Source organism: Schistocerca americana, chromosome 10 (assembly GCF_021461395.2).
Source record: "Schistocerca americana isolate TAMUIC-IGC-003095 chromosome 10, iqSchAmer2.1, whole genome shotgun sequence".
Lineage (NCBI taxonomy): Eukaryota > Metazoa > Arthropoda > Insecta > Orthoptera > Acrididae > Schistocerca > Schistocerca americana.
Window position 1 is genome coordinate 111,147,081 of NC_060128.1, and position 576,716 is coordinate 111,723,796.

A 576,716-nucleotide genomic window follows, 5' to 3' on the forward strand; every position below is an offset into this window, starting at 1 on the left:
ACATCATCATTTTCAAGGCACAAATGCAGCGAAATTGCTCTGTGCAATGACATTTAGAGCCACAGTAAGACGAATAAGAGCCGTAATAGGGTGTACGAAGAAACAGATATACCCATCTAACGCCACCACACAACGAAACATGACCAACGGCGCAATTTATCGATAGTTAAAATTAATTACCTACGAGTAAAAACTTCGTCCCTCTGTTGTTTGACCAGGGAGGGAGGAGAATTCCAAGCGGAATTTAAGCGAACACCTCCGCTTCTCTTTGTTAAGTTCGATTCCTGGTTATTTTCATGAGTCACGCGATTCACTGTTGGTTGACAGCGCAACGAACGTTTGATCTGTCTTTCGCTACAACTATTCTGACGAAAGATGACTTCGAGGTGGTTTAACTCAGGTGATAAAGTATTAGATTCTGATAAGGAGACCACCAGACTTGTTAGCCACGAATTTCAGTGAGTTTTCGGTGTGTTGTAAGTGTACGTGTCCCGGGTACCTGATTAGCGACTTTTCGTGCGATGGCTCCTAGTTTGTGAGAAAATCGGTGTTGGAAGTTTTATGCGTACCGTCCATACGTATAACGTTACATATTTTTCGAACGAGCAACCGTTGCGCAGTGGTTAAAGTTCATGGTTATTACGCTGATTGTAAGAGTTCAAACGCTGCCCAGATATCTTTCTTTTCAATTTCATTGTATAAAATATCATTAAATGGTAATAAAATTATTCAAATGTAGTCATTTTCGCATTAATAATGTACTTAACAAATCAAATAAGACGTCTTTGTGGTACATGAAAGGTGACGTCGGTTATCTGGGGTGCATCGAAGATCTAGTGGGTGTAGTGAGTCATACATGCGACACACTAAGCACTGGGTCTCCGTACACCGCAGTGGAGATATATGCAGCGTTAAGACTGAGCTAGGAAGGAAAATTGCTGAGCACAGGTAAATGGCCTCAGGTCAGAGAACACTGTAGGCCTAATCCTTATTATATACAACGTAGATAAGAATGGTTCAAATGGCTCTGAGCACTATGCGACTTAACTTCTGAGGTCATCAGTCGCCTAGAACCTAGAACTAATTAAACCTAACTAACCTAAGGACATCACACACATCCATGCCCGAGGCAGGATTCGAACCTGCGACCGTAGCCGTCACGCGGTTCCAGACTGAAGCGCCTTTAACCGCACGGCCACACCGGCGGGCAACGTAGATAAGACTGAGGTACGTAACATGTCCGTAGTATATAGAACAATATATAGTGACTATGATAAGTTTTATGTTGGGCAAATAAGGAGGAACTTCAAAATCAGGTTTACGGATCGTTTTATGTTAGTGAATTAGCTGTTGCAGCATTTAGTATGATTTAAGAGTCATTCTGCTAATGACATCGAACATCACCATTGTTCAGAAGGCAGGAAAACATAGATTACGGAATATCTCAGAAGTAGAGACACACATTCAGTTCACGGATCACCCAGACAATGTCCTTAAAGAACAGAGGTACTTACGAAATAAGATTATATACACGCTAAAACTAAACCAGACCGCACCGTGACGAATAGTCCGAATGGGACAGAAATCGGAAGATGTGACGTACATGTACAGACAAACCAAATGATTATAATTTCATAAACGGTAGGAAGTATTCCCGTGTGTGGGTGGGCACGATGTCGCTGAAACGTAAGCCCAGGACGGCTTGCCATGAAGGGCAACAAAACAGGGCACAGAATATCGTCGACGTACCGGTGTGCTCTAATGGTGCCTCGGATGACAGCCAAGAGGGTGCCACTATGAAAAGAAGTGGTACCCCAGACTATCACTCCTGGTTGTCGGGTCAAATGGCGAGAGAAAGTCAGGTTGGTGTCTCACCGCTGCCCGGGCTTCTCCAGACACGTCTTCGATGGTCATAGGGGCTCAGTTCGAATGTACTCATTACTCCAGTCAATCAGATTCCAGGCCAAAGACGAGCTTGGAGATGCCCTGGACCACAGTGCCATACCAACCGGACTTCCGCCCGCCATTTGACCCGATAACCAGGAGCGACGGTCTGTGTGGTGTCACCGCCAGACACCACACTTGCTAGGTGGTAGCCTTTAAATCGGCCGCGGTCCGCTAGTATACGTCGGACCCGCGTGTCGCCACTGTCAGTGATTGCAGACCGAGCGCCGCCACACGGCAGGTCTAGAGAGACGTCCTAGCACTCGCCCCAGTTGTACAGCCGACTTTGCTAGCGATGCTACACTGACAAATACGCTCTCATTTGCCGAGACGATAGTTAGCATAGCCTTCAACTACGTCATTTGCTACGACCTAGCAGGGCGCCATTACCAGTTTATATTGATATTGTTATTAATGTATCAACAAGAGCGATGTTCTCCAATTATGGATTAAAGCTAAGTATTCCAAGAATTTCGTACTTTATTTAGTAAACTCAACTCCTTTAACTGTTCCAGACCTCACGCCAGTCTGCGTGATATTAAACGCGTGCATTTCGGCCTCCTCTAGCAACACGGTGTGTCCGCAGCTTGTGGTCGTGCGGTAGCGTTCTCGCTTCCCACGCCCGGGTTCCCGGGTTCGATTCCCGGCGGGGTCAGGGATTTTCTCTGCCTCGTGATGACTGGGTGTTGTGTGCTGTCCTTAGGTTAGTTAGGTTTAAGTTGTTCTAAGTTCTAGGGGACTGATGACAATAGATGTTAAGTCCCATAGTGCTCAGAGCCATTTGAACCATTTTTGAGCAACACGGTGTTCTTCTGCCAACACAACAGTCTGGGGTACCATTTCTCTTCATAGCAGCACCGCTTTGGTTGTCATCTGCTGCACCATTACAGCACAGTTGTACTTCGGTACGATGACAATATTCTGCACTCCGTTTTGTTGCCCTTCGTCGCAAGCCGTCCTGGGCTTACTTTCAGCTATATCGTGCTCACCCGCACGCGGGAATACTTGCTACTGTTTGTCTTCCTGCTAGCCAAACCCAACTTCGGCCAGCGAGGTCACCGGATGCCTCCACAGTGACAACGTCTGAAACATTGTGAGGGAGGGTGGGCCTTTCCAATCAGCTCAGTATTCTGACGATCTAACGCGCCAATTGGACACAATTTGGCACGATATCCGTCAGGTCTGTCAATCAATGCCAAGTCTGATAACTACTTGCAAAATGTCCAGTGGTGGACCAAGTCGTTACTGTCTTGCTCAATTTGTAAAGAAGAAATCATCCAATTTTTCTGAAATTATAACCACTTGTTTTGTCATTGCATTTACATCACATCTACAGATTTCCGTCCCATTCGGATTATCGTTCGTGGTCTCAAAAAAAGTTTTTACAGTTTCTAACAGACAATTCAACAAAACATAACGTTTTAATTTTCTCAGAATGGGCATATAATTAGTGAAACTGAACAGTTCAAATTTGTAGGTGTTCAGGTAGATAGTAAACTGAAGTGGGAAGCCCGCGTTCAGGATCTTGTTCAGAGACTTAGTGCTGCCATTTTTTCTACTCGAGCGGTATCTGAAGTGAGTGATCGTTCGACACGAAAATTAGTCTACTTTGCTTATTTTCATTCGCTTATGTCGTATAGTATTATATTTTGGGGTAACTCTTCCCGTTCCAAAAGGATATTTTTGGCTCAGAAACGGGTGGTTCGGGCAATAAGTGATGTAAGGTCACGAACCTCTTGTCGACCCCTGTTCACGAGTCTGGGTATTTTGACATTGGCCTCTCAATAAATATATTCCTTACTGTCATTTCTTGTTAACAATATCAGCTTATTCCCAAGAATAAGCAGCTTTCATTCATTTTATACTCGGCAGAAATGAAAGCTTCATTTGGATCGGACTTCCTTCTGTGCACAAAGGTGTGCAGTATACTGATGCATCCATTTTCAATAAACTAAAGCTCCAATTCTAAAAGCCGGCTGGTCCCTCGGTGCGCTCAAAAAAATGAACGTCTGACGTCGTGCAACTTTGTGCCTTTGTCAGCATATGCTTCTGCAGGGTGCCGACTCCAAATGTCCACTGCAAGCAGATACTTTGGCCGTGTTCGCTGGCTTAGATGGACGTGGATGCACTGACACCAGCCAACTCCTGTCGGGTTTGCTCCCCGTTCTCGTTCACAAGGCGTGTCGCCCTTCTCTACTCCCTGCGGCACTGGACACTTCTTACGACCACTGTTCTTGTTGCGTCTGTGACTGTGACTGCCACACTGACGAGACTCCTGTTTGCAGCCGGCCGTTGTGGCCGAGCGGTTCTAGGCGCTTCAGTCCAGACCACGCTGCTGCTGCTACGGTCACAGGTTCGAATCCTGCCTCGGGCATGGATGTGTGTGATGTCCTTACGTTAGTTAGGCTTACGTAGTTCTAAGGCTAGGGGACTGATGGCCTCAGATGGTAAGTCCCATAGTGCTTAGAGCCATTTTTAAATCAAAGATCTTAGCAGTAACCCACGAGCTTTCAAATCGAAACTGAAGAGTTGCGTCATGGGGCACTCCTTCTATTCTGTCGAAGTTCCTTGAAAAATTAAGCTCATTCTTGTTGTATTGTTGACTGCGTTTAGTTGAACTTACGGACTGAATTTTTTTCGGGCTCATAAACATTTTATTTCTGCCTATTTTTTGATGTTGTAATTTCACGTACTGACATGTTCCATGAACTTGGAGATTTGCTCCTCAATTTGGTCCTACGGAACTCGACGTGTAAATAAAGTATGTAGTGAGCATCTCTGAAGAGGATCTGGAAGTTGGAGTCGATGGGAGCGTCCTCTTGCGTGTTACGCAATGCAGCGTCTGCGCGCCGCAGTGAAAAAGGAAAGTAGCAGAGGCGGGTTAGCGGCGATCAGGCCGCTCCTCGAGTCTCGGGCTGGCGGGCGGCCAGCCGGCGACATCAAAGCCGCGGCCAGATAGCCGCCGTAATAGCCTCAAGTGGCGCCCGCCGCTCTCACCGCGTCTAAAGACCAACTCCTCTCCTAGCAGCGGCGCACGCCGTGATGCTGCAGCTGGCGAGGCGTACACACGGCGGGTCACCAGTTCTGCTCACCGTTCCCTCGCATACACGTACGTGGAACACAATGCTCGCACGTAAGGTGCGCTTCTCAACCGTTTCCGAAAAACTGAGCTTCATAGTGCCTGGTGATGCCACAACGGAAGCGCCAACAGTGCAGTAGCGACGTTACTGCGACCGGCTGGAGCGGAAGACAGAGAGATCTGGCCGGGCTGTCCCCCAGTCCCCCTTTTTACCCCTCGTCTTCCACCAAAAAAACTATATCACTATAACGGATCATATTTCTTCGGAATGCAATTATCATGCCCGGCCGCTGTGGCCGAGAGGTTCTAGGTGCTTCAATCTAGAACCTCGCGGCTGCTACGGTCGCAGGTTCGAATCCTGCCTCGGACATCTATGTGTGTGATGTCCTTTAGTTAGTTAGGTTTCAGCAGTTCTAAGTTCTAGGGGACTGATGACCTCAGATGTTAAGTCCCATAGTTCTTACAGCCATTTTTGAAATCATCATGACAGCGGCGACGACGATGACCAGTACGTTTCTGGCGACAAAAAATAGAGGTACAGTAAGAAACCGTCATGAAATGAACACTTATATATCGATTGTTTTCATGCGTGTATCGAGTGTACAGTGTACGTAAAGAAAGTATAGTCCGTCTTAAAATTATAAACAGCCGACCAGTTGCAGTGGATAAAGAAATTCTTTATCTAGGTTTCGACAAATATAAATTTGTCTTCTTCAGAAGGTAACAATTTTACATAAGGACTAATGTACCATCGCCTTTTTTACACAGATTGTCGGCATAGATCCATGTGTCAAAAATAAAATATAGCCCTAGAATTAGGGTTTGTCACGTTAACATGAAATAGCTCATGGATCTTGCAGAGCTCACAACCGTATGCTACAAGATTTGTGGTTCTCACGCTTTCCTAATTGAAAATCGCGTTGAGCTGGTAAAAAATAATAATCCCCTCTGATTCTACTACAAGTCGATGTGCAACGGCTTACTCATACTTTGCTTTACATGTGGCAAGGGACTTACCAATCATAGGCCTGCTCTATGAGCCTCTTCCACTTCCGTCTGTCCAATGCGCTGTTTGTCCAGTTGCTGTTGCTATTCATCCTAGTTGTGTCCTCCCGAATGTTATGCCGCCATCTTATTCTCGGTCTTCCTCTCGTTCCATCTATTGGTCTGCTGAATTCCATTCTAGGTAGTATATTCTGTCATTCTAGCCATATGGCCTGCCAAATTACACCTTCTCCTCTTGAGCACTTCGACGATGTTACGGTGTTTGTACAGCCCTCTAAATGCTTCATTTCTTCTTATTCTCCATTTCGTGTTATTTTCGTCGTATACAGGTACAAAAATTTTCGTTAATACTTTTCTTTCGAATATTAACAGTTCTTCCTCATATTTATTTCTAAATATTAATGTTTCACGTCCATATAATGGTCGATTGATATAAGCGGATTTTGAAGTTACAGCTAAGTGATCTTTTTCTTGGAATTTTGATGAAACTGGGAAGTGTCTTGTTTGCTGTTGCTAAATGGCCATCTATTTCTATATCTGTTCTGTTGTTATTACTAAAAACACTTCCTACGTACTTGAAGTGGTCAACAGTCTTGGAATTGAATCCGGCTTGTACGTCATTTTCATTATTTTAATAAAGCCTTTATTTACTTTAAATTATTTTTAGTTAATATTCATGTTTATAGCTAGGCTCGTTATCTGTTTGGTATCGATTCGTTTTGAAATTTTACACAAACGCAATTACAGAATGATAGTCTGTGGGAATGAATTTAATCTGAAACACAATCGGCTTTCTTTTACAGAATATGACAGGTTGTAGTTCGGAAACAGTAAGAAAATGAAAATGGCGCTCAACAATGACTTCCTTAAAATTACGAATAGACACCGTTTATAAAAGTCCGCCACATTTGCTTTTATTGTACTGATGGGGAGGGTAACTATATATATGTAACACGACACATATTTAAAAAAAAAAAAAACGATTATTTCAAGAATACTAATCTCTTACACAAAGGATGACACCCAAGACGCTACAGTCTGGAACCGAGCGACCTCTACGGTTGCAGGTTCGAACCCTGCCTCGGGCATGGATGTGTGTGATGTCCTTAGGTTAGTTAGGTTTAATTAGTTCAAAGTTCTAGGCGATTGATGACCTCAGAAGTTAAATCGCATAGTGCTCAGAGCCATTTGAACACCCAAGACAATACAATAATCAGCTTCAGAGACAGAGTGAGCTCAACATTGATAACGTTATCGGTTTTGAAGGTGAAAAACAAAGATCATCTGTCGTTCAGTTACGTGTACATTGTTTTTTATTATTGTTTACGTTTATTACATTGATCACTCTCGTATGATAATTTCACTACAAAATATATGTGCTATACACGAAAAAGGGTCACTAGAACCGGTCTGGCGTCACTGAGATAGTCCCATATTGTCTAAGACTCTTTGATAAAGCATGGAAACTCCTGGTAGGACAGTTAGTAGCAATCTTTGACAAAGAAGATACTGGGTCGGTGAGAACTCCCTGTATATCTCAAACCCCTGTTTAGGATCAGCTGCTAATTTCCAGGCAGGTAGCTATGTTACTGGAATTCATGTTTTCACGTTTTCGCAGTCTCAGTCGAGTTTTAACGTGTTCCCAAGGCAGATATGAGTGGTCATACGAGGGCTGTCTGGAAAGTATGGTCTGATCGGGCGCTTAAGGGAAACTTCAGTGAAAATCCGATGAAGATTTTCACAGATGTGTTCGGTAGTTTCTCTAGTATGTCCCTCTTTTCAGTTCTGAGCGCACGGCGAGCACGTAAATATGCCTAGAATAGTAGTGTCTCCAGCCAAGTATTAGCGCCTGTTCAGAGATTTCGCCTGATGTCAGGTAGCCCACATAACATAACTCTCACGCGTTTCCTTCTTCATTACGATATGCTCGTCCGCACTCTGCAGGGGAAATGAAGATGCTTCTGTAGTATTTTGACTGGGAAGTGCAGCCCGTAATGGCTTCCCCCTGAGTTCTTAGTCTCCGCTCACATGAACCGCTGGCTATGAAAAAAAAAAAAAAAAAATCTTTTGGCACAGGCAGTAAACTGCAGATCAGTGTAGAGAATTGGCGGAAAGCACAGGTGGCTCCCTTCTACGACGATAGTACTGGGAACTTGATGCAATGGGACGATGGATTTTTTAGTTGGAGCGGCGACTATGTAAGAAGTAACTGGAAGGTGTAGCTACTGTTGCAAGTATAATATTTTTGATTTTCGCAGTGGTTTCCATTGCGAGACGGATCGGACCTTACCTTCTGAATAGCCCCTGAAGCTACATTACTGAGGAGCGCTTACTGACAACTGTGTGGCTACACGAACACCACCACACAGGCAGACAAAGATTATGGGAGCTTTGCAGAAAAGATTCTTCTTGGATTAGGAAAGACGTGCTTTCGCTTTTCGCAGTGTTAAAGACAGGCCGTGGAGTGGAAGAAAGAAGATTCGAGAAGAAACACATTAGGGATTCTCTGGTTCGATTGAACAATCTCCTATGAAGTCGATGCATGAACGTGTTTCGAAACTCGATGTACCGAGGACAACAATGCGAGATCACATGGAAAAAGACCGTAAGATCAGACCTTCCCGATCGACGCTCGTAAACGAACTGTTCGAATGCTCCCACAATGGCAACACCTCTGCTAGCACTGGCAACTGGTCGCGGGTCTCCTGCAGTCAGATGCGCTCTCCACTCTGGTCTGCAGGCGTGAAGGTGTAGACCCGAGAGAGGAAAGGAAAGGGAACGAACGATATCACCTGCATCGGGACTTCATGCTGAATCAGCGGCGACGATTGAAAATGTGTGTCGGACCAGAACACGATCCCGGGATCTCCTGTCTACTAGGCAGTTGCGTTAACCGTTTTTCCAACTAGATGCAGCGTTTATCGCAAATATGCAGACTATCTCGGCACGCTCCCTTGCCGTGCCCTTCATGCTCGCTGGTTTGAGGTTCCAGCGGGAAGTCAAATGTGCATCTGCACTGAACAGACATCACGCATTCATATAAGGGACATTAAATCCCAATCTCGCTTGCTCCGCGTAGCTTCACAATATGTTGCTGGTGTGCCTTCACGATTCTGTTAAACTTCTTTTAACATTTTAATGTTCGGATAATAAGTTGTCATCTCTTTAATCTAAGAATAGATGATCAATGCAGCTAGCTGCTATCTCTGTGTAATGTCTTGTCTGTATAGACGTGTATCTGTTGTCTTTAAGATCCCTTCACCTTCACACATAAGTCTATACAGTAAAGTAAGGCCCTCCCAGTTCTTGGCTGATCCGTGATAAGACAGGCGAAAAATTAGACTAATGGAGGATTATTAGTATTATCTCTATTTCATTCGCTCTCTCTCTTTCTCTCCTTTATCTATGTATAGTTTTTAATATAAGATTTCATTACGTGATATAGTGATAAAAAGAATCGGCCAAATATAATCTTTGATGGAGACCTTCGTCTTGGTAATCAGCGGCTGGCTTGCTGTAAGAGATCTTTACGTTTATTATTACTGTTAAACACTGCAGTCAGTTGGGAGAATCAATCGTTTGGACAATTTGTTCCTTTTACGAAAGATTACGAATTCCAAATGTGTACGAAGCCTTTTTGGACGATTTAACACAGACTCAGTGATTGCAGGCTCTCTTCGACACAGCTGAAACTTCCCCACTAATTACAGGGCCAACGTGATCAACAAATGATTCAGAAAAAAACTTATTCGTTCATTCACTCCAGAATAAAAAAGTCACAAACCTTATTTATGGAGGAAATCGTGTATTAAATCCATCTCCATTACATGTCCAGATCTCCGGTGATTCCACGTCTTAATTATTTTCATTTTACAATCTCTTTCTCTTCAAGACAAACCGCTAGCGGCACAAATGTTAATCAGCTCGCTTTAGCGAGAAGAAAAGCAGAATATGTATCTCTCAGAAACACATCAATCCCTGAACAGATACTCCAGAAGCTGTCCTAGTTACCACTCCAACAACCATGGAGAATGCATATATGCATCTCTGTTATTTCAAAGAATAAATGCACTAGAAAATACTTTGGCGTCGACCAGCTGTCGCCGCGTATATGACGAGAAAATCAGATCAGATAACTTTTCCAAAGTGAATGAATGTGGATGGTTTGATTGAAAATGGTTAATTGGTGCGTGGTAGAGGGTATTTCCTGTGGGGACATTACATTCTGTTGAATGCTGCCCGTGCAGTCACAGTAGTTGAGCACTTAGCACGCCGCAGCGTCTACTGTGACGAGTGATGGGCCCGTATTTTGGTTGGCCTGCCCGGCTCGCAGGCGCAATTCTGTTGGCTGCGCCCGGCCCGGGTATTTATACGGGCGTGCGCGCTTCGCGGAATGTGCAGTCGACGACGCGCCGTTGCGGTTCGCGCTGCCGCCGCCCGCCTGGCGGGTGGGTGGCCTAGGCGACAGGCGCTGCCGAGGGGCCCCCAGCCGCTCTTCCCACCCCCATCTACAACGGCTTGCAATTAGACATTAGCTGGAACCACTCTCCTTCCACCCACCCACGTGCCCTCCCACCCCACCATTGGTGTATGACTATACGGTGAATAAGAATTTTCTTTGACCATTACATTTTTAATGTGACGAAAGATGTTGCAGGTGTTTTACTAGACTACTAACTAATGACTCAGTGAGACAATTAGTACTGCTTATCTCTACCAACCTCGTTTTATGGAATGATGAAGCCATTCTCAAGGCATCGTGAGTGCTACAACCACACTGAGGCTAGACACTAGCTAGAAAACATGCCTCCTAGCTGCATTCACTCACTGCACCCCCATTTAAAGTCAAAGGGCTTAAAACATTTGCACTGTAATTAGTGTACTTGACCCACTTGATTGCTGAACTCCTTACATCTGAACTGGCATAAATTGGTAGACTGCACCCTGAAAACGCTTCGCGTCTTATCACCAAATAATAATAATAATAATAGTGTGCAGACCCTGCAGCAATATGGTGGCCATTTTACAGTTACTGTTCACTTGCGTCAATCAATTCGTTTCTATCCCAAGCTGTGCTTAAATGCAGACCGTCGTCTTTTCAGACAGTGTTGCCTGAAATTTTTGTGTTGATCGCTTCTTTTTTAACGTTATCCCAGCAATCATACGTTCCTTTAATAATGTACAGTATGGTTCGGTGAATGCAATTCGTTGTCTGTTTTTAGTGCATTCTGTGCTTCAAAACGGTAAAGATGGCGAAAGCTAGGATGATGGCTGCAGTAGCAACGCGTTGCCTTTGGTTTCTCTCTCTCTCTCTCTCTCTCTCTCTCTCTCTCTGTGTGTGTGTGTGTGTGTGTGTGTGTGTGTGTGTGTGTGTGTGTGTGTGTGTGTGTGTGTGTGTGGTGGGGGGTGTTGTTGTTGTTGTTGTTGTTGTGGCTGTGGTGATGATAATTACCGAGCCATAGGTCTTGTAAGTCTACAGGCTTTCGTGGCCGTTGTCACTGAAGTTAAAATATTCTTTTATGGGCAAGAGGTTTACACCTTCATCAGAAGACTAGACAACCTTCGCAGAAGAAGAGGTAAATTACCAAGCGATTTGGCCTTTGTATCCCGGTGCCGTGATAATGATGTTATTACTAGATTCGCCAGAACTAGTCACCCTGCGCAGACAGTGAAAGCCAGGAGAATCTACCAAAGGCCCAGCCAAGCACTTCTCCGTGAAAGAATCTAGAAAATACGCAGGGACTTGCATTATGTTAGATCCGTTTTAACTGATGTTCATTTTTCACTGGTGGTAACTCTCCCACCCCAGGACTGGGATAAAGTGGACAGAATAACGTTTGACCATTCAACAAGGTTTTAGGATTTCAGTCCTATGAAACAACAAGATAAATTCGAGAAGCTAGCGGTTAAAGTTCAGAAGGAAATCGCTAATGTGGATCCGAAGCGAGTTCTGCGCAAAGGTGTGAATTTCGCAACTACACCGAAGAGAATACGTTGAAGGAATTGTAAGTGCCGTCGAAGCATCCTTGTTTCGTCTTCCGAAGGTGCAGGCCGAAGAAGTAAGACAAGATATGTCGAGAGTTCTACGGAAATCGAAACCTCCGAAAAGCAACTTATCGGCGCAGGAAAGGCTCTCTCTTATTGAACTCGCGAGAAACGAAAGCATCGTTGTAACAAAATCGGATAAGGGGAGTGATACTGTTGTTTTGGACGCTGTGGATCATCACAGGAAGATGGAACAACTACTAGCTGATCCTGTGCATCGCAAGTTAAAAAGCGATCCGACGAACAGAATCGTCCGGAAAGTGAAAAACCTGATACCAGACTGGACAGCTCTATTCCAAAGAATCTAACACTTCGTATACTTGTCTCACCAGAATGTACGGACTACCGAAATTAGATAAAGAATCGGTTCCTTTGAGGGCTATAGTCAGTGGGATTAACTAGGCGACTTATTTTTTAGCGCGTCATTTATCTGGCAAACTGAGACATCTAGTTGGTAAAACAAACACTTTTATAAAAGATTCGAAACATTTTTGAGAAATTATACTCGCACTGAGGATATCTGCAGGTGACATTCTTGTTAGCTTCGATGTGACATCGTTATTTACTAACGTCCCAGTATCAGATACAATGGAGATCATAAGAGAGAATGTTGCTCCAGATGTTTGTGACTTAATTGAACTATGTCCTCGTTCGAGCTATTTTAAGTACAATGGTGAATTCTATGAACAGGCTGACGGCCTTGCTATGGGCTCACCCGTTTCGCCAGTTGCAGCTGACGTTTTTATGGAACATTTCGAGGAACCAGCGTTCAGTAGTGCTCCTTTGAAGCCTTCTTGCTGGCTCAGCTATGTGGACGATACATTCGTTATATGGTCACACGGCAAAGAACAACTTCATGCGTTCCACAATTTCTTAAATGGAATTCACCCGAAAATCAAATTCACGTTGCAGGTTGAGAGTGACGTCGGTCTCCCGTTCCAAGATGTGTTTGTATACAGAAGATCCGATAACAGTCTACGTCACAGAGTGTACAGAAAGTCTACTAACACAAACAGGTATTTAGATGCCACTTCGCACCACCACCCAGCCCAGAAGCACAACCACCCAGCCCATAAGCACTTGCCTTCCGTATAAGCGATGACGACAACTTGGAATAGGAGTTGAATTTTTTGAAGAGGACATTGAAGGCAAATGGGTATGATAGTTATTCAATCGACAGGGCTTTTAGGTGGAATATTTATACCGCTTATAAGAATGACGAGGAACCGCCTTCTCACTCCTTCAGGTTACCGTTCGTTTATGGGGTCACTGACCGCATAAGCAGAATTTTGAAGAATAATGGTATTCAGACATCTTTCTTTAGTCGAAACAAAATAAAAGATTTTTTTCCGACGCGAAAACCGATGCACCTGATTGCCTCCACAATGCAGGCGTCTATCAAGTGACACGTTGCTGCGGCAAAGTGTATATAGGCGAAACGGGAAGAACTGTTGAAGAACGCATTAAGGAACACGAACCACACATGCGGTTAAAACAAAGTGCAAAATTGGCAGTAGCGCAACATCACGAGAAGTGTGGCTCTGACATCGACTTTAAAAACGTACGTGTACTGGGTAAGGAAACAAACATTTATAGAAGAAAGGTCCGAGAAGCGGTTTAAATTTCTAAGAATGCATCTAATTTCAATAGAGAGGACGGCTATAGGCTTCCGGCATCGTGGCTCACCGCCATCAAGGAAGTAAATACGCGGCCGCGGAGGAAACAACGCGCTGCAAGTCACCTCGGCGGACAACAATATTTTGGGTAAACGTTCCCCCTCTCTTGCCCTGTTCGTTTCGGATTTAGCCAATGTTGACGACCAACCAATAGCGGTAGCAGGAATTTCAACCAATAACCCTTCCCCAGCGTACGTGTTGAATAGTGCCTTCCTATCGAATGACGATGGGCCGCCAATGTTATCCACAGGAGACTAGCTAACAACGCCTCTTCTTCCGCATTAGAGCGGGAATAATATTGGCGTATGACTATGACCCACCAATGGTAGCCATATGAATTTCAACCAACACTATCACTTCTCCAGCACGAACGCGACACTCGTCTCTAACAGTGTTCTAGCAGTAGTGGACACAAGAAGATCCTGAGGAAGATCCCAGTCGAAACGTCGATCATTTTAGAAGAAACGTGACGCGGCCTAATAACCCAGAAGATTTTAACTTCTTAGGTCTTGTGTTGTTTAATAGTGTTTTCATTGCGCTTAAATCTTCATTTGGTTTTTTATCGAATATAGTGGCTAAAATCCATGGAGAAGAAATAAAAACTTTGAGGTTCGCCGATGACATTGTAATTCTGTCAGAGACAGCAAAGGACTTGGAAGAGCAGTTGAACGGAATGGATGGTGTCTTGAAGGGAGGATATAAGATGAATATCAACAAAAGCAAAACGAGGATAATGGAATGTAGTCGAATTAAGTCGGGCGATGTTGAGGGTATTAGATTAGGAAATGAGACACTTAAAGTAGTAAAGGAGTTTTGCTATTTGGGGAGCAAAATAACTGATGATGGTCGAAGTAGAGAGGATATAAAATGTAGACTTGCAATGGCAAGGAAATCGTTTCTGAAGAAGAGAAATTTGTTAACATCGAGTATAGATTTAAGTGTCAGGAAGTCATTTCTGAAAGTATTTGTATGGAGTGTAGCCATGTATGGAAGTGAAACATGGACGGTAAATAGTTTGGACAAGAAGAGAATAGAAGCTTTTGAAATGTGGTCCTACAGAAGAATGCTGAAGATAAGGTGGGTAGATCACATAACTAATGTGGAGGTATTGAATAGGATTGGGGAGAAGAGAAGTTTGTGGCACAACTTAACCAGAAGAAGGGATCCGTTTGCAGGACATGTTCTGAGGCATCAAGGGATCACCAATGTAGTATTGGAGGGCAGCGTGGAGGGTAAAAATCGTAGGGGGAGACCAAGAGATGAATACACTAAGCAGATTCAGAAGGATGTAGGTTGCAGTAGGTACTGGGAGATGAAGAAGCTTGCACGGGATAGAGTAGCATGGAGAGCTGCATCAAACCAGTCTCAGGACTGAAGACCACAACAACAACAATGGCTAAAAGAAAGTGTTCGTCACTAAGCACGTCAGTGACATCGCCAATTTGTGCTTGCAATTACAGCGCAACCGCGCTAGCCAGACATCACACAGGATCTATTTCAGGCGAGAGTGTGTAGGCTTTTGGCAAAATGTAGTTTCGAAGCACTTAATTTATTAAACTCCTGTTCTGTTGATTATGTCCGCGTATCATCTTACGACGGCGAGGCGGGAAGACGAGACGCGCCGTGTTGTCCGTACGGGCACATTTATTACGGCGAGACGAGTCGAGCGCAGCTGACTAATCGGCAGGCTACGCACGGGCGATTGGAGCGGCCGCGTCATGCGGTCAGAAGCCAGCAGCGCTGCACGTGTGTGCGAGCGCGCGGCTGTCAGACACGGGCGGCGGTCGGCGCCTCACCGGCTATTCCTGGCCTCACCAGCACGGCGACTCCGCTGCAGTGGGCCGCTTTTAATCTGTCTTCCTGCAGCGCATCGCCGGTCGATCGCGGAGTTAGCAGCTGGCTCCCTATATCGCCTGACTTTGTAAACTACGCGGGTTTCACGGATATCGGAAGACACTTTCCAAGCACCAAGCGGGAAGCAATTACAATTCCTACACTTGGAAATACACTCTGTGGTGACAAAAGTCGTGGGAGACATGCTATTATCGTGTCGGTTCAAACGGCTCTGACAAGGGAACCTCCCCATCGCACCCCCCTCGAATTTAGTTATAGATTGACACAGTGGATAGGCCTTGAAAAACTGAACACAGATCAATCGAGAAAACAGGAAGAAGTTGTGTGGAACTATGAAAAAATAAGCAAAATATACAAATTGAGTAGTCCATGTGCAACATATGCAACATCAAGGACAACTTTAGCATATGAGCGCAGTGGTCCCGTGGTTAAAGTGAGCAGCTGCGCAACGAGATGTCCATGGTTCGAGTCCTCCCTCAAGTGAAAATTTTAATTTCTTTATTTTCGCAGAGTTACGATCTGTCCGTTCATTCATTGACGTCTCTGTTCACTGTGATAAGTTTAGTGTCTGTGTTTTGCGACCGCACCGCAAAACCGTGCGATTAGTCGACGAAAGGACGTGCCTCTCCAATAGGAACCGAAAACATTTGATCGCAAGGTCATAGGTCAACCGATTCCTCCACAGGAAAACACCTCTGATATATTCTTTACGACACTGGCGACGGCATGTGCGTCACATGACACGAATATGTTGTCGACCCACCTAACTTGCACACTTGGCGAATGGGTAAAAAGATTCTTCTACCTTGCCCGATTTAGGTTTTCTTGTGGATGTGATAATCACTCCCAGAAAAGTGATGAAAACATAAGAGTTTGTCACATAAACTGCAACAAATGAATGAAACAGTTTCACAATCGCACAGTTTTCCCTGTGCTCTGTCAAAACATGTTTTTTACGTTTTCAAATGTTTCCATGCGTAGACCGTCAAATCCTGCATATGTCCAAGCAAGTCTGAAAATGTCCTGGAATCTTGGAGAGCGAAGGTGATTATGTGTGAGTTCCTGAACTTTGATAATTGTCTGAAAATAAAAGAATTGAACTTTTCACTCTAGTGAAGATTTGAACCAAGGACCTCTCGTTCCGCAGCTGCTCGCGCTAACCACGGGACCACGGCGCTCGTAAGCTGACACTCTCCTTGATGTTGCCTACCTTGCCCATGGAATACTCAGTTTCCATATTTTGCTTATTTTTTTCATAGTTCCACACAACTTCTTCCTGTTTTCTCGATTGATCTGTGTTCAGTTTTTCAAGGTCTATCCCTGTGCCAATTTATAACTACATCTCAGGGGGGTGCGATGGGGAGGTTCCCTTGTGAGCACTATGGGACTTACCATCTGCGGTCATCAGTCCCCTAGACTTAGAACTACTTAAACCTAACTAACCTAAGGACATCACACACATCCACGCCCGAGGCAGGATGCGAACCTGCGACCGTAGCAGTCGCGCGGTTCCGGACTGAAGCGCCTAGAACCGCTCGGCCACAGAGGCCGGCTATCGTGTCGGAACTCATTTCGCCCCCTAGCCTGTATAGCTGTCCATAAATGCGAAAGTCTTGCGTTGGAGTATTTTGTGCACGAACCAACGTCTCGATTATGTCCCATGAATGTTTGATGGTATTAAAGTCGGGCGATTTGGGCAGCCAAATCATTAGCCTGGATTGTCCAGAATGTTCTTCAAACCAGTCCCGAACAACTGTGGCCTGGTCACATGCTGCACTGCCATTCATAAAAATTCCATCGGTCTTTTCTACAAATGCTCTCCAAGTAGCCGAACAAGCCCATTTTTAGTCAATGAGCAAAATACGAGGGGCGTTTGAAAAGTTCGTGCAAAGTCCGAGAGTTGGCACCACAGGCGCGTATCAAGGTCATGTTTAGTTAGTAGCTTCTTTGGAAGCCATATTGGTCTATTTCTTTGTGTTTGATCACCACACGAAATTCTTTCAGACAAATGCCAAACATTACTTTATGAAAGGCAGAACGTCTCAGGAGACTAAAGAGAAGCTTGATAAACATTACAGTGACTCTGCACCTTCGATTAGAACATTTTATAGGTGGTTTCAAAATTTTCGGAGTGGACATATGGGTGCAAGTGATGCTGAACGTTCTGGACGCCCTGTGGAGGTTACGACTCCAGAAATCATTGATAAAATCCATGATATCGTGGTGGATGACATAAGAGTTAAGGTGCGTGAGATTGCTAGTGCTGTGGGCATCTCGAATGAACCGGTACATGATATTTTGCATAAACATTTGGACGTGAGAAAGCTATCCGCAAGAAGGGTTCCCCGATTGCTCACACTTCGGCCGGCCGGAGTAGCCGCGCGGTTAAAGGCGCTTCACTCTGGAACCGCACGACCGCTACGGTCGCAGGTTCGAATCCTGCCTCGGGCATGAATGTGTGTGATGTCCTTAGGTTAGTTAGGTTTAAGTAGTTCTAAGTTCTAGGGGACTTGTGACCACAGCAGTTGAGTCCCATAGTGCTCAGAGCCATTTGAACCATTGCTCACACTTCACCAAAAACGGAATCGTGCGAAGTGTTGTAAGGATGGTTTCCAGGTCTTCAGGAAGAATCCACAGGACTTTAAGCGTCGTTTGGTCACTGTGGATGAAAGATGGATACATTACTATACTCCTGAGACCAAAGAACAATGTAAGCAATGGGTTACCAAGAGAGAATCTGTACCAAAAAGGGCGAAGGCCATTCCTTCGACCGGAAAGGTTATGGCGACTGTCTTTTGGGATTCGCAAGGGATAATCTTCGTCGACTATCTGGAAAAGGGTAAAACCATTACAGGCACATACTGTTCATCGTTATTGGACCGTTTAAAAACCGTGCTGCAAGAAAAGCGCCGGCGATTGGACCGCAAAACAGTCCTTTTCCACCACGACAATGCACCAGCACACACCTCAGTAGCTGTGGTCGCAAAAATTAATGGCAATAGTATTTCAACTCGTTTCACATCCGCCCAATTGTCGAGACTTGGCTCCCTCGGACTACTATTTGTTCCCCAATTTGAAGAAATGGCTGCTGGGACAAAGATTTTATTCAAACGAGGTGGTGATTGCACTAACAGCTGTTTTGTAGACTTGGATAATTCCTATTATTCGGAAGGGATCAACAAATCAGAACAGCGTTGGACGAAGTGTATAAGTCTAAAAGGAGACTATGTCGAAAAATAAAAAAGGTTTACCCCAAAGACGTAAGTAGTTTTTATTTTTGCACAGACTTTTCAGACTCCCGTCGTAGTTGGACCACCATTCCATGTAAACTTAACCCACAACATTATGGAGCCGCCAGAAGTTTACACGGTGCCTGGTTGATAACTTGGGTCCAAGGCTTAGTGGGGCCTGTGCCACACTATAAGCCTACCATCAGCTCTAAACAACTGAAATCTGAACTCGTCTGACCAGACCGTAGTTTTCCAGTCGTCCAGGGTCCAAGCGATGGAGTCAGGATCTGAGGAGAGGCGCTGCTGGTAACGTCGTGCTGTTAGCAGAGGCACTCGCGCCGGTCGTCTGCTGCCGTAGCCCATTAACGCCAAATTTTGCCTCATTGTCCCAACGGATGCGTTTGTGGTTCGTTTCACATTGACTTCTGCAGAAATTTCACTCAATGTTGCTGGTCTTTTATCAAGACGCCACCGCTCTCACGCTTAACGGCGCCGGCCAGTGCGGTGTCCGTGGTGAGAGTTAATGGCTGAAATCTGGTACTCTCTTCCCACTCTCGACACTGTGGATGTTGGATTATTGAATTCCGCAACGATTTCCAAAATGTATATTCTGTCTAGATCGAACTACAATTCCGAGTCAAAGTCTGTTAATTCCCATCGTATGGGGCCGGTCGTTGTGGCCGAGCGGTTCTAAGCGCTTCAGCCCAGAACCGCGCTGCTACGGTGGTACGTTCGGATCCTGCCTCGGGCCTGGATGTGTGTGATGTCCTTAGTTAGATTTAAGTTGTTCTAAGTCTAGGGGACTGATGACCTCAGATGTGAAGTCGCATAGTGCTTAGAGCCATTGGAACCATCGTACGGCCGTATAGCACGCTGGGTGACGGACTTTGGTACTGAGTATATCATTCCTCCCGCCTTCCATTCGCACATGGAACAGGGCACGGTGAAATCGTAGTGGTGCACCTAGTGCCCTTTAATGCAGACCATAGTTATGTGCTTCGTCGAGGTTGGAGTAATTCACCGCGCTTGTTAGTAAGGATACCTAGGATTATTTTAGACTTACCAGTATCCAAAACTAATCATACTGCATGCACTGCGACTGCGTTTTAGTTACGCTAATGGATTTCATTAGCGGAATTCCACCAGCTGCTTTGCATTATGTACAGAATATGGTCTCAAGATCCTGTATTACGTTATGAGATCAAGACTGCTATGTTTAATTATGTTTCTTATTACAATAGACCAATCTCTGTGTTACTGGCATCTTCAGGTTATCTATGAAAGTTACATAATTTGGTACAATATTTCAAATTTTTAAGCAAATAATTTAACACATTGTAGAATTATGGTTCGCTACGTATATCTGGTGGTCTTGATATCCATACGACATCCTTGTCTCAGTTGCTGTCACACTATTTTTAAGTTTGCCCCTTCGATGTTGTTGGAGCACTTATTTGTGAAGTTTTCGAATTATGAAACTTTATTTCATAACGACGTTTCGTTACAGCTATATTGACTGTCGAGTCAGCGATGATATATGGTTCTAGGCTGTTTGCCTCTAAAGTATTCTGCAAATCATATTATTGTTCTAGATTATATTGTTTGTGTGATTCGTGTCTATGTGGTTCTACATTATTATGTAATTTAATATTGTTTTTATAGAACTGTTCATGCTGCCTCAACTGTCACGGAACGTTATTATGAAATAAACTTTCGTAATTCGACAACTACAAGGACCAAACTCATACAATAGTGTGGCAGCAACTGAAACATCAATATCGTATGGATACCATGACCACGTGATGTTGGTAGCAAACCACAATTCAATAATTCGTCAGATTATCTACTTCAAAATTTTAAATATTGTACTAAACTATATACTACTCCCAGATAACCTGAAGATGGCAATGACGCCGGAATAGGCCAATTGCAATAAAAAACATAATCAAACACAGCAGTATTTTGGTCTCATAACATTAGATACAATGTCCTTATATAACATATATGATGCAGCGGTCCGATAAGAGTACAAACTCTAAAGTTTGGCTCACTTCATACCTTAGCAGCGTATGACGCTGAATTATATACGATCTGGAAGCTGCTGTAGCTGCTACAAAATTCTTCACCTGCAACGACTCCCTAAGTGCCCTTCAGGCTTTGCCTCACGTGTATCCAGCAGGAAAGAACTTACAGTCAGATGATACGCGACACGTTTTCCAGTTACAGAGGTAGGGGAAGGAGGTATTACTGTGCGGAGTACCAGGCCACGTGGGCATTCAGGGGTAATGAAGCAGCACCTCAGAAAAATTGGTTTGAAAATGCAATTTCCGAATGTGCTGCCCGTGTACCTGCAGTTACCTCGCCGTTGCGGCACAGGATTATGTGTCTGTGGCAGGAGGGATGGTCAGAGTTGCGGAACACCCAGCTGTGACATAAACGACACGGCCGTGGCGCTGCTCCTCGTGCCAGCTGCAGCAGGGGAAGTACTCTTAACGCGCCTCCGGATACGGCACCGTCGTCTAATGTGTGCCCCGTTTCGTTGCCACCCATGGCAAACCATGGGCTTATATTTCAGTACGATAACGCCCGCTCGCACACGGTGAGGGTTTCTACTGCTTGTCTCCGTGCTCGGAAAACCCTACCGTGGCCAGCAAGGTCAGCCGGCCGGAGTGGCCGAGCGGTTGTAGGCGCTTCAGTCTGGAACCGCGCGACCGCTACGGTCGCAGGTTCGAACCCTGCCTCGGGCATGGGTGTGTGTGATGTCCTTAGGTTTGTTAGGTTTAAGTAGTTCTAAGTTCTAGGGGACTGATGACCTCAGATGTTAAGTCCCATAGAGCTCAGAGACATTTGAAACATTTGAACCAGCAAGGTCACCGGATCTCTACCGAACTGAGAACGTTTGGAGCATTGTGGGCAGGGCCGTCCAACCAGCTCCGGATGTCGAAGATCTAACGCTCCAGTTGGACATAATGCGGCACGGTATCACTCAGGAGGACATGCATCATGTTTGTTAATCAGTGCCAAGCCGAATAACTGCTTACGTAAGAGCCACAGGTGAACGAAAACTCGCGCTATTCGTCCACGAGACTCAGAGGGCCATAGACACGGGTTCCCAGGTAGGTGCCGTGTTTCTCGACTTCCGCAAGGCGTTGGATACAGTTCCCCACAGTCGTTTGATGAACAAACTAAGAGCATACGGGCTATCAGGCCAATTGTGTGATTCGATTGAAGAGTTTCTATATAACAGAACGCAGCATGTCATTTTCAATGGAGAGAAGTCTTCCGAAGTAAGAGTGATTTCAGGTGAGCCGCAGGGGAGTGTCGTAGGACCGTTGCTATTCACAATATACATAAATGACCTTGTGGATGACATCGGAAGTTCCCTGAGGCTTTTTGCGGATGATGCTGTGGTATATCGAGAGGTTTTAACAACGGAAAATTGTACTGAAATGCAGTAGGATCTGCAACGAATTGACGCATGGTGCAGGGAATGGCAGTTGAATCTCAATGTAGACAAGCGTAATGTGCTGCGAACATATAGAAAGAAAGATCATTTATCATTTAGCTACAATATAGCAGGTCAGCAATTGGAGGCAGTTAATTCCATAAATTATCTGGGAGTAGGCATTAGGAGTGATTTAAAATGGCATGACCATATACAATTAATCGTCGGTAAAGCAGATGACAGACTGAGATTCGTTGGAAGAATCCTAAGGAAATGCAATCCGAAAACAAAGGAAGTAGGTCACTGTACACTTGTTCGCCCACTGCTTGAATACTGCTCACCGATGTGGGATCCGTACCAGATAGGGTTGATAGAATAGATAGAGAAAATCCTACGGATAGCAGCGCGCTACGTTACAGAATCATTTAGTAATCGCGAAAGCGTTGCGGAGATGGTAGATAAACTCCAGTGGAAGACTCTGCAGTAGAGACCCTCAGTAGCTCTGTAAGGGCTTTTGTTGAAGTTTCGAGAACATACCTTCACCGCGAAGAGGCCATGAGGATAAAATAAGAGAGGGTAGAGCCCACACAGAGGCATACCGACAATCTTTCTTTCCACGAACAATACGAGACTGGAATAGAAGGGAGAACGGATAGAGGTACTCAAGGTACCCTCCGCCACACACCGTCACGTAGCTTGCGGAGTATGGATGTAGATGTAGTGATTTGTTAAGTTTCTGAATCCCGTTTTCTTGAATAAATCACACAAGTTTTCGGAAATGGTGATCATTTGTTTGTCTGTACATGTACGTCACACCTACCATTCGCCTAATTCGTTCATGGCGCACCGCCTTCTTTTTTGTCCTAGAATGTAGTTGGATTGTTTGAAAACTGCTGTCTTTCACATGTCTACAGCTTTCCCCGTTCATTCATTGATTTCTTAATTATTTGTGGCAATTGAAACAATTGCGGTAGGAGAATAGATCTGATGTCCCTGCGGTCAGTGTACAGGTAGCACCAATGCTTCTTTCAAGGACAGGTAGCACCAATGATTCTTCCAATTATTCTTCAAAAAGTGTGTACATTATTCTGCAATCTATAACATCACTATCACCATTGAGTACTGACTTTACACTACTTCTAGTGTGAACAGAGTTCCGTTGGAAGGTGATGTCGTCTTTCGTCCAGCTGACGCCTGGCGCGAAGCGACGATTGTTGTACACTACTGGCCCTTAAAATTGCTACACCACGGAGATGACGTGGTACAGACGCGAAATTTAACCGACAGGATGAAGATCCTGTGATATGCAAATGATTAGCTTTTCAGAGCATTCACACAAGGTTGGCACCTACAACGTTGAGGAAAGTTTCCAACCGATTTCTCATACACAAACAGCAGTTGACCGGCGTTGCCTGGTGAAACGCTGTTGTGATGCCTCGTGTAAGGAGCAGAAATGCGTACCATCTCGTTTTCGACTTTGATAAAGGTCGGATTGTAGCCTATCGCGATTGCGGTTTATCGTATCGCGACATTGCAGCTCGCGTTGGTCGAGATCCATTGACTGTTAGCAGAATATGGAATCGGTGGGTTCAGGAGGGTAATACGGAACGCCGTGCTGGATCCGAACGGCCTCGTATCACTATCAGTCGAGATGACAGGCATCTTATCCACATGGCTGTAACGGATGTCTCGATCCCTGAGTCAACAGATGGGGACGTTTGCAAGACAACAACCATCTGCACGAACAGCTAGACGACGTTTGCAGCAGCACGGACTATCAGCTCGGAGACCGTGGCTGCGGTTACCCTTGACGCTGCATCACAGACAGGAGCGCCTGCAATGGTGTACTCAGCGACGAACCTGGGTGCACGAATGGCAGAACGTCCTTTTTTCGGATGAATCCAGGTTCTGCTTACAGCATCGTGATGGTCTCATCCGTGTTTGGCGACATCGCGGTGAACGTACATCGGAAGCCTGTATTCGTCATCGCCATACTGGCGTATCACCCGGCGTGATGGTATGGGGTGCCATTGGTTACACGTCTCGGTCACCTCTTGTTCGCATTGACGACACTTTGAACAGTGGACGTTACATTTCAGATGTGTTACGACCCGTGGATCTACCCTTCATTCGATCCCTGCGAAATCCTACATTTCAGCATGATAATACACGACCGCATGTCGCAGGTCCTGTACGGGCCTTTCTGGATACAGAAAATGTTCGACTGCTGCCCTGGCCAGCACATTCTTCAGATCTCTCACCAACTGAAACCGTCTGGTCAATGGTGTCCGAGCAACTGGATCGTCACAATACGGCAGTCACTACTCTTGATAAACTGTGGTATCGTATTGAAGCTGCATGGGCAGCTGTACCTGTACACGCCACCCAAGCTCTGTTTGACTCAATGGCCAGGCGTATCAAGGCCGTTATTACGGCCGGAGGTGGTTGTTCTGGGTACTGATTTCTCAGGATCTGTACACCCAAATTGCGTGACATGACATGTCTAGTTCTAGTGTAATATATTTGTCCAATGAATATCCGTTTATCATCTGCATTTATTCTTGATGTAGCAATTTTAATGGCCAGTAGTGTAGTTCTGGTCAGCTCGCCGCGTCACGGCATGTCAGGTGCCGGCTGGCGCTGTGTGCAGGGGACAGCGGTGTGGGCCAGATGTGGCGGTACTCGGCCACGGACGGAGACAAAGTGGCGGACAGTCGCTTTGCACACCAGAATAAATGGGCCGGCTGCCGAGGTGCTCCTCTGTGCCGCTGCCAGGCGCTCATAGCGCCGAAGAATCCGCGAGCGGGGCGCATATCGCGGGGGCGAGCCCCCCTAGCCCCCCCTCTGGAGGGGGGGAGGGGCGCTGGACGCCCCGCGTCGCGACGCCGGCGCGACGCCTCAGTTCCTCGCCGTCGCTGGGCACCGGAACACTCGCCAGTGGGATAGGAGCCACCTCTCCGTCACCGCAGCCAGCCATGGGGATGGAGTATTTCCAGGAGTGGTCCCGGGAGGTCAAGGTCAGCGGGCCGCCCCTGCCACTAACACTGACTGAGGATGCGCGCTCACCTGCAGAAACGTCTCCTCTGAAAGCGGCGACAATAAAACTCCCGTGCGAACAAAGTGACGCCGTCGAACGGTACAAGTGCGACCGATTTTTCAGCTGTCAACTACGGTCGAACATATCTAAAACGACAGTTCTCATAAAGTGATACTGATAGGCGAAACGACGAATAATTTGTGTCATTGTGTGTACGTATAATTAAAATTACAACGACGGTTCCACCGTAATTACGGTATGTCATAAGCAACAGCGAAAACTGACACGGATGACAGGATGATAGAAGCAGTAAACAAGAGTCCGTCGTTTGCGGGATATCCGGCAATCTGTTTTTATGACCCGTGACTGACTTCGTTATGAAATACTGGGTGCGCCTAAGAGCTTTACGTGATTTAGAGTTATTATTTCTAAAGAACTATGCTGGATACAGCTGTGTGGCTTGTTGTAAATGGTTGGTTGACTCATAAAGTTTTTTTTATGTATACACTTCCACACGTGCTCGGTTTGTTGCCTGTGAAACGTTTGGACGATACTCAAATTCTCTCCACGTCTTCGTCAACATGTCTCCGGCGACCTGGTCCCTTTAATCCCACAAACCAACCATCCAGTCTCCGGCGACCGTGTCTACGGCAGCTCGTGCAAACTCCTACGGCACGAATACATCAGAAACCGGTGAACTGAACGTTTTATCCTTAACGTAGTCCCACAATACAAATGAAGAGAAGTTACGTTTGGTGAACGTGTTGGGTCGTCTCTACCGATCTGTGTGTTCTCAGTGGTTCCATCCAAGAAATGACTAACAAATAACCTCCGGTGCGGCAGCGGACTGTCTTGCTGAAACACTAGCTATGGTTGTAATCCTTGTATCTGAGCTGTCAGAGCATATCTAGAAGATAAAATTCTGCGAGTTACGCTATCATTTGCAACAAACCGTACAGTTATATCTAGCGTAGTTACTTAAAAATAACTATTTGTACTCACTCCGCATTGTCCTAATTACTGTGAATGTATCCGAGATGCGAACTTTCCGACTACGACCCCATCTAATGGCCTGTCTTAACGAGGAATAAAATACTGCTTCAGCTGGTTGCGTATTACAGTTTACTGTACACTCGAACATGTTGAAGGAGGCATTCCAATTGCCGTGGTCACATTTGGATGCAGTACTACACCCGGCTGTGCGGTGAGCCACGTATTCTTTCAGAGCCGCCGGACCATCTCGTTAAGCTTTACACGACTCTACAATTCGCTGCTCTACTTCAACTCCATCAACGTGAGTGTTGTGCACTATACAGCTGAGATGTCCTGAGACAATAAAAAAAAAAAAAAAAAAATCAGAGGACTGAAGTCAGGTGATCCTGGCGCCCGAGATACAGGTTGTGATCGACCTGTCCATCTTGGACCATACTGGTGCATCAGAATCACGTCTTAAATCATCAAGACCATCATAGCGTATACCACATACCCCAACACTGCGCAGTCGAATATGCTTTAACAGGCCTAGAAGCCCATTTATAAACGGTGGCTAATCGGAAGTTTTAAATTTCAAATAGATTTATACTACCTAGCACAAAAGTAGGACAATACTTAATACCGAAGTGGCTGGCAGTTCGTAGCCACTCACTGGCAGCTATCTTGCAAATGGCGGTTTTGTGGTCTCCGATTAGTTGGAGACTCGTTGCTTCTCTCGCTGTATTGTTTCACCGCAGTCCGTTATCGCTGTTAGTTGCCTCCCTAACTTAATGCAGTTCGAATTTCGGTACTCTGCCCAGCATGTGTTTATATGTTCGAATCCCGGCTTACCGCCATGTGCCCATCATTTACATCTACATCCATTGGCGGAATATTATACCATTAACTGAATTTTCCGTCGGTGCTTGGCAGAACATGATAATATTAAATAGGAAAAACATCTTAATGTTCTGTTAAATTACCAGCTTTCGGCCTCTTAGTAAAAGGTTGCTGTACTGGTTCTAAGGGTTGCGGCTGCAGCCTGAGAATAGTCTTGGCTACGGTTTTATGGTTAAGGGCAAACATTTAAGAATGTAAGATTCAATCTGTCTAACCTTGAGCCAATTCAATAATTCATGACTGATGAAAAACAATGACCTATATTCATTACGTGCGCAATGAAGTGCTGTAGGATGCGGCCTGTATCAGAGGTGGACGAGGTGTGGGATGAATTTCAGTTGTGGGAAGCCTCACCATATTTCTGGCTGAGAATGAACAATTACTGACTTCGATATTTAACTAAAACACTTGTGAACGTAACAAAATGTCAACATTGCTGGTGCCAGATACACAGGGTGGTCCATTGATCGTGACCGTGTCAAATATCTCAAGAAATAAGCGTCAAACGAAAAAACTACAAAGAACGAAACTTGTCTAGCTTGAAAGGGGAAACCAGATGGTGCTACCATGGGTCAACTGCGTTTTTTAAAATAGGAACCCCTGTTATATATTGTATATTCGTGTACTACGTGAAGAAATATGAAAGTTTTAGTTGTACCACTTTTTCCGCTTAGTGATAGATGGCGCTGTAATAGTCGCAAACATATGGCTCACAATTTTAGACGAACAGTTGGTAACAGGTAGGTTTCTTAAATTAAAATACGGAACCGTAGGTACGTTTGAACATTTTATGTCGGTTGCTCCAATGTGATACATGTACCTTTGTGAACTTATCATTTCTGAGAACACATGCTGTTACAGCCTGATTACCTGTAAATACCACATTAATGCAATAAATGCTCAAAATGTGTCCCGTCAACCTCAATGCACTTGGCAATACGTGTAACGACATTCCTCTCAACAGTGAGTAGTTCGCCTTCCGTAATGTTCGCACATGCATTGACAATGCGCTAACGCATGTTGTCAGGCGTTGTCAGTGGATCACGATAGCAAATATCCTTGAACTTTCCCCACAGAAATAAATCCGGGGACGTCAGATCCGGTGAACGTGGGGACCACGGTATGGTGCTTCGACAACCAATCCACCTGTCATGAAATACGCTATTCAATACCGCTTCAACCGCACGCGAGCTATGTGCCGCACATCCATCATGTTGGAAGTACATCGCCATTCTGTCATGCAGTGAAACATCTTGTGGTAACATAGGTAGAACATTATGTAGGAAATCAGCATACATTGCACCATTTAGATTGCCATCGGTAAAACGGGGGCCAATTATCCTTCCTCACATAATGCCGCACCATACATTAACCCGCCAAGGTCGCTGATGTTCCACTTGTCGCAGCCATCGTGGATTTTCCGTTGCGCAATAGTGCATATTATGCCGGTTTACGTTACCGCTGTTGGTGAATCACGCTTCGTCGCTAAATAGAACGCGAGCAAAAAATCTGTCATCGTCCCGTAATTTCTCTTGTGCCCAGTGGCAGAACTGTACACGACGTTTAAAGACGTCGTCATGCAATTCCTGGTGCATACAAATACGGTACGGGTGCAATCGATGTTGATGCAGCATTCTCAACACCGACGTTTTTGAGATTCCCGATTCTCGAGCAATTTGTCTGCTACTGATGTGCGGATTAGCCGCGACAGCAGCGAAAACACCTACTTGGGCATCATCACTTGTTGCAGGTCGTGGTTGACGTTTCAAGTGTGGCTGAACACTTCCTGTTTTCTTAAATAACGTAACTATCCGGCGAACGGTCCGGGCACTTGGATGATGATGTCTAGGATACCGAGCAGCATACATAGCACACGCCTGTTGGGCATTTTGGTCACAATAGTCATACGTCAACACGATATCGACCTTTTCCGCAACTGGTAAACGGTCCATTTTAACACGGGTAATGTATCACGAAGCAAATACCGTCCGCACTGGCGGAATGTTACGTGATACCACGTACTTATACGTTTGTGACTATTACAGTGCCATCTATCACAAAGCGAAAAATGTGGTCCAACTAAAACATTCATATTTCTTTACGTACTGCACGACTACTTAATAAAAAGTGGGGGATCCTATTTATAAAAACGCAGTTGATATCCGTTTGACCTATGGCAGTGCCATCTACCGGGCCAACCATTGCGCCATCTGGTTTCCCACTTCAAGCTAGACGAGTTTCGTTCTTTGTAGTTTTTTCGTTTGATGCTTATTTCGTGATATATTTGGCCCGGTCACTATCAATGGACCACCCTTTGTATTAAGTCTCATACTTGAGTAATCGTAAACTTTGGTTCTGAGCCCGTTACTAAACTCTCCGTTTATGGAACGGGAATAATCAAAGGATGGGTTAACCACACACGCACACCGAGGTTTACACAGTGGAGAAACGAAAAGAACAAAGACCCTGCACCGTGACTACACGTGGCTAGCAAAGAGATGCTGCTCGCTCGATTTTAACGCACGGAATGAATTTGTAAAGTTTTCGCTGAGCTACACGAACGGAGATCAAAACATGATCTAAGAAACACATTTAACATAAATATACAGTGTAAGAGGAAGATTTGGGAGCTACAGCACGGAAAGGTCTTAAACCAGAGCACGAGCCCGTGGGGGGTAACGAAACGGAAGTAAGTATTGTACAAACAGGAATTTCAGAATAAACGGATCAGCACTGCACCGAATTTATCAGAATGGTAACAAGACGAGTAAGCTGAAGGCTCTCAAACATGAACACCAGTAAGTGGTGGTAATGAACAAAGTAAGAATCGGACAATTGAAGGTACGGAATAAGACGGCTTGAAAATTCAATGACAAACCTGCAGTGGCATTACTAAATTGCACACGCATCCACTGTTATAAAAGTGAGTAGCTGACTGCACTGAATCGTTACCCATTCATCACACCTCCACGTGTCCAAGTGAGTAGTAGGATCAAACAGCAGCCTACGAAATAACTTAAATTTCAGAGTATTCGACACTCGCGATATTAAAAATAAAACGAGTCACACAAAGTAATTGACAATAAATCTAACAGAGAAAAGCGTTAGGAGCTTTAGTTAGAGCGAAAACTTACACAGAATAACTTAACTACCTAGGAGAAGCTCTTATAAGCAACCGATCTTGCCAAGCTCCCAGCGGTCAGTGATGAGCTCCCCTGACGAAACCAGGGTATATCCCGCCAATGGAAGTGACTAGAGAGCCAGCCTACACAATAGGTTCGACGAAAATAAACAGTAACCTCTTTGTTACCAACAAAGCTTCTACTAGTTGGCAATACTGTTGTAGCAGCATACTACTACTACTACTACTACACACACACACACACACACACACACACACACACACACACACACAGAGTCTCTCATTTTATTATTTCCACGAGGTAAAAGAAAGGATGGGTACAGTAGAATACGAAACTGAGGCTTAGTAAACATACTGTGGGACTCAGAGAAGTAGCAAAACTTAATCGTCTGTGCACAAGCGCATCTGAAGTATCCAGTTAGCATACAAGCTTAGTATAAAATACGAAAAAATGCGGCTTTTATGAACGAACTCAGCTGCTCACTCTTTTTATGGAAGAGGAAATTTGTGAGGGCTATACGAAAACATCGGCTGCGAAATGGAAAGCACAGTGAAAATTAAATCTGTTTTATTTGCAACAGTTAGCTACACCTTCCAGCTACGTCTTACATAGTGGACGCTCCAACTTAGAAATCCGTCGTTACGTGGTACCAACTTTCCAATATCCTTATCACAGAGGGTAGCTTCCTGTTCTTTCCTACAACTTTCTACCCTGGATTGCAGCTTACAGTCTCTGCCAGAAAGTTGTCGTCATAGTCAGCGGTTCCTGTGAGCAGAGATGGAAAATCGGAGCCAAGTATGGGCTGTATGATGGGTGATCAAAGACTTCCCATCAAAAACGCTGCAGGAGCTTCCCCATTGTCCCTGCAGTGTGTGCGGCCGAGAACTGTCATGAAGACGGAACCGTACGACAGGTATGTTATGTGGACTGCATGGCCTCAGGCGAAATCTGCCGGCAGCCACCCATACTTGGCTGGAGACTCTGTTGTTGTAGGCATCTTTACATGTTCGCTGTGTGCTCAGAGCTGAAAAGACTGACGTGACGCGATCGACATGCCTAATACCTCTGTGCAAAGCTTCGTCGTGTTTTCACTATGATTTTCATTTCGCAACCGATCGTTCCGTACTTTCTGAATAGCCCTTATACTAATTGCACAGTAAACTGGACTGACAGACATGGAGATGTGGTGAACTTCAATAAAATCTTAAGAGGAGGCTCATACAGAGACCCTTCAGTAGGAAAACTTAATGGTGTCATCGAAAGCTGGCCTAAGAAGCCGAAAGCTGATTCGTGACCCAATTTTGCAATATATTAGGAAGTATTTTGTATGGAATATTAGACATTTTTACGAAGCTTGGTACAGGATAGGAACGGAGTGCTGCAATATGGATATTGGAAGATATAGATAAAAAAATTTCATTTCGTCTTTAAAACAATTAACAAAAACCTTAACATCCAGTTTTGCAACTTGTTGCAGACAGCTTCAGATCAGTGAACGTGACAGAAGGGTCAAAAAACATGACGACAGACTTTCATTATCAGGCCATATAGTTAGAAGTTAACAGGAAAGGGGGGAGAGAAAACAATCCTATACCGTTGTTATTGTCATACTAACGAGTCGTAAGGAATATACGTCACCTGGAAGGTCGTTAATGCTCTTAAAAGGTGAGCGAGATTTAGGCGAACCAAATAAAGCACATTTAACGCCAGCCGAGTCTACAAGAGGCAGAGTTATGTTAGAGTCTTCGTGTTCATTAGCAGTAATAAATAATCAAAAATGGTTCAAATGGCTCTGAGCACTATGGGACTGAACATCTATGGTCATCAGTCCCCTAGAACTTAGAACTACTTAAACCTAACTAAGCTAAGGACATCACACAACACCCAGTCATCACGAGGCAGAGAATAAATAATCAATGAGAATATGAACTTCGGTAATAGAGGTACCTAATAAGAGCGGAAACAAACCCTGTATAACTGGCGTGATTATGGGACGAAAATACTACAGTAAAGCAGTCATGATTCCGAAGATAGTTTTGAACACCACAGTGCTGTAAAAGACGCGGCTCTGTTGGAGTTGGTACACGCCGTTGTCCTCCTTCGACCTTCGAACTGACTTACCGAGCTAGCTACAGTCTTAACGTCAGTTGCGAACCAAAGTGTAATTCGACATTTTTCACACCAACAAAGAAGTGATAAGTTACAGATCAAAACCGTAGGAATGATCAGGGGTCAAACTCCAGGTTTTTGAATTTATTGTCTGGCGTTTCACCATTAAGCCACCGACCCACACGAATTGCATTGTAATAGACAAATTTGTTTGGTCTCAGTTTAGAAAACTACAATATTTTAATATGTGAACCCGTGACATTCGAGGTGTGACAAAAAGAAATATGACGAATTATACTTTCTAGCAGCAACTGGTGACTCTGCAACCATTCCTCATAATTTGCCTAACAAGCTGATCCGATGACACAGGCAGTGTCAAGACGGAACACGCTCTGATTTGTCAGTCAGCGTCCAGAGACGCTAGAGTGAGGTTGTGTTTACGGTGTCTGTGGCGCATCGTGGATTTCGACCAACGCGTGAACGTTTATTTCTGTTTTTAGTTAGAAACAGGTGCCAAAGAAACTCTCGAAATTTTGAAATTGGTCTCTGGTGACAATGGTGTAACTCTGAAGACTGCTTACAAGTGATACGGACGATTTAAAAGCTGCAATGAGTCGGTAGAAGACGTGCAACGTATGGGACATCCATTGACCTCTAAAACAGAATAAAACGCGCAAAAAATGGCCAAAATTGTTCTTTCAAACAGGCGAATAACTGTTGGAGAGCTTACAGAAAAATTTAGCATCTCATACAGGTTTATGCGTAGAATTTTAACCGGTAATTTACACATGAGAATGCAAAATTTGTTCCCAATCTTTTGAGTGCTGAACAGAAGGAAAATCGTGTGTCAGTTTGCATAGAGCTGAAGGATAGTTTTCATTCATGTCGGAACTTTATGTCCAAAAATTGTAATTGGAGATGAAACTTAGGTCTATGGATATGACTCTGTTATGAAAAGTCAAGAGTTCCCAAGGACCGTCTGCGTGTACACCTGCAAGAACATGTGGTGATATGAACTGCCGCGAGTCTGTTGAATTGTAACGAAAATGCACTGAAGATAGCTATTTACAGCCGAAATCTAGATTTGCGAGAGTAAGAAAAGCTGATGGAAATCTGCTATGTTGCTCTCTTTTCGTATAATCTATGATCACAACGGTTCGTGATAGAATCAAAGTTGATTTGAATAACACTACCGCTGTAATGTAATACGTAATACGGACTGGCCTATAAACTTCTAATAACACAGCATTGTGCGATGTATATAATGTGTGTTATACGTCGGTTTCAGAGTAAGCCATTTAAAATGGCACATCTAAATCACTTTGCCTTCAGTTGTTAATATCTAAATCAGTTGATAGTGTGAAAAGACATGGATGTGATGATAATACAGACACAGTAGAAAATAGAAAATTGTAACTGGTGCGTGGGGTATGAAAAAACGCATCCCAGTTCAGTGTGATGTCCTTTCAGTCTATTTCTCTTTATCTGAGACAGTTAAAAGGCTTCTTATTTTTTTCATTTTTCTCCAAAAGCTATTTCTCAGTCCATCAAAGACCGTATATCTCAGAGTACATTTTTTATTTTAAAAATGTTGTCGTGCAAGGTCTACGGTCTAAGTGGCGTGAAGATGTACGCCAAGGGTGGGAACCGATATTATTAGCCGGAGGTCGAGCTTCTGAATAGCGAGCAACGACCACACGTCTGCTCACCAAATAAAACTGCTAATGCAAATAATTTTCTATTGACATTAAATTATCCATTTTACAGGCTTCTGAGCTTCGTGGCTGTGGATTATCTTACCTTAAACAGTACTGGGTGCGTGGTGATGTATTTTTTAAAGTAGTTTGTTACCCACCTACGAGAACAGTCAGTGTAACAAAACTTTTTGTTATAAACGACGTGCAGGTTTTTGATTACACAGGGCAACGATTAAACAGTTTTTAATGAACGTTGCTGTTCAGTCCTAATACTCCAAGAAAAAAGATATCACTTTTTTTTTTTTTTTTTTTTTTTTTTCAATTAACTCTCGATATTTAAGAATTGCATTTTAGGTAATTTTATGATATGTGTTTCATACACCATTTCTGTCGCATTGCAAAGTACCCTTTTTCTTGTGTCAATGTGATAGGACAAAGGATCAAAATTGGTCTAGAATAAACTAGCCACCGAGAATATCTCTCAAGAGTAGCGAGGAGAACATTTTGGCTAAGAACCTCGTTGACCCTAAAAAAAAGTTAAAATTATTTGTTAACAATCGTTGCTGATGGTAAATTATGAGTGGACTATTTCCATAAGGACCCGTGATAGCTGATAAAACGAAACCAGTGGTTTATTCAGGATTTCATGTCCGCACTCAAGCAAAGCTGCGTGTAATCATTCGATCAACTTCCCAACTGTTGATAATGACAGTAAATCGTATCTCTTTGCTGACTACACTTTTGTTCGCTAGGTGCGGGATATGTAAATAAAAGTGAGAGCATTAGAAAAAATGGCCAATTGCGAGCAGAAGTCACACACTGAGAGTTCCGCGCGAACTTAATTATGTCTACAGACAGTTCACACATCTCGGAAATCGAGAATATCGACGATTTCTGCCTGTTACTGATATAGACACTTATTGATATAGACACTGGTCCTGGAAATTCCGGGACCATATCAAAATCTGACCAGTCCGAACATGCAAGTAACCTCATGTTACATTTATGGGGAGAGAAAATTCGACAAAACATTTTTGAGTTACTAAAACATGACTTCAACTAACATTTTATGTTTGCATGCAGTAATGTTCGCCTATTATGCTTTTGAGGGATGGTTAATGCAATCTACCTTCAAATGGCAAAAGATATTTTTACGTGATATAATGACAATTTAATAAGTTTCAGATTACTTACCTCTCGTGTACTGTGAAACCTTGCTTCTCGCTGAATTTCGTGATTCTGTGTCAACGGGAAGCACCCTATAAGTTTTAGAGTATCAAAATATGTGACATAAATGACCGTATCATTCGATTGAATTGACTTAAAAACTTGAAATTTTTACAGCTCCAAGAGACCATAGACCGTAATATGTCTCACAATACTGAACTTCATGCGTCTATTCGTTCCAGGGACAAACTGTTCTTAACAGTCGGACAGACAGACAAATAACGAAGCAATCCTATAACAGTTTCAGTTTTGCAGATTGAGACACGGAACCCTAAAATCACTATCATCATCTCTGCATATTGAGTTGTCCCTAACGAAGCAGTTCATGTAAGCTTTTACAAATTATGATGAATTTTTGAAGTGTAGATGCGAAAAATCCCCTTACGTGTCAGGTGCGACATGAGGAGAAGAAGGCGTGTTTGTTCGACCTGTCATGGAAGAATGTTCGTGTCCAGCTGTGAATCAAAAATTACTGTAACTACGAAGAAGGCTTGGGTATTACTCTATGATGTTTTTAAGCAACACAAAGCACCCGCGATATATTAATGTTGTAGCCAACATGCTGGGAAAGCTTGAGAAGTTCAGCAGTTGGCTGAGCATCAAGACTGTATCAGGATATACTATTACGTTGCTTACATCACGGAGACGCCATTGGGCATACCAGTAAACCTAAAGTATAATCTTTAAGAAAAGGAGAGACAGGAAGAGTTAGCAAATGGAGACACAGTTACCATATACGAGGCGTGTTTTTTAAGTAAGTACCGTTTTGAAATTTAAAAAAAAGACGTGCTAAGATATGTCAATAGTTTTATTTTTACATGAAAGCATGTACCTTAATCTACGCACGGACGCCATTGCAGTCTGATTCTTCCTTGTTTACGTTGGTACTGAGTTTTTAACATGCCTCCGATAATCGTGAGTCCCGCCGACTGTGAAGTACGGGCTGTTATAAGATTTCTTAGTGCTAAAGGCCTAAAAGCGATCGATATTCATCGTGAGATCTGTGCAGTTTACGGATAAAACGTTATGAGTGATGGAATAGTAAGTGGGTGAGAGCATTTAAATATGGCCACATAAATGTGCATGATGAACAATGGAGTGGGCGTCCTTTGGTCGTTAGTGAAAGTTTGTGCAGGAAATGGACAATAATGTGAAAAAAAACAGACTCTTTACGATTTCCTCCTTGCGGGATGACTTTCCTAATGTTTCTCGTAATGTTTTGTATGGCATTGTCACCGAGCACTTGAATTACCGAAAATTGAGAGCACGTTGGGAACACACAATCAGTTTATCACCAACGTAAATCAGGATGTTTGTTGCAATGTTCTGCCTGATCAAGTTTTGTTCTGCGTTTTACGTGATCATTTTGGGTATACTGTGGACAGTCCTGTCTTCGAAGACGTCAGCGCCCGTCCTCATAGGGCTGCACACGTGTTCCAAATTTCTCGAACACTGTGGCATCATGTCATACTTCCGGGTATGCGTACTAAGTCACCCGATCCTAATCGCTTAGGAAACTTACAGCAGTAGTTTGAACACGAGACAAAACGCAGAAGTCTTGCATCCGGGCAGTTTGGTAGCTCTGTGGAATCCACTCGTGAGTGAGTGGTTTCAGGCTATTACTAAGGATAGAGGCGCTGGGCGTTACACGATAACAGCGTAATAGTTTTTTAGGGTGACCAATACTGCATACCGTGTGCTTATTATAACATGCTGTAGAGTAGATTTCTGATTAAACACTGAGATGACAAAAGTCATGGGGTACCTGCTAATATCACGTAGGACGTCCTTTTCCCAGGCGTTGTGGAGCAACTCCACGTGGCATGGACACAAGGAGTCGTTGGAAGTCCCCCTGCAGAAATATTGAACCCTACTGCTGTAAGTAGGCTGTTTAGGTTTTCTTATTGGTAACGCCACCTCTGTATAAAAATCACTGGCTGTGTTGTGTGCAGTCTGTGTCTAGTTTGCATTGTTGTCTGCCATTGTAGTGTTGGGCAGCGGCAGCTGGATGTGAACAGCGCGTAGCGTTGCGCAGTTGGAGGTGAGCCGCCAGCAGTGGTGGATGTGGGGAGAGAGATTGCGGAGTTTTGTAATTTGTCATGAACTGCTATATATATTATGACTTTTGATGATATTAAGGTAAATACATTGTTTGTTCTCTATTAATATCTTTCATTTGCTAACTATCCCTATCAGTAGTTGTGCCTTCCGTAGTTTGAATCTTTTATTTAGCTGGCAGTAGTGGCGCTTGCTGTATTGCAGTAGTTCGAGTAACCAAGATTTTTGTGAGTTAAGCGATTTGTGAAACGCATAGGTTAATGTTAGTCAGGGCCATTTTTTTTGTAGGGATTTTTGAAAGTCAGATTGCGTTGCGCTAAAAATATTGTATGTCAGGTTAAGCACAGTCTTGTATAAATTCTTCAAAAAGGGGACGTTTCACTGCCTCTATAGCCGTCCATAATTGTGAAAATGTTGCCGGTGCAGGATTTCTTGTGCACGAACTAATGTCTCGCTTACGTCCCATAAATGTACGATGGGGATGTTGGGTGATTTGAGTGGCCAAATCATTCGCTCCAATTGCCCAGAAATTAGCTCGAATAGTCCAGAATGTTCTTAAAACCAGTCGCGAACAATGGTGACCCAGCGACATCACACCGCTGATGGAAACATGAAGTTCGTGGAAGGTTGCAGGTAGCCGAACATAACCATTCACATTAGTGATCAGTTCCTTTGCACCAGAAGACCCAGTCCATTCCACATAAACACATCCCGCATTATTATGGAGCCACCTCCAGCTTACATAGTGCATTGGGGTCTGCGTCACACTCTAACCCTACCATCAGCTCTTGCCAGCTAAAATCGGGTCTCATCTGACCAGGTCACGGTTTGCCAGTGGACGAGGGTCCAACCGACACGGCCACGAGCCCAGCAGAGGCTCTGCAGGCGACGTCGTGCTGCTAGCAAAGGCAGGCCCGTTTGTCGTCTGCTGCCACAGCCCATTAGCGCCAAATTTCGCGGCACTGTCCTAACGAATACGTTCGTCCAACGTCACATACTGATTTCAAAATGGTTCAAATGGCTATGGGACTTAACATCTCAGGTCATCAGTCCCCTAGAACTTAGAACTACTTAAACCTAACTAACCTAAGGACATCACACACATCCATGCCCGAGGCAGGATTCGAGCCTGCGACCGTAGCAGCCGCGTGCTTCTGGACTGAAGCGCCGAGAACCGCTCGAGCACAGCGGCCGGCCATATTGATTTCTGTGGTTATATCGCGCAGTATCGCTTCTCCGTTAGCACTGACAACTGTACGCAAACACCGCTGTTCTCGGTCAGTAATTGAAAGCCGTCGGCCACTGCGTTATCCGTGGTGAGAGGTAATGCCTGAAATTTATTATTCTCGGCACAGGCTTGACTCTGTGGATCTCTCAATACTGAAGTCCCTGACGATTACCGAAACGGAATGTCCAATGCATCCAGCTCCAACCACCATTGCTCTTTCAAAGTCTGTTAATTCCCGTCGGTCTCGCGGTTGAGGCACTTCAGTCCGGACCGCGCGACTGCTACGGTCGCAGGTTCGAATCCTGGCTCGGGCATGGATGTGTGTGAAGTCCTTAGTTAGGTTTAAGTAGTTCTAAGTTCTAGGGGACTCATGACCTCAGATGTTAAGTCCCATAGTGCTCAGAGCCATTTGAACCATTTAATTCCCGCCGCGCGTCCGTAAATGAGTCGGAAACCTTTTCACGTGAACCACGTCTCTGCATCAGGATAAGAACCGGTCACGTCTTGTGCAATGCTCTGATGCACAAGTGGAGACTTTCAGAATCGTCAGCCTGTGATTGTGGGGCCCAAGGACAAACCGTTCAGCATATTGTCTGATAAAGTACCCAAGAGTATTCAGTGATTTTTATTAATGTTGATTCCTCTTCCATCAATTGGCTTCATTCATTAGATGTTGAACTCTCATGAAATGTACCTTTTTAATTAACAGTCCTAATTTTGTGCTTTAAATGTACTGTTTTTAGTATTATTTAATTATTAACGTTAAGAATTTGAATATATTAGCTCTGCCTAAATCTTTAAATGTATAATTGTAAACTGTATGTGTTCCTCAGCATTTGCTTTTGCCACAATACGATAAATAAATGAAGCGCAAATGACAGCTCCGCCAGCGCACCGCCACTTTATACCTTGTCTACCCGATACTACTGCCATCTGTATGTGTGCATGTCGCTATCCCATGACGTTTGACACCTCAGTGTTCATCTAGACGCTATGCAGTGACAAAACCACAATGATAGGCTAAAGCTTGACTACTAATACTTTCAACATTTCGGGGCCCTGTCAGCAACTGTATAAATATTAATTTTAAATTAACAACAGCCTCAGTTGCAATGTTTACGTACATTTACCTAGGTTTCAGTTGGGATAACCCAACTTTGTTCAGAATAAAAGGAACTACGATTTGTCCATAATCGACAACGTCAAAAAGTAAAAACTATAATATAGTAATACATCGTCATATTGTAATAACTTATCTGGGAAACAGCCACGGTCCCAGTTCGCGACCGCAGTACGGGACGATGTATTACTATATTATAGTTTTTACTTTTTGACGTTGTCGATTATGGACAAATCGTAGTTCCTTTTATTCTGAACATGGTTGGGTTATCCCAACTGAAATCTAGGTAAATTGCTGGCCGAAGTGGCCGAGCGGTTCTAGGCGCTACAGTCCGGAACCGCGTGACCGCTACGGGCGCAGGTTCGAATCGTGCCTCGGGCATGGATTTGTGTGATGTCCTTAGGTTAGTTAGGTTTAAGTAGTTCTAGGGGACTGATGACCACAGCAGTTAAGTCCAATAGTGCTCCGAGCCATTTGAACCTAGGTAAATTCGGGTAAACATTGCAACTGAGGCTGTTGTTAATTAAAATTAAAACATGACTACGTCCATAATGGTGTGGCAGTCCTCCTTTGGAACGGAATAAACTAACGATTGTGCGTGGTATGGATTCTGCAGGCCCTTGGTAGCTTTCCACAGATATGTCGCACCGCGTGTGTGCTGATTGGTCAAGTACTACCCCGTAAATTACGGCTCAGTGACATGATGCCCGCTAGCGTCGGAAATCTTTTATTTCGGGTTCAGATCAGCCGAATTTGGTGGCCAACAGATCAACGTGAGATGATCATGGCAACCCAACCAGTGTAGTACAATTCTGGTCTTGTGACAGAGCTATCCTACTACAGGATGGCATCGCCGTTGGGCAAGACATCGAGCATGCTTAGGATGTAGGTGGCCCAAAATAATAGTCACGTAGTCCTGAGCTATCCCGGTGCTTTCGATTACTACCGTAAGTCCCACTGAGGTCCCAAGTGAGTGTCCAGTGTAGCACAATGCCGCCCCCACCGACCTCCGTCCGTTGCGCGGTGCGTGTTTCGAGCATCCGTTCGCCTGGATGGTGGCGCATTTGGACACGACCTTCGACCTGCTGCAACAAGTAACTAGATTCATCCGACCGGACGAGACGTTGCCGCTTATTCAAGGTCCGATGTCTGTGTGCCCGTGGTAATTGAGGACGTCGTTGATTCGAGATAGGAACACGTATGGGTCGCCTGCTGCGTAGCACTATGATCAACAACGTGCGCCGAGCGGCGTGATCTGAAACACCTGTGCCTGCAGTACCACTGCAGTGTTTATATGCCCATCCTTTGGGGGACCACGGCCGTCCACTATTGTAAGAAAATGTAACGCCCACAGCCATCCTTATGATCTCGAAGCCTTAGTTAATGCTGAAGGGGTTTTCAAGATCCATGTATACGCATCAGTGGCCAACATAAGTGGTTTTCGCAGATCATCTGTAACTGTGATGTCAGCACTCCAACCATCAACTGCCAAAAGTTGGTGGTTGGCGTGCTGACGTCATAGCTTAAGATGATCTGCGTAAACCAATTATTTTGGCCACTGAACCGAGCGAGGTGGCGCAGTGGTTAAGACACTGGACTCGCATTCGGGAGGACGACGGTTCAATCCCGCGTCCGGCCATCCTGATTTAGGTTTTCCGTGATTTCCCTAAATCGCTCCAGGCAAATGCCGGGATGGTTCCTTCCAAAGGGCACGGCCGACTTCCTTCCTCGTCCTTCCCTAATCCGATGAGACCGATGACCTCGCTATCTGGTCTCCTTCCCCAAACCAACCAACCAACCAACCATGGCCACTGATGCAGCATATATGGATCGTGAAAAAATAATGGAGAGCATGAAGTGTTCTCTCTGCTATCAGCTAGCCTCACCACTGCAGACAGAGAGACATCTCGAGCAAAATCATTTTGTTTCTTCTTTTTACCAAGAATTGTTTCGCTGAATTTACAGTAACATCAGTGGGTTTTTACTGTCTTTTTACTAAATTACAGGAAAATTGCTCTTTACTATATGTACATACTGAAATTTCAGTTTTAGGAATAGTACTCACAGATCTGGAAACATACCAAAAAACTGCATGTACCTCGTGAACTGTTATGGTTTTTATTGTTTCTTGTGTTTTACGGTATAGCTGTTTTTCTTTCACACTTTCATTGCAGCCATAGAGAAGTTATGGAGAAAGGTTACTTACATCGAAAACTTGCTTATTTTATTGTGTGTGGTAAAACAATCTTGCAAATAATAGATTTCAGCTATCAGTCGTCCTTTTTAAATTTTATTGGCAGATCTAGATTTCAGCTAGAAACTAGCCATTCTTAATGTGCTATCATTTTTTATCAATGCATGCAATGTCTTTAAAAAGGACAACTGATAGCTCAAATCTATTATTTACAGGTCAATATAACAAAATGGTTCAAATGGCTCTGAGCACTATGGGACTTAACAGCTGTGGTCATCAGTCCCCCTAGAACTTAGAACTACTTAAACCTAACTAACCTAAGGACATCACAGACATCCATGCCCGAGGCAGGATTCGAACCTGCGACCGTAGCAGTCCCGCGGTTCCGGACTGCGCGCCCAGAACCACTAGACCACCTCAGCCGGCTCAATATAACATCCGCTGAGTACAACAGCCATCTGAATGGAAGGTAACCTGATAAAACAATCTTATTATTATTCTATATGGAAAGACAATCTTCCGCATAGAATAAAATAATGTTAACCTCAATATTTTCACTCGTAAATTTTCGATGTAAATAAGTTTTCCCCAGTAAGTCTCATATGGTTGCGTATGACATACTGTGAAAGAAAGACAGCTGTAATGAAAAAGACAGGAAACCACAAAATGCCACGTCCCGAACCTCAGCGTCCGTAATAGCCCGACTTCTGAGTCTTCTTTTCCTTTCTATCCCTTGAATGGATTTAAGTCGCGGCCTTCCACTGCGCCTTCTGTTTATCGGTCTGTATCCAAATATATTTTTACGTATTCTTTTTAGCCCCATTCTCATTTTAAGGGTCGAAACCGGAAAAGTTTCCTGCGTTCAGTGTCATCCAATATTATAAATTTCTTGTGTGTGTTCACCCGTGCATCCTCATTTGTCCCGTTTTCCAAACGGAAGATCGTTGGTGCTCGTCTTGGAAAGTCAGTTTCTTGTGAATGTGTTTCTTAAATCCTGTTATTTCTATATGTACAAGTAGTAAAGACTGGAAAGTAGCACAGGTCACACTAATATTCAAGAAAGGAAATAGGAGTAACCCATTGAATTACAGGCCCATATCACTGACCTCAAATTGCAGTAGGATTTTGGAGCGTATACTGTACTCGAACATTATGAATCACGTTAAGAAAATGACTTATTGATACATGACCAACACGGATTCAGAAAATATCGTTCTTGTGCAACACAGCTAGCTCCATATTCCCATGAAGTAATGAGTGCTGTCGACAATGGATCTCAGATCGATTCCATATTCCTAGATTTCCACAAGGCTTTTGACACCGTTCCTCACAAGCGACTATTAATCAAATTGCGTGCATATGGAGTATCGTCTCAGTTGTGTGACCGGATTCGTGATTTCCTCTCAGAGAGGTCACAGTTCGTAGCAATAAACGGCAAATCATCGAGTAGAACAGAAGTGATATCTGGCGTTCCGCAAGGTACCAGTGTCTTAGGCCCTCTGCTGTTCCTGATTTATATGAATGATGTAGATGATAATCGGAGCACCCCCTTAGATTGTTTGCAGATGACGCTGTAATTTACCGTCTAGTAAAATCATCAGACGATCTATTCCAATTGCCAATCTAGAGAGACGATGCGAAAGTGGCAACTGGCACAAAACAAAGAGAAGTGCGGGGACATCCTCATGGGTACTAAAAGAAATCCGATAAATTTTGGGTATACGATAAATCGCACAAATCTAAGGGCTGTCAATTCGACTATATACCTAGGAAGTACAATTACGAGCAACTTAAATTGGAAAGATCTCGTAGATAATATTATGGGGAAGGCGAAACAAAGACTGCGCTTTGTTGGCAGAACACTTAGAAGATGCGACAAACCCACTAAAGAGACAGCCTACATTACACTTGTCCGTCCTCTGCTGAAATATTGCTGCGCTGTATGGGATCCTTACCAGAGGACATCGAAAAAGTGCAAAGAAGAGCAGCCCGTTTCGTGTTATCGCGAAATAGGGGTGAGAGGGTCACTGATAAGAAACGCGAGTTGGGGTGGCAGTCACTGAAACAAAGGCGGTTTTCTTTGCGGCGAGATCTATTTACGAAATTTCAATCACCAACTTTCTCTTCCGAATGCGTAAGTATTTTGTTGACACTCACCTACGTAAGGAGAAATGATCATCATAATTAAATAAGAGAAATCGGAGCTCGAGCGGAAAGATTTAGGTGTTCCTTTTTCCCACGCGCCATTCAAGAATGGAGTGGTAGAGAAGTAGTATGAAAATGGTTCGATGAATCCTCTGCGAGACACTTAAGCGTGAATTACAGAGTAGCTATGTAGATGTAGATGTAGAGAGCAATTTCCCTGTCATTTAATGTAAAGAAAATAAAACAACCACCTGATGATCCTGTAACTTCACTGGAACGTGCCTGTGTAAAAGGAAGGAATAATTCCTTTTTCTCAAGGAAAATCTATCGAAAACAGATTTTTCATTTTTGTTTAAAGTGCACTGGTATGTTAACTCGTTGTTAGAGAACAGGTAAATTCCACGCCTTGCGTAATTTCACTTGTTTGTGGTTGTTGCTCTGGAGTGCTCACACCAGTCACTTGGTTGGCCGGGAGAGTTGAAGGCGTTAGGGTGGTCAAGGTTGTACCAGACCAAAATGAAACTCCAATGGATAAGCTGCTGGCTGGGTAAGGCTGTGACATTGTAGTAGATTGGAAGGACTGCGGTGTGTGCGCCGTTGAGAAGTGCAGGGCCACCGGCTGGGCGCTGCGTGCGTAAGTCTGCGGCAGGGGGGCGGGGGGCCGCTCTCCCGAATTACCAGCGCCGGCGCGTGGGAGGCGGGGGGCGGGCCGCCAGGAATAGCCGGCGGGATGCGCTGCGCGACCATCAGAGCAAGTACTCCACTGGTCAGTGGCGGTCTGCCACCTGACAACACCTTCCTCCTGGGCGAGCATTATGCACTTCTCACTCGAATTTTCAGTGGGTGAATAAGGTAGAGTAGGTCCAGGACTTCAATATGTATCACGCAGAACCTGACAAGAACGGGAAGTTTTGAGGGCAGGAAATTTAGTCGAGCCCCCATTAATTGACACCAAAATCCACATCTCAGGTGGATGTACTTATATTAGCGAACGTACTTTCGCCCAGGATTAAGGGCCCACAACTTAAAATGTAGTCAGAGGTCAGGTTTGAATAACAGACAGAAACTTCAAGCGATAGCAGTAAACACCACGAAAAGATAGAAGTATCGAGTATGATGTGGCTGCGACAGTGTTGCCACCATATTAATGTTCAAGAACATAAATGCAGTGAGATCTCAAGAGGCACAGCCTGCCAGTACTGTCATTCTCTGCCTCCACACGGTCTACACATTTTGTCTCGCAGTATGTATGCTTGTGGCACCAACGTTACAAGTACAAACTGACATTTCTTTTACATTATCTTTCATATAGTTTCAAATTACGCTGAAAGCATTTCAACTTAAGATTCAGACCATTAAGATAAAAACAGAAGTTAATTGAATGTCGCCGGTTCTGTTCGCATAGATGTCATATATGTACTGTGTTAACTGACTCGATATGGGAGCGGCAGGGCTATGCAGTAAACATAAAAAGAAGCATTTAAAACACCAACAGAAAAACTGATAAGATCGTTATTATTACGTATAACAGAGCGTTATCATTAGGTATATCAAGTGGTCCTTTGCGGTTAGGATGGTAGTAGGTAGACGTCTGCGCTGTGGCCCTGGGCGGGCGAATCGGGCCCGACCGACCGCCGTGTGACCCTCTGTCAGTGGCGTCATCGGATGCGGCACGGAGAGGCGCGCTGTCAGCACAGTGAGTGTAACCGCTACCACTCGATCCAGATGCTCCTCAGCTGGCACTCACGGGCCTGAGTGCTCCCTGGCAGTACCGGGAGTCAAACACGGGTCCTGTGTACGGCAGGCAGCCACTGACTACTCAGGTACAGAGGCGGACGGATAGAGTAGTACAAATTTGGACTTTGAACTTGAAGACAAACTATTTTGAAAGTCATCGATGCTGTTTGTCGGTACTTCAATTACATTATCTTCGTTCAAATTTCATCTTTTATATGAAACTGGTCGCCTCAAGCAAGGTATTTTCACTTTGAACTAGGCTCGAGTACCTCTCTTACTTCAAAACGCTTTTTAAAGTAAACTATAGAAAATAATCAGAGGACCGCTGTTGTTCGTGGCTTGGCGGGATTAGTCCATTGTTGGCATCCTCCACAATTCCTATGATGTCACTGACTTCAATTAATTTTACTGATGTTGAGAGTAATTTCTAAATACGAAGCTGAAAGTGAAAACATTAATCACACAGTGGCTGCTGATTAAGTAAATATAGGGTGTATCGCAAGTAATAGTTAAGCTACGAGGTGCATTCTCAAGTTCTAAGGCCTCCGATTTTTTTTCTAATTAACTACTCACCAGAAATCGATGAAACTGGCGTTACTTCTCGACGTAATCGCCCTGCAGATGTACACATTTTTCACAACGCTGACGCCATGATTCCATGGCAGCGGCGAAGGCTTCTTTAGGAGTCTGTTTTGACCACTGGAAAATCGCTGAGGCAATAGCAGCACGGCTGGTGAATGTGCGGCCACGGAGAGTGTCTTTCACTGTTGGAAAAAGCCAAAAGTCACTAGGAGCCAGGTCAGGTGAGTAGGGAGCATGAGGAATCACTTCAAAGTTCTTATCACGAAGAAACTGTTGCGTAACGTTAGCTCGATGTGCGGGTGCGTTGTCTTGGTGAAACAGCACACGCGCAGCCCTTCCCGGACGTTTTTGTTGCAGTGCAGGAAGGAATTTGTTCTTCAAAACATTTTCGTAGGATGCACCTGTTACCGTAGTGCCCTTTGGAACGCAATGGGTAAGGATTACGCCCTCGCTGTCCCAGAACATGGACACCATCATTTTTTCAGCACTGGCAGTTACCCGAAATTTTTTTGGTGGCGGTGAATCTGTGTGCTTCCATTGAGCTGACTGGCGCTTTGTTTCTGGATTGAAAAATGGCATCCACGTCTCATCCATTGTCACAACCGACGAAAAGAAAGTCCCATTCATGCTGTCATTGCACGTCAACATTGCTTGGCAACATGCCACACGGGCAGCCGTGTGGTCGTCCGTCAGCATTCGTGGCACCCACCTGGATGACACTTTCCGCATTTTCAGGTCGCCATGCAGGATTGTGTGCACAGAACCCACAGAAATGCCAACTGTGGAGGCGGTCTGTTCAACAGTCATTCGACGATCCCCCAAAACAATTCTCTCCACTTTCTCGATCGTGTCGTCAGACCGGCTTGTGCGAGCCCGAGGTTGTTTCGGTTTGTTGTCACATGATGTTCTGCCTTCGTTAAACTGTCGCACCCACGAATGCACTTTCGACACATCCATAACTGCATCACCACATGTCTCCTTCAACTGTCGATGAATTTCAATTGGTTTCACACCACGCAAATTCAGAAAACGAATGATTGCACGCTGTTCAAGTAAGGAAAATGTCGCCATTTTAAGTATTTAAAACATTTCTCATTCTCGCCGCTGGAGGTAAATTTCCATCTGGCGTACACTGCTGCCATCTCTGGGACGTATTGACAATGAACGCGGCCTCATTTTAAAACAATGCGCATGTTTCTATCTCTTTCCAGTCCGGAGAAAAAAAATCGGAGGCCTTAGAACTTGAATGCACCTCGTAAGACAGGTGAAAAGAGTCAAATAAACGTAAATCCACAAACGACCCGCTTGTGAGGCACTTACGAATGCGTGGTTACAAGCGGCCACGGACTATCGTACGAATTATTGCCGTATTTAGTACAAGTGTCCAACACGCAAAGTATACAGCCAGCGGGTTGCGTAAGTTCAATACAAAAACCGTGAGCGGGTGTCAACACCACTAAGAATATTTTCTTCAGAAGAACTCACCTATAACGTTTCAAACATATTACAAAATAAACGTCTAAAATTCTTAACACTTGATAACACTGAAAAGGAGAACATGTAGTAAATGTGGTACAGCAGAGTCCCACTAATCCGAACCCCGGTAATCCGAACGTTCGGTAAATCCGAACGTTCGGTAAATCCGAACGTTCGGTAAATCCGAGCATGAAAAATATTAGTCTAAGTATGGAAAACTGTGCAGAAAATAGCTGTATATACAGACTATTTTAATTTAACAGTACAGCAAACATTTATGAGAAAAACTGGAAACAAAGCATTAGGTTTACACAATGTATAACAATGAAAGAAAAGCTGTCAAACTTACTAAAATACAGCAGACATTTTATCCCTAATTTTTAGATGACAAAAACTCAGTTATTGCTTTTTGGCATAATGAAGACAATCTGTTATAAGACGCATAGTTCCGCCATCGTCTCACAAACATAAAATCAGCAGGCGTAGCAATGGGCTGTTGCTCCAAATAACGTAGCGCGAGGCCAAACGCTTCTGCTGCGTCACTGTGTGCCACCAGCTGTCCTCTGTCAAAAAAATGGTTCAAATGGCTCTGAGCACTATGGGACTCAACTGCTGTGGTTATCAGTCCCCTAGAACTTAGAACTACTTAAACCTAACTAACCTAAGGACATCACACACATCCATGCCCGAGGCAGGATTCGAACCTGCGACCGTAGCAGTCGCACGGTTCCGGACTGCGCGCCTAGAACCGCGAGACCACCGCGGCCGGCTGTCCTCTGTCGCTCTTAGGCTTATTGTCACTTCCATCACAGCAGTCCACTTCTTCCTGGTCTTCAGTCACAGCAGCAACTGAATCAGCGTCAGTAAGGTTCTCCAGACATGCCCCGTCCGCTGCCATCCACTCGTCTACGTCTTCTTAAATAGCTTCTTCCCAACCCGGGATTGTCTGTATCATTTGTAGTAGATTTTCCTGAAATTCAAGAGATGTCCATAGTTTTATGCACGAATTTGTCACAGTATTTTCTGAAATATTCTGCCATGCCTCAGCGGACCAGTAAACAACATCCTTCACATTGTTTTTTTTATTTTTTTTCAGTAAAGGAATGCTATCATCTTGGATCAGCATTCTTAAAATTGTTTTCTGTAAATCAGTTTTACTGTTTGCAGTACGCCATGGTTCATCAGCTGTAGGAGTGGTGTAACATTCGGCGGAAAAAACTTCGCCACAGAATCTGCATCACATTATTCCTCAGTGCTGGGGTGAGATGGCGCGTAATGAATCAAAAGGATTGCATGGGGAGACAAATGATTTTCGTTATAAAACCGTCGAACAGAGGGAAGAAACTGGCCGTGAAACCATTCTTTGAACAGCTTACCATCCATCCACGCTTTTTTCTAGTTGCGATAATATACGGGCAGGCACTTCATGTTGCAGTTTTTAAAAGCTCTGGGCCAAGCAGATTTTCCGATCAGCATTAAAGGCAGCTTGTGATTACCAACAGCGTACCATGGTGTACCTACTTATCTGATTGGTATACTTCATTCTAGAAATTCTTCACCGTAATTCCGGCTAATACGAACAAACTGGTAATCCGAACAAGGTCCAGTCCCAGTTAGTTCGGAGTAACGGGACTCTAGATGTGGTGTCACCGCTAGACACCACACTTGCTAGGTGGTAGCCTTTAAATCGGCCGCGGTCCATTAGTATACGTCGGACCCGCGTGTCGCCACTGTCAGTGATAGTAGATCGAGCGCCACCACACGGCAGGTCTAGAGAGAGACTCCCTAGCACTCGCCCCAGTTGTAACAGCCGACTTTGCTAGCGAAGCTACACTGACCGATACGCTCTCATTTGCCGAGACGATAGTTAGCATAGCCTTCAGCTACGTGATCTGCTACGACCTAGCAAGGCGCCATAGCAATTGATAATTAATATTATGAAGCATGTACCATAACGAGAGATGTTCTATAATTGTGGATTAAAGTTAAGTATTATATCAACTACGTACTGTTCCAGACCTCAGGCTAGTCAGCGTGTAATTAAACGCGTACATTTCGGCCTCCTCTAGAAACACAGTGTTGGCTCTTCTGCCAACACTACACTAGAATTTTAACGTCCTCCAATTTTCGTAAGTACAGTAAACATACATGATGAGCTACGGAGCTCAAGTCAGACAGTAGAAAATATGGAAAAAGTCCTCTAAGGAAGTAGTAAAAATTGTTAGCTTGTTAGGAGCAGACATTGGACTCGATGCGTGACAACTAGTTAGGTGCCACGTAAACATAGTGCAGAGCACGCCACTTACACGGCACTAGTAACGTGACAAACGCTCAACCGCATGAAACACGCAACTGTTACAATAATAAGTATGTCAGATATTTAGATGTATTAAACAAAGTAATTTATGTGGTATAAAAAACAGGATGCATAAAATTTTGTTAAACATTTTTGGAAAGCAGTGATCAATTAGTTGTTATATTTTGACTAAAGTTCAGTCTTGATCACATCATGTATGTTTTAATGATGTATCAGTTGACTGCGTAGCAGCGAGGAGAGCTCCGCCTACCATCCTAAGGGAGCCATGGGTCTGATGATGGTTTTGTAGAAAGAACCGAAACCGGTTACCTATATGATTAAAACATACATGATGTGATCAAGACTGAACTTTAGTCAAAATATAGGATGCATAAAACATACAAATATACTTCAAGTGTGAACTTCTCGATTAAGTACACAGCTAATTAGGCTAAAATTTCAGTCGTGGCCTACCTCAACAAGAAGTACAATACCGATAAAGTCCGCTATATGTTACAAATTACTTGTCTTGCTCTCATCTGCATGCAGCGCTGCAGCGAGTTACGGATTCTTTCAAACAGCCCCCGATTATCTCGTAAATGTTGGGAAGTCGGCACAATTCGCTGCTGCAGTTCTTAAACGGCATCAAAGGCAGTGCTACACACTTCACTTCTGAGGTGAGCCCAAGCAGAGAAATCCAGAGGGTTGGAGCGAGGCGATCTCGAAGAACAGTGTACAGGCCGTGCTCGACGTGTCCAGCTGGGACCGCAAAGCGCCTTGCGCGGCGTCTCTCATCAGCGAGGTGTGGCCGTGTTGAGGAAGGAATCGGAGTCTGTTGTCAGTGGAACTACATACTTGGCCAGTGATCGGTATGGCTGTTGTCGGTGCACACTGCCTTGTTGGACAGCCGTAATGTCATCACTGCGTTTCTTATCTGAAAGGTAAAAATTTGGGTCGTACCTCTTGACGCAAATTATTCCTACAGCGAGACATGTTTTTCAGCGAGTCACGTTTTCGTTTAGCATCACAAGTAACAGACGAGTAACATAATCTAATACTGCACGATGTTCCTTCTCAGACATTTACTAGCCGCACTACACTAGCGTTGCCACTGCTAGAAAAGTGCACCTGATTTGGCATTTTTAAAAATTCTAACTTTTCAATGATTTTTTTGCAATAATAGAGAGGAGGGTCGTCGCATGGTTTATCATTTATTCTTGATTACCTTTTGCCGCTCAGCCGGTACCTAATAACTTCTTTTGGTTCCCACTCATTTCCTATTCGAAGTACATGGTGCGGATTGAACGGCAAACGACTGATTCTTAAGTAGTATTGGTATTGGTACACACAGATAACTGTAAACTGGACTGAACGAGCAGCAAACACTGTGAGTTGTCCCCCCCCCCCCCCCCCCCGCCACTACACTTATTTAATATATTTATTGACGAATAAGTGAAGGCCTTACATTTGAAATCCAAAGGCAAAAGATAAAAGCGAAGAAATAGAAAACCAAAGGAATAAACGTAAATGGCTGACCAATACACTGCATAACATTCATTGATAACGTTACTCTAGATACTGGGTCAGAGAAAGCACATAAATAGGATGCTTCTCGTCTTAGTCAATAAGAGTTACAGATAAGTACAAAACTGTCAGTCGTAAGCAAACCAGACAAAATGTACAACACACTACTTAACTCCAAAGTGTAAAGTGAAACTTTTCAATACTTACAAAGTTAGCAGGTACAATTCAGAAATTAAAAAAAGACGAAAACTGTAAAAGACCTAAATTTCGATGACCAGTTTGGTAAATGATTCTTGTATCGCTGTTAATGTTGAGTGCCTTAACCGCTATGCCACCTCCATCAGATTTCGCCGCCAGAGTGCGATACCTAGAACAGCGACCGTTTAACCTATTTAAAACCCACTGAGCTCTAGGTTTCGTATCACTGATCTGCATATCAATCGAATATAATGACCTTTACGGCGTCCTTTGACAGTAAATTTATACTAAATATCACAATATCAATCTTCTGTGATTACATTGACAAAACTTTTTGCAAATTTAACCCATGGCCGAAGATGAGTGAATGTCGTAGATCCATCATGTTAAGTTAGAATAAATTTTGGGGAAGGAGACCAGACAGCGAGGTCATCGGATTAGGGAAGGATGGGGAAGGAAGTCGGCCGTGCCCTTTGAAAGGAACCATCCCGGCAATTGCGTGGAGCGATTTATGGGGATCACGGAAAACCTAAATCAGGATGGCAGGACGCGGGATTGAACCGTCGTCCTTCCGAATGCGAGTCCAGTGTCTAACCACTGCGCCACCTCGCTCGGTTGATCATGTTAGGTCAAGAAGACAAAAGATACTAAAACTCGCAGCGCATCGATCTTAAAGCATATCGATTTTTATAGCCAGAGAAATTTATACATGATTAAATATTTCTCTTACAAATGTTTTCCAATTATTACCCAGAATAAATAGTAGAAATAGCAACAATCTCAATAATTTCAAATGCATTTACAATGTTGAATTAAATCGATAATAAAAAAATATTCATTACTTGAACTCATTTGAACATAAATTTTTGTATTTGAATATACGTATTTGAATAGAAATGCAAGCCTAAAGCATAAATGGATGTCCAATACCGATGCGAGGGTTTTTCTTCTGTGCCTCTCCCCAACTTGACGTTTACGCTGTAGTAGAGTAAAAATACGTAAAAATGATTTTTTAAACTTTGTTCTAAACACCAGTTAAACAGTTTAATAAAACCATGTTTTATTGCTAAAGTATACTAAACAGTGTGTTCAACACATAATTAAAAACACTTTATTTTAAACACACCAACCCTATGTAGTGCCACGCCGTGTAGCCACGTGTTTCCACGGTTTGCGCGGTCTCCGAGGTTGTTCGTATCTTCCGTAGAACCATATGATATGATAGCCTTTCAGTCTCTTGATTAACATGGTTACCAAGAGAATTCTTGTCTCTGAATTTCAGCTTAGCTTCATGTCACTTATCACAAGCATTGTAAAAGTTTTGAGGCAGATGCAGATTGAACACAGTAACATCAGCTTTATACGTGTCTCACTGTCACACAATGATTTCGACTGGTGCAAGAAAAATCTCTACCAATGAAATATGTTGTGGACTGGCAAGACAGCCAATCCACAGTGACGGGTAGCCGAAAGGCACGCGTTTTAGCTCACGCAGATTGGCGTGAGGTCTGGAACAGGTCAAGGAAATGAGACTAACAAAAAACGTACGTAGCTGCTGGAATACTCAACTTTAATCCATAATTGGTGAACATCGCTCTTGACGGTACATGTTTTACAGCATCAATAGTAACTGGTAATGGCGCCTTGCTAGGTCGTAGCAAATGACGTAGCTGAAGGCTATGCTAACTATCGTCTCGGCAAATGAGAGCGTATTTTGTCAGTGAACCAGCGCTAGCAAAGTCGGCTGTACAACTGGGGCGAGTGCTAGGAAGTCTCTCTAGACCTGCCCTGTGGCGGCGCTTGGTCTGCAATCACTGATAGTGGCGACACGCAGGTCCGACGTATACTAGCGGACCGCGGCCGATTTAAAGGCTACCACCTAGCAAGTGTGGTATCTGGCGGTGACACCACAAAATATAACATTTCTATGCCACTTATTTCAAAACAGGGAATCCCAGACAGGCACACGTTTATAAAGATTGAGGGGCACTTTAATACTGTCTGTGCTCGGGATTAATTATATTCAACACATTATCCATTATAATATATTTGAATTCAAAAGTTTGAGAGATTTGCTGAGATTTTCCCGAACCCCTCCACCTCCTATTTTGAACTCACGTAATTGATAGACATCCACTAAAGTATCCGTAGATCATGGTTAGACTGATCGAATGATCATGCTTGTCAGCTGTTCACGCTGGCAATACTGTGGCTAGGTGATAGGATGAGGTAGCGATAGGGTGGGTTCGCATTACTATTTCAGTGTTATGGCAGTATTGTTTTTTCCAGCATCTTCAAGGAGATGGAAAAAGTTTCGTTCCCAAGAATGTCTAAAAATTCCGTTTGCCCATGATTGAGGGTTCGCAGGTACCGAACCCCAACAAAGCTCTAAGTGGAGCGCCTGCTCCACTTCAGACGGTCTTCGGCCAGCCTGTGTTTGAGCCTGGCGCCGCCTGCATTGGCGCCGGTGGGCCTTCTTCCCGCCCAGCCGTGTTTTGCCGCCAATGCTGGGGACACACAGACGGCGCCCGGGCTATTCCTGGGCGCCCTCTACTCGCCACTCGTTTGCCACCGTACGCTGCACCAGCGAGAGGTGCACACTGCCCTGCTGTCTGTCCTAGTCGCCCACGCTGCTAAGGAATCTATGGGCTGCAAGTTGTTCAATAAAGAAAGCGAAAAAGTTAGTACGAAAGTGCCCAATAGCGTGCGACCTAGATATCATGCAGTCAAATGGTTCAAATGGCTCTGAGTACTACGGGACTTAACGTCTGAGGTCATCAGTCACTTAGAACTACTTAACTAACCTAAAGACATCACATACATCCATGACCGAGGCAGGATTCGAACCCGCGACTGTAGCAGTAGCGCGGTTCCGGACTGAAGCACCTAGAAACGCTCGGCCACCGCGGCCGGCTATCCTGCAGTGTGTCATGTTGCATAAGTGGTATATCTGACGATTAAAACAAATTATATCAGGGTGGCGTTCGATAAGTAATGCAGCATATTTTCTTCGTCGGCCAATATCAACTGAAAAACTGCGGAACTTGTTGTGGGATGTATTCCACGTTGGAGCCCCTATAGTTTTGTAAAGTTCCGATAGGTGTCGGCACTATACATAGCCTTGAAAATGGCAGTGAAAAACACAGTCATTAGGCGAAGCGTCTGCCATCATCACAGCAACGTCGCGCAAAACTGTCCGATCTCCCGTGCGCTGGCTGGCAGCACTCAGCTGTGACTATCGCAGTGTTGGAACTTGCGGACACTCTCATTTGACCGAGCGAGGTGGCGCAGTGGTTAGCACACTGGACTCTCATCCGGGAGGACGACGGTTCAATCCCGCGTCCGGGCATCCTGATTTAGGTTTTCCGTGATTTCCCTAAATCACTCCAGGCAAATGCCGGGATGGTTCCTTTGAAAGGGCACGGCCGACTTCCTTCCCCGCCCTTCCCTAATCCGATCAGACCGGTGACCCTGTCTGGTTTCCTCCCCCAAACAACCCAACCCAACTCTCATTTGAGGTGATCAACCGATCACAAACAAACACCTCACTGCTCAACTGGACATTTCATTTGGTACTGCTCGTCACACTGACCCACCCAGGTGGGGTACTGAATGGTGTGTGCCTGCCAGGTTTCACATTGCCTGACAGAAGACCATAAAGAGCAACAAAGGACTTTCTATTTGGCCCAATCAAGGATGCACTCTATGGGAAGCAGTACGAGGACGATGGGGAGGTTACTGATACAGAAAGACGTTGGCTCCGACGTCGACTAGTACAGTGGTACCATGTGGGCATGTTGGACCTCCCGTTAAGGTGGCTCAAGTCCGTCTCATCGAACGGATATCGCTGAAAAATAGTTTTGTAGGCAAAAGAGTGGGAATAATATGGCCTACTGTAATTCCAAATAAAACTAAGCTGCTTTCAGAAAAAAAGTGTTGCAGTACTTATTGAACGCCCCTTGTGCAAAGAACTAAAGTTTATGGAGAAGGAGTAAGACTTTATGGTTTCCTTTGACATTGTAATTGTGTCAAACACAATGAAGGACGTGAAAGAGCGGCTGAACGGAATCGGTAGTGTCGTGAAAAGAAGTTGTTAAGTGAATATCAACAACAGTAAAACAAGGGTAATGGAATGTCGAATACAATCAGACGATACTGAGCGAACTAGATTGCGAAACGAGACCTAAAAGTAGTACGTGCGTTTTGTTAATTGGGCAATAAAGTAACTAATGACACCCGAAGTATGCAGGATATAAAAAGCAGATTGCCAATAGCGACAAAACAGTTTCTGAAAAACAGAAAATTGTTTGCATCTGACCAAATTTGTGTGTTACGAAGTCTATGTAAAAGTATTTTTCTGTAATATATAGCCTTACATGGAAGTGAAACGTCGTCGATAAATGTATAGACTTGAACAGAATACCTTCTGAAATGTGGTCCCAGAGGCGAATACTTAAGATTGTGTAGGTAGATTGAGATTGGGGTAACTAAGCAGGAAGCAGTGAATGGAAATGGGGGAGTTGGGAGGGGGGGGGGGAATTTATCTAAAAGATTGTCTAGAAGAAGGGCTCGGTTGACAAAACAAAGTTTGTGGCATAAAGGAATAGACAGGTTAGTAATGGGGTAAGTTGTAGAGCGAGACCAAGTACTTGATACAGTAAGCAGCTTCAGATGACTGTAGATACCAGTAGCCCCTAACCCTGCAGAGATCAAAAGGCTTTACAGCGTAGATTAGCGTGGAGAGCTGCATCAAACAACACATGAAAAATAGGTAATAGCTGGTAATAGGTCATAACAACACATCACGGCAACAGGCATACATACCTCGGTCTCAGTGCAGCTTTTTGTAGTGACTTCTTGATATCATTTTCATGCTTTGTGACAATGTCGCTTTTCAGATGAACGAATTTATCTGGACTTCAATATACATGTTAGTAATGTCTTAATTACATCCACACAAGTTGGCCTGCACCATATATCATCTATGCATGCAGTGTATGATATGCTCAATCATTCCATACCAAATTAATTTGGCAGTCATATGGACGCCTGGAGATCCAGTTCTATCACTGAGAAATAAAAGCAACAGGTTAGAGTAGAACTTGTCAGACATACACTGAAGCGCCAAAGAAACGGGTATAGGCATGCACATTCAAATACAGAGCTATGTAAACAGGCAGAATACGGCGCTGCGGTCGGCAACACCTATAGAAGACCAACAAGTGTCTGGCGCAGTTAGATCTTGTTAACTTGACATTGTAGCAGCAATAACAGATCTAAGTGAGGTTGAACGTGGTGTTACAGTCGGTGCACGGGGACACAGCATCTCCAAGGTAGCGATGAAGTCGGGATTTTCCCGTACGACCATTTCACTAGTGTACCGTGAATATCAGGGAATCCGATAAAAACATCAAATCTCAGACAGCGCTGCGGACGGAAAAAGATCGTGCAAGAATGGGACCAACGACGACTGAGGGGAATCGTTCAATGTGACAGACGTGCAACCCTTCTCCAAATTGCTGCAGGTTTCAGTGCTGGGCCATCAACAAGTGTCAGCGTGCGAACCATTCAATAAAACATCATCGATGGAGGCATTCGAAGGTCCACTCGTGTACCATTGATGACTGCAGGACACAAAGCTTTACGTCTCACCTGACCCACCATCACCAACATTGGACTGTTAATGACTGGAAACATGTTGCCTGATCGGACGAGTCTCAAAAATGGTTCAAATGGCTCTGAGCACTATGAGCACTTCTGTGGTCATCAGTCCCCTAGAACTTAGAACTACTTAAACCTAACTAACCTAAGGACATCACAAACATCCATGCCCGAGGCAGGATTCGAACCTGCGACCGCAGCGGTAGCGCGGCTCCAGACTGTAGCACCTAGAACCGCTCGGCCAGTCCGGCCGGCGGACGAGTCTCATTTCAAATCGCATCGAGAGTATGGACGTACACGGGTATGGAGACAACCTCATCCAGCTCAAACCTGTAAGCTAACCGTTTTGTTTCCAGCCACAACCAATTTAGGACGGTTAGAAATAGATCAGCCCATCACTTTCTTCTCCCAAACCCTGTTACGACGCCCGGAAATGACGTGTTACGATCTCTGTCCACATGCTGGTCTCTATTTTTCTGTTCTTTACGTAGACCAATTTAATGCCCACATGCCAGTTACAGCTACGTTACTAGGCAACGTGCCTCGATTATGCATTTTGGCCTCTTCAGAGAATATAGTGAGTGGTGAATCTTAAGTCAAAGAAAGACATCTGATCTCGAGCGAATAAGTCAGGCACGCCCTCCACCTGCGTTAATCAAAAATGGTTCAAATGGCTCTGAGCACCTATGGGACTTAACATCTGTGGTCATCAGTTACCTAGAACTTAGAACTACTTAAACCTAACTAACCTAAGAACATCACACACATCCATGCCCGAGGCAGGATTCGAACCTGCGACCATAGCGGTCACGCGGTTCCAGACTGAAGCGCCTAGAACCGCACGGCCACACCGGCCGGACCTGCGTTAATCCTTATTACGTATATGAAATGCCATGTCCTGACTGGGTGACTCATCATATACACACACGAAATTTCCAGAGAATGTTGATCCTATACTTAGGCGTCGTCTAACGAGAGATTTTCAAAATTGCATCCCTGAGAGTGTGAAATAGGGGATGAAAGGTTTTTGAAAATATGCCGCTATTAAGGTAATTTTGAAGCTAGACCTACGAAAATTCGTACTTGGTTTCTAGGTCAGAAATTAAAAAAAAATTACTTGTTTCAGTATTTTTGGAAATTCAATCATTAGTTACCTTTGAGATTGGAGGTGATGAGTTGGTTGGTCAGTAATGCCTTTTAAGGCGATAAATACGCCACTATCGTACCTCACTGAGAGTGAATGAGATCTAGTAGTACGGCTATGAGAAGCTGTATGTAGCTTCTGCGATATTGCAGAACGACTTGGCAGGAGTGTAGCCGCTGTACATGACTGCTGGCAGCGGCGGCCACAAGAATGTACGATCGCAAGAAGACCGGGCTCCAGGCGGCCACATGGCACTACCGAGAGGGAGGACTATCGTATTCGGCGTATGGCTTTGGCGCACCGTACTGCATCTGCAGCAGTAACATGTCCAGCACTGGCACAACTAACTTTTTCAAATAGGTTACTTCAACGGCAACTTCCATACAGACGCCCTGTAGCGTGCATTCCACTGACCCCCATAACACTGCCACCTCCGACTTCACTGGTGTCAAGCGAGAGCTTATTGGAGGGCTGCGTAGAAGTTTGTTGTGTAACACCCCACCAGTCACTTACCTGGTTTTGGCGTGTGTTCACCCCAACTAATTGACTAACAGGTCAACAGAGTGTGCAAAACTGCCGCAATGTCGGATAACGCAAAGAAAGTAATAAGGCTCTGTGACTCCTGATTGAACTGCGGTGGCAGTGTTGACATTAATTGATTCAGAATTCATCACTTTTAATTAAAGAGGGGTGCACATTGATTTTATATTCAGCTATTGCACACCAAATGCAAATGTTGAACATAAAATTAATTAAGAAAGTGACTTGGGATTTCAACTACTTGATTGAAAACAGATGCAATTGATTAGAACCAATTTATTTTAACTCAAGGCCTTCAATCATCACATTACAAGACTCTCCTTTCAGGCAGTGGTAATAAATTGCGTTTGCATGGAGTAAAGTGCGATAACTCAAAAGTAATTCCTATCAACTGACCCAGGCGTAATGCGAAGTGTGAGAAGAATTCTACAAAACACCAATACACGGCCCATGAAACCCTCGTGGAAACTTTGCCGACGTGATCCAACAAATTAATCAGTGGCCGGAGCGGGCGCAATATCATCGAATACAGCGTGGTGGAGGGGTGTCGTTGTGCGGACGTCGGCCGACCTCGTGGTGCTGCAAGGCTGCGCTCGTCTCTTCACTAATAGCTATCTTGGTCAGTACATAGCTGAACCAAAACTTCCTATCTCCAAGCTCAATCGTTCCATTTGCTAAGTCCTAAACTGCAGAGATGCTCACTCTTTCCCAGGCAAGCTGAGTAAAGAATGCCATGTCCGCACTCTAGGCAAGCTGGGAACGGAAGACCTCTACTGAGACTTCTGCCAGTCCGCTCTTTGCCTCGGTTTCCCGTCCAGCAAAATCACTTATGCCAATTGTAGTGCAAGCTTCGTTAATTATGCGTCGCTTCCCAGTGCCGACCAATGCCTGCTCTGGGAAGTGAACAAATTCCCACAAAATTTCCCTTCCTCTCAACTTCTTCTATTTAGCTCCCCCCAGGCCACCCATCAAGGTTAGTGTCTGCACAAATACCAAGTTTTCCGGAATTCTGACTCCCAGGAGTGTACTTTAAATTCCTTGGTCGTATGTTCCCATTGGAGGCCGGCGTATTTCATGCTGTCGCTCTTCACCTGATTTACTTCAGGCTCTGCTGACCGTGAATTCAGCGTGAAGTTGCTGTAGTCACGAACACGCATATTTTGACCTCTGTTGGCCACTCCACTGTAGCTTAGTGTGGCTTTGTCGCATGTTTCACATAAAACGGAACGACAGACATTTTCAGCGTTAAGTTGCTATAGTCACGAACACGCATATTTTGACCTCTGTTGACCACTCCACTGTAGCTTTGTGCGGCTTTCTCGCACGTTTCACAGAAAGCGGGATGACGGACATTTATCAACAGGTATAAAGTTCTCCATCTGTTTCCCAGTACAGCAGCAGGAGTCGGGGTCAACCGCCCGCTCACTGTCACTCATCTTAAGGCGGCTGGAGGCCGCGCACCATTACCGCTTTCTCAGAGCTTGAGCCACCCTAAGCTGCCTATTGTCGCTTCTCTTAGCCACTCCCCCGGCCGGCCACGCTCAACTCTAAATGATTCCCTGGGGTAAACTAGCATCCAGTAAAGCGACTCGTTTCCACAAAGTTTTCATGTCGTGTGAATTACTTTAAAACCATCACACGACATTAATTATTCCACTATGTCCATACTATACCCTCTACAAGATGCATTGTGCCTTGTCAGTCACTTTGTTCAGCCCTACTGTTCGCTCAACGTGAGTTAGGTGATCTTTAATGACTTCATGTAAGGGGCGCAGTTCTTGCCGTCTTACAGTTGTATATTGTGATGAAAGCCGATTTTGCCTTGATGCCAGTGATGGCAGTGTGTTGGTTACGAGGCGGCCAGTAGAGGCCCTGCAACCAACCTGTCCGCATACTGGACCTCAACCTGAAGCTATGATAGTCTGGGGTGCGATTTCGTATGACAGCGGGAGCACTCTCGTTGTTATCTCACACAGACTGCAAATTTACACGTCACTCTAGTGATACGACCTGTTGTTGTGTTGCCAGTAATGAACAGTATTCCAGGGGGTGTTTTCCAACAGGATAATGCTCGCTCGCATAGCGCTGTTGTAACCCAAATGCTCGACAGAGTATAGACATTTTGCCTTGGCCTGCTCGATCACCATATCAGTCTACAATCGAGAACACACGGGACATAGTGGGTGAAGGTCTCTCGGGCATTCAGTCGGGTTGACTGGTCGTTGTAGTTCTACAACGACCAGTCAACCCGGATGCATGCCCAAGAGACCTTCAAGCATCTCATTCGCCGGGAAAATATACGAACACACTCGGGACATCATCGAACGACAACTACAGCGTCATCCATAAATTACGTTAACCGCCCCTGTATTAAGTACAGAAGGCATGAAAGTCAATCCAACACTTGTGCAACACAAGGCGTGCACGTTCGCACTCTTGCGTCCAACATTCTGGCGGTTACACCGGTCATTATGTACAAGCACTTCACATTTGCAATGGCTTACCTCGTGCTTACACCAACCTGTGATCTTGCAATGTTAATCAATTAAATATATTACTAGATCAATGTATTACTGAAATTTCGTAACTCTACATTAATTACACTACTGGCCATTATAATTGTTACACCACGAAGATGACGTGCTACAGACGCTAAATTTAACTGACAGGAAGAAGATGCTGTGATATGCAAATGATTAGCTTTTCAGACCATTCACACAAGGTTGGCGCCGGTGACGACACCTACAACGTGCTGACATGAGGGAAGTTTCCAACCGATTTCTCATACACAAACAACGGTTGACCGGCGTTGTCTGGTGGAACGTTGTTGTGATGCCTCGTGTAAGGAGGGGAAATGAGTACCATCACGTTTCCGACTTTGATAAAGGTCGGATTGTAGCCTATCGCGATTGCGGTTTATCGTATCGCGACGTTGCTGCTCGCGTTTGTCGAGATCCAATGACTGTTACCAGAATATGGAATCGGTGGGTTCGGGAGGGTAATACGGAACGCCGTGCTGGATCCCAACGGCCTCGTATCACCAGCAGTCGAGATGACACGCATCTTATCCGCATGTCTGTAACGGATCGTGCAGCCACGTCTCGATCCCTGAGTCAACAGATGGGGACGTTTGCAGGTCAACAACCATCTGCACTAACGGTTCGAAGACGTTTGCAGCAGCACGGACTATCAGCTCGGAGGCCGTGACTGCGTTTACCATTGACGCTGCATCACAGACAGGAGTGCCTGCGATGGTGTACTCAGCGACGAACCTGGGTGCACGAATGGCAAAACGTCATTTTTTCTGATGAATCCAGGTTCTCTATACAGCATCCGTGTTTGGCGACATCGAGGTGAACGCACATTGGAAGCGTGTATTCGCCATCACCATGCTGGCGTATCACCCGGCGTGATGTTGTGGGGTGCAATTGGCTACACATCTCGGTCACGTCTTGTTCGCATTGACGGCACTTTGAACAGTGGACGTTACATTTCAGATGTGTTACAATTTCTGGATACAGAAAATGTTCGACTGCTGCTCTGGCCAGCACGTTCTCCGGATCTCTCACCAATTGAGAACGTCTGGTCAATGATGGCCGAGCAACTGGCTCGTCACAATACGCCAGTCACTACTTGTGATGAACTGTGGTATTGTGTTGAAGCTGCATGGGCAGCTGTACCTGTACACGCCATCCAAGCTTTGTTTGACTCAATGCCCAGGCGTGTCGAGGCCGTTATTACGGCCAGAGGTGGTGGTTCTGGGTACTGAGTTCTCAGGATCTATGCACCCAGATTGCGTGAAAATGTAATCACATGTCAGTTCTAGTCCAATGAATACTTGTTTATCATTTGCATTTCTTCTTGGTGTAGCAATTTTAATGGCCAGTAGTGTATTTCTCGGTCTTGTAATTTTTTTCTGTCAATGTATTTTCACGTAACGAAGTAATGAAATAGCGTCGATAAGATCATAGCATTTGACAAAGCGCGAGGGCTTGTTTCGTTTCCCACGACCTTGGGCAGCGTTCCCGTTCTATTCCAGACATGCGTCTTAGAGCAAAAGAGAAAGAGTCCTAAAAGAAGGAAATATAAATGCGCGGGCACGGAACTAAAAAGAAGGCGGCGGCGGTGGTGGTGGTGGCGGCGGTGGCTGTGTTTTGCTGGCAGCCGGCCGCGCGCTATAAATAACGACTCCATAGAGGGCGGTGGAGCCGGCGCGGACACCTGTTGTTGCCGCGGCTGTCCCGTCCACTGCACTCGCCGCCCAGTAGTACCCGCACCACACCACACCACACACACGCAAGTGTGTCCAATGAAACACTGCACCGTAATTCGGAATAACACAGGCACCGCAATATCGTATTCATCCGCCGACAGCGGGCCAGCGACGTCCAAGTAAAATGACTCCCCTGTGCGGGAGTATACATAATGGATGTACGAGTTCATGTTGTAGACACATGGTTGAAGGCGTAAAGTATCTTGGGTGTGGCCATATGTCGGGTTCGGATAGCCAGATGGTAAGGCGACCGCTCGCGATAATTGGGAAAACCTCGTTCGAGTCCCGGTTCCGCACAAATTTTGATTGTCGTCATTGCATTATACAGCTGATGGTTATCCATATTCGCAACTACTAATACATTTGATGTATTATAAGGGAATGGTCCAGTCCGACATACGGAAATATGCCGCACGGACTGAGGTCTGGGGACCTAGGAGGCCAAGCATGACGAAAGTGGTGGTTGAGCACACGATCATCACCAAACGACGCGCGCAAGAGATCTTTCACGCGCCATCTCTCGGACATTTTGTGAACTTTTTTTTTTGTTCTAATAAAACCCCATGTCATTCCAAGCGTGTGTGTGTCAATTTTTACCTATCTACATTATTCCGTGGTTTATTAAGTTTTCAAATTTATACTGACTTTTTGATCACCCTGTACACTGAATTTTTTTAGGCCGGAATATACCCCGAAAGAAAGGCCCTGTCAAAATTGTAGCTGATAAGACGCATTGCAAGTATTTTTTTGAAGATCTTTGAAGTCACTGGTTTTTTGTCGCACAGAGAAACGCTTGTGACAGCGGTTCGTACAGCGCTTCCTTCCTAGTGCGCGATCGGCTGACCGCAGAGCGACGTAGTCCAAATATGCAGAGTGACACAAGCGAATTTGAAGCACGTAAACCATACAAAAAATTTCGCGTATCACTAAAGTTTTCAATAACAGGCAGTTCGTATAGATAGCTAAACTGTTGCATATGTAAGTCCTACAAAGGTGACCAGCAGAGGAATATAGTTTATGGCAGTGCCTGATACAGACTATTTCTAGATTGTGATTTTAATTAATTAAAATGAATTATTTCCTACACGCACATAATTTTATAACAACTCCACTAACACAGTTTTATGTTAGTTGTTGAATAATGTATTAGCACTGAAATAGTTCCTTGTCTGCTGCCCGTTGTCGTCACAATGAAGCGAAGTGCCCTCTCAATGATGAAAACAAACAGTTCTCTTACGCCAGCACCCATGACGAAATGAAAATTAATGCTTTCAGGCATATCACACTAATTTCTAATTCCATTTTGACATAGTTGCCTTGGGTCAAGAAATAGTCCTGGCCGTTGCTGTGCTTTTTGTGCTGCGTACCGAGCATAAGCCAAGCAATTTGTAAAATTTGCCGATGCAAACTGATAATGCACAAATCAATGAAATTTTAGCATACCTTTCTCTGATAAACCTCAAACGCCGTGTAGCTATCGCAAATTATATTGTCCGTCAATTTCTGTAAAAATAATTTCCACAGTCGAAAAAAAAAATTCAACAAGAGTCACATTGGTTGTTCCAGGTGAAGCCTGAATTACATCAACAGTTTTCTCGTCGTTGTCCTGAAAACCAGATATATTGTTATGTCGAGATATATCGTTATGCTTGCAGTGTAGCCCCTCAGGAGTTTTCGGAAATAAAAAATGTATAACATCAATCGATACATTAATTTTATGGGAGGTTATACATTGAAATTCGCTTAAATTTAATGATATAGTGCTAAATTGAACTTTGTTTTTGGAGATTTGTTTCACTCTTTATGGCTTTACACAAAATAGTCAGTATTAACAAATTTCATGTATTATGTTGACTTTTCGCGGTCAAAGATAGAAGTTAAAGCTTGAACCGTTTTTATTTCATGCTGCACGCAGTTTTGGGAAATCGTTTCTCCATAAAAACTTTAAAAAAATGTTCAAATGTGTGTGAAACCTTAAGGGACTTAATTGCTGAGGTTATCAGTCCCTAAGCTTACACACTACTTAACCTAAATTATCCTAAGAACAAACACATACACCCATGCCCGAGGGAGGACTCGAACCTCCTCCGGGACCAGAACTGTTTAAAGTTTGAGGGAAAGTTTCATATGTATTATTAGTTCAGTTTGTGTAAACTACTTGTTGTTACACATTTTTGATGTCGCTGAACACGAATCTGAAGTTAGATTTTCAAAATTTGAAATGGGTAATCCAATATGGCGGATCAAAAGTTACGTTTTCACCCCAACTTGACCAAAAAAGGCGTTTTCGTTTCTTACGTTTAGTATGCAATTCCAGGACCGTATATGGACCCTTCCTCTAACTCGAATTATTTGTGGACAACAGTCCCCTCGTTCTCATGGTGAGAATAGCCGATCTGGCTGAGCTCGATATGCTGCGTACGTTTATTGTGCGTACGTTCCTCTCTTCTTCTTCTTCTTCTTCTTCTTCTTCTTCTTCTTAGTACACTTAAATCCTTCTCCGCTCAGTCCTGCAGTATACTTGCACACCATCTACTCGCTCAACATTTTACATTTTGTTCGCATGTTCGTCACTTCTTTTTATCAGCACGATCACTCCTTTTGTCTTCTCCTCGTCAATAAATTTAATGACTTCAGCAGCAGGCCGTTTGTGTTTCTGTGGAAACAGTTCCAGCTATCACTTTCCAGGGACGTCAGCGAACATTTTGCCTCCAACAAAAGTTGTTTCCCATTATGTGATCTGTCACCCGTTTGATGCAAAGACTTGGAGGCACCCTGTATTTACAAGAGAGACAGAGAGTGACAAGAATTTGAGGAGAGGTGTTATTCTCGGTTCGGTTTCTCATTGGGAAAGTCAAGATAAAAGATTCACCAATCCGTTAGATTTCTAGCATGCAACCGCTTTAGATGAAGAAGAAGGATTTGTGGTCGCTCGCGCGATATCTAGTGGATTATTCATAGCTCCAAAAATCCCCACCGTGAACACAAGAGAACAGAGATGCGAGCATCATCTAGAGAAAGACAGAGTGCCGTGATTGCAGAAGTAACAGGACAAACAATGTTTCGGAATAGTGTCCAGCACGCTGTATAGTGTGTTTGTGAGCAGGTAGAGGTTCTGTCTGCGTCCGTACGGGGAGGGCTGGCATTACTCAAACAAACTACTGCTCAACGATACTAAGGACTGACGCATAAAAACGACCAAATAAACACCGCAATGGTCTTCATGGAGTCTCCCTGCTACTTCTTCCTAGTACTACATCAACAGAAAGGCCCCCTTGTTCACTGTAACGCCACGCTGTCTTTTCAGACAATTGAGAGAGTCACACATCGCTTGAATCGGCGTGTAGAACAAACGACCCTTCGCCTGGTACTTTAGTAGTGCTGCGTGTGCTCTTTAGGCAGTTTTCGACACTCCTCTCGGCAAACGTTGGCGATTGCCGTTTCGCCATCTCTGCCTCAGAAATACAACACACTCGCCTAAAAAGCACATGTAACATACACTAAACAGAATATACGCTATTCAGGCAGATGTCATCGTGTAAGTTAACTGATGTTCGTACTGACAGGAGCAGCATCGAGCAACGTAACTTAAGATATTGTACAAAACCGACAGTTCTCGGATGGGTGGTCAGTGGGTACTCAGATAGCTCTTTGACTGAGTACCTCACTCTATTCTGTTCCTCATTAACGCTGAGTGTCCTTTCTCATTTCAGTATCGTGTTTATGAATGTTATTGTTGATTTCCAACTGTGAATGACTGTTAACAAAAAACTTCGTGAGAAAGTAATAGTATTTTGAGGCCGTTGTCAGTGTGCTCAGCTTCTTAACGAGATGTCTTTAAGAGGTTCTAGAGTGATCAGCACGTAATATTCTTCTTACACCCTTCTATGTAACAAATAATATTTTCTTCGGTGTCGTGTTACCTCGGAATGTGATGCCAAGAGACAGTAATGAATGAAAGACGGGAAAGCAAGTCAAAATTTTTGACGTATGCATGTCTAACGTCTAGTGTTATGTGTAATGCAAAATTTGTAGAGCTTGCATGTTTATGAATTATGAAGACCTCTAACATGTGACTGGCAGTTCAGGTTATTGCTAGTATCCCAAGGGATTAAGAATGTTTCGTTTGATTTAGAGATTTTTTTTTTCCTCTCGGACAAAATTTCTAGTGGTGTGGTCACAGACCTCTGCAATGCGGAATTGCAATGAATTCTGTTCTACTGAAGTTGATCGACAGTCCATTTGCTCAGCATCAGTCCGTAATCATGAAGAAAAATTTATTTATATTTTCAAGCGTCGAAGTTATTCATTAATTTTAGCTTCTAGGATATATAATGACATACCATGCATAAATATATAAATAAAACAAAATATTTGGACGCAGTATCGACCCTGCGGTAAACATGTACCGATTATTTGCAACGCTGACGATGCTCTTTCTTTGTGTTCGCTTCCTGGGTGTCACAATGTGACACGTTCAGCTGGCTAGCATGATGACACGGTACCAGCGGGAATTGTGATGCTACGTCACTTGACTTCACAACTGTCGGCCTGAAGGAAAAGATGGGTTCACCGACACTGGAACTCGCCACCTCGTGCAGTGGGGAACGCTAGCCGCGACGTTGCCTCAGCCTCCGCGCCGACACAACAGCGTTTCTGTGTCGAAACAGTTTGGCAGCTCTGTGGAGTAAACAACGTAAATACTGGATGCCTCTGGGGTGTCACATCAATCACCCCCTCACATCGTTGCGCTAAAGAGAATGGCTCGTTCCCCGTTCGCTGAAGAAACGTTCCGCTACAACTCACGACAGCAATTTAAAAGATTAATTGGAGCAAATTGCGCATGCGAAATGTCGACTTTAGTTGTGAGATAGTATGCATCATGCTGCAATACTGAACTCAGAAGTACGATAAAAAATCGGCCGGTTTACTGTTTTCCGATTGTATTTCTCTTATTGCATTTCTGTGTCTCGGTCGGACTAGAGGCTGAGAAACAAAATAAAAGTATTTCGTTACAATATAGACACAGTGTTTCCTTTTATGCCTACTCTGTGTAACGTTAGTTATTCACGGATTAAGTAAAGAAGTGGCTTAAAACCTTTCATCGTGTTTCATCATACAATACATGGTGAGTCACCTAACGTTACAGCCCGCATCTCGTGGTCGTGCGGTAGCGTTCTCGCTTCCCACGCCCGGGTTCCCGGGTTCGATTCCCGGCGGGGTCAGGGATTTTCTCTGCCTCGTGATGGCTGGGTGTTGTGTGCTGTCCTTAGGTTAGTTAGGTTTAAGTAGTTCTAAGTTCTAGGGGACTTATGACCACAGCAGTTGAGTCCCATAGTGCTCAGAGCCATTTTGAACCTAACGTTACCGCTGGATATATTTCGTAAACCACATCAAATACTGACGAACCGATTCCACAGACCGAACGTGAGGAGAGGGGCTAGTGTAATTGTTTAATACAATCCATACAAAAATGCACGGAAGTATGTTTTTTAACACAAACCTACGTTTTTTTAAATGGAACCACGTTGGTTTTGTTAGCATATCTGAACATATAAACAAATACGTAATCAGTGCCGTTTGTTGCATTGTAAAATGTTAATTACATCCGGAGATATTGTAACCTAAAGTAGACGCTTGAAACCTCCGACGTTCAGTTGCGTGTTGTAACAAACACGGGCCACGGTCGGCGAGCAGCATCTGCAGGGACCTTTTTACGATGACGACCTGTTTCTCCTGATCTTACACCTCTGGTGGGGTAAGTTAAAGGAGAATGGGTACCGTGATGTGCCTACAACCCCAGAGGATATGAAACAACGTATTGTGGCAGCCTGCGGCGACATTACACCAGATGTACTGCGGCGTGTACGACATTCATTACGCCAGAGATTGCAATTGTGTGCAGCAAATGATGGCCACCACATTGAACATCTATTGGCCTGACATGTCGGGACACACTCTATTCCACTCCGTAATTGAAAACGGAAACCACGTGTGTACGTGTACCTCACCCCTCATGGTAATGTACATGTGCGTCAGTGAAAAAGACCAATAAAAAGCTGTTAGCATGTGGACGTAATGTGCTGTTCCAGTCTCTTCTGTACCTAAGGTCCTTCACCGTTCCCTTTGGATCCCTACGTAATTCGGTGCTCTCCGATACACACGATCGAACAGCGGAGGAGTGGTACTCAAGCGTCAACTTTAGGTTACAATATCTCCGGCTGTAATTAACATTTTACAATGCAACAAACGGCACTGATTACGTATTTGTTTATATGTTCAGGTGTGCTAACAAAACTGCCGTGGTTCCATTTAAAGAAACGTAGGTTTGTGTTAAAAAACATACTTCCGTGCATTTTTGTATGGTTTGTATTAACCAATTACACTAGCCCCTCTCCTCACGTTCGGTCTGTGGAATCGATTCGTCAGTATTTGATGTGGTTTACGGAATATATCCAGCGGTAATGTTAGGTGACTCACCCTGTATAGTTTGTGAAAATTGCTATGTTAAAGAGGAGACATACACTGAGGCGACAAAAGTTTTATATATATATATATATGACGGTCGTATCGCCTATACAAGGAGTAAAAGGGCAATACATTGGAAGAGCTGTCATTTGTATTCAAGTGACTCATGTGAAAAGGATTCAGATGTGATAATGGCCGAACGACAGCCATTTCGGAAATCATTGGAGAATTGAATATTCCGACATGCATAGCGTAAAGAGTGTGCCGAGATCACCAAATTTCAGGCGTTCTCTCTCACCATGGACAACGCAATGGGCCTTCACTTAACGACCGAGAGCAGCGGTGTACGCCAAGATTTGTCAGTGCAAGTAGACAAGCAACACTGCGTGAAATAACCACGTACGTAGAACGTATCCGTAAGGGCAGTGCGACGAAATTTGGCGTTAATGGGCTGTGGAAGCAGACAACAGACGTGAGTGCCTTTGCTAACAGCACGATATCGCCTTCAGTCTCTCTCCTGTGCTCGTGACCATATCGACTGGACCCTAGACGACTGCAAAACTGTGGCCCAGTCAGATGAGTCATGATTTCAGTGGTAAGAGCTGATGATGGGGTTCGAGTGTGGCGCAGACCCCCCGAAGCCATGAACCAAAGTCGTCAATAAGGCACTGTGGCACTTGGTGCTGGCTCCATAATGCAGTGGGCTGTGTTTACTTGAAATGAACTGGGTTCTCTGGTCCAGCTGATCCGATTAATGACTGGAAATGGTTATGTTCAGCTACTTGCGGACCATTTACAGCCACTCATGGACTTCATGTTCCGAAACAACGATGGAATTCTTACGGATGACAATGAGCCATGATTTAAAGAACATTTGGGACAATTTGGGCGAGTGATTTGGCTACCCAGATCGCCCGAGATGAATTCCATCGAAAATTGGTGGGACCTAATCGATAGGTTAGCTCGTACGCTAAATTCTGCACTGGCATCACTTTAGCATCTATTGACTGCTGTAGAGGCAGGATAGCTCAGTATTTGTACAGCGGACTTCCAATGACTTGAGTCCATGCCACGTCGAATTCCTACACTGCGCTGGGCAATCAGGGGGCACAGATCTGTCGCCGAACTAGCTGCCGTTCAAGCAGACGTTCCTGACTTGGCTGAGTGACTCATGATTGGATAGAATTTAGTCAGGGCGTCGTCAGAAAGGTCTCTTTACAGAGCCAAACGTACAGGAGAAACTGCGTTTTAGGTTGGTACTATTACTTGGAAGACTTCCAACCTAAAAGGTCAGCGCGGGAAAAGGAAAGCCAACATAGCCAGCTGATGGAGACTGCTGAATATGGAAATAAAATTCCAGTTTCATTATGCTGCCGATACTGAAAAAAAATCAATATTGCCGTATTAGTAATGATAATAATGTGACTACAATATCGTAAATGGTAAATAAGTGAAAGAAGTGCAAGGTAGATGCAGGTCTTTCAAAGTGTTCCTCGATCATTGGTTTACCTTTCGGCGATACGCGGAAACGACGTCGGTTTTCTTCCATCGATTCCTATACTGCCGGGAAAAAAAATAGCACATCCTGTTAGACGTTTCTGATCACTTACTGTTGCAACAGCGCACATGGAGTACATAAAATGATTACATTTACATACCAATAGCACACGCGGTCCTAAGATACCAGGTATCGACCCATGTTGAAGCACTCATATCAGTACGTGGTGTAGCTTCCCCGCGCGGCAATCCAGTCGATCGTACAGACGGGGGAATACTGTCCTGGGATACACCTTTATGCCACGCCTGCTCCACCTGTTCACGTCGTTCTGTAAGAGTTGCTGGTTGACGACTCCCACGAGTCATTTGTCGTCCCATATCTCCCATACATGTTATACTGGATACAAATCTGGAAGTCGTGCTGGCCGGGGACACGGCTGCACGTCTTGAAGAGCACGTTGAGTTTCACTGGTAGTGCATGGGAGACACTTGTGATGTTGGAGCAACACATCATCGTCCCGTTGCAATAACGGCAATAGAACAGGTCTAACAACATTCTGCACGTACTGAGCGGTGATTAGCGTCTCCTCCAGAAAAACGAAAGGTGAATAAGAGTTGTAGTTTATCACAAGCCACAGCATAAGGCCTGAGATGGGGCAGTGCGTCTTGGGCGAACGCACTCTATGAGGCGTCGCTCACCAGGTTCTACGTCGTACTTGCAAATGACCATCATTTGCGTGCAGGCAGAATATGCTTTCATCGCTGACGGCCACGGAGCGCCGTTTCTTCTTCCAAGAGATCCTCTGACGGCGCCAGTCGAGCCGTGCACGTCGATGCCGTGGAGTGAGTGGAAGACGGGCTAGAGGTGTGCGTGCCTGCAGTCCCACTCCTAATAACCGGTTCATAGCAGTTCGTGCTGACACGTCTAGCAAGCCCTGTTATCTGCCACTGCCACCCTAACAATACGACGATCCTGGCGGGCGTCTGCGCTGCGTGGATGTCCAGAACCTCTTTTATGTGTGTGAGAATCTTCACGTGGCCACGGATACCAGCACGTCCAACTTGTGCGGCAATTCTCCGAAAGAACCATCCCGCCACTCGGAAGGCCACAATTTGACCCCTTTCAAACCCGCTCAGTTGGTTGTAGGAAGCACGAGTGCGTGTGCGTGGCTTAGTTGCCTGCTTGCGTCACAGTTTTGCACCACACTGAGCCTTCCTTATCAGAGGGTAAACACAGACGGTCCTCTGATAGGTATGCCACTACAAAATGTGTTGGCGGAAGACGTTGAAATCATTATCAGTACATCTACTATCCCTCAGGCGTCATATGCCGTCATCGCATCAAAATCAACGTAGTCTTCCCAGATGTACTAATTTTCTCCGGCAGTGTACTATTCTTACGATAGTTTTAGGGACCTAGCAGAGCGTTTCGCAATTCGTCAGACGTATGCTATTACGTTTGCTAGGCGAAGACACCAAATGGTACAACAGGGCTCGCCAATTGGTCGCACCAGCGCTTGTATGCGATTCTATTTACAGACGCAGTGCAGTCTCCTAGCAGCCTTCCAACAAATTCCGGGCTTCCATTCGCCTTACTTCATACTGATTTTACATGACCATCCCGCCGGCCGCTGTGGCCGAGTGGTTCTACGCGCTTCAGTCCGGAACCGCGCCGCTGCTACTGTCGCAGGTTCGAATCCTGCCTCGGGCATGGATGTGTGTGATGTCCTTAGGTTAGTTAGGTTTAAGTAATTCTAAGTCTAGGGGATTGATGATCTCAGATGTTAAGTGCCATAGTGTTTACAGCCATTTGAACCATGATCATCCCAAACACTTCACAGTATTGGTCCTAAATACACGATGTGATGTGGTGAATATCTTCATCGCTAATTTCGTAACCGGATTGTCTGATCCTCTCAGTTAAAGGCATTGTATTTCACCCGTAATAATAGAGAGGTGCCATTAATTACAATATGTGGAAATTTTGTAGAAACCCTTGTGCATTTCCTTTCGATCATGCAACGAGAATACTTTCCTGTAGAGGACAGTATCGTTAGTGAATACTCAGTGTGTTATCGACCCCATTTGATAAACCGTTATTGTGTATTAAAAACATTGTAAGTCCTGTGACGCTTTTTTACTTCCATTTTTATAAAAGGTTCGCAGTTCGTTATACCGATGCGGGCTATATTAGACATCAGTGCAATCAGTCTCCCATTAGTTAGTAGTTGACGATGATCTTGTCAAACATCTTTCGGAAATCTAGGAAGAAGAAATCTACACCGCACAATACAATTAAATAACCACTTTTTCGAAATCTCGTAACTGTCTCCCATTGCGACTTAGGTGTATGAAATTTGACTCAAAGGTACCTACAGTCTGCCTGGGTAATGGTGCAAAAGCATATAAACTTGCGTCATCACCCTCAGGATAACCGACACCACAAATAGCAAGATGTCGACACATGTCAGCTCAAAAGTTCATGTGAGGTATAAGAAGCATTAGTGACGTCACATTGGCACCAAACTTCACCAAAATTCTGCCCAGTGCCATCGTGGATGTCACACGATGGAAACGTCGTCACAGCCGCTCTTAGCCACATTTGACCCTTCCTTTGGCGCCTCTACGATTGCAGTCGAAACCGCGACACCCAGCGTTGAAATAACTCGGTTTTCTAGGTGGTGGCCGACGGAAACATTTCATATACACCACCTCTCAGTATCGATACAAAAAGACCTCAGGAGGTGGCATAAAGCCTGCCAATAAAAGCATCCCTTTCCTCGGGGCGTCCATTCTCACACATTTCGCGGTCGAAAACGACAGCCGAAGTGCCGTGAGTGACAGGACGACGATGTAGACAGCGCTGACACCGCCGGATGTTTCAACGCTTCAGTAAGAACACCGTAGTGTCCTATGCTCAGCATAGGATGGAGGCTTTCGCTGTCGCTGTTACTGAACTGGGGTCTTACAAGGACCATTTGTCATTTTTTCACTCATTTGTCAATTTCTCACCCCTCCGTGATCACGCCGCAGGAGGTCGCGAAACAGGACCACTGAGCCGGCCGGAGTGGCCGTGCGGTTCTAGGCGCTACAGTCTGGAACCGCGCGGCCGCTACAGTCGCGGGTTCGAATCCTGCCTCGGGCATGGATGTGTGTGATATCCTTAGGTTAGTTAGGTTCAAGTAGTTCTAAGTTCTAGGTGACTGATGACATCAGAAGTTAAGTTGCATAGTGCTCAGAGCCATTTGAACCAGGTCCACTGAAAAACAATAAGCACCCTTTTCTGCTTTGCATCACGTTCACATTTCGTCCAATGGTGTCGAACAGTTGCGTAGTGGTTCCGCCCTGTACACAAAAGCAAAAACTGCCGTAACACTGCACTCCAAATGGGTGTGATCATGTTCAGTGGGGTCGGTGGGCCACAGTATCCTCCGATAAGTGTTGAATTGACTGGGTGCGGCACGGGCAGCTTCAGTAGTGTGAACGCCCTCCTATTCCTCATCGCACTGCGAAATATGATGAAATCAATGCCCCAAGGTAAGAAGTGGATTTATTGACGCTCTGTATGCCACCCACTGAGGAATTTGTCATTTATATGCGACGGTGTGTTTCCCTCGGCCATCCACAAGAAAACAGCCTGATTTCAACGCTGGGTGTCGCGATTCTGGCCTCCATGGCGGAGGCGTGAAAAGAAGCGGTGAGATGTGAGTAAAAGGGGATGTGACGATCTTCCGTTCATATAGCACGTCAACGATGGCATTGGGAAAAATTATGGTGAATTTTGGTGCCAATGTGTCATCGTTATCCCACTTCACACGTTGCATGAACTTCTGAGCTCTGACCTTTCTTCTGCATGTGTCGACACCTTGCTGTTGGAAGCATCGTCAAGGCCGAGGGTAATGTCGCAAGGCGCCACATTCCAGGGACAGATTGTAGGGACCTTTCAGATAAATTTCGAACTTCAGTGTCGCAATGGATGACAAGTACGAGGCTTCGAAAAACTGATCCTTTAATTCTGTTGCGCAGTATAACTGTTCGCATCTTTTTTTTTTTTTTTTAGGATAGGTGGTGTAGAGGTACGCTTAGAGGGAGCCGTGTTTCACACGATCAGCTTTTCCCTGAATTCGTGTTGATTCCTGAGGAAAGTCTGTTTTCGCCAGGACAATAAATTCTTTTAGACAGCGGCATTGTTGCTGCTCTAGCATACACACCGGTATGTCGAGCAGGTACTGACATTGAGTCATAGTCATAAGTTAGAAAGTAGGCTGAAGAAAGGTGAACGTAAGTTCATAGCACTTGTGGATTTAGATAATGCTTCCGGCGGTACTAATTGGAATATACGCACTGAAATTCTGGAGAAAACGTAGGAAAAATGCAAGGAGCGAGAAGTTAAAATCGTCTGTTGTTATCAGAGTAGACTGGCATGAAAAGAAGGCATGAATTGAGGAGTGAGACTGGCTTGCAGCGTATCCCCCGTGTTATTCAATCTGCATATTGAGCAACCAGTAAAAAAAAAAAAAAAAAAAAAAAAAAACCCCAAAGAGGGGAATTAAAGTTCAGGGAAAATAAATACAAGCTTTGATGTTTCTTGATGACATTGTAATTTGTCACAGACGGAAAAGCACTAGAAAGAGCAGTTAGAGAATGAGTAGCGTCTTGAGCAATAGTTACAAGGTTATGATAAACAAACGTGAAACAAGTGTTACATTAGGCGTTATTTTGTTCCGTTTTTGTTTTGCTTGTTGTTACTCCGGTTTCTATTGGCTTATTCATCGACTGCCATTTTTTATTAGTAGCTCATTGTTGCTATCTGAGTTCACATATTGTCATTTTGTCATTTGGAAAATGGAGTGCCAAATGGACGAATCGGAACATTCTCGACGTATTCTTATGTTTATGGACGGTGACAGCAGTGGACGAAGTCAGAAACATTTTCACCGCGTATGGGGATAATGTTACTGCACAGAGCACGGTGAGAAAATTGTGTTCTCGTTTTAAGGACGATAGTTTCGTTACCAGTGACTCTCCACGTCCAGGAAGACCTTCGTGGTATGACGAGATCGTTTAAACGCATTAATCCGCAATGATCCACCTCGCTGTAATCGAGAACTGGCATTTGTGATGAGCTGAGATCATTCCACCATCGTGCGACATTTCCAGACAGCGGGAAAGGTTCAGAGATCGGATGTATGGGAACAGCAAAGCCAAAATCACAAAAAATATGAGCATCTCTGCTTGCTCGTAATCAATTGGCTCGTGAACAACACCGACCATTTCTATCCCGCATCCCTACTGGTGCCAAGAAATGGTGTCTTTAGGCTAGGATAAGGAAAAAAAATGAATGGTTGAACCGAAACAAAGCAGAAACTCCCCATATAAAGAACTTCGCGCATCCACGAAAGATACTGTTATGCATCTGGTGGAACTGCAAATTGGTCTCCCGAGGTGTAATGGCTGACATTTAGGATCAACAACTGAGACGTCTTGCAGACGCAATCCAAGAACAGCGACCAGGAAGACTGTCATGTTACTCTGCGATAACGCCCGCCCGCGTTCTGCTAGACTAGTGGTTCCCAACCTTTTCTTAGACCATTACCCCTGAGAGCAGTTAGACATTAGCTATTAGCCCCGCCCTCAACAACTCCCCCCCCCCCCCCCCCTTCTCACCACCGCCGTCTGTTTGCCCCTCCCCTTCTTCCCTGGAATACTTCTATTTTTAAAATCATGGAAGATGAATGATTTTCAGTTTGTGTGTGTGTGTGTGTGTTTGTGTTTGTGTTTGTGTTTGTGTTTTGAATGAGGAAGAAATTCATGGTGCATCGCAACTCCTTCTCAGATAAGAAAGCTAACTATCCACAGTGAGGGTAGATATTTGTTACAGAATATACCTTCCCTGCATTACTCCTCTCCATTGAGGTACTTGCTTGTCCGCCACACTGCAACGCCAGTTAAAATCAACAGAGTTAAAATATGTGCACTATACATAGTGTTCGTAAATCACTTGATTGCTGCACTGTTTACTTCTGAACTGGCAGTAATTGGAAGAATTCAGGCTGGCCGGCCGGTGTGGCAGTGCGGGTCTAGGCGCTTCAGTCTGGAACCGCGTGACCGCTACGGTCGCAGGTTCGAATCCTGCCTCGGGCATGGATGTGTGTGATGTCCTTAGGTTAGTTAGGTTTAAGTAGTTCTAAGTTCTAGGCGACTGATGACCTCAGAAGTTAAGTCGCATAGCGTTCAGAGCCATTTGAACTTCAGGCTGTTAATGCTTTTTGTCTGACGACAGCCAATATTACTACTACTACTACTACTACTAATAATAATAATAATAATAATAATAATAATAATAATAATAATCTTGTTTACAGTACTGTAGCAGCCATTATGTAATTACTGATGTGTTGTGCTATCAGTTAATTCGTTTGTCTGTTTCGAAGCAAGTAATGATGCAATTTCTGAACTACTGCAGATACTATCTACAACTTGGAGAAGACATTTTCTCGAGATATTTACCATTTGTTACTTGTATGTCTGTTTTATCATCAGCGATGTACAGGACACGTCACAACATGCGTGTGTTATGGGTGGACTATGTGAGGAACCTGTAACCTCCACCACATTAATGCTACTAATTGAAAAAAGTAATTATTTATAACATATATGGTCAGTATTATAGGCTTACAAAACTGTGGTAACAGTAATCATCTTTTGAAAATAATTTAGCTTCCTGACTGAAACAGAATCGAATCGTTTAGTTTTTACCCCTCGGAAAACTTCATTTTACCCTTCAGGGGGAATTACCCCAGGTTGGGAACCACTGTGCTCCCCTGACAAAAAACACTATACAGGAGTTGGATTGGAAGTTCACCTGATCTTGGCGCTTCACATTTTCACGTTTTCCGCTCTCTATGGGACAATCTTTAAAGAACTTCGTTTCCGGGTGAAAATAAGCTGCGAACATGTCTCGATGAGTTCTTCGCCTCAAAAACCGCGTGATTTGTACAGTCGCTGAATATAAAAGTTACCTCATCATCAGCAGACTCTTCTGAATAGTAAAGGACAATCTGTTATTGATCCGTAAAGTCCCTGTTGTGTGTGTTTGTAGCGTTTATTAAACTTACGCATCAACCTAATAAAATGTAATGTAGTGTAATTAAACAAAGCGATGCTGAGGGAATCAGAGTAGACAATGAAACACTAAAAACAGTTGGCTATTTTTGCTATTCGTGCAACATTAATAGTGCCTAAAGTAGAAAGAATATACAGTTCAGAATGGTAATAGCAAGAAAAAGATATCTGAAAAGGAGAAATTTCTTGACATCCAGTAGAAGTTGTAGCGTTAGGAATGTTTCTCGAAAAAATTGTTTCGTGTGAAATGTACAGGATAAACAGTTCAGAGAGAAGACACTGGAAACTTTTGAAGTAGGGTTCTAAGGGAGAACGATAATTATATGGGTAGGTTCAAATAACGAATGAGGAAGTAGTCAATGAGATAGGAGAGAGAAGAAATTTGTGTTACAACTTGACTATAAACAGCTATTGATTGAGGTATCAAGTAATGGAGAGGAGTGTGGGTGGTAAGAATTGTACAGAGATAGCGAGGACTGACTAAGCAGGATTGTGTGGATGTGGATTCCGGTAAGTATGCAGAGATGAAGTAATTTGTGAGGGACAGACCAGTCGCATTATACCAGAGTGAACACCACGGCAGCAACAGAGAGCATTCTGCGGACTTGATGCAGAGTGAACTTTTATTTTTCGCGCGGGCAAAGTGCCAGCATCCAGCCAAGTCGCAGGCTGCAGGTGATAAACAGACGGAAACATTTGGCAGCGGCTGCAGCGCTAGAGCGGAGAAATTTGCTCCGCGCGCGCGATGCACGCACGCACATAAATGTCCTTCCCAGCAGGGCGAGCTGCGACTCGTCAGAGGAGTCCGCGAGTGGGTCCAGACAAATATACCGACGGCGGCGGGGGGGCGCTGCTCCAAAGATACTGGCGGGGCCCCGACCCGACAGATATTGCAGCCGTTGCGCGCCGCTTCCGCGATCGCATTAAAACGAGAGCACGCGTTTCGGCTGTGGCGCGCTATAAATAGTGGCACGTGCGAACACGGCAGAAGCGTGTCGCGGGTAGGTCGTTACACTCTGTGACGGCGGCGGGGGTGTAGCGGCGGCGCTGCAGTGGCAGCGGCCCGTCCGGCACTCCGGGCAGCCTGGCCGGTGCCAACGCACACACACAGGCCTCTGTCTGGCCGGCCGTTAACGACCGCCATAAACACGGTGGGACCACCGGTTAACCGCCGCATAGCCGCTCTCCGGCTGCTTACTCTGCATGCCAGCCCTTCCGCCGCGTAGTTGACCTCCACAAAAGAAACGCAGTTCGCGCGAAGGGCAACTCACGCAGTGGCCTTCAGTTTTCTTCGTACACATACACCGTCCAATGACTTTAGTGTGGCCACCGCCTATGTTGGCCCGCCCGGTTGGCCGTGCGGTCTAACGCACGGCTTTCCCGGCGGGAAGGAGCCGGCACGAATCCACCCGGCGGATTTGTGTCGCGTTCCGGTGAACCGGCCAGTCTGTGGATGGTTTTTAGGCGGTTTTCCATCTGCCTCGGCGAATGCAGGCTGGTTCCCCTTATTCCGCCTCAGTTACACTATGTCGGCGATTGCTGTGCAAACAAGTTCTCCACGTACGCGTACACCACACGAGCATAGGGGTTACACTCGTCTGGTGTGAGGCGTTCCCTGGGGGGCGGGGGCGGGGGCGGGGGCGGGGGCGGGGGCGGGGGCGGGGGCGGGGGCGGGGGCGGGCGGGGTATTCCACCGGTGACCAAACCGCACGATAACCCTGGGTTCGGTGTGGGGCGGCGAAGGGGTGAAGTGGACTGCGGTAGTCGCCGTGGGGTTGTGGACCATTGCGGCTGCGGTGGGGACGGAGCCTCTTCGTCGTTTCTAGGTCCACAGTTAACATACAATACAATACCGCCTATGTTCGGCGTCAGTGTGCAATAACCAATCACAGATGCCAGGTCCGAGCAACAGAGGTGGAGGGTATATTTCTCATACACTGAGATGCCGAAAGTCATGAGATACCTCCTAATATCGTATCGCATCTCCTTTGAGCTGGCGTAGTCCAGCAACTAGATGTGGCATTGACTCAACAATAAGACATTGGAAGTCCCCTGCAGAAACACTGTGCACCTTGCGACTAGTCATCGTGCGACAACCCTTGCCCCAAACACCAGCAGAGGCGTCCAGTGTGGACGCAGGTGTCAAAGGAATAACTCGTGCGCATATGTTGTGGAAAGGACATGCAACCCACAGGTGTGCATTTCTTTGCGCTTGCGACAAGCACAGCTGCACGGCAACTAGGCGCAAGTCGCACGCGTGTAAACATGCCTTGAGCCTTCCCGCCTCTACAGCCGTCCACAATTGCGAAATCCTTTCTGTTGCAGGACTTTGTAGACAAAGTGACATTCGATTTTTGTCCCATGAATGTTCTATGGCTTTCATGTTGGACAATCTGCACGGGCAAATCGCTCGCTCTAACTGTCCAGAATGTTCTTCAAACCAGTTGGTAATGGTAAGATCCTGTAGGACCAATGTGCTGAGGTCATCGGTCCCAAGGCTTAAACACTACTTAATCGAACATACACTGACTTACGCTAAGGACGAAAACACACACACACACACACACACACACACACACACACACACGAGCTGCGCGAACCTTGGCAAGGCGGCTTAGACCACGCAACCACGCCGCGCAGCTCCAAACCAATTGAAAACGATTGTGGCCCAGTGTCATGTTTGGGAACATGCAGTCCATCGATGGCTGTAAATTGTCTCAGACTGGGTCCTGGTTATGTTCACCTACTCTATTTCACGTGGCCCGCCGGTGTGGCCGAGCGGTCCTAGGCGGTTCAGTCTGGAACCGCGCAACCGCTACGGACGCAGGTTCCAGGTTCGAATCCTGCCTCGGGCATGGATGTGTGTGATGTGTGTGATGTCCTTAGGTTGGTTAGGGGGCTGATGACCTCAGCAGTTAAGTCCCTAGTACTCAGAGCCGTTAGAACCATTTTCTATTTCAAACACAGCCGACACCATTATGAAGCCGCCGCCGCCACCACCACCACCACCACCACCACCACCACCACCACCACCACCACCACCACCTTGCACAGTGCCTTGTTCACAACTTGGGTCAATGGTTTCGTGGGGTCCGCGCCACACTCGAACCCTACCATCAGCAGCCTGAAGGCATTTCACCAGGCAACGGTCCTTCCGTTATCTAGGACCCAACCGATACAGTCACGAGCCCAGGAGAGGCGCTGCAGACGATGTCGTGCTGTTAGCAAAGGCACTCGCGTCGGTCGTCTGCTGCCATAGCCCGTTAACACCAAATTTCGCAGCACGGTCCTAACGGATACGTTCGTCGTACGTTCCACATTGATTCCTGCGGTTATTTCACGCAGTGTTGCTTGTCTGTTAGCACCGACGACTACGCAAACGTCGCTGCTCTCGGTGTTCAAGTGAAGGTCGTCAGCCACTGCGTTGTCCGTGGTGAGAGGTGACGACAAATTTGGTGTTCCCAGCACACTCTTGACACTGTGGATCTCTGAATATAATTTCCATAACGATTTCCGAAATGCAGAGTCCCACACGTCTAGCTCTGCCACTCCGCGTTCAAAGTCCATAATAACGTCGGGAAGCTTTTCCACGTGAATCACCTTAGCACAGTGACAGCTCCGCTAATGCACAGCCCGTGTATACCTCGTGTACGCGATACTACCGCCATCTGTACGTACATATCGCTCTCCCATGACTTCCGTCACCCCAGTGTAATATTAATCTTTCTTTTTCTCTTATGAAAATCAAAATCAAAATCCTGCCTTTAATATCTGTCTACTACTGAAATTAATTACTTCCTTTCTTTACTTACGTCGAATAATATTAAAGTTATCATCACCATCTAGAGCAGGCTGTTCCAGCTCGTCGGCTCCGTTGTGAGCCGCGGAGCGCTCCCTGCTCCAGGGGGCCGCGTCGCTCGCTACGACCAGTCAAGTGGGCCGGCACGTCGCACGGCTGGCTGAGGCAGGCGGCAAGGCAAGCGTTTTGATGAGCCAGCTGCGTCTTACAAGATCGACAACCTCATACTCTTGGCTGCTAAGACGTGGCGACATGCTACACCAGGAAATACGATGTTCAGAAAATAAATAAGAAACAACTGTCTCACAAGAAATTGCATACTAAATTTATTGGACCTCTGTAGTTTGACATTTTCCTTTCATTTCAAGATCGGAAATATCAGGCGTCAATGTGTTCGCAGCGTTAATGCGGAGGATGGCGTTCATTGTTGCATCCTGAAGAAACGATCGCTCCTTACTTTTTATTCTTTTCATTGCTGAGAAAAGCTGCTCACAATACGTAGATCCAAACATGCACATGATCTGAGCGGCATTGTTGTGTAGCTTGGGAAATGTTTTTTGCTGTAATGAACGATACCATCGTACCAAATCCAACGTGTTGTAGTACCTCTCTTTCAAGAAAGTTGAATTTTGCAAATCAATAATCTCCAATTCAAGTGACGATGACAAGTCATCGGGGGAAACTGAAAGAGGAGTGCTGAACACCTGAAGTTCGACTTCCAAGCTAGTGAGTTCTCGGAATCGTGTTTCAAACGACGTGATGAGCTGCTTTAACTTCGCTTGGTAATCGCCGAAATAGTACCTTAAGGTAGTTTTAAAGAAGCAAGACGATTGAAGAACGTTAAGTGTCCATTACTCATCTGTCTCTCAAATAAACGTAACTTTTCCATGAACGCTTTGATCTGGCCGTGCATGTCAACGATTAGCTGCCCTTTGCCCTGCAATGACAGATTTAAATTATTCAGATGCATAGTTATGTCAGCTAGGAACGCCAGGTCTGATATCCATTTTATATCTTTCAGACAACGCATTTCTTCCCCTTTCGTTTCGAGAAAAAGGGATATTTTCTCACGAATGACAAAGAAGACATCAAGAACTTTTCCCCGACTCAGCCAACGAACTGTACTGTGCTAAGGTATATCCCCATACTCCGTTTCCATATCTTTCAGGAAGCCTTTGAATTGGCGATGATTCGTACCTTGACGCCGCACAAAATTCACACTTCACTACATCTATCATTACGCCACCCAGCTCTACTGTTTCAGTACACAGTGCCTGTTGGTGAATAAAACAATGACGAGTCAAAATATCTTTCCCGAATTCGTCCCTGAGTTTATTTTTCAAACGAGAAGCAAAACCTTTGTGTCGCCCGATCATTTGTGGTGGACCGTCTGTCGCTACGGAATGGAGCTTATCCCACGGAAAATTCATATTGTCCACTGATTCACAAACAGCTTCAAAAATGTCACGTCCTGTTGCGGTGTAATCGAGTGGTACCACATCCAAGAGTTTCTCAGTTACTTGCAGCTCCATGTCGACACCACGCACAAAGACTGCAAGCTGAGCACAGTCCGATATGTCGGTGCTTTCGTCAAGCGCTAGCGAAAATGCAACAAAGCTCTCCGCCTTTTTCCTCATCTGTGTCTCTAAATCCGCCGCCATGTCCAGGATTCGACGAGACATTGTTTGTTTCGACAGGCAAACCCCTTCAATTGCCTGCACCTCCCTTGGAAACAAACATTCTGCAACTGCTACCATACACGATTTTACGAGTGGTCCCACCGAAAACGGCTTGCCACTCGTCGCAATGATGTGAACGACCCGGTAGCTTGCTCGAATTGCAGATTCAGTGGTGGTTTCCTCCGCTCTCATTCACCTGAAAATTATAAACGCATTACAGAACACGAACTATATTGCATGTTGTGATACCCTCAGTATTACGAAACCGTTTTTAAACTTACGTCTCCTGGTATGTCGTTCTTAAGCCTGGCTACCAGTTATCTGCGTGCAACGCCTTCTACCTGATCTTAGTGCGCTGCGTGAAGACGTGTATAATGTCATTGTATATTGTACCTCTTCTCAGAATTAAATACTTTATGACACACAAGACACTGCGGACGACCATCCCTCTCAATGAATAGAAAGGTATCCTCCATTAGAGGTACAGGGCTCCCGCAGCTAGTCATAGCTGTCATTGAACACGGATTATTGCGTCAGTTGCGGCTGCATGCGGCCAGGGGGCAGTGAGTTCGCTTTCCCCCTCCACGCGGGCCACGAGCTGCCGCAGTGAGCGCTCCGGCTGCCTGGAGCTCGGTTGGAACAGCCTGATCTAGAGAGACATGAAACATCTAACATGTATCTTTGGACAGTTGCTCTCTACCGCAGCTAACACATTACTATTATGATCTTTGTCCACTTTTCAAAATGTTTCTTTCCTTTTTTGAGACTCAAAATTAATTAGGGGAAAATCTATTTAATTCAAATGAGAAATTGGGAGTTGATTTTTAATTTTTCACTAATCAAATATTTATTGGATCTTATTTAACAAGCGTGTGTGTGATATTTTCAGGGGTTACAATATTTTTCAATTCTCATATTCTTATATTTCATTTTTATATCAATTCTTTTATTTCATTCTTATGTTTATTCTTAAGGAATATTTGGCGCATTCCCTTGGATGATACCGATAGTACAATCATTCTAAACACAGAATTTCAGTACAACAGGAACATCTTCCGTAAGAGGTTTGCTCAAATGAATCTCTCTCGAGAAAGAAACGTCGTTAACATAGCTGGAGATTTCACGCCTTGGCAGTAATTTCGCGACAAACTACGTCAAGGAATAACTTTTCCGGAAATTGGTTCTTGCAATATATTATGAAGCAAGATATACTACGGAAATATGACCGAAAACAATTTCAAACAATTCTTCCATTAATTTATTGCTTTAACTTTTTAAATTCATTGATCAGACATACAATTAACAGACGAATAAGGGCAACGTCATTTCAGTATACAGTGAAAAACATTCGTGTGGTAATCTTCTACATACATCAGTAGATAAATGAAAAACACAAATAAAAATAATGACGTTTCGGACACAAGGAGCAAAAATGTGAATCAGCGAGCTAGCCACTGCATCACCGCTTCGGGCAAACTGCAGATTCGCTGAAAGACTCGTAAAGTACCTCGAAAACTTTGATCGACGTTTTCTCCGATCAAGTATCTACGAATAAGCTGATTCGCTTGTTCGCTTATTTTGACCCCTCTTCCACTGAGCGAAGTTTCTGTGTAATGCGATTATGGCACTTACCGTGTTCTGCTCGCCAGGTGTATTAGCTCCAACATCCAGAAATGCAAGAACTGACACCTTTCGACGTGGTACAGCAATATTTGCCGTAACAGGATTTGCTGTAGAGCTGAATGTACAGCGTGGGAAAGTGGCGTTAATTACCCGCGCCAAGTACGCCGTCTCGCTGCTGGATACGCAGCGATCGGCTGCGTGTTTTCGCCATAACGGGAGTGGCTCGCGCCACCCCGAGTAACGCCCACGCCTCGCCGGCCGGCTACCACCAGCCGGCTTTCTTTTGTCGCTGGCAGCGCCGCAGGTGGATCGTGCCAACTGTAACACGGCTGTTGTCGTGTGCGGACTCCCAGCCGGTTCCCAGTACCCCGTGATTCCTCTTTATTCCTGCACATTCCATCTGTGAGGGATAGCAAACCCCTGGCTCCGTAGCGTGGTGCTGTTCCGAAACTAGTTGCGCATAATAATATCAGCAGACCAAAGTCAGCAATATTTTAACGAAAGTCCTCAGCCACTTCTTCTAAAGCTTTCGCTTGACTTGTTATTTAGCGCCAAGAGTGAATGGAATGACCAGTTCACCAAAAAAGTACACTGAGGTAACAAAAGTCGAGGGATAGCCATATACACATACAGTGGTGGCGGTAGTATCACGTGAACGAGGTAAAAAAGAGCAGTGCTAATTAATTTTAATTTTAATAACCAACAGCCCCAATTGCACCGTTTACCTAGAATTTACCTAGGTTTCAGTCGGGATAATCCAACCTTCTTGACAATAAAAGTAACTACCGCTTGTCCATAGTGGTTATCGTCATATGGACAAATAGTAGTTATTTTTATTCTGAAGGAGGTTGGGTTATCCCAACTGAAATCTAGCTAAATTCTAGGTAAACGGTGCAATTGGGGCTGTTGGTAATTAAAATTAATATTTATACAGTTGCTGACAGGGCCGCGAATTGTTGAAAATATTTAAAGATCAGTGCTTTTCTACTCAGGTGATTCATGTGAAAATGTTTCCAACGTAATTACGGCCGCACAACGGAAATTAATACTGTGAAGGCGGAATGTTAGCGTGGGTTACTCCACTTTGGAAATCGTTATAAAATTCAATATTCAGAGATACAGTGTTAAGAGTGTGCCGAGAATACCAGATTTCAGCCGTTACCTCTCATCACGGACGACGCAGTCGCGTTCGACCTTCACTTAACGACCGAGAGCAGCGGCGTCTGCGTACAGTTGTCACTGCTAACGGATAAGCGACACTGCGTGAAATAACAGCAGAAATCGATGTGGGATGTTCGACGAACGTATCCGTTGGGCCAGTGCGGCGAAATTTGGCGTTACTGGGATATGACAGCAAACGACGAACGCGAGTACCTTTGCTAACACCACGACATCGCCTGCGGCGCGTCTCCTGGGCTCGTGGCCAAATCGGTTGAACCCTAGACGACTGGACACACGTGGCGTGGTCAGATGATCCCGGATTCCAGTCGGTCAGAGCTGGTAGTAGGGTTCGAGTGTAGCGCAGATCCCACTAAGCCAAGACCAAAGCTGTCAGCAACGCACTGTGCAAAATGGTGGCGGCTCCGCAATGGTGTGGGCTGTGTACCACTGTACTGGGTCATCATGGTGTGGGTGGTGTTTACATGGAATGGACTCGGTCGTCTAGTCCAACTGAACCGATTATTGACTGGGAGTGATTATTTTCGGCTACTTGGAGATCATTTGCAGCAATTCATGAACTTAATGTTGCGAACAGCAACGTAATTCTCATGGATAACATGCGCCATGTCACGGGGACACAGTTGATGACGATTCTTTTGAAGAACATTCTGGACAGTTCAATTGAGTGATTTGGCCACCCAGATCGCGCGATGTGAATCCCTCGTCGGACGTTTATAGGATATAATCGGGCGGTCAGTACGTGAACAAAATAATACACCGGCAACAATTCCACAATTACGAACCGCTGTAGAGACAGTATGGCTCAATATTTCTTCAAGGGAGTTCTAACGACTTGTTGAGTCCATCCCATGTAGAGTTGCTTCCCTGTGGCGGACAAAAGGAGGTATCTTGCAACTTTTTTCATCTCTGTGTACACCTAAGATTAACGTAAAACTGTCATCCACCCGAAGGCTGGTTTAACACCACAGTGCTTTACTTGCCACGCTCCTAGTGAAAAAGCATATCGTTGCCCCCCTCCGATCTTTAAAATTGGCCTACATTAGCCAATTACAGGTATCCCTTGGTTTAACGTGCAGTCCTAGCCGCAATGTAACTCAGCATCTTCCGTATTAACACTTCACTGTCAGAGCTCAAAGAAGTAGTAAGTAACAGGTGTCCTGGTACCGAATCCGAGATTTTATAATCTATACTCTGGCACTCCGGCCACACAAAATTAAGACGCCTGTTTCAAAAATGGTTCAAATGGCTCTAAGCACTACGAGATTTAACATCTGAGTTCATCAGTCCCCTAGACTTAGAACTATTTAAACCTAACTAAGGACATCATACACATCCATGCCCGAGGCAGGATTCGAACCTGCGACTGTAGCAGCAACGCGGTTCCGGACTGAAGCGCTTAGAACCCCACGGTCACAACGCCCGGCACTCCTGTTTCCTGGGCTCACGACGCTACAGGTTCTTACGTACCAAAGAAATCGTCAGATCTGCCATGTCGATATCTGCTGTGATTTTTTTACAGTTCTTATAATCAAGAAGCTTCCGTCTGATGGCATTGGTTCAGGGTATAAGCAACGTAACACGACTCTGAGGGTGATTCAGCTGCTCCTGCCTATGGGTTTTATGCAACCTGGCGCGCCTTCAAGTACCACGCGCTAGATTTTCATATTCACTTGTTCTCTACGCACAAACTATTAGTCGTACAGAAAAAATGAACAGGACCTTTATGTCGTAAGTGTAAGGCACATATATTATGTACTAGGGTACGTTTTCGCTAGAGGGTGTTCTTTCCGAATCATTCATAAAAGCGTCCAGAAGTGACCTTCAAACGCGTTTTTCTTGACAAAGTGGAAAACAGCGGCCTCTGGTGAAAACGTAACCGAGAACAAAATTTATCTACGTTAAAGCAGTGATTCACCAGCTGCCTCACAAGGCACTGTATGCTGACAAAAGCTGGCCGGTGTGGCCGAGCGGTTCTAGGCGCTTCAGTCTGGAACCGCGCGCCCGCTATAGATGGGTGTGATGTCCTTAGTTTGGTTAGGTTTAAGTAGTTCTACGTTCTAGGGGACTGATGACCTCAGATATGCTCAGAGCCATTTGAACCATTTTTATACTGACAAAAGAGCACTGCATAGCGCAGCTGTAGAATTCAGGATTTTACATCAGGCAGCTTCAAGAGCGAAAAAGTCATCCTTAGTAATTGTTTTTCAGTAACTTTCATTTCATGTCGGCAGGTGAAATTTTGTTTGTGGATTTTCACTGACGTTAACTAAGAGTGACAAAATTCACGACTGGTTTCGACGTGCCAAGTTTGAGTATTCTCTTGTCAAGCCATTGACATCGACGTCGACACAGGGCAATCGCTGACACACGCCGCGGTTTCTGCAATGGGACTCGCCATAAACAGTAGTTTAGACAACATAGAAGTGGTGTTAAAGCGTCTGAACTTCAAACTCTCGTGTAGACAATGGTAGTGACAATAGCTTACGTTCACTATCAAAATTTCCGCATGAGGCGATGACTATCAGTGACATCTGTGCAGGTAAATCGGGTAGTGAAATCGTCTCAACCTATCGAGGAGACCTTCTATTGCCTGTGGACGTCCACACGTACCTGCTAAGCACACTGGAGGATTTCGTGGCTGCATACTACGATTTCGCTTTGGGTCCCTCTAAATTCTGGTTAAACCATCGTATGCAATTCTGAACTCTAGTAGACTCTGACGCGGCTCAGAAAGGTTCCCAACTTTTTCACTTGTTGCATTGTGTGTTGAATAAGAGTAAATCAGTGTATTTGTCAATGTCACAGATTCGAGTTTCTGAATAGCGTTACTCCATAACACACTTTTTCCCACCCACGCACATGTAAATGAAGTTGTTTGCAACATTCTGTAACTCACGTTTTTTGAGCCGATAAACAGAACTGTGCGTGCTGCAAGGATTTCAGTTAGACGCCATTGCGACAGCTGCTGAGTCAGTTTAGCTGCTTATTTATGTAAGCAGCTCCTCATTTCACCTCACTAGCCTGGGTGGGCGCCGTTTAAAACATTTCCTCTCAGAAAAATCGGTTATGCTCATCGGGAATCGAACCCAGGACCTCCACATTGGTAGCTATCAATGCTAAGCGCTATATCGTGGAGGCGTCCGCGAAACAAATAAGGAAAGTAATTTCAGCTGTGCTCGTATAGTAGAAAAAATTAGTATCTACTTTTTATTGTTTTATTATTACTTGAGGAAAATCCTCAAATACCTTTTCGAAAGGTCTCAACTGACTCGTGATTTAATCCAAAGTTTTCCGTAAAACTAGACCTATGTTTCGAAGTGACATCATGCCATGAACCATTTTTCGCGTGAATAATGAAGGCGTTGTTGGAAACAACTTCGACTGTAATTCTTTTATTGCATTTTCACTCTCGGGTTACATAAATAGTTCCACTATCGGTCTAGACTTGTTATCGTGTCATGAGGTGATCTCTTTAAAATGAAAGAAACAGGGTGAACGTACACTACTAGAAGCGGTCTGACTGTTGGAACTGAAAGTGACCGTAAACTACGTAGCAGTATTAACTTGCTACCTTGAGATTTAAAATATTGAGAATCCACGAGTGGGAAACTAGAAGCAGCAGTCGCAAGTGTACAGCAAACAGCTGCTTCTGGTTGGTTGATTGGTTGATTTGGGGGAGGGGACCGAACAGCGAGGCCATCAGTCCCATCGGATTAGGGAAGGATGGAGGAAGGAAGTGATCTTTCCACGGGAACCTCCGGAATTTCCCTGAATCGATTTAGGGAAATCTCAGAAATCTAAATCAGGATGGCCGGAATCGGGTTTGAACCGTCGTCCTCCCGAACGCTACTGCAGTGTGCTGACCACTGCACCTCCTCGCTCTTTACTGGCATTCAGAGTGTCCACTGTTAGCTACGAAACACTTCTGACATCAGTTGTAAATTATTGGAATCTGTCAGCAAACGCTTCTTGCGGAATCGCTCGAAGCATCGTGGTCACCTGTTGTTAGATATCCTCAAGGCCTGCAAAGAGTAAACCATTTAGGGCTGGTTTAAGGTGGCGAGACAAAAAGAAGTCTGCCGGTGCCAAATTTAGAGAATAAGGATGATGATGAATGACTATCACCTTGTATACAGCGAGAAAGATGAGCAAGCACGCAGTTTTTACTAGATTTCTCTTTGAATAAGATTATAGTGCAGTGAATATCTTGCGAATATTCCTAATAAATTTGCGATTTAAAAGTTGACAACTTTGTACAACTGCATAGTCAGTTGTGGCTTTCAGTATCAGCAGGCAGCCTATTACAGCAGAGTCGTCGCGAGATTGAACGCCGTCCCGCCTCCACTGCAACCGCGGACAGCTCCTCAACCGGCTACGTCTGATTCATTCACTCCTATGGCGACCACATAAACTTCGGCTGCCCACTGTCATGCCACAGATAGCACGCGGCAACCGAACTGCTGCAGTGCTTGGTGCTTGAGAACACTAGCAATGTGAAGCCACTACTCGCAGCACATGAGCTATCATTTTGTAGACATATACACTGGCAGAAAAAAATTGCAACACCAAGGAGTAGTTGTGCGACATAAACGAAGTTGGCAGGCGTGTTTTTACATCTGAAAGATCATTCTATTCAAATTCCGTACCAGTCGCATATGAGTGGCGTTAGTAGCGCCCACTATGAGGATACAAACCAGGTTTCCTTTAAGTACATGGGAAAACGGTCGTCAGCGTTAGTTACCTTTAAAATATTGAAATGGCTCTGAGCACTATGGGACTTAACATCGGAGGTCATCAGTCCCCTAGAACGTAGAACTACTAAAACCTAAGTAACCTAAGGACCTCACACACATCCATGCCCGAGGCAGGATTCGAACCCGCGACCGTAGCGGTCGCGCGGTTCCAGACTGAAGCGCCTAGAACCGCTCGGCCACGCCGGCCGGCAGTTGCCTTTAAGATTGGACGAGTTGACGTTACGACCAATAATGCAAAGCTACAAAGACGCCATGAAATCTCAACTGTGTTTCACGAGGTCGTGTAACAGGGCTACGAGATACTGGATGTACCTTCTGCGATACTGCAGAAAGACTTGACAGGAATGTTGGCACTGTACATGACTGCTGGCAGCGGTGGCCACGAGAATGTACTAGACGTGGCACTAAGGAGAGGGAAGGCCATCGTGTTCGGCGCATGGCTCTGGTGCACCGTACTGCATCTGCAGCAGCAGTTACAGCAGCAGTCGGCACCACAATGGCACAACGAGATGTTACAAATCAGATACTTAAAGGAGCGCTCCGAGCCAGGTGCCCCGTAGCGTGCATTCCACTGACCCCAAACCACTCCCATTTGCGACTTCAGAGATGTCAAACGACAGCTCATTGGAGGTCAGCATGATGGTCTGTTGCTTCTTCTCATGAAGGCCTCTTCTTATAAAACACTAATACGACCTATTCTTGAGTACTGCTCGAGCGTTTGGGATCCCTATCAGGTCGGATTGAGGGAGGACATAGAAGCAATTCAGAGGCGGGCTGCAAGATTTGTTACTGGTAGGTTTGATCATCACGCGAGTGTTACGGAAATGCTTCAGGAACTCGGGTGGGAGTCTCTAGAGGAAAGGAAGCGTTCTTTTCGTGAATCGCTACTGAGGAAATTTAGAGAACCTGCATTTGAGGCTGACCGCAGTACAATTTTGCTGCCGACAACTTACATTTCGCGGAAAGACTACAAAGATAAGAGAGATTCGGGCTCGTACAGAGGCATATAGGCATCATTTTTCCCCCGTTCTGTTTGGGAGTGAAACAGGGAGAGAAGATGCTAGTTGTGGTGCGAGGTACCCTCTGCCACGCACCGTATGGTGGATTGCGGAGTACGTATGTAGATGTAGGTGTAGATGCACCTCGGTGCCAGTGATGGCCGTGTGTTGGTCAGGAGCAGGTCAGCTGAGCGCCTGCGACGAGCCTGTCGGCAGGCTTGACACACTGGACGTACACCCTAACCTATGATCTGGGCTGCGGTTTCCTATGGCAGCAGGAGCGCTCTCTTGGCTATCCCACGCACCCTGACTGAATATTTGTACCTGTTGTGAAGCCATTCATGAACAGCAATTCAGAGGGTTTTATCTAACGGGATAATGCTCGTCCACATACCGCTGTTGTAGTCTTTCTCCAATCGAGCACATGTGGGACATCATCGGAAGACAACTCCAGGATCATTAACAACCAGCTTTAACCGTCCCAGTATTGACCGACAAAGTGCAACAGGCGTGGAACTCCATACCACAAACTGACACACGGCAAGTGTGAAACACACGGCATGCACGTTGTCATGCTTGCATTGAACATTTTGGCGGTTACACCGATCATTATTGCATCAGCATTTTCCTTTTGCAATGGCTTACCCTGCGCTTACATTAACCTGTGATTTGCAGTGTTAATCACTTAAATATGTCACCTGCACAAATATATTCCCCTAATGTCATTGCTCCACGTTAATTACTTTTGGTGTTACGACTTTTTCCTTCAGTGTGTTTTCTTCTTGGGCATCCGAACTCTTCTGTATAAACCAATGCAAATATTCTGAGAGTATTAGCTACAAATGCGTTATGAACGTTATTGGATGTACCTTTAAAAATGTAATGCATCATATTTTGGCATATAAAGGCACAACACGGAAGTACCAATATTCAGCATATTGCAGGCTGGCTGAGTGGATAGAGTCCGAAGGCAACAATAGTAATAATAACAAAAATGCGGCCGAATGGTGTTGCGGCCACCGCGACGCGTAAAGGAAAGTATGTGGGTGGAGAAGAAGCGAATAGGGTACCATCCCAGCGGCCATATGACACAAAGGGGGAAAATCCAATTACACAAGATAGTGTGACAAAGGGCAGATGAAGTGAATTACGTCCATAATGGATGCAGTTGCACTCCGTGACTGCTCCTTTATAGGGCGTAGAATAATAACCGCTACCAATCTCAGTCCACTTTTCCAATACATCTTAAAGAACATGGCCAGACAAAGTATTACAGATGAACTGCAGATACTACACACTGTCAGCAAGGGAACGAAAATGAATCTTCTTGAAGAGCTTGAAATTTACATCCATACCTCCAGCTTACCACACCTTATTTGCAGGACAATGTTTAGGCACGTACAGTGCAACCTGTTACTGATTTGTTTGACTGATGGGACTGCTAAGTGCTATACCACCTACGGCACTCTCCTGACTTAATCCATCGTGAGTTCAACTCGATTTCTAAACTGAAGGAAACACATCACGGCATTCTCTTCAGAACTGCCACAAGTACGTCGCTCGAACTGTCAACACAACTGGCTCTGCTAAGAGTATCCTACGACTTCCACATCGCTGGCAACGGGTTATACACAATGCTGGTGACTACTCTGAAGGCCAGTAAAACTGCGAAACGCCTATCTATTTTGTACGAACTGTAAATAAGTAGTTGCCACTATTAAAGTTCCGACCCTTGTATTTTTGTGAAAAATGGATGGATGTAATGTGCAAACGACATGGATACTCAAGCTGTATGTAAGTACTATAATCCTTTACTACACATGTCGCTTAGCAACTTCCGTTTCTTTGAGTTGGATTTGTTTAGTGATACTAACGGCCTTGCCGCAGTGGTAACACTGGTCCTTATCCTGTCGGATGGATGACCGTTCGGGTCTGCCTGGAGCTGCTGTCAAGTGGGATGCACTCAGCCCTTGGGAGGCCAACTGAGGAGCTGCTTGACTAAGGAGTTGCGGCTCCAGTCCCGAAAACTGACAATGGCCGGGAGAGCAGTGTACTGATCGCATGCCCTGCGGTATCCATGTCCAGGGACGCATATCGCCTGAGGATGAAACGGCGGTCGGTCGGTACCGTTCGGCCTTCCGAGACCTGCTCAGACGGAGTTACTTAGTCATCACATTGTTTGTTTTTATTTAAACGGTGATCTCCAACATTGAGCATTGTGATATATAATTAAATGTAAAAGGATCTGAAGATGAGCGCAAGACTGAAGCCCGTCGTGCATTAAATAAAACAACCTTCTGTTGTCACTGGTAGCGGTTATTATTCTAAACACTATAAAGGGCAGATTGTTACGGCGTGGCGCTTGCTGACGAAAATCTTTGAAATAGTGAAGTTGGTCAGTTGTTCGCGTGCTACTGTCCTGAGTGTGCACGTACATTGGTTGAAGGACTGTGAAACCACGAGTAGGTGACGAAGTGTAGAATGTCCACGTATCATCACAGAACGTGGAGGTCAGAGACACGCCGGCTGTTTAAAGCAGTGTAGGTACCGATCTGTGGCAGGTCTGACGACATTGCGAAGGCGCAAGTGCTTTGGACCACGCCGTTCAGCTCATATTGCCCAATGTGGGGCTCCACAGCATACGGGTGCAACGTGTTGCCATGCTGTCACGACGACATCGTCAATTACGACTGCGTTTGTGCGTGGGATCACAGATACTGGACCGTGGACCAAGAAAAAGTGTCGCCTGGTAGGGTCAAGTCACTTGCTACAGCAGGTCGATGGTCGCGTCTGGATAAACCTCCATCCAGGTGAATGGCTGCTCGAAACTCATTGCACCACAGGTGATGGCCAGTGGGGTTCGTGTTGTGCTATAGGGTGGGGGAGGGGGGGTGCTATAGGGTGGGGGAGGGAGGGGGGAGGGAGACGTTCACCTTGGCGTCCATTGGACATTTGGTAGCAATCAAGGGTACCACCCTAGCTCTGAAATACGTGGATATTATTGCCCATCCTTTATGCTAGGTGCCTTTTCTGGTTATTATGGTAGCTTGCAGTGGTATAACTGCCAATGTTACAGATCAGAATCGTGCCACACTGGTTTCAGGACATAGTCAAGTCACGTTGGTGTCTTGGCCACGAAATCAGCCTGATCTGAACGCTATGGAATACACCTCGGGCGCTATCGGACGCGAGCCATTCGTGGCCACAAACAACCGGCCAACAACTTAATCGCGTGACCTGTGCATAGATATCTGGTGCCACAAAAATGGATCAAATGGCTCTGAGCACTATGGGACTTAACATCTGAGGCCTTCAGTTCCTCCTAAGGATATCACACACACTGCCCGAGGCAGGATTCGAACCTGCGACCTTAGCGGTCGCGCGGTTCTGGACTGAAGCGCCTAGAACCGCTCGGCCACTCCGGCCGGCTTCTGGTGCCACATACCTCTGGACCACTACCAAGGCCGAATCCATGACATGCAGAATCACTGCTCTACTGCGTTAGAAAACAAGACCGACACGCTGTTAAAGAGGTGGCCGTGATATTTTGATGCATCAGTGCATATCGATGATAGATTTGGTCTTTAATGCGTCGGGAAGATGACTATGTTACTGTCACAAGTAAGCGCCACTCGTCAAGAGAGAGCGCGCTATCAGATGGTGCGCCTGGCGCGGCCTGCGGGGCTGGACAGGTGCGGCTATTCCCGTCCCGCTGCCAGCCCAGCACGTGGTCGGCGCCCAGAAACCCGACCTCCCAGCACGTGCGCCGCCGCTGTTTACTGCGCTGTCTCGCTACGCTCGCCATGGCGCTGGCACTGCAGCGGTCCTGGAGCGGTCGCCAACTTACTCTTCTGCGTCGCTGCTAAGCCAACCAGTACTGGTGTTCACAGAGCATGGGACACAGGCGCTCTTTTGGGAAATAAGTAACCGAATTTGCACGATTAAAACTTATTTAGAGGAAGTCCAGTAATTACCTGAGAGGTTTTCCTCCAAATTTGAAACCCCTCTCGCCCCTTGGAGAGAGATTTGCTGAGATATGATATGTATGGGACCGCTCCATTCCCCTCGCGTGAACTTTAATCCATTTTTTTTCTCCTTTCAATCACTCTTCTGACTGGTATGATGCAGCCCGCCACGAATTCCTCTCCTGTGCTAACCTCTTCATCTCACAGTAGCACTCGCAACCTACGTCCTCTATTATTTGCTGGATGTATTCCAATATCTGTTTTCTTACATTCTACAGCTCCCTCTAGCACCATGGACGTCATTCCCTCATGTCTTAACAGACGTCCTATCATCCTGTTCCTTCTCCTTATCAGTTTTTTCTGCATATTCATTTCCTCTCCAATTCCGCACAGAACCTCTTCATGCATTACCTTATCAGTCCATCTAATTTTCAACATCGTAGCACCACATCTGTCTGTAGCACCACATCTCAAATGCTTCGATTCTCTTCTGTTCCAGTTTTATCATAGTCCATGTTTCACTACCATACAGTGCTGTAATCCAGACGTACATTCTCAGAAATTTCTTCCTCAAATTAAGGCCGATATTTAACATTAGTTGACTTTTCTTGGCCATGAATGCCCGTTTTGCCAGTGCTAGTCTGCTTTTGATGTTCTCCTTGCTCCGTCCGTCATTTGTTATTTTACTCCCTAGATAGCAGAATTCCTTAACTTCATCTACTTCGTGACCACCGATCCTAATATTAAGTTTCTCGCTGTTCTCATTTCTAATACTTCTCATTACCTTCGTCTTTCTTCGATGTACTCTGTACTCATGAGATCTTCATTCCATTCAGCAGATCATGTAATTATTTTCACTTTCACTCAGGATAGCGAAGTCATCAGCGAATGGTATCATTGATATCCTTTCACCTTGAATTTTAATTTCACTCCTGAATCTTTTTATATATATATTTCCATCACTGCTTCCTCTATGTATAGATTGAACAGTAGGGGCGAAAGACTACATCCTTGTCTTACACCCTTTTTAATACGAGCAATTCATTCTTGGTCGTCCACTCTTATTATTGCCTCTTGGCTGTTGTACATATTGTATATGACCCATCTCTCCCTATAGCTAACACCTACTTTTTTCAGAATTTCGAACATGTTACACCATTTTATACTCTCGAAAACTTTTTCCAGCTCGACAAATCATATGGACATGTCTTGATATTTCTTTAGTCTTGCTTCCATTGTTAACCGCAATGTCAGAATTGCCCCTCGCTTGCCTTTACCTTTCCTGAAGCCAAACTGATCGTCATCTAGCGCACACTCTATTTTCTTTTCCATTCTTGTCAGCAATTTGGATGCATGAGCTGTTATGCTGATTGTGCGATAATTATCGCACTTCTCAGCTCTTGCCGTCTTCAGAACTGTGGGGGTGATGCTTTTCCGAAAGTCAGATGGTATGTCACTAGACTCATACATTCTACACACCAACGTGAATAGTCGTTTTGTCGCCACTTCCTCCAATGATTTTAGAAACTCTGCTGGAATATTATCTATCCCTTCTGCCTTATTTGATCTTAAGTGCTCCAAAGCTCGTTTAAATTCTGATTCTAATACTGAATCACCTATTTATTCTAAATCGATTCCTGTTTCTTCTTCTATCACATCAGACAAATCTTCCCCCTCTAGAGGCTTTCAATGTAGGCTTTCCACATATCCGCTCTCTCCTTTGAATTTAACAGTGGAATTCCTGTTCCACTCTTAATGTTATCGCCCTTGCTTTCAATAACATCGAAGGTTGTTTTAACTTTCCTGTATGCTGAGACTGTCCTACTGACAATCATTTCTTTTTCGATTTCTTCACTTTTTCATGCAAACATTTCGTCTTAGCTTCGCTGCACTTGTTGTTTATTTCATTACTCAGCGACTTGTATTTCTATATTCCTGAGTTTTCGGAACATTTTTGTACTTCCTCCTTTCGTCTATCAATTGAAGTATTTCTTCTGTTACCCATGGTCTCCTTGGATTTATCTTCTTTGTAACTACGTTTTCCTTCCCAACTTCTGTGATGGCCCGTCTTAAGGATGTCCGTTCCTCTTCAACTGTACTGCCTGCTGAGCTATTCCTTGTTGCTGTATCTACAGCCTTAGAGAACTTGAACCGTATCTTGTCATTCCTTAGTACTTCCGTGTCCCACTTCTTTGTGTATTGATTCTTCCTGACTAATGTCTTAAAGTTCGGACTATTCTTCGTCACTACTATATTGTGATCTGAATCTATATCTGCTCCTGGGTACGCCATACAAACCATTATCTGATTTCGGAAATAGTGGGATAAAAATACTTAAAAATAGATTTTTTTTAAGTCACAAAGGAATTAGACATTGGCAGCCAGTGGGCATTGATTAATATCATTGTGGCGAGTTGAAAATTTGTGCCTGTGTGGTACTTGAATACGGGTCTCCTGTTGGCAGGCAGATGCACTCACCACTACACCATCTGGACACAGTGGACACCACAACCTCACCGACAACCCTAGCACGTTTCCCATCAGAGCGAAATTCTCACTTTATACCACACACTGCTGATGTGCAAAACACTGATTCAAACAGTTTAATAAAACCATGTTTTATTTATAAAACGTGTTAAACAGTGTCTTCAACATGCGATTCAAAACACTTTATTTCAAAGGCGCCAACCTTGGATAGCATTCGGCTGGATGGACTGACAGACTGCAAGAAAATAGTATTAACCTTTTTGAGAGATGCCTAAAATAATTATAATCAATTATTCAAAACGACAGTCAAAATCGCACAATTTATTTTGCCGCCAACCGGTTTCAAAAGATGGTTCAAATGCCTCTGAGCACTATGGGACTTCACTTCTGAGGTCATCAGTCCCCTAGAACTTAGAACTACTTAAACCTAACTAACCTAAGGACATCACACACATCCATGCCCGAGGCAGGATTCGAACCTGCGACCGTAGCAGTCGCGCGGGTCCAGACTGTAGCGCCTAGAACCGCTCGGCCACCCCGGCCGGCGCCAACCGGTTTCAACGCGCGATGGGGTCATCTTCAAGGCAATTTACATCATTTGGTCGCTCGCTGGAGTCGTCACCTTGCCCGTGGACAGGCAATGGATTACTTTTCTTTTGTACTTACAAAGGGCGTTCAAAAAGTTTTCTCATTCGGGAGGACGACGGTTCAATCCCGTCTCCGGCCATCCTGATTTAGGTTTTCCGTGATTTCCCTAAATCGTTTCAGGCAAATGCCGGGATGGTTCCTTTGAAAGGGCACGGCCGATTTCCTTCCCCATCCTCCCCTAACTCGAGCTTGCGCTCCGTCTCTAATGACCTCGTTGTCGACGGGCCGTTAAACACTAACCACCACCACCACCACCACCACCACCACCAAAAAGTTTTGCACAGTCCTCTCTAATTTTTTTCAATTATTCAAAATGACAGTCACAATCGCATTATTTATGAGATAGTTACCAACCGTGCACAGGCACGGTGACGACTCCAGCGAGCGACCAAATACAGGGTGATTCAAAAAGAATACCACAATGTGTATTTAATGAAAGAAACATAATATAACCTTCTATTATACATCATTACAAAGAGTATTTAAAAAGGTTTTTTTTCACTCAAAAACAAGTTCAGAGATGTTCAACATGGCCCCCTCCAGACACTCGAGCAATATCAACCCGATAGTCCAACTCGTTCCACACTCTCTGTAGCATATCAGGCGTAACAGTTTGGATAGCTGCTGTTATTTCTCGTTTCAAATCATCAATGGTGGCTGGGAGAGGTGGCCGAAACACCATATCCTTAAGATACCTCCATAAGAAAAAATCGCAGGGGGTAAGATCAGGGCTTCTTGGAGGCCAGTGATGAAGTGCTCTGTCACGGGCTGCCTGGCGGCCGATCCATCGCCTCGGGTAGTTGACGTTCAGGTAGTTACGGACAGATAAGTGCCAATGTGGTGGCGCTCCATCCTGCTGAAATATGAATTGTTGTGCTTCTTGTTCGAGCTGAGGGAACAGCCAATTCACTAACATCTCCAGATACTGCAGTCCAGTTACAGTAGCACCTTCGAAGAAAAAGGGACCAAAAACTTTATTGGCTGAAATGGCACAGAAAACGTTCACCTCAGGCGAGTCACGTTCATACTGAGTTGTTTCCCGCGGATTCTCAGTGCCCCATATACAGACATTGTGACGGTTGACTTTCCCGTTAGTGTGGAAAGTTGCTTCATCACTAAACACAATCTTTGAAACGAAAGATTCATCTGTTTCCATTTGAGCAAGGATAAAATGACAGAAATCGATTCTTTTAATCTTATCAGGTGCAGACAGTGCTTGAACCAATTTCAGACGATAGGGTTTCATAACTAACCTTTTTCGTAGGACTCTCCATACAGTTGATTGTGGAATTTGCAGCTCTCTGCTAGCTCTGCGAGTCGATTTTCCTGGGCTGCGAACAAATGCTTGCTGGATGCGTGCTACATTTTCATCACTCGTTCTCGGCCGTCCAGAACTTTTCCCTTTGCACAAACACCCATTCTCTGTAAACTGTTTATACCAACGTTTAGTACACCACCTATCAGGAGGTTTAACACCATACTTCGTTCGAAATGCACGCTGAACAACTGTCGTCGATTCACTTCTGCCGTACTCAATAACACAAAAAGCTTTCTGTTGAGCGGTCGCCATCTTAGCATCAACTGACGCTGACGCCTAGTCAACAGCGCCTCAAGCGAACAAATGTACAACTAAATGAAACTTTATAGCTCCCTTAATTCGCCGACAGATAGTGCTTAGCTCTGCCTTTTGTCGTTGCAGAGTTTTAAATTCCTAAAGTTGTGGTATTCTTTTTGAATTGGCCTGAAGATCAGCGCATCGCGGGTTGAGATCGGTTGGCGGAAAAATAAATAATGCGATTGTGACTGTCATTTTGAATAATTGATTACAAGTAAATTAATCACTGTTATTTCCACACAACTATGTTGTCTTAAAAAAAAACTAAAATAATTGACGTTTTATTGATATGTTGTAAACATTAAATGTTATTGAATCTTTCTTACTTACAGTTGAATGACAACATTGTTTGTAGTTCCCTTTGAACTGTATGCTTATGTGGATTTCCTGTCTCTTGGTTTATATGATCACTAAGAGAATCCCTTCTCGGCGGGAGGAGGTCGTTTTGGCCCGGTTACGCATTGGACACTGCCGATTCAGCCATCGGCATCTGCTGACGGCTGCGCCGGCGCCGTTCTGCCCATGTGGGCAATTGCTGACGGTCCGCCGCATTTTAACGTCCTGTCCGGATTTTAACACACTACGTCTTTATCTTGGCCTGCCATGTACTCTAGATGCCATTTTAGCGGATGACGCACGAGCAGCTGCTCGCATTCTTCGTTTTATCAACTTGACAGCCCTCTCTAAGGACATTTGATTATGCTGTTTTTTTTTTAATCCTATGCCTGTCAGTCTGTCTTTTATCATGTTTTCCCTTTTAGTTGTTGTTTTAAACTTGTGCCTCGCGATGCATTCTTATCGTAGTCTGGGCGCTAATGACCATTGAAGTTGTGCGCCCTAAAACCACAAAAAAAAAAAAAAAACTAAGAGAATCCTCGAGGGTAAACTTCAGCTTAGCTTCCTTCCGCAAACCTCTAACGTCTTGCCCAACATGTGTCTCGACTTGTCCACCGCTTAACATATGCATTGTAAAGGTTTGGTACAAATTCATGTTTAACACAGTAACATCGACTTCATATGCGTTGCAAAAAATATCACGAATGGCTCACTGATTGACATGCGGTGACTGCGACCGTCATGGTAGAGAGCTCTCCGAACACGTGTGCGGCACTTGTTTCATATTGGGGAATTCCGGGCACGCAAACGTGTTCAGTTCAGTTCAGAGACGTCATAAAGATCGATGGACACTCCAATAGTGGCTGTGCTCGGGATTAATTATGTAAAACAAAAGGCCTACTTTATAGTAATAACGTAAATTAAAAAGCGGACCTGAGATTTTCATTGACCCCTGACCCCGTTCCCTTTAAATGAGATATGGTGAGATTTTGTTGCGCCCCACCCCTCCTACACTCCCCCCCCCCCCCCCCCCCCCCGCCATTCTGAGTTCACATCAATGCACAATCGTTGGTTTTTTAAGAATGGGAAAGCCACCACAGAAGTAGTTCTGACGTTGTACTTCGTAATGGAAGCAAGATCTAAGAAAAGTGGAGGTACCTCCACAGGGTTTGTCGATCTATAAATTAAATGGTGCAAGATGCTCGAAATTCTCGGGAAAGAAGCGACAGTCAAAGACGGGTAATATAGAATACTAGCGATCCGCCACAGATTCACACGGGTAGCTCTAAAAATGTAATGGGATACTCAAATGAAAGCTAGACACAAGGAAAAGAGATAAGTAAATTGCTTATTATTTCAAAAGTAATCGCCGTAACTGCTGATATTTACTAAGATAAAGGGAAAAAAAGACGACGCACCGCGAAGAAATAATCCGAATTGGACGGTGATCGGTTGATGTGACGTAAATGTGATTACAATTTCAGGAAAATGGGATGGTTTATTGAAGAGAAAGAGCTTCTTCACAAACTGAGCAAGTCAGTAACGTGTTATTGGTTAACCTCTGGCACTTACGCAAGCAGTTATTCGGCTTGTCCATAATTGGTAGAGTTGCTAAATTTCTCTCTGGGGGATATCTTGCCAAATTCTGTCCAACTGGCGCTTTAGATCCTCAAAATGCCGAGCTGGTTAGCTGGTCCTGCCCATAATTCTCTAAACGTTCTCAATTAGGGAGTAATCCGGGGACCTTGCTGGCCAACGTAGTGTCCGGGAAAAAAACGAACACGAGCAGGCGGGCATTAGCTTGCTGAAATGTAAGAGCTGGTGGGTTTGCCGTGAAGAGCAACAAAACGGGGAGTGGAATGTCGCAGAGTACCGCTGTGCTATAAGGGTGCCTCAGATGACAACCAAAGAGGTCCTGCTATGAAATAAAACGGCATCCCAGGCCTCCACTCCTAGTTGTCGGGCCGTATGGCGAGCGGCGAGCGACAGTCAGGTTAGTATCCCAGTGTAGGACATCTCCAGACACGTAGCCCACTTCAGTCTTTTCAACAGCAGCAGCAGCGTGTTTCCGCTGGTCACCTTCTATTCCTTGTCGCGGCAGAGCATGTAACTCATATCAAAACAATTTTATTTTTCATTAAAATTTAGATAGTTCACTTACGTGAAATTGTTATAACGCAAAAATAATTTTATAGCTCAGATTGAATTTTAAGTGCAAAAAAGTACTCCAGTGCCACGATATGACGTTCCCAAATAACAAAGGAGAGAATGAGATTTTCACTCTGCAGCGGAGTGTGCGCTGATGTGAAACTTCCTGGCAGATTAAAACTGTGTGCCGGACCGAGACTCGAACTCGGCACCTTTGCCTTTCGCGGGCAAACTGAGCTACCAAGCGCGAAGTTTCATATCAGCGCACACTCCTCTGCAGAGCGAAAATCTCATTCTGGAAACATCCTCCAGGCTGTGGCAAAGCCATGTCTCCGCAATATACCTTCTTTCAGGAGTGCTAGTTCTGCAAGGTTCGCAGGAGAGCTTCTGTGAAGTTTAGAAAGTAGGGGACGAGGTACTGGTAGAATTGAAGCTGTGAGGGCGGGTCGTGAGTCGTGCTTGGGTAGTTCAATTGGTAGAGCGGTTGCCCGCATAAGGCAAAGGTCCCGAGTTCGAGTCTCGGTCCGGCACACAGTTTTAATCTGCCAGGATGTTTCAGCAACGGAGAGACTTTGCAGTATGTTTCTCCGTGCTAAGTCATTTTCAACTGAGGTGAAAAGAGTTAAGGTTGGTTCGAATGGCTCTGAGCACTATGGGACTTAATATCTGAGGTCATCAGTCCCCTAGAACTTAGAACTACTTAAACCTAACTAACCTAAGGACATCACATACATCCATGCCCGAGGCAGGATTCGAACCTGCTACCGCAGCGGTCGCGCGATTCGAGACTGTAGCGCCTAGAACAGCTCGGCCACTCCGGCGGGCAAAAGTTAAGGGATAGGGATAGGTACATATAAAGATGACGGTGGTATAGAGTATACAAATAGGGCACTGAATTGGCGGAGTTGTCATTTCTCCTTAGACGATACAAGTGAAAAGATTTCCCATGTGATTATGGCTGCAAGACGAGAATTAACAGACTCTGAACGCGGAGTGGTAGTCGGAGCTAGACGCATGGGACATTCCATTTCGGGAAGCGTAAGGGAGTTCAAATGGCTCTGAGCACTATGGGACTTAACTTCTGTGGTCATCAGTCCCCTAGAACTTAGAACTACTTAAACCTAACTAACCTAAGGACATAACACTCATCCATGCCCGAGGCAGGATTCGAACCTACGACCGTAGCAGTCGCGCGGTTCCGGACTGAGCGCCTTAACCGCGAGACCACCGCGGCCGGCTAAGGGAGTTCAATATTACAAGATGCGCAGTGTGAAGAGTGTACGAAGATACCAAATTTCAGCCATTACCTCTCACCACGTACAACGCAGTGGCAAACGGGCTTCACTTAACATCCGACAGCAGCGGCATTTGTGTAGGGTTGTCAGTGCTAACCAGGGTGCGATTTGTGCTTTTACCAGTGGGGGGGGGGGGGGGGGGGGGGGGATGATGATATGTCTTAGGGGGTTAGTAGAATTATATATGTTACTAGCTTGGACCGTGGCGTTACGCATGGTTAAACAGCTATTTATAAATAGATGTTAATGCTGAAACTCACTATTGACGCGTATGCACGATCAGAAAAGCCATCCCTTGTTATATCTTTAAAAGTACATTATAGGTAAAGCTCATTTACAAAAACATCTACTTACGGGTACGGATATACGAGGGGAATTCAAAAAGTAGAGGCACATTTGTGGAAAGTTGTACTTATTCTGATGATAGAAAAGTGAAACATATTAATAGTATTAATAGTAAGACTTATTAAAACTTTCAGTGTTCGGCTCCACAAATTTAAATTATATGTAAAGGTTTACTCCAGTGCGTGGGAAATAAACATCCCAGGTTGGGATGCATAAACTAAAACCAGAGGAGGGGATGGTCTGATGCAGAGGGGGGGAAATCCCCCCCCCCCCCCTGCAAATCGCACACTGGTGCTAACAGACAAGCAGCATTGCCTGAAATCAATGTGGGACGTACGACAGGAGAGTCCTGCGAAATTTAACGTTAATGGGCTGTGGCAGCAGACGACCGACGCAAGATCCTTTGCTAACAGCACGACATCGCCTGCAGCGCCTCTCCTGGGCTCGTCAACATATCGAATGCCTTGTTCCTCGATATTTTCGATATTTGCTACAGAAGAAGATAGCGGTTTTTTCTTTTTTCTTTAAAAAAAAACATATCGGTCACTGATACTTATTATTCTTTGTCCAGCTCTTGGATAACCAACTTCTTGTTTAGATTTTTATCTTCGGAATTACTAACTTCCCCCAAATGTAATGCTGCGTGAAAATCTTCAGTCTGCTGCACCACTTTCACACTTTCTGCATTGGCCATATCTTGATAAGTGACTTATAGCAATAAGAAAAACAATAATTATAAAATAACCGACGGAGCTTTCTCCACGTCGCTAGGAGAATAAGTGGAAGCCATGTATAGCAATACGTCCACTCTACGAAACGTCGCGCAACATTGTCTAAGAACTGTCTCATGTCTCCCATTTCGAACGGGAGTCAAAAGTTCTGCGATTTTGTTGCAAAAGTGTGTGTATAGAAAAGAAATGTTTCTCACTCGTCTATATACAAAATCGCTCGATTGCCTATAGACACTGTCTAGGTACAAAAGTCGCTCGACTTTGTACACTAGTGTGCACAAGGCCTAACATCACCAGCTGATATCCTGTCTCGCAGTGTGCTGTGCTCCCAGTATTTTGTCTCATCAGTGTTTTCAGTGCTGGTGATCTCGTCTCTGAACTTACTGCCATGTTCATATGTTGTTCTTTTCTTTTGTTGCAGGTAAGTACCTTGTCGCAGTTACTGACATACAAGCAGCGCAACCCTGGATCTGGTCTTCTTCAGTCGACCAGGCCCACCGTAGCCTGTCTGCAGCGCGGCGTTGAAAATTTGGGACGACAAGTAAGACAAAGTGTATACAGATTTAGTGACGTTAAGTGGCGAAGCATTCCATCCCACTCGTGGAAAGCACGTAACAGTGTTTTACTTTACACATTGCGGTTCTGAGTGCTGACCAATGCAGCCAGTTAAATTTTACCATCATGTTATTGAAGCCGTCTCGGAATGCATCTATATTCGTCGTAAAAAGGAAAAGTACAGGCTGAAATTCTTAGGAAAAAATGAGTAGTTGAGTGCTATTTTGAAAGCCTCTCCTTTCCTCACCAACAGGGATGTTCCGTTATCCATTGTCGCTCCGATTATTTATTCTACCGTTCACCAAAAAATATAAATTATGAACGAATCGCGCACGACACATTTGTAACATTCTACATTTATTATCTAGCGAACTGGTTTTAGCTGTCAGAGCATCCTCCGGTATAAAGATAAGTATGTGTGAATTTTGTGAAACCAAAGATTTTAGAATAGGTGCATCCAAAGAGTCTCTCAATTTGTTGTCATACTTAAGTGGTTAACGTCTGATATAAAACTAAAGGAGAGGAACTATTGCCATAAAATCTGAAGTAAATGCTATTTATATTAGATAAAGTATATGACACATTCAGTTACTGAAGTACATGGCAAATAACAATAATTTTTTCCTTTATTGTGGTTTCATTTGCCCTATAATTTTACATTGTATAATTAGAATTGCTTATCTTACCAATTTAGCCGCCTCATGTGTCTCAGTTGTAGTACACTCTAAGATAAAAAATAAACGACGCACCACGAAAGAATTACCCGAATGCGGCGGAAATCGGTAGATGTTATGTGCATGTACAGGACAACAAATGATTTCAGTGGGTGGTTTGTTCAAGAGAAGTAGCTTCACAGTTTGATCAAGTCAATAATGTGTTGATCCCTCTCTGACCTTCATGCAAGCAGTTATTCGACTCGGCATTGACTGGGACAGTCTTTGGATGTCGTCCTGAGGGATATCGTGCCAGATTCTGTCGCAGTAGATTGTCAAAACAGATATTTCGAGGGCCCTGCCCACAAATGCGCCATATGTTCTTATTTGGGGAGAGATCTGGCAACCTTGATGGGCAAGGTAGTCTCGTTGGCTGGAGATACTTAAGCCCCGATGACCAGCCAAGACGTGCCTGGAGAAGCCCCTGACAGTGATACCAACATGACTGTCACCTGTCGTACGGCCAGACATCCAGGAGTAAAGGTTTGGGGGTGCCGTTTCTTTTCGTAGCAGAGCACCTTTGGTTGTCATACGCCGCACCCTAACAGCACAGCGGTACACCGATGAGATTTTGTGACCCGTTTTGTTGCCCTCAATGGCAAGCCGTCCTGGGCTTACATTTCAGCAAGATAAGGGCCGCCCTCACACGGCGAGGGTTTCTGCTGCTTGTCTTTGTGCTTGCCAAACCCAGCATTGTAGACAGGTTTCTCCCCAATTGAGAATGTTTGTAGCATTATGGGCAGGGTCCTCCAACCAGCTCGGGATTTTGAGGATCTAACGTGCCAGTTGAACAGAATTTGGCACGATATCCCTCAGGAAGTCGTCCAACAATTCTGCCAATCGATGCCAAGCCGAATAAGTGCTTGTACAAGGCCACAGGTGGACCAGCGCGTTACTAACTTGCTCAACTTGTGAAGCTCTTTCTCTTGAAGAAATCATCAATTTTTTCTGAAACTGTAATCATTTGTTTTACTCTACATCTACAGCACGTCTACCGATTTCCGTCCCATTCGATTAATTCCTTCGTGGCGCGTCATTAATTTTTTGTGTATTAGAAATTGGACACAAGATGAAGCTAAACTGGTGACACAATAGTAATTATACAAAGCAAAATTATAGGGCGAGTGGAACCACAATAACTGAAATAAAGTTATTGTTTCCTCAATTTATTTTTCTTCTCTGAAAAATTGTAGTTTGTTACCTAGTTCATTCAATCAGTGTGCCATACTTTTTATGTGACAATAAGCTACATATTATTTGCTGTTCTCCTGGGTCCCCTCGTAACTTTCTGGAACCTTGTAGATCACGCGAAAGGACGAAATAGTAGCAAGCGAGCAGAAGGGATAAACAGACAATACCATACCACGCACAATGCGTCTTACATGACAAAATATCAACCATTTATTGCCAAATTAATTATTTCAAAAATTCATTTCTCAGTATGCAGCGATTCATTGACGCTTTGTTATTTAACAGCTGTGTATTTACTTGTCTAGGGCATTTTTGTGTACTTTTGGTACGTAACCACTCAACTGGCGTCGAAAACGAGTGAAAACAGCGCCTGAATGGATATTAATGACATACTATAACTGGCCTTCCTCAAACGTAGTACAGTTTTTTTACCTAGATTCTCTAATACGGGTCTACCTAATATTTCGATTAGTTTTACTGAATTTGGAGTCAACACGGAAAGCCGTGTACAATACTAATGAAATAAGATTGTAAGCTCTATTCTGGCACCGAAAGCCAAGCATAAATTAAGTGCAGTACTACTATATGTTAAGTCTGAAGTGTGAAGCTGTGTTTTTCACTGTTTACGGCCATGTACTCAAAGTCAAGCTGTGACCAACCCAAGCAGGCTACAGGAGTTTCGCTGGCGTGCCCGTCTTCCCGCTGTTCTACGTTACGTAGCAGTTTATTCTGCACGCGTCTGATGTAGCATTATGAGTGGAGTTCTAAAGCTGATGAAAATACCCGAATATCACAGGGCGAGACTCAATGGAATGTATATTCGTTTTGGTTCGTTGTAGGACATAAAATGATGGTTTTTGTTTGTCTTTCTCTCCCTTTTCCTCATATTTATTTACTTCGATATGAACGGTTTTCTCTCAAACTTGACACTCTCTCCACCGGTACTGGCTATCCTCATGATACATGTTTTCTGTAATAATGAAAAAGATCTCCCTGAAGTCGAGATCCCTTGCACACAAGATCCTGGGGTATGTGTTGTATTGGAGCTCCAACTAAAGTAAAACTTCGGAGGTGTGGTTTCTCTAACCTTAGTGTGATCCAGCCGAATATGAATCCAGTTATAAAAATTTTAATTACTTTTTTCCAGGATGTGTATTGCGGGTTCGCAGACTTCATTCTAAATTCCCCAAATGTATTTTAGCAAACGCCAAGTTAGTTCTACATATTGTTTTTGTGGTCTTCAGTTCATAGACTGGTTTGGTGCAGCTCTCCATGCTACTCTATCCTGTGCAAGCCTGTTTATCTCCGAGTAACTACTGCATCCTACATCCTTTTGAACCTGCTTCCACACTCCGATCCGTAGAACGCCAGTTTTGTTTCTCCTGATAACTGTTATGTTAATGTAAAAAGTACATGTCTGAAAGAAGCAGCTTTTCTTTCATACTACTTGATCTTCGCACCACATTGCACACCAGCAGAATGTCGTTTTTAATATCCATTGCGCAATATATTTTTCCTATTTCGATCAATGTTTGTTCCAAATTTACAGAGGTCGAATACTGCTAAATGGCCTCAAGTCGATAGTTTACATTTTCACACACGTCAGCCACTAAGTCTTTGTTCTCTTTAAAAAGAAAAAAAATGTAGTTAGGAAACTGCTGTCAAGTTTAGCATGCCTTAACCTACTCCATATTCCCGAAATGAGTGTTGAGTAACGTGTTACACAGTTTGCATTGCGAGGCACCTATCGACTTATCGGAAGCTGCCTCAGACACACTACAACTTTTCTCCTACTGGACTTGGGCTCTGTTTCGTGTCAGTTGTTAATTTCCCCTCAGACTCCTTTAAGTTTGATTTGTTCACTTTGCTGCTCCCACCGATATGACAAATGATTGCAGTGAAATTGCCTTCGCAGACATATACCGAGCTATTCTGTAGTCACACTGGACTTGCAGCGCAACCTGTTGTCAGGCGCAGCAGGCTGAACGGGTCCCGTGAAGCTTGCTAGGTTTATGGAAACCCAGGCTGGCCTGCTTTAACCGCTGAGCTTCAGTACACACGCACACTCGTCTTCATTGCGGCAGATTGAGCTGCTTTAATGGATGCAGGCAGGCTGGAGGGTGAATTTGTACACCTCTGCCGCAGATACAGTCTTTTTTGTTTCAGTTCCATTGTGAAATATTAGTTCCAGATTAATGTTTGTTCTTCAGTACTGGCTTCTTCAGTTTGCTGTCGTATTGCTCTGACATCGGGCTCTCGATCCTGACAGCTTCGCCGTGCAGCTTGACTGCCAAGATACGTGTATTGCAAAGTTCCTGACGCGTGCATGGGTAGCGGCTCCCCTATCAAACCCCCACTCTCGGTATTCCACACAACTCAGCCAGTAACACACAAAAGAAAACGGTGAAAAACGCCTCTCGCAATCAGAACAGTTTTTACTAGACACTGTATTTGTTGTCATTTGGGTTCACAGAAAAGGTCGGTACGACACCTACATTAACAGGCTCGCGATTCTACAACCGTACTGGAGTAAGCCTTTGCTTTCCTAGTTCTGTCCAGTGGCCGTAAAATCTTGCAATTTCTTTCATTCAAACAAAACTAACGTCGATCAACAGTTGTTGATGAAACTTCCTGGCAGATTAAAACTGTGTGCCCGACCGAGACTCGAACTCGGGAACTTTGCCTTTCGCGGGCAAGTGCTCTACCATCTGAGCTACAGAAGCACAACTCTCGCCCGGTGCTCACAACTTAACTTCTGGCAGTATCTCGTCTCCTACCTTCCAGACTTTACAGAAGCTCTCTACACAAGTTCGAGTCTCGGTCGGGCACACAGTTTTAATCTGCCAGGAAGTTTAATATCAGCGCACACTCCGCTGGAGCGTGAAAATCTCATTCTGGAAACAGTTGTTGATCCTCGCACCCACTTTGCCCGCTCCGACGTGTGACTGAGCTCTCCGTCTCGTCTGCGACGCCTTCTGCACACCTCGTCAGACGAAACGCCGCGCGCCATGTCGACAGCCGCCATACTGCTGCCAGTCGCATTCTGCCATATGGTTGAGCATTCGTGCACCACCTCTGAGCTGCGGCGCAACAGAGGTGGGTGAGGACAACGTTCGATAGGTGACGTCCGTATCCCAACAAGAGGTTTTGCGACATCCAGTGTCTAGTCTTGAACAGTGAATCACATTGTTCCACCGTTGAAAGTGTGCCTCCATCTGTCCTCTGCACCAAAATGATGGTTTCCGGAGCGTACCAGTACCGTGCTTTGTTTTATCTGGATCACCGCAGCGAATCCTGGCTGGTATTATTCGTGGCAAGGTGATAATATTAAACAAGAAGCTGACAACTGTATTCCCTTTTCAGTTACAGTAATAATGATTATTATTAGTTGTTGCAAGTCTTTCGACTTCGGCGACTTGGGTGTCCGTAACCCACTTCATGTGTCTAACTCGGGGAAACTACAGTCTTACGTGGAATCTTTAATGAAATTACATTAAAGAATAATCAGTTACCCTTTTTAAATTTGTTTTTAGTCAATTTACCTTTCTTTCTTTCTGTACGTACGAACTTTGTTGTAGAACCTCTTATTTACGTGTGGTAATAAAAATTCATTTACACAGAATTAAGTACATTTAAAATTACGTGAATTCATATTAACTGATTAAGAATATTTAGTTGAGAATTAAATCCTTTATATAATTCGGCCTTGGCACACATTTTCTAAATGCAGTGGTTTTTTTTTTTTATATATTTACTGAATTCTTTTCCGGCGTTAGCTATGGAACACAAGACTGTCTCTATTAGCAGAAAATGGTTAAATATTGCCAAGCCGACGTTTAATTATCATAGATAAAACACACTTCACTATCCATTTAAGTTATTTGAAAGAACCAAGATTGTTAAATTTCAACGTTAACTATCCGCCTATGAATGCACAAATGTGAAACTAGTAATAAATTCCGTCAGTCTCAGGATCGCTGTAAAAGAAAAACATTTTCTTAATTCACTGCTAATTTTTATCTGCTCCCGATTTACGGGTTTGGTTAATTTTTCTTAGTTGAACAATTTTTTAAATGTGCCGCCGCTGCAAATCGTTCGGTCGCGGCACAGCCCAGCAACACCGCTAAAAATGCTGAAAATTCTTTAAAGAAATATTATAGATGACATGGGCGAGCTAATTTACATTAGTAATACACACTTTTGTTAAATTATAATGTATTTAGACCACAACAATAATTCAACTTACATTAGTTTGTAATTTCTCCTCTAATGGCGGCTAAATCTAGATACAGACAAAAGAAGTCTACCCATTCATAAAATGCTACGTCACAGGTTCCTCTCACTTTCAGCTCTACAGGGAGACGACAAAGAATACACACTACGTGGTGCTTTTGTACTACTGCTGACCATTAACATCTCTTTGTAATCTTACAACATTATTTTCCCCTGTGGCTGAATTTTACATTTTTGTTATCGCAGCTATTGACATATTTCGCAATTACATTATGAGTATAGAAATATTACCATCCTAAATACATCGAGAATATTACTACAGAAAATATTACAATAATAACGAATGTCCTTTACACAAAATTAAATAATAATTTTTTGTTAAATAATTACAGTATATACAAATTGCTTCATAGCGGCGTATACGGTACAATTAAATTTTAGTTTATTAATAGTGTGAGTTTGCCAGGGAACGTTACAAATCCCAACCACGTATCGTTTCTGGTGAAGCTTCAGATCACGGAGATGTAAAGCTTAGGTCAAATGCAGATTTAAATAATCCGTGGTCCGACCAGGGTTCGATCCCACAACCTCTCGCACGCGCTTTACCACTAGATCACCAAGCCTGACATTTTGAATTACATATTATTATTGATCAGTCAGATTCTCTGTAGTATTATTAATGTACAGAGGTCTTACTGGTTGCACCAGCTTTGTCAATCACATTAGAGATTTTTGTTGGTAGCACACGTGCTGCTCATAAGGTGGATGAGGATGAAGTTGTTTATGTATGGTGTGTGATAAATTTCGTTGGTGATTTGACTTTTTATTATCATAAATAAAGATCAATTTCCCACCAACAAGAGAACATATTGATTTTGCCGAAAGCCGAGAAGCGATTGTCCTTGCTGCTGTAGATGGCAGGGGCATTCTGTTGATGTGTTCTGTGAGTCACACATGGAACTGCATAGCCTTCTGCGTCATAATAGTGTACTTCATGTATATACCAGCTCCAGCCTGTCTAGTTTTACTTGGAGGCTGAGGTAGAGTTCCAAACTTCCGGAAGTAGTTCGCAATTTTTATAACGCCAAGCATATGTCACCTATTACTCACTCGTGGTTATCACCCCTTTCTTGCAACCTCAGATGATATTTTCTACAATCACTAATATTTTTGTCATTCCTATGCACACTCCTGACGGGAACTGCACGCCACACTCGCACTGTCCCGCTGCTGTCCCTCTAGTATGGTGTCTTGGTGTCTCCATGGTTGTATGAATACTGTGCCTGGTAGAATTTTCGCCGATACAGAAATCTGTATAATTTAAATTCCTCCCCCTACCACAAGGTGCACCTACACCATGTGAGGCCTCACCCACCAGTGATGCTCCATATGCCGTCAGTCACGCCCTGTCTGAGCCGAATCGATACTGCCTTGTGCATGACCAACAATGTAAGGAAACATCCAGCTGCAGGAAGAATAGCACTGGCCGACTATGACATGTCCTGTTCCATACACACATTACACTGCTTCTGGTTGTCTTAAGGTGTATAACCTGCTATTCCTTCTTTTACAGTGCATACACCGTCCTAGTACGAAAAAACTTTACGCATTGTCACCTTAAAAACTTTGTGTTATGTATCTTGCAACAATCAGAAATAATCTTGTTATACAGGGTGTTACAAAAAGGTACGGCCAAACTTTCAGGAAACATTCCTCAGACACAAAGAAAGAAAATATGTTATGTGGACATGTGTCCGGAAACGCATACTTTCCATGTTAGAGCTCATTTTATTAATTCTCTTCAAATCGCATTAATCATGGAATGGAAACACACAGCAACAGAACGTACCAGCGTGACTTCAAACACTTTGTTACAGGAAATGTTCAAAATGTCCTCCGTTAACGAGGATACATGCATCCACCCTCCGTCGCATGGAATCCCTGATACGCTGATGCAGCCCTGGAGAATGGCGTATTGTATCACAGCCGTCCACAATACGAGCACGAAGAGTCTCTACATTTGGTACCGGGGTTGCGTAGACAAGAGGTTTCAAATGCCCCCATATGAAAGTCAAGAGGGTTGAGGTCAGGAGAGCGTGGAGGCCAAGGAATTGGTCCGCCTTTACCAATCCATCGGTCACCGAATTTGTTGTTGAGAAGCGTACGAACACTTCGACTGAAATGTGCAGGAGCTCCATAATTATGATAACGTACTTCATTGAGCGTAGGTGGAAGAACATGGGGCCCAATCAAGACATCACCAACAATGCCTGTCCAAACGTTCACAGAAAATCTGTGTTGATGACGTGATTGCACAATGCCGTGCGGATTCTCGTCAGCCCACACATGTTGATTGTGAAAATTTACAATTTGATCACGTTGGAATGAAGCCTCATTCGTAAAGAGAACATTTGCACTGAAATGAGGATTGACACATTGTTGGATGAACCATTCGCAGAAGTGTACCCGTGGAGGCCAATCAGCTGCTGATAGTGCCTGCACACGCTGTACATGGTACGGAAACAACTGGTTCTCCCGTAGCACTATCCATACAGTGATGTGGTCAACGTTACCTTGTACAGCAGCAACTTCTCTGACGCTGACATTACGGGTTATCGTCAACTGCACGAAGAATTGCAGGTGTCCTCGTCGTTCTAGGTCTTCCCCAGTCGCGAATCATAGGCTGGAATGTTCCGTGCTCCCTAAGACGCCGATCAATTGCTTCGAACGTCTTCCTGTCGGGACACCTTCGTTCTGGAAATCTGTCTCGATACAAACTTGCCGCGCCACGGCTATTGCCCCGTGCTAATCCATACATCAAATGGGCATCTGCCAACTCCGCATTTGTAAACATTGCACTGGCTGCAAAACCACGTTCGTGATGAACACTAACCTGTTGATGCTACGCACTGATGTGCTTGATGCTAGTACTGTAGATCAATGAGTCGCATGTCAACACAAGTACCGAAGTCAACATTACCTTCCTTCAATTGGGCCAACTGGCGGAGCATCGAAGTAGTACAGTACATACTGACGAAACTAAAATGAGCTCTAAAATGGAAATGAAGCGTTTCCGGACACATGTCCACATAACATACACTCCTGGAAATGGAAAAAAGAACACATTGACACCGGTGTGTCAGACCCACCATACTTGCTCCGGACACTGCGAGAGGGCTGTACAAGCAATGATCACACGCACGGCACAGCGGACACACCAGGAACCGCGGTGTTGGCCGTCGAATGGCGCTAGCTGCGCAGCATTTGTGCACCGCCGCCGTCAGTGTCAGCCAGTTTGCCGTGGCATACGGAGTTCCATCGCAGTCTTTAACACTGGTAGCATGCCGCGACAGCGTGGACGTGAACCGTATGTGCAGTTGACGGACTTTGAGCGAGGGCGTATAGTGGGCATGCGGGAGGCCGGGTGGACGTACCGCCGAATTGCTCAACACGTGGGGCGTGAGGTCTCCACAGTACATCGATGTTGTCGCCAGTGGTCGGCGGAAGGTGCACGTGCCCGTCGACCTGGGACCGGGCCGCAGCGACGCACGGATGCACGCCAAGACCGTAGGATCCTACACAGTGCCGTAGGGGACCGCACCGCCACTTCCCAGCAAATTAGGGACACTGTTGCTCCTGGGGTATCGGCGAGGACCATTCGCAACCGTCTCCATGAAGCTGGGCTACGGTCCCACACACCGTTAGGCCGTCTTCCGCTCACGCCCCAACATCGTGCAGCCCGCCTCCAGTGGTGTCGCGACAGGCGTGAATGGAGGGACGAATGGAGACGTGTCGTCTTCAGCGATGAGAGTCGCTTCTGCCTTGGTGCCAATGATGGTCGTATGCGTGTTTGGCGCCGTGCAGGTGAGCGCCACAATCAGGACTGCATACGACCGAGGCACACAGGGCCAACACCCGGCATCATGGTGTGGGGAGCGATCTCCTACACTGGCCGTACACCACTGGTGATCGTCGAGGGGACACTGAATAGTGCACGGTACATCCAAACCGTCATCGAACCCATCGTTCTACCATTCCTAGACCAGCAAGGGAACTTGCTGTTCCAACAGGACAATGCACGTCCGCATGTATCCCGTGCCACCCAACGTGCTCTAGAAGGTGTAAGTCAACTACCCTGGCCAGCAAGATCTCCGGATCTGTCCCCCATTGTGCATGTTTGGGACTGGATGAAGCGTCGTCTCACGCGGTCTGCACGTCCAGCACGAACGCTGGTCCAACTGAGGCGCCAGGTGGAAATGGCATGGCAAGCCGTTCCACAAGGCTACATCCAGCATCTCTACGATCGTCTCCATGGGAGAATAGCAGCCTGCATTGCTGCGAAAGGTGGATATACACTGTACTAGTGCCGACATTGTGCATGCTCTGTTGCCTGTGTCTATGTGCCTGTGGTTCTGTCAGTGTGATCATGTGATGTATCTGACCCCAGGAATGTGTCAATATAGTTTCCCCTTCCTGGGACAATGAATTCACGGTGTTCTTATTTCAATTTCCAGGAGTGTATTTTCTTTATTTGTGTGTGAGGAATGTTCCCTGAAAGTTTGGCCGTACCTTTTTGTAACACCCTGTATATGTGTGAAGGAGTGTGGGTGTGTGTATGTATCTGGGTTTGTCTCCGAATCTCATGGATCGATTTGAACCAAATTTTGCACAGAAACAGCAGGCCTCATGAGTATCAGCATCGTGAGGTTTTAGAACCCCCCTAGCGCCAATAGGATCGGATATACGGGCTAAAATGTTGTGTGGTAACAGCAGGAGCCTGCCAAAACAACCTGCTGTTCAGGACAGCCTGATCGTTAGGGACAAGAAAGGATATTCCGTACCATGATATGTAGCTTGCCCTTCATGACAGGCATGTTATGGGAGTACTATTGATCTGCTTCATTAAACTTTACTGCATGGGCTACATAAGCCGACCAAGGGAGGAGGGAGAGGAAATGGACAGAGAGAGGGGAGGAGGGGGAGGTGTGTGAGGCTGTTGGAAGGTGCAGACGGGTAGTAGATAAGGAGCAGGTGGTGGTGGAGATGCAAAGAGAGAGGGGGAGGAGGCTATGGTCAGAAGGAAGGGGAAGAAGATATGGTTAGAGAGGGGATGGAGAAGATGATGAGAGCAAGTGACAGTGGGAAGAAGGAGATAGGCAGGTAAAGGTGAAAGATGAAGTGGATAGACAGAGGACAGACGGTGGAAGAGTTGGTCACAGAGAGAAGGGATGACGTTCCTATTCATTTCCAGTGTTCTTCATAAGCACAGTTCATAAGATCGCTCGGCTGTGCTACATGCCAGGAGTTGTGGAGTTCAGACTTGGGAATTAGTTGACGTCTCCTCGGCAGAAATTTCACTGTGTCCATCTCCTTGTAACGCTCTGCTTACGTCAGTAGCAAATATAGTGTACACCGGAAAGTAGAGTGCTCCAGCCAGTGGTAACGGTGTCTGGCTGCTAGATTTTTTGACTACCGCTTGCTTTCCCCCTCTCAGAAAGGTCCGCCTGCCTGTCTGTGACTCACCGGGTAGGCCCGTTTGTTGTGTCTGGAGCCAGCTCAGCTCAGCTCAGGTCAGCTCAGAGGGACCCAGCAGAGGCAGTGTTTACGCCGGCCTCTGTGGCGTCGAGGAGCGAACGTCGACACCCGCTCTGCCGTATTTCTGCTGCGGCCCTCCCAATATAGCCCGCCACGTTCTCGCTTCCGTCTGCCGACCGGCTCCTGTATAAATCGCTTTCCACTTGCACGTCGCTCTGATTCGCCCTGATTATTTCGGTCTGAGATACGACAACTTCTGAAGGAACCACACACACACCTGGCATTCCGGAAGCAAGTTAGCTACTATTTCGGACACCACTGAGTCATCACAATGAATTTTCACCCAGCAGCTGGTTGTGCACTCATTTGAAACTTACAGGATAAAGAAAACCGTGTGCTGGAACGAAGGTCGAACCTGGTCCCTGTGCCTTCTGCGGGCAAGTGCTCTATCGACTGAGCTATCCAAGAACGATTCCTGACCCGCCCTTACAGCTTCGGTCAGTACTTCGCCTCCTGCCTTTCGTGTCTACGCAATATCCTTTCTTTGAGAAGTGCAGGTCCGACAAGGTATGCAGGAGGACTTCTGTGAAGTTTCGAAGATAGGAAATGAGGTACTGGCGCAAGTAAAGCTATGGAGGCGGGTCGTGAGTCGTGCTTGGATAACGATACCACAGCGCTAAACTGTCCTAGCATGATTGAGTCTAATTCCTTTCAAAAGGACTAGCCGGCTCAATAGCTCAGCATCTTTGGACAAGTGACTGGCCAACACCTATAACAAAAAAAAAAAAAGACTGAAGTTCTCATCGATGAAATTTTCATTGATGACATGTCACTCGCGTAGAACCATTGACGAATAAACGGCGAAGAAACAGACTAAAGGAAGAAGACAAAACAAGTCGTTGGAGCTCTTGCCTGCAAAGATTCCAGTTTTATCTCGGCACACAGTTTGAATAAGCCAGGAATTTTCAAACCACTGGCTCTTTTTTTATTTGGTATTGATTTAATGAGCTATACTGCCAACTGGTTGGTACAAATGAGAATTCGTTCCCAGGGTGATTCAACTACCCTACCGACACATTTCATGGAATATGCACTACCGCATACGGTATCAAGAGAGGCGAAAGCCACATAATAGATATAAGTGCCCTCAGAACTTTGGGCTATTCTTAGGAAACGGAATTATATTGTAAAAAATACAGGTGACGATTGGCTATGAGTTGAGGGGTATTTTTGGACCAAAATATACCTTACCTCTGCCATATTTATCCAAGAGTCTCCAATCTCTCTCTCTGCAGTTAGCGGTGTACTCACGCAGATTTTGGGTGTCTCCGTAAATTTATACCGTTTATAGTATCTACTCTTTCGTAAATGGTTCAGAAACGATGAGTCACAAAGTGTGTTTCAGCATCATAAACGAAGGAATCGACTGGAGATATCAAAATGGGAACCGAGGTAGGTGACGCAGTGGTTAGCACACAGGACTCGCGTTCAGGAAGACGACGGTTCAATCCCGCGTCCGGCCATCCTGATTTAGGTTTTCCGTGATTTCCCCCTAAATCGTTCCAGGCAAATGACGCGAGGGTGTTCGACGCACTGTACGTCTTGAACGAGCACAGTCGGGTGACTTGCGGTTTTCCCCGTACGCAAACAGCCGGTTACTTGCGGTTTTCCCCTTATACAAACAACCGGTGACTTGAAACTTGTAAGTATATCATCATACAATCTAGAATGAGATTTTTACTCTGCAGTGGAGTGTGCTCTGATATGGCAGATTAAAACTGTGTGCTGGACCGAGACTCGAACTCGGGACCTTTGCCTTATGCCCGGCAAGTGGTCTACCATCTGAGCTACCCAAGCACGACTCACGACCCCTCCTCACAGCTTCAGTTCTGCCAGTGCCTCGTCTCCTACCTTCCAAACTTCACAGAAGCTCTTCTGCGAACCTTGCAGAACTAGCACTCCTGGAAGAAAGGATATTGCGGAGACATGGCTTAACCACAGCCTGGGGGATATTTCCAGGATGAGATTTTTCACTCTGCAGCAGAGTGTGCGCTGATATGGAACTTCCTGCCAGGTTAAAACTGCAAAGATCGCAGAAGAGCTTCTGTGAAGCTTGGAAGGTAGGAGGCGAGGTACTGGAAGAATTGAACCTGTGAGGACGGGTCGTGAGTCATGCTTGGGTAGCTCAGTCGGTAGAGCACTTGCCCGCAAAAGGCAAAGGTCCCGAGTACGAGTCCCGGTCCGGCACACAGTTCTGATCTGCCAGGAAGTTTCATCATACAATCTAATATATTATTTCTTCCGGAGATACTAGAGGACGAGAAAAAACTGCTCCGTTTACACCTCATGAATATGAACATTAGTCTCCGCGTCCATTGTCTGTACGGAAAAAGCCCCTCTTAGTTCTCAACAGCCTCAGTCTATCATACACGACTGCGACCTTTGCAAGCAACAGTAATATAACATCAGGTTACCTTCCAGTCAGAAAGCTGTTGCATTCAGCGACTGTTATATTGACTTGTAATTAAAAGATTGCAGCAATTAGTTGTCCTATTTTAAAGTTTATTGTGCAGATCTAGATTTCGGCTCGAAGCTACCCATTCTCAATGCACTATTATTTTCGCTCAATGTCCTGTTGATCGGGCTTCACCCACATCTGCCCAAAGACACTTCCTTGTTCCAGGAATGTATATAAGGTCTTGTGTACATCCACCTACGGGCGATGCATCTAGCATTATTGTTGATCGTTTGTATACATTGTGGCAATATGGCCACTGTAACAGTGTTTAATTAGTTATTAATGTTGTCAATTTACATAATAAACTACGATTTTTTATTTTGTGGGAACTTACCTCTAAGAATACGACGATGTGTAATGATTGTCACACAATGAAGAACATTTCAGAACGGTATCTATTGCATAATGAAATTTCAAATATTGAGGAGGGTATTTTTACTGTTGACTTTTTGTATGCCATTTTCTGTATTTTAGATCTGAAGATGGCTCGCCAGTGAGCCAAACCCGGTAATCAATAAAGAAAACTTGCGATCTTGAAGTAGGATTTTCATCCACGCATGTTAGAAAAATGTCGGTCAGTTACCTTTCATGATATGACGCTGTTCGGAATCGAGAATAATTTTACTCGCGCTTTTCAGATACTTCCGAAGTGTATCGTTGTCCAAGTAAACACTGTACTTGATCATCTTGTATCACGTATGTCTGGGGTAGTAGTCCGCCGCGTTGTGACCTGACGCAGCTACAGCCGTACGCTCATAACATAACTGGTGTGGGTTTTCTGATTGCTCTGGGAAATCGTTAATCGGAACTACAACATATGAAATATTAGTTCACTGTATTACAGCAACGATAAAAAGGTTAACTTAACTTTACACAATCCACAGCCACAGAAATGTTCCGAAAACTTGCAATTGTCTGTAAATGTTAAAGCATCACGTGATGGTCACATTTAATAAACCCCTTGATGTGCAAAATCCACGATTAAAGTTCAGCGTAAAACATAGCATAGGCATCTGTCCTGACTAGGCGATGTTGTCTGCTGGGTCGGAGGTCGTGGACTGAGCAATTCCACGTTCAGCAGTACACTGAGGTGGCAGAAGTCATGGGATACCTCCCAATGTCGTCTCGGACCACCTTCTGCCCGGCATAGTGCAGCAACTGTACGTGGCATCCACCCCATACGTCGTTGGAAGTCCTCTGCAGAAACTCTGAGCAATGCTCCCTCTACAGCCGTGCATTGCTGCGAAAGTGTTGCCTATGCAGGATTTTGTGCACGAACTGACCACTCGATTATGTCCCATAAATTTTCGAAGGGATACATCTCGAGCGATCTGAGTGGCCAAATCATTTGCTCTAATTGTCTAGAACGTTCTTTAAACAAATCGTGGTCCGGTGACATTACATTGTTATTTCGGAACATGAAGTCGATGAAAGGCTGCAAATGGTCCGCCAAGTAGACGAACATGACCATTTTCAGTCAATGGTCAGATCAGCTGGGCCAGGTGACTAACTTTATGGAGCCGCCACCAGCTTGCACAGTGCCTTGTTGACGACTTTGATCCATTGCTTCGTGTGGTCTGTTCCACACTCGAACCTACCATCAGCTCTTACCAACTGAAATCTGGACTGATCTGACCAGGTCACGGTTTTCCAGTCGTCTAGGGCCCAACCGATGTGATCATGATCCCAGGAGAGAGACTGTAGCCGGCCGGGGTGGCCGAGCGGTTCTAGGCGCTAGACTGGAACTGCGTGACCGCTACGGTCGCAGGCTCGAATCCTGCCTCGGGCATGGATGTGTGTGATGTCCTTAGGTTAGTTAGGTTTACGTAGTTCTAAGTTCTAGGCGACTGGTGACCTTAGAAGTCAAGTCCCATAGTGCTTAGAGCCATTTGAACCATTTTTGAGATACTGTAGGTGATGACGTGCTGTTAGTAAGGCCACTCGTGTTGGTTGTCTGCTGCCATAGCTAATTAACACCAAATTACGCCATACTGTCCTTGCGGATACGTTGTCGTACGCCATCACATTGATTTCTGCAGTTCTTTCTGTCAGTGTTGCTTGTCTGTTAGCACTGACAAACCTATGCAAACGCCGCTGCTCTTGGTCGTTAAGTGAAGGCCGTCGCCCACTGCACTGTCCGTGCTGAGATGTATTGCCTGAAATTATGTGCCTTTGGCACACTCTTGATACTGTGGATTGCGGAATATTGAATTCCGTGTCCAACTACCATTCCGCATTCAAAGTCTGTTTATTCCCTTCATGCGGCCATAATCACGTTCGAAACCTTTTCACATCAATCACCTGAGTACAAATCGCAGCACTGACCTTTTGTTTCTTGCGTACGCTACACTACCGCAATCTGTATATGTGCATATCACTATCCCATCTCAGCGTATAAGGGTCTCACTGTGACGGCACTGCACAGCAGGGAGAGGGAGTGTGGCTTCCCCATCACCTGCCATTCGTAGTTGCAGTACGCATCGAGACGTCGCTATTTTACCTGGTATCGCAGCGAGGTTCCGACTCCGTTACGGTACCGCGACCTTTGGACGATACCACAGGCCGCCTGTGTTTACAGTGGTACAGCCTTCCCCTGGAGATCGGCGAACACTTTGCGTCACCACTCGCTCGTCGCTGCCTTAAAATAGGCCTCGGACAAAACACAAACGCCGAGCTATGTATAATACCGCCCATCTCCGCCGCCGGCCGTGTTGACTCTCCTGCGCGGCCTTGCCCACTTGTTAACGAGAGCGCACACAGGTTGCTACATTGTGCGTGTGTGACTGATGTGCCTTCCACTCGTCTGACGTCCCGCAAACTCCGGGGCTTAGACAGGAGCGCAAGTTCCCGCTCTCGAATCGTAGCCACGCTACATGCCGCAACATAACGACCTCCTGACATTCTGCCCTGTTCTTGAGTATCTACTCATTCTGGACTGCAAAGTGTCAGATATTTGATTCGTCGTCTGGAAATACATAGTTTCTGAGCTTTCGTCTCAGCATCTTCAGCTGCCTTGTGTACCGTGATTTTTCTGAAATTTATTTTTCTCTGTAATGGTTACGAGGTAGTGATAATTACAGTCTATATAAAATTTCAGTTCAGCCATGTCCACCTGCTTAGCTGGCTGGTAATGTGCTTGCCTCCCGTGCAGTGGGCCCGAGTTCGATTCCCGCCCGGGTTGGGGATTTTCTCCGCTCGTGGACTGGGTGTTGTGTTGTCCTCGTCATCATTTCATCCTCACCACCGGCATGCAAGTCGCTCAATGTGGCTCCGCTGGACTAAGACTTGCACTTGGCGGCCGAAAATCCCCGGGTGGGGCCTCCCGGCCAACTGTGTCAAACGCTCATTTTCGGATCAGCCATCTTTCACAGCGTAAAAACATGAAAATTCCCCTCTTTCTAAGCAGCACTTCACCATTGCCGGAATTATTATACAAGAATCTCTAAAAGCTATCAAGATAAAAATACATAGGTGTGCAAAACGTGAGGACTAAAGCAACTTCCCCATACTGTGTCACTGTAAAGTAATATAGCTCGGTGAAACGTGGACGATATGTAGAAAGAATTGCTACACTATGATACACCAGGTATCCGAAACAAATACGCTATTAGATGAAGGGAAATGATGATTTCTTCAAAGACAACAATTAGACAGAGATTCTGCCAATGCATTATATTGTAAAGCATGCATTCATAATAGTGGGTGATCAGTTTTTGCTGCTATATAGTGTGAATTGGCAAAAGACTAAATATTCATACCAGGTCACTTAGTACCTGATTTCAATAATTTCAATATTCCCTACAGTCTGTATAATTTTGATCTATGGATCTGAGATACGCTGTAGAGGTGAATGATAAGAATTATGTTTGGTATTCATACATTTTCTTTTGTTCAGAAAACCAGAGCAGATTATTCTTACAGTACTGCAATAGTGTTTAAAAACGCTTCAAGAGTTTAATCATTGTTCCCAAATGTGAATTTTTGGTATATGTATGGATACTGATTTATCGTTTCCATAACGAGGATTATCACATCCATGAGAAAGTGGTCCTCACTTGGGATTTGAGGCACCTGCATATTGTAAATCTTGTCATTATATGTCGTAAGCTCTTCACTTTGAGCAGCACAATACACACATGAGGAGTACATATTTTATCTACGTCATACATATCTCAAGCTTTTCTCCGTGTCTATAAACTTAGAGAAGACAGTTGTCATGTCACAAGGATACACAGATGCGCCTGTCATCAAACTGGACGGCTTCTAGTTGAAGGTAGTCGATAAATTCTGCTATCTTGGTTCAATAACGATAGTTATGGTTCAAATGGTTCTGAGCACTCTGGAACTTAACTTCTGAGGTCATCAGTCCCCTAGAACTAAGAACTACGTAAGCCTAACTAACCTAAGGACATCATACACATCCATGCCCGAGGCAGGATTCGAACCTGCGACCGCAGCGGTCGCGCGGTTCCAGACTGTAGCGCCTAGAACCGCTCGGCCACTTCGGACGGCAATGATAGACGATCTCTCCCTGGATGAGGAGATAAATTCAAGAATAGGAAAGGCTGGCAGCACTTGCGGAAAGTTCCGCACACGAGCATGGGGCAGCAAACATCTTACATTGCCGACAAAAATACTCGTGTATCAATCACGTGTGCTGAGTACTATCATGTACGGAGTTAAGACATAGACGTCGTTTGCCAAACAGGAACGAAAACTCAACGCCTTTCACCTGCGGTGCTTACGGAGCATCTTGGAAATATCATGGAAGTATCATGTTATATGGTTCTGAAAATTGCAAAACAACTAAGAGTCACTGACACGGTGAAGCAACGTCGCCTGCGCTTGTTAGGACGTCTGCATCGCATGGACCACTCCCGTCTGTCCCGGCGCACATTACTCAACGAAACAGCAGGAGCAAAGAGACCTCGTGGAAGACCGTCATTACGCTTTAGGGATTGCGTCAAGCGTCATATGTGCGCATTTAATCTTGACAGTGACAAGTGGGAGCAACTCTTCGACGACCGCAGCAAATAGAGGAAACTGACTGCAGATGGAAGCAAGATGCATGACCCAGTATGGCTAAACAACTTAGCTGCAAAACGATCGTGCAGACATAAGGTTATGACTAACCCTCGTGCTGGAGCGACTCACATTTGCCTCGCTTGTAGGCTGTCTTACGCCGCAAGGTTTTTCAGCTTTGGAACACGGAATGGCATAATCTCAGTACCCACAACAATCTGCATGCACTAAAGGAGACTAGGAATGTGTGAAAGACCTCCATGCGCGCCTCTCGCAGGGAGTCTATGGTTCTCTGCCGGCTCCGCATTGGCCATACGTGGCTAACTCACGGCTACCTCCTCCGTCGCGAGGACCCACCTCGGTATTACTGTGGCTCGCATAAGACTGTCGTCCACATCTTGCTGGACTGCCCACTTTTAGCCGCTCTGCGGCGGGCTTTTAACCTTCCGGGCACCCTACCTTCAGTGTTGGGCGGCAATGCCTCAACAGCAAATTTAGTTTTATGTTTTATTCGTGAGGGGGGAGGTTTATCGTACCGTCTAAGGGTGAGTATTTAGCCTTCTCTCTGAGGGCGCCACCCTCCCTCCATTTTGCATTTGTTTGTCTTGGTGGTCGTCTTTTCACTACATGTGTTCATCTCGCCTTGTCTTTTTGAGGTGGACATTTCAATGTGTTGAAGGGTGGCTGGCTCATCCTCTTTTATTATTGTGATCAACCAGCCCAGAACAAATGCTCTACGGTGTTAATATCCCCTTCTTTTTTCCCTTGTGGTGTATGTTTTCCCCATTTTTCTTTTTAGGTATGGTGTTAGGTGTTTTTGTACCTTGAGCCTTGCTTGCATCAGTAAAGGGACTGATGACCCTGTAGTTTGGTCCCTTTACACCCCAAACCATTCCGTTCAACTGCTCTCCCAGGTCCTTTGCTGTCTCTGCCAGAATTACAATGTCATCGCCAAACCTCAAAGAATTTAGCTTGGATTTTAATTCCTACTCCAAATTTTTCTTTTGTTTCCTTTACTGCTTGCTCAATATACAGACTGAACAACATTGTGGACAGGCTGCAACCCTGTCTCACTCCCTTCCCAACCACTGCTTCCCTTTCATACCCCTCGGCTCTTATAACTGCCACCTGCTTTCTGCAAAAATTGTAAATAGCCTTTCGCTCCCTGTATTTTACCCCTGTCACCTTAAGAATTTGAAAGAGGGTATTCAAGTCAACGTTGTCAAAATCTTTCTCTAAGTCTACAAATGCTAGAAACGTAGGTTTGCCTTCCCCTAATCTATTTTCTAAGATAAGTCGTAGGGTCAGTATTGCCTCATGTGTTCCAACATTTCTACGGAATCCAAACTTATCTTACCCGAGGTCGGCTTCTACTAGTTTTCCCATTCGTCTGTAAAGAATTCGTGTTAGTATTTTGCAGCCGTGACTTATTAAACTGATAGTTCGGTAATTTTGACATCTGTCAACACCTGCTTTCTTTGCGATTGGAATTATTATATTCTTCTTGAAATCTGAGTGTATTTCGCCAGTCTCATACATCTTGCTCACCAGATGGTAGAGTTTTTTCAGTGCTGGCTCTGCCAAGGCTATCAGTAGTTCTAATGGAATGTTGTCTACTCCCAGGGCCTTGTTTCAACTCAGTTTTTCAATGCTCTGTCAAACTCGTCACGCAGTATCATATCACCCATTTCATCATCTTCATCCTATTCCATTTCCATAATATTGCCCTGCAGTACATCGCCCTTGTATAGATCCCTCTATATACTCCTTCCATCTTCCTGCTTTCCCTTCTTTGCTTATCTGAGCTCTTGATATTCATACAAATGGTTCTCTTTTCTCCAAAGGTCTCTCTAATTTTCCTGTAGGCAGTATCTATCTTACTCCTGGAGATATATGCTCTACATCTGTACATTTGTCCTCTAGCCATCCCTGCTCCGCCATTTTGAACGTCCTGTCAAACTCTTTTTTTGAGACGTTTGTATTCCTTTTTGCCTCCTTCATTTAATAGATTTTTATATTTTCTACTTTCGCCAGGTAAATTTAATATCTTTTGTGTTACCCAAGGATTTCTACTAGCCCTCGTCTTTTTACCTACTTGCTCCTCTGCTGCCTTCACGAAGGCAGCAGAGGATCAGGCATCGACGCAGACTAGTTATGCCGCGTTATTTTAGGAGGAGAAGGGGTTCGCGCTTTACAGTGTAGAAAGCTATTGATAATACAGCTATTACTACGAAGAGCGTAGTAGGTGCGCAAGTTATTCTGCGTGGTCCTTCAGTGTTTTGTGGATGCGTACTGAATTTTACACTTACTAGTGCGGATGCTAGTGCACACGATAATGGTTGCGCTACTGTGGCTCTAGTACACGGTGGTAAAGTGGAGACTGTATAAGGGCTGTAGACTTGTTAACAGCTGAGAAATTATTGCTTATCGTGCATTTCATATATGTGAGATGTATAACAGAGATCGTGGTACATCTTACTGTGTGTCTACAATGCCGTTGGTTCTTAGGACGAGGAATCGTCGTAAAGTAAATGACTGAATTGCACAAAGATTAAAGTTGTTGGTGATGTCACACATTATTCTAGAAACTGAAATAAAGCACCTGTCCTTTCCTTATTTGACCTTGAGAAAATGAGAAGAAAAAAAAACATTATACGACAGCAAGTCGTCCAGATACCCCAGAACTCGTGAAGACGTCCCTTGATGACGGTCAGTCGATTGATGCTGGTATTGAAAAGAGTGTTCCTTCATCAGCAGCTCTGAGTTGTTTTGAAATGACCGTTTTGAATCAGTTGCGAGCAGTGGGGGAACCAGCTTCACAAAAGAATGGTTCAGTATCACGGTACTCGCAGCAGCTTCGGGTGGCTCCTTAGTAGGTCTAAGTACCAGCTTCCTGTTGGTGTCTACTTGCTGCCGTCGTGACGACGCGGCTCGAAAGAGCGGAAGCAGCCGCAGAGGTAGAGAGAGGCGGTCAGCTGGTGGCGTCGCAGCCGCACTGGACAGAGACGGAGTGGCCAGGCCGTCTAATTTTGGAGCCGTGCTGTGGAAACTCCAGGGAGGCGGAAGACCAGTGGGAGGTGCGGAGCAGAGCAAGCAAACAAACAAACAGACGGGCGGACACACAGTCGAATGGGACACGAAGTCAAATGGGGCAGCGGTGCCAACGCGGAAGCAACAGTGCTCGACAGCCGAAGGGGCCCCGTGGGCGGAGAGCGGACCGAGGCGGCTGCCTTTCTCAAGTTTCTACGGAAACACTGAAAGGCTAACACTCTCCTGGCGTAAATACTTTAGTTAAAGCGAATCTACAGTGTCAATGGCTCCTCAATTGTGTGCTGCTGTTGGCAGTACGTTATTGTTGGTCTTATCTGATGGGTGAGAGCATGTGTTAGCCAATGAGAACCGCTCAGTATAATGATCTATATCAAGTTCCTTATGGTTACCATTTTCGCAGTGGCTGTATATAAATTGCACTACTTTACAGGAAAAACGCCTTTTGTGGGAACAAAACGCCTTTTGCATGCTGCACATTAGTCCTCTTTAAATTTTGCTTATACGCCCAGAGGTTTTTTGCTTTTTTGACAAGGCATTTTCGGCGGGTGTCGTCAAATATTAAATGGTTTTTTTCTCATGGTTTTTTCGTTTCCACTCACTGGTTATAGATTTAAAACTGCCCATGATACTTTTTTGATAACAAAATTGAAGATCAGTACAGATCAGCATCTAATTCATTATTTTTAATCGATCAGCTTTCTCTAATGTAGAACACTGGTTGAAAGCTTGTAATGCTTTTAGTGGTCACTCTGTTTCCGAAACATAACCACTTTTTCATTTTTCCATTTTCTGTGTCTAGAGATTCATTATGTTAAGTGTTGCGAATTTTCCAAGTTTTTGCTTCCAATTTTTTTGTGTATGTTTATTGATATTGTGTGTGTGTGTGTGTGTGTGTGTGTGTGTGTGTGTGTGTGTGTTTAGAGACACTTGAGAAAATGGGATTGTCTGTTGTAATCAATTAATGTCAACAGTGAGTGTTATATTTATTTGGTTATTTAGTAGTAGGTCCTTTTCTGTCTGTTTTGTGTATGCGATAATTTTCTTGAAAAGTTTTATAAGAAAACTATCATATACACAAAACAAACGCAAAAAAGAAGCTACTATTAAATAACCAAGTGCATACTGCATACCGTAACTGATCACAGACAAAAATTTAATTGATGATCTCAAATCGCATTCCTTTGCTAAGTATGTGACTAAAAACAGTAAAAGTAGAAAGAAAAATGCAATTGAAAGCAAAAAATTAGAAAGTTTTCAACGCTTAATAAACGAGTCTCTATGCGAAAATGGCACTTAAAATACTATGTTTTGGAAACAGTGACCCCAAAAAACTGCAAACTTTCAATCAGTTTTCTACACGTGGGGAAGCTGCCTGGGTTTCAAATAATGAAGTAGACGGTGATCTGTAAGGACCTCTCCCTTTCATTATTATAAAAACTTCCGCTAAGTGTTTCAAATCTATGACCTATGTGCGACAATTCAAAAAACCATGTATTATTTCAGGTTACCCACTTAAAACGCCTTGTTGAAAAGGTGAAACGCGCCTGCGTGAATAATTGAAATAAAAAAATTTGTTTATAGCATGCAAAAGGCGTTTTTATTGTAAACTACTGCAATTTGTAATTATTTCTAATGTTGTCACAAACATTTGGTTGTTTCTTCAGAATATCTCACGATTTCCAACGTTGAGACTGCGGTGGGACCTGGTAGCGTACCTTAAATTGTGGTGAGTGAAACAAAATGAGAGACAGCTTCACTGACGAAGCACGAGAAACTGCTCACCTGCCATGTGATTGGCTACCCGCAGGCGAGTCGTGATTCGTCCTGTCCATTTGCCCTCACTAACCACGCAAACCGTTACCAGTGGCAGCACACAAATGTCACCGCCTCTCTTTATGTTAATTGATGTTACGTAAAATAACTGAAAAATGAAAATATTAACTTTCTGTAAATTCTTACTTGAAATAATTATCAATAACGGCAACGTTAAAGAAAACTGGGGCCTCTTTTCATGAAATATAAATTTATTTGATTCTATTGTTAGTGCTTCTACGTAAATTACCAAGGAATTTCAGTAACAACTTTAAAATACCTACGGCCCACAGTTATCTGGGAAGGCCATTCTTTAGGTACTCTCCAGAAGAGAATTAAAGCTCAGCTCCCAGCTAAATTAACATCAGATCAAAGCGAGCTAACTAAGCGTGAGAGCATAATCGGCAAAAAAAGAGATCAAAAACTGAGATAGAGGACCCTTGTACAATGGTTTATATAAATCACTTATGTCGACGATCTTTGAAATAAAATAAACTTCGTCTTAAATTGCATTGAAAAGTATCTATTATTTTTTGATGTCGACTAGTTTCGGTCACTTGTGTCCAGTTTCATACCATCCGTGTTGTGAGTGTGACATACATTTATTGCAGTTTTAAGACAAGTTCCGGACCTAGTCTTCATTTGCAGCATGTTTCAACTTCGTCGATGATTTTCGCCCATTTAGAGATTACATTTGTGTTACAGTTCCTATATACCTGAAGCTTTATACTTTTTCCTTTGCGCACTTTACAGTGTCTGCTTTCACATATTTAAATTAATAAAATTCGGGGGAATATTTGTAAATTTCGTCTGTGACTTAGTAACAGTGAGTCGCGATTCGTCCTGTCCACTTTCCGCCATACAGCAGCACACAACGGAAAATCCGCTGAAATCGTAAATAGACTTTTTCCAGTGCTTTTATTCCTTACCAGAATATGTGCCTTTAAAATTTATGTACTCTTCTGCATCTGTACATAGCAATTCTGGAAACATTTCTTCTGCAGGGATGTTGCTGCTGTAAACAAACTCAATTACAGGCCACTGATGATGCTTTACCTCAATAAAGCGAAACACATCTGGTGAAAAGAATCACACATTGTTGTAGTTACAACAACGGATTAAAAATACCCTCACGGATTGTGAAAGAATTAAACAGCGTCTTGAGGTGACGAAAATTTTTCTGCAGTAATTTTTACTTTCGTGTGACATAAGAGACGAGAATGAAACTTCCATCTGCTTTAGTTTGTAGTAGCAATTTAATTTTATCAAATGATTACAAGTTTCGCTGCGAAGTACTACCATGAGACCGACGCTCATGTACTCCAGTGGGTGTGCCACACGTGGGTAAATAGCACACACACACACACACACACACACACACACACAACACACACACACACACACACCTGGCGTGCTGGAACTCGATAACTCGCGACAGCTGGTGGTGATACTTTTTACCGAATCTAGATCTCGTTCGGGAAAATAACACTTCGAGTAAAGAACTGCGGTCGTTATTTCAACCGACGATATGTCGGAAATATAGCAGAAGAAGAAGAAGAAGAAGAAGCCTTTATGTGATAAACCAGGTGAATATCGCCACTGAGACAGTACCTGCGTGCTTTTCTGCTGCAAACTGTCGATTGCTTGGATGTGCTCCGTACCCGCTGACAACTGCGCAAATGATTAGACTTTTCAGTTGTTGTTTTCCTGGTTCCACTGATGACTGTTGGCAGAGTGCTGTATTTCATTCAGTATTACATGTTCTTTGATCTAGTAAAGCAATGTTTGCGACATATCCAGTGTAACCGAATAAAGAATCGATCATTTCCTCGTGCACAGGGGTCACTACCATAAACCCCTTTGTGTTGTTGGCTTTTGTAGCTACGCATCGTTGCATCGTACACTCTGGCGGCCATGCTGTAGACGACTAGGCCTGGCAGCAATTTTTGGATGACGAGGACGACGTACTCGGGGTGGAAACGGAAAAAAAAAAACATGCCTAACACGGTGTAGGAAACACGTTACCACTCAAAACAGGTTGCTGTCGTATCGAAATGAATACAGGTCCTGTGTGGTTCTCAAGGGAATCTTACGTTATTCTTCCTGCAAAATAGTGCCATGTTCACCTAATCATCGAGATGTATACTGTAGTGAACCCGAGAAATTATTTTGTGACATCACATACCATGGAAATTACCAATCAGGTGGCCGCACGTTGGGCGCCAAAAATATAGTGAACTCGAGAAGTTAAATGAAATAAAACACAAATGGTTCGTAATGAAGGTGTTCATGTATGAATGTAAAAGAGTGCATATATGATCAAAACATATAAATGTATTTATTTTTTGTGCTGTTTATACAAACCAAAACAAAATTATAAATCTCAGGGCCGATTTGACTGGGCGTGGACAGGACTCAGTTCTTAAGGGGAAGGAGGAAGGAACGAATCGTCTGACCATTATTCGTTATCGTTCGTCGTGTAATGCTGTCGGCGGCAGGCGCTGCGTCGGTGTGGCGCGCGTCACCTCGGAGCTGTGCGGCGCGAGTCGACCGCCCCCGTAAGCAGTCGCGGCTTTGCGGCGGATCCCAGGTACGATCTCCGCGTGCTCCGCCCGCTGTCGATTGCATGGCAGAAGCTGTGCTGTCACGGTGTCGGAAGGCGGATGTTGGCGATGGGTGCAGGAGCGCTCGTGTCCTCTAGCTTCTCATCAATCTCTCAGCTCAACTCCTCTTCAAAACAATATTCCTTTTGGTGTTGTCATTGGCGGACAAATTTTCAATGTAGCCCAATGACAGATCGCCGTTTCATCGCCACGCCTCTCTGTGCAGGGTGGATATTTTCTACCTGGCGTCGGCTGGCGTGTGGCTCGTGAATCGACATCTTTCTCACGACTTCACATTCTTAAGATGTTTTCCTGCACCCCGACGCTGTTGGCAGAGCAGCTACACAACACTTCTTTATAACGGCTCTCTCTGCGTGAGCCCTGGACGGACTCATGTTTGGGCTCCGTCTCAAAATCTGCTGGCGTCCGTCACTTACAAGGAATGTCCTCACTGTCCAGAAAAACATCATCTTAAGAATGCTGGCTTCTCTCACACGCCTTCCTGCGCCAATTCCTCGAGCTTTTTGCACGCTGCTCCCTGTGGCCGTGGGGTGCTGGAATTGTCGGCACATCCCTGTTTTCTAAGGCAGGTAAAATGACTGCCGCAAGGCCAGAACAACTCAGATGATTTTGTAGGTACATTCTTGGCGTTCCCTCCCAATGCCTGCACCTGTTCACTAGCTCTCAGCACGCTTTTCGTTGTCAGACGGGCTCTTCGCATCGTGTCCCTTCTTGAGTGAGGCGAGAACGTCGGCCCGACTTCCCTCTGTGTGCTTGCAGAATTACTGCACCCGGGGGCTCGCCCCTTCCTTCTCCACTGCCGCTCGCAGCGACTTGGTGAAAGTGGTTGCGGTATTACAACACCTGCCACGCACATTTCTCTCCAAAGTAGATTACAAAAGCTCAATAATATTGAGATTTAGTGACTGTGGTGTCCAGAGGAGATGCGACACTTCATCCTGCTCACAAAACAGGTGCTGGACGGTGCGTGCTGTGTGAACAGGAGCCCTGCCGTCTTGGAACATAGCGTCGCCATTGGGGAACGAATATTGTATCACAGGATGGACCTGATCAGCCGAAATAGTCACATAATCCGTGGCAGTAATGCGACATTGCAGTGTAACCAGGGGCCCCATGGAATAGCAAGAAGCAGCGGACGAAATCGTCACCGAATGCCCACCATGTTTCACTCCTGTGACGTAATCTCGGCCAGAAGTTGGAAACAGTGTGAAACAAGACTCATCGTACAAAGGACTTTTTTTCCCATTGCTCATAGCCCAGGCTCTATGGCTTCTGCACCACCTTTCGCTGTTACAGACATTTCAGAGGTGATTGGTTTTGGAATCCGTACTGGCCTTGCTATTACGGAGCTTCATTTGTGTTGTCTTGGTGCTGACGGCGTTCACAAGTGCAACATTCAGTTTTGGACCGACTTTTGCAGCTGTCATCTTCTTATTTTTCGTCACAATTCTCCTCAGTGACCGTCCGTCGCGATCACTCAACACACGCACTTTCATCTGTGTTGTGACTTAGCGGATTATGTTATTCTGCTTTTCCTGTATGCGGTGTAAATCTTCGATACGGAGCCTCTTGAAATACCAGACAGTTCGGTGCCATTGGTTAGGGAAGCACCCACCAAACGAGCACCAACAATTTTGCTCCCGGTCGAATTCACTTAGCTCCGACATAATGCACAGTGTTCTGACGACGACCGACACTTTCATCGTACTGAGTACGTTGGACAGCTGCCGCTCGTCGTCGAATAAAACAGCGCAACCTGCAGGTTTAGCTAGCATCTGCATTTACATTCAAGCATGTGTTTTCTTGTTTTTGCACAACCTCTGTACTGGGGTTGGAACTTTAATAGTGACAACTATTTATTTACAGCTCGTACAAAATAGATACGTGTTTCAAAGTTTTACTGACCTTGGAAGTAGTCACCAGCATTGAGTATAACCCGTTGCCATCGTTATGGAAGTCGTAAGACACTCTTAGCAGTGCCAGTTGTGTTGACACCGCGGCGCGGTCTATTGCCCGACGAGTTTGTAGCAGTTCTGAAGCGAATGCCGTGAAGTGTTTCCTTCAGTTAAGAAATCGAGTTCAACTCACGAGGGCTTCATCACTTCTGTCTCGTAGGTTGTGTTCCAAAAATGAACAGCATAGAGACAGAAGTGATGACACATTCTGCAGGACCTGACCATCATTTTGCAGGATAATGCTTAAGCACGTACAGTGCAAGCTGTTGCTAATTTGTTTGACTGGTGGGTCTCTTACGTGCTGTACCACCTACTGCACTCCCCTGACTTAAGCCCTCGTGAGTTCAACTCGATTTCCAAACTGAAGGAAACACTTCACAACATTTGCTTCAGAGCTGCTACAAATTCGTCGGGCAATAGAACGCGCCGCTCGAACTGTCAACACAAATAGCGCTGCTAAGAGTTTCCTACGACTTCCACATCGCTTGCAACGGGTTATACACGATGCTGGTGACTACTCTGAAGGTCAGTAAAACTTTTAAACAAGTATCTATTTTGTACGAGCTGCAAATAATAGTGGCAACTATTTAAAGTTCCAACTCTCGTATATGCAAATGATTAGCATTTCTGCTCAACCAGCACTCTGCAGATAAGAAAAGGTTACGCAGCGGGTCCTTCATTCAGAAATCCATGAAAACATTGTTCGTGACAAGAGTTTCGTGCATCGTGTATGAAGAACAAGTGGAATCGGTGGGTTCAGGAGATTCGACCTCAACGCCATGCAGGATCTCAGCAGCCCCCGTTGTAACAGATGCACGTCTTCGTGACATGTGTTGCAACTGACAAAACATTACGTATTGGACGCGAAGGAACGTTCCTTTAATGTGATGCATTGTCACACCGAAAGCGGAGATGAGGAATTAACCAAACCAGCTCGTCTGTGAATTAAACGTATATTACAGCAGCCTTTATTGGTTCAATGATGCAGTTGTTTGAATACTTGGTGTTAAAAAAGTATTCCATATTGTACGATGTGGTAGAGTCGACCGAAACAAGAAAGAAATGTCCAGTGAAAATGGGCTGAAAAGTGCATACTTAAAGAGCTATGAGCACTTGTTCCCCTTCGCTACTGTGAAACACGTGTCTTCTATTGCATCGAACCTACTGGTAACAAATCAAGTGGCTCGCCTCCAAATTGCTTCGATGTTCTCTCTTCATCCTGCCTAATGGGATCCCAGACACTCGAGCAATACTCAAGAATGTGTCGCACAAGTGTTTTATGTGCGGTGAGGTTTGTATATGAGCTACACTTTCCTACGATTTCCCAATAAATCGAAGTCGAACATTCGCCTGCCTTACGTGCTTGCCCATTTCGTGTTCCTCTGCAACGTTATTTCTACATTTAAAGCAAGCTGCTGTTAGCAAACACTTTCCCGTACACCACAGCCACATCAACGAACGGTCGCACATTGTTGCTCTCCCCATCCGTCTGAGTGCGAAGTGCTGGAAAAACTTCTGTGCCCCCTTGTGATTGGCTCATTTTGTTTTGGCTATCCCTAGAGGAGCGATATACAGAATATGTGGATGTGTAAGGCCTCCTCAGCAGTTTTTCGTTTCATCTGTGTCACCTTTCACAACGAGTTCAGTAGCATCCAAACGGCCGGAATAAGACGGATGATTTGGTAGGTGGAGATGGAGTAAGTAATTACGACACATTTACACGATTAAAATGACCGAAGACAGAAGAAAATAACGAGGAATGGCCACATCATAAATCATACAGAGATTGAGGGGGGACGGGGGGGGGGGGGTTAGAGAGAGAAAAACTGTTTCATCTATAGGAATAAAAATGTAGATGTTTGTTTGTTCAGAATCGTGTATCTCCGACAGATTTTCACCGACTGCTTTGAGATTTTGACACAGCGTTGCATTCGAATAAGCGCGTGTCTGTACATGCTTACACGAACGTCATATGGTGTGTATACACGGTGAACATTAATGAAACCGACAAACTGCAGGGACGGATTCCTGACTGGAAGTGGAGCAGAAAAGGTTCTTTGTATATGTGTCCGTAAATGCATCGCTGCCAGGGTATATATGTGCCATCTGTTCCTTGTGTGTTACAGGCTGTGTGATTGACGCAGCGTACTGGAAGCAGGGAAATGGTCCGGTATTAATGGCAGGAACGAGATGGTTTATACGACAAAGCATATTGAACGGCTATACCAAAATATGTACACTCACAGACACCAATCACAAAATTTCAAGTCCTTTTTGGGCGTTTGTATGATCATGGATACTTTCAGGCGGACGGACGTGCACTGCCGCAGCGGATTGTGCGTACACAAGATCTGGAGGACCGGGTTCTACAGGATACTGAGATAAAGCACACGCTCAAGGGCTGCCAACACCGCATAAGCCAAAATACGATTACGTGAATCCTGCACAACAGCTGCTACTACCCCTGTCACCTGCAACGAGCGCATGGATTATCAGCTGCGGATTTCTGTCTGCGGGAAGGATTTTGCCGGTGGTTTTTGCCATCACAACTAGGGAATTTCTGTTATCAGTTCTCTTTACTGACGAAGCGACCTTTACCAGAACTGGCATTATCAGTCTTACACAATCGTTATTTGTGGGTTACTGATAATTCTGAGGGGACGGTTGAAGTGTCTCATCAGCATCCGCTCAGCCTCATTGTTTGGAAAGGGATTCTTGGCGACCACAAACTTGGCTCGGTTATTATTCCAAAACGCCTCGACCGAGGAATGTACCTGGAATTTCTGTAGAATACTCTGCCTGAGTTGCTTGACAATGTGGCTTTGGCAGTACGACGGAGCACCACCGCACTTCCTCTATACAGTTCGCGACACCTCGACATCATCTTCCCCGGACATTGGATAGGAGATTAGATCACTCGACTTAAACCCCTTGGATTTTTACCTGTGGCGGAATCTGGAAAGCGTTGTGTGCCCTGAAGCAGTTCCTGATATGTAGACGCTTCAACAGTGTGTTCACGACGCATGTTACGCTATTAGGAGAGAGGTCGGAACGTCATAAGAGCGCGGCAATCCCTGATATGACATGTGAACGATTACATTGCATTCCATGGAGGCCACTTTGAACATTTGTTGTGACGTGGATGCGATGTAGCTCTGTAATGTGTTCCAGAGTCTCGTTTCACGCGCACACGTCCATTTTTGCACACATGTTCATAGAACCTTATTTCCACCATTATCATATTATGCTCCCGTAGATATATAAAAACGTGCGTATTCGATTGCACCGATGTGCCAAATTTATAGGTACCTGTGGAGGTAAGCTTTTGAACAAAGAAGATGGAATTTTGGCTAACAACGTACATAGCGCTTCGGTACGTATACAGCGTGGTCCATTGATAGTGACCGGGCCAAAAATATCTCACGACATAAGCATCGAACGAAAAAACTACAAAGATCGAAACCCGTCTAGCTTAAAGGAGGAAACCAGATGGCGCTATGGTTGACCCGCTAGATGGCGCTGCCATATGTCAAACGGATAAGCTGCGTTTTCTAAATAGGAACCCCATTTTTATTACATACTCGTGTAGTACGTAAAGAAATATGAATGTTTTGGTTGGACCACTTTTTTCGCTTTGTGATAGATGGCGTTGTAATAGTCACAAACGTATAAGTACCACGTAACATTCCGCCAGTGCGGACGGTATTTGCTTCGTGATAAATTACCTGTGTTAAAATGTACCGTTTACCAATTGCGGAAAAGGTCGATATCGTGTTGATATATGGCTATTGTGATCAAAATGCCCAACGGGCTTGTGCTATGTATGCTGCTCGGTATCCTGGACGATATCATGCATGTGTCCTCACCGTTCGACGGATAGTTACGTTATTTACGGAAACAGGAAGTGTTCAGCCTCATGTGAAACGTCAACCACGACCTGCAACAAATGATTATGTCCACGTAGATGTTTTAGCTGCTGTCGCGGCTAATCCGCACATCAGTAGCAGACAAGTTGCTTGAGAATCGGGAATCTCAAAAACGTCGGTGTTGAGAATGCTACATTAACATCGATTGCACCCGTCCTATATTTCTATGCGCCAGGAATTGCATGGCGACGACTTTGAACGTCGTGTACAGTTCTGCCACTAGGCACAAGAGAAATTACGGGACGATGATAGATTTTTTGCTCGCGTTCTATTAAGCGACGAAGTGTCATTCACCAACAGCGGTAACGTAAACCGGCATAATATGCACTATTGGCCAACGTAAAATCCACGATGGCTGCGACAAATGGAACGTCCTAGGCGGCATTATGGGAGGAAGGACAATTTTATCGATGGCAATCTAAATGGTGCAGTGTGTGCTGATTTCCTACGTAATATTCTACCGATGTTACTACAAGATGTTTCAGTGCATGACAGAATGGCGATGTACTTCGAACATGATGGATGTCCGGCACATAGCTCGCGTGCGGTTGAAGAAATATCGAATAGCATATTTCATGACAGGTCGATTGGTCGTCGAAGCACTATATTATGGCCCGCACTTTCATCGGATATCTTTCTGTGGGGAAAGTTGAAGGATATTTGCTATCGTCATCCACCGACAACGCCTGACAACATGCGTCAGCGCATTGTCAATGCATGTGCGAACATTACAGAAGGCGAACTACTCGCTATTGAGAGGAATGTCATTACACGTACTGCCAAATGCACTGAGGTCGACGGACATAATTTTGAGCATTTGTTGCATTAATGTGGTATTTACAGTTAATCATGCTGTTACAGCATGCGTTCTCAGAAATGATAAGTTCACAAAGGTACATGTATCAGATTGGAACAACCGAAATAAAATGTTCAAACGTACCTACGTTCTGTATTTTAATTTAACAAACCTACCTGTTAACAACTGTTCGTCTAAAATTGTCAGCCATATTTTTGTGACTATTACAGCGCGATCTATCACAAAGCGAAAAAAGTGGTCCAACTAAAAAATTCATATTTCTTTACGTACTACACTAATATGTAATAAAAAAATGGGGGTTCCTATTTAGAAAACGCAGTTGATATTCGTTTGCCCTATGGCAGCGCCATCTAGCGGGCCAACCATAGCGCCATCTGGTTTCCCCCTTCAAGCTAGACGAGTTTCGTTCTTTGTAGTTTTTTCGTTTGATGCTTATTTGGTGAGATATTTGGCCCGGTCACTATCAATGGACCACCCTGTATAAGGACACGCGAGTATTCGAATGTAACATTGTGTCAAATTATTAAAGCATTCGTTGACGAACTTTCGGAGATATACGATTTTGTATAAACGAACATATACACGTATATAAATAAAAATGTAAATGTTTGTATGTTCAGAATCTTAAGTCGTCACCGATTATTATGAAATTGTTGTTCTCATAGGGCAAACGCTATTACTGAAACTCTCGAAAGTTTCTTGACCGATTTATTTCAAATTTTTACACTATACTCTAATGAATATTCGGACGGATTTTTACAAAATGTATAGTAGTGAGACATCTTCAGTAAACAAGAGAGTTGTATTTATAGCTTGTCGGCTTAGGATTGGAATACTACTACCGAATCTGAATATACATTAACAACAAACAAGACTCAAGGTGAGAGAAAGGGGGAAGGAGGAGATTGACAGAGGGGTGGGAGTAAATGGACAAAGAAAACACGGCAGAGGAGATGGACAAAGAGGGGGTGAAAAGAAGATCGACAGACAAAGGGGGATGGAGTGATAGAGACGGGGATAGGTTTGGGCAGGAGAAGATGGAGAGATAGAGGATCAGAAAATGGGCAGGGGGAAGAAGTGATGGACAGAGAGGGAAGAGTAGGAGACAAACACGTAAGTCCAGTCCCCAAACGTATTAGAAACGTGTCCTTTCTTTTTTCGTTATTTTTCATTCAATCAGACTGAACCATAGCAACGTGTTACCTGGAACAGCTAGTATCCCCACACCTAGCCTAAACAAAAATTTTTCTTGTGCTGTAAAGTGAAGAAAGAAGGAGCAATTATTTGATTAGTCACTAAAATAAAATAGGCACAATTTTTTTCCTAGAATTACATTCCAGAAGGAGAAAAGATAAAAAATAATCCTATTCTTCTTTCTGGAAGTTACAGTGTGCCTACAGAAGCGGTACAACAATCTCAAGGCTAGTACTGTAACACTGCTCGTTATTGCCTCTCGCACATCTCGTACGTTATGCAATACGTGTGTGGGTGAGGGACGGCGAGTGCTGTTTTGATGTTGGGTGCTCCGCATTTCTTATCCTATTTGGCCGTCTCGCAGAACGCTTCTTGGCATTGGAGGGAAGACACAGAAATGTGGCGCGTGCATTTGTAAAGCACGAGAGCAGACAGTGGAGCGATTGTTCTGCGGCCAAGGGCCTCGCGTCTCGACTCGCCGGCGCTTAATTCGCTGTCTGCGCCTGACAGATGTGCGTGTAGGCTGCCCGCTGGGCGCACCTGTCGGGCGGGAACCCAGACGCTGACATTGCAGGGGTTACCGACCTAGCGCGTCTCCAAGTGTCCTGAATTTGATGCTGAGCAGGAAATGGATACGCTAGCGCTCGGCATCAGTGGCTTCCGCGGGTTATTATTTGCTCACCCGCAACCAGGCAGTTTCGGAAAATGTGCACAGCAGTCGTCGATAAACGAAATAAAAATGCACGTTTGAAACTTTTGTGACTGTTCATGACTAGCCGAATGCTGTAAATCCACTGACGGAAAAGTAATTGCCACCTCAAAAAATAATTAATGTAGTGTTATGTCTAGGTAAAAAATTTAAGTGATTACAATTGCATGATCACAGTTTAATGTACGCTACTGGCCATTAAAATTACTACACCACGAAGATGACGTGCTACAGACGTGAAATTTAACCGACAGGAAGAAGATGCTGTGATATGCAAATGATTAGCTTTTCAGAGCATTCACACAAGGTTGGCGCCGGTGGCGACACCTACAACGTGCTGACACGAGGAAAGTTTCCAACCGATTTCTCATACACAAACAACAGTTGACCGGCGTTGCCTGGTGACACGTTGTTGTGGTGCCTCGTGTAACGAGGAGAAATGCGTACAATCACGTTTCCGACTTTGATAAAGGTCGGATTGTAGCCTATCGCGATTGAGGTTTATCGTATCGCGACATTGCTGCTCGCATTGGTCGAGATCCAATGACTGTTAGCAGAGTACGGATTCGGTGGGTTCAGGAGGGTAATACGGAAAGCCGTGCTGGATCCCAATGGACTCTTATCACTAGCAATCGAGCTGACAGACATCTTATCCGCACGACTCCAACGGATCGTGCAGCCACGACTCGATCCCTAACATACGAGGACGTTAGCAAGACAGAACCACCATCTGCACAAACAGCTCGACGACGTTTGCAGCAGCATGGCTATCAGGTCGGAGACCATGGCTGTGGTTACCCTTGACGCTGCATCACAGACAGGAGGGCCTGCGATGGTGCAGTCAACGACGAACCTGGGTGCACGAATGGTAAAACGTCATTTTTTCGGATGAATCCAGGTTCTGTTTACAGCATCATGATGGTCGCATCCGTGTTTGGCGACATCGCGGTGAACGCACATTAGAAGCACGTATTTGTCATCACCATACTGGCGTATCACCCGGCGTGATGATATGGGGTGCCATTGGTTACACGTCTCGGTCACCTCTTGTTCGCATTAACGGCACTTTGAACAGTGGACGTTACATTTCAGATGTGTTACGATTCGTGGCTCTAACCTTCATTCGATCCCTGCGAAACCCTACATTTCAGCATGATAATACACGACCGCATGTCGCAGGTCCTGTACGGGCCTTTCTGGATACAGAAAATGTTCGACTGCTGCCCTGACCAGCACATTCCCCAGATCTCTCACCAACTGAAAACGTCTGGTCAATGGTGGCCGAGCAACTGGCTCGTCACACTGAACTGTGGCATCGTGTTGAAGCTGCGTGGGCAGCTGTACCTGCACACGCAATCCAAGCTCTGTTTGACTCAATGCCCAGGTGTATCAAGGCCGTTATTACGGCCAGAGGTGGTTGTTCTGGGTAGTGGTGTCTCAGGATCTATGCACCCAAATTGCGTGAAAATGTAATCACATGTCAGTTCCAGTATAATATGTTTGTCCAGTGAATACCAGTTTATCATCTGCATTTCTTCTTGGTGTAGCAATTTTAATGGCCAGTAGTGTGAGTGCGAGATAAGCTATTGCAAATGTGGAATGCTGGTACATTGATAGTCTGTGTAACGTACAGAGTGTTGAATACAAGCATGTAAAGGTGCCTTCATTGTGTTGTATAGATGCCGGATGTCAGTCCATAAACGTTTAATTCTGTTTGTGGATGTCGGTGGAGTTGTTGTCCGATGATCTCCCATATGTGCTCGGCTGGAGACAGATCTGATGATCGAGCAGACCAAAGGAACACATCGTCCCTCAGTAGAGCATGTTGAGTTAAAACATCGGTATGTGGGCGTGCGTTATCCTGTTGGAAAACACCACCTGAAATGCTATTCATGAATGGCAGTAGAACAATCACCAGATTGACGTTCAGCCTTGCAGTCAAGGTAAATGGGATAACAACGAGAGTGCTGGTGCTGTCATAGGAAATCGCTCCTATACCTTAATTCCAGGTACAGGTCCATTGTATCAAGCACCCTGACAGGATGGTTGCAGACCCTTAACTGGCCTCCTCCTTAGCAACACACGGCCATCACTGGCACCGAGGCAGAACAAAATACGACAGGTCCTACCATGCCCTCCAGGGAGCTCTCGCTTGACACCACTGAAGTCGCAAATAGCGTTGGCTTAGGGTCAGTGGATTCCGGACTGTGCTGCTTCGAACTGAACCTTTTTGATCGCCCCCCTCTTACGAAGAGATATATCAAGGTAGCAGCAGACTGGTCGCACACTCGTAATCGAATACAGGTTCTCTAAATTCATGAGACCGCGTTTCGCGACAGCTTCATCTCCTTTCTTCCAAGACTTCCCATTTCTTCTCTTCTAACTTTTCTGTTAGACTTTCGATGGGCTATACAGGTCTGTTGCGATCCTAGCCGCGCACGTCTCACATACTGGAGCAGTGCTCTAGAACTGGTCTTACCAGCGTCTTGTTCGACATCCTTTACAGACAGACCGCAATTTCCCAGAACGTTCCAGTCGGCTTCCCTCATACTCATTTTGGATCATCGTCTCATTTCACATCGCTAGCAGTATTACCCCTAAATACAGGGAGTCCACAATGAGACTCCAACATTTGAACTCATAAAATCTGAAAGGAAACACAATTTATTGATGAACAAATACAGGGAAATCAAACAGCAGCTCATCAAGCTTTCACACACAGGTGGACGGTTCAGTACACTTGAACATGGGCGCCACGGGTAGCGCGAAGAATATCAAGTCCATAATCGATTTCGTGCCATGTGTTGCGGAGCATCTGTTTTGTGACAGAGTTGATGACAATTCTTATGTGCTGTTCCAAGTCTTGCAGGTCCATTACTGGTGTAGCGTATACGCGGTCTTTCTTTCACATAACCCCACAAGAAAAAATCGAGCGGGGTTATGTCGGGCGAACGTGGCGGCGAGGAATTGGACCTCCACGGCCAATCCAGCGTTGCGGGAATGTGTCATTTAAACATTTTCGGACAGCAAGGCTCCAATGGGAGGGTGCACCGTCCAGTTGAAACATCACATTTGGCTGCGGGTCTTTTATCTGTGGCACGGCAAATTGTTCCACCATGTTCAGGTGTCCCCATCCACAGTCGGCTCCTGAAAGAAAAACGGTCCAACAATGCGATTTATCATCAAACCACACCAAACATTAACTTTCGGGCTGTCGCGCATGTGTTCCCTAGGTGCATGTGGATTTTCGGACCCCCAGATGCGCACATTTTGACGATTGACAGCCCCTGACACGTGAAAGGTTGCCTCGTCAGTAAACATCACGCGTGATAAAAATGTCTTGTCCGCGGCAATGCGATCTGACATGACACATGCAAATTCTTCTCGCTTTGGTCGGTCATCAGGTTCGATTTCTTGCACAACCTGCACTTTATATGCGTACAAACGTAATCGCTGATGAAGCACTTTGTGCACTGTTGAACGTTTCATACGAAGTTCTCATGCTGTCTGTCGCACTGACTTCTGTGCACTTTGTTCGAATGACCGCCGCACTTGTTCCACGTGATGTTCGCTGATCCCCGGGCTTACCACCACCGTGCCCTTTCGCAACACTCCCAGTAGCCAAAAACTGATCACAGCAGTTCTTTATAGTCTTGAATGACGGGGGCCCGCCGATTTTGCCTCTGCATACCACCAGACCACTTGTGCACGCTCCTCCATATCCTCCATTTTGCTAAAACAACTGGTTGCAGCTCCACTACGGCCACTTGGTTTATTAAATTTGCACACCACAAACTTGTTGAGTTGCTCTATCTGCCCCTTCAGGATTCACAGCTCCATCATCTGAAATGAGAAAGGTATAGGATATTAAAATGTTGGAGTCTCATTGTGGACACCCTGTACTATGACGATGTGACATTCTCAGATGTTCACCACCAAACTGGTATAGATACCAAAGGATTCTTTCTCTTTGTTATAGCCATTATCTTACATTTCGTCTAGATTTAAAGAGAGCTGCAGTTAATTACACCAAGTGGGAATTCTCTCCTCTCTCTCTGCGATGAATCCAGTACGTACAGCATCGTCAACCAGCAGTATTACAATTCTGCTGGCCCTGTTTGATAAACCGTTCATGAACGTGGTATTAAAAGGAGAGAATGAAACCCAGTGCCGGAACATAGTGAGATGCTTCTTTACAAAATATGTACGTTTTTATTGATATTCAGGGTATTGCGTAGCTCTAGTACGTATGTGCATCTTTAAGTATTTATACACAAATTTCGTTTAAATCGATATTGTGAAATGCAGAGATCTTTCTGGAAAGTCGTAGACCGCCAATATTCGATTCCTAAAACAATAAAATGTAACTGAAATTATTTTTTGGAGCACTATCTCGCTTCTAGCTTACCTTTCGTCTTCACTGCAGCAGATTTGAGTTACTCTGTAAGAGTCTGCCAACGTACGTCTGTTTTCGCTGGCATTAAATAAGATCAAAATACTGTCTGTGACCTGTTCTACTGATATCATTTATAGAATACTTTCATTTCCTCAAAATTTGACATTCATATGCGTTCATTCACTACTTTTCAGAATATTCAGGCGGCTGGAACAGCCGAGTCGCACACGAATTGCTGTGATACGTAATAACTGAAGATGTACCGTGTTTAGTCATTAATCTGTCTTTGAACAAAGTACACAGCGGTCCTGAAATACGTTATCGGCCATCTAAAGCATCTTGCAGTAATTTTTGTGCAAGCTATGCCGAGGATGATTCGGTCATTGGTCTTCAAACAATGACATTGTCGATCTTCAATACCAGTCTGACACAGGCCCCGCCTCTGCTATAGTCGATCGATGATGGTAGAGAAAAGATAGTCTTCTCATACTGAACATATGGACCTTTTTCTGAATCACGAGTCCCGTACGATAAGAGAAGCACTTGCCGTCATCAAATGAAGTGTCGTCCTCTCATGCCGGTTGTCCACTGCATCTGTTACATATATGTAGTTTAATTTAATTCAACTGAATGGCCTCTGAAAGTTTTCCCTGCTTCAGAGGAAGCGGAAGAAGGAATAGCAACGAGGGGGGCCCCCAAGCTGAATGTCCTCATCTGACGGACGAATCACGATGAATAGTTTTATATGATTATACTGCATGACAAACTCCGATGTTCGGAATTTGATCCACGGTACTGGTGTGAAGCTATGTGACGAGAAACAATAATAAGGCAACTGTCGTCGGTAGAAGGGGAGGTCGGTTATGGGGTCGCTGCCATATGAACCGGTTCACCATCATCGGCGGATTGGCGATCACACGACCTGGCCGCTACTGACGGATTGGAGCCGTGTAAAAGGATATGGCAGGGCAGTGTAGGGGGCAAGGAGGTAGAGATGGTCCCCTACCTACTGTCTCGGGGTCACTTGCGCAATTGTCCATATTTACATATCCCGAATTGTGACATTAATGTAACCAACTAAAATATTTATATGGGAAAATTATTAATCTGTCATGTTTGTTTTTGTTTTATTAAGCGCAAATAGTGCTAAGATCTTCATTCTCTATTGTTTTGTAATTGTTGTTTCTTTCCACTTAGTTGTGTGTAAAAAAGGGATGGCGGAGGGAAGGGCATAATTGTTAAATAACGATAGTAGCGTAAACAGATAGTAGTGGCCCACCTCCAAGTCGGTTAGGGACTGGTAACAGGCCGGCCGGGGTGGCCGAGCGGTTCTAGGCGCTTCAGTCTGGAACCGCGCGACCGCTACGGTCGCAGGTTCGAATCCTGCTTTGGGCATGGATGTGTGTGATGTCCTTAGGTTAATTAGGTTTGAGTAGTTCTAAGTTCTAGGGGCTGGTGACCTCAGCAGTTAAGTCCCATAGTGCTCAGAGCCATTTTTGACTGGTAACATCCTGGGGCTAGCCCAGAGCGGCTAAGGCGCCATGCACTGTATCCAATCATATTATAAACATTTACTGTCTCTAGTTTGTTAATAGAGTAATTCAGTCCCATTGTGTAGTAATACTGCCCACTTCATTATATCTAAATAGTGGGCTTTACGACTGTACAGTATAACTGTAAAGGCAGTGTTCCTGCGGATACTTATACACTGTAAACTAAGCCATTTCCAGAGTTACGGAACGTGATGTGGCTGTCCGATCGTTCACGGACTAACGAACAATATGTCCGTCCTCTCGGGCGCTAATCGTGTGGGGGCGCTGAGATCGTGCGTGGAATTCAGCACGCCCCTCCTGAACCCATCTATTCGTGTGACGGTGATGGGATCCCAAGCAACGCGAGCAGCAACATCGCGGAACGATAAACTACAGTCTTGAAAGGCCGCGATGATGCGCTTGACAGTTCTGAGATGTGCTGGCAGACATTTGTCCTTCTTGCGCGGGGCACAGCTCGGTGCTCTCGCAGACAAACATTCATATGCGATTTCTATGTCGACACTGGTGCTCACTTTGTGTGGTTGCGCTGAAATGCTAATCATTTGCATCTCGAAATACACATATTGTGGCGCAAAATCGAAAGTGTTTAGTGTGCTTTATTTGTGTGCTGTAAATGATACTCCTTGTGATATTTCTGCATTGTAGCTGTGAAAATTCTGTAGCTCACTCATAGGTGTCTCAGTTCACATTTCAGAATGGAAGCAGTAATACTGGAACAGCGTTGTTGACCGTTAATGCATTTTACGCAAGTGCTGGACGTGTCGTTATGGAGAGAGGCGCAGTCAACATCGCATTTGGTCCAGCACCATCCAAGTTGACCATTTCTCGGAGAGATCGCGGTACAGAACTGAAGTAAAATTGTGATGACAAAATTTAAGAATACTCTGACACAGATTTTGTTTAATGTTTTCCGTTTTTTTTTTTTTTTTAACATGTTGATGGAATGTTTCGGAAAGACCAGGAAGGGCCAGTCAGGACGACCAGCCTCAGCTGAAACCCTGAAGAATGTGGAACGAGCGCGAATCTTATTCAATGGCGAGTCCAAACAAGACGTGCAACACAGCAACCCAGAATGTCACGACGGTCTCTCCAGTGGGTAATGAAAGGGAAACGTAACCTTTTCCCTCAAGAAATTCAACGGTGTCAACTTTCGAAGGACAGGGATGTGGAGCGGCGGTATTTGTTTTGGAAATGTGATTACTGAGGCCTTTGAAAATAGAAGCGTCGATAAGGATCAGGTTTGGTTTAGTGACGAGGCACAGTTCCATTTCCATGGATACGTCAACAAATAGAGCTGTCGCCACTGGACTCCTGGGGATCCACAGGTTCAAATGGTTCAAATGGCTCTGAGCACTATGGGACTCAACTGCTGTGGTCATCAGTCTCCTAGAACTTAGAACTACTTAAACCTAACTAACCTAAGGACATCACATACACCCATGGCCGAGGCAGGATTCGAACCTCCGACCGTAGCAACAGCGCGGCTCCGGACTCGAGCGCCTAGAACCGCACGGCCACCGCGGCCGGCCCCACAGCTTCAAGCTGCTGGTCCACGCAGTCAACAAAAGGTCACCGTTTGGTGCGCAGTCGGTGCATAATTTATTACTGGGCCCCATTTTATTGACGAACCTGTCACAGTAGACTAATACATACAGGTACTGGAACATGAATTTGTACAGCATGCATCGATGTGGCCGAATGCTCCCGAACTAATGGTTCATACTGGACGGAGTGGGTCCTCATCGTGCTGTGGGCGTCTTCGGTTTCTTTCAGGTGACGTTCAAAGATCATATCTTTGCCCTGGACACCTCAGCATTCACTGGATCTCGTGTGGAATGTCTCCCTTATAATCCCGATCTCAGCCCGTGTTAATATTTGTTATGCTGTTATCATAAAGAGGGACTCTTCAAGGATCCACCTTCAACATTACAGGATGTTGGTTCTGCAGTTTGCAGAGAGATTCGAGCAGTCTAAACTGATGTTCTCCAGAAAATAATCACGTAATTCTGTTGAATTCTCTACACTATCATTGCTGCAGAAGGACAAGACTTTGAAAACATCCCTCCATCCTTCCTCCCTCCCCTCCTTTCCTCCCCGAACTCGTACTGCTCTATCGCTGTGTCATCCTCACCCTATCACCGTCAGTGTTGCGGATATGGAGGGACATTTGGTCAGCACACTGCGCCTTCGGCCGTTGTCAGTTTTCGCGACTGGAGCATCTACTTCTCAGTCAAGTAGCTCCTCTATTTGCCTCTGAGTGCACCTCGTTTGCCAGCGGCGCTCAGCAGACTGGACGGTCACCCATTCAAGTGCTAGTCAGTCCCAACAGCGCTTAACTTCGGTGATCTGACGGGAACCGGAGTTACCATTGCGGTAAGGTCGTCGCCACTTCGAGAACCTACTGTATTAAATTCCAGGTTGTCTGCTGTAGCAGATCACAAGAATGCCGCTCTATATTACGTTGTAGCAAACAAGAACTCTCTAACACCTATTTTGCACCATCGTGCAGTACACTTCACGCCTTGGAGGATGCTGACTTGATGGTGTTCCAGTCTTACGCGCGATCAGTGTACATTCTCATGAAAGAGGCATCAGACCGCTGGTCGGTGCACGGTGACCCTAGAGGTCTCGGATCGAAGCGATAGCGACCATCGGGTCTTCCCGCCTACGCATTGCGGCTGGCTGACGTCACGAACAGCGGGCGCCCGCGTGTCTAGACGCAGTGGTGCGTACAGGCGCAGCCGCCTACGCGCCCGCCGGCACTCGATCGATGCGACGAGACAGCGCGATGGATCGATACTGCAGAGCGCACACAGATAGCCGCAGTGGGTCACGGCCAGCTTCGCGTACTCCGTGTAAAATCGAATTGGTATCCCATCAGGCCCAGCGGTCTTTTCTCTTTTGAGCGATTTTAATCGTTTCTCTATCCCTCTGTCGTCTATTTCGATATCTACCATTTTGTCATCTGTGCGACAATCTAGAGAAGGAACTACAGTGCATTCTTCCTCTGTGAAACAGCTTTGGAAAAAGACATTTAGTATTTCGGCCTTCAGTCTGTCATCATCTGTTTCAGTACCAAATGGGTGCAAATAGTCTCAGTGTAGCGGAACATGACCATTTCCAGTCAATGCCCGGTTCAGTTGGACCAGAGGACCCAGTCCATTCCATCTAAACACAACCCCACCATTATGGAACCACCACCAGCTTTCACTTTGCCCTGTTGGCAACTGGGTTCACGACCTCGTGCGGTCTGCGCCACCCTCGAACCCCACCATCAGCCATTACCAACTGAAATCGGGACTCATCTAGACCACGGTTTTCCAGTCGCCTAGTGTTCAACCGGCATCATTATGAGACCAGGAGATGCGCTGCAGGCGATGTCGTGCTTTTAGCGAAGGCAATCGCGTCGGTCGTCTGCTGCCATAGCCCATTAACGCCAAATTTCGCCGCACTGTCCTAACGGATACGTTCGTCGTACGTCCCACATTGATTCCTGCGGTTATTTCACGCAGTGTTGCTTGTCTGTTAGCACTGACAACTCTTCGCAAACGCTGCTGCTCTCGGTCGTTAAGTGAAGGCCGTCGCCCACTGCATTGTCTGTGGTGACAGGTAATGCTTGAACTTAACGCTGTGGATCTCCGAATGTTTACCTCCCTAACTATTTCCAAAGTGGAATGACCCATGCATCTAGCTGAAATTACCATCCCGCGTTCAAAGTCTGTAAATTGCCGTCGTGCGGTCATAATCACGTCGGAAACTTTTTCACATGAATCACCTGAGGAAAAATGACAGCTCCGCCAATGCACTGCCCTATTACACCTTGTCTTCACGATACTTCCGCTGTCTGTATATGAACCAGATACACTGTCTGGCCAGTAAGACGAATGCCACGTGGTTTTAAAGTTCAGAAGAAAAACGTGGAAAAAAGAACGCGGGATTTTTAATACCGAGCGCATACACGCAAATCTTGAGAACAGCTGAGGCTTAAGTGTCACAGAGTAAAAACAAATAGCGAAATATTGTGATAATAAAGGCTATAAAGCCTAACAGTTTGTTAGTGGCTCGTGCTTGGAGCGTTGAATTTGTAGAGTGCAGTATGTGGGACAATGAAGTTGTGAGGCGTTTCAGGGTAAGCTAACATAAAGAGTTACCTGCGAAGGAAACGTTTTGGCACGTAGTGTTATTAGCTCCTGTGATTATTACAATTGCACATAATGTAGTAGTAATTTAGAAACAGTAACTTTGTGAGAAAGATGTCCTATATTGTTCATGGCACGCATTACGTATTTTGAAAGCATCCTTCAGTCTTTGAATTCCATTACGATGAATCAAATTTAAAGCTGTGAATGTTAGTGCAAGCATCGGATACCCTCTTGTAACGCACATGGAATTGCTGTTTCTCGCCTTTCAAGTCAAGCCTAGATGAGTTTTCCATGTTTGCAGTCAACACGCCGTATACGAAAGTGGACCTGTAAACATCGTCCGAGCACGTACAACGGTGCAATGTGTTTGAAGTTCTCAGTAAGTTCTCGTGAAGTGCTGTGTGGAGGAAAACATGCTGTGAGCATAAGAATCTTTATTGTAATATAGCTACATAATGCTCAACGAGGCGAAATCACGTAATTGCTAAATAATGAAATAAGACTATTTGGATATAAAAGAACAACCTACCAAGGAAAATAACTTTCTGAAAGCCGATGTGCACCCGTACGCAAAAAAGACTGACTAGACCTTGTGCAGAAACCACACAATAGTGATAAGTCAAAGGACATGAAAGACGCGTGGTAGTCGAGAAGGTTCGCGATGCCACTCAGTAGAGGAAACCAGGGCTAGATCTAGAAAGGGAATTAAAGTTTTTGCCAGTGATTATGTACTTCCGTTGCAGACTGAAAAGGAATTGGAAGATTAGTTGAACAGAGTGGATCGTGGCTTGAAAAGAACTAATATGAACACAATAAAAGCAGAACAAATGTAACGGAATGTTGTCAGATTAAATCCGTAGACGGTAAAAAAATTAAACTAGGAAATGAGACACCGAAAGGTGTAGATGAAATTCGCTCTTTGGACAGCAAAATAACTTCTGACGGACGAAGCAGAGACAATATAAAATGCAGGCTGTAAATAGGAAAAAAACCGTTTCGACGTAAAAGAGGAATTTCTCAATATCGATTATATTGGTCAGTTGTTCCCTCTACAGTCCACAGTTCAGCGGTTTGCAGAGTATATATACAGGGCTATTACAAATGATTGAAGCGATTTCATAAATTCACTGTAGCTCCATTCATTGACATATGGTCACGACACACTACAGATACGTACAAAAACTCATAAAGTTTTGTTCGACTGAAGCTGCACTTCAGGTTTCTGGCGCCAGAGCGCTCGAGAGCGCAGTGAGACAAAATGGCGACAGGAACCGAGAAAGCGTATTTCGTGCTTGAAATGCACTCACATCAGTCAGTCATAACAGTGCAACGACACTTCAGGACGAAGTTCAGCAAAGATCCACCAACTGCGAACTCCATTCGGCGATGGTATGCGCAGTTTAAAGCTTCTGGATGCCTCTGTAAGGGGAAAACTGATGGATCGATCATGGTGGAGATCATGATCAGCAATTCATGTCATGGCCTCCACGCTCTCCCGACTTAACCCCATGCGATATCTTTCTGTGGGGTTATGTGAAAGATCCAGTGTTTAAACCTCCTCTACCAAGAAACGTGCCAGAACTGCGAGCTCACGTCAACGATGCTTTCGAATTCATTGATGAGGACATGCTGCGCCGAGTGTGGGAGGAACTTGATTACCGGCTTGATGTCTGCCGAATCACTAAAGGGGCACATATCGAACATTTGTGAATGCCTAAAAAAACTTTTTGAGTTTTTGTATGTGTGTGCAAAGCATTGTGAAAATATCTCAAATAATAAAGTTATTGTAAAGCTGTGAAATCGCTTCAATCATTTGTAATAACCCTGTACATATTCCAGGGTGATTCAGCTACCCCAACCGCTAGCTATTATGCAACCAGCAATGCCTTCAAATACCATGCACAGGATTTACATATTCTCTCACACACTACATGCAAACTATTAATCCTCCAGAAAAAAGACAATACTCTTTTTGTAGCAAATTTAATGTAGATAAATTTTGTACTTGGATGCATTTTCGGTAGAGATCGTAGTTGTCGAATTATTCAAGAAAAACGTACGAAAGTGACTATCAAATGCGCTTTTCTTGATTAACTCGAAAGCCATGGCCCGAATCTAATACGTATTCTAGTACAAAATTTAAGTAGATTGTTTTCTACAAAACCGTACTATTCATTTTTTTTTTATGTAGGGCTAGTAGCTTGCACATAATGAGCGAGAGAATATGAAACTCTTGCATGTGGTCCAGAATGAAATTTTCACTCTGCAGCAGAGTGTGGGCTGATATGAAACTTCCTGGCAGATTAAAACTGTGTGCCGGACCGAGACTCCAACTCGGTACTTTACCTTTCGCGAGCAAGTGCTCTACCAACTGAGCTACCCATGCACGACACACGCCCTGTCCTCACAACCTTACTTCCGCCAGTACCTCGTCTCCTACCTTCCAAACTTTACATAAGCTCTCCAGCGAACCTTGCAGAACTAGCACTCCTGAAAGAAAGGATATCCTGCGAGGACGGGGCGTGAGTCGTGCTTGGGTAGCTCAGTTGGTAGAGCACTTGCCCGCGAAAGGCAATGGTCCCGAGTTCGAGTCTCGGTCCGGCACACAGTTTTAATTTGCCAGTAAGTTTCATATCAGCGCACACTCCGTTGCAGAGTGAAAATTTCACTCTGGAAACATCCCCCAGGCTGTGGCTAAGCCACGTCTCCGCAATATACTTTCTTTCAGGAGTGCTAGTTCTGCAAGGTTCGCAGGAGAGCTTCTGTGAAGTTTGGAAAGCAGGAGACGAGGTACTGGCAGAAGTAAGGTTGTGAGGACGGGGCGTGAGTCGTGCTTGGGTAGTTCAGTTGGTAGAGCACTTGCCCGCGAAAGGCAAAGGTCCCGAGTTCGAGTTTCGGTCCGGCACACAGTTTTTATTTGCCAGGAAGTTTCTTGCTTGTGGTATTTGAAGGCATTACGGGTTACATAAAACCCAGCCGTAGGGGTGGCTGAATCTCCCTGTATATCGGAGAGGTCCAATGTAGGCTGTAATTATCGTGTGACAGTGAAACTTGGCAGATTTTCTAATGCGTTAATGTGGAATTGGCTTATGCCGCTGGAAAAAAAAATTGTTCCAGTTTTGGCCACCAGGTGCAAATCTGTCTCTTTGAATGTACGAAAGACATATAAAAATGTTTCCATATGTAATGGATTGGGAATGGGAGGCGAGAAAAAAAGGTCAAACAAGTGAGGAAGTCATAATGTTGATTTTATTATTAACCACCGATTATACAATTTGTTGAATATGAGCACTGCAGATGTCGACGAGATGCCATACAGCCGGCCGAGGTGGCCGAGCGGTTCTAGGCGCTACAGTCTGGAACCGCGCGACCGCTACTGTGGCAGGTTCGAATCCTGCCTCGGGCATGGATGTGTGTGATATCCTTAGGTTAGTTAGGTTTAAGTAGTTCTAGGTTCTAGGGGACTGATGACCTCAGAAGTTAAGTCCCATAGTGCTCACAAGGGAACCTCCCCATCGCACCCCCCTCAGATTTAGTTATAAGTTGGCACAGTGAATAGGCCTTGAAAAACTGGACACAGATCAATCGAGAAAACAGGAAGAAGTTGTGTGGAACTATGAAAAAATAAGCAAAATATACAAACTGAGTAGTCCATGTGCAACACAGGCAACATCAAGGACAATATGAGCTAAGGAACGCCGTGGTCCCGTGGTTAGCGTGAGCAGCTGCGGAACGAGAGGTCCTTGGTTCAAGCCTTCCCTCGAGTGAAAAGTTTACTTTCTTTATTTTCGCAAAGTTATGATCTGTCCGTTCGTTCATTGACGTCTCTGTTCACTGTAATAAGTTTAGTGTCTGTGCTTTGCGACCGCACCGCAAAAGCGTCTACTAATCGCACGGTCGCACGCTTTTGCGGTGCGGTCGCAAAGCACAGACACTAAACTTATTACAGTGAACAGAGACGTCAATGAACGAACGGACAGATCATAACTTTGCGAAAATAAAGAAAGTAAACTTTTCACTCGAGGGAAGACTTGAACCAAGGACCTCTCGTTCCGCAGCTTCTCACGCTAACCACGGGACCACGGCGTTCCTTAGCTCATATTGTCCTTGATGTTGCCTGTGTTGCACATGGACTACTCAGTTTGTATATTTTGCTTATTTTTTCATAGTTCCACATAACTTCTTCCTATTTTCTCGATTGATCTGTGTCCAGTTTTTCAAGGCCTATCCACTGTGCCAACTTATAACTAAATCTGAGGGGGGTGCGATGGGGAGGTTCCCTTGTCAGAGCCATTTGAACCATTGATGCCATACAGCTCCAGATCTGCACCTGGTGGTCAAAATTGGGACTAATTTTTTTCCAGCGTAAATAGAATATGTACCAAGTTTCGCTCAAATACCATAATTGCAGTCCACACTGGACCTTCAGTAGCTGCTCTTCAGTTACAACCACCTGTTATAATCTCAGTTCCCTATTCTGATCCTTTTGGTGGACGTTAGGTGGCCTGTGCCACACGTCCATTCAGCAAGCCACGGCCTTCTACAGGCAGGCTATGCAGTGACGGTACGCGCTCGACTGAACTGGTCGCAGGCCAGTGCAGTGTTTGGCCATCGGCAGGCGCGCCAATTGTCCCGAAATAGGCTATCGGCCGCGGCGCGATCGGGCGTTGAACCCGGCGAGTGCGGCCGGCTGGCTATTAGTCTGGACCGGTGCGCCCTGGCTCTGTGTCAGAGCTCGGGGTCGCCTCAGGCATCCGTGTCTCTGCCACTGGCAGTAGCAGCACCGGGTCACGCGTCTCGTCTCGGACGGCGCCTGGCTACGTGCCCGCGGCCGGGTCACCCTCTCTCCCTCTCTCATCTCTCCCCCTCCCCGCTCCTGTCGCCATTCAGCGGTGCCGCCCGTACAAATCAGTCCAACAGCCGTCTGTCTCTCAACACCTCACTTCTTACCGGTTGGCGCCATTAGACATACGTGTGCCTATTCAGATCCTTCAGTAGACGCTGTGCCTAATGCGTCCTCTTGACTGCCCTCTTTATATGTTCTCTAGGTATGAACATCTACTAGTCCTTAACGCAATGTCCGCAAATGACGCTAATTTACTTGTCCTTCGCCAGGCACCAAACCAAATTGCCCGTTAACTTTTCTTCACGAGGAGAACACGGCAAGTGCCATCACCTGATTTCCTAGGAACTTCGCTCTGTGGAAGTGGAGCCAAAATAAGCAAATACTTGTCTCGGCTAATCCGCTGATACTCGACCGATTCTGAAAAAAACGGTCAAAGTTTTCGAGCTATTTTCGAGGTACTTTTTGCCTTTTACCGCGCTATAGTCTCCGACATTGTGCTACAGTGGTTAGTGTCGCGGATTATTACCTTCGCGCTCCGTGTTCAGAACCAGATTATTACTTCATTTCTGTTTTTCGTGTATACGCCAGTCTCTGTAGAAGACTATTACACGAGTGTTTTCCAGTATGTATTGATATGACATTATCCTTATTGCTCTACTACTCGTATGTCAGATGAATGAATGAACTGAAAGAAAAGAGAAATTATTTTGATATTGTTTTCGGTGAAATTCCTATGGTATATCTTGATTCATAATGAACTGCAAGTCCCAGTTTTCGGTAAAGTTATGCGTTATGTTTTCAATGTGCGAAATCTTCACTACTGTTAACGATGTTTCCTTCCCGAGTGAGATTCGTACATAGAAATGTGAGTGTGGCAAACTTGTCTCCTCGCGGGGCTCTTCGTGTTTCGACTGCCTCTACGATCAGTATCATCCAAGGAAATCCACCAAATCTATGTGAAGAATAAAGATGTGAGTAAAATTAATGTAAGAACTAATATGACCGTGATATATCATAATATGAAAAAGTTTTTATCCCTTCAACATGCCATACACACATATATTGTATAACAAATGTGGGACACTGTTAAATCCAGTTGCAATTTTACACTTTAACTCCTTTACGTCCCCTAATTCAATAACAAATATATGTGTTGTACGTTTATACGGACGTGGGTAGATAAATGAAAACAAAAGAAATAAAGTAACTGAAAACAACAAACCAGTTTCGAGCATGGGACGCAAAATTAAGAAGTCATGACACTGGCCACTGACCCACTATTTCATCTGAGGATATCGCGCTCTAAAAGGCACATAAAGCACCTCGAAAACATTGACCGTGGTTTCCTTCAGGAACGGTAAGCCGAGACTCGTGTTTGCTTTTTATAACTGCTCTTCCACTGAGAGACATTCGTGGGAAATCGGGTTATGGCACTTGCTGTGTTCTCCTCGTCAGTGAGGAAACCACTCACAGATTGCCCCGGCTTTCTGTCGTAAGAGACCTGGAAAGTAACTACTATTCACTTCACACACCTGTTGCAGACGGTAACTCACGAAATGAAAAATAACAAGGCAGCACGCCAAGGATCAAACAAATTAAACACTTTGTGCCAAAACCTCTTAAGTGGCTAGCAGGCCTATTGAACAACTGCAGCAACACCATGCAGATCACGACGGTCTGGAGCAAAGCAAGACTGATAGCCCTACTAAAACCAGGCAAGGAACCAACAGATGTTACGAACATTCGTCCAGTATCTCTGATGTGGCAGCTGTCTAAGGCCCTCGACAGAATGGTGCTGAACAAGCCGGCTTTAGACGAGGACGTTCATGCACTGCGGAAATTTTGAATTTAACCCAGGACACTCAAGATGGATATGAAAGAAAGAAGGTGACTGGTATGGCTTCCACTGATCTGTAAATTGATATTTTTTTTCATCAGTCTACTGACTGGTTTGATGCGGCCCGCCACGAATTCCTTTCCTGTGCTAACCTCTTCATCTCAGAATAGCACTTGCAACCTACGTCCTCAATTATTTGCTTGACGTATTCCAATCTCTGTCTTCCTCTACAGTTTTTGCCCTCTACAGCTCCCTCTAGTACCATGGAAGTCATTCCCTCATGTCTTAGCAGATGTCCTATCATCCTGTCCCTTCTCCTTATCAGTGTTTTCCACATATTCCTTTCCTCTCCGATTCTGCGTAGAACCTCCTCATTCCTTACCTTATCAGTCCACCTAATTTTCAACATTCGTCTATAGCACCACATCTCAAATGCTTCGATTCTCTTCTGTTCCGGTTTTCCCACAGTCCATGTTTCACTGCCATACAATGCTGTACTCCAGACGTACATCCTCAGAAATTTCTTCCTCAAATTAAGGCCGGTATTTGATATTAGTAGACTTCTCTTGGCCAGAAATGCCTTTTTGGCCATAGCGAGTCTGCTTTTGATGTCCTCCTTGCTCCGTCCGTCATTGGTTATTTTACTGCCTAGGTAGCAGAATTCCTTAACTTCATTGGCTTCGTGACCATCAATCCTGATGTTAAGTTTCTCGCTGTTCTCATTTCTACTACTTCTCATTACCTTCGTCTTTCTCCGATTTACTCTCAAACCATACTGTGTACTCATTAGACTGTTCATTCCGTTCAGCAGATCATTTAATTCTTCTTCACTTTCACTCAGGATAGCAATGTCATCAGCGAATTGGTATCATTGGTATCCTTTCACCTTGTATTTTAATTCCACTCCTGAACCTTTCTTTTATCTCCATCATTGCTTCCTCGATGTACAGATTGAAGAGTAGGGGAGAAAGGCTACAGCCTTGTCTTACACCCTTCTTAATACGAGCACTTCGTTCCTGACTGTCCACTCTTATTATTCCCTCTTGGTTGTTGTACATATTGTATATGACCCGTCTCTCCCTATAGCTTACCCCTACTTTTTTCAGAATCTCGAACAGCTTGCACCATTTTATATTGTCGAACGCTTTTTCTAGGTCGACAAATCCTGTGAAAGTGTCTTGATTTTTCTTTAGCCTTGCTTCCATTATTAGCCGTAACGTCAGAATTGCCTCTCTCGTCCCTTTACTTTTCCTAAAGCCAAACTGATCGTCGGCTAGATTGATATATAGGGTTTAATGGGAGACAGGATTTTGGGTTTTTAAGATTTCTGCAGTGTGTACTACAGAACAGGCGCTTCTGTGTTACCATGCAGAGAGAAAGTAGTAGGTGGAGAAACCTAAGAAAAAAATTCTCCTTCAGGGCAGTGTATTACCTCCGTTGTTGTTCAGTATTTACATCAACGACCAGCCAGCGCATCCAGATGGCAAGCAGTTTACATGCACTCAGGTGATACAAGTGATGGGGTGCCTCCTAATATCGTGCTGGACATTATTTTTCCCGGCGTGTTGCACCAACTCAGCGACTCATTGACTCAACAAGCCGTTGGAAGTCCCTGCAGAAATACCGAGCCGCCCTGCCTCTGTAGCCATCCGTCGTGAAAGTGTTGCCAGTCCAAAATTTTGTGCACGAACTGAACCGTCGATTACGTCCCATTAATGTTCGCTGGGATTCATGTCGGGTGATTTGCGTGGCTAAACCATTCGCCCGAACTGTCCAGAATGTTCTTCAAAGCAATCGCCAACAATTGTGGCCCGAAAACACGGCGCATTGCCATCCCTAAAAATTTCATAGTTGTTTGTCAACAGGTAGTCCATAAATGGCTGCAAATTGTCACCAACATAACCATTTCGTCAATGATCGGCGCTATTGGACCAGCCCACACCATCAGATTGCACCGTGCCTTGATGACAAATTGGTTCTGTGGCTTCGCGGGGTCTGCAACACACTCTGAACCGACTACCAGCTCTTACCAACAGAAATCGGGACTCATCTGACCAGGCCACGGTTTTCCAGTCGTCAAGGTTCCAGACGATGTTATGAGAAAGGAGAGCCGCTGCAGTAGGCGTCGTGCTGTTAGCATTCGCGTCGGTCTTCAGCTGCCATAGCTCATTTACCAAATTTCGCCGCACTGTCCGTCTTACGTGCGACATTGATTTCCGCAGTTATTTCACGCAGTGTTCATTGTCTACTAGCATTGATAACTTTATGCAAACATTGCCGCTCTCGGTCGTTGTCTGTGGTGAGAGAACACCTGAAATTTGGTATTCTCGGCATTCTTGACACTGTGGATCAGCCGGCCGGTGTGGCCGTGCGGTTCTGGGCGCTTCAGTCTGGAATCGTGTGACCGCTACGGTCGCAGGTTCGAATCCTGCCTCGGGCATGGGTGTGTGTGATGTCCTTAGGTTAGTTAGGTTTAATTAGTTCTAAGTTCTAGGGGACTGATGACCACAGATGTTAAGTCCCATAGTGCTCAGAGCCATTTGAACTATTTTGAACACCATGGATCTGAAATATTCAATTCGCTAACGATTTCCGAAATGAAATATCCCTAGCTCCAACTACATTCTCAGTTCAATGTCTGTTAATTCGCGCCGGGCGGTGTGGCCAAGCGGTTCTAGGCGCTTCAGTCTGGAACCGCGCGACCGCTATGGTCGCAGGTTCGAATCCTGTCTCTGGCATAGATGTGTGTGATGTCCTTAGGTTAGGTAGGTTTAAGTAGTTCTAAGTATAGTTGACTGATGGCCTCAGATGTTAAGTCCCATACTGCTCAGAGCTATTTGAACCATTTGAGCCATGTTAATTCCCTTCGTGCGACCATAATGACATCGGAAGCTTTTTCTCATGAATCTCCGGACAGCTTCCCCCAAGACAATGCCTTTTTATAACTTGCATACGCGATACCACCGCCATCTTTATATGTGCATATTGCTATCCCACAACATTTTTCACCTTAGTGTAGAGCAGATTACGAGGGTTATTCGGAAAGTAAGAAACGATCGGTATTGAAATGGAAAATACAGTGAAAATCTGATGAAGCTGTGCAGAAATGCGTTGGGCACTGTGTCTAGTACGCCCGTCGATCGCATCGTGTCGCTCTTCTCAGTTCTGACCTCACAGTGAGAACGTAAACATGGCTAGAAATTAGCGTCTCCCACCAAGTATGAGGGCCTGGCGAAAGATTTCGCCTGAAGCTATGCAATCCACATAACATAACTGTCATGCGGTTAGTTTTACACGACAATTCTCAGCCGCACTCTGCAGGGGCAATGAAGATGCTCCTCCAGCCTTTTCGATGGGAAGTGTTTGATCACCCGCAACACAGCCCGTAATTGGCTACCCCCTGAGGTTCATCTTTGCTCAAATGAACCGCTGGCTATGAAAATATTTTGACACACACAACGAGCTGCAGTCCAGAGTAAAAAAATTGTCGAAAAGCACTGGCGGCTGTCTTCTATAACGAGGAAATTGAAATGTTGGTACAAGGCTACGACAGATGTTTGTGTGAGTGGCGACTGTGTAGAGAAGTAGCTGGAAGGTGTAGCAAATACCGTTGCAAATAAAAGTTTTGATTTTCACTGTGGTTTCCATTTCGCGACCTATCGTTCCTTACTTTCCGAATAGCCCTCGTATATTATCACATATCGGACGTAACTTCCGACGCGTTCTGCCGACGCTGCCGCTTTGCACACTTTTTTTTTCTACGCTTCCCAAGATGCAAATGACTGGTTGATGAACGGATGTGCTAATGTACGGAATGTATGACATCCTTCGTAGACAACCCTTTTGTTCTGCAGTGCGGTCTGCGCTGACGACAGTTCAAAGATAAGGCACAACATATACAGAGAACGACATACGGAATCGTTACAACGTGTAATGAAAAGTGGACGCGAAGAATTGCGGTTTGAGGCGGCCTAGGCGCTCGGGTCCTATTTGGGATAAGAACATGGAGAGAGAGTGCTTTTTTACGAGTTAACCGTGCTACCGCAACGTAGTGAGCTATCTTAGTTGCGAGGTGTTGGCACACCTGCGTCATGCAATTTGTACATCGTAAATTTTAATGACACGTTGCGTCATATTGCACGACAGGCCACGTGCCATGTACGGTGACATGATGGCATTTGTCATGTTATACATGTCGTCATGTATCAAGTCACTTTGACATCATGCATTATATTACGCATTATGTTACATGACGTGGGTACTAATACTAACGAGTAAAACAGCGCGAATCTGTCAGGATGTTTTGATCTAGATGTCTTCGAAGCTGCCAGATAAGTCTAAAAGCTAGTTCCCTTCTTTTACGTCTCTAACTCTGCTCACAAGATGACCGCTTTTTTGTGTTATAATAGCATTTTGCATTCCGGCTCTTCACGTGAGTTAATTTGTACAGATGCTCTAGACACAACCCTCTTCCGTTACATTGTATCCCTCGACTCTGTCGCGTCCATCATCTGCAGGGGCCCCAACTCGACTGACTGACATCAGTACAGTACCCTTACGATTTTGCATTAGTCTTCGTACGTCTTGTCAAACCTCCATGGGTGACTGAGTTGGAATGCGATTCCTACTTATTACTCTCAAACTGTACAATTTATTGACTTCCAAAGTCTCGCATACTCTTCTTATTAATATTTTTGACTTTCCCTGACTCTTTGTTACTAACTGTGCACTGCTTTCAATATAATAATACTATATGAGTATCCAGCATTGCCCGGGTATTAGTCCATCTCCCCCCTACCCTCTATCTCATCCTTCACTCACTCTATATCCATCTCCTACCCCTTTTTCTCTTTCCAACATCTCAACACCCCCTTCTCCTGCACCTCTCCCTGTACAACTCCCCTCCCCTTGTATCTGTCCGTCTCCTCAACACCACTGTCGCTGTCCATGTCTGCCACTGCCCACTGTCGACCCAGTTCTTTAATTTCTCCATCCCCTCCTCTCCTGTCACCATCTCCTCCTTCTCTCTGATCATTTCCTCCTCCTCCTCCCCCCCCCTCTCTTTCCACCTCCTCCATCCCCTCCCTTTCCACCTCCTCCATCCCCTGCCTCTGCCAATCTCCTCCACCCCACTTGTCTCTCCACACTATCACACTCACACACGAGACTGGCAGTTCTCCGCCCAACAATATTTCTCTCCAGACTGCACCTGCGTACGAAATATGGCTGAAGTCGTTCCAGAGGTTTAGGATGACCTTTTTTAGACGTTACCTTGCCTGCGTATGCACATTTAAAATATATTTCGCAGATTTTTAACATCTTCCACGAATGTTTGCAGATATTTTTCACCTGTATCGATAGCGAATTCCCCCCTACAGTTTCATTTTCACGCAGCCCAATGTTTATGACGTAATACCTCCAGAACTGTTGTCGTACAGTAATATAATTTAGTAGTTACGTCCAATGTTACATGTGGCTACTGTCTGTGCATTGTGTTCAGAATACATTTAGTAGTAAAGAAGGAATAAATTAGAAGGTTATGCTTCATGGGACAGTGTTACTGCATGAACAGCGAAAATGTAGTAAGCGATAAACTTTTTGCCTTTCATCGTTTTGTGAGGATTGTCAGCGAGAGAGAGTTTCCTACAAGCTGTAAAATGTGTATTGTTTGTTGTAAGTCACTAAGTGCTCTCATTCTCAAATAGCTGGTGATTAAATTATAGGCGTTCGAATATCGTGGCCTACACTTTTCACCCAATCTACACACTTTTGATGTGTCGAGGCTCTTGCCCCCAGAGCGTTTCTTTCCAGACAGTGACTGGAACTCGATACTGTGCTTCTCAAATCACTCCGTCACACTCCTGGTCTTCGGACATGGCGCATTGTCTTACTGAGAAAAAGCCACTGTCGTCGGGAAACAACATTATCATGAACGGGTGTATTGTTCGCGCAAACAAAGTTGACACTCGGCGCGGTGGCTCATGGGAGCAACTATAAATGGGAAATGCCCTTACGGTCGCTCCCATCAGCCACCGCGCCGAATGTCAACTTCGTTTGCGTGTGTAGTACGTGGGCTGCAACCATTATACAATACTCCTTCGCCGTCACGGTGTCTTGCACGCACTGCACCTATGGATACCCACGTGCATGTTTCCCAGAGCATAATGGAGCCGCCGCCAGCTTGTCTCCGTCCCGTAGTAGAGGTGTCAGGAAGCTGTTCGCCTGGAAGATGAAGGGTTCGCGCCCTCCCATCGCCATGATGAAAATGTAGCGGGCTTCATCAGACCATGCAACGCACTGCCTCTATGCCTACGTTCAAAAAATGGTTCAAATGGCTCTGAGCACTATGCGACTCAACTGCTGAGGTCATCAGTCGCCTAGAACTTAGAACTAATTAAACCTAACTAACCTAAGGACATCACACACATCCATGCCCGAGGCAAGATTCGAACCTGCGACCGTAGCGGTCACGCGGTTCCAGACTGAAGCGCCTTTAACCGCACGGCCACACCGGCCGGCTATGCCTACGTATATTGCTGCTGGTCACGTGCCCATTTCATTCGTAGTTGCCGATATCGTAGGCTAACATTGGCACATCAATAAGTCGTCGGCTGGGGAGGCCCATCGTTAGGAGTGTTCGGTGCACTGTGTGTTCAGCCACACTTTGCCCAGCATTAGTTCCGGTACAGTTCGCGGCCTGCCCTGTTTTACCAGTCTGCCCAGCCCACGACATCTGTAATGAGGGGTGGCCGCACAAGACGTATGGACGTGGTGTCGCCGTGTGCCGATGACACTCACCACAGCAGTTTCCGAAATGCTCGTGACAACTCTCCGGGCCACCACAATCTGCCCTCGGTCAAACTCAGATTCCGCGCCTTTCCCATTCTACGCACGGACAGCACGCTCACTGACACTACATGCACAGTGCGTGTGTCTGACTAGCGGCCACTCCTCGGCAGGTGGGTCGGTGGTCATAATGTTCTGGCTGGTCAGTGTATATATATATATATATATATATATATATATATATATATATATATACAGGGTGTTTCAAAAATGACCGGTATATTTGAAACGGCAATAAAAACTAAACGAGCAGCGATAGAAATACACCGTTTGTTGCAATATGCTTGGGACAACAGTACATTTCCAGGCAGACAAACTTTCGAAATTACAGTAGTTACAATTTTCAACAACAGATGGCGCTGCAAGTGATGTGAAAGATATAGAAGACAACGCAGTCTGTGGGTGCGCCATTCTGTACGTCGTCTTTCTGCTGTAAGCGTGTGCTGTTCACAACGTGCAAGTGTGCTGTAGACAACATGGTTTATTCCTTAGAACAGAGGATTTTTCTGGTGTTGGAATTCCACCGCCTAGAACACAGTGTTGTTGCAACAAGACGAAGTTTTCAACGGAGGTTTAATGTAACCAAAGGACCGAAAAGCGATACAATAAAGGATCTGTTTGAAAAATTTCAACGGACTGGGAACGTGACGGATGAACGTGCTGGAAAGGTAGGGAGACCGCGTACGGCAACCACAGAGGGCAACGCGCAGCTAGTGCAGCAGGTGATCCAACAGCGGCCTCGGGTTTCCGTTCGCCGTGTTGCAGCTGCGGTCCAAATGACGCCAACGTCCACGTATCGTCTCATGCGCCAGAGTTTACACCTCTATCCATACAAAATTCAAACGCGGCAACCCCTCAGCGCCGCTACCATTGCTGCACGAGAGACATTCGCTAACGATATAGTGCACAGGATTGATGACGGCGATATGCATGTGGGCAGCATTTGGTTTACTGACGAAGCTTATTTTTACCTGGACGGCTTCGTCAATAAACAGAACTGGCGCATATGGGGAACCGAAAAGCCCCATGTTGCAGTCCCATCGTCCCTGCATCCTCAAAAAGTACTGGTCTGGGCCGCCATTTCTTCCAAAGGAATCATTGGCCCATTTTTCAGATCCGAAACGATTACTGCATCACGCTATCTGGACATTCTTCGTGAATTTGTGGCGGTACAAACTGCCTTAGACGACACTGCGAACACCTCGTGGTTTATGCAAGATGGTGCCCGGCCACATCGCACGGCCGACGTCTTTAATTTCCTGAATGAATATTTCGATGATCGTGTGATTGCTTTGGGCTATCCGAAACATACAGGAGGTGGCGTGGATTGGCCTCCCTATTCGCCAGACATGAACCCCTGTGACTTCTTTCTGTGGGGACACTTGAAAGACCAGGTGTACCGCCAGAATCCAGAAACAATTGAACAGCTGAAGCAGTACATCTCATCTGCATGTGAAGCCATTCCGCCAGACACGTTGTCAAAGGTTTCGGGTAATTTCATTCAGAGACTACGCCATGGTGGATATGTGGAAAATATCGTACTATAGAGTTTCCCAGACCGCAGCGCCATCTGTTGTTGAAAATTGTAACTACTGTAATTTCGAAAGTTTGTCTGCCTGAAAATGTACTGTTGTCCCAAGCATATTGCAACAAACGGTGTATTTCTATCGCTGCTCGTTTAGTTTTTATTGCCGTTTCAAATATACCGGTCATTTTTTGAATCACCCTGTATATATATATATATATATATATATATATATATATATATATATATATATATATATACATAATTCTAGCATTTGTAGACTTAGAGAAAGCTTTTAACAATGTTGACTGAAATACTCTTTCAAATTCTGAAGGTGGCAGGGGTAAAATACAGGGAGCGAAAGGTTATTTACAATTTGTACAGAAACCAGATGGCAGTTATAAGAGTCTAGGGACATGAAAGGGAAGCAGTGGCTGGGAAGGGAATGAGACAGGGTTGTAGTCTCTCCCCGATGTTATTCAATCTGTATATTGAGCAAGCAGTTAAGGGAACAAAGGAAAAATTCGGAGTAGGTATTAAAATCCATGGAGAAGAAGTAAAAATTTTGAGGTTCGCCGATGACATTGTAATTGTGTCAGAGACAGCAAAGGACTTGGAAGAGCAGTTGAACGGAATGGATAGTGTCTTGAAAGGAGGATATAAGATGAACATCAACAAAAGCAAAACGAGGATAATGGAATGTAGTCGAATTAAATCGGATGATGCTGAGGGAATTCAATTAGGAAATGAGACACTTAAAAGTAGTAAAGGAGTTTTGCTATTTGGGGAGCAAAAGAACTGATAATGGTCGATGTAGAGAGGATATAAAATGTAGACTGGCGATGGCAAGGAAAGCGTTTCTGAAGAAGGGAATTTTGTTAACATCGAGTATAGATTTAAGTGTCAGGAAGTCGTTTCTGAAAGTATTTGTATGGAGTGTAGCCATGTATGGAAATGAAACATGGACGATAAATAGCTTGGACAAGAAGAGAATAGAAGCTTCCGAAATGTGGTGCTACAGAAGAATGTTGAAGATTAGGTGCGTAGATCACGTAACTAATGAGGAAGTATTGAATAGGATTGGGGAGCAGAGAAGTTTGTGGCACAACTTGACCAGAAGAAGGGATCGGCTGGTAGGACATGTTCTGAGGCATCAGGGGATCACCAATTTAGTATTGGAGGGCAGCGTGGAGGGTAAAAATCGTAGAGGGAGACCAAGAGATGAATACACTAAGCAGATTCAGAAGGATGTAGGTTGCAGTAGGTACTGGGAGATGAAGAAACTTGCACTGGATAGAGTAGCATTGAGAGCTGCATCAAACCAATCTCAGAACTGAAGACCTCAACAACAACATATGTATTCAGCGATTAAAGTTTGGTGTTGCCTGGGCAAACCATTTTAACTAATTACTCCCCATGAACGTATTCGCTATATATCACTAACATTTCCAATTGGCAATACCATGCCTTACAGAAGATGGGGATGCATGGAAAACTCCTGAGAATGGTTAAAATGATGATGTCTGACGTAAGAAGCTGCTTTCGAGTTTGAGGAAATTACTCAGACCCCCTGGAAACAACAAATGGGCTACGTCAAGGAGATGCATTAGCATGCTCATTATTTAATGTAGCAGTCGAGGAGGTGATTAAGGAAGCAGGCCTACAGACCAGTGGCACTATCTTCTACAAGTCAGTGCAGATTGTAGCATATCCAGATGACGCAGGCATCATAGCACGGACAGTACCAGCACTGAAAGAAGCTTTTATTGCCTTAAGTCAAGCAGGTAAGAAGATGGGTCTTACGACAAATGTAGATAAAACTGTGGGAAAGCACATCAACCGAATATGCCGTCAACTTTCAGTGTGAATGGATACACATTTGAAAGAGTTGATAGCTTCAAGTGTCTTAGTTCCACAGTCAATTGCTTTCAAAAAATGGCTCTGAGCACTATGGTACTTAACATCTGAGGTCATCACTCCCGTAGAACTTAGAACTACTTAAACCTAACTAACCTAAGGACATCACACACGTCCATGCCCGAGGCAGGATTCGAACCTGCGACCGTAGCGGTCGCCCGGTTCCAGACTGAAGCGCCTAGAACCGCTCGGCCACACTGGCCGGCCACTTGCTTTAATGACATCTCAACTGAAAGTAAGATTAGGCTGATATCAGCAAATATCCGTTGAGTAATTTATTGCGGTCAAGACACCTCAGTCGCCCAACAAAATTGTTAGACCAGTTCTCACTTATGCTTCGGAAACAGGGCCCTTGAGGACAATAATTGGCCCAGAGTATGAGAGAGAACAATGGAGGGAAAGGTACAGAGCAGAATTCTACACTATGTATGCCGATGTTCCTGTAACAATCATACGATGAGGGAGGATAAGATGTATAGGTCATGTGGCAAGAATGGAGGAGTCTGAAGTGATAAATAAGATTCCGGGATGACAAAGAGGGCGAGGTCGACCTCAAGCAAGATGGCTGGATGGAGTGGATGCGGAAACTGGAGGAGAGTTGGAGGTGACCTGGATGGATGGCGGAAGCTCGTTGGCAAGGCCAAGGTTCATCCTGGACTGTAGCGCCACAGAAGAATAATACCCTAACAACTTTTATATTATATTTAAGCTACGCGTGTCTTTTTGAAGAAAGGATGGCAGCTGCAGTCTTCCGCACCCCCCTTAAAAGGGAAGTGCTACAACTTCTACGGCTATGTTATTCACTAAGTTAATCATTGATCGAAAAAAAATGTGTCTCATTAAAGGCCTGAATACGTAGTGGATGACCAACACCAAGTTGGTGCAGGTTAATTTTTCTCGGGGAATTTAATGCTACCCCCTTTATTGTCCTTCCCATCAGCGATTTGCCCCAACTTCCTCTCCAGTGGCACTTTATTCATCTCAAAGTAGCACTGACACACAACACCATCAATAGTTTGTGTAATGTATTCCAGTACCCATCTTTGCCTACAGTATTGTATCCTCCATGGCTCCCCCTCGTAGCATGGGAGTTACCCTTTTATTTCTTAACACACATCCTGCGGTACGACTTCTACTCCCTGATCGGTTAAATGACAATGGCCGTGTGATTGAGAGACTAATATTTCGGAAATCATGAAATCCGTCCCAAAACACTGCCGAAACGAGATGGAAAAATTCCACATTTAGTGTCGGAAATGACTGTCTCATCTGCATAGTTGTGAACTGGGCGGTTTAATACTTTTAAATTCTTTAAAAGTGTCCCAGTAAAATTTTGTATTAGTAACCTCATTATCTTTATTGCACATATTTAAATTATAACCTGTTTAAATATTTACGTCTAACCGTGAAGCAGATTAGAGGTGCAGAACGATTGACTTCTGACTTAAACTCGGGCATTCTGAGTGGTCATTACCTTCCTGCAGTAAAAGCACTCCTGTGTGAAGTTCTTTCTCCGCCAAGAATTCTCGCATTTCAGTTTCCCACCCACCAGGGCACATTATCGACAGCTCTGCCCTGTGCGATTTTCCTCGTACGTAGGCAAATGGTTCAAATGGCTCTGAGCACTATGGGACTTAACTGCTGAGGTCATCAGTCGCCTAGAACTTAGAACTACTTAAACCTAACTAACCTAAGGACATCACACACATCCATGCCCGAGGCAGGATTCGAACCTGCGAACACAGCGGTCGCGCGGTTCCAGACTGTACCGCGTGCGTAGGCAATTCGAAAGTCATTGTCCGGTTTTCGGACATCAATTTCCTAAAGCAGGAACAAAACAACTGAAATACATCGACTTTGAAGATTAGAAGATATCCATACATAAAGGCATATATCTATAACTCGTGGTTCATGGTGCACAGTAGTAGGTGAATGCGCAACGTTGTCATGTAATCCCGAGGTCACTAGTTCAAATGTTGGTAGCAGCACTGTTTCCACTTCTATCTACGAGTAAATCGTATGTTTATTGCCAACTGGAAATGTTAATTAACAATATTTTATTAGGTCTTTATTTTTAATCACTAATCATATGAAAACGTGCATATTCAGAATAAATTAGAATTGTTAAAAAATGCTGAACACCAGATAGAAAATAAAAATCCTTTTTTTCTACAGATGGCTGATGTATTATTGATTTATATAATTCTTTCACTAAACAACAAGGTATTTGCCGATCAAATTTCTGTTTATTTTCAACTGGTTAAAATTAAAAGATGTTATTTCTATTAAAAAATTCCTTAATTAACAGTATCATTTGATGATAAGAATAGAATTTAAATAGAAGCGAATAAGGCTACTGCTAACAAGAATCGTACCAGGGACTTTGCGATTTAAGACTTATGTGCTACACACTCTGCTACTAGCGAAGTTTGCCGGTCGGAGTGGCCGAGCGGTTATAGGCGCTACAGTCTGGAACCGCGCGACCGCTACGGTCACAGATTCGAATCCTGCCTCGGGCATGGATGTGTGTGATGTCCTTAGGTAGGTTTAAGTAGTTCTAAGTTCTAGGGGACTGATGACCTCAGAAGTTAAGTCCCATAGCGCTCAGAGCCATTTGAACCATACTAGCGAAGTTTCATACTAAACTGTCTCGAAAATCTTCTGATCTTTAAAAAGCTATTTTTCCTAGTTTTTATGAGGATTGTGTCCTACTGCTTTAGTTCAGACGCTGACCTTCGAATTCTATAACTATGATGCAAACTGAATAGCGCCAGATTGTAAAGTCCTTTGTTAATGGTACTGGGTGTGAAAATCTGACGTCTTCAGAAGTCTCAGAGGCTTGAGCGATCCTAGCAGACCGTAACCCCAACATTCAGAACTTCAGTGTGTGTCTCCAAAAATAAATAAATAAATAAATTTGCGAATTGCGGAAAACGCAACCTGGCCGCAGCCACCAATGAGCGTTCCCCCCCTATGGGGCCTATAGACTGGACCTCACTCTGGAATTCGCCTCGTTGACAGTCACCATCATTTCTCAAGACCCAGGTGGGCGAAAAGTTCCTGCCTCACTTCAAGTCCGAACTAGCTGTTGTTCCTCAAACATTTCGTGTTTACAGGCTCTGATATGACATGCTAGAACTACTATTGCAGCCGTCGAGCTCTCTTGCATTAACGCAACTACTACAAAACTACTCTATACCCACATGAAATGTATTCGCATTTGCAAACACGAACAACCATCCGTTGTGTAAGTTGACGCCGGAGTGGCCGAGCGGTTCTAGGCGCTACAGTCTGGAACGGCGCAACCGCTACGGTCGCAGGTTCGAATCCTGCCTCGGGCATGGATGTGTGTGATGTCCTTAGGTTAGTTAGGTTTAAGTTCTAGGCGACTGATGACCTCAGAAGTTAAGTCGCATAGTGCTCAGAGCCATTTTGAGCTGCCTGGTATCGGCGGGTAAGTACGATATTGCAGTGCCGGTGCTGTTAAGAAGTGCGATGTAATGTTCCTTCGGACATCCACACATGCAGTGTCGTATTTATCCGGCACATGCTTGCGTGTCCGAACGAACATGGCATCGCACTTCTTAACAGCAACGGCACTGCAATATCGTACTTACCCGCCGACACCGGGCAAGGTACTGTCATTTAAAGAGGTCTCACCGGTACGGGAATACACATACTGTAATGGACGTACGAATGCAGTTGGAGACAAATTATTGGCGACATATGGAAGTTTGGGCCTGGCGGTAGATCTTGCTCGAATAGTATAATGGTCGCCGGCACGGTAGCTCACCATGTTCGACGTAATAAATAAAAGTAAAAGAAAAACTGAACACACTATTCAACGAGAAACCTGAAGGGGTATCATGCGACGTCCGCCCAGACCAAATGATGAAAATCATGATGAACAAAATAACGAAAATTAAAAAAAAAAAAGAACAAGGTAAGATGACCGGTGGTGATAAGCAGCACAAATTTTCATTGTCGTCATTCCATTACACAGCTGATGGTTGTCCGTATTAGCAACTTCGAATACATTTCGTGTAAACTACTGTATGTTTGTTATGTCGCTAACAGTATGTCTTGCTGAACTGATACCGTGTGAATCAAATTTTCATTCGTAAAAGTTATTGCACACACACACACACACACACACACACACACACACAAACTATCGCAAATGACGCGTGAAGTATTTCCTGTCAATTAATTTCGACTTCTCTGTGAACAAGCGTCACCCGTGTAGACTGTGGTTCCTTCGCACTCCATTCAAGAGGAAACACACTACCGATAAAGTAACTCCTATGACGAGAATGCTTTTCAGCTTTAAGCTTGACATACGCCAAGGGAATTAGTTTTCCCGCTGCTCCCCTCCCCCCACCCTTCTCATATAGTTTATGCATTTATGCCGCTCAAAGAGTAATTTTAAAGAGAGAAAGAGTCATTAAAGAAATGCCAAAGAGAGAAACAAAATTAATCAAGAAATATTTAGGTCGAAATTATGGGGAAGAAGCAATAAACAGATGAGAAAAAAGCAGGCGAAAATTCTGTGTGTACATTGAAGGATGGAACCAGCCAAATTAAGTACACACGTTGCATAATTCTACGAAAATAGCAGTAAAGCTAAGATTCATATGTATGTATTATAAAAATATACGTATGTATGTATTTGCGTTTGTATGAATGTTCCACAACTCCTCCTAAATCGCTTGACTAATTTCAACAAAACTTAGTACACACAGCCCGTTCTGTCAGGTAGCAACTGCTTTGGGTGTAAGAACCACCTACCTATTGCAGTTCAGGAGATTTGACGTCACAAACGTTGAGATGCGTGGAAAAATGCCGCATCATGCATGAAGCTTTAATATATTTTTCACTACTAACACACTCCTACAGCCGACTCAACTTCAGGAAATACTGGCACTGCTTTTAACAGTTTTCACCTGTGAAGCGCAAAAGGCAGTGGGCGGGAAAAACAGCCCACTGTAGACAGACCAAGCACCTGCGCCCAGCGTACTTTAGTATTGTGTTTCTTATTCTGGATATTGTACACATGTTCTGTTGTACTACTGTTTAATAATTTCAAAGGTGTTTTCACGAATACATGTGAATCAAATTTTTCGGTGTTGTACTGAGAACATACCTCAATTTTGTTTTCGTTTCTAACATAAAATTGTCAAAATGAAGACCTGGGTTTGTAAGCTAGTAGAAACATTAAAGGGAATAATTAGAGTGCAAGTAGATCTGTAGGAACAAAGAATAACAAAACTTGATACAGCAGATAGAAAAAAATCGGGTAGAAAGTTTACGTCTGGACATTTGAGCTGGCAACGAAGCCCACAAGACCGGAGAACTTGGTGTAGTGTAATGTCAAACTGCATTCTGTAGAATGAAAAGTTACGCTGTCATCAAGTTCAAAGAATCGTCAGAACTGGTGGAAAAACGTCCGAAGTTTCAACTTTTTTGGCACACATGTGCGTGCTGGTCCCAGACGATCTAACGCGGGGGCGTGGTTCGCAGACAGGGCCGGAAATGGCGACAAAACGTCGCGGCTGTCGCGACACAAGGCACCGCCTCCCGCCGTGTACACAGCTCGGTATAAATACCGCGGCCGCTCGGCTCCGCGTTCCCACGGCACGCCAAGGACCGCCTGGCGCAACACCTGTTGCGGAATACGGCCGGAGCGCCTCTCTGCCCACAGCCGCAAAATCTCACAGGTCCGCCCCGCCCCCTCCTCCAACAGATTCTTTCTGCTTTGGGCGAGCAACCACGACACTATTACGTACTTCTAGGCTGTGACACAATTACCCTACTTACATTTTCAAACTACCAGAACCAGCACAGTCAAGGACGTTTCACACGAAACTGATGACACCGAAATTTTCAGCTGAGAAAAATTTCTTTCATTTTGTGTAGGAGCTGTAAGAAGAGAAATCAGTGAACACAACTAACAAGAAAAGTAAAAACACTTTATTAATTAAGGAACGTCTTAACTCTGATTGATAACCCTACCTGTGCCTGTTTATAATAGTGCGTGGTTCGCTGGCACTTAGTGACCTAATTGTTCCAGGTACGTAGCAGCCGAACAGAAACTGTGCTGCGACGTAACGATTGTTCGATAGGTCCACCCCACTGCTGCGGATCACCAGGTACACTGTTCAGATGCAGTACCAGCGAGTACCTTGAAGAAAACACTGTAACGTACAGTAATACAGTGAAAACTTCTAAGGACTGTGTGTTCGATGCACAGCAACAAGCTCTATCGTTGTTGTTGTTGTTGTTGTTGTTATTGTGGTCTCCAGTCCTGAGACTAGTTTGATGCAGCTCTCCATGCTACTCTATCCTGTGCAAGCTGCTTCATCTCCCAGTACTTACTGCAACTTACATCCTTCTGAATCTGCTTACTGTACTCATCTCTCGGTCTCCCTCTACGATTTTTACCCTCCACACTGCCCTCCAATGCTAAATTTGTGTCCCTCGATGCCTCAGAACATGTCGTACCAACCGGTCCCTTCTTCTTGTCAAGTTTTGCCACAAACTCCTCCCCAATTCTATTCAATACCTCCTTACTAGTTACGTGATCTACCCACCTAATCTTAAACATTCTTCTGTAGCACCACATTTCGAAAGCTTCTATTCTCTTCTTGTCCAACCATTTATCGTCCATGTTTCACATCCATACATGGCTACACTCCATACAAATACTTTCAGAAACGACTTCCTAACACTTAAATCTATACTCGATGTTAACAAATTTCTCTTCTTCAGAAACGCTTTCCTTCCCATTGCCAGTCTACATTTTATATCCTCTCTACTTCGACCATCATCAGTTATTTTGCTCCCCAAATAGCAAAACTCCTTTACTCCTTTAAGTGTCTCATTTCCTAATCTAATTCCCTCACCATCACCCTATTTAATTCGACTATATTCCATTGTCCTCGTTTTGCTTTTGTTGATGTTCATCTTATATCCTCGATTCAAGACACTGTCCATTCCGTTCAACTGCTCTTCCAGGTCCTTTGCTGTCTCTGACAGAATTACAATGTCATCGGCGAACCTCAAAGTTTTTATTTCTTCTCCATGGATTTTAATACCTACTCCGAATTTTTCTTTTGTTTCCTTTACTGCTTGCTCAATATACAGATTGAATAACATCGTGCAGAGGCTACATCCCTGTCTCACTCCCTTCCCAACCACTGCTTCCCTTTCATGCCCCTCGTCTTTTTACCTACTTGATCCTCTGCTGCCTTCACTATTTCATCCCTCAGAGTTACCCATTCTTCTTCTACTGTATTTCTTTCGGGCATTCCTGTCAATTGTTTCCTTATGCTCTCCCTGAAACTCTGTACAACCTCTGGTTTAGTCAGTTTATCCAGGTCCCATCTCCTTAAATTCCCACCTTTTTGCAGTTTCTTCAGTTTTAATCTACAGTTCATAACCACTAGATTGTGGTCAGAGTCCACATCTGCCCCTGGAAATGTCTTACAATTGAAAACCTGGTTCCAAGAATCTCTGTCTTACCATTAAATAATCTATCTGATACCTTCTAGTATCTCCAAAATTCGTAGGTTTATTTATTTATTTATTTATTTAAATTGGCAGTCCTCTGACTGATTTGATGCGTCCCGTCACGAATTCTTCTCTTGTACCAATCTTTTCATGCCAGCGTATCACTTGCAACCTACGTCCTCAATTATTTGCTGGACGTATTACAGTTTTACCCTCTACAGCTCCCTCTAGTACCATGGAAGTAATTCCCTGATGGCTTAACAGATATCCTATCATCCAGTCCCTTTTGAGTATTTTCCATATATTCTTTTCCACGACGATTCGGCGGCGCAGAATCTCCTCATTCCTTATCTTAACAGGCCACCTAACTTTTAACATTCGTTTGTAGCACTACATTTCTATTCACGTCTGTTCCAGTTTTCCCACAGTCCATTTTCACTTCTCCAAAAATTCCTCGAATTAAAGGCTATGCACGGTCCTGGTAGGATTCTGTTGGCCAGAAGTATCCTTTTTGCGAGTGCTAGCCTATTTTTTATGTCCTCCTTGCTTCGTCCATCATGGGTTATTTTGCTCCCAAGGTAGCAGAATTCCTTGACTTTCCCTACTTCTTGATCCCCAATTCTGATGTTGTGTGTCTTCCCATTTCTGATACTTTCTCATTACTTTCGTCTTTCTTCGATTCTGTAGTCATTAGACTGTTCATTCCATTCAACAGACCCTGCAATTCTTCGTTTTCACCGAGGATAGCAATTCATCAGCGAATCTTCTCATTGATATCCTTCGACCTTGAACTTTAATGCCACTCTTGTAACTTTCTTTTATTTCCTTCATTGCTTCTTCGATGCAAAGCTGAACAGTGGGGTTGGAAAACTACATCGCTGCCTTACACCCTTTTCAATCTGAGCACTTCTTTCTTGGTCTTCCAGTCTTATTGTTCCCTCTTCGTTCTTGTACGAATTGTATATCAGCCGTCTTTTCCTATGGTTTACCTCTATTTTCGCCAGAATTTCGAACATCTTGCACTATTCTACACTGTCGAACGCTTTTTCCAGGTTGACAAATCCTATGAAAGTCTGTCGAGTTTCCTTCAATCTTGTTTCCATTATAAAACGCACCGTCACAACTGCCTTTCTCTGATGCCTTTACGTTTCCTAAAGCCAAATTGATCGTCATCCAACACATCCTCAATTTTGTTTTTCATTCTTCTATGTACTATTCTTGTCAGCAACTTGGATGCATGAGCTATTAAGCTGATTGAGCGATAATTGTCGCACTTGTCAGCTCTTTCAGTCTTCGGAATTGTGTGGATGATACTTTTCCGAAAGTCAGAGGGTACATCGCCAGACTCGTACATTCTACACATCAACGTGAATAGTCGTTTTGTTGCCATTTTCTCCAATGATTTCAGAAATTCTGATGGAATATTATCTATCCTTTCTGCATTAACTGATATTAGGAGTGTCAGACCTTTTATAGATTGTGATTCTAATACTGGATCCTCTATATCTTCCCTGGCGACTCCTGTATCTCCTCCCATCGCATCACACATAACCTCCCTCTCATAGAGCCCTTCAGTGTCCTCTTCCCACCCATGCTCTCTGTACCCTGCAATTAACAGTGGAATTCCCGTTGCACTCACAATGTTACAACGCTTGCTTTTAATTTCACCGAAGGTAGTTTTGACTTTTCTGCATGCTAAGTAAATCCTTAAGACAGTCATCTCTTTTTCGATTTCTTCAAATTTTTCACGTAGCCACTTCGCCTTATCTTTCCCGCACTTCGTATTTATTTCATTCCTAAGTATCTTGTACGTATTTCTGTATTCCTGAATTTTTTTGTACTTCCTTCTTTCGTCTAGCATCTGAAGTATGTCTTCTGTTACCCATGTCATTGTACCTATGATTTTTTCTCGAACTTCTTTGACCCCTCCTTTTAGAGATGTCCATTCCTCTTCAACTGAACTGCCTGCTGAGGTATTCATTATCGGAGTATCTGTAGCTTGAGAGAACTTAGTCTTTCTTTATTCCTTAGTACTTCCGTATCCCACTTCTTTGCGCACTGATTCGTCCTGACTAGTCTCTTAAACTTCAGCCCACTCTCCATCACTATCAAATTGTGATCTATGTCTGCTCCTGGGTTTGACTTACAGTCCAGTATTTGATTTTAGAGTATCTTCCTTACCATGGTGTGATGTAACTGAAATCTTCCCGTATCTCCCGGCCTTTTCCAAGTATTCCTCCTCCTCTTGCGATTCTTGAACAGAGTAATCGCTATTACTACCTGGAATTTAATACAGAACTCAGTCTTTCTCCTCTCTCATTCCTAGTACCTAGCCCATATCCCCCTGTAACCCTTTATTTTACCCCTTCGCTTACAGCCGCGTTCCACAGTACCATGGCAAGGCGACTCCCAGCACACTAGAGAACTGCTTGTGTGGTGCGGCCGTTCTTACGACAATGCCGCGCAGTGGTGGCGCAGGGAGCTCTGAGGGACGTGGCCCGAGGGTCGCTCGGATTGGCCCCGACGCTGACGCTGCGCTGGCGTACGGCATCTTTGCTGTTGTTGACCTATTGCTCTGAGTTACGATATTCGACGACGGCGTAATTTCAGCCGAGACATGCAGAAAAAAAAGAAATTGTCAATTTCGTCAAACTTTATTACAGTACCATGTGAAGCGCCTCCTTTTCTCCCAGTAACTCACCGAAAAATCTTAACACAAGCTTTAAATAAAAATTTAATTCTAGCATTACTGAGTATGAGGAACCGGGGAATATGAATCACGCACAAGCTTCAGTTTAAGTTTCCATTTATTTCAACACAACCAGTTAAAAAACACCAACAATTACATGTTGTAATTGATTAGGTAGGTCACAGTTATACTGGCAACAATTTACAGAAAACAGATTAAGGCTTACAAATTTAGAAAATTTAAATGCCACGAAAATTAGGGAATAAACAGTTAAACTGGAGAACAACTTGGTTCAGATTTGACCGGTATACATTATAGCACCGAAACACCTTTCGACGAGATAAATCACAGATCACGGAGAACTAAGCAAATTCACGTGTTACAGTTTAATTTAAGAGTGATACTTCAGTGGACTTAAACACTAAATGAGTCAGGATAAATACAGCACCCGTTAAAAGGGGCATATACATCAAATCATGGAAATAGCACAATGAATATATATATAATGTGTGTGTGTTTGTTTTGTGGACGAGCGGAGATTCAGTCTGGAACCGCGTGACCGCTACGATCGCAGGTTCGAATCCTGCCTCGGGCAGGTATGTGTGCGATGTCCTTAGATTAGTTAGGTTTAAGTAGTTCTAAGTTCTAGGGGACTGATGACCTCAGATGTTAAGTCCCATAGTGCAGAACCGGTTCACAAAGCCAAGCGGTAACACAGCAACAGTAGCAGCTATTGTTCACTTTCTTTGATCAAACGAAACCAGGAAGTCAGTATGTGTGTGACATCGTGGTGGCAAAAAAACAGGTATCCGTCCCAGAACCGAGATATTTTCGTGTAAAACAGTTTTTGTTTCGGTTGAAACAAAATAAAAATAAGAAATTATTTCATGTTAAGCATTTTCATGTCTTAATGTTTTCAATGTAGAAGTTCATAAGTATTGTAACGTTTATTTCTTTGGAAATTTACCTGCAAGACTTCCTGTACGTCTATACAAAAGTGTCAGACGAAAATACACAAAATAAAGCTACTAACCGAAAAATAGTATTGACTTTGACGTCTCTGGATCAATCGTATGCTTGTTGTAAGATTTATGGAACAATTCTGTAAACTGTGATTCTTTTATATCGATTCCTATAAAGTTCATAAAGTGTTACAGACATGTGCGTCAACGTACTTGGCGTGATTAAATTTGTAATAATAAGTATGAGCATTGTAGGGTATTGGTTCAGGTCTGTACTCAATAATTAACTTAAATTAAAAATTTAAAACAACTGGCACAAAAGAAGTAAAGAGAAAACAGAATAACATGTATTGCACCATTTAGTTCAATATAAGCAGTAATATTTTGATCAGAGCATCGTAGTGTCGGGGCCCACTAAATAAATTTTAAACAATCATGTTTTTACGTAATTAAATACGAACTTAGTTTCTATGTTACAAGCCCTATATCCTGCAGTGGTCTGGTGATAGCGTACTAACTCGCGTTTCGTTAAACCACGAACGGGCGGTAGCGTGAGAGCTCGCGTCCTTGACGGTTGCGTTTACATTGTGAATTTTTCTGAGTAAATTATTTAGGACTTAGGCTCAACCACTTTTATATTCTGGTTCTGATATTCACCTACGCCATTTAGGTAGCATACTTGTATTTAAATTTCGTACTTTATCATTTTTAGATGTACTCTATTTTTATTTTATTTACTTAGCCATCCCCCGACCCTGTATAATAAATGTATGTCACTTTTTGTGAAACCCAGACGTAATTTTACAATTATTACAACGCCGTTGTATCCTCAAACTCGATAAGAAACGTTCGTGTAGTAACCTTCTATGGACATTAGACAGATGAAAAAATAAAATAACATTAAAACACACACACTAACCGGGTTTCGAACACAAGGCGCGAAAGTATGAGATTGCGACGCTTGCCACTCTGCCACGATTTCAGATAAGATTATCGCGCACTAAAAGGCATCTAAATGACGTCAATTTCCCAGAAACGGCCGACTATCTTCGAATCTGCCGAGACGTGTATTGGGTTATTTTGATTCTTCTTCCACCGAGAAAAGTTTCTGGAAAAAGAATTATGGCACTTGCCGTGCTCTCCTGCAAGCGAGACACCGAAAGCAGAGATGAATTCCTGCCTGACCCGTGTGTTACACACTGGGCGGCGGCGCGGTTTGTGTTGCGGGTGTAGCGGCGGCAGGCGCCGTCCGCTTAGCACACACAGGGGGAGGGCGGTTATCGCTGAAACAACCGACTTTCGGTTATATCTTCAACGCCACTTTAACCGGACTAGCAAAAAATCTCAAAATAACCAGTTTCTCAAATAACCGATTTTCGGTTTTCCTTCCCGTGTAATAAAAGTAGAAAATTGCTCTGAGCACTATCGGACTTAACATCTATGGTCATCAATCCCCTAGAAAACTACTTAAACCTAACTAACGTAAGGGCGTCACACAACACCCAGTCATCACGAGGCAGAAATAAAAGTAGAAATCGAACAAAAATATTGAAAAATTTTGGCTCCCACACGTTCAAGATATATAGAATCAAAATATTACTTGAATATACAAATAAATATATCGTTGTTCGGGAACGTGGAGTCCATGAATGAATGGCTGCAGATGATCTCAAAGTAGTCGAACAATTACATACAACCGCTCGCTCGCCGGCCGCTGTGGCCGAGCGGTTCTAGGCGCTTCAGTCTGGAACCGCTCTGCTGCTACGGTCAAAATGGGGGTTCCCATTTGAAATTTTAAAGTTGCCTCCCAACCCACCCCCAGACGACTGCGGTGGCGGGCTAACTTTAGCACCATCAGATGTCCCCCTCACGCTACAGTCGCAACTTCGAATCCTGCCTCGGGCATGGATGTGTGTGATGTCCTCAGGTTAGTTAGATTTAAGTAGTTCTAAGTTCTAGGGGACTGATGACCTCAGATGTTAAGTCCCATTGTGCTCAGAGCCATTTGAGCCAACCGCTCGCTCACAGAAAGATCCGTACCTAAAGATTGGAAAATTGCTCAAGTCACACCAATACGCAAAAAGGGAAGTAGGAGTAATTCGCTGGATTACAGGACCATGTCTCTAACGTCAATTTGCAGTAGGGTTTTGGAACACATAATGTATTCGAACATTTGAAGTACCTCGAAGGAAACGATTTATTGACTCATAGCACGGATTGAGAAAATATCGTTCTTGCGAAACACAACTAGCTCTTTATACTCATGAAGTAATGAGTGCTATCGACAGTGGATGTCAAATTGATTCAATATTTTTACATAATCAGAAGGCTTTTGACACCGTTCCTCAGAAGCGTCTTCTAACCAAACTGCGTGCGTACGGATTATCGCCTCAGTTGTGCGACTGGATTCGTGATTTCCTGTCAGAAAGATCACAGTTCGTAGTAGTACACCGAAACTCTACAGTAACGACATAGGAGAAGTTCTCAGTAGCCGTCTTAGATTGTTTGCAGATGATGCTGTCGTGTACCGTCTTGTATAGTCATCAGATGACCAAAACGTATTGCAAAATGATTTATATAAGATATCTGTTTGGTGCGAAAAGTGGCAATGGACCCTGAATAAAGAAAAGTGTGAACTTAATCAGGTGAATACAAAAATAAATCCCCTAAATTTGGATTACGCGATCACACAAATCTGAAGGTTGTAAATTCAACTAGATACTTAGGGATTACAATTACAAATAACCTAAATTGGAACGATCACGTAGATAATGTTGTGGATAGAGCAAACCAAAGACTGCGATTCATTGGCAGAACATTTAGAAGGTGCAACAGGTCTATTGAAGAGAGTGCTTACACCACGCTTGTCCGCCCTATTCTGGAGTTTTGCTGTGCGGTGTGGACCCGCATCAGGTGGGACTCACAGACGACATCGAAAAAGTACAAAGAAGGGCAGCTCGTTTTGTATTATCGCGAAATAGGAGAGATAGTGTCACAGACATGATACGTGAATTGGAGTGGCAGTCATTAAAACAAAGGCGTTTTTCGTTGCGACGGGATCTTCTCACGAAATTTCAATCAGTAGTTTTCTCCTTCGATTGGAAAAACATTCTGATGGCACCCACCTACATAGGTAGAAATGATCATCACGATAAAATAAGAGAAATCAGGGCTCGCGCAGAAAAATTTAAGTGCTCGTTTTTCCCGCGCGCCATTCGAGAGTGGAACGGTAGAGAGACAGCTTGAAGGTGCTTCATTGAACCGTCTGCCAGGACTTTATTGTGAATAGCAGAATAATCACGTAGATATAGATGAAACATAACCATAACCAGTCAATTACCGGTTCAGGTGGACCAGAGAACCCAGGGCATTCTATGTAAACACAGCCAACACCATTCTGGAGCCACCACCACCTTGAACAGAGCATTGTTGACAATTTGGGTCCATGTCACCGTGGATTCTGCGACATCAGCTCTTACCAGTTGAAATGGGGCTCATCTGACGAGGCCACGGTTCAGCCGATATGGTCACGAACTCAGCCGACGCCGTGCTATTAGCAAAGGCACTCGCGTCGGTCGTCTGCTGCCATAGCCAATTACCGCCAAATTTCGCTTCATTGTCGCACCAGATAGGCTCGGCGTACGTCCCACATTGATTTCTGCGGTTACTTCAGGCAGTGTAGCTTGTCTGTTAGCTGTGACAAACGCCGCTGGTCTCAGCCGTTAAGTAAAGGATGTCTGCCACTGCGTCGTCCTTAGTGAGAGAAAACGCTTGAAATTTGATATTCTCGGCACACCGTTGACGCTGTGGACCTCGGAACATGAAATTCCCTAACGATTTCCGAAATGGAATCTCCCAGGCGTCTCTAACCACCATCCCGCGTTCAGTGTCTGTTAATTCTTGTCGTCTTGCCATAATCAGTCGGACACCTTTACACATGAATTACGTGAGTACAAAAGATAGATCTGCTAATGCACTGCCCTTTCATACTTTCTGTACGCGATATAATCGTCATCTTCATATGTGGATATAGCTATTCCAATTCTTTCGTCATCTCAGTGTGTAGTATCGTGGAGACTCAGTGGCGCAGTTACAGTTTGTACCCGGAAAACCAGTCCGTGACATTGCACACAGACTTCCGTTACGTATACATCATTTTATTCCGCACTAACGAATCGGCGACATGGTCTCGAGTATGGGAATCAGTGTACATACCTCGTCATTACTGACAGACTTCAGTAGACGCAAGCTTCAGCTTTCAAGCGGATATGACGACGGGAAAGGATGCCCCAAAATCATTTAAGTGAAATACAATAATAATGCCAACGCAGTACAGTGTTAGGAGTCTGTTGAGTCAGGCAATAGAAATACGTCAAATCGGTCACCCTTCGACATCCATACAAAAATGTTGTACCTAGAAGACATTTGGAGCTCACTGAAAGGGTTCCAACAGCAGTCCGCAGCTATTTTACAGGGCGCTCTTCGGAGATGTAAACAGGAAAAAGTTCGGCTAAATTCATTTAAGTATAAATGATAGCTAGATATTTAAGATAATTCTCATTTATTGTTCCGTCTCAGCTGTTCGCTTTTTATAATTCGATTACATGTTTCGATCACTCTGGATCATTTTCAGATCTAAGTAATTACAGTACTCATATGTTGTTCTGAGTAAACAAGATGGGTTGCTGATGCAATTACTTAGATCTGAAGATGATCCAGAGTGATCGAAACATTTAATCTAATTAAAAAATGCGCAGCTGAGACGGAACAATAAATAAGAATTGTCTTAAATATCTACTCGTATACATTTACTGATTTCTCTCAAGACGATTATGTCGACTATATAAAGATAGCTACGACGAAAAGTAAGCACTTTGCTGATCTAAAACACGCAATCCTTAACTGATCATAGGGAAGCGTTTTCGCGGAATGAAATAAAGTCCCCTTTGATGACGACGTCATTACAGACGGAACATGAACTCAAATTGGGGAAGGATATCGCCGGCACCTTTTCAAACGAAGCCCTAAGCGATTTAGTGGAATCACGGAAGACCAAAATTTGGACTGCCGGACGGGGATTTGAACCGCTGACCTCCCAGTTTATCATCTCGCTCTGTGAAGCGCTTGAGGCTTTCCCGACGGCAGAGTTGTAAATATATGAATATGAAGCTGGGATCTGTACAGATACCATTGGTGATGGTTCTCGGGCGATACGTCGGATGTCGTTTTGAAAATTCCGCAATATTTCGTCGGCGCAACTGACAGACATCTTCAGGTGCAGCGAACACACTGCTAAGGCTGTGACCGGAGCCTACGCAGGCGTGAACGCGCCAAATTTCGCCGACCAACAGCGCAGGTATGCAGATCGTTAGCAAGAGAGAGACAGCTACGCCACCTGTCGGACGATGAACGCAGGTGCAGAGGCTGTCAGTCATACTGTGCTCTCTATATGAATGCGTAGAGTCTGTTTTGCACTTTCTTCATTCAATGGAGACGAAAAAAAGTCGAAGTGCCGTGCCTGGACGTGTTGGTGCGAACAAAAGATGATTGCAACCTGGGTAAACCTCCACGCACTGATTTACACTTACGGCTCACCAGCTGTCACCTTCCTGCGCAACGAAGTGGCGTACTTGGAACGTTGGACGACAGTGTGCGAGCCATATCGATTCTGACAGCTTATCTGATGAGCTACACCACCTCCGTGCCATAGTTTTTAGAGAATTAATTGTCTTAAAGGGGAATTCGCCTTACGTTCGGCGCATGCTAGAGAAAGTGAGGAGCTGGAAGAAAGTGATGAACAAAGAGGAATGGTCTTTTGCCATACGCCGTCGGTGTTTCTTCGAAAATGGGAAGAGTACTGGAGGAACATAAAGTTAAAATCGTCATCCGTGCGCCAATGTAACTCGGGGCTCTTGCGATCCGTGAAAGATGATACTCCTTTAAGAAGATCTGGTGTCTATAAGATTCCCTGTCGCTGCGTTATGCCATACATTGATCAAACTTGTCACATCATGGAGGACAGATGCGAAGAACATCGATAGACGTCTAGCCCATCCAGAGAAATTTCTCTGCAGTGGCTGAGCTTTGCCTCAGTACAGTACATGGAAGACAAAAACACCGAAATTATGTCGTCGACGCCTTTGTACTGGGACGGCACTATTAAAAAAGCAGTGGAAATTCACATCTCGACTACACTGCTTATCAGAGGCACAGGTTACCGACTGGACACGGCAAGGCATCCAGCGCTGGCCATGTTAAAATCACAGTGAACACAAGAAAGAACTGGGGAAATCGATATTCGGTTCACAATCGAAACACGTCAGCGCGGATATGTGTTTCGGCAGACAGGCTCCCCACAGAGGGCGTCGGGACGGCCGACGGCAGCGCACAGTATGTGATATGTAAGTTGAATGTCGAGAGCGGAAGAAAGAAAAGGGAGAGGATCATTGCCGTCAGCTGCAGCGGGACATTATGCGGAATCAGCGGCGAGGAGTTAAAATGTGTATCGGACCGGGATTCGAACCCGGGATCTCCTGCTTACCAGGCAGGCGCGACAACCGCTACGGCACCCGGGACACAGTGTTATCGCAGCAGCGCGGAATATGTCGGCACGTTTCATGGCCGATTCATATTCCCATCGAGCTCCACCTATCTGCAGTCTCTGTCCATTTCCTCCGTGTACGTTATGCTGAAGGAGGTTGATCCATTGCCTGGCTAGGTCAATCAAATTACATAGATGCGTGGCGTCTGTTCTTTCGGACATGCACTCAAATACAACGCACAGTATGACTGACAGCCTCTGCAGGGCCGACAAGTTGCGTAGCTGTCTCTCTCGCTACCGATATGCATCTGCGCTGTTGGTCAACGAAATCTGGCGCGTTTACGTTTGCGCAGTTTCTTCTCTGTCATAAATAGGAGGCTTCTGTCACAGCCTGAGGAGTGTGTTCGCTGCACCTGAATACGTCCGTCAGTTGCGCCAGCTAAACGCTGCGGTATTATCACAACGATATCCGACATTCTGAATACTGTGTGTGTGTGGTGTGTGTGTGTGTGTGTGTGTGTGTGTGTGTGTGTGTGTGTGTGTGTCCCCTCCTGGCGCCTGGCCAGTGTGCTGCAGCACCTCTCTCCTCTCACCCTCCCCCCCCCCCCCCCCCCCACTCGCCAACAGTACTCCCTCCTGTCTCTGCCCCATTACCTGGCGGCGCCTTTTCTAAAATTAAGACACACAGCCAACAGCCGCTGGGGTCACTGACACTGCCCTGTACTGTTAACACTCATCCAGTGGAATATACGAGGGGCGTTCAATAAGCAATGCAACATATTTTTTCTGAAAGCAGTTTGGCTTTATTCAGGATTCCAGTATACCACATTACTCCCCTCTTTTGACTACAAAATTCCAAAAATGGTTCAAATGGCTCTGAGTACTATGGGACTTAACTGCAGTGGTTATCTCTCCCCTAGAACTTAGAACTACTCAAACCTAGCTAACCTAAGGACATCACACACATCCGTTCCCGAAGCAGGATTCGAACCTGCGACCGTAGCGGAAGGCAATGGCAAACCACCTCCACTAGGACCTTGCCTAGTATAGCGGTGCGGGTCTCTCGCATCGTCCCCTACGCTCCTCGCAGTATGGGACATCATCATCATCATCATCATCATTATCATCATCATCATCATCATCATCTGCAGTGAGTTTTCGAATTCGGTGATGGGTGTGTCGAGGTCCGTGATTTGTCTGTTCAAGTCAATGAATTTTGTGTCAAAATCGCTTCCTCTTTTCTGTTTTTAAGTACAGTTACAGTATATTTTTTACGCGCATTGTGAGAGAAATCGGTATATGGCTACATTACTAGAGTATCCTACAATGTCACTGGATGAATTCGCTGCTGTCGCTGATACATGTGGAGCACCAGTAATGACAGCCAAAAACGACGATTTTGACAATGAAATAAAAATTCAAATTGTCCTCGCTACATCAGAAATGCGAGTATCATTGAAAATATTCACAGCAAATTAGATGTGCACTGGAACGACGAAACGAGTCAGCCGATGGTCGGTATCGAATAATTTACTGAACCGTTTGGCCACTCCGGCCAGCACAAAACTCCATTTTTGTACATCGTCTCCATTCAATGTGAAGGTCTTACACCACCATACTGGGAGGGCCTATATCCCTGCATGGTACCACTATACAGGTCGACATCAGAGACAACGTCTTGCTGTGTCAATGACCTCCGGTGCAGTGCACTCCTCATTGTGCCAAAGAGAAGGCCTCAGATCCAGGCTGAACGGTAGCTGAGGAAAAACAGTCCCATGAAGTTTTGTGGTGCACAGACTTGGGTGCAGGGTTTTGTTGTCGTGGAGGAGGAGGAGGAGAAGAAGAAGAAGAAGGTTAGTTTACATTTTTGTAGCGACGTGCACGCTGATGTTTTTCCTTCAGTTGCCTGAGTGTAGCACAGTACACTTCACAGTCGATCGTTGCACCATGAGGGAGGATATCAATCCCTTTAGAGTCCTAGAAGACCACTGCCATGACTTCACCGGCTGAAGGTGCTTTGGAGGAGAAGTGGTGTGTGGTGTGGGATCAATCCATGGACTGCCGTTTTGTTTCCGATTCTAAGTGATCAACCCATGTTTCATCGACTGTGTCGATGTTGACAACACTATCAGCCTCGTAACCCGCAATGAATTCCGCACAGTTTCTGATAGGCAGTGAGGGAATACACTTTTGGGTATCCCAACTGGTGGACGAGTGTGTCGGCACTGCTAACAAAGACGTCCAGTTTAGCACTGAGGTGTCAGACTGTGATCCGTAGATCCCGCTAAATGTGTGTGTCCGCACGCTCCAACACTGCAGTAGTCACAGCTGTGTGCCGCCGGCCGGAACGTGAAAGATCGGACGGGTTTTTGTGCGACCTTATTGCGTTGATGTCAGACGCATCACCCAACGACTCGCCGTGTTTTTGTTCACTGTCAGGTCGCCGTAGACGTTCTGCCACTGCCTACGAACATATGCGATGCTCAGGTTTTCCGCCAAAAGAAACTCAGTGACAGCTCTGTGCTTGGAACGTTACTTACGCCATTTTGATGGTTACGTATGATGCTGCCACTTATCAGATCTTCATGAAACCATAAATCTGAAGCGGGAATATTCCACTATGTCCCACAGCAAATTTCACATTTTTTCAACCGAAAATTGTAAAAAAAAATAAGTGTTGCATTACTTATTGTACGAGGGTCGCTTGTCAAGTTTTAACAAAAACAATGAAAGAACAGCAGTTGTTGGTACAAATCGTTTCACCTTTCCTGAAAATATTCGCCTCTAACACGCATGGAATGAAATTCTGGAAACATTACTTCCAGTCTGATATTGGTACCTCAAAAATTTGAATTCATAATAATTGAACAGCTTCTATATGTTAGGAAAATTGCTATTAACGCATTTTTGTTCAACACAAGGCAATAAAAACGAATAGTTAGAATTTACAGGGATAGTTTATCTTTAAAACCACTGTAGGAATAACACCACTGGTCAGAATGACGTCAAATTGCAACGGAATATTATCGGCGAAGGGGAAAACGTACGTTAGACGACAAACAAATAGTTACAAAATGTAGCAATAGACGGCGCTGTAAGCGTCGTAATTTAATAGTGGTCGACTACAAATTACAAATGCAAAGGCGGTCGTTTGACGTTAAACAAACTGTACTACTCGGTGTGCATGGATGTACAGGCGTGATACTGTTAGTTACATAAGCCCATCTACCACGGCAACGTCATATCACATCGGACGGGAAAAATAGGTTTTTAATTGTCCTAGTGCCAAAAACGGCATAAAAAGCATCAGTCAAAATCAAATCGGATAATTAATTTGCAGTGTGACTTGCGCAAAACATGTTCAATATGCTGTCCACCATTATGTGCAATAAGTCGAAATCGACAAACAGCATGTTCCACAACTGATCGAAGTGTTTCCGGTGTCACGTTCAGAACGTGTTGCGCAATGCGTGCCCTCAATGCAGCTAAGTTTGACAAAATGGTGCTATCCAACACTGAACACAACATCTTTCAGATAGCCCCACAGCCAGAAATCACGCGGACTAAGGTAAGGTGATCGGGGCGGCCAGGCTGATAATTCTAGCATTTCCGAAATGGCGCTTCAACAGCTGCTTAACTAGATTAGCAATGTGCGGAGGTGCGCCATCTTGCATAAAAATGATCCCATGATCCCATCCACACATCCACGCTGTTGGAGAGTTGCACGAAAGACACTTAGCACTCAGCACTTACTAGTGACGGTACAGGTAACAGCACCGGGAACACCCGTCTCTTCGAAAAAATATGGCTCCATGATTAATTAAGTCGTAAACCCGCACCACACAGTGAAATTTTCAGGATGAAGTGATACTGGCTGATCTGCGTGTGGATTTTGTGGATTTTCCATTGCTCATATTCGACAAGTCTGTGTGTTGATACACCCTGTCAGATGGAACGTCTGTCCACAAAATCTTCCACGGCCAATCATTGTCCACTTCCATGCGAGCAAGAAATTCTAAAGCAAAGGTCTCTCTTGCTGGCAGGTCAACAGGAAACACCTCGTGCACGGGAGTAATTTTGAATGGACAGCAAAAAAGTGTGTTTCGCAGGATTTTACGCGCCGTGCTCACGAGTATGTCGAATGTTCGGGCAATTCTCCGTGCACTACACGTTTGCACACCACCACTCGGGCCGGCCGGTGTGGCCGTGCGCTTAAAGGCGCTTCAGTCTGGAACCGCGTGACCGCTACGGTCGCAGGTTCGAATCCTGCCTCAGGCATGGATGTGTGTGATGTCCTTAGGTTAGTTAGGTTTAATTAGTTCTAAGTTCTAGGCGACTGATGACCTCAGAAGTTGAGTCGCATAGTGCTCAGAGCCATTTGAACCATTTTGAACCACCACTCGTCTCCTCCTGTATTGCTGTGGCCACTGCTTCCACTGACGATGAACCAATTCGTTTCCTCCCTATACCAAGTTGCACACCAACAGAACCGGTCTTTTCGAATTTCCGAATAATTTTCTTCATCCCCATGGCAGTCATCGGACCAAGGCCTTTTTTCAAACCTTCGGTGTCCGGAACTTCTGCAGACTGACGTGTGCACAGTCCTCATTCTTGTAATACAGCTTTACAAGCAGAGCGCGATCCTGCATTGAGACAGTCACGGCGAACGTTGCACACGCGAAAGGAGGAAAACCTGTGTACCCGGCGCGTTTATACCAATTTCAGTGGGTCATGAACATGACAGGTGTTTTCATTTACGTATTATGACACATCCAGACCCATCTATTGATTAATTTTCTCACTATTTTCTTTCTTCTGCCATATGTTTTCCGCCTTCTCCGACAATAATCCGTTGCGATTTGACGTCGTTCTGATCAGTGCTGTTGTTGCTACTGCGTTTTGAAAGTTTAGCTTTAATTATAATCACCCTGTATATCTGGGAAATACCGGCAACGACACATTAATTTTGTATTTCTCTACGTCAGTGAATCAATTATTTCAAAAAATGGTGCAAATGGCTCTGAGCACTAAGGGACTTAACATCTGAGGTCATCAGTCCCCTAGACTTAGAACTACTTAAACCTAACTAACCTAACGACATCATACACATCGATGCCCGAGGCAGGATTCGAACCTGCGACCGTAGCAGCAGCGCGGTTCTGGACTGAAGCGCCTAGAACCGCTCGGCCACATCGCCAGGCTATTGGACAAAACTAGAACAAAATTTCCTATGATGGTATGTCTGTAAACCAATACTTTTTGAGGTAGTGGCCATTTAACTTGTGAAGCGTAATCTGTAGTATTCGGCGGCGAAGGCAGATGAGGCTGGGTTCACAAGAGACGGCATAGTAAATTACCAAATTTTGCACGTGTGGGAGGTATTAATCCTCGAACATTCGTGGAGGAGACCCACCAGGATCTGTGACAGTGTCCTTGCAGCGCGGAAGTCCTGTAACAAATATGTATGAAAACGCCGCGCGCAGAATTGTGGTTTGGGGAAAGGAGGGGGCAGGCGGGAGGGGGGAGGGGGGAGGGGGAGGGGGGAGGGGAGTCATGCTGCTCGGTTTCTATTTGAGCCAGGAACATGAAGTAAAAGTTTTTGCTTTAGCCCGGACCAGTAGCCATTTTTATAACTGTTCGAACATCTGTCTTAATGTTACAGTATATTAAGCAAGGTTTGAACGACAAACTGGAACTGGCGTCCAAGCAGATTGTGCTAATCGATTAATTCCTTTTGCAAAGATGTTAACTGGGCTGAAATTAATGCTAAGCTATTGACACCATTAAAATTTGCACCGTTCGGATTTTAAGTGCAAAGAAACAAGTTTTTCTTGGAGTTTTTTGATGCATGCCACTTCTATGTTTCAAACTTGTGAAAATCGGTTCAAATTCCGTAAGAATGTAGATATATACGTGTAATTAACGTTGTTTTGTGAAAGCTCCTGTGAAAGCCGTTGCCGTGATATAGCGGTCTAGAATTGAACATAAAATGCATGGCAAATGCAATTTTACGCGAATCGCTTGTGCTGAGAAGGTTTGAAGCGATACAGATGATGATAAAAAATATATTCGTACTGCAATTATAAGAAGCGCTTGCAAAAATCTTTCAGCGTTCGTCTTTTACATGCGAAAAGTTAGTCATTTGCACATGAAACTGTGTTTCGCGGAAATGCTTTGCATTTTAAACGCTGCATCTAGATAAAATTAAAAAAGGGGATTATTGTAGGTGATATCGTTTGTTGTTTATAGGTGAAACATTTTATTCACCAGGGGCTAAAATCAGCGAAAAATCTTTGTGCGTGCAAAACAATGCATATACCACACCAGAATTATGCCCAGCCCTGTACAAACTGATTATGTTTGATAGAACAGTCTGTCCCAAATGCCGGTTCTGTAAACGTCTCTTCTTCCATCAAGAGATCCGCACTTGAGTTCATGGAGATTGCATGTTGATAGAACCTATCGATAATAAATCCAGCAGCACCCCTCTAAACTGCTTCGATGTCTTCCTTTAATCAGACCTGTTGGGGATCTCAAACACACTGACAGTACAATGGATTGTTCAAGTGTTCTACATAGGTCTTGTTTACAGATGAACCACACTTTCTTCAAACTCTCCCAACAAAACGAAGTCGACCATTCGTATTCTCTACTACATTCCTTACTTGGCCGTCCCATATCATATCGCTTTGAGATGTTTCGTTTAGATAATTAATCGACGTGACTGTGTGAAGAAGCACACTATTAAGGCTGTATCCGAACATTACGAGTATGTCTTCCTATTCATCTCCATTACCTTACACTTTTCTGCAATTAAAGTAAGCTGTCGTTCATGTCATTAACTATAAATCCTGTCCAAGTCATCTTGTATCCTGCTACATTCGCTCAATGACGACACTTTCCTGTATGCTCTTACGGGACCGAACTGCTGAGGTCATCGGCCCCTAAGCTTACACTCTACTTAATCTAACAACCTACGCTAAGGACAAAACACACACACACACACACATATATATATATATATATATATATATGTATATATATATATATATATATATGCGCCCGAGGGAGGACTCGAACCTCCACAGGGGGGAGCCACACATGGACTGTGACAAGGCGCCCAAGACGGCTCGGCTACCCCGCGCGGCATACCCTTCTCTGTGATTGAACACTCGCCGTCGAGAACAACACACGGGGTTCTATTACTTAAGAAGTCTTCGAGCCACCCACATACCTGGGAGCATATTGCGATTGCTTGAACCCTCGTTAACAGTCTTCAGTGTAGTCCTGTGTACAACTCTTTGCGAAAATCTAAGAATATGGAACCTGCCTGTTAATCTTCATACATGGTTCGCAGTAAATCATGTTAGAAAAGGGCAAGCTGAGTTTCGAACGAGCGATACTTTCCCAATCCGTGTTGATTTCTTGATATAAGCTTTTCTCTCTCAAGGAAATTTGTTACATTCGAAATTAGGTTTCCAAAAATTCCGCAGCAACCCGATGTTAAGGATATTGGTGTGTAATTCTCTTGTATACAGGCGTCTCCTGCCCTCTTTACGGTCGCGTGGGACTTCCCCTGCCCGAGGTGGTTGGGATAAATGCAGGTTAAGAAAGTGACCCATGCTAAAGAATACTCTCAGTAAAACTATACTGCGATTGCATCTGCACTTGGTAAGTCATTTCTTTCCAAAGCATTCAGCTGCTTTTCAGCGTCAGGGATGCCCGTCTCTATATTCTTCATAAGGAAGTTTGTGTGGTTGTCAGTCGATTGTGTGTCTGTACAGTTCTCCTGCCTCAATGATTCTTTAAACGCGAAGTATAAAACTTCACCTTTCGTTTTGCTGTATTCTACGCCGACGTCAGGTTGGCCTATGCATGATCGAGTAGGCTCATTGGAACTAAGTATTACGATTTGCTTCTTTCTAGGATGTGGTTTCGCAATATTGTTCAGTTCCTAGTCTGAACTTACACAATCTGTGATCGTGTGATTGGCAAATGAAACAGCTTTATATTTACCTGTCACAACTGAAAGCAAGTCGTGGCACATGACAACAAGAGAAGTAGTCCACATGAAATTGCTAACACGGAATAAAATGGCCTTAAGATAGGGAGATATGCCTGCTCCCCGAACCATCAGGGCCATTCATGTGTAAAACTCTGCATTCTGAACAATTTACGTTTCAAGGTTAACGAATCCAGTGAGTGCAGAAGACGGTGTGACGACTGTGGCTTTTGATGTCGGAGGACTACTGGAGCGCAGATGTACGCAAACGATGTGGCGTGTCCACTTGCTGATGTTATTGCTGTATTCCGCTGGGCTTCAGTCGCTTTATTGAAACTCCTCATTTGAACTTGGATAACGAGTAAGAAAAGTCTGCACAACGCAGCAACGACTGCTGTCCCACTGCAAGCTGTTAATAAAGGTCTGAGCGTATGGAATAGGTTCCCAGATATGTGTGTTGAAGACTGCTCAAGTAATAGGACGCAGTACGTTATCCTCTACGGCGAGTGTTCATCAGAGACTAGGACATCGCCAGGAGGTGTGATAGGACCGTTCTTATTCCTTATATACATAAATGATTTGACGGACGGGATGGGAAGCATTCTGCTGTTGTCTTCAGGGATGATTTTGATACATTACACTTCCGACTTCAGTGTTCTCTTGTTCTCACGTGACAAAAGCATGTATTGCTAATCTGACGTCTTCTTTTATACCTTTAAGGAGGAAGCACTATTCATAATCCGAACTACCAATTCGTCTGTAGTACTTAGTTCCTTATTGTAGACGTCTCGTTTCAACCCATCCTCACAGACAGAAATTTCGAGCGATAAGGTGCGTATTTATCTTCTGGGGAACTGTAGGTTTGGATGACGTGTCACCTGACGATTCCAGGGCGTACCGTCGTGCTGGAAATGTGGCATGTTAAAGTAACACAATAGAACTGGGCAACAGGTGACAGTCACGGTAGAAAAATTCAATTATGCAAAATAATTCACAACTTTACACCTTCAATTTCAAAATAAAAATGACAATCGAGAAACGGCTAGCTGCTGAGGTAGCACGATGCGAAATGGAAACTTACCTCCATAGCCAGCTATAAGGCTGTAACTAATAAAAACTGGACACAATTTATATGGACCTTTCGATTCAAATCAGCCATTGCTGCTACCTCCTACAATGTTTACTACATATTTACTCCCAACTGAGTACCCGGCGTTGCCCTGGTATGTCTTTATTCCAATCTCCCATTAGCCCATCCCCTCCTTCCCCATCTCTCTGTTCATCTCCACCACCCCCTGCCTCTGTCGATCTGCTCCAACCCCTCTGTCTGTCCATCTCCTCGCCTTCACTTTCACTTTACGTATCCGTTTCCTCCTCGCTCTCTGACTGTTCTCCTCTCCCACGTCTCTGCCTGTTTCTTCCTCCGTCTCTGTGCATCTACTGTTCTTTTCTTTCTCTGTCCATCTCTTCCTCTCATCTCCTCTCCTTTCTCTCCTCTCTGTCCATTTCCCCCTCATCTGTGTGTATCTGTCTCATCCTCCACATATCTCTGCCTGTCTCCTCCACCCTCATCGTTTCTCCATTCCGCCTGCACGTTATCACACTCATCTCAGTAGACGACTACAGTACTACTGTCCAGATTGTAACGAATACGAGTATCAAAATTTATTGAAATCGTTCCAGGCCTATGGATGAGCTTTTTACCCGTCGCTTTGCTCGCATACGCACGCTTCAAATAATTTTACACATTTTTGACAAATTTCACGTGTATATGTACACACATTTCACCTCAGCGTCTAGCGAATTTCGTCCTGCAGTTTCATTTTGACGCAGCTTAATATTTATGACGTCATATTCTCTTAACTATATGTTGTACAATGATACATTTTTGTATTCAGCGGCAGATGTCGATGCTGTCTGCGAAGAGAATTAGAAGCAGAAAAGTAATAAATTTAAACGTCTAACATGATACTGTAGTTTTTCGGGGATTCAATGTTGTTGTTACCGTACGTCCTGAAGTAAATATCGTATGAGGATGCAATTTTTTTCTGGTACATTCAGTGGTATATGCGAATACTGTCTGCAGAATTCAGTTAGTAGTAAAGAAGTACATAAATTACAACGTCAGGCGTCAGAGGCTATTTTACTGCTTGACAAGCGACTTTTTCCTTTCATCATTTTGTGGGGATAGTGAGCGAGAAAAAGCCTCTTAAAGACTTAACATTATGGGTAAAATTTGTTGGAGGTCTTTTAGTGCTCTCATTCGGAAATACTGGATGACTAAAATAGGGTAGTCTCGTGTCATGGGTCACACTGCTGTTTCAGCTCCATCCTCACCACTTTGGAAGGTGGGTGGTTCTTAGTCCCACAATCTTTTTTTCGAAACAGTATGATATGTGTGCCAAGTTTGATTAAAATCGATTCAGGGTTTAGGAGTTTTATATCGCGCCTGGAAAGGCGGCGCGTGGGTCTGCTCCTGAAAACTGAAGGGTAGACCGAATTTACGAAGCGAGTAGGAGCAGGTGAAGGTGAAATGCTTCGGTACTGCGTTTAACTTAACAAAACATTTAATAGAGAATAGAGAATATTAGTGAATGACATACGTAACTTTGCACTGAAGGTGAGCACGTAGGTGCTAAGCTGCACATCAAACAAACATCGGCTAGAAGGTACAAAAGCCAAATCCGTAGTAGCTCGCCCACTATGAAATAGAGAGAATGTTGCTTGGTCGTCTACTCGGAATCAAATGGGCTGAATCCGGAGCGGCGCTCGTAGAGCTGCACAGCGCCGACTAGAGGGAGCTGTCGTCGGTGTCGTAGTGCCAACCTACGAACTGGCACCTACACCGTGGCATCGTAGCTGTCGATACCACAAGGAGGAGATGTGGAACATACATACATACACATACATATGCTTTTATAGTTTGTATGGATTCCTCCCTATCTCTCTGTATATGCCCGCATGCTTCCGTATGGTGGCCAATGTCATCGATGTTAAGGATGATCGATAATGTCCGTTAGCTGGGTAAGAAATGAATGATACCTTTTTTTTCTCAGAAGACTCCTTGTCGTTTGGCCAGGTTGTGCCGTCCCCGTGTGGTATTCAACAGGTTCGTAAAATTTTGACTTTGGAAACGCTGGAGAAGCGCGTCGAATTAGACCAGCGGACGTTACCGCCACCTACGTGTTGAGCGAGATTAACAGAGTTACGAGTAGTCAACTGTTCGCGCCCCTCGTGCGGCCACAAGTGCGCGGCGCCCCTTGAGAGTCAGTAGTTGGTTCCCGCGCCGCGCTACTCCGGCGTCTGCGGCACCGGGAGCGCTGCCAACGGCCTATACTTGGACATCGGCGGCACGCTATAAATAACGGCCGACAGAGACGGAAGCACCGCCAGAGGGAGAGCGAGAGGAGCAGACGGCGGTGGCGGTCGTGCGAGAGAGAGGGAGAGAGCGGCGCTGCTGGCGCCGGGCGCCGGGCGGCGGGCCGATGCCAGCGCCGCGACGCCCGGCGGCAAACGCTGCAAATTTAAAACCACCAACCCCGGCAACCACCGGCAGCACTGTCAGTGTTCACAAACTCTGAAATGTGGAACCACTCAGAAACTTGCATTCTACTGGGACGCTTTCTGCTAATTGATTAGTCTCGCAGTAACACAAACCAAATATCTGGGGCTTACGGTCACGTCAAATATGCACGACCTTTCGGACGAGTGCTCCTCGGCCACTGTCAAGCCGCCACTTGACAGTGACCAAGAGGATTTTTCAGGAACCTTCAGGATATTTTGCTGAGTGACATGACTGGAAGCAAGATTCCACTGCACCTCCAGAACGTCTTCGGCCCGGTATCTCACTGACTCGAGTAGAATTGTCATCAGTGACGAGTCCCGCTTCGAACTGAGCTCCGATGACCAGCGTGGACGTGTCTGGAGACGCCCTGGTCAGCGGTGGGATCTGGCCGTCACACGCCATGCAACAAGGAGTGATTCAACCTTTGCCTAGGAAAAGTCATAAGTCAGAGTTAAATAAAGGAGGAACCTCCTTAAATCGTTCACTACAGCACCTAGCCTACGCTGACGATGTGGTATTACTCGTACGAAACACTGCTGTGCTAGGCGAAGCCTATCAACTGGAGAAAGGTGCAAGCGAACTTGGCCTGACAGTCAACATCGAAAAGACCAAGTATATAGCAATACAAAACCTTCCAAATCTCAAGATAGCCGACGGGGAGTTTGAAAGGGTGAGAGACTTCAAGTACCTTGGGTCGACTATCACAGAGACAAACGACATTGGCAGTGAGATGAAAGCCAGAATAGCAGCAGATAACAGATGCTACTTTGCCGCATTACCCATGCTTAGGAGTTCGCTTCTATCACGAAAATCCAAAATCCTCATTTACAAAACAATCATAAGACCAGTTGTTATGTATGGTGCCGAAACGTGGACCATGACTGTAAATGAGGAAAGGATCCTTAGCATATGGGAGAGAAAGGTGCTACGTAAAATATATGGCCCAGTACATGAGCAAGAAGGTTGGCGCATTCGTACGAATGCAGAACTACAACACCTTTTTGAAGAACCTGACATTGTTTCTACCATTAAAATAAGAAGACTGCGGTGGGCAGGGCACGTGGTCAGAATGGAAGAAGACAGAGCATGTAAGAGAGTTTTTGATGGCAAAGATGGGACGCCCCAGAAAGAGATGGATGGATGGAGTTAAAGAAGACATGAACAACCTGGGTGTCAGAGGATGGAGAAGGAAAGCCATGGATTGGATAGAATGGCAGGATATTGCGATGCAAGCCAAGGCCCTTCAAGGGCTGTAGAGCCGAGGAGTAAGTAAGTAAGATGGTTTGGTGTGCCATTTCATTTCATAACACAACCCCTTTGCCATCCGTGGCACCTTACAGCACAGCTGTATGTTAACGTCCGGTTTGTTGCCCTTTATGGCAAGGCATACTGGGCTTACATTTCATCAAGTTAATGCTCACCCGCACACAGTGAGAGTTTCTACTGCCTTTGTGCTTGGAAAACCCTATCTTGGCCAGCAAGGTCGCCGGATCTTTCCCCAGCTGAGAACGTTCAGAGCATTGTGGGCACGACCCTCCAAGCAGCTAGTCATTTTGACGATCCAATGCGCCAATTCGACTGAATTTGGCACATCTCTGAGGAGGAAATCCAATACCTTCGTCAATCAATGCCTAGTCGAATATTAGCTTCCATAAGGGCCGAGTCGACCAACGCGTTACTGACTTGATCAAGTTTTGAAGCTCTTTCTTTTAAACTATCCATTTTTTCTGAAATTATAATGATTTGTTTGTCTGTACCAATTCTTCGCCATAAATAATGAATCACAATTCTAGAATAGTGATGTACATACCAACACCACTAGACGGTACAATGACATGTATTACCCATTGTTAAAACTATCATTGGCTGAGACAGGAGTTCAGGATGCAGCAATAAAAATTTTTATCATTTGCCCAGTAACATAAAATGTTTAGCAGGTAGCGAATCAAGTTTAAGTGCAATTTAAAGTAATTTCTCCTGCACAACTTCTTCTATTCCATTGACGAATTTTTGCTTAAAAAACTGACAGTCAGTGACAAAAACTCACTTTCAAGTGTATTTGCATGAGTAGGAATAAAATGATGTGTTCCTTGTACATATCCTGTAAACTATAAACCGACTCGTTCCACATCTTTTGGATCAAAGAATCGTTCAAGTTATCGACGGAACATGAAAGTAACTAACTAACAAACAAACACCACATTTACCGCTTTCCGTTCCATTCGGATAATTTCATCTTGGTGCGTTCTTTTTTGTCTTGAAGTGAATAAAAAAAAAGTGGAAAACTTTGTGTACAATACCAATAGAAAGAGAAATCCTCCAGACATTCACAACTGGACGGGAAATGTAAGTACTGTGACATGCATAGACACAGCTCACAAAAAATACTTTAAAAATAAGCAAGATTCTTCCTGATTACTTAGCAGGCGAAATGCTGTCAAAAGATTAAAAAGAGCAAAAAAGTCCTATAAAAATCCATGTTCACTAGCAATGTAATTAAAGTTGAGCGGTCGAAAGAAATTAAACACTGGGAACACGTTATAGTTTGTAGCCTGCAATAGGAAAAACAACCGTGAATTTTGTATGATATTTTAAATAAAGTCCAGACCTCCACAGGACCACACATGTGCCGAAACATATCTGGATAAATAAGAAAACAAATGCAATGTATTTACCATTAAGCGGATTAAAATAAATCGAATTCGCAAATACGGGAAAAACGTCAACCGGATCTTCCAACTCGAGCAAAGCGATTCACACGAAAGAAATGGCGTACAAAACCCTGGTGCGGCCAGTTATTGAGCAATGATCATCATTGTGGGGCCCTCCACTGCATAGCGAAAATGTGTTCTCGGTGTTGTGTAGCGTATGAGGCCTATCCTGTTGACGAGATTGGGAAACTTCCCGCGATAGAAGTAATTCCCTATGATGCACAATTCAATTCTGTTCAACTCTACAGATCTTCGTTAGGCCTAGCCATCAATTAAGGCAGAAGCGAGAGATAAAAAAAAATCTTCCGAATTTTTCATTGGGGGAAGTGGTAAACAAACAGCTATTCAAGTAGGTTTGTAGAATGTTTGAGTGTAGTGACGTACCATCAGATTTTCGGAAAATCATCATCAACACAATCCCGATAATAGTAAGTGCATACAGGTACGTGAACTATCTCACGATGGGATTAACAGCTCATACATTCAAGTTGCTTACAAGAATAATTTACAGAAAAATAGAAAAGAAAATTGAGAATCTGTTAGATGATCATCAATTTGGCTTTAGGAAAGGTAATGCCATCAGAGAGGCAGCTCTGACTTTGAGTTTAGTAATGGAAGCAAGACTTTAAAAAAAGTTAAATGATTTTCATAGGTTTTATCGACATAGAAAATGCGTTCGACAATTTAACATGCTATAAGAGGTTAGGTTCCATATTCTTAGAAAAATAGATGCATACTATAGGGAAAGAAGAAGAGAAATATACCAAGACACATACGTGAAAGTGGAAGATAAAAAGCGAAGTGCTTACAGTAGACAGAGATTAACCTTTCATCCATGCTGTTCAATTTATTCATCAAAAGACAAATGACGGAAATGAAAGCGAGGTTGAAGGGTAGGATCAAAATTCAAGGTGGAAAGGATATCAATGGCAGGATTCGCTGACGCCATTGCTGTCCTGAAAGTAAAGAAAAATTACGGGATGAGTCGAATGAAATGAACATTCTAAAGAGTACAGAACATGGATTAAAAGTAAATCGGAGAAAGATGGAAGTAATGAGAAATAGCAGAAATGAGGACAGCGAGAAACTTAACATCAGGACTGGTGATCACGAAGCACATGAAGTTAAGGAACTCTGTTACCTAGGCATGAGGGACAGAGCAAGGAAGACATAAAAAGCAGACTTGCACAGGCTAGGAGGAAATTCCTGACCGAAACAAGTCTGCTAGTAACAAACATCGGCCTTAATTTGAGGAACAAATTTGTAAGTATGTATGTCTCTAAAACAGCATTGTATGATAGTGAATCATGGGCTGTGGGAACAGAAGAGAATCGAATCGTTTGAGATGTGGAAGTGTAGAAGAATGTTGAAAATTAGGTAAACTGATGAGGTAGGGGATGAGGAGAGGAACATGTGAAAACATTGACAAGAAGAAGGGACAGCGTGATAGCACGCATGTTGAGACACGTTGAGAGTGTGGCAGAGGCGGTCGCGTCAAACCAGTTAGAGGACTGGAGGACAAAAAAAAAAAGAAGATACCGGACAACTGAGAGGACGACTCGCTCTCTCAGGGTTCCGTACAAACATAGCTATGTGTATACAGATAACTCATCTGTGGGTTCTGACGACTAAGTTTGCAAATGTATCAAAATATGTGACATAAATAGCCGCATCTTTTGGTTGCACTTACTTAGAGGATTAAATATTTTTCTCCGCCAAGGGGCCGTAGACCTTTGTATTTGACATAAAATTTAACCTGATACGTGTACCCGTTCCTGAGAAAAAAAGGGTCTTAAGAGACAGTCGGACACACAGACAGACGGACAACAAACGACGAAAGACACATTTTTTTCGTTTGATATTATTACAAATTAACACTTGAGATTTTCTAGTGTGCATTTGCTGTTAAACGTTGCAGAAAATGCTTATATTATGTAGTATAACTACGTAACTGTGGTATAACAATTTTCGAATTATGTAGCATGACTACAGTATTACATTATAATATATCATAAAACGAGTATATAATATAATATTATATCTTATTATGATATTATATAATGTTTTAATATTGTATATTATTTTATAATATACTGCATATTATGCAGTATAACTACAGATCAACAATTTTCTAACTTTTTCCTGTACTTGTACTGTGAAACCTTGCTTTCTGCCAAATTTCATGATTCGGGCTTTGATGAGTGAGGTTGTGAGCATCAGTGGTCGTATCTTCTGTTTACACCGACTTACCAGCTAACAGTTTTTACACCACTAGGGTACCGTAGCGTTCGACATAAATGTCAGTTCGATACCTTTTCAGTTTCTTGAGATAAAGTGTCTTAACGGACGGACGGACAACAAAGTGATCCTATGAGTGTTCCGCCCTTGCCGACTGAGGTACGGAACCCTAAAAAAACTGAACTTCAGCTATTATCTAATACCTTAAAAAAACGATATTTTGGAGCGAGCAGGTTGGACATTATAGGGCTAGCTGCCCCTCTGCCGTTAAGTTTCCGCCGGCCGATGTGGCAGAGCGGTTCTAGGCGCGTCAGTATGGAACCGCGCGACCGCTACGGTCGCAGGTTCGCATCCTGCCTCGGGCATGGATGTGTGTGATGTCCTTAGGTTAGTTAGGTTTAAGTAGTTCTAAGTTCTAGGGGACTGATGACCTCAGATGTTAAATCCCATAGTGCTCAGAGCCATTTGAACCATTTTTGAACGTTAAGTTTCCATCGATGTATTATGTGCCCTATATTTAAGATCAGGGATGTAGTAGGATGAGTTGAATTAACTATAGACAAGCAAGTGCCCGTTGAGCGCTGCTATCCTTACTTTTTTAGCTGGAGGGACACGTGGAGAAGACATATATCCAGAAAACGATCGGTCAATTATACCTACCGATACCTGGCAGTGATATGACATGTGAGTTAAAGATGTGGTGTGTAAAGTCTTACTTGTTTAAACAGAAACATAACAGTGTGTTGGCAATGTTAGTGGTGTACAACTCGGCTGTATGCCAGGAAGCGTACCAGTAATCAGTCACCTAGAAAAAGTCTGTGGAACTACTGACAATGTTGTTTTGCGCCTGTGTTATTTTTAAAATGTTGAATGAGCTGAGAAAATGGTCGGTAGCGTAGCCCGAGGTCTACATTAGGTTTAAAGGTGATAGTCGGATTGTGAGACGGAACGAAAGACTTCACTTAAGCCCGAAGGTGATAAAAGTTCCAAACCGCTCTAGCTCAAACACGGCATGCATTACGTGTGGAAGATAAACGTTGTTACTCCTACACATTGCTGGTGCGATGAGAGCTGGTAGTGCAGTTCTCATATGTGATCAGTATCTTGTTCATTCCTTGAGCCTTGACCAACTAGGACTGTTTCATGGTGGCTATTGCCTCCATAGTGAACATTCCGTATTTTGAGAGAGAGAGAGAGAGAGAGAGAGAGAATGGTCATTCATCCACCTCGCCAGCCGAGCGGTCAGAGCGTCCGACGGCTATACAGAGGACCGGGTTCAACCTTCACCCTTCCTAAAGCCAAATGGGTCATCACGTAACAGGTCCTCAATTTTCTTTTCCATTCTCGTGCATATTATTCTTGTCAGCAGCTTGGATGGATGAGCTGTTAAGCTGATTTTGCGATCGCTCGTACACCTAGCTTCCTTTATATCTTTGGGATTGTGCGCCTGAGATTTTTCCGAACGCTTGATGGTATGTCCCGAGACTCATGGATTCTGTATTAGCTTAAAAGTTCTTTGGCCTGTAGGCCTGTTAGGTACGTCTTCCGCCTTACATGTTGCAAGTCTTCAAAACCTTGCTAAGGCCTGCAGCATATGCGAGTGGTGCCACGTGACGGATGAAGACGCGACAGCCGTTAGATTGATGCTTTACTCAATAGCGTAATAGAATATGGCCGCTGCATTTGTGCGGTTGTTGTTGACACGTAGAACAGGGACTAAGGTAAAGGAAGTAGGCAGTGCGTGCCAACACAGCTCTTAGGCTGTTAAGCTGCTGCGCAGACTGCATTCTCCGCGTAGGCTTGTGGTCGTCGTCTTCCTGGTTGTCCTCATACGGAGAGACGCGCTGCTACCCACACGGCAGAGGACTTCTGCAAGTGAGTGTGCGCGTGTGGAGGGGGAAATAGAGAGAGAGAGAAAGAGACTGCATCCGGACACGTCTACCTGTGGATAGGTCAGGAGAGTAACTTCGAACTTACTTAAAGTAGTCACCCGAGGAACAGACCCCTCTCGGACAGTTCATCCGTTCTACAGTGATAGAGGGTAAAAGGATTTTACAATCCCTGCCGTAACAAATGGAAGACAGTTTGCTGTAATTATTGGTTTACTAACGAATTTATTGCGGCAGAAATGACTTTTTAAATAATTTTACACTGTGTATAGTGTTTAAAGACCTTCTCTGCGGTGAAATTGAAGAAAAAGATACATGGGTAGGGTTTGCACCGGCACCGCCAGCGCTGTAGCCGTGAACCTTAGCCCCTGCAATACGCTCGCTCGATCGGAGCAGATTAACGTTACGCATATCTGAGGTGCGCACAAAACTTAAACATCGATTTTTTTTCTCGTAAACTAGGAGCTGTCACATGATAGCCATGTATCCTGCGCATATTCCTCTACAGGATACCCGATAGTCATTAAAATCTGTGATTAACAGCTCTCATGCTGCCCTTCTTAGCATCTTTGAAGGTTCCTATCTTCTTGTTCTTCTCTCTCTCTCTCTCTGTGTGTGTGTGTGTGTGTGTGTGTGTGTGTGTGTGTGTGTGTGTGTGTGTGTGACGGAAACCGGTAGATGTGACGTCACGTACAGACAAACAAATGATTAAAATTTTAAAAAATTGTACGATTTACTCAAGAGAGAGAGCTTCACAAATTGAGCAAGTCAATAACGCGTTTGCCAACCTCTGTCCCCTGTGCAAGCTGTTATTCGGCTTCGTTTTGATTGATAGTTATGCTCCTGAGAGACAGAGTCCCAAATTATGTCCAGCTGGTGCCTTAGATCCTGAAAATCCCGAGCTGATTGGTGGGCCCTGCCCATAATGTTCCAAACTTTCTCAATTGGGGAGACATTCAGCGACCTTGAGGGCCTCAATTCGAAGCAGGACTCATCATAGAAGACAATCGAAGTCCAGTCAATGAGATTCCAGGCAGAATACGTGTCTGGAGGCGCCCCAGACAGCGGTGGGGTACCAGCCTAACTGTCGCCCGACAACCACGAGCGTTGGTGCAAAAAATGGCTCTAAGCACTATGGGACTTAACATCTGAGGTCATCAGTCCCCTAGAACTTAGAACTACTTAAACCTAACTAATCTAAGGACATCACACACATCCATGCCCGAGGCAGGATTCGAACCTGCGACCGTAGCGGTCGTGCGGTTCCAGACTAGCGCCTAGAACCGCTCGGCCACAGCGGCCGGCGGGCGTTGGTCTGAGGTGCCATTTATTTTGGTTGTCATACGCGGCAACCTTACAGCCCTGCAGTACATCGACGATATTGTATGCCCCTTTTTGTTACCCATCATGGCAAGCTATCCAGGGCTTACATCTCAGCAAGATAATGCCCGTCCACACACGGCGAGAGCTTCTACTGCAAATCCTGTCACACTACAGTGTGCCGGATTTTTCCCTTTAATTAATTAAACTCAAACCTACAGTAAGCTGAGCAGTGGCCATTGCTTAACAAGTTCCGTCATCTCGGACACAGTAGTGTTCCCCATAAGCTGAGCAGCAGAGGTATAAATTCGTGGGGACATAAGAGGACGTGGTTGCAGAGAGACTACTTTCGAGGAGGTAACCAAGAAAAAGCTGGAATAACATTGCCTCTGGCGGAGCTTGTGTAGTACGCATTACTACCGCTAGGCCGGCTGGTGTGGCTGAGCGATTCTGAGCGCTTCAGTCTGGAATCGCGCGACCGCTAAGGTCGCAGGTTCGAATCTTGCCTCGAGCATGGATGTGTGAAGTCCTTAGGTTAATTATGTTTAAGTAGTTCTAAGTCTACGGGACTGATGACCTCAGATGTTAAGTCTCATAGTGCTCAGAATCATTTGAACCATTTTGAACTGCCGCTAGGCGTGTATAGCGCAACTAATTGCCTGTTCAGTGCCGCCCGTGTTGTCGGCCTGGCTCTGCCTGGCTTGTCCTGTCCATATGTAGTGGTCGTTTTTGCTAGCGCTGTTTTGTTGTTGTTGTTTCGGGTGTTTATGTTGGCAAGTTCAAGTGAACTACGTGCACCTGTGAGAAATGTTGAAAACAGCTTACCGAGACGACGCAGTGGGAAAACCTCGAGTGTACGGATAGTTTTCTCGATGTAAAAATGGCGACATGTCGTTTGATGACAAACCTCGTTCTAGACGTCCACGAATTGCCGAATTGACGATAATATTGAAAAAATTCGAGAGCTTTTGCTCACAAACCCGACAGACAATTGATGAACTCAGAATGAGATTTTCACTCTGCAGCGGATATGAAACTTCCTGGCAGATTAAAACTGTGTGCCGGATCGCGACTCTAACTCGGGACCTTTGCCCTTCGCGGGCAAGTGCTCTACCAGCTGAGCTACCCAAGCACGACTCAGCCCCGTCCTCACAGCTTCAATTCTTCAAGTACCTCGTCTCCTACTTTCTTCCAGGAGTGGTAATTCTGCTAGTTTCGCAGAAGAGCTTCTCTGAAGTTTGGAAAGTAGGAGACGAGGTACTGGCAGAATTGAAGCTGTGAGGACGGGTCGTGAGTCGTGCTTGGGTAGCTTAGATGGTAGAGCACCTGCCCGCGAAGGGCAAAGGTCCCGAGTTCGAGTCTCGGTCCGGCACACAGTTTTAATCTGCCAGGAAGTTTTAATTGATGAGCTGTCAGAGGTTAGTGGGTTATCTTGGAGCTCGGTTCAGCGAGTTTTAACGGAATGAAAAGGGTTGCTGCCAAGTTTGGTTCTAACTGACAATCAAAAGGAACGCAGAATTGAAACGTTTCGTTCTTTGAAACGACAGTTTAAAGCTGACCCAGATTTTCTGTCAAAGGTGGTGAGTCATGGTGCTATGGCTACGACCCAGATGCAAAGCATCAGTCAAGCCAATGGAAGACGTTGTCATCACACCACCCAAAAAAAGTGTCATCAAGTCAGATCAAACATCAAATCAATGCTGATTCGCTTTTTTTCATGCCAAGGGCGTAGTTCATTGAGAGTTTGTTCCCCCAGATCAGACTGTGATCAAGGCTTTTATTTCGAAGTTTTAAAAAGATTGTGCGACGATGTTCGTGAAAAAAGACCCGATTTGTGGCAGACAGGAGACTGGTTCCTCCATCACGACAACTCACCTGCACACAAAGCCATCTCTGTCAGACAGTTTTTGGCTAAAAATGGCACGGTTCCGCTGCCCAACGTGCATGACCCGGCTCCGTGCGACATTTTCTTACCTCCACGCATGAAAAGTGCCATGAAACGACACAGATTTTACAACACTGAAGAAGAAAAGAAAAAACCGATGGAGGAGCTGTCAGCAAGGTCTAAAGATGACTTCAGAAAATGTTTTGAACAGAGGAAGTACCGGTGGGACAAACGTATTAGTTGTAATGGAGAGTAGTTTAGAGGTGACAAGATTGTTTTGTAAACTATTTGAAAATATATAGCTTTTAAAAAATTATGCCTCTTTTTGTACCCCCTCGTACATCTACATCTACATCTGCGTCTGCAAACCTCGCGAACCACCTGGCAGTGTGTGGCAGAGGGTAATTCTGATTCTTCTAATCTTTTCTCCTTTTCCTGTGGCATTCGTGAATGGTACGCGGAAAGAACGATTTTCGATAAAATTCCGTATTAACTCTGATTCCTGTGGTCTTCTCGTCGTGACTATTTCGCGAGACGTATGTGGGAGGAAACAATACGCTGTGAGGCTCCTTCCAGAACGTACTCTATCGGAATTTTCATTGCAAACATGTCTGTGATGAACAACACCTCTCTTGTTGTGTATCTCTGTAACGCTGTCGCGCAGAGTAAACGAAAGGCGCCGCTCTTTGTTGGATCTTCTCTACCTGTTCTTTTATTCCCGCTAGGTAAGGAACCCAAATTCATGAACAATACTCGTGAATCGGCCGAACAAGCATTACATAAGCCACTTCTTTCGTGCGTAAATTACACTTCCTTAAGATCTCCGAATGAATCCCAGCCTAGCATCTGCTTTTCGTACAGTTTGTTTTACGTGGTCAATGCACTTTAGAACGAATGGTTCAAATGGCTCTGAGGACTATGGGACTTAACATCTGAGGTCATCAGTCCCCTAGAACTTAGAACTACTTAAACCTAACTAACCTAAGGACATGACACAACACCCAGCCATCACGAGGCAGAGAAAATCCCTGACCCCGCCGGGAATCGAACCCGGGAACCCGCGCGTGGGAAGCGAGAACGCTACCGCACGACCACGAGATGCGGGCGCACTTTAGAACGTTAAGAGTGGTTATTCGTAGGTATTTCACGGTAGTTACCGGTTCCGTTGATTTGTCGTCTATTCTGTAATCGTACTCTGATGGATTCCTTCGCCTATTTACGCACATTATACGATTTTTTTATCTTCAGGATCAACATCCAGGCCCTGAGACAATCACTAGTAAGAGTGCTGGGTGTTCTAGACCAAATGAGGTATTAAGTATGGTATGTCGCTGACTTGCTGTGCAAAACACCAGTGCGCGTTGTCTGCTTGCAGGAACGATGTTTGCCAATGGTGGTGGTGGTGGTGGTGGTGGTGGTGATAACTGATAAATAAAAATATGGCATTTCAGTCTTTGATCGATATTTTTATTTTCAATTACCGGTTTCAGGTAGCTGCCCATCTTCAGCAGCTAGCCTGAAACCGGTCATTGAAAATAAAAATAGCGATCAAAAACTGAAATGCCATATTTTTATTTAAAAAACGATCGCGGAAATCCCATTAAGACAATCATCTCTAGTTTTGATCACTGATAAGATTGCCCTGGCCCCGCGTGAGGGCAACCTGCAATAGCATTTGCATCTAAGGTAAAGGGTATCGCATACTTCATACCTCATTTAAATGCAAATCTATTATCACTGATCCTATGCGTATCTTCCCGCATTTCGCTACTTTCTTGTGGTTTTCCAACCTTACCGTACACAACGGCATCGTCGACGAATGGACTCACGGAGCCTGCGACGTTGTACTCCAGATCACTAAAAATAAACTGTAAACAGTACGGGACTTGCGGCTGTGGTGTGGGTGCTGCGCGCGGCCCGCAGCTGTGCCGCTCCCGCTGCCGTTTCCCGGGAGACGGCAGGCGGGCGCGCCGCGGCGCCTCTGCTATTTTGCGAACAGCACTTGGCTCGCCGACCGCTCGGATGAGTCTAATTCGGCGAGACGGGGAAGTCTGCCCGCCGGTTCGCGGCTTCTATTGTCTCCATCCCCCCCCCCCCCCCCCCCCCCCCACACCCATCACATCTCTCTACCGCTCTGCAACAACGAACACGCTTCTTTCTCAGTTATATCTGCCAAAATGAGGCGTCATAAATTTAAGCCGCATTGTTGTGGTCCGCTTAACTGGAAGAAAAAATCAGATAACTAATTACAACTCAGAGTTCTGCACAGAATTAGTCAATTTACACAAGACTTTTCATGGGTACAGCCGGTTTTTGGGAGTCGCAACAGACCTGCTGCTAGCGGCAACCGCAATAGCGAGGAGAAATGTCACTCTGCAGAGTGAATTTATTAGCTTGGTGCATAAGATCGAGCCGTTTTTGGTTTGCTTTCCGATTGGTATCCCGCTTGCTCTGGATTTATTTCTCAATTGTCATTTGTTATTTGTAGATCCCTGTTGCTAAATGAGTTTACATATTGTCATTTTGTCATTTCGTGATAGCGAGTGGATCTGTGGACGCTAGAATATGGAGTGCCAAATGGAGAGATCGGAACATTTCCGACGTATGCTACTATTTCGGTTCAATAGAGGGTGTAATGTTATGTGTGTCTCACTGTTATTTTTTCTTTAGCTAATTTGTTCCTGGTATTATTCTGAGAAGCTCAGTAATGTATGTAACTACCGAAAATGTAAATGTGATTCAAAAAGTACTTGAAGTGAAGCGCAGCTGGACAGCAAGAAACTCTTTAGCGCGCAATCCCCACAACGATAGTAGTTGTGAATCTGTGGGTATGGGCTCTAAAAGAAAAAAATACGATTTATTAAAAGAAAGACTGTTAATCTGTATCTTGTGGAAAGAGGACGTGCTGCTAGGACGTCGCTCAGAACGTATTGTTACATTGAATGAAAATTGATATTTTAGTGACAAAACCGAGTAAAGTATGTGTAAGAGTTGCCAAACATTTATGTATACAAATTTTCTGGAAGTGAAGAATCGAAATATCTTGTTTTTGGAAAAGGAGGTAAACTTCATTGTCCTTGCCGTCTATCAATCGGCAGAATTGTAAGTACAAAGTTCACTAAAATACAGGAAAAGAAATGCATTATCTATAGTTTTCATTCAATAAGTAACAACTCGTGAACTGGCAAATGTCATGAGCTGCTATCATTCCACCATCGTGCGATATTTGCATACAGCAGGAAAGGTTCAGAAACCTGGTGGGTACCGCAAGCTCTATGCCGAATCGCAAAAGTCAGTGGGTGACCACATGGGCATATCTGCTTACTCCTCATCAATTGACTCATGAACAAGAGCAACCATTCCCATCCTGTGCAGTTACTGGTGACAAGAAATGGTGTTTTTATGCTGACATAATGGAAAGGAAGGAATGGTGGAGCCCAAACAAAGCAGCAACTCCCAGTTCAAAGACCTGCGCGCATCCACAAAAGATAATGTTGTTCATCTGGTGGAAGAGAGACGGTTTAGTCTACCACGGATTGCTTCCCCGAGGTATAACCATCACTGCGGACATTTGTTGTCAACAACAACTGAGGCGTCTTGTAAGTGCAGTCCAAGAACAGGAAAACTGAAGTGATGCTACTCCACGACGACGCTGGCCCGCATTTTGCTAGACTGATGTTGTGAGTGTGAATTTCTAAGGGACCAAACTACTGAGGTCATCGGTCCCTACAGTAACACACTACTTTAAGCTAACTTATGCTACGGACAATACAGACACACCCATGCCCGAGGGAGGACTCGAACCTCCGGCGGAAGGGCCGTGCTAGACTGACAGAAAACCCTTTATAGGAAACTTCCTGGCAGATTAAAACTGTGTGCCCGACCAAGACTCGAACTCGGGACCTTTGCCTTTCGCGGGCAAGTGCTCTACCAACTGAGCTACCGAAGCACGACTCACGCCCGGTACTCACAGCTTTACTTCTGCCAGTACCTCGTCTCCTACCTTCCAAACTTTACAGAAGCTCTCCCCCAGGCTGTGGCTAAGCCATGTCTCCGCAATATCCTTTCTTTCAGGAGTGCTAGTTCTGCAAGGTTCGCAGGAGAGCTTCTGTAAAGTTTGGAAGGTAGGAGACGAGGTACTGGCAGAAGTAAAGCTGTGAGTACCGGGCGTGAGTCGTGCTTCGGTAGCTCAGTTGGTAGAGCACTTGCCCGCGAAAGGCAAAAGTCCCGAGTTCGAGTCTCGGTCGGGCACACAGTTTTAATCTGCCAGGAAGTTTCATATCAGCGCACACTCCGCTGCAGAGTGAAAATCTCATTCTGAACCCTTTATAGGGGTTGGCTTGGGAAGTCATTCCGCACCCACCTTATACACTTGATCTTGCGCCCTCAGATTTTGGCTTTTTTTTGCTTTCTATCTAACATCCTCAAAGGAATTTCCTTTCCGGCGGAAATCCGCTCCGACCATGGCTCGACGAGTTCTTCGGTTCCAAACCACATGACTTCTACTACTGCGGAATCGAAAAGTCACCTCAGCGTTGACAGACTGTTGTAAATAGTGATGGAGACTATATTATTAATGAATGCAGTCTTTGTTTTGTGTATATGTTTTGTTTATTAAACTTACGGAAGTTCAAAAAAAAATGTTCAAATTTGTGTGAAATCTTATGGGACTTAACTGGTAAGGTCGTCAGTCCCTAAGCTTACACACTACTTAACCTAAATTATCCTAAGGACAAACACACACACACCCATGCCCGAGGGAGGACTCGAACCTCCGCCCTGACCAGCCGCACAGTCCATGACTGCAGCGCCTCGGACCGCTCGGCTAATCCCGCGCGGCCTTACGGAACTACGCTACGAAAATTACACATAACTCAATATATTAGAATACGTGTTCATTGAGGTACATCCAGGATAAGAACTTGCTGATCTGCAATTTAAAGGAGGAACATTTATTTAATAGTAGATGCATATTAGTATCAAATGAAACTCAAAAGTACAAGAAGTTTCAGTACACTGAACAAAAATAAAGACTCAGCACACTGAAGAAAGATTTCGTATGGATGAATTGGTACGTTTTACGAAGATAACTGGACCCGGTTGAAAAATTTATTACTGCGGAGCGCAGCTTGGCAGCGGGGTGGATATATAGTTAAAACTGCAGTGACCCATGCAGCGTCTCTCTTCGTTATAATTATAAGTTGTCACGTTTCTCTTAGACATTATGTCCAGTTATGTAATTTATAGTTGCAGTCAGTCTTCTGACTGGTTTAATGCGGCCCGCCATCACTACCTATCCTGTGCCAAGTCCTTCATTTCAGAGCAGCAGTTTCGCCCAACGTCCTCCGTGACTTGTTGGATTTGTTCCAGTCTCTGTCTTTCTGTACAGTTTTCTTACCCTCTAGCATCATTTCATAACGTCTCAACACATGTAGTTTCGTCCTGTCCTTCCTTCTTGTTAATATTCTCCATATGTTCCTGTCCTCCTCGATACTGTAGAGAACCTTCTCATTTATCGTATAGTCCACCTAATTTTCAACATCCTTTTATAGAATCACGTTGTTTAAACTATGCGTCACTCTGTGTAGTCGCCTATTCAGATGCCACCGACGTCAACTCGTAATTCGTCCAACCGATTTCTCATACACAAACAGCATTTGACCGGCGTTGCCTAGTGAAACGTTGTTGTGATGCCTCGTGTAAGGAGGAGAAATGCGTACCATCACGTTTCCGACTTTGATAAAGGTCGGATTGTAGCCTATCGCCATTGCGGATTATCGTATCGCGACATTGCTCCTCGCGTTGGTCGAGATCCAATGACTGATAGCACAATATGGAATCGGTGGGTTCGGGAGGGTAATACGGAACGCCGTGCTGGATCCCAACGGCCTCGTATCACTAGCAGTCGAGATGACAGGCATCTTATCCGCATGGCTGTAACAGATCGTGCAGCCACGTCTCGATCCCTGAGTCAACAGACGGGGACGTTTGCAGGACAACAACCATCTGCACGAACAGTTCGACGACGTTTCCAGCAGCACGGACTATCAGCTCGGAGACCGTGGCTGCGGTTACCCTTGACGCTGCACCACTGACAGGAGCGCCTGCGATGGTGAACTCGACGACGAACCTGGGTGCACGAATGGCAAAACGTCATTTTTTTCGGATGAATCCAGGATCTGTTTACACCATCGTGATGGTCGCATGCTTGTTTGGCGACATCGCGGTGAACGCACATTGGAAGCGTGTATTCGTCATCGCCATACTGGCGTATCACCACCCGGCGTGATGGTATGGGGTGCCATTGGTTACACGTCTCGGTCATCTCTTGTTCGCATTGACGGCACTTTGAACAGTGGACGTTACATTTCAGATGTGGCTCTACCCTTCATTCGATCCCTGCGAAACGCTACATTTCAGCAGGATAATGCACGACCGCATGTCACAGGTCCTGTACGGGCCTTTCTGGATACAGAAAATGTTCGACTGCTGCCCTGGCCAGCACATTCTCCAGATCTCTGAAAACGTCCGGTCAATGGTGGCCGAGCAATTGGCTCGTCACAATACGCCAGTCACTACTCTTGATGAACTGTGGTATCGTGTTGAAGCTGCATAGGCAACTGTACCTGTACACGCCATCCAAGCTCTGTTTGACTCAATGCCCAGGCGTATCAAGGGCGTTACTACGGCCAGAGGTGGTTGTTCTGGGTGCTGATTTCTCAGGATCTATGCACCCAAATTGCGTGAAAATGTAATCACATGTAAGTTCTAGTATAATATATTTGTGTAATGAATACCCGTTGATCATGTGCATTTCTTCTTGGTGTAGCAATTGTAATGGCCAGTAGTGTATGAACGGTCATTGCACGCTGACGTCGAACATGGGCAGTGGTCGCTTTAATTTGACTGTACCGTGTAAAACCATATCACGTTAGTGGCCTTTCCTGTATCGAGCCATCTGTTTCTGAAGTCAGCGCACTGATATTCACATATATCAGTCTCGCAGGCGTCCGGCGGTCGAATTTGGGAAGTGCGTTGCGATCTTCGGTGAAGCAGCTTCGCAGGGCAGTGGTGGATTGTGTGAGAGGTGGCAGTGGACAGCAGTTGGTGGGGAGGATTTCCGCGCTGCACTGGCCACATCGATCGCCGTCTGAAATAAAACGCGAAGCCGTACTTCCGTTCTGTCTGGCCAGCGGGTATTCCCGTCCCTCTGCCCGTGCGCTGAAGCCACCAGGAGAACACTTCCGGCCGCCACGCTCTTCCCCCCTGTGGCCGTACAACTCTGCCTAACATCTGTCTAGATATCAGTTCTGCATCTCTATTTGTACGCCATAAGACACCTTGCGGTATGTGGCGGATGATTACCTTGTCCCATTTACCCATCGGCGCGTAGGAGGGACGATTGTCGGTAAACAATGACATTAGCTATAATTTCTCGGATTATCTCGTCGCGATTATTTCGCGAGACGTGTTTGGAAGGAACTAATAAGTGGTTCTCTCGTCTTGTAACGCACTGCCTCGGAATTTCAATAGTAAATCAACAACACCTGTCGGCAGCTGAGGTATTCAGTTAGTCATCATTTATTCCAGGGAAAAGCTGCACGGTCATCAACAGTAACTGTTCTTTCGAGAACAAGTTACTGTCTTCGTATATATAGTTAAAGGCTACCCAGCCATTGACCTTCGTCTGTGCGAATGCGCACAGGTTGCCCAAACTCCTACGGGAATCGCCAAAGTGTGCGCGAGTAATGAGTGGGTGGACAAATGTCTATAAGGTACAGTACATATGTAGAATTGTGGACAGTTGGGAATGTGAGTCTCACGGGAAGCGTGCAAGGGATAAGTCCCTGCAGTCGCGCTATTCATCTGTGTCCTCGGTGGCTCAGATGGATAGAGCGTCTGCCATGTAAGCAGGAGGTGCCGGGTTCGAGTCCCGGTCGGGACACACATTTTCAGCTGTCCACATCGAGGTACATCAACAACGACTGTCGACAGGTGAGGTTTTCAGTTAGTCATCATTTATTTCAGGGAAAAGCTGCACGGTCATCAACACTAACTGTTCTTTCGAGAACAAGTTACTGTCTTCGTATAAATAGTAAATATGTCCGTGGTGCACAACGCCTCTGTTGCAGCGTCTATGAGATGCCCTGCTATGCCCGCAGGACAGGACAGATAGTTTAATTTGTGGAAAGGGGCCAAAATGAGTGGCTGTCAGTTCCACTCGAACATACTACTTTATTCATTTGACAAACATTGCAAGAGTAAAGAAAACATTAAAAACAGAGTAAGGCAAACATTAATTTTAGAACTTAATTCCCGGCTAAATGCGCCATTCAGTCTCACGCCTCAAGGGCAAAACAACTTTAATTTACAAGCATTTGAATTTTAAAAGGCAGAAGGTCACGTCTTAAAACATTTCTCTAAATTAGGCTGGAGGCCCAAACAATCTCTCAACGTAGGGGCAAAAAAACTTTAATTTAAAATCGGCTAGAAGTCATACATAAACAAACAACAAGGAGAAATAAGGCAGCACATCAAACGACGCTCAGCAGTATCCAAGGGTCGGCCTGGAATTCAAACGAGCGCTCTATTAGCTGACACAGGCAGTCGCCCCAATAATTTTCAATCCGACGGCAACCCCACCGACAGTCAGTCAACGGACCAAGCGACAGGATAACTTCCGCTCCACCCGACCAGCACACAACAGGGAGTTCAATGGAACAACACAGAAGATATCGGCGCCCACAACGAATTACACGTTCAGCTGTCAAACTACATGCCGTGTTAGACAGCCACAACACGACGAGGAAAATACACTGCCTGAATTGACGTCAACGGCCCGGGAAGGTAACCGGAATATTAAGGGCCGCAAGGCAGAAGATTCCGCCGGTGCACTTCACTTAAAAAGTAATAAAGTTAAGTGAAACTCCACCGGAGGGCGGCTAGAATTTCGCCAACTTGAAAACACACGTTGTTGCTTGCAGGAATGTCCCAACAGCCGACAACGAAATTCAAACGACACAGTGTGAACAGTTGGGGCTGGCTGGTAGATTAAGTAAAGGCTCAACTTTCGTGTCCGGTATCGGTGAGCCACGGAGCTCGTAGCAATGGGAACAGCCTCTCGCACTCCGACCCCGCCAGCTGCCGCGGCCAGATACGCGCCACGGAGACTTCCTCGCTGCTCCACGCCAACCGACCAACTGCCCGCACACGGCTCAGCCGGAAACTATAAGCGCGAGGCCAAATATAGTGCAAGGGTGCGAATGTCGATACACGCTGCTGCTTCGACTCGCGGAGAGAGAGGATAACAGCATAATCGCGATACCGCAAAGCAAAGTTTAATGCAAAGCATAACACGAGCCAGCCACGGCTGAGTCTACTAGTGAAGTTCGATGAGGCTGCGGTAACACTGGCGCCGAAATTGCCGGATACCGCCGACGACCGGCGGCGCCTAAGACGCTCCATCCTTTCAAACCATTACGTCTGTACGTGCACGGACACTGTGCAGCCGATGACAACTCCCAAACTTATAGTCCTCGGACGACAATCGCTGGAATTAGTTTACTTCGATCGACCGAGGAAGGTGGCGCAGTGGTTATCACACTGGACTCGCATTCGGGAGGACAACGGTTCAAACCCGCGTCCGGCCATCCTGATTTAGGTCTTCCGTGATATCCCTAAATCACTTCAGGCAGATGTCGCGATGGTTCCTTTGAAACGGCACTGCTTTCCCCGTCCTTCCCTTATGCGATGGAACCGATGACCTAGCGGTCTGGTCCCCTCCCCAACCCCACTTACCGACGAACCAACTAACCAACTTGGATCGAATCGGCCGACGTTCTCACACACGAAATAAGGACTGTCATAAACTGATAGCTTTAGTGCAAGAAAGGAGTTCGTGGAATCCTGAAAGCTCGCATCTCGTGGTCATGCGGTAGCGTTCTCGCTTCCCACGCCCGGGTTCCCGGGTTCGATTCCCGGCGGGGTCAGGGATTTTCTCTGCCTCGTGATGGCTGGGTGTTGTGTGATGTCTTTAGGTTAGTTAGGTTTAAGTAGTTCTAAGTTCTAGGGGACTGATGACCTATGTTGAGTCCCATAGTGCTCAGAGCCATTTGAACCAATCCTGAAAAATGTCATAATTTGTGGACTGAAATCGCAGGTTTATTGCAAACCACAGAATGGCAAAATTTTTAACGGAAACTTTAGGCATCAGTTATAACGTAAAAAAAAAAAAAATTCTTCGTGTGAGACGCGTGGCGTATCTTACGCCTGAAGTGACTGTAGCGGCTCTTCTTGGCTTGTGGTAGATGAATATGAGCTGCCTACGAGTTATTACTGGTTACTCGTGTTTCCATGCCAGCAGGGTGGCGATGGTTCCCTTAAAGGAGGTGTTTTGCCAACGTGGTGTGTGTGTGTGTGTGTGTGTGTGTGTGTGTGTGTGTGTGTGTGTGTGTGTGTACGCAGTGTTTTAGGTATTCAGAGTATCTTATTCTAAAATATATGTTTGTCTTTCACGCATATCCTGAATGATAGACATTGGGGGTTAACTAATATATCTGTGATTTGCTGAATTTCTTTGAGTTTGTGCAGAGTGTTTGTAATCTTGCTTTTCAGTGTTCTCATGAATAGACTCTAATATGTAATACACACATCAGAAAAACTTCTGCATCACCCCGGTACCCAGAACTCCTGAAGACAGACGTTGACTGTGGATGTTGTATCACAGACACAGTCCCTTTGACTGTTCAGAGATGTGTCTAAACCTGCCCAAAGATGTAAACAACCACACATGAGCAGCGCCTATTAGACGGAGGGGGTCCGACAGCCGATCAGTTCCAGTCATTCCACCTGGAAGAAGATACACGGCTCGTGTTGTCTCTAGTTCAACCATGCCTAGAAGGTCAATACCGCGGTTCGAGCCGGCGGCTGTGATTGAGCGGTTCTAGGCGCTTCCATCCGGATCCGCGGGACTGCTACGGTCGCAGGTTCGAATCCTGCCTCGGGCATGGATGTGTGTGATGTCCTTAGGTTAGTTAGGTTTAAGTAGTTCTAAGTTCTAGGGGACTAATGACGTCAGATGTTAAGTCCCACAGTGCTTAGAGCCATTTGAAATATCTCGAAGCACGGTTCGATTGCGTCCGTGATTTCAACTCGATTTCTAAAGGAAACACTTCACGTCACTCGTTTGTTTGTTTGGTTGGTTGGTTGGTTGTTCGGGGAAGGAGACCAGACAGCGTTGTCATCGGTCTCATCGGATTAGGGAAGGATGGGGAAGGAAGGCGGCCGTGCCCTTTCAGAGGAACCATCCCGGCATTTGCCTGGAGTGATTTAGGGAAATCACGGAAAACCTAAATCAGGATGGCCGGACGCGGGATTGAACCGTCGTCCTCCCGAATGCGAGTCCAGTGTCTAACCACTGCGCTCACTCGCTTCAGAACTGCTACAAATTCGTCGGGCAATACACCGCCCCGTTCGAACTGTCAACACAACTGGCCCTGCTAAGAGTATCGTACGACTTCCACATCGCTGGCAACGGGTTATACACAATGCTGGTGACTAGTTTGAAGGACAGTAAAACTTTGAAACACTTACCTATATTGCCGCGTGGGATTAGGCGAGCGGTCTACGGCGCTGCAGTCATGGACTGTGCGGCTGGTCGCGGCGGAGGTTCGATTTATGCCTCGGGCATGTGTGTGTGTGTGTGTGTGTGTGTGTGTGTGTGTGTGTGTGTGTGTGTTTATCCTTAGGATAATTTAGGTTAAGTAGTGTGTAAGCTTAGAGACTGATGACCTTAGCAGTTAAGTCCCATAAGATATCACAAATATTTGAACTTACCTATTTTGTGCGAGCTGTAAGTAAATAGTTGCCACTATTAAAGTTCCAACCCTCGCATATAGTGAAAAGTAATGGTCTTATATCACTCCTACTGGGTACGCCCGACGCTATTTTTTGCGTTCGCAGACGTCTCTCCGTTCACAATGACGTGCTGCGTTCTGTTTGCCAGAAATTCTTCAGTCCAGTCAGACAATTGACCTGCTATTCCGTACGATCTTACTGTTTTCCTGAGGCGGCAGCGCAGAACTGTATCGAACGCTTGCCGGAAGTCAAGGGCGCCGGTACCTACTGCTTTCTGGGCCTCGTGGACAAACAGAGCGAGCTGCGTCTCTCACGATCGTTGTTTCCGGAAACCATGTTTATGTATCCTGAAATTGACGTCGTTTATACAACAGAAATGTTTCGCTATTAGTATCGCGATCTACATAGTCGACTAATTTCCGTAGACAGGCGCAGTCGCGGTTATAAAGCGCGTGACCGTTGACCGGAGCGAGCGTTCGTCACGTGTGACCAGAGAGCGGAAAATTGCCTTTGGCCGGCCAGCTGCTGGCTGGTTCCAGCTGTGGTCTCCACACACACACACACACACACACACACACACACACACACACACACACAGGGAGACGGCAGTGCGTGGGCGCTCAGAGCCGCCATTGTGCGGTCGGCGTCTGCGGTGGGGCGTTGAACCTGTGCCGGCGCTCCGCTAGAACGCCCGGCCGCGCCGCCGCGCTCCGGTAGCCACCAGTGGTCCGCACAAGGAAATCCACTTTTGTAATTTCCTGACGGCCGCGGTCGCGCCGTTCCGCGCGGTTTCGGCGCGCTCTGTGCGTCATCCGTGTTCCGCCTACCTTGCCTGCGGAGCGAACTTGGACGACTTCTCAGCCGTAACAATTTTAGTATTTGGGTGTGGTGTCTGTGTACTAGTGCTGGTAATAATACCGGGTGATCAGAAAGCCAGTATAAATTTGAAACCTGAATAAATCACGGAATAATGTAGATAGACGCGTACAAATTGACACACATGCTTGGAATGACATGGGGTTTTATTAGAACCAAAGAAGAAAAAAAATACGAAAGTTCAAAAAATGTCCGACAGACGGCGCTTCATCTGATCAGAATAGCAATAATTAGCATAACAAAGTAAGACAAAGCAAAGATGATGTTCTTTACAGGAAATACTCAATATTTCCACCATCATTCCTCAACAATAGCTGTAGGCGAGGAATAATGTCGTGAACAGCACTGTAAAACATGTCCGGAGTTACGGGTGAGGCATTGGCATCGAATGTTTTCTTTCAGCATCCTAGAGATGTCGGTTGATCACGATACACTTGCGACTTCAGGTAACCCCAAAGCCAATAATCGCACGGACCTGGGAGGCCAAGCATGACAAAAGGGGCGGCTGAGCACACGATAATCACGAAACGACGCGGGCGAGAGATCTTTCAAGCGTCTAGCAATATGGGGTGGAGCGCCATCCTGCATAAACGTCGTACGTTCCAGCAGGTGTTTATCAGCCAGGCTCGGGATGATGCGATTCTGTAACATATCTGCGTACCTCTCACCCGCCACGGTAGCAGTTACAAAACCAGAATCACGCATTTCCTCTAAGAAAAAAGGCCCGATAACGATAGCTGTGGTAAACCTAACCCATACTGTGACTTTCTCGTCGTACAATGGAGTTTCCACGACAGTTCTAGGATTTTCGGTAGCCCAAATTCTGCAGTTGTGGGCATTGACAGACCCTCGGAGCGTGAAATGAGCTTCGTCGGTCCACAACACGCTACTCAACCAATCGTCATCTTCCGCCATCTTTTGAAACGCCCACACCGCAAATACCCTCCGCTTCACTAAATCGCCAGGTAACAGTTCATGATGCCGATGGATTTTGTACGGATAGCATCGCAGGGTACGCCTCAGTGCCAACCAAACAGTTGTGTACGGAATGCCGGTGCGACGTGCGACTGCACGAGCGCTGACTTCCCCGTCTCCACTTCTTCCTGAACTGTGGCTCTGAGCACTATGGGACTTAACTGCTGTGGCCATCAACCTAACTAACCCAAGAACATCACACGCATCCATGACCGAGGCAGGATTCGAACCTGCGACCGTAGCAGTCGCGCGGTTCCAGACTGTAGAGCCTAGAACCGCTCGGCCACCCCGGCCGGCTCCTGAACTGTCTCAGCAGCATTACGCCTTGTGCTCGGTCGGCTACTACGGGGTCTATCGTCTAAACAACCCGTGGATTCGAACTTCGAAATCATTCTCGCCTGAGCTGCATTTCTCAACGCACCTTTACCCATTGATCCCAGCCGCGGTATGGTACATTTCATCACAGGACATGGCCCTTATCCCACGCACCTGTACCGCGTGAGTCTGCAGCAGGCTAATAGATGCACATGCGGGGAAGAAGGTTCCCCTGAACATACTGTCTTCTTCTGCGGACAACGCACGAACATAAGACACACAGTACACATAAATCGCCCGAACACACAGAACGAACTACATGCCATAATACGCGACCCGGAAAGGTGGACTGAACTCAACAAACTAACGGACGAAATCTCGAAGATCCAACAAATAGAATACTTGCGCAACAGACCCTACCGAAGGCAAGTCGGTCCAAACAGACGTCACGATGCCCAGGGGGACACAGATATGATTAGCACCACGAGTGATGAAGAAGAAACAGATACAGACCAGGGCACCAACACAGATATTGAAGCGTCCAGCGCGGATGATCCATAGTGTCAACCAAGTCAAATTCAAAGAACAGAGTGGAACAACCGACAAGAGGTCCACGAGTCACACACAATCCTAAAAACAGATTGCACCTTATATACAAATAGTTAACAGCATCTCCATGTCCAATAAGAGCTTAAAGCTATGTACCTCTTCAAGGGACCTACGCCTTCCGTTAAGAGGCAGCGCACAGTCTGTATGGAAGGATCTTAATTGTGGTCCCTCTCTTTTGAGCCCAACCCGACGGATACCTATGGTACATCGGGGAAAACCACCGCTCAGGCTGTGTTGCTGGCGGGGCCGGAAGGTGCTAACTGCCACACCACGTATCATTGTAAGTCTCATTGGCTCAGTGTGAACTGTTTGTACAACCAACCTACACAGCCTATACCTCAACCTCCACTACACTAAGAACTTCTCATCTGAAGCTTAAAGTTGGGCACCTCTTCAAGGGACCTACGCCCCCCTGGTAAGAGGCGGCGCACGTCCTGGATGGAAGGATCTTAATTGTGGTTCCTCTCTTTTGAGCCCAACCCGACGGATACCTATGGTAGATCGGGGAAAACCACCGTTCAGGTCGTGTTGTCGGCGGGGCCGGGAGGTGCTTGCGCCTGATGTACTCTACTAGGAGCCTTGTAGGCTCAACACAAACCGTTAGCGTCATTACCTTATTACTTTTACCACGAGTACCCTTTCATTAGCAACTTTGAGCCAAGCACAAAATCAGTTACCTCTCTATTGTATATTGTAAATAGTTTAGCAGGCTGGACATGGAGGTCTTAGTCTTAATTTCTAGCTTTAACGTACCCTAATCTCTTCTAGTTAAGGTAGTTTTTAGGATGGTAGATGTTAAAGGCATGGTGAGCAACGGCCAGCGTCTTGAGGGTCATTCCAAGACCCGGGCCGCCGCCCACAACCAGGTGACGGGCAATATTATACCTATAACTTCTCCATTCAGTTCTCTTCCTTCCTTCTTTCTAAATATTTAATTTGGTTTTGTTTATTAATATCTTACTTGATTTTGTATTAGTTATAAGTTTTTCTAATGCTGCACAAAAAAAAGATATCAAATGGATCTAAACAGAGCCCGCCTGCACGTGGCGGGACACGGGCAACGGTGTGAGTGGGGACGGGAGCCGGTGTGGTGTTACTTTGTCACTGCGTACCCCGGACCCAGTCACAGCGGCCCACCATAAGAAATTAGACGGTGGGTCATAAAATATAAGCAGCTAGTGAAAAAAAAAGTACCCATTCGAATCCCCGTCCTATGGCGATAGGATCGTAACGCTGAACTAGCACATTCCCCATTCTTATAATACAGCTTCACTAAAAGAGACTTTTCAGGTAACGTCAACATGCTGCGACTTTGTTTTTTTTTGTTCTAATAAAACCCCATGTCATTCCAAGCATGTGTGTCAATTTTTACCTCTCTATCTACATTATTCCGTGGTTTATTAAGTTTTCAAATTTATACTGACTTTTTTGATCACCCGGTACATCCTAGCATCACCTAATGATATAGGCAACGTGTTCACTATGACTTCTTATCAGGCGCGAGTATTATTATTTTTTATATTGTTAAGCCTTGCTGTATTCAAGTGCCCGATTATTAAATCACATCGGAATGTGAGTATAGAGTTAAAATAAATTAGGAACAGCTAGATGTGAAGCACCTTAATCCTTCACATTTAGAAATGCCTCAGCTTTGTAATCGAATGTCCTATCACATCAATAATGATTTATGCTGAAGTTGAGCCACTGTTTAAGAAGGGAGATAATGAAATAGCATCAAATTTCTGTAAAATTTCACTTTTGCAGCATTCTCAAACATTTTAGAAAAGGTAATGTACAACCTGCTTTATAACCATCTTATCATAAATAACAATGTCAAAGTCGCAGTTCGGTTTTCTAAAGGGTTCTGATACTGGGAAGGCCATCTACACATAGTCAAAATGTACTCTAGTCATTAGACTAAAAATTGTAGGCAACTGATATATTTTGTGATCTGTCAAAGGCATTTCACTGTGTAAATCGCAATATCCTTTTAAGTAAATTAGAATATTATGGTGTAACAGGAAATGCTGCAAAATGGTTCAAATATTATCACTCTGGCAGGAAACAAAGGGTGTTATTAGGAAAGAGACATGTATTAAGCTATCAGGCATCACAAACTGAGAACTAATTACATCTGGCGTCCCACAAGGTTCCATGTTAGGGCCCTTACTTTTCCTTTCATCGGTAACATTACCAGATGCCAAGTTTGTTTTGTTTGCCGATGATACAAACATTGCAATAAATAGCAAATCAAGTGTAGTCTCGGAAAGATCGGCTAATAAAATATTTGTGGACGTTATCACTGGTTCCTAGCCAATTCTTTGTCACTGAACTTTGAAAGAACACACTACATGCAGTTCAGAACTCGTAATGGGTGTCCCACGAATATATACCAGACATATGATGACAAGCAGAAAGAAGTGGGTAGTGTTAAGTTCTTGGGGTTACAGCTTGCTAATAAATTCAAGTGGAAGGGGCACAGCACAGAACTGCTGAAGCGTCTAAACAAATCTCTATTTGCTATGCGAATTCTTTCGGACACGGGGGATATAAAAATGAAAAAGCTGGCATACTATTCTTACTTTCACTCCATAATGTCATATGGGATTATTTTTTGGGGTAATTTATCAAGCCAAGCTAAAGTTCTCCGGGCACAAAAACGTGCATTAAGAGTTATATGTGGTGTGAAGTCAAAAACATCCTACAGAACCTGGACTATGGCTACTAACTACTGCTTACCAATATATTTATTCGTTAATTAAATTTGTCACTAAAATTATATCGCTTTTTCAGACCAACAGCTCAGTTCATGGAATCAATACCAAATATAAGAATAATCTTCACGAGGATTTTAAGTCACTTACTCTTGTACATAATGGCGCTTATTATTCAGGAACACACATGTTCCATAACTTGCCAGCAGACATAAAAAGCTTAACAACCAATGAATATCAGTCTAAGAGAAAAAAGATTTGTTGTTGGCCAACTCCTTCAACTCCATTGATGAATTTCTCAATAGAACCAACATATATATTTTGTGTGTGTGTGTGTGTGTGTGTGTGTGTGTGTGTGTGTGTGTGTGTGTGTGTGTGATATATTGTAGTCGTTCTATTATATGTTTATTACTTTATAAATAAATAAACATTTTTTAAATTTTAAATTCAGTGCATTAATGCGATCTTAGTAAATGAGTGTTGTAAAATGATCCTTTCATATAGAGTTCATTAAAAAAAAATGATCATTCCACTTGGGAGCTGTGGAAGGTACATCAGCTAATTTGTTGTAGTTGCAAATATTTGTCATGTATTATTGTTTTTCTGACATATTCTACATCCTGGATGACCACCTCACTACGGATCAACTGGAATGAAAGCAAATCTAATCTAATTATGCTTCCGTGGATTCGCGTGGACAAACACCATTTGCGTGGTACACTTATTATTAATTCAAAGCGAACAAGAGAGGTGTCGCAGTGGTTAGCAGACTGGACTCGCATTCGGGAAGACGGCGGTTACAAACCGCGTCCGGCCATTCTCAGTTAAGCCTTCTGTGATTTCCCTGTATCGTTTCAGGCAAATTGAAAGGGGACGGCCAACTTCCCTCCCAATCCGATGGGACCGAAGACCTCGCTATTTGGTCCCCTCCTGAAACAATCAACCAGCGAACCAACTGAAAGCTGAGAACTTTAACTGTGAAAATCTCGTCACTAGAATAAAAGATAGCCTTGCAGCGGCAACCACAAGAATGCCCAGCTTTTTGCAAAATGAATGAAATTAACTCGACTCTCGTATGTTTACTCAAAAATTAACTGTAAACCCTCCCCATTTTGCTTTATATCACTTAATATTGGAGTAATATGAACAAGAATCTGCCGTCTTGCAAATGGCGGCTGACAATACAAATTACAACTCGCGCTGTACCGCACATTATTAATCTCTCAAAAAACGTACAATTAAATTTTCACACATGCAGGAACGCTACCGCTACTGAAATACATGGTTCGATTATAAATAACAGCATATATTTGCCAGAAATGCGTTACAAGGTACATATCTCTCCATCCTTGTCTCTATCATATGAAGATTCGAAGCACAGTAAAATAATTATGAAAATATATTTCTCTTGTTTTCATTTTTCTGCAAACATAGATTATCCTGCAACATCGATACTGCTTTTCATATACATCACAGTGAGATAATTAATATTTTTGCGTTCTCTGTTGCACACAGTATAACAGTTTGTTTATTTAAACGTTTCGTGTCAACCATAAATAATGTTTCTCGTTGCTAGATGACCAGTGCACAATTTTTCTGGTGCCTCGCGAGCTCACCAGTTGAGAGTCGAGAGTTTCGATCTTCAAGAGGCTGTACGATAAATTAGTGCGGCGTACCGGCCTTATCGAGTACCGGGCCAGATTTTTGGACAGGATACGACACTACCTTGCAGATAGAAGTGAACACATTGTTCTTGACAGAACTAACTACAAACAGTTTGCTAGACGAGTACCGCGCTTGCGTAAACATCGCAGCACATCTGCCTTAACAAACGTAACAGGTGACCTGTAGCAATGGGTAACCAGAGTTTTCTCAAAGGGTCCGATTTATTAAAGAAAACCTTAAAGAGAAACAAGTTTTTCATTCATTCTGAAAATATCCTTAAAGAACGATAAAAGATTTAAGTCTGAAATGATCTGGGTGTTTCCACCAAGCCGAGATCAATCTCGTTACTTAGGAGTGTTGTATCTTGGCAAACCACTAACAAGCAGTCATGATCCAATCTCCCTTCACCCTCCAAGTTCATTTTACACTCTTCTTCTTTCAGTCTGTATTTGGGCTGCGGAAGTGATCACGAATGCAGTAGGGCTAATTTTTTGGGACAACGTGATTATTAGCGACAGGGCTTTTCGAATAACGAGATCTCTGCTGGATAATTTTTGGCGACGAAAAGGCACAGTTGCCAAATTACCTTATTTAATAACGCATCTGTCACTTCTTTATATGTGAGAAACATCATTTTCTGGATAAAAGAATGTCCTGGCAGACATGTGCATGAGGACAATTCCGATTATGATTTAATTATTATATGCCATTTACTGCTGGGAGACTCCGAAGACTCACCTTCGATGTAGCTTTTTTCTTATCAGCAGAGGCGCTGCATATTTAACGGAACTCGAGTGTGTCAGGAAGGAATGGTATTCGGAAGGAGTTTGCTGTGGCTTGCAGTAAGAGACCAACCCTGGAATTTGCCTTAATTGAATATGGGAAACAACAGAAAACTATTTTCCGGCGGATGGATTCGAACAACCTCGCCTCCCGAACCCAGGGACTGCTAGCTCAGCTGCTCAACACAGAGAGTCGGTGGAGAATTTGGAAAAAACTGATTATTGTACATTGTTTTAAAACAAAAGAAAATACATCACAACAAAAGATAGAACTGTGTCGTATGTTTTTCCTTTGACTGTGCATGTTCACTCATTTGCTAGTGCTTGAATGCATGCATATTTTAAGACTTACTTTTGCAGGGATGCTAACTTCACTTCAGTCATTGTAGTATTGCAAGAACGTAAGTAGATTTTGGACGAAAGGGGGAGGGGGAGGAAGGGATGCAGGACGCAGTCGGCTCGGACCAATTCGAGCAGCCCGCTGAAACAGTCTTTTAGAAACTAAAGAACTATAGAATGTGCAGTCATCACATACGCCTTCCTATCTTCACAAGCCTCTCCCCATCGTTCCGTATTGGAACTGATTTTCGTAAGTGAGTACAGCTGGGGTGATATTTTGCCAGTTGTACTAATGATGGAATAGTGGGCAAATTTTTTTAAAGAAATTAAACCATCGCCACTTGGGCTGTATTTTCACTGATCAACGCGACTTTTGGGCGGCACAGATAAATGCAAGTGTATTTTTATACACTGATTTTAATTTAATGTTATTTTTAATGATATTTACCGCTCCGCCGCATTGTGAAATACTGAAATATTGCAACCCCACAGTTCTACTAGCCTCAAAGTAATTACTGCAGGTAATTAGGCTGTTATACTAGTGCGTACATATTTTTAACTTGCCGTAACGCTAACGGACGAATCAAAAGCAGTTATGCTCTACTTTCTTATTACAAACTTATCCATAATTCATAACAGCAGACGGCTCAAAAACAATGAACGGTAGCATTTACATTCAATTCAACTGCAAATAAGAACCGAGCTAATTTACAAAACAACTGAACTCAAGCAAGGCCAACAACTGGTCTTGGCTGAAATAGGGATGGGCAATACCCGTTAGTGCTATGGATGTGGAGACAGTTTAAATGTATCGTTGGCCTCGATTACTATCCATAGTGCGTATCCCTGTTTCGTCGTATGATTGAAGATCAAAACATCTTTCAATTTCACTTCACGGCAAGTAGGTCGTGTGTAATTTCATTTGTGAGGGGGGGAGGGGTTTCTGGAACCTCTGGACCATCCCTTTGGCTACGTCCTAGCCTGAAGCATGTCATAAATGCACAAGGAGCGACTATCGTGCGCTCCGTAAACTTTTCAGCAAAGTGTTTGACATTGTCCACTTCCACGCTTTGCTTGTCAAACTTGGCAGCCTAAATTTCTCGCCAAGTGCAGTGTAATGGTTTCACTCATACTTCGTCTTGCCAGCAGTGCGTAATGTCCGGCACCATAAAGCCACAATGAAGGCAGGTAGTACCACTTGTCCCCCAGGGTTCGGTATTAGGTCTCATGCTCTTTTCATTCTACGTAATTGTCGTACTGCAAATACCACATGTACTCTGACGACCTCCAGCTGTATCTCAGTGCAAAACATATAAACGTGAAGACAACTATCGTGAATTACAATATGCACTTTCAAAATGGATGCACGCTATACGGTTGAAGCTCAATCTGCTCAAAACATAAGCGGTATTGGTTGGTTATTCTTGGTTCATTAGCCCGAAATGTCAGAAATCCCTACCCTTTTCAACCCTAAATGGCACAAATATCAACTTCTCTCCTGCAAAGTGTCTAGGAGTAATAGTAGCTGAAAATCCAAATTGGAATGACCACGTAACTTAGAAGCCGTCAACAAATTTCGATGCCCTACAAAAATATAAGAAGCTGTTCCCTCTTGACCCAAGAAAGAAGCTTGTACGGTACGCTTAAACTTCCAATTATTGAATGTTATCCTGCAAGCTTTTCGCAGGAAAGCTCACGGCATCTCGAACTGGTTATGAATGTCTGCGATCGTTAGCTCTGAGATGTTCGAGTCTTTGATCATATTTCACCATCGTATACTCAGCTATCCTGGCCGCGTGCAGAAAAGCGCAGGGATTTTCATACCCTGTGTCTTCTCTATTGTCTTCTCAACGTTCGTTGTCCCCTCACATCTCTCCTCGACCTTAACGCTCTTGTCTGAACAACAAAGCAGAAACATCCGTTCCCATCAGAGCAAAATCATTTCCGTCCCACTCCAGCCATCTTCTCGAAGTTCTTGTCAGCAGCAGGAACCCGACCTCGGAACAACTTCCCGCTCTGAACTAGACAACTAAATAACATCTCCACTACTCTTCCATTACACTGTTGGTGACAAATCATTAGAAACAGTAACTGCCGTCAAATATCTAAGAGTAACCATCAGGAGGGACCTAAAACGGAATAACCACATAAAACAAACAGCAGGAAAGGCAGGGAGATCGAGATTCACTGGAAGAATCTTAAGCAAATGCAGTTTATCGATGGAAGAGATGGCTTAAAAAACACACATTCGACCGATTGATGAGTACTGCTCATTACTTTAGGAGCGTTGCCAAATACTGTACATAGATTAGCTAAAAAAGATCCAACGAAGAGCGGCGCGTTTCGTCGCGGAATCGTTTAGTCGGTGCGACCGGACGTTACGGAAATGTTCGACAGATTCCAGTGACAGGAATGCTAGGATTAATAGTGCGGTAGGATTTAATAGTGCGGTAGGATTTAATAGTAACTTACTGTAAAAACATCAGCGGTGATAGTTGACACCATAGTAGTCTCTACATTTGGCGACTGTCGTAGTTGTCATCAAACAAGTATCACTTGCCCCGTTAATACGGGTGCACGTCACACATTTTAAATAATATGTATTTCTACGTACCATCGCACTCGAACTGCGCATTGTGATCGCATATAGTTAATGTGGGTATGGCACTAAGGAAAATGCTGTTAGAAAGAGCTTCTGCTAATGTAAACAACAGACATACAGAAGTGCTGAGAATTCTATCAACTTACTTCACTAAGAGTTCGGAGTAATGGTATAGTTTCAATAAGGTGTACAAGTTACGAGTCGAGTAAAATGAAATGCAGTAAATTGTTACTCTTGCAACTATACAACAAAATAAAATCATAACGACTTATCATTGTGTGCCCCCACCCTTAGGTCTGTCACCAGACCGAAACACTTCGTCGTCACTTTTTGGAAAAGGGAAAAGTTCTCCAGAAAAAATGGTTCAAATGGCTCTGAGCACTATGGGACTTGACATCTGAGGTCATCAGTCCCCTAGAACTTAGAACTACTTAAACCTAACTAACCTAAGCACATCACACACATCCATGCCCGAGGCAGGATTCGAACCTGCGACCGTAGCAGTCACGCGGTTCCGGACTGAAGCGCCTAGAACCGCATGACCACCGCGGCCGGCATTCTCCAGAAATTTTCCGTTCGTAAAGTCCTTTTGTTCATTGGAACTCGATCGGATTGTTATAGATTTCTGTCCCCTCCTTCACTCCCATTACTTTGCAGTCGTGTGGCTCATGCAGAAACCTCTAACAGCTCCGTAATCCTAAGTACTTTGCGCTTGGAATCCTCTAAATATGTAGCGAAGGTTAATGTTATATGTGTTCTTTTCAAACCGGGTGCTGCTTTTCCTTCCCGTTTGACCTTTATCAAAGTTTTTCCACAATTTTATATCTGTCTGATTGTGGAACAATCTCCGATTTACGTGACATACGTCACAATAGCCATTGTTCCTGTGATTCGTTCTCATTTTTGTATTCGTACAGCAGCTAGCTATTTCGTCGCAAACAGGACATAAATATGATCATTCAAGATTTTTGTTTTTTTTCTGTTGTCATGTGTCCTTAGTAAAAGACAGTTCTTCTTCGCAGTGGGGGCGTCTTTTATAGGTTTTCGTCTTAAGTAATGTACCGTCCATGTCCATTGAAAGACCATGTCGCCCGGTGTGGCCGTGCGGTTAAAGGCGCTTCAGTCTGGAACCGCGTGACCGCTACGGTCGCAGGTTCGAATCCTACCTCGGGCATGGATGTGTGTGATGTCCTTAGGTTTGTTAGGTTTAATTAGTTCTACGTTCTAGGCGACTGATGACCTCAGCAGTTGAGTCGCATAGTGCTCAGAGCCATTTGAAAGACCATTATTTTCAGCCCCGTTTTGGATAATGTTTAGTTCCTGTTGATTTTTTTTCTCCTTTTTCAGAGATGGGCTGACAAATATACGAATCGCAGCGCGAAAACATGTAAGTTCATGTGTCCTCGGTTGGGATCTCTGGTTGTAAATTGTTACGTTGAGTTGTCGAAGGCTTACGAAATATATTGTGTGTGTCTTCTAACCATTCTTTCGAAAACTTTAAATCCAAAATTAAGGCTTTTGTCTCTTTTCTGCCTCCATTACGCATTTGATCAGTCAAAAGATACGACTATTTATGTTCCATATCTTGATACTCGCAAACTCACTCATCATATCCTATAGAGTACTTCTCGTCAACTTACACATATAAAATTGGCCAAGGTGTAAGGTTTCACAGAGGAAGTAAATTGAAAAACCTGAAACTTGTTAAACTGTAATTATATCACGTATAAAATACCTCTTTGCTACGCTTTCATCATCCGTCAAAAGCGTAAAAGGCGAACATTACTGCACGAAAGCGTGAAATTAATTTATTTTCATGTTTTAGTAAGCAAATAAAAATTGTTTTACGAAATCTTCTCTCTCTCTCTCTCTCTCTCTCTAGATATAAAACCTAAAGTCCAGCGCTCGCTTATGTTTGTGTGTGCGGGCTAGTCTTAGCAACAACTATAGAGATTTTGATGCTGTCTTAGAATTTCCAGGACCAATATTTTCCCAGTATCGATACCGATAACAGGGAAAAACCGTTGAGATTCTCCATTCCCAGGATGGGTGACCCCCCCCCCCTCTCTTTCTCTCTCTCTCTCTCTCTCTATATATATATATATATATATATATATATATATATATATATATATATATATATATATATATATATATAACAGAATCCTCTGAGGGTAAGTCTTACTCGCACTTGCCCATTTTTTTTTTTTTTTTTTTTTTTTTTTTTTTTTTTTTTGATTAAAGTACGCGACCGCATAGGATAACGCGGTTGGAGGAGACCTCGGAACGAGAGGGTATTTGGTGAATGGATTGTCCTGGCCGTTCTCCCAGCGAGCATTAGGGAAACATACTGCAGCACACAGACCATCCAGCGGTTGTGAGGCTCCAAGGGACCCTCATAAATCGCTCTGACTTTAGTGTAATTACTCTTTTTAAACAGAAATGTCATTTCTGTTCGCCTCATTGCCTACTCTTTCAGTTGTCTTCTGTACTGTACTGTAGCAGTTCCTTTTGTGTATGGTCTAAGTTTCATCGAGCTATGTTACTTGGCAGCGACACATGATTAGTTACTTTGGTCTTCAGTTTTCCAGACCAGTCTAGCTTCAGTTCGCGGTAGCTCCGTATCGAAACGCAAGCAGCTCATCACTAGCTGAGTTATCAAGCGCTGATCGTGTCGAATCTCTACTCCCCTCGGGCACGTCCTCTTACCTGACAAAAGGCAGTCGTCGTTCGCGTTCAGGTTCGTGCTGTATTTGTTCTGTTCCCGCAGACCTGTCGGCAGCTTGCGTCCGAGTGACGCTGAGGTAGAAGAGATCCGTCCGTCTGATGCAGACGCCGAGCCTTTATTCGCGGACGTACGATAGTCGAGTTGTGATACATCTACGTCTCCATCAACGTACATACTGCACACATTATAGCACAACGTGGAAGGTACTTCGTACTAGTGTTATCGACTTTATGTCCTATTCCATTTGCTTATTCTTCAATCTGTTCACTGAAGGAGCAGTAAAAGCAAATAAAGGAGAAACTTTTGAAAGGGAATTAAAGTTCAAGGAGAAAAAGTAATAACATTAAAGTTTGTTGATGACATCGTAATTTTAACAGAATCAGCGAACGCCTTTGAACAGTGGGTGAACGGAAAGGATGGTGTCTCCAAAACAGGTTATAAGTTGAGCATTAACAAAAATCAAAACATGGATAAATGAACGTAGTCGAATTAAACCAGGTGAGGCTGAGGCAATCAGATTAGAAAGTGAGACATTAAAAGTACTTGGTCATTTTTCCTATTTTGGCAATAAAATATTTAACGTTGGCCGAAGTAGAGAGGATACACACTGAAGAGGTAAAGAAACTGGTACACCTGCCTAATATACTGTAGGGCCCCCGCGAGCACGCAGAAGTGCCGGAACACGACGTGGCATGGACTTTAGTAGTGCCTAAAGTAGTTCTGGAAGGCACTGACTCTATGAATCCTGCAAGTTGTCTATAAATCTGTAAGAGTATGAGGGGGTGGAGATTTCTTCTGAACAGCACGTTGCAAGGCATCCCAGATATGCTCAGTAATGTTCATGTCTGGGGAGTTTGGTGGGCAGCGGAAGTGGAGCCACTGTGTAGCAATTCTGACCGTGTGGTGTGTTTCATTGTCCTGCTGGAATTGCCCAATTCCGTCGGAATGCATAGTGGACATAGACGGATACAGGTGATCAGACAGGATGCTTACGTATGTGTCACCTGTCAGAGTCGTATCTAGGCGTATCAGGGGTCTCATATCGCTCAAACTGCACACGCCCCACACCATTACAGAGCCTCCACCAGCTCAACAGTCCCCTACTAACATGCAGGATCCGTGGGTTCATGAGGCTGTGTGCACGTCTATCCGCTCGATGCGATTTGAAACGAGACTCGTCCGACCAGGCAACATGTTTCCAGTCCTCAACAGTCCAACGTCGGTTTTGACAGGCCCAGGCGAGGCGTAGAGATTTGTGTCGTGCAGTCATCAAGGGTAACGAGTGGGCCTACAGCTCCGAAAGCCCAAATCGATGATTGTTCGTTGAATAGTTCGCACGCTGTCACTTGTTGATGGTCCCCGCATTGAAACCTGCAGCAATTTGCGGAAGGGTTGCACTTATGTCAGATTGAACAATTCTCTTCAGTCGTAGTTCGTCCTGTTGTTGCAGGATCTTCTTCCGGCCGTAACGATGTCGGAAATTTTTTGTTTTACCGGATTCCTGTACACTCGTGAAATGGTCGTAAGTGGAAATCGCCACTTCATCGGTACCTTGGAGATGCTGTGGCCCATCGCTCGTGCGCCGGCTGTAAGACCCCGTTCAGACTCACGTAAATCTTGATAACCTGCCGTTGTAGCAGCAGTAATCGATCTAACAACTGCGCCAGACGCTTGTTGGTCTTCTATGGGTTTTGTCGACCGCAGCGCCGTATTCTGCCTGTTTGCATATCTTTGTATTTGAATACGCATGCCTATACCAGTTTCTTTGGTGCTTAAATGTAAGATGTAGACTAACAATGGCAAGGAAAAAGATAATTGGCCAACTGCGAGTTGGACTCGCGCACTGAGCATTCCGTATAAACTTAATTATGTATGTATTTATATAGTCCATCCATCCTGGGAATCGAGAATCTCAGCGATTCTTGCCTGTTGTCGATATCGGGCCCGGGAATTCCATGACCGTATCAAAATCTCTACAGTAGTTCGTACTTCCTGAGATTAGCTAGCCCGGACACACAAAAGGTAGCGAGCTGGGGACTTCACTGTGTGTGTGTGTGTGTGTGTGTGTGTGTGTGTGTGTGTGTGTGTGTAAAGGAGAGAAGATTTAATAAACCATTTTTTATTTATTAAACTGAACATGAGTGCTTGTTACATTTAGTATTTGCATGCAGTAATGTTCGTCTATTATGTTTTTGACGTGTGATGAGTGCAATGTATGTTCAAATGACAAAAGATTTTTTTATGTGATGTAATTACAATGTTTTTATTCGTATTGTGAAACCTTGTTTCTTGCCTAATTTTATGATTCTAGGTCAACGGGAACTACCCTATAGGTTTTCATGAGTGAATTTTCGAGTATCGAAATATGTGGCAAATAACCGAACCATTTCATCGCATAGACTTAGAAGCTTAAATTTTCTTCACCGCCAAGGGACGATAGAGCTTAACACGTGACATAAATTGAAACCTGACACGTCTATCCGTACCTGAGAAAAATGATTCTTAAGACTCGACAGACAGACAGACAACCAAGCGATCCGATGAGGTTTCCGTTTTTACGGATTGAGACGCGGAAGCCTAGAAAAAAAAACATGGAATATAAATTTGTTGTTATTGTTGTCGTCTTCAGTCCTGAGGCTGGTTTGAAGCAGCTCTCCATGCTACTCTATCCTGTGCAAGCTTCTTCATCTCCCAGTGCCTACTGCAACCTACATCCTTCTGTATATGTTTGGTGTATTCATCTCTTGGTCTCCCTCTACGATTTTTACCCTCCACGCTGCCCTCCAATACTAAATTGGTGATCCCTTGATGCCTCAGAACATGTCCTACCAACCGATCCCTTCTTCTAGTCAAACTGTGCCATAAACTTCTCTTCTCCCCAATCCTATTCAATACCTCCTCATTAGCTATATGATCTACCCATCCAATCCTCAGCATTCTTATGTAGTACCACATTTCGAAAGCTTCTATTCTCTTCTTGTCCAAACTAGTTATCGTCCATGTTTCACTTCCATACATGGCTATACTCCATACAAATACTTTCAGAAACGACTTCCTGACACTTAAATCTGTACTCGATGTTAACAAATTACTCTTCTTCGGAAACGCTTTCCTTGGCATTGCCAGTATACCTTTTATATCCCCTCTGTTTCGACCATCATCAGTTATTTTGCTCCCCAGATAGCAAGACTCGTTTACTACTTTAGGTGTCTCATTCCCTAATCTAATTCCCTCAGCATCACCCGAGTTAACTCGACTACATTCCATTTAAAACACACAAATTTATGCGTTAGGAAGTCGTTTATGAAGGTATTTGTCTGCAGCTGTCTTCATTCAGTTCTGTATACCTCTACTGCCGTGTTAGTGCACTGGCTAGAGTTTTGCACAGGATTCTAGAGTTCGACAGTTTGATCCCAGGTCTTCTTGTAAGCTCGTTATCGTCTGATTTTAGACTGCATAATGTGGTATCTGGCTATTTAATCGTTACACAGCAATGCATACTGGTTGGAAGACAGCGTAGCGATCAGTGACAAAAGTGTGATATCGCGGTCGAGAAGCATGTTTCACTATAAACACGCTCTTCGCACGGCGCCCTACGGGCCGTCCTGTGGCAACAGCGGGACGTGTGTGTGTGCCCCAGTCACTGCTAGCCGGATGCAGGCACTTGGCGCCCGCTGTTTGCGCAGGAAGCGGTGTCCCACACCGCGCGTGCGAGCTGCCTTCCTCCTCCCATTCCGTGCCTAAAGCCGAGCGAGCACACACGTACAACTTTTTGGTTCACATCCACGTTTCACAAAGCACTGTGAATTGCATGGCAGAATGTACTTCCCATTTTAGAACATCTCAAGGTTCCTTCCGGATCTGGTCATGTACGGCGCGGGGGAAGAATGTTGGCTAAAATGCCAGGTGCGTGCTGCAATTAGTGCGTTCTATTCGCGATCGCTACTGAAGCCATACTTGTGATATAACTACACTGATCAAGCAGAACATTATGACCTAGTATCAACATGAGCGCATCCAGGCGATAGCAGCATCGCTTGGCGAGGAAGACTGCTAGTCAGCCCCACTCAGACAGTACGTAGTGAGCGTGCTGTTCGTGTGGAAGGCGCGCCATCTCTCTACCTTCAGCAGCTCGTGTTCGACGTATCTGTTATGGGTCCAACGAATCTGAGCAACACTATAGAGTGGGTCGAACGACACTGGGCTAGCAATCTCCTCTAGGCGGCGCGCGAGGTAGCACAGTGGTCTCGGGCGCCTTGCCACCGTTCGCGCTGCTCCTCTTGTCGGAGGTTCGAGTCCTCCCTCGTACGTGTGTGTGTACGTGTGTGTGTGTGTGTGTGTGTGTGTGTGTGTGTGTGTGTGTGTGTGTGTGTGTGTGTGTGTTGTCCTTACCGTAATTAGTTTGTTAGGTTAAGTACTGTGTAAGCCTAGGGACCGATGACCTCAGCAGTTTCCCCCCATAGGAACTTAACACAAATTTACAAATTTTCTCCTCTCTAGACTGGTTGCATTTTCCCAGTCTTATAATGATAAACCGAAATCCGCCACCAGCTTTACCTACCAATGAGCTTTTCTGATCGTTGGTCTTCGTGTCCAAATAACTTGTTACACTCAGCTTTTTTTATGACTTGACCAGTTCCAGTGGAGACTCACTGGTATTGAGATCACTGTAAAATAAGATTTTTTTTGTGAGCTGTACTGTTTGCTGTTTCTGAACGTTTAAAACAAGTTACCAATCCTTATATCACTTCCAAATCTCATCACGATCTAACTGCCTGCTTTAGGTAACTGCATCACCTGCGAATAGTCTCAGGTCACTATTTAAATTTTACGCAAAATCATTAATATTCAGTATTAATAACAAGGGTCCCAATCAGCTCTAAAACTACTTCCACATCCGTTGATAATTCTCCGTACAAGGCAATATTCTGCGTCCTCCCTATTAAGAAATCGTGAAACTTAATTGCTTGGAAGTCAAGAACACAGTTACTCGACGCAGAAGTCGCGTAGCCAGATGGAGAAATAGCTATTCGGTATAGCAAAAGAGCTAACTGTATTTCATTCACTAGTTGTTTTTACAACGTCCACCCCTGCTTCTGTCGTATGGGTCAACCTCCGACGGCTCTCTGGGACCAAGGTCCATTCCCCAATTTACATCCTGACAGTAGCAGACAATGTCATTGAGGACTCCGTTGCTATCTCCAACACCTTGGGCCGCCATTTTGCGGACTTTCGAGCTCTTCCCACTATCGCTTTGCTTCCTGCATCGGAAACCAGCTTTACTATGAGGGAGCTAGATCACGCTCTCAGACGCCCCAGGGCCAGACGCTGTCAACAAACAGATGTTCAAAATAGTTCAAATGGCTCTGAGCACTATGGGACTTACCATCTGAGGTCATCAGTCCCCTAGAACTTAGAACTACTTAAACCTAACTAACCTAAGGACATCACACAACACCCAGTCATCAGGAGGCAGAGAAAATCCCTGACCCCGCCGGGAACATTCAGATGTTGCAGCACCTTTCTCTTGCAGGCAAGCGCTTTCTGCTTAATATGTACAACCGCATCTGTGCAGAGGACACATTTCCGGACGTTGGCGTGAAGTCACCGTTATACCCATCCCTAAGCCCAGTAAGGACAAAAACCTTCCTTCTAGCTTCCGCCCTATCTCTCTCACCAGCTGCGTTTGCAATGTGATGGAACGTATGATTCCTGGCCAGCTGGCATGGTAGCCACACTCTCGCAATTTACTGACAAATGCACAGTGTGGATTTCGAGCGCGGGGTTCTGCAGTTGACCATCTCATTACTTTGTCCACCCGTGTCATGAATCGTTTTCTGCGGAAATCCCAGACTGTGGTCGTGTTTTTAGATTTCGAGAAGGCCTACGACACGTGCTGGAGAACTGGCATCCTCCGTACGCTCTACACGTTGGACTTCAATGGCCGCCAGCCCTGTTTCCTTCAGACCGAGTTTTCAAGGTGCATGTGTGTTCTGCCTTGTCGGCCACCTTTATCGAGGAAAACGGTGTGCCTCAGAGTTCCGTCCAGAGCGTCGTCCTCTTTTTGCTATCGCCATTAACCTTACAATGGCCTGTCTCACTCCGGCCACCTCCGGCTCCCTTTTTGTTGACGATTTTTCCATCTATCTAAGTTCTCCACGGACCTGTCTCACCGAGCGGCGTATTCAACGATGTCTTGATCGTCTTTGCTCCTGGAGAATCGACAATGGCTTTCGTTTTTCCACTGACAAAACCGTCTGTATGAATTTCTGGTGGCGCAAATGGTTTCTCCCACCATCTTTCCATCTTGTACCTGTTGCCCTGCTGTTCGTTGCAACTACGACATTCCCTCACTCTTGGTCCTCCCCTGTACCTTACCTGGCGGCCCACTATACGCATTTCCTCAATGTCCTATGTGCCCTCAATGGCACTTCCTGGAGTGCTGATCGAACCACCCTCCTCCGTTTCTACCGGTCCCTTTTCCGTTCGAAACTCGACTATGGGTGCTTTGTTTATGCATCTGCACGTCCATACCTCTTACGCCATCTCAACACTATTCACCATCGTGGTATCCATTTGGCCACTGGCACCTTTTACATTAGCCCGATTGAGAGTCTGTATACTGAAGCTCCTGAACTACCACTGTCCTACCACCATGGCTTCCTCCTCAGCAGATATGTATGCCATTTGTCTGCCATGCGTGGCCACCCCTCCTATGCCTCTTTCTTTGATGATTCCTTAGATCGTCAGTATGGGGCTCGTCCGTTACCTCCTGGAGTCCGCTTTCGTCACTTCCTAACGGGGCTTAACTTCACGCTACCTGCAACTTTCCCAGTGGGTGTGAACCCTTCACCACCTTGGCTTCGTGAAGCGGCCCATATTAATCTTGGCCTTCGTTCTCACTCTAAGGACATTACTCCAGCCTCGGTCTATTGCCTTCAGCTTCACGACCTTCGCATGGAACTTCGCGATAGTACCTTTGTATACACTGATAGCTCTCGGGACTGACCTTGGGGTCGGGTGTGCCTTCGTCATTGGCGCAGACGATTTTCAGTGTTGGCTTCCGGCACACTGCTCAGTATTTACAGCCGAGCTCTTCCCTGCATCAGACCACTGAGTACATCCGGCGGCACAGCATTTTCAATTGTGTCCTCTGCTCAGACTCACTTAGCACCCTTCAAAGTCCCTGTGCGCTGTACACTGTCCATCCCTTAGTGCAGCGGGTCCAGGAAAACTGTCACTTGCTCACTCTTCGTGGAGGCAGTATCATATTTCTGTGGGTTCCTGGTCATGTCTGCCAAGGCTGCAGTCCTCGTACCTCAGACCACGAGTTCCTATCTACCGTCCGATGATCTCTGTGTTGTCGTCTGTCAGGTGGTGGTTTCCCTTTGGCATCGCCAATGCTCTTCCCTTCAAGGGAATAAGCTCGGGCTTGTTAAGCCTCTCCCAACGGCTTGGACGACCTCCTCTCTGCCCTTCAGCCGGGAGCAAGGGAATTCGGTTGCATATTGTTCGCTGCCTTTTTTAGCTATCGTCATTTGCTAAGTGCCGCTACCCCACCACTTTGTACACATTGCGCCTAAGTTTTAACTCTCCACCACTTCATGACGGAATGCCCATTTTTTTTTAACTGTTCACGTTCCGGCTTGGGTTTGCCGTCTGAGTTATCGGCCGTTTTAGCAAATGACGCGAGGGCTGTCGACTGCGTTTTACTTTGTATCCGCCAACGCAATATGGCGAAGGCCATTTAATTTTTAATTTTGGACCATTTCTGCACGGTGTCTTTTTTGTCCTTTCTCCTCGTGCCTGGTTTTAGCTGTCTTCTCCAATGTCAGTTGGGACTGACATATAGTCGTTTTTTAACTCCTCTTTGTCTTAGTGTTCTATAGTTTTGACTTCGGCGCGTATGACTCCAGTTGGTTTTTTTCCGCCCTAAAGCAAAACAAAACCAAACCGAATTTAATCCAAAAAATGTAGTTAACATTTCGAAAGAAAAATGTACTCGAAATGCAGAACAGCAGCTCGTAATAGTCTTAAGTGGAACGAATTTCCCTTCCGCGACTCACCTCAGTAAATCGCATAAAAGGTTTTGGATGAGAAAATAATAATAACGCGGTTGTGTGACAAGCAGCAGCTACGGTTACGAGGAGGCGACGGCAGGAAGTGTGTGGAGGCCGTGCGGCAGGTAGGTAGTTACCGGTAGGTCCGGATTCCGGCCACAATAGCCATTGTGGTCCGGCGGCTCTCGCAACACATGTTATCTGGCGCCGCTTCCTGGGATGTCGCGTTATTTGCGGCACAAATGACAGGAAGTCCCGCACGTTGGCCTCTGTGCGGGACGCGCTTCCAAGGCAGCCGCCGACGCCGCACAGCTGAGGGACCCTGGTCAGCATAAATACCAGTCCTGCTGGCTTCATTTCCCACTCTCCTTATCTACATTGCGTGTAAGATAAAGTAAATTGGCAATGTCTAATCGTGAGTAGCAATAACACGGTTACTGGCATCTTATGAGATACATGGCTGGCGGAAAAGTGGCGCGTTGGCTCCAGGTGGCGGAGAAAAACTGGGGGTGGAGGTTGGAAACTGTAGGTGGCAGTGGGAAAGTGGAAAGTGAGTGGCGGTGGGAAACTGAGTTGGCGGCAAGAAATTGGGGCTGGCGGCAAGAAAGTATGGGTGGTGATTGGAAACTGGGGATGGAAATTCGGAGTGGTGGAAAGAAACTGAGGGTGGCAGCAGGAGACTGGGTTGGTGGTTGGGAACTGAGGACGACAGTTGCGAAATTGGGGATGGCAAATGGGAAACTGAGGTGGTGGTGGTGGTGGTGGTGGTGGTGGTAAACTGGATGTGGCAGAAGGTACTGCAGGTAGCAGCGGCGGGAAACCAGGTGTGGGGTTTCGGTGGATAACATAGTGTGTGTGTGTACACACACACACACACACACACACACACACACACACACACACACACACACACACACACACATCCATTTAATAAATTTTTAATGTGTCGAACACATGTTTGTCTCGACATATACATTAAAGGAAGGTTGGGTATCAACTTTATTCAATTCTTCAGCAGTAATCTCTCACGATATAAACCAAAACTTTCTGCCTTAATCAAAACTGATACTTTCATTGCCGTTAATAGCTTGGCGAATGACTAGAGGGTAACTCACTCCCAATCCTAGAATATTTCATCCCTACGAAAGAATACATTTTCTATTGACTGGCCATTGGCTGCTAGGTTTTCCTCGACGGGCGCTATTCAGACATGTCACAAAGGAGGCATACGACAGGAGTCTCGCTAGCTGACATTTAGTGGACGAAACTAAGACGACTACATAGTTTCGATTACTGCTTTGACTCTAATACATCGAAGGAATTACTTAGAAATAACACGAACTGACTTAACGTCACCCATCCGTTGAGAAACGAAGTGCACCGAAAAGTACGGCACACTACATATTGCAGTTATCTTTTAGAAATTTCAGAACCCTTTTGTGAAGGTATACCAGAGCAACGGTGCCCGTGATCGATTCCACCTGGCTGACCTCCCTGACCAGCGACGCAGCACGCAACGTGTTTCGCAACGCAAGCAGATCAATAGCACAGCTCAGCAGCATTTACGTTATTCATGCCGCCACTTTCCCAGGGACGAGTGGATTGATCTGCTGACCGGTGCTTGCAATGGGTGAGCCAATGCACTCGCGTCCGGGAAGGTGGCGGTTGGAGGCCCCGTCCGGCCATTGCAGATTAAGCTATTGTGCGCTTTCCCTAAACTGTTTGAGACAAATGCCAGGATGCTGCCTTTGAGGACAAGGCCAGTTCCTGATCTCTTTCTCCCCCCCCTCCCCCCGCCCCTGCCAACCTCTCCCTCTGTACTCCGCCCTTAGTGATCTCGACGTTGACAGGACGTCAATACCTTATTTTCCTTCCTTAACAACAACTTCTATTTATCACACAACAGAACACTGGAAACGTCACAACCACGTGATCTGGTCATTTACAGATGTTTTATGTCAACGTTCTAAAATTTTCGATAGGAAACTAATGCAAGTTGCTGTGGCAATGGGAATAATCTCCCCTCTCAGTGTCTCTGATAATAGGTTCCAAAATGGCGAATGTCCCATTCCGCACAGATAATTATTGGCCATTTTAACATAACATTTGCAGGCCGTTGGAAACACAAAATGACCTCCACGTTCACAGCCTTGGACTTTAAACTAGGAGCAAAAATTAAAACAAGAGGACTACAAGGAAAAACCGATTACCCCTGAGGACACGAAATTCCAAATAACACGGGCTTCTGCTGCCACGACTCCAGATCAGATACAAAGGGCTGTGTTGTCTGCTTGGAATCGCTTTACAGACTCCATCAGTGCTTAGGGCCAGTATTTTGAGCACTTGGTGTGACAGTTGTTATAACAAACACACAGACCATATCTGAGTCACGGGTTTACTTGTTACTGTTTCATCGAGCTCCCCAATTCTAAAAGAAAATCAGTATCACAATTCTGCAGCTGTAATCATTAAATGTTATTCACGCACGTCATAAAACTCGCCACGTTGTCTGCTTCAACAAAGTGAGACCCGCACCTATATACGAGGGCTATTCGGAAAGTAAGTAGCGATAGGTCGCGAAATGGAAACCACAGTGAAAATCAAAACTGTTTTATTTGCAACAGTTAGCTACAACTTCCAGCTACTTATCTCTACAGCCGCCGATCCAACGTAGACGATTGTCGTAGCGTTGTACCAACTTTCCAATACTTTCGTTATAGAAGGCAGCCGCCACTGCTTCCCGACAATTCTCTGCCCTGGCCTACAGCTCGTTGTCTGTGCCAAAATGTTGTCTTGATAGCCAGCGGTTCATGTGAGCAGAGATGAAACTCTTAGGGAGACAATTACAGGCTGTACTGTGGGTAATCAAACACTTACAACTGAAAAAGATGCAGCAGCACCTTCATTGCCCCTGCAGAATGCGGCTGAGAATTGTCTTGAAGAAGAAACCGTACGACAGTTGTGTAACGTTGGCTGCATAGCTTCAGGCGAAATATCTCACCAGGCCCTCGTACTTGGCGGGAGACACTATGGTTGTAGGTGTCTTTATGTGCTCCCTGTGTGCTCAGAACTAAAAAGAACGAAGTAATGCGATCGACTGCCCAACACACGTGTGCTAAACTTAATCAGATTTTTCACTGTGGTTTCCATTTCGCGACCTATCGTTCCTTAATTTCCGAATAACCCTCGTATTTTTATTCGTTCTCGATATACCTGGGGTCCCGGGTTCGATTCCCGGCGGGGTCAGGGATTTCGACCTGCCTCGAGATGACTGGGTGTTCGCGTTATCATCATCATTTCATCATTATTCTCAAAGTGGCGAGATTGGGCTGAGGAAAGATTGGGAATTTGTATGGGCACTGATAACCGCAGCTGAGCGCCCCACAAACCAAACATCGTCGATATACCTGGTGTGGCCTGTTTTAGCACCCTCACCGTGCCAATAACGAGTGTGTACAGTGGTGGACACAAATATGGAAACACCAAAGACACGACACATTACCATGACTAATAAGGAGCAGCAAAACCACTGGCATTCAAAACAGCTTCCACTCGCCTCGGAACGGCTGAATACAGGTCCTCTGGTGTTTTCAAGACAGTCGTACACCATTCATCCTGCAAAATTATGGCACGTTCATGTAACAACGATGAAGGTGGGTAACGACCACACATCCTTCTCTCCAAAGTAGACCACAAAGGATCAGTAAACTGAGATGCGGTCACTCTGGTGGCCAGGAGAGATGCAAAATCCATCCTTGTACCCACAAAACCAGTCCTGGATGATGGTAGCTGTCTGACCAGGGATCCTGCTATCCTGGAACACAGTATCTCCACTGGGGAACAAGCACTGCACCATGGGATGGACCTGATGAGCCAAGATGGTCACACAATCCTTGGCAGCAATGCCACCGTGCACAGTAACCTTGGGGCTCTTAAAATACTGTGATATGGCATCACTGAACTACCGCCAAGTTTCACGCTTCGTACGTAAAGCCGGCTACAAGCTGGAAACAGTGTCCAACTAGACTCAGCCAACTAAATGACTTTTTTTTCATTTTATGGCTTGGGCATCAAGTTTTCGTGTTACAGGCATTTGCGTCACTGGGGAGTGGTTTCGGAATTCCAGCTTGCCTGCAGTTCCTTGCTTACGGACTCCCTTCGTGTTTGGTGCTAAAAGTGTTTGCAGGGTGAGATTCAGCTCTCCAGTGCCTTTTGCAGCTGTCGTCTCGTTATTTTTCATCAGAATCCTGCTCAATGACCATACGTCACAATCACTTAACACACATTTCCATCCACGTTGTGACTCAGCGGATGATAAAATTTTTTCGATTTTCCTGTACGCGGTATAAACATCAGATATGGTGCCTCTTGAAACAGCAAACACTTCGCTTCCTTGGTTACAGAAGCGTTCACCATACGAATGCCAACCATTTGTCCAAGTTCTAATGTACTTAGCTCCTACGAATGCAGTCACAACTACACAGAACGCTGTTTAGACCCGCCTAGCACTCGCAAAAACATCGCACAGGTCCCGTTCGTGGTCAAACACAACACCGCCGCGTGCAAGCTTGATTGGCATCTTCACGGAATGTTCAAAATGGTTGAAATGTCTCTGAGCACTATGGGACTTAACATCTAGTGTCATCAGTCCCCTAGAACTTAGAACTACTTAAGGGGAGTTGGAATGCCCTATCTCGCCAATGTTAAATTTGCTAACTTTGTGTACCTTTTTCTTTGGAACTATTATCTTCAGAACTTTGAAATTCTGGCAGAGGTTTTCAGCATATATTGTGAGCCCACTGAACTAGAACCAATGTTTTCTTTTTGTTGGTATAGTATTTATGAATTTTTTACCATTAAGCCATTTTTTATTGGAAAAAGTATAACATAAACTTCCCTAGTTCAGAGAATAAGCCAGTTCTTGTCATGATTCTAGTTCAGTGGCCTCTTTGAACTGTTTTGCAGCATTTCTGAAAATTTGAATGTTGTTGGTTGAGTGGTTTATGAGATAAAGGTACATGTAACACTAAAAATGTCAAATGCCAGAAAATGCGATTAAAGTAATTTATTATGAAAATTCACAAATACCTTTTATTCTATTATCAAAAGTGTCCAGCAGAGTAATCAGGGTCATCTTCTAGTTCTTCTTCTTCACCTAGAAGCTTTCTTCTCCTTGCTGCCCTTGCTTTTTTTGTATTAAATTCAGCTGCATACTGAGCCTTCCTTACTCGCACGCTGTCCAGAAGCTGAAGACCTCTGATGGTGTTGATACCAGGAGCAATGCCGAGCCTTGCCATGACCTTTAGCCTACCCATATGACCATCATTGAATGAAATAACAGCATCACTGACTCCCCATTTCAATGTTTTTATCCCAACAAATACATTCTTAGGTACACGAGTCCAAATGAGATTGTTGAACGACTCGTTTTGATTCTGGGTACAACCATGAAGACATTTTCGCAGAAGATCAGGATGCCCCAAGTCTCTATATATTGGTTTAATTACTTCCATAACAGCCAATGGAATATAATTTTTATGGTGATAAGGATCCCCAGTAGCTTGAGATTTTCTATAATTGCACCATGACTGAGGACCATCTGGACAAGCAAAATGTTGAGGATTATCATCAGTTGATGATCGATGTAAATATGTGGCCCATACAGCTTGTCTCATTTCCTGCAAATTATTTGCATTATTTCTTATTGCCATACCATAGTATTGTTGTAATTCATTTATAATTTTATCTGACAGGCGACCTCTAATGGTTTTACCATCTGACAAAATTTTGTCCTTCAGATTCTGTTTCAGTTTCCTTAGACGAGTGCCCATTCGTTTCTGAACATGACCGACACATTCTAGTTTAGTTATTGTCTTATTGACATATGGCATGGATTCTGTAACACTTTTGTATGCCTTGGAGTCCCCATCTCCAAGGAATTTTGTGTAAAATACTCCCCGTTCTTTTTCTGATCTGCTAAACATTTTCACAGCAGCGGCAGCCTCCATGCCTCCACTCGTACCTTCATAATTCTTGCTACATATGTGAGCTGCTTCTATCTTACCAGATGCACAATGGTAACAATGTTTAGTGAGCACTTCATAGTCCAAAACTTTACCGCTGTCCACACTAGTAACAGTAGCAACAGCATTTTTGGATGTGTGACCCCTTTTCTGCCAGGTTCCATCAAAAGCAACAGGGATATCTGGGTTTCCTTCATTTATATATTTTGCTTCACTGGCAGCAGCTTTCATTGATAAATCTGCTACAGACTGAACAGCATCTCCTATCACTTCAGTGTAATTGTCAATTTTAGCAGGTGGAGGTGGAAGATTCATTATGGCACAAAATGTTTGAGCAGCAGTATGTCCTTTACCAATTGCTCTCATTGCATACATTAGCCTGATATTACTCTCAAACAAATTGCTACTGCATGTTTTAGAGCTCCAAAAACAGGTCTCATTTTCACAACTGGCACAAACTATAGCAATTTTGCAGGAAAGTCCTATAGATTTTGTTATGTTCATATCAAAAGAACCTCCACAAAGATTACAACACAAACATTTCTTCATAAACTCAGTAAAAACAGGAAAGTCGACTAAAACATATTGTTCATTAGAAGCTTCATCTGTAATTTCACTTGCACAGATTGATAACTTCTTTTTTGATGCACTGGTGGGCGTGTCTCCTTCACACATCTCAGCTGTACAAACGTCAGAACTTTCACCAGCATCAACAGGTGCTGAAGCAGAATCACTTGAACAAACGTTATTTGTAAATCTATTACCGCGAAACTTTCGCTTTTTAAATAATGATGCACTCCTAGGCATCGTAGAAACTACGCACTCACCACTGAAAGTCAAAACAAGACAGATAACAAACTCCAAATGAGCGACAAACTAAACTCGAGGCTCAAAACAAACACTCACAGATCAAAAACTGAACAATAAACACAGCTAGTCGTAAAAACAATGGTACCTATGGAAGGATCAAAGATTCTACAACTGAAGAGTGAAATCCACAGCCTTCTATATGTAATGTTTTCGGAAATGCGAAGATTTAAATGTGTACAAATCACAAGATGGGTAACTTTGCTGGGCGCACATGTAATTTTGAAAAATTAAATAAAAATACTTCCAATTGGAATTTCTTAACAAATTTTGCACCATTTTAAGCAGAAAATTTCAAATTAAGTTATAAGGTTAAAAACTGAAAATGTGAATTTTTTCCATTTTCCGGCATTCCAACTCCCCTTAAACCTAACTAACCTAAGGACATCACACAACACCCAGTCATCACGAGGCAGAGAAAATCCTTGACCCCGCCGGGAATCGAATCCGGGAACCAGGTTCACGGAATGTACAAACATGCATTTCTAGTAGCGTTTCCACATTTTTAGCCAATTCTGTATCTTCTTCTGATAAACTGCAAAGAGAGTGCAGCTTCGGAGTTTTATTCTGCAGCAGTTACGGGTCGCGGACTTGGCCCTGCTATTGCAATCGGTTGTAAGGTTTCTCTCGGCAAGTAATGGATGGCTGGCAACTTAACGCGGCTGCGCAATCGTTGTCGGCTTCCGGGATCGTGCCATCCGCAGAATCCCCGCCTGTTGAAACCTCACGGACTGCGTGTCTGGAAAAGAACGTCCTCTCCCTGGAACAAAAGTCCGTTTTGTGGCTGGTCATAAACGAACGCCCAGAAGCAGAGGTCATAGATTTACTCACACGCCAGCTGATTACCTGGCGTTTGCTTGGTTTTACTGTTATTGTTATTATTATTATTATTGTTGCTATTTTCATCAACATCCTGCCCAGTACAGTACAGTTATTTACAAATTTACTACCACATATTAACGGAATATGCACAATATTTCTACACGTCATATTCATTTAGAGATCCAGCTGTACAATACTGCTGCAGAACACTGAAAAGAATGTTACACGCAGAATGTGAGGTACAAACATAAATATCATTTTTGACAGTGCAGTGGTGACGTAAGTCAGAATGTTAAAACTAACAATAATTAAATATATAAATTAACAACAGTAAATATCAAAAAATTAAACACTCTCTCTCTCTCTCTCTCTCTCTCTCTCTCTCTCTCTCTCTCTCTCTCTCTCTCTCACACTCACACACACACACACACACACACACACACACACACACACACACACCATTAAATTTCTAATACACATGAAAATACTTGAAAGATGCTTTATGTATTGGTTTTTATATATTATGAAAAGTTAATGTTATTGTGCCTGCTTCACAACTGGAAAATTATTTACGTCAGTGACTCAGTATGGTGCTTCTCGCAGCGCCCGACACGGTGTTTTTATATTAAAAGACGCCATTACAAGCTTAGTACAGTGTGGTACTTAAAATAATGCGTACATTGCAAAATAATAACTCAAAAGAAAAAGTGAAAAGTAGTCGGGTTACGGCTTTCTATTGTTTTAGTTATTCGAGCCGCTAACTCTGTATCAGAATGAAAATGTTCATAATTCATACGGCTTAAGCATAAGACTCTTTTTGTATCTCAGTGCTTTATGCCAATGTGCAAACAAAATTCCGGATGTATGACTATTTCTTATTAAAATTGATTTTTGTTAATTATGTTCTCGCGATTTCGTTAAGCGAGTATCGAAAAAATTTACTGAAATCAGTTTACTCAGATATGATTCAATATTGAAAATATTGATTATTTTTAGTGGTGCAAAGGAAGAACCGCTAATCGAGAGAAATCTCCTACATTCACATTTATTTTTAGTTGTCAAAATTAGACAATATTAAGATGTTTATTACAACTCTGCGCCGTTATCATTTAGAACAATGGCGCTGACCTCTGCACCAATGTTCCCCTATGAAATTTGCACAAAGAAAATAATTTTACCACTTCTTGAAAATAGGAGCTGGAGCATATAAAAACTAACTACACATTTAAATAATATTTGATTATATTTAGGCTAAATATTGCATGAAATTTACACGTTTTCGTGCCTCGTCACAAAACGGCTTCTTACACTACGAATAAAAGGAAGAGAAGGAATCTTTATTTAAAAAAAAAAAGAAGATTGCAATTGCATTCGCAGATCATATTAGTTGATTACAGATTCTTTATTATTTTTTCTGAGAAGGAATATTTATATCTTTTGAAAGTTCACACAATAACATATTTCGTTAAGACGTCAGTGTTGGTATATTTGCGAAGTTATTTAATATAAATTTTATCACGTTGTGCGGAGTTCCGCCACAGTGGGGTGCAGGCAATAGATAATTGACAGGTGAATAGTCCACTTCCTTACTGCGAGGGGTGTCCAGAAAGTCCCGATCGATCGCGAAATGGAAACCATAGTGAAAATACGAGAAAGCTTTGTACAGAGGTGTTGCGCAGTGTCTCTGGTATACCCGTCGATCGCTTCACGTTCTACTTTTCAGTTCTGAACGCACAGGGAGCACGTAACGATTCCTACAAAATAGTGTCTCCCGCCAAGTATGGGTGCCTGACGAGAGATTTCGCCTAATGTCATGCAGCCAACATAACATGTGTCATGTAGTTCCCACTTCATGCCAGTTCTCGGTCACAAATTACAGCGTCAATGAGGACGATCCTGCAACGTTTTCCATGGTAAGTGTTTGATCACTCACCATATAGCCTGGTCTTTGCTACCTCTAATTTCCATCTCTGCTCTCATGAATCGTTGGCTACGAACAGATAAGTGGCGGAAAGCACCGGAGGCTGCCTTCTATAATGAGGATTTTTGAAAGTTCGTACAACGTTATGACAGAGGTCTACGTTGGAGCGGCGCCTATCTAGAAAAGTAGCTGGAAGGTGAAACAACCTGCTTCAAATAAAACATACTTGATTTTCAAAGTGGTTGCTATTTCGCGACTGATCAGAACTTACTTTCTAGACGATCCGTGTTTGGTTTAAATCTTAAAAGTATTTTCGTAAGTATTAAGAATGCACACTCACAAATTTTCAGGACTGCCTGCATAGGATTAGGAATCTGTATAAGGATAGAAGAAATTGTTTTACACTTTTTAGTGCTCTTTAAATCGTGGAATATTAAAAATTCATTTTTATTTAAACAATTATTTCCTTCCAGTGTTGAACCTGTGAATGACACTCAAACTAAGATGGATTGTAAATAGCTTGTTAGATATGTGAATAAATATACTTGAGGCTGTGGTTAATATTCCCAGCGGCCGAAAGAGAAGCGCGGCCGAAAGAGAAGCCTGCAAGATGTACACACAACTTCTTTCAGACAATGACTTCTCTTTACCCAAGTGAGGAGTTACGCCCGAAAAGTATTTCGTAAGCTATCAGCAAATCAAAATATGCAAAATATGTTAACTTACTGACTTCTTCAACCCCAAATTTGGAAATAATTCTTGCAGCAAAAGCAGCCGAAGCTAATATTTTCATTGGGTTACTACATTCTTTCCCCATTTCACGTTTTCTTCAATGTGCACACGTAGGAACTTAGAACTTTATACACTGTTTAATGTTTCTTGATGGTGAGCTACGTTAATACGATGGGCACTACTTTTGACTGCCAAAACCTGGATAAGCTGAGCGTTTCCAAAGTATAAGTCTAGGTCATTTGAGCAAAACCACACAGCAATGTTCACAAAAATATCGTTTTCTATTTTCTCTTATGATCCTTCTCCGTTCGTCTTCGTAACAATACGTCTGTCTGTCATCTGCAGACACAGCTAATTCTGCTTTTTTTACGTATCACCCTTTCTTTCGTTCCAACTCACACCACATCCAAAGGGTCGCAATGTCACTGGAACTGCGACTCCCGGGAGACTGTCACGAAATGTTGAAAAGCCTGAATGGCTTCCATTTAGGAATCTACTGCAGACCCCTATGTATAGCTCCCGTACGGACTGTGAATATGAGATCCGTTAAGGATATAGGGCACCTTTCCGGCTCAATATTATGTAAAAATCAACATCTGTTTCTTTCACGCACTGTTTATAATGTATATGTTTTACAGATTTTTGTTCATATCAGGTAATGCAGCACACTTTCTAAACAAATTAGAAGTATCTTGAATATTTTTGAACCTTATAACGGTTATTAACGAAATTACAAAGAAACTGATGCAGTTTTTTTCCAAAATGCTTCCTCAAATTGAGGTACCATTTAATCCAGTGTTGTACATTTGAAGGAGACCAAAATTTTACCAGATATGCATGACATGATGGTTGAGGTACTAGACCTATTTAATTCCACCTATTATGTATATTACAAGGATAAAAAATATCACATCTCACAATTTAATTTTTATAGTTTTTTTCCTAATGAAATTTTATTTTTTCTATAATTTAGTTGTTTCTGCAATAAAGCTTAGCAAGTTACAGAAAAAAAATTAGAGCAATGCTTTATAAACGTCAGGAAATATTTGTACCTGAATTCTGAAAAATACAACTTGTGGCAAATTGCAAAGGAAGATATGAGTCCAATTAGACTGTGCCTCAGAACATTCCAGAAGCATACTCTTCATCCTGAAGCAGTTCTTCAAGCTTCCTCTTGACATTCCTATTAGCACTTGAAAGAATCTTTCAGCTTCATGCACCCGTTTCCTGTCACACGCAATCAAGTGATCTTAGCTATTAGAGCTACAGTTTATATATAAGTTTCTCAGGATTTCCAACTTCCGCAATATGGGGATGTCGGCATACATGACCGTAACTTTAGAATTTGCTATGTATAGGTCACTTTTCATTTGAAACCCTTTAATGTATATATCAATGTGATCAGGAAAGACTACAGAATTTAATAAAGTCATGAAAAATTTCGATTTCTCCACTATTTATAAGCACCCATTATCCGTAAATTACTACACGTAGAGAGCTACTTGAGCAGTCTTGTGCTCCATACGCGACTGGTTCGGAAGAAAACCGTAACATCTGGTTACATGCTGAGCAGTCTGTGCGACGCATTTCACCTTTGGTTTGCGGAATATGTACAGGGGCTAGACAAAAATATGGAAACACGGTGAGCAATGAATTCTTGGACATAAACGCAGATGCTGGCCAAGCCTGCAGGTTGTGCAAATAGTTGCTGTGCAATGTGCTCAGTACGATGTGCGTTTCAGTCGTTGTCAGGACAGCGTTCCGTGTAGTTGTGTTCGTGTTATGTCGGAACTAGGCGAATACGAACGTGGGCAAATTGCTGGTGCTCGTAAGGTCGGTGCTTCCGTAACCAAGTTGGACGAATGTCTGGTGTTGCAAGAGGCACTGTATCGAAGATATATACCGTATAGAGGGAAAGCGGAAAAACATCATCCACCAAGTCACAACGCTGGCGAAATTGTGTGACGAGTGGTCGCGTCGGGCGGTCATTGAAGAGGATTAGGACAAAAAATAAGGTGACGACAGCGGCAAAACTCACTGCACAACTGAATGTCGTACTCGCGAACCCTGTCAGCACCAGAACAACATCAATGGAGCTCCACAAGCAGAGAACTGTATGGTGAGCTGGAATTCCAAAACCACTCAAAAGTGACGCAAATGCCCATAGCAGGAAAACACGGTGATGAAGTCACAAAACCTGGATGCGGAGCCGGCCGAAGTGGCCGTGCGGTTAAAGGCGCTGCAGTCTGGAACCGCAAGACTGCTACGGTCGCAGGTTCGAATCCTGCCTCGGGCATGGATGTTTGTAATGTCCTTAGGTTAGTTAGGTTTAAGTAGTTCTAGGGGACTAATGAGCTCAGAAGTTGAGCCCCATAGTGCTCAGAGCCATTTGAACCAACCTGGATGCGGAGCAGTAGAAAAAAGTCATTTGGTCGGATAAGTCTTATTGCAAAGATTGCAACTTCTGACAGAGAGTGAAACATGGTGCGGGCTCGATGACGATTATCTTGGTACTCCCAGAGCCCCACAAGTGCTCTGAAAGGTCGCATTTCCGTCGAGGATCATGTCATCATTTTGGCTGATCACATCCGTCGTATGGTGATGCTGTGTTCCAAGACGACAGGCACCCCGTTCACACGGTTCGCAGCTTCCAGGACTGGTTTTGTGAGTGCAAGGATAAATTGTCGCATCTCCCCTGGCTGCCACAGTGACTAGATCTCAACATTATCGAGCCTTTGAGGTCTACTCTGGAGAGAAGGATGGATGGTCACTATCTACATCATAGTTACCTGCAGCTGCCAATATTTTGCAGGAATAATGGTGTAAGAGTCCCTTGGAAATCATCCAGGACCTTTACTTCTCCATATCGAAACAACTAAAAGCTATTTCGAATGGCCAACAAGTATTCTACACAGATTAGGCGTGCTAATGGGTTCTGTTTTTGGTTTTTCCATATTCTTGTCCTCCCCCCTCCCCCCGTTTGTAGACGTAGGAGTTGTCTTTGCGTTGGGCCAGCTGCCTTATAGTACCAGGTGCTGGTCCTGGTCTCGAACGTTGTCCCTGACATCGAAGTGGGTCAGCTAGTGTAGAGTACCACGTGCTGTTGCTGTTGCTGTGCCCGTGTAGACGCCAGCTCGGCCGGTCCCCGAATTCCGGAGTGCCGCCGGCTGAGTCACGTCGGCCAGGCAGGGGCAGGGGCACGCTCCGAGGCGGACAAAAAGGATGAGCCTTCTGCGGGACCGGTTCCTCCAGACGCCAGACGTCGCTAACGGGAAAACTCCGCGCCCAGACCAGCTGGCGTGAGCGCGCTCCTGCCGCACTGGCCGTCCCACTGCCCTCTCTGAGTCCCGGAGTCTCCAGCTCCACCGCTTACCCGCTTCTCACTCTCCTCGCATCACTCCCTTTGTTGTTGTTGTTGTTGTTGTTGTTGTTGTTGTCGTTGTCTTCAGTCCGAAGACACTTCCGATCCAGCTCTGCAGGCCACTCTATCCCGTTACTGATACTAAAATGTAGACTTTCACGGCCGGAAATGCCATGTCCATTATAATTATCCGGGCTGTTATGCTGTGGTCGGTTTATGAATTCTCTGTCAATTCCCAACGTTTCGTCCCCGTCTGCCGAGGACATCTTCAAGGGGGTCTGTAGCTCGATGGAAGGTCCAATACACCCACTGGCTCGCTAGCTCTCGTTGCATCCACATTTGGAGCGCGTGTAATGTCTTCCCGATCCGTACGGTAACGATGCGTAAGGTGGTTGTAGTGAATTCCCAGGTTCTTGACTTAAAGCTGATTTTCGAAACATTTTAAGTACACTTTCACAGGACAACGTCTGCTTCAAGCGTCTGCAAATTCAGTTTCTTACAGTTCCGTGCCTCAATCGGTAAAAACGGAACCTTTATAGCGTCGCTTTGTTGTTCCTCCATATGTCTGTCCGACTATTGAAATTCCTTTTTCTCAGGAACGGGTAGACGTGTCAAGTTGAAATTTACGTCGCATACTGAGGTCTACGGTCCCTTGGCAGCGTAAAATTTGTAAGCTTCTAAATCAATGAAATCAGAAGGAACGGCGTTTTATGTGACAAATTGTAATGCTCGCAAACTCAATTGTCCAAATCTATAGGCTGTTCCACCTGGTCTAAAATCAAGCAATTTAGCAAGAAGCAAGGTTTCACAGTACTAACAGGGGGCTATTCTGCAAATTTTTGCTTCACGTCCAACTTGATACGCCATATATATGTGTGTGCAGTAATCGCTCTTGGATATCCTTATGATGCATAAATTTCGAAATGTGTCGTATGAGCAATAAAGTGCTGTTTGACTTTTACCATTGCGACGCTGTCAACCTGAATGTACTGATTATTTTAATAATGATCGCCTGCCTCCTGAATGAGTTTGTCACATTTGTATCACTCAAATTAAAGCGTTCTTGAAAATGTTGGAATTGCCAGGACCGTTATCTTGCCAGCATCATTGTCAATAACAGGCATCGAACAATACACACAGTTAAGTTTATAAAGAATCCTCAGTATGCGAGTTCTTCTCGCATATGGTCAGTTTTATTATTCTTACTGTGTCTCCCATGATGGTATGTTATTCTGTGCTGCTAGCTTTATATGTACTTTGCAATATAAAACCTGTCATTATTCCATGATTTCTGTTATTGTAGTTCTGCGTGTGTGCGTGTGTGTGTGTGTGTGTGTGTGTGTGTGTGTGTGTGTGTGTGTGTGTGTGTGTGTGTGAAATCTTATGGGACTTAACTGGTAAGGTCATCAGTCCCTAAGCTTACATACTACTTAACGTAAATTATCCTAAGGACAAGCGCACACACCCATGCCAGAGGGAGGACTCGAACCTCCGCCGGAACCAGCCGCACAGTCCATGACTGCAGCGCCTTAGACCTGTCGGCTAATACCGCGCGGCATATTGTAGTTCTGTTTCCCGATGGTTTTAGATGTGTCAAAACACTTCACTGTCGCTTTTTTAACCGATATACACGCATTCTATTCTTTTAATCAGAAAACAACGTTTTTGTCGTCAATTCACCTGTTGTTCTGGCTGCAATATCAGTTTTGTTTCGGTTAAAAACAGCAACAGTAAAGGAAATACGTACTTTTACATCGTCAAGTGGTTCAAATGGCTCTGAGCACTATGGGACTTAACATCTGAGGTCATCAGTCCCCTAGAACTAGTTAAACCTAAGTAACCTAAGGACATCACACACATCCACGCCCGAGGCAGGATTCGAACCTGCGACCGTAGCGGTCGTGCGGTTCCAGACTGAAGCGCCTAGAACCGCTCGGTCACTGCGGCCGGTTTACATCGTCGAAAGAGCAATGGAGAGACTAGAATATCACGAGACAAGAAACCATGAATGCATGGCAGGCTGTATAATGTATGGTACACACAAAACTAGCAGCAAAAATAATTGCCAACATGATGTGAGCCACAATAATAAAAGAAACTATTGAATGCAGCACGGAAAGTGCAGGAACATGTTTGAGATTACAGTAAACGAACTGCTTCTGTGAGGGCTGTTCGGAAAGTTAAGGCCTGACTGGTTGCTAAATGGAAACCAAACCGAAAATTCGATGACGTCTTGCATCGATGTGTTCGGCAGTGTCTCCAGTATGCCCTACCGTTCGGTCTAGGGCGCCTTGTCACGGTTTGCGCAGCTCTCCCCGTCGGAGGTTCAAGTCCTCCCTCGATCATGCATGTGTATGTTGTCCTTAGCATGTGTTACTTTAAGTTACATTAATTAGTGTGTAAGTCTAGGGACTGATGACATCAGCAGTTTGGTACCATAGATCTTACCAGAAATTTCCAGAATTTTCTAGTGTGCCCACCGAACTCATCACGTTGCACTGAGCGCATACAGATGTCTGCAATATGTCTCCCGCTCAGTATGGGTGCCCGCCGAGACGTTTCGCCTGATGGCATGCAGCCAACACAACATAGCTGTCATGAGTCTCCTACGTCACATTAGTTCTCGGCACCACACTGGAGGGGCAATGGGAGCGCCCCTGCAGTGAGAAGTGCTTCATCACCCATCATACAACCCGAACTTGGCTCCCTCTGATTTCCACCTCTGCCCACATGAATCGTTGGCCATGAAGACAACATTCTGGCACACAGCAAACTGCACACCAGCCTAGGAAAGTGGCGGAAAGCACCGGACGCTACCTTCTATCATGAGCGTATTCGGAAGTTGGTAAAACGCCACGACAGATTCCTACGTCAGGCCGGCGCCTATGTAGAAAAGGAGGTGGAAAGTGTAGCCAACTGTTGTAAATCAAACCTCTTTGATTTTCACAGTGGATTCCATTTCGCGACACATTGGACCTTACTTTCCGAATAGCCCTCGTACATCCACATCTATACTCAGCGAGCGAATTTATAGTGTGTAACAATGCCACTTCGCCTTTCCTGTTCCAGTCCAGAATTATTGTTTGTAAGCCTTCGTGTCAGCTGGTATCGCTCTAATTTTACCCTCATGTTTTTTTCGCGGAATATACAGAGGAATAAGTCTCCTGGGAACATACGCTCTCGGACTTTTAATAGTAAACCGTGTAGTGATGGAGGAAGCCGCTCTTGTTGCGTGTACCACTGTTGTTGACCGAGCAACCCCACTTTCGTTGTTACTAAATGAATGTGTAACGAAAAGTGCTGCTCTTCTTTGGATATTCGTTATGTCCTCCATCAATCCTATCTGGTACGGATCACCGATTGACGAGTAATATTCAAGCATTGGTCGAACGACAGTTCTGTACGCTACCTCCTATGTGGGTGTATTACACTTCCTGAGGATTCTTGCAATGACTCTGTGTGCGGGACCTGCGTTATTACCATCAATTTCATTTTATCCTTCCGCATTAAATCCCATAGTAGCAAATATTTAATGGTTATGTCTGGGTACACAAATGGCGAACCACTGCTTGTAATCACACATTAATCGGGATTCCCGTATAGTTGGTTAGTGCGTAAGTTCACGGCGTTCTTTTTATTTTATTTATTTATCGATTGTCATTTTTATTCATAGTTCACTGTTACTATTTGACTTTACATGCCGTCTTTTTGTCATTTGGAGTAATGAGTGGAGCTATGGACGCAAGGAAATGGAATGCTAAGTGGAGTAATTGGAACATTTTCGACGTATTCTCCTGTGCGAGTTCAGTACAGGGAGACAGAAGTGAAGGCAGCGGGAACCATTTGCGCTGGATATGGGAATAATGCCACTGGACAGACCAGGGCGAGAAAATACTTCCCTTGTTTTGAGGAGGATCTTTTTGACATTAGTAACTCTGCAGGTTCAGGATGATCTTTAGGGTTTGATGAAAGTCGTTTAAATGCATAATAATCCACGTCAGTGTACTCGTGAACTGGCACACGGGATTAATAGTGATCATTCCAACATCGTGCAACATTTTCATGCAATGGGAGAAGTTCAGTATGGGTGCTGCAAGCTCTAACCCAAAATCACAAAAATCAGCGGTTGGAAATACGTGCATCTCTCCTTGCTCTTGTCAACTGGCTCGTGAGCAACACCGACCATTCTTAATCTGTATCATTACTGGTGAGGAGAAATGGTGTCTTTATGCTAACGCAAGGAAAAGAAAGGAACGGTTGCAGTCAAACAAAGCAACAACTCCCCATACAAAGACCTGCACACATCCAGAAATAGTATTATGCATTTGGTGCTTCCCCGAAGTGTAACCATCACAGCTGACATTTATTGTCAACAACTTAGACGTCTTACAGACGGAATATAAGAACAACAACAAGGAAGCCTGCGGGGAAGTGATGCTGCTCCACTTCCCGGATGAAAATGAACTCTGATTATGGCCCGGAATCAAAAAGTTACTCCAGCGTTCGTAAACTGTTGTAAATAGTCGCCAGAAGGAAATTTTTACTCTGCACAGGAGTGTGTGCTGATATGAAACTTCCTGGCAGATTAAAACTGTGTGCCGGACCGAGACTCGAACTCGGGACCTTTGCCTTTCGCGGGCAAGTGCTCTACCAACTGAACTACCCAAGCACGACTCACGCCCCGTCCTCACAGCTTTAAATTCCGCCAGTACCTTGTCTCCTGCTATCCAAATTTCGCAGAAGCTCCCCTGCGTACCTTGCAGAACTAGCACTCCTGGAAGAAAGGATATTGCGGAGGCATGTTGTAAATAGTGATGAGGTATATTTTATTGATGACTAAAGTCTCTGTTACTTGTAACTGTTGTGCTTATAGGCCTAAAGCTCATGTAAAACCCTATGAACTTTTACACCAACCCAATATTTATGCGCAAAGCAAAACTCGGCAAACTGTGTCTCGTATTACACGAAATTTCTCTTCGAAAATTACACTGCGTTGTTGATGCGGAGAGCTTTTACCTCGGGACACACAGTATAACGGGTCGCCTTGGACTGGAGAGGGATGTCGTCACGCCAGACAATCGGGTGTCTCCCCATTGTTCGGCTGCGCGAGGTTTCCGTGCGTGGCTGAACACAATGGCGCCACACCACGCTACGGCACGGCACGGCGGGCGCGACAGAATGCCGCAGGGAAGGAAGTGAGTCTCAGCGCACCACGCCGCTACTCGCGGAGACAGCGGCGCGGGGAATCCCCGGGCTGCACGGCGAGGTACGATATACTGGCGGAGACAGCGCCGCGGGGAGTCCACGGGCTGCACGGCGAGACACTCTGGTCTTAGGGTAACAGAGGGTACTTAACACTGCTCAACATGGCAGGGTGTCTTCCCGTTCCATCGCGCATCTACTGGCATCGGAAGAATGACTGCTTAAATCACTTCGTGCCTGCTGCTGTTAGGTCTCTCGTATTTACTGGATTATCACACACTTTGACCTTTTTCTTCAATCCCACGTACTTAAGAACATTACTCACGTATTTCATTCTAATACTCTTATAATATTGTGTGGTTCAAGTGCAATGTTTTTCTTGTTTTTAACGATTCAGCTTCGTTTATCGAAGTATTCCGAGCAATATATCGAGCTGTACAGTGGCCAGCTAGGTTTCTTCTGAAGCAGTAATAAACCTACTATGCAGTGCATCGGTGTCACTGCCAACAATACATTAGTTTTAGAACCATATACTCGAATGCGCATGTATCTAAGTTCGTGTTGGTATTAGGTTCTAGAACTGCTACGGGGAACTAGCTTATTGAGCCGCATAAGCTTGACATTTGAAGATGAAAAATACGGAAATGGTAATGTTTTTTCTCACTTTGGCAATATTCTTATCAAGAGTTCAGCGTAAATGAAAAATGCAAATCCGTCACGGGAACTTACACTGCCGTAAAGGGACTTCTTTAGAGAATATAACAGAGAGAGCGTGATAACTTTTTTAATTACGACACACAAAGCGTTGAATTTGTTAGACACAAATGTCTAAAAAACCAACAAGCGTAATTTCAGTGGTTTCTATTACACGTGACATTCCTACTTCCCCAAGCATTTCTAATATTTCATAGAATATGCAGGTTAATGATCTTCTTCCGCTTTTCCTAACAAATAAATTAGTTTCAGTGAGCTACAGGATTTTTAAAATATTCTGAATTTGATGCGAGTGATGTGAATTGTATGATGAGTTGTGTAGTGCTGGGGAAATTTTCAATGATAAAGTCCATGTTGCTGGTAATGCTTGAGAGATACTGGTATCTCTATTTTGTGATTCTAAATACAAAGGAATTAGAGTACAGAATTTGAAAAATAAAATCCTGTGTTTTGTTATGAGTATCCCAGGATCTAATGGCCACACAGAAAGTGTGTTTTCAATTACGAACAGTAACTGGACAGGTGTGAAAAATAGAAGTTCTGCTGAACTTAATAAAGTTTAACTGCAAATTGTAACAAAATTCATTTTAACCTGTAACGAACTTTTGAAATATGCGAAAGAAGATGTTAAGTTTGCAAATCAAATAGATGCGCATCAGATTGTAAATATTTGTATTCATGTTTGTGCATTCAAGTGTTTTAAGTATGCTTGTGAGAGTAAAAACTCCATTCGACTCATCGAAGCTAAAACTTGAAGTACTATAGGAAACATCGACAGTGCTATGTTGTGTAAGGTATTAGTAATTTTCAGAATCTGCGTCATTTTCAATTAGAAAACCTGGCAACCTTAGTATGGGGGGGGGGGGGGGGGGGGGGGGGGAGGGCTGAAGAATATCTCTGTATTCTTCGCTCAACCTGTTTACAGGTAGCTTTTTATAGGCACGCTTTAGCTGGATAGTTGCCGTCTGTCTCCAAGAGCGTGCCAATTCAGGCTTTCCATGTGTTCGGTTGTGCTGTCCCGTGAACCACACAGACATGTGACCATTCGTACTGCCCTTCTACGTATACATTCAATATCCCATGTTCATCCCATTTGGTACTGGTCCCAAACTTATCTATGTTCTAGGATGGGTCACGCAAGCAGCTAAAAAGCAGTCTCCTTTGTACGCCAACTGCGTTCTTCCTGTATCCTCCCAGTGAACAGATGTCTGCCACCTACTGTACCTACGACTGAGTCTGTACATATTTCCAGTACATGTTTCTACAAACTGTTACACCCTGTTTATATCCGATGACTGATTTGTGATTTACTGACATTGTAGTGAAAGGATATTACTCTTCTGAATTTTCCAAAGTGTGTTATTTTACATATCTGAACATTTAACCCCGTATTTACTGTAAGAGCAAAAAGTGTAAAATCAGAATTCAAAATTTTTACTTTAACACTTGATGAATTCTTACTGAATTAATATGAAATTATTTTATTCCAAAAAATCATAAGGTCATTGAAATGCGTGAAATGTTCAGAGGACTTGCAAGTGCCGACAGAATTATGTAGGCGAAGTGCAATAAGGGACTGAGAAGTCCCAAAAGAATCATACAGCTAGTATTACTGCTTTTGGTGATACTAATAAAGACAGTTCTTTATTTCATTAATACACACAAAACGATTATGCTCCGACTACTTTGAATGTCGTGTAGATTCCAACTTGGTAGATGAGAAAAGTTCACATCTGCCTGTTTAACTGACAAATGTTGGCCAGTAAACCAAGTGTAGCTTTATGTTTGGAATCAATAGCTGGAAGTAAGAGTCCCTTTTACTTTACTGTATGAAATACAGGAAGGTTCATTTCCACCATTGCATAAAAAAATCTGTATGAATAATTTTTTGACTTCCTCTCTATTTAATAACGAGAAGTTGCCACATCACCTTTATCTGCTCCATCCACGTATTCATTATAATCTTGTACGACTGTCAGTGCTCCACTTCAATCTTTTTTCCATATTTTTGGTTTCTCGATACACTGCGTGCTTTATTTCCATGATGATTTGAAGGAAAATGAACTGCACAATTGAGACGTAGTGCCACATACCTGAAGAGATAAAGTTTGAACATTTCCTTCATTGTCTGCCTCTTCCTTATTGGCACTTACTTCACGTTTTGTAATATTTTGTGAATTACTAGCTCGAATACTACGCATAATTTCATCTACCCTGTCACACTACATCAGGTGGTGTATCAATAGTAACTTGAAAAATTTTCTAGTTCAACACGAATTTTTTCGTCTGTAAGGCCTCTTCTGTAATAGGTAGCCACAACCTGAAACGAGACACTTAAGTTTCACAAGTCACGCGGTATTTGTAGTATTGTTTATAAAATGAAATGCTATGTGGCCCTTAGGAAGGGTATACTTTTTACAAAATGTCCTGAGAGCAGAAAAAAGTGTAAACATAAAAGAAAAGCAGCCAAAAATCAATGTAACCTCGACTTCTGAAATCACAGCCCTGGATCGATGACTTTGCTAAGTCCCAATCACATTTTACGCTGTAATTGAATACTGCAAGGGTACTGTAGTGGTATTTTATCCAAATTGACATTAGAATATATAAAGATAAAAACATTGAAATTCTTACTCACCTCATTTCACATATGAACTTTATTACTTTTTTGTGTATCCTCGCAGTGTTGTATCACACACACCAAGCGCCATTTGCATCACAGCTGTTCACATTTCAGGCTGATATATAGGCTTCGGAATGGCGTCCAGGCTGTATCCAGCGTAGGAAGCACAGCCTGAGTGGAATGGGACCATTGGATCCCTACAGGTGTAACAGGCGGCTGAATTATGTAATTCTACACAGAATCTGCCGAGACTCTAAAGTCCCGCCAGTAAATAAAGCGCTAAAGCGAGGTTGCAGTCTTCCAGCACTTTGAAATCATAGCAGTGCCTCACTCGATGTTTGTGCACTATTCTCTACGTTACTGTTAATATTGTCTACCAGACCACTGATACACAACAAGGACAGGAAGGGTCACAACAAATGGGTCCCCATGCAAGATAATATTCTGAGTCCTTCCTAGCAACATATCCTCAGTCCAGTCTAAATTTTCTTCGATTCCCCATATGATAGAACTTCCGTAAATAAGGGTTGTTGTGCCACATAGTCCAATGCTTTGCACAAGCCAGTAAACACTGAATGTACCTGATTCCCTCGTTCCATGGCTTTCAGGACGTCAACTGAGAAAAGTGTAAATGGGGCTTCACATTACCGATGTTTTCGGAATCCGTACGGGCTTGTCATGAAAGAGACCATTCCGCTTGAGGTATCTCCTTATGTCTGAGCTCAGTGTGTGTATTTATTTGCTGCGGGGATTTCATTCTAATGTAATATTTGCCACAGGGAAGTGTGTTAGACTCCCGTTGCTATGTCGTTGACCTGAGAGAGGACATAACTATTAATGTCAGACTTCCTGCTTATGATACAGTAACGCTGTAATCTACAATAATGTAGGATCTGGAATAAAGATCTGTAAACCCTAATTCAGTTCTTGATAGCATTTCGAAGTGAGGCACAATCTGCCAACATTTTTAAAGCGGCTACACGGGAGCAGAGACAGTCTCCGTAGTACTGGGAGGTTTTTTTTAGGTTACAGGGTCTCGGGAATTTACAGAAAGAGCAAACACAGCAATCGGTACTGTAGATATAAACTGCCGCAGCTATGTTGGTAATGAACCACACATCCACGCACTATTTCAAAGCACTAACTCTCAAACTGTTATATGTATGAAAAGCTGGCTAAAGCCACAAATAAGTTCAACCGAAATTTTTGCAAAGGATTTTACCTTTGTCAGAAAGAACAGATTAAATAAAGACTGTGCTGGAGTGTTTATTGCAGTCAGTAGTAGTTTGCTTGAAGTTGTGTGTGTTCGTATGGGTATAGGTTATACTTGACAACCGGAATAAATTAACAACTGGCTTCTTTTACCGACTCCCCCCCCCCCCCCCTCCCCCCGACTTAGATGATATAGGTACCGAACAGTTCAAAGAAGATGTGAGTCTCATTTCAAACAGCTATCCCCACTCATACAGTTATAGTTGGTGGTGACTTCAATCTAGACGCGATATGTTGGCTATAATACATGTTTAAACTCGGTGGTAGGCGTCAACCGATGTCTTATTGAATGCTTCCTCCGAAAATTATTTTGAACAGTTAGTTCAAGAGTGTACTCGAAGGGTTAATGGTTGTGACAACATACTTGACCTCTTTACAACAAATAATCCTGAAGAAACAGGGAGGATCATGGGAGATAGAGGTATTGACCCCAAGGTGGTTGTAGCTATAGACTGTCTATTGTAAGATCGAAACCCATTAAAAATAAATGCAAAACACATTTATTTAAAAAATCAGATAAAAATTCGCTTGACGCATTCCTAAGAGACAGTCCCCAGTCCTTCCAATCTGACCATGTAAGCACAGACCAGATGTAGTTTAAATTCAAGACGATAGTATCGTCGGCAATTGGGAGATATATACCAAATAAATTAACATGAGATGGCACTCATCCTCTCCCCCCCCCCCCCTCCCATGCTACGCAAAACTGTTGTTGTTCAAGCGAAACAAAAAAAAATGCGACCGCTACGGACGCAGGTTCGAATCCTGCCTCGGGCATGGATGTGTGTGATGTTTTTAGGTTAGTTAGGTTTAAGTAGTTCTAAGTTCTAAGGGACTGATCACCTCACACGTTAAGTCCCATAGTACTCAGAGCCATTTGAAGCATTTTTTCATTCATATAAGAACGCCGGCCGCGGTGGTCTAGCGGTTCTAGGCGCTCAGTCCGGAACCGCGCGCCTGCTACGGTCGCAGGTTCGAATCCTGCCTCGGGCATGGATGTGTGTGATGTTCTTAGGTTAGTTAGGTTTAAGTAGTTCTAAGTTCTAGGGGACTGATGACCTCACACGTTAAGTCCCATAGTGCTCAGAGCCATTTGAACCATATAAGAACCAGAATGAATGCATTTGTAGGGGTATAAAGTAGAACGATTACGTAGGCTCAGTCGTAAACATAAGACAGGTGGCAGACACCACATACGGAGAAAGAACACTTGTGTGACACATGTTAGTTCGGTTTAAGGCACAAGTGGCCGCTTGGGGCCCCGAGTAGAGAGGGGCGCTACAGCGAAGGCAAACAGTTTCTACAGTCGTTACATTTGGTTTTATTTTTAAAAGTAACGGAAACTAATGTGTGAGGGCGCAATGGAAGGGGGACGGGAAGTGATACGTCGCTTGTGGGAAATAATGAAAAGGGGAAAAAGGGGGGGGGGGGGGGAATAAGGTTGCTTGTGTGGAGAAACGTTCTCTAAGCGGCCGTCGCCGGCCGGAGTGGCCGTGCGGTTCTGGGCGCTGCAGTTTGGAGCCGAGCGACCGCTACGGTCGCAGGTTCGAATCCTGCCTCGGGCATGGATGTGTGTGATGTCCTTAGGTTAGTTAGGTTTAATTAGTTCTAAGTTCTAGGCGACTGATGACCTCAGAAGTTAAGTCGCATAGTGCTCAGAACCATTTGAAGCGGCCGTCGACCCATAGTTCAACAGTGCTCGAATTTGTGGGACTCGTACCAAATAGGACTAACAGTGGATACTGATTCAAATGGCTCTGAGCACTATGGGACGTAACTTCTGAGGTCATCAGTCCCCTAGAACTTAAAGCTACTTAAACCTAGCTAACCTAAGGACATCACACACATCCATGCCCGAGGCAGGATTCGAACCTGCGTCCGTAGCGGTCGCGCGGTAGCAGACTGTAGCGCCTAGAACCGCTCGGCTACTTCGGCCGGCAGTGGATACTGAGCGGGTACGAATTGTCACAAATGCTATATATATAATCGAAGTGGCAGACCGTCACTTAAATGCTGGAAAAACGTGACACTGCCACACACTAGAAGACAGACACAAACTATTCTGCGAAGTATTGCTCCCAGAGTTTCTACAACCACTATCTAGGGTCATGCTATAGGCCCGTACGTATGTTTCGCGTAGCGACTGAGAAGACTAGGCTAACTATATCGCGCACAGAGGGTACAAGCACTTCTTCTTCCCGCGCTCCACGCGTGAATGAAACAGGAGGAGACCCTAATACGTGGTTCAATGGGAATTGCGCCGTGCCATGAAGTCCTGCTGTTCGCAGAATACAGATGCAGGAGTCGCGAGGCGCTGCGAGCAGCAGAGGAATGTGTGACGAAGCGCCGTTTCGGGACCGCGGGAGTCTGTGGTGCCCAAGGCCGGGCCGCGCTTACGTAACCGCGGCTTGCCCAACACTTCATTGAGGCCGCCGCTGCCGTTCCTTCCGCGCAGGACCCAGCAAAGCGCCGGCTCTACCTCCGTACCGCGCCACCCGCTGTCTAGCTGTCACTGGCACGCGAGTTAAAAAGAGTGTGAGCAGCAAAACGGGAGACGGCGCCGCTGTTGTCGAGCTATTCCTACTACGCACGTGCGATGCAGGTCTGCAGTGTCGCCTAGTAAATGCAGTACCAACTTACGGACTACCCGACCAAATTATGACTACACTCAGGACTTTCTATCGGACACATCTATATTCTGCATGTCTCCTTAATGGTGTGTGTGGCGGAGGGTACTTTCTGTACTATTGCCATTCTCGGAGTTTTTCTAGTCACGAATGGTCCGCCAGAATAAATATCTGTAAGTCTCCGTGTGACCTCACATCTTTCTGCTTTTATCTTCAGGGTCTTTCCGCGAGATATGCGTATCAGGAAACAGCATATGAGGGGCTATTCGGAAAGTAAGGTCCGATCTGTGGCGAAATGGAAGCCACATTTAAAGTCCGACTAAGCTCTGCACAAATGTGTTGGGCAGTGCCTCTAGTATGCCTGTTGATCGGGTCATGTCACTCTTTTCAGTTCTGAGCACATAGTGAGCGCGTAAAGATGCCTGGAATAATAGTGTCTCCCGCCATGTATGAGTGCCTGTGAAGGATTTCGCCTTATTTCGTGCAGCCCGCACTACGTAAACTCTTATGCTCTTCCTTCTTCGTGAGAATATTCTCGGCCGCACACTGCAAGGGCAATGAGGTTCCGCTGCAGCGTTTTCGATTGAAGAGTTTGATACCCACCTTACAATTCGGACTTTTCTCCCTCTGATGTTCATCTCTGCCCACGTGAACTGCTGTCCATGAAAACATCATTTTGGCACAAACAACGAGCTGCAAACCAACTTGGAGAAGTGGCGGGTCTTCTATGGCGAGTGTGTTGGGAGGTTCAAAATGTTTCAAATGGCTCTGAGCACTATGCGACTTAACTTTTGAGGTCATCAATCGCCTAGAACTTACAACTAATTAAACCTAACTAACATAAGGACATCACACACATCCATGCCCGAGGCAGGATTCGAACCTGCGACCGTAGCGGTCGCTCGGTTCCAGACTGTAGCGCCGATAACCGCACGACCACTCCGGCCGCATTGTTGGAAGGTTCGTACAACGACAAATACTGAAGTTGGAGCGGCGACTACATAGAGAACTAGCTGGAAGGCGTAGCAAGTGTTGCAAATAAAACATTTTCGATTGTCACCGTGGGTTCCATTTCTTGACCGCAAAACCCTTCGTTATTCGACTATTCTAGGAATCTACGCTCTCGGAATTAACAGTACACCACATAATGCTGCGTAACGCCTCTGTTGTTGCGACTGGCACTACGATTCAGATGAGCGTCTCCATCACGCTTCCGTGATTACTAAATGAACCTGTAACGAAACATGCTGCTCTTCTTTGGATCTTCCGTATTTTCTGTATCGCTCCTTACTGATGCGGATCCCACACTGATGAGCAATATCAAGTATCGGCCGAACGAGGCTTACATAAGCTACCTCCCTTGCCTATGGATTATTATACTTCCTGGGAATTGTGTTAATGAATCTCTTCAGTATCTGTCTACCTTAGGATTACTATCGTGGTCATTCCACTTTAAATTACTGCGTATTCATACTCTCATGTACGTAATGGATATCACTGCGAGCAGGGATTGTAGTCATACGATAATGGTTCTGTCCTCAAATTAACAACAGCAACACGTAACATGTAAATCTGTCGAGGGTCAAGTGCCTACAGAGGAGACTTTCTGTCTCCAGAAACATCATAATATGTGAGCAAAAAACATGTTCTAAAATTCTACAACACACCAACATCCGTATAGTTTTGTGCGTCTGTTCGACGACGGTTCATAAAAACGGGAATTTTTCCAATCGTTAGGAACGCTTCGGTCCTCCAACGACCTACGATACACTGCTGTTAGAGGAGGAGCCAGTTCTTTCGCATACGCTGTCTCGAATAATATCCAGTCCTCTTTGCTCCGTTGACCTGTTGCAGTTCAACTTCTGTCCCGTGGTCATTTATTTCGGCACGGGTCATTTTGACGTGCGCACTGCGATGTAAAGGAGGAACTCCACTACGATCTTCCTCAGTGAAAACAGCTTTGGAAGGAATAGTTTAGTATCATGGCCTTCTCTTCGTCACCAGATAAAAGTCAGCAGGTCATTCTTCACTGAGCGAAGCTGTCCTTTGTAAAAGCAACTTTGAGAGTGTACTCAATAACTGTTATACCGCCGGTATTGCCTACGATATTTATAAATGACCTAACACTCTAGCTGAAGTCCGTCCCCTCTGTTGAGTGATGGCACGTCTGACTCACATACAGCAGGCCGGGGTTCCATTCCCTGCCGCGTCGGAGATTTTCTGCGCTCCCGGACTGCGTGTTGCATTGTCCTCGTCATCAGTTCATCATCATCAACATGCAAGTCATCCAGTGTGGCGTCAACTGAAGAGACTTGAGACTCGGTAGCCGACCTCCCTCGTGGGCACTCCCGGCCATCAGTTCCATACGATCATTTCATTTTCACTCTAGTTGCTTACGTCGGATGTTCCACTCGGCTGTTTGTGAATGATTTTTTTTTTTTTTTTTTTTTTTTTTGCAGCAAATTGGCAAAGGCAAAAATGAGCGAAATACTGGAAGTTCTGCCGAATATCGGCGTTTCGTGCTCGGACAGCCACCCCATCTTGATCATACATAAATGTTGCCCTTAAAAAAACGGAAAGACCTGTTACCGACCAACTGCACGACTGCTGGTCACTAACTACAAACAGTAATAACCGCCTAAAAACAGTAACAGTCTGGCTGAAAATTTGAGAAGTATTTGTCACGCAACCGATATAAGAACTATAATAGCAACAAACTCCAATATTAGACGAAGTCGTAATTTACACAGTATAAAACCTTCATGGCAACCCATCGTGTGCTTACATTTCAGCAAGATAATGCCCGCTCGTACACGGCGAGAGTTCTACTGGTTGTCTTAGTGCTTGCCAAGCATTACCTTGGCAAGCGAGGTCGTCGAATCTCTCCCCAAATTGAGAACGTTTGCAGTATTACGGGCGGCGCCCTCCAAACGGCTCGGGACAACCTAATGCACCAATTGGATAGAATTTGACACCATATCCCTCAGGAAGACATCCAACAGCACTGTCAACCAATGCCAAGCCGAATAACTGCTTGCAAAAGGGCCAGATATGAAGCAACGTGTTATTGACTTGGTCAGTTTGTAAAGTTTTCTCTTGAATATGAAATGCCGGCCGCGGTGGCCATGCGGTTCTAGGCGCTTCAGTCCGGAACCGCGCCGCTGCTACGGTCGCATGTTCGAATCCTGCCTCGGGCATGGATGTGGTTAGTTAGGTTAGTTAGGTCTAAGTAGTTCTAAGTTCTAGGGGACTGATGACGTCAGATGTAAAGTCCCATAGTGCTCAGAGCCATTTGAATTATTTTTGAGTAAGTAATGCGACCTTTCTGAAATTGTAAAGATTTATTGGCTGTATATGTTCATCGATTTTCGGCCCATTCGGAAAATTCCTTTGTGGTGCGTCGTGTTTCGTTTTTTTTTTTTTCTTCAAGTGTGTGTGTGTGTGTTTCTGAACGAAGTGACTTTGCCGCCCTCATCTTGTCATTTTGCACTCTTATCTGTGGCTTCGCGGGTCTATTCGGACTTGACAGCCTATGAACAGGCGGCTGCAATATTTCCTCCGAGCCCACCCACGCGGGGCTGTCCTCGAACATCCAGATGAAAAGGATCCCGTGTGTGTAACATAGCTTGCAATTTGTACAATTCCTTGCATTTTTGAAAGTCATACTTTTCATTCAACTTGATTCTACAAAAGTTAGCTGAGAAATTTCCAAATTTTTGTATGTAGAAATATGAACGCATTTACTAAAACGTTTTCTTTGAGAGAAGAGGTGTTGTAGCTCCCATTACCCTAAAAAGGAACATATTTAATTTACATATCTAAATTTTCCGTAGAGCACCTAACCGAATTTGCTTCTGCTACAGCTAACGTTAAATCTGGCCACTGTATACACGGAACGACACCTAGTTCGTACACAACAAAGCACTACTTTCTTGTACACCATGCTATCTTTATCCGATCTACCCGGGAAGCTATGGAAAAATTTGAGGGTCTTGTAAAGGAAGTCGGATCTGCTTGTAACAAAATCGCTATTTATTCTAAAACTGGACAAGAAGAGCCACAAAGTTATTTATGTTTAACAGCACTTTTTAGTTTTACTTTGGTTACCGTAACTTTACTCCAAGCATAATTTGTTTTGCTCTGAAATTGAGCAAATATTGAACCAACGTTGACAATGAAAGTTACAGTTAATCTTATTTTCGCATAATCTGATTTTGCTCTAAAATTGCTCAAATATTAAACAAATTTTCGACAGTGATAGAAATAAATCAGTTAACCAACTGGATGAGATTAACACTATGGAAGGGTGCTATGGAAGGAAGACTATATTGAAGCAATAACCCCAATATACCCTTATTTCTGCAGATCGCTGATGCAAGATAAGAGAAACTAAATTCCAATTGAGTCAACGGCTTGCATTCCACATTCAAACGCGTGAATAACGTGATAACACATCTCTGCTACAAGACAGCAGAATGCCGCAACCCGCCACAAATGGTCAGCACCTTTCTCTCTCTCTCTCTCTCTCTCTCTCTCTCTCTCTCTCTCTCGCTCTCTCTCTCACTCTCCCCGCGTCTGCGCCACTCGAACCTCTGTCATCGACACGACGATAAAATGCCTTCGTACCTCTCAAGAATCAGAGGTGGAGGGGCTAATCCCATATACTACTGTCAACATGACGGCCGAGAAATAGTACAAAATTTCCTATACCACAGAATGTTTTCTCCTTTCTGTGTTCACCATGCAAAGTTTCCTGTACGAAGTTCATACTGGACTGAAACAAAGTTACCTTCGATTACCCGGCTCATCCGCGCTGTACTCTATCCAAACCGGCACAATCTCATTGGATGAATCATAATCTTGGAGCGAAACAGAGGCGCTGCTCCAACATTCTCTGTGGCCACGGCGTCGATCCTGAAGACGGCAGCACGGAGCAGCCTTATTACCATTTACCATATTTACATAACAGCAGGAGATGGGGGGGGGGGGGGCGGGCATACGCCAACCGCCCCCTCATGGCGCCAGTCACCAAAATACACAAGGGGGGGGGGGGACAATGGGGCGTTCAAATGGACGCCAGAGGCTCTGGCACCCACCATGGAGGCGCTGTTAGCACAGCAAGAACTACCAGTGGGCTCCTCAAGCGCTGCGAAACCACCCTCTGCTCGATGCGAAGCTTTCTCCTTCCACATATACAGCCCAACAGACCATCAGAGCAAAAATGGAAAATATGCTGACCCTGACATGAATCAATGTCGCATAGCAATATGGCGCAGTGGCTAGCTCACTGGACTCGCATTCGGGAGGACGACGGTTCAGTCCCGCGTCTGGCCATCCTGATTTAGGTTTTCCGTGATTTCCCTCAATCGCTCCAAGCAAATGCCGGGATGGTTCCTTGGTAAGGCCGACTTCCTTCCCTAATCCGATGAGGCCGATGACCTCGCTGTTTGGTCCCTTCCCTCAAACAACCCAACCCAATATGTGACGTTCGTGCCACAATCCACTACCACCACACCCACCCCGTTGGATCCGCTCCCACATCGATATACAGCCTCCGACCACAAAGCATTCTGCATAAGGGTCAATTTTGACAGTAGCGACGCTCCGCGGTGGGTCGACTATGTGTGGAAGAGATGTTTAGTGTATTGCGAGATGATAATCTATACTACCGCATAAACACGAGTTGTAGTTTAACGTTGTTATAAAAAAATCTCGGAAAGTTCGTGACCGATTTGCTTCAGATTTTTACACGGTACTCTAATAAACGTTCGGATGGATATAGGCTGCATAATTCGTAATGTATATGGTACATAAACACACATGTAACGCATGAAGGGGAAACGTTGTTACTAAAGATCTCGAAAAGTCCTTGAGCGATGTGTTTCCTATTTTTACACCTTACTCCCATAAACATTCGGACGGACATAGGCTACATACTTCCCGAAGATATATAAATATATATCTAATACATAAAGGGGAAATGTTGTTAGCAGCCCGCATCTCGTGGTCGTGCGGTAGCGTTCTCGCTTCCCACGCCCGGGTTCCCGGGTTCGTTTCCCGGCGGGGTCAGGGATTTTCTCTGCCTCGTAATGGCTGGGTGTTGTGTGCTGTCCTTAGGTTAGTTAGGTTTAAGTAGTTCTAAGTTCTAGGGGACTGATGACCATAGCTGTTAAGTCCCATACTGCTCAGAGCCATTTGAACCTTTTGTTTGTTGTTAGCAAATATCCCGAAAATTCTTGACTAATTTATTTCAAATTTTTACACAATGCTTTAATAAACATTTGGACCGACATTGCCTGTTTCAAAATATGTAATACAGGGTGATTCAAAAAGAATACCACGACTTTAAAAATGTGTATTTAATGAAAGAAACATAATATAACCTTCTGTTATACATCATTACAAAGAGTATTTAAAAAGGTTTTTTTTCACTCAAAAACAAGTTCAGAGATGTTCAATATGGCCCCCTCCAGACACACGAGCAATATCAACCCGATACTCCAACTCGTTCCACACTCTCTGTAGCATATCAGGCGTAACAGTTTGGATAGCTGCTGTTATTTCTCGTTTCAAATCATCAATGGTGGCTGGGAGAGGTGGCCGAAACACCATATCCTTAACATACCCCCATAAGAAAAAATCGCAGGGGGTAAGATCAGGGCTTCTTGGAGGCCAGTGATGACGTGCTCTGTCACGGGCTGCCTGGCGGCCGATCCATCGCCTCGGGTAGTTGACGTTCAGGTAGTTACAGACAGATAAGTGCCATTGTGGTGACGCTCCATCCTGCTGAAATATGAATTGTTGTGCTTCTTGTTCGAGCTGAGGGAACAGCCAATTCTCTAACATCTCCAGATACTGTAGTCCAGTTACAGTAGCACCTTCGAAGAAAAAGGGACCAAAAACTTTATTGGCTGAAATGGCGAACAAATGTACAACTAAATGAAACTTTATAGCTCCCTTAATTCGCCGACAGATAGTGCTTAGCTCTGCCTTTTGTCGTTGCAGAGTTTTAAATTCCTAAAGTTGTGGTATTCTATTTGAATCACCCTGTATATAACTACATATTCAATTTATAAACGGGAAACCTTATTAGGAAAATTCTCGAAAAGTCCTTGACGGTTTTATGTCAAATTGTTACACGATACTCTTCTAACATTCGGGCGGACATAGGCTATATATTTTTCAAAACAACAATGTATAGATTTGCTGTTAAACCAGACTGCCATTAAGAAAATGTAGTGCTTGTACAATGTGCGGTTTCAGTTTCTCCCTCGCAGTCAGTTTTAACTTGGGTATCAGGGCATTTACCGTTAGAGATGTTATTACTATCACATATAGTCTTTTTTCTTGTATATAATTTTAAACAAAAAGTCGGCCGCGGTGGAAGAGCGGTTCTAGGCGCTTCAGTCCGGAACGGCGCTGGTGCTACGGTCGCAGGTTCGAATCCTACCTCGGGCATGGATATGTGTGATATCGTTAGGTTTAAGTAGTTCTAAGTCTATGGGACTGATGACCTCAGATGTTAAGTCCCATAGTTCTTAGAGCCATTTGAACCATTTGAATTTAAACAAAAAATTGTTTACACAACAGCGTGTTTATTGTGTTCTTCCTCACAATCAGCTAAGAGGAAAGTTGTTTTTTTATGGCTTATCAACTTATAAGTAGGATACTACTATGGAATCATAATCATCCGGAACGTTGCAATTCTGCCCGTTAGCAGGTTAAATCACCGAGAAATTCTGTCATTAAAGTTGCTATCCTCACAGATCTAGCAGCTGCAGACGTCTCTCCTGTACCTGTTACGTTAATGATCCCAAACGATTTGCCCATTCACTTTAAATGGCTGTGTTTTCACTTCCCAGTCGAGGTTTCGTTCGCAACGACAATAAAGAAGGCAAAGTCAGAAAGAGAGGCAGGAAGGGATCGACAGGGAGGGGGGGGGGGGTGGAGATTAGGGCGTATAAACGATTCCCCTACATACTTAGCAATTGCGTTCGTTAATAATATTAATAAAGTGAAGGTAGTTTCAGGAATACCGTACGTCACTGAAGTGTGATAGGGCCAACACTGTTTATAATGAGTATAAATGCTCTAATACATAACGTCGGAAGCTCCATAACGTTGTTCGCAGATGATGCGGTTGTCTGTAAGACGGTAGCAACGGCAGAAGACCGCACCGATTTTCAGGAAGACGTTCAAAAGGATCTACGGTTTCTGTAGGGACTGGTGGCTTCACCTGGGACTAAATAAACGTAGCATAATGCGCATACACAGGAGAAGGTATGCAGTACTGCACATTACTGAAAACAGTAACTACCGTAAAAGACCTGCGAGTAACCATCTGGAGCGACGTAAGGCGGAATAACCACACAAAAGAAATTGTACGAGAAGTTCATGCGAGCCTGATATTCATAGGAAATATCTGAACGAGCTAATCTGTATCCTGGTAAAGGAAGCTTCTGAATTGACAAATTATTTAAGTGGTGAAACTTCCTGGCAAATTAAAACTGTGTGTTAGACCGACACTCGAACTCGGGACCGTTGCCTTTCTCGGGCAAGTGCTCTACCATCAGAGCTACCCAAGCACGACTCACGCCCCGTCCTCACAGCTTTACTTCTGCCAGTACCTCGTCTCCTACCTTCCAAACTTTACAGAAGCTCTCCTGCTAACCTGTGAGGAGGGGGCGCGAGTCGTGCTTGGGTAGCTCAGATGGTAGAGCACTTGCCCGCGAAAGGTAAAGGTCCCGAGTTCGAGTCTCGGTCGGGCACACAGTTTTAATCTGCCAGGAAGTTTCATATGAGCGCACACTCCGCTGCAGAGTGAAAATCTCATTCGTATTTAAGTGGTGCTCTGATATACCAATAATTTCAGAGTGAACATCTATAAGCAGTTCACTAACTTTATCTGTAATACCGCTTCTTTTTGATGAAATATGCTGATTCCTTCTCTGCTTGGAAACAATTACATCCTCAGAAGGTGAGCCCTTAGTTAGAGGGACTTGCTTTAAGCACGTATAAGTATCAGCTATTACAGGAATTTTTCGATAAGTGATCCCACCACCACGACGACCCTCTACACTGCCGCCTACAAGCTTTGCCAGCCTCCCTTTCCCACACTTACTGAGGTGCAGGCCATGCCTAGTGAATCCCGATCTACTCATAGATTCTTTCGGTATCCTTACGGGTTAGGACTAATAAAAGAGATACAGAAGATCCAACCGAAGAGCGGCGTATTTCGTCACGCGGTTGTTAACTAGGAGGCAGTTACGAAGATGCCAAACAAACACCAGTCGCAGGCGGTACGAGACAGCGGTTGTGCATCATGTTTAGGTTTACAATTGAAATTCTCAGCGAGTGAGTTCCGAGAAGACTCGGACAACATATTACTTCCTCCCACATTCTTCTTGGGAAAGGAACACAACAAGAAAATTCTAGAAATCAGGGCTAATGTAGGGGTTTACCGTCGATCATTCCTCCCACGCGCCGTTCGCGAATGGAACACGGAAAAGTGATGGGGATGGGTCGGTCAGTGGTACTAGAAGTACCCTCTGCCACACACCGTCAGTTGGCTTGCGGAGTACAGAGGTACATGCAGATGTACGGCTCACCGCCCTGGTGCAAGTCTCTCAGTTGGAAGCCCGGAACTGAGCTACGATATAGCAAGTGCTCTCTGATCCCTGATGGCCCTCGCTGTGCGCTGACGTCACGCTACGTCACGTCCTCTTTCGGCGGCCATGAATCACCGGTACTCGGCGAGTGATCGGCAGCTGTTAAACGCGGCCGCTGACTCAGGCGGCAGTGTTTTGTCTCCGCAGTGCAGCCACCACTGCTGCTGAAGCTGGCGGCGCTCCATCGACCCACCAGCGCTTATGTCACGTTTCGTTTGCAGCTCAGGATCGTTTGCTCCGTGGGCGGATCGCTTTACTGCCGGCGACACGCATTCCGTATCGCGACCAGTCATCTCCCAAAGCGACTCCGCGGCATCAGAGCTCTGTTTGTGAGAACGTATCAGTTACCAACTAATACCTCTGCAGAAGACTGAAGTGAGAGGCGTAGGGTTCAAATGGCTCTGAGCACTATGAGACTCAACTTCTGAGGTCATCAGTCCCCTAGAACTTAGAACTACTTAAACCTAACTAACCTAAGGACATCACAAACATCCACGCCCGAGGCAGGGTTCGAACCTGCGACCGTAGCGGTCTTGCGGTTCCAGACTGCAGCGCCTTTAACCGCACGGCCACTTTGGCCGGCAGAGGCGTAGGGTACTTGATAGGCTAGCACGTGTTAGCGTTTCATCTCGTTCGAATCAAGTGTGGGCGCGAGGATGACTGTTAAATACCATGCTGTAACTAATCTCGTGTTTGCAGTACTAAAACACGTTTCGACAGCCCTCACTTAAGCTCCTCAGTCCTGACCCTAGATTTTATGAATGGAAAGCTTATATTGGTGGCCAATGCGTTGTTCTGGGGCTAAATAAGACTGAAATACTAAATTAAAAAATAGCGTGACACGTTAAAATTGTAGGACGTGTAGCATATGCCCTACTCCGTCAGACCAAAAAGTTGCGAAACGGTTAATAAAAATTAGAGAATAATTAAGGAGGTTGTTTTAATGCTTCAGGTTTCGTAAATAGCTCCCCCGCAACGCGCATACACACTTGAATAAAACGCATAGAACGTTCGTAAAACAATGTGAAACTGTCAGAAAAATTCGTCTTTGGGCTGTTCTTTCCACTCACGTGGCATGTTGGCTTGAAAACAGGTTATGTTGACAAGACAATGGTCCTTCATGTGACTTCCTGCACTTTAGCCGTTTTGTGGTAGGTTCCTATTGATTACACAATCTCGTCACAGATGACTATATTTTTCGAGGAATGAAACGTCCGCGTTTTTCAGTCAAGTTGCGGGAATCGTCCACGAGTCATTGGCTTTGCTGGGGAATCACAGTGTACGGAACAAACTTTATACACACTTTCCTGTTCTTCAAAACAATCTGAACACTAGGTTTGGAGAAGTTCCTGCATTGCGATTTGTGACGCAACAATATGAAATCGCTACGCCCACACGTCCACCGCTTTACGCTGCCCGCTCACAAGTGACTGGTCGACCGCACACCTGTTGTTTACAGCTGTTAGTTCAAGGTACCTCCGCAGTTATTACAGTGGCGCCTTCTATATGGAAGGAACAAAACGAGTCTCAGAACTTTCTGGACGGCCGTTTTATGCTACATGACGACTAAAGTTCGTTTTTAATCTTAGCAATAAAATATTTTCAAGATATGCTTGTAACTGAAATGCTTAAACATACACTCTTAAAAAAAAAAGGGCGCACCACGAATGAATTATCCAAATGGGACGAAAATCAGTAGATGTGATGTACAATACAGACAAACAAACAATTGCAATTTCAGAAAAATGGGATCATTCTTTCAAGAGAAGGAGCATCACAAATTGAGCAAGTCAATAACGTGTTGCTCCGCCTGTGGCCGTCTGCAAGCAATTATTCGGCTTGGCATTGACTGACAGAGTTGCTGAATGTTCACCTCATGGATATGGTGCCAAATTCTGTCCCAGTGACACGTTAGATCGTCAAAACCCCGAGCTGGGGAGATTATTCGGAACCTTGGGCAAGGTAGGGTTTGTCAAGCACGAAGACAACCAGTAGAAACTCTCGGAGTGTCCGGTCAGGCATTATAGTGATGAAAGGTAAGCCCGAGATGGATTCCCATAAGGGGCTGCAAAACTAGGCGTATAATATTGTCCGAGCGGTCTAAGGCGCTGTAGTCATGGACTGTGCGGCTGGTCCCGGGGGAGGTTCGAGTCCTCCCTCGCGCGTGGGTGTGTGTTTGTCATTAGGATAATTTAGGTTAAGTGGGGTGTAAGCTTAGGGACTGATGACCTTAGCAGTTAAGTCCCATAAGATTTCACACACATTTTATAATATTGTCGACGTATCGCTGTTTTGTGTGTCGCGGGTAACAAGCAAAGAGGTTCTGTTATGAAATTAAGTAGCGCCCTAGACCTTCACTCCTCGTTGTCAGGCAAAATGGCGGCGGTAGTCCGGTTGATATCCCACCTCTGTCCGGGGCGTTTCTCTATTAGTCATTGGAGGTCATATCGGAGCGGGACGCATCACTGAAGACAATTAAACTCCATTCAGTGAGATTCCAGGTCGAATATGCCCGATAACACTGGTGTACAGAGGTCAATGGTATTCGGGGCAAGAGGTGCCGTGAGCTTATCCACTTTCTGTAAGCCGCCTGTTAATGGTCCTTGTGATCAATGAACCACCAGTTGCACGTCGGATCGATGATAATGATGAATCCGAGGTTCCGAGTGCCTCTCCGACGATTGCTGGGTCGTAACGTTTTCTCGTCGCTCTCTGTCAACTGCTTCCATCTTTGATGCTGTGTGCGGCCACTATTCACTTACTTCCGCCAACATCGTCGAATAGCGGCATCGCTCCTGTTCAAATGTCGAGCGATTCCACGACTATTCCAACCGGCTACTTTGACCCCCAACTACGCGTCCCCTCTCAAATGCTGGCGTCTGCGTATGATGTCCACACGCCAGTCGGCGGTTACTGTCTAACTGACAAATTCCGAAATCCTTTATGCCCTGCTATCACCTGTTTACTATTCTTGCTAGCTGCACAGCGAAACTGCGCTACAGCGTCACACATTCATCCATCGGCCGAAAAAGTTTTGAAGGTTTGCATTTTCCGTCGATACCTGTGGGAATATCAGTGTGTGAACAATTTGTGTGAATATACAGTCAGGAAGTTTTTCATGATTCTAGTACTGTTCGTGGTATTGCAAAAAAAAAAAAAATTGCATTTAGTGCACCGCGCAAATGTGAGGCACTTGTATCCAGACAATCTACAATTTAAAGGACTTTTACAATTTTTACTTATCATCTCCCGTATGTGCAGGGTATGGAGCGTACTTGCTGGTGGTGGCACAAGATTTGGTGTTCCTGTGCGCTTCATCTTTGGAACTGCATCATGTCATCACAGACCGAGCAAGGTGGCGCAGTGGTTAGCACACTGGACTAGCATTCGGGCGGACGACGGTTCAATCCCGCGTCCGGCCATCCTGATTTAGGTTTTCCGTGATTTCCCTAAATCGCTCCAGGCAAATGCCGGGATGGTTCCTGTGAAAGGGCACGGCCGACTTCCTTCCTCGTCCTTCCCTACTCCGCTGAGACCGATGACCTCGCTGTCTGGTCTCCTCTCCCAAACGACCCAACCCAACCCATGTCATCACATTCCTCCTTCACGTCCTCCTCCTCCTCCTCCTCCTGCATTCTCTCTTTCGAATGCAAAAATCTAGGTCTTCGCTGAATGTAGACCCAGTACTGTACTCCTGTGATGAAATAAACGATCAGTTACTCGACAGTGTAGGGTATATTGAAATTTTATAGCATATTATTAACACATTCTAACTCCAAATTAATAAAAACTAACAGAAATTGCCTTTATTTCTGGAAGTCATTCTCACACTGCGATAAACAGTTTTCTTCAAGTCGTTGCTGCCACACAGTGGTAACATGAGGAACGACAACAGATGATGGAGAGAAAGCACGCGGTGAGAATTATATGCTGCATTCAGGCACAGTGTGTTTAGCCCTGAGACAGAATAAAAAAAATGAATGTAGCGTATATGCTGCATAAGGACCGAGGAGGTTAACACTGGATCTTGAAACTTCGAAAGTAGTCTTTCAAGGGCCCATGAGCGCTTCTGTCCAAACCTCTAACTATTTCATACCACTCAGCATTTCCGTGACGCCTTTACCTGACTCAAAATAAATCTTTGTGCTACTTTTCCTTGTATACGTGCAGAATCTTACTTGGTATGGGTTCCACACCGTTGGGCGATATTGTAAGATGAGACACGCGTATTATTTGTAAGGAGACTGATTTGTGGGCTGACTGCGTTTCCCTGATATTACACCAAGGATCCCAAGTCTGTCCAGAGCTGTACTTCAGACTGAGCTCATGCGATCTTTCCACATCATATAGCCACATACTGTGACACGTAGATACTTGAGAGAGTCGACTGACCCTAACTTCGACTCACTCATATTGTGACCCTAGGATGCTACTTTATTGCATTTTGTGTCATGCACAGTTTTACATTCCCGTACACGGAAAGAAAGTTGCCGATCTTTGCACCATTTTAGATGCCTTATCAAGACTTGACCGGATATTTGTGCAGATTTTCCTCAGATATTACTCCATTATAGATTACTGGATGTAACATAACCTTCCTGCCACTGGAATATCACTACACATGTCACATAACCTTGATGTATATGACACTTAGCTTAAAAAAAATTGTTTTCCGTTATAAATCGGGTTCATTTTGTTTACGCACATAACACATACTAGCGCTGTTTCCTGTGCAAACAAAAACGAACAATCCGACATCCTCTTGTGGTTGGACGGTTAACCGCACCTAGCTTAACCTCATATAAAGAATTAAATCTATTATTAAAATGTTAAAAGATAAACCATAGTTTGTGAATAAAGCCGTCTTGATTGGTTAATATATGTGTTTGTTTATTACGTGGTTTCGGCTACTGCGTATCAAGAGCGAAGCTTAAAACCTGTAAAATGAACGTTCATTATCAGTTTCAGTGGTAGCTGTGTTTACGTGTGAGACTTCAGGTTCTCTGTTTTGATCTGATCACGAGAGCAATCGAAAGGAAGTTATAAACAGAGAAACATATTTAACAATTTGGATTGTTTTATTCGCAAAATATGCACAATGATTGCAGCCTCATTCAGTAAATCTATTTTTGTTACGATAAATAATGGTTCGTTAACGTTCGAACAAAGAAAATTCCCGGGTTTTTATACAGAACTCTTTATTAAGTCAAGAAATAATGAGTCAGTGATACAGAAAGGGAGCACGGAAGATGTGAGCAACTGCTGACCAATAACTCTTTCGTCAATGGCACACAGGATTTTAAGAAACATTTTTATTAATCACCTAGAAGAAACATACTTCAAGCAGTAAAGAGAACAAGATGACGTTATCCACTTGAGCCTGCTTACTCTGTTGTCAAGCCTTGATCTCACTTCACAATTCTCCCCCCCCCCCCCCTTTCCACCCTCCAGCCCGTATCCAGTGTTTCATATTTCCTTCACTACCAAATTGACGATTGTTTGATGCCTCAGGGTATGTCCTGTAATACAGTCCCTTCTCTCTGTCGAATTTTGCCCTAAATTTCTTTCCTCCCCAATTCCATTAAGTGCCTCTTCATATGATATCCTGTCTACTCGTCTAATCTACGGAGTTATTCTTTAACACGACACTTGAAAAGCTGTTCTCCTCTTGTCTCAACTCGCCCATGTAATGCTACATTCCCGGCAAACGACTTCAGAAAAGACTTGCTAGCATTTAAATTTATATTAGGTGTTAAAATGCTTCTCATACCTTAACCTCTAGTGGGAAGTTACGTGCCAGTACCGATTTCTTTCTCCCCCTGCGCGACCTGGATGCTAAAGAGGGGTAAAATCGAACGGTTAAAACCTATATGGATATTCCAGTCCTGAACAACTGGCATTATTCGGTATTTTTGTCTCGGTTATAACAGGTATTTTTCTTTTTTTACTGTCAACCGAGTAAATAAAGTTAAATATAAATTAGCCACAGCAGCAGTGCTAAAATTTTTCGTTTTCCGTTGACATTTTTGAAAAGGGAATAATTTTTATTCGTAAAATTGTTTGAAATATTGTGTTGTTATGGCGAATGGTAAAAGTGATCAGAATTAGCACAGCATCGCCGAGACAATATTATCCCTGTTGCCGTGTGTCGTATTTTACGGTATACGTGTACGTGCAGTGTGCAAGACCCCCCCCCCCCCCCCCCCTCACCTGATGTGTACGGTAGTTTCTCGCTAACGTCGGCGAACATCCATTGTGTTGCCGAATGGCATCAATAGAAGTCTGGAAATATTTTTACGAAGTGACGTAGCAATGAAGTACACTGCTGCACTCGCTTTAAAAGATAAGAGATTTGTCTGCCATTTCTCTGAAGGAAATTATGGTAACAGTAATAAACTGAAAATCAGACAACAATTCATTCACAGTATCCAATAAAAATAGAAAGTAGGTGATATGCTGCCTGTGTCTATATTGTTGTTGTTGTGGTCTTCAGTCCTGAGACTGGTTTGATGCAGCTCTCCATGCTACTCTATCCTGTGCAAGCTTCTTCATCTCCCAGTACCTACTGCAATCTACATCCTTCTGAATCTGCTTAGTGTATTCATCTCTTGGTCTCCCTCTACGATTTTTACCCTCGACGCTGCCCCCCAATACTAAATTGGTGATCCCTTGATGCTTCAGAACATGTCCTACCAACCGATCCCATCTTCTGGTCAAGTTGTGCCACAAACTTCTCTTCTCCCCAATCCTATTCAATACTTCCTCATTAGTTATGAGATCTACCCATCTAATCTTCAGCATTCTTCTGTAGCACCACATTTCGAATGCTTCTATTCTCTTCTCGTCCAAACTATTTATCGTCCATGTTTCACTTCCATACATGGTTACACTCCATACAAATACTTTCAGAAATGACTTCCTGACACTTAAATCTATACACGATGTTAACAAATTTCTCTTCTTCAGAAAAGCTTCCCTTGCCATTGCCAGTCTACATTTTATATCCTCTCTACTCCGACCATCATCAGTTATTTTGCTCCCCAAATAGCAAAACTCCTTTACTACTTTAAGTGTCTCGTTTCCTAATCTAATTCCCTCAGCATCACCCGACTTAATTCGACTACATTCCATTATCCTCGTTTTGCTTTTGTTGATGTTCATCTTATATCCTCCTTTCAAGACACTGTCCATTCCATTCAACTGCTCTTCCAAGTCCTTTGCTGTCTCTGACAGAATTACAATGTCATCGGCGAACCTCAAAGTTTTTATTTCTTCTCCATGGATTTTAATACCTACTCCGAATTTTTCTTTTGTTTCCTTTACTGCTTGCTCAATATACAGATTGAACAACATCGGGGAGAGGCTACAACCCTGTCCCACTCCCTTCCCAACCACTGCTTCCCTTTCATGTCCCTCGACTCTTATAACTGCCATCTGGTTTCTGTACAAATTGTAAATAGCCTTTCGCTCCCTGTATTTTACCCCTGCCACCTTTAGAATTTGAAAGAGAGAGAGAATATTCCAGTCAACATTGTCAAAAGCTTTCTCTAAGTCTACAAATGCTAGAAACGTAGGTTTGCCTTTCCTTAATCTTTCTTCTAAGATAAGTCGTAAGGTCAGTATTGCCTCACGTGTTCCAGTGTTTCGACGGAATCCAAACTGATCTTCCCCGAGGTTGGCTTCTACTAGTTTTTCCATTCGTCTGTAAAGAATTCGTGTTAGTATTTTGCAGCTGTGACTTACTAAACTGATAGTTCGGTAATTTTCACATCTGTCAACACCTGCTTTCTTTGGGATTGGAATTATTATATTCTTCTTGAAGTCTGAGGGTATTTCGCCTGTTTCATACATCTTGCTTACCAGATGTTAGAGTTTTGTCAGGACTGGCTCTCCCAAGTCCATCAGTAGTTCTAATGGAATGTTGTCTACTCCAGGGGCCTTGTTTCGACTCAGGTCTTTCAGTGCTCTGTCAAACTCTTCACGCAGTATCGTATCTCCCATTTCACCTTCATCTACATCCTCTTCCATTTCCATAATATTGTCCTCAAGCACATCGCCCTTGTATAGACCCTCTATATACTCCTTCCACCTTTCTGCTTTCCCTTCTTTGCTTAGAACTGGGTTTCCATCTGAGCTCTTGATCTTCATACAAGTCGTTCTCTTATCTCCAAAGGTCTCTTTAATTTTCCTGTAGGCAGTATCTATCTTACCCCTAGTGAGATAAGCCTCTACATCCTTACATTTGTCCTCTAGCCATCCCTGCTTAGCCATTTTGCACTTCCTGTCGATCTTATTTTTGAGACGTTTGTATTCCTTTTTGCCTGCTTCATTTACTGCATTTTTATATTTTCTCCTTTCATCAATAAAATTCAATATTTCTTCTGTTACCCAAGGATTTCTACCAGCTCTCGTCTTTTCACCTACTTGATCCTCTGCTGCCTTCACTACTTCATCCCTCAAAGCTACCCATTCTTCTTCTACTGTATTTCTTTCCCCCATTCCTGTCAATTGCTCCCTTATGCTCTCCCTGAAACTCTGTACAACCTCTGGTTCTTTCAGTTTATCCAGGTCCCATCTCCTTAAATTTCCACCTTTTTGCAGTTTCTTCAGTTTTAATCTACAGGTCATAACCAATAGATTGTGGTCAGAGTCCACATCTGCCCCTGGAAATGTCTTACAATTTAAAACGTGGTTCCTAAATCTCTGTCTTACCATTATATAATCTATCTGATACCTTTTAGTATCTCCAGGGTTCTTCCATGTATACAACCTTCTTTCATGATTCTTAAACCAAGTGTTAGCTATGATTACGTTGTGCTCTGTGCAAAATTCTACCAGGCGGCTTCCTCTTTCATTTCTTAGCCCCAATCCATATTCACCGACTATGTTTTCTTCTCTCCCTTTTCCTACACTCGAATTCCAGTCACCCATGACTATTAAATTTTTGTCTCCCTTCACAATCTGAATAATTTCTTTTATTTCATCATACATTTCTTCAATTTCTTCGTCATCTGCAGAGCTAGTTGGCATATAGACTTGTACTACTGTAGTAGGTGTGGGCTTCGTATCTATCTCGGCCACAATAATGCGTTCACTATGCTGTTTGTAGTAGCTTACCCGCATTCCAATTTTCCTATTCATTATTAAACCTACTCCTGCATTACCCCTATTTGATTTTGTGTTTATAACCCTGTAGTCACCTGACCAGAAGTCTTGTTCCTCCTGCCACCGAACTTCTTTAATTCCCACTATATCTAACTTCAACCTATCCATTTCCCTTTTTAAATTTTCTAACCTACCTGCCCGATTAAGGGATCCGACATTCCACGCTCCGATCCGTAGAACGCCAGTTTTCTTTCTCCTGATAACGACATCCTCCTGTAGTCCCCGCCCGGAGATCCGAATGGGGACTATTTTACCTCCGGAATATTTTACCCAAGAGGACGCCATCATCATGTAATCGTACAGTAAAGCTGCATGCCCTCGGGAAAAATTACGGCTGTAGTTTCCCCTTGCTTTCAGCCGTTCGCAGTACCAGCACAGCAAGGCCGTTTTGGTTATTGTTACAAGGCCAGATCAGTCAATCATCCAGACTGTTGCCCTTGCAACTACTGAAAAGGCTGCTGCCCCTCTTCAGGAACCACACGTTTGCCTGGCCTCTCAACAGATACCCCTCCGTTGTGGTTGCACCTACGGTACGGCTATCTGTATCGCTGAGGCACGCAAGCCTCCCCACCAACGGCAAGGTCCATGGTTCATGGGGGGAAGTGTCTCTATATAGTATACTTTTATCTGCTTGTAGCCCATGAAGACTGACAACACTAAAATCACAGTTCTTCGACCTCAGTTTTCATCCTTTAGCAATCACTATTCGTAAAGCCCGAGTAGTGATATGCTCCCCGATTACAACATTATTTTTGAGCAGAGTTTCAAAAAATTAGAATCAGTGGGAGAACACTGGTGTTTTTTTTTTTTTTTTTTTTTTTTTTTTTTTGTAGTATTCAATCAATTATCACTTTTCGAGAAAAGCAGCGAACGGTAGACTGACTGAGATTCCTTTTTATTTGCTTATTTAATATAACATTTTGATTCTAAGTCTCTCTAAACTTGAGAGAGTCAAACTTTTTGAAGCTACGTCTCTTACATGAAATAATAGGAATAAAGAACCGAAAATCGGTTATTTCAGAAACCGGTTATTTGGAGCGGTTTTAACAGCCGCGTTGAACTGGCATGGGAAAAAAGATGTGACCGAAAAGTGTCTGCTTCAGCGATAGTCGCCATCCCTCGCGTATACATGAGCAGGCAAGGCAGCTGCTGCTTGCGATAGCGTCTTCTGCGCGGAAGAGAGTACCTCCACATGGTCCCAGGTCGTCTTATCTCCTACACGTAATCCAAAGCCTTCTCATCGCTGATAACAGCCGAAAGAGCGCAGACGTGCTTATCGCCACGATAACTCTGGTTCTAATAGTCACTGCTCCACAGACCTTCGAAAGTTACTGAGGAAGGAAGTCAGGATGATTAGCGTTTCCCGTCGACGAAGCGGTCATTAGGGACGGAGCACAAGCTCGCACTGAAGGAGGACGGGTAAGGAAATGGAAACCATGCGAAAATTCGCCTTCAACGACTTACGATAAAGTAAATCTGGTAGCCGGACCCGTTGTAAAAACCACCTAAATCCGTACTTTGCGAATTGCTGTAAAATGTTGGCCAGACGGCACATGTCGAAGTTTATTCCCTTTATAACACTTTCATCGGAACACGTCTTACATAACCGATGCACGGCGCGTGGGGTGGCTCACTTCTACACATAGAACATCCATCTGTCGTAATAAACGCTTAACGCGGTTAACGGTGCACTGGCTCCGTTGCCTAATGCATGTCTAACGCCTACCAGAGGCGACAAGATTTCATTTTCAATATTTCATATAAATATTGATCGAATTAAAAAATTTAAAATGCTGCGATGACCTACTGATTAAGAGGTATGATCTTACGCTAAGTCTTCTAACACAAAGACAAGTATTACAGTTTCAAAAAGTGTACTCAGCGCGTAAGTTACCCACACTACATTCATCCAGTATTTGACAATGAGAGCACTTAGCGGCTACCAACAAACTTTACACGTAATTTCAAGCCTTTATGAAACTTATTCTCCATGACACCTGCCAGAAAATGATCAAACAAAATTATGCACTGTGGGACAACAGCTGGCATGTATTTCTTGATGTAATAATTTACCAACAGCCGTATGTACTGTAGAAATTTATTTCATGAACTTCTTATATGCTACCAGTTTCGGCGTTACATTGATGCCATCTTCAGGCCCCACACGTCGTAGTCGTGGCTCTTCGTGGCCTGGCCACTAATAGCTGTGGCATGCCGATTTGATTCACGGATCCAGTTATATGGCTCCTTCCGTGTATAGCGATTTTACGACTATGACGTGTGGGGCCTGAAGGTGGCATCAATGTAACGCCGAAACTGGTAGCACATAGAAGTTCATAAAATAAATTTCTACAATAAATACGGCTGTTGGTAAATTATTGCGTCGATGAACTCAACGAGATCGTTGGAAGGCCCTGCATAAGCACTGACCCATGCAGCCTCTACAGCCGACGGTAGTTGCAAAAGCTTTGCCAGTGTAGGATCTTGTGCAGGAAGTTGCCTCTCGATTGTGTCCTATGAATGTTCGACGGATTTCGTGTCGGGCGATCTGGGCGGCCAAATCGCTCTCTCGAATTGTGCAGAATGTTATTCAAAACAATCGCGAACACTTGTGGCCGGTGACATGACAGCGTTGTTTCGGAACATCATGTATGGCTGCAAATGGTCTCCAAATAGCCGAACATAACCATTTCCAGACAACGATCGGTTCAGTTGAACCAGAGGATTCAATGTAAACACAGCCCACACCATTATGGGGCCACCCACCAGCTTGCACGGTGCCTTGTTGACAACTTCGGCCCATGGCTTCATGGCTCCACACACAAACACTACCATCATAACTCTGAACGATAGCGAAATAAATTCTACTAAAAATGAAAATGACAATAAAAATAAAAACCATGCGATTCCTGGCGTGTATGAGATGTCACACCATTTCAGTTACGGGTAGTGTGCCGTGAAGAATGAGTAAGAGGTATTAATTCACTACTTTTTGCACATAATCTCTACTGGACAGACACGTAGGTAGCTGATGGATTGCGCCTTATATGCTAACGATAAGGCAGCAGCTTTCCTTGATAACTAGTTGTCCCCTGTTTGAAACAACAGTGATGTAGAAAAGGTTGTAAGATTTTATATTTTTGTCCAGAGTCCTGCGCCAATTACTGGGTTCGTTAATCTAATGTGTCCGATTTACTGACTCATACATTTTTAGTCAGTGGGAAAACCAATCACAGTATCTGACTTGTACATCTACAATTCTGTCTGTATCATTTTCTCTTGTAATATTCTGAGACTCACGTTTTCTTTTTTTAGAAAAGAAATTTTAAGATCCTTATAGAGAACTATTGACAAGCTTTTACTTGTTCCGAATGTGAATGGCTAGCTCCGTATTTTTATAAGTGGTCGGCAGGAAAAATGTGCCGCGCGGGATAGCCGCGCTGTTTGAGGCGTCTTGTCAGGGTTTGCTCGGTTCCCCCCCGTCGGACGTTCGCGTCCTCCCTCGGGCGTGGGTGTGTGTATTGTCCGTAGCGTAAGTTAGATTAATTAGTGTGTAAGCCTAGGAACCGATGACCTGAGCAGTTTGGTCCCTTCGTCCTTACCACAAATTCCCAAAATTCCCGGACAAACGTAGCTTTAGCATTTTCTTCAGCTAATTTTCTTTTCATCTGGTATTTTATATAATGCGTATATTAAAGTATTATTGAAGCGTGATGGAAGTGAAAGCGCATGCATGTAGACATGCACGCTGCCAATCATTATATTTTACGATCCATTTTAATATATTGTTTAGCAAATGTTGTCTGTACAATCTTTCAAATGTCTAATATGCATGCTTGAGCCATTGTTCTCATAAAAAAGCTTGCGAGGAAAAAATTGATTCTTGCTTAAGCATGTGGTTCATATTCTGCAACGACGCCGATAATCATGCCGTTGACCGTTCTGGAACTAGTATCAACATAATTGTAGTTTCTTTTTAATTTTACCAATATTTCGCAGCTTCAAACGTGACTGTATTCAATACACTGGAAATGTGATTGAAGGCGTTTTTTGATTCATACCTCCAGTGTCTTGTAGTTTGTGCCCAAAGAGACCGCCAATAGGACATGGTCCTCAGATCCATGAAAGTTCTGTGCTCTGGCTGTCTGAGTCGGTCTCTTCACACACACGACCCCACGTCTTTTAATACCACTGCCCGCACTATGGCAATAAACTGTCATTGTTCTGCTAATAATGTGGCGTCCTGGAGAATTCTTCATTGTAAAAACTAGATTCCTGATCACCATTATAAAAATTCGAGTCGTGAGTCGTCCCATATTTCCACTGAACTAAGAACGATATTCATAAAGCAACACCAGAGATATTACAAATTTCGTGAGAGTCGAGATTAGCCCTCTGGAAGGGAACCAACTGTCTTCAATTGTCTGTTGTAGCAAACTGTGGGAGGAAACATGTTTCATAGATACGTATCATCTGTGGACGTACTGCGTTCCGATCCGCTTAAACTCCCTTACCAGGCTGAAGTTTTGTTCATTTCGTGAATACATTTGTCTAGGTAAAATATTTTAGTTATTAACGTCGCTAGATCATAGGTTAATGTAAGCGAGCGATAAGCCATTGCAAATGTGGAATGCTGGTACATTAAAAACCGGTGTAACCGCCAGATTATTGAATGCAAGGATAGAAACTTGGATGAATTGTGTTGTATAGGTGCCGGATGTAAGTTTGTGGGATGGAGTTCCATGTCTGTTGGTCGGTCAATACAAACACGGTTAATGCTATTCGGGGATTACGCTGGAGTTTTCATCCGAGGATGTCCCATATGTACTCGATCTGAGATAGATCTGGTGATCGAGCAGGCCGAGGCAACATTTTGACACTCTGAAGAGCATGTCGATTACAACAGCGGTATGTTGCCAAGAGTTACCCTTTTGGAAAACACCCGCTGGAATGCTGTTCACGAATGGCAGCACAAAATGTCGAATCACCAGAGTGAAGTACAAATCTACAGTCAGGGTGTGTGAGATAACAAAGAGTGTGCTCCCGCTGTCATACGAAACCGCATCCCGCAGGTGCAGGTCCAGTGTGTCCGGTCTGCAGACAGGTTGGTTGCAGGGTCTTGACTAGCCTCCTCCTTAACTAATACTGGGTCGTTAATGGCACCGAGATAGGACCGGCTTTCTCCGAACAGATCTCCGCTCCGCCCTCCAATGAGCTCTCAGCTCGACACCACAGAAGTCGCAAATGACGGTGGTTTGGGGTCAGTGCAATGCCTTGATCCATCGAACTCTTCTATCCCTGACGTTTCGTCCAAGGCTACGTTGGACATCTTCCGAGGTGCTCCTGGTTGTGCTGGGTCGGCAAGACTCCATGGAACTCTTCTATCCCTGACGTTTTGTCCACGGCTACGTTGGACATCTTCGGAGGTGCTGCCATACAACCCGGAAGAACTCTCGGCAGCTGGCACACCCGGTCGTGAAAGCCTTCATTGTGTGGCCAGTGGAATGCTTGCTACGGGGCATCTGGCCCGCAGCTGTCCTTCAAGTAACAGTTCGTTGTATCACTGTGGTGGCAACTGCTGCAGATGCAGTTCGGGAGACCATAGCCATGTGCCGAACACGATGGTCTTTGCTCTCGATAGTCCCACGTGCCCAATCTCTTCTTGCGATCGTACATTATCGTGACCAAAGCTGCCAGCAGTCACGTACAATGGCTACACTCACTGCAAAGCCTTTCTGTAATATTGCAGAAGGAACATCCAGCTTACTGTAGCCATATTACACGATCTCTTTCAAACTCAGTGAGTTGTTGATAATGACGTCTTTATCGCACTGCAGGCATTCTTGACCAGCATCAACTAACCACATCCAGTCTCGGTGATAAGTAACGCTCACGGCCGCTACAGCGTGTATTTAAAGCAAACTTCATTTCCATCCTCATAGAGGCGCTGCTAGCACCACTCTTATACGACTGGCGCGAAATCTGAATAGACATCATCTTTCAGATGTAGAAGCACGCCTACCAACTTTCGTTTATGTCGCGCAACTCCATCTTGCTATTGTGATATTTTTTTTTTCCCGTCAATGTACATGCATGGATACATACATACAGATGGATCGATGGATAGGTAGGTAAGGGGGGGAGGGAGAGGGGAGAGAGAGAGAGAGAGAGAGAGAGAGACTGTGTTTATCGGGAACGGGGTCGTGACAGTGGAGCCGGTACGAATGCCCCCGGGCTCCACCGCTTTCTACCTACTGCGGCCTCGGACACGCCCCCGCATCACGATCGCACGACCATATCGCAGCGGTCCGCCTCAGTTCAGCTTACTGGGCCGACTTCCAGATATTCTGCTACTCTCTTCGCTGTGGAAATCTGTCGCGTAGCTGGGCCGTAGCATTCTTCCGAAACATAAAGACAATCGGTTTGCATGATAGGATGGTCTATTTTCTGAACAATTCCGTGACATTTGGTGTGTAGCCAGTTGTTTATGAACTCAGCCAGCCACTAATTCGATTCCCGGCGGGGTCAGGGATTTTCTCTGCCTCGTGATGACTGGGTGTTGTGTGATGTCACTAATTTCGTCGCTTACGTGGAGACAGCACTAGGCGTTTCGTTTCTCCAATATTCGACGCCCTATTTGGTTGAGTCTAACATAAAACATATGCTAACTTAACCTATTATAGCAGTCTCATTGTTGCTGTTTACTGTTTTGTTGCAACACCAGCCAGGCAGACTCAAGGGGTACTGTAAATTCAGTATACTCACAATGACGTAACGTTTTTATAGCCATATCTGTAAATGTTATCAAAAACAATACAACAGTGGATCATGTATTTATCAGGTTCCGTGGGACCGTGCGAACCAGAGCTAATTTGTTGTGGAATGAATCGGTACATAGTTTACAGAATACTGACGAGAAAATTTATAATTACAAGAATTAATAAAAAACGAAAGGAAAATTTTGGAAGGGAATAGCAGTAAATGACACAGAGGATAGTTGTGAACTACTGCGAGGAAATTATGTACAGAATAGGACACTGCCAAACGGAAGATTTATTACTTGTAGTTTATCGCACAGTTTTCTACCAGTTCTGCTGCAAGCCCATTAAAAATGAAATCTGCTGGATAGTGCACACCTTTCTGTACAATTGTTAATGAAGTGTTATCCAAGTTGAAATAGTTTTTTTTCCGTTTGGCTTTCACTAAAAGAATGTTGCAGTTTATTGTGGATGAGCCAATATTGTCAAAGACAAACTCAATGACGGATTGTATGATTGCAGCCATCATGAATTTTCAACCAATGTCAGTATTATCGTATGTTTTTGTCACAGATTAGGCTGGCTCTGAGCACTATGGGACTTAACAGCTATGGTCATCAGTCCCCTGGAACTTAGAACTACTTAAACCTAACTAATCTAAGGACATCACACAACACCCAGTCATTACGAGGCAGAGAAAATCCCTGACCCCGCCGGGAATCGAACCCGGGAACCCGGGCGCGGGAAGCGAGAACGCTACCACACGACCACGAGCTGCGGACGGCACAGATTAGGGATATCGGTAGACTAAGGAAGGCGTACTGCGGACGTTGCCAATATGAAACAATAAATATCACATGGTTTTTAGCGGAAGACTGCGTATGCTTGTGCTTGTATGTTCCACATATCTTCTAAACCAGTGGAGAGAGTGATTTCCCTAAATCACTCCAGGCAAATGCCGGGATGGTTCCTCTGAAAGGGCACGGCCGACTTCCTTCCCCATCCTTCCCTAATCCGATGAGACCGATGACCAAGCTGTCTGGTCTTCCCCAAACCAACCAACCAACCAACCAACCAACCAGTGGAGAGAATTCAACCAGACTTGGTACACATATACCTTACTGTCATGTCACACTCGCTATGGAGTTAATAACCACTTGCCCGTCAAAGGGGTGGGCGTGAAAGAGAAGAGTAGCCTGCGACGCGTGACCTCACCGACATCTTTCATCCTGTATTTGAGAATGAGAGCACTTAATACTTGCAACAAACATTACACAAAGATTCAAACCTTTACGAAATGTTTTCTCGCTGACAGTCCACACAAAATGAAATAAAAGATGTTTATTGCTTGCTACCTTCCCCCTGTTCGTCCAGTAACAGCACCCTATGAGGCATGCGGGAAAATGCTCCTACCGGAGCGCAAAAAATGCTGATATATTTCTGTTTACTTAAAAGACGCCGACTGAGAACACGGGCACCAGCTGCCTCATTCTACCTTCCCCAGCACCTTTAAAATTTTCGCACAAAACTTTTAGCATCCGAACATGCACTTCTTCTCAAACTCCGACAACTCCCTTACTGTAACTCAAACTCACTAGTCCACTGCTGTAAGTCACAGCTGCCCTTTCTCACTCACTCATTCAGCCCCAATTGATTGTCATTATCTCTTTATGGCTTTCCACATGTCACAGCCTTTTGTCTTATAGCCAAGTCCCCTTCGTTCTGTACTACTACTACTACTACTACTACTGTCTCATCCAACTGTCACAGGCCGGCCGCGGTGGCCGTGCGGTTCTAGGCGCTGCAGTCCGGAACTGCGGGACTGCTACGGTCGCAGGTTCGAATCCTGCCTCGGGCATGGATGTGTGTGATGTCCTTAGGTTAGGTAGGTTTAAGTAGTTCTAAGTTCTAGGGGACTGATGACCTCAGATGTTAAGTCCCATAGTGCTCAGAGCCATTTGAACTGTCACTGTCCCCATCCATCCCCCCTCTCCCTGCCACTCTCTCTCTGCAAATATCTCATTCATCATTCATTCATTCATTCCTACTCCTGCTGTCTCTTCTCACTGTCACTATCTATCTCTCTTCCTCATTGTCATTTATTCTCTCATTATAACACTCATCCAGTTCCACTTTTTCTTTCTGCTGCTCTTTATTCCTTCCCCCTCCCCCGGCACTGTCTCCTTCACTCTTTTTCTGGCACTGTTCTGTCACTCTCAACTATGTTCCACTGCCACAATCTCCTTCTCTCTCTCTCTCTCTCTCTCTCTCTCTCTCTCTCTCTCTCTCTCTCTCTCACACACACACACACACACACACACACACACACACACTGCCATTGTCTCCTTCGCCCTTTCTGTAACACACGCACTATCTTCCAGTATTTGTTGGTTTCCCTTCTGCTATTGCCTTCTTCTCTCTCAGTACAAAAAGCGAAAATTTTTAAAGTTGCTGAGAAAGATAAAATGAGGCAGCTGGTAAGCTTTTCAATCACAGTCTTTTAAATAAACAGGAACATTGTCTTTTTTTTCTCCGACAGAATCATTTTTCTGCTCGTTCCCTTCTTTTCTCTGCTGCAGCAAGGCATATAACCTCAGAACGGATTTTATATGCAAAACATTTTTGCATGTGTTTGAGTACTACAACATGGGGTTCAGAGATCATAATAGAGATGCTTGATAGCATATTTATCTGTGCGTATTTTGCGTGTACAAGTAGTAACTTCGAAGCTGTGTGTCTTGGAAACAGATAAAGATACCAAGAAAATTCGGGATGTTAGGAATATTTCATAAAAGTTTTAGGTATACGTTGTGCATAGCCATCTTGGAATCCTCGGTGTGATTTCGGTCCGCTTGCGGCTTGTAAAGGCGAAAATATGGTAAAAAACCTTTTTTGGGGGCGGGGGAGGAGGGGGTTTCTGAGGAAGCGCCTATGAGCCATCAAGCGCACCGTAGACCACATTAAATTCAAGGAGAACCACCTGATTTGTTCCATTTACATGAGCAGGAGGAAGTATGTAAAATTCATACTTTGGCCCTGTACTGTAATATAGTGACACTATTGTTGGGTATATAGACGGTCTCTAGCTCCAGGGCTATCCAAAACACTTGACACTACCTTTTTATCGCCAATAGAACCCGAGGTATGAGCACCTGGAAAGCCCATTTTTATGCGCAGCGTTTTGCATGCATACCGATTGCTTTTAGTTCACTGTGATCCGTTAAGGCGGTGAGTGTACCTATTCTCTGTAAACTTTGTTCAGTTAGAGATGCTATTTATGTACCAGTCTGTGTCCGAGATGGCTATGTGAACCTAGAGTACTACAAAGGAATACTGGACTGCTGTTGTTCTTCCATATCTTAGCCTCCTGATACACAATGTAGTTTACAATTTACGTTCGCTGCGACTGACAGCTAACGCCAAATGCTAATCCATTGTTTCTTTCTGTTCTAGGTAAGTACCCTCCTGCACCTGCTGATCTACTTTCTGCTCAGCGCAGAGGTCACGAGTCTCCAGATGAGTCTCGCCAACTCCCGTCGGCAGATCGACGAGATGACAAGTAAGACAAAGTATCTACAGACAGAATCCGGACCTTTGAACACGCGCACGAATACAAGAATCTGTCTAACAAGTGTCCTTCTTCTGTTCGGTACAGGATCTGACGGACAGTGCCTGAACATCATTTTGGTAAAACAGCACGATGCTGTTCTCAATAAAACTCGTGGAAATCAACTTTGACTATTTAAACATTTCCAAGGGCAGCTTTGTACAATCCATTTCAGCTGAAGCTTTTGTATGTCCATCCTTTTAGCAGGTTGTCTCTGGGACGACGGCCGTTTACTATCGTGACAAAAAATAAAAACACCTACAGCCGTCCTTATGATTTTACTTTATTTTGTCGCTACCAGTTGATGGTTGGAGTGCTGACGCATTACCTGCGAATCCAGTAATGCTGGCAACTGATGGGTTATGCATGAGGATCGTATCAACCTGTACCGCATCAAAACCGCCTGAAGATGACGCAATGAAGCGTCGAAACTGGTAGCGACAAAATAAAATAAAATCATAAGGACGGCTGTACGTGTTTTTATTTTTTGTCACGATTTCAAGTGAAGTCTGCGCCTCGATTCTCGCTTGCAGAAACTTTTAAAAATTTTTTTTTTGGATGCTGTGTTTATTACCAAATCAGGATGTTGGTTACCAAATACTAAACATCACTTTTTAAATAAAAGTAACATATTTTTACTTCCATTAGTAATCACATGAGGCTGCAGGGGCCCAGTAGGTGGAACCCTAAACTCTAGGCCTGCAGATCCGCAAGTGAACCTGGGATAGGGACGGGAAGTTTTCCTCGCTCCTGAATCCGGCATAGGGACGGAAATTTTTCCTCACTCCAGTCCCTACAGGAAGGTCTCAGGTCCAGTCGGCCTGCTGTCATAATGAGCACCGGTGTGGGCACGCCACCCACCCACTCATAGTGCAGCGGCGAACGGAAGGTGGCAGTCAGCGTAATAGTCAGGCCATATGCGAAACATTACTTACAAAGTAACATACTTGGTTACTTCTACAAACTGAACAGTGTTATTGATATGGTTTAAATCCGATGGGCATTCAGTGAGTAATAAAACATTTTTTTCCTGAAAGTAGGTTGGTTTTATTCAGGATTCCAGTACACCATATTGTTCCTTACTCTTTTGGCTACAAAACCATATTTTTCATTATAATCTCCGTTCAATGCTATGGCCTTACACCACCCTACTGGGAGGGCCTATATCCGTGTGTGGTACCACTCCCCTGGTTGACGTCGGAGCCAAGGTCCTGCTGCTTCAATAAACTCCCCATCGTCCACGTGCTGCTTTCCGCGCAGGGCATCCTTCTTTGGGCCAAACAGATGGAAGTTGGAATGTGGTTGATCTGCGCTGTAGCGGGGATGAGGAACAACGGTCCAGTGAAGTTTGGTGACAAAGGGATCATCTTATGGGGCAACAGCAACTGTATACGTCCATTTTCTAAAATGAAGAAAGCGCACAACGGTTACTTAATCCACAATCTTTTATTGTGCACACAACCGGTTTCGACACACCTAAAGTTCCATCATTTGGTGTAAACTGTAATAATGAAAATATTCTGGTACACGAGAATGGGTGGTGATCCTCAAGTCGCCGGCCGGGGTGGCCGAGCGGTTCCAGGCGCTACAGTCTGGAACCGCGCGACCGCTACGGACGCAGGTTCGAATCCTGCCTCGGGCATGGCTGTATGTGATGTCCTTACATTAGTTAGGTTCAAGTAATTCTAAGTTCTAGGGGATTGATGACCACAGAAGTTAAGTCCCATAGTGCTCAGAGCCATTTGAACCATTTTGATTTGATCCTCAAGTCTGAAATATTAGATAAGGAACTATGCGGCTAAAATTTCCGCATGTAAAAGAGAACAGGGCGTTACTTACAATTAAAATCACTTATCTGAGGTCATCCTCACCCCCAATGTTTTCATGGAACCAAAGGTTCCGAGTCCAAGGGATAAAAACGGACCTAAAACAACCCGAAAAAACAGACGTCACGACCGGATACCAAAACTTCAAAATGCAATAAAAATGTGAGAAGGGGGAGGGGGGGGGGGGGGGTAGAAACCGTTCTCCCCTCCCCTGCTGTGCGTTTCGGAACGCAAACAGGGAAACTATGTACTAGTAAATAAGTCGTGAGTACTCACGTCGCACACCACCCATAGCGCAGGCGCGGTATGAAACAGAGTCATTATGTCGGGTTTTTTTTTGTTTTAGGTCCCTTTTCATCCTTTGGACACGGAACCTTTTGTTCCATGACAACGTTGGGATGAGGATGACCTCAGATGATTAACTGATTTTAATTATAAGTAGCGTCCCGTTCTTCCTTTCAATTTATTTTAATTTAGAAATATTGGATACATAGTTCATAATCTGATATTTTGGGACTTGAGGATCCTTTCCCATTCACACAATATTTTCATTTTTACAGTTTACAGCACATGGCATAGCTTTAAGTGTTCCGAAACCGGTCGTGTACTAAGCAGTCGTGCGATTTATTCATTTTGCAAAATGGCGCGCAGACTTGGGCGAGGCCTTGCGTTGTCACGGAGGAGGAGAAGTTAGTTTGCATTTTTGTGGCGACGAACACGCTGAAATCGTTTCTTCAGTTTCCAGAAGATAGCATAGCACACTCTGAGTTAGCCAACTGTTGGACGAGTGTGTCAGCACCACCAGCAAAGACGTCTAGTTGTGAAGCGAGATGTTTGACGTGATCTGTCGATCACCTCGAATGAGTGTGTCCGCACGTTCTAACGTTGCAGGAGTAACAACTTTGTGCGACCTGCCGACTCGCGAGAGATCGAACAGGTTCGCACGACATTGTAGCAATGATGACAGATGCCTCGCCCAACGACTCTCCGTGCTTTTGTTCACTGCCAGGTGTGTCTGTAGACGTTCTCAATTGCCTGTGAATATCTGCGATGCTCTGGTTTTCCGCCAAAAGGAACTCAGTTACAGCTCTCTGCTTGGAACGCACTTCCGTTACAGACGCCATTTTGATGGCTACGTACACACCCACCACCTATCAGAACTTCATGAAAATATACGGGCTGAAGCAGGAATATCCTACGATGTCCCACAGTAAATTATACATTTTTTTCAACCCAGAATGACAGAGAAAAAAAATGTTGCAATACTCACTGAACGCCCCTCATAGCTTTTTATTTAATAATGAGTCATTTCGCGTTTCTGTATCGTTCGACTGGTAATTAAAAATGGAAGACATAATTTTATTTAAAAACATGATTCAGTATTTGCTAATTAACAAATAAACATTTCTTGTTGATAATATATACATAACTAAATTTTAAAAGTTGAGAAAGACTGTTGGCAAATTCGCGACTCTATTGAAAGTAATATAATTTACCTGTGTTACACATGTCACACTGAACAATATTTCAGAACCGATATTTTGAGTAAATAGAAAGCTAATGAAATAATGGAATAGCGTCTGGGATACTAAAGAGCCGATTAGCTGACTTCACGAAGATCTCATAGCACACTAGTGTTGAGAACTTAATTATAACAAGCAGAAAAATGCAAAAAGTTAATGCCAACAGTCATTGTAAATGGAGGCAACTAGAGAGCTATATGTTCTCATATCATTTTATTATTGTTTCAGTTAAATAGTAAAATCACAAATGGAACATGACAGGGACAGAGGGATGAAGGCTAGAACAGGTGATCCAGGAAACAGCCTACTGAGGCGCACTTCCACTTTGCCTTCGTTTCATCATATAGTTTCCTTAAAAAACATTGAATTCTGCGAAATGTCTCATGGACCTTCTAATGTTACCCGCTAGGTCATTTACAAATATTGTGAAAAGTAATCTCTGCATCTCTAAATAGTATAAAAATGTATGGGTGTACATTCAACATCTGTTCCTAAACTACCGGATAGAGTTCAACCGAATTTGGTGCACATAGCAATTGCTACCTCTAAAGAAGCACTGCGAGGTGAAAACACCATCCTCTCAAAAGGATGGAGGGTGGGGGGTAGAGGTGAAAAATAAGCATGTAACGCACCGCGCCCAAATACCCCCTTCCTACAGTATTTCAGAATGAGAGCACGATGCGGCTTTCAGCAAACAGACAGTTTCAAATCTCTCATAAAATGACGGAAATTTTTTTATCACTTACTAAATTTCTGCTGGTCATCCAATAAAACTGCCACTGTCTTTTTAATTTATTACTTCTTTGCTACTGACCCCATTCCCAACACATTTAGCATACAGTATCCACATATACTTCTGAATGCTCCTGCCAAATTATATCACTGTATGACACACGTATAAGACGTCACAAACACTGAGGTATGTGAAAAACTCCGTTCTCTTAAAAGTAAGAACGAATTACTTAGACTACAGTCATCGGTGGGGGGGGGGGGGGGGGGGGGGTTAATGGTTACTTAGTATCTGGAAAAATGCACTGTAGCGTTAAGAATCACCTACATTCCACAGATGATGATGATGATGATGATGATGATGATGATGTTTGGTTTGTGGGACGCTCAACTGCGCAGTTAGCAGCGCCCGCACAAATTCCCAACCTTTGCTCAGTCCAATCTCGTCTCTTTCATGAATAATAATGAAATGACGAGGACAACACAAACACCCAGTCATCTCGAGGCAGGTGAAAATCCTTGACCTCGCCGGGTACATCCCACAGAGATGGGAAGTAAAGGGAGTGACGTTGAAGCATAAACCAGGGATACTTGGAGCAGTGTTATATTCACGGCCTATTATTTTTATAAACATATTGTGGGAGTAAGATTCTCCACAACCTTTAGGGGTGGGGACGTCGATGAGAAAACAGCGTAAAAATGTTCCAAAACGACCTGTTGGTATTTATTTTCTGTATTTAGTTGACTTTGAATATTTTTGAAAGTATGAAGTGCAATTTGTGTCTTATTTGTGCTGTCTCGTGTGTCATCCATGTTGCATGAATGAGCACTCCAGTGACTCATTCATTTTGTCAAGGTGCTTGAGGATCTAAGATACAGCTACACGAGTGAATACCATAGATAAATTTAGCATCTTTCCTGGAGTCATATTATTGTAAACAGCAGATACACGTGTGCAATATACGTCACATATGTATATGTTCAACTTCTCCTAAGTTCCTGGATCGATTTCAACCATTGGTACATATATTACTTACTATCTGGAAAGAGGTACTATGAGGGTAAAGAAATCACCAAAGTTCCATTGGTGTGGGAGTGATAACGGGGTGATGGACAAAGAACAGGAGAGGACCTGGTGGACAGCGAGAGTGGTGATGATGAGATGGGTAAAGAGAGGGGGGGGGAGAGAGAGAGAGAGAGAGAGAGAGAGAGAGAGAGAGAGAGAGAGAGAGAGAGAGAGAGAGAAAGGTGCTTACGTCTCGTTATTTGTTTACGTTACGCTGCCATGCTTCGGGGCTCATTGGAGCCCGAACTTATAGCGGCCAGCGCGTGCGTGCTGTTTTTCCCGCCTGTGAGTGTTTCCGCAGTTTATTATGAGCCAAGGACGGCCATTACTGTCGCCTTTTTAAAAGTCTTGTGCGGAGTTATTGCTCGCGCTCATCTGCTGCTTTAAGAACGGAACACAACCCGCTCTTAGTTCGCTGCCAGGGTCGCCCCCGCGTGTTCTGAACAGAGCGCGACCCCGCGTGGCGCGCTCCCCACACAAGCGCTCCTAACGGGGAAGCTAACAGTGTTCCCCTCTAGTAAAGTGCTTTGAGAAACTTCCTCCGATACAAACCAAACTCTGATGGAAACCAGCTTTTTGGCAGTAGCGTGAAGGGGCTCTGCTCGTGACGTGCTGCACTTCTCTGGCTACTGATGTCGCCTGGTTCCTGGTGCGTGCTGCCAAAGATTTGAAACTTCCTGGCAGATTAAAATTGTGTAACGGACTGGCACTCGAACCTGGGACCTCTGCCTTTCGCGGGGAAGTGATGTACCAATTTAATTCATCAAGCGCTACTCACGAGTCGTATTAGCAGCTTCTACTTCATTCTGAAAACAATCCTCCAGGCTGTGGCTTAGCTATGTCTTCCCAATATGCTTCCTTCGAGGAGTACTAGTCCCGGAAGGTACGGAGTAGGCCTTCTCTGGGGATTGGAAGGTAGGAAATCAGATACTGGTGGAAGTAGCTGTGAGTTGGTTGGTCGATTTGAGGAAGGGGGCCAAACAGCGAGGTCATCGGCCCATCGGATGGAGAAGGAAGTCGATCGTGCCAATTCAAAGGAACCATCCCGGCCTTTGCCTGGAAAGATTGAGAGAAATCACGGAAAACCTAAATCTGGATGGCCGGCCACGGGTTCGAACCGTGGTCCTCCCGAATGCGAATCCAGTGTGCCAACAAATTCTCACCTTGCTCGGTTGCAAGTCGTGAGAGCACTCAGCCGACAGAGGCAGAGGCCCCGTATTGGAGTCCCATCCGCCACAGAGTTTTAGTTAGTCAGAGAGTTTCAAATCAGCGCACATTCCGCTGCAGAGTGCCAGAGAGAAGATAGGTAAGGGGTGCTCTTATTCGAGCGTGTGGGCAGTTCTAACTGAATATGATTGTTTTAAGGGCATGCAGCATTTATTACATTCAACTTATGATTATAAATAATACATCAGATGAAAGAGCAACTCAAAAAGCTTTGTTTCTGTACCTGCCCGCAAAGGGAAGAATGTAGAACGACTAACAGTGACTGAAGAACATGTTGAACGAGGGCGAGTCTTTAACGAAATCGGTTCCGAAAGGTTTGAACTCGAAAAAGAGTTCCTAGAGCCACTCTGTAGCAATTCTGGACGTGTGGAGCATCGCATTGTCTTGCTGGAATTGCCCAGGGCCTTCGGAATGGATATAGGTGATCGGACAACGTGCTTACGCACGTTTCATCCGCCAGCGTCACATCTAGACGTATCAGGGGTCCCATATCGCTCCAACTGCACTCCCACACCATTACAGAGCCTCCACCAGCTTAACAGTCCCCTACTGAGATGCAGGGTCCGTGGATTCATGAGGTTGTGTCCATACCCGTACACGTCCATCCGCTCGATACAATTTGAAACGAGACGCCCAGGTGAGGCGTAAAACTCTGTGTCCTCCAGTCATAAAGGGTACACAAGTGGCTCCGAAAGCCTATATCGATGATGTTTCATTGACCGGTTCGCACGCTGACATTTGTAGATGGCTCAGCTTTGAAATCTGCAGCAATTTGCGGAAGGGTTGCACTTCTGTCACGTTGAAGGATTCTCTTCTGTCGTCATTGGTCCCGTTATTGCAGGATCTTTTTCCGGCCGCAGCGATGTCACAGATTTGATATTTTACAGGATTCCTGATATTCACGGTACACTCGTGAAATGGTCGAACGGGAAAATCCCCACTTCACCGCTACCTCGGAGATGCTGTGCCCCATCGCTCGTGAGCCGACTATAACACCACGTTGAAACTCACGTAAATATTAATAACCTGCCATTGTAGCATCAGTAATCGATGTAACAACTACGCCAGACTCGTGTTGTCTTATATTGGAGTGGCCGAACGCAGCGCCGTATTCTATCTGTTTACATAACTGTATTGGAATACGCATGCCTATACCAGTTTCTTTGGTGCTTCAGTGTAGAAATCACACCACTGCGATTGGGAGTGATCTCAGTCACATTGAACACCGAATTTACGACTGACTTAGCCCCTATTTTAATTGGAATGTGTTGGAGGTATGTCAAACATGTAACTGTGGTCAGACGTTAAAAGAAAGCACAGGCCACAAACGAATACAAGAAGGGTAGCACAAGCGACCCACAAAATCACCGTCCATTATCCTTGGCATCACTCGGTTGTAGAACAGTAGAACATATTCTGAGGCATCTCGATTAGAATGACCTCCTCGGCGCCACGCAACATAGATTCCGAAGACATGGGTCCTGTGAAACTCAGCTCACCCTTTTCTCGCATGACACCCTAAAAGCCATGGAACCAGGCAATCAGGTAGATGTAATATCTGTCGATTGTCGGAAAGCATTGGCTAGGTGCCACACCTAGGGCCTAGTGCCCAAAATACGATCATATAGGGTATCGAGTTAAATTTGTGATTGGAATGAGGAGGTTTTGGTAGGGAGGACACAACATGTTATCTTGGACGGCGAGTCGTCAAAAAACGTTCAAATGTGTGTGAAATCTTACGGGACTTAACTGCTAAGGTCATCAATCCCCAAGCTTACACACTACTTAACGTAAATTATCCTAAGGACAAACACAAGCCGGCCAGTGTGGCCACGCGGTTAAAGGCGCTTCAGTCTGGAACCGCGCAGCCCCTACGGTCGCAGGTTCGAATCCTGCCTCGGGCATGGATGTGTGTGATGTCCTTAGGTTAGTTAGGTTTAAGTAGTTCTAAGTTCTAGGGGACTGATGACCTCAGATGTTAAGTCCCATAGTGCTCAGAGCCATTTGAACCATTTTTGACGAACACAAACACCCATGCCCGAGGGAGGACTCAACCTCCGCCGGGACCTGCCGCATAGACCGCTCGGCTAATCCCGCGCGGCGGAGAGTCGTCGGAAGATGTAGAATTAAGTTCGGGTGTGCTCTATGAAAGTATGTTGGGCTCAAATGGCTCCGAGCACTATGGGACTTAACATCTGTGGTCATCAGTCCCCTAGAACTTAGAACTAATTAAACCTAACTAACCTAAGGACATCACACACATCCATGCCCGAGGCAGGATTCGAACCTGCGACCGTAGCAGTCCCGCGGCTCCGGACTGAGCGCCTAGAACCGCAAGACCACCGCGGCCGGCGAAAGTATGTTGGGAATCTTGCTGTTCGTGTTATGTATTAATCATATTGCACACAATCATGACAGTACCCTCGGACTTCTCGGAGATAATGTTCTTATCTATAATGTGATGCAGTCTGAAATCTTCTCAAGATCCGGTTGAATGTATGTGTAGCTTTTTCAGATTGGTGATAAGATTGGCAACTTGGTTTAAATGTTGAAAACTGTGAAACTGTGCACTCCACAAAATCAAAAACGCATATAATCCAGTGACTACATCATCAGTGAGTCACAGAATCAGTCAAAATGGGTAAAGCAGACGGTAGACTTCGGTTTATCAGTAGAATACTGGAGAAGTGCAATCAGCCTACAAAAAACACTGCTCTCAAACACTCCTGCGACCGGTTCCAGAATTTTGCTCAACCAAATAGGAGTAACAGGGGATACTGAAGGTATACTGTGAAAGGCAGGTTTGTTTGACCCGCGGGAGAGTGTCACAGAGATGGTGAAAGAATTGAACTGGCAGACTCTTCAGGATAGAGGGAAACTATTCCGAGAGAGTCTACTTACAAAGTTTCAGGACCGAGTTCAAATGATGACGGTAGGAACGTACTACAACCCCTACATATCGCTCACACACAGATCGTGAGGACAAGACTAAATTAATTACAGCAATCACAGACATTTAAACAATTAATCTTCCCGCGCTCCGTACGTGAACGGAACGAGCAGCAGTCCTAATAACTAATGCAGTGGAACGCACCGTCCGCCATGCACTTCGCAGTGGTTTGCAGATTGTACATGTAGATGTAGAATGTCGGGGAAATGATTTCAGCTCCCCATCCCTTCAACACAATCCAGTTTATTAGCGACCCTCCGTCTCGTATTGCAGTACAAGTTTTTCCGTAATATCTCCACACTTACAATTCACGGTATTTGCGATAGTGTCAGCTATCTTCTCGACAGTTTGGCCATCTTTACTCTAGTAATTATCCTTTGATTGATTTTTGTATTGTTCTCCGTTTCTTCCTGTATCGCACTCGTCGTTTTATTTCCACATGATGTGCCACATTCCACCATGTTTGAAAACCTGTTTCACACTCTCTAAATATTGTGTGTCGCCACACTTTACCCTTTTTCTGTTACTTCCTGGCTCCGTTTAACTATTTCACCGAACTTTAGCTCATGATCAACTAACCCACTGCTTCATCGCTGCTTCTTGTGGAGAGATAGCATACATTATTTTTATCTTGCTCGTTGGCAGAACGATAAAGATAACACTGTTGCAAGGTTTTGTAAATCTTGATGATATTTGTTAGCATTCGCTAGTGAAGTGGTCCATTCCTAAGAGCGGCTGTGGGAAGATTTAAGTCTTTTCTGACAGTATTTGCATGGAGTGTAGCCTTGTACGAAACTGAAGAGTGGGCGATAAGCACCTCACACAGGAACAGAATAGAAGCTTCTGAAGTGCCTTTTTAACAAAGTGTGAAATGTGGTGTGCGCACACACACACACACACACACACACACACACACACACACACTTCCAGTGTCAGAGAGAGAGAGAGAGAGAGAGAGAGAGAGAGAGAGAGAGAGAGAGAGAGAGAGAGAGAGAGGGCGGGGGGGGGGGGGGGGGGGGGACGAAAGACAACGAAAACGATTAATAACCATGGTATGTCTAGCGTTAAAAGGTTTTCTGGCTTTTCACATTTAACCAAATATAACACTGATGATGATAATTTATGGCAATGTTTGCCGACAAGATAGGGAATGCAACCTTTTAACACTAGATTGCGTACTCACGGCAGTTCTCCTTGGCCGTTTTTTGGTACGACTTGGAAAGAGAGAAAAATTAATGAATGATCGCCGATGCGTCGGTTCTCGATTGTGTTCAGGAGACGTACAGATTGATTGCGCGAAAATAGTTTCTCAAATGACCTCTTAACCCGGATTGCTTTCACGCAATCAGACTCTTCAATGAAATTACCTAAGGGACCTATTTGAATAATAAAAAAAATTGGAAATGAATGCAAAAGAGTGAAATTTTGTAAAAAAAGTTGTCAGATCAGAAATTGAACACATTAATGGTCTCCCAAATACAATCGAGACACCGCAATAAAGAGCGAACCTGTAACAAAGTTCATTTAAACATAAACATTATTTGTGGTTAATTTAAAGAAAAGAACAAGCATAGATTTTCTGTACAGTGAAGCATCAATATATTCTCAAAGAACAAAGGCGTTAAACTATAAACATTAACAAATTTACAACGAATACAAAACTTACACTTTTATGTTTTTCTCATACGTGGAACAGTCCAACAATCGCTGCTTTTGTATGCGTGATATTTTGTAAAAAATTAAATGTCCAGGCGTGCGGGTAAGTATTTTTTATCGTCACAAAGTTTACAAAAGCGTTTTTGTTTTCTTGGTGATAACGTGGTTTTTCACACTAAATGAAACATAACTTGTAGCGGTGCTACACAACACGTCTTAACAAGTCGGCGACCAAACATCAAAGGTAATGAAGTACATGTTAACATATCGGCGACCAGAAGTACAACTAACTATAAAGACTCTAGAATTTTCCTAACAAATGATGAATTGTTCTTTCTTCTGTTTCGCAGCTTCTTGCTATCAAGCGCTGCGGCAATGATTTTAAATATCTGCGCCCAGCGAGTCATAGTGTTTAAAAGTACCTTTTAAACGCTGGCCGCGCGTCTTGGTATAGGCGCACATTATAAACAGATTTCGTTTCTTTACTCTCGCGTTGTCATGCTTAGTATTATTACAAACTACAGCTCGGTGGCTATCCTTTTCTCATATGCAAAACGTCTGAAATCCAATAATATCACATATGGAAAAATCACCTCTAGAAAAGGCCGCCTGTGCTCTTTAATTTCAGTGTGTGCAAAGAGGATTGGAGGGGAATAAATAAACGTTTAAAATAACGACTGAGATAAAATGAGATGAAATGAATGATGTATAAGCCCACAACCAACCAAACGAAGGTAACTAAACCCCATGTATGCGTCACCGTTTTGCTTCTACCCTACGCACTTCAGAAAGGATCTGAGGCCCGCCGCTCGCTTGCTGCCCATCTTAATCTAACTACGCCATATCCAACATGTTCAGTACTGCACCACCTCCTAAGTGTTTCAGAACCGGTCGAGTCTTTGTAAGTTCGGGAGAGTTCTAATATTAATCAAATATCCTCGTCATTATTTATAGTGACACAGAGCAAATAAATAAATACGTACTTTACTTTACTTTACTTCACACGTGGCTAAGGCCTTATCGACCATACACCTGCTCTACGAGCCTCTTCCAATTATTTCTATCCAGGGAAATTGTTGTCCAATCAGAGTTGATGCCCATCCTAGCTGCATCTTCCCGGATATTCTCCATCCACCTAATTCGAGGTCTTCCTCTTCTTCTCTTTCCTTCTAATTTCTTAGTGGATGCTATTTTGGGTAGTCTGTTCTCCGGCATCCTTGCTACATGACCAGCCCAGTTCAGTCTTCTCTTCTTTAACATTTCCACAATGGTACTATGTTTGGACAGCTCGCGTAGTTCTTCATTTTTCCTTATCCTCCACTCCATGACATTTTCATCGAAGATTGGTCCAAATATTTTTCTTAGTATTTTTCTTTCAAATATCAACAGTTTTTCTTCATCTTTTTTCCTGAATGTAATAGCTTCACATCCATATAATGCTACTGGTACAATAGTTGACTGACAAAAACGGATTTTGAATTCAGTACTAAGTGATCTCATCCTTAAAATTTTGATACAGCTGTAAAAAGTTCTATTTCTGCTCTATTGTCTCTGCTAAAAAGACTCCCTAAGTACTTGAAGTGGTCAACTGCCTTGAAAGTGAGACCATTTACGGTCAGTGGTGTATTCTTTTGGAGTTTTTTACTTATGACTAGATATTCTGTCTTTTCTTCATTCACATGAAGTCCAGCTTTCTCAGCTATTTTGTAATAATTTTGCATCATCCTGATTAATTCAGCTTTTGAAGTGCTTATTAAGGCTACATCATCTGCATAAGCAAGTCTAGTAATGTTCTGTCCCTGCAGTTGGATCCCTTGTGCATTAGTTTTGGTGAATTCTCTATCAATCTTCTCTAAGATAATATTAAATAGAATAGGTGAGATGGCATCCCCTTGTCTCAGTCCAGTGTACACCTTAAAATTTTCAGTTTCTCCTGCAGGTGTCTTAACTTTGCATATGGTTTCTTCCAAACACATTTTAACTAATTTGATTAATTTTAATGGTATTTCAAATTCTTTCATGGTGTTTAAGAGTGTCTGTCGGTGTATGCTATCATAGGCCTTCTTGAAGTCTATAAATAGAATATGGATATCTACATTAAATTCCCATGCCTTCTCATTTATTTGTCTCAATGTGAATAAGTGATCCAACGTGGATCTGTTAGTGCGGAAACCACATTGGTAGTCCCCAATCAGTTCTTCGGTTATGGGAATCAGTCTGTGTAGTATACACATCGACAAAATTTTATACGTGACATCGAGTAGGGCAATTCCTCTGTAGTTATCACAGACAAGGGGATCATTCTTCTTAAAGATGGGGCATATAATTGCAGTTTTCCAATCGGCCGGTATGTTTTCTGTCTCCCAAATTGTTTCAATTAAGGAATGTAGTTCTATTTCCAATTGTGGTCCTCCATTTTTTAAAAGCTCAGCATATACTTGGTCTTCCCCACAGGCCTTGTTGTTCTTTAATTTCTTTATTGTTTGTCTTATTTCATTTACTGATGGTGTGGTGACTTGTATATCAACTGTATCTGGTTCTTCAAATGTAAAGTAATATTGTGGATCATTGCAGTTGAGCAGCTGTGTAAAGTATGTCTTCCATGTTTCTTGTATGTCATTCTTGTTTGTAAGTATTTTCCCATTATGGTCCTTTATAAACTGTTTCCTTTTAGTGAATTTTCCCAAGGACTTTTTTATATTCTGGTACATCTGCCTTGCTCTGTGATGCTTGAAATCATCCTCCGCTTCTCTTACCATGTTGTTGTAGTGTTTTCTCTTCTCTTGTCTTAGAGTTCGTTGTGTTTCCTTGCGGATTTTATAGTATCTCTCCTTTAGTGTAATATTGTCCATGTCTTGTAACCATGCCTTCCTCGCATTTTGCCTCTCCAGTACTCTTTCTTGGCACTTTATATTAAACCAGATTTTGTTAGTTCATTTTCTTTTACCTATAGTTTTGGAAGCTACATCTTGAATACGTACTTATTAAATTTAAATATTAATTAACGTAGATTACTCCGAAGAGGTCGCGTCAATAAGTAGTGACTGACGGTAAAGGTCCAACGTGGTACAACAGCCATATTAGAATCTTACTTCGAAAGCACAGAGCTTCATCACCATTTTAAACGAAGTCAGAGTCTAATTGACATACAAAACGTTGACGAAGCAAAAACGAGCGCAAGCAGAGCAACGCGAGCAGCGTTTATTAAATGAGAAAGTTAAATTTTGACGAACGAATAACTAAACATCCCAGTATGTTTTGGTCTTACGTAAAATCGGTAAGCGGATCGAAATCGTGTATCTGCTCCCTTATCGACCAACTGATACCGAAACGGAAGAGGGCAACAAGGAGACCTAAGTACTGAATTCAGTATTCCGAAATTGTTTCACTGCAGAACATGATAACACGGTTCCTCCTTTCAGCCCTAGCACGCCGACGTTCCATAAGGCGAATACAATCTTCGGCACTGGCTGTTAAAATACGACCATTAAAAAGTCACTACCGGTTTCGCATTAGTAGAGATGCATTTTCAAGTGATAGGTTTTTAAACACTCGTGGCGCGGCAAAGTGATTGTTCAAGAGTAAAGTCCCATCGTTCATCAAGATAAAACCGATAGCACGTCAAGATAAAACATGTCACCTGAAGATGCTTCTCTGCTGATGCGAAATCCGTAGCGACTTTTTAAATAAATGTATTTTAACAGCCAGTGCGGAAGATTTTATTCACCCTGTGGGATATTAGCTGCTGTTGCCCGACCTCTGAAGTAGTAAAAATACGAGGGCGGTTCAGAAAGTAACCTCCGATTGGTCACAGTGCGGGTTGTGGGGGGAGTAGCGACGCCATCTGTGCGTTCACGTACTCAACAGGTCAGTCGGCATCAAGCCGTGGTCGAGTGAACGTCGTATCTGCGCTAGTTTAGTTTTTGTGGCAGTTTGAACTGTGTGCTGCAATAGAAAACCCCGCCAAATGTGAAGTGCGTGCTGTCATAAGGTTTTTTACAGCCAAAGGATATTCTGCAGCAGCTATTCATCGTGAGCTTTTTGCCGTCTACAGACCAAGAGTTATGAGTGAAGGAGTTGTCCGTGAATGGGTACGTTTATTTAAAAGTGGACGAGAAAACGTTCATGATGAAGAGAGGAGTGGTAGACCATCATTGGTGACTGACGAACTCGTTCAGACAGTTGATGCAAAAGTTCGTGAAAATCGACGTTTCTCAATGTCGGAGTTGTCTACTGGTTTTCCACAGATTTCTAAGACTCTCTTGTACGAGATAGTGACAGCAAGATTGGGTTACCGTAAGTTCTGTGCACGATGGGTGCCCAAAATTCTTACCGACCACCACAAAACTCAAAGAATGGCCTCTGCATTAGACTTTCTGTCACGTTATGAGGACGAAGGAGCACCATTGTTAAACAGAATCGTGACCGGTGACGAAACCTGGATTAAGTACGTGAACCCTGAGACAAAAGAACAATCAAAGATGTGGGCACATTCAAATTCGCCTACCAAATCAAGAAAAGCCTCGCAAGATTTTTCTGCCAGAAAACTGATGGCAACGGTGTTTTGGGATGCCAAAAGGGTGTTGCTGGTTGAATTCATGGAACGTGGTACGACCATTAATCAAGACGTGTACTGTGAAACAATAAAAAAGTTACGACGGGCTATACAGAACAAACGCCGTGGTATGCTGACTTCCGGTATCGTTTTTTTGCACGATAACGCCTGTCCTCACTCTGCTCGCAGTCCTTGAGTCCTTCAAGTGGGACGTTATCAACCATCCACCTTACAGCCCACACCTGGCGCCAAGTGATTATCACCTCTTCATGCATTTGAAGAAATGGCTCGGGTCACAGCGGTTTGATGACGACGAAGAGCTCAAAGATGCGGTCACAGGCTGGCTCCAGGCACAAGCGGGTGATTTTTATGCAGAAGGAATTTCAAAGCTTGTGAAGAGAGACGATAAGTGCCTCAATCGCTATGGAGATTATGTAGAAAAATAGTGCAAAGATGTAGTTGTAAGATGTATATATTAAAATATTTTTATTTAACTTGGTGTATTTTTTTAAATCAACCGGAGGTTACTTTCTGAACGGCCCTCGTATATATATTGAGATACGCGATCGCGGAATAATAAACAGCTAAAACTGCTCAGCTGCGGAAAGGGATCTGGACTGAATGAGATAGCTTTGAGACTCTGCAGAGATTGTGGGAAAGAACGTGTGCTCACTCTGTAGAAGTAGTTTATCAAAGAGAACCACGCGATTGGAAAAAAGCACACGTCATTCCTGGATCACTGGCTCCTGGGGTCGATTCCCGGCCGGGTCGGGGATTTTCTCCTCCCGGGGACTGGATGTTTGCGTTGTCCTCATCACATTTCATCATCATTCGGGAAAATGGCGAGACTGGATAGTGAAAAGATTGGAAGTTTGTAAGGGCGCTTATAATCATGCCGTTCAGTGCCCCACAAACCAAACTCCTCATCATCATCATCATCACGTCATTCCCATTTTCAAAAGGGATCGCAAATTGATGTACACATGAGAGAAGTTCCATACCGATTTAAACTTTAATTTTTCCATCATTCATGATGCGCCATTTGTGTCATCGTTACAGATGCAAGTATGTAATACTTTGGTCTAGCCACACAAACTGGGTGTTTGAGTCGTCATCATCATTTCTTCATCATTCATTCAAGTGGTGAGATTGGACTGAGGAAAGGTTGGGAATTTGTACGGACGCTGATAACCGCGCAGTTGAGCGCTCCACGAACCAAACATCATCATCATCATCTCATCGAGAAACAGTTAATTACGAAATGTGTTGATGTAATTATTCAAGATTCTTTGCTCACACATTTGGAAATGCAGAAGTCAACTTGTGTCTTTACTCATCTTTGCGATCTCAAAATTTGTCAGGGAAAAATGGTAAAACTTGTCTGGAAATCAGGGAAATACCAGGGAATTTCACTCGGGGCAACTTGTGGCAACCCTGTCACTACACGACGTGGGTTCCATCGAAGGACGGTGTAAACACAGCAGATATTCGCAGGTGATTGGCGACAGTGTGTGTACAGTCCGGACCGTCACGAAAAGCGCTCTTGCAACACGAAATCGCTGGTGGTCATACGAGTCGGAAGACAACGACTGCCCTCGTGGAAATGGGGTTCCAGGTACTGCCACACCCACTGCGGTCTCCGGAATTGGCCTCCTCTGAACACCACCTATTCGGGGCTGTGAAGAAACGTCTGCGCGGACATCATTTTGCAGGCACCCGGGAACTGCGAATAGCTGTCCTGAGAAGGGTGCGACAGTGGTTCGATGGGGGCCCACAGAAATTTGAGAGATACTCAAAAAAACTCCGGTGGCAGATACTGCAAGAGAGGCGTTGCGTATAACGGAGAGGAGTAGTGCTGAAAATACCGAGAGCATGGAAAGAGAGGCAACATATTACTTCCTGCCACGGATGTCTCGCGAATTGACCACGACCACAAACCTAGAAAGTTAGAGCTCAGAAAGAAAGCTTAACCGACAATCTGTTCTCACGCACCAGTCGCGAATGGAACAGAGAAGAGGGGGAAAGTAGTGATACGAGACCTACCCTCCGCCACACGCCGTAAGGTGGCTTGTGGAGTGCAGCGGATGGACGAGCACAACGCATTACCGTGCCTAATACGGTGCAGGGAAACCGCTGGGATTCAAAACAGCTTCCAGTCGTCTCGGAGTGGATAAATACAGGTCCTTCTCTTCAAAGTAGACGGCAAAGTCTCGGTAATAGTTGATGATGCCAGCCGGCCGGAGTGGACGTGCGATTCTAGGCGCTGCAGTCTGGAGCCGAGCGACCGCTACGGTTGCAGATGCGAATCCTGCCTTGGGCATGGATGTGTGTGATGTCCTTAGGTTAGTTAGGTTTAAGTAGTTCTAAGTTGTAGGCGACTGATGACCTCAGATGTTGAGTCCCATAGTGCTTAGAGCCATTTGAACCATTTTGATGATGCCAGCGATGATGGGATAATTCATCATCGTGCTTACAAAACCAGTCCTGAACGGTGCGAGTTGTGTGAGCAGGGGTACCACCGTCTGGGAACACAGCATCACCAGTGGGGAACAAAGATTGCACCATGGGTCGTACTCTGATAAACCAAAATGGCCACATGGTCCTTGTCAGTGATGGGAACTTGCAAAGTACCCACGGGGCCATTGGAATACCGTGATATGGCTGCGCAAATCATCACCTAAACCTCGCTATGTTTCACTCTTAGGACGTAAAATCGATCAGAAGTTGGAAACAGCATGAAAGAAGACTCATTCGGCTAAATGACAGTCTTGTATTGCCCCAGAGTCCACGTCTCGCGGCTTCGGCGCCACAGTTTCCTGTTCCGGAAATCTGCATCACTGATCAGCTCGACCTCCAATTCCGTACTTATCGGGCTCCCTTCGTGTTAAGTTGATGCTGACAGGGTTCGCGGGTGCGGCATTCAGCTGACATCCTTTTATTTTACATCACAGTCCTGTTCAATGATCGTCTGTCTACATCTACGTCATACGCCGGAGCCAACTAATGGTGTGTGCCGGAGGCTACTTTTTGTACCACTAACAGAGCCCTCCAACCCTGTTCCACTCGCAAATAGCGCTTGGGAAGAGTGGCTCTAATTTATCGATTCTTTTCCTCCTGGTCACTACGCGAGTCATATGTAGGGGGAAGTAATAACTTGTCAGATTTTTCCCGGAAAGTGCTCTCTCGAAATTTCGATGGTAAACCCTCCGTGATGCACAACGCCACTCTTGTAACGTCTGCCAGTGCAGTATGTTGAGCATCTCCGTAACGCTCTCGTGCCGACTCAACGATCCCGTGACGAAGCGCGCCGCTATTCGTTGGATCTTCTCTATATGTTCTATCTCGTACGGATCCCAGATAGACGAACAGTACTCAAGAATGGTCGAACAAGCGCGTTATAGGCCACTCCCCTCGTGGGTCAATGAATCGCAGTCTGGTATCTGCTTCTCCAAATATTTGTTTTATATGGTCATTCCGCTTAATGTCGCTTTGGATAGTTATATTTTAAGGTGGACGCTGTTTTCACCAGTTTGTTATCAACAGTATAGTTGTACCGTAGTGGATTTCTTTTCCTATTTGCGCACAATATGTTACATTTATTTACGTTGAGGGTCAACTGCCAGATCCTGCACCATTCATCAATTCTCCGGAGGTCACTCTGCAAATCGTTACATCTTCTGGCGTTGCTACTTTCTTATAGAAAACCGCATCATCTGCGAACAGCCTTACAGAGCATCCAACACTTTCTGCTAAATAATATATATGTTTTGTAAACAGCAACTGTCCTATCATACTTCGTTGGGGCACACCGGCAATAACCTTTACATCTGACGATTTTGTTCCTTTAAAAGCGATGTGTTGAGTTCTGTCTGCAAGGAAGTATCGAATCCAGCCGCTATTCTACTCCGATACACGATAATTCTTGAGCATACAACATGTCACGATCATTCCTCACACACTTTCGTCCGTGTTGTGACTTAGTGGATGATGATCTTCGGCTTTCCCTACATGCGGTATAAAACTTCGATACGGTGCCTGCTGAAACACTAATCACTTCTGCTACTTGGTTACGAAAGCACACTCCATATGAGGACCACCATTTTGCCCACGTTCGAAGTGACTTAGCTCCGACATAAAGCACTCACAGCTACACAGAACACTGTTCTGACACGACTACAACTTGCACTGTATTGAGGGCATTGTTCAGCTGCCATTCGTCATGAAATACACTACTGGCCATTAAAATTGCTACACCACGAAGATGACGTGCTACAGACGCGAAATTTAACCGACAGGAAGAAGATGCTGTGATATGCAAATGATTAGCTTTTCAGAGCATTCACACAAGGTTGGCGCCGGTGGCGACACCTACAACGTGCTGACATGAGGAAAGTTTCCAACCGATTTCTCGTACACAAACAGCAGTTGACCGGCGTTGCCTGGTGAAACATTGTTGTGATGCCTCGTGTAAGGAGGAGAAATGCGTACCTTCACGTTTCTGACTTTGGTAAAGGTCGGATTGTAGCCAATCGCAGTTGCGGTTTATCGTATCGCGACATTGCTGCTCGCGTTGGTCGAGATCCAATGACTGTTAACAGAATATGGAATCGGTGGGTTCAGGAGGGTAATATGGAACGCCGTGCTGGATCCCAACGGCCTCGTATCACTAGCAGTCGAGATGACAGCCATCTTATCCGCATGGCTGTAACGGGTCGTGCAGCCACGTCTCGATCCCTGAGTCAACAGACGGGGACGTTTGCAAGAAAACAACCATCTGCACGGACAGTTCGACGACGTTTGCAGCAGCACGGACTATCAGCTCAGAGACCGTGGCTGCGGTTACCCTCGACACTGCATCACAGACTGGGGCGCCTGCGATAGTGTACCCAACGAGGAACCTGGGTGCACGAATGGCAAAGCGTCATTTTTTTGGATGAATCCAGGTTCTGTTTACAGCATCACGATGGTCGCAACCTTGTTTGGCAACATTGCGGTGAACGCACATTCGAAGCGTGTATTCGTCATCGCCATACTGGCGTATCACCCGGCGTGACGGTATGGGGTGCAATTGGCTGCACGTCTCGGTCACGTCTTGTTCGCATTGAAGGCACTTTGAACAGTGGACGCTACATTTGAGATCTGTCACGACCCGTGGCTCTACTCTTCATTCGATCCCTGCGAAACCCTACATGTCAGCAGGATAATGCACGACCGCATGTTGCAGGTCCTGTACGGGCCTTTCTGGATACAGAAAATGTTCGACTGCTGCCCTGGCCAGCACATTCTCCAGATCTCTCACCAACTGAAAACGTCTGGTCAATGGTGTCCGAGCAACTGGCTCGTCACAATACGCCAGTCACTACTCTTGATGAACTGTGGTATCGTGTTGAGGCTGCATGGGCAGATGTACCTGTACACGCCATCCAAGCTCTGACTCAATGCCCAGACGTATCGAGGCCGTTATTACGGCCAGAGGTGGTTGTTCTGAGTACTGATTTCTCAGGACCTATACACCCAAATTGCGTGATAATGTAATCACATGTCAGTTCTAGTATAATATATTTGTCCAATGAATACCCGTTTATCATCTGCATTTCTTCTTGGTGTAGCAATTTTAATGGCTAGTTCTGTACAACAGCGCGAGCTGCAGCCTTGGCTAGTATCTGCATTTATGTCCGAGCATGCAATTATCGCGGCGTTTCCGTATTTTTGTCCAACCACTGCAAATACAGGGTGCAGAGTTGGGTTGAAGCATACTTTGGAGGCAAGACGACGACGACGACGGTAGCTGGCTGAGAAGTGAGGAGGAAATGACAGACGTCGCCTTCTTACGAAGGAAGTGGGGCGGCCGGTACTGGCGCGGTCCCCTTACAGCAGACAGCCCGCTTTCTCTGCGCTGCAGCGCCGTGCAGCCCGTGGCTGGGTTTCAAGGTGAAGCGCGCTGCTGGAGTCACGGAAGCACTGCTGATGATGCGCTGCGACTCCCGCCCCGTGCCCTGAGCTGGCGTGGCGGCGTCGCGCCGAGTCCCGAGTCCCACTCGCCGTCGCGTCCATAACACGTGTACACTTTCATGTCGCTCTCGCACAGGACATAAAAGCTGAGGTGGAAGCGGAACGATACTACACTACTGGCCATTAAAATTGTTACACCAAGAATAAATACAGATGATAAACGGGTATTCATTGAACAAATATATTATACTAGAACTGACATGTGATTACATTTTCACGCAATTTGGGTGCATAGCTGCTGCGAAATCAGTACCCAGAACAACCACCTCTGGCAGTAATAACGGCCTTGATACGCCTGGACATTGATTCAAACAGAGCTTGGATGGCGTGTACAGGTACAGCTGCCCGTGCAGCTTCAACACGATACCACTGTTCATCGAGAGTAGTAACTGGCGTATTGTGACGAGCCAGTTGCTCGGACACCATTGAACAGACTTTTTCAATTGGTGAGAGATCTGGAGAATGTGCTGGCCAGGGCAGCAGTCGAACATTTTCTGTATCCAGAAAGGCCGGTACAGGACCTGCAACATGCAGTCGTGCATTATCCTGCTGACATGTAGGGTTTCGCAGGGATCGAATGAAGGGTAGAGCCACGGGTGGTAACACATCTGAAATGTAACGTCCACTGCTCAAAGTGCCGTCAATGCGAAATAGAGCAGACCGAGACGTGTAACCAGTGGCACCCCATACCATCACGCTGGGTGATACGCCAGTATGGCGATGACGAATACACGCTTCCAATGTGCGTTCACCGCGATGTCGCCAAACACGGATGCGACAACCGTGATGCTGTAAACACAACCTGGATTCATCCGAAAAAATGACGTTTTGGCATTCGTGCACCCAGGTTCGTCTTTGAGTACACCGTCGCAGGCGCTCCTGTCTGTGATGCAGCGTCAAGGGTAACCGCAGGCACGGTCTCAGAGCTGCAGACGTCGTCGAACTGTTCGTGCAGATGGTTTTTGTCTTGCAAACGTCCTCATCTGTTGACTCAAGGATCGAGACGTGGCTGCACGATCCGTTACAGCCATGCGGATAAGATGCCTGTCATCTCGACTGCTAGTGATACGAGGCCGTTGGGATCCAGCACGGCGTTCCGTATTACGCTCCTGAACCCACCGATTCCACATTCTGCTAACAGTCATTGGATCTCGATCAACGCGAGCAGCAATGTCGCGATACGATAACCCGCAATCGCGATAGGCTACAATCCGACCTTTATCAAAGTCGGAAACGTGATGGTACGCATTTCTCCTCCTTACACGAGGCATCACAACAATGTTTCACCACGCAACGCCGGTCAACTGCTGTATGTGTATGAGAAATCAGTTTTAAACTTTCCTCATATCAGCACGTTGTAGGTGTTGCTACCGGCGGCAAACTTATGTGAATGCTCTGAAAAGTTAATCTTTTGCATATCACAGCATCTTCTTCCTGTCGGTTAAATTTCGCGTCTGCAGCACGTCATCTTCGTGGTGTAGCAATTTTAATGGCCAGTAGTGTAGTTTTCTGACGACAGTTCCTGTTATTCCGCATCGAGGAAGCAATTCCGCACGTGAAACACGAAATAAGTTCTGCGATATTTCGTTGACGTATACCGAGCGAGATGGTGCAGTGGTAAGCACATTGGACTCGCACTCGGGAGGACAGCGGTTCAAATCCGTGTCCAGCCATCCTGATTTAGGTTTTCCGTGATTTCCCTAAATCACTTGAGGCAAATGCCGGGATGGTTCATTTCAAAGACTACAGCCGATTTTGATCCCTCCTTGACGCAATCCGAGCTTGTGCTCGGTCTTTAATGACCTCGATGTCGACGGGGCGTTAAACCCAATCTTCCAGCCGTCTCTTCTTCCTTCTGGCAACGTGTAATGAAACATTTAACCGATAAGAGATAAGAATTCTCTCCACGTCAGAACCTGAACTTGGAAGAAGCCGTGTTGGATTTCGTCTTTTTTAGCTGATGTGTTTTATATTACATCTTACGTCCTATGAATATATGCCGCTTTAAAGCACCAGCAGTTTGGGGATCTCTAGAAAACGTATCGTTACAGGTACGATATATCGTAATAAAAAGACGGGAAATGTCATACTGGATGGTGAAAGGATTTTCGTATTTCGTTATTTTCGTACGCATCGTAAATTGCGAGTCACGAAATATTCTGGTTCAAATGGCTCTAAGCACTATGGGACTTAACATCGGAGGTCATCAGTCCCCTACAACTTAGAACTACTTAAACCTAACTAACCTAAGGACATCACACACATCCATCCCCAAGGGAGGATTCGAACCTGCGACCGTAGCAGCAGCGCGGTTCCGGACTGAAGCCCCTAGAACCGCTCGGTCACAGCGGCCGGTTAAATTTGCTGCTTCAAAACAAAGACACTGTGAAGATTCATCAAAAGTGCGTTGTTCTCTGTACGATTCGTTATAATTGTTCCTATTTGAGTTAGGAACATGGCGTAAAAAGTTTTTTGTTTGGCATGGACCACCGGTCATTTGTACAGTTATCCCAACAGCTATCTTACTGTAGCTCTGTTACAGTACATAAAGCAAACTTTGAACGACGAACCGGAGTTGGTGCCCAGGCACGTTGCCCGAATCCATTAATTCCTCTTACAAAAGATGTTAATTGGTATGAAATAATGCTCGGCTAATGGCGCGTTTTGTATGTGTACCGTACAGATGTTAAGTGCACATGCACGCAAAAACACTTTTTTGGGATGTTTTTGAAGCGTGTCACTGCTATACTTCAAACTGGTACGAATTGGTTCAAACTCTGCACGAAGATAGATGGGTGGGTGAAGTCAAAACGAAATTTTTTTATCCAAATGATCTTGACCCGTTGTAAGAATACGATGGTTTAATGTGGAGCTAGATGTGGCATGTAAAACTCGTTCTTACGTGAAGTGACTGCGCGGAAAGGGATTAAAGTGAATGAAATAAATTTAAAAAATACATTGTTACTATGATGAAGTCCCACACCCCTCGACAGAGCGTAGGGGACGATGCGGGAGACCCGCACCGCCGTACTAGGCAAGGTCCTAGTGGAGGTGGTTTGCCATTACGTTGCTTCGACTATAAAATTCAAAACTCGCTTTTAAAATTCTTGCTTCATTCAAATTTTACGTGCAAGAAATACGTTTTTGAGAGTTTTTTTTTTCATACGCGCGCCACTTCTACGTTTCAGGCGTTCAAATTTTGGAAGAAGGTAGACAATACCTGTAACAATGGTCTTCATGATGTTTTGTGGAAGCTTTATCCGTTGGCTGTAAATAATATAATTCAAAGGTCAGTAAAAAACGTATGCTAAATCTGTTGTTGTCTGAGTCAACAAAAATTCTACATCGGGTGCCACGCTATGGCGATCCAAAGTCAAAATTCTGGTTGAGTAACATTTGGAAACCAGAATGAAAAATGCGCCTATTATAGCACAAAAAAGAGGGATGTGAAAGTAGGAAATTAGTTTTTCGACATATCTGGCAGTTAGAAAAACGTTGTAATCAAAACACGTTATCATATTCGCACTTTTTTACGACACGACCCTACTTCCCAACGCAGTGTGCTTTGTTAGCTTCAAGCTGTTGGCAAACATGCATCTTGTAACTTTTAGGCTAAGATATTTGGCATAGGATCAGAGACTTTAGCCTAAAAGTTACAAGATGCATGTTTGCCAACAGCTTACGCTTAAGCGTAAGCGTAAGCTGTTGGCAAACATGCATCTTGTAGCTTTTAGGCTAAAGTCTCTGATCCTATGTCAAATATCTAGAAAATTTTCCAGTCATAGTACGCAATATATAATATCATATGGATGAAGAGCATACTTGTAATAGCTAAAAATGTTTTCCTGAAGAGATGAAATTTCTGGGGGTGAATGTTTGCTGGGGGATGACATCATCTATCATGTTACTTTACGTGATAAGATTCATTATATTACACGACATCAGTACTAATACCAACAAGTAAAAAGCGCGAATATGTTAACATGTTTTGATTTAAATGTCTTTGAAGCTGCCACATAAGTCGAAAAACTAGTTCTCTTTTTCCACTTTGCTCAAGTCATATCGCCTTTTTTGTTCTGTGATAGCAGCATTTTTCATTCGGATTATATACATTTAACACACATCAGCGATTAAAGCCTTCGGGAGAACATAACGTAAAAGACGTCGTATGCTACAGAGATCCAGCGTACTGTAGTGGACTGAGGTACAGAGGTAGCCGGTCGAAGTGGCCGTGCGGTTCTAGGCGCTCCAGTCTGGAACCGCGAGACCGCTACGGTCGCAGGTTCGAATCCTGCCTCGGGCATGGATGTGTGTGATGTCCTTAGGTTAGTTAGGTTTAACTAGTTCTAAGTTCTAGGGGACTAATGACCTGAGAAGTTGAGTCCCATAGTGCTCAGAGCCATACAGAGGTACAAAGTAATGTGTGTCTGCTTCACATTTGTGAAGGATGAGCCAGACAGTAGGAGATTTTCACTTTATTATATGAGCTTCCAAACGGCATCTTCATTTTTCCATTGCGGCCAAACCACGGCTGGCAGTGTTAGCTGCCTGTAAATGCCTGTAAATTCTTTCGCCCCACGGTCTAGTAGCAGGAAGTCAGCACCGAGGAAGGGCACCTTGGCCACGCGCCTCTCTCGTGTGCTTACGCGGTAACACCGCCCCAGGCGTCGCTTAGCAGGCGACGCTATAGAAAATTCCATGCTGCCCTCACGGTTTTCTCGGTCCTGACCAATCAGGGCGGAGGAAGCCGCGTGGCGCGACGAACATACCCGGCCGCCCGTCGCCGGGCTCGCTCTCTTGTATTCTTGCTCACCCGCGAGTCGGATGCGCGCCCTGTAGCATTGAACATCTCCAGCTTCTCCTGGTGCTGCGGTACTGCGGACTTAGTTTTGGCAGACAACAAACTTCGGTAGCTTCGCGAACAATGTTCGCCAAATTGTAAGCTCTGGCTCACCCTCACCTCCCTAGGCCTATGTAGCCCGTTTCAACACGCTTTCGCCAACAAATGGCCTTTCTCTAAAAATAACTCTAATCATTCCATAACGCCCACCGCCTGCCATACGCCCGTCCTGTACACATCTCACTGTACCCAAAAAAAATTTTATTCACCTTAGCATTTCCTAAAAGGTTCTGGTTCTGGGACTTTCTTAGTAATTTAAAATAGTAGTTTATTTCATAATATTCGATGTTATTTACGAGTATATGTAAGAGCGCTCTCTCTCTCTCTCTCTCTCTCTCTCTCTCTCTCTCTCTCTCTCTCTCTCTCTCTGAAGCGACTTTGTTCGAGTTTGCGAACTAATATTGACCAAAGAACTGCAAGATTGCTTTCTACATCATTACCTGATTCGAGTGCAATTCAGTATTCATTCTAAAAACGTTCTTGTTTTGTTATAAATATTGTTTAAGATCGTGTGAGTGCAACAGCGCACACGCACGCACACGGGCTCGAGTAGCTCGCATCATCCAGGACTGGTTTTGCGGCTACGAGAATAAATTTGCGTATGTCTTCTGGCTCCACAGTCATCAGATCTCAATATTAGGGAGCCTTTGTGGTCTACTTTGGAAATAAGATCGCGTCATCACTACCCACCTCCATAATCTTTACCTGAATTTCCCATAGTTTTGCAGGAAGTATGGTTTAAGATTCCCTTGACAACCATACACGACATGGGTTTATGCATTCCAAAACGAATGGAAGCTGTTTTGAATTTTAACTGCTACCCCGCGCCGTATTAGGCACACCAGTCTGAATCCTGTTCGAAAAAAAATTATAAATTGTTGACTGGGCTCATGTTTATTTACTCCAAAACATTTCCGATGATTTCGGTTAACTAAGCAATTGGCTTTCAGACGTCAGCGAATGTTGATGTATTCACCTGGTGCCTTACTGTTCATAATCGACTGGATGACTGGTCGGACTTCTGGTTTGGTTATCTGAACTTGTATAGGTTTGAAAATACCATCTGCGCCTGACGATAACCCAGCATCAGAAGACGAAATATTAGGCACAGAACCATGCTTTATATAACGACCTGATGTCTTTAAAACGAAAAAAAAAACTATGGGATGAAATGTTAGGCACAGAACCATGCCTTATATAACGACCTGATGTGCTTAAAACGAAAATAAAAAAACTATGGGATACTACATGAAGTCAACGGAATGGATGGCTCCTTCCCCCGAGCTTAATCTCTTGGATTTTTGTTTGTGGGAACATGTGAAATCTTTAGTGTAAACACGTCCCCATTAATGATGCACGGGCACTACAGGAACGCGTCATCAATTCCTGCCAGCGCATCCTTCAAGACTAGAGTGTTTCATAGAGTGCGTGATTCCCAAAGACGTCGGACAGAATCGTGGCTTATTACGAATGGACGCCATACCGAGCGTCTGCTTTAGCGACGGCTCACAAGTGGGAGTTCTGCTGTTCCACATTAACAAGATAATGTTCTCATTTGTTTGCTGCATTCTGTAGCTCGCGCGAAGTGGCAAAGAGCTTGCACTAGAAGACATTAGGAGGTCAATACAAGACTTCCTTTTACGAAGATAAAATTTTATTGGTCTCTTTTTATCGCAGTTTTGCTGAATTACAAAACTCAGCGCGCCGGCAGAAAGGTGCTTGTCGCTGCTGACGTTGAGAGTCGTGCTGAAGGAGGCCGGCGGCCCACGGCTACTCGGCACGAGCTGCGCCGGACCCAGAATTGACCCCCGCGGTACTCCGCAGCGCTATTCCTGGCCGAGCGGCCGCCCACGCTACTGGTGGTCAAGGTGGGGCCAGGCGCCGAAAACAAGGGAGAGCCGACCTCCAGGCACGCGTGCCTCAGTGTCTCAAGTCGCCGATTCACTATAAATTTTATTGTTGTGTGGGCAGACTCTTGCGAACAAAGTGTAGACTATATTTCAGATCGCTTCTCCTCTATCTCTCTTTGCCTAGGTGCGGCACCTACTGTTGGCTTTTTCCCAAAAGCTAGTGGCAAAAATTTTGACCACGTCAAGGTATAAGTATTTTGGTGTAGTAGTTAGAAGCGTTGCTGAGGGAATTAGATTAGGAAATGAGACACTTAAAGTAGTAAAGGTGTTCTGCTATTTGGGGAGCAAAATAACTGATGATGGTCGAAGTAGAGAGGATATAAAATGTAGACTGGCAATGGCAAGGAAAGCGTTCCTGAAGAAGAGAAATTTATTAACATCGAGTATTGATTTAAGTGTCAGGAAGTCGTATCTGAAAGTATTTGCATGGAGTGTAGCCATGTATGGAAGTGAAACATGGACGATAAATAGTTTCAAGAAGAGAATAGAAGGTTTCAAAATGTGGCGCTACAGAAGAATGCTGAAGATTAGATGGGTAGATCACATAACTAATAAGGAAATATTGAATAGGATTGGGGAGAAGAGAAGTTTGTGGCACAAGAAGAAAGGATCGGTTGATAGGACAAGTTCTGAGGCACCAAGGGATCACCAATTTAGTACTGGAGGGCAGCGTGGAGGGTAAAAATCGTAGAGGGAGACCAAGAGATGAATACACTAAGCCGTTTCGGAAGGATGTAGGTTGCAGTAGGTACTGGGAGATGAAGCAGCTTGCACAGGTTAGAGTAGCATGGAGAGCTGCACCAAACCAGTCTCACGACTGAAGACAACAACAACAACAGTTAGAAGCGTATTACAAAATGTGATGGACACGTAAAATCAGTATTAGGAAAGGTGACTGTATTTCTTGAAAGGATTTTAGTTCCTTCCGTAAAGAGTCGCATACAAGACGCTAGTGCAACCGGTACTAGAGCGCTGTACCAGTGTTCGGGGTGCTGACTAAGTAGACAGCAGACATGGAACGAATGTCGGACGTGATGTTGGATCGTAGCAGCTCGGTACAGCTCATAAGAAAGTGGAGGACTAAATTATTCCGTAATTTTTAAAAAGCTATGCAGTGCAATTGACACTGGATGACTGATTTTTACCACATTCTTTTCAGAGATGTACATTGTCCCCTGAAATGACACAGGAATGACGGTTTGGTCATGGTATTAATTTTAACAAAATCTCGCTTTATTAGTACTCGTGTGACATGTTCTTTTAATCTTTTAATATAACACGTTCCTTCCTCGTGAGCTTGAAAGATGAGTTATCGAGTTAAATACTTGACGTTAACCGTCGCAATACCAAACGGTGGGGGTAGGACGGGGATGGGGGGTTACTTTGTGCCCACGTTTTGAAAATATTGTGATTCTGTCTATTACTTTATATTTTAAAATTACAAAAATATTTGTCTTTAATATATTCTTGTAATAGATTCCACATATGTATTGAATTTTTCATTTAAACTTAGTCCAAAAATGAAGTCGTAATGGCACATGTTACTGTCTCCATTGAATTATACAATAAATATTTTTAGGTTCAGGACCTTACTGAGACATCAGTATCTCTTTAAAAAATACGTTGCGAGTAAAATTCAACACGAGTTAACGAAATCTGAATTTTTAAATATTTTTAGGGTGGGCATAAAGTACACCGGCGTTGACAGAACACGTTTTTGAAAATACTTTACTGCTGCTAAAAGTGTGCTAACAGATACTTTAAGGTTCTGGAACCTTTTTACATATCGGAATCTCTTTAAAGAGTATGTTCCTAACATAAGTCAACAACAATTAACGAATTTTGTTTTTTTTTCCTAGTATTTTTAAAATGGCATTTAGTAACCTGCTTAGTAACGCGCTTTATGGTATTGCTAAGGTTAAGCATGTAAGTGAGAAAAGGTTAGAAATTATGTGCAAAGTTTGTTCAAAGTCGCTTGGTGCTCTCATTCTTAAATGCTAGATAAATATAGGTCCTTTAATATTCTCTCTATGCGTTAATGTTGTCTCAAGATATACCCAAAGTTTATAACTGTAGTGTTTGACTTGTTATGTTAAAACTCTAACGTAAGATTATAGCTCTTAATGAGCGATTATTGCAGCTCTTAAATTTTTAACATGGGTTAACAACCATAAGAAATATTGAAAATCAGATTTCTGTTGCTGCTAAAAGCTATTAGACAAACAACCAACCAACAATTGGACCGCGTGCCGTGCGTTGGGTTAGTCACTCAGTAATACAGACAATTTATTTACAAAATTGGAAAAAGACAGGAAATCTCAAAATTTATTCATTTCATGAAACTTCCCCCCTATCAGCAAAAAGTTTTTTTCGAATTTAAACTCTGAATTGTGCTTCTTAGACTTGTACAGCATTTCGTTTGAATCATTCGTGAATTTGGGACTTGAGTTCATTTAAACCAATGATGCTAAATAGCAACGATATCAGATATCAGCTAAACTAAACAGCAGGGAAGGCATATAAACGAAGTACGTAGCGTGGCGACAAGAAAAATAATGTATGGTCACTACATGTCGATTTCCGGTAGGTAAACTTCGCCCCAGCCGGGTGCGTCCTAGCGAGAGAAACTCCTTTGAAGGAGAGTCCGGTGTCGTCATAGACGTGTGTCTTGTCAGAGTGAGTTAAAGCGAACGGCTATTTTTGTTATTAACATCCGCAGTATATTAACAAACACACTCTTCCGGATAGACGTGCTTGTTAAAGCGCCGCTCCCGGGAGAGTCCGCTCGTCAGATTAACGACCAGGTCGTATTTGCTGGCCAGCCTAGATGTGGTTTTTAGGCAGTTTCCCACATCCCACTAGGCGAATACCGGGCTCGTACCCAACTCTGCATCCACATGACTACTGTGTGATTCAGAATGCCTTCTTTGAACCATCTTCAGATTATCTCCTCTCTGCCATTCCACTATCTAACAGCACGTGGAAAAATGAACACTTAAATCTTTCTGTACGAGCTCTGATTTCTCTTATCTTATTACGATGACCGTTTCTTATTACGTAGGTTGGCGACAGTGAAATATGTTCACATTCAGAGGAGAAAGTTGGTGATCCAAATTTCTCGAAACTATCTCGCCGCAACGGAAAACGACATTGTGTAAATGATTGCCGTTCCAATTTGCTTGTCATATCTGTGACATTCCTTCCCGTATTCCGTGATAAGACAAAAGGAGTTGGTGGTCTTTGAACTTTTTAGATGATCTCCGTCAGTGCTATCTGGTAAGGATCACCATACCGCACAGCACTACTCGAGCAGAGGACGGAGAAGCGTAGTGTAGGCAGTCTCTTTAGTGTTCTGAGCGTTCAGCGAGTAGGACTCAGTCTTGGTTTGCCTCCCCACAACATTTTCTACGTAATCGTTCCACTTTAAGTTATTCGTAATTGTAATTCCTAGGCATTAAGTCGAATTGACCGCCTTTAGCTTTGTGTGTTTTATCGTGTATTAATGGAATTCTTTTTTTACTCATGCAGATGACCTCAGATTTTCCTTATTGATAGGCAATAGCCACATCTCGGACCATTCAGATATCCTGTCTAAATCATTTGGCAGTTAATCTTCTGATGACTTTACTACACGGTGTATGAGAGCACTATCTACAATCTATACTGAAGAGCCAAAGAAACTGGTACACTTGCCTAATATCGCCGCTAGCTCGCAGAAGTGCGGCACCGCGACGTGGCATGGATTTCGCTAATGTCTGAAGTGGTACTGTAGGGAACTGACACCGTGAATCCTGCAGGGCTGTCCATAAATCCGTAAGAGTACGAGGGGGTGGAGATCTCTTCTGAATCGCGCGTTGCAAGGCATCCCAGATGTGCTCAATTATGTTCATGTCTAGGGAGTTTAGTGGCCAGCGGAAGTGTGTAAACTCAGGAGAGTGTAACTGGAGCCACTCTGTAGCAATTCTGGGCGTGTGGGCTGTCGCATCGTCCTGCTGGAATTGCCCAGATCTGTCGGAATGCACAATGGACACGAATGCAGGTGATCAGACAGAATGTTTACGTACGTGTCATCTGTCAGAGTCGTGTCTAAACATATCATCATATCACTGCAACTGCACATGACCCACACCATTACAGAGCCTCCACCAGCTTCCGTCACGTTGAACGATTCTCTTAACTCTGTTGGTCCCGTTCCCGCACGCTCTTTTTCTGGCCGCAGCAATGTCGGAGATGCGATGTTTTACGGGATTCCTGATATTCACGGTACACCCGTGAAATGGTCGTACGGGAAAATCCCCAGATGCTGTGTCCCATCGCTCGTGCGCCGACTGTAACACCACGTTCAGACTCACTTAAATCTTGATAACCTGCCATTATAGCAGCAGTAACCGATCTAACAATTGCGCCAAATACTTCTCGTCTTACACGGAATTGCCGACCGCAGCGCCATATTCTGCCTGTTTACACACCTCTGAATACGCGTGCCTGTACCAGTTTCTTCGGCGCTTCAGTGTAAGAGACCTACATCTACATGGATACTCTGCAAATCACATTTAAGTGCCTGGCAGAGGGTTCATCGAACCACCTTCACAATTCTCTATTTCTGCAATCTCGTATAGTGCGCGGAAGGAATGAACACCTATATCTTTCCGTACGAGCTCTGATTTCCCTTATTTTAAGGTGGTGGTTGTTCTTCCCCATGTAGGTCGGTGTCAACAAAATATTTTCGCATTCGGAGGAGGAAGTTGGTGATTGGAATTTCGTGAGAAGATTCCGTCGCAACGAAAAACCCTTTCTTTTAATGATGTCCAGCCCAAATCCTGTATCATTTCTGTGACACTCTCTACCATATTTCGCGATAATATAAAATGTGCTGCCTTTCCTTGAACTTTTTCGATGTACTCCGTCAGTCCTATCTGGTAAGGATCCCACACCGCGCAGCAGTATTCTAAAAGAGGACGGAGTAGCGTAGTGTAGGCAGTTTCCTTAGTTCGGTCTGTTACATTTTCTAAGTGTCCTGCCAATAGAACGCAGTCTTTGGTTAGCCTTCTCCACAACATTTTCTATGTGTTCTTTCCAGTTTAAGTTGTTCGTAATTGTAATACCTAGGTATTTAGTTGAATTTACGGCTTTTAGATTAGACTGATTTATCGTGTAATCGAAGTTTGAGTTCCTTTTTGAACTCATGAGGATGAACTCCACTTTTCGTTATTTAAGGTCAACTGCCACTTTTCGCACCATTCCGATATTTCTTCTAAATCGTTTTGCAGTTTGTTTTGATCTTCTGGTGACTTTATTAGTCGATAAACGACAGCGTCATCTGCAAACAACCGAAGACGGCTGCTCAGATTGTCTCCCAAATCGCTTATATAGATAAGGAACAGCGAAAGGCCTATAACACTACCTTGGGGACCAGTTCAGATTGTCTCCTAGATCGCTTATGTAGATCAGGAACAGTAGAGGTCGTATAACACATTGTTGGGGAAACGCCCCATATCAGTTTTGATGCACTCGACGATTTTCCGTCGTGTACTACGTACTGTGGTCCTTTCTGAGAGGAAATCACGGATCCAATCGCACAGCCGAAGCGATACGCCGTAGGAATACAATTCAATTAGAAGTGTCTTTTGAGGATCGATGTCAAAAGCATACAGAAAATCTAGAAACACGGAATCAGTTTGAGATTAGCTGTCCCGCCTCAGTTACTCGATTCGCAAACATTTAGAAAACTTTCGCCCACTTTCACACGTATAAAACGACACACACTCACTTGGGTTACACATATTCCTTCCGGGGTGGTGACAGAACGGGCATCTGGCCACCCCTTAGACTAACCAAGACGAAGTAGTTAACAGACACACCAGCTCTGCGCCACGCGTGACAAACGCACTAGGAAGAGACGAAGCCATGTCGTAGACACGCTACCAACGAAAGTCGCTAGGGCAAACGCCTGAGCAGAACCAGAGCTAACTTGAGCTACCCCCTCGGAACCACAGCAACACGGCGTGTCCAGTGTAGTGCGCCGAGACTTTCAGTGCCTGAAGCGCACGCAGCTCTCGGTACGAAACTCTCTCGGCGAGTACTCCGTGGCAGTTACGGGCGTAAAGAAAGCGTGCCGGGCCGCCGTCTCTCTGCAGATAAGGGCGCCGAATGGAAACCTGCGCGGCTCACCGTGCTAGGCTGCCGCGACTGTAATTGCCGGACTTCTCCGGACAGGCAGATTACATCGGCAGGCGAGCGAGCACGCACGTCACCAGCTTGCGTCTCCCTAATTGCCCTCCCCACAAATCGTTAAGGCCCGGACTGTTCGCGCACGGCGCGTCGACCGTTCTGGAATCGTACTGCAGTGCGTGTGTCGTTCAGAAGTACATCGCATGCAGGGCCGAAGGAACAGGCACTGTGGTGACTACAGTCGTTACGAAATAGACGAAATGTATTCGCAGTTGCGAATGCGGACAACCATCAGCTGTATGCTGGAATGACAATGAAAATTTGTGCCGCAACAGGACTCGAACCCGGATTTTCCGATTATTGCCTTATTAGGCTATCCGAGCATGCTTCACGGGCAATGCCAAACTTCGATACGTCGTCAGCTATGTCTCTACAACCTGCACTCGTCCATCTATTATGTGTATTCTCATACGGGATGTATGTCCGAAGGAACATTTCATCATACTTCTTAAGGGGAGGTTTACTATCTTTGGCCTGAAAAAAGCATGTTCTTTAATAATTTTTTTCCCGGGATGTGTTATAGATATCAATATGAGATTTGGTCAAAATGTTTATTGATATTTCCTCTACAAACTGGAATTTTTTCGACCGGAAATGTCAAAGAGCAAAGGCGGAAGTGCCGTCGGAACAAAATTTCGATCTAGACCTCCACGCGCGGTATGTCACAGGTCAGCCGGCTCGTCTGAAATCAAAATTTAGTTGACGTTAGCGAAATATATAAGATTCTTTAGGAGTTGTACCTCGCTTAAGTTATTTGGACCATAGGAAACAAAATGGCGGCCATTTGAAAAAAAATAGCTTTTTTCATCGATTTTTCGACTTCGTCGGCCAAGTAAAAATATTTATAGTTGATGGATCGGAATAAAAGTGGTACAACTCCTAAACAATTTAGTTACCTTCGTCGTAAACAAAGAATCGAGCCAATCGGTTCAGTAGATTTGAAGTTACCATACCGTGCGATAAAAAAAACGTTATTTCGAGAAAAACGCGTTTGGAGTTTTGACTACATATAAATGAAATATTATGCAACGTACGTTCAATATGCTATTCCGGGTCCATAAAGTAGTCCTTCCTCTTCCTCCTAGAGGGCGTTCTGCTCGATCTTGGCCATCCTACGCTGCTCCAGAGCCGCTCGTACGGCCGGTGACAAGCGGTTTTCGGCCGCTTGAATCCGGTGGTCGTCCGAATGCTTGGCGAACTGCGTCGAATAGAGTCCCAGGGTAACGTCCATCGTTTTCCCGGTCTTCAGAATTGCTGAATACCCTTCGCTGAAGCTGCTCACTGCCAGGAAAGTCGCAATCTCCACAGGCTTCGCCCAGAATGCAAATGCTTGGGGGCTAACTTCCAAACACACGCGTTCAAACTTTCATTTGAATTTTGTGTGTTTCCCCCCAAGCACCGGTACAATAACTCGTCCTCCGAAAGGAAAAAAATGGTGCGTGGAAACGGCCGATTTCAGGCACATGCATTTTTTTGTTCAACCGTTCCGTATTCGGAAAAACCGTTTCAGAGGTGGATTCTAAACACTTTTATGGATCCAAAAATGCAATTTAAAAAAAATCGATGTTTAGAACCAAAAAATAGTAAACCTCCCCTTAACAACACCGGCACTGCAATAACGTATTCATCCCCCGGCATCAGGCAAGCGACTTCCAATTAAAAAATGTCTCCCCTATACGGCAATATGCATAATGGGTGTAAGAGTGTACGTTGCAGACACAGGGTTGACGACATATGGAAGGTTGGGACTGACCGTGAAGTGTGGTTGTATAGCCTAATGTAAGGCGACCGCCCGCGATAAGCGGCAAATGCAGGTCCGACACAAATTTTTATTGCCGTCATTCCAATATGCAGCTGATTGCTTTTGATATTCCGAACTGCGAATACATTTCATGTACTTCATACAGTTCTGCAGTTAGGCAGCCACCGAGTAGCCGCCATGTTGCGCCAAACTGCGCGCGAGACGTACTATTAGTTAGCATCGGAAGCAGACATGAAGTCACCAACCTGCTATAACGAGACTAAGATTCGCACTTTATTATAACAAATAAATATAGAGCAAAAAAGGATAACAATGTTCTCGTATATGCACACCTGAATTTTTTTTTATTATTTCAGTACAGATACAGTGGCATAGATAACAGCACACGTGTATGCGCGCTTCTATGTCCGAACGAGGCTCTCTTTGGAGAAAACATCATAAAAAAGCATTTTTCAGATTCTTAGGTTGGTGTAAGGAGTCTTTCTTTTCTTCTTACCGAAAGCGTAGCGTGGTGGTGGAGCCTTACGTGTATTTCCTGAGTGAAAAATATAGTATAATGTTTACGCGAAGTGTGTTCTGTTTTGTCAACTGAATTTACTGCAACCCTACGTAGACCAAGTCACGTACTGTGCATGACCAGATCATAGAAAAGACAAAAATACATTGGGCGGTTGCCGACACGTCATGAAGCTAATAATGTAGAAAACATAAATCTCAAAGAAATAGGTATTTGTTACTTTAATATGTTAATGAAATTGTACGTTCTTTCTTCCGTTTATGATGCGTACCATAGGCATAGCCACAGCTGGCTAATGTACTGTAATGTCACGAGTGGAAAACTAGTAATACAGCCCACATATCTGACAATATTCAAAATATTCTCAATCAAAAACTCTCTCTATAGAAATTATCTCTTTTTCTTTAAGTATTGCACTACAACTTGTAATCCATTACTTGACAATTGGTTAAAGCAAACGTCATACCTACTATATTGAACTCGCATTCGCGTGGACGACGGTTCAGATCCGCGTCCCCCCATCCTCGTATAGATTTTGCGTTATTTCCCTAAAATCGGGGCTAACGAGATACATGGGCCCTGCAACGAAATTGTGACGTCACGCTCGTCGGCTTGTCCGCCACACTTCGAGGACACTCGGCTCCCTGCTAATACAAAGAGAAATGAAGAGGTATCGACTAAAAGTCTTAACTTTTTCATGTGCTATAGAGAGCTTCAATGCACTTAAATGCGCGGTCAAGAATTATTAAACTTGGCGGAAACGGTTGCTCACTTCTAGCCGGAGACGGCTGCCGGCACTCGTTATGTCCTGCAGTGTCACGTGATGTGAAGTACGCGCCACGGCCTCTCTCTCTCGTGGGCCTCGCCTAAAGTCGCTGCCGGAATGGTTCTTATGAAAGGTGTATGGCTGATTTCTTTCCCTAATCCGAGCTTCTGCTCCGTCCCTGACGACTTCGTTGTCGACGGTACATTGAATCCTAATGTTCCTTCATCCTTTACATGGCAATGTATTTAAACTAACGAGTGCGTAATTTTTTTGGGAGCAGTGTAGGTATCTGTTGTTGTGGTCTGCAGCCTAAAGACCGTAATGTCCGAATACAGCGTTAATACTGTCTTTCTTGACGCAGTCACTTCGATTAAATATCTAGACGTAACATTGCAAAGTGATATGAAATCGTACATATTAGGATTGCACTAGGGACTTCGAATGGTCGACTTCGGTTTATTGGGAAAATTTTAGAAAAGTGTGGTTCATCTGTAAAGGAGACCGCATATAGGAAACTAGTACGACGCATTCGTGAGTACAGATCGAGTGTTCGGTACGTGTAAAAGCTCGGATCGGAGTAAGATATCGAAGCAATTCAGAGGCGGGCTGCTAGATTTGTTACAGGCAGATTCGATCAACATGAGAGATGCTACGGGGTCTCACATGGGAATCCCTGAAGGGAAGGCGACGTTCGAGGAACACTATTGAGAAATTTGGAGAACTGTCATTTGAAGCTACTGCCGCCAAAGTACATTTCGCGTAACGGCTATAAAGATAACAGAAATTAGGGCAAGTACGGAGGCATATAGACAGTCTTTCCAGTTAGTCCATTTATGAGTGGAACAGGAAAGGAAGCGATTAGAAGTTATACGGGGTACCCTTCGCCACGCGCCGTGCGGTGGCTTCCAGTGCGTGTTTGTAGATGTACGAGGGAATTTCAATAAGTAATAAAGCATATATTTTCTGAAAGCAGGTTGGTTTCATTCAGAATTCCTATATGCCGTATTATTCCCCACCCTTTTGCCTTCAAAACCTTGTTTTTTAGCACAGTCTACGTTCAATGCGCCGGCCTTACGCCATCTTACAGGGAGGGCCCGTATGCCCGAATGGTACCACGCTATTGGTCGACGTCGGAACGAACGACTCGCTGTAACAATAACCTCCCCGTCATCCAAGTGCTGATTCCCGCGGAGTGTATCCATCACTGGGACAGATAGAAGTCGGAAGCTGTGAGATCTGGACTGTAGAATGGATCAGGAAGAACTGTCAGATGAAGTTTTGTGAGCACTACCAGCAGGGACGTCCATCTGAGCATCGAGCTATTTGATTCTGATCCGCTCGATCATCTCTAATGTGTGTGTCCGCAAATTCCAACATTGCAGGAGTCACAGCTCTCCGCGGCCGGCTGTTGCGGTAAGGACAGACGCCTCGCCCAACTACTCACCGTGCTTTTGTTCACTCGCGGATCTCCGTAGACATTCAGCAGGTGCCTGTGAATATCTGCGATTCTCTGGTTTTCCACCAAAAGAAACTCAATGACTGAACCGTGATTTATTTTCAAAGAATATTCTTAAGAATTTATTCTATTTACTAGTGATTCATCAAGAACATTAACACATTTAATCACACTATGTATGCATGGAAATAGTTGCCAGGGAGTAACTGATGAAATCATAACCAAATTCCTTTTAACAAATGGGAATTTTATTCACTCCAAAAGCACCTTTTAAAAGAAACAGATTTAAAATTATAATCAGAAAGCACCCTCTAAATATCAAAGTTACAATTTATTCAGAGGCGGAAAGAAACAAGTTTTGACCGTATGAGCTTTCGGGCGGAGAACCTTGCCGCTCCCTTTTGACACTGCTGTAGTTACGACCGCTCACAACAGCCTATGAAAGACTACACTGGTGCAAATCTGCAACACACCAGACAATTTTAAACTAAGAGGTTTAACAATTTGCACAAGCACACAAACTATGCACTCCCCGTAGGATGGTTGGAAATGGTACAAAACACTAACAATTAAAATATTAACCTTGCCATCGAAGGTGCAACTTGATTTTAACTTCTAAGTGAAGTCTTACGGTGAAAGGGTGCCAATTTTATATACTAAAATGATCATTTAAATAAAAGCCCATAAAATGCAATCTTATATAAAATTCTACAAGGTTGGCCAAACAATAGTTAAGATACTCTACAGTACACAGATACCGCCTCTCAAGATCATAGGCAATAATATCAAAGTTTCCAAAGATCAAAACATATTTCAGGTATTAGGCCGTTACACTCCAAGCAATAAATTCTTTAAGACACCAAATCCGACAAACATGACAGAGGCAGCTACTAACGTACGGTAGATTGATAGGGAGATTACCGAACAACCCGAACCGCAGATTACTCTAACCCGCCCCTACCCCACAAGGAAAAATTTAAGGAGAGTAAATTAAACAAGATATCACCAATCACTTAAATTCTAATAAACTGCGATTTCTCGAGAAGACCTGGCGCAGCACCCCTAAATCGCTCTCCCGAACCGTCCGCTGCCAGCCGCTTCAACGGACGCAGGAAGGCGCGCCGATCTCCCGTCTCACATTGTCGCAGCTCGCACCGGCCAGACAGATGTCGTGGGTTGATTCCTCTCGAGTCGACCGCGAAGTCACTACCGCTCGCTGTACGGCGCGGCCCACTGGACTCACGTGGCGACCTCACATGCGCCGACGCTCAAGACGGACAAGTCATCTTGTGTCTCAGTGCGCGACCGACCAACCGATCGATCCAACCGCCAGTGGCGATTGCCTGAACAAACTCGAGCAGACTGGCGGCCTTAAAACATACTAACACTCCGGACGACAGACACTGACTGCCCCACACTGACCCGGCTGACCAACTGGCCGACTGGCGAGCTCATAGCGTCCCTTAAATGTATGTGAACAGGCAACCTTTCCCACCAAAGGGAGACACCAAAACTGCGATTGCCACAGCGGCGCCACCGCCAGAAACGGAGGGCGACTGCTTCACACTACGCGCTGCGGCGCGCTTTTCAAAACAGCAATTTTTACCACGGCTCAATGACAGCTCTCTGCTTGTGACGCTGCTCTGTGAGAAACGGCGTTTCGCGGGCCACGTATAGCGCCGCCACGTGTCGGAACTTCATGAAACTACAAGAGCTGAGGCTGGAATATTCAACGATGTCCCACAACAAATTCCGCATTTTTCAACCGAAATTGGAGGCGAAAAAAACTTTTTGCATTACTTATAAAACGCCACTCTTAGATTAAAACTAGTCTGAAGCTGTTCAGCACGCTAAGACGAGTTCGTGTCTTCATAACTACAGCAACTTCGTGGTTCCGATGGAACACATTTACTGAGATCATGCTTTTCTCTCCCCCTACAGTTAAAGCACAATAATTCCCTGCATTAACAAAGCGACCATCCCTTTATGTCTCGGAACGTGTCGTTTCACCAAATTCCAGCAAATGAGAAACCCTCTTAAAAATATTAAACTTCTGTGTTTAACTTATCATCTAGAGGATATTTGGTGGATTACGTAGTTCGCGCAGTCTCATTTGCTCTGCGAAATTTCGGGCATCATTCAGAGGCGCGTCATATGTTTCTCTAGTCTGTTTCATCAGGTTGGTGCACAAATTCGTAGCGTTTTTCCATATATTTAATAAACAGAAAATGTACATATAACGGAGACTACAGACATCAATAATATATTCTCCTTCAGTATATGTAACAGTCTGCCAACGCTGCGATAGCTTTTAGGATCCACAGCTGTGGAAATCATGTGGTTTTGAAGCAAAGGACTCGTAGAGACATGTTCGGAGTGCATTTTCATCCGGAAAGAAAGTTCCTTGAAAGTTGTTCGACAGAGAGCGGAAAAGTTGAAAATCTGAGGGCGCAAGATGTAGTAATTATGGCGAGTGTGGAATGACTTCCCAACCCAACTCCTGTCTAGTGTTTTTTGTCAGTCTAGCGGAATGCGGGCGGGCGTTCTTGTGAAGTAGCATCACTTCACGCAGCCTTCCTGGTCGTTGGACTGTGCTGCAAGACGGCTCAGTTGTTGACAATTAATGTCAGCAATGAAGGTTACACCTCGCGGAAGCAATGTGTAGTACACGACACCGCCGCCGTTCCACCAGATGTGTAACATTATCTTTTGTGAATACGCGCAAGTCTTTGCACGGGAAGTTGCTGCTTTCTTTGTGCTCAACGATTCCTGCCTTTTCTTTGTGTTAGCATAGAGACATCATTTCTCGTCATACGTAACGGCTCTGGATAGGAATGGACGGTGAGATTCGCGAGTCATTTGCTGACGAGCAAGCAGAGATGCAAATATGTTCACAAGCTGATTTTTGTGATTTTGGTTTAGAGTATGCTGTACCCATACATCCGACTTTTGAATCTTCTATACTGCATGTAAATGTGGCAGGATGGTGTAACGATCGCAGTTTATCACATTTGCCAGTTCTCGAGTACACTGACGTCGATCATTCTGGATTAATGTGTTTAAACGATCTTTTTAACAACCCGAAGGTCTTCCTGAACGTGGAAAGTCACTAATGTCAAAGCGATCCTCTTAAAACGAGAAAACCATTTTCCTGCTGTAGCCTGTCCTGTGGCATTATCCCCATAGAGCGCAAATGTTTCTGGCTGCCTCCGGCGCTGTAATCCCTCTATTGGGCTCAAGCAGAACAACATGTCGGAAACGTTCCGGTTACTCGAATTGACACTCCATTCTCTGGTCTCTACAGCTGCACTCTGTACCTCAAAATAACAAAATGTAAACTCAAATAGCAACACAGAACGAAAAAATTAAAAATAATAATCGATAAATAAACCCATAGCAACCGGAGTACGCTACGAGCTTTCGAACCAACCTAACATTCTTTTAGATAAATCTTTTCAAAAAACTACTACCCGTTCCTTTTTCAAACTTTTTTTTCGTATGATACAATATTGAGACAAATAAGTAGGCGACTAGTTGCACGTAATTAGCCAGAAAAGACGATACAGCAGGCTGCGTGTTCAGAATTAGGTTCTACATACGCATCTACACTCCGCAAACCACCGTATGGTGAGTGGCGAATGCTACTCTGTGTAATGCTGCACTTCCCGCCTTTCATTTGACAGTCGTGAGTGGTCCATGTGGAGAATAATTGGTTAGCAAGCTTCAGTCTGAACTTGGATATCTCTAATTACAACTTAATGATGTTTTCGCGAGATGTACGTTCGAGAAAGCAATAAATCAGTTGACTGTTTTAGAAACATTGGATGTAGGAATTTTAGCAATAAACCGCACTGCTATGCACAACGCCTCTCTTGTACCGCCTCTCACTGGTGCTTGCTAACTATAGAGGAAGCTCTCGCGCTTACTAAACGAACGCTGTTATCTGCTTTCTTCATCAGTGCCGTCTGGTACGAATCCCAGACTGACGAGGAGTATTCAAGTATTGGTCGAACGCTGATTTCGTAAGCTACCTGTTTCGTTGGTGAATTACATTTCTGGAAGATTTCTCATCGCCCCTTCTAACTGTCACTCCCAGAGGAAGCCAAATCTACGTTTATAGCGTTTGTTGATTTAGAGAATACTTTTGACCGCAATATACTCTTTGACGATGTCAAGGTATCAGAGATAAAATACAGAGCGAGAGGTTGTTTGCAAGCTGTACAGAATCCAGACTGCAACCACTAAAATCTAATTAATTGAAAGGTAAGCATTGCTTGAGAACAGAGTGAATCTTTGTTGTACCACAGCCCTCATGTTATTCAGTCTGTACGTTGAGTAAGCAGTAAACCAAGTGGAATTTGGGGAGGCAATTAAAGTTCAGGGAGAGGAAAATAAAAATTTTAAGGTTTGTGATTACGTTGTAATTCCGACACAGACGCCAAAGGACTCAGAAGAGCACTTGAGGCCGCGCGGGATTAGCCGAGCGGTCTAGGCGCTGCAGTCATGGACTGTACGGCTGGTCCCGGCGGAGGTTCGAGTCCTCGCTCGGACATGGGTGTGTGTGTGTTTGTCCTTAGGATAATTTAGGTTAAGTAGTGTGTAAGCTTAGGGACTGATGACCTTAGCAGTTAAGTCTCATAAGATTTCACATACATTTGAACATTTTTGAGCACTTGAGTGCAATGGTTAGTGTCTTAAAAAATGAGTAAAAGATGAGCATTAAAAACAATAAAACAAAGTTAATGGAATACAGTCGAATTAAATCAAGTGTTATTGAGGAATTAGATTAGGAGATCAGACTCTAAATGTAATAGATAAGTTTTGCTATTTGGGCAGTAAAATAACTGAAGATGGCCAAAGTCAAGCACATATCAAAAGCAGATTGCTAATCGCAAGAAAATAGTTTCTTCAGAAGATAAACTTGTTAATATCGAATACAGATGTAAGTGGTACGAAATATTTTCTGGAATTTCTTTTTCGGGAGCGTAGCCTCGTATAGAAATGAAATGCCAGACAAGGAGAGAATAAAAGTTTTTTCAAATGTGGTGCTATAGAAAAATGGTGACGATTAGACGGGTAGATCGATTGACTGATAAAGTACTCAGTCGAATTGTGGGCAAGAGAAATTTTCGGCACAACGTAACTAAAAGAAAAGATCAGGAGACAAGACACATTCTAAGACATCGAGGACTTTTCAATTTGGTTATGGCGATAGGAGTAGAGGCTAAAAATTGTAGAGGGAGACCAAGGCGTGAACACAGCAAGCAGATTAAAGTACATGTAGGTTGCAGTTGTTATACGGAGTTAAAGGAGCTCGCACGGGGTACAGTTGCGTGGAGATCCGCATGAAACCAGTCTTCGGACTGAAGACTACAACAACAACAACAAAAACAGCTCGCAAAGTCGTTGAGACCCATGCTAAACGCGCAAGTCAGGACAGGTAGTTTAAGTTGTTGAAAGGGGCCAAAATAAACGGCTGTCAGTTACACTCGAACATACAACCTTTTATTTGATCAAACATTTAAAAAAAAGCTTTAGTTTTGGAACTTAATTAGCGGCTGAGTGCGCCGTACAATCTGACGCCTTAAGGGCAAGACCACTTTAATTTAAAACCGGCTGAAAGCGAATAAATTAAGCTCAATCAAAATCAAAAATTTAAAAGCCGAAGCCTTATCTTAAAACAGTTTCTTAATTAGGCTGAAGGCCCAAAGAATCTGACACTTTAAGAGCAAACACCTTAAATTCAAAATCGGCTGAAGGCCCAACACTTAAGACTCAATAATAATAATAATTTTAAAAATGCCAAAGGCTTTACGTAAAACAGTTCCTAAATTAGGCTGAAGGCCCAAACCTTCTGACGCATTAAGGGCGAAACACCCTTAATATAAAAATCGGCTAGAAGGCATACAAGTTCAAACAACAAGAACAAACAAGAAAAGGCAGCACACCCAAGGGCGCTAAGAAGTTCCGAGGGTCGGCCTGGAATTCAAACACTAACTCTCGCTTAGGTGAGACAGGCAGTCGGCCCAACCATTGTCGATCCGACGGCAACCCAACCGACAGACAGTCAACAGACCCACCGACTGCCTGAATTTACGTCAACGGCCAGGGCAAGTAACCGGAACGTTAACGGCCACAAGGCAGAAGATTCCGCTCGTGCACTACAATTCAAATAACCAAGTACAGTTAAACTCCAGCGGGCTCAGCCAAACTACGCGCCGTGGAGATTTCCTCGCTGCTTCACGCCAACCGACCAATGGCCGCACACAGCCCAGCCGGAAACTGTAAGCGCAAGGTCAAAGATAGTCCAAGATGCGAATATCGATACACACCGCTGCTGCCACCCACGGAAAGAGAGGGTAACAGCATAATCGCGATAACCGCAACCAAGGTTTAATCCAATGCATAGCATGAGCCAGCCACGGTTCAGTCGTTACAGTATAGGTGTGAGCAAAAAAGATTTCTTGTTACAGGCGGAAGACAAAAAAAAAATGGACACACAAAAAACACAACCCAGTACCATGTATAACATGCTATAAGAAAATGGTTGCCATTTAAAACATCTTCCAGTTGTCTGGTAATGGATAAAAACAGATCGCGTACTGTTTTCAAGGTAATCTTACACCATTCTTCCTGCAAAATAGTGGCGAATTCAGGTAACGATGATGGAAGTTGATAACGGCAACGGATCTTTCTCTCAAGTGTAGACCACAAAGACCTGGTGATGTGGCGGCCAGTGGAGATGGGTCGTGCGCACAAAACCAGTCCTAGAACTGCCTTAACAGTGGTAGAGTCGTCTTGAAACACAGAATTACCACTGGCGAACAAACACTGAACCATAGGGTGGACATGATCAGCAGTAGTAACGCGACCTTGCAGAGTGACCATGGGGCCCATAAAATACCACGATTTGGCCTTACAAATCGTTACCGGACCCACGCCCAGTTTCACTCTTGGTGCATAAACCCGACCACGACTTGGAAACAGCGTGAAATCGACAAAATGACTTTCTTCCATTTCTCCATAGTCCAGGTCTCATGGTTTCGGCACCATATTTTTCTGTTACGGGCATTTGCGTCATTGACATCTGGTTTCCGAATTCTAGCTCGCCCGGCAATTCCCAGCTTATGCAGCTCCCTTCGTGTTGCTTCGGCGCTGAGAGAATTCGCGGGTGCGACATTCAGTTCTGCACTGACTTTTGCAATTGTCGCCTTTCTATTTTACATAGCAATCCCCTTCACCCACGGTCCGTCACGATCACTCAACATACACGTCTGTCCACGTTGTCACTTGGCGGATAATGTTTTTCCGCTTTCCGTGTATGCGTTGTAAATCTTCAGTACGATGTTTCCGTATTTTGTCCATCCCTCGTACTTATTACGTTGGTGCATAAGATCGCAGAGCTTTAGTTTTGTACGTTGATATTACCGTTGTTACAGGTTTATGTATGGATTGTCATTTTTTATTTGCAATTCAGTGTTGTTATATGAGTTTACATATTGCCATTTAAAGACAGCGAGTGGAGCTGTCGGCGCTAGAAAATGGAGTGCTCATAACAACATTTTCAGCGTGCTACTCTCTCTCAGTACAGTAGGGAGGTGACAGCAGCGGGAACAGCTAAAAACTTTGTACCATGTATTGGGATAAATGTCATTGGACGGAGCACGGCGAGTAAATGGTTTTCTCGTTAAGGAGGATCGTTTTGACATTGGTGACTCTCGACGCCCAGGAAGACCTTCGAAGTTTCATTAAGGTGATTTAAACGCATTAATCCACAATGGTCCATATCACTATACACGAGAACTGGCAAATGTCATGAACCGTGACCATTCCACCATCGACGAATTTACGCATGGTGCAGGGAATGGCAATTGAATCCCAATGTAGACAAGTGTAATGTGCTGCGAGTACACAGAAAGAAAGATCCTTTATCATTTAGCTACAATATAGCAAGTCAGCAACTGGAAGCAGTTAATTCCATAAATTAGCTGGGAGTAGGCATTTGGAGTGATTTAAAATGGAATGATCATATAAAATTAATCGTCGGTAAAGCAGATGCCAGACAGATTCATTGGCAGAATCCTAAGGAAACGCAATCCGAAAACAAAGGAAGTAGGTTACAGTACACTTGTTCGCCCACTGCTTGAATACTGCTCACCGGTGTGGGATCCGTACCAGATAGGGTTGATCCAACGGAGAGCAGAGCGTTTCGTTACAGAATCCTTTAGTAATCGCGAAAGCGTTACGGAGATGACAGATAAAGTCCAGTGGAAGACTCTGCAGGAGAGACGCTCAGTAGCTCGGTACGGGCTTTTGTTGAAGTTTCGATAACTTACCTTCACCGAGGAGTCAAGCAGTATATTGCTCCCTCCTACGTATATCTCGCGAAGAGACGATGAGGATAAAATCAGCGAGATTAGAGCCCACACAGAGGCATACCGACAATCTTTCTTTCCATGAACAATACGAGATTGGAATAGAAGGAAGCACCGATAGAGGTACTTAAAGCACCTTCTGCCACGCAGGTGGCTTTCGGAGTATGGATGTAGATGTAGATGTAGATCGTGCTTCATTTACATGCAGTTGAGAATGTTCAAAAATCGGGTGTATGGGGAAGGGCATGGTCTAAACCAGAATCACAAAAACCAGCTTGTGGTTTTTTGCGCATCTCTGCTTTCTCGTCATCCATTGGCTTATGAACACCACTACCCATTCCTAACCTGTATCGTTACTGGTGACGAGAAATGTTGTCTTCATACTAACATAAAGAAAAGAAAGGCATGGCTGAACCAAAACAAAGCAGCAACTCCCTGTACAAAGACCTGCGCGGATCCACAAAAGCTAATGTTACGCATCTGGTGGAACGGCGACGGTGTGTTGTGCAACACGTTTGCCGGCGTGTACCCATCACTGCTGACACATATTGTCAACAAGTGAGACGTCTTGCAGAAACAGTCCAGGAATAGTGACCAGGAAGACTGCGTGAAGTGGTGCTACTCCACAATAACGGCCGCCCGCATTCTGATAAACTGACAAAAAACACTATACCGGAGTTGGGTTGGGAAGTCATTCCGCACCTACCTTATTTGCTAGATCTTGCGTCCTCGGATTTTCACCTTGACTCTTCGCTACCGAATAACCTTCGAGGAACTTCCTTTCCGGATGAAAATGAGCTCCGAACAAGGCTCTACGTGATTTCTACAGTCGCGGAATCGAAGAGTCACCCCAGCGTTGGGGGAGTGTTGTAAATACTGAAGGAGAATTTATTATTTATGACTAAAGTATCTGTTATGTGTATCTGTCCTGTTCATTGAACTTATGGAAAAACGCTACGAACTTACGCACCAGCCCAGTATAATTCAGAAAGCGATGTGAGTACTCTGTTGTGTTCCTGTTACGTAGCTGAACCTTCGTAAGTTCTCCCCGTTTTCGGGGGTCGCTAAGCGTGCTCCGCAGGGTTATTTTCCTAGCGCGAGTCATTGAGGAATGATGTTTCCCAGCCCGTTTGCCCTCACTGCCGCTAGCTTCACGATCCAGCAGCGCCCTTACTAAGTCTATATACGGAAGCAGATTTATAGCCGAAATAATCTGCCTTTCTCGGAGAACTTGCTCAACACGGACCGCCGTGCGCCGATCCGGTTTTGCCGAGCGAGATGGTAATTGCGACCGACTGACCCAATACGAGATGAGATGCACGTTGTCCGCACCGAATGCGGCGAGAGTGCCGACGAGAGAAATGGCGACCCTCTCCCCTGAGGCGCGGATGCCGGCCTATCGCTAATATTCCGTTGACGTAGCCCACCGTGGCAGAACGCTGGAAGCGTTCCTAGCGAGCGGTGCGGCGTTCAGCTCGCTGGCCTGCTTTCGTGCTGCTCTCTGGTCTTGTTCGCACCAGTCTTCATTCACCGACTGAAAAAGGTGTCGAAGTGTTTTAAACAAATTTCACGGAACACGGTGTATCACATTCACACATTTATACTTGTTTACACTACTGGCCATTAAAATTGCTACACCACGAAGATGACGTGCTACAGACGCGAAATTTAACCGACAGGAAGAAGATGCTGTGATATGCAAATGACTAGGTTTTCAGAGCATTCGCACAAGGTTGGCGCCGGTGGCGACTCCTACAACGTCAGCACGTTGACATGAGGAAAGTTTCCAACCGATTTCTCATACACAAACAGCAGTTGACCGGCGTTGCCTGGTGAAACGTTGTTGTGATGCCTCGTGTAAGGAGGAGAAATGCGTACCTTCACGTTTCTGACTTTGGTAAAGGTCGGATTGTAGCCAATCGCAGTTGCGGTTTATCGTATCGCGACATTGCTGCTCGCGTTGGTCGAGATCCAATGACTGTTAGCAGAATATGGAATCGGTGGGTTCAGGAGGGTAATACGGAACGCCGTGCTGGATCCCAACGGCCTCGTATCACTAGCAGTCGAGATGACAACCATCTTATCCGCATGGCTGTAACGGGTCGTGCAGCCACGTCTCGATCCATGAGTCAACAGACGGGGACGTTTGCAAGACAACAACCATCTGCACGAACAGTTCGACGACGTTTGCAGCAGCATGGACTATCAGCTCAGAGACCGTCGCTGCGGTTACCCTTGACGCTGCATCACAGACAGGAGCGCCTGCGCTGGTGTACTCGACGACGAACCTGGGTGCACAAATGGCAAAACGTAATTTTTTCGGATGAATCCAGGTTCTGTTTACAACGTCATGATGGTCGCATCCGTGTTTGGCGACATCGCGGTGAACGCACATTGAAAACGTCTGGTCAATGTTGGTCGAGCAACTAGCTCGTCACAATAAGCCAGTCACTACTCTTGATGAATTGTGGTATCGTGTTCAAGCTGCATGGGCAGCTGTACCTGTACACGCCATCCAAGCTCTGTTTGACTCAATGCCCAGGCGTTATTACGGCCAGAGGTTGTTGTTCCGGGTACCGATTTCTCAGGATCTATGCACCCAAATTGCGTGGAAATGTAATCACCTGTCAGTTCTTGTATAATATATTTGTCCAGTGAATACCCGTTTATCATCTGCATTTCTTTTTGGTGTAGCAATTTTAATGGCCAGTAGTGTATTAATATTATCAGTAAGGCGATGATCAGCCGTTGATTAATTTCGTAAGTTTCACTTAATAGGTCAGCAAACTCACGTAGAAGAGACAGTACTGAAAAATTACATTACATGAGATCGTTTGAAAGTATACTGATTGGCACAGAGGTTTACAAGCTCTTTGTACTCGAACTGACAACATGACAGAAAAGGCAGATAAGTAATACAGTAACTATATTCTCCGAATAATAGCCTCCGACCAACTGACACCTCAAGGATGCTGGGCGCCGGCTGACTTTAAATATGAGAACTTGTAGCATTGCAGCGCGTCAGCACTCGTGAATAATTTAATGATGATAAAGAATCCGCCTGTATTGCAAATAGAAACAGGATGTTGACTTAGCTGTCGGCGCGGATAACGGCGCCGCCTTCGGAATACACTAAAATTACAAACTGCCTAAAGAGGCACGGTGCAACATTGATACAGAACGCCCGAAAGGGCAAAAGACTCGCATAAAATGTAAAATAAACGGTACGTGTGTACCATGTCAGTAGCTGTACTTCGCTCAGACGTCAGAAGCGTGCTTCCTCACCCCAGCCAAAACGTTGGGTGGGCCGCGGGCTCTCAGGTAAACTGAGGTGGCGCCTGCAGCTAGGCTGTGAGAATGTCAGAAACGAACGCGCATGTGCAATTTCAGAAATCGTCTTCTTCCATGTGATTGCCATAAAATGTGTTACTAAAGTGATCCGATGACCAGGTCGAAGGCGCAGGAAGTTAATGCGTGTGTATGTACACTCCTGGAAATTGAAATAAGAACACCGTGAATTCATTGTCCCAGGAAGGGGAAACTTAATTGACACATTCCTTGGGTCAGATACATCACATGATCACACTGACAGAACCACAGGCACATAGACACAGGCAACAGAGCATGCACAATGTCGGCACTAGTACAGTGTATATCCACCTTTCGCAGCAATGCAGGCTGCTATTCTCCCATGGAGACGATCGTAGAGATGCTGGATGTAGTCCTGTGGAACGGCTTGCCATGCCATTTCCATCTGGCGTCTCAGTTGGACCAGCGTTCGTGCTGGACGTGCAGACCGGGTGAGACGACGCTTCATCCAGTCCCAAACATGCTCAATGGGGGACAGATCCGGAGATCTTGCTGGCCAGGGTAGTTGACTTACACCTTCTAGAGCACGTTGGGTGGCACGGGATACATGCGGACGTGCATTGTCCTGTTGGAACAGCAAGTTCCCTTGCCGGTCTAGGAATGGTAGAACGATGGGTTCGATGACGGTTTGGATGTACCGTGCACTATTCAGTGTCCCCTCGACGATCACCAGTGGTGTACGGCCAGTGTAGGAGATCGCTCCCCACACCATGATGCCGGGTGTTGGCCCTGTGTGCCTCGGTCGTATGCAGTCCTGATTGTGGCGCTCACCTGCACGGCGCCAAACACGCATACGACCATCATTGGCACCAAGGCAGAAGCGACTCTCATCGCTGAAGACGACACGTCTCCATTCGTCCCTCCATTCACGCCTGTCGCGACACCACTGGAGGCGGGCTGCACGATGTTGGGGCGTGAGCGGAAGACGGCCTAATGGTGTGCGGGACCGTAGCCCAGCTTCATGGAGACGGTTGCGAATGGTCCTCGCCGATACCCCAGGAGCAACAGTGTCCCTAATTTGCTGGGAAGTGGCGGTGCGGTCCCCTACGGCACTGCGTAGGATCCTACGGTCTTGGCGTGCATCCGTGCGTCGCTGCGGTCCGGTCCCAGGTCGACGGGCACGTGCACCTTCCGCCGACCACTGGCGACAACATCGATGTACTGTGGAGACCTCACGCCCCACGTGTTGAGCAATTCGGCGGTACGTCCACCCGGCCTCCCGCATGCCCACTATACGCCCTCGCTCAAAGTCCGTCAACTGCACATACGGTTCACGTCCACGCTGTCGCGGCATGCTACCAGTGTTAAAGACTGCGATGGAGCTCCGTATGCCACGGCAAACTGGCTGACACTGACGGCGGCGGTGCACAAATGCTGCGCAGCTAGCGCCATTCGACGGCCAACACCGCGGTTCCTGGTGTGTCCGCTGTGCCGTGCGTGTGATCATTGCTTGTACAGCCCTCTCGCAGTGTCCGGAGCAAGTATGGTGGGTCTGACACACCGGTGTCAATGTGTTCTTTTTTCCATTTCCAGGAGTGTATAACGTCCTTGCTAGAAGACGATTTTATAGAACTATAGAACGTGGATAGGCTGGAACTATATATGTGGGATAGCAAATTCCACGGATGGTCAAAACGCATTGACTTTAAATTATTGATGATACTAACATAGTGTTCCTACTTGTTTGTTGCTGGCTACGGCTAAGCCAATGAAACAACTGACTAAAACAGAGTAACCATGCTTTCTGAATGTTAGACGCTGACGTCTGTTTTGAAGACGCATGTAGTAAACATAACAAAAAGTTAAAGTATATTTTAATATTTTAGACACTAACGTCTGTATTACTAACCGACTAACCTGGTTCTCGAATGTATATTCTTTAGGCAGGATGTCTTTGGGACGATGCCGTTTACTATTGTGACAAAATAAAATACCCACAGCCGTCCTTAAGATTTTATGTTATTTTATTGCAACCGTACGCCGCTCGTGGTCTCGGGGTAGCGTTCTCGCTTCCCGAGCACGGGGTCTTGGGTTGGATTCCCGGCGGGGTCAGGGATTTTTCACCTGCGTCGTCTTCATCATGATCATTCATCCCCCTTACGGTCGGAGGAAGGCGACGGCAAACCACCTCCACTACGACCTTGCCTAGTACGGCGGTGCGGGCCTCCCGCATCGTTCCCCTACGCTCTGTCAAGAAGCATGCGACTTCATTTCCATTTCTTGAAACCAGTTTCAGCACTTCAATGCGCCATCTTCAGGCTGTGGTTGATGCGGAATGGGTTGATATGTTCAAAATATGTTCAAATGTGTTTGAAATCTTATGGCACTTAACTGGTAAGGTCATCAGTCCCTAAGCTTACGCACTACTTAACCTAAATTATCCTGAGGACACACACACACACACACACACACACACACACACACACACACACACACACACGCACACACACACACGCACGCCCAAGGGAGGACTCCAACCTCCACCGGGACCAGCCGAACAGCCCATGACTGCAGCGCCTAAGATCGTTCGGCTGTTATGACCACTATAACTGGACACGCAGCTCAACTGCAAACTGACTGAACAGTTGGCAGTTGATGGTTAGTGCTGACATATTATCCGCGTATCCAGTTATGCTGGCAACTGATGCGATATATATATATATACAGGGTGTTACAAAAAGGTACGGCCAAACTTTCAGGAAACATTCCTCACACACAAATAAAGAAAATATGTTATGCGGACATGTGTCCGGAAACGCTTAATTTCCATGTTAGAGCTCATTTTAGTTTCGTCAGTACTTACTGTACTTCCTCGAATCACCGCCAATTGAAGGAAGGTAATGTTGGCTTCGGTGCTTGTGTTGACATGCGACTCATTGCTCTACAGTACTAGCATCAAGCACATCAGTACGTAGCATCAACAGGTTAGTGTTCATCGCGAACGTGGTTTTGCAGTCAGTGAAATGTTTACAAATGCGGAGTTGGCAGATGCCCATTTGATGTATGGATTAGCACGGGGCAATAGCCGTGGCGCGGTACGTTTGTATCGAGACAGATTTCCAGAACGAAGGTGTCCCGACAGGAAGACCTTCGAAGCAATTGATCGGCGTCTTAGGGAGCACGGAACATTCCAGCCTATGACTCGCGACTAGGGAAGACCTAGAAAGACGAGGAAACCTGCAATGGACGAGGATATTCTTCGTGCAGTTGACGATAACCCTAATGTCAGCGTGAGAGAAGTTGCTGCTGTACAAGGTAACGTTGACCACGTCACGTTATGGAGAGTGCTACGGGAGAACCAGTTGTTTCAGTACCATGTACAGCGTGTGCAGGCACTATCAGCAGCTGATTGACCTCCACGGGTCACTTCTGCGAATGGTTCAGCCAACAATGTGTCAATCCTCATTTCAGTCCAAATGTTCTCTCCAACGTGATCAGATTGTAAATTTTCACAATCAACATGTGTGGGCTGACGAGAATCCGCACGCAATTGTGCAATCACTTCAACAACACAGATTTTATGTGAACGTTTGGGCAGGCATTGTTGGTGATGTCTTGATGGGGCCCCATGTTCTTCCACCTACGCTCAATGGAGCACGTTATCATACGGGATACTCTACCTGTGCTGCTAGAACATGTGCCTTTACAAGTACGACACAACATGTGGTTTATGCACGTGGAGCTCCTGCACATTTCAGTCGAAGTGTTCGTACGCTTCTCAACAACAGATTCGGTGACCGATGGATTGGTAGAGGCGGACCAATTCCATGGTCTCCACGCTCTCCTGACCTCAACCCTCTTAACTTTCATTTATGTGGGGGCATTTGAAAGCTCTTATCTACGCAACCCCGGTACCAAATGTAGAGAGACTTCGTGCTTGTATTGTGGACGGCTGTGACACAATACGCCATTCTCCAGGGCTGCATCAGCGCATCAGGGATTCCGTGCGACGGAGGGTGGATGCATGTATCCTCGCTAACGGAGGACTTTTGAACATTTCCTGTAACAAAGTGTTTGAAGTCACGCTGGTTCGTTCTGTTGCTGTGGGTTTCCATTCCATGATTAATGTGATTTGAAGATAAATAATAAAATGAGCTTTAACATGGAAAGTAAGCGTTTCCGGGCACATGCCCACATAACATATTTTCTTTCTTTGTGTGTGAGGAATGATTCCTGAAAGTTTGGCCGTACCTTTCCGTAACACCCTATATATATATATATATATATATATATATATATATATATGAGAGAGAGAGAGAGAGAGAGAGAGAGAGAGAGAGGGGGGGGGGGGGGGGGGGGATCATATCAACCCGTTCCGCATCACCTACAGTCTGAAGACAGCACACTGAAGCGCTCAAACTGGTTGCAACAAAATAAAATAAAATCATAAGAACGGATGTAGGTCTTTCCTTTTGTCACAACCTGGTTCTCGGTTGATGGTTCACGATCCATGTCGCAGGTTGGCTATATGTTTCCGGGGACTACAATATCAATATTTCATATAACTATTTACCAAATTTAACCATTTTTAAATGTTGTCATGATCTATTCATTAAGAGGTGTACTCTTACGGTGAAGTTTTGATATATTAGGTTGGTGCGTCAATTCGTACCGTTTTGCATGCCGGTATTCCGATTCCTATGGCTTTATTTATCGACTGTCATTTTTTCTTTATAGTACATTGTGAGTTTCTGAGTTTACATAGTGTCATTTTGTCATCTGGATGTAGTGAATGGAACTGTGGATGCTAGAAAATCGAGTGCCAATCCGAGAAATCGGAACATTCCGACGTATTCTTCTGTTTTAGTTCAGTAGAGAGGTGACAGCAGCAGACGCAGCCAGAAACGTTTGCTCCTTGTATGAGGATAGTGCCATTGGACGGACCACGACAAGAAAACGGATTTCTCGTTTTGAGGAGATAGTTCAGGAAGACCTTCGGGGTTTGAAGATCGTTTACACACATTAATCCGCAATGATCCACGTTAGTGTATTCAAATGGTTCAAATGGCTCTGAGCACTATGGGACTTAACATCTGAGGTCATCAGACTAACTAACCTAAGGACATCACACACATCCATGCCCGATGCAGGATTCGAACCTGCGAACGTAGCGGTCGCGCGGTTCCAGACTATAGCACCTAGAACCGCTAGGCCACCCCCGCCGGCCCCACGTTAGTGTACTCGATACCTACAAATGAGATGAAGTGTGATCATTCCACCACCTTGTCACATTTATATGCAATGGGGAAGGTTAAAAAATCTGGTGTGTGGGTACCGCATTCTGTCACACAAAATCTCAAAAATCAATGGGTGGCCACAGTTGCGGGAACAACACAGACCATCCCTATCCAGTATCGTTACTGGCGGCAAGAAATGGTATCTTTATGCTAACATAAGAAAGAGGAAGGGGTGGTTGAGCCCGAACAAAGCAGCAATTCACCGTACAAAGACATGCGCGTATTCAAAAAGCCAATGTTAAGCATCTGGTGGAACAGTGACGGTGTGGCGTACTGCGAATTGCTTTCTCGAGGTGTAACCATCACTGCTGACACAGTCCAAAAACAACGGCCAGGATGACTGCGTGAAGTGATGCTACTCCACGTAACAACCGCCCGCATTCTACTAGACTGACCGAAAACGCTATACAGGGATTGGGTTGGGAAGTCATTCCACACCCACATTATTCACCTGATCTTGTATACTCAGTTTTTCACATTTTCCGCTCTCTATCGAACAATCTTCAAAGAACTTCTTTCCGGGTGAACTTCGCTCTGTCGACGAGTTTTTCGTCTCAAAACCACGTTATTTCTACAGCCGCGGAATCGAGTAGTTACCCCAGTATGGGCAGACTATCGAAAATACCGAAGAAAAATAAATTATTGATGATTAAAGTCATTGCTGCCTTTATTAAATGTATGCACCCACCCAATAGTAAGTCAAGAACTGAAGTCATTAACTGTTGACGCAGCGTAACTCACAGCGCGCAAATTAGCCAGACCAAAAATGGTTCAAATGGCTCTGAGCACTATGGGACTTAACTTCTGAGGTCATCAGTCCCCTAGAACTTAGAACTACTTAAACCTAACTAACCTAAGGACATCACACACATCCATGCTCGAGGCAGGATTCGACCTGCGACCGTAGAGGTCGCGCGGTTCTAGACTGTAGCGCCTAGAACCGCTCGTCCACTACGGCAGGCTAGCCAGACCATATTCATCCAGTGTTTTAGAATGAGAGCACATAGCGACTTGCAACCAACTTTAAACGTAATTTCAATACCTTCAATAAACTTTTGCTTGCTAATATCATTCGCAAAATAATGAAACGAAAACAAAAAAGATTATCACTTGCTGAAGTTTTACTTCAAGTAAAGAGAAAATTTAGTATCAGGAATGACGTTTTAATTTATTACTTCTAAGTCTATTGGCAACACACTTCTCAGACAGTTGATACATATATCACTGATTTGCAAAATCGGCAAAATTACGTTTTTGTAAGTCACACAATTCACGAGATATGACGTCGTAAAACATAGAGATGCGTGAGAAACTGGCTTTTCCTTAAAATGGAGTGCACAGTACAGAGACTCTATTCCTCTAGTGCTTCATAATGAGAGCGCTTGCGTCGTCCAACAAAATTTAAAAATAATTTCAAACCTTTTACAAACTTTTTCTTGCGTACGCACTTAACGTCAAATATTTAACACATTAACTCATTTGTAAACTATATGGAAGTTCGATTCTTTAAAAAATCGGATGTTTTTCTGGTAAAATACAGAAAAAGTAAAGAATACAGATACATACTACGCAAAGATACTGTTCTGATTAACGGTTGACTGCATGTCCTTAAATTATTTCAAATGATGGATCTATTTCATGGAGACCAAAATTTAAGTGTGCACTGGGACTTCCAAAAACCGGCAAGGTTTCTCCAGAAACTCGGATTTACCAATCGAAATACACTCCTGGAAATTGAAATAAGAACACCGTGAATTCATTGTCCCAGGAAGGGGAAACTTAATTGACACATTCCTTGGGTCAGATACATCACATGATCACACTGACAGAACCACAGGCACATAGACACAGGCAACAGAGCATGCACAATGTCGGCACTAGTACAGTGTATATCCACCTTTCGCAGCAATGCAGGCTGCTATTCTCCCATGGAGACGATCGTAGAGATGCTGGATGTAGTCCTGTGGAACGGCTTGCCATGCCATTTCCATCTGGCGTCTCAGTTGGACCAGCGTTCGTGCTGGACGTGCAGACCGCGTGAGACGACGCTTCATCCAGTCCCAAACATGCTCAATGGGGGACAGATCCGGAGATCTTGCTGGCCAGGGTAGTTGACTTACACCTTCTAGAGCACGTTGGGTGGCACGGGATACATGCGGACGTGCATTGTCCTGTTGGAACAGCAAGTTCCCTTGCCGGTCTAGGAATGGTAGAACGATGGGTTCGATGACGGTTTGGATGTACCGTGCACTATTCAGTGTCCCCTCGACGATCACCAGTGGTGTACGGCCAGTGTAGGAGATCGCTCCCCACACCATGATGCCGGGTGTTGGCCCTGTGTGCCTCGGTCGTATGCAGTCCTGATTGTGGCGCTCACCTGCACGGCGCCAAACACGCATACGACCATCATTGGCACCAAGGCAGAAGCGACTCTCATCGCTGAAGACGACACGTCTCCATTCGTCCCTCCATTCACGCCTGTCGCGACACCACTGGAGGCGGGCTGCACGATGTTGGGGCGTGAGCGGAAGAGGGCCTAACGGTGTGCGGGACCGTAGCCCAGCTTCATGGAGACGGTTGCGAATGGTCCTCGCCGATACCCCAGGAGCAACAGTGTCCCTAATTTGCTGGGAAGTGGCGGTGTGGTCCCCTACGGCACTGCGTAGGATCCTACGGTCTTGGCGTGCATCCGTGCGTCGCTGCGGTCCGGTCCCAGGTCGACGGGCACGTGCACCTTCCGCCGACCACTGGCGACAACATCGATGTACTGTGGAGACCTCACGCCCCACGTGTTGAGCAATTCGGCGGTACGTCCACCCGGCCTCCCGCATGCCCACTATACGCCCTCGCTCAAAGTCCGTCAACTGCACATACGGTTCACGTCCACGCTGTCGCGGCATGCTACCAGTGTTAAAGACTGCGATGGAGCTCCGTATGCCACGGCAAACTGGCTGACACTGACGGCGGCGGTGCACAATTGCTGCGCAGCTAGCGCCATTCGACGGCCAACACCGCGGTTCCTGGTGTGTCCGCTGTGCCGTGCGTGTGATCATTGCTTGTACAGCCCTCTCGCAGTGTCCGGAGCAAGTATGGTGGGTCTGACACACCGGTGTCAATGTGTTCTTTTTTCCGTTTCCAGGAGTGTATTTCGTGACCTAACATGTTATTCTGAGACAATTTACACATTTATGGGAACATGAAAATCAATGCTGTAAGATAGTAACAGTTGTACTTTGAAATGATCACATTCTAAAAGGCGAACATTCTGGAAATAAACAATTTTGAATAAAGATAATGTAAAAAAATCGCCTCTGAAGTACAAGTTTTCATAAATGATAAGCTATCAATAAAGTAGGAATTGAGGGCTTTCGAATAAGGTAGCTTAGTCCAAAAACAAGACCATGGCCGATTTTCTTCTCCTTCCTTCTCCAACCTTCGCCAACCGAGTTTGTTCCAACTCTGATGAGCTGTTAAACTATGATATTCCTTCCATTTATTGGAACCGAGTGGTTGCTGATCTTCCGCTGGAGGCACCAGCGTCATCTTTATGAGGAATGTAGTAGGCTACCCAGACCCTTAAGGTCAAAATTATGCAGTCCGTAGAGGTACATCACAGAGTATTTCGAGGTAAGTGATCAATTGTCGGAAATTAATAGTTCAGCTGGTATTTATTTAATCGTGTGGCTAGGGCCCCCCGTCGGGCAGACCGTTCGTCGGGTGCCGGTCTTTCAATTTGACGCCACTTCGGCGACCTGCAGTCGATGAGGGTGATAGGATGATGATGACAGCACAACACTCAGTCTCTGGGCGAAGAAATTTCCCCGACCCAGCCGGGAATCGAACCAGGGCCCAGAGGATTGACAATCCGTCACGCTGGCCATTCAGCTACCGGGGGCGGACAATTTCAGCTGGTGTTAATTATTCAAAGGATAAAGCTCGTTTGTAAGCCGCCTGCTACAGAAGTGTTGTTGGCTCAACCACAGCCGTATCGAGGAGTAACTGCGCCTCACGCCGAACTGCCAAAAAGTGCCCCCCCCCCCCCCATCCTCTGAAAGCAAACCCCGCAGAGACGAATAGGGAGTCACCAGTAACCCCCCCCCCCCCCCCAATTCTTTAAAGAATCCAACTCGCATGCATAAAAAGAAAGCTTTGGACTTAAAATTTCTTTGCCGGCCGAAGTGGCCGTGCGGTTCTAGGCGCTACAGTCTGGAGCCGAGTGACCGCTACGGTCGCAGGTTCGAATCCTGCCTCGGGCAGGAATGTGTGTGATGTCCTTAGGTTAGTTAGGTTTAATTAGTTCTAAGTTCTAGGCGACTGATAACCTCAGAAGTTAAGTCGCATAGTACTCTGAGCCATTTGAACGACCAAGTCGTCCAGATAAACGTGTTAAATATTTGTCTTTAAGCATATAAGAGAGAGAAATTTCACAAAAGGTTAGAAATTTTGCTTAGAGTTTGTTGGAAGTCACTAAATGTTGTCATCACGAAACACTGGAGGAATAAAATCTGGGCGTCTTACGTTGGACCGGCGGCATAATATACGTCGGCATAAGACATTACGGAAATGAATGCTCCAAATCAGCTGCAATAAGGTAATGTTTTTTAATATTTTATACGACATTCCTATTTTCGCTATCTGCCATTTTAGGTGACCTTCGAAATAGCATTAGTAAGATAATCTGTACATACATTGTGACTATTTTACGTTTACATTTTCGCTGCTACTTACGTCTAGCTGGAAGTGACGACCATACTGCATCTGCAGTAAATTAGTTCTGTCATGTCTCGATATGTATAATTGTTCTTCTAATTATCAAAATGTAAAATTAAGTTTCTGTCAGTTAACGTTTGACAGCTCTTTACTATGATGCTATATGTTTAGAAAGTATATACAGCTTATCAGAGATGATGTTACTTTTCGTTTTCCTTATTTTCCTTCAAATTTTATCTATGGTCCGCGTAAGATTTGCTTACTATCTGATTATGTCTTTTCGTTTTCAGTGAATAAAGTTTTCTAGATAGTATTTATGTTTAACATATCTGTGGCTGCGCCATGTCATGGATTGCGCGGCCCCTCCAGCCGGAGGTTAGAGTTCTCCCTCGGGCATGAGCGTATGTGTTGTTCTTAGTATAAGTTAGTTTAAGTAGTGCGTAAGTCTAGGGACCGATGAACTCAGCTGTTACGTCCCTTAGGAATTCACACACATTTGAACGTTTTAAAATCAGTGTGTTCATTTGGAATTTCGTGCGCATATTTCCTTGTATGAATACTAATTTCCAGTTCCTTGAGAATGTTCACACAAGCGGAGAAAATTGAAACTGCGTTAGAAATATTATACAAAATACTGAAAGGACTTGGAACATTTAGGTTCCTGTAGGGCTATCTTGGTGACCAAATCATTCGCTCTAACCGTCCAGAATGTTCTCCAAACAATCATGGCCCGCTGATATGGCGCACTGTCATCCACAAAAATTCCATCGTTATCTGGGAACGTGAAGTCTCCAAGTAGCTGAATATAACCATTCCAGTCCTTGATCGGTTCAGTTGGCCCAGAGGACCCAGTCCATTCCATGTAAACATAAACCGAACCATTGTGGAGCCACAACAAGCTTCCACAGTGCCTTGTTCACAACCTGGGTCCATGGTTTCTTGGGGTTTGCGCCACACTCTAACCCTGTCATTAGGTCTTACCAAATGAAATCGGAACCCATCTGGTTTTCCAGTAGACTTGCTTTCAACCGATATGGTCACGAGCCCAGGAGAAGCGCTGCAGGCGGTATCATGCTGTCAGCAAAGGAACTCTCGTTGGTCATCTGCTGTCATAGCCCATTAACGCCAGATTCCGCCCCACTGTCCTAACGAATGTGTTCGTCGTACGTCCCAAATCGATTTCTTCGGTTATATCATGCAGTGCTGCGTGTCTGTTAACACTGACAACTCTACGCAAATGCAGCTGCTCTCGGTCGTTAAGCGAAGGCCATCGGCCACTACATTGTCCGTGCTTTTTTTGTGTGTGTGTGGTTTTAGGGTGCACAACTACAATGGTCATTAGCGCCCAGACTGTTAGGGATGCACTGCGAGGCTCAAGGTTAAAACAGCAACTAAAAGTGACAACACTATAGAAGACATATTAACAGGCAAGGGATTAAAAGAAAACAGCATAATCAAATATCCTTAGACAGGTTTGTCGAATGGATAAAACGAAGAACGCAAGAGGTAGTGCCTGAAATTTGGTATTCTCGGCACAATCGTGACACTGTGGATCTCGGAGTACTGAATCCCCTAACCATTTTCCATTAATCTAGCTGGTACTACCTTTCCGCTTTGTTAATTATCGTCGTGCGGCGGCCATAATCACGTTGGAAACCTTTTCGCATGAATCACCTGAGCAGAAATAACAGCTCCGCTAACGCACTGCCCTTTTATACCTCGTGTAAGCTATACTACCACCATCTGCATACATGCTATACCATGAGTTTTGTCATCTGAGTGTATGTACGGATAAGAACATTTAAGCAGCGGAGCTAAAAGAGTGGCCACAGTATATGTCCATCTGAAATAATAACTTCGCACATTTTACAAGAAAGGTAACGTGATGTATGTTAATGGTATGAATTATTTGTTCAGAATATTTGTAGATGGAAGTCATTCGCGCAAATGCAATTCCGATAACATAAAATATTAATTTTTTTTTTACTTTCCGCAGCCCTCTGCTGGGTACCGCTGTCCTATATGGTAATGAGCTGCTTCCTTATCGGTCGGCTGCCAGTAATAGACTACGCCCGGTGTTGCTCTGCGGAGCTGCCGTTTGTGCTTCGCGTAGAATTGCCGGAAACTGAGGGGCCTTCTGCTGTATGCTGTTGCGGCGCGCGATGTCGAACCAGATACAAGCGAAAGTTTCTGGAGCCCCGTGTGAAAGAAGCGGCGGATGCTGCGGGGAACTAGCTGCGGGCGACTTTCGCCTCGCGGTGCTTTCATTAACGGAAGGCCCGGTTTTCTTCCGCACGCCAAGGACGGCGAATAATTACCGTGCCGCCACCGTCAGACTCCCATCTGGGTCAGCTCGACCATCGTGGAGCCAGAATACACATGGGCCGAATCGCGAGCGGTGAAGGTGGACCTTTGATACATCTAGATACGACTCTGGCAGGTGACACATACGTCAGCATCCTGTCTCATCACCTGCATCCATTCATGTCCATTGTGCATTCCAACGGACTTGGCAATTCCAGCAGGACAATGCGACACCGCACACGTCCAGAATTGCTATAGAGTGGCTCCAGGAACATTCTTCTGAGTTTAAATACTTACGCTGGCCACCAAACTCCCCAGACATGGACACTGTTGAACATATCTGGGATGCCTCGCAACGTGCTGTTCAGAAGAGCTCTTCACCCCCTCGTACTTTTACGGATTTACGGACAGCCCTGCAGGATTCACGTGTCAGTTCCCTCCAGCACTACTTCAGACATTATTCGAGTCCATGCCACGTCGTGTTGCGGCACTTCTGCGTACTCGGGGGGGGGGGGGGGGGGGGGGGGGGGGGGCTACATGATATTAGGCGGGTGTACCAGTTTCTTTGGATCTTCAGTATATATTAGCAAAGGGTACTAGTTTTCTGGATCAGCCTGGCCATCTGGAGCTCCCGTCACTTTCATTCCTGGCCATGTGCTGCATATACTATAAGTTTGCATGAAATAGGTGGAGTTCGTGCAGTCCCCTTGTAAGATAGAGCATTGTTCGTGATGTTAAAGACGATCCAAGACTACGAAAGCCGGGTGTGTATCGCATTCGTTGCGAATGTGGCATGTCTTCTGTGGAGCAGAGTATCAGAAGACGCGCAGGGGATATTAGCAACACACCCGACTAAAACAATCAACCAGATCGGCTGTCGCCGAGCACTGCCTCGAATGTAATTGTGAAATGAGACCAGTACCGCGGTGCAAAAGATTCTGGGGCAGCGTAATTAGGGCGTTTATCAAAATAGAGATGCCAGTACCAAATAACGTAAACAGATTCGGCGCTTCAATCTACACAACGCTTTGGTCTTCGCACTCCATTTATTAGGATCTCTCCGACCATCGCATCCATCAGAGTTGTAAGACGATGAAACAATTTGCGTTTCATGGAATGTCAGTGCCAGCTCTAAGAAACGAAAGAGCATCAACAGGCGTATTGGGCGTCCGGGAATCGAACTCGGCTATAAATAGCGGCGTGAAACCAGCAGTTGTTAAGTCTGGTTGGAATCCAAGCAACGAGTACACACAACAGCAAAAACTGGCAGCACCAGAAGAAGACAGGCTGTGTCGGTCACCGGAATATCGTGAGGAAAATAGAAAAACAGGTCGGCAGAATACCCGGAAGCAGACTACGGCAGGGATCGAAACTTCGTCACCTGTATAATGCTTGTTGGGTTACGAAAAAGGCTACAAATTGTTACATGTATTCCCGAAATTTATCCTCCGCTGAAGGCAAGTTACAATTAAACTGTTAACATATTAAAGCCTGTATTTGAGTTAAACGTTTACACAGCCAAAACAAAAATACATAAAAAGTTTTCACAATTTCGTCCCTCATAAAAATTTTCTAAGGTACAATTAATTTAAATGCGTTTCTCCATTCTAACATTGCCAGGAAGTTTCACTACTATGGATCACTTGAATTCATGAATGAACAATCTATTCTAGTTTTTTTCAGCCTTCCAGTGACGTGTACCACATGAATTTGAATGTCTATTTAGATGAACAGCATGTTTCATGCTAACAAACTTAGCATTTTGTGCATCGAATCCGTTTATCCCACCTTGCCTTTTCCCATATAAAATGAAGTACATTACATAAACATCGAGTAAAATCAGTGGTTAATAACAGTTACTAATTTCGTCCCCGGGACGGAGGACGAAATTACGAACATCCCAGATTTATTATATTGCCCGCAAGAGCAACATGGCGAAACCCTTGACTGTAACGATTATACGCCAGAAACTAAAACACGCGACTGAAATACAACCCAATATTTGAACAGAAATCAATGCTCACGCTAGGAATTGCAGGCTGTTAATTTGATTACCACACTAGCTTACCTCAGCATAAAAAAAATGAATTCCTTCGTACGCGGAATCTACGCGTGCTCCACACAAACGCACTCAACAATACAGTGAATAGGGGTCCTGCATGTACGCGCAACTAAACATTTGTTACCAACTGTGGAAACCGAAAATTCCTGGGCGACGGGGTGACGGAGGGGAAATGAAATGAAACGGGAACGATATTAGGGCCTCTTGCGTTATGAAACTCTTTCGTTTGGAGAAAGTATTACTGGTGAATCTGGGGAAGAAGGTACTATGATTTTTAAAATACGTACCTAAGGAGTTTGCCCACATGTAGAGAAGTAACAACTTTTCTCGAAAGCTAAAACGACAGCTACTCAACGGCGGAGTTATTTAAAATGTTACGCATTGTATTATAAAAGCAATGAAGTTGTCTTTATTTTCCGCTATAAAAATAGTATTGCTTATCTTAACGGCATGTACGTCTAGCATGAAATGTACGTCGGGAACTATATTTTCATTTGTATTTGGAGTATTTGTTCCTAATTGCTGCAGTTGGAATTTGATTTTGTACTATATTTGGCTCGTACACACATGAGATACTACATAATCTTGCCTTTTACTCAAAATGGGTTTTTTTGGTGTAAACAGAACCGTAAAAAGTCATTTAAACAACGATCAACCCTTGTGGTACTGAGCTTGCATGCATCCTACAAACTTGGGGTGCACAGAAAAATAGATCTTCGCAGTCGCGTTTGGACTGAATCGGTTTTGGTACAATGGTCAAGTATCGGTTTTCCGAGCGCAAATTGTTGCATACGTATAGAGTCTGTAAACAGCTGTTTCGGTTTCTTTATCAAGGTGAAGTGAGGTTATCAAAACCTTCGTAATATTTTTGACAGAGGAAGACTATATTTCCTTATAGATGTCAAAGAACGCTTAAGGAAGATCAGGAAATCGTTCAAGAAAAAGTGTTTACATATCTTACCCATGCCAATTTATGCGCTCAGAATGTCTTATTACATCCTCTTAGATCACAGGCGTTATGGAAAAAGTGTGTGGGATGATTAGTCGAACTTTATTACGGTCCTTAGAATTACTAGAAATCGTCCTGATGAGGAAAGGCACAAAAAAAAAAAAAAAATGGCTCTGAGCACTATGGGACTTAACTTCTGAGGTCATCAGTCCCCTAGAACTTAGAACTACTTAAACCTAACTAACCTAAGGACATTACAGACATCCATGCCCGAGATAGGATTCGAACCTGCGACCGCAGCGGCTCCAGACTGTAGCGCCTAGAACCGCTCGACCACTAGCGGGGAAAGGCACATTGCCATTACAGTGCATTGATGTAACGGATGTTTTGCCGCCAGACATTAATGTGAGCCCTCACCACTAATTTGTCACCATTGCATTTGGGCTATAAACCGCCAGAATTTCAAGGACAATTTGAGTGAAATTTGGACGTTTTGCACACAATATTCCTACTGTTCTGTGTACGTCAACTTCGGAGTAGGTTCCCCGTTGCCTTGCCATTTCACTTGCACGCTATGATGCTCCTATATATCAGCAGAAATGAGTCTGCAGGACATCCAGGACATGTAGCCCCTTCTGACAATGCTCCATTCTTGTTGGGCAATCGTCGTAGAGTGGGACAAGTTTACAAATTAGTCAATAACGCTGGATACAGGGCTCGATTTTGGTAATTCGTCGGATACATTGTATACGCATTTATGTGCCTCTTTCTGTCTAATAAGGTAAAATGTGGCGTAAATGTGTATTACTGTGTCCGCGGCTTTTCTGTTGTGTGCTGGTGTTGGTGACAGTTCGGGTAATGAATGATGGAAAGCAAACAAGACGAGCCTCGAGTCGGACGCGGGTAACCAACCACATCGCTCGTTTGTAATTTCCTATGCTCCCTAAGTGATTTAGCTAGTAGTGTGCTCCACTCGCATCAATTTAAAATGAGCTAGTAAGTCCCACCACCTTGTAAATCGCGAAATATTCCGAAAAAACAACCACATACAAATTTTGTATTCACATCGGTCACATTAAACAACATTCAAAAAGAAACACTCACCAACATTTTAAAAAGCAACCTGACAACCGGATTAGGACGCAGATGTAATAGGACGTTTAGTAGAAGCGGAAACCAATTGTGAGAGCGGAAATCCGGTTTCCCAATCCCACATTTCAAGAAGCGGTATTGGGAAATAGTTTTACTGAAAATCTTATGTGGAAGCCCGTGAACGCAGTGACTTTTGATGTTGCTGCGTCTGTTTCGATTTTATCGATGAATCGATTCGATTTCAGGTCTGATACCGGTACGATATATTGATCGTATCTAGTATAGGAATGTCTGTAGTTATTAAAGATGTTCATTGGAACAATTCTTACAGCTTTTTAGATCGAATCGTCGCACCTGATTACCGACCACTGCACCAGGGAAAAAAGTATTCCTCCCGTTCAGAGCAAAAAACTTTTCTTTACACCGAGTAATTTATTTGTCTTAAAATCACAGTTCAATGGAATTAATAACTTGAGTGTCACTGAGAAAGAGCGGGTGTATCTTAAGTCGTTTATCGTTGAGGTTCAACCATCTCGTCAAAGACTAAAGACAACAACTCATTAACACGTCCAGATGAGTGAAGACGAAAGGTTAACTGAAGTCCACAGCACCGTGAGTATATTGATCCTCGATATATTGTTATAGTGCTGCTGAAATCTAGTCTTTTTTGACATAACTTATCTGGAATATAAAAAAGCAAGTTTAAATCCGTATCATTCACAAACAATTTTATAATAAGTAACACTGTTCAAGGTTTAACCCATAGTTTTAAGATGCTTTTAATGTACAACAAATGAGGTGTCTTTCTGTGAACTCGTACTGTGGTATTACGGCGAGTTGCCGTGTTTACCATTGCTAGCAGCATCTAAAAATGGTTCAAATGGCTCTGAGCACTATGGGACTCAACTGCTGAGGTCAGTAGTCCCCTAGAACTTTGAACTAGTTAAACCTAACTAACCTAAGGACATCACAAACATCCATGCCCGAGGCAGGATTCGAACCTGCGACCGTAGCGGTCTTGCGGTTCCAGACTGCAGCGCCTTTAACCGCACGGCCACTTCGGCCGGCTAGCAGCATCTAGAGACACAATTGTGTGCTATTATCTGTAATGCAAAAGTTTCAAAGCTAGAAATTTAAGAAAATAGAACAAGTGACTTCTAATGCAACTGCTTGGGAGACTCGTTGCCAGTAAATTTTGGGAGTCTTGTTTACTAACAAACCTTCAAAGAAAAAAATACGAAGTCATTAGACGTTCACACATCGTAATACAGGTTAAAAGTGAAATGAATTCACCTATTGATGCAAATCTTCAGTTTTGTGAAGTGACGCTATATGCTAAAGCAAACAAATCTGTCCCGTTCTCCTAGCATACCTTTCAGAAACTTTTCTACATCATATAAGTTAAGAGAATGACATGGTTCATGGTAAGTGCTAAGAACTGCTAAACCACTTTATCTGGATTCGGACATTTTCTATGGAACATTTTGATTAGTTTCAATTTAAAAAATTATCTTTCTGCCGTAGCAGAAGTAACTGGTACAGTCAAGTACAGTTGAAGAGCTGTGTCTACATCAAGGAGACTACGTGCAAGAAAAAATATTTTGAACAACAAAAATTTTCCGTCATATTTAATTGACAACATGTATCATTTATTGCCAAATTCGTTCTACATTTTTACCAAAATTTTCCAAATTCTCACTTCAAAATACGAGAGACACGGCAAAATCAAAAGTTTCCATATTTTTCATCAAATCAGAAGCATCTTCTCCCTCTGATTTCGTCTTAGTCTTTAAAATGACGCTGGATAGGCACTAAAAAACTTGAATGAAATTCTGTTTGATAGCCAACAATTATCAGACTTTGGAAAACGTCCTCTTAGAGACAATTTCTTCAGAGTCGTTGAAACGCGTTTGCCAGTTGCAGTAGTTTCATTTATTTGTTGCCATCGAACCAACCACACACACACACACACACACACACACACACACACACACACACTAAAGAAAACATAAATTCTCATAAAACTGTTGTAGTTCCACTGTACTCATGACGGAATCATTTAGCGCCAAATTTAAATTGTGTGTTGAACATTGTATAAATTCAAGATTTGGGACCGATGCTTTAATTCTTGACTACAGACGTGCGTATTTGCCACTCATAGAGTCAGCATCATCGTATTCTTGACCTATGCACCTATCCGGTCGCCTATTCAGTTGTATGTTCATCTTCTGTAAATTAGTTATTATTTATTTTTCAGATCTCTCCGCATCATGCCCTTGTGCCTCACGGAATACTAAAAACGATTTTTTATTTCAAACTACTTTCTACGTGAGTCGCTTAAAACTGGGTGCGAATATTTTTACAACCTTAAAATACTCTTATCGTGATACGTTGGGCGGAGGGGGGGGGGGGGGGGGGCGTTGAGTCTACAATAAGTGAAAATAGTGGCTGCTGTTTAATTTAATCGATGATCCACTCTACAACAATCCTTTCACAGTTGTATCATCTCCTGAACTTATGGGTTCAGATATTTTGTTTTAGTTTTTTCGCGAGAATGATGTGCCCTTTCTACCCATAGATATGATGATTAATATCGTTAAGTGAGAAGCTGTGTGGTAATTGTTTATCGAATACTTAATTCAGGTAAACTACTTTGGGGTGTACGCATGTTTTTGTAAAACGTAGTGACAAAAAAGCATTTAAATTAATGAACATAACTGAACCACCTTAAAGTCAATGAAATATTGCGTGTGTAACAAATATTTCAGCTAATTTGAAACGAAACATTCAGGACAGTTTCAATCAACTAACAAATATACAGCCACTCTCGTTGCTGCACTATCTTTAGCTGTCCCAAGTACAAGTTCGTCATCGGTATCGACAGAAAACCAATTTATCAGAATCGTCCGAAAGGAAATTTGTTTGGAATATAAACGACACAAAAACCGAAAAATCATTAATTATTAGCACACCTGTTTGCATCAGACAACGAGCCATTATCTATCGCAGAAAGAACCGGATTTACAGGGCTCGTAGAACTAACTTTACCTCGCTATAAAAAGTCAAGCTATAGGCCTACAGACATTTCCCAAAAAATCTTGCTGACATATACGACACAATTAACGAAAAAATCAGAGGAATCATATCAGGTGCTCTCGCGGTTTCGAAATGTTTTTTAAAACTTTAATATGAATTTTTTTTTAATATGTTGTTGCATGTGAAAATTATCTCCCGCCTCTTGCTTTTCTTGTGCGACATCTGAGGATGGGCTTATGAGAGATCGAAACCGGTCTCACAACTGAAGCGGTATTTTTAAATTCTGGAAAAATTTTATAATTCATTGAAAAGCCAGTAGCTGATGGACTTCGAGCTACTATCTGGTATTCGGCTCTGTTCTCGCTGTATATCTGTTTCTTCTCTAATAAAAAAATGCAAGAATTTAGAATACTTTGTTTCATTTGTTGATTTTTCCCAGTGTTTTGTATCTGACAGTCTGTTCAGGTCTTGTTGCAGCGTATTATTGCATGTATTGTGTTTTATCTGACTTGAGTGACAATCCATTTTTCAAGGTATCCATTGAAAAATTAAGTGAAATGCCGTGTGGCTAGGGCCTCCCGTCGGGTAGACCGGTTGCCTGGTGCAAGTCTTTTGAGTTGACGCCACTTCGGCGCCTTGCGTATCGATGGGGATGAGATGATGATGATGATGATGATGATGAAGACAACACGACACCCAGTCCCTGAGCGGAGAAAATCTCCGACCCAGCCGGGAGTCGAACCGGTCGCGCTTGACCACTTAGCCATCGAGGCGGACAGGGTATCCATTGATAATTTACGAGAAAATTTAATTTTATTTGTTGTAACTAACCGATTGCGGGGATATAAAGTGCATTTCTGTAGTGCGATGCGACTGTCCGTGCACACAGTATCACGTACACGCAAATTTCGAAGTCTCCAGTCCATAATAATCACAGTCCATAATAATCTGCACACACGCCAAGTCTCCAACACTTGATGACGGTCAACTAACCTCCGCCGGTTCCGCATATTGCCATTGTTTAGCCGACATGGGGAAGGTCTTCTATGGTCTACAGATTGCTCCGACACTCCTCGTAATGTGGGCAATGTGAACGAGAAAGTTTCTACGGCCTTCAGTGTAAGGAACGAGCATCTCTCTCTCTCTCTCTCTCTCTCTCTCTCTCTCTCTTTCTCTTCCTCCTCCGCTCTCCCCCATCACACACACACACACACACACACACATACACACACGCGATGACTTTTTTGCGTCACTCGTGGCGTTGCAAGTTAAAGCATACATGATCACGCGTTGTGGCAGCTGACAGAGTCGGGAGTAGAATTTTTTTATTCCATCATCTGCTATGTGTAACATGTGTTGTCTGCGTTCTTATATTACACGGGCTGGTAGAAAGGTAATGACTCATCTGTTTCTGAGTCCAAAAGTACTAGCAGGTATGCTAAATCATGTTGACCTGTATGGTGTATTCGAATGTACCTGTCGCACCAAGATCCTTAGCTTCTATTCCGTGTAGCCTCATAAAGTTTTTCTCATCCTTCAAAAGAATTTCAGACACTCAGTTCTTCACACATTTTCAAGCATTACGCTTACCGTGTTTCGAATTTCTTTCGGAACAGTGACGAAAGCGTGTTTATTTGCTGTATTATAGGTTGCTCTCTTGTTAACTCTTAGTCACTGTTGTTTATATAAGGCTACTTGAGTCTCAATGTTTATTACGTATGTACCATAGCGAACAGCCGCTAATTGTAACTGAAGTTTATTAATACAGTGCGACATATAGTCACAAGCTCTGGATAACACATTACTATCCTACCTTTATGATCAAAGACTGAGCACTTGTTAATATCAAGAGTTTCACTCAAAGAGTAACATGTCTATTTTAGGTAGTCAGCTGACATGTTACCTGATGATCGCCAAAAGACGAAAAACAGTTCATAACAAATGAATGCTAAAACAATCGCTATTTGTGTGTTTCGTCTTTAAATATATCTGCATTTCTGCGTTAAACGAACCTACGTGACAAAGCCGGAAAGTTTTGCTTTTACACGTATAGGTATGCACAGAACTGCGTAACGCGGAATAGTTAGATATTGTCCTTTAAACGATAAAAATAGGAAACTTTTAGCTCTCCTTACTGTTGTGAACATAATTTACCGGATCAGTAGTTGCATGTTAACTTACACTCTGAAAGGCATAAAGTGCAAATAAAACCTTTCCCATTACAGATATTATAAATAAGCAAAAAGCATTTCGTTAAAAAAGTCTGCGGTTTCCTAGTCAATATTTGTAAGCTGCGAGATTTTACACTGATAACACGTACTGCAAAGTGTGTACTGATATTAATGAATGACACACGTTTATCTTGCTTATTCACGTACGAGTGAACTGGCAACTTGATCATTGTTCGATGCACAGCATTCTTCCAAAATTTTGCTGCCACTCGCTCTGTTGAAAGAGCAAATGCTTTATTTCTGCTACAAGGTGTGTCGGGCGTTCTAGCTCTCGGGTCAAGAAGTGGCCGTGAACTCTGACCTCTGGTACGCCCTTAACAGTCGACAATTACGACAAAAACTCGCGCTGCCTCTGTGTGCTGACTGAACATGGCGCTCCTTTCACCGATAGCCCCCCACCACTGACCTTTTCCACGCAATGGATCTCGCGGATGGCGAGAGGCTTGCGAGAAAGCGTTCCACTTGTTAACAAACGTCTAGACGCTCGTGCGGTGGCTGGTCGGGTGGGCGTAGTGTCGCTGAGTTCAGTTGTGCTCCGGAGAACAGGCGAGCTTCAGTGTGCCACACGAAGATAACGATTCTGCAACAGGGACAGATCTCTCAGGGGGACCTGGAGGAACAAGCTGTAAGTGCTAAACATCTTCGACACTCCTTTGAGTCACAATAGCCGTGAGTCAGGCGTTGGAGGTTAATGTACCGAGCTATTGATCGTGACCTACTGCCGGAGCCGAAGGGTGTTGGCCTGCTTGTTTCAGAGAACTATTTTTTTTTTCTGCCGCTAATAGCACACCGCCGAAGCATCAGGATTTTTCGCTGCATTTTATACTGAAACCTCTTATCTTTAAGTTCGTTTTTATGAAATTAGTTGTTATCGTGAGTGGAATATTACTATAGCTTAGTTTGTTTACGAGTGGTTTTTTGCTTAATTTTTTACAGACTTCCTCGTCTACTACGACGACTACCATGACAACGGCGGCGAAGTTGTACGGGAAGGATGTGAGCGAGTATGAACACCTGGACGTGGATCAGCTGCTCAATCAGTTAACCCCGGAGGAAATAGACATCCTAGCCAAGGAAGTGGACCCAGATGTAAGTGGCGACAGCTATCGCTTGCAATCTTGTAAACTTTAGAAGATTCTTTTGTGGTTAAATGAAAGACCTCTTGAAGTAAACACTCGACGCCAATGAATCGGCGAAGGTAGGCGGTGCCCCCATGCGTTACGCGACGTAATGTTAGAACTTCATAAATGCTAATTTAACACCATAGATAAAAGTATTGTCTCGTTGTGTACCCTATATTTTTTTTTTTTTAAAGAAAGATGGATTATGGAAGCGTTCTAGAAAAAAAAAGCCGTCGGTGCAAATGGAGACTAAACAGCATGTGAAACCAAACCATAACACACATGAAAGTTAATAGTTGGTGTTGAAAGACAAACATGCCCAAAGTACGTAGGAATGGAGTTAGATAACTAAGCACCTGGAAATGACGGCAGTTCTCTGCATACACGTAAAAGTTCTATATTGAGAAGCAATCAGAAGTTGGACGTAAAGTAATATTGTCCTTCTAACCCATGCATATTTAGTTTACAGTAAAATTATCTGCACCATACATACTTTCGTGAATATGTTACCATTCCATTATTTAAATGGGGATATAATCTGTTGGCACTGATAAAGATAATGGAAACTTTTGTGATATTACAGTTGATTTAGGATCCTATCAGAACCATATTATTCGCCCCCCCCCCCCCCCCACACGCACACACAAATCTTGTGTGTAAACTGTTTGGATAGTACTCCAGTCTTTACAGTTTGTCCCAATAAAGAATCATAAGCAAAGGAGGAATGTAGTAACAGAGTTTTCTTTCCTGTGAAAAGATAATGGTAATGACAACTCTGTTGACACAAAGCTATCTCACAACCTGTCAAGTCTCATTTTCGTAGTTTTGTTTGTCATAGTGTTGCGTACTGTGCTTGGCAGTTCCGTTGTATTTATGGACAAAGAAATATTAAAACTGCAACAACGCACAGTAGATTCTCACAATATTCTCACTCTTTGTGGCAGTCTTTTGTTATGAAAAACGGGTTTGTCAGGTAGTGACCATAATTCTGTGTCGTCAAAACTTCAATGATTCGTAAGGGAAAAAATCTAAAAAAATAGCCTTCTGGGCGTTTGAAATGAATAAATTGTTGACAAAACAGATACAAAGCTACTTTTTTATAAGTGACAGTGAAGCCTTTAATGCTTATGATACGTAAACAATGGGAAATGGAAATCAGTTGGCAGAAGCTGAGCTGTAACCAATACTAATTGAGTAGAATCAGTCTGGTTTGACATAAACATCGGTCAAAAGTTGCAACAGATAGGTGGTACTGAAAGATGGCATTTCTGCAAAACCACTCTGTGAGAAGCTCTGTAAAATTGATCAGATGTTATAGAAGTTCATGGGTGGAGTACAATCAGTGGAATGAGCAAAAAATTTCCAAGTATCTTAGAGCCAGTGTGTTAAGCGAAAAAATATAAATAAAAAATGAGGATTGAGTGCACAAAACACACTGTGTGGTTTGTGTTTTCATTATCATGCATTTCTATACTCAGCTCAGGCATGAAGATTCTCCAAACAAAAGATTCACTTTCTGACATAACATTTTTTTTAACAGTCACTATTTGCAACATTCTTATGCATGTGTGAAACAGATGTCTACATCAGTGTATCAACCATCGACTTATTTGAATATGGCAGCATTCTTACAGTAAACAAGAAGGTAGAGAAAGATTTAAGGGTGGTCATAAAAAAAAGGAGCTTGCCCATTTGATTGTCTGATCAGATAAGTGTCTCACTAAGCAAGGTGGAGCAATATTTAGCATTGGACTCTCTTTCAGGACGACGATGGTTCAAACAAGTGTCCGGCCATCCTGATTTATGCTTTCCGTGACGCCCCTAAATCGCGTAAGGCAAATGCTGGGATGGTTGCATTGAAAGGGCATGGCCAATTTCCTTCTCTATCCTTTCCCAATCCGAGCTAGTGCTCCATCTTTAATGACCTCGTCGACGGAACGTTAACACATTAATCTCCTCCGTGTAACCGAAGTTAAACAGATTCCTTTTAGAACACGTGTGGATGACATTCCATTATTTAGGGCCAGGTGCCAAGTTTTGCCCCATACAGATATCTTATCTAAATCTCGTAGCATTTGGTTTTCGTCTGCTGATGATTTTACTAGCCAATAAATGACAACATTATCTGCAAAAAACCTAAGACAGCTGCTGTGTTCAGATTATCTCCTAAATCATTTATTTAAGTAAGAAACAGCAGAGGGTCTATAACACAACCTTTGTGAATGCCAGAAATCGCTTCTGTTTTGCTCGACGCTTTTCTGTAATTTACTGTGAACTGTGACCTCTTTGGCAGGAAATCAAGGGTCCAGTCACATAACTGAGACAATATTCCATAAGCATGTGATTTGATTACAAGCCACTTGTGAAGTACAGTGTCTCTCAAGCATTTCGGAAATACACAAATACGGAATCAATTTGAAATCCTTTGTCAATAGCACTCAGCACTTCATGTGAGTAAACATCTAGTTGTGTTTCACAAGAACGATTTTTTTTCTAAACCTGTGTTGACTGTGTGTCAATAGACTGTTCCCTCCGAGATAATTCATAAAGTTCAGACGCAATATGTGCTCCTAAATCTTGCTGCATATTGACGTTAATGGTATGGGCCTATAATTTAGTGGATTATTCCTGTTGTTTTTCTTGAATATTGGTGTGACCTGTGCAACTTTCCAGTCTTTGGATACGGACCTTTTGTCGAGTAAGTGGTTATATACGATTTGTAAGAATGATGCTATTGCGTCGTCATATTCTAAAATGAACCTAATTGGTATACAATCTGAACCAGAAGACATGCATTTATTCAGTGATATAAGTTGCTTCTCTTGATGTTGCCACTTCATGTTAGCAGTTGTTCTTGATTTGAATTCTGTGATATTTACTTCATCTTCTTTGATGAAGGAATTTTAGAAGTCTTTCTATGCAGTATTTGATCTCTGAAGGCATCCCTGCAGACAGTGACAAAATATTTGTGAAAAGCTTTACACGCTGACTATGGACTAGAATGTGATGACACGTGTTAAGGAACTAGTTCTCATCTCTACAATTTAAACGTTTTGAGGAGGAGGACGATGCAAGTGAGTGATGTGAAATAAATACCCATGTCATTGCCATTATATTCCCATTACATTCCCAGCAACAGGATACTAGTGTAGATCAAAATATCTGGATGTTTGTTTCGACCGATGGCCGTATCAGTGTAACATTATGTACAAGACTTGGTCATAGGCAATGGGGAGAGTAGTTGTGCAATAGGCAGGCTAGGTTTTACAAGATAGTTGATGGAATGCAGAAAAGCGCATGTAAAGTACATTTAAAAATGGGATAAAGATCAGGCCAAGTTCTTCCTCTGACATGGTAGGAAAGAAGGTGTGTGTGTGTGTGTGTGTGTGTGTGTCACACACACACACACACACACACACACACACACACACACACACACACACACACACACACACACACACAGAGAGAGAGAGAGAGAGAGAGAGAGAGAGAGAGAGAGAGAGAGAGAGAGAGAGACTATGATCTCGGAGTACTGAGGCCCTCATCGCCCAGTGATAACTGCGGGCATGTATGTATGTGTTACACTTGTATGAATGTCTCTGTGTGTTTCTACGTCTGAGAAATGATTTTGTGTGAGAGCTTAGTCTACATTTAAATGTACTTGAAATGTGCCTGTCCAGCACTCAACACCTCACCTGTGTGCCAAGTAGCAATCTATACTACATCAATGTTGTTATTCCATCCCTGATTTTTCATTACTGTAGTTATCTTTTGACCTTGATCACAGTATGACTAAAGATTGTGGCGTGTGCTTCTGTAAATAAAAGAAAGTCATTGCATTCTTCAAAATGACTATTGTCACATTTAACATGTCAGAAAATTAACTTAGACATAATATTCAAAGTACTTCAGTAGTAAAATTACTTTTTCTGAAGCCAGCCAGTTCCATCTGCACCTTGCGTAATCTCTTTAACATGTAATGGTTAAGTTCTATTTCTTTCTCTCTCATGTTTCTTAGATTTTTAATCTCCTTGTCTCCTCACAACTATAAATGACAGTGAGGTTCAGCTTCCCATAAGACAGTGTGATCTTTAACAGTCGTAAAAGTGTAATAGAATGCACATGAAGTTGAACAAAATTGAATGAACCAATCCCTTAATGTGTGTCAATCATTTTTGGTTTACTTGTTGTGTCAAATCTGAGTAATATCAAGGGCATTCAACAAAATCCTCTGTTGTCTTCTGCAGGAGCAACTGACTGTCGTGCTGCTGTTGTCACCATGCTTGTGACTGGTTGGTGTATTATTATTATCCAGATTTGATGCGACAAGGAAATCGAGAATATTGTATACAGGAATGTTGTTGAGAAACTTCTGTCTAAAACTCCCTAATAAGCTGTAGGGCTGAACAGCCTAAAATCTGTGATGCACTTCTTGCTTTTTCTTTCCTAAGTGACTTACATTCCTGTTTTCTTGATCTGTACTTCCTTCTTCCGTCAATCATCAAAGTATTTCTTCCTTGTACTTATATTTGTCTGTGCAACTTCTGTGCTTTCCCTTTTGTAGATATATATTCCTCTGCAACTGAACTGCCTACTGTAGTATTCATTATCACAGTATCTACAGCCTGAGAACTTCAGACACCTCACATCATTATTCAGCACTTCATTATCCCATTCCTTTGCATACTGATTTTTTTCGCAATTCTCTTGAGGTACAGTCTACCATTTATCATTATTACAGTGTGATCAGAGTCTATATCTGCTCCTGGGTGTGCCTTACAAACTGGTACCAGTGTCCAGTGATATGGTGACTACATACTTGAATGAAATCCATGCTTTTCTTTGTCTTAAAATGGTTTATGCACAGAATTTGATTGCTCTGAATGAAATAATTGACGGTTTGTTTCCCTCTACTATAGGATCAGTTTCTGCCACCTTCTCAGCGCTGCAACTACTCCTGTGAGAAAAGTCCAACAGGCCCACTGAACCGCAAGAAGCTGATAGAGCATATCAATAAGCAGGCTCTAGAGACTCCTGACAAGCCGGAGCTGAAGCCGTACGTACCTGGCACCGTCCGTGGCAAGAAGGTGAGTCCTGGCTGGAATACACATAATGGAAGTTGAGGTGTCGTGTGCTCAACAGTCGCAAATGGAGGTTCAAGGTTGTCACTATGGTCCACAGGACAGAAGAAAATCCCTGACGGTTAAAAACACTCAGTGCAGCAACTTTGCATGCCTTCCACAACCAAACAAATAAAGCAATTTTATATTGCTTACATTTTTACTATGATGCGTCAGCGTTGCCACTGACGTAGGCAACTGTGGCCTTCAGGCAGTACTTGACAGCACCCTTTTACATCTTACAATGCATAATTATATTGTGAAGTATGTACGGTATGGACATTTTGGTTGGGAATGCTTTTCATGCATTACTTTGTCCATCTCTCGACAAGCAGTAAGATGGTGATTCAGTGAAGGAGGGACCAGAATCAACCACAGTAGTTGATAGAGAACCTCAGTTAATGTTAGTGAGTGCACTTGATATTTCTGACAGGAATAACGACATTATCTTTACTGTCCAGCTGTTTTTTCACTCATTACACTTTAAAGTTTGTCACTTTCAGGAACAAAATTAGGATTTACATCCAGCTTGTCAATATCACTTTCTAATAACAGTTTTTAAATTTCTTCCTCATTTCGTGGATGCTGCCAAGACACTTTGAGCTAGCGGAGGGGGGGGGGGGGGAGGGGGAAATCAGGGATGTATGTCCCCTCATTGTACTCCAGTTTTGCACCCTAAATGGGGCACCCTGCTGCGTTTCTTCCTTTGTCTCCCTTTCCTCTGTCTGTCCCTTACCTTGCCTTCATTGACCTTATGTAGACCTTGGGGTTTTTCTTCCCTTGGGTTTTGCATGGTAGGCTCTCTGATCTACAGTCATGTAGACCTGTCTGTCTGAGGAAAAAGGGACTGATGACATAATAGTTCGGTCCGTTGAATCATCAAACCAAACAACCATTTTTGAGCAGTTTGTCCGTGAAACAAGAAGAGTCTATAAGCGCAGAAAAGAAGGTTGGTTAATGTTTGTATTAATTTGTTTCTTTATTTCATTGTTTGGTGTGTTGTTTTAATCACAGTGAAAAGTAAATTAATAGATCTGTATTGTTCTAATCACAGATCGCAGGTACTGCCAGCATTTTAAGATATAAGTAGGTAATGGTGAAACTTGATATTTTGCAGTTAATGGATTGATTGTGTCTGTCTCTCAAATGGGGTGGATTTTTTTATTTTTTTTCTCAGTGGATACCTCCACCACCTCCACAACGTGAAATAGATGCTGATGAGCAGATTGCCATAGACCTGGGTGACGAGTATGAAACTGCTCTCGATAAAGCGACACAGGAGGAAATCATTGATCTTGCAGGTGAGCTATTGTGTCATTGAAAGATGGCCACTGTGGTAATTCAAAGTATCCCAGACACTTCCATAATAATATGTATTTTATTCAGTGATACCTTCTGGTAGTTTAACACTACATACTTTAGAGAGTAGGTAGTATAAACATGTCATTTGCTGTCTCATTAAAGTGTGTGTGGAAGGTTTGTTTTATTATTGTTTGTTTTATTATTATTATTATTATTCCTCGCATATTAATTTATTATGTCTGATACTTCTCTTGGATCATTGCAGTGGTTGTTTTGTAGGTAACTGTTTTTAATCATCCTTTAAAAATAAAGGAGTTACTTGGAATGTAACTACTATCACCACGCATTCACAAATGTGCACAATCTTTGTTTGAGATACTTTTACATCTCATTCACTGAAAGTGACAAATCATTTTAAATATAGTATGTTCTTTATCATATTGAGCTATAGGAATGAGCAGAAATGAACAGGCATTAGTCTGGGTAATAGGACTGCCACTTTTAGCACTAATGTCTGATGTGCAGGGCCATTGTCTGCTGTAAAACAAAGTTATTTGGCCTGTTTTTGTGGGCGTGTCTTACTGGCCATAGGGAATGACTATTAAACACACAGTATTCTCTTCTAACAGATGAATACCAGTTCATTCAAGAAACACTCTGTGCCACCCCCTTCCCTATCTCCCCTCCCCCCCCCCCCCCTCCCCCCCCCTCCCCGACCACCACACACACACACACACACACACACACACACACACACACACACACACACACTGCTTTCCATTTATTTTGTTAAAGTTAATTGACTTATTAGTACTATGTAAAGGATAGTTGCTACTCACCACACAGCAGAGATGGTGAGTCACAGTTATGATGACAAAATTACTGTCAGAAAGTGAGCTTTCGGCCAACAAGGCCTTTGTCGGAAATAGACAAAACACACACACACACACACACACACACACACAGTGTCTCTGGCAGCTGTGGCCAGACTGCAAACAGCAGTGCGTGACGGGAGGGGCAATAGGTAAAGGCAACCGAGTGGTGTGGGTGAAGGAGGTGGTGGGGGGAGGGGGGGGGAGATAGCAGGATAGAGGTGGGTGACAGTAAAGTGCTTGCTGCTTGTGGGAGCATACAGGGATGAAGTGGAGAGAGGGTAGGGCAGCTATGTGCAGTCGGGAGGTTAGACGGAGGGTGGGGGGGGGGGGGGGAGGGAGAGATGATACAAATAGGAGAGAAGTAAAAAAGACTTGGGGAACATCAGTGGAATAAATGGCTGTGTAGTGCTGGAATGGGAACAGGGAAGGGACTAGATGGGTAAGGACAACGACTATTGATCGTTGAGGGTAGGAGGGTTATGGTAATGTAGGATATATTGCAGTGGGAGTTTCCACCTGTACAGAAAAGCTGATATTTGTGGGAAGGATCCATATGCCGCTGGCATCAAATCAGTCATTGAAATGAAGAACGTAGTGATGGGTGGCGTGATCAGCAACAGATTACTCCAGCTGTTTCTTGACCACATTCGTCGGTGGCCATTCGTGTGGACAGATGGCTGGTCGGTTGTCGTGCCCATAAAGAATGCAGCACAGTGGTTGCAACTTAGCCTGTAGATCAGATGGCTCGTTTCACAGGTAGCCCTGCTTTTGATGGGCTAGGTGACGCTTGTGAACGGACTGTAGTAGTAGGTGTTGGTGGGAGAATGTGTGTTGCATCTAGGTCTGTTACAGGGATGTAAGTCATGAGGTGAGGGATTGGGAGCAGGAGTTGTGTAGGGATGGAGGAGGATATTGTGTAGGTTTGGTGCTGAGTGGTACTGAGTCACGAGGGGAATGAACCTCCTGTGGCAAGTTGGGGGACTTTGGGAGGTGGTGCATGACTGAAGAGATAAGGCACAGGAGATCTGTTTCTGTACAAGGTTGGGAGGGTAATTACGGTGTACGAAGGTGTCAGTGAAACCCTCAGTATACTTCGAGAGGAATCATTCGTCACTACAGATGCGATGGCCGTGGGTGGCTGGGCTATACGGAAGGAACGTCCTGGCACGGAATGGGTGGCAGCTGTCAAAGTGGAGGTATTGCTGATGGTTGGTAGGTTTGATACGGACGGAGTTACTGATGTAACCACTTTGAGGTGGTCGATATTGAGGAAGGTGGCTTGTTGGGTTCAGTAGGACCAGGTGAAGCGAATGGGGGAGAAGGTATTGTGGTTCTGACGGAATGTGGACAGGGTATCCTCATCCTCACAAAGATGTCATCAGTGAATCTGAACCAAGTGAGAGGTTTGGGATTTTGGATGTTTAGGAAGGGTTCCTATATGCGGTCCACGAATAGGTTGGCACAGGATGCTGCCGTGTAGGTGCCCATTGCCATTTCCCAGAAATGTTTGTAGGTAGTGTTTCAAAGGAGAAGTATTTGTGGGTGGGGAGATATTTGGCCATGGTGACTAAGAAGGAGGTTGTAGGTTTGGAATCTGTTCGGCATTGGGAAAGGTAGTGTCCAATAGCGGTAAGGCCAGGGGGAGTAGGAATGTCAGTGCAAAGGGAAGTGGCACCGATAGTGATGTGCAGGGCACCATGTGGCAGAGGAACAGAAACTGTGATGAATTGCCCGACCACCCGCCCGTCCTCCGTCTGACCTCACGACTGCACTTGGCTGCTTTACCTTCTCTCCATCTCATCCCTATGTGCTCGCACAAGCATCCTCCATCCCTGCCGTGCCACCCCTCCCCGCCCCAGCCTCCTCCTTACCCCCACCACCTGGTTGCCTCCCCCATCGTGCACTGCTGTTTACAGTCTGGCCTCAGCAGCCAGAGACTGTGGTCATTTGTGTGAGAGTTGTGTCTGCACGAGTTTGTTGTCTACTTCCAATGAAGGCCCTGTTGGCTGAGTGGTCACTTTCTGATAGTCTGTTTGTCGTTCCTATCAGTGACTCGCCACCTTCACTGGTATGGTGAGTAGCAATTATCCTTTTTGTAATATTGTTAAATTCTGTCCTGTATATGCCATTGTTTAATTTACCTATTAATACAAATAAATAGAATGCCTGGCTAGTGCATACTTCAGGAGGCGAAATTCAACTACTGCCAATACACACATTTATGAGTGAAAGCACTAATTTTGCCTTTTAACGACAGGCAGGTCCCTTTCACTCGTAGGATCAGTGTGTCCTGGTGCTCCTTCCTAACTTTCTGGAACTTATCCCCCTTTCCTCTGAGGATAGATCTAATACGATTAGTTTTTCACTTTTTAAATGTGTGTGTTGGCAGAACAAGAATATTACCTCCCAAAGGTACTGGCCAGCATTTCTGTCTCTTTGTTTTCTCAAGTAGATTTTCCTTTGCTCAGTTAATATATTTTATCTGCACATGGAAGTGGGATATCTAACTTTATTGCTGGTCACCCATCTCCTTTATCAGAAACTAGTCGGTTCCGCTGCATAAGCCATGGCTATGGGATGGTCTGCTATTAACATCAGATCTTCCTTCATGCAGGAGACAGCGCTTTTGGAATGATATGTAAAGAATAATGCAGTGCATGCCTAATACACACAGTCTGAACAGACCTGTGTGATAAATCAATTTCAAATGAAACATTGTCAATTGTTTATCAGTCTGGATGTGTGTGCAAAAGTGGTGTTTTGCTACAAGCAGGTGTGTCTTAAATTCTAGCACAGTTTGTCCTACTTCAAATAACTGTAATTTTTTCTGTACGCTTCGGTTACCATCTGTTGTCTGCCAGATAGTGATTGTTGTAGGAACCATAGGTTCAAATGCTCTTATACTTCCCAGTTGATGACATATTGAAATCATATGTTTGGCAAAAAATTTCTTAGCTGCATCAAGAACTGCACAGCTGGTGATACCTAAGTGATATTTCTCGCTGCAATTCAACTTTTTGGATAGTGGGCCACAACCTTTCCACTGACTGCATGAATTTTCTCACTCTAACAGTGGAAACTCCAAGATAGGTTTATATAATATCATGAAATGATAGATCACTACTCACTGTATAGAGAAAGCATTAAGTCGCAGACAGGCACAGTGAACAGACTGCTAAACATTGATGCTTTCACAGATGTGTAACAGCAAGTAAAAACTCGTCAAAAAATTGAAATTTGTATCTGGGTATAATGTAATCGAGCTGTTTTCCAACGTGCTGTGACTACAGATTATATGTTCAAAATATGTTTTTGAGAGATCATCCTTTGTGCTCACCCAGAAAAAAGCAAAAATTAATGAACATGTTGAATTAAACCAGAAACATCACAGCAGCTGAGTGGTTAAACCATAAGCATAAATATGGATTTCTACTTAATGACATACTTTGTCACCATTGCTGTTATGATTAATCCTTTTCTTATGAGGCACTTCATATGCTCACCACCATTAAAGTGTTACTTTAGGCTTGATGAGAGAAACAAGAGATGTGAAAAAATGAGTTTACTTCTCCAATTGAAAATGATTTTACTTCTCCCATTGATGTTACAAGTTTATTAGTAGTCAACTCAGTGAATATCTGTACATCGTGTAAAATGTATATTTGAAAGAAAGCTCAGGTGCTACAGTTTCGTTTCGTGCACTCTATCACTGCTGTCAATCTGTACAATCTACAGTGTGTGGTGTGAAGTATATACATGAGGAGTTTATGTGGTTGTTGCAACTGTATAGTGTCAGATTTGAACACGAAAATCTTTAAAATGTGCTATAGCAAAACCCTTGTTCTATTTCTGTGTGACATGTCTGTCATAGCACATCAGCTGCATGAAAAGTATATTTTCAGCAGTTCACAAAATGCTTTCACCCCTACCTGCTGAAGGGCCACTCCCATTTACCACACATCCAGTACGTGAGCTCATTTTACATGTGTTAGTGTGGTGTGGTGGCTGCGCTAACTCTTGGGTGACTTATCAAGTCGCCAGCCAATAATAGTTCACCAGCTGGAAATTGGTGACATTTCTTCGATTATGACCAAGCATGTTCTTTGAGATTCAATGTTTGAATTTAAAAAGTTGACAGTTGATATTGTTGCTGAGTACAGTAAGTCGGAAATACATGCAAAAAAGACGAGACAGAGTTATAAGTGACACAAGGAAAGGTGGTGGCTGGTCTCCTGCGTCACGTATTGGCCCGATCCGGAACACTTTACGTTGACTGTCTTCTTTTGCCATTATGGCTGCAACCTATAAGTAGTTGCAACATTTAGCTTCACCATGCAATTATGATAAAAGTTGTGTTGGCAACACCGGTCATGGATTATGTCAGCATTTCCTCTCTCACATCTCCCTCACCACAATGGCCTAAAATATTCCCTTAGTTCCACCACCACCCGTCATGTGAACCATCTTTCTTTTGAGCCACTTATAACTTATTCAGTCACATCAAATGTCAACAGGAAGTCAAGCGAGAAGTTGAGTAAGAACTTAGAATAGAGGTAAACCTTACTAGGAAGAAATGTAAAATCAGGGAATTTTTAACATTAATCTTATGGGTTTTTCACAGGGGCTACGAATTTGTGGTGTAAAATTGCAAAAAACCTAAAATCGGAGAATGTAACGTCAAATTCCCACTGTGTTGTTAATATTCTCAATCTGTGCTCATGACTTTCAATACCAAAAGGTTTTTTCATCTACAAATACAGATGTATACATTGCTCAACGTGTGGTATTCTGTACATATATTGGCCACTTTATATCCAATTCCACTTGCGTACTGATTGAGGTAAGAATTACTGCCTATATACCTCGATGTGCAGCCGCCTTCTGTATCTTCCATTTTACTATCATGGTTCCTACATGAGATATGAGCTACAACAGAATTCTCTAAATCTACTGAATGGGATTTAGAGAGAACAAAATCACATTTACTTTGAAGATTCTCATTTAAATTTCCCTAGCACCTCTGTTACACTCACGTGTGAGTTTTGCTGAGCTGTAGGGTCCCTGACCGCATGACTGATTTATTTGATCTATGCTGCTGTCACACTTGCTTGGTAAGGACTGTGAATACTAGCATTTTGTATGTGATTTCTTCTACATTTGCACTAAAACAAATCTGTCTTTCATTCACTTCGCCTAATGAAGTTTTATGTGTTTGTACCTCATTTACATAATGTGAAGAGCTACAGATTTTAACTACTAAATCTCGTAATTCGATACTATTGTATTTCACGTTTATGAAGCGTGAGTTTTTCCAGTCATATTACTTGTGAGGATTTGTAATTGCGTTGAACATAATATAAATGTATAAGAAATGGATAGATGTACAATCTGTGTTGTGACTGAGCTCCACAATGAGCCGACAACTGTGTAACAAGCCAAAATGGTAGTGGTGATTCATCAAGAGAGGGAGAAAAAGGGGAAAGGGGGAATTATTGTACATCCTAATGCAGTCAACTTCATCAAGGCTATAAAATTTTGACATTTTCATGAAAAATTAACCTGATTTTCTTGGCCAGATAATTAAAACACATCACCACATGCCACTGATGAAGTGGACGTTGTTAAAATAGTAATAAACATTTTATATTTGTTACTTACATTTATTTTGGATGAAGAATTATTAGGTGGTGAGTTCTTATTTTGTAATAATCTGACATACTTTTATTCCAACATTTATTTTCTGCAGGTGCAAGACAGAGTTATCAATGTCATCAGTATCATGGTGTAAATACCAATCATAAAACAGAATATAAGATATTGAGCACAACTACTACTTCCAAATTGACTCTGCCACCTGCCTATTTATAAAAATATAATGATCAGATAGTTACAATCTGTTGTTGTTCATCTTAATTGCAATTTCTTCTGCTGTTTTACACACATTTTCTATTGTTTACTATATCATTGACAGCCCATTTTAACGATTGTTTTTCGTGACAAAATAGCTTTAAATTGATTACATCACTTCATTTTTTCTGCTGTTATGATTATATTGCTAATATTGGGCCTTTTCCAATTAATGTTTGGATTTTTTATATTTTCACTGTACATGAACAATGAGCTGCATCTTACATCTGTATTTTTATCAGACATTATTATTTTAGCCATCTTCATACAAGTTTTAAGTGAAGAAAAATTCTCTAAAGAATAATCATAATTAAGAAATACCACTGCAGAAATTGAAGAGAGAAATTATGAACATGAAATATAAATATGTGTTGGCCGTACATTAGTTTTGTGTATCATGTTCTACAATACTATTCGATATTGACAGTTATATCATAATATGAAGCTTGAAAACTTTATTTTCTAGATTACTATCAGACATAACATTTTGTGTAAGTGTCTTTTCCTTGCAGTTCTGCAAGTTTTCTGCACTCCTTGGAAGTACATAGATGGTGACATTTTAGCAATTCTTTGACAGCTATCCTGGGCTTCCACTCGATGATGAATCAGGAGCAGTACCACGCGTCTCTGCTCAACAAGGACCAGCCAGTCGGTCTGGGCTGGGATGGCATCACGAAGGCTTCGCAGCCGAAGCCGTACCCGGCTGACCCGCCCAACCTCACAGATCCCGACTCAACTATTCAGCAAGTCAAGGATGATGACCCCACTCTTATTGACCTCAACTGGAACAACATTAAGGTCTGTTGGTGGATTTTCAAATATCCATATCAGATTCATCCCTTCCCCCCCGCCCCCCCCCCTCTCTCTCTCTCTCTCTCTCTCTCTCTCTCTCTCTCTGTCTCCCTCCCTCCCCCCCCCTCTCTCTCTCTCTCTCTCTCTCTCTCTCTCTCTCTCTCTCTCTCTCTCTCTCTCTCTCTCTCTCTCTCTGTCTCCCTCCCTCCCCCCCTCTCCCTCTCCCTCTCTCCCTCTCCCTCTCTCTCTCTCTCTCTCTCTCTGTCTCCCTCCCTCCCCCCCCCCCCCCTCTCCCTCTCTCCCTCTCCCTCTCTCTTCCTCCCTTTCCTCCCCTCTCCCATATTCTTTCCAGTGCCCGGTTCTGAGGTAGTGCATGCCACAGACAATCCTCAATTTCAGCACATTATGTTGCCTGCTCACATAACTCCGTGTAAGATGCAGTGTAAGAAGTATCATTATTAAATTTTATAACTTTTGTGCCAATTAGATAGTATCTGTTATTAATAAGATTGAATAGCAATTTTACAGTTTTATTGTTCAGATGGTGTAACTAGTTACTTTTTTTCCAAAAAATTAAAGCCTGTGTATGTAGTGTATTAACTGATGTATTATGAAATTCCTTTTATTTTAGACACAATCTCATTTATAATAAAATAAAGCTTTGTTCAGCACTTGTGCCGTATACAATCTGAAGGTGGCCAACTTACTGCAAAAACTGGCCATGGTTGTCACATTATATGATAATAGTAACTCTTGTAAGTTCCTATTAAATGGAATTCCTATGAGACTGTGTATTTGTACTGTTGTTTTTATTTGTTTCAGAATATTTCTGAAGAAAAATTTGAGCACCTTTTCAATGCCCTGCCTGAGAACACCCATTTGGAAACACTGAGTTTGAGCAATGTGGGAATGACGGACAACTCTGCTATCAAGTTAGCAGAAGCACTCGAGCGCAACACTACTTTACGTGTCGTCAAGTGAGTAATGAATTATTTTGAAACATCTCAGACTCTCAAAAGCTATTTGTTACCCAATGTTGTTGATTATCATCTTGGAACAAAAGTGTTTCATACCCCTAGCTCAGTGAAACATGTCTTAGTTTTATTTGCAACTGATATTTATATTCCAAGAAAAATGCAACAATTCTAAAGAAGGCAGGTGCTATCAGATGTGAGTATACCTGAAGAGTTAGTTTCAAAAGTTATGCATGCAAAATAGTGGCATGACTTACTTGCAGAGGAATGGAAAAACCAGTAGAAACTGAACTTGGAAACATCAGTGTGGATTATGGCAAAATGTAACCAAACATAAGCCAATACTGATCCAAAAACTTAACTTAGAAGACAGACTGATGAAAGGCAAACCTGTATTTATAGCATTGGTATCTTTAGTAGAAGCTTTTGAAAAAGTGATGAGAATACTCTCTTCGAAATTCAGAAGGTAGGTAGGGGCAAAATACAGGGAGTGAATGGTTTTTTAAAATGTGTACAGAAGCCAGACTGCAGTTCTGAGTGTCAGAGGGCATGAAAGGGAAGCTGTGATCGAGTAGGTAGTAGAATCCAAGCCACTGAAATTAAATTCTTTCATGGTAAATGAGGGGAGAGAGTGTGAGAAATGAAGATGTTAGAAATGGGATTGGAGTATAAAAGCAGAATGAGAGAATTGAGAATAATATGTTGTAACATGTCAAGAGAAATGGAAGAATACCAAAATGAAGACAGGAGGGAGAGCTAGAGCAAGATAGACTCAATAAAGAAGAGTTTTAAGAAAAAGGAATCTGGACTGGAACAAAACAGTTTCAGAAGAAGAACAGTGGAAGGAGAGAGGAAGGGGAGAAATACGATAGATGTCCCAATGCGGCCTGATGCTGGATAAAGGGGAAACCAAGACAAATGATTTCCTGCTAATGGTTGGAGTTCTTATTCCTGCTGTATTTATTACCTTTTCTCATGAGTATAGTTTCTCATCTACCTTTAGTTTTCTATTAATTTCTCTTACTTCTGTTAATTTTTGAAAGTAATTGTCCAAGTAAGTTTTATTTTAATTCTCACTTTTATTTTTCAGTGTGGAAACAAACTTCATCAGTCCACCCGTTATTGTGAAGCTTATTAAATCCCTCTTGGCAACCAAAACAATTGAGGAGTTCAGATGCTCTAATCAGGTATGTGCAATAAACATTTTCTCTTCTAATTCACTGTTCAGGTTGGTGTTACGACAAATTTTAATTAGTAAGTTTATGTAGCTGCTGAATTTCATTATAAATATTTTGGGGTATCCAAAAGTTACGGATATATGAATTTTTTGCGGCACAATTTTTTAAAGTACAAACTGAAATACCTGTAGGGCTCTTGTCATACTTGTTTCTTGTGTCAGTGTGGCAAGTGACTGTATGATGAGTGGTTTAGTTAGTTATTGGTGAGAATGTTTCTATTGTAATGCTTCCACAAGTTTGCGGGGGTTGACTTGAAAGAGCAATTTGTCTATTTCATTTGGAACTTGGGAAAATTGTTGCAGAAAGACACCAAAAATTGCACCAAGCTTTTGCAGACGACAGTTTATGTCAAACACAGACTTAAACACTGGCATAAGCATTCTAAAAAAAAGGGCAAAAATTGAGTGATGATGACCACTATTCTGGTCAACTGTCATTTTTCATCAGACCAGAAAATGTTCAGAAAGTGATAATTCTGCAAGATGGTAGACAGACCATTCGGGAACTATGTTAAACTTTGGAAATAGTTTTGGTACACCTGAACGTTCTGTCAGAATAACTGAACATCAGAAGGATTATGCCGGTTTGTAACACAATAGTTTCAATATGATCTGAAGCAGCATCACTTGTAGGTCTGCAGGAACATAAACACAAACACTTGTTTCAAGATGATCCAGACTTCCTTTCAAAGGCTGCTCATGGCAACAGAAGTTGGATTTATGGCATGACCCTGAAACGAAGTATCAGTTCATCACAATGTTAGTCTCATTCTTCACGTCAGCCAAAAAAATCTATAAAACTCAAGACTAAGGTTTTTTTAAATACTGCCAGAGCTCGTGAAGATTTTATCCCTCTTAGTTAGATGGTGAATAAAAGTTCTATCATAATCTTTTAAGACGTTTGAGGAAGGAATGGAGAAGAAAATGTCCACAAAAGTGGAATTCAAATAACTGCAATAACTGCCTATTCCGACTTGGCACTGCAGGACGACGCACTGCCTTCATTAATCAGAAATTTTTTACCAAAAATAAGATTTTTTTTTTTTTTTACCAAAAATAAGATAGCAGTTGCTCCCCAAATCAAGTTAAAAGGGGCGAAGTTTTGATACAGAGGAGATGCAAATGGAATGGTAGAGGGTGCTAAACACCATAAGAGACGTCCAGGATGCAATTCAAAAGTGGCAGAACTTTTCAGATTGTATTTTCTCCCGGGACTACTACTTTGAAGGTGGTGGTGCAGTATATGAACTAGAGAAAGAGTGTTAATTTTGATATATATCAGGAACTTTTGGATACATCATCATATCAAATTGGTATGTGAAAGTCGGGTACAGTGCAGGTACGATATAAGTGAAGGACAGCTCGATAAGGTGAACTTGCACTTTATTGAACAAATACATAGACAGATAATGACGCACAACTTTACAACATGGACACTAAGGTCAAACTGAAATATCTGGTCAAGTCACAGATATTGCACTGACAGTCCATCAGCTGTGTATCTCGTAGTGGGTGTCCTCCACAAGTAACACATTATCCTGTTGCTCTGTTAATTGTTTATCACAGTTTTATATTAGATAGGGAAGTTATATCCTGCTATGTAATAAGACTTAATTTTTGAAAGTATGTGTACAGTATACAAATTATAATGTAAACTCTTTTACTACTCCATTGTAATATTAACATGAAACTTATAATATTTTTGTTTCTCCTCACTCACACCCACATCAATAGGAGTCTTAAGTTGAGGAAAGTATGCAGTGATCCTATAAGAAAGTTCAACAATAAATAATACACAACAATTATGGTGATAGAATGTATTGTGACAACGTGTATTAAGACAGATTGTTACTCACAACATAGTGGAGCCATTGAGCACCAGACAGGTGTATCTAAAAGCCCGTTGGCATACAGAGGGGAGGGAGGGAGAGAGAGAGAGAGAGAGAGAGAGAGAGAGAGAGAGAGAGAGGAGGAGGGGGTCATATTTTGCATAACTGTCAGCCGCTGTGGCTAGTTTTTAACAGATTCAGCAGTCGCAGGCTGATTTTGTGAATCGTATTTGTGCTCATATCAGTTTATAGAAAGTGAGTGTTATGCAATTAGCTAGAGACCACTACTTGCTTCAAAGTGTCTTGGACATGCGGTTGGCTGGATTGGTCGTTGTAGAACAAATTTTCAATGGCATTACACAAAATCACCAGATTACTCCTGCTGACCGATGTCCTGAGCTTGAGAATGTGGTATGTAATTATGTCTCTGCTGCCTCCACTCCAGACTGAACCACAGTGGTGAGCGTGGCTCGTTTCTGGGTGGCTCTCAGTCTGTGCTTCACATTTGCACTGCTGTGTGTTCTGACCTCACTGCCTTTGGAGCAGCATCTGTGCTAGGTTCCACCACTGGCTGAACTGAAACCCATTTTCCTTGTAGATTACGTTATTTTTTTCTGAATCCTGATAGCCTCTGTGTATACAAAGTCCCAAAAAATGGATGAGAGTTCCAAAATTTTTCTATCTTCATATCTCATTTTAAAGTTTGACATTGTGCAATGATCAGGAGTTGTTCATGTTGTTTGCTGCTTAGAAGGGAACGTGGGGGAGGGAGAGACAGCAGGTATGTACATCGAGCCCTCTATCTGGAGATGCCAGTCTTCACAGGTACCCTGAAGATAATGGCCCATTACATTATCAAAAAGTCCTTCAACAACCGATCCATCTGTCTGCATGCTACACACACTTTCAAGTGGTATTTCACCAGGAAACCAATGCACACATAAAATGTCCTGTACATTTAAGTAAACCTACTCGATGTTGGAGGTATGACCCCATAAGCTGTGTAGGGGAGAGACAAGGAAAAATGAGTACATTGTTTGTCACCTTCTCTTTACAAACATCAACCTTCGCCGCAACCAGTTATTATTGGGACTGACACTGGCAAATGTTTTCGTGATTTTGAAACTGAAACCGTGGATCGGTCATCACAGGTGTTTGGACAAACATTTTGTAATTGATAAGTATCTTTTGTGGCATTTCTTAAGAGACCGTAATATTGTAATGTGGTGCCAGGCAAACTTACTATCTTGCAGAGGTCGCAGGTGTTGGGCAACAAGATAGAGATGGACATAACGGGCCTGGTGGAGCAGAACCCGACACTTCTGCGGCTCGGCCTCCACCTGGAGTACAATGACGCACGCCACCGCGTTGCAGCTCACCTCCAGAGGAACATCGACAGGAGTAAGTGTCCGGGTTAAATTGTATGGCTCTCGCAGTTAACTTCCTTTAGCTGTTACGTGTTTTTATTCAGTACTGTAATGCAGTTTCCAGGTGTGGCAGCAACTACAATGCAGAAACTCATATTTCAGCAGATACAAGAGAGTTGGTATCCAGTGTTTGCTGCCAGAGTGTTTGAATTGCAGTGTTAGTTTTATTTTGTGTGAAATAAATATACAGTGTGTCTGAGGAGTCGTCATATCCCAGTACAGTACAGGGTACGTTGCAGTACTTACATATAAATGGATCTGTATGGACACCATTTGAATTGTGCTTCAAAAGTATGCTGGAGCTCTATCCTCTTGTAACCACACACAATCTCTGTCCAAATAAGAAGTACAATTAATGTACCCTTTATTATAGGGAGGGGAGAGGGGGAAGGGGGAGGGGGGATAGTCCAGGCAGTTTTCGTGATGCCGTCCCACCCATATCATAATATGACGTCCCACCCATATCATAATGTGGGGCAGGTACCTACCCAATTCATGCAAATAATGGGAATCTGATTTAGACCATAAAATCACATCCCTCCTGTGTGCAATATATCACGTGTCAGAAAATAACTTTTTTGAGAGAGAGACAGTGTGTGGAAAAACAGCGCACAACAGGCTGCAACTCTTTTCAGTGTCATGAGATAACCCATTCACAAACATCAGAGTAAATGTTTCTGTTTCAAAATCTTTACTAATGTGGTCCTACATTGTTTACTACAGTATTCGAAGCTTAGCTGCTTTTTTTGTGAAGGCATTTTCTTGGCACCTCACTTGATCGAGCAATGGTACTGGGACTTCTCAGACACACTGGTACAATAAATATAAAAGACAGAAATGAATTTTATTGACTTTTAACACAGAAAAGGAGGATGCTAGAATGGGACGTCTTTCTGCCTTGCTCCAATTGCAACTGCTCCGATTGCAACTGCTTCGGCAGTGGTATGAAAGTGTTTCTTTTATGTATATGAAATGGCCTTCGTTCAGCAACCAGCCAGTACAGAGTGCTCCAAAATTGTAGTTGTCTTCCTTATCACGAAAGATCGTTACCATTTTGTTGGCTTTGTTCAAAACATGAATAGTAAACAATCATCTTTATTTGTATTTGCACCGTACTCCTCTTGTCACTTCTTCCTACAGGGTCTTGTTAAATCTGTATCAGTGGTGCAGCACAACATCCTCCCTAATCTAAGGTTCAGATAAAAAATTGATGAATCAGAATAAAGAATCTGTATTAACATGAATTATACCTATGGAGTGGGAAGTTTTATTGACTTGTGTTGCCATAGTCAAACTTTAAAGTAAGTGATGAAATGGTTAAAAGAAAAGAGGAGGAAGGCCTTGCAGTGTTTGAATTGCAGAACACATTAATGCAGTAAGGCATTCATTTTAGCAGTGTTCAAAGAGATCTGCTCTAAAAGATGCTAGAGCTCTTCAATTATGTGATCAGAGTGTGCATCGAAGTTTGCAATAGGAGTTGCGTATGTGTCTGTACGAGAAGAGTGCTGATCAACAATTGTTTAAGTGATTTCCACAGTTGTGTGAAGTCATATGCAAACATCTGTGAAGATGCTGTGGTGATGAGCACAATGATTGGCACGTACTTAGCAGTACCCATTCGTCGAAATTGCCGATTTCGGAGTGGACAGAACCCTCGTGAACTTAATGTAAAACAACTGTGTAATGGTTGTGTTACTGTTACTGTATGGTGTACAATTAGAAGATTTGGGGTAACTGGTCCTTACTTTTTGGGGCGGATGGTGCTACTGTGACAGTAAAGTTTCAGTGATACACTCACATGATCAGTACTTCTTTTGCATCCAGACTCAATGCGCTGCAGAGTAACCAAGTATGGTTAGAGGCAAATGTTCCCCTGATGATTAATTTCTTCACATCACAATGACTCTTGGTGAGTACGATCACCAGACATTAAAAGCTGTGTGCCCCCACTCTTTCCCCCGTGTCCGGCCACCTTAAGGCTGAGATATTCAAATACAGCCGAGGACTTTGCCAGCCTGAGAAATGCAGTACAGGGAGATATTGGTCTTATTCCTCGAGAAATGCTTGTTAGAATGGTGTGGAATTTGACATGGTGCTTCCAGCAGTGCATTGATAGTGGAGGACATCACTTGTGTGGTGCATTGCTTCAAAATTCCCATTGTGTGAATACCATTCAAGTTTATATAGCTTATTTATTTTGATCTATTTGTTTTTTATTTCAACTCAAATTAAGGAGGATGTTTTGCTGCACACTGCAGAGTTTATGGTTAGATTTCTGGACACCTTACTACAAGAGTGCTCTTAGTATGTTGATGGTGTAAACCTACTCTCGTGACCTATCAGTATGGTGGACAAGTTATTTCTCTTTGAGTCAATAGAGTGAGTTTGGATGGGAGATGATAGTAAGAGCATCACATTTGTCAGGCATTATTCTTGTGCAGGTCCACTGTTAGGAATAAGATTGTGAAGTGGAAATGCCATGTAAAACACTTGATATGGTCCTTGTGCCAGTTGGCTCAATAAATAACTTATTGGCATCCAAACTCAGAAGCATACTATACTAAACAATCAAAAGATAATTTTCCATGTTGGCTGTTGCACGAGATTTTAGTCACAGCTGAGGTGTGGCAGCCAGCAAAAGGCTGATACATCAAGAGGTAACTGAAGTAAGATTTTTTAACTGTGAGGGATAACTATAAAGTTTTAATTATCACATAAAAAATAAAGACGCATAATTAAGTTTTTGTTGTTTGAAAGTAAAGGCCTTGTACACCTTGAAATCCCCACGCCATTGAAATGTAGCATACCACTAGGGGAGCAGAACAAAATGTAATACTGCACAGTAATTTGTGGAGCAGAGGGTTCCAGCAGTGTCAGGCCACCCACATGACTTCTTTTGGTGTAGTGGTCAGTCTGACAAAGCTCCATTTCCATTGAGGTGCAAAGAGATTACTGCATGATATTCCATTTTGTTTTGTCTTCTCTGGCAACAAGCTGCAGTACTGTGGCGCAAGGAATTTTGATGTGTGCCAGGTCTGTGGAAGCGTGTAAATTAATTATGTATCTTTATTTTTTTGAGGTTATAATTAAAACTTTTGATCTACCCCCTGTAGTCTGTCAATAAAGGTGACTCACCCAAAGAACTGATGTGTGTTACCAGTTAGGATGATACGAACTATGCTGTCATTGGTCTCAGGGGCAGTGAAGTAAGATTTTATGAAGTGGCAATAGTATGGGTGTGTGTAGACCTGGCGAACATTTGACGAACACTATTTCCCCTAGTAAAATCTTCAACTTCTTACAGCCACATGCACGTCAAGTGGTTAAACTGCCACAAGTTTTCAGCCAAGTACTCCTTGGCTGTAACTGACTGCCTTATTGTCTATGGTCTGGTCCTTACAACAGTGGATAACCCTGTAGTATGCAATCACCAAAATGTATGACACAAAATGCAGAGTAATGTAACAACCATCAGATTGGGGATAACTGAGCATAGTGATGGCGTGCTACTCTCCTGTTGGTTTCAGTGAACCCATATATAAGGTGCCTATTCACCAGCTATACATCAGTAAACCTATCTGTACTGCTGTATCACTGTTAGTGTAAAACTAACACTGCCAGAAAAGCAAAGCTGCTGACAGACTTGAGTAGTACCAAATGCAAAGTTGAGGATGAAGAGTGAAGTGAGCATTGCTATTGTCAAAAACAGGTACCACAAGTGAACAGAACAAGTTGAGCACATATCAGTCAACATATTTCGTGCTGCATAGATATTTTGAGTGTAGTACTGACACAAAGGTAAACTATGTAAGAAATTAAACGAAAAGGAAATTGCATTATTGAGCCACCAGAGAGCACAGGTTCCTTATATCAGTGTACTCAGAAAATGACCTCCAAAATTTTGTTGATGGAGTTTGAGTACTTTACACTGTGAATATAAGAATTGGGGGACCAGACTTCCATTCAGTACATTCTGAAAGTTAAATAACCACCCCTTCATTTTGTGCTTGGCTGGTTGCTACAAATTTAAATGAAAATATTTTCTTAAAATTGTGTGACTTACTAATCTTTGACTTTAATTACTTTTCGTCCTGCAGTCATGATGCTTCACAAATATATAATTTAAACGAAAATTTTGTTATTTAATTCTTGTATTTAAATTGCTTTTCATTTAAGGTAACTGTTCTCTTCCATGAGATGTAATTTAGCTGTCTGAAGAGCCTAGTGGTCCACTGGTGGTTTTGATGCAAAATTTATTAACCCCAAAAGCATTTGTTTTGGCAAGATAAGAATGACAACATCTGACGTCGCAAGGGTGCAATGAAGTCCATAAATGTCTCATTATGTTTCCTGCTATAGCACATCTTGAGAAACTGGTTGCAAGCAAATTGACAAAGGGGGAGAGGAGAACAAATACTAGTTTTCTTGCTTTTGGAATTCCGCACAATTTTTATGCTTTATATTTTGAGGGAATCCTGCTGTGGTCAGTCATTCACAAACAGAATACTGCTTCCTGCATTCTAGAAAACGTTCTTGACTTTTGTGCAGTGCAATTCTGGATATGTAGGTGATGTTTACTGGATCAGAACATTATAGCTTATCTTTTTAGCATTTGGGTTTTATGTTGTGTTAAGTTTGTAAATTGTTTACACATGGTGTACAAATATGGAAATGTGCAGATTTCACAAACATTGCAATGGCAAAAATTTGTAAGAATGTAGTGAATTATTAGACATCTACAGGAGATACTTTACAGTGTTTAGAGTTTTCATATTATCTTTGTGTTATCAGTGTCCTGTCACTGGTATCTCATTGTACTGATTTCATGAAATGATTAGATTTCCATAATTTTTTTAATAGAAAGTTGTCTGTACTCCTTTTCTTTGTACAGGAATGCACTCTCAAGAATTCTAAGTCAACATAGTCATCTCATAGTTCAGAATAGCATTTTATTCTACTAGCAGCAGGTGAACTGAAAATTTCTGTGGTTTAGTTTAGTCAGGTTTAGTTTTTACAGTTTTGTGTACATCATCTGACTAACAACTGGTCTATACAGTATGCACGAGTGTCCAAGCACAGTTTGTCTTGTTTTTGAGGACTTGTGGCATGGGTCTAGATCAGTAACATCATTAGAGGCAAGTGTTAAACATATAGAAGAGTGCTTTTGAAATTGAATAGAATTGAATAGAAGCTTTTGACACTGTGCGATTGATGGCAAGCAGTGAGCAATGGGATTCTCAGAGGAATGAGGTAACAAGCAGCTGTAGGATTGAGACAGAAATGATAAATTGGAGTTTTTGATACAGCTAATACACAGATTATGCCATAAGTTCAAAAACAACATGATGAAAGCCTAAGTGAAGTAAGTTTAAAGTTCAAGTAGTTATTCCCTTGCAGGCACATGAATATTTGGAAATATGCAATTCAGACCACTTGTAACACATGTGTTTCCATAGATTCTTAGTATCTGATTATACCAAGCATTATTGGTCATTTTGGTATACATTATAATTATGCAGCAAACATCCTTTGCACTCTTTATTTAGGACAGTGAAATTGCAGTGTCATGCAAAAAATTAGTATCTGTTTAATTAACATAGATTACTTTCTTTCCTTCAGGAACATGGACACCACATGGAAAAAGTGCTGGGTGCAGATTAGTTTACTCGAAAATTTTCTCACTGTCATTATATTTAAGTTACGTACAAGGTTGCAATTTCATTTAAAAGATAAAATGATTTTATCTATACTTTCTGTCTGTAGGGACTGTGTCTTCTCTTTAGCTCTGTGTAAATGTCGCTTGTAACATGTTAAAGGAACTTCAGATCATCGAGGAGCTTTGAGCTGTGGGTGTAAATGTCTTTGTCAATTTATGCTTCCGCTGCTTTGCAGGCTTACCTTTCTGATGCAGTCAACATCTGCAAGTGCTGAATTTTATGGTGGTCTGATGTTTGAGTAAAACTATCTGTGCATTGCCTTAAATATTACATCCATGTATTGTCATTTCTCATTTCTACAGTTAACACAGTGGTCAAATTTTTTGTCACTGGCAAAGATTATTGAAGTGATAATTTGAACATTATTTAATATGCCTCAAATAGTTTACATTCTTAGCAAAGTTTGGTTAAAATTGGACACTGAACATTTCAAAAATGTAATGGAATTATAATTATGCAGATTTTTATTTTTACTATTACTTTAATTGTGCATGGAGGGGAAATGAAAAATCCACAGTGTTTCAGTAGAAAAATGGATACATGGGAATACTCGTCTATAAATACGGATCTGTATTACTGAGGCTCTTGGGAGCTGTCAGCGGAACTGCTGAACTTACGCAATATTTTGAAATCATCTGCTCATTATTCTCTATGATGTTGGCTGCTACAAAAAGGACATTTTATGGTACAGTTTATGTAATGAAAAAAAAAATGGAGCTCACTGGCATTAGCTGAAAAGCAGCACAGAACAGTCAAAATAACTAAAAAACAAAAATGGGGCCGTCTTGAAATTTTTATCAAATGTATGAAGTTGAGCAGTTGCTACATGAGATTATTGCGAACTTTCAGCAGTACCACAAAAATTTTGCACCACGTCTGAGTATGCTATAAATTGTATATTTTGAAATAAATTAGGTGAGTTTTATTCCCAGATAACTTCATTTCATAAGGAGAGACCACTGTGTGAACTGAAACAGGGATGTGCTCATCTTAGCAATCAATCTTTTCAAAAGTTAGTTAGTAGTAACAGCTTATTAAAAATTCTAGGCCTCTAATTTCTGCATTGCTTATTTTATTTATTTATTTTTTTTACACTAAAAGTGTGGAATTAATTTGTTCTGAATACTTCCTAATTATAAGGAAGTTGGTGTATAACTCTTTTTGGTGCTTCCTGACATCACAGTTATGTGGAGAATTCAGAAACTAGCAAATAAGTAGTAGTATCAATAAACTTAACATAGCAAAAACACTATTTTCCTTAAAAAAAAATGCTAATAATCCATTGTAGACATAGATTTCATGCTTCAAATGCTTTCCTTAAGCTTACAGTGACACATGATTAGACAATGCTGAGGCACCTTTAGATTACTTGAAATACTTTACTGAAACCCCTTAGGTAATGTAAGTCTCAGAAGGTTAATCACTTTGTAACCAATTTTCAAGCAAAGTATTTTTGTAAACATAGTCGGAGAATTTATCTTAGGAAATTAATATGTGACGTGGCTGTTATGGTCCACACAGCCTGCACTGTTCCTTGACAGTAAGTGATAACTGATAGATGCCATCCCACTTCTGTGGCATCTTTATATGTGCCACTACTCAGTATGCAAAATGCGTAACGTGTTCTGCTGCGTTGCACATGCGGACCTTATAGACTGGTCCTCTTTCATTTCCTGTGTACTTCATAGCTCAGTGTCTGGAAACCATCAGTTTCCCAAAGCAGTAAGATGTGGTTCTTGGGAAATCTTGAAAAATTGACTTTGAAGATATCCAAGCTCTGTTAAATACAAAACATTTCTGCAGTTGTAACGGATCCATCCTTACCCGAGTGCTTAATGTTGTAACTGTCCAGTTGGAAGGGCAATGGCTCTCGTCAAATGCATTTTTTTTTTTTTTACTTTAATTCAAATATTGCAATATAATTTTTATTTTTAATTGCAGTTTACATGAAAATGCGAATACTCATAATACATTAAAATTTGGTACAAAGACTTGAAATATCTTATTGATAATACAGACATTATTAATAATACTGCTCAGTTATTTTATCATTAATATGTTAAATTGTATTTTAGCCTATTAGTTGGAGTTTACAAGTTATTTTTATTGGAAGTCTTGCATGAGGAAAAGGACGGAAATGTAGGTCGAAAGAGAGTAGATGTTGCTCACTATTTGCATTTCACAGTTACTTTCAGAATGGTGAAACTGTAGTACAGTTAAGTATTGTTATTTATAAATATAGTAAATAAGAATTATTATCATCTGAGGTGCGAAATCTGTCGACAAATCTGTTACCCTCAATTCTTGTGTGATCAGTGATTAAAAAAAGAAAGACACTAATTTAATTAAAAATTATGATTCAACATTTGTTGATAAACATGTCAGTTTGATGACAGAATTCAAATTAAAGTAGAAAACACAGGACAAACCGGAGCTGGACTCGCACTTGGAGGGTTCCATACCAACTTAATTGTGTATATAGGTGTCTTGAGGTGTCAGGTATTCTGCCTGATATCAGGATTGTTCTTGCACGATATTTAGACAGCGTGACTAGTTACCTTCATTTTCTACCATAAACTGCTTGTCGATTCGAATGGGTCCATTATTTATACCTATGGTCGTGCTGCTCTGTGGTCAGTTCCAGGTGCTCCATGTATAGTCTGCTCCTGCTAGAAATGTCCTTAGATGTTTCCTCTTCTTCGGTCCTGTGCACCCATATGTGTATGTGTCATAGGCATAGACTGTCAGTGGAATGAGCAGTTCTTAAAGGACCTGCAATGCTAGTGCCAGCGTGGCACAATAGTTGGGTGGCCTTTATGCATGTCACTGCTAGATGGTAAAGACACCAGTTTTCACAGCGGAAGGGACGTTAAGTTCATTGTAGCTCAGTCAGCTACCATGAAACAGTTGTAAATTATGTACACAAATCTCTCCCTGGGAATTATTCCAACTATTACAGAAAATTGGATCAAAGTCCTTGCAGTAGTTCCTGAGATTCTTGATGGATGATGAATGCAATTTGTTTGTAATGGCAAGAAATAGTTTTTATATTATATAATTAGAAATTAACAATTTTCTGGGTATTTTAGGTACTTGTACTGTGAAATCTGGTCTCTTGCCAAATTTCATGAGTCTACATTAACGGGAAGTGCGATTAGTGATAACTTGCCATATTTTTTGATTGCATTGACTTAGACCAAGGGATTGTAGATCTTAGTATATGACATAAATTTCAGTTTGATACCTCTAGCCATTTCTGAGAAAAAGGGCCAATAATAGACAACCAGACAGACGCCAAAGTGAATTTATAAGGGTTCCATTTTTATTGATTAAGGTATGAAATGCTAAAACCAAGTTGCATCCAGCAAGAATCAAACCAGTGAGCTTGTGACAACAAAACTACAACACACTGCACTGAACTAAAGGGCAGCTCTGTTACAAATCAACAGTTTTCATACTTAGGTGTTCAGGAAACTTCAGAGTCAATTTTTTCATCTGTTTTGAGCAATGGATTCACACTGCTATAGCAAATTTGTGTCCAGGCACTAAGCATCTGTATTACTGTAAGAAAGAAGGAAATGAAAGAAGGCCAGTTCTTATTGGTCCCATTATTAGTTACTCTTCTCTATAGTGAATAATTGTAGAGCACTTAATATTAATGATAATGACTATGTGGGTATACTGTAAAGGGTCTGAGACCGGAAGTCTTGGTTTAATAGAAATCTTCTGCACATATTGTAAGACAGATTGTGCCCGCAATGACTAGTCATGTGTTACTGGCTTATGCTTTTGTTCAAGCTTATTGTATTGTCTCACGTGCCGTTCAGCGTAATTAATGTACTCAAATGTTCTCTGTTTTCTCTCCCTCTCCCGACATCCACCCTGTTTCGCCAACTTGCCGGTGACGTGGCTCGCTCTGGGATCTGTCCCTCTCTGCCCCCTCCCACCACCAATTGATCCATCTGGGCCCTCTTCCCACTTCTTCTGGCACTGAAGTCTGTCGGCTGGGTGCTAAAGCTCAGTTCAAGATATCCCTGGGTCCGGGCAAGGCCCCTTTTCAGATCGTCTCGAGAAAGTGACGATGCAATGCCAAAGTCCCTTCCCTTTTCAGCAACAGTGAGTAACAGCATCACTTACATTGATAAGTGGTGGTTCATTAATGTTAAGCATTTAGTGTTTTTATTTGTTTTTGTCCCTGTCTGTTTGTACTTTTTGTTCCCAGCATCGTGACGAGTTGGACCCAAGCAACTCGGGGAACAGGAATGTGTTTGTTTAGTCTTTGTTTGTGTCCTTTTCTCTCTCTTTCCTGTCACTTTTGCAAAGTGGTTCGGAAAAAATGCGAGCCAGTAAGGTTTTGTGCATATGTCGGTCGCTACTGTAAAGACTAGTCATGTGGACTGCATGAAAAATCACCATAGTTTTTTATGATTTCGTGGTTTCTGAGTGGCTTTATATATGGAAAGATTGCTTGTCAATGAGGAGGGATCCAAGAACATTTTCCCTTCTCTGTATTAAGAGCATGTACAGTGTTTACAATGAGAACCACTTTCAAAAGCAAATCTCCTACACCACCCCCTTCTGCTGTTATCCTGTAGAAGCTGATGTAGGTGCAGATGTAATGAAAACTGTGGGGAGAAAGAATTGAAACCTACGGATATGTAGTGTAAGGGAAGCAGTTCGTGTTAGTATATTGTTTTTATAAACACAGAAAGCAAGTCACCAACATTGTGTATTGTTTGTACCTACAGTACGGAAAGACCTAACACTGCGCCTGCAATTCAGGTTCTTTAACAACATCCGCAGGAAAAGTCTGATCAAGTAAAGGTTTCAAAAGGTACTACACAAGGGAGGTGAGGCATTTTAGCAATGCCAGTTCACTCCCTGGAATATTATTTTCTTTGGCTGCAACTTTGCAATCTACTGAGTATGGCTTCTGTTTTAACACGACTAGCTGTATGCTTGTGTGCCCGTAAAATGGGGTGCTTTATAAATTGCGTGGGTAATGGTCAGATGAGCATGAGTGAATCGATCAGTAAGATTTGACACTGTACAGTCAAGCTTATTAACAGGCATGTAATGCCAGATGCCCAATAACCAATGTAACACATATATTTGAAATACAAAATAATGTTTCTGCAGGTCACAGCCTTCAGTAAGCAAAAATATTTCACATCCACTGGTAACAGTAAATTTTCTGCAAACTGGTTATTTCTCCAGTCAGAGTAATTTTAAGTGGTTCACATAATCAATTTTATCATTTGAGGTGTATTATAAAAAGACAACAATTAAAAAGAAAATAATATTCAATAATAAAAGAACACCAAAATAAAAAGGGAAAAGTCTGCTTGCAACAAAGCAGCTGACTGATACATATGTACACAAAAGCTGACAGATTCACTAAGGTTTGGAACTTGGTCTTCCTCCCAGGTAAGAGGGACAGAAAACAAAGGTATGGAAGAAACTTGGCTTTTGGAGGAGTCCACAAGTGTGTTTCTCTGGTCTCGGGGCAGGAGATGTGCAATAAGGTGGAATGAAAACTGGGCCAATAATAAAATATGTCTTATCAAATGTAAGAGCCACAACACAGCAAAACTGAGCTGGGAGAAATATTTCTTATATTATTTTAATTACAAATCATATAGGCAATATTGGTGAGACTTGTCGATGGTAATTACTGTAACAGCAAATTGTTTTGCTGCAGATATGCATAGAGAGTTCTCGGCCTGGGATGTAGAAAGAAATTTACCTAAGTTTTCTCATATAAGGGTCCTGGTTATAGCCGTGGACTAATATAAAATCGGGACAGTACTACCAAGACAGTAAGTCCTCAAACGAAATCTGTCACTGTATGTAAGAATGAAATATACAACTGCAGGCTCTTAGGCATAACAAAACATCTTTATAGATTTTTAAAGTAATGAACACTTTAATTCTGTGTTACTATATAGTGCTCACAATAGCAAATAACTGCTCTGAATCAACCAAGAAATATCTTTTAGCAGGAAAATAGTTTACCATCTTTCAACATTCTCGAACAAGCAGTATTACTCTGTCTTGTAGCTCCATTACTGCCATTAAATATTCATTATGCTAGTGAACAGTATTCTCTTATTTATGGTCATTGTTACTCATGTAATATGCATGGATTAAGAACTTTTCAGTGAATGTTTCATGTGTTCACTGAAGTTCCCATTTAAGATGACATGTAACTACAGTAATGCTTATATGAGTAAAGACATTTAAAGGTGTGAGGGACCATACAAACATTCATATTTACATAGCTCAAGTTGTCTAAATTTGTTGTTCATTTTGTTGCCGTCATTTAATTGTGATTTTTACATCTCATAATAATGGCCTTTCTCAATCTGAGTGACTTTTCTGCCCAGTCCTTCAAAAGACCAGTTTATAGAATGAAATTTTCACTCTACAGCGGTGTGTGCTCTGATATGAAACTTCCTGGCAGATTAAAACTGTGTGCCGGACCGAGACTCGAACTCGGGACCTTTGCCTTTCGCGGGCAAGTGCTCTACCAACTGAGCTACCCAAGCACGACTCATGCCCTGTCCTCACAGCTTTACTTCTGCCAGTACCTCATCTCCTACCTTCCAAACTTTACAGCTGTGAGGACGGGGCGTGAGTCGTGCTCGGGTAGATCAGTTGGTAGAGCACTTGCCCGCGAAAGGCAAAGGTCCCGAGTTCGAGTCTCGGTCCGGCACACAGTTTTAATCTGCCAGGAAGTTTCAAAAGACCAGTTTCTTTAAATTCCTTCCTGTTTTCAGCCAATGGAAAATCTGCCAGGTTCTGAGTAATAGTGACTGATCAGCTTCTGCGTATATCAATGTACCATTATGCAGGTTAGGTAGACATTTATACTTCACAGAACTAGGACTGCTCAGTAACTCCAAATATACACATAAAACTGACTTAAGAAATCAGCAGTCTTCCTTATCTCTGCCAGTGATAATACCAGGATGAATACAACATTTATGTTGATTACTCTTACTGTAGGCTTTATTTGTGACACACTATTAATCACAAAGCCAGATTATTAACACTGTTTAACTGAGCTGGCTTGTTATGAAATAACACTTCTTTGAGTAAAGGTGGTTTCATTAAATTTATGCTTACATTAACTATCAGTAGATTGTGTTATGACACAGTTAATAAAAGTGAAAAATATGTGACACAACACTCCAAACAAACCACTGCAAGGGGAGAATGGTGCTCACCTATTATGACAAAAATACTGCCAAAGCAATACAATATGCAAGCAATGTATTTCAGGCTGCTGGAATTTGAGTTCTTTCATCAGTAATAGAATACAAAATAAATACTCTCCCTTTTGGTGCTTATACCTTCGTATTCCCTAGAATTCTTTGTTTTTTGTTGAAGAGAGAACATGAAGATATGAGCAGTTACGTTATGTGACATGTGAAAACATTCAGTGGTCACGAAAATCCTTTTCCTTAATTTTTTATCGTTTCATTATTTCAATTTCAGTATTTGAAAGATCATTCACAGCATTTTTTCCTTCCTTTTCATTTTTGTACCTGTTCTGCAAAATATGCATTCTTACTAGTTTCACATAATTTCTGCCACCCCTCTCTGTTACAAGGAAAAAAAGGCAAAGATTTAACTTAGATTCAAACCAATTAAAATATGAGTAGTGCAAATGAAACAGCTACCAAGTTTCAGTTCAAATAACATAGCTACTAGATCTCAAGAAATTTAGTCTGAATCTTTGTGGTCTGTAGCAATCTTCCAGGGTATTATTGTCAGTGGTTTAAAAAAAGAATAAAGAAAGAAAAGGATACTGCCACCACCAGTAAAGGGGAATAGTCTTGTAATTAATAGTAATCTGTACCGCAGCTGCTGTAAATTTCTCAAAGGAAGTCATTTTATTGCATAGGCTGCTGTTTCATTTAAAGAAAAAAAATTATTTCCTTATTTGGCAATTAGCTAACATGATAGAAATTTTAAGGTGCTTACCACAGCATGTACGTTTTCGCTTTAATAATTACGCCAACATATTTTAATGTATTACATATGGCAGCACAGTGACAAGCTTTTATAAGGGTTACGCTTTTCCCATTTTATGTATGGACAGGTGTGCATGTAACTACTATGGTTGTGCTAAACTGTTATTAGGGATGCCATTACACATTGCTTCCTCACTGATGTATGGAATATATATCACACTATAAACATAACAGTTTTTATTGTGTGTAGCTCAATAATATCTGAGGGGGGTGAAATTAAATAATTGCTAAATAATGAAGTGAAATGTTTGTTTCAAAATAAAACATCATACTACACAGGACAGTGATTTCCTTCAAGTTGTTGAAATTAGTTATAAAACAATAAATTATCATCTTGTGTTCTTGATCAATGATCATATCTGCCTCACTTAGTTGTCATATACAACTGTGAGAGTAATTAGTGTATTACATTTTTAGCTATTACTTTGCCCTGGTGGCAAATATTTAAGGAGTGGTACACCTGACAATATTTCCACTATTTTTAGTGCTTTGAATGGTGGTGGTTCATAGCAACTTTATTCATGGCACTTCTAAGTTTTGATTAGCAGCACAAATATCTTCAAGCAAATGAGGAATGTTTCACCCATAAAAAGTGGCCACTGATTGTTTACTACCTAGAGACTATTTCACAAAAGCTGTGTATGATATTGCTGCAAATGGCTTTACGCAAACAATTTGTAACTTACTGTCTTTGTTCATCAATTTTTTCTCACTATTTTTAACATTTGCTTGTAAGGTGACAACATTGTTTTAAGGTTTTTACAGAATCAGCCAATGTGAATTTTGAGTTTTGTCATTTATATCAGTAATTGATGACTAGGTCATGTAATTTTTGAAACAGATATACTTTTTAAAGTTTTTATTTCTTTTTATCAGTTTTCCTCAGTTTCCTATCCTTGTGGCAATGAGTGCATCTTTTAGAAAGATTTTTGTAAAATAATGTTTTCAACCATAAAACATGAAAGCTGCTCGCAGAACGTTACAGAATATCTTGTGATGGAGCTGTAAAATGGAATTTATCATATTACTGTTTGCATTACTCTGAACAACTGACTCACTCATTACAATGTCCCAAAACTCTTATTCCAGTTCCTATGGACCAGCTTGGGTACATTGTCCCAATATTCCCGATGATAGTGTCTGTTTTGTTTTGTCATGGTGATCATTTGTTTGGTATTTTTATTTTGGTTTTGCTATTTTTAATGAGATAATTGGTAGTACTTTTTTTATAGTTACAGTCTCACCTCTTGGTTTCTGGTGGGAAGTATTACCACTCAAACAAAAAAAGCAAACATCAAGTCACAGTAAAAGAGGATAAGGGTTCCAATTTATATCTCTTCACTTGATGTGAAGTATATTACAGCATTAATGTAGGGGAATTACCTCTGCTAATGCTATTAAATTTGTATTTTGCAAGTAATTTTGTGTGTTTGGTTGTGTAATTTTTGTGTGGTGTGTTTACTAACTTTAAATCTGTTGAAGGCATGGAGCATGAAGCAGGCGAAACAGGCGGGGAAATGGCTTTTACCCATCAATTATGACCAACATACACATAATGAGAAAAAAATGGCTGGGCGTAAAGAACGTGCGTGTTCTCTCTCTCTCTTTCTTTTTCTTCCTGAAACTTAGGTACATTATTTGTTTCACTGAATGACCGTAATAAATTATCGCAGTAGGCCAAAAGAATTGACTTAAAATTACGTAGAGTGAAGTAAATGGAATTGGAAGTAAAGAGAGCAGGAAAGTTATGAACAGGTTGAGGAAATTGCAGGAGAGAAGTGAAAATAAAGCTGAAACTGGTGTTGATTGTTAGATATTTTGCCATATTTATATCTGTGACACTTTTAATAGACATATAAAAACTTTAACATAATTCCAATCTCTTGGAGGCATGTGATGACGTCATTGTAAGCAGTTTTTTAAAGTACTACACTTATTTGTCCTTGAAATGATGATGATGATGAAAAATTTTCCAATATATTTTTTGGACCTTCATGTTTTGTTTCCTGCCTTCCATCAAATTATGAAAAACTTCACCGTCTCATCTGATTTTTTTTTTTTCGCCCTCTGGATATGATAGTTATCTGAAGGAATCCAAACACCTTTTCTTGAGTTTCTGACTTTTTACCATTTTTAATTTTCAGTATGGAAAGACTTTTTCATGAAATTCCCAATGGATTGACACAAAGCCTGTCTCCATCCTTGCCGTTTACCTGTCCCTGCTACTGTATCCCAAAGCAGTTTGGTTGGAGTTACATACCACACGCTTTCCCCTGTAACTAGCATCCAAGAAGCCGTTTCCCACCAACCTGTTTGCCTGCTCTGTGTGTTGAATGTTTCATAATGAAACACAACTGCTAGTGGTGAGACCATTTTGCATGCCTGTACTAATCTTTTTTTGCCATAGGTGTTACCAAAAACTGTTGTCAGGGGTCAATCATCTGGAGCATTTTTCTCTAATAATGGATTGATAACTAGTTAATTTTATTTTAAAATTTTTAAAAATTACAATTTTCATTAACATTAAATCTTAAAGACCCTTTTAGCCTGAATATTGAAAATTTTTGTCTCTCAGTTTGATCATGCTATCTGTATGTTATCCTCTGGGAAGGCTGTGAAGAAGATATTTATTGCTTCTTGTTCAGACACACTCCCATCCCAGATTTGAATAGTGGTTGTTGGTAGCACCATTTTGAGTAGTATATTTTAAACTCAGATTTTGTTGTTCCTTGTTTTTGTTTTTGGAGTTTAATTCTGAAGGTGTGTTCCTCTGTTTTACAGTACGCCTGTCTCGTGTGGGAGCGACAAACTCGTAGTGTGCGATGATGTCTCTAATAGGTAGTAATACTATACCTTACTCTAATAGAAGCTGGATGATCTTTCCCAAAACACTGGTGTCCACATAAGATTTAATATATGGGCACAAGTTTACATTGTGCGTACGCTAGAGAGTTGTTTGACTGTTGCACATGTTTTAATCTGTCAGATGACTCACTTGTCTTCAATTCTGCGCACTCTTTACGAACTGATAGAGGTCAAGCTTTTGTGTGAATTCCAAAGATCAGAAGCCATAAAAAGTAAGATTATTATGTACAACTAACGTTACTTCTGTGAGACTTCCAGAAATTTTTATTTGGGAAAGACATCCATAAACAACTAATTTTTTAGAGAGATTATTAGCCCATAATACTGAAACTTCTGTTACATATACTATCTAAAAAATTAGCTATTTAATTACAAAAAAAAGTGTGAAGTTACATTGATACAAGCTGTCAGCACTGTGCTAATCTTGTATAACTGGAGCAATAATTTCAATACTCCTTACATCATCAACCTGATTGGAACACAGATATACGATGATTGACACACTGAGTGATATTTCTTATGGTATTTCTGAAATCGTCATAAATTGAGGATAGAAATAATAGTTAAATGGTTGAAGTGTAGATTCAGTAGTAGAAGAAAAACACAGGTGAGATATCAAAATGGTTTCTGCTTTATCATCCCGAGTTAATTATCCTGTAACAGAATTTTCACTATTCTCAGAATTTCCATGCATTACACGTATCACATGAACGTCCCAGCCTGACCCCACTGCACTGGGGAAAGGTAGGTTTCTCACTTGTATTACTGATTTCAAAACCAGAGTAGCAAGATGTGAAATTATTAACACAGAATGTTGTGGTTTTTGTGTGTGTAACTTTAAGCAATCAGGTAAAAATCATTACTGTGAAAGGGGATATTATTGTTTATCTATTTTTCGCTTCTTACAAATCATGAAGTGGCTTATACAAATAGACTGACAAAGTTATGTCTTAATTATTAATTTTGTTTTGAAGTTGCATTGGCTTTAGCGTGAAACCATCAACACTACAAAAGCCATGAGGTACTTTAAAGAAAGATGCTAATAAAATGGTTGATTGCAGCATAAACCACTGGGGCTCAAAATGTTAAAGCTTTTCCACATTACAGTGGACAGTACTGATCTTGTAACTGAAATCTTCATAGAGTAAAAAGAAAAACAGTTTCAAATTACACCTACTAAACATGTACCATATTTACCTGAGTAAAAGATGACCCCCCCCCTTTTTTTTTTTTTTTTTTTTTTGAGAGGCTCTTTGATAAAAATTTATTTTTAACACTTTCAGACTAATCAAAATTACAAACTGTTTTATTGACATAAAATATGTGTCAAATAGTTAATATTATACCTCTTTTAAACAGCCAGTTTTTGATTGTCTACATTTTAATACTACATAGAGGAAGAAAATAAACAGAAAGAAATGGTTTACATTAATTTTCAAACCATTTTCTTTTCTACCTTTTCAGCTTACTATCATTGTAGTCCATGGGATCACTATTTATTTCTCTCTCTCTCTCTCTCTCTCTTTCTTCCCCCACCCTTTCCTCCTCCCTGAATACGTGTTTACACTGTCTCTTGCTTTCAAACACATTACCTGACTGCTGCTCCGTCATTGGCCATATTGAACCAGTTGACACACACTCCTTTCATTCACATCATACGAGCAACGACAACATTGCAGAAGAAACAAATAAGTACACCACTGGCCCTTCTCTAGACTTTTACCATCTCCTGCATAAATCAATACTATTATTGAGTGTGTATCATCCAATTTTAAAGTCAGTTCTATTCTGAACACAAATGGATTCAAACAAACTGCAGCTTAAACACAGTAGATGTCCATAAAAAGCCAAAAGGTTCCTGCGGTTGGTAACTTCTCACTTACCGCTTCCCTCTCTGCAATCAGCTCTCACTATTCCCCTTCCAACTCTTCTGTAGTGCTGAACTTGAGCAACTGTGAAAAACTGACTGCAATATTTTATAGTGTGCAGGTCACATGTAACAACATAAACTAATACATAAATAAAAGATCATAATTACGATTCAGTCCCATTCTCAAACTTCCACTCATCCCACGATCTGGTGACATCTGTTGGTGCTATCTCCACAATGGGTGTTGCTGCTGTAATTTATTCTCAAGATAACAATCACCATCAGTTTAATATGATTTATTTCATTTGTTGACATTTCATTCTGGATTAATTTTCAGTCTTGTTTCAACTGCATGTCACCATTGTGTTCTAAAGTGATTAAGGTAACATTTTTACCCAGTAAATGTAATACGTGAACAGCAACTGATTTTCTCATTTGCAACCCGCTCAGTGAATCATTACAATCTCTCGTAACCAAAGAAAATATGGGTCTTAGTTATGAATCAGCTAATGTTTCTTGAAATAAGACATTTCTGTTTTTGAATGTTACCTTTATTTAAAAATAATATTTGTTTGCAGTATCCATACAAGTATGAAAACATTTATTGCAAACCTGTTCAAGTACACAACTGTCAAATTTTAATCAGAGCAATAGACTGTTGTTGTGGCTAGTTCACAGTTTCTTACCACTCTCTTGCACTAGCACCGCATGAGTCAATGTCATGTGATTGTTCAAACAATGATGACACTGCATCACAGTTCAGTGTATCGGGAAATCTTGAGCCTGTTGGAACGTAAGTGTCGTTTCCTGAGACCTGCCTTTCCAAATTCTTCAAAATAAATTTACATCTGACCTCAACAGCAAAAGCTCAATCTCTAAATGTAAGACGACCCTTATAAATGTAAGACTATCATTGTAAACAATGTAAACATTTTAACCTTGGCAACAGTAGTTTAATCTGTGCATATGAGACGACCCTGTATTTTTCGTACGATGAATTTGGAGAAAAAAATTCTTATGATCGGGTAAACATGGTACTTGACACACTGATTTTTGTTAAATTATAGAACCATTTTTGATGTAATTACTACATTTAAGGTTGTAAAAGTAGGTCAAATACAACAGGACAGAATAATCTTCCATTGACAATAATCAAAAACAGTACAATGGCCATAAAATATAGAACACTAATCTCCAATCCCAAAATTATGAAATGGAGGACATCTTACATATGTGTGTATGAACTAAAAGTGAAATCCATGTTTGTAGGGAAGCGTAAAAGTTGTTCAGAAAATGTATGAAGAATAAGATAATACACAGCGCTTCAGGAAGGACAGTTGATATTTGAGCTGATGTCTATACAATCTTGATTAAAAAGGACTGCATAGAGAGAGTTTTTATTTTCAGTAGATAAAACTGCATGAAACTGATATGTGTGTTTATGATGGGCAGATCTGGAATTTTCAAGCAGTGCAAGAACCAACCTGCAACTTTTTCTTTCTTCATTGAATTGGATAACAAAAAATAACTGGTTTCTACTTTTACAATTACTGGTTTCAGATAGGGCCTACAGATATAAACAGGTCACTATTGCAGTGTAAGAAGCCTCATATGACAATCTGTGCTTCTCTGTGTAATGGTGGGTCTTATGTTGGAATACTGATCTGAAGACGGCTGTGCAGATCACAGCTAAAACCAGTAATTTCAAAAGTAAAACTAACGATTGTCATCTGCTGGTACAAAAGAAAAAGAATATTTTTGGAATCTCGTAATTCTCCAGAACTACAGTTATATAATACTTCACACAATGTGCAATTACTGGTGCACACTTCCACATACCTACAGACAGATCCTTTGGTGCAGTTGACACTCTAATGTGGCTGTTTCCTCAGCAGACTTACAAGGATTGTGGACATATATCTACTGAAAAAGTGGCAAGGTGAAACAGCATTTGTACCAGCATGTGTCTGACAAGCCTTTGAAAGGGATGGTTAATGAATTTTTTTGGGAGTAATAATACTACTTTTTTGTTTCCATATTTCAGCTTCCTTGTGTTCCAACCCTTGCCTCCTGAAACTTATACTGCTAAAACTCCAATTCACTTGACGGGACACTATTTTGGGACTGACCAGTTCAGGACTACTCCAGTTCGTAAATTCATGTGCTGGTTGATAGAAATTGCGTGTTACGGCACTGTAGCTTTCAAAGGGAGCAATTCTCAAGGTGACAGATTCAGTGACTTAATTTTCTTGACATAAGAAAGTTGTAAACAAAGTCAGTCTCATTACTTCTCGTAGAAATGCTGTACGTAGGAATCGCCACCATATAATATTCTTCATAAGAGCAGAAATTTATTACCTCTTGGCACAGAATCATATTTAACTTATATTTCGTGTGCACAGAGTACACAACTTTGGATACTGTTCCAAGGAGCACTATAATAATTACATCAGTATCTTCGTAAAATATGAATAAACAGGGCATATCTTCCATTTTTGGTTCAGTAAATGACAGTACGTGGCTTGCAAGAAATGATATGTTGCACATAATTTATATGTGCCATACAAAGTGGTAGTAAACATGGAAGTAAGTAGTACAAATAAAATGAGAAGCTGTGCTGTATAAAATGGATGTAAAATCATTGAAATCTAAGTGTGTCTACTAGAGGTTGAACTGCTGTGGAGAATCAGGGGGCTGGACCTAGTGAAAAATGTTGACAAATTTGAGAGTTCAGCTGTGTGCACTAGGGTCAGGGGATCACCTTATTTGCATCCTTAAAATTGTCATAAATTGTCAGGAAACTTCCCGACACAGTCAATCTGAGAAATAAATGAATTCGAATCGTTCGGATCTGCCAGTTTGTTGAGCACAAGTACACTTGTCCTTCTGTCTCTCTTGTATATGTTAAAATGATTTTAACAAAACTGTTTAATCACACAGAATCAGTAAGCGTACGACACCCCCCCCCCCCACACACACACACAAAAATTCCAAGGCTGTCAAAAATCATGTCGTGTGTGTGTGTGTGTGTGTGTGTGTGTGTGTGTGTGTGTGTGTGTGTGTGTTTTGTGCATTGTACTGTCCAGTGTTGTATGTGTCTGCACATCACCACTGCATTCCCCCATTTTGAGTTTCGCTTTTTTGTGTGGTGATTGCCATTTGTGTTTCCTAATGATTTTGTGAAACAGTCTGCAGTATGTTGCTAAATTCCAATAACTTTTTATATATTTAAGACTGAAAATCTCAAATATGTTTGCATTACTAAACAAACAGCATAAAAACCTTTTGTAAATAATTAAACATATACATGTTTTGTTAATTACTTTAAACACCATATTCCAAATTATAGGTAGTTTTTCTTTTAGCAATAATGTGCAGAAAACTTGTATTTTTAAATTATATATATATTTATATGCGATTTAATTTTGTTGTTTATTCTAGGGGTCAGTGTGCACAGAAATCTCAGCTTTTTTGTCTTTTAAACAAATGTAATTAAGACTACCAGTGATCTTTCGAAAGCTGGCAAACTTCCTTCTTAAATGCTAATAGAACTGTAACATTCTAGCCTCAAACAGTAACAACATGATTAAACATTTGGTATTGTTATAAGTATTGTTTGTAAACTGATTTAAATACTTCACACAGCTCTGGCCATAATAATACCTATCAATCATCATCAGTTTGAGCGATGAGGCTGATGCACTTGCGGAACATTAAAAGTAAATCTTTCTGACTTAAAAAGAAAAGAACACTATTTTGTTGTTAATTCCTGTAAAGAAAAATATTTCATTTATAATTAATTAATTATCACTGATATTTATTATTGTATCTGAAATATACTCTGACATGTACATTGCAACATTTTTAAAAATTCGTAACTGTGTGTTTAATGACTATTATTCCTTAAGTGTTCGTGATAAAAATATTTAAAACTATAATGATATCATTCGTATTTAACAAATGGAACATTGCGTTCAACTGAATTTCAAATGTGGCATGTTTTAGGCATTAAGAATTTCAGTTCCTGTACTTTATATTTGTGTGTGTGTGTGTGTGTGTGTGTGTGTGTGTGTGTGTGTGTGTGTGCGAAAGATGGAGGGAGGGGGGGGGGGGGGGGAGAGAGAGAGAGAGAGAGAGAGAGAGAATTCTTTCATGTGTTTTGTGTAGTTTTGAACCCATGAGACTTGTTGCAGCATAAGATCTTAGTGGTACACGGATTTCACAAGAGGATATGCAGTGTATGAACAAGTGTGTGTTTTCAAAATACAGGTATATACTGTGCAAAAGTGTCTCCTATGATAACAATTTTTATGTTGTCTTAACTTGTCACTGAGAGCAGAGTACTGCATATTCTACACCAAAAAGGATGTGTGCTAAACCCGCCCCCCCCCCCCCCTCTCTCTCTCTCTCTCTCTCTCTCTCTCTCTCTCTCTCTCTCTCTCCCGTATATATCATGTAGACCAACTTGGGCATAAAAGCAAGATAGCAAGAAAATATGGGTATGATCTGATACTGTTGCTGAAGGTTTTCACCCTGGAATTGATTGTTTTGTGGTGGTTGTAATATTATTGGAAAAATTTAAATTGATCGCAACATATTCCTTTGAAACTGCTTGTTATCAGTCTGTAGTTTAAATCTAGGACTAGAATGATTCAGCGAGAAGTTAGGCAATTTCACTCAGATAATATAGTAATGTGTGTTCTATTACACAGCTCTGTCACTAAAATGCACAAATTTTGAGCAGAAGATCTGGATATTTGGGAAACAAAGTAAAAAGAAAGAAAAAATTAGAAAAATCACTTCCTTGGGTATATTGATAGGCAAATGTCATTTAATCACTGATGCTGTTCAAAAAAAGGAAGGGGGAGGGTTGCAGTGTGATTTTCTCTCTACCGTATGCTTTTAGCTGTAAATAAAATGTTCATTGAACAAAGTAGTGTTCAGTTTTTCATGTAGAGCTAACAGTAAAACAGTTCTGAAAAGAACATTGGGTAGTTTTTGATAATTTGATGTGCATCATTTAATCAGTCACTACCTTGTGCCCGGCCTACAGGGAAAATAATTAGACTATAACTGTTCTCAGTATTTTGTCTTTAACAAAAGACTACATATTTTCTGTAACACAGCACAGAAAGGCTACAATAAAAAGTAATTGAGGTCAGAACTCGTATAAAAGGGTAGAGAGCAGACCATGAGGGCTGAAAATGAATGGTTCATACTGGTTTCCAAGAAACTATGGAATAGAGGGCCAAATTATAAACAATCTAGTGACAAGACACCAAAGTACACTAGAAGAAGAGCACATAAAATATTCTGTTTACTTAAATCTTTCATTGTGAACATTCTAAATTTTTCATTTTGGACATTCATCAGTCAATATCTGCACACTTTTTTACGTGACTGCACCTCCTCTCTCTACTGAGTTTACCCCTGTTTTTTCTTTTTTATTTGATTCCACTGTGATTGATGTAATTTGCTATTGTGGGATATTAAATTTAAATATGACACCTTGTGTCTTACATGGTTTAAGTTTCTCATACTGTGTGTGCATGATCTAATCTCATGTAACAAGAAAAACTTTTATCTCCTAATGTGATTTTACATTGTACAGTCACACACATAATCTTTCCTTTATTTTCCTCATACCCATTGTGCTACTATTCCCCTTTTTTCTTCATTAGGGCACTGTTGTCCATTTGCAGATTTGTTGAATGAGCATTTACTGACACCACAGCATTAATTAGTCAACACAACCACAAAAAGGAAGCCTCTTAAGCAAAGCAATGCACTCAGCATTTTAAAATGTTAGTACAGGTCAGGAAAGTATCCACAGTTGAAAGATGAAACACCACGAAGATCGAGTTGCTCTTTGTCACGGGGTGTACTGTACATGGTAGTGCAGTAGATTTGCAGAAACTTGCCAATGTCATAGTGTAATACTGGCCCATGTCCGCCTCCATAGTGCAACGGTACTGTTATCGCCTGCCACGCAAGGGGGCCCGGGTTCAATTCCTGGCAGGGGACTGGGTGTTGTGTGTCCTTCATCATCATTTACTCACAAGTTGCCGAAGTGGCGTCAATTAAAAAGAGACTTGCAATACGGCGGCCGAACCTCGAAGGAGATATCCTGGCCAATAAATGCCATACGATCATTTCATACTGGCCCATTAAAAGGTATATTTTGTTTCATAATTTGTTTTATGTACACATTTACATTCATTTCCTCTAAATGTTCCTTTGTTTCTGTGCTTTGTCCAAAAAATTATAATTCTATGCCACAGAAGGTTTCAGGACTGAAATTTGTCATTATTCCCTATTGCAACTGGCTGGGTAACAAGGATATGTGAAGCTGTTAGTTTTTTCAAACTAGAAAAAGGATGGTTTTAAGACATGTTACACACACATGGATCACTTGATGATTAGAGATTTTTAAGGATCACACAGTCACTATTGCATTACTCAGTAGTATCAATACTGTTGTGAGTGTGCTGTGTTCAGTTCAGCGTCTATTTATTACCATTGTTTGGTTTTCATTTCATTTCATTTCACATCAGTGAATGGACAGCATGTAAAAGTCAAAATTTTTACGAAATGAAGTATTCATCTATTCAGGAGCTGATGGTTTATGTGAGTAGCAGTAACTGTAAAATACTTCTAGATCAGTTAATATAAGGAATCAGGATCTTGCACGAAGTACTGTTTCTTCCCTGACTGAGTTAAATCACATATGACAATTGGAGTGTTCAAACTGTTTGGTGATCTGATCCTGTACTGAGTCAGTTCAACTGATTTTGAAATTTTTGTGTGTAAGGGGGCAGGACACATTCTATAGCCTTGCTTCTTTTATTATTATTATTATTATTATTATTGTAATTACTATTTTTAGCAGATAATTTATCAATTTGCCATGTGTTCAGATGGTTTCAATATTAGTAATATTTGTGGTGTTGGAAAAAATGGAATGTAGGGATTAGACAGTGTGAAATACATGGTTATTATAAACCATTCATTCATTTTCAAAGTTCTATATTTTCCAAAGTATTGCCTGTACAAATATGATTGATGCATGAACAGAGCTGTAAACTCACAAAGTTCTCATTGTGTCCACCAGTTGATGTTGCTAGTGCAGTGTCTTGTAAAGCAAAAAAAAAGTGTTTTTGTATACTGGAATATGTAACACCTTCTATTTATCTGGAAAGGTTAATCACCACAATGTTAGAGCATGGGGCACTGAAAATCCCCACGAAATTGTGGCGTATGAAAAAGATGTGCTCCTGGTTAATGTTTTCTGTGCATTTCCACAAACAAGGCTGTTTGGGCTATTTTTATTTTATGGGAGAACTGTGACAGGTATCTCTTACCATGACATGTTGCTGTTGTGGTTGTTTTCACAACAGACTGCTGATTTTCAGAATTCATTTTGCAACAATAAGGGGCACCCCTTCATTGGAGCATCTGTGTTTGTCCCTACCTAAACAGTGAAATTCTGCATCACTGAATTGGGCATAGTGGTTAAGATTGTGTGGCCCTGTTCACTTGGGCCCATCCCACTTTTCCCTGTGCCCTTTCACCCTACAATATCTCCCTACCCACAAATTCACACAGAAAGACTGAATATGAAGAGTATACCTAATAAAGTAATCTGAGAAAGAAGTAATTAGAAGGATCTGGTGCGCCAATGGGTGGAGAAGTTACAAAATAATGTGCTTAAAAGAACAGCTGATGGAAAAAGTTCACATAGGATCTTTACCAGGTGAAGGGACATGTTAGACAGACATTTGCAGCAGCTTCCAGAAGTAGTTGACTTGGCACTGGAAAGAGCCATAGAGGGTGAAAAAATGGTAGGAGTACACAGACTAGCATATACAAAACAGGTTAGACGATGCTGGGTGTATTAATTACGTAGAGATGAAAAGATTAGCACAAGATAGAAAAATCTCACTTACACAGTTAATTTTATTGTACAAGTGAGATTGCATTACATATTAAGTGCACAGGGGAAGTAAGTACACTCCCAGGAGACATTACACTAATGCCTTATACAACCACCTCTAGTCTTTAAAATGCCCTCTGTTATGTGAGGACATTCATCCACAAAATTACTGTGGTATCCTGACCCAGCTGAAGCAACTTGTTGATGATTATGTCCCGTAGAGTTACCCAGTAGCTGGGATTTTGGTTGCTACATTTCACCCTTTGTTCCAAATAGTCCCACACACTTTCTACTTGAATGATTAGCTTGGCAGTCGAGGTGCAACAGTGATAGTCCCTGACTGAGTGTTCATCAAACCTGGAATGTATGTGTGCAGCTTTATGAACAGGGCTGCTGTCTTGATTGATTTGAGTGTCCACAGCATACTCATCATAAGGGTGTAGAAGAAAGGGCACACTGAGAATATTGAAATAAACATCTTGTTTAATGTTCACGGTAACTTGAATGGGGGGGGCCACAGGTTTAAGAGTGATTGTAATTGAGAAGTTTGGCACTTGTCCTGTTCCCTGTCACCTAGGGTCTTTTTACGTGGTCTTGTTGCAAAAGGCCATGTCGGGCATCCACAAATCGAGTAACATCATTCATAGATTAGTCCAAACATGAAAGTTCCTTTCTGCCATGTGTTCAAGTCAACCCATCTTACTGTGTTAATTTCATACAAATGGCTGGCACATACACACCAAGTAGTTACAGTTCTATAGCACTCCAAAGCAACCAGTTTGCTCTGTTAAGCTTACAGTGTGACCACTCTGTTTCTCCATGACACTATGGCAAATATCACCAGGATAAAAAAGATGGAGAATTGTGTCAAACTAGTCACAGTCCAAAAAATAAAGTAAACTGTGATCACTTCCAAAGGCTAGTGGCTGTCTGTGCTGGCTACTTATGTGAAGGTTCTGAATTAAATGAACAGAATCGTGTCGGCTATTTATAGTGAATGCTTGGGACTTCAGACAAGAAGCTGCTTGAATGAATGTCCAACAGTTTCGATACACAAGTCATGAAAGTGGTGTCAAATAGAGCAACAATCACGTGGATGGAAGCTGTATATCTTTTAGTGAAATACCCCATTCCAGATCTGAAACTTTTGAAAAGTATTAAATTGTTATTATTAAATATATTATTGAATAAGAAAAAATGATCATATGTCATATTTGTTTTGATGTGCTACAAAGTGATGAGTCTGTGGGAATTAAAAAGTTAATAGAATTTCTGAATTTACTGTATGTGGATTTTGTTAACAGGGAAAAGATAGTACTTTTTGTAGAGATTCTGTATGTTGTTGTTAAAACACATTTTAATAGTTGCTTTCTTTCTGTTCTTCTCTTTTCTTCTCTTTTCTCCATTCGCGGTTACTTAATGGCCGCAAATAACAGGTCGCCTCCGTCGGATAGGCAGAGCTTCGCGCAACTACACCATTGGATTCGTCACACACCACAAGAAGTCCATCCACGAGTGATTTGGCTACCTCCAACAGAAGTTCTGTGTGTAGTGTGTCACTTTATGCTGCTCCATAGGTGTTGTTGTGGACGATAGAAACTGTGCTCTGTTTTTGTCCTCTACTCGCTATCTGTGAAAGTTTTGTAGCTGGAAATGGGAGGGAAAAAGTGAAAAGTGCAGAGGAGCACCAAGTTTGTAAATGTCCTGTCAACGAATTACAGATATGTTGAGCTATTTGTTTCTTTTTTCCCCCCTTGCTTTTTGAAACAGAACACTCGATATTTCCTTCTTGTGTATTTTAGGATATACTCCCTCCTTCTTCTTCAAAACCCTTCATAGAACCATTCAGTGCTAAACAGTGAATGTTATGTGCACAATTTATCAGGCTTCAGATAGTTGTAGTATGTATAAAATTTCACACTTGATGATATATGGCAACAGCAAATGTTCAGCTGCTTGAGGTAGCCTTGAGCCCTGTAAATTTTTTAAGTTTCTGAATACAATGCGTACAGAAAAAGAATGAAAAGAATTTCTTTGTTATTGTTTGAGAAACTGGCATTTTCTCCTGTTCATAAACATGTTTTAAGCAGTCACTAATGGTTGTGAGGAGAATTAGCTTTGAAGCTGGGACAATAATATTTTCTGACATGCACGTCATACTCGAATTACAAGAAACCGATAGCTTTATCATTTTTCCGTTGTGTCATATATGTTAGGCTTTTATAGCAATAGATTGGAAAACTTTGTAGATTATATCAGCACTGATGTTTCCCATTTTAATAAAATGATAGAAAATTTTCACATCAAACAGCTGTGCCTCACATAGAAATGTTTTGCTATGCACAATTTAAACAAAATAATGTGAAGAATTTTTTTACTTGCACCGCACATTTTTTTATGTGAAAATAGTTCTTCGCATTGTATGTCCATCGAGACCCAGTGTCACAGAGGTAGTTATTTCTTTGGCATTTCTAGATGCAGTGCTTATTGCAAAGTCGTAATTGCATGAAATAGCTGTTTGTAAAGAAACTGCTTTTATGTGACTTCTTGTAAATTATCTATTGTAAGTATTTTGTAAAGTTTTTCCCATATATTAGATCAAATTAAAGGTCTTAAAAAACTGTTTTGGGCTTCTCTTTCACCCTCCATTGCTGAGACAGTGTTTTTATGATAGTGACTTGTATTTGAGAGCAGCAGAATTTTAGACACCAACCTGCTACAGATTGCTGATGTTGAAATATATTCTTAAATGGGCTAGGGACAATTCTTCTCCATCTTTTCCCAATGACCCATAACTGTGACAAGGACTCATATTCCTCTGGAATGTATTGGGTGTCAACCTGTAAGAGGTGGCACTGCTGATTATAACATGAATACAGCTGCAGAGATGGAAAACTTTTACCTGTAAATCATAAAGTGACTGGTGAGTATTAGATGAGATTATATGCAAAATGTTCAGTTGATGAAGTGGACATAGGGAATAGACCATCGTATAAAAGTTTACTTCACTAAATGTTTCTCAAGTGATCTGTTAGGTTAAATTGTTGGCTTCACACATTTTTTGGCAATGACTTGCTGCAATCTGCAGACATCTGCTGGTGAATGCCATACTGACGTGCAGCAGAATGTCCTTTTATATCTGTATTACTCTCACTATAGTGGTACAGCTTGTAAAATAAAACATATAATACTGTAGCATATATACACTACCCTTACTTCAACATATAAATTACCCTTACTACACCACTGCCATTCCACAGCTCTGATCCAGCTGAGGGTACACTGAAGAGCCAAACCATTACAGCCACTGCCCACCAAGATATTTAATGCCACCTGGTGGTGTTTAGGGCACACAGTGTGGAAAGGAATATTTAAGTGGAGCAGAGATGATTGGGGAACCATTCGAGCGACAATAAGAGCCGCAAATAGGGAAGTCCACTGACATAAGTGACAACGACAAATGACAGATTGTTATGGCACAGTGTCTGGAACTCAGCATCTTGGTAAGAGCAATGCTGGTCAGCTGTTCACATGCTACTCATAAGCATCTAAAGAAAGTGGTTGAAGAACAGAAACTGTGATTAGGTGACTAGATGTTGGAAGTCCATATCTCTTCCAGAATGTGGAGGTCAGAGGCTTGCTCATCCTGTAAAGCAGGACTGGTAGCGATTTATGCCAGCTGATTACAAAGTGCATTGCTGATGGATGCAAAAGTGCACATTGTTGGATTTAGGACTCCACAGCAGATGAGCCCCACATTTCCAATGACACTGTCAGTTATGGTTGCAATGGACATGGGAGTGTGGAGATTAGACTGTAAATCAATAGGAATGTGACACTTGGTCAGATGAATCACATTTGTTACACCAGGTTGGAAATTCCACCATCCAGGCAAACAGTTTCTTGAAATGTTTACTGTGTCAAGGACACAGGCTAGAGGGGGTGGAGTATTTTGCTATGGAGGACACTCCCCTAGGCTTCCATGGAGCCTGTGGTAGTAATCAACGGCACCACAATAGCTGTGGACTTTGTTAACATTATTGTGGATCACCTGCATCCCTTCATGCTGAAATGTCTTCCCTGACATCAGGGGCACCTACCAGCAGGATAAATGTTTGTCACAATGCCAGGATCATGGTAGACTGGTTTGAGCAGCATGATAGTGTACTACTGTTGTCTTGGCCACCAGATTTGTCCGGTCTGAATGCAATGGAACACATGTTGGATGCTAATGAGCAAAACTCTGGCCTGTAACTAATGGGAATTGTGTGATCTGCATGTAGTCATAACGCCACATAACTCCAACAACTATCAAGAACATCTTAAATCTGTACCATGCAACTGTATTGTGTTCCAAAAGAGGACTAGGATGCAATTAAGCAGGTAGTAATGAATTTTTGGCTCATCTGTGTATTTCATTTTACTGTGTTGCTATTTCGTGGAACGTAAATGACCCATTAGGTGTTGTGTGAGGCTGCAGCAGGTTGTTATTGTAGTGTACAATATTAACTGAACCAGTTTCATTCACAAAAATGTTTTTAAATGTAAAATTGTTTCAGTATGCTAGATGAAAATAACATGTTTTAAAATTTGATCTGGGTACAATCCTTCCTGTAAATGAGGAAGTGATATTCACCAAATGTTGCAGTTTAAGACTAAAATTATGACATTCGGAGAAGTGAGCAGGTCCAGAGTGATTCTGTTAACAACCGCCAAATAGCTGAATAGGGTGACAAATTCTTAGTGGGTAGTGGTGTTTTGTGTGTGTGTGTGTGTGTGTGTGTGTGTGTGTGTGTGTGTGTGTGTCCATCCAACAAAACATTGGAAAAGTGTAAATATTTCAGTGTATGTGCTGCATAATTAATGGGAGGTTTGGAAACAGCAAGTGAGAAACAAATTTAAAGTTTTATGAAATAATTGTAGTGTCAGTATTTCTGTATGGCTAATTGCTGTTGACACTACCAAGATACAGGATAGAGGAAAAGATATCTGAGCATGAATAAATGTCCTTCATTGTGTGTGGTGTGCATTGTTTGATATGGTGGCTAAACAACTGACATTGGAAGGGTTCTAATGCAAAAAAGATTAGGAAGAATAAAATTACTGACAATCAGTTACAGGTTGTATTAGAAGACAGTGTTTCCAAGTACAGAGATAAAGAATCTCAGGAAGATGGCTGGAATCTTGAAAATTCAGAAACTTAACATAGTGATGATAGTATGGAAGTATGGAAGTAGAACTTGCATGTGTGTTTCATTCAGTAATTAGGAGGGGGAGAGAGAGAGAGAGAGAGAGAGAGAGAGAGAGAGAGAGAGAATGATGGTGATGAAACTGATGATGAGGAAGGATTCCTAATATTTGAAGTAAACAACCATGAGATGCGTAGAGTATGGAACCATGTGACATGCAGTATAATCTACAAATCAAGAATATTTGCATATTCATCCAGCTAGCAAAACACCAATCAATTTTTTTAGCCTACTGATTGCAGATGACATTCCTATTTTTAATGCTGAAACAAAGTACAACGCAGTGAATATATTTTTGAGTGAAAATATGAAAGATGGATTTAAGATTTGTTTCTGGAAGCACATACGTATGCAACAAATGCTTGTCAGTTTGAGAATTTCGTAACATGTGTAAGGTAAAATCCCTCTGTTTAGAGGACTACTGGTAGAAAAATTTACCATATGAAATCGAGGAATAGTTATGATTATGAGCAGAGGCAGACATATGATCATCTTAGACTCATACAGTGAGACCCCTTATTTTACATTTTCGTGTGGTATAAATTTAAAAAATTCATAATTGAAGAAAATTTTTAAATACAAGCAAACACACATGTGATTGGCATATACAATTAAAAATCTCAATCCTCTCCAATACTTTGTATAAAATCTGTCTAAGTGAAAGTAAGTAAATGTGCAATACAATGTTCATGCAATAATTCATGCTAATGAATTTCATCAGTTTGTAAAAAATCACAAACATGTAACAGCAACTAAAACTCATCAGAAAATTGAAATTGGTATCTGGGTACAAGTTAATCAAGGTGTTTTCCAACATGCTACAACTACAGATTATACAATCAAAGCCCATGCTTTTGAGAAATCATTCTGTATGCTCATCCAGAAAAAAAAGTGAAAATTGATGAACATGTTGAATTAAACAAAAAAAAAAAATTGCAGCAGCTAAGTGATTATACCATAAGCATAAATGCAGACATCTGCTCAGTGACAAAATTTGGCACCACTGCTGTCACTGTTTAATGCTTTTCTTAAGAGCTGCATTTCATATGCTCACCACTGTTAAAGTGTTATTTTAGGCTTGATGAGAGAAACAGAGATGTGAAAAAATGAGTTTACTTTCCCAGTTCACATTACAAGCTCATCAGAAGTAGGCTCAGTGAATTTATGTACATTGTCTAAAATGTAAATTTGAAAGAAAGCTCAGGTACTAGAGCTCCACTTCATGCCATAGTTGTTGCAACTGTAGTATCATATTTGAACATGAAAGTCTTTAAAATGTGCTGTCACAAAACCCTTGCTCTACTTCCGTGTGTTGTAGCACATCATCTGCATGAAAAGTATATTTTCAGCACTTCACAAAATGCTTTCACACCTCCCTGCACTCCTGTCATTGAAGGGCCACTGCCCCTCTCCACACAGCAGGTGAGCTCTTTTTACATATGTTAGTGTGGTGTGATGTCCACTGACTATTGGGTGATTTGCCAAGCCAATAGGAGTTCACTAGCTGAAAATGGGCAGCATTTCCTCAATTATGACCAAGCATATTCTTAGACTCTCAGTGCTTGAACTTAAAACTGTAACGATTGATAATGTTGCTGAATACAGTACATTGGAATTACATGCAAAAATATGAGACTGAGTTATATGTGGCACAAGAAAAAGTGGTGGCTGGAACTCTTCGTCACATAGTAGCTTGGTCCAGAAAACTTTGGGTCGACTGTCTTGGTTTTCCATTAACCCTGCATCCTAGCAGTAGTTGTTTCATAATTGCCTGGTGAAGCTAAATGTTGCAATTTGTGTTTCCAACGCTAATCATGGATTGTGTGAGCATCTCCTCTCTGCAATGGCCTAAAATATTCCCTTAACTCTGCCACCACCCTTAGTATGAACCGTCTGTCTTTTGTGCCATTTGCAACATCCAATGTTAAAAGGAAGAAAACTGGACAAAGTAGAGTAAGAACTTAGAATCAAGGTAAACCTTACTAGGAAGAAATGTAAAATCAGAGACTTTTTAGCATTGACCTTATGGATTTTTCAAAGGAGCTACAAAGTTATGGCGTACAGTCATGAAGAACTTAAAAAATCAGAGTTCCACTGAATTTTGCTAAAAACCTCAGCTGGGGCACATATAATTAGGTGATACTGAACTATTTCAACAACAGAATGTGTCAAGTGTATTAGATAGGGAGACTTGTGGGGGGGGGGGGGGGGGGGGGAGAGAGAGAGATTGTCATATATAAATATATACTGTTCAAAACGCATAAATATGGCATCAGGGAACATCTTGTCCTGTTGAAAAGGACATTTTTTTCATTTGTTGGAAGAGAAGCTGCATGTTGTCCATCATACATTCGTGAATATGGTCATGGGAAGTCCTTGGTGGAATATAATTTAAGAAACACAGGTAACATCTAACTGAACAGACGAGTTGCTGAGTCATCAGAAAGGTTTCTTACATTTTGGGATACATTGTTAAGATTGCCAAAAGCACATTAGCAAAGAATCAAAAATCAGTGGCAGTTCTCAAATATATGTATTATTGGAACTGATTTTATTATGAAGGACCACCTCATGGCATAGAAGAAACTATTCGTTCATAAAACTGATCTGCTACTTTTCAACTCTCATATTTGGGGCATAATTTGGTACTATATGAACACAAAATAAAAATAATAAATGCATTGCTTCTGACAATGGAGATTCCAAGGAATATAAGAAAGATATCTCACAAAAAACGTGCAGGAGTGGGTATCAACCGAGAGGAAAAGCAAACATTTCATATCATAATAGTAATTCTTTCTTTTTATAGAAAAAGAATTGTTCCTTTTTAACATATAATACATTCCGAGTCAAAAAAATACAATGTGTGATGAAAGAATTATCCAAATGGGATGGAAATCTGTAGATGTAATTTACATGTACAGACAAACAAATGATTATATTTCAGAAAAAAATGGGTGATTTGCTCAAGAGAAGAAGCTTCAAAAATTGCGGAAGTCAGTAAAGTGTTGGTCCACTTCTGGCTCTTATGCAAGCAGTTATTTGGTTTGACACTGACAGATATGAGTTGCTGGGTGTCCTCCTGAGTGATATTGTGCCAAATTCTGTCCAATTGGCATGTTAGATCATCAAAATCCCGAACTGGTTGGAGAGCCCTATCCATAATGCTCCAAACATTCTTAGTTGGAGAGAGATCGAGTGACCTTGCTAGCCAAGGTAGGAATTGGCAAGCCTGAAGAGAAGCGGTAGAAACTTTAGTTGTGTGCAGGTGGGCATTATGTTGCTGAAGTGTAAGCTAGGATGGCTTGCCGTGGACAGGGCGTAGACTGTTGTCGATGTGCTGTAAGGGTGCCATGGATGACAACCAAAGGGGTCCTGCTTGAAATGAAATGATGTCCCAGACCATTACTCCTGTTTGTCAGGCCACGTGGTGGGCGACAGTCAGGTTGGTATCCAATCGCTCTCTGAGAGTGTCTCCAGACACACCTTCGCCGGCCATCGGGGATAGATTCAAAGCAGGACTCATTGCTGAAGACAGTTCTACTCCAGTCAATGATATCCCAGGCCGAATGTGCCCAACACTGCTGTAACTGGGCTTGTTGGTATCAGAGGTGAATGGTAGTCAGCACAAGGGGTGCCATAAGCTCAGCCCCCTTTCTGTGGTCCGCCTGCTAATGGTTCTTGTGCTCACTGAAGCACCAGTTGTCCATCACATCAAGGATAATGATGAGTGGCTCTCTGCCAACTGCTCAGTCCCCACATTCTGTCATCTCTCTAGGTCAACCGCTTCCTTCTTGATCGTGCATTCACCAAGTTCACCCATTCTTGCCAACATCATGGAATACTGGCATCGCTCCTTTTCAAATGTTTAACCATTCGCCACTTACTCCTACAAGCTTTTTTGAGCTCAACTACACATCCCCTCTAAAATGTTGACATTTGCGAATACTCTTCACGCACCTGTCTATGAGGTATAATTACTGTCCAGCTGTCTACACAGAATGAAATTCTGACATCGACATGTTACCTGTTTACCATCCTAGCCAGCTGCGTGATGAAATTGCATCTACTGCCAAAGTTTACACATTCATCTATTGGCTGCCAAAGTTCACAGTTTTGCGTTTTTTTCATCAATATCTGTATGAATATAAATTTGCATAACCCCTTCATGGTGCATCCTTTATTGTATTAGAGTTTATTTTAATTTTTTACCTTTAAATATTTGATGACGTTTCAGTTTTATTCTCCATCAAAGATGAGCATTTGTCTCTTGTTTAAATTGCATTTTGTTTGCAATGGCAATAAATCAGAGGTGCAGGCACCATTTATGTGCGTCACTGAATCTACTGCACAGGAATTATATTATTGGTCAATATTAAAAAATACAGTATACAAACTTCCAAATTTTGCAAAAGTGCGATTGCAGTCCAAAACCTGTGCATACTTAGAATTATCTGCATTGTGACTTAGTGGCCCACAGTGTTGCCTACACAAAATATATTTAACTGAAAGAGAAAATAATAAAATGCAGAAAGAAATGAGACATATAATAAGAATGAATGATGTCAGACTACCAAAGACACTGATGAACTACAAGCCAAACCACCAGGATGACCAAAGAGTGGCTGTGCAAAGAAATCTAAAATGATTTAGTACACATTGCTGCTAGTGAAAGTAAAACATAGACAGCGGAAATGTAAGTAACAAGACCACTGAGGGTGACAATAGACAATGCCTGTAACTGAAAATTCCTGCAACACCATCTCCGTCCAGCATAGGGTGAAAGTGAGAATGTTTCACGGAAATTGCAAATACTTGGAATGTGTGTTTATAATAGCGTTCTCAATAGTATGTACCATTCTGCAATTCTGTGTGAAATGTGGCTACACTGTAAGTACACCAGAGGGATATTTACAATGGCTGGATACAAAGTAGTGATAACACTGCTGTAACAAACCAGTGAGTCGGCATTTGTGTTGACACAATGAAGGCCTGTGAGATGAGCTTGTACAGGGGCAGTACTGTGAAAATCTGCTGCAATGTGTAGACTGTTGAACGTCATAGCAATAGTGCCCCAGCATCATGTTTACAAAGACAGAGTAACGTTCTTGGCTCCACACTGCTTATGGTGATGCAGTACTGCGACACAATGGGTTAGAGCGTTCAGACTAGACAGAGTTGCTGTGAATGATGACCCCACATGGAAGACAACACAGTTCAACTCCTTGCTTCCTTGTTGGACATTGATCACTGCTGGACTGTGTGCGAGTAAGCAGCAGAAGGCAGAGTACATCACATTCTTCACAACATTATGGGGTACGCATAATTGCAGAACGTTGGATACCACATGAAATGCCCAAGGTGCAACAATGGCACGGCTATGCTATCGCACAGGATTTGTTGGGCCAATACCAATGGGAAGATAACGACTTTCTTTGACGCACCGTCACAGTCAACGAAACCTGGGTAGTCTCACACAAACCAAATTTGAAATTCCAGTCCAATGACTGGTTCTCTTCCATCCACAGAAAGTATGCCACACCAAGTGCTGTGAAGATGATAATCGTTGTGGCATATGGCACTGATGGGGCAATGCTGTGTCACGCTGTATCACCGAGAGTGACAATAGACACTGCCTATTACTGCAAATTCCTGCAACACCATCTCCGTCCAGCGTAAGGTGAAAGTGAGAATGTTTCACGGAACAGCACCCTACCATTCTGCATGACAACGCACGATGTCACACCACTGCTGTTGCCGAGGACCTCTTGCACTGCTGACAGTGGGAGAGTCTGGAATATCCACCACACTCACCCAACATGAGTCCCCGTGATTACGATCTCTTTGCTAAAGTGAAATAACCACTGTGAGGGATCCAGTACAACACCAGAGATGGCCACAGGGCGGTCAATATGGGGCATCAAGAAAAATAGAGGCATAGTGGGTATATGGTGCTTTCTGGACTTTTGGAAAAAGGTCGTAAATAATGGGGGCAATTATATTGATGGTGTGTAACTGTAAGTACCTCTGTCAATAGTCATTTCAGAGAAAAATAATAGTTCTCATTACTTTTTATCCCGCCCTTGTATTTACCATCTGATGTGTGCAGTTCCCTCGTAGTGCCAATTAGTTAAGACATAATGGTACTTAGAAATTGAAGAAAGCACCTGGTCCTGTTTCATTGGAACCCAAGATAAAGAGATATGGCAAACAGTTACATTCCAGTAGGGATTATAAGAGGGGGTGTGAAATATTGTCAAATGTTGACAGCAATGCATGTAGGGGCATTCTGAAAGTGGTGGTGATACTTTGATCTTAAATTCCAGCTTTCTGACAGTATCTGAAGCTATGGAGGTGGCAAACTGACTAAATGATACTGTAACAATCACACATTTCCCATTTACTAGAACTGAGAGAATTCTTATTTTCTCCTGGCAGTAACCAGCATATGGATTACTTTCCTCTTTTGTTAGGAAAAAATTCCACAAAAATGTGTACATTTGACTAATTACAATGTTGTGCAGGTGTTTTTGGACTCAGTAACCAGAAACAATGTTGCTTATCTTTCAAACACTGTTCCTTTTCTTCCAGTTGAAAGACAAATGTACAACAATGTTTGGTTGGTTGGCTAATTTTGGGGACCAAACAGCGAGGTCGTAAGTCCCTTCAGATTAGGAAAGGATGGGGTAAGGAAATTGGCCATGTCTTTTCAAAGGAAACATCCCAGCATTTGCCTGAAGTGATTTAGGGAAATCATGCAAAACCTAATTCAGGATGGCTGGATGCAGGTTTGAATTGTCGTCCTCCCGAATGCAATTCCAGTGTGCTAACCACTGCGCCAACTCGCTCAGTACAAAAATCTTGATGAATAAGTTTTCCCACCTGGACAATGTGAAAATGAACAGGTGTTCTTCACTTACCAAGAAATCCTACACAGTTATTTCACTGCAGGCCTAAAATAAGGCTGGGAAGTGAGTTTCAACTATAAGATGAAAGCAACATATTATGATGGATGTGCAGTACCCTTACATTAATCAATGATTCTCTGAAGAGGTTGACAGTCATTTTGCCAATACGTCCCAAACACAGGAAACATTATAACCACCATCCACTGCAAGCCTGAATGCTGCATGGTGGTATTGCGGGCATGTGACATGGTAAGGAAGGTATATAAGCAGAGCAGAGGCAATGAGGAATCAATCTAGTGCAGATATGGGCCACAAAAGGGAAATACACTGACGTAAGTGACTTTGACAAAGGCCAGATTGGTTTGTGCGTGTAGGGGCACAGTAGTATCTCAGATGTATTCAGTCGGATTTGGATCAGGTCAATTTGGTGGCCAAGACATCAATGTGAGTTGACTATCTTGCTCCTAATACCACTGTGCACAACTGTATTGTTGTGACATTGATAGTTATCCTGATGGAAGATGCCATTGCTGCCAGGGAAGACATCAAGCATGAAGGGATGAATGTTGTTGGGTCACCACGGGAACGTGTAGGTGTCACTTACTGTGCAGCGCTATGTTCAACTGTGTGATCCAAAATACTTGTCTGCACCACCAATGTACTCTATCATAAGACCCGCCACAGTTCCAGTTTCCACATTTTGTGATGATGTGTGGACATCTGACACCTTGCCCTTGTAATTCCTCCTCCTCCTCTTCCATCTTCAACCTTCTCAGTCCACTGCTGAATATAGATCTCTTCCATATGTTTTCATTGTCTTCAATTTCAAGCCACCTGGTACAATTGTGTTCCAGCCACCAGCATCGTGTCATAAAGCCACTTCTTATGGGGTCTTCCTCTCTTGTGGTCTCATGGCTTCCAGTGAACCCGCTGTGATCTTGTCGAGCTATGTGTCCAACATATTGCCACTTCAGTCTTGTAGTTCTCTCTGTTACTCCTGTTCTCCCTTCTACTGTCACTGAAGCAGATTTATAGCCTATCTCTGAAACTGATTTTGAGCATCTGTTGCTCCTTTGTTCATTGTGTGTGCGCCTTAGGTTATGAGCACTTGTCTTATTCAGGGTTATAGTTTCCATATTGTAGGTTGTAACCAGTAATATGCACACATTATAAGCATTAGCCTTCAGGATATTCAGGACATGCTCATTAGTCAGGATAAATCTTAGTTTCTGAAATGCTTTCCGGCTCAGTCCTGTAAGGAATTTCAGGATTTTGATTTGTTTTTCCCCAGTTTAACTCTGTGGGCAAGGTAGATGCATTAATCAACAGCTTCTATAGACTGGTTTTGACTGTAAGTAGTTGGTTGTGGACTAAGAATTTTGTTTTTGTTTTATTGATATTAATTTCCAAGCCAGTCTTTGCAGAGGCAAGTTTTAGTTCTTCGGTCATCCTCCTTATTCTTACAAGTCTTCACTTATGAGTTCAACATCATCAGCAAACAACAGATGGTTCAGATATGAACCATTGACTTTTGTTGTTCTGTTACTACAGTCAAGGGACTTGAATACATCTTCCAGTGCAAGGGTGATCAAATTCATCTGCACGATCAAAGTAGTGTTAAATTTCCTCAGATCTTTTCTTGTTTCTTTTCCAATAGTCTTATTAAGAGCTGTGTATCCCACTGAATCCTTGTCTGCTGTTTTCCTTTCTTCAGTGAGCTGAGGGGTACTAACTGAAAGACAGCTGTTGTTGTTAGATTTCTGGATTGGACCTCATTTGCTGCAATTTGGATGCTGCTTCTAATTTTCTCATTCAAGTTCATTTTTCTTCTAAGGACTTCAGCTCTTCTGTTAGGCCAAGTTTCCTGGATATAGTTTGCTGAAATGATGCTTCCTGTTTCCTTAAGTCATTCACTCATGGAACAAAATGCTTTCTCTCATTTTTGATCATTAAAGTTTGAGGTCAAATGTGAAGATCGCTCAAACTATTGAGTACAGACACATTTTTGTAGTTCTGTTTTTGTTAGTGTGAATAAAGTCTACTTGACCATCACTTACATGTCCATTTATGTTGGTTGGTGTTCTTAAAGAAGGTATTCATACAATAGAGATTTTCAGCTCTAAGATATTCTAGCAGTCATTCACCTACATTGTTTCTGCAGCCTAACCCATAATTACCAATGTTCCATGGGTCTCTATCTTTCTTTTGCCCTATTTTTGCACTGGAATGTCCCACGATGGTATCCAACTGTGTCTTCTCGGAATTTATGTTTTAATGAGATCTTTGTATAGTTGCTCAACCTCGACTTCACCAGAATTGCTGGTTGTAGCACAAACCTCTACAGAAAATTTGCTGTTCAATTTGAGGATAAGAAGAAATGCATTCTGTCTTGCTTAAGAATTCTTTGATATTCCTGTTCGCTAGAATAACAACTCCATGTGCAGAAGCGTCCCCAATATGTCATAAGATGATGTGAATCAATATAAGGGTCTCAGCCTTTTCTCCTCATAGACGTGTCTCACAGATATCCAGTATATCTTGTTCAATGTCTTCCAGTTGTTGTTCTAGTCTTTCAAGGTCTTCGGCTTGTTCAAATGGTTCAAATGGCTCTGAGCACTGTGGGACTTAACTTCTGGAGGTCATCAGTCCCCTAGAACTTAGAACTACTTAAACCTAATTAACCTAAGGATATCACACACATCCATGCCTGAGGCAGGATTCGAACCTGCGACCGTAGTGGTTCCAGACTGTAGTGCCTAGAACTGCTCGGCCACCCTGGCTGGCTCTTCAGCTTGTCTCATAGTTCATATGTTGCAGATGGCTGCTCTTTGCCTCCCCCAGAATCCTTGAGGCAGACTCATGAATCATCAGCATCAGATTCTGAGAATTTCACTCTACTCATGTAGGGTAGTATCATTTGAAAATTCAAAGTAATTGTTTGGATTTATGGAAGGTGATTAACATTTAAAACATCATGCTTGCCAGATGTGTTGACAAGTTAATGCTCAGCTGCCCCTAATGTGGTGAACAGATGCTGTCGGCAACCGCCCCTACCCTGGAGAACAGTTGCTACCACTAGACATTTCTTTTACATCATCCATAAAAGTAGGGCTGTCTTGTCTGAAATTACTCCCTTACTGATGATCTTCATCTCCATATTCACTGCCAATGAGATCTCTGCTTCCTTAAAGGGAGCAAATAAAAACTGTTGATTTATTGTGTTTTAGGAGTTGAGAGGGAAAGAGCTCGTGTTCTTTACTGACTGTAACTTAAGATGCAGTTTTATTATATTATCAGGAGATAGTTGCACCCACAATGTCCATTAGGGGATAGGAGGGTAAGTGTGCTGCGTGCCCGCCACAGAAGTATTCACAGTCACGTATGATGGGGCAACCTCATGAGTGCATTCTATCTGTATGATGGAAACCTGTAATTTGTACTGCAGTTCATTTTGGTGGGCACTTGAGTATTTCAGTTGACACTCATGCCTTTTTTATGAAGGTAAACTGCTGCCTGGATAGCATCTAGTAGTACACAACATGTAAGTACACCATTTTACAACATGAAACAATGGGAACTCGAGGTTGGAATATCAGCAATATAAAGAAAAAGATAGATTGCTACTTACCGTAAAGATGACATGCTGAGTTGCAGACAGGTGCAGCAAAAAGACTGTTGTACATTTAGCTTTTGACCAAAGCCTTCTCCATAAAATAAAATACACATATATACACAAAAACATTCATTCACACAAGTAAACACACCTCACGCGCAATGATAGCCATCTTTGGCAGCTCGGAACAGTTTTTTCATGAGCGTGGTGCTTATCCCTCAAACTATACAGTCACTGTTCCCCAGGAAGATTAGCTTGGATGACAAGGATGCCACTAAACTGTATTGGTTTGTATCCACCTTATTTTTTCAACCTTTGGACAAACCGATGGCACAATTCTGGCATGTAAAGAATACAATGAACCCACAGATTCTTGCTTCTGCAGCAAGAATAGCAAAAATTTAGTGATGGCTATAGTTGACCTCAAGGTAACTAGCTTATATCACAGGGACCCATAAAAGTTTTGAAAACTTCCATTTCTGTCAGTAAAGAGATAGAAGAAGATGGACTGCTCATTAGTAGTGACCAAAGGTTATGCTCAGATCATGGATAATGTATGCCCAAATTGTGGATAAAATTTGTAGTGATCCATGCCTCCCACACATCTCTCATGATTTCTTACTGCCAAAAGACAGTCGGTGTTGGCCCGACAAGGAAACAGTAAAGTAAACTTAGATTTATTGATGGAAATGAGTTGTCTGATTAATTCTGTCAAGCACGTATTTTTTGTATGTATTCCAAAGTCATCTAAGGACGAAGTGCATCTTCGCCTCTTAGCAGACATTGCAAAAGTAGTATATAAAAGCTCTGTGGATTGCTGCATTCCAGCATAGAAAAGTGCCAAATTCCTTGGCATCTGCCAACAACAAAAATTTTAAAACAAAGGAGGGGTGACGGAATGGAGATATAGAGGCAGTTGAAGTTTGGATCTGGAGGAAAAACTGCTAGTTGTCGTTTGGTGATACGTAATTAAGAATAATGGAAAATACATTTTGATTGATTAAGTGTGTTAGAGAAATTTTATTTTGAATGACTGGGGAATGTGAAGATGACAATGCTGATCATTTGTTTACTACAAGCAAGAACTGAAGGAAACAAAGTCTCTATCTGTGGCAAAGAAGAAGAAGAAGAAGAAGAAGAAGAAGGCACCACTGCAAATTCTGCACTCTTGATTAGTCATCCATTCATCAGATGCAATATTAAGCTTGGCAGCATCCAAAGCAATTTTTGAAATTAGGCTATTAGTTGCTAACACTATGTTGCAATGTCTTCCCCATGCGTCTCCCCCGTCATTAATCAGGGCTATGGGCATACTACTTCTGATATACAATGCATCCTAGTGCAATTATACAGCAATTAATACATGGTGGCTCCCCATGTGTATTAACACTGCATAAACTGAGTGAAAAAGGTTTTGTGTCATTCTTCAGATGTTCTACCAGCAGAACACATCTGCCACTTCTAGTCAGAGGAAAAGTGGCATGACAGAATATAAGTAAAAGTAAAAATAAATAAAATATGCATCACCCATTATAACTACCCATGTTCTGATATTGTATTTGGACAACAGTTTTGATGCCCTCAAAACACACATTTACTGACATGTACCAAACACAACAGCAAAATAAAGGATCCAGACATATTTTGTAGAAGCAGATTCTTGCAGACAGTTTCAGGTGCGATGACTGCCTCTGACATTAGCAGTAATATCAGTTTTTTTCCCTGTAATGTCTTTCATAGAAGATAATAAAATAAATATGTCTCTGCAAATTTCTTCAAGATTAGAGCACAAAAAGCTGATACTATGTACAAAGGTGCCCACGGCTGCGCAGACGTGAGTGGTAGAGAGCCGACGCAGGTATTCCTGTTGCACTGCTGGGTGTGAGGCTTCCATCTAGTCTGTGATGTCCATAGTAGAGGTTCTGACTTCTCTTCTCAAGAATCTGGGCTTCCTTCCACTCTTGCTCAAGCCGCATGTATGTACCGCCTGTGGAATACCACTTTACTCACACAGTCATTCACAAAATTATTGTCGGGTAAATTTAAAATGAATATAGTGATTACAAATGGACATAACTATTTAATGTGTAGGGGTACATCAATAAAAATGGCAGAGGTTGTGCGTGCATGTGTGTGTGTGTGTGTGTGTGTGTGTGTGTGTGTGTGTGTGTGTGTGTGTGAGAGAGAGAGAGAGAGAGAGAGAGAGAGAGAGAGAGAGTTGTGCTTGTAAGAGTGTGTGTGTGTGTGTGTGTGTGTGTGTGTGTGTGTGTGTGTGTGTTTCTACTTTGGAAGGACCTTACCTGGAAACATAAACATTTTAGTATTCTTTCTCATTGTGGCTATCTGCACCTTAACTTGCTTCTATCTGGTGAGTAGTAATCTGCCATCTACATACTGTTGTTATTCCATCCTGGAATTTCCATAGCTAGACAACGTAAAAGTAAGTTAACTTTTTTATTTTTATGGTTTTTTTTATATGATTCTCTTTGGCCACATGGAAAATTTCTAAGCAATAATCCATTTCACACCATACGTTCTGAATGGCATGTGGAGTCACCAATGCAAGTGCTTTAGGAATGCACATTTGAACCATTCACAGATGGTCTTTCACTTAACCCTGTAAAAAGAAATCCATATGTCAGGTCCGGAGATCTAGTTGTCCAAGAACAGAACATGACATTGTCATGTCCAGAACGACTGATCCAGTGGTTCAGTAGAAACTGGTTTCAAAATGTGCAAAACTTCCATACCCTAGCATGTTGGGATGCAGAATTTTGCTGAAAAATGTAACCCTTATAATCTGTATTGAAGGTAGCAACAGCCATTTTTCAACTCTGTAAATGCTTGCTGGAACACACAGCCCAATGATGAAAAAGGGTTTGTGCAGTTTTTGTATTGTCATTGCACAAAACATGTCAATTCTTGGTCAGTTATGCCCGTATTCAATTACACATAAAGGCTTTTCTGTACCACATATTTAGATGTTGTGCTACTTAAACATGCCACTTGATTTGTTAGGTTGCCTTATCACCAAAAATGGGATGTTCAGCAAATGTTTCTTCCTCCATGTCTTCTAGGATTATCGTAGCATAATTTGTGTGTTTGACATAGTCTTCCTCTTCAAATTCTTGTAAAAATTAAATTATGTGTGGTTCCATTTTCAGCATTGTTTTGAGAACATGTCAACCTTTGTTTGTGGCATTTGTAACTCCCTGCTTGCTTTGTTTGTTAATTTCCAAGGACTACCTTCAAACAAAATGTGAATTTCTTCAACGTTTTGTGCTGATACACATAGTTGGCCAATATGTTTTCCTTTGTTTCTTTGAAGAACTGATCTCATTTGCAAATGATATTGGCACTTGGAAGTGCTTGATTGTGTTTTTGATGAAGTCTCTGGACAGTGATGACAGAATAACAGTTGTTAAATTCTAACACATGTAATGCCTTCTGTACAGGATCCATCATTTTCACTTATAACATGAAACTTTTCACTTATGTATCACCACACATGTGCTGGCTTCCAATTCATTGCATTTTTGCAAAGATCAAAATTCTGAACATACTGTGTAATTCTTATCAGTGTGTCATTCTGCATTAAATAGATATAGCTATTTGAAGTTGCTATATTCATTTCGAATTGCCATCTGTGTGCCTTATTTATTTATTGGTATTTGGCCTTGAAGCAGTGAGGTTATCTGAATAGAACTGAAATTTTAATTTTATCTTACATAACATTTCAAATGATTTTTAAAATTAGTGTACTGTCCTGAAACACTCTTCTGTGTTTCATTGTTTTTATATGAACAAGGATTGCTTAGGATGGCTGATAGATATTATAGAAACAGTCCTTGGCATGATTCTAGCTGATGGAGAATGAAAGTGGGTATGGCAATAGTGCCTTAGGTGCTTCAAAAGAAACGATACTTAAGCTTTACACGACACATTCATGAGAAAAAGTTTGTTGATCTGGTGGCTGCCCCATTTGCTGTGATGGACAACAAGCAACTGTGGCTTTCAACTTCAAAGCTATGCTTGGAGCAATTTCAGCGATATCTGAAAGACTTTTTGCATTGCATTGCCATATTTAAGGAGTCCTGGATTCATCATCTGAATAGAAATAAGTAACAGTTTAAATATTGTGTTTCTTATAGTTAACATGCTCCAAAGAACTACACTCAGCTGGCGGCTACACGGGTAGCAGAGGCTGTCTGGCATGGACTGAGCGGTTTTTTAGGTTAGAAGACCTCGGGAAAGCACGGGATTGGCTGCAATCTCAAAGGGTGCATGGCAAATACAGGACGTGCTTGGATCAAGGAACAGTCGGAATTGTAGTTGTAAATTGTTGTAGTTGTGCTGGGAAAGTCCCTAAGCTTCAAGCGCTAATAGAGAGCACAGAAGCTGAAATTGTTATAGGTACAGGAAGCTGGCTAAAGCCTGAAATAAGTTCTGCAGAAATTTTTACGAAGTCTCAGACGGTGTTCAGGACAGATAGATTAGGCAGAATTGGTGGTGGAGTGTTTGTGTCTGTCAGTAGTGGTTTATCTTGTAGTGAAGTCGAAGTAGATACTGTGTGCGAATTGGTATGGGTGGAGGTTATACTTAAAACAGCTGAACTAAGTTAATAATTGGCTCCTTCTACCGACCCCCAGACTCCGATGATATAGTTGCTCAACAGTTCAGAGAAAATTTGAGTCTCGTAACAAATAAATACCTCACTCATACGGTTATAGTTGGTGGGGACTTCAACCTTCCCTCGATATGTTGGCAAAAATACTTGTTCGAAAACATCTTCTGAGATTGTCCTAAATGCTTTCTCTGAAAATTATTTCGAGCAGTTAGTCCACGAACCCACACGAATTGTAAATGGTTGCGAAAACACACTTGACCTCTTAGCCACAAACAATCCAGAGCTAATAGAGAGCATCATGACTGATACAGGGATTAGTGATCACAAGGTCATTGTAGCTAGGCTCAATACCGTTTCTTCCAAATCCACCAGAAACAAACGCAAAATAATTTTATTTAAAAAAGCTGATAAAGTGTCACTAGAAGCCTTCCTAAGAGACAATCTCCATTCCTTCCGAACTGACTATGCAAATGTAGACAAGATGTGGCTCAAATTCAAAGATATAGTAGCAACAGCAATTGAGAGATTCATACCTCATAAATTGGCAAGAGATGGAACTGATCCCCCATGGTGCACAAAACAGGTCCGAACGCTGTTGCAGAGGCAACGGAAAAAGCATGCGAAGTTCAGAAGAACGCGAAATCCTGAAGATTGGCTAAAATTTACAGACGCGCGAAACTTGGCACAGACTTCAATGCGAGATGCCTTTAATAGGTTCCACAATGAAACATTGTCTTGAAATTTGGTAGAAAATCTGAAGAAATTCTGGTCGTATGTAAAGTACACAAGCGGCAAGACGCAGTCAATACCTTCACTGCGCAGTGCCGATGGTACTGTTACCGACGACTGTGCCGCTAAAGCGCAGTTATTGAACGCAGTTTTCCGAAATTCCTTCACCAGGGAAGACGAATGGAATATTCCAGAATTTGAAACACGAACAGCTACTAGCATGAGTTTCTTAGAAGTAGATACCTTAGGGGTTGCGAAGCAACTCAAATCGCTTGATACGGGCAAGTCTTCAGCTCCAGATTGTATACCGATTAGGTTCCTTTCAGATTACGCTGATACAATAGCTCTCTACTTAGCAATCATATACAACCGCTCGCTCACCGATAGATCTGTACCTACAGATTGGAAAATTGCGCAGGTCGCACCAGTGTTTAAGAAGGGTAGTAGGAGTAATCCATTGAACTACAGACCTATATCATTGACATTGGTTTGCAGTAGGGTTTTGGAGCATATACTGTATTCAAACTTTATGAATCACCTCGAAGGGAATGATTTATTGATACATAATCAGAATTGTTTTAGAAAACATAGTTGTTGTGCAATGCAGCTAGCTCTTTATTCGCACGAAGTAATGGCCGCTATTGACAGAGGATCTCAAGTTGATTCCGTATTTCTAGATTTCCGGAAAGCTTTTGACACCATTCCTCACAAGTGACTTCTAATCAAGCTGCGGGCCTATGGGGTATCATCTCAGTTGTGCAACTGGATTCATGATTTCCTGCCAGGAAGGTCGCAGTTCGTAGTAATAGACAGCAAATCATCGAGTAAAACTGAAGTGTATCAGGTGTTCCCCAGGGAAGTGTCCTGGGACCTCTGCTGTTCCTGATCTATATAAATGACCTGGGTGACAATCTGAGCAGTTCTCTTAGGTTGTTCGCAGATGATGCTGTAATTTACCGTCTAGTAAACTCATCCGAAGACCAGTATCAGTTGCAAAGCGATTTAGAAAAGATTGCTGTATGGTGTGGCAGGTAGCAGTTGACACTAAATAATGAAAAGTGTGAGGTGATCCACATGAGTTCCAAAAGAAATCCGTTGGAATTCGATTACTCGATAAATAGTACAATTCTCAAGGCTGTCAATTCAACTAAGTACCTGGGTGTTAAAATTACAAACTACTTCAGTTGGAAAGACCACATAGATAATATTGTGGGGAAGGCGAGACAAAGGTTGCGTTTCACTGGCAGGACACTTAGAAGATGCAACAAGTCCATTAAAGAGACAGCTTACACTACACTCGTTTGTCCTCTGTTAGAATAGTGCTGCGCGGTGTGGGATCCTTACCAGGTGGGATTGACAGAGGACATCGAAAGGGTGCAAAAAAGGGCAGCTCATTTTGTATTATCACGTAATAGGGGAGAGAGTGTGGCAGGTATGATACGCGAGTTGGGATGGAAGTCATTCAAGCAAAGACGTTTTTCGTCGCGGCGAGATCTATTTACGAAATTTCAGTCACCAACTTTCTCTTCCAAATGCGAAAATATTTTGTTGAGCCCAACCTACATAGGTAGGAATGATCATCAAAATAAAATAAGAGAAATCAGAGCTCAAACAGAAAGGTTTAGGTGTTCGTTTTTCCTGCGCTCTGTTCGGGAGTGGAATGGTAGAGAGATAGTATGATTGTGGTTCGATGAACCCTCTGCCAAGCACTTAAATGTGAATTACAGAGTAATCATGTAGATGTAGATGAAGGTGAAGATAATCCCATCAGATACAAAAGTTGTGACAGTGATTTTTTGGGATGCAAATGTCTTGTACTAGTAGACTTCTTAGAAAAAGGAAAATTAATCACTGGAAAACACTAAAATGAAACATTGCATTGCTTCAACAAGTAATTGGAGGAACCATGGTTCTGCCTGAAAAAGAGTAAAGTGCTGTTTCACAATAGTAATGCAACAGTACATTCATCTGTAGCTGTCAACATAAAATTCCTAGAATTACTGTGACAGCCTCAGTATTATGCTGACCTGGCTCCCTAATGTTTTTTCCAAACAAAGCAAAGGCTCATGGTTGAAAGATTTCTCAAATGTGGTGGTCATCATTGAGACAGAGGTGTATTCAGAGAGACTGATATTTCCTGTATTTTGGAGGGGTTAAAATGGCCAGGATATTGGGAAAAGTATATAGCCTTGAAAGGTGACTGTGTTGAAAAATAACGAATTTGTTTTTGACATAAATGGTTTCTTCACTTCTAGCACTTGTACTTCATCAAATTGCTCTTGTACTATGATACACTGGTCAGCCAGAACATTATGACCGCCATCTTACTATTGACATAAGCCAATCCACGTGATGGCAGTGTCACCTGGTGAGAAATGACTGCTATGCAGACACATGATATATGCATGCAGTATCAGTGAGCGTGTTGTCCATGTGTATAATGGGGAAGACGCCAGAGGGTCGGCACGAGCATTTCAGAAATTTCATGACTTGTCAGTTGTTAGAGGAGTGCTGTGGTGAACGTGTTCAACACTTGGCGAAACCGAGGTGAAATCATGTCCAAGCATCTTGGGGTTGGGCGGCCGTCACCCATTGTAGATCTCGGATGTCAGGCTGGGCAGACAGATGAAACAAGACAGACGGCAAACTGTTGTGGAACTAACATCAGACTTTAATGTACATGTTGGTCTGAACACACAGAGCACCAAACACTCTCAACGCTGGGCCTCTGCAGCCAAAGACACGTGCATGTGCCAATGTTAACACCACGAAATCAGCAACTATGACTGAAACGGGCAAGTGGCCATTGGCATTGGCGCAGTGGCAGAGCATTGCATGGCCTGATGATTCCTGATACCTTCGCCATGCCAATGGGAGGGTGTGAATCTGTCATTTTCCAGGGGAACGTCTCCTGGTCACCTGTTCTGTGGGATGGAGACAAGCTGGTGGCAGCTCCATTATGCTGTGGAGACCATTCACATGGGCATCCATAGGTCGAGTGAAGCTCATGTAAGGCAACAGATGAGTAGTGTTCACGATTTGCAGACCACATACACTCCTTCATGACAATCATGTTTCCTGACAGCAGTTGCATTTTTCAACAAGGCCAGGAATGTGAATTCCAATTGATGTGTTGAACATATCTGGGAATGTGGCGTGAGGGCTTCTCAGGCCCCTCCACAGAATTTACGGGAATTAGGTGACTTGTGTCAAGATGTGGTGCCAGCTCCCTCCAGTGACCTACCATGGCCTCATTACTTCCATGCCATAACACAATGCTGCTGCTACTCTTGCCAGAGGTGGACATACTGGCTATTAGGTAGGTGGTCGTAATGTTCTGTCTGATCAGTGTATGTTCTGCAGCAACAACATTCTTTTCAGTATGAAAATGTCTTCTATTTTATACTGTAAAACAAACTGATAGGAAAGTTATTGCATACAGCAAATGTCGAAGGTATGGAAGAAATATGTTCTCAGACCACCAGTGCAACAGGACAGATACTACCACCTAGCTATAACGAATCAGACAAATACAGTTAATCAAGTTTGTATAAGGGCACACACCATGGCTGCTGCAAGTTTTATATTTGGAGAACAGCCACATTACTTCATAACCAATACAAATGACTCATCATGTCAATTTTTAAATGTATGAGACAAGTCAGCAGTTATAGCTCATCTTTTTGTGAGCAAATATAACTTTAGAGCAAGCTTACTATCCTAGGGGAGTGGTGATATACAGACAAATCCTACACCCCACAAATATTTTCAATGTTCGGATGGAACATGAATATTTCAAATAACTTCCGGGAATTCAGCCAGGTAGCACTTTCAGTGACCGCCGATATTTCGGCGGGAGAACACCCCGCCATTTTCAAGGCAAACTGCAACGGACAGGCGGCGTACATGCAAATTTAATACCTCGGTTCCCGGACTGAAGCAGGAAAGATAACACACACACACTGAACACTAGTGCCACCAAATATGACCAAGTCAGAGCTATCGATAGTGAGACTATGAATTCGCAGGTGAGGTAGCATTGACTCCGTCCCTCTGTTTTTTGACAAAGGAGAGAGCCGGATTCCAGAGTTTAAACAGAAACCTCCATCCCTGTTAATGAGGTTGCTTGCTAATTTAATCTCAACTGCCTCCCTAATAACACTGTCCCAATAGCTGGACGTGCATGCCAATATCTCGGTGTTATTATATAACATAGGGTGACCAGTATCCAAGCAATGTTCGGCAATAGTAGATGTACTTGGCTGCTGTAATCATGTGTGTCATTTATGCTCAGTACATCGGTCCTCCACGGTCCTGATAGTTTGACCAATATATGCCATGCTGCAGCTACAAGGAATACGATATACACCCGCCTTATGCAGTCCAAGATCATCCTAAACGGAACTCAAAAGTGCTCTAATTTTAGATGGAGGTCGGAAAACACATTTCACATTGTATTTCTGTAAAACACAACCAATATTGTTGGAGGTGTTTCCTACGTAAGGCAAAAAGGCAGTAGACTTAAGTGTTGACTCAGAATTATCATCAATCACCAGATGTACAGTTGGTCGATAGCGCAATGCACATTCAATCTGTCTATCACTATAACCATTTTGACGAAAAGTAACTTCAAGATGGGACAGCTCAGCTGGCAAAGTCTCAGCGTCAGAAACGACATGTTCCCTGTGTACCAAGGTAAGAAGTACCCCATCACACTGAGCCTGATGGTGACAACTATTAGCCTGTAAGTACAAGTCGGTGTGAGTACGTTTCCTGTAGACTGCATGTCCCAATGATCCATCATCCTTCCTCCTAACCAACACGTCAAGAAAGGGAAGGCAACCATCCTCTTCCATCTCCATCGTAAAACGAATGTTCGGGTGGATCGAGTTCAGATGTTCTAGGAAGACATTCAAATTCTCCCTACCATGGGGCCAAACAAAGAAGGTATTGTCAATGTATCCAAAGAAACAGGTGGGTTTCAAAGGCGCCAACTCCAATGCACGTTTCTCAAAGTCTTCCATAAACAAATTTGCGATCACAGGAGACAATGGACTACTCATCGCAGCTTCATCTGTCTGCTCATAATATCGGCCATTAAATAAAAAGTAAGTGGATGTCAACACATGCTGAAAGAGATTAGTTAATTCAGCACCAAACCTGGCCTCAATTAACCGCAACAAATCAGACAGAGGAACACGAGTGAAGAGAGAGACCACATCGAAACTCGTTAAAATATCAGAGTCATTCAACCTCAGTCCCTCCAAACGATGTAAAAAATCAGCTGAGTTCCTGATATGATGTTCACACTGACCTACTTGTGGACTCAACAGAGAAGCAAGATGCTTGGATATGCGATATGTCGGAGCGCCGATGTTACTCACTATAGGACGGAAAGGAACCCCTTCCTTGTGAACATTCGGAAGGCCATATAACCTAGGGGGAACGGCACTATAGGTGTTAAGACACTTGATAGTGTCCTGCAACAAACCACTTTTCTTCAGGAGGCTGTTGGTCTTTCTCTCAACAGTTTTTGTGGGGTTTAGCATCGATTCTGCGATATGCTGAATCAGATAGTAAACGTTGCTTCTTTTGTACATAATCATGTTTATTTAAAACAACGGTGGCATTACCCTTGTCAGCAGGTAAAATAACAATACTAGGATCAACTTTGAGAGAGCGTAAAGCAGCCCTCTCTGCTGCTGTTACATTACTCTTGGATGGACGAGCCCTAGTCAAAACACGGCATGCCTCCCTCCTAACCTCCTCTGCAGCGTCAGGAGGTAGTTTGCAAGCTGCCTGTTCAATTGAACTAATAAAATCGACTATCGGCAAATTCTTTGGAGTGGGTGCAAAATTTAAACCCTTCCCTAGCACGGATAAGGTTGCATCGTCAAAAGATTTCTCTGTGAGATTTATCACAGAACGTCGAGATATAACATCCAACTCAGCGCGATGAAAACGTTCAAACTTTGCCAAATGCCGGGCAGTGACGGAGTTGTATTTCCAGTCAGCTTGGGTCCATGAGGCACCGTCCAACCAATCCCAAGTGAAATCAGGCACTTCAGATGCAACCATTAAATGAAAACGATACAATTCTTTGGAAACTGAATCCAAACGTCGATGAGTAAAATGAATCCTTTCACGAACAAGAGCCAAGCCAGAATGTTGCTTGATACGATTGGTGGCAGGAGAATTAATATGGTGCACAACCTTAGCAAATGTTGGGACATGATTTTCATCACGACACCTCAATAAAAATGACAAAGCACATTGCAGTCTAACTCGACAGCTATGAAGTTTATCCAACTCACGTAAACACCGATACATTTCCTCCCCGTAGAGGTAAACAATGTGAGACCTGAGTTCTCAGTATTTAGCAAAGAGTACTTCCTTCTGCAGCAACACAATAGTGTCCTTATAGAAGTGCATAAATAATCACCTACCTTGAAAGATATGTAATAGAACAATTCATATAAAAGATACAATAAGTAAAATAATTTTTACATTTGGTGTAGCAGAAGTCAAATATCAAACAATGGAAAGTTCAGGATGGAATAACAGTGATATGAAGTTGGAGGGAGCTTTCCTGGGATCCATAAGCCTTCAGCAACTGGTTTGGTTTAGATACACTGATGACATATTTGCCATATGGACTCATGGTGAGACTGACCTGTTAGAATTCTTGGAATCTCTAAATACTTTCTCCCAATTAAATTCCACATGGTCTATTCTGAATCCCATGTAACTTTCCTTGATGTTGACTTCATCCTTACTGAAGTCAGCTACATATTTCAGTTCACATTAAATATACTAACGAACAACAGCACTTACATTTTGACAGTTGTTATTCCTTCCATACCAAACATTGCCCCCATACAGCCTTGGCATCCAAGGCATATATATTTGCTAAAATGCAGACTCTTCACAGCAATACACCACCATTCTTGCCGCAGCCTTCACTGGATGTAATTACCCCACTAGCCTAGTTCAAAAGAAAATTTCCTGGGCCATCATATCTAATCTTGGTACCCCCCTACAAAAAACAACTTATGAGTGTGCATCTTATCAGTCAGTAGATCAGTAATATTGCGAGTATGTGTGATGTGAAAATGAACTAGGATATTGGGTAGATGGTAAAATACCACTTTGGAACGGGTGGCAAGGAGTTTGGATACAATATTCCTCATTTCTGGGTAAGGGTTAATACGGAGGATGTGCTTCTGCAGCACATTTCTGGGAGTGATTGGAGGATTCGGGAAATCTGCATGTGGACTAGGTTGTGGGACTAATGTTCAGTCAGTGAAAGCCTTAGTAAGACCTTCAGCGTACTGGACAAGGGAATTCTTGTCACTGCAGATGCACTATCCACTGGTGGCCTGATTATACAGAGTGGTTCAGAAGTGGGTTATTAGGCTGCGTCATGTTTCTTCTAAAATGTTTGACGCCTCTGCTGGGATCTTCACCAGGATCTTTTGGTGTCCACTACTGCTAGAAGTGTGGTCAATAATTCACACATGGAAAATACAGGCCAAAAGTAGTTAAAAAGCTTCAGTAAACATAGGTCCACAAATCACTCACTGTTGAGGTACAACACATTTTCTGTTGCGGTTCATCAGTGTCTAGGAACACATGGCATCTCTAAACGTTAGACTAGGTGTTCGAAATGTTGGCCATGCATCTGAATGCAAGATTAAGCTCATCTCTGAAATGAGTTGCGAATCCTCTCAGACAGTCCTGGCGAATTATGCAATTGCTGGATGGCTGCTTCAACCACAAGCATAATTCCTCAAGACAGGTGATCTGGGTAGTGTAGACCAGGCTTTTGACATGACTCCACACACAGAAATCCATGGGATTTAAATCCAGGGACCTTGGAGGCCATGGCACAAACCCTCCTCTACCTATCCAATGTTGACCATACGTTTGAGTTAGAAGGCAGCACACTCTTAAATGAAAATGTGCTGGAGCGCTGTCACACATGAACCACATATTCAGGCACTTGTCCAGTGGGACATCATCACATAAATGAGGAAGTACAGTCCGCAGAAACTGCGTGTATTGCTGTCCGGTCAATCTCTGTAGTAGGAAGTGTGGTCAAATTTTGTGGTCTCCGAGCAGTCCTGCCCAGATGTTCAACGAATAATGTTGCTGGTGTCATGATACATGTGTTGCACTAGGATTGACATTAGCCCAAATGTTACAGTTATGGTAGTTAAACATACCATCACAGGTAAATCCAGCCTCGTCTGTGAACAGAATACTGTTTACAAACAGGGGATTCAGGGTACACTGTTGTTACACCCATTGGCAGAAATTCTCTCTAGGAGGGAAGTCTGCATTATTGAGGGCTTGCACTCTCTGGAGAAAATATGGATAGAATACTTGCCGATGTAAAATGTGCCACATACTTCTATGACTCAGGACACAATCTTGGGTAGCAATCCTTCTTGTTGAAGTATTCGGATGTTGGTGTACAATGTGTAACACCCTTTCCACAATGTCAGGTATTATGAATCTGGGTCAGGCTCCCCCTACACAGTTTGTGAAACTCTTGGTTTCTCTAAGGTGCTGATGTAACCAGCTAAGTGTACACCTGTTGGGCTGCCTGCAGAGAGGAAAGTCTTTTTGAAACAATCATGCAGCCTCAAGGGCACTACCATTTACTTTGCCATACCTGAATTGCATGTCACCATACTCTTCATTGGTGTAACCACTGTCCATGGTGCCTTCATGTTCATAACTAATTGAGAGGCTGGTACAGTACAGAGCATGGAGGGAGAAAGGGAAGTAGTTGTGCATGCACAAACAGATAGTCGATCCCAAACCTTGACATACCAACATAAGTACTGTGGTATCCCGCGGCATTATAGTGGTTCGCAACTTGAATTAATGCAGTTGATTTGCAGACCTATGTTTATTGCAGCTTTATAGTGTGTTTTAGCCTGTACTTTCCGTGTGTGAGTTACTGACCATCACTTCTGAAGCACCCTGTAAGAGAGTAGTATTTTGGAGTTTAAGAGGTGGAAGGTAATGTTGATGTTTAGTGTGCTGGATGTTGGTAGAGGTTTGTATGCTTTCATCAGTGGTGGAGGCCAACACCCATGAAGGTGGCAGATTGGGCAGAGGAGGGCCACGTGAAGCAGAAATGAGAGAAGGCATTGAGGATGTGGAGGAATAAGGACAGAATCTCTGTCATGAGTTCATATCATGAAGATATCATCCATGAACCTGTACCAGACAAGGGTTTCCTGGTTTTGTGTGACTAGGAAGATTTCCTCTAGAAGTTCCATAAACAGATTGGCATAGGAGGGTGCCACGCACATGCTCATAGCCTTGCCACAGATTTGTTTGTACATCCTCCACTCAAAGAAGAAGTAGCTATGTGTGAGGATGAAATTTGTTAGATATATACACAATGAGATGGTGGATTTGGAGTTGGAATGCCATCATGAGAGGCAGTGCTTACAAGTGGCAAGGGTATTGGCGTGGGGAATGTCGGAGCATAGAAAGGTGGTGTCAACAGAGACAAGGAGGGATCAAGCTAGTAATGAGATGAGGATGGTTGAAAGTCAATGAAGGAAGTGATGACCCTATCCTAAGTCCACTTGTCCTCATCCCACATCCTATTCCCTGTGGTCTCCCTCTTCATCTCCCAGTCCCAATCCTCTCCTACAGATCATCATGCACTGTGCACAACGTGCTCTGACTGCAATGGGAATGAGCTCACTGGCACCACATTCCTGTTCCCTGTTCCTGCTGATTCACCTCTCAAGTTGGCCACCCTTCCCCAACACTCCCTCTGGCTCTCCACCTTCTTCCTCCTCTCCCTCCCTCCACCTGACGTGACCCTTCACCCCAGTTGAGATGCCATGCTGGCACATTGTAATCAGCCAGTTCAATGTAGCTCTATGAGTGTATGTGCACTCTATAGTCCTCAGAAAGAATTTATCCAGAGGCTAGTAAATTTCTCAGTCTTCAAAACGTTATTAATTTGCCATGACAAAGAAAAATTTGTGTCAGACTTGGAGTTGAACCCAGGTATTGTACTTATCATGAGCAGGTGCCTTAATAGCTTAGCACAGTGGAGGGTGCCTCCAGGACCAATACAAATATCTGACAAGATGTATTCATTACATTGCAGGTATACTGGCTATGAAGAGATTTCATTGAATCGTTCCATGTCATTAAGTTTCACTGATTTTACTCACAGTTATTTCATTCATTTCATTTCATTTCAATGAATTTGAAATTTGATTAAACTGCTTTGTACTCCAATGGTAGGGCAAGCCCTGATCACCAGTGCAATCCCCTTCCCCAGTGTTGCTGCTCCTACATATCCCTTTCAGGGAATTTCTGCATATAGCGATCAGAAAAAATTAGACAAAATGTCAGTGACCATGAAAATCTGAGTCAGATCTGGAATTGTGATCCGATAGCCTCACAGTTAAAGTGACAGCATGGGAAAAGCAGGAGATCCAGTTTCAAGCCCAGTCTGTTTCAAAGTTTTCATTTTACTGGAACAGTTTTCATTGCCACCATTTTGCATCATTGCATCTTCATTTATTTCATGCCCAATAACTTCATTTAATTTAAATAAATTTAATTTATTTCCTAAAAATGTTCTTATCAATACCTCTTAACACCTGTAAAAAAAAGGTAAAGTTTGTTACACAAGCCTGTGAACGGGCTATTGGCCTGACTGCAGCAAGAGAGCAGCCTTTCTTCGCCACAGTACTAGGAGGGAAACGTGGAGAGCCCATCACCTGGGACACCTTACTTCCCCCATCACTCACGTGATGACAGGCTTAATGGATATGGGGCCATCCTGAAGGTAATCAGGAAAAATCCCCACCCTTATCTGGGACTGAACCTGTGACCTATAGGGCCAGAGTCTAGCACTCTACCTGCTACATCACCTGCTGAAGATGAACACTTCATGGTCATATGTAGGTGATTAACTCAAGCAGACTTAACACCCCAAAAAAAGTCAATATAGTCCTTGAAAATTAAGTAGCAGCTCTGAAATGTGTTGAACTGTACTAGGAAAATAACATATCATGGTTGAATATGGTATATCATTAACAAAAATATCCCTAAACTCTATCACTTTTTTTAATTGGAAAAACAACCCTCATTTTAGCACTATCTACTCTTTCACACTTCGTACATGAAGATGCTTAGATCATTTCCTTTCCAGGATTGAATTACTATATTATATATATAAATTAATCATGCATGCATGTATGTAAGGTACACCTCAGAAAATATGAGAGGAGTTTCTTCAACATTCAATCATTTCAGTGCACAAAAATGTCTCATATTAAACACGTCACATATACCTGGTGGAGTGACATGGGGACTCCAGCGCCATTTCCTGTGTCCCAGTCCTCCTCTACGAACCATTGTAGCAGGTGCTCCAGCTTCCCCACAGACGCGACGTGTGAGCACGGCCGCAATTCGCTGCATGGCACACTCTTCATACTCACGTTGATTGTCCTGGTTCTGCCGAGTCGATAGGCCTGGAATCCACTGGGGTGGTCTGCAAGTCAGAACTTTAGATTAGTATGTTTTGCACCACCTTCATAATTCTGTTACTTTATGAGGTTGTACAGAATACGTATGCAGTTAAATAAGATGATTAAAAACTTTTCTGTTAACAAAAAAAATTACTACAAAAAATAAGAAACATTTAGTAACAAAGGTCCAAGCATTCAAATGTATTGCAAAATTTCCTGCTACCTGCTTACTCTGTTGGATGGGTGCAGACTCGTCCCCCCCCCCCCCCCCCTCCGCCCCCAAAGCATAATGAGGAGAAGGTCTGAAGAACGTAACGGAAAGCTGGCGCTGAAGCCAGCTGAATGTGAGCGTGAGCAGTTACTAGTCATTACAGATATGAAGATGAATAATGTAACATTAGTTTTTATACCATCAGATCACTCATTTCCGTATATGTATGTGTAATAGGTCATTAATCGGAATGTATAAAATCTTGTGAAACTGATCTGTAGGAATTATATGCTTTTCTGTGTCTCTGTTGTAGTTCTCAGTCTGAAAATTACTTTGACACATCTTTGCACACTAGTCTGCTGTGAAGGCCTCTTTGTCTCTGCATAATTATTGCAACCTACATCCATTTGAACCTGCTTACTTCAATCAAACCATGGTCACCCTCTACAATTTTTACCCAACAATTTCCTTCCATTACCAAATGGACTATTCCTTAGTACCTCAAGATGTGCCCTTTGAACTGATCCCTTATTTTAGCCAGGTTTGGCAAAACTTACTTTTCCTCTTATTTGACTTGGCACCTCCTCATTATTTACTCAATCTGCCTGCCTAATCTTCAGCATTCTTCTGCAGCAACACTTTTCAAAAGCATCTATTCTCTTCTTGCGTGAACTGCTTATTGTCCACATTTCACCCCTGTTAAGGTTATACTCCTCTGGACAAATACCCTCAGAAAATATTTCCTAACACTTAAATTTATAATTGATATTAACAAAGTCAAGTTTCAGAAATTATTTTCTAGCTACTGCCAGACAGCATGTTATATCACCTTTACTTCAGCCACGACCAACTTTAGAGCACAAGCAAAAAAACTTATCTCCTATTTTTAGTGTCTCATTTTCCAAACTGATTACCTCACCACAACAAGTTATTTTGCTGATAAAGTAGCAAAACTCGTCCACTATTTTTGGTGTCTGATTTCATAATCCATTTCCCTTCACCCTGTCTAAATGCTGTACTGTTAATTTGAGGCTTTTATTAATTAGCATTTATATTTATATAATGGGATTATAATTTTTGTCAATGAGCCTAATAAAGAATACAATGAAGCAAACAGAGAAAATGGTTTGGCACATATGTGGCACGAATCACTACCAAAAACAGTGGTCGAAGGGATAGCAGAGAAAAAGAATCACAATGGCAGGCCTAAATGTGAGTGTAAAAGGTAGATAAATTATGATGTGGAATGCAGCAGTTGTGCTGAAATGGAGAGTGAAGCGAGCAAGTGAGAGGAATGGAGAGCTGCATCAGACCAACTGTGGGGTGCGTTTATGCTGACACCTTGCTGCTTGCTGGCACAGGCTGGCGATGATGGTGAAATGAGTCTTTGTGGCCCATTTAACCTGCACCATCACTGCTGCTGTTTAACCTGCACCGTCACTGCTCACCCTGCTGCTCACTACTATCCTCGTCAGGTGACGATATCGACCTGTTTGTGTTTCACGTACTTAAACTTGAACCATGAGTGGCTGCTTTGTTTTCACTTCAGTCAGTGTTGTGTTTGACTCTGCTAGCTTCAGAACAGTTACTACCAGCGAGCAGGGAGGCTGCACAGTAAATGTAATAAGACCTCCAGTGATTAATGAGATATGACGCACCAGCACCGAGCAGCAACAGCACAGCATAAGCGTACCCTTAGTGCTGATGTCCAAAACAACAATGTAAATGTGCCTAACTATGGATGAAAGCAATGGCTCTTAGTACAGAGTTTGTTGCAACTGAATCAACAGCTGCCTCTCAATCTATGAATCTCAGACAAAGTTGAATTTAATGATCATTGCTCTGTTCTACAATTTCATTCACAACTTGCAAATGGTGCACTTCATTACATCTACTTCTAAAGCTCCTTCTTCCTTTGTGTGATCAAAAATAAATGCTTTTCTAGACTGACATCTTTGTTAATCTGATGATCAGTACCAGAGCACTCTTTTCCTCTGGTTATAGAAACGTAAATCTTTCGTGTACAGTATAAAGAGTGTGCCAGAATGTTTACCCCACTTTAAAATGGCCACAACTCTATAATTAACATAGACAGAGATACAATATTTGATGCATGCATACATGCAATTGTAAAGTTGGGTAATGTTTAGCTATTTTGGTAGGGAAATTCCTTCCAATACACCAATTCAGAAAGTCTTAATCCAAAGATTTGCTAACGCATTCCGCAATGAGGCAGTAATCCTTCTAATCTAAAGTTACATGAAATTGCACCTCCTGGACTTGGGGTTCATATAGCACAATTCTGAAACACATCAAAGTACACAGTACTAGTATCAAATGTTTTGTGGAAGAAGAATGAGCTTACAACTTTGTCATGCACACCACACATTGATCTTTGAGCCATCCCTTAGGTACTCTGTTATAAGCCTTGGTGTTTTTGTTAACCCAGTTAATACGCATGTTACGTCGGTTTACAACACCCCTTAGATGAAGTGTTGCTTCATCTGTAGATGTTATTTTCTGCAAGAAATTTTCATTCTTTTCAGTGTGGAATAACATGTAAATAGCAAATTTTTGCCACTGTTCATAATCACATGGTTTCAGTTCTTGTAAACTCTGACTCCTGTCAGCTTACAGTGGCAACCATTTGTGAATAATCTTGTGCACTGTAGTCTTTAGTATCTTTAATTGGCTTGATGCTTGTCTCACTGTCTAGTTGTCTTTGCAGGTATTGAAAGATTGTCTGCTGCTTTTCTTCTTTTCAGGTGTACCTGTATTTAAAATAATAATAATAATAATAATAATAATAATAATAATAATATGTCCATGCATGTAGTTACTTGGCATCTGGTGTCACATCTGAACCTTCATTGCAGCATGACTGGAAATTTTGTCAAACCCAGCCACACAACATGCTGATACCGATATTCTAGAGCTTCTATCAATAGTGGAGCTCTCAGTAGCAGATTCGAAGTTGGAATACTTGATCATGAAAACTTAATGAGTTCGTCAACACATTAAAAACAGGACATCATGGATACACAGCATAAGTAAATCATAATAGCTGTTAAACTCAGTAAAGACATTCTGAAACACCCTGTATTTTAATTATTGAGTCAAATCTGGACTCCTCCCCCTGTTATGACAGTAGTCATCGCCTTTCTTTTCACACATATCCCCATGACCATGCCAGCTCTTGGTACACAGTTGTCCATTACAATTGCGATACCAAGTAAGACTGCAAGTAAAAAAAAATAAAAAAAAAATCTTTCTGCAGTCTGTTACAAGTAGTGATTCTCTAACTCTGTCAAAAGTGTTTCATAAAAAGAACCTCTTCTACTTCCAAGAATTCCCATTTCAGTTCATGGAGCATCTCAGTAATGCTTAGTGTTGATTAAACCTACAGGCAATAAATGTAGCAGCACACCTCTGAGTTGCCTCAATGTCTTCCTTCAATCTGATCTGGTCGGCCTTCCAAACACTCTGGTATTATTCATGAGTGAGTAGCACAAGTGTTCCATAAATATTCACCTTTATAGATGACCTACTCTTTCCTCAAATTCTCCCAATAAACTGAGATTGACTGTTTGCTTTCCCTAGAATTGATCGTACATGCTCATTCCATTTCATGTTGCTTTGCAGCATTATGCCTCGATATTTAACCATCACAGCTGTATCCTGCTCCACATCTTTAACACTGTATTCGAATGTTATAGGATTGTTTTTTCTACTCATCTGTATTAATTTACATTTTTGACATTCAGAGCCAACCACTATTCATAATACTGAATAGAAATTCTGTTCAAGTCATCCTGTATCCTCCTTTCACATATAGATGATATTATACCATACTCTACACATCAGCAAACAGTTACAGATTACTGCTCACACTATCCTTCAAATAATTTATGAATATAGAGATCAACAGCAAACCTATAACACTTTCTTGCAGTAACATGACGGTACCCTTGTCTGTGATGAGCACTACCCATCCTGGACAGCACACATTAAGTTTTATTATTTAAAGGGGCACTGATATCTGAGAACCTATACTGTGTGTTCTGATCTTTGTTAACAGTCTGCTGCTTAATACTGTCAAATGGTTTCCAGAAATCTAGGAACATGGAATCTTCCTATTGTCATCCATGGTTAGCAGGGCATCATGTGAGAAAAAGGTAAACTGAGGTTTGCACATGAAATGATTTCTAAATTTTTTGTTGATTTTCTGGATAGAAGCTTTTATTTCTATGAAAATTTATTATATTAAATTTGAGAATATGCTGAAGAATTCTGCAACACACTAGCATTAACACCCTCGATCAGGTGCATGGCATACTTTGTACATATGTAATGATTTGCTGTCTTTATGTTTCCAATGTAAACATGTATGAGCAAAATCACAGTTTAATCTTAGTTTAACTAAGCAAAGATAAAATAATCTTAAATTATATGAGCCGAATCACTTTTTACTTAAACAATAACAGGGTGTATACATAGACGAGGAAAAATAAAATTCCCGGATTTCCCAGTTAAAAATACACTTTCTCCTGGATGAAAATACATTTTTTCCTTGTTAAGTAACCCTATAATTTTCCTCAGAACTGTAAAACTTATCAATCCTTTCAATGGTTGTGGTTTTATACACCAGCGTAGAATTTCCCGCCACTTTAGAAGATTAAACTCATGGGGAAAAATACATTTTGGAAAGATGCCTGATGTGCAGCAACATGTACACTGCATATTTCGTACCACGAAAGTATAAATTCGAATTCCACCAAACCCCGCATGTTACTTTCCGAAGGATTGAAATTGAGCTGGTCGTATCTCATGTCAAGCAATCTCGCCAGCCGATGACAGCGGATATTCAGAGCATAGGACACGTGATGTAGTCAGCCAACAGTAACACCACTGTTAAGTAGCGCGGACACACAAATAGGGAAAGGCAATGGTTTAAATTAATATACATAGTGTTGCTAAAAGAAAAGAAAAGCTTTCATATACCCTATAATATTGGCCTCTAAGATTAATAAGCTGCAAGAGAAGCTAGGCTTTCACACGTAATGTCGATCTTTTCTGCGCGCGTTACACTTTAAGATACATCACACAAATGTGCTAGTAAATTTTTTAACAACGACATAAGTGTCTGAGCTTCTGGGCTCGAAAATATTAAATTGTCGTTCTCAAATATTTGAATTTTGAATGAGAGTCAAATGCTCTGTGATTTAAGGAATTCATCGGACATTCGCGCACAGAGTTCATCTTTTGTAAAAGGAAATTTACTTTACTTGAAAGTAACGCTTTTCAAACAGCCATTCAGAATATTTTCCCATGACCGGTTAGAAATAGATTCGTTTCAGCAGTTGCACCAGATGACAGGCGTCACTGTGCTTGCACAGCTATGACGACGCAGGAAGCCCATACTTTCGTATGTGTAAAACATTAAAAGATCTTACATTATGTCATAAAAGAACCAAGACATTAGAGGATACTCCAAGAGTGTGGGAATTTTGTGAACCCTACTAAAATGCATAATTCAGCTTAAAGTGCACATTCGTATGTCCAGATTCAGATGTAAATTTTCTTGGAGTAGCTACCAGTACCACATTATCTCATGTTTGGTTCTTTATTATGGCATAATGCCACACGTGCTAGACAATAAAAATGTGAACTTGAAATGTAGCGAACAGTTGAAACTAGGCAAAAGTGTGGAATTAAACACTTCGTTTCAAATAAATTGACTGCCTCAGCAGAAAAGATTAATAAAAGTCAAATTTCTTTAATAAACCGACAAAGATAACTTCATTGTTCTGCAAGGCGATTAACGCTTGACTGTCAGAAAGGTAGAAACAAAATAAAATCTGAAACTAATAACTTATTTTAGCCTTCCGTAATTATGAGTATGTATTTTAATTCACTTGATAGCTCCCGACCACAGAAATCCATTTTGTTTTCATTTGACGTGAGAGTAATAAACGAAGAGGAAACAGCAAAATCACTTAACGTAAACACGGGTCTCGTGGAGGCTACCACCTCCCCACTACAACTTAGACTGCTCTGTGCATCAGGTCCAGATCTATGATATTTCCGAACCGGGCCAATATTAGATAGTGGCGCTCCCCACCCCTCAAGCGTTAGAGGTAGTACGCCAAAAATTTAAAAAATCGGCTTTTCAAAAATACCTTCATTTTGTAGTGCACATCTTTCTGAAGAGTCTGATACATAAAATATATATTATCGAGGCAACATAAGACATGTTATTTGGTCTTAAGTGTGCCAAAGTGCAGTGCCATGCCTCTTCACACAGCATTTTTCCATCGCACTTCTCTGTATTTCGCTCTGTGGAATTCAAATGTGTAATATTTTGTAATGAGTGCTATCAAACTATATTCAGGCCAGTGGAAATTAAAGTGTCCTGTGGTGCCTCTCCTGCTCCCAAATGGCTCTGAGCACTATGGGACTTAAGATTTGTGGTCATCAGTCCCCTAGAACTTAGAACTACTGAAACCTAACTAACTTAAGGACATCACACACATCCATGCCCGAGGCAGGATTCGAACCTGCGACTGTAGCGGTCACGCGGTTCCAGACTGAAGCGCCTAGAACCGCACGCCCACACCGGCCGGCGCCTGCTCCCAATTGGCCGGTCTGACATCCTGCCCCGCTTAATAAAAATCCCGCTATTAATAGTGGATGGGATTATTTGTAACTGGGAGAACAAGAACTCTTCAGAAAATTAGCAGTCTTTATTGCCTATTTGCTAATAACTTGCTGTTCTGTGTGACATAAAATTATATATAGGATACATAAAACGAGTAAAGACAAGAGACAAGCAAGATAGTACACATTTCTTCAATCCTTAAGTCCTAGCTTTTTTTTCTCTCTAATCTTCCCACAGCTTTATATGGCGTACTTTCCTTTCTGGGAAAGAATCTACTATGCCATCAAAGTTCGTCAACGTTTTGCTACATGAAAAAACGAAATGTCGTTGTCTAATACCAGAAAAGTTGTTAATATAAATAGTAGTGAATAGTGAATAGTGTTTTATTCATCTCATAACATACAATTTCTAATCATATGATTAGTGTACAGGAGACACGTCAAAAAATGGATAACACAACTTAGGCCTAATTGATACAAAGAATTTTAACATTAATATAAACTTTTATTTGTGAAGGACAGCTACATTTACACACAAGACTATATGTAAATTTATCCTGCTCAAATGTTCAGTTCATCCTTCATGAACTCCTCAACAGTGTAGTAGCAGCGTTTGACAAGTATATCATTTAGCTTTGTTTTCAGTGTCTCTAGCTTCATACTCAGAACATTCTTTCCTTTTAGCTTGTTATGGATTTTCATTGCCGTATACTGAGGAGACTGCGCATATAGGTTTAACCGATGAGTGGGAAGCATAAAATTGTCTTTGTTTCTTGTGTTATATGAGTGACTGAAACAGTTTTTCTTGAATAACTCTAAATTGCTATGTAGAAAGATGATAATATCATAGATGTATAAGGAGGAAACTGTTAATAACTGTTGTCTTTCAAATAGTGGGCGACATGATGTCCTTGGATGGGCAGTACACATGTTCCTTGTTATTCTTTTCTGTAGCTTTAGTATGCGCAATATATTGCTTGAATTTCCCTAAAAAATAATACCGTACCTTACAACTGATTGAAAGTAGCTGTGGTATGCAATTTTCCTTGTATTCATGTCTGTTGCACCAGCTAATATTTGCATAGCAAATGCAAAGCTACATAAGACTGGTGTGGTTTCTCGATCTGATTACGTGTATTTTGTCACTGTCTGCTAGATAAAACGAGATAGGCCTGCCTAATAATGCAGCAGTTGTTACACGCACTAAATAAACGAGACTGTTTTGGCACAAATGGTCATTTTTATAACATGACAGAATATAATTCACGAAGTACCAATATCAAAAGCCCATTAGGCCTACTACAAGCAAAAAGTTATTTTAGGAAATAATTTCACATTTCATTCATACTCTCTAGCTTCTGAAGCATGAGACTGAAAAGTAGTAGCACATAATTTTTAAATAAATTTGGAAGCGTCATATACTTTGTAATTTGTGACAGTGTCCCTTTTTTCTCCTTCGTCGTTCTAACAAACGATCTTGTCATCACTAATTCTGTAACTATTCCTGCCAGTCTCAAAATTTATTCTCTGGTTAACTTCACTAACCCTGCCACAATCACTGGTTAAGTATCCCGCATTTGTTCTCCGGTTAGGCGTTGTTAAGTGCTCGTAAAACGCGTTTTCCGCACTACTCCCAAAATTTCATTTTCTTGGATACATGGAGAAGACAACACATAATCTTAGTTGCCTGTTATTCCTGTTAGTCATTTATTTCCACTCTGGTAGCCTGAATCTATGGAATTCGCTAGTAATTATAACAACGCCGATGATTTGCAAACCCAGTCAACCACAAAAACAGCAATTGTCATTCACGCTTTTGGCTTTATTTGCTCAGCTCATATAGACCCGTCCCCTTTTGCCTGCAGGAAGGTTTTTTTCTAGATGCGACGGAAATCCCCCCCCCACCTGTACTGCCCCCGATCCCTGGCTGCTTGCTGCTATTGCTTATACAGCTAACTGCCACACTTCTGTAGCCAGAAGCAGGAGAAGGTACTACTCATACACGACTCAACTGCACGTGCGCATAAACTCGCCCGCAACTGCCCAACGAATCTAATGTAAACAGTTGTGAAGTCACGCTCATCGGAGGCAATTTGTAGTTATGAAACATTGCACAGTCTCCCTAATGCCTTGACACATTTTGCTGTTGGCAGACGCTTGTATGACTACTGTGTTTTGTTCCTGTATATGGCACATTTTCTTTGCAACTTAGGATTTATTTTCTTTTTTCTCTCGTTCGTGTTTTATTGCTGGAGTATTATTCTGCAGTAGCGAGATACAGTAATATTCTTTGTTAGAGAATTGGTTCTTAGTAGTCAAAGTTACAAAAGTGTAACCAAAAACTAAAACAATGAAAAATTCCCAGAATTCTAAAAAATTCGCGAGTTTTTCTCGGATCTCCCGGTTGTCCCGGATCGTACACACCCTGAATAAAAAAATAAACTTTTATTATCTCACTCAGATATCATGTACAAGTGATACTCCACAGCAATGACCCACTTGAAGAGTTAAACAGCACAGCTGCATCAGATCCCAGCCAACTGCTTATTCAATTACTAATTATCTCATAGACAATTGCTTTGTTGTTGGAGTGTTGACCCTCCATCTAAGATAACATGCTGCATCCTCAATCCAGTCACAAATTTCTCTTGATGCCCCATATGATTATACTTTTGACAATAAGCATAGGTGTGGTACTCAGTCAAATCTTTTTGGACATCAAGAGGTACTGCATGTACCTGGTGTTTGATCCAAAGCTTTCAGTACGTTGTGTGAGAAAAATGTGAGTTGGGTTTCACATGATCACTGTTTCCGGAATTCATGCTGTTTGGCATTGGGGGGTCACTCTGTTCAAGGTACCTCATTATGTTTGAGCTCAGAAAATGTTCTAAGATTCTACAACAAATCAATGTCAAGGATACTGAAGGTACTTTTGTGGGTCACTTCTACTACCCTTCTTGTAGACAGATGTGACCTGTGCTTCTTTCCAAAACATGGGCACAATTTTTTTGTTTAAGGGACCTACTATAGATTATAGTTAGGAGATAGGCTAACTCAGCCGCAAATTCACTATAGAATCTGACAGGGATTCCATTGGGCCCTGGAGCTGTGTTCCATTTTAATGATTTCAGCTGTTTCTCAACATCACTGACATTCACACTTATTTCATTCATCTTTTCAGTGGTATGGGGATTAAATTAGGGCAATTCTCCTGGGTTTTCCTTTGCAAAGGAACATTTTAAAGCAGAGTTAAGCATTTCAGCTTTTGCTTTGCTATCCTCAATTCCAGTTCCTTTCTCATTTGCTAGGGATTGGACACTGCCTTTGGTGCCACTAACAGCCTTTACATACAACCAGAATTTCTTTTGGTTCTGTGAAAGATCATTTGCATAATTCTGCAACTGTAGTCATTGCTATCTTGACAGCCAAACACATTTCATTTAGCATTTCTCTACCTGTAACCCTACACTTTGTTTTATACCTGTTAAGCAGTAATCTCTGTTTCTTTAGAAGTTTCTTAACAGTGACTGTATACAATGGAGGTTCCCTCCCCTTATGAACTGTTCTGCTGGGTACATATCTGTACAGTCCATGGTCAAATATTCTTTTAAACTTGAGCCATAGTTCCTCTATGTGCTCGTGCCCTGTGCTGCAAGTTTCAAGTTCATCTTTGAGATACAACACTACTGATTTTTTTATGTAATTTACTGAACATATATATCTTTCTGCTTGTTTTGGTTGTCACTTCCACTTTGGTAATCACTGTAGCCACAACCACGTCATGGCAGCTGATTTTGGTTTTGATGTGGACATCCTCAAAGAGGTTGTGTCTACTTGTTGCTATTGGATCCAATACATTTCCATAATGAGTGGGGTTCCTAGCTATTTGTTCTATTTAATTTTCAGAGAAGGCATTTAGTAATCTTTCAAATGATGTCTTATCAAGCCCACCACTAACAAAACTGTATTTTTCTAATTAATTGTTGGATGGTTAAAGCCTCCCCCGACCATCACAGTATGATTGGGGAACTTATGTACAAGTGAACTGAGATTTTCTCTAAAGTATCTGGTTACATCAGGAGTTTGGTGGGCATTAGAAGGATCCAGTTATCATTTTATCCCCACCCTTGATATTGAGCCTTGCTCAAACAATCTCACATGCAGCTTTAATTTCTATCTCGGTAGATTTGAGTTTCTTGTCCATTGCTACAAATATACCACCTCCATTTCCCATTTGCCTGTCCTTTCGATATACACTTAAATTTTCCCCAAAAATCTCACTGCTATCAATTTCAGGTTTCAACCAGCTTTCTGTACCTAGTATTAAGTGAGCTTCACTGCTTTTCATGAGTGCTTCAAACTCTGGCACTTTGTTGCAAATGCTTCAGCACTTTACCATTAGGGTTTTAATACTTTCAACTGTGGGAGGCATTTCTTTTGAGCTGACACTGATACTTCTGGGTTGCCAACAGCTGTCATTATTTGGATTGGATGGAGAACTAATCTAAAAATCCCTTGTGTGCACCTCACCCACAGTCAGCTACCTGGGTAGCAGCCTCAGTTGTGTAGGGGGACACTACAGTTCTAAAACTTATGGTGGAAGTCCAGGAAGTTGCAGCCTAGCTTGTCACAGATCCTTCAAAGTCTCTGGTTCTATCCTTCCACTAAACTCAGAACCAAAGGGCCATGATCAAATCTGGGGGCAATGCTCTTAATTGTACATGTTACAAGAGGGATAGAATATCTTGCCGTAAGAGGCACATACTTCAAATCTGAAAATTTTTTTGTATGCTGAGCATGAAATAGCATTAAGTCTGGTGGAAAGTGTGTGACTGTGATACTTGTACTGCAATTAGTGGAGACAATTGAACATACATGTTAGCATAAGTCAGATGAAAAGTACAAACTAAGTTCCTTTTTGTGTAGCAAAGATGAAACATCACACCAAACAAGTCTAGTCACTTTAAGGTCTATGTGTGCACAGTCAATATTGATCAGTATGAAGTCCCCACAGAGGCTTCTGCTTGAATGCAGTGCATCAGTGGGCAGGCTTGGCAGTAGTAGCGGCACTCTCCAGTCAGCAGGTGAGTCACAATTAACTGTTCTGTAGCAGACTGCCAAGACGAGTAAGGCCGGACTATTTCTGTGTGGTTGACTCCGAGGTGGTATACCTATTTACCTACTCCTGCAGGTACTCACTCCATAGAACGGAACTCTAAAGACCCAGCTGCATTGAGACCAAGGGGCGTAATTGGTATCATCCTGTTCGAACACAGGCGTTTCAATGTCAATTGATTTTGAAACTCTTTAGGGAATGTTTCAGCTTGCAAGAGTCACACTTCAGGTGAAGCGATTTGTCCATTATACACTTCTGGATTTTTTATTACCCATACTGGTTTCAGACAGTGGACGGAAAACACAGGAAGTTTCCCATTTATAAGTATTTTGAATGTTTGTTCACCGTGTTGCAAGACCCTATGTGGTCCAGTATAACATGGTTGCAGGTTGTGTTGTTGTGATGAATTATATGTTCACAATCCACCAATGTTTTATGAACAATTACTTGTTGCTCGATGTGACGCTGTGGAGGAGATGTGCCAACATAGGCAATATCTTGCTTCACTCATCTGACTAGTTCCAGTAACTCAGTGCAGCTGGTGGTGAAACAGGAAGCAATGAAATCGACCAAAAGAATAAGGTACTCACTGTGTAAAATCTTTGCCATGGATGCTTGTAAATCTTCCTTGGAGGTCGAACGTACCCCAGGGAGAAGCCAAGGGAGTGCTGGTCAGTGTGGCACATTAGTGCTGCCTTGCTAGGTAAATGTCAGCATTCGACAAGGATGTTACTCTGCAGACAGTGCTCTGTTGTCCAAAAGTGTTGTACACCACACAATTTGCACAGTTTAGAGTACAGATTTGACTCAAATTGGTGTTCTCAGTCTGTGGTAATTGATGCAGGGCACCTATCCACATCTGTAGGAAAGTCAGAGCTGTGCTTTCTGTTGTCATACCCATGAAGGGCACCATCTCTACCCAGTGAGTGATACTGTCTACTGCTAACAGGATGTAATGGTAGCAGTTGGATTCTGGTAGGAATACTGCTAGATCGAGATGTGTGCTTGGTAACTGACCCTTTGGTTTTGTATGTCTATCATGTTTTGGAAATGTATAACATCTGACCTTGCTGCACTGGCATATGACACACAACCATTTCCACTTCCTGCAGTTTTCCACATTAGGCCACACAAAACGTTCTGTGGTCAGCTTTGTGGTTGGTCTGATGCTGGGGTGTGACATGTTATGCAAATTATCAAAAAACACTTTGCAAAATTTTTGTGTGAACAAGTGAGCAGTAATGTGTAATAATAACAGTTTTTGGAGTGTCTTTGAGTTCCATAGGAATCTGTAGATATGTGTTCTGTTAGTCAATGACACTGAAACTGATGCACTGGCTAATGCATGTGGGAAATCATGAAAGCTGGGTATGGGGTACCTATCTGGCATTGTATGAGTGTTCAGAGCCTAATCTGCATTATCTGTAGGAATCATCGTTTTTCAACAACTGGTGGATCAGGGTAGCCCAAGTGCTGTTTTCAAGGGTAACAATTCATTGATTGTCGCCTTAAGGGCATATTAACTTTCCTGGTGCCAGCCACCTGACCATGTGGAAGACAGGCTGCAATGTAGTAATGATTTTATGCATGATACTGTCTCTAATGCCTCTCATCGCCAGAAGAAGGTTTGTGAAAGCTTTATCTTCTCCCATGATGGCTACCAGTGACTCCAGCTGATGCATAAAATCCTGAACACAGTGGGTAGCATCCATGTGCACTTGTTACACATCCTTTATTGCCATCATGTCTAACTTCAACAAAATCCTAGTTAGTGTCTTGTCCAAATAAAGAAAATGGTTGTCCTCCTTCGAGGAACCACAAAAATTGTTCATCAAACATTGTAGCTTTTCCACATCCAGTAAAAGTGCTATGATGTGGTGGTTCAGCACTGGTGACAATCCTGCACAGCATGTCATATTTGTCTTTAACTGTAACAGCTGCTGCTTAGCAGCTTCCAACTTTTTTCCCTTGTTAGTCAGTGTTATGTGTAGAACACCATTTTCTCTAAACAAAGATGTATGCTTCGACTTCAAGTCATCACATTTCATGTTCATATCAGCCAGGTTTGATTCCAAAGAACCATAGCAGCGCATAGTTGTAAGGAAGATTGCAAAATTTGATACACGGAACAGACAATGTGCCTAGTAATATCTGAAAGTACTGTGTGGGGGATTTTACTCACCTCCAAGCCTCTCTCTATAAGGAAATACTGATTCATATTTTTGTCAGGAACATATAATCTGCAACTGTATGTGGAGTTCCAAGCTCAACTAGTTCGGCTCCTAATCGTTTTGAATATAGGTGCTCCTGAAATGTGCCATGACCCGTGGCACATATGGAGGTTGTTTCTAGAGTTTTGGTGGGAGCAAGGTGCAGAAAGTTTGCTAGTACTACTCCTAAAATGTGCATGGAACCATACCCTCTATTGGCTGTAGGTAGAACCCTGATGCTTGGCAACTGTGGTCTGATCTGCTGTGACCAGCTGATAACTGGTATTCCCATGAGCAGTCCGTTGTTTACCTGCTGTAACAATGTTGTGTCCCTCTGTATGTGCTCAACTCTCTTCTGCCACATTTCCTTGTCAAGAGACGTTAATGGCTACCCCTGCAGTAAGTTGTCATTGCCTCCATTGTAGTAATGGTGTTGTTGCAAAAGCACAAAAATGTGATCAGCCATGAGTAATCTGTCCTCTCACATATCGCCTTCACAAGAAATCGTAAAAACTTGTACGTGTCTGGGCAGTTTACTAAACCATATAGTCCACAGTGGGTTGTTCACCATTAATGTTGGATTAGTTAACTTGTCTAGATGCCTCCAGAACTGGGATGATGTTCTGCCATACAGCTTTTCCCAGAATAAAACACACACTGTTTCTGTTGTTCAGGTGATGAGGACAAAATAGTAAGACAGCCTTTGCTGCATCAAATTTTCCCAAGACTGGAGGTGATTGATTCATGTCACTAATCAGGAATGTGTAGTCATCATCACTGCTTAATAATGTGAAAAACTTCAATGCACCCTTTACGATGTTTTGGCTAGCCAGAATAGTCTCATAACAAACCAAGCCTGTAGATGTTCTGCTAGAAATGGAAGTAATGCTGGTGATGGTCATTGTGATGCTGAGACATAATGGAAAATGGGTTCATATGGTGCTACATTATGTGATCAGAGGGTGCCAGCACACATGATCCCATTGATCATACATGGTGAGGGAGAAAATCCAAAATGGTTCTTGTGTAACCCACCTGAGTGAGTTCCATATTGTGGGTGAAGTGGATTCGACAGTACTGTTCCTGGCACAGAAGGACAGTGTACTAGATGTGAGGCATTGTCATGCTGGTGTGAAATCAAACAAAAACCAGAGTTGGTCACATAAACACTGTCTTGTATTCCGTTAACCTATTCAGTACCATCTGTGAAGTCAATGAGCTTAAGAGTTTGTGCCACACTGTGGTGGTAATGTTGCTCCATGTGATCATCAAGTGCAGGAGGTGAAACAGTCACTTTCAGATATCCCTAGGCACATTGGCTGTCATGTATCGTTCACTACACATTGAGGTCCATTAAGGAGATCATTGGTAAAATGGTTTAAGCAACCTTTGTGGACAACTCTGGTGTGTGTTTGGGATGTAAGAATCAGTGTGTTTGTCATGGGTCACCACCATAGGAAATCAGTGCAATCAGGTACCACTATCCGGAATAACACTTGTGAATGAGAAAATGAAACTGTGATACTTTATTACAATTAGCACAGACAATCATATAAGCATTTTAGCATAAGGCAGATATAAACAGCACACTATGGTAAATCACTCTTTTATAGCAAAGATAAAATAGCACATGAAAGAAAACTAGTCACCATAAGGTTGATGTATGCATAATTGATACTGATCATCAGCAAAAAGTCTCCACCAAGTCCATGTGTAATCATTATAAGTAGATTCAATCATTTTATTACACGAATAAATTTACATCAAAGTTATGAGAGAAGATTGTGTTGCCAGCTTGGACAATAAATGACAATTACACTGGTCAAGAAGGTTTTCATCACAATAAATCTGATTAGTGATTCTAGTGCATGTTGTTACAGATACATAGTCAGAATTTTTCCAACAGGCTCAGTTTTTTGTGACAGCTACTTTTTAAAATTTGATTTTAGCATTCTCTTTGACCTGTCTTAGGAACCTGTGCCACATACGTAGCAATTTTACTCCCACTGTATTTAAGAAAATGATTTGTAATATCATGCTCAGGCACCAAATGACAAGGCTGCACAAATTCATTCATGTTTTGAGATGTGCAAACAAGCACAGACTTGTTAATCTGGCACTGGGATGCGTCAGCATTGAGCTGACAGTAAGCATGTCGGCTTGAATATTGCTAGTGAAATATTATTCCTTCCTTTGTGTGTAGTGTATTGTGTATGTTGTGTTTTAGTGTTTTGTTGTTTCATCATGCCAAGAAAGTGCGTGAATCATGTAGATAACTTCTACTATATTTGTGGTGAGTTGACCTTCAAGTACCAAAGGTGATATTTCACATGACCTGCGAATGAGTGTTATGAACTTTGCTTTCGCTCTCATGTGGGTGATTTGGATAAGAACTGGGCCCCAAGTATATTCTGTACTTCATGTGCTAGACTGTTGATTGGGTGGGAAAAATGGTATGTATCATATGCCATTTGCAATTCGCATGATTTGGAGGGAACTGATGGATCATCTAACGGATCATTATTTTTGCTCAACAGGTATTAAAGGATTCACATCTAAACCAAAAAAATGCAGTGAAGTATCCTGATTTGCCATCTGCAATAAGGCCTGTCTTACGCAATGAAGATTTCACTGTATGCAGATCCGATCTTAATCTATAATTCTGATTCTGACCTACCTCAAAATGAAAATGATTCAGATGACATTAAAAATTATCCTAAATAAGAAGGCAGTAGCTGTTCATCAAAACTACACTTTCCCAGTCAAAAGGACATAACGACAGGATTATGAAAGGGTTAAATTGCTACTAACCAACTAACGGAGGTGTTGAGTCGCAGACAAGCACAACAAACAGACTGCTAAACAAGTAATTTCTGGCCAAAAGGCCATCTTCCAAATTAGATAAAACACACACACACACACACACACACACACACACACACACACACACACACACACATTCACACAAATGAAAGTCACATACACATGACCACTGACTCTGGCTGCTTGTCTGCTGAGGCCAGACTGCAAGCAACTGCACATGATGGGAGAAGCAGCTTCAGTGTGATCACTTCTCCCATCATGTGCAGTAATCTGGTCTCGGCAGCTGGAGACAGTGGTTATGTGTTTGAGTGTGTTTGTGTGAATGTGTGTGCAATGTTGTCTAATTCAAAAGAAGGTCTTTTGGCCAAAAGCTTACTCATTTAACAGTCTTTTTTGTTGTTCTTGTCTGCAGCTCATCATCTCCATTATATTGAGAGTAGCACTCTATCGTTTTCATAACATTGTCTGGCTGTACGAATACGAAGTTATCACCACTGTCATACTGATTTCAAAGACTGCTTCTCTGAAGCAAAAGGTATTGCTTTGCAATGATATTTGTTCTATTATGGAAACTCTTGGACATCAACCCCCAGCTCGATGACTGGCAATTATTCATATTTGATTTGATTTGATTTTTTATTGGTCCAGTTTTATCATATAGCACAAATTGTACAATTGATATTGGACAGGTCAAAGATAAGTTACAATAATACATAGTATTAGCAATTAAAATTAGGTACCTACTACAATTAATTTTCTTACTTGTTCAGAAATTCTCTGACAGAATAGAAACAGTGCTTTATTAGAAATGCCTTTAGTTTAGCTTTAAATATTGGATGAGTAGTATTTTTTAATTCCTCTGGTATCTTATTGTGTGGTATTACACCAATGTTAATTATGCTCCTCTGACAGGTGGTTGTTCTGTGATATTTTTGATGTATATTTGATTCCCTTCTGGTACTATAGTTGTGTACACTTTTGTTCTGTAGCAGTTTGCCTGTTTTCAGGAGGTAGTCCCTAGTGAACAAGATAGTTTCAAAAATGAATAAACTTGGAGCATTTAGAACACCAAGCTCAGTAAAATGGGATTTACAGGACTCCATCTTTTTAGGGCCACAAATTATTCTTAAAGCTCTTTTTTGTATTCTAAAAACCTTTACACTGTGAATTGAGTATCCCCAGAAAATGATCCCATATTGGATTAGTGAGTGGAACTGTGCATAGTATGCCTGCAGTACTGTTGTTTTGCTTGTTGTAGCCTTTAAAATTCTTAGGCCATAGCACACAGATGATAGTTTTCTACACAAGTTATTTATATGTGTGCCCCACTTTAAGTGTTGCTGAACCCAAAGACCCAAGAATTTTGTGACACATACATTTTCTAGGGGATCATTTTTTAATTGGGCTTGAATAGACATTTGATTAGTTGGAGGAATTAAATGGAAATCGACACACACAGTTTTTTCAGTATTTATGATGAGTTTGTTTTTTGTGAACCACTCAGAAAGTCTTTTCATAGAACTTTCTGCTGTGGACCGCAAAGTTTCTGGACTGGATCCAGTGAGAAATACGCTGGAGTCATCGGCAAACAGGATGGTTTTTGTAGGACTCATATATTCAACTAAGTCATCCACATAAATCAAGAAGAGTAGTGGACCTAAGATTGAGCCCTGTGGCACACCATATTTTATTGGTAATTCCCTAGAAAGAAAGGAGTTGTTTCTTGTTTTATTCATTTTGTTGAATTCATACTGAAGTGATACCTTCTGCCTGCGGTTTTTTAGATAGGAACACAACCAGCTATGTGCTACACCTCGTCTTTCTAATTTATGGTCCAGGACGTTGAAGGCTTTTGATAGATCTAGAAAAATACCTGCAGCTAATTTATGTTGATCAAGGGATTTTAAAATGCAGTCTAAGAATTCGAAAATTGCTGTCTGTGTAGATTTAGACTTTCTAAAACCATGTTGTTGTACTATAAGAGGTGCATATTTATTTATGAAACTTAAAAGCCTGTCATAGAAGAGTTTTTCTAGAATTTTTGAGAAGGAGCTTAACTGTGACATGGGTCGGTAATTTGATATTTTTTCAGAAGAACCTTTTTTTAACAGTGGTGAAACTTTTGCTATTTTAAAAATATCTGGGAATACACCAGTTTTTAAAGAGAGGTTGAAAATTTTTGCCGAGGGGTTTGCTATGTGGTGAGCACATGCTTTTAATATGAAATCAGGTACTTCATCAAGACCACTTGACATTTTATTGCTTAATGATTTAATTTTACTTATAATTTCATTGCGGTTTGTTTCATACACATACACAGAAGCATTGAAGGTTGCTGGAGAAACTTGGGACTGGTCCTTGACAGTGTACTTCAATGAGGTCTTCAGCTACTGAGGTGAAGTATTCATTGAATTTTTCCACAACTGAACTTGGGTCTGTGACTTTTGAGCCTTCTAGTGTTAATGATACATTCTTTTTCTTTGGCACTGAACTACAAGTTTCTTTCTTTATAACTCTCCACGTGGATCTCATTTTGTTAGATGAGTTTCTTATCAAATTGTCATTCCACATAATTTTTGCCTCTTTGACTACTCTACCATATATTCTTTTGTAGCCTTTTGAATAATCTGCGAATTCTTGGATTACTCTATATTTCTTACAAGAGTACTGCAGAAATCTATTTCTCTCACTGGAAATTTTTATGCCTTTAGTTACCCATTCCTTATTATTGTTAGGTTTTACTGTTTTTACTACTTTTGGAAATGCTACATTAAAATAGTGAAGAAAGATGCTCTGAAAACTCGTGTACATGCTATCGACATTGTTCTGAGTCGCGATGCTTTCCCAGTTCTCCTTCGCCAGTAAGAGATTAAAAATTCTAATGTTATCTTCAGAAAAGGTTCTTTTTTCCACTACTTTTCCGGAACTGCTACTACTTGTTGGCATTTCTATACACAGCAGCTGTGCCTCATGATACTATAACCCATGCTCAGTACTCTGCTTGTGAATCTGTAAGTTGTTTCTGAGATGAATATTTGGTCGATAATGGAATTTGTGCATTCTGTTAATCTTGTTGGACAGTGTATTGTGGGGATCATATTGAATGTGTTGGTCATATTTATCAAAGCATCTCTGCTGCTGCTGTCTTTTGAAAAATCAATATTGAAATCCCCGCAAAGCACTATCTTCATATTTAGTGTACTGATCTTGTTCAGCAGAACCTCTAGTTTATTCATGAAGACTGACAGGTTTCCATGTGGTACTCTATATATGTTAATAACTATGAAATTAAGCTCTGGCAGCTTGGTAGTGGAAAGTTCAAAGTCTTTTTCAATTGTATCAATATAACTTTTACTGACATCACAGAACTTTATTTGTTCTTTCACAAAGACAGCATAACCACCATGTTTGGAAAACTCTCGGCTAAAATGACTTGCTAATCTATATCCTGAGATTGAGGTTAATTTTACTTCGTCATTTCGTAGCCAATGTTCAGTAATGCAAATAATGTCTATGTTTAGTGCATACTGGAGTAGTGCTTCCAACATGGAAATTTTATTTGTGAGTGACTGGACATTATGGTGCAGTATAGCAAAATCTGGATACTTAGTAACTTTAGTTGAAACGGTTTCTGATTCTTTATCTAATGGCATTTCCAATACAGCACTTACCCTAAAAAATTTTCTGTATCTTTCTTGTGTGTGGCTTCTGTTTGCTGGTGGCAATCAGCAGGTGAGTTAACTTCTGGAGCTTGTATAAGTTTTGCTTCATCCACATCTGTCCTCTTCGGTTTAAACCATTTCGTAATTTTCGTTTGGCTGATGACTTGATTGATTGTTTCTTGCCTAATCGGTTTAAACCACTTCGTAATTTGTGTTTGGCCGATGGCACAGCTTGGAACTCGTCTAAAGCACTTCTTAATCTCCGTTTGTTTGTCACTTATACTTTTTTCTTCACTCTTCATCGAAATGCGAGTACATATTTTTTTGGCTAGTAATTTCTTTCCTGGCGTATTTAAATGAAGTCCATGGATTGTATGGAACCTTCACTACAATCTGTTTATGTCTACAATATCGCCATTCTTAAAGTTAGTGCATATTTCAGCGATACACTCGTTTGCAACATTAATTTCGCGGTTCACACATGACCAGGGTGGTAAATCATGATGATGCGGGATATTCACAATGAGTACATTTGTGTGGGTTAAATTATTTAAACATTTTCTCATTTCTGTAATCACCTTGTGTGTCTTGTTTCTATAGATGTCATTTGATCCTCCTATTAACACGGCAAAATCGTCTTTATTCAAGCTAGCTACGTCAGTTGATGTTCTTAGGTCCGTTATTTCACTCAATGGAGCCTGTGGCTTTATGAAACCAGATGTCTTGAAACTACATGTTCTCATCAACATTGCAGAAATTTCACGGCCATGACTATCACCTAACACACAGATTGTTTTGTGTTTCACACTTTTTGTAACCGGAGGATTTAAGATTCTTCTTCTCACCTGACCAGTGTTGTTTTTTTGCCGCACGTATTCTAAATGTTCTTCAGTTTGCAGTTTCGCTGGAGATAAGTTTTTTAACGTAGTTTCCTTTGTTGCATTGAAGTCTGTGGTAGTGTAGGTGTGCGCACTTATTTTCAGAGCTTTTAGAATATCTCCTGATGCAGTATTTTCACTGTTTGACCTACTTACAACGAGCAACGGTTTGCCTACTTTGTTTTCCAACTTTTCAACCCTTTCCAACGTGTTCACTGAATCCACTGCAGAAAGCACTTCAAAGAAGATTTTTTGCACTGAATTTTCACTGTCTTTCACATCTTTTACCTTCTGAGTACAACTTCCTTCAGTCATTCTCTTCCATTTTCATTGTATTGTTTGCAACTTGGGATCACCGCATATTGCTGTTTTTTGTGTGAATGGGACTGCTGAGACAAGAAGTCTCACTCCATTGGTAAATCATGGTCCAAACATGAATCTCTTATCCCTGGGCACAAAAAGTGTGTCATGTTCCTTTGGTAAATACTGAAAAAATATATTTGCCTCCACAGCACATTTAATTGAGAGTAACGAAAAATGTTGTCATAGCTTTGGATAAACTTTCTAATGGATTCTTGTGTGTGAAATTTAAATCGCCCAAAGTCAGTGACGCTAAACTGAAAGAGGAAATTTTTATATGACCACAAATATTGTCAATTAATGATTGATGAACATTTTGAAGAACTGTTAAATCCACTGGATAAAATAGCCCGGCAGTCTTTCAAAAATGTATGTTGCAGTTTCCCTGGAAACCATAAAGCAGAAAACTACTGTGACATAGTGACTGATCTTCTGCATTCTTATAAAGCTATGGGATACAACATGTCCTTAATAATTCACTTCTTAGACTCTGACTTAAACTTCTTCCTGAAAAATCTTGAGGCTGTCAGCAATGAGCATAGTGAGCATTTTCATCAGCAAATTTCTTCAATGGAAAGGCAAGTGGAGTTCTAATATGCTGGCTAAGTACTGCTGGACCAAGGATAGGGCTGTTTTAGACACAAAATATGCCTGAAAATCACTATCCATCACTTTCTAGGAAACTCAGAATGAGTAGTATATTATTCAAAGTTAGATAGCTAGTTACTGATTTTATTACAAATTATTAAACATTCAAATGAATATCATAAAAAACTTTTGCCTGATGAGAAAAAAAAACGGAAATGATATTTTTAGTCAGCATGACAAATACTTCTAGAATTCATATTTTTATTCTTGTGAAAGAAAAAGGTTCAGTTTTGTTGACCAGTGTTATCAGTTATCCTTTTGTGCTCCACAAAGTAAATGTTATTATATTTATACATTTATATGTTTAAACAAAATGCTATGGCATGTGGATCCACATACATCTATAAATTTATGTTAATATCCTCTTACATCACCCAACAGCTAGGTGAGTTTGTGTCTTATTTAAAACCAAAGAGTTTTAATGAATACATGAAAAAAGCCTCATATGCGGCAATGTGTCTAGTAAAATCAAACAATGGAAAATCTACGTTGGAATGTAACAATATTATGAAAAGGATAGTTGCTATTCATCATGTAGCAGAAATTCTGTCGCAGACAGGCACAACAGAAACACTGTCGAAAAGTGAGCTTTTGCCCAACAAGGTCTTTTTTCAAAAATAGACATGATGTTGTTGTTGTTGTTGTTGTTGTTGTTGTTGTTGTGGTGGTGGTGGTGGTCTTCAGTCCTGAGACTGGTTTGATGTAGCTCTCCATGCTATTCTATTCCGTGCAAGCTTCTTCATCTTCCAGTACGTACTGCAGCCTACATCCGTCTGAATCTGCTTAGTGTATTCATCTCTTGGTCTCCCTCTACAATTTTTACCCTCCACGCTGCCCTCCAATACTAAATTGGTGATCCCATCATGCCTCAGAACATGTTCTACCAACCAATCCCTTCTTCTAGTCAAGTTGTGCCACAAACTCCTCTTCTCTCCAATCCTATTCAATACCTCCTCATTAGTTATGTGATCTACCCATCTAATCTTCAGCATTCTTCTGTAGCACCACATTTCGAAAGCTTCTATTCTCTTCTTGTCCAAACTATTTATTGTCCATGTTTCACTTCCATACATGGCTACACTCCATACAAATACTTTCAGAAACAACTTCCTGACACTTAAATCTATACTCGATGTTAACAAATTTCTCTTCTTCAGAAACGCTTTCCTTGCCATTGCCAGTCTACATTTTATATCCTCTCTACTTCGACCATCATCAGTTATTTTGCTCCCCAAATAGCAAAACTCCTTTACTACTTTAAGTGTCTCATTTCCTAATCTAATTCCCTCACCATCACCCGACTTAATTCGACTACGTTCCATTATCCTCGTTTTGCTTCTGTTGATGTTCACCTTATATCCTCCTTTCAAGACACTGTCCATTCCGTTCAACTGCTCTTCCAAGTCCTTTGCTGTCTCTGACAGAATTAAAATGTCATCGGCGAACCTCAAAGTTTTTATTTCTTCTCCATGGATTTTAATACCTACTCCGAATTTTTCTTTTGTTTCCTTTACTGCTTGCTCAATATACAGATTGAATAACATCGGGGAGAGGCTAAAACCCTGTCCCACTCCCTACCCAACCACTGCTTCCCTTTCATGTTCCTCAACTCTTATAACTGCCATCTGGTTTCTGTACAAGTTGTAAATAGCCTTTCGCTCCCTGTATTTTACCCCCGCCACCTTCAGAATTTGAAAGAGAGTATTCCAGTCAACATTGTCAAAAGCTTTCTCTAAGTCTACAAATCCTTGAAATGTGGGTTTGCCTTTTCTTAATCTAGCTTCTAAGATAAGTCGTAGGATCAGTATTGCCTCATGTGTTCCCATATTTCTACAGAATCCAAACTGATCTTCCATGAGGTTGGCTTCTACCAGTTTTTCCATTCGTCTGTAAAGAATTCACGTTAGTATTTTGCAGCTGTGACTTATTAAACTGATAGTTCAGTAATTTTCACATCTGTCAACGCCTGCTTTCTTTGGGATTGGAATTATTATATTGTTCTTGAAGTCTGAGGGTATTTCGCCTGTCTCATACATTTTGCTCGCCAGATGGTAGAGTTTTGTCAGGACTGGCTCTCCCAAGGCTGTCAGTAGTTCTAATGGACTGTTGTCTACTCCCGGGGCCTTGTTTCGACTTAGGTCTTTCAGTGCTCTATCAAACTCTTAGCTTAGAACTGGGTTTCCATCTGAGCTCTTGATATTCATACAAGTGGTTCTCTTTTCTTCAAAGGTCTCTTTAATTTTCCTGTAGGCAGTAGCTATCTTACCCCTAGTGAGATAAGCCTCTACATCCTTACATTTGTCCCCTAACCATGCCTTCTTAGCCATTTTGCACTTCCTGTCGATCTCATTTTTGAGACATTTGTATTCCTTTTTGCCTGCTTCATTAACTACATTTTTATATTTTCTCCTTTCATCAATTAAATTCAATATTTCTTCTGTCACCCAAGGATTTCTACTAGCCCTCGTCTTTTTACTTACTTGATCCTCTGCTGCCTTCACTACTTCATCCCTCAGACCTACCCATTCTTCTTCTACTGTATTTCTTTCCCCCATTTGTGACAATTGTTCCCTTATGCTCTCCCTGAAACTCTGTACAACATCTGGTTTAGTCAGTTTATCCAGGTCCCATCTCCTTAAATTCCCACCTTTCTGCAGTTTCTTCAGTTTTAATCTACAGTTCATAACCAATAAATTGTGGTCAGAGTCCACATCTGCCCCTGGAAATGTCTTACAATTTAAAACCTGGTTCCTAAATCTCTGTCTTACCATTATGTAATCTATCTGAAACCTATCAGTATCTCCAGGCTTCTTCCATGTATACAACCTTCTTTTATGATTCTTGAACCAAGTGTTAGCTATGATTAAGTTGTGCTCTGTGCAAAATTCTACCAGGTGGCCTCCTCTTTCATTTCTTACCCCCAATCCATATTCACCTACTATGTTTCCTTCTCTTCCTTTTCCTACAATCGAATTCCAGTCATCCGTGACTATTAAATTTTCATCTCCCTTCACTACCTGAATAATTTCTTTTATCTCATCATACATTTCTTCAATTTCTTCGTCATTTGCAGAGCTAGTTGGCATATAGACTTGTACTACTGTCGTAGGCATGGGCTTTGTGTCTATCTTGGCCACAATAATGCGTTCACTATGTTGTTTGTAGTAGTTTACCTGACCTCCTATTTTTTTACTCATTATTAAACCTACTCCTGCATTGCCCCTATTTGATTTTGTATTTATGACCCTGTATTCACCTGACCAAAAGTCTTTGCTAATTCTCACTGTATCTAACTTTAACCTATCCACTTCCCTTTTTAAATTTTCTAACCTACCTGCCCGATTAAGGGATCTGACATTCCACGCTCTGATCCGTAGAACGCCAGTTTTCTTTCTCCTGAGAACGACATCCTCTTGAGTAGTCCCTGCCCAGAGATCTGAATGAGGGACTATTTTACCTCCGGAATATTTTACCCAAGAGGACACCATCATCATTTATCCATACAATAAAGCTGCATGCCCTCGGGAAAAATTACGGCTGTAGTTTCCCCTTGCTTTCAGCCATTCGCAGTACCAGCACAGCATGGCCGTTTTGGTTAGTGTTACTAGGCCAGATCAGTCAATCATCCAGACTGTTGCACCTGCAACTACTGAAAAGGCTGCTGCCCCTCTTCAGGAACCACACGTTTGCCTGGCCTCTAAACAGATACCCCTCCGTTGTGGTTGCACCTACAGTATGGCTATCTGTATCGCTGAGGGACGCAAGCCTCCCCACCAACGGCAAGGTCTATGGTTAATGGGGGGAAGAATAGGCAACATAGATTCATGCATGGCCTGGCTTCAGTTGCCACATCCTGTATGTGTATGTATGTATGTGTGTGAGTCACAATAGGCAACATAAGACTCATGCAAATGTGACACACACACATACATACACATACAGTCTGTGGCAACTGAAACCAGGCCATGTCTAGTATGTGGTCATACATATTTTATGATTTTAGATGTGATAATTGGGAGTTATGTGGCACAATATGAGGCACATACTTCAAAATGAAGAGTTATGCCAGACTGTGTCTAGTATGTGGTCATACATATTTTATCATTTTAGATATGATAATAGGGAAGTTATGTGAATGAGGCACATACTTCAAAATGAAGAGTTTTCTCATGTAGTGTGTGAAATAGGATATTATAGGTACAGTAGACATGACAGGTTGTGTTGAATCAAGTTACTCATATGCATTATTATGCACTACATGAACATAACTAAAAAATGAACAGGTAAGTATTGGCCATGAAAATATTGGTCTGGAATGTTGGTATAAACTATAGAGATAAAATACGGGGTGAATTAAAAACTTGCTAACCCTTCTGGTGTTGCAGGTTTAATGACCAGCAGTGTATCTGATTAATGTAATTTGTTTCACACCCTACAAAAAATTATACTTGAAATTGAAACACTTCCCTCAAAACTGGTAAAGTGTGTAGATAAGTATAACTGAATGTGGCTGTGGAAACAAATTTCAATCAGATATCCTGCCATACATGCATGGTAATTGTACGGTGCCTGCTTGCCAAACATGTCCCGAACCCATAACATACCACTTATGACTAAAGAATGACTATATTCACCAAAACAACGTAGGAAAAGACAGAGTCCTACTTACTGTAAAGAAGACACATCAAGTTGCAGACAGGCACAATCAAATGACAGTTACATATAGCTTTTGGCCACAGCTTTCAACAGTACAAGAGAGACACACACACCATTCACACACAAGCAAACACATTTCATGTACACATGACAGCCAACTCCAGCATCTTGGGCTGGGGAAGTCATGCTAATTACTTCAGTTCAGCATTATGTTGAGTACAAATATTAATCAAGTTCCTCAATGAAAATCACAGTAATTACCCAGTTGGAGTCTTGTTTACTACTTGACCAGAAGGGACAACCCTGTGCTGCAAATGCCTTGGCAGGCGGCTCTGATCTTCATCACTGTCAACCTCTGTACCCAACCGCAGATGATCATTACCTGAAAAATATGGTTTCCTGGAATTCACTTGCCTAAAATACGCAGCACCATTATCTGTGCAATATCAGTAAAAGCCGGGGGAACACAGAAGTAAATTGTTATGTAGATGATGGAAGATTTAAACAGAAAGTACAGAACTTAAAGAAATACAGTAAAGAAAGTTCTTGCAGAATGTAACCCCCCCCCCCCCTCCCACTCCTTCTCCTCACTACTCTCTCTCTCTCTCTCTCTCTCTCTCTCTCTCTCTCTCTCACACACACACACACACACACACACACACACACACACACTTGTGTGACTACACTGTGCCAGCTCAACACACAAGGTTGGGATTGCAGTTTGGCAGGTGGACTAGGATGGAGTAGGGGTTGTGTCAGGTACAGATATGGTATATAGAGAGAAAAAGAGGCAGGAACCAGGAAGAAGGGTGGGGGATGAGTAGCTAGTGCTTCAGAAGGAGGGGTCCAGATGCATCAGAAAGGCACATGATGAAGATGACTCATGGGAGTGGACTGGGAGAGGGTGACATGGCAGAGGAAGAGGAAGCTGTTGAATAAGAGGTGTGAGGACAGTAAGTTAGCAGACATTGAGACCAGGAGGGTTAGGGAACTGGAGGATGTGTTACATGCATAACTCCCATCTACATAGTTCAGAAAAGCTGTTGCTGAAGGAAACAATCCAGATGGCATGAGTTGTGAAGCTACCATAGAACTCTAGCAAGTCGTACTCAGCAGTTTGTTTAGCAATTGAGTGGTCAACTTTGTTCTTGGCCATATTTTGGTGGTGGCCATTCATTCTGGTGGTAGATGGGTGGTTAGTTGTCATGCTGACATAAGAGCTATGCTGTGACTGCAGCAGAGTGGGTTATGATATAGCTGCTTTCACGGGTGGTCCTATTCTGATAGGATAGGATAAGCCTGAGAAGGACTGGAGTAGGAAGTGTGGGGTGGATGAATTTGGCAGGTTCTGAATCTGGGCTTTCCACAGGGATATGACCCCTGTGTCAATGGGTCCATGGGGGGAGTAGCATAGGAATGGATTAGGATGTTATCTAGGTTAGCTGGTTGACAGAATACCACTTTAGGAGGGATGGGAAGGATCTTGATGATAAATAATCAAATCCCTGGCGAAGGATGTAGCTCAGTACCCCCCTTCCAGGGTGATATTGGTTGACAAGGTGACAGGTGCCCCTTGGTAGCTGATTCTTAGGTTTGGTGGGAGTGTTAGGTGTGTGGAGGATACGGCATGGGAAATCTGTTTGTAGACAAGGTGTTGGGGGTAATTCCTGTCTGTGAAGGCCCTCATGAGACCTTCAGCATACTGTGCAAGAAATTTCTCATCACCGTAGGTACACTGCCAACAGATGGTCAGGCTCACAGCTAACAGTGTCTCCAGTGGCAAGAATTCCCTTGCCTGGTACTGTCTCATGGGGGCCTTCACTGACAGGCACTAATTCCTAAACCTGGTCTGAAAATAGTTTTCCTGTGCCATATCCTCACACACCCATAACCTTCCCACTACCCCCCCCCCCCCCCCCCCCAAGAATAAGTTTCAAAGAAGCAACTCCTCATCATCCAGTATTACATTAGACTGGATAATCATGTCCAGAAATGAGGGACATCCTACTCAAGAACCTTCCCAACACTACTAAAGTGGTATTCTGTCACCCACCCAACAGACTGGTCCATCCCTATGCCACACCCACTCCCAGCCCCTTGCCACAGAAATCATATCACTGTGGAAGACCAAGGTGCGAGACCTGCCTGATTCACCCACCCAGCACTTCCTACTCCAGTCCTGTCAGAGGCTTATCCTATCCCAACAGTCAATATCATCTGTGAAAGCGCTATATTGTACGCCAACTCTGTTGCAGTGACTGCACAGCTCTTAGGTCAGCATGACAACCAACCAACTGTCTACCACCAGACTAAATGGTCACCACCAAAATGGCTCAATATGCCACTGAGCACAACATGCTCAAGTTCAGTGGTTGCTTCACAAATTGCGCCATCTGGATCATTTCCTCCACTACCAGATTTTCTGAACTATGTAGGTGGGTGTTATGCTTGGCACACATCCTCAACTTCTGTAACCCTCATGGCCCCAATCTTAGCTAACCCACTGTCCCCACACCTGTCGTTTAAGAGCTTCCTCCTCCTCTGCCCTATCATCCCTTCCCAATACACTCCTATGTGTTATCTACATCATGTGCCATATCTCACCGGCCTAGCATCTGTGCCTCACATGCCTATCTCATGCACCAACACCTCTCCCTGTGAAGCACTAGCTACCCATCCCCAACACCACACAATATTTATCTCTTAGAAGTAATCACACTGTGTTGCAAACATATCTTCTTAAGTTTCCCATGTGTTCAGCCTTCAGTGAAAAGCCTCCTCACTCATATACCAGCTTGGTGTAGTGCAATGGTGGGGGAAACCAGAGTGCTGAGAAACCTCGGTTGCGCTAGCAGAGCTGAGCGCACTCTGGGAATGGTAATCTTGGATTCTGGGAGTGCTAATCTTGGCCAGGCCTGTATTAGAATTTCTTCTAATTCCTTTTGCATATGGATACTGGGGGAAATGACTATATTAAATATCTCTCTGCACCCTGTAATTGGTCTAATGTTATTTTTGTAGTCCTTATGAGAGCAGTACACATGGGTTTACAGTGTATTCCTAGATTCCTCACTTAACACTGGCTCTAGAAGCTTTATAAGTAGGCTTTCATGGGATATTTGGTATCCCTCTTCAGGTTTCCAAGTATCTCCATGGCACTATCATGTGGGTCAAACAAACCTGTGACCATTTCTGCTGCCCGTCTTCATATACATTCAATATTTCCTTTTAGTCCTATTTGATATGAGTCTCAAACATTTAAGCAGTATTTCTAGATGGGTCACATAAATGATTTGTAAGTATCTCCTTTATAAACTGGTTACAATTTTGCAGTATTGCACATTAGAACCTGCTTTACCTATGACTGAACCTACGTGCTAATTCCATTTCATATCCTACAAATTGTTACAGCCATGTGTTTGTATGTTTCACATTCAATGCAGTTCTATGATCTTGTAAGGTAAAGCTGTTGTATATCCCAAAGTTCAGGTGAACACTACTGTGCTTTATTAATTAGGGCACTATTCGAGACTGAAATGTAGAAATGTGGATATTGTTCAGAAATTTAAGAAATAACTTAACAGGCAATGTTAGACAAGGATAATTGAGAGTATATATTCCTGAAACTGCCAGAATGGGGGCGATCTGTAGTATAATGAATTCTGGAAAAACCCCTAACAGCCAAGACCACAAGTAATATAGTACCTGCCCAATACAATGGGGTTATCTAGGAACATGCTTTATTGCTGTGTTACAGCATTTCTTCTGTATATCAAGAGTGAGCCATGTAATGACAAACTACTCACGGAAAGTCACAAAGAACACATAATGCAATATTATACATACTGTACTATATTGTATTTAAATTTAAAAAACATTAGAAGTAAAGCATTTCAGAAACTTAACAAATAGCATACAGAAAATAGACAAACTTTACTCCAATGTCAACCAAACAACACACAAGTTTCAATATGGTATATAAACCACACTATCAAATACAGTACGATAATTTACAACACTGCCAGCAAGCTACAGTATGTCAGTATTCTACTGTTTACTGCAACACTTCAGCAGGTGGGTAAGCTGGCCAGTGATCATGGATTATTAGAGCTTCTTCTCTCAGCTTAACTGGTCATAGGTGCTTTCTCACAGATGGAACAAAATTTTCTTGAAACCAATTGGTGAAAATGCCTCATGTCATCCAAGCATTCTTTGAGTGCCTGCAAGTGAATTGTAATGATGACATGTTTACATGCTTTAAACATCTTGGGCTTTTACTTTTACCTACACAAAAAGGTTTCAGTTCATGGCTGCCCAATTTATTTGTGGCAAAGAGAAGGGTTATTCTGTCTTTATTCATTTTCAAACCTTTCTTACTTCCTGATTTTTTAAAATTCTTTTTTATTTTTTATTTTTTTATTTTATTTATATATTTATTTATTTATTTATTTATTTATTTTGTATCAAGAGTTCTGACTGGAAGCAATCAATAATAAAGTGCCTTTCATGACAATTATATATTTGATGAGCATTTAAATTTTCATCTACCATTACTCTGTGTAGAATTTCAGGAACCTGTGAAGAAGGTTCACTGTCCCAAGACATTGCTTCTCTTCAGTGGTTGTTTGGCAAATTCCATGGTGACATTTCCATCTTGAAAACCACCCATCAGAAGCTATAAAATCTTTGTTGCTATGCATATCAAAGTGAATTTTTTCAGCTTAGGCTTTAATAACTGGTCCAGAAAGAGAGATACACCTTTGCTTCACTTTTTTAAAAACAACCCATAAAGGTATTGAAATTACAGCGAAATCCAGACCATTAGGTGTCTACAGGCGTTGATAAATATCAACGGGTACAATTGAAAATGTGTGCCCCGACTGGGACTCGAACCCAGGATCTCCTGCTTGCATGGCAGACACACTATCCATCTGAGCCATCCAGGACACAGAGGATAGTGCGACTGCAAGGACTTATCTCTAGCATGCTCCCCGTGAGACCCACACTTCCAACTTACTGTCCACACACTACATTTGTAGTGCCCCCGCCCACTATACTCAATGATCTTCTTCAGTGCAAATGCACTTACATTGCTCAAACTCTTATGGGAATCAGTAGATTGACTGCTGTGGGTAATGAGAATAGTGGGGAAGGACACTACAAATGTAGTGTGTGGACAGTAAGTTGGAAGTGTGGGTCTCACGGGAAACGTGCCAAAAATAAGTCCCTGTAGTCGCACTATCCTCTGTGTCCTTGATGGCTCAGTTGGATATAACATCTGCCATGTAAGCAGGAGATCCGTGGTTCGAGTCCTGGTCGGGGCACACATTTTTAACTGTCTCCGTTGATATTTATCAATGCCTGTAAGCAGCCAATGGTCTGGATTTCATTGTAATTTCCTTCTTCATGAGCTGCAAGATCACCAATGGTATCTGTTCTTTCGAATATGTCCAAAAGAACAGGTACTATCTTCATATATAAACGTGGGTTGAGTTCACTGTCTTTTCCTAGTTCAGTCCTTTTTCTGTCCATTCCCACATCACATTCAACTGTGTATACAAAACTTCTAACTTTATTCTCTTCCTTCACCAATCTTCTAATTGTTCCTTCACATACACCCCACTCACATGATAAATTTGCTTTAATTTCGCCATTATGAATAGACTTTCCATTTCTGTGACATCGTAACCATCACATTATCCACATGACAGCTGTGCTTATTTCAATTACTGCCAAGCACTGTTGCATAGTCACTTTTCTGACTACACCACAGTGTTAACCGTGAGAGGTGTATTCATGACTTCTGTCCAGCAACAACCTGATAGCTTGATAAAACAAACCAGTGGTTGTGTTTAATTACATCCCTCTATTTTTGTTATTGTTTAGTGAGCTTGTAAGTTGCAGCAGTAAATTACATTGCAGAAAAACTACATGCATTCTGTAATAAGATTTTTTCCAGATTTATAAAATATACTGCAAGTGCAGAAATCATTCATAAATGATATTTTATTTTGGGGGATGTACTTTATACTGCAGTATATCTGAACCTATGGTCTATCAGGCTTCTACTGTATTTATTTAGATGACACCATTTCAGTAAGACTGTGTTACCATCTTTGGATCTTCAACTTTACAATTCATACAGTCTCCACTATCTGTGCTTTGAATCGTGTCATATCACAAATGTATGTGTAAGGATCATGGAACACACAGGATGTCAACATGTCATAATTAAAACAACTGTACACTGGATGATGGCGCAATTGTTACATTTTGTACATACAGTTATTTTAATTATGGCATGCCAACATCCAGTGTGCTCCATGGTCCTTACACATATATTTGTGATGTGACACAATGGTGGTATTAGTCTTGCCAAAAATAGTCACCTAAATAAATACTTTAATACCAATTTTGGCTGATTGGAGTTTTTCTGGAGTTCATTAATTGAGAGTGATCAATTAGATCAGGGCACGCTGAGGGAATTCTCTTGGCAATCTGTGATATTTTCACTACAAGTGAATGTAATTGTGGAGATAATTGTGATGGTCCTATTACTCCATAAATAGTGACTGCTCAGTCAGAACGTCGTCTTCCCAATGGAACTCATAGAACTGTGTATGTAGCATAATTGCAGGTAATGTACTAAGCTGGCTGCAAGCACTGAACTGTTTCATCTAATTTCAAGTTTGGGACTGTGTGCATGTATATGGTGTGTAATGTTTTGTGCATGTTGATGGAAGGATTTACATACCCACAGTACAAGATGGAAGCAGTGTAGTCCACAGTTGACAGAGAAACTATCAGTTGTAGATGAATTTTGCTATTTGGATGGGAAAATATTTGAACACATATAACACATATATATAGAGGACACACGTAAAACATATACTGACAGTAGCAAGGATAGATTTTCTGAAAAAGAGAAATATTTTAACATCAAAAATAAATTTAAGTGTTAGGAAATATTTCTGAAAGTATTTCCCTGGAGTGTAGATCTTGCGTACAAAGTTTAAGAGTACACAAGTACCACAAAAAGCCACCACCGCATGAACACAACCACTAGCCTGGTGCCTCTCAGTTTCAAGCAGCAGCCTCCAGATTGTGCTCACAAAGTTGAACCGCTTTCTGCTTCTGTGCCACGTCCATCTGCATGTCATACTTGTCCAACCGTAGTGTTGCCATCTCTCAAAGAGAACTCTGTCAATTGCAGACTACACTGCTTCCACCTTGTACTGTGGGTGTGGAAATCCTTCCATTGATACGCACAAAGCATGACACACCATGTACAGTGGCAGCAGGGGAACACACATACAAAAAGTATTATTTATGCAAGCTTTTGGAGCCAGTGGCTCCCTTTTCTGGGAGAAGGGTTGAAGTGGAAGGAAGAGGGGTGAAGGAAAAGGACTGTTAAGGTTTATGAAAAAGGGTAGAGTTTGGAAAAGTCACCCAGGACCCCAGGTCACAGGAGACTTACTGGACAGGATGAGAGGAAAGACTGATTGTTGGGAACTGCACCAGAAAAGATTTGAAAACCTGAGAGCTTAAAGGTGGAAGACTGATTGTTGGGAACTGCACCAGAAAAGATTTGAAAACCTGAGAGCTTAAAGGTGGAAGACAGGGTAATATACAAGACAGAGATTACTCCAAAAAGCTAAGTGCATTGTATGTGATAGAGGTGGGAAGGGGACAGTGAGAGATGGACAGATCGGAAAATGAAAGATGTAGTAAACTAAAACGGAGTGATGAAATGAACAGTTACTGTGAAGAAATGTTGAGACCAAAGAAATTAAGGCCTGGTGGATGGTGAGAACCAAGGACATGTTGTAGTACCAGTTCCCACCAGAAGAGTTCTGAAAAACTGGTGTCTGGGGCAAGAATCCGTATGGCACATGTGGTGAAACAGGCACCTGTCAATTTTTCGCCATCCCCCTCCAACCTCTGTCACATACAATGCACTTAGCATTTTGCTCATATTAACTCACACGCAATGTTAATCTTTATCTAGCGTATTACCTTATCTTCCACCTTTAAGCTCTCAGGTTTTCAAATCTCACCTGGTGCAGTCCCCAACAATTAGTCTTTTCTTCTCATCCTGTCCGGTGAGTCTCTGCAGACCCAGGGTTCTGGGTGACTTTTCCAAACTCTACCCTTTTTCCTAAATCTCAACAGTCCTTTTCCTTCACCCTTATTCCTTCCCCTTCAACTCTTCTGTGAGAAGGAGCCACTGGCTCAAAAAGCTTGCATAAACAATACCTTTTATATATGTGTTCTCCTGCTGCTGCTTGGTGAGTAGTTTTCATCCATCCAATTACATTATATTTTCAAAAATGTTTTTCGATAAACTGCTCTGATTGACTTTTACTGCAGTCTTCTACATTACTTTAATTGCCGCAGTAGTTTACATTTTCTCCTGTGATTTCCTGTTTCTGTTTGCCCAGTTTTTAAAATTTTGTTCTTTTCATGACTGTCCCTATCGATCTTGACATTTGCCAATAACTTATTTGTGCCACACAGACTACTTTTCTAGTAAGAAATTCTCGCCCACTCATTACCTCTTGTTCACCTTGTCTGTTCTCACGACTTTTGTACAAATTTTTCCTGATTTTTCCAATGTTTTTCCTTGCTTTTCTCTGGTTTTTCTACCTTTTTCCACCATCTGCTTTTCTTTTTTGCCACTCCCATGATCTCTAACACTCCAAACCGTCCTCTCTTGCTAACATGAATCCCATCATGTATTACATCTGTACTTTTCGAAAACATACTTTTGCACTATCAAAAACTAAGGTCTTACACTCTATTTATTGAAACCTGCTTGTCCCTTGCAGTCCTTCCCAAATGTCTAACATTGAAAGCCCCTGTTTCTGAATGTAATCCTACTCTACACCAGCCTCTTTTACAGTTTCAAACATGGCAGTTACTTGCACTTACCTGGCTAATCTGTGACCTGTATGTTCTTCTGCCAATTTCCACTCCACCAGACTTCTCTCCTCCTACAAAATCCTACAGTTATCTGCCCCTCATGTTTCCTTGGATGTTATCATCCACCAAGCCAACATCAAACTGCAACAGCATGCAAGACTTCACCTCAAAAGGCTATCCCACTTTCTCCTAAACCACTTTGACAGTGGTGTTTCCTTTCTTGTCCCTCTGCAGCTCCCTAAACAACCACTCCATCAACCACCACTCCTATCCTACAAACTGAGCTTGGCCAACCTCCTTAATATTCTCCTTCCATCACCATTGCCTCCTAGACCAATAATAACTCACAACCACAAGAACCAGTCACAAGACTACAGCATTCTCAACCTCTTGTCTAAAGCACTCTTCTCTCCTGAATTATCTGTATTACCCAAGGGTCTCACTTTCAGCCCTAAACCCGCATTTTATCGTGCTGCTTTGGTAAACGACCTACTTTCCTTCACACATAGTGTCAACTGGAAATATTACTTCGCAACCCAATCCCAAAACTTTCCCAACAGCAAACCTGACATTGAACCCTGCCTTGACCAGTTCTGACCACGAACCCAACTTGATTCACTACCTCAAAATCATACCTTACAAGCCTTCCAAAAAATCCTCACATCCAGCACTGCTTCACAACCCTTCCTCAGGTCCCTACAACATGTCCCTAACCTGTCCTCTACAGAACTCCAGGCTCTTCATCCCCTAAAAGCTGATGACTCCTTTATTATCCTCCTAGGAGACAAAGGATCTAAAGCTGTGGTACTTGACCAATAGGAGTATGTTGGGGAAGGTCTAGGCCAGCTGTCTGACACCTCTACATGCAGCTTCTGCCATCAAGATCACATCCCTATGATTCAAACTGACCTGCAGTCCTTCCTTGAAACCTCGGGCCCTTTGCAAGGACCAACACCTCCATTCATAGAACTTCTCATTCCACCCAAATCAAGAGATCCCCCAGTGAGAACAGCACTGCAACTTTGGAACTTTACTGTAGACTACCATGGGGAATCACAATGGAGACAAGAAGTGAAAACTGTAACCTCATAAAAGACACAACAATCAAAGTTACTCATTTTGACCAGAGCAGAAGGTTATGATGCAACCTCAACAGAATCTGCACTTCACAGGGAATATGAAGAAAATCACTGTTTCAGTGGGGGATGGGAATGCCTCAGAATGGCCAAATACTCACTTTTAAGGTTCACTGCAAGAAATCCATCACCTTACACCTGCAGCACTGGACTGGCTGAAGAATTGTAGCCTGTACTTGTGATATGCTGGTATTCAGCTTTTAAATTTTAAACTTCTCTTTTTATCCATATTTTACTATTTCCTGTTCTTCTATATGTTGTTTACCTGTCACTTATAATGAATGTGTAATGTTCATATGAAAATAAATAAATAATACTCACATCTTGATGTTTTGAATGATAATTAAATCTTTGTAAAAGCTGCATGTTCCAAAGAACAAGGTGCAAATAACACAGCATGATTACAATTGGGACTGACCAAACTGTTCCCAAGCTCAAAGCATTTATTTTGTGGATGTTAAATTTATCCAAACATAATGCAGCTAACAATTTCAGATGCCACAAGCCAATACCCCCTACACACTTTTAGTTTTGACGGGCACCCCTTGCCCCTTCAAAATTATCTATGAAGAATATTACCAAAAAGCAATACAACATTGTTTAGCACACTTTACCTGCATCCTTTATGAGCAGCTCAGCAACCCATGACTTTGACAGGAAATTGGATGGAGCTGGTTGTGCAGGGGCCAGTTCAAGACCCTCCCACCAGTATTCTTTCCTGTTACCACTGTGACTAGGGTCACTGCAATCTGAAAACACAGTCTCACAGTCAATCATTGCACAATTATTACTGTAGCGTTTACAATTACCTAAATTATTAACCATGAATTGACCCAATATAAAAACATCAAAGTATATTCTACCTGACAAAAACGAAACACACAGAACACATAGTCAAATTTCAGTGTATCTTTATACACATACACATCACTGGCAAGTACTCAACAGGTTGCTATTTTCTCTGACAACTAGAACATCTACCAGAGTATATTATTGTTGTCTATGAGTAGTGTTGTTACCAGGCCTTGTAGGGTTATGTAACAAACGTGAACAGTGTCAGATTTTCAGTGAACACTGTGAAGGACACGGAGATGCAACATACTCATGTGAGACAGCATTATAAGCACTTGAGTGACATGTCACAGTGGTCAGCACACTGGACTTGCATTCAAAAAGACAGCGGTTCCAATACCTGCCTGGCCATAAAGATTTAGGTTTTCCATGATTTCCCAATATTCAGACAAATGCTGGAATTCTCTTTTAAAAAGTGCACAGCTGATTTCCTTCTCCATCCTTTTGTCATCCAAGCTTGTGCTCTGTCTATAATGACTGGGCTGTGGATGGGACATTAAACTCTAATTTTTCTTTTTCTTTACCTGACAGAGTTTGAAAGCAGCTTCACTGTACATTTCCATTCAGTTGTCTGGTCAAATCATGGACCATTGTAGATCCCTCGAACAAAAAACCATATCCAGTTCTTGGAAGTAGACTCAGGTCACACCCATCTACAAGAAGGGTTGTAGAAGTGATCCACAAAACTACCTACCATACAATATCTTTGGCATCGATTTGTTGTATAATCTTAAAACATATTCTGATCTGAAACATAATGAGGTATCTTGAACAGAATGGCCTCCTCAATGCCAGTCAGCATGGATTCTGAAAACATCAGTCATGTGAAACCCAACTTGCATTTCACTCAAATCACATACTGAAAGTGATTGATCAATGCAACCACGTAGATGCAGTGCTACCTGATTTCTGAAAACCATTTGACTCAGTACTGCACCTACACTTATTGTCAAAAGTACAATCATATAGGGTATCAAGTGAAATTTATGACTGGACTGAGAACATTTTGGTAGGAAGGACACAGCATATTATCTTGGATGGATGTCAGATGTAGAAGTGAATTCAGGTGTGCCTCAGGGAAGTGTGTGGGGACCCTTGCTGTTCATGTTGTATATTAATGACCTAGCAAACAATATTAATAGTAAAATCAGGCTTTCTGCAAATGATGCAGTTATTTATAAATAAGTACTATCTGAGAGAAGCTACATAAATATCCAGCCAGATTTTAATAACGTTTCGACAAGGTGTACAATTGGCAACTTGCTCTAAATGTTCAGAAATTTGAAATTGTGCACTTCACAAAAGGAAAAAATGTAGTAGCCTATGACCATATCAATAAGTCAATGCTGGAATCACACAACTCATACAAACACCTGGGTGTAACACTTTATAGGGATATGAATTGAAATGATCAAATAGGTTCAGTCGTGGGTAAAGCAGGTGGTAGAGTTCGGTTACTTGGTAGAATACTGTGGAAGTGCAATCAGTCTAAAAAAGATTCCTTACAAATCACTCATGTGATCCATCCTAGAATATTGCTCAAGTGTGTGGGACCTGTACCAGATAGGACTAACAGGGTGTATTGAACATATACAGAGAACGGCAGCACAAACGGTCACAGGTTTGTTTGAAGCAATGGAGAGTGTCACTGAGATATAGAAGGAACTGAACTGCAGACTCTTGAAGGTAGATGTAAACTATCCTGAAAGCCTATTAAGAACTGGCTTTAAATGATTACTCTAGGAATATACTACAACACATTACGTATTGCTCACATAGATATTGTGAGGGTAAGATTATAATACTTACTGTATGCACAGAGGCATTCAGACAATCATTCTTCCTGCAATCCATACGTGAATGGAACAGGAAAAAACCCTAATAACTGGTACAATGGGATTTACCCTGTGCTATGAAGGTGGCAGGGGTAAAATACAGGGAGTGAAAGGCTATTTACAATTTGCACAGAAACCAGATGGCAGTTATAAGAGTTGAGGGACATGAAAGGGAAGCAGCGGTTGGGAAGGGAGTGAGACAGGGTTGTAGCCTATCCCCAATGTTATTCAATCTGTATATTGAGCAAGCAGTAAAGGAAACAAAAGAAAAATTCGGAGTAGGTATTAAAATCCATGGAGAAGAAATAAAAACTTTGAGGTTCGCCGATGACATTTTAATTCTGTCAGAGACAGCAAGGGACTTGGAAGAGCAGTTGAACGGAATGGATAGTATCTTGAAAGGAGGATATAAGATGAAAAGCAACAAAAGCAAAAGCAAAGCGTAATGGAATGTAGTCGAATTAAGTCGGGCGATGCTGAGGGAATTAGATTAGGAAATGAGACACTTAAAGTAGAAAAGGAGCTTTGCTATTTGTGGAGCAAAATAACTGATGATGGTTGAAGTAGAGAGGATATAAAATGTAGACTGGCAATGGCAAGGAAAGCGTTTCTGAAGAAGAGAAATTTGTTGACATCGAGTATAGATTTAAGTGTCAGGAAGTCGTTTCTGAAGGTATTTGTATGGAGTGTAGCCATGTATGGAAGTGAAACATGGACGATAAATAGATTGGACAAGAAGAGAATAGAAGCTTTCGAAATGTGGTGCTACAGAAGAATGCTGAAGATTAGATGGGTGGATCACATAACTAATGGGGAGGTATTGAATAGAATTGGGGAGAAGAGGAGTTTGTGGCACAACTTGACAAGAAGAAGGGACCGGTTGGTAGGACATGTTCTGAGGCATCAAGAAATCACAAATTTAGCATTGGAGGGCAGTGTGGAGGGTAAAAATCATAGAGGGAGACCAAGAGATGAATACACTAAGCAGATTCAGAAGGATGTAGGTTGCAGTAAGTTCTGGGAGATGAAGAAGTTTGCACAGGATAGAGTAGCATGGAGAACTGCATCAACTCAGTCTCAGGACTGAAGACCACAACAACAACAACAACAACAACATATGCACCTCTAAGTAGTTTTCAGATTGCAGATGTAGATGCGAACAGGAAGAAATCCTAATAACTGGCAAAATGGGACTTACCCTCTGTTATGCACCTCTAAGTAGTTTTCAGATCGTAGATGTAGATGTAGATGCAGATGTCCAGATTTGTGGGATACTTAAATGCGACAGTGGCCGGATGCTGGACTGCGTGGAAACATGAAAGTAGTCACACTAGTTGTCAAGGTTCCAGTCAACCACATCCGACCACCACAATGGAAGATTGCCGTATTATCGAATAAGCAAACTGCGATCCCTCCATGTCTCCCTCTGGCATCTGAGGGCCACTAATGAACCTTCTGTGATATTCTCATCCTGCAGCATTGGTTGGAGACTAGCAGCAGATGGACTAGGGAATTACCATTCCATGTGTAAGCTGCCATAACACCATGGCTGGAGTTGGAGTGGCATTCTGACCGGAAAGCATGGTCTGCTGACAAATGGTATCACATTATGCAACAAATTGTCAAGTATGGCAGCTGACTTCTGAGGAGAGGTCCTATTCTTCCAGTTTTCTGGGTAGGCACAGCATTGTTACTCCTGGAATCATGACATGGGAAGCCATCAGATACGACTTCAGCTCATGTAGTGATTATGGGAGCTCTGACAGCACAACGGTGTGTCACGGACACTCTGTGTTCTTGTGTGTTACCGCGAACTGCCTGTGTGATGTTGAGATACGCCTGTAGTCTGCCAGATCACCAGACCTGTCCCCGATAGAACACATGTGGGACCAGCTCGAATGTCAGCTCCATCCAAGTGCCAGTATCCAGAATACTGAGGACCAGTTTGTCTCAGCAAAGGATACAACGGCTTTATCACATCCTTCTCAACCAAATCAGTATGCGCATCTGGGCCAGAGAGAGTGCAACATAATACTGATAACTGCCAAGTTCTTTGTATATCTGACTTTTTAATCGCTGAATTTCCTCCTCCTCTTCTGGGTGTTTCACTTCCTCTTTTGTGTCTTCTCCTTCCCCTATGCTACACTATGGTGGTTACATTGTGGCAGCTGTTGCAGCTGTGGAGATAGTGATTGTTTGGTCATAGCTGCTGTAGCTGTGGAGATGTGGGTTTTTAAAGTGGTCACCATCACATCGTGGTGTATAGGAGGGCATCTTCTGTCTGTTTGGCATCAATGAATTTTTAAGGAAAAAAATTCAAGACTGTGAGTTGTTCATGCATTGTTCAGTTGGTGAGCTCACTGCTCGCTAAAGGCAAGGTTTTAGGCTTCAGTCCTGATGTTGTACACAATTTAATCTGCAAGTAAATTTCATAATAATGTACATCCCACTAAAGAGAGAAGCATTGATTCTGACAATATGTAACAAGTTTTTTACATTAGAATATCATCATCTGTGCGACCAGAATGTGGTTGTCAAGGGCAAGAAATTTTGCAAATCCAATCTGCTCGTGTAGGTGTTGCATGATTCGGTGGTGGTGCTAGATGTAGAGGTAGCTGGTTTAATCCCGATAACGGAAGAAATTTTCACCACGTTTCTGACTGTCAAGGAGAGGAGAGATGGTTGTATAAAGTACATCGTAATCACCCGACTCTGTCCCAATGTCCTGGATTAAATTCCAGAGTCTCGTGGACTGAGTGCATGTGACACTGTTGATGGGGACATTAAATTCAGTGGTTCCTTTGGTGCTATTTGAGAGGAGTAGACCATGTAGACCATGTGACAGCACAGTGTTTCGTTCTCTCCCTTCTCTCTGATCAACATACAGCATGTACACTATGTGATCAAAAGTATCCGGACACCCCAAAAACATATGTTTTTCATATTAGGTGCATTGTGCTGCCACCTAGTGCCAGGTTCCTCATATCAGCGACCTCAGTAATTATTAGACATCGTGAGAGAGCAGAATGGGGCACTCTGCGGAACTCATGGACTTCGAACATGATCAGGAAATTGGGTGTCACTTGCATTTTACATATGTACACGAGGTTTACGCACTCCTGAACATCCCTGGGTCCACTGTTTTCTATGTGATAGTGAAGTGGAAATATGCTGGGTTACGTACAGCACAAAAGCGTATAGGCCAACCTCATCTGTTGACTGACAGAGACCACCCACAGTTGAAGAGGGTCATAATGTGTAATAGGCATACATCCATCCAGACCATCAAACAGGAATTCCAAACTGCATCAGGATCCACTGCAAGCACTATGACAGTTTGGCGGAGGTGAGAAAACTTGGTCGAGAGGCTGCTCATACGCCACACATCACGGCAGTATATGCCAAACGATGCACTGCTTAGTGTAAGGAGCATAAACATTATTGGATGATTTAACAGTGGAAAAACGTTGTGTGGAGTGACAAATCATGGTACACAATGTGGCGATCCGATGGCAGGGCGTGGGTACAGCGAATTCCCGGTGAACATCATCTGCTAGCATGTGTAGTGCCAACAGAAAAATTCGGAGGCGGTGGTGTTATGGTGTGGTCATACATGGAAGGGGCTTGCACACCTTGCTGTGTTGTGTGGCACTATCACAGCATAAGCCTACACTGATGTTTTAAGCACCTTCTTGCTTACCACTGTTGAAGAGTAATTCAGGGATGGTGACTATATCTTTCAACATGATCGAGTACCTGTTCATAATGCATGGCCTGTGATAGAGTGGTTACACAACAATTACACCCCTGTAATGGACTGGCCTGCACAAAGTCCTGACCTCAATCCTCTAGAGCACCTTTGGGATGTTTCGGAATGCCGACTTCATGCCACGCCTCACTGACCGACAGCGATACCTCTCCTCAGTGCAGCACTCCATGAAGAATGGGCTACCATTCCCCAAGGGACCTTCCAGCACCTGACTGAATGTATGCCTGTGAGAGTGGAAGCTGTCATCAAGGCTAAGGGTAGGCCAACACTATACTGAATTCCAGAGATACTGATGGGGGGCGCCATGAACTTGTAGGTCATTTTCAGCCAGGTGACTGGATACTTTTGATCACATAGTGTATATGGTACCACACTGTACACACATCCATAATAGTCACTTACAATCATCAGATGCACTGTGTGAGGTGGCGCACTGGTTAGCACACTGAACTCACCTTTGGGGGGACCACGGACTCAACTCGCATCTGGTCATCCAGGTTTAGGTTTTCCACAACTTCCCTAAATCACTCCAGACAAATGCCAGGATGGTTCCCTTGAAAGTGCATGGCCAATTTCCTTCCCCATCCTTCACACAATCTGAGCTTGTGCTCCATCCTTCATGAACTCAATGTCAATGGGACATCAAAACCCAATATTCCAGTTCAACAGATACACTTAAGAGACAAACTGATACATTATGAGGAAAGGGGCCACTGCGCATGGAGGAAGTAATATATTTTCAATTTGGTGACTGAATCCATCCTTTCGATTCTCCTAGCCAACAATGGCATACAACTCTTTCTTTCCCCATACAGAATAAATGTGATGCAATAACATATGCGAAAAATATTGGGTCGGTGCATAAGTTCATAGCATTTTTCCATAAGTTTAATAAATACAACAGATACCCATAACAGAGGCTTTAGTTGTCAATAATATATTTTCCTTCACTATTTACAACACTCTGCCAATGATGTCATAAATATTTGATTCCTTGATTTCAGAAATCATGTGGTTTTGAGGTGAAGAACTCTCTGGAGTACTTTTTCATCCAGAAAAGAAGTTCGTTGAAGGTTGTTTGATAGTGTGTGGAAAAAGTAAGGACACAAGGTCAGGTGAATAAGGATGATATGGAATGACTTCCCAATTCAAGTCTTGAATCATGTTTTTTGCTAATCTAGAAAATTGTGGGTGGGCATTATCGTGGAGTAGCATCACTTAACGCAGTCTTCCTGGTCATTGTCCTTGGATTGCACTTGCAAGACGTTTCAGTTGTTGCAATAAATGTTAGTAGTGATGGTCATGTTTCAGGGAAGCAATTCACAGCACACCACTCCATTACTGCTCCCCAGATACGTAACATTATCTTTCGTAGATGTGTGCAGGTCTTTGTATGGGGAGTTGCTGCTTTGCTTGCACTCAAACATACCTTTGTTTTCCTTATGTTAAGATAATGACACCATTTCTCATCACAAGTAATTATTCAGGATAGGAATGGTCAGTTTTGTTCATGAGCTGATTGGTGACGAGCAAGCAGTGATGCACATATGATCACCCACAGGTTTTTGTGATTTTGACTGAGAGCATGTGGTACCCATCCACCCTATTTTTAACCTTGCCCAATGAATGCAAATGTTAAGATGTGGTATGATCACAGTTCATCATATTTGCCAGTTCTCAAGTTCAATGATGTGCATCATTGCAGACTAATGTGTAAGAACGACTTGAATCAAATCCTGAAGGTCTTCTTGAATGTGGAGAGACTCTAATGTGAAAATGATATTGCTTAAAATGAGAAAACCATTTTCGTGCCTTACTGTGTCCAGTGGCATTATCCTCATACATGGTGCAAATATTTCTGGCTGCCTCCACTGCTGTCACCCTTCTATTGAACTCAGACAGAAGCAAATGTCATAAAAGTTCCAATTTCTCCACTTGGCAGTCCATTTTCTAGCGTCTACAGCTCCACTCACTGTCTCCAAATGACAAGATGACAGACAATATGCAAACTCAAACAGCAACAGTGAACTTTGAATAAAAAATGACAATCAATAAATAAATCCATAGCAACTGGAATACCACCATGCAAAACAAAAATGCAGCGAACATATGCACCAACCTAATATATTCATAAAGTGTGAAAAATTTTCAAAACTGTGTACAAAGTTAACAAAATTAAGACTAAATAATTAACACAGGAAAAAGTGACAGTGTCAGACCAGTCATGACGGAAGTCTGTGCCTAGAAAACGTTTTGAATTCTCTTCACAAGAGAATGTGGGAGCTGTAAATTTATATTTTCCAGACACAACATTGTACATCAGGGATGGAATATAATCACATGGAAAAAGGGACTTTGTTAAAAGATACAAGGCATGTCTGGAGAGTAAGTACCATTTCATTCTACAGCCACTGCAGTGCTAGTGTTGCAGTTTCACACATTCTCACTTGTCTCTCTGATTCATTGCCTTTCCAGTCAATTGTGTTGTGTTTACATTTGTTAGTGATCATTCAAAATGTTTAACACAATATCTGGGCCCATTGACTGTGAAGTGCGTTCAGTAATATGGTTTTTGAACACAAAGAGTGTTACGCCAACTGAAAGTCATTATCAGCTCGTATATATTTATGGTGAAAATGACTGATGGACTGGTGAGAATGTGAGTGAGACAGTTCAGTGGTGGATGAACCAACATTCATGACAAAGCTTGGAATGGGCGGCCTTCTGTTGTCAACAATGGTTTGGTTGAGAAAATGAATGAGAAAACTTATGACAATAGACAGTTCACAGTAAGAATGCTTCGTGATGAGTTTCCATAGATTTCAAAAAGTGGTTTGCATGAGACTTGTCACTGGAAATACTTACAGATGTCCACAAAATGAAGTGATTTGGCAGTGCTTTGACATGTCTTATCCAATATAGTTATGAGGGAGATGAATTGTGAATTGTGACCAGGGATGAAACTTGGGTTTGCTGTCTCACTCCAGAATCAAAACAACAGTCAACAGACAGAAGGACTCATGATCCATCAAATAAACAAAAATTAAAAACAATGCTGTCAGCATAAAAAATAATGTGCACTGTGTTCTGGAACAGAAAAGCTTTCCGTTTGTTAAGTTACTTCCCAGAAGTAAAATCATCAATATGGTACAATACTGTGAAACAGTGAGAAGACTTTGGCACACAATTCAAAACACAAGGCATGTAATGTTCAGTCAAAGTATTGTGTTGCTTCATGACAATGCATGTCTCTATTATACTGACGTCACTCAAAACCTTATTCAACAGTTCAGGCGGCAGATGTTCGATCAGCCACCATATAGCTCTAGTCTTGAACCTTCTGACAACCACTTGTTCTTGAATTTGAAGCAGGATTTGGGAGAAAGAAGCTTTGACAGTGGTGACAATGAAAAAAATGGTGTTAAGGACTGGCTGTCTTCACAGGTGGCATCTATGACAAGGGTATAGAAAAGTCGTTTTCTTGCTACGTCTGAACAATGGTGGCAATTATGTAGAAAAATAGTTCAAGAAATGCAAATAAATCTGGCTTTGAAAAAAATTTTTATGAGGTTTTTTCTCTGAAGCAGTACTTGCTTTCTGGACAAGCCTTGCAAGTGCATTTTTTAACTGAAAAACACATTTATTGACAGGATGAGAACTTCTCATATTTACCTTGTATCTATATGCTATGCTTTTGTTGCTGCTGGCTCTTGACCATTTAGATGCTGCTATCCTATATATACAGCTATGTCTAAATATATTTGCATATGCCACAAGCCTCTACACAGTGCAAGTCAGAGAATACTTCATTCTAATGTCAGTGATTTTCCATCCTATTCCATTTGTGTATTGAGCAAGGAACAATGTCAGTTTGTAAGCCTCTGCACGCTTTATAGTTTCTGATGTTTTTCTTATGATCCCTATGCAAGCAGAATAGTTGCACACACTTTCTCAAACAAAGGATTCTCTACATCTGCAACACAGGGCTTTGCTAAAATTAAGTTGCCTTTCTTCCAAACATTCCAAATTAAGCTCTCCAAGCATCTCCGTTCTAGCTACATATGGGCTTTACTGACCCTTTATAATCCTAGCACTATAACTCTGATTTTTTTTTTTTAGTCTGTCATCATGCCTACTTGATAAGAACTCCAAACACTAGAACAACACATTGACAAGTTGTACTAGCATCTTGTGTGCATATTCATTTACAGATACAATGCACTTCTGCAGAACACCTAAATAATTCATTCATTTACCTAATACTGAATTTTAGGTGTTCATCCCATTTCACTTCACTTAAATGATGTGACACACTCCAAATGTTCACCACTAATCTAATTGTGTGCTACCGCATACTTTCTATTTGTTACAGACATTATCTTACATTTATCTACATTTAAAGAGAGCTGTCATTCATTACACCAAGTGAAAATTTTGTCTTAAGTCTTTCTGCACTTCCTTACAGTCACTAGACAATATACCTTTCCTTAGATAATAGTGAACAATTTCTATTGCTTCAAACTATTTCAATTAATCACTTTAACAATGTGTTTAATTATTATTCTGAGTAACAGCATGACTGAAATATGACATATATGTGCATCATGTGGAAAATTCTGCAAAATTTAAGAAATACGCATAAGACAAAGTTTTCTATTGTGGCTGTTTGTACTTAGATGTTATAGAAAAGCAAGTTTTATTACCATTTGGGCTGATAAAATATGTTATCCTTTCTGGAAACATTAGCTGTGGAGGTTCCACAGCAATTTGCTCTATGTGTGCTATAAAAACATTGTGAACAGCTGAATCACATATTGATTCCAGTTCTAGAGTGTGAGTTTTAAACTGACAACCCTGCAATGAAGAGAAACACTTTATTTACTTATTAAAACAATGGAAAGTTACAAAAAGAATATAATGCTGCTCACCATAAAAATGACACATTGATTTGCAGAGAGACAAAGCAAATAGCTGTTGCACATCTAGATTTTGGCCAGAGCCTTCTTCAAAAAAGAAAACACATATACATTCACACAAGCAAGCACATCTCACACACACGTGTTGCTACCTCTGGCTGCTCTCACCAGAGCAACAGAATCCCATTTTTTCTCCCTGATAATTTGTGTTTAAAGACATTCAGGATGGAAAGTAACAATATTAGAGAAGGAAAGTTGGTACTCACACACACACACACACACACACACACACACACACACACACACACACACACACACACACACTCACGCAAACGCAACTTGCACACACATCTGCAGTATCAGACAACTGAAACCACACTGCGAGCAGCAGCACCAGTGCATGATAGGAGTGGAGACTGGGTGGGGGTCTGCACCTACATCTATACTCCGCAAACCTTCGTCAAGTGTATGGTGGAGGGTACATACCATTGCACCAGTTATTAGGATTTTTAGCGCTGGAATTATTCTAATTTTATCCTCATGATCCCTATGTAAGCAATATGTAGAGAGTTTAGTATATTCCTCGAGTCTCATTTAAAGGTGGTTCTTGAAACTTTGTTAATAGACTTTCTTGTGATAATGTTCATCTCATGGAGTGTTCCATTTCAGTTTCTTCAGTATCTCTGTGACACTTTCCCGTGGATAAAAAAAAACCTGTGACCATTCATATTGCCTTCTCTGTACATGTTCAGTATTCACTGTTAGTCCTATTTCGTACAGCAATATTCTTCAACTGGTTGCATGACTGATTTGTAAGCAATCTCCTTTGTAGACTGTGTGCACTTCAGATGTATTCTACCACTAAGCTGAAGTCTACCACCTGCTTTACCATGACAACCTATGTGAGCATTCCATTTCGTATCCCGACAAAGTGTTACTCCCAGGTATTTGTATGAGTTGGCCAATTTCAACAGTGGCTCATTCATATTACAGCCATAGGATATTATGTTTCTCCATTTTTTGAAGCAAACAACTTTAGATTTATGAACATTTAAAGTAAGTTGCCAATCTCTGTACCGCTTTGAAATCTTAGCAAGATCTGACCAAATATTTATGCAGCTTCTTTCAGATGGTACTTCAACTTAGATAACAGCATCGTCTGCAAGAAGTCTGAGGTTACTATTAATATTGTCTGCAAGGTCATTAATATACAACATGAATAGCAATAGTCCCAACACACTTCTCTCGTGCACACCCAAAGTTACTTCTGCATCTACTGATGGCTCTCCATCTAAGATAAAATGCTGTGTCCTCCTGACCAAAAAGTCCTCAGTCCAGCCACAAATTTCACTTGATAGCCCATATGATTGTACTTTTGACAATAAGTGTAGGTGTGCTATTGAATCAAATCAGAAATCAAGAAAAACTACATGTGGTAACTGCCTTGATCTAAAGCTTTCAGTATGTCATGTTAGAAAAGTGTGAGCTGGGTTTCTCATGATTGATGTTTTCAAAATTCATGTTGGTTGGCACTGAGGAGATCATTCTTTTCAAGATACCTCATTATGTTTGAGTTCAGAATATTTTCTAAGATTCTACAACAAATCAGTGTTAAGAATATTGGAAGGTAGTTTTGTGGATCAGTCTACTACTCTTTTTGTAGATGAGTGTGACCCTAACCTTTTGCCAAGAACTGGGTGCAGTTTTCTGTTCTAGGGATCTACAACAGATTATAGTTAGAAGGGATAACCTGTAAAGGAACATTTGAAAACAGACTTAAAGCTCCTGTTGATGTCTCAACCGTTAGAAGACAACATATTAGGCAGAAAATTATGCCTTGGACCACGGCCTAATGGTCATAAAACAAAAATCACTTCACACGTCAAAACCAGAAATGAAAGCCTGCATTCAATGATCAAAAACTGGTGAGCAAAAAGAAAAAAAAGGGGGAGGGAAGGGAGGCAGCAGTTTCAGATTTAAAATATTCAGTTTATCATAACTTTATATAAATGCAATTTTTTTTCACTGGTCGTGTTATAGATGCTCACTTCTTGGGTCACATTTATACTTGCTTTGAGCCACTAGCAACCCATGGGATGGACACCCCTGATATGAACAGTTTGGCTTGCTGAGCTTGTTAGCGACAGTAACTGCTTTCTGAGTCATTAAAGCTTCTGATGATGTCTGCAGTATTGTAAGATGAAATTTTACGCGGAGAATTATGTCTTGGGCCACAGCCTAATACCCATAAAACTAATATAATTAATATACTATTTGAATTTACATCTATACAAACGGCACTAAATATAGTAATGTCATTAGGACCAAGTACACTACATAGTCTACCCCTGAAAAACATTACATCAGCATTTGGTGGGTTTGATCTCATGATGCAATGCATAATTTTCAAAAATTAGCAGGATAATTCCATATTTTCTTTTGTTGCTACACCTATACACATCACAAGAAGGCATATTGCAGCTTTCTTGGTGAAGTTCATTGTCCAGTGCTGACAACAATATTGAAAACAGCTACCAATAAATGACTGTGCCTTGTTTGAAATTGTAGCAACCTGAGGATTGACCGATCGGACCTGAACAGACAAATGACTAATTGTGTGTGACATATCTTTTGCACTGTGTTTTCTCGATTAGGAAAGTGTGCACTTTTGTTGTGTAGCAAGCTATTACATGATGTTAAAGAAAGTGGGTTAAAAATGTATATCCTCAATGGTGTGTGCCTAACCATTTACTGTTTTGTTTACATTTTGTACCAACCAAAAGGTTCTTATAGTGGTGACCCTGAGCACGAATATGAAGTATGGATAACCTAAACACGAGCAACAGCATCAACAAAGGGGACCTTATGTGGCAACATAGCCATTACCCCATGTAGCAGCAGGTACTTCCACAGTACAGTGTCCCACACAGTCAGCATATCCAATAAAAGGTAGGACAGCACATCGTGTTAAGCTGCCATTGTTCTTGATTATGTGACTAGACTTGTGATTTGCTCAAGCTGAAAGCATTTTCAGCTAACACGGCATGAGTAACAGTACACTTCAGTTTTGCTGTGTTAATGTTCTTATGAACACAACTCAGACATTTCAGAGGAAGTTTGCAGAAAGTCTCTCATATGCACAGTCACGTTACTTTAAGAACATGCCTCTTCAAACATTTCCATCTACACCTGAGGCAAGGCTGCAGCCATTACTAATGGACAATCAATTGGAAAACAGATCCTCCAAGTAATTATTGTAAGAGGTTTGGTCATTGGTGGGTTCTGATCTATTACCAGAAAATTTATTATGGATGCTGTGGCTAAAATCACTTCCAACAAATGTGCAGTTAGTTCTGGCTGTGGATAAAGAGCTGCCACTCACATCATTAGCAGATAAGACAGAAGCCATTGCAGGTTGCTTTCAATTTAATGCTGGCAGCATCACAGCTAGGGTCAACAAGGCAGGTAGCCCCAAACCACACACACTAGAGGTGGAGCCAACTGGCAGTCCAGAAAAGCATCCAGATCTGAGACCTACATATTAGCTAGGGGAGAGCAGCAAAGTGCTCAGCATGCAGATTGCGACACCACAAAATGTGCAACATTATGATGACAAAATGCAAAGCAGATAGCGTCATATGTTTAACAGGCAACAGGATGCTAGGGCAAGTACAGATAAATCCTACGGGTGCTGGTGTCATCAATGTTTTGGAGTTGAGGCACAAAAATGTGTGGCTCCTAGCAAATGCATTTGACCATCACTAATGGGTGCTAGCAGCAATTGTCCTACTCATAATTGTTGCCCATCCTCTCATTCCCCTGCCGTGTCTAAGGTGCTGGTTCTTCAGGTGATGCCTGCAACCATTAATGCCTATAGTGTGCACTCGGATGCACAGTTCATGAAAATATCCATGACTGGCTCATCACTCAAGCTCCCTTCCTTTGGAACAACTGCAGCATATCAGCTCAGGTCACACATATCTCTGACTTCAACAGCCTGAAGTCTCCCACTTAAATGCAACACAAGCAAGAGCATCAAATTTCTTATCTGGGCAAGATATAGCACACAAACACTTGACAATGTTTGCACCCAAGATAGGTGCAGAACTGATAAAAACAAGATGCCACTGAATCAACTTCGTGCCAGGTTGAGTCGAACTGAGATTTGAAGAGATGCACATTGAATTCCAAATGAATTCAGGTGAATCACACATGTTGGGTCAACAGCTACAGACAATAGGTTTCATGCAAGCATTCAAAAATCCACAAAGGCTTTTTGTGGTGGGCAACACATTAGGAACCCATTTTTTGGTTGACACTGGTTCTGACCTCAGTGTGCTACCAGAACATTGCAAATGATGCTGTGGGACTGCACAGACAGTTTCTGCGGATATTCACTGTGATGAGTGTCAGTGAACCTATTTTGCGGGCAGACTTCTTGCATCACTTTCAACTGGAAAACTCACTGAGGCAAGACATATCAATAGACAAATTCTTGAAGGAGAAGTAGCACCTTTGGGAATCCAATGGGCATTGCCTTTACACACAATGTTGAAGAGCAACAACACTTGGCTCTTAAGTGGAGAGTACTGAGCACTGAATGCCAGAATGGTACCTGACAGGGGCCTTACCATGTGATGGGTTTTAAGAATGCCATAATGGTGGCATAAGTTTTCAACATCATTAGTTGCACCACACCATGTTTGCAAATACCGGTTGTGTCAGAAGACTAAAAAAGACTGCCATCATCACTCTGTTCGGCCTGTTTGAGTACCATCGCATGCTGTATTGTTTCAAAAATGCAGCATAAACTTGGCAACATTTTATGCACCAGGTTATCTGGGGTCTTGATTTTCTTCTTTTGCTATGTGGATGATATTTTGGTGTTTCCAATGTCACTAGAACAGCACGAGAAACACCTTTGGCAGCTATTCCAATACCTAAACATACATGGATTAATCATTAATAGGGAGAAATGTGTATTAGATAAAAGAAGCGTCAAATTTCTAGGTTTTGAGGCATCCTATAGGGGTATTGCCCCTTTGCCAGAAATGGTAGATAATGTTTGGAATATGCTGTTTCTGAAAACGTAACAGAGACTTGTGGTATTTCTTTGGTATGTGCAATTATTAAAGGTGGCACCTACCAAAAGCAGTGGTACTACTGGTGCCATTCACAGAGTTGTTAAAAGGAAAGTCTACAGCTGGGAATAGAAAAGTGAAATGGAATCCAAAGCAGATGACGGCACTCAACTCTGCCAAAGACTACATGCCATGGGCTGTACTACTCTCTTATTCACACCACAAGTCGCCTACTATCCCAATGACAGGCAAGTCAAGTTGCTCTATGAGCCATACTGCAACAGTTAGTCAATGGCCTGTGGTGGCCTTCACCATTTTTCTCTCGGTTGCCTATGACAGCAAAATAAAAATTGAATGCCACTGATAGGGAATTGTAAGCTATATATGTGGTGATAAAACAGTTTCTGAGATCAAATGGAGGGAAAACACTTCACTGTTTACACAGATCACACTCATCTCACGGCCTTCTCCTCCAAGATAACCACTTGTGGACCATCGAGACAGAGCAGATAAGCTGAATACACTTTACAATTCACTATAGATGTGTGTCACTCAGCTTAAAAAGCTGAAAATAAACTGATTGAACACAAACAGACTAATAATTGTGTGTGATTTATTTTTTGCATAATTTTTTTCAGACTGGGGAAAGGCGCACTTTTGTTGTATAACAAGCTATTATGCGGTGGATTAAAAGTGTATATCCTCAACAGGGTGTATAAATTCATTTGGTGCTTTGTTTGTGTTATTGTACCAACCAAAAGAATTCTACAAAATGTTTTGTTTCAGGCACCGAACAAAAATAAGTTTATTTATGTTATGTTTATTAATTTTTATATTGACTGTGTACTAAGTGATTGTTAAAGAAACAATATTAATTTCACTTAAAGTCTCATTACTTTATGTTATGTACACTCTCTCTCTCTCTCTCTCTCTCTCTCTCTCTCTCTCTCTCTCTCTCTCTCTCTCTCTCTCTCTCTTTTTCCCCCTCCCCTGCCCACCCCCCCTCTCCCCACCACCTTATGCCACGTGAAATTAAAGAGCAATTGTCACACTCAAATGACAGTTTGGACTCACTACTGCTAAGTGGAATTGAATGAATATTCAGGTCTTACTGACTGATGGGGAAGAACTTCAAAGCGGTAAGCCCTTTCTCCACAGCAGGGGTACCGGCCGACAGGGTAGGCGGCCGTACTGTGCTGCTCAGCAGGGAAGAACTGCGGCGGTTTGGGATGGTGGAGACACCACCGGGCCTGGTGCACAGGGAAGGAGCTATTGCATGCCGAGCACCGCAGGAAGTGGCACTCGCCCCACAGCCGCCAGTAGACAGCCCGCCACGAGTGCAGCTCACGCCGCAGCTGCTTCACGTGCTCACTGAGGCTCCAGCTTGTGTCCCTGGGAAATAGCCACTGTAACTGAATCAATTACAAGTAGCTTTATAGCAGAAAGTGTGGCACATAGATTAGCTTATTTGGCAGCAATACTCACAATATTTAATGGGAGTCAAGCATTTCCAGTACAGTAATATGTGGCTGTGTTTGCACTAACGTAAGTTGAAATGTAGGGGGCCTGGCCAGGTGGATGTATAACAGCAGACTGTCAACAATTTCCATCTGTGGACATATATTGATAATACAAATATTTGCTAATCTGGGTAATAGTTAATGCTGCAGATGACTCTGCCACAGCTTTGATATTATAATGTGGCATCTAGTACAATGTAACCAAAAGAAAATGCAGATGGGTACCAAACAGAAAAACAGACAGTACTGGTCAGTGATTAGCAGCAGGCAGTCTCAACAATGGGTGCTTTGTTTATGCATCTGCACACTCATTCCTCCTATGCCATCTCAATACTACCCACCATCATGGCATCTGTTCAGCCTCAGGTGCCTATTACACCAACCCAGTTGAGAGTCTGTATGCTGAATGAAGCTGCTGAACAACCACTGTCCTACCGCCATGATTTTCTCCTCAGCAGGTATGCGTGCGGTTTGTCTGCCATGTGTGGCCACCCCTCCTATGGCCCCTTCTTTGCTGATTCCTTTGATCATCAGTATGGGGGGTCATCCCTCATCTCTGTTACCTCTTGGAGTCTGCTTTTGCCACTTGCTAAGGCGGCTTAACTTCACACTACCTGCAACACTCCCAGTGGGTGTGAACCCTTCACCACCTTGGCTTTGTGAAGTGGCCCATGTTAACCTTGGCCTTCATTTGCTTCCTAAAGACACTATATCAGCCTTACTCCATTGCCTCCAGTTTCATGACCTTCACATGGAACTTCATGATATTACCTATGTCTACACTGATGGCTCTCGGATAGACTGTGGGGTTGGCTGTGCCTTCATCACTGGCACTCGTGTCTTTTGATATCAGCTTCCAGCACACTCATCAGTATTTACAGCCGAGCTCTTCACCTTGTATCAGGCCATGGAGTACATCTGGCAACACAGCCTTTCCAATTGTGTCCTCTGCTCAGACACACTCAGTGCCCTCCAAAGTCTATGTGCACTGTACACTGCTCATCCCTTAGTGCACCGAGCAAGGTGGCACAGTGGTTAGAACACTGGACTCACATTCGGGAGGACAATGGTTCAATCCCGCATCCGGCCATCCTGATTTAGGTTTTCTGTGATTTCCCTAAATCGTTCCAGGCAAATACCGGGATGGTTCTTTTGAAAGGGTGTGCCTGACTTCCTTCCCCATTCTTCCCTAATCCAATGAGACCGATGACCTCGCAGTCTGCAAGAAAGTGCCAGGTAACTGGCGTCACCGTGCTTGTGCCGCTATGATGACTCAGGAAGCCCATATGTTCGTACATGTAAAACATTAAAAGATCTTACATTATGTCATAAAAGAAACAAGACATCAAAGGATACTTCAAGAGCGTCGGGATTTCGCGAACCATACTAGAGTGCATAATTCGGCTTAAAATGCACATCCGTATGTAAATTTTCTTGAAGTACCAGTACTCATGTTTGGTTCTTTATTATAGCATAATGGCATACGTGCATTTGAAATGTAGCGAACAGTTGAAACTAGCCAATAGTGTGAAATTAAATGCTTTGTTTCAAATAAATTGACTGCCTTGGTAGAAAGGATTAATAAGTCAAATCTCTTTAGCAAACCAGCAAAGTAACTTCATTGTTCTGTAAGGCGATTAATGCTTCACTGTCAGAAAGGTGGAAAAAATCAAACTATTAACATATTTTAGCCTGCCATAATTATGTGAACGTATTTTAATTCATTAGATAGCTCCCGGCCACAAAAATCCGTTTTGTTATCATTTAATGTGAGAGCAATAAACAAAGAGGAAACAACAGAATCACTGAACGTAAACACAGGTCAAGTGGCCCCCCTGCGGGTCCGGGGATTAGAATAGGCCCGCGGTATTCCTGCCTGTCGTAAGAGGCGACTAAAAGGAGTCCATCCCCCTCACGGGGGTAGTTAGCGCCTGCGTCCGGAGACGGACGGTTCCACGACCTATCATCGTGGTCTTTTTGGTTTTTCACTTCTCGTTTCTTCCTTCCTTTTGTTGGTTCCTTTCTTTGCTCTTCTCCACCTCACTGTCTTCCTTACTCTTTCCCTTGACTTCTCCTTGCCTTCTCATTGCCTTTTTCTCCTTGCCTTCTCATTGCCTTTTTCTCCTTGCCTTCTCATTGCCTTTTTATCCTTGCCTTCTCATTGCCTTTTTCTCCTTGCCTTCTCATTGCCTTTTTCTCCTTGCCTTCTCATTGCCTTTTTCTTCTTGCCTTCTCATTGCCTTTTTCTCCTTGCCTTCTCATTGCCTTTTTCTCCTTGCCTTCTCATTGCCTTTTTCTTCTTGCCTTCTCATTGCCTTTGCTTTCTCATTGCCTTCTTCTCCTTGCCTTCTCTGGTCTCCGCCTCGGCGTTTGAGACAGTCTGTCCTCTTTCTCCCTCTCTCTCTTCTTTTTCCTCTTCTTCCTTCCTCCCTGTGCGTGCCTGAAGGCCGACCCATGCGTTCGCACGCGTAGCCGGTGACGGGGTAACGCGTAAGTCCCCGCCCTGGGTAGACATGTAAGGCACGCGTGTACCCCCTGGTAAAGGCCAGGCCCGGGGAGGGGTGATTGCCTGAGCTGATACCTTCTGGCCATGCCGATTGGTCCCTCCGTCTGTTTCTTGGGAGGTGTGACCTGAGGTGTAAACATTCACCTAAGGCGGGAGTGCCCTCTGAGAGGGTCCCCACAAGGAAGGAGCGCGCCATCGGAGACGCTGGCAATCATGGGGGATTCCTCCGCAATGGATTCTACTCCATCTCTTTCGACTTCGATCCAAAAACGGAAACGTGACCAGCCAACAGTGACAAAAGTGCTACCGCCTGCCCCACAGTTCCTCGTAGTTTCTCGATCTGAGGACGGAAAGGATTTTTCCTCTGTCAACCCTTTCGTTATTCAGAAGGGCGTAGATGCCATAGCCGGATCTGTCAAATCTTGTACCAGGTTGCGTAACGGCACCTTATTACTAGAAACTGAGAGTGCCTTTCAGGCACAAAAACTGCTTCGGGCCACCCTCCTGTACACGTTCCCTGTCCGGGTGGAGGCCCACCGAACTTTGAATTCGTCTCGTGGTGTAGTCTATACTAGCTCCCTCGACGGATTGACTGACGAGGAGCTTCAATCATTCCTCGCTGAGCAGGGCGTGACGGCTGTCCATAGGGTCATGAAAAAGGTCAACAATGACCTTGTACCGACCCGGACAATTTTCTTGACCTTCGATAGTGTTAAGCTGCCATCGCGCATCAAGGCGGGCTACGAGGTTATTTCTGTTCGCCCCTATGTCCCGACACCTACGCGCTGCTACCAGTGTCAGCGTTTCAATCACACTCGACAGTCTTGTTCCAATGCGGCTAAATGTGTCACTTGTGGCAGGGATGCCCATGAGGGTGACTGTCCACCTCCGTCTCCTCGTTGTGTGAACTGTCAGGGTGACCATGCCGCATCCTCCCGCGACTGTCCTGTCTATAAGGAAGAACGCTGTATCCAAGAAATTCGGGTCAAAGAGAAAGTGTCCACCTTGGCTGCTCGCAAGCTATTGGCTAGTAGGAAGCCCACGCTGCTCCCAGCGGGGAAATACAGTACTGTCCTCGCCTCTCCTCGGACTACCCGGGAGGTAGCAACCCAGACATGCGATCTGACCTTCAGCACCACGGTCGTCCGTTCGGCCAGTGCTAAGATCGCGCGGTCAACGTCTCCTCTTCCTCCCATCACCCCACAGACACGAGCACCTTCCTCAGCTTCTGCTAAGACGAAGACATCGAAGTCAGATGCACGGGCCTTCAAGAAGGAACCATCCCGTGCAGACTTCCTCCGTACCTCGACCTCCCAGCCTTCGACCGGTACTTCCACTACACGTCCTTCCAAAAAGGCGCATAGGAAGCACAGTTCTCCTTCTCCGCCACGGCGCTTTTCTTCTCCTGCGCCACCCAGCGGTTGCTGCCCCAGGCCGTCATCCGTTTCGCCTGGCCGCACCGCTGGTAGCCGTACATCTGGCCGTTCACTGGCGGAGGAAGCTCCCCCTCTCGGCCATCCTCCCGAGATGGCCGATGACCCTATAGACCCAATGGACGATGACTGTCCGCCTACTGATAGCGGCGGCAGTGCTCGCTCGAAGCCAGGCCCTGAGCGGCCTTCGAGGTGACCACTTCTCTCATCTTCCTTTTCTTACGATGGCACTTATTCACTGGAATATTCGCAGCATTCGCTCCAACCGAGAGGACTTGAAGTTGCTGCTCTGCTTGCACCGTCCGCTCGTCGTAGCCCTCCAGGAAACGAAGCTATGCCCATGCGATCAAATTGCCTTGGCACACTACACCTCTGTGCGTTTTGACCTACCCCCTGTGGTAGGTATCCCAGCTCATGGAGGGGTTATGTTGCTGGTCCGGGATGATATTTACTACGATCCCATCACGTTGCACACCGGCCTGCAGGCAGTTGCCGTCCGCATTACTCTCCCCACTTTTACGTTTTCCTTTTGTACCGTTTACACTCCATCGTCATCTGCCGTTACCAGGGCAGACGTGATGCAACTTATTGCTCAGCTACCTGCACCATTTTTGTTAACTGGAGACTTCAATGCCCACCATCCCCTTTGGGGCTCTCCAGCATCCTGCCCGAGGGGCTCCTTGTTAGCAGACCTTTTCAACCAGCTCGATCTTGTCTGCCTCAATACTGGCGCCCCTACTTTTCTTTCGGACACATCTCACACCTATTCCCATTTAGACCTCTCTATATGTACTCCCCAACTTGCATGCCGGTTTGAGTGGTATGCACTTTCTGATACATATTCGAGCGACCACTTCCCGTGTGTTATCCATCTCCTGCAGCATACCCCCTCTCCGTGCTTCTCTAATTGGACCATCTCCAAGGCAGACTGGGGGCTCTTCTCTTCCAGGGCGACCTTTCAGGATCAAACCTTTACAAGCTGCGATCGTCAGGTCGCACACCTCACGGAAGTCATTCTCGCTGCTGCTGAATATTCCATCCCTCACCCTCCTTCTTCTCCACGTCGCGTACCGGTCCCCTGGTGGACCGCAGCATGTAGAGACGCTCTACGTGCTCGTCGACGTGCTTTACGCACATTTAAACGCCACCCTACAGTGGCGAATTGTATCAATTATAAACGATTACGTGCTCAGTGTCGTCGTATTATCAAAGAAAGCAAGAAAGCCAGCTGGGCTGCTTTCACAAGCACCTTCAACAGTTTTACTCCTTCTTCTGTTGTCTGGGGTAGCCTGCGCCGGCTATCTGGCACTAAGGTCCACTCACCAGTTTCTGGCTTGAAGGTCGCAAATGACGTCCTTGTGGCCCCTGAGGCTGTCTCCAATGCCTTCGGCCGCTTTTTCGCAGAGGTTTCGAGCTCCGCTCATTACCACCCTGCCTTCCTCCCCCGCAAACAGGCAGAGGAGGCTAGGCCACCTAACTTCCGCTCCTCGAATTGTGAAAGTTATAATGCCCCATTCACCATGCGGGAACTCGAAAACGCACTTGGCCGATCACGGTCCTCTGCTCCAGGGCCAGATTCTATTCATATTCAGATGCTGAAGAACCTTTCTCCTGCGGGTAAAGGTTTTCTTCTTCGTACATACAATCGCATCTGGATTGAGGGACATGTTCCCGCATGCTGGCGCGAGTCTATTGTTGTCCCGATTCCTAAGCCGGGGAAGGACAAGCACTTGCCTTCCAGTTATCGACCTATCTCGCTTACCAGCTGTGTCTGTAAAGTGATGGAGCGAATGGTTAACTCTCGATTGGTTTGGCTGCTCGAGTCTCGACGCCTACTTACCAATGTACAATGTGGATTTCGTAGGCGCCGCTCTGCTGTTGACCATCTGGTTACCTTGTCGACCTTCATTATGAATAACTTCTTGCGGAAGCGCCCGACCGCGGCTGTGTTCTTTGATTTGGAGAAGGCTTACGACACCTGTTGGAAGGCGGGCATTCTCCGCACCATGCATACATGGGGCCTTCGCGGTCGCCTCCCTCTTTTTATTCGTTCCTTTTTAATGGATCGACAGTTCAGGGTACGTGTGGGTTCTGTCCTGTCCGACACCTTTCGCCAGGAGAATGGGGTGCCACAGGGCTCAGTTTTGAGCGTCGCTCTCTTCGCCATCGCGATCAATCCAATAATGGATTGCCTCCCAGCTGATGTATCAGGCTCCCTTTTCGTGGACGATTTTACCATCTATTGCAGCGCCCAGTGTACACGTATCCTGGAGCGCTGTCTTCAGCGTTCTCTTGACCGTCTTTACTCCTGGAGTGTCGCCAATGGCTTCCGTTTTTCTGCCGAGAAGACGGTCTGTATTAACTTCTGGCGCTACAAAGAGTTTCTCCCACCATCCTTACGACTCGGTCCCGTTGCTCTCCCAATCGTGGAGACAACCAATTTTTTAGGCCTTACATTTGACAGGAAACTTAGCTGGTCTCCACATGTGTCATATTTGGCCGCCCGTTGTACCCGTTCTTTAAATGTCCTCCGTGTTCTCAGTGGTCTGTCGTGGGGAGCGGATCGAACCGTCCTACTTCGTCTATATCGGTCGATCGTCCGCTCCAAGCTGGATTATGGGAGCTTCGTATACTCCTCTGCACGGCCATCCATCTTACGCCGCCTCAACTCCATACAACATCGGGGTTTACGACTTGCGATCGGAGCATTTTATACCAGTCCCGTAGAGAGTCTTCATGCTGACACTGGCGAATTGCCACTCACCTACCGGCGCGATATACTGCTTTGTCGGTATGCCTGTCGGCTACTGTCAATGCCCGACCATCCGTCTTATCGTTCCTTTTTTGACGACTCTCTTGACCGTCAATACGGGTTGTATGTCTCTGCCCTGCTACCCCCTGGAGTTCGCTTTCGTCGCCTCCTTCAACACCTTAATTTTTCACTCCCTGCAACCTTTCGAGTGGGCGAGAGCCGCACGCCACCTTGGCTCCAGGCTCAGGTCTGCGTTCACCTTGACCTCAGCTCGCTCCCAAAAGAGGTCACCCCCGGTTCGGTCTACCACTCCCGTTTTTTGGAACTTCGTTCGAAGTTCATCGACATGACTTTCATTTATACAGATGGCTCTAAGACCAATGACGGGGTCGGGTGTTCCTTTATTGTCGGGGCACAAAGTTTCAAATACCGGCTCCATGGCCATTGTTCGGTCTTCACAGCTGAGCTCTTTGCCCTCTACCAGGCTGTTCTTTACATCTGCCGCCACCGACATTCTGCTTATGTCATCTGCTCAGATTCCCTGAGCGCCATCCAGAGCCTCAGTGATCCGTACCCGGTTCACCCTTTCGTACACCGGATCCAACGCTCTCTTCAGCAGCTGGTGGACGTCGGTTCTCCAGTTAGCTTTATGTGGGTTCCTGGCCATGTCGGTATCCCTGGGAACGAAGCTGCAGATGCCGCGGCCAAGGCTGCGGTCCTCCAGCCTCGGACAGCTTCTTGTTGCGTCCCTTCGTCCAATTTTAGCAGGGTGATTTGTCGGCGCATCTTATCTCTGTGGCATGCCGATTGGGCTGCACTTACCGACAACAAGCTTCGGGCCTTAAAACCTCTTCCCGTGGCTTGGACGTCCTCCTCACGCCCTTCTCGGCGGGAGGAGGTCGTATTAGCCCGGTTAAGAATTGGACACTGCCGGTTCAGCCATCGCCATCTGCTGACGGCTGCGCCGGCGCCGTTCTGCCCATGTGGGCACTTGCTGACGGTTAGACACATTTTAATGTCCTGTCCAGATCTTAACACACTGCGCCTCGATCTTAACCTGCCAAATACTTTTGATGCCATTTTAGCGGATGACCCACGAGCAGCTGCTCGTGTTCTTCGTTTTATCAATTTGACAAACCTCGCTAAGGACATTTGATGATGCTGTTTTTTAATCCTATGCCTGTCAGTCTGTCTTTTATCGTGTTTTCCCTTTTAGTTGTTGTGGTCAACTTGTGCCTCGCGGTGCATTCTTAGAGTAGTCAGGGCGCTAATGACCATTGAAATTGTGCGCCCTAAAACCACAAAAAAAAAAAAAAAAAAAAAAAAACAGGTCAAGTGGAGATGACCCACCTCCCCGCAACAACTCAGACTGCTCTGTGTGTCAGCCTTGGATCTACGATATTTCTGAACTGGGACAATATTAAGTAGTGGAGCCCAGCCACACTTTCGTAACCAAAAGTGGGAGAAGGTACTACTCATACGCGATTCAACTGCCCATGCGCAAGAGTCCGCCCGCAACTGCTCAAATGCATCTAATTTAAACAGTTGTCGCATCACACTCATCGGAGCCAATTTGTTGTTATGAAGCATTGCATAGTCTTCCTAAAGCCTTTGACACACTTTACTGTTGGCAGGTGCTTGTATGAGCACTGTTTTGTTGTTGTATATGGTGCATTTCCTTTGCAACTTAAGTTTTACTTTCGTTTTCTTCCCCCCCCCCCCCCCCCCGCCCCCCCTCCCCCAATCCCTGTTTTGTTGCTGCAGTATCATTCTGCAGTAGCGGGAGTATTGGTTCTTACCCGTCAAAATCACAAAAATTTAACTGAAAACTAAAACAATGACAAATTCCCGGAATTCTAAACAATTCCCGGGGTTTTCCCAGTTTTCTCCTGGATGGAAAAATTCCCAGGTTTTTCCCGGATCTCCCAGTTGTCCTGGATCGTATACACCCTGTATATAGTCTTTCATGGTATCTTCTTGGGGCTTCCAGGAAGCAAGTTTTATGAAATCAGACCCAATGGTCACCTGGATGTGAAGCATCTTCGACAACAATTGGCCCATCAGTTTCTCCCCTTGACAGGTGTTGGAACAGTTGAATCTAATTTTTTCTGCCAATATGGCAGAAGTGTTTAAATACTGTCTCACGAACACATACTACAAGTGGAATGATGGATTCTGTGAACAGACAGGTGACATCATTATGGAGACAGGTGGCATCATTACGGGGAGTCCCTTGAGCTTGGTGATAGAAAATTTTTTCACCAAAAAATCTGAAGAACAGGTATTGGAAACCGCTAACAAAACATCAGATATATGGTTCTCTGTTATGTAGATGATATGCTTGTGTTGTGAAACATGGCAGAGAGGAACTAGATCATTTTCAGGCATATCTCAATGTGATAATCTGAAGATTCAGTTTACTATGAAAGAGGAGGTAGACGGGAGATTACATTTTTTGAATGTGCTGGCCTTCAAGAAAGACAATGGTAGCTTGGGCCACATGGCGTACTGGAAACTCATGCACATGGAATCTTACCTACACCAAGATTTCAATCCCCAACCAAAACTGTAGTGAGGTGTTATAAAAACACTAAAACAATTAGAGTAAGCAACGTCGGCGAACTGGACATGCTCGTAGTGGAATTGAAATATCTCACCAATGCACTGAACAAGAATGGATACTAACCTGCTGAGATAAAAAGGGAGTTAAGACAACCACAAAATATTCATAGAGATGTACTGGTGTCTGTGAAAGCCAAGGTTTTCTGGCCATTCATTAAATATGTTATGGACTGCTTAGGAAAGATCTGCTCAAAACTAAATATTGCTATAATCTACAAGACTACCCATAAGATTCAGGAAGAGCAAAAGTCAGCCAAGGATGCTCGAAAACTGGTGCAAAGAGCAGGAATTTACAGTATACTATGTAGTTGTAGAGATGTGTAGTACTAAAATAGTCATAAATTGACCTGAAGAATGCAAGGCCAACTGCAGAAGTGGAGAAGCAGACAAATCAGCTGTTGCATAACTTGCTTTGCAGCCAAGAGGCCACCAGATTCAGTTTGACAAAACTCAGGCACTGCCAACTACAAGCAGTTACCATGAAAGACTATATAGAGAGGCCATTGAAATTGATAAACACACCAGTAATTTTAATTGGAAGGCGGAATGAAATCTGGATTCCAGTGCTGAAGGAGATGTGGCTTCCACCACAGGGAAGCAACAATGGACAACAGCAACCAACAACAGCCAATTGGGCTCAAATATTTAAACATATGACATCACATCTCTGCATGGAAGCATGCAGAAATGGAATTTCACTTCAGTTAGTATGAGTCAGAGTGTACACTGGGCCTTCAAAGAAGCTACAAATACCCCATGAAGGTGCTCTCTGCAGGTGGGAATGAAATCTTGGGTTTAAATAAGAAATTCACATAACCAAGGCATAATATACCAATTTTCAGAGTTAATTTTTTCTTCCCTGGGAGGAGAGGTGGGAAGGTTGGGGCAGGTTAAAGAAGAATGGCAGGTCACTCAGACTTGTGAGGATGAGGGGAGACAATGATAAACTGGGTGGGAGGGGGGTCAGAGAGAGTAGAACAAAAACAGTACATTGGTAAGCACCGTGCCATCTTCAGTCCAGATATAATGAGGACAGAGTGAAAATTAAGAATGAATTAACAGGGAGAGAAGTGAATGGTGCAATTAAGAACTGTGAAAAAGAGGATGGGAGGACAAGAGAGGGTTGGCGAAGAACAAAGATAAGTAAAAGAAAGAAGGGAATAAAGGAAACAGTGAAACATGTTCAATAAAAAATATATACAAAATATAATGAAAATATTATGATAATGAAAAATGAGAGCGGGTGGGGGATATGTGTTAAATGAGATTAAATGCAGGAGAATGTCAAGATGCAAGGATGTGTCTGAGGGCAAGTTCCCATCTCCAGAGTTCAGGGAAACTTGTATTGGGTGAGAGGATCCCAATTGCTATATGATGAATCGAGCAGTCATCTCCCTTTAGTCATGCTGTACCCTGTAGAACATGTTCAGTAACTACGCACTGGGTATCCACAAGGTGGAGAGTTCTCCTATGCCCATTCAGTCCTCAGCCAGTTTATTAGTGGTCATCCCTTTCTAAGCATTTTATTCAAGAATGACCTGTTACACCACATGGACTATTTAGATTCTCAAACCTGATACTAGTTTCCCTAAACTGAGGAGACAACAGCTCTACAGCATGACTCGAGGAACCTGAGTGCTTACTGCACCACATGGGCTATTTGGATTCTCCCACCTGACATTATAATTGAGTTGCTGTAAGTTGATGCCTGACAGTTGCAGTGAGCTAGGCTTGGCAGCTCTGCAGGTCTACTTCAACTAACAACATAATGTGACCTATGGCCTATGGCACAGTGTTGTAACGGCTCTGTAGACAGCTACAGTTTTGGCCTGCAAGGGTAACAACACTATGAACTGTCAGGGATCTCCTTCCGCAATCTCAAATACAATTTCCTTGAACTCTGGAGATAAGGACTTGCCCTTCAGCACATCCTCGCATCACAAAACCTTTCTGGACTTTGCCTCCATTAACTCAGTGCCTCTCTTATTTTTCATTACCATCTTCTTTTCATTATGTAATGTTTTAATTATTCTGTTTCCTTAATTTTATGTCTTTTGTCCTTAAATGGTGCAAGAACAACATATAATAAAGTCAGCTCCCAGAGTACACTGAAAGAAACACGGAAATGAACAGTTCATAGTTCTGACATGAAATACAGAATAATAATCACTTCTGCTAGAATGATAAAGTCTCTCAATTGGAGTCCAGGTCAAGATACTTGATCAGGGTCCAGTCCAGGTCCTAGACAGTAATCAGCTCGGTTAGGAGCAGGCTAGTTGATGTGGCATCAGCAGTGTGCCTTCAGCCAATGGAAGTCCATTGCTCAAACCAAAGGCAGCTATTGGGAGGTGAGGGTGCTGATGGGCTTGGCCAGGCAACAACATCCTGGCATGATGGTGATGTCTGGTCGGGTGCAGGCTGGCTGATGGGACGACAGCAGAGCACTGGCAGCTGACAGAAGACTCGTGCTTGGATCAACAGCAGTTGCAGGGATGTGAGGGTGCCAACAGGCTCAGCAAAGCTGCAATGTCCTAGGTGGTGTCTCGCCATTCTCTATATTGGAGTCCAGTTGGAGTCTTAGGCCACAAAGGGTTGGTGTCTGATTGAAATGCTGGAAATGCTGCCAGTCAACACTACTGTTAGACAGACTGCTGGCACAGCCAGCATTGAGCCTGAAGTTTAATGAATGCTATCAACTACGTGTTGTGCAGCATTTTAAATTATGCAGCAGAAGGGTTTGCTTAAGGTGTCATATGACTGCAGACACAACATAGTGCAGAGCCCACAGTGTCACAGTTGGATGTGTGCACTGCTGACAATTGATGCTGATGCCTCTTGTGGAGTCCATTGGAGTCTGGCATGTACACAGAGTGACAAATTGACGGGTTGCTGTTGTGGTCCCCCAATGTTTAGTAAGCATGCGGTGTGTTCAGCCACCTGTTGAGGCCTCCAGCTGACAACGCCAGGAGTACGGCAACATGCCAGCCTGTACCTGCAGCAGCAGTGGGTGGGTGACTGGACTGGCCGCAATACTTAATTTCTTTTTGCTATTACTGTTTGTCTCCATTCTCCTCTTCTCTGCCCCCCCCCCCCCCCCCCAAATCCCTTCACAGCCTCACACCCTCTATTTTCTATAGTTCTTCATTGCATTATTCATTTCTTTTCCTCCTAATTCACTTTTACTTTTCATTCTGTCCCCATCATCTGTGGACTGAACATCGCATAGCTCTTACCAATCTACTATCTTCCACCTCCTAATCTCTCTGTCACCTCCATCCTTACAACAGTTGGGTGCCTCTCAAGCTGGGGCATCTGTTTTAACCTGCCTCAACCAATCCCTCTCCTCCCCCAAGAAGAAGCCATTACTTTCAAAAGCTGGGATAGTCTCATGTATTTTTATATGTGCCAATCATGAGTACTTATTAAACAGTTTAACTGATCCACTACAAGTACCTTATCCTGTGGGGTTTGGAGGAGGTGGAGGGGAGGGTGAGGTGATCTGTATTTTGCACAGTAACTTACAAATTACTACAGCTACAATCTTAAGCAGTGTGTTTAAAATAAGTTGTGACTTTTGACATTTGGCACACCAGAGGGAACGTGACACCATTGCCCAGGTAACAGCAACGGCAAGCCGACTTTCCCTACCATGCCGCCAGCAGTTTGGTTGGTAAAGTGCCCATGTTGCCATGGTGTCATGCTTAGATGCATACCTGCGTTCATCAGCTCTTGTTGTGAAATGGTATATTGTGGCACTGAAGTGTTCTACAGCCATCAGGTTCCGTGAGCAAGTGTTTTGTGTTGGTGTTGCACTAATAACCGCAATTCATCATGACTGAACATGAAATTCGCATTAAAAGTTGTCATCCAAGAATACGTACATCAGATGTGAAGATAATGTTCTAATGCAAAATATTCCTCCAAATTTTACAATGGTAATGGACAATGCACACAGCACTCTGTTGTGGCTGATAAAGCTTCAACAGTGCAGTGGAATAAAGCAGATATTTTCCTCGGGGTAGACAGAAATGTTCCATTGGATAAAGTTGAATGTAGCATGTAAAAGGCACAGTTAATGGAACTTGTAATGCTACTCCACATTACCAGGTTGATGAACTAACTAAGGCAATAGGGCATAGTCTAATCAGGCTTCTTCTGTATCATGATCCTTTAAATCTGACTGAGACTATATGCACCTAGATGAAAAGTAATGTGGCAAAAAATAAAAAGAAATTTATGCCCAGTGAGGTTGAAATGCTGACAAAAGAAACCATTGCAAATGTTACACCACAGGACTGAACTTGAGATGTCAGCAGTCGAAACACAGCAGAATATCACTAACATTCTAATGCAGTTCAAAAATAAACTGCAACAGAATCTTGAAACAGTATGATGTTAAATTAGGAAATGTGGGCAAGACAGTTAGACAGTTTATGAAAAAGCCCATTCTCAGAACAAAAATCAACATGCAGCTTCTTCACTTATACTGTTACAAAACCCACAGCAATTCTCTTTTCACCAGCTATCAATGGTCCTTAAAAATTATGTTTTTTCACTGCAAAAATCTGTAGCTGCTTGAATATTGTGGTGGATAGGGAAGTTTCACATATTAATCAAATGGCAAAATACTCTCCTCCTTACATACTATCATTTGCCAAAATCTTGTTTCAACATCTCAAACTGTTTATTACAGATGAGGGATTTGTGAATATTTCGTTCTGGCTTTTTCACTGGTTCATGCATTCGTGATGGGGTGCTCTATACCCACATTCCATTTTATAGTGACTGGAGGCAGATTGCGACATCCTCCCAAGTTTAAAGAATAATCCAATATGTTATCTACATTTCATAAGCAACAATGTGTGGCATAATATGTACCAAATGCAGATTCATAGCAAGCCTTTTTCTACACTGCACACTTTAAGACTTTCATGCAGTAGTTTACCTGAGATAGAAATATGATAACTATGACCATTAGCATTATGATAAGCAGTTCATCATTAAGCTGATGAAATAAGCTATAAGATGTGTGAGAACCAGAGCTTATTACCAAATAGTTTCTTTAAAATGATATGAGAAAGACTGCAGATCAGCCGGCTTGTGGAATATGCTGTTCATGGAGGCAAGCGAGCCTGACAGGTCCTGTGCCAAGTAGGCCTGGCATTATAATCACCTGCTAACACACACAGCACACACTGGCAACTCCACTTCCCTCCTTTCACTCCATATTGAACTGTCAAATGTCACAACTCAATTTATACACACTATAGTGTGTATTCACACACCTCACGAACTACAGATTATACTAACCTGACATGCCTGCTCTCAGTTTTACCACAAATATCAACATGCACATTCTTGGGGTGACATGGAACCTTATCAGAGAAGTGCCACTGCATGAGTTTGCCGCAGCTCACACACTTGTACAGATTTGCCAGGCTGGCAAAGTGTCCACGAGCCATATCGGGAGTTGGTGCTGCTAATGTAGCTATCAATTTGCAGAATAGTTTGTTCTTTAACTTCCCCTTTGGATCATTCAGTTCCTCCAGTTCTGTGTTTGAAAACATCTCAGCCAGCCTAAGTATGTCATGCAGAGGGGGAAAGAAAGAGGTCAGTTGTAATTTTTATCTGGTAAAGTTTGCAGATGACAATCAGCATGAAAAGATAAACAAAATCTACAGTCTAACTAATTTAAAGGAAGGTTGAGACTCTGATTAGTAGATGGACATGGAAACAAAAACTGAAACACTGGAACACAATAGCTCTGCTTACCAACTCTCATTCTTCTTCAGAGTAGACAGGCATATTTTCTTGACACCGTCATTCCATCATCCAAACCTCCAATATACTATGAAGTGTTATGTACACATATTAAAGTCTAGAATGAGATTTTCACTCTGCAGCAGAGTGTGCACTGATATGAAACTTCCTGGTAGATTGAAACTGTGTGCCGGATCGAGACTCGAACTTGGGATCTTTGCCTTCTGTGGGCAAGTGAGCACTTGCCCGCTAAAAGGCAAAGGTCCCGAGTTTGAGTCTCAGTCCGGCACATAGTTTTAATCTGCCAGGAAGTTTCACATATTAAAGTGTTTGCAAGTCACCAATATCATATTAAGTGAGGCCTGGCTTTAGCTCTGGAGAAAAATATTTTTTTTTTATATATATAAGGAGACTACAGGAACATGATTTGTTTTTTTTCTACTCAAGTTGCGGTTTCTGAAAACATTAAAGTTCATGCCCAAGAACAATGAAAGAAAATGGCACTGCAATTAGTTTAAATTTTACAAAAACAGTAGCATTTTTTAAAAAAAAGTATAGCTCGATGGCTCAGTGGGTAGGTGCCAATTATGAATACAAAGATCCAGGGTTTGAAGCTGGGTTGGTCCTTGTATTTGTCTCAGACAGTTATCACTTCTTTCACTTTTGACAACAATGCATTAGTTTTCACAGTTCTAAGCTGCACCATGGTCCACTGTAGGTCCTTTGGTTGGAAAGTGATTTCCAAGGTTGGAAGGAAGGCATCTCCAATTTATACCACACCTGTTAAAGTAATGCTTTGTTCAAACCAATCTTTCATTTGACGTCAGCTTAAATAAAGGTTTAAAAAATAAAGAGTACATCACAAGATGAACTGCCCAAAGTGATCTAAAAGGGAAAAAAATATTATGTGCTCAGCTAACAAATACCCGTTGAAAAAAATTAACACTTATTTCCAAAATTAGGTTCAAAATTAGGCATCAGATGAGACTAAACACAAAAAAGGACAAAGGATTTGCGACATTACATTTCATTTCTTCACAAATAACAGTGCCATTTGCCACACAACCATTATGTACTCCACCAATGTGAGGAGTGCTGGTTCTCAGATGGCACAAACTACAGCACTTATGTGAACAGGGTATTCTACATAATGACAGAACTCTGACACTAGCCAGAAAAAGCGCGCACAAGTATAATAGGGTGAACCATCTAAAACTTGGATTGCAAATATTGCAGAAATGGAAAGTGTTATTGATTTGTGGTTTTCACAGAATGGATTGTCAGTCAGGGGCTCATATTGTTAGCCAATCAACAGATTGTAATAATACTTATAAAGTGTATTTTTTTGTGAAAACACACACTTCTTTAAATGGTACAATGCCTACTGATATTATCCAATTAAAAGTAGGGTAAATTAGAATGTCAGTGGTGTATGTTGCAGGTTTCTAATGTGTGTTGTTTACGAGATATCATATTTTGAAAAGTTCCTACAGTGACACTTGTTTGTGCGATTCAACCTGTTTAGTTGGTAGGTACATTGTTGTTACGTTTGCTTACAGTGTTCTTGTGTGTTCCTTGAGCGCACTGAGACTTGCAAGCCCAAGCAGTAGATGAGTGGATGATAGGATTTACCAATGCATAAAAGCTGACATACTTACGGTGTGTACAGAGTGTAAGCAGGATGCAGTTTGTTCTTGTACAATGTATGCTTCAAGATATCCCAATAGATGGCAACCATCTTGGCAACCTCTTCAACCAGTTACATGAAAGTGGCATTGTAGCACCTAGAAAATATAACAGAAGCAAACAAGTGGTGACAGAAGAGGGTGAAATTAATGTTCTTGCTGCTGCAGTTGATCTGGATGTTAACTCTGCACAATGGCACAAGGAAGTAACATGATTCAAGCAAGTGTTCTATGCACTCTCTACTGACATAGGTTTCATTCCTATCACATCTCTCTCCACCAAGTGTTGCATGGAAACAATTATGAGAACTGTGTTAACTTCTATACATGAACATTAAGACAGGATACTCCAGATGCATTACTATCTTATTTAGTGATGAAGCCGCATTTACCAATCGTGGCCAGTAAACTGCAACATGCACTATTGGTCTGCTGATAATCTCCACTGGCTTCATCAGGTGGAATGTCAGCATCTACATAGTGTAAATGTGTGGTGTGGGATAGTGAACCATCAGTTCATAGGCCCGTTTTTCATAGACAGGACACTGAATGTGCACAAGTATCGCAGCCTCCTAACATACCAGCTTTTGCGGATGACGGAGGATGTTCCACTGCAGACTAGGAGGAACCTGTGATATCAACTTGATGGCTGTCCAGCCCATAAAGCATGAAGTACTTAGCATGTTTCCAAAACGTTGGACTGGACACAGAGGACCTGTACTCTAGCCACCTCATTCCCCATATTTGATGCCTGTAGACATTTTTCTGTGGGGAAAGCTGAAAGAATCTGTCTACATGGACATACCAACTACACCCAATGATAGTCAATGACATATTACTGAAGCCTGCTTGGACATCTTCACTGAAATGCTAGCATGTGTGCAGCAGTCGTTCCATACCAAACTGTAAATGTGTATTGTCACTGTCGGTGGTCATTTTGAACACAACCTGCAATGGTCAGTTGTCTCATTGCTAGTCACAATCCACATAACTAGTGTATGCACTTGTGTTGTTCTGTAGCGTGTGCTACCACAGGTTTTGTACAAGTGTGAGTGTGGGAAATTTTCAAAATATGATTTCTCATAAACGATTTGCACTAGAATCCCACAACAAACACCACTGACATTCTAATTCAGTCTACTTTTAATTTATCAATAGGCATAGTTCCAATTAAAAAGTATATGTTTGCAGAAGAAGTACACTTTTCTAAGTATTATTACAACCTACTTATTAGACCCTGACTACCAATACATTCTATGAAAACTGCACATCAATAACACTTTCCATTTCTGCAATATTTGAGATGCAAGTTTTAGGTGATTCAGCCAGTATATTCATAGTAATGAAGGATGTATGGGCTAATGGGTTCTCCCACATGACTGAAGCTCAGCCATTATCCACACAGTTTGCGAAAAAGAAAGCAAAATGAACAGAGAAATATTGTTCCTTGCAGTCTCATTCAAAATATTTCCAAGAGTCTTAAAAAAATATCAAGAAATTTTCACAGTATAAATATCCTGTATTGAACAAACACAAAGCTTCACAAACATCCTCCAATGCAACAAGAAATGAGCCACGCATTGGGTAGCTAGCTTTGCAGACTTCCAAATGGTGCAGGACTTCATGGGTAGAACCACTCCCTTTGTAATACTAAGAAAAATTGGATTTGATGGAAAACTCAAAAGGTTGGATTTATGCCACTCTGTACAACACCAAATCCAAAGTAATGTATATTATTTAGCTGTGCCATGAAAAAATCATCGGTGAGTGGACCAGATCTTTACCAGCAAATATTGGATTATGGATGAAGATTGAAGCAGATAACCTAAAGATGCCATGGCTGGCTTTTGCTGATGACATGACTTTACTGGCAAATGATATAAGAGGTTTCTAAGCATTTAGCATCAGGGGAAACAAGTCTATTGATCAACATCGATTGAATTGAATTCATTACCAGTATTAAAGATGCCTCTGGAATGATGAGAGTCAGAACTACCAGGCATATCAAGAGAGCAAATACCATAAAGTACTTTGCAGAATGGATTTCAGAGAAATAATAGCTCTTGAGCAAACGGAAAATCAAACTGAAAAGGGCTTACTATGCTTGCAGAAAAATGTGTGCCTCAAAACACACAGTAAGCAGACCGTTAGTCCTATATGCAGAAAAGGGCCTATCCTTAGCTCAGTAACAGTCCTTGAAAGGAAATGCCTGCAAAAGACAGTGCGAGCAAGGATCCTACCAGATGGGAGATGATGGTAAACCTAACCATGAACTCTACCAACAGCAAGAAAACTGCACTGATGCCATCACAAGAAAGGATTAGTTTTCTATGGCCAGCTCTTCAGAATGGACCTCCATAGATTGCTCTATAAGATTTTCAAAGTAGCTAACAAGGGTAAAACCAATGTATCAAGTGAATAAAGAAGACCTTGCAGAACTTCACATTAAGCAAGACATAGTAAATAACAGAGGTGACTACCATGTAGCTACCAAATCCAGACCCTTCCTAATATCTCTTTCAGATGTCAACCAGAACGAGACCGGGAAATGGTCCAAGGAATGCAAGGTAAGAGTTCAGCAGGACAATGAAAGATTACTGGCCTAAGAGTAAAGCTCAAGGTACTAACACAAAAACAGCTACTAATGTTCACCAAAACACCAGAAGTGGTGGATGACAACAGCACAGCAAAAACACAAGCAGTGTGGTCCACATGAGAGATGAGGAATGGGGGAAGGGGGACAGCAGGTGTCATCAAAACTGGACCACATGCTGACATACATATAATAATATAAATGTAAAATATAATAACATGAAAAGTAATTGAGATATTTATTGATGATATGTTTCTAAAGGTATGCTAACTCAAAATGTTGTTTTACACACCTAATATGTCTTGATGTGTGCACAATTAGTGGCATGAAAAATATCTAATCTGTGCTCAACATCTCTTCAAGTGTTTTTTCAGCAGTGCAGACTTATCATCTGTGATAGCTGCACAAATACAATGGCGCAGATCTAATAGATCATGAACTGATGTCTCTGGTAACTGGAATTGCCTACTTAGGAGGGCTCTGATGGAGGGACATATGGATTAATTCAACAGTAGCCTCCAGAATTGTGTGCTTGGCACGGTGGCCCAAGATCAACAGCAAACTGCCAGTTTCCTGGAGCTACTTGTCCCATTTCGTGATTGTTATGTAAGTGGAAACACCGTCAGTTGGTCGTAGTCCATACTCGTACCAAAAATGACATTGCACCAGTGTTACAGACTTTAGTTCTTTGAGAGAAAGCACAAGAACACCTTATGCTGTGGACCACATGGCTTCTGACACACATTTATGTTACCAAAGCGGTTACAGGCATGAGCACATGGCACCAACTGCCACAAGGAAACACAGATATTCATATACTTCTGAAAGCCATTTGCCAATAAATATCTCAATTATGTCTCAAGTTACTACAATTTACAATATTATACATTTGACACACATACCCTGTATTATGAGAAACATTATTCATGTGCACACACATGCTTGCACACACATGCATGCATGTACATGCACTCCCAATACCTCTGCCCAACAGGATGGGAGACAACACGGGTTGCCTGTGTTTTGTGTATGTGAAATGATCTTTCTCAAAATATGTAAAAATATTATAGCATAGCAAATGCAAGAGATACAGTGACTGCAGTAATTAATCTATAGATAAACCACCATATGTCGTGTGTTATTCCATTTATTGACCAGCAGTGATCATCAGATCCACTGCCCTGGTGGCGGCACTTTAGAGACTTAAAGTATCACTTGGCAACATCATTAGCATGAAGCGGTGTGAGTTGGGTCTGACATCATGGCCATGGATATCTTAGGCAACTTGTTCCTGATGAGCAAAATTAGTCAATAAATCAAATAATACACAACCCATGGTAATTTATCTGTATATTAGTATCAAACTAACATCTAACTTTGGTGTCATGTATCTTTGTAATTAGTCAACTATGTACAAAAAGACAGATTGCTACTTATGTACAAAAGACACATTAAGCTGTGGACAGGCACAATTAAAAGACACTTACATAAACCTTTTGCCATAGCCTTCATCAGTAAAAGAGAGGCACACATGCCATTCATACACACAAGCAAGCACATCTCATGCACACATGACTACCAACTCCATCATCTCAGGCTGCAATCTATGTGAAGTGCAACTTCTGTTTACATGAAAGGTGTGCGAACATAATTTGGAGTTCATAAATGATGTTAGTAATTGGTCATATCATGACTGTGTTTGCAACGAGTGTGAAAATATTGTGTGTATGAATGGTGTGTATCTCTCTTTTACTGTTATTAAGACTGTGGCTGAAAGCTTTGTGTAAGTGTCTCTTAATTGTCTCTACCTGCAACTTGGTGAGTCTTGTTTGCAGTAAGTAGAAATCTGTCTTTCACTACATTGTTGATATTCCTACCTGGAGTTTCCATTGTTTGTAATTAGTCCAATTTTTTTGTTTTTTGTTTTGTTTTTATTGACTCTTAGGACAGACATTTGTAAGTTATTGTCCTTTTCTGTGTATTTTATATTGGAGGAAGCCATTTTCCTCCTGTTCTTTCATTTTGAAATAAAAACTTTATTTTATAATTTAGGAATACAAGATGATGCCAACAGATCAGTGCAGTGGTAGATCAGTCTCAGTTAAAAAGCAGTTTTATAATAACTCTTCATGTAAAGAATGCAAAGAAGTGTGATGAAGGACATACCATATGTGAAACGCAACTTCTGGTTACATGAGAGGTGTGCGAACATTACCTGGAGTTCATAAATCATGATATTAATTGGTCATGTCATGACTGTGTTTGTAACAGATGTGAAGATGTTCTGAGCATGGAAAAAAAAAAAAAAAAATAATAATAATATATATATATATATATATATATATATATATATATATATATATATATATATATATATATATAAATCGAGTTAGTAAATAAGAAAAAAGCAATAGTTTTCTTGAAATAAAAAACACAAAACTGTTTAATCAAAAAAATAAATTTCTGGACTTACAAAAACAGTGCCAGAAAATAGAACAGTTGAATTCAAACTGTTAAAAGTGATTAGCAAACCAAAAAGATTGATCTTTATGATGTGACTGTATAGATAAAAAATCTATTCACAAAATGACAGCAGGAGAAAACACACACAGAAGCTATGGTTATGTGGAAGCTTTTGGAACCAGTGGCTCCTCCTTCTGACATATGGGCAGAAGGGGCAGGTAGATGGATCGAGAAAATGTGCTGGCAAGGGTTAGGAAATGGCGAGAGGTACAGAAAAGATGCACAGAATCCTGAGGCAGCAGAGACTTACTGGACAGGATGAGTTGCAAAGCTGGTTGTTGGGGATGGCACCAGACAAGATTTGAAAACCTCAGAGCTTCAAGGTGGAAGATAAGGTAATAAACAAGAAAGTGATTACTGACAAAACAGACTTCGCAGAACTCAGGCTCTTTGTTCCCTAAAAGGTGATGACTCCATCATTACCCTCTCAGCAGACAAGCGCTACCAGAAGGCAGTGGAGGAGATAGAGGTGGATGCAATGCCTGTGCTCAGAGCTGGAGCTGGTTGTGGTGGCAGCAATTTAGCCCCTTCTGTGTTTGTACCAACGTAACTCATTGCCCTTTGCACTCCATTACTGTCACTAGCATCTAAACCAAGGTACTACAGATGAAAGCGTTGTAGCTAGCCCACAATATCTTGGACATTAGCACAGTCCATAAAACTATCACCCAATCTCTCTTCTTCCATTACTATCAAAAATTTTTGATAAGGTAGTCACAATAGAAATTCAAAATTCACAGAAAAATTTAACATAATCTCAAAAAATCTACATATCTACATAGATTTCGAAAAGGCTAAACCACACTATCTGCTATAAATCATTTTGTAGATAAAATTAGCTCCTCTCTAGAAAACTCACTGCATGCCACAGGATTTTTTTATGACAGTGTGACAGTTTGAAACACTCCTTGCTACTCTTTAAACTGGAAAAATATGGTATTAGGGGCACTGTATTAGAATGGCCTACGACCTACCTAACCAACCAAATACAAAGAGTGGTTATATCAGAGGGAGTGGAACTTATACTTCAAAACAGAAAACCATTTCACAAGGAGTACCCCAAGGTTCTACCTTAGGCCCCATTCTGTTTCTGTTTTACATAAATTATTTACCACTTAATATTGAGTGTCACTCAGTTTTATTTGCAGGTGACACATCTGTAATCATTGAAAGTAACATTATTGACCAAATTCCTCAAACTGTGTTAAATACTTTAGAAAAATTAGATAGCTGGTTAAAATTAAATATGGAAAAGACACAGTCAAAATAGTTTAAAACAAAACAAGCAAAAGTAAACGATATTCAAATTAATCATAAAAAACAGGATATACAGGACAATAGCTGTGTGAAATTCCTAGGAATGCAAATGGATAAAAATCTATCATGTGATTCACATACACATTACATTAGAAACGAATTAAATAGCGTAGCATTTCTAATGAGGATATTGTACAATAATACCAGTGTGGATATAAAAAGTAGTATATCACAGCTACTTCAAATCAGTAATAAGGTACAAAACTATATTTTGGGTAACTCCACCAAATGTGAGCAATATTAAAACTTCAGAAAGCCATCATTAGAAACGTGCACAATATAGAATGAAAACAATCATGTTACCCATTCCTAAAAATCTAAGTAATTAAGTGTTCCCTCATTATACATCTATGAGCTGATTATCTTTGTACATAGTAACCCTAACTTATTTGTAACAAATAATTTTCAGCATGATTACAACACCAGAAATCAAAATAATTTCATGTTGCCCATTCACCATTTAAAACTTTATGCTCAAATCCCACAAAATACATGTATGAAAATTTATAACGAAGTGAAAGGAAGATAATTGCTCAGTACAAATTTAGAAAAACTGAAAAAAAACTTTACATGAGAAACTAGTGCAGAAATGTTACTATTCAGTAGAAGAATTCATGAATGACAACCTGAAAAATTGAGCAGGAGAGAGCAAATAATTAGCACTGTTAACTTTTAAGAAAAATTATTAGTTGCACATCAGTTATTTATCCAATACAGTATATTATATTAACGATAAAATTGTAAACCAGTTTTTGTGTTTTGATGAGTCTCCTGTACATTGAGTCAATGACTTGAAACTGTATGTTCCGAGACAATAAACTTCTATTCTATTCTATCCATAGAGAGACGCATCATATGTAAACAACCACTGCTCTGTTGAAACATGGTATGAGTTACTATTTTATGAGGTAACCTATGAGGGCACCGGGTGTCTGGCATACAACTGTGTTACCAGTTGCCACGAATGACAATTAGAGGAGATCCAATGTCTCCCAACTACATGATAGTGAAACTAACACCAATACAAGGTGTGTTCACCTTGCATGTTGTGTTACACCAATTGCTTGATTTTTTTATTGCTATGTCTGAAAACTGTGTACTGCATCAGCCATTTTGAATATTTCGTATGCTGTCAAAAAGTTTAGGTATGTTTAGGCAGCATCAGCAATTATTTAATTTGTATAAAACTAGATCAGAGAATTTGCATTAAATTTTACTACAAGAGTAAATAAAGTGCAGCAATACCAGAGAAAGAAAGTTGCTACTCACCAAATAGTGGAGATGCTGAGTCACGATAGGCACAACAAAAAGATATACACAACTATACCTTTTGGCCATTAAGGCCTTTGTCAGCAGTACACACACACACACACACACACACACACACACACACACACAGATGCAAACGCAACTTGCACACACGTCTGCAGTCTCAGAGAGCTGAAACCACACTGTGAGCAGCAGCACCAGTGCATGATGGCAGGGGGGTGAGGAGGAGGCTGGGGTGGGGAGGGGAGGGATAGTACGATGGGAATGGCGGACAGTGAAGTGTTGCAGTTTAGACGGAGGGCAGGAGAGAAGGTGCGGAGGGGGGAGGGGGTAAATAGCGGAAAGGAGGGAAATAAAAAGAAATTAAAAGATTAGGTGTGGCGGTGAAATGATGGCTGTGTAGTGCTGGAATGGGAACAGGGAGGCGGCTGGATGGACGAGGACAGTGACTAACAAAGGGTGAGGCCAGGAGGGTTATGGGAATGTAGGATATATTGTGCAATTCAGAAAAGCTGGTGTTGGTGGGAAGGATCCATATGGCACAGGCTGTGAAGCAGTCATTGAGATGAGGGATATCATGTTTGGCAGCGTGTACAGCAACAGGGTGGTCCTCTTGTTTTTTGGCCACAGTTTGTAGGTGGCCATTGATGCAGACAGACAGTGTGCTGGTTGTCATGCCTAAATAGAATGCAGCACTGTGGTTGCAGCTTAGCTTGTAAATCACATGATTGGTTTCACAGGTAGCCCTGCCTTTGATGGGATAGGTGAAGTTAGTGACCGGACTGGAGTAGGTGGTGGTAGGAGGATGTATGGGACAGGTCTTCCATCTAGGTCTGTTACAGGGGTATGCCTTCATTACCTACAAACAAATGCGCAGTACGGCTATGGGCGGCCGCATGGCACCATCCTATGCTAACCTGTTCATGGGCCATCTAGAGGAATCCTTCCTAAAAACTCAGTATCCTAAACCCCTCACCTGGTTCAGATTCATTGATGACATCTTTGCTATCTGGATTGAAGGTTAGGACACCTTATTCACATTCCTCCAGAACCTCAACTTCTCCCCCATTTGCTTCACCTGGTCCTACTCAACCCAAAAAGCCACCTTCCTAGACGTTGACCTTCACCTTAGAGATGGCTACATCATTACCTCCAACCATATCAAACCTACTAACCACCAGCAATACCTCCACTTTCACAGCTGCCACCCATTCCATACCAAGAAGTCCCTTACAGCCTAGCCACCCGTGGTTGTCACATCTGCAGTGACAAGCAGTCCCTCTCAAAATACACCAAGGGTCTCACTGAAGCCTTCACTGACCACAGTTATCTTCCCATCCTTGTACAAAAACAAATCTCCCATGCCTTATCTTTCCAGTCTCCCACCATCTCCCAAAGTCCCGCAGTCCAGCCACAGAGGAGCATTCCCCTCGTAACTCAGTACCATCCGGGACTGGAGCAACTGAATTACATTCTCTGCCAGGGTTTCAATTACCTCTCGTCATGCCCTGAAATGAGGAATGTCCTGCCCACCGTCCTTCCCACCCCTCCTACCGTGGTATTCCACCCTCCACCGAACCTACACAATATACTCGTCCATCCTTACACAATCCCTGCTCCCAATCCCTTACCTCATGGCTCATACCCCTGTAATAGACCACCTAGATGCAAGACCTGTCCCATACATCCTCCTACCACCACCTGCTCCAGTCCGGTCACTAACTTCACCTATCCCATCAAAGGCAGGGCTACCTGTGAAACCAGTCATGTGATTTACAAACTAAGCTGCAACCGCTGTGCTGCATTCTATGCAGGCATGACAACCAACAAGCTTTCTGTTTGCATGAACGGCCACCAACAAACTGTGGCCAAATAACAAGTGGACCACCCTGTTGCTGAACATGTTGCCAAACATGATATCCCTCATCTCAATGGCTGCTTCACAGCCTGTGCCATATGGATCCTTCCCACCAACACCAGCTTTTCTGAATTGCGCAGTTGGGAACTTTCCCTGCGATACATCCTACATTCCCGTAACCCTCCTGGCCTCATGTGGTTTCTGACCAGTACAACATTTTCTCCTGTCCCTAGGTGTGGGTAATGTATGGCCAATGACTATCATCAATAGGAGGTGGCCATACACTGCTGCTTTTAGCCCAACAACACAACATAATAATGTTAATACCAAAGCCTTATATTGGCAATGAGACATTACAGAATAGATTGATTTGAAGTTTTATATGAATTCCTTTCAATTATTTTTTAGAGAATCACAACGTATGTGAATGCTGGCTACAAACAGTAACTCACTGAATAACTAAACAGTATCTATCACCATTGCAAATTTTGGTATTACTTTGTGCAGACATAACATTATGCCCGCAGCATGCACCAAATCACACCATACAACCCAAGTATATGAAAATAGCAGTTGCAGCATATGCACTGCCGTTGTGTTATTGGGTCCAGACAAAATACCTCACCAACACTCCAGACATAAGATGATAGGCAAAAGACTATGAGCTCTCTCTTGCATGCTTATTTAAAGGTTCGGTCGCATGACCATTTGTTGATTCAATACAGATACTTTCATCCCGACTACCAATCATAACTTTCATCCCAATTTCATATAATTACTTATGATAAAACATATGAAAATCTTTGCAGTCATTCTCCAAATTCTTAAATTTATTTATACATTATTTTAACAATTTTAAACAAATATCAAACTCTTAAATCTCAACATCCATCACTCTTGTCAAAACACTAATTTGACCTATTTTTAAATCACAGCTACAACTCATACACATCAAAAGTTATTGGAATGTTAAGGAAACAAACTCAAGCTGATAAGATAAATTGTGTCTCTGTGGAAGAATTCATAGTTATGACATTATTTACATAAATAAACTAAATTGTTTATAATGTCTTTATAGTAGTTTGATTAGAAATAATCTGTTCATTATATTGCATGCATTATCCTCTTTTGTGGAGTTTATCATAAGTGTGACTTTCATTATGGATCCAGTTGTTGTAATTTACTGTAAACAATAATGGTAATAATGTCAGTAACTTTTTAACTGTTAAAGCTTCAGACATGGATTCATGTTCAATGAACTTGCCCCAATGCCATGGTTCCAAAACTGGCACACTTCTAATGAGTTTTAATGTATTTTCATTAAAACCATATTAATAATGACATTTCATGTCACAGACCCCTCCATATTAGCTCAACCCATGACTGTGTCACTGGAACACACCCCTTTTACTGCCTGGAAAAACCCTGAGGACTGCTGGGTCTCATGGCTTGCTAGCTGTCTTTACTGCCACTAAGCTCACCTGTCACAGCCATCTGACAGCTGCTGCCCCCCCCCCCCCCCCTCCCCAACATATTTCATAATGCTGGAAAAAAAAAGATCAACAATGACTTCAAACTGCTATGAACTTACCAAGCTTTTTTGACCTTGGAGAAGATAATTTTTGCTTCATTTCAGAGACCCAGTTTTCATCACAATTTCATATAATTGTGAAAGATAAAACATATGAAAATCTTTGGAGTCATTTTCCAATCTCTTAAACTCATTTATATGTTATTTTAAAAAATTTTAAACAAATATCAAACACATAAATCGAAAAATAAAAACTACAATCACCTGTTATGACTCTGGATAAGAATTTTGGACACTCTTTAACTCTTTATTGTAACTCAGTGTGCATCTGAATTTTGGGATTTTGTTGGCCGATGCTGAGAAGACAAGGGACAAACTTCACTGCCTTTAACCTCATGATCAGTTCATCAACTACAATTTATTAACATGTACAATGCAACAGCCCAACCGTGTTCCAGACATCGAGAATTGTCTGTCTTCGGTCTTCATGAATCACACATTTTAATGATCATTTCTGGTGTTGTGCATGTTGATGATTGATCAAAATATTTGTCATCTTCCACAGATTACTGGCCTTCCTTGAATCACTTGAACCACTCAAATGTTCTTACTTGACTCAATGCACTCTCACCAAATGTCTCTGTGAGCATGCAGTTGGTTTCAGTTGCAGTTTTCTTCAATTAGAAACAGAATTTGATGCAAATCTGCTACTCCTTTGTGTTTTCCATTCCACAGTCTGCAGAAGCACTGACACATATTCTGACATACATCACTACAACTGACAACTGCATGTGCTAAAGATGACGAAAGTTTGTGTTGCACTAGCTAAGACATATGAGGTCTGTTCAAAAAATTCCAGAACATTCATAATTTTGAACCAATGGTGTGTTGGAGCAAAATACGGTTGGCATCCCTGCACAAGCCTGTGTTTAATTTGTAACTGGCAGAAGTTTCATTGTTGTATGTCTGTTAATTACTGGTCAGTACTGTATTGAGTAGAATGTTGTGTCTCAGAGTTAGCAAATTTCGATACGGCAGAGTTAGAGAAGCAATACATCTGCATTAAATTTTGTGTGGAAGTAAAGAAAACCTTTACAGAGATACACCAAATGATGCAGAAAGCCTATGGTGATGAGTGCTTAAGCTGCACTCAGTGTTACGAATGGTTCACACAGTTTAAAAGTAGCCAGACAGAAGTTAGAAGTAACCTTCATTCAGGATGCCTGCTGACGTTCATGCCACAGGAACAAACTGTTAATCAATGGTACTATCGTGATGTGTTGTGATGCCTGCAAGAAAACCTGAGAAGGAAATTACCTGAAATGTGGTGAGAAAATTTATGGCTCTTGCATCACAATAATACACCTGCACATTCAACTCTGATGGTGCACAAAAAAAGAAATCACTGTGCTGCCTCATCCCCCGTACTCTCCAGACTTTTTTTTTCACAGCTGAAAATCCCAATCAAAAGACAAAGACTTGGAATGATAGACAAGATAAAATAAAATTCACAGATGGCACTTCACGCAATTCAGCACGAAGCATACCAAGACTGCTTACGGAAGAGGAAAGACATTGGAAGTGGTGTATCAATTGTGGAGGAGGAGAGGATTTCAAAGGAGACCATGCAGAATAAGTAAAAGGTAAGCATAAAAAACTTTGTGGACAAAGTTCCTGAATTTTTTGAACAGACTTGGTATACCTCAAGACATAATGGCAGAATGTCATACTGCTACTGGTTTGATCAGTGCAATGAAATTTTCAGATATTTTTGATAGCAACTTGTACATCCTGTTTATTTTTGGTAGCAACTTGCACATCCTGTAAGAGCTGTTAATATGTCACATGGTAACAATATTATAGCAATCTGGTGGCTATTCTAGCCTCCATAAATGTTTGCAAGTTTAGTAATTTACATATCTGCTTATAACAAGATGCAGTCATACAATTTTAATTATCAGCTGAAAACAATAAAGTTACATATTTAATTTTCTGTTTGTGTGTACATGTCTGCAATCCAGTTACACTCTGAAATCTTTGTGCCACAATACTACAACATGCCACTACAAAATCCAAAATGAAGTGGCATAACTCAGTGATAATGTTGAATACCATGCTGTAATTCATTTTCAGCAGCACCAGAAATGTTGCAGTTCTCAAGGGAACATCCTAAAATGTGAATAAACAACATTGATGTAACTTGACAGGTGTACAGACAGGGAAAAATTGTACAATACACATTTTTTGTTTGTGCCCAATTTCACTTTTAAGGCATAAAACACAACCAGAAAGGTAATTTGGCGTTTTAGGATTACATGGAACATCTTTGAAATGACTATATATAAAAAGTGTTACTCATATAAAAGTTGATATGTAACTGATGTTCTTGAAAACTGTATTATCAACTTTTGTAACAATTTGAAATTTTGCAAAATACCCCATTACTACTAATTAATTTTGAAAACTGAAAACTTTCGTTACAGCATAAATTAAAGAACACCTTTTTGTTGTTGTTGCATTGTGTACAGCTTATGATACCATATTTCAGAAACTAACTTTATTAGACAGGAATGTATGTGGCTTGAAAGCTTCTTTAGTTTATGTTGTAACAAAAGTTTTCATTTCTCAAAATTAATAAATGGTGATGGAGTATTTTGCAAAATTTTAAGCTAGCACAATAGATTATACAGTTTTCAAAACATTAATTACATATCAACTTTCATATGAAAAACAGTTTTTACTCATCGGTGTTTTGAAGATATTCCCTCAAAACCTAAAACGCCAAATTATCTTATGGGTTGAGTTTTACCCCTTAAAAGTAAAACTGGGCACAAACAAAAAAATATATATTGCACTATTTTGCCCCCTCTACCCACCAGCCAAGTTTCATCAAGATCAATTGTTGAGACCTGGGAATGTTCCTTTGTGTGTTTCGCCAATTCAGATTACTTTTTTGCGAGTTGCATTGTTCTGCTTTGGCTCCTATAGGACTATGGCATGAGGATTTCAGTGTGTAACAAGACTGCAGACATGCCCACACAAACTAACTAACTAATCATAGACCTTTTTTTTTTTTTTTGAGGTGACAATTAAAGCTTTATGAGTACCTCTTGTAAATGTTCATCTACGGAATAGTGGGTACTTCAAACTTATCCTGCCAGGTGCTTAACTTGTTTTGTCAGGGAATGTATGCTCAAAAGACAGGAGAGCTAGTGGCCTTCTCCTTATGTTATATATTAACCAACAACTTCTGTTTCCTTTTTCTTGGCTTTAACCTGTATATTCATAGAGTCAGCATGTTATACTGGATTTGGCAATGGTAGGAGTAGAACACAGCCCAATGCCCTTCCTGTCACCACTACTTTCTGCTGGGGTAGAAATTGTGTACCTCGTCTGTCTGCATCTCGTGTTTTCTCATTTCTGAAGCGTTTACATATTGTGTAACAGAGGTAAGACATAGGTAAAAGCCTAAATTCACCTAGTAAAATGAGGGAAACCATCTAAAACCGCATCCAGCCCTCATTGTTAATCCACTGGAAAAATTTGATTCAGGGCCAGCACACCTATCTGAATCTTGGAAGAGGCTTGCTAACACACACATCTATCTGGGTGAGTTTATTTAACAACTTCGGTATTTCATTTCAACATTCAATATTGTTCTTAATGATAGTGCAATGTTTTTATCATTATGTGCGTAACCACTAACCTATTGCAATCAACATTATGTTTAGATGACCAAGTACTTTCCAGTTGTCTTTCGCCATACAACTGTGTGTGCCACTACAGAATGCTTTCTGAAATACACTGGAAAGAATATTCTTAATGTTCTTACATACACACACATGCACTATATAATTTTACCTTGAGATTATGTTGTCATTTAAATAGTGTAGTTTTGTAGATTTCTCCAAAATTTCAGTAATGTTGTGGCGAAAGAATACCAGACAGTCCTCAAATAAGGGTGCCATTTGAAAGAATTCAGCGGACACCACAAGAGGCACAACGTTTTCCGCATCTGTAAATAACATGTCATCAGCTCTGCTGCCTAGATAGTTATAGATGCATTTAACATGGACATTATGTGAACAAGATGAATACACCCTACGGTCCTGATCTTACATGCACATTGCTTCACTGCTTAAAATGAGTAAAGCAAAGAATACAATAGAGACAGGGGAGAAGAGTAAACAAAGAAAATTAGAATTACTATCACGTGAAGTGTTTCTTTTTCTGAATTCTACAGTTTGTAAAAAAATGCAGTATCAGTGGTTTAAGATATAGAAAGTATCTAGCAATGAGCTGGTAAGAAACAAGAAACTATAACTTTAAAGGAACTGTGGCTGATGTATTGGAGTTTACATTGCTGAAAAGACAAACTCAAAAACTTTTGTCAGTTGGAACACAATGTGTATATATTAGTTAGTCATGTCTGTGATCATTGTCACAATCTGTTGCTATGATGTGGACTGAGCCAATTCTAAAATTTTAGTACACTTTCTCAGTGAAAAATCTGACAACATGCTGCTGATGTACATTATTTCTTAAATTATTTTTTTTTTCATGCTTACAATGCTTTATATGTAACTCTGTTAAATGTCTTAAACTACGCGCGAGCGCGCGCGCGCACACACACACACACACACACACACACACATTATCAATCAGATATGATTTTGTGTTTGAAGTTTGTATTATAAATCATTAAATTTTTTATTCACTGGATAAATGGTCAAAGATTTTATAGGGCTGAATACCTCACTCCCTTCTGTCCACACTATGACTGAATGATGAATAGTGTAAATTATTTCTCCATGTACCATATTATTATATTTATCAAATTACTGTCGTTTTCAAACTGTGATTGATTATTGTTGACAAACTTCATATGACAGTAAATGTATGGTAAGGTGGTTGTCAGTATGCTCAACTGTTTAAAGAGCTGTCTAAAAGAGGTTCTAGACAGGAAACAATGTACTATCCTTATTATACATTTATGTGAAGAAAAAAAAAGAGAAAAAGAAAAATAATAATAAAATTTCCCTGTGTGACGAGTTACCCCCTGAACAGGATGCCATAAGACAGTAAATGAAAATAGAAAACAGTAAGTGTCAACTAATTGAAATTTTTGTTTTCAAATTATGATATTATTATTAATACACAAGTTCCAGAGCTTAGACATTTAAGAAAATCTGTTATGTATTTCTGCTGCAGTCTCTTGTCAATACAAGCACCAAAAAATTTCGAATATTGTTTTTCATTTATTTATTTACCCTCTTGCATTATTTCTAAAGGTATGAACAGGCCTCATGCAGGACTGAACAGCAAGTATTTTGTCTAAATTCTATGATTGTTCATTAACAGAGAAACAGTTATTAATTTTTGAGAAATTATTCTTTGCATTCCAAGGTGTTAAAGTTACTTTATTAGGCTTAATTGGGCTTACTGTAATACTTGCATCATCAGCAACAAGAACTATTTATGCCTCTTAGATCTATGGTGAAAGATCATTTATGTATAATAAGCACAGGGGCAGACCTAATACTGATTGCTGTGGTACACCTTTGCTCATGATTCCCTATTCTGAAGATGCTTTTTCATTGTGTACATGCTCAGAATTTCATAATGCAATTTAGTTAGGTAGGATAAAAACTAGTTGCTAGTGATATCTCTGGTGCCATAATATTTGAGCTTCTCTAGGTAAACATTGTAAAATGCTTTTCACAAGTATCAGAAATTACCAGATGGCAATATTTGGTCATTTAATATCATGATTTATGGAGAGGTCTCTTTGAAATCAAAATAGAGGCTGACTAAATATCTTATATTGATAGAGATGTTATGGTTCTTGTATACATAACCTTTTGCAGTATAGTCAACAAGAAGTTTAGCAGTGACACTTGTCAGAAATTGTTAATATCTTTGTTATTGTAGTGTGTGCAGGGCAGGGCTCCTGCATAGCCAGCCACTCCTGTTTCCGACACGACATCTGCGCCTTTCAGGTTTCTGGCCCTCATCCCAATGAGAAAATCTCCTTCAGAGATGTTTATGTGCTTCACTAGTATATTATGTGTTTGGATTTTGTGTTGATTACAAACACTTTGTCTATAGGCTTAATGCTAGCAGGGGTCACTAGGAACCACCACCATCGTTCACAGCCAGCATATGCAGCAACTATGACAGCACTGCTATTGGGGACTAGCTTGCACCCGTACGTCACGTGGTCATCTACAGCCCACAGGTATCCCTCCACCGAGGTGCACTTAAGCTGTGGTACAACCTCCAGCAGCCAGCTGGAGTCACAGATCCACTGCAGGCCACTGGTGCCAGCCACCTTTGGCGACTGAACTGTTGGAGCTTCAACCAAGTCTGAACCACACAGTATTGCTCTGCTACACTGATATGACTGTCGAGTGGAAACGTGAAAGAACAATCACAGCTAAATTGAGACCAGGCACACCTAATTTACTGGCAGACAGGAGCTTACAAGCATTACAGAGGGTTGTTGCGAAAAAATTGGTTGAAATCGGTGGAAGGAATCACTCGTGAGTTCCAAAGTGCTACCAGCAGCCTCTGTAGTGTACTGATGGTAATAAGAGATGTAAAAAGAGTGGGGTACAATGCTCAAGCAGCTCCACATAAGCCGCACATTTCTGTGGTTGTACTAAGTGACACTTAAGACGGTGTAAAGAACAATACCACTGGACAATGGATGATTGGAAACAACTGACGTGGAGTGATGAATCACACAACACTCTGTGGCACTCAGAACAGTATGCGTTTGGTGAATGGCTGGAGATTGTTACTTGCCTTCATGTGTAGTGCCGAGAATAAAGCAGGGAGGAGGGGGTGTTGCAGTTTGGGAGCATTTGTCAGGGTTAGAGTGTGTTCCCCTTATTGTGCTTATGAAAACTGCTACGATACAAACATATTTTACAACATTGTGCACAGTAGAGGAACAGTTCACAGGTGTCAACTGTTTGTATTGGCATAACAATGCACCCAATTACAAGGCACTGTCTGCAAGGTAATGGTTTGCACAAAATAACATTTCTCAACTAGACTGGTCTGCCCAGATTCCCAATCTTAGCGCTGCAGAACATCTTTAGTATCAGTTTGATTGTTGACTTCGCTCCAGATTCCAATGTCCAATATCACTGTCTTCTCTCGTTTTGACTCTTGAGTAAGAATGGACTGCCATTTCTGCACAGACATTGCGGTACCTCATTGAAAGTGTCCGCAGAAGAGATCAATCCATCATGAAGGTGAAGGACAGATACACCTCTTACTAATGTCCACTACTAGATGTTTGAATACTTTTGATCAGATATTGTATCTGATGCTTTAAATGGCATCTTGCCTGAATTTAAAAAAAAAAATGTAAATTAATGCAGATAGATACGAGCAAGATTCCCATAAGCATCCAAAATTAGTATGGTACATAAGTTCGTAGTGCTTTTGTTTTGCATGTTGGTATTCCAATTGCTACAGGTTTATTTATCAACTGTCATTTTTTGTTTGTAGCTCACTGTTATTATTTGAGTTTACATATTGTCATTTGGAGATAGTGAATGGATCTGTGGACACGAGAAATGGAGTGCCAAGTGGAGAATTTGCAACATTTCCAATATATTCTTCTGTTTGGGTTCAATAGAGGGACAACAGCAGTGGAGGCTGTCAGAAACATTTGTGCCATGTATGCAAATAATGAAAATGGACAAAGTATGGCAAGAAAATGGTTTTCTCATTTTAAGGAGGATCGTTCCGACATTAGTGACTCTTCACATTTGTGAAGACCTTCAGCATTTGATGAAGATCATTTAAATGCATTAATCCACAATTATCCCCATCAGTGCACTTGAGAACTAGAAATGTGATGAACTGTGATCATTACAGCATGCACACTCTAAGCCAAAATCACAAAAATCAGAGGACTGCAATATGTGCATCTCTGCTTCCTCATCATCAATTGGGTCGTGAACAACACCAGCCATTCCTATCCTGTATCATTACATTTGATGAAAACTGGTGTCTTTACACTAGCGTAAGTAAAAACAAAGGAATGGTTGAGCTCAAACAAAGCAGCAACTCCCCATGCAAAGACCTGCATGGATCCAAAAAGAAAATGTTATGCATCTGGTGGAACAGCAACGGAATGGTGTACTATGAATTACTTCCCCAGGTGTAAGCATCATTGCTGATATTTATTGCAACAACTGAGACATCTTACAGATGCATTTCAAGAACAATGACCCATAAGACTGCATGAAGTTATGATACTCCACAATAATGCCCACCCGCATTCTGCTAGCCCAACAAAAAACGCAGTAAAGGGGTTGGGTTGGGAAATCATTTCACACCTACCTTATTCACCCAATCTTGTGCCCTCAGATTTTCACCTTTTCCACTCTCTGTCGAACAATCTTCAAGGAACTTCCTTTCTGTATGAAAATTGCACTGAAAATGACTCAATGAGTTCTTCACCTCAAAACCACACTATTTCTACAGTAAGGAATTGAAAATTTACCACAGTGTTGGTAAACTGTAAATAGTGAAGGAGGATACATTATTGATGACAAAAGCCTCTGTTATGTGTATTTGTTTTATTTATTAAACTTATGGCAAAACGCTACTGTAGTTTCATAAACCTCTGAACTATAACAGAAATAAGCCTTTTGTGACTCCACACTTAACAAGACTAAAGAATCATACACAAGGTGCAACATAAGCGGTATACAGAACAAATGATGTGAGCGGTACAAACTAAAAGAACGGCATCAAAATGACTCGGTGCTGCCCTGTGCATATGTAGGTACAGGTCGCTGATAGATGGCGCGGTGAAGACCATGCTGTGTGCCTACTTCCTACAGGCAGCCTCTACTGGTGTGGCTGGCTTGTACTGATACAGTTGGCTGTTGATATAAGTGCAGCTTTTTAAGTAAGGATTTTATTATGTCGGTTTTTTTTTTTTTTTTTTTTTTTTTGCCGTAAGACAACAATTTAATTAATGACTATGCATACTGCATTTTGACTATTGAATTTACAATATGGTTACTCATGTACCCTAGAATTTGTGCCCTCTACTGGTCTAATTTATGTGTATAAATACTAAATGCACATCTGCTATTACAGGACTCACTAATGTATCTAGAGGTATAGACTGATGTCAAACTTACATCAGAATATTCTGTTATGTATGACTGGTATGCAGTGCTATTAATCATTTTTATTTTTTTATGTATCACTAGGCCTATTGTAGAAACTGCTGCAGCTGATTCAGCTTATGTTATCATGCCACTGTTTTTCTATACGTAACAGACCTGAAGATGACATCGGTTGAAACTGGTAGCTGTGAATTGTGCAATTTATGTGATCAAGATGGACCTTTATAGAGTGTGATAACATGATTGTGGACTCACGTATAGTCTTTATACATACATCAAAAAAGTTTTGCATCACCCGGTTCCAAGAGTTCCGGAACTTGTGCAGAAAATTGGAATAGAGACCAACATAAACATCATTTCTGCCCTTTTAATTGCTCATGAAAACCATATATTGCATGTTGTACCACCATACTGCGAGACCTTCAGAGGTGGTGGTCCAGATTGCTGTACACACCAGTACCTCTAATACCCAGCAGCAAGTCGTCTTGCAGTGAAGCATGCCTGTATTTGTCATGGCATACTATCCACAAGTTCCTCAAGGCACTGTTGGTCCAGGGGATTGTCCCACTCCTCACCACAACGTCCTGTGGCTGCACAAAAAGCATTATTCAACATGGTGGAACTGCTGTCAGGGGTCCTCCAAGCCATAATCTGTATGTCACTGTTATCCACTGCAGTAGTAGCCCTTGGGGGGGCCTGAGTAAGGCATGTCATTGACAATTCCTGTCTCTCTGTATCTCCTCAATGTCTGAACAACATTGATTTGGTTCACTCCAAGATGCCTGGGCACTTCCCTTGTTGAGATCCCTTCCAGGCACCATGTAACAATGTGGATGTGATCGAACTGCCGTATTGTCTGTCTAAGCATGGTTGAACTACAGATAACACGAGCCGTATACCTCCTTCCTGGTTGAATGACTGGGACTGGTCGGCTGTCGGACCCCCTCTGTCTAACAGGTGCTGCTCATGCATGGTTGTTTACATCTTTGGGCAGTTTTAGTGACATCTCTGAACAGTCAAAGGGACTGTGTCTGTGATACAATATCCACAGTCAACGTCTATCTTCAGGAGTTCTAGGAACTGGGGTGATGCAAAACTTTTTTTGATGTGTTTACCTTAATTTGAAAATGTATAGAGGATTTGTAGATTTAGAGAAAGAGTTGGTCAATGTTGACTAGATTCCACTATTAGAGATCCTGAAAACAGCAGGGATAAAATATAGGGATCAAAATGTTATCTACAACCTGTACAGAAACAAGACACATTATAGGAGTCAAAGAACATGAAAGGGAAACAGGGGAAGGTCAGGACTGGTTTTGGCAGAATTTATAATGACAACTGTTTTGAGTGATTGTCATTTTTCCAATGGGTGAGTTTCATGGACAGCATGTGGTGATGAAATTCTGCTTTTGATCAGAAAAAGTGGAACAGAAGCGCCTGAAATGTTCAGAACAGCGTTCAAGAATGATGCTACGGGGAAAACTCAAGTGTTTGAGTGGTTTTCCTATTTCAAAAATGGTGAAATGTCAGTTGATGACTAACCTCCTACTGATGGTCTTTCCACAGCCCAAACATATGAAAATGTTGAAAACATTCATGCATTCATCAACAAATATTGACAACGGATAATTGAAGAAATTGAGACACAGTTGGGAGTCACTTGGAGTTCAATACAGCAAACCTGTGACAGTAGATTTGGAATGAAAAGGGTGGCTGCCATATTTGTGCCAAAACTTCTGACTATTCAACGATAACAAGGTCTTGTGGAAGCATTCTGTGCTTTGAAAGAAGAATGCTGAAATGATCCAAACTTTTTTTTAAAATTATCACAAGTGACAAAACTTCGTGTTATGCTTATGACCCTGAATAAAAGCAACAATGAAGTCAGTGGAAGACTTCAAGTTCACCTCGCCCCAAGGAAGCTCATCAAGTGGTCCATTCAGAGTTTGTTCCGCAGTGTCAGACACTTAACCAAGCTTTCTACTTGGAAGTTTTGAAAAGATTGTGTAACAGTGTGCACTGGAAGCAGCCTGATTTGTGAAAGTTGGGCAACTGGTTTTTCCACCATGATAATGCTCTTACTCTCACAGCCCTGACTGTACAACAGTTCTTCACCAAAAAATGGTATGACCCCTGCTCCTCATCCCCCATACTCATCCAACCCTGCCTCATGTAACTTAGTTTTGTTTCCTAGAATGAAAAAAGACAGGAAAGGAAAGGGTTTTGCTGATGTTGCTGAGGTCAAGGAAAAAAAAACAATGGAGAAGAATTTAAACAATGTTTTGAAAAATGGAGTAAAAGAATAGACAACTGTAATAGTGGAAGTGGAGAGTACTTTGATAGGCACTGAAAGTTTGTGCTTAAAATGTGAATAAGTTTGTTTTAAAAAAAGTTCAGTTTCTTCTGGGTACCCCGTTATGTAGCCAAAATAAGAGTGCATTTGGTACACATTTGGATAAAGAATAACATGTGGTAGGAAATATGGAGGAAGATATGGAAGTGTTGCATAAGGAACCAAAAGGACAATTATTGAACCTCCCAGAAGAAATGGAAGTTTACGAACACAGAAAATGGCAACTGGGATTCCTGCTGAATGAATAGAATGAGCTTAACTTGTATGCTTATTCGAATGTATTCAGAAACCTGCTAGTTTTAGCAGTGCCCTGGATCTCAGCAGCTTGTTGTGCAGTCATGTGAGCTGGCCACCAGTGGTGAGCAGACTGTACTTTCTTCCACAGTCTCCGACGTAGGAGAACAAAACCTCCTTACGGAGAAACCACAGGGAAGCACCACTGAGATTCCACTCAAAATGTGTCATTGTCTATTAAGATTTTTATTAATAGTCACTGTGTGTTAATTATCTTACTTATGATTATGTTTGTTTTGTCATGCTGATAGATTTTGATTAATAGATGTGATGTTCCTTTTAAACTTTTTATTCTGACTTTAGCACAAGTATGTGTTATTTATTTTGCCAGGTTAGGAGCCTCCTATTATTACTGTTTACATTTTTTATGTGAATTTTTAAGCATGAGTTTTATTTCCATAGACTGTACGCTGATTCATTTTTTGCTGTCAGATGGCTTTTTTTGCCATATGAAAAAAAATTAATTGGTGACTATGCATACTACATTTTAACTATTTAATTTATGATAGTGGTTAGTCTGTACCCTGGCATTAGTATCCTCTACTGGCCTCAGTTATTTATATAAATACATGGTGCACCCAGACCATTAACAGCTTTATTACATACCTACATATACAGAATATTTTTATGTTATGTATGTTTGGTATGCATGGCTGTTAATCATAATGTACATATTTTTTTCTGATATATCACTAGACTTGTTATAGAAATCAATTAAGCTAATGCAACTTATGTTCTTGCACCACTGTTATTCTATTCTAACAGAACCAAAGAGGACACTGGCCAAACCAGTAGTTGCAAATTGTACAATTTCTGTGCTCAAGAAGGATCTTTACAAATAAAGTGTCTATATGCATTGGTTTACCTTCCTTTAATCTATCTTCTTGGATGTATTCTAGGGTCAGTATTGCTTTGCACATTGCAACATTTCTCTGCAACCCAACTGGTCTTCCCTGAGGGTGGCCTCTAACATCTTTTTTCAGTTCTTCTGTAAATAATTGATGTCTGTATTTTGAAACTGTGAGTCATTCAACTGACGGTTTGGTAATATTCACACCTGCCAGCACATTCCTTTTTTGGAAATGGAAATACTACATTCATCTTCAAGTCTGAGGATATTTCATTTGTCTTATATACCTTGCGTACGAGGTGGAATAATTTTCCCATGGCTTACTCTCCCAAGGTATAAATAATTCTGATGAAATGTCATCTGCTCTGCAACCCTGTTTCAACTTAGGTCTTTCATTGTTCTGTCTTATTCTTCATGCAGTATCACAGTTCCCATCATCTTCCTTTACTTTCTCTTTCATTTCTATAAAATTGCCTTCATGTTAATTTCCTTTGTATAGCCCTACCACACAATCCCTCTGCCTTGCAGTTTTCCTTTATTTCTCTTTGGTACTGGCTTGCAATCAAGGATCTTAATATTCATACAGCAGCTTCTTGTTTCTCCAAAGGTCTCTTTAATGCCCATATAGGTGGGATCTACCTTTCCCATACTCATGTATGCTTCTGTACCTATGCATCTGTCCTGTAGTTATACCTCTTTAGTCATTATGTGGTTTCTGACACTCTTGTTTTTTAGGTAACTGTATGCTCATTTGCCTGCTTCATTGGCTCCATTATTATATTTTTTCCTTTTGACAATTAATTTCAGTACATCATTTGTTATCTAAGGGTTTCTACGAGGCCTTGTCATTTTGCCTATATTATACAGTGCTGCTTTAAAGATTTAATGTCTCAAAGCTACCCATTCGACTTCAACTGTGTTTCTGATTTTTGCCAATTGTTACATAATGTTCCTTTTGACAATATATTGTAACTGGATAGATAAAAAAAGGGCCAGAGAAGTCTAGGTAAAAGGCAAGATTTCACAAAAGTCACCCAGAACTGTGCTCACAGGAGACTCCTGTCTGGTAGTCTGGTAGGTCTCCCTGACTCACAGTTCTGGAGACTCTTCCGAAATCTACCTCTTTTCCTAGACATCTCCAGTCCTTTTCCTTCACCCCTCTTCCTTCCCCTTCAACCCTTCTGCCTGAAGAAGAAGCCACTGGCTCTGAAAGCTTGCCTTTTATGTGTGTGTTCTGTCGGCACTTGGTAAGTAGATTTTTTATCTATCCAATTACAATATATTGTCAAAAATCGATTGTTTTTGCTGTTATACCAGCTAATGCTCCTTTTGAAACTCTCAGCAAACACTGGTCCTTTTCATTTATTCATACATTTCTGCAGTTTCTTCACTTTCAATTTGCAGTCCATAATCAATAAATTACACGAAGAGTCCATATCTGTCACTGGAAATGTTTTGCAATTTCAAATCTGCTTCTGAAATCTCTGCCTTATCATTATATAATCTATCTGAAATCTTCTGGTATTTCCAGGTCTCTTCCATGAACACACCCTTCTTTTTTGGGTCTTAAACCAGATGTCTTTAAAGATTAAATTATACTCTGTGCAAAATTATACCAGGTGGCTTCCCCTTTCATTACTTTCCCCTAGTCTATGTTCTGCTAATAGTTTTCCTTCCCTTCCTTTTTTTACAGTTGAATTTCAGTCTTCTGCCACAATCACAATTTCATTTCTGGTAACTATCAGAATAATTTTTGTTATCTCATTATAAAATCTTTCAGTCTCTTCATCATCTGCCATCTGTAGATCTACTAAGCATATACACTTGTATTAGGTTGGTGCATAAGTTCATAGCATTTTTTCATAAGATTAATAAACGCAACAGATATACATAAAGGAGACTTTAGTCATCAATAATATATTCTCATTCACTATTTACAACAGCCTGCCATACTGGGCTAACTTTTCAATTCTGTGACTGTAGAAATCATATGGTTTTGAGGTGAAGAACTTGTTGAACCTCATCAGGAAAGGAAGTTCCTCGAAGGTTGTTCGATAGAGATTGTGAAGGGTGAAAATCAGAGGGCGCAAGATCAGGTGAATAACGTGGGGGCAGAACGACTTCCCAATCCAACTCATATATACTGTTTTTGTCAGTCTAGCAGAATACAGGTAGATGTTTTCATAGAGTAGCATCACTTCACACAGTCTTCTTGGCTGTTGTTCTTGGATTCTGTCTGTAAAATGTCTCAGTTGTTGGTAGTAAATGTAAGCAGTGATGGTTACACCCCAGGGAAGCAACTCTTAGTACATCATACTGTCATTGTTCAACCAGATGCATAACGTTATTGTGGATGTGCGAAGGTCTTCACACAGGGAGTTTCTGTTTTGTTGGGCTCGTCAACCATTCCTTTCTTTTCCTTATGCTAGCATAAAAAACAAACTTTTGTCAAAAGTAATGATACAAGACAGGAATGGCTGCTGTTGCTGTGAGCGGATGTACGATGAGCAAGCAGAGGTCCATATGTGGCCACCTTCTGACTTTAGTGATTTTTGGTTTAGAGCATGCAGCACTCATGCACCCAATTTTTGAGCCCTCCCCACTGTATGCAAGTGTCCCACAATGGTAGATGATCATAGTTAATCAGATTTGCCAGTTCTTAAATGCACTGATGAGCATCAATGTGGATTAATGTGTATAAACAATCTTCATCTAACCATGAAGATCTTCCTGAACATGGAGAGACACTAACATCATAACGATCCTGCTTTTTTTAAAAAAAAACAAAAAAACAAAAAAAAAAACAACATTTTCTTGCCATGCTCTGTCCAATGATATTATTTTAAACTCAAACAGATGAATATGCCAAAAATGTTCCGATTTCTCTGCTTGTTACTCCATTTTCTAGAATCTATAGGTCCACTCACAGTCTCCAAATGACAAAATGATAGTATATGATTCAAAAAGGAACACTGAACTACAAATAAAAAATGACAATTGATAAATAAATCCACAGCAGTCGGAATTCCAACATGCAAAACTCAAACTATGATAATGATGATAGCTGAAGAAATAAATTAAATTTTGTGCCACAGCTGGGACATGAACCCAGATTTCATTGCTTACTGCATGGGTGTGCTAGCCATTACACCACCATTGTAGTATAGGTAACTCAGCTACACAGACTACCCTAGTCCAGTGCCCTCCCTAACACAAACTTAAATTCACATCTTCAGCTTAATTTCCGCCTCCTAAATTGTCACTATTTCTGAGGCTCTCCATCATTGTCATAGATAAAGTCAAGATTCGTACATCTCAAAGAAAATTTAATTATATGAGATCTACAAGACAAAAACGTTAAGAACTTATGCACCAATCTAATAGTATTGGGCCTGATATCACAATACTAATAACAACAACAATAATACTAATATGAATAATAATGATGATATTTATATACTGTACCTGTAATAGTTTTAAAGCCTTGACCATTTTCATTTCTTTTCTGTATTCATATCAATAAAATTATATCAAAAATGTAATAGAACACATTCAAGAAGAAGAAAATAGAAAACAGCATATTAGATCCAGAATGAAATTTTCACTTTGCAACAGAGTGCATGCTGGTATGAAACTTCCTGGCAAATTAAAACTGTGTGCCAGACTGAGACTCAAACTCGAGAAGTTTGGAAGGTAGGAGACCAGGAAATGGTGGAAGTCAAGCTGTGAGAATGAGCTGTGAGTCACGCTTGGATAGCTCAGATGGTGCAGCACTTTCCTTCGGAAGACTAATGTTGCGAATTCGAGTCTCAGTTTGGCATATAGCTTTAATCTTCCAGGGAGTCAGCATATAGATGTTGTGATGGAAATATCTTCAAATAAAAGTTTACAACCAGTAATTTACTGGAATTGGATACATACCTAAAACAGTACAGCAGGTAACAAGAGTTCAGAAACATCTAACAAGGATAGGCCAAGACATTGGGATCACGGGTTTACTTCAAACTTTGTACATCTTCAGTAGGCCATTAAAACAACATAATGTGCACATGGTAAGGTTCATTATTCTGGCAGTCCTGAGAAAATTAGAAGAAAAGTTTTTCACGTCTGTTATGAAACTGATGTATCTGTGCATAGATGCAGGATGTTAAGAGTTCATAGTGGTCAAGAGGTTAGTGTTCAGCTTCATAAGAAGAACATGTATGAGGTGACAGTTTGATTCCCACTTAAACATTCATTTTGGTAGTACAATGAACATTCTGTGGTATTCAATAATGTACATCTACACTATTCATTCTTGCTGCATTAGCAATGTCTCAATACTGTGTAGGTTAACTGCCAAAGGCAGTCAGCCTCTGTGTCTAAAGTCCAAATTAGTTCTGGGTAACTTACTAGAGAGCATGTTTTAGGGATTTCACAAATCATGAGAGGCACACATTTTCAGAAAAATCTCTATGCATTTCTTAATTTACTTGTCAATAGTTATAAATATGTTTGTTCTAATAATTAAATTTAATTAAAAATAGTAAGTAGTCAAATAAAATGAAATTCAATACAACTTCAAGCCAATACATGTGGTTTCCTTAATTATATTACCCTCAAATGTCACAAATTAAATATTATGACCAGTGATGAAAAAAATATAGATTAAAAATTAAGTCTGAGTGAAAGTCGAATTGTTGCCTCATACGAGCTCATCTTAGAAAGCTCGAACGCGATCCACTTATCCACGAACTCCAATGTTCCACACCGATACATTAGCTACACAATAGATGTGTAAAACTTATTTTGCGATTTTCTCGGAATTGCCTCAGTAATGCACCATACTGCTTGCACATTATGTTGTTTTAATGAAGTCTGTGGACTTGCTTTACATCATCTGACAATCCATTAAAGAAATGTCTTTCTGCAGCATATGGGCAGCAGTCGATGTGATCAAATCTAGTTTGTTCACTCTAATGATATCTGTATGTTCATTATGCAATTTACTAAATTCTCTTTTACAAACATAATTCTGGTAAGATCCTGTACCAAGTACATACTTAGCAAATTGTCCTTTACGTAACAGTCCCTATGGATTGATGTTTACTCAGATTAACAGTTCTTCTGAGTACACTAACCACACAGACTGCAGGTATCCCAACACAAATCTGAATCCCGTGTTCCAGACTGGAGTAGATCAATCCACAGCAGATGCTTTTTTTAAGCTGCTGGTCTGCAAGAGAGTCTAATAAGTATTCAGGATGTTGCAAAATGTCACATGCTCTTACAGGAGGTAGAATTGGTCAAAACTAGAATAAAAGTTCCCAAAAAGAAATTTTCACTCTGCTGTGGAGTGTGTGTTAATGTGAAATTATGTACTAGATTAAAACTATTTTAGAAGAAAAGTTCCTATAATGAATCCCCTGAAGCCAATCTATCCTCTCATTCCCACCTGTGTTTTACATAGAAGCAGACTCTATAGCCAGTGCTGTGTGGTTACCACATCTTCTTCACAGTGAATCATGCAGTCTTTCAAATACACTTGGATACGTTTGGTTTACATCACATACATTGACCATACACCTCTGTAATGACAGCATAATGTCAAATGGTTGGACATACATCAATGTTTTTAAATATTGCCATGATCAGACGCCCAACACATTACATTCCATTGAATGGGGAGGCAACATTATGAGATGTCCTTGAAAAATCCATCACTCCTGAAACATTGCAGTGAGATATTGTCGCACAATCCATGGGAAATGCGATAGTACCCCATCATGCATAAACAACAGTCACTGTCTTTCTTCAAGAGCAACATTTTCCAATAGCGCTGGTAATTTATCACACAGAAGTCACTGATACACAGCACCTATTAATCTGTTTGGTACAGCATATGGTCATAAGAGTCTGTCAGCGACAATTTCTACCCGTAAATGACTGCTTGAGAATTTGCCTCTGCCCACACGTGCATACTGTGGTTTACTATGCCACCTCTTGTGACAACCTACATCACCAAACTTCACTTTGCTTGTCTCATGTAAAATGGCTCATACCTCAACAGGTATTGGTTTTCAGAAGTATCACTACAGGAACGTTTCTTCTAGCTGTGACCAATACTACCTGTTGTATAAACATGTGACGTTTTTTAAACACCATTTGTGTTGCAGCTCCCAGTAATAATTTTTGTTGATATAGCTCACATTTGTGTTGTAATGCTGTGACTTCCCAGCAACTAGATAACCTGTATTATATCAAATAGTTATAAAAGCGATAAAAAGTATTTGTATTCATGTCTGCCACAATATAATCTACATGTAGTTACTCACCCACTTTCAGGGGTATCCCATCTACATTTGCACTTTTCTTCACCCATTTCATGAGCCATTCAAATATTCCTATATCACAGTGAACTGTTATGTCCATATTCTCCAAGTTCTGACCTGAATTCAAAAAGAGATGCTACACAATATGACATACCTGTAGCAATAATTCAAAACAGTAATAAAAAGAAGGTAATGGTTGGTACCTCTTGCCAACTCTGCAAAATACTCCATTTTGGAAATGAGAAGATTCTGGGAACATTTAAAATCCTTTTTCATTTTGTTTGCTTCATCACAGACATGAATTTCCACTTCAGACCTTCAAGATGAATTTGTAACTTCAGTTCAAGCATTTTATATTTTTATTAGAACTACATAAATTAAATATAAATTAAGTGATAAACATGATATTTACTTAAAATAAAAGGGTGCAGTGTCTTTTGATTCAACATTATAGGTGATGAAGAGAAATATTAGTTCTGTACTTTAAAAAAATGTTGAAAGCAGTAGGTATCTCGATTCTACAACGAAACTAAGCTTTGTACTTTAAACATTACAGGATTGACAGTTCATATTATGACTGTTTTAGCTAGCTCCACAGATGATGAAGAGATTGAAGAAATGTATTATGAGATAAAAGGAACTATTTAGATAGTCAAGGGAGATGAAAATTTAATAGTCATAGGGGACTGGAATTCGTTAGTAGGAAAAGGACGAGAAGGAAAAGTAGTAGGTGAATACGGACTGGGAATAAGGAAGGAAAGAGGAAGTTTTCTTTTTTTTTAGAGTGCACAAGTACAGTGGTCATTCACGCCCAGACTAAATTATGAGTGCACTGCGAGGCACAATGTAAAACCAGCAACTAAAAAGGACAACACTATAAAAGGCACATTAACAGGCAAGGGATTAAAAGAAAACAGCATAATCAAAATGTCCTTAGACGCGTTTTTCAAGTGGATAAAATGAAGAACGCGAGCAGCTGCTCCTGGGTCATCCGCTAAAATTTCACCGAGAGTATGTGGCAGGCCGAGATCAAGGTACAGTGTATTAAAATTCGGACAGGACGTTAAAATGTGGCATACCATCAGCAATTGCCCACATGGGCAGAACGGTGCCGGCGCAGCCATCAGCAGATGGCGGTGGCTGAACCGGCAGTGTCCAATCCATAACCGGGCCAAAACAACCTCCTCCCGCCGAAAATGGCGTGAAGAGGTCGTCCAAGCTTTGGGGAGAGGTTTCAAGGCCCGAAGCTTGTTTTCAGTAAGTGTAGACCAATCGGCATGCCACAGTGATAAAACGCGCTGGCAAATGACTCTGCTAAAATCAGATGAAGACACACAACAAGAAGCTGTCCACGGCATCTGCAGCTTCGTTCTCAGGGATACCGCCATGGCCAGGAACCCACATGAAGGTAACTGGAGAACCGTCATCCATCAGATACTGAAGAGAGCGTTGGATCCGGTGCACAAAAGGATGAACCGGATACGGATCACTGAGGCTCTGGATGGCGCTCAGGGAATCACAGCAGATGACATAAGCAGAGTGTCGGTGGCAGCGGATGTAAAGAACAGCCTGATAGAGGGCAAGTAGCTCAGCTGTGAAGACCGAACAATGGCCATGGAGCCGGTATTTGAAACTGTGTGCCCCGACAATAAAAGAACACCCGACATCGTCATTGGTCTTTGAGCCATGTGTATAAATGAAGATCATATTAATGAACTTCGAACAAAGTTCGACAAACCGCGAGCGGTATACCGAAGCTGGGGTAACCTCCTTTGGGAGCAAGCTGAGGTCAAGGTGAACGCAAACCTGAGCCTGGAGCCAAGGTGGTGTTTGGCTTTTGCCCACTCGAAAGGTTGCAGGGAGTGGAAAATCAAGTTACTGAAGGAGGTGACGAAAGCGAACTCCCAGAGGTAGCAGGGCAGATACATACAACCCGTATTGATGGTCGAGAGATTCGCCAAAAAAGGAATGATAAGACGGGTGGTCGGGCATTGATAATAGCCGACAGGGATACCGACAAAGCAGTATATCGCGCCGGTAGGTTAGTGGCAAATCACTGGCTTCAGCATGAAAACTCTCAAAGGGACTAGTATAGAATGCTCTGATCGCAAGGCGTAACCCCCGATGTTGTATAGAGTTGAGGCAGCGTAAGGTGGACGGCTGTGTAGAGGAGTATACAAAGCTCCCATAATCCAGCTTTGAGTGGACGATCGACTGATATAGGCAAAGTAGGACTGTTCAATCCGCTCCCCATGATGTCCTGCTGAGAACACGGAGGACATTTAGGGAACGAGTAATGCGCAGCCAAATATGACACATGTGGAGACCAGCTAAGTTTCCTGTCAAATGTAAGACCTAAAAATTTTGTTGTCTCCACGAATGGGAGAGCAACGGGACCGAGATGTAAGGACCGTGGGAGAAACTCTTCGTAGTGCCAGAAGCTAATACAGACCGTCTTCTCGGCAGAAAACCAGAAGCCATTGGCGACACTCCAGGAGTAAAGGCGGTCAAGACAACACTGAAGACAAACCTCCAGAAAACATGTATGCTGCGCGCTGCAGTAGATGGTAAAATCGTCCACGAAAAGGGAACCTGATACATCAGCTGGGAGGCAATCCATTATTGGATTGATCGCTATGGCAAAGAGAACAACACTCAAAACTGAGCCCTGTGGCACCCCATTCTCCTGGCAAAAGGTGTCGGACAGGACAGAACCCACACATACCCTGAACTTTCAATCCATTAAAAATGCACGAATAAAAAGAGGGAGGCGACCGTGAAGGCCCCATGTATGCATGGTGCGGAGAACGCCCGCCCTCCAACAGGTGTCGTAAGCCTTCTCCAAATCAAAGAACACAGCCACTGTCTGGCGCTTCCACAAGAAGTTATTCATAATGAAGGTCGACAAGGTAACCAGATGGTCAACAGCAGAGCGGCGCCTACGAAATTCACATTGTACATTGGTAATTAGGCATCGAGTTTTGAGCAGCCAAACCAAACGAGGGTTAACCATTCCTTCCATCACCCTACAGAAGATGCCTGGTAAAATTTGGCACAGAGCATAACTTAATCATCACTAACAATTGGTATAAGAATCATGAAAGAAGGTTGTATATGTGGAAGAGATCTGGAGACACTGGAAGGTTTAAGATTGACTATATAATGGTAAGACAAAAATTTAGAAACTAGGTTTTAAATTGTAAGACATTTCCGGAGCCAGATGTGGACTCTGGCCACAATTTATTGGTCATGAACTGCAGATTAAAACTGAAGAAAGTGCAAAAAGATGGGAATTTAAGGAGTTGGGGCCTGAATAAACTGAAAGAACCAGAGGTTTTAGAGAGTTTCAGAGGGAGCATTAGGAAACAGTTGACAAGAACAGAGGAAAGAAATACAGTAGAAGAAGAATAGGCAGCTTTGAGAGATGAATTAGTGAAGGCTGCAGAGTATCAAGCAGGTAAAAAGTTGAGGGCTAGAAGAAATCCTTGAGTAATACATGAGGTATTGAATTTAATTGATGAAAGGAGAAATGAGGCAGGCAAAAAAGAATACAAATGTCTCAAAAACGAGATTGACAGGAAGTGCAAAATGGCTAAGTGTGAATGGCTTGAGGACAAATGTAAGTATACAAAAGCATATATCACTAGGGATAAGATGTGTGCCACCTACAGAAAAATTAAAGAGACCTTTGGAGAAAAGAGAACCACTTGTATGAATATCAAGAGCTCAGATGGAAAACCAGTCCTATGCTAAGAAGGGAAAGTGGAAAGGTGGAAGGAGTATATAGAGGGTGTGTGAAGAATTTGACACAGCCCTAAAAGACCTAAGTTGAAACAAGGCTCCAGTAGACAACATTCTGTTAGAAGTACTGCTAGCCTTGGGAGAGCCAGCCATGACAAAACTCTTCCATCTAGTGAGCAAGGTGTATGGGACAGGTTAAATACCCTCAGACTTGAAGAAGAATATAATAATTCCAATTCCAAAGAAAGCAGGTGCTGACCGGTGTGAAAATTACCAAACTATCAGTTTAATAAGCCATGGTTCATAATACTAACACGAATTCTTTACAGACAAATGGAAAAAAAACTGGTAGAAGCTGACCTCAGGGAAGATCAGTTTGGATTCTGTAGAAATGTAGGAACACACAAGGCAATACTGATCCTACAACTTGTCTTAGAAGATAGGTTAAGGAAAGATAAACATAGGTTTATAGCATTTGTAGACTTACAGAAAGCTTTTGACAATATTGACTGGAATACTCTCTTTCGAATTCTGGAGGTAGCAGGGGTAAAATACAGGGAGGAAAAGGTTACTTACAATCTGTACAGAAACCAGATGGCACTTACAAGAGTTGAGGGGCACAAAAGAGAAGCAGTGGTTGAGAAGGGAGTGAGATTGGGTTATAGCCTAGTATCGACGTTATTCAGTCTGTATTCTGAGCAAGCAGTACAGGAAACAAAAGAAAAATTTGGAGAAGGAATTAAAATCCATGGAGAGGAAATAAACATTTTGAAGTTTGCCGATGACATTGTAATTCTGTCAGCGACAGCAAAGGAACAGGAAGAGAAGTTGAGCGGAACGGACAGCATCTTGAAAGGAGGATATAAGATGAACATCAACAAAAGCAAAATGACGATAATCAAATTAAATCAAGTGATTCTGAGGGAATTAGATTAGGAAATTAGACACTTAAAGTGGTATATGAGTTTTGCTATTTGGACAGCAAACTAACTGATGATGGTCGGAGTAGAGAGGATATAAAATGTAGATTGGTGATGGGAAGGAAAGTGTTTCTTAAGAAGAGAAATTAGTTAACATCAAGTATAGATTTAAGTTTCGGGAAGTCTTTTCTTAAGGTATTTGTATGGAGTGTAGCCATGTATAGAAGTAAGACGTGGATGATAAATAGTTTAGACAAGAAAAGAATAGAAGCTTTTGAATTGTGGTGCTACAGAAGAATGCTGAAGATTAGATGGGTAGATCATATAACTAATGAAGAGGTACTGAATAGAATTGGGGAGACAATAAATTTGTGGCACAACTTGATTAGGAGAAGGGATTAGTTGGTATGACACATTCTGAGGCATCAAAGGATCACCAATTTAGTATTGGAGGGAAGCATGGAAGATAAAAATCATAGAGGGAGACCAATAGATGAATACACTAAGCAGATTCAGAAGGATGTAGGTTGCAGTAGCTATTCGGAGATGAAGCTTACGCAAGAGAGAATAGCACGAAATGATAATGTGTAGTTGTGGTGATAAGTTTTGACTTTGTGGTGCAAAAAGTTGGTTCATTAACAGTCATTGTTTTTTACTAAATGATCATTAAGATATGAAAAGATAAAACACATATGCTCTTCTGCACACATACACTTAGAATACTTCTACAAGATTTATCAATAGAAGAATGGAATGACTGGTAGAAGGGAACTTCGGAGAACATCCACTTGAGCTCTAATGGCTCTATTACTTGTTCAGAAGATACATTTTAGAATGACAACTGCACATTTATGGCATCTTTAGGTTTAGAATAATCTTTTGAGATCAGTGACTGAAATGAGGTCTAAAAATTCTGAAGGTAGCAAGAAGAAAATACAACAAGCAAAAAGTTTTCTACAGCATGTGCACACTACAGAATGTAGTTATAAAAATTGAAAGACACAGAATAAATGCAGTAATTAAATAGGCTGCACCGTTCTTCAATTTAGTCTGTATACAGAGCAAGCAGTGGGGAAACCTAGCACAGATTCAAGGAGAAGAAATGAAGACTTCAAGGTCTGTTGATTGCACTGAAATTCTGTCAGAAATTGCAAGGAATTTAGAAGTTTAGTTGAACAGAATGGATACTGTCTTAGAAAGAGGTTATAAAATGAGCATAAACAAAAATAAGAGTAGAATAATGAAATGTAGTCAAATTGACTGAGGCGATGCTTATGGAATAAGACTGGATAATGAAATGCTAAAGGTGTTAAAAGAGTTTTGCTGTTTGAGCAGCAAGCTGATTGGATATCACAGAAATAAAGAGGATATAAAATGCAGACTGGTAGTTGAAAGTAAAGCGTTTATGAAAAGTGAAACATGTTAACACAGACTGTAAATTTGATGGTCAGAAAGCCTTTTCTGAAAGTATTTGTTTGGAATGTTGCCTTATAGGGAAAAGAAACATACTTCTGACAAGAAACTATTGATATGTTGTCCTACAGAAAAGAGCTGTGGTTGGTTGGTTGGTTTAAAAGAGAGGGGGAGGGGCCAAACTGCTAGGTCATAGGTCCCTTATTCCAATTAAAATAATTACACAAGGGTGGGAGTAAAATAATCAAGACATACAAAACACAGCTGGAAGAAAGGAGAAAACCACAAGAATGACAGAAGGGCAACAAACACTAAAATGGATCAAATTGGACAAGAAAACCACAGAGAGACACAAGAAACATGTAGAAGAGATCAAAACAAGAGAGCAGATTGCCATGGCTGGCTGACCATGAGAATAAAAAGGAGAAGCCAGACAGTCTGCAACATGTTAAAACTTCCACCCAAAAAGCACTAGGGTGGAGGACACAGAGGGACAAAGGACATGTGCTAAAACTTAGATCAAATGATAAAACCCAACCTCACGAATAAAACATAAAACTAAAGCTGATGTTGAGGCATTGTCACCCAACACTGAGGGTAAGGTGCTGGGAAAGTTAAAAGTCCACCACAGAGCGGCTAAAAGTGGGCAGTCCAGCAAGAGGTGGACGACTGTCATTTGTAAGCCGCAGCAAAAACAAGGTGGGTCCTCGCAATGGAGTAGGTAACCACGCGTTAGCCACATATGGCCAATGCAGAGCCAGCAGAGGATAACTGATTGTCTGCAAGAGGACTGCATGGAATACTTCCACACATTCATTGTCTCCTCAATGACACGCAGTTTGCTGTGCATAAGCCAGAACGCAGATCAGTTTTGGAGATGCCTATCTCCAGAAGCGGTTTCTGTGTAGCCTGTCGGCAAGTTTGTTGCTGGGGATTCTAACGTGTCCTGGGGTGCACACAAATACCACTGAACAATGGGACCATTCCATGGTATAGAGGGACTCCTGAATGGATGCTACCAAGGGATGACGAGGGAAGCACTGGTCGACAGCTTGTAGGCTGATCAAGGAGTCAGTACACAGGAGAAATGACTCACCAGGGCATGAGCGGATTTGCTCAAGAGCACGAGATATGGCCGCCAGCTCTGCAGTGAAAATACTGCAGCCATCTGGCAAGAAGTGCTGTTGTCCTCCATGAACGTACGCAAAGCCTACGTGACCATCAGCCATTAAGCCACCAGTGTAAACCACTTTATGGCCCGGGTACATGTCGAGAATTGAGAGGAAGTAACAGCAGAGAGCTGCAGGGTTAATGGAGTCCTTAGGGCCATGTGAAAGGTCCAGAAGAATCTGTGGCCTAGGTGTACACCATGGAGGTGTACGTGAATGGACCTCAAGGAGAGGTGGTAATGAGAAATTCTGTAGTTCAGACAGAAGGGACGCGAACCGCAATCATAAGTCCTGACCTGGGCCGCCAATGCGGGAGACAAACCACCGTAGTTGGGCAAAGAAGACGGTAATTCAGAATCACAGGAGAACTGTGAACATGTGCAACATAACTGGCGAGCAGTTGTGCACGACTAACCTTCAATGGACGGATTCCGGCCTCCACCAGGACACTGGTCACCAGACTCATTCTAAAGTAAACTCAATGCTGAGGATTCTGCCGTACCATAAACCAAACTTCCATACTCAAGGTGGGATTGAACAAGTGCTCTGTAGAGCTGTAGCAGCGTAGAGCGATCTGCACCTCCGTTGGTTTTGCTCAGGCAGCGGAGGGTATTGAGGTGCTGCCAGCACTTCCGCTTAAGTTGATGAATCGATTGGGCACCAAAAACCAGTTGTGATAATCGATATGCCTCCACTACAGTGAGTGGATCATCGTTAAGCTAAAGTTCTGGTTCTAGATGAACGGTACGATGCCGACAGAAATGCAGCTGAAAACTGGAAGCTGTGGGCCAGAGCCTATGACTGCACCTTGTGAATGGCTCCCTGTAGGTGCCACTCAGCAACACAAGTACTGGAGGAGCAGTACGAAATGCAGAAGTCATCCCCGTACAGAGAAGATGAGACGGACGGTCCTACAGCTGCTGCTACACCGTTAATAGCCACTAAAAATAGAGACACACTCAATACAGAGCCCTGCAGAACACCATTCTCCTGAATATGGGGGGAACTATGGGAGGCACTGACTTGGATAAGGAAAGTATGAAGCGACAGGAAGTTTTGGATAAAAATTGGGAGCGGGCACCGGAGACCCCATTCATACAATGTGGCAATGAGATGATGTCGTCAGGTCGTGTCATATGCTTTACGTAAGTCAAAAAAGACTTTTGGAAAAGGCTGTCCGGATGGCAGACTCAAGAGACAGAAGATTATCAGTGGTACAGTGACCTTGACGGAAGCTGCACTGTCATGAAGCCAGTAGCCACATTACTCCAGGACAAAACCCAACCGCTGACACACCATATGTTCCAGCAGCTTACAAACAATGTTTTTAAGGCTGATGGGCCGGTAGCTATCCACATCAAGTAGGTTTTGACCAGGTTTGAGCACCGGAATGAGGGTGCTTTCCCACCACTACATAGCCACTACAATGGAAAGACGCTATTGCACCAGATCCGGTTGAAGATGACGAGGAGATGGCGCTTGTAGTCAGACGAGAGATGTTTAATCATCTAACTGTGGATCCGATCCAGCCCAGGAGCTGTGTCGGGGTAATGTGCAAGGGACTGAGGAGCTTCCACGTACCTCTCTCGGCGAAGACTCCTGTTTCCGTCATTTTATAAGCTGGTGAACACAGGCACGATGCCACTTAAAGACTATTAGGTGCTCTGAGGAAGGGTGCCGCTTATGTCACTGTAGAGCTCATTGACACTCTTTAATTACCTCAGAGATTTCCAGCGACCACCAAAGGACTGTCTTTTGCCAGGGGCATCCTGAAGAACGCGAGATGGCGTTTTCTGCCGCAGAAATGATCGTTGTAGTGACGTGCTCAATGACAACATTAGTGGCACCATGTGTGGGAGATTCAGCGGTGACAACAGAGGTAAAGGCTTCCCAGTCTGCCTTGTTTAAAGCCCATCTGGGTAGGAGTCCGTGGGCATGAAGCCCGGGGAGTGACAGGAAGATGGGGAAGTGGTCACTACCACACAGGTCGTCATGTGCTCTCCAGTGGATAGATGGGAGAAGGCCAGGACTGCAAAGCAAGAGATCAATGGCCAAATATGTGCTATGTGCCACACTGAGATGTGTGGGCGCACCTGTATTTAAGAGGCAGAGGTCGAGTTACAGTTAATTTTTGACCTCTCTATCTCGGCCAGTAAGCATGGCGCCACCCCACAAGGGGTCATGCGCATTAAAATCTCCCAAAAGTAGGAAAGGTTTAGGGAGCTGATCAATCAGTGCAGCCAATACTTCCAGGGGTACTGCGCCACCTGGGGGAAGATATACATTGCAGACAGTTATTTCCTGCATTGTCCTTATTCTGACAGCCACAGCTTCAAGAGGGGTTTGAAGGGGCACAGTTTCACTACATAGTCAGTTCAGGACATAGACGCAAACTCCACCTGACACTATTATAGTCACTACAGTTCCTGTAATATCCCTTATACACTCCTGGAAATGGAAAAAAGAACACATTGACACCGGTGTGTCAGACCCACCATACTTGCTCCGGACACTGCGAGAGGGCTGTACAAGCAATGATCACACGCACGGCACAGCGGACACACCAGGAACCGCGGTGTTGGCCGTCGAATGGCGCTAGCTGCGCAGCATTTGTGCACCGCCGCCGTCAGTGTCAGCCAGTTTGCCGTGGCATACGGAGCTCCATCGCAGTCTTTAACACTGGTAGCATGCCGCGACAGCGTGGACGTGAACCGTATGTGCAGTTGATGGACTTTGAGCGAGGGCGTATAGTGGGCATGCGGGAGGCCGGGTGGACGTACCGCCGAATTGCTCAACACGTGGGGCGTGAGGTCTCCACAGTACATCGATGTTGTCGCCAGTGGTCGGCGGAAGGTGCACGTGCCCGTCGACCTGGGACCGGACCGCAGCGACGCACGGATGCACGCCAAGACCGTAGGATCCTACGCAGTGCCGTAGGGGACCGCACCGCCACTTCCCAGCAAATTAGGGACACTGTTGCTCCTGGGGTATCGGCGAGGACCATTCGCAACCGTCTCCATGAAGCTGGGCTACGGTCCCGCGCACCGTTAGGCCGTCTTCCGCTCACGCCCCAACATCGTGCAGCCCGCCTCCAGTGGTGTCGCCACAGGCGTGAATGGAGGGACAAATGGAGACGTGTCGTCTTCAGCGATGAGAGTCGCTTCTGCCTTGGTGCCAATGATGGTCGTATGCGTGTTTGGCGCCGTGCAGGTGAGCGCCACAATCAGGACTGCATACGACCGAGGCACAAAGGGCCAACACCCGGCGTCATGGTGTGGGGAGCGATCTCCTACACTGGCCGTACACCACTGGTGATCGTCGAGGGGACACTGAATAGTGCACGGTACATCCAAACCGTCATCGAACCCATCGTTCTACCATTCCTAGACCGGCAAGGGAACTTGCTGTTCCAACAGGACAATGCACGTCCGCAAGTATCCCGTGCCACCCAACGTGCTCTAGAAGGTGTAAGTCAACTACCCTGGCCAGCAAGATCTCCGGATCTGTCCCCCATTGAGCATGTTCGGGACTGGATGAAGCGTCGTCTCACGCGGTCTGCACGTCCAGCACGAACGCTGGTCCAACTGAGGCGCCAGGTGGAAATGGCATGGCAAGCCGTTCCACAGGACTACATCCAGCATCTCTACGATCGTCTCCATGGGAGAATAGCAGCCTGCATTGCTGCGAAAGGTGGATATACACTGTACTAGTGCCGACATTGTGCATGCTCTGTTGCCTGTGTCTATGTGCCTGTGGTTCTGTCAGTGTGATCATGTGATGTATCTGACCCCAGGAATGTGTCAATAAAGTTTCCCCTTCCTGGGACAATGAATTCACAGTGTTCTTATTTCAATTTCCAGGAGTGTAGATTATAGCTAAGCAGTAATCACATTGCCACTGTATTCTCTTAATTTACAAGTAACTTACATGCAGTTAGGTTAAGTTGACAGAATATTGTAGCTGATCTCACTGCTTTTGGCACTTATTTGCGTATCACTGCCCCAGGTGACAAGGATGTGTCATCTGCATAGCTTATGACCTTAAATTTTGTGGTCCAATAAGATCATTAACATACACAATGAAAGTGTAAAAGAAAACCGAGCATTGCCTGTAGGGTTACTATTAGATAATTGAGAATCAGTTCTCACAGAGATTGTAATAAAATACACTGAGGTGACAAAACTCATGAGATAGTGATATGCACATATACAGATGGCGGTAGTATCGCATACACGAGATATAAAAGGGGCAGCACATTGATGGAGCTGTCATTTGTACTCAGATGATTCATGTGTCAAGGTTTCCAATGTGATTATGGTTGTATGACGGGAATTAACAGACTCTGAATGCAGAATGGTAATTGGGACTAGATGCATGGGACATTCCATTTTGGGAATTGTTAGGGAATTCAGCATTCTGAGTCATAGTGTCAACAGTCTACTGAGAACACTAATTTTCTGTTATTACCTCTCACCACGGACAACAAAATGGCCAATAGTCTTCACTTAACAGCAGTGAGGAGCAGCTTTTGTGTAGAATTGTCAGTGCTAACAGTTAAGCAACACTGTGTGAAATAAGTGTAGAAATCAATGTTGGACATACGATGAATGTATTCATTAGGACAGTGTGGTAAAATCTAGTGTTAAAGGGGCTATGGCAGCAAACAAAAGACACAAGTGCCTTTGCCAACAGTGTGACGTCACCTGCGGCACCTCTCCTGAGCTCGTGATCATATCAGTTGGACCTTAGATGACTGGAAAACCATGGCCTGGTCACATGAGTGCAGTTGGTAAGAGCTGATGGTAGGGTTCGAGTATGGCACAGACTCCATGAAGCCATTGACCCCAGTTGTCAACAAGGCACTGTACAAATTGGTGGTAACTCCATAATGGTGTAGGCTGTGTGTACATGGGATGGACTGGGTCTGTTGCAACAGAACCAATCACTGGCTGGAAATAGTTATGTTCAGCTACTTGGAGGCAATTTCCAGCCATTAATAAACTTCATGTTCCCAAACAGTGATGGAATTTTTATGGATGACAATGAGCCATATCATCAACCCACAGTTGTTTGTGTTGGTTTCAAGAACATTCTGGACGATGTGAGTGAATGATTTGGCCATTCAGATCGCCTAACATTAATCCTATCAAACATTTATGGAATATAATTGAGAGGTCATTTCATGCACAAAATCCTGCACCGGCAACACTTTTGGTATTATGGACAGCTATAAATGCAGCACGGCTCATTATTTCTGCAGGGGTCTTCCAACAGGTTGTCGAATCCATGCCACGTCAAGTTGCTGCACCATTTTGGGCAAAAGGAGGTCTGAAATGACATTAGAAGTTATCCTGTGACTTTTGTCAACTGACTGTATAACTCCCCTCTCCACCAATGGAATGAGAGACTCACAGTGAGAGGCTATCGGGTACAAGAGGCATACCGGTTGCTTTCCTCCTGTGCTTTGAAAGAATATGAAATAAGAGCTTAACTGGTAAGTTAATATGTTTCACTCAATTTCAAAATGTAAGGCAGCTTGTGAAGTATCTGTCCAGGTGTAGAATCTTCCCAAATTTCTGAAGTGAGGCATCCAGTATCACAACTGGCCAAGTCACAAAATTTACAAAAGTGAGAAAGTGAGAAAGTTATCAATTCAAAGTAGAAGGATACAACTACCAGGTAGTACAAGAACATGTTTCAAAATCAGCCACACCTTTATGTTACAGAGCACATAATTCTTGGTCATATGACAGAATGGGGCAAGTCTTGCAGGCAGTGAATTTATGACCAGCCATGTCAAGGAACAAGCAACAATCTTCATGTCACAACATTTTTTGTGTAACCCTGTGCTGTTAAATTATGCAACAATGTGATTGTACCAGTAGGCAAAATAATTCTTTATATTGTACATGCTTTGAATTCACAATATTTCTTTGAACACTGACAACACTAATCTTTTACGCTAATTTCTGCATTTGCAGACTCCTTACCATGATCACACAGTGATCAAAGCCATTACTCTTCTTCTCTCTAAAACAGAAGACATAAAAAATCCACTGCAGAAACATTTTGATCCAACATGGAAAGATCTTCTGTCACTGCAGTGTTGTAAAACAATAATATTAATTAATTAAACAGGTTACACTGGTAATGGGAGTTCCATTACAATCTTCGAAGTCTGCATCAGTGGTTCACATGGAATGCCTGTTATTGTAACCATGTTGAGAGCAAGTTGGAGACTTAGAACAACAATATCATTCAGTATGTGTGAACAGTGGCTATCATAATAATGATTCTACTAATATACTTGATCATTTGCAGATCATTTTCCTTTTATTATTTTCAACATTTAAGTGAACTGCAAACTTTTACTGGGAGAAATCTCCTCAGTTTTTTGTTGTTTTTCTTCATATGTTATTATCCAATTTATGCTGAAATGCTTTTTTTATTGCTACAAAGAAAAGCTTGACTATCACTTCATTTTTATTTTTTTCACAATACTTTTGAATTTAAAAAGAGAGCAGTTTTGAAAAAAGAGTAAAATCATATAAAACCTCAACAAAACCATCCAATCAAAACATAAATTAACAAAAAAAATTGTTTGCTTTTAAACAAATTTCACAAAACACTAGAACTTATATATTAAACTCTTAAGAAATTAATTATGAAAGAAAAATGTTTGTGACCATAATTGTTTTCTTCCTCAAGGCTTTTCATCCATATTGAAAAATATGCCTTTGGTGACGTGGCTGATTCTACATCTACATTTATACTCAGCAAGCTACCCAACGGTGTGTGGTGGAGGGCACTTTACGTGCCACTGTCATTACCTCTCTTTCCTGTTCCAGTCGCGTATGATGCCAGATGCCTCAAATGAATTTTTTTTCCAGGCTCCAAACATTTTTCCCAATTTTATTCCTTACTTTTGTGTTAGTTTATTGATGATTATGATGAAAAGGATATTTGGAATCTAACATCTGAGCCTTGAGGGCCTGAAATAGTATGAAGACTGTACCAAAAGTTAACCAAATGTGCCATAGTTCATTTATTAATTGGTGTAGACTTTTTGCACTACACATATAATTGAAGTGATTCTTTCTCTATATAGATATTTCAGAATCCTGCTTTCCTCTACTGTGGAGTAATGTAAGCATTGTTTGAATAATGCGTATACACAGCCATGAATATTTTTCATTTGACCACGAGATATCAGCATCAGGCTGATGATGAGACATAATTGTGAAAAATAGTGAATTTTCAAAAACAGCTAGATTAAATAAAACAACCTTTCATAACACTAGGCGTAGAGATGTGTAAATGATATGTCTCAGCAAGTGACCAATATTTTTCAATTTTTGTATGAAGAGGGCCAAACGGCAAATGAAACTTATCTTCAAATACATGCCCCATATGTGGAAGTATACTTCAAATGTAAGTATATCTTTTTTTACAATATTATGAAATGGAAAGTTGTAACTCACCACATAGCAGAGATGCTGAGTCACAGATAGGCACAAAAGAAAGACTGTCACAAATAAAGCTTTCGGCCAGTAAAGCCTTCATCAACATTAGATGACAGACACACAAACACACACACACACACACACACACACACACACACACACACACACACACATTGCTTTTAGGAATATTATTTGTGAACATTTTCTTGATAACAAACAGAGTGGGTTGAGGAGAGCAGACAAAAAAAAAAAAAAGAGCTAAGTCAAGCACACAGCCCACTCAAGCAAAGGAATGGTGCAAAGTGACGTGTTTTGTGTTTTGTACCTAACAACTACAAATTTGTAAGTATACAGCAACCCACTTTTTTTACGTGTATTTTAGGTATGTCCTACAGTGTGTCAGAAACTGTCTGATTACTCAGTCATTCTTTGTGATCTCAAGAAGAAGGAAAATCTTCAGGGATGTAGCACAAGTCAATTTAAAGAAGGATAGCTCAAAAACTTTATCATTATACTGTATTAACTATCATTATACTGCTTAATGTAATTCATGATCATACTAGCTAAGTTTAACCAAGTAAATCTGGAAGAAAGTTACCACTTTGAAAAACACTGTTCAGTTTCTATCTCAAAAGTAAAATAGAAAGGCTTTTCTTTTCCCACTCCCTCCTCTCTGCCCCTCACATCTTCCCAATGCTGCACCTGGTAGCCTTGTCCTACTGCCAGCCACCATCTAGGACCTACACACACTGCCAGACAGTGCTGACTTCCCCCCCCCCCCCCCCCCAAAAAATCTGTACTCCACCATCCCTCCTTCTTCCCCATCCTACTCTGAATTGCTGCTTTCCTTTAGTGTGACAGTTGCATTACGGCCAGAGCAGCCAGAGACAGCAGTTGTGTGCATGCAGTGTGCTTCCTTGTGTTAATGTGTGTATGTATGTGTGAGTATGTGTGTGTGTGTTGGGGAGGGGGGGGGGGGGGTGGTACATGTCATCTTTAGGTCAAAAAAATCTTTTTGTTGTGAAATGTGTTCATTTTATATTGGACATCTAAAAACAAAGATGAAGTGACTTACCAAATGAAAGCGCTGGCAGGTTGATAGATACACAAACATACACACAAAATTCAAGCTTTCGCAACCAACGGTTGCTTCATCAGGAAAGAGGGAAGGAGAGGGAAAGACGAAAGGATGTGGGTTTTAAGGGAGAGGGTAAGGAGTCATTCCAATCCCAGGAGCGGAAAGACTTACATTAGGGGGAAAAAAGGACAGGTATACACTCGCACACACACACACACATATCCATCCGCACACACACAGTCACAAGCAGACATTTGTAAACGCAAAGAGTTTGGGCAGAGATGTCAGTCGAGGCGGAAGTACAGAGGCAAAGATGTTGTTGAAAGACAGGTGAGGTATGAGTGGCGGCAACTTGAAATTAGCGGAGGTTGAGGCCTGGCGGATAACGAGAAGAGAGGATATACTGAAGGGCAAGTTCCCATCTCCGGAGTTCTGACAGGTTGGTGTTTGTGGAAGTATCCAGATAACCCGGACAGTGTAACACTGTGCCAAGATGTGCTGGCCGTGCACCAGGGCATGTTTAGCCACAGGGTGATCCTCATTACCAACAAACACTGTCTGCCTGTGTCCATTCATGTGAATGGACAGTTTGTTGCTGGTCATTCCCACATAGAAAGCTACACAGTGTAGGCAGGTCAGTTAGTAAATCACATGTGGCTCTGCCTTTGATTGTGTACACCTTCCGGGTTACAGGACTGGAGTAGGTGGTGGTGGGAGGGTGCACGGGACAGGTTTTACACTGGGGGCGGTTACAAGGGTAGGAGCCAGAGGGTAGGGAAGGTGGTTTGGGGATTTCATAGGGATGAACTAAGAGGTTACGAAGGTTAGGTGGATGGCGGAAAGACACTCTTGGCGGAGTAGGGACGATTTCATGAAGGATGGATCTCATTTCAGGGCAGGATTTGAGGAAGTCGTATCCCTGCTGGAGAGCCACATTAAGAGTGTGGTCCAGTCCCGGAAAGTATCCTGTCACAAGTGGGGCACTTTTGTGGTTCTTCTGTGGGAGGTTCTGGGTTTGAGGGGATGAGGAAGTGGCTCTGGTTATTTGCTTCTGTACCAGGTCGGGAGGGTAGTTGCGGGATGCGAAAGCTGTTTTCAGGTTGTTGGTGTAATGGTTCAGGGATTCTGGACTGGAGAAGATTCGTTTGCCATGAAGACCTAGGCTGTAAGGAAGGGACCGTTTGATGTGGAATGGGTGGCAGCTGTCATAATGGAGGTACTGTTGCTTGTTGGTGGGTTTGATGTGGACGGACGTGTGAAGCTGGCCATTGGACAGCCCCACTCCCAGATTCAACCAAACAGCCCTCGTCAAAGATTTACTGTCCTACACTCATACTCTCTGCTGGAAGTATCCCTTTGCCATGAAGAAAAATGATCCTAATCCTACTCCTGATCCAACTCCCCAAGACACCATCCAAATTGAACCCTGCCTGGAACAGTTCCGTCCTCCGTCACAGAGGGACCCACCTCCTCTTCCTCTTCCTCAAAATCACCCTCTACAAACCTTCCAGGAATTTCTGACTTCCAGCCTTGCCTCTCAATCCTTCTTAAAAAACCTTAATCCTACTCCCAACATCACCACTGCTGAAGCCCAGGCTACCCGTGATCTGAAGGCTGACCGATCCATCGTCATTCTTCCGGCGGGCAGGGGTTCCACGACCGTGGTACTTGATTGTCGGGAGTGTGTGGCTGAGAGACTGCGTCAGCTTTCAGACAACACTACATACAAAGTTTGCCAAGGTAATCCCATTCCTGATGTCCAGGCAGAGCTTCAAGGAAACCTCAGAACCTTAGGCCCCCTACAAAACCTTTCACAAGACTCCATCAACCTCCTGACCCCACCAACACCCTGCACCCCTACCTTCTACCTTCTTCCTAAAATTCACAAACCCAATCATCCCGGACGCCCCATTGTAGCTGCTTACCAAGCCCCCACAGAACGTATCTCTGTCCACGTAGATCAACACCTTCAATCCATTACATGCAGTCTCCCATCCTTCATCAAAGACACCAACCACTTTCTCGAACACCTGGAATCCTTACCCAATCTGTTACCCCTGGAAACCATCCTTGTAACTATTGATGCCACTTCCTTATACACAAATATTCCACACGTCCAGGGCCTCGCTGCGATGGAGCACTTCCTTTCACGCCGATCACCTGCCACCCTACCTAAAACCTCTTTCCTCATTACCTCAGCCAGCTTCATCCTGACCCACAACTACTTCACGTTCGAAGGCCAGACATACCAACAATTAAAGGGAACAGCCATGGGTACCAGGATGGCCCCCTTGTACGCCAACCTATTCATGGGTCGTTTAGAGGAAGCCTTCTTGGTTACCCAAGCCTGCCAACCCAAAGTTTGGTACAGATTTATTGATGACATCTTCATGATCTGGACTCACAGTGAAGAAGACCTGTCAGAACTCCGGAGATGGGAACTTGCCCTTCAGTATATCCTCTCTTCTCATTATCCGCCAGGCCTCAACCTCCACTAATTTCAAGTTGCCGCCGCTCATACCTCACCTGTCTTTCAACAACATCTTTGCCTCTGTACTTCCGCCTCGACTGACATCTCTGCCCAAACTCTTTGCGTTTACAAATGTCTGCTTGTGACTGTGTATGTGCGGATGGATATGTGTGTGTGTGCGAGTGTATACCTGTCCTTTTTTCCCCCTAAGGTAAGTCTTTCCACTCCCGGGATTGGAATGACTCCTTACCCTCTCCCTTAAAACCCACATCCTTTCGTCTTTCCCTCTCCTTCCCTCTTTCCTGATGAAGCAACCGTTTGTTGCAAAAGCTTGAATTTTGTGTGTATGTTTGTGTTTGTTTGTGTATCTATCAACCTGCCAGCGCTTTCTTTTGGTAAGTCACATCATCTTTGTTTTTAGATATATATATCACTCATAGATGCTTGTTACGTCACGAAAACACAGTACACAACAGCACACCTGTTTACATACGCTGGACATATTCTAAACAGCAACAATCCACCTTAAATGGCGTATAAGGTGCACATGGCCATTTGCTCAAGGTGCTTTACATTTTTAAATATTTTAGTTATGACAAAAGTTTTACAATGTGCTGATTTTTATCCACATGACAACTTGGCGTGAGGTCCAATGTAAAATTAACATGTTTTACAATGAAAAGGCCTAAAGATGCAGCAAACTTTGTCAAAACTGGTTGTCTTAAATAAAGAAATATTTATGCGATCATGGCTATCAGTATTCTCAAAATGAGAAAATTCAATCAATGTGTAAAAGTCTTTTCATTCTGCTTGTCTGTAACTCAACGTGTCTTCTTTATGAGGAGCAGTATATCCTTTTCATAATATTGTTAATTACTACCACTTCTCTTCTTTATTTATGTGGATGACTTTGTTGAATATATGAGCCTACAAAACATCATGATGCCAACATGTTGCTCAGTGGATGCAGCCCAAAAATCTCACAGTCAGCAGCAAGAAGGTCTATAAAAATACTTTCAGAGTGGTTCACCAAAAACAATTTCACTGTAAGTACTGAAAAAAACTGTTTGTGACCTTTGATTTATTTCAATTATCTAGACAAATGTATATTCATGCAATACTAGAAAATGATCCTTTAGAAAACAAGTGCAACAAAATTTTGGGTCTGTGGGTTCAGCAGGATTTAAAATGGGTCACACATGCAAGTAACTTGTCAAAGAAATGTACATTTGTGTATTATGATCTAAGAATATTAAAATCTACAATTAGCAAAACAACATTACTGCAGACACACTATGCATAACTCATTGCACCAGTATGAGGGCATTTTATGGGGACACTCAGTTCAGTAGTTAGAATGGAAAATCGAGCTCTAAGAATAATTTGTGGCCTTAAAAAGATGGATCCCAGTACATTTCACTTTACCGAGCTTTGTGCTCTGATTGTTCCATGCTTATTCATTTATGAAATTATGTTCTTCACCAGAAAATACCTCTTCAAAACCTCTTGAAAACAGACAAACTATTACTGAAGGAAAATGTATACAACTAGGCCTACTGTACCAGAGTGCAATAAAATATGCATCAAAAATATACCAGAACAGTGTCCTATCAAATGGGAATGTTTAAACACCGATGACATGCTACGCAATAAGATACCAGAGGAAATAAACATTGCTATGTATTCAATACCTAAAATGAAACTAAAGACTGTTCTAATAAAACACTGTTTCTCCTCTGTAAAAGAATTTCCGAATATTTACACTAAAATAAATTTTTCTTAAAAAATTATATTGTAAAAATAAGTACCTAATTTTAATTTGCCTACTATTCTGTTGATACTATATACATATCTTGACATGTCCTTAAACAGTTCACATATCTACTCTCCTTCCAATAAAGATAACGATAGCTGTAGGAAACCCTGAAGTTTCATTGTAAGATTGAAAGAAATGGCTCGCGTAGGTGAGAGTATTAAAATCGTAATGGTAAACTGCTGAACCATTTACAACAAAGTGCCAGAGTTTAAAGCCCTCATGAAAAGCAAAGAAGCTCACATGGTAATATGTACAGAATGATGGTTGAAACCTGAAATTGATCGCAGTGAAGTTTTTGGGGAAAATTTAAGTGTATATTGAAAGGCCAGGTAAATGGGAAATGAAGGGGGTGTATTTGTCGTAGTAGAAAAGACACTCAGCAACGACCCATCCCAGTGTTGGGCTGGTGCCCACTTTCGTGCGGCATGATCAGCCCCAGTTGAACTGCTCTGTCAGGAGGGTAAACATGGAGTTGGATCAGTTGCATAGGGCGGCCACTCTTTCAGACATTGAATTGGTTCCTGTCGAGGATATTGATAGGGGGGATTACACAAGGCATGGCCTACACCTTAATAGGAAAGGGAAGGGTAAACTGGCATGGTTGTTAGCGAAATCCATAAGGACAGACACTAGTACTCACGGATGTACCTCTTTTTTAGACTAATATCAGCATCCAATGAGAAGTTCAGGAAGGAAGGTGCTAAAGAGGTCCAAAACTCACAAAATTCGCACAACAGGAAAGTAAATAATAATGTTACCATATTTAACCAAAATATGGATGGATTAAAGAAAAAGTAGCTTCCCACAAAAGTAAAGTAAAAAATAATGTTACCATTTTTCGCCAAAATATCCCGGGATTTAAGAATAAAGTAGATGAACTCCTGGTTTGTTTAGATGACACTAAATCTTATAATGCAATAGATATACTATGTCTGTCTGGGCATCACAGCATGTCTGATATGGAAAAGGTAAATATCAGTGATTATAAACTAGCTGCACATATGAGCAGAGAGAATAAGGTGAAAGGAGGACTGGCCATATATGTCAAAAGTTATCATTGTGTAGAAAGCTTAGATACAAAAAAGTTTTGTTTAGAGCAACATATAGAAGCATGTGCCTGTCAACTTAAACTGAAGGAGGGCTCTTTTATAAATGTAACAGTATATAGGTCCCCCTCAGGAAACTTTCATTTATTCCTGGAAAACCTGGATGCCTTGTTGTGCTATCTGTCAGATAGGGGAAAGCAAATTATTATTTGTGAGGACTTCAATGTCGAGTGTAATAGGAAGAATGATCTGGAAGTGTTGCTCGGGTCTTTCAATTTGACATCTGTCATTAATTTTCCTACTCGGATAGTAAAGGACAGCAGCACATTGATAGATAACACTTTTATAGACCAAGATGGGTTTAAAAACATAAATTCTTGTCCTGTTGAGAATGACCTTTCTGATCGTGATGCTCAGCTAGTTACAGTATATGACATAGCTTCATTCAGTAATTCAAAACTACCCTCCAAAGTTGTGTGTTCAATTAATTAGAAATTTCAGAGAAAATCTTCAGCAGTTTGACTGGGATGAGGTGTACAATGAACCTGATACTGCTAATTTAAAATATAACTTATTTCATGATACACTTGTGAGAGAATTTGAAAACTGTTTCCCCAAGAAAGTAGTTAAATCTAATTATAAGAAACCATGCAAAAAACTTTGGCTTACTAAAGGAATAAAAAAACTTGCAACCACATAAGGGAACTGTATCTAACAACAAGAAAGAGTAATGATGCAGAAACAGCGAAATATTATAAAAACTAATGTGCTACATTAAGAAAGCCTATTAAAATGTCCAGAAGCATGTGCATCATGTCTGAGATTAATACCTCTGATAACAAAATCAAAACAATTTGGAATATTATTACAAGGGAGACAGGGCAACCAAGAGTACAGGATGATGGCATCACCATCAAAGCGAATGGAAACTTGATAAACAACAAGCTGGAAGTTGAAAATATTTTGAATAATCATTTTTCAAATGTTGTAGAGAAAATAGGATCTAAATGTTCATTAGAAGAAGCAAGGCAGTTAATGGAAGAGGCCTTTCCCACACCATTTGATACAATTGAAATTCCACCCACCTCTCCTTCTGAAATTAGGAAGATGATAAACTCTCTCAAGAATAAAAGCTCACATGGAATTGATGGCATTTGCAGCAGGATAATAAAAGCTTGTTCCCAAGAAATAAGTGAGATTCTTAGCCACATATGTAATAGCTCTCTGAAGCAGGGTATTTCCCCAGATAGACTGAAGTATGCCATTGTTAAACCACTGCATAAAAAAGGGGATATGTCTGATGTCAACAACTACCACCCAATCTCTCTAAATGTTCAGAAATGTAAAACTGTGCACTTCACAAAATGAAAAAAATGTAGGAACCTATGATTATAATATCAATGTGTCACTGCTGGAATCAGCCAATGCATACAAATACCTGGGTGTAACACTTTGTACGGACATGAAATGAAATGATCACACTGTGGTAGTCATGGGTAAAGCAGGTGGTAGACTTCAGTTATTTGGTAGAATACTGGGGAAGTACAATTAGTCTACAAAAGAGATTCCTTACAAATCACTTTTGTGACCCATCCATACCAGATAGGACTAACAGGGTGTATTGAATGTCTGCAGAAAAGGGCAGCATGAATGGTCACAGGTTTTTTAAAGCATAGGAGAGTGTCACAGAGATACCACAGAAACTGTACTGGCAGAGATCTACTGCACACACAGAGACATTCAAACAATTGTTTTTCCCACACTCCGTACTTGAATGGAACAGGAAGAAACCCTAATAACTGGTACAATGGACTGTACCCTCTGCCATGCACCTCACGGTGCTTTTCAGAGTATAGATGTAGATGTAGACTTACTTTTACTTCTTTTTTACTGATACTAAAAACAAACTGTATCCTCATTTTAACCTTACCAATATCAATTGTACAACTTATATTGTATGATAAAACTGAGCATTAAAGAAACAGTAAATCAATCAACAGGTTATCAACACACACACACACACACACACACACACACACACACACACACACACAGTAAAGCATACATCAAAGGAGTCAGCACTACTTTTGAAAGTATTGGTTAAGCAGTCTTCTTCATACAATGATAACATTTTGGTTGTATGCTGCCAATGAACCAACATCTACCATATGCATCACCTAGAACTGAACCTATGTGATCATTTCAGTTCATATCCTGCACACTGTTACATCGAGATATTTGTGAGAGTTCACTGCCTCTGTGTCTCAATGATGTTGTAGTCATAGGATTCTACTATTCTACATTTTGTGAAGTGTACAATTTTTCATTTATGAACATTTACAAAGAGTTTTGAATCTTCTCACTACTTTGAAATTTGATCAAGATCTGCCTGGGTATTTCTGCAGCTTTTTTCAGATAGTAAACTTGCATCAACTGCAAAAAGTCTGGGAGGATTAATAATGTCTGCCAGACCACTAATACACAAAATTAACTACAAAGTTCACAACATACTTCCGTGGGACATGCCAAAGGATTCTTCTACAAATCAGAACATCATATGCATGTAACTGAAAATAAAAAGTAATTAGGAATTTCATATAAAAATGTCATTGAAGTACTAATGCATTAAAATAGACAATATTGGGTTCATGCACACAAATGTCTGTGAGTTTTAGGGCTTCTGTTTTGAGAGAATATGTTATGAAAGACTGTGACAGTAGGAGGGAAACAAAAACATACATTTGAATAGTCTTGATACTCTTTTACAACCCAAACATCAATCAACAAGAGCCATCAATGCATGAAAATGAAGGTGAAAATGGCTACTTTTTTTAAATTTTACGAGTGACTAACTGACATTCTTGGATAGCTTCTATTATTTTAAAACTTACATTTCACTTATTGACTTTCTTTTCACAACTGGTTTCTTCTTCTTTGGTTCTGGTGGCTGTTGCTGACAGCTCTTTTTAGACGTTTTTCTTGCAACTTCAGTCTGAATTTCTTTATCTTCTTGCAGAGCGGGAATTCCCAATTTTGGTACAAAACCGGATACGGCTGTCTCTTGAAGACCTTCCTCGATGGCTTGATTTAGCTTACATTTCATGAGAAATTCCACACTTTGTCGGTCATCTAACTTCCTATTTGGATGTATGTCACTTGCTGACTCTTTTCCATAAAGTTTAGGCGTTTCCATTGGAAATGATGATGATTTTTTCACCTGGTGTAACGAGCTTTCCGCGGTTTTATTCCTCGCCCGTCGCTGTTTTACATTTTTGCGCTTATTCATTTGCGATGACTTCTTAATTGTTGCATCGCTCAGCTCCATCTGCGAGGTGACTGACTGGCTTCCCACATCTTGACATTCCGTTGCCACCTCACGCGATTTGTTTCCGGTGCTTCCTGATGTCTGATATGCTGTTCGCAGAAAGTGTAGAAATTCCGCGAATGATATTTCGGAATATGATCGTTTGAAATCAAACATCTTTTTTTCTGAAAACGGAAACCGGTATTCAGAGCGCAACTGACGGACCAAAATAAATCTGCGATGGCAATTTTACATTCCTAATTTTGTGTTACTACACAGATCAGAATTTTTACATCATTACTGATATTTCTCCCTGATACTGAGATTGTTCTTTGCAATGTCTTATTGCAGTAAATTATCTGTGTAATATACCGTGTATGTAATATGTACTGTGTATTAAACTTCTTAATTTCTTACGTCTGTAAATAACTTTGATCAGTATGTTATTGATGAACGTGCAATTGCTTGATTCTGGTGTAACAGTGCACAAATACTGTGGCTCAACATTGTCAGAACGTAATAGTTTTATCCTCACTAAGTATAGTACGAAATAAGTTCATGAATCCACATAACATGTCACGGGGATATGTTCTTACCGACAGTGTTATCCACTCAAGAAAAGCATTTCATTGTTTAAAGCAAATGAATGAAACTCTATCTCCAAAATTTTTCAGCAGCAAGTCACATTATTCTCTTACCACAATACATTTCAAAGGCACGTTAATGGAAATTACTGGTTTTAAGACGAATCGCATAAACGTACCATATTTGTTTAAA

General features: G+C 42.9%; 1 protein-coding gene and 1 non-coding gene across 6 annotated transcripts; both read left to right on the plus strand.

Moving 5' to 3' along the window:
• The first annotated feature begins 25,156 nt into the window (after positions 1 to 25,156).
• On the plus strand, positions 25,157 to 419,427 carry LOC124552562 (tropomodulin). Of its 5 annotated transcripts, none has more exons than XR_006967931.1 (11): positions 25,157 to 25,295; positions 370,733 to 370,885; positions 375,837 to 376,004; positions 377,215 to 377,338; positions 384,699 to 384,919; positions 385,736 to 385,890; positions 386,978 to 387,074; positions 390,207 to 390,354; positions 400,846 to 400,931; positions 406,918 to 406,974; positions 418,241 to 418,326. XR_006967931.1 is itself a non-coding variant. In XM_047126885.1 (10 exons), exons 1-9 carry the CDS (start codon positions 25,254 to 25,256, stop codon positions 406,950 to 406,952), a joined length of 1,143 nt encoding a protein of 380 aa, XP_046982841.1. In that variant the 5' UTR covers positions 25,157 to 25,253; the 3' UTR covers positions 406,953 to 406,974; positions 418,241 to 419,427. The 5 variants fall into 5 exon arrangements, 2 of the variants coding, with proteins under 2 accessions (XP_046982841.1, XP_046982840.1); XR_006967930.1 differs by lacking the exon at positions 400,846 to 400,931 and adding an exon at positions 400,094 to 400,213 and having other exon boundaries at positions 418,241 to 418,325; XR_006967932.1 differs by lacking the exons at positions 25,157 to 25,295; positions 400,846 to 400,931 and adding exons at positions 370,262 to 370,421; positions 400,094 to 400,213 and having other exon boundaries at positions 418,241 to 418,325.
• Trnat-ugu lies at positions 216,333 to 216,407 on the plus strand. The gene has a single exon. It is a non-coding gene; the product is annotated as a tRNA-Thr (tRNA).
• Positions 419,428 to 576,716: the final 157,289 nt, after the last annotated feature.

Excerpts from the sequence above, each read along its gene's own strand:
- LOC124552562 (XM_047126884.1), top strand. The coding sequence starts at position 25,254 with ATGGGGATGGAGTATTTCCAGGAGTGGTCCCGGGAGGTCAAG. Across the intron at positions 25,296-370,732 it reads AGTGGTCCCGGGAGGTCAAG|ACTTCCTCGTCTACTACGAC; the intron begins GTCAGCGGGCCG and ends AATTTTTTACAG. Across the intron at positions 390,355-418,240 it reads CCAGAGGAACATCGACAGGA|GTCGCCTCCGTCGGATAGGC; the intron begins GTAAGTGTCCGG and ends CGCAAATAACAG.